Source organism: Danio rerio, chromosome 2, assembly GCF_052040795.2.
Source record: "Danio rerio strain M-AB ecotype USA chromosome 2, GRCz13ab, whole genome shotgun sequence".
Lineage (NCBI taxonomy): Eukaryota > Metazoa > Chordata > Actinopteri > Cypriniformes > Danionidae > Danio > Danio rerio.
In genome coordinates, this window is record NC_141022.1 from 17,714,472 (window position 1) to 18,291,187 (window position 576,716).

Genomic DNA, 576,716 nt, shown 5'->3' on the forward strand with positions numbered 1-576,716 from the left:
TAATAATTCTGACCTCAGAATATCATTTTATATATATATATATATATATATATATATATATATGTATGTAATGTATGTATGTATATATATATATATATATATATATATATATATATATATATATATATATATATATATATATATATATATATATATATATATATATATATATAAACTTGCAACCAGTGACATGCATAGTAGGAAAAATAAATATATAAAAGTAAATGACATTAAAATAACCTCCTTTGACACAAAAAAGAAACTCAAAAAGGTTTAAAAAAATAAAGGGTGAGTAAATGTTGACAGATTTTTTGTTTTTTTTTTTGTTTTGTTTTGGGTGAATTATCTCTTTAAGATTACTAATATGTTTTTTGATGTTGTCATTTTCAGCCCCAAATCTGATTTACATCCTATTATCATCTCAAACAATGTCATGACATCATGAGTTTTTTCCCCATACATGCCCTTAGACTGTCTGACCACTGTTTGCGTGACTGCTATTGACTGTCACGCTATTAGGAATCACTCAACTTCCACATTAATGTTAATTAAACAGTCACAGGAAGCAAATTCCAGTATTACTCAAACAGTCTGAAGCATTTCACATGTTTACCACTTAGAAATAAATAAAGTGACATTGCAAATACAGCACACATAGTACTCTAAACATTAAAATTCAGCTCACCGGACGACACAATCTTATCTACCTGGTTGTCCTTTTGTGCATAGGTTAGCACTGACAAAAAGAATTCAAGATTTGCTTACACTCCAAAAAATATGTTTCTGTTTGGTATAATAACTACTTATTTCAAATGAGTTCAAAGAACTCAATTTTTGATTATTTTGAAGGGACAACTTCATTGTTTTATGTTCAATCCACTTAAAATTTAAAAAAAATTATAATAATATTAAGTTAACTTAATTCCTTCAGGTTGTTCCAAAAGACTGTGGAACCCAGCATGTTTACAGTGTATAGGGGTGTCAAAAACACAATTAAAACAAACCTTTAAAAAGACAATTTACTCACTATTTACTCACCTTCAAGTGGTTTTAAAACTTTCTTTGTTATGTTGAACCAAATGAAGATATTTTAAAGAAAGCTGAAAACCTGTAACCATTGACTTACATAGCAGGAAAAACAATAGAAGTCAATAGTTACAGGTTTCTAATATTTTCCAATATATCTACTCGTAAACTCATAAAGCTTTCAAACAAAAGGGGTGAGTAAATTATGACTTTTTGTCTGTTTAATGAAATCTTCCATCTTTTAAAACTCATTAGTAGTAACATTTAGTCTCTTAATGATAACAGTTTGATTGGTAAAATGCTTCATTGCAATGAGGCCAGTATTGGTGCAACGCCACTATGACTGAAACTCTTTGTGCTTTTTTTTTTGGCACTTATAAGAATGTATGACAGCAGAGACCATTAAACAGTACCAACCTATTCTCATTTTAGCCAACAAGCCTGATTTTGACCTGTCTTAATATGAAACAAAAGTTTATAAAGCTTTTTGTTATTGCCAAAAAAAAAAATATTTTATCCACCTTTTATTTCTCCCAAAGGACCAATATTAAAAGGGCAGTTCACTGAAAACTCAATATTCTGCCATCGACTCCCACTTCATTTGTTCTGAATCGAAGTTTCTATCTTCTGTTGAACACAGAAGAAGATATTTGGTAGAATGTTGTAAACTGGTAACCATTGACTTCAATAGTATTTGTTTTTCCTATAATGGATGTCAAAGATTTTCAGTATTTTAGATATATTGTCTGTGTTAAACAGAAAAGAGTAACTCATAAAGGTTTAAAAGTCTTGAGGGTAAGAAAATTGTAAGTAATTTTTCATTTTTGTCTAAACTAAAATCTTCTTTGCTAAAATTTCCTTACATTCACTTGTTCATTTTCTTTTTGGCTTAGTCCCTTTATTTGTCAGTGGTCACCACAGCGGAATGAACCGCCAACTTATCCAGCATATATTTTTACGCAGCAGATGCCCTTCCAGCTGCAACCCATCACTGGGAAACACCTATACACTCTCTTTTTTATATCACAACAAGTATTGGGATCTTCTTATCTATGCATAAAAAAATGAATGCTTGGAAAAGAAGATTCGCATAATATTTACTTTGGATCAGCTAAGATCATTTTTCTGGCAGTGAGGAGGTCCGTCAAAGTCTCTTATGAGAACAGAGAGGGAAATGTTTGCTTCTAGGTGTAAATTAAAGTGATGAGTTTACAGAAGGTTGAATGTTTTTTCAGGGTTAGCGCACTACTCTGTTCATCTTTAAACAGAGGTATTTAATTTTCATAGTGATTAATTTGTTTGCTCATAAGTCAGAGAAGCTCATACAGGCCAAATACAGGACTGTAGCTATTAATCATATTCCCCTTGTTTTATGATCTTTGCCATAGGGTTACTTACGAGTTAAGATGGCAAACACACACCAGTGCAACATCTGCCATGAAAAGACTGTTCGAGAAGACTTACTAATGGAAACTGCAAATAGGAAATGATGATCTTTTTACCTTTATTTTAGTAAGGAAATGCTTGTTTCTGTGAATATGTGAGTATTCAGATTCATCAGCAGCACCTTTTTCTTAGGAGTCCACGTGTGCTTACAGTTATAAGTGGCACTTTTTTTTGGTTAAAGGAACTGTGTAAAGTGTTTAAAACAAATCTTTTCAGTGAAAAAAACATTGGAGATTATGTTCTAAAATGAGCATTTTTCTTAACTTCCTGTGTTTATGTTCAGTTATTTAACTTTTATTGCAAATAATAAGTTAGTTATATCTAGTGAAATAAGTGAACATAAACACAGGACGCTGAGAAAAACGCACATTTTAGAAGAAAATTCAAGAGCTCTTAGATGTTTTGGATTTGAACACACACAAACACAAACACAAACACACACACACACACACACACACACGCACGCGAACGCGCACGCACACACACACGCACGCACGCACATTTGAGCTTTTTAGGTTATTTGTGGTCCACTTAGTATAATTTGTTAATACATTTACGCTTAAAATGTTGCTTTTGAGGTTTAATGGATAAAAAGTGAACAGAACAATCGCCTTTTGCAAATTGTTGCATTTTTTTCTTTTTTTGGTGAGAAACGGTTTGTTTTTGCACAAATTGATCGTTTCACTTCATAAGGCAATAATGCATATGTTATCAGATGATGCCACGGGTATAAGTTTTGTTTTAAGTGTATGGCCAGAATGTTTTTGGACTCCAGTTTCAGCTAAAAATCTTACAGAAGCAATAGTCACCTACATTTCATATGTGCCTAATGGTGACAAAATTAAAACAAGTTTCATAGTTTTGGGGGTTAATTAATACTTAAAAAATAAAATAGCTGCAGAATATATAATTTTTTTTTCACAGCGTCAGATTACTCTGATTACTCTCTCTCTCTCTCTCTCTCTCTCTCTCTCTCTCTCTCTCTCTCTCTCTCTCTCTCTCTCTCTCTCTCTCTCTCTCTCTCTCTCTCTCTCTATATATATATAGGCTATATATATATATTACCAATACAAATACAATAATTTTACAAATACAAATGCATTGCAAACTACAGAGTGTGTAGTTTGAACTAAATTAAATGTTTATTATAAATGTATGCTAGGTCAGTTTATTTATATAGCACATTTCATATGCAATGGTATTTCTAAGTGCTTTACATGAACAGGAGTAAAAGAAACTAGTATAAGACAAGTATAAGAAAAAATTTATTAAAATGTTTTATTCATTAGTTAATAAAAAGGCTTTAAAGGATGAAACATGTAATTTGAACCTGCACTGCACTGTCTAAAAGCAGTTAAAACATATAAATGTATATGACTAAACAACCTGATGAAATGTCAGAAAACTGAAGTAGAACTTTCTTTAGACGTTTGTCACAGGTTATACTGTACATGCTTGGGACTTTTGGAATATCTGCATTAAACCGGTAGTAGGATAACCATATATGGCCATAAGGCGCGTAATACGCGAGATGCCCAGCCAGTGACAAAATCCCAAAGTGAAGAAAGGGGCGGGGCGTTATCCATGACTCATGTAGAGCGAGTCTGAGCTCTCGCACAATATAAAGACTGGCGACTGCAGGACGGATTTATTGACAAACGCTCCTCTGAGGAATAAACTGGATTAAAAATACGCGTAAATTGGACTGTTTGCTGTCACCAACGATGGGAATTCAGACTGTAATATGTTCGGCACTTTTCCTTGCTTTTCTTGCTCTTGTAAACGGATCTCCAGGTAAGAAATAATGTTTAGGGTTGGTTTCTGAAATGCTGTGAAGTAAACTAATCAAATATGAACTGTTTACAACAGTTCGCAATGCAGTACAATACAGTATCATATAGAGCTGTAACGTTAAACTTCAGATAGGTATGCTGCATCTTAGTAGTAGTAACGTTAAGTGTGTGTTGTTGTTGTTTTTTTAGCATCAATGGATGTGGGCAAACTTACCAAAGCAACAAATGTTTCATGGACATCTTACAATTTCAAAACAATCCTGTCTTGGGGACCCAAACCTGTCAACTACACATATACAGTTGAATTCTCAAGGCAAGTACATAAATATCTATTTCAAACTGCTTTTATGTGATGTGAGTTAATAAGTCAAATAAAAATGTGAGAAACATTCAGCATAAAACAAATGTCTACATCTCAAATAAGATTTATTTTCTAAGCAAAATACTTTGTTATCTATCTATCTATCTATCTATCTATCTATCTATCTATCTATCTATCTATCTATCTATCTATCTATCTATCTATCTATCTATTTATCTATCTATCTATTCGATGATTTATACATCCACTAAAATGTCTATCTGTATAAAAGCAGTTTTTTGACAAAAAATATAGTCAGGCATATTTAGAACAATAATTGATGACCCATTTAAAGACCCTAATCAAAGGGCAATCCTAAGATACTAATAAATTGTCATTTAAATCTTTATAGTTTGTCATTTTCCTTTGAAGCAGCAAGATGTTCTTATTTATTTAAAATATAAAACTATTTAGTTTGATCATGTATTCTTATATATATTTTTTAATAAGTATTGGTCTGAATGAGTGTTGCACTGGCTGACTAAAGAATATTTACACCCATATGTTTCACAAGTTATTTGAAATGTTAAAAGTATTCAACATTGAGTGTGTAACTTGATGTGGACACCAAAGGAGGATTTCTAGTCACCCAAAATAATGCCGTTTATTATTCTCTCTTTAGAACAAATCGTGACAAACAGAGAAACCCTCACTGCATTAGAAGCACAGAGACAGAGTGCGACTTGACCAATGATTTGGACATAAATGAGGTTTATTCGGCCGAGGTGCTCTCAGAGCCCCTGCCCAGCATGAATATCGACCAAGTGGAGCCTCCATATAGCAGATCAAAGATCTTCCGCCCTTATGATGACAGTGAGTGTCCGACCTCGCGTTCTCAGTTCGCATACTAGAGTAGTACCTCAAGTCATGTATTAAGTCCATTAATACTGTTCTTTTCTTGTAGCTTTAATAGGAAGACCTCAGTTCACACTGACGGTGAGCATAGACAAGAAGCTTGTGCTGACCATCCAAGACCCCATCACGGCTCTGCACAAAGACAACAGATCTTTGAACATCCGTGACATCTTTAAGAAAAATCTTAAGTACAAAGTTGCCTACAGCAAAGCTGGAAGCACAGGAAAAGTAAGTAACGGCAAATTTTCTTTTCAGAAACAAGATGCAAAAAAGTACTTAAAAATCATACTCGAGTAATTAAAAAAAAAATCAGTTTTATGTATTTTGCTCTGCAAAGTTGCTTCTGACCATGACATGTCCACACTAAATGGTATCTTAAGCTTAAGTATCATACTTAGACTAAAAATGCGCTTTATGCATTATAAAGCTTGAAGCATCAGAATCGGTATTTGGTATCGGCTGATCACCATGACAAGGAATCAGTACTCGGTATCGACTGCAAAAATCCTGATCGGAGCATCCTTAATTTTTAGATCTTCCTACTCTGCCTGATTAACAGCTAATTTAACAAAGAATGTTCATTTAAACACTTTTTGGACATTTGTAACATTTCATAAGTACATGGAAAAAATAGAAACAGCAATCAAATGTTGTTTTTGGCACTAAAATATTAACTGTAAATCAAATCCTCATCTCTGCATTTTATTTGCAGTCAATTTCATTCATTTGGCCAATGTGTTAGACAGGGTTTGAGTAAAATGTTGATATTAGCTTTGTTGTACGAAACTGTCTCTTCTGTGAAAACAAAGTTTCTCGTGAATGAAAATCAAACATATTTAAAAAATGATTAGCCCCCTTAAGCAATATTTTTTTTCGATTGTCTAGAGAACATCATCATACAATAACTTGCTAAATTACCCTAAACTGACTAATTAACCTAGTTAAGCCTTTGAATTGCACTTTAAGCTGAATACTAGTAAGTATCTTGAAAAATATCTAGTAAAATATTATTTACTTTCATGGCAAAGATAAAATAAATCAGTTATTAGAAATTAATTATTAAAACTATTATGTTTAAAAATGTGTTGAATGTGTTCTCCGTTATACAGAAATTAGGGAAAAAATCTTCAGGATGGCTAATAATTCTAACTGATTAATAACTGATTAAAATGTAAATTTCCCAAAGTAATGGTGTTTTACATCCCTGCGGTACATTTATTTGTTGAAGACCTTCCAACTTGCAGTCCTAACATGTTGATTGGTTTGTTTACAGAAAATCAAAGTAGTCGAGGAAAGCCGAGCGGAGTTTAACCGACTGGATGAGGATCAGAGTTACTGCTTCAGTGTAGCGGCTTACATTCCTAACCGGAAAGGAGACAAGAGGCTCGGAGAGTGGAGCCTTCCCAAATGTTCACCGCAGGAAAGTAAAAGTCTGTTTGAAGGTAAGCTGAACCCCTAGTTCTGCTATTTATTAGGGTGTTGTGTCCATTACAAAGCAGGATCTGAGTCTTCCAAATGATTCAAGTTTTGCTCAAAGATGGAGCTGTCTAGAATTGTAGTGTTATGGAAAACAGGAAGGTTGTTAAGCGTGGAGAGGCCAAAAGAGGGTCAGCTAACAGAGCAGAGTAGAGGGAGGATGACACTATCACACACACACACACACACATTACTCAGACACTGACAGCTGTGCTTGACTGGCTCCATTCAGTCGTGTGGGAAAATGTTTCTGCACCTCGAGTTTTCAGTTTTGCAGTATTTCAGGGTCAATGAAATGGAGTCCTTTATTTTACATAAAATATACATATCTATCAATTACATTTTAAGTTATTGAACATTTTATGTTGTTAAAATTAAATTATATAAAAGACAGCACTTTCGTAAACATTTTTAAAGTTTATACATTTTTTTAAGTGTCGTGCTTACACTAGGTACAGTTGCCTTGACCCATGCCTTGACCCATTTACCTACCGAACCTGGGCACACTTACATCATTGATGATGCGACTGTTCAGTTTAACAGATGAGGTTGCACAGAGTTAAATTATAGACTTTTTAAGACCAATATGAATGGAATTTCAGACCCATAAAGGGCTAGAGTCAAGACTAAAAAAATTTTCAAATGACCCAGATGAACTGACCCAGATCAGTTTCTTTTAAATAACCTAATACATTTAATAATACATTATTATTAAAAAATTCAAATATTTTACATTACATTGTTTAGCAAACTATTTTAAATATTGTTTAAAAACAAGCAAGCTCTAGTTGTATCCATACACGTTGTACAACAAACTTTCTTTAAAATAAAAGAAAAATTAATAAATGTTTTAAAAGTTTTAAAAACTATAATAAAATAAATCTATGGACAACAATCTGTCCAGGTCTGTGACCTCAGCAGTAAATACATGGAGAACTTTTAAACAAATGGTATAGTAAGGAAAGTAATTAAACCATTATGATCAAAAAGTTAAATAAAATAAAAAAAGTTTAAAGTTTTATTGAGATGATTGTTGATGGTTGTATGGGCTTTGGCCAGATTGAGCAGCAATACAAGAACAAAGGAAAATTAAGACCTGTTCAAAAACGATTTAGGACCTACAGCACAATATTTCAGTAAATTTAAGACTCTTTAAGGCCTAAAATTCGGATTTTAAGATTTAAGGCATTTTAACACTTTCTAAGACACCGCAGAAACCCTGATTTTACTGTTTGTTAATTAATAAATTAATAATAAAATATTTAAAAAATTTAAATAAAATGTATTAAACAAGTTTTTTTGTACATATTCACTATCACACACCCAATGCAATAAAGTGCAAGATGTGTTTGCCCCAACGTGTTGCTATTTTAAGACGAGCACAACTCTAATTTTCCCATTTTCCGCCACATTGTTTTAATAGCATGTCCGTTTGGGCACTTTGTGAACTCTTGAGTTTGCAGATCTATACAGTATGTGTGTTAAGGTGCATTGTAGGTGCGTTGCTAATTTGAGGAACTAAAATAGACTGCAATAGACCAGCTGCTCAGAGCGTGTCAGTTGTGCGCCTCGCTTACATATTGGTTAATACACACAGGATGTACAGCAATACGCAAATATCTTTACAAATGAAAAAGAACTAAAGGAAAAAAAATATTTAAAAAATGATTTATATCTATATATATATAAAAAAACACCACCTCCATCCCCTCACCTCAGGGGCTTCAGTGTATTCATGACAATTTGCTTTTGTATAATGTTATTATTATCATTAGTATAATTTATTATATGCATACTTATATTTGTTTCAATAAAAACAGGTTTAGATTTGCCCACCTGTCTAGTTTTGGACCATATGGAGCATACCAGGTGTGCTTGAATATTACTCGCACTTCTAAACCACACTTCGTTATTATTATTCATTTATTTATTTGCTGAAAATTAAAATTGAATTTAGAAATAGTTTTGAAACAAATATTTGAGCTTAACAAACAAAATTCAATATGTTGGCCAATGGATGTCTTAAGTGGAGTGTACAACACTGTTTTCTTATTAATGAAAGAGAGAAAGAGAAAGTAAAGAGGCCGAAGGGAGGAGGCTCATTCTTTATCCTCACACTGCAGATGGTTGGTTTACCTGTTTTCTCGCTTGTGAAGTTTGGGATCAGTTTTTCCAATTACAAAGTCCGCCAAGTAAATAGGAATCTCTGTCTGTCTGTCTGTCTGTCTACCTATCTTTGTGTCTATCTGTCTGTCTGTCTACCTATCTATCTATAATTTAAAAATTACGTCATTAAATTTAAAGTTAAAGGTTTCTGTTGTTTGTTTGTTTGTTTAATAATAATTAGTAGATTTTCTTAATTTTTCATTGCAACATTTTGTCAACTTTATTTTAATTCTTATATTGATATATTAGTTATTTATTTATTTTAACACATTTTTGTTGTTTCTTTATTTATTAAAAATTAGTTGATTTAAAAAAACATTTTGTAAAGTTTATATTGATCATTGTATTTGAATGTTTAAATGATTTCTTTCACAAATCTATAAGTCAAAAAAAAAATATATATATATATATATATATATAAATATATATTTTTTAAATTTATTTATTTATTTATTTTTCTTCTTAATGTAGACACTCTTCCTTATCATTAACCTTTTATACAAACAAAATTTGACAAAAAAGGATTTGAGCAACTCCAAACAAAAATCTTTCCACAATATTCAACCTGGTACATGTGTCCTTCCAGTTCTTTTTCCCACCCTGTTTCGTAATCCACACTGTAATCCTACTCCAACAAAGGTGTTCATTCAACTAAAAATGAACGATAGACTCTTAAATAAAATCCTCTTTTGATCTTTTCTGTAGAGTATGGACTGGCTGTGATTGGTGGAGCAGCGCTCGCAACCCTGGCTTTTGTGATTGCTGTAATCGTTCTGATTGTGGTGTGCTGTAAACGAGCACAAAAACAAACGCCCACAGCCAAGGAAACCATAGTCTGAGCTCAGAGATGGAGAAATGCCTGCTGGTGGAGTGGAGAATGGGACACACAGCTGGACTGTGAGCAAGACCCAATCCAGTGCTGTACTGCAGCTGACCTGGTTTCTGTGAAACATTAACACTACGTGATATGTTATACATATCAGCCATTGTTTTTTTATGAGTGAGCAGAACAGCCTATTTAATAAACAGACTTATTTATTAGATTTTTTAGAAATACATGGATATATGCGGCTTTTGTGTTTGTATGAATAGTTTTATATCGAGAGAGATAATTTATGAAATGTATATATTTTTAAAACATAAATCATACTCTTTGGAGCTTCACTACATGAGTCAAATAAATATTAAACCTTTCATGACTTGTGTTTTTTAACTGCCTGCTCTACCAAATGGTTGACCGTATTTTGACTGTTTTGTATAATGTCTGTTAAAGTCTTTTAAAGAATTACTGTTTTAAATAATGGTTTACACACAGCACTGTTGGTTTACAAAAAAAATCAAACAGGTTTGTTGCACTACTTCACTTGATTTTGGTTTTATTGTTAAAAAAAAATGTTAAATAAGAATCTGAAATATTTGATGGCATACTTCAAAAAATATCACACATCATATTTTCAGATTTTTCATGGTATACAGATGTATTAATCTATGTACTTTCACTATAATCTGACATATCAACCATTTGGTAGAGGTTAATATTTTAGAAATTATGTGATGGTTGAAAAAAAATTGCACTGAGTGTGTAAATTACTAGCGACATCAGGAGAATTGTTCTTGGTGGGGCAGTTTAAAGGGTTAATGAGCATTATCGGCTATGTAATGACAATTGTAAAGGGAATTGCACAATCAAAAACAAGAGGGAATGTGTATTTTCAGGCCAGCAGTTCTTTCTGGTATTTTTGTTCATGAAAAAATCCCTAATAACTATGAAATATTGCTGAAGTTGTGTAACACTATCTGACAATTAAAAACACAGAGAGAGAGACTCGCTGGCCAAGACCAACTTAGTCTCAGTAGCTCACCCTTGTGGTTAGCAGCAGTACAGATGTAAGTCTTGTCTACAATTTAGTGTCTTTCTGGATGAAGCACGGAATAAACTGAAATGTAAACAAACAGAGTTTGTGAACATGAGAACGTCACAACAGAAACTGTAAAAAGAGGTCATATATCCCAAGTAGAAAAAACCCAGACATCTCAAAACAACTGTACACTACCTGACAAGTCTAGTCGCATATTCAAGTTTTAGGAACAACAAATAATAACGACTTCTAGTTGATCATTTGGTGTCAGAAGTGGCTTATATGAAAGGCAAAGGTCTCTTTATGCTTATTTGATACCTCAGGCTGTTGATGTTGCCATGTACTCTACAGATCTCACACGCCTCTATACTGAATGTAACCCCAAACCATGATTTTTCCTTCACCAAACTTTACTGATATCTGTGAGAATCTTGGGTCCATGCAGGTTCAAATAGGTGTTCTGATGTGCTTGTGATGATTGGGATGCAGCTCAACAGATGATTCATCTGAAAAATCTACCTTCTGCCACTTTTCCAAATGATAAACTTAAAGTCAAGTTATTATTTGTTGCCCTTACAACTGGGACTGAAGACAAGACTTTTGTCAGGCAGTGTAGATTTAAAATGAGTCAATGAAAATGGGCCTGTACAATATATAGTTATAAACATTTGAACTGGATCAAAACCTTTTATCAAAGTTGTCCTAAAGCTATCTGAAAACAGCCTTTCTTGTCTTTTGAAAAACGTTTTTGATCCACTACAAATGTTGGCTGCTGTATATTTTTGCAACTGAAATAATACAAGACAATTTTATAGTCATTTCTTTGTATCTTTTGTAATTCGGTAAAATACATCAGTAAGGCACTACTTCTGTTCATACAGTATATAAATATCCAGTATTTTCAAACATATTATTAGACTTCATCATATCATACAGTAACATTAATTTTCCTATACATAAAGACAGCTTATTACACTTAAAGTGATAGTTTACCTCAAAATTAACACCAATAACAATGGATTTAGGTAAAACTATGTTTAATTAACTGTTAAAGACAAAAAAAGAAAGTCTCCTACATTTCGGATGGCTTGAAGGTGAGTCAATTAACAACAAAGTTTTCATTTTTGGGGGAACTATCTCTTTAAATAATACAGTTTTTATGATTTACTGTACATAGAGCTGGGCAATTAATCAAACAGAAATTTTCAAGAGCATTTTGTCAGTAAATCCGTGTTCAACTTGTAGTAAACATGCACAGACATGGACATGGATTTATTTTTCAATGATAAACTGCGCAAAATCACATTCAAAACCAAAATCGATGTAATTGTCCAATAATGATAGATATAATCTTTCTGTGACAATGACTGACAGCTGTTTGCGTAGTGTCTCAACGAAATACGGCTCATAAAGTCAATTCTGCCTGATTATCCACATATAACTTTAAACATATTTTTACGTCAAACACACTTTATACTGTAACTTCAGTCGAGTGTCTGAAAGAAATGCTTCTCTTAAATAAATATGTATTTGTGTGATTTTTAGTCATGCTAAAGCGTCGAAAGCATTTAAATGTTTTGTTTATAATGGAACTCTATGGGGATTTCCTGGGTTTCTTCTTCTTGAGTGTTGGAAGTTTTGCAAGAGCGCCCTCTGGCTTTCAATGGATCACACAACTGTGCTTCCCTGACAAGATGGCCATGACAAATGCTTAAACAGGTTAATCGATTAATTGCCCAGCCCTAGTTTTATGATGTGCTCATTATCGTATCAGTGACATGCAAAACAATGTTATAAACAAACATTTCCCAGTGACATCCTCCAAATATCCAAAATAAAAATCCCTACTTTCATATTACAAAACTGTGTGACTATTTTTTTAAAAAGGGATAACCCAGATTTACTCTTTACAAAAATGTTTTTAGATAATGCAAAACTAACCTCTCCCTGAGAGATACTTATCCACGGTGACAATTCTTTCCCTCAGATGAAGAAAAGCTGTATTATAATACAAAGAATTACGTTTTTCTTAAGATTGGGAATGATCTTTGCTCTGTATTTAGGCTTTATTAATTACACAAGCAAATTTCTGCATGAAACCATCCTCGGACATCTTTTCAAAAGCAGCTATTTTTAATTTACAGATGATTTACGCAAAGATTTGCTCATGAATAGGGCCTAAAGTCAATACTATGATCCGAACTCCACTGTTTCCTTCGTGATGGGTTTAAACTCGTAGTTTCCTCTTCCATCCATGTGCAGGTAATACTGTAGAACAGAGAAGTAGACCATTTTAAGAGTGCTTTTCTAATGAATTCAGCAAACTGTATGATGAAATACAAGAGCAAGGTTGTACCTCATGATGCTTCCACAGTGATTTTCTATGGGAGACTGTGAACAGTGTGATGCCAACCTAAAAAATAAACAAAAGTGGAAACAAGATTCTAAAAACATTCCTCAATATTTAAATACTGAAGTCATCAGTTTATGGGAAAACTAGGAAACACCCATAAACTCTCGCATTAACATACATACACTACGGCCAATTAAGGAGTACCTGGAGGAAACCCAAGCAAACACAGGGAGAACATGCAAACTCCATACAGAAATGCCAACTAACCCAGCCAGAAGGGCAACGCAGTGACTCAGTAGGTAGTCCTGTCGCCTCACAGCAAGAAGGTCGCTGGTTCGAACCTCCGCTCGGCTCAGCTGACGTTTCTGTGTGGAGTTTGCATGTTTTCCCTGCGTTCGCAAGGGTTTCCTCCGGGTGCTCCGGTTTCCCCCACAGTCCAAAGACATGGGGAATTGGGTAGGCAAAATTATCCGTAATGTATGAGTGTGTATGAATGAGTGTGTGTGGATGTTTCCCAGAGATGGATTGCAGCTGGAAGGGCATCCACTGCGTAAAAAACATGCTGGATAAGTTGGTGGTTCATTCCGCTGTGGTGACCCCAGATTATTAAAGGGACTAAGCCGAAAAGAAAATGAATGAATGAATGAATGTTATGAGATGTAGGCATCACGGTGGCGCAGTGGGTGGCACGATCACCTCACAGCAAGTAGGTTGCTTTGTGATTTATTCCGCTATGGAGTCCCCCGATTAATAAAAGGACTTAGCCAAAAGGAAAATCAATGAATGAATGTTATCAGATTTTACAACAATTGTCTACAACAATAAATATTCTTGTTACTTTTACTCAGACATAACTATCAATTCAAAATCTCATCAAAAGATTTCTTTTTTTCCCCAGGGCTCTATATTTATATTATCAGAGAGCATATACATTTATTTGTGCATTATATTATATTATATTATATTATATTATATTATATTATATTATATTATATTATATTATATTATATCTGTCATATCCAGGGCCAGACAGAATCGGCGGGTATTTTTTTGCTATTTTTGCACAAAATCTGCAGAATGATTTTGCGAATATAATAACTAAAAATTAACACATGGAATAAAAACTAAACTTTTGAACTTTTATTTAAGGTTAACAATGCAATCCAATTAGATCTAATTGTTTGGTAAACAAAGTCTCTCATGTGTTATATCTACTAAAGCAGTGTTCCTCAACCACATTCCTGGAGGATCACCAGCTCTGCGCATATTCCATGTCTCTTTAACCAAACACCCCTGATTCAGATCATCAGCTCATTAGCAGAGACTGACAGACCTGTAATATGTGTAATAGACAAAGGAGATGTCTAAAACATGCAGCGCTTGTGGTCCTTCAGAAACGTGGTTGAGAATAAGTAAATAAATCCTATAAATCCATTTACATATCAGTTAATAATATTACAATATATATATATATATATATATATATATATATATATATATATATATATATATATATATATATATATATATATATATATATAAATAACCATTTGCACATAATTACTTGAGTAAATAAATAAGAAAATATTAATATGTGAAAATAAATAAGAAATCTCCAGAATTCTGAGTATTTCAGCATGCACAGATTCTGTGTGGCAGATTTACTGCTCCAGCTTTTGCAGCATTTTTCAAAGATTGCTTAAAACAAATCACTGCTAAAATTGGGTTTTGACTTTGCCTTGAGTTGTTCTTCTCTCAAACAACTTCAAACATCTACCTTCCGACAGTGGCTGTAGATGAAGTCCTCCACATCCACGCTCACAGCACTGGTGCACTCGTCCAGAATGGCAAACTGCGGCTTGTGGTAGAACAGACGAGCCATCTGTGCGGTTCAGAAAAAGAGAAGACCCTCATCACTTTTGCATGTGATATAAACCCACCAAAAAGACAGCAATGTGTCCGGTTTGGAGAGTTGATCTTACAGCCATCCTTTGCTTCTCTCCTCCACTGAGGACGTCCATCCAGTCCTGCACGCTTTCCCAGCTGCCCTCTCTTTCCAGGATGTGACCCAGCTGGACATTGTCCAAGTACTCCTTCAGCACCTGACCACAATTACACAGCAGATTGTAAATATATTTTCAAGCACACTTCTTAAAGGTCCCGTGAAGTGCTTTGAAATATGCATTCGATTTATGCGATGTTTGAGGTAATCTCAACTTAAATAATAAAGAGAGGGCGGGACATAGAGTAGCTCCTCTCTTTAAAAAAAAGATTTCATCAAAAGTTTTAGTTTTCATTACAGCTCTGTCGGTGTGAGTGGTTGAGATCAAGCGCATTTAATGAAAAGCAAATGCGAACATCTTGAAGGGGACGGGGCATTTCAGATAGTAGAGAGGTCAAGATTTGAGAAACCGAAGTATGAGATAACATGAAACAAACAAAAAAAACAGTTGATCCATTTAGATTGAAGTGACAAAATTCAAGCTTTGGATGATTATAATCAGGTTTTATGCATTCTAGACGCAAATATTGTCACTTTTTGGAGCGCAATAGCTCAAACATAAGCTTAAAATTGACTACTCTTACTAACATATAAAAAATACAACTTAATTTTTATTTAGTTTCATCTTGATGAGAAACACAGTCTTAAGTATATACGTTTCTCATACGTTATACGATTCTCTGTTAATGAATTAATACAGGCCTCACTTTTAGATACCAACAATAAAACCACAAAAATGGTTTTATATTTTAATCAGGTGAGGCTTTTCTGGTCCTTGTTTACAAACTAGTGCCTGGTTTGTTCAAAAGTAAGTATTTGAAGTTTAAAGTTATTATTTTTTTCCCAGTAATTCTTTTTTTCTTTTGGATCAAAACTGGGGTTCTTTTTAAAGAATGGATCTATATATTTACATGTATGCTGGTGCTTCTTGAAATCAGAACTACAGACCATGAAACTTGAGCATTACACTAAAATATATAAGCTACTCTACTCTATACAACTATACAAAAAAAATTTATGAGTTTGAGGAAAAAAAAATGGGCAGACACTCAACAAATCTTTTTAAGCAATACATGTTGTGCACCTTTGAACATAGATGCTGTCAAATGAAGGACAATTTTTCTTTTTTTTGGAAACCTAACAGATTTCTGTTCCTTCATTGAAGTACATTGCACTTTAACTTTGACACTAGAAAAATTCTTAACCAAAAGATATTGCTCAGGTAGGATTTATACTCGTGGTCATGTAAGACAGATCACATATAAAAACATCTATTGTCACTATTACCAATTAAATCTTTATTTTTACTATACATTTAAGCTGTGCTTTAGTGATACTTTTTCCCTAATCATTTACTACACAATTACTAAGTTAATAGTTTTTATATGAATTATTATTATTTATTTATTTTTGTTAACAATACACTTTAATAATGATCAAAATGAAACTAATTGTTTTTAGATTTAAGTCTAGGTGTTGCAGAACACCCAATAGTGCCATCTGCAGTCTAATGTAAGAAAAAAAAAATCAAAATACACTTTTAAACATTGTTAAGGTTTTTCTCTTTCCTCCACTAAATGATAAGTCTCCACTTCAGCAGCACATACAAACTTCAATAATTTTATTCAAACCTGTATTCTGACATTTTTACACAGAGATATAATCATACATAATATGTCTGATTATATACAACATTTTATTTATTATTTATTTTAGTTGCAGTTTTTTTTTCATGGAGTGATGTAAAGAGATTCCTCAAATCTCCCTCTGTCAAACCATTCGACTAATATGTGAGAAATGTCCACAAACTAGCACACATTTTATTAAATAATGTCTTATTTGCGTATTGTAGTTGTTCATTCATTTTCTTTTCGGCTTAGTCCCTTTATTAATCTGGGGTTGCCAAAGCGAAATGAACCACCAACTTATCCATAACGTTTCACGCAGCGAATGCCCTTCCAGCCACAACCCATCTCTGAGAAACATCCATACACACCCATTCACACTCATACATTACGGACAATTTAGCTTACCCATTTCACCTGTACTGCATGTCTTTGAAAACCGGAGCACCCTGAGGAAACCCACGCGTATTGTAATTGTTGTGACTATTAAAATAATCAATTGGGGAAGACTCATGATGACTATTATTTGTTTTTAACATATTCACCTGTCACTAACTGTGTTTCACATATTGAAGGTGAGGGTGAGTAAACAATGCCAGAGCTCTCACTTTTGTACAAACCATGTAGCACATCTCCTTTTGCTGTGTTTTTGTTTTTGATTCCGAAACTCACCCGATCAGATGTTCTTTTCTTCATTTGGTCTTCAAGCGTGTCAGGATAGATCACCTGATCTCTAAGGGAACCCAAGGTCATATAGGGCCTCTGAAGAAGAAACAAACAAACTAATGAGTTTTGAAAATGTGGTACTGTTCCTGCTTTTACAGTAGGAGCGTGTAAACAGGCCCACCTGAGGGACATAGAAGAGCTTCCCTCGCTCTGGTTTTGTCAGTTTTCCTCCACACAAAGGCCACAACTGGGCAAGAAGAGAAAAACAATGTAAATGAATGAATACATGCATGAATGTAAAACAAATCTCAATGGTTTGTAAAGCTAGTCATATTTCTAGTGCAAACCTCTCCTAGGACTCTGAAGAGGGAACTCTTGCCACATCCGTTAGGGCCACAGACCAACACATTTGTCCCAGATGACACCTTAATAAAGGAGGGAGGATGGACAATTACCAAAAACCAGATCACAAGACTATATTAAAGTTTCCTACTCTAAGCCACATGTCAAATTCCCTGATTTCTGCTGCCTTCACTGACTAAAAAGCTCCATTTTCTTAACCTACAATGTGCAGAAAAGCGGACACACAAGTGCTTCCATATCTTTATGAGTTTCTTTATTCTGTTTTGAACATACACACTAAAGAGATATTTGGGAGAAAGCTGGAAACCTGTGACTATGGACTATTATAGATGAAAAAACAAAGAACTATGGACAGGTTTCCAGCTTTTTAAAAAGTATTTTCTTTTGTGTTCAACAGAAGAAAGAAGCTGGTGAACAAACAAGAGACGCTTGAGTTAGTTTGGGGTGAACTTTAAGTGTTTGCTGGTTGTCAAGTGAGAAAGGATTGAAACAGCACTAAAAACAACTAGCCTAACCATAACAAGCAAATGGCGTAAAAAATGTTTTGAAATGAATTTTTTTTTTTGAAAATGACAAAGAAAAATCCCTGATACTGCATGATTTGGACAAAATAAGCATATAGAACTCTGTTATAGACCTTTTACAAGGCATACACTTCAAATACAAATATTAAGTTCCCTGACTTTTTCTTGAATCAAAAGCTGAATTTTTGTGACTTACAATCACTGAGCAAACAAAAAGGATAATACAGTACCTATAGAAAATCATTATTCCCCTTTGAAATAATGACTTTATTTGTCATACAGCCTGAAATCACATCGCATAACACAGTTATTGTAGCCTTCTCCTAACTACAACTTTACTATGAAGGGCTTTTGTAAGTAGGGTTTATTGTGCATAAAGGTATAGATTTCCACAGGGTATAATGATTTTCTATAGGCGCTGTATATCTTTAATCACAATACTTAAAAAAGTTTACTCAACTAAAAATTGTAAGACAACTTGTTGCAGCTTTTTTGAGTTGACTTTACTTTTAATCCACATACTGCACTTGACTCAAAATGACGTTGTCATGTCACATCTGTTTAAAGCCCAAATCAAAGCTAGACTAGAAGTTGAATTGAATTGCCTTATTTAATACAAGGGGCGCTTAATCTCAATTTGATTATACCATTAATATGACATTGCCAGATACATTAAATTATTATTCTTTTAAACCAACCTTAGACTTTAAATAAGCAACTAAATACTGGTTGCAGAGGCAAAAAAGGTCAAAACTTAACAGTAACTCCTAATCTTATATTTTCTATTCGATCAATGACTATTTTTGCCACATAACAGAAATCACTGACTTTCTGTGACCTGGGCCAGAAACATTTAAAATTCCCTGACTCTTTAATAAACCTTTTAAAATTTCACGACTCATGGGAAACCCGTCACTTTTACAATCCAAATGACAGGTTTAGACTGAGAAAACCTTAATTTATGAAGCACTAACCTCAAATGACAAGTCACTGATCAGGATGTCTCCATTGGGTGTCGCTAAAGGAATGTGTTCAAACCTAAGAAAGAATCCAGTTCAATGTGAAGCAATAATGAGATGCTGGACAGACAGATGAGGTCTACTCTACATTTCAGAAAAATTACTACAAAAATGCACACATTCTAAGTAGGTTACTATGATGGCTTGGTGGATGTTTGCTTGGTAATTTACTTGATTTTATTGTCTGCAATGATGATTTCACCTCTCCCGGGGATAAGAGGGATTTTATCTACTGCAGTATCTGTTAAGAAAGAGATAAAAAAATAATAATTAAGAGACCACTAGAAAATTCTCTGGAATTATTTGGTTTGCGATTAAAAAAATTGTTAAATTAATAGTTCAAACACTGGTATCGTGCTGTCTAAAAATGAATATAAACATTTCTGAAAACACGGCACCAATGATAATATTTTTATTTTAATTCAGGATCTAAAATTTACAGAATAAAGCCAAAACTCGAGTTTTATTCAAATACTACAAATCATAATATCAAAGAATCCATTAAATGCATCAGTAATGACAAGTAAAGTTGATTCTGTTTATATTCTTTATATTTTATTTTCCTAACTAAAGTACTGGAAATTCAAAAGGAAGCAATGTTTTCATCATGGATGATAAGATATTATATTTAACTATTAATAAGATATTATGTATAAGTATTAGTTTCTTGAGTGGCGTCAGCATCAGCATGTTTTCTTGAAATAAAAGCAGCATAAGGCATCACATGACTTTTGATCAAACTAATATAGCCTCATTGAGCAGAAATTATTTAAAAATTGTTACTCCATAAAAAAAACAAAAAACAAAACTCATATGCATTTGAATGGAGTATTTTCACAAATTCATAAACGTTTAAAAAAAAACAACAAAAACACATAAAGCACAACAGTCCAGACCTTTAATTCGATGTGTCACCATGGTTCGCTCATATTTTCCCGAATTCAGCTCCTTCAGGACTTCTTGTATTTCTGTGATTCGTGCAGTGAACCTAACAAATGGATGGAGATCCCAGATAAAACACACAAACACTGAAGCAGGTGAACGGTGGAGCCCGGGTGAGCACTGATAAAGGTATAAGTAGGCTCACATGGAATCTGTTTGCGCAGAATTCCGCAGATTTCAGCAGATTTTTAGCCCATCATTAATTCTGTTTATTTAATTAAATCTAAGTTTATTCAGTTTTTAAATTAATTACAGTAATATTATTGACTAATATGAAAATTTTCATCAAATTTATGTACTGTACAATGCAGTTTGTAAAGAAATATTTTCTGTCTTTTAGTAGATATACTATATGAGAGACGTACTTTGTTTACCAAATAAAGTGAATCTTATTGGATTTGCATTTTAAACATTAAATAAAAGTAGAAAAAATATTATTTTTTATTTCACATATTAATGTTTTAGTTATGATACTCCCAAAATAATTCCGCAGAAATCTGCAGATTTTTACCAAAATTCTCTGCAGAAATAGCAAAAAATGTCCGCAGATTCCATCTGGCCCTAGATATAGCTCTGAAGTCAAAAACAATCACCCAGAGAGTCTGGTCATCTCTCTTCCTGCCAGGACGATTCTTCCTAAAGCCTGGGCCAGGCTCATCAACATTCGGCCACTCTGGTAGTAGTCCTGCAGACAAAAAACACAACTACTATCTTCTGTACAAATATTTGTCTTAGGGAATCCTTAGTAAGCCAATAAATCCTTTTGACAAAGACAATGATGACATATCAATCTGGCAGGATCAAAGGTCAGTCATTACAAGCTAACCATTATCTGGATGTACAAACAGTGACATACTGCCACTGTATAACGATTTACACCTTCATTTGTAAATTGCTACCAGTTCACAAATAATAATAAATACAATCAGATATTGTTACCTAACTAACTAACTAACTAACTAACTAACTAAATAAATAAATAAATAAATAACATAAAATAAAAAATACCTACTTCCAGTCGCTCAGCATATGTGCTGTTAATGTGCCGTTGGTTTGAAATGTCCAAAAATGGCCGGCTGATGACCAGATAACCCACTGCCATTGCTATATCTGAAGAATCAACACAAAAATTGTTCTAAAATAAAACCTATAAAAATATAAATATAACTTGAAATAAACAAATATAATATTGGCAATACCAAAGCTCCAACAGTACCAAAACAGCATGTAAAATTGTGTGCTTTTCCCCCAATTTTGTTTGTATATAAAATGTTTTATTTTATTTATTTAAAATGCAATGTTTTATTGCCAAACATACATTCTTATACAATAAGAAAATTTTTAGATAGCATAATCATATTTTTTGCAAATATATTCATGTTTATTTAAATATTTAATGTTCAACATAAAGCTTATTTAATATTTAAATGTTAATAAATAAATAATAAATAAATGCATCATATAACATGCACTATACTTGTCATTACAGAATCTGACCAATGAGAATATAGTGTCTTCACTTGTCATCAAAGCTTTTCCTAGCTTTTCTCAGTGGCTGCAGTGCATATTAAAGTTGGACAAATTGTCTAATCAGAACGCATTGCATTTGTCAGGCGGAGGACGATACTTAAGGCACTGCATGACACCTAAACTAAACCACACTAATGTGCTTTCAAAGTTTACATGTGAAAAATAAGTAAGTAAAATAAGTAAATTTGTGATACTTTTGGAGCCATGGTATAACTGAAATTCTAACCCCATGTTTGGGTTTGTCTATAACCAAATTTGGGTTAAAACAACCCAAAAAAGTGTCTGCATCAAAAATATTGAATAAAAGTCAACTTTAAAATTCAGCACTGCCATTGAAATAATGTGAAATAATACTAAAACAAAGTATTAATAAATAATATACAATATTATAAATAAAAAACATATATAATGTCTATCGTTTTTACATAATTTTAACAATCGCCAAAAATTTCATTCAGTAAACAGGGACAAATTTGATTTTAATTTAGATTCTGTCGCCATCTCCAGATGTACGAAATGTCTGCTTACATTTGGCTATGATGCTGTCCATAACTCCCATTGAGAACCGAAAGTGTATAAAGCGACTCAAGTGGTCCACCTAAAAAAACAACAAGTCTGATTGAATGTGTGTAGTCATGTTTGGACTGGTTCACCTAAAATGCTAATTCTTTATTTGCTCATACCCCAATCATTCAAATCTGAGTTTTTTTCATCTGTTGAGCACAAAATAAGATATTTTGAAAAATGTTGGAAACCTGTAACCATTCACTTCCATAATATTAGTTTTTTGCCCTACTTTTAATGTCCATAGCTACAGGTTTACAACATTCTTCAAAATATTGGCATTTGTGCTCAACACAACAAAAAAACTCAAATGTTTGGAAACATTTAAGTGTGCGTAAACGGCGAGGAAAGAATACATTTTTGGGTGAACTATCTCTTTAATAGTAACATTAATATTTTTTTTACCAGTTTCTGGAAGGTTCCAATAATAGTTTGCTTTTCTCTCAAGTTGCCGTTGTAAAATGCAATCTCCTCACTGAAACAGTATGCAGAAATCATGCATTTTCCTCATATCAAAACAGAAAGAAAACATCCAGGTAAAGAGTTGAAACCCATACATACCTGTTAGTGATGAGGCGAGAGTTGACGTATCTGTATTCGCCCTCATACCTCTGCTCTGTCACGGTCATCTTCCCGATCGGCCTGCGCAGCCTTGTCAGGAGCAAACCGGACAACAGCAGATAACCAAGCAAAGTAGCAGGACCCTACAGAAGGGCGGGAAGATGCACAAATGTGATTGGCTGAGGACAGAAAAAGAAGATAGAGGGTTGCATCCGCCTACCTCATCCAAAAGGGACACTTAGATGAACATTATTAAAAACAACAATAATAGTAATTAATAACAATAATAATACCATAACAGTCAGAAACACATTTAACATTTAGTATTGCATGTCATTAGAATTAGAACTAGATTAGTTAATTAGAACATGACAAATAGTCATAGAAGCAGGATAAAAAAATACTATAAATTATAATCTATTTTGCCACAATAAATACAAACTATTATAATAACTTAATTCTGACTAGCAATTTGAGTTTCTTTTATTTCACATTTTTTAAATTGTTTTATAAATATGTTAACATTAGCTGCTTATCGTTATCGATATGTTGTCATTTTCCAAGGTGGTGCTGATCATTGAACCGTATGAATGCAACAATAATGTGCCTTGGTCAAGCAAGTTTAATGTAAATAGCAATGTTGACGATGATCAGATATTGCTTGTTTTTAGACTCCTTTTTTATCTATCTATCTATCTATCTATCTATCTATCTATCTATCTATCTATCTATCTATCTATCTATCTATCTATCTATCTATCTATCTATCTATCTATCTATATGTATAATATAATATATTTGCTAAATACATTTGCTTCCACACCATCAAGCGATTAAAATCTGTTTATTTTTTAATTCGATTTTTTTCTTTCAGCATTATCCCATTGTAACCAGCAGATGTCCTAAATCTTTAATCTTAAATCTTTATTTACAAATGTATTAATCTAATCAAATGCATTTAATAAATAATTTTTTACAGCATATTTCGAAGGAAAATACCCAAAGGTGCCAAAACTCGCACTAGATATCTGAGGTTTGTTTATTTTTATACTTTATTTTGCTAGTCTTATGTGCATAACTAGCATGTACTGTATTTTTTGAATCATTCTTTCCCATGGTCTAGGCTATGCTTTTCTAGAGAGTTATGACCTTTAAATAATCTTCAAAAAGGAGAGCTTAACATCAAGCAGTGAGCTTATCCACAATGTCGTCTGTAGCTTTATTATTTGAGCGTTCATTAGCTGAAAAAAACAAATCATTCTGAAAGATTGAAACTATTTCGCTACATCTTTATTGTCATAACTGTGGTCTACACTCTTCTGTTGTTTTATATTTAGAATGATTTTAGAACAATGTGCTTATTGGTATTATTACAGCTATCATGCTTGGTGTGAACAGGTCTTAAGAATCATTCTGCATGACAGTGGAAAAGCAGCTACTGTCTTATATATGATTGACAAATAGGATTCCTTTAGAAGCTCACAACAACAAGAACTTGTATTGTATGTGTAAAAACATAACATGATTAAAAGGTGACACAGGTCAGAAAATACATAAATCTGTAAATTTACATGAATAAAAATACCACAGAAAAGACATAATAAAAGCTGTGGAAATGAAAACTCAAAACACTTACAAGACTACCAATAGCTGTGTTCAGTTTGAAGATGTAGATCAGGATGTCGAGTAGAGGCTGGAGCAAAAGAGAAAATAACAAAGAGGCTTTGATTTAAGATCTTAATATGGTTAGAGATTACAAGAAATGCTTTATTTGTTTATTCTTTTGTATGGTTGTTACACAATGAGTGCTGTTTTACCTTGCTGACGTTGGAATAGAGGTCCACCACACTGTTACAAAACTTCTCCACATCTTGGGTTATCAGCTGGTCTGGGTTGGCGATGCGATTGTCCAGGTTGCCAATCTGATAGTATGTGAACCCCCTTTGTAATATAGAGGACCGGATTTATTAAACAGAGCAAATTAATTGAGAAGTAGCAGGGCTTGCAAAATTTGTGAATTCCGGGCAGGCACTATTCAGTTTTTAGTAGCATGAATATAAATTTAAGTAGCCTAAATAGAAAATACATTATTCAATAAATAAAAACAAAACATAAATTTACTAAATAATAAAATATATAATGGCATTTGTTATAGGCAATACATTTATTTTTAAATAACCAAAATTGTATTATTTAACTTTAAGTTTTTATAATTTTTAAAGTAAATAATGATGTTAAGTAAACACTGAAGTCAGAATTAATAGCCCCCCTGTTTATTTTTTCTTCCAATTTCTGTTAAACGGAGAGAATATTTTTTCACCACATTTCAAAACATAATAGTTTTAATAACTCATCTCTAATAACAAATTTAATTTATCTTTGCCAAGATGACTGTAAATAATATTTGGCTAGATTTTTTCAAGACACTTCTATACACCTTTAAGTGACATTTAAAGGACCTAACTAGGTTAATTAGGTTAACTAGGCAGGTTAGGGTAATTAGGAAAGTTATTGTATAACGGGGGTTTGTTCTGCAGACTATCCAAAAATATATAGATTAAAGGGGCTAGTGATTTTGTCATTAAAAAGGTGTTTAAAAATTAATAACTGCTTTTATTCTAGCCAAAATAAAACAAATAAGACTTTCTCCAAAAGAAAAAATACTATCAGGCATAGTGTAAAAAATGTCCTTGCTCTGTTAAACATCATTTGGGAAATATAAAAATTAAATAAATTAATTTAAAAAAATTAAAAGGGGGGCTAATAATTCTGACTTCAACTGTATATTTCTGAGTAAAAGATTAGTGTTTGTGTGCTTCAGTGCCATGCATTTTAGTACAGAACAAGAGATTAAACTGAAAAAAAAAAACACTGCATTATTTGGGAGGTAGTTAGTTATGCTGTGGCTATTCTCCTTTATTATAAACAAGTGGATTTATTGCTGCCATATCAGCGGCACAATACATACATAATTATCCATTTTGTGAGAGAATGTAAATGCATTGAAATATACTTTTCCTCCCACTGACCCATGGCGTTTAGATACATTTTGGTAGCCTGACTGAAAAACCATTAGCCCCGGGACGCTGGGCTACTGGATTTTGCAAGCCCCGAGTAGGCTAATTTTAATGATGTTAAATTGATTAATTAATATGTATCAATTACATTATAACCCTTACCATTTAGCTGGGAGTGCAGTGGCTAATTTTAAAATGAACAGCTATGGTTTTTAAATATTTATGTAGTGTCGGATCCTGTTTGGTGCAGACAGCTAAACTGATTATTGCTAGAATCTTGTCATGTCATATTAGTTAGGACAGGGTTATTTAGTAAGTTAGTTAGTTATTAAGTTAGTTAGTTAGCTAGTTAGTTAGTTAGGACACAGTGTTACATATTATATGATGACAATAAGAACGGGAAAAATGTCAGACCGAGTCTATTGAAAAATAAGTATTAAAAAAAAGTGAAAAGAACAGAAATGCAATGGATTCAGAGCATCATTAACTAGCTTGTTAATATAACTCACTTCAAGTAGTCATTGTACAGGTGATTGGTCAGTCTCACTCTGAAACACAGCTTCAGTTCATTGATTCCCAGCTTTAAGAAGTTATTCACTAGAGATATCTGAGGAGGCAAGCAAAAAAACATATGTATGAAATATGGCTATTGGATACAGTGCAGTACAGTAACACAATGTAACTCTTCTATTATTCAATATAAACAATGACTAAAATAATTATGTATGCATTAATACATCTATAATGCACAATCACAATTTATGATAAAGTAACTTAATTTTAATGCAACATGATGAATATACTTAATTATTACCCATTTATTGATGATGTATTAATATGATCCCCTAATTACTACCATCTATTTTACCGACATCTAACTGATATAAACAATGCCTTGTCAACAGACTTGTAAAGCTGGTCACAGTGACTCTGTCCAAAGTTTAGTCCACTTACAAAAGGCATGACTGTGATAAAGTTGACCAAGTATCTTTTGAAAGTAGTCGTCGAACGTCCAATGATTGCACTGCAAACCAAACACACACACATTAAATAACAGTCATTTTGTGCTTGTCCTCTACACACAGTACAAGAAAAACAGGACAGACAACATTTAGGTGATCAGGCATGTTTTGCAGGCATCGACACCCAGAGGAAAATCTCACCACAGAGAAATGCACCAGGCTACAAAATAACACCAGTATAGGAAAAGAAGGAGGACAAGCCTTCTAGGAACTTACATAAACATTTGGTTACAATCACGATTCAAGATCAGATCAGATCAGATCAGATTGGATCAACACGATGTATTATATCTGAATGCAAAAACTTCCCTTGACAACAGTATCTCTAGCAAAAAAGAAATCCAATATCTCTAATGCATATTAAAAAGTACATAAATCAGTGTTTTTGAAACTAATAAAGACAGCAGAAGTCAATCATTTGTTGGAATTATTTAGCCTGAAATGTTTACTGCTCCAAATTATTTTAAATGTTTCTCAAAATACATTGTGTTCAAAGAGGAAAGACGTTTTTTTGTTTTTTACCCAGATATTTAAAAAGAATATATCTTAGAGAAGTAATCAAAATACCCTCAAACCGTGACGTTTTATCCAAGGTTATCATAACGCCAGAATCTTATACAGGCCCATGCCTACCTCTCAATCATAGTCCCATTATGTATCATCCAGACATCACAGTATGTTCTGGCAACGAGCATGACAGCGATCAGAAGCAAATATCCTGACTGGAATAGAAAACAATCAATAATAGATGCACATATTGAACGTGTTTGCCCTTAAGTTTTTACTTTGATTGTATTACCTGATAAATGACAGCAAATAAGTTCAATCAAAGGCTTACCTCTTTGCAAAAAGCTTGTGGCATCAGGATTTTCAAGATATGGCAAATCCGCCTGAAGAAAACATTGTCCACTGCTGCCTTGTCTGTCTTTCTGTCCTTCTGAACATTAAAAAGTAAAATAAAATTTTGCTTTATTGATGTTTATTACACATACATACGTATACTCCCATACAGAAGTCTGATATATATATATATATATATATATATATATATATATATATATATATATATATATATATATATATATATATATATGCAAATTACATGACGTACACGTTTATGTTTGGATTTAGATCTATATCATGTATTTTATGCAATATACATTTCCCAAAATAGCAATACACACACACACACACACACACATGTACACATAGGCTACATATAACATTTTTTTCAACAAAATACTTAAGATTATATACTTAGGAATATTTTTACCTCATTGTCCCGCAGTGGTTTTGATGACCCCTTCTCTCTGTAACTAAACACGTGAATGAAAGCATAATAAGTCAATAAGTCTCCATTTAATAATGTACCATATTTCCATATTCATATTAACGTGTGAATAAATGAATGCGTCGCCTGTCAATGATGTTTCAATGTCGAAGAGGTTACACCGATCAACTGGTAAATAAAAGTCAACAGGCATATACATAATGAATGCTCTTACCCATTGGTTTCCGTTGACAGTCTTTGTTTTAACACATAAGCGGCGAACAGCAAAGCACCTGCGATGGAGGAATTGCCGGCTGTCAGATACTTACTAACAGCCGCCATGTTCAAGACGAAACCAATCAGGAAGCGACGGCGGGCAGCGAAGGACCCACGCGGTAGATTTCTTCCTGTTATTTTTTTTACAGTACGACCGTTAACGGGGAGTTTCTATAGGTCTACATGCCGAAGTACACAGATACACACACCTTTCACTCACACTTTAGAGATTAGAGATATCACGCACACGAATGTACATAAAAGCGTAACGAACTATTGAGCCGCGAGATGTCGCCAGAGTCCCGTCTTTCTTTAAAGCTGCTGTCAGAATTATAAGGGTGATTAGTAGTACTAAAAAACTAACGCGAGTAGAACACATAACAATATAACCAGGAAAATAAATAAATAAATAAATAATCTATTAAATTGTTTAAAATAAATATTACGTTAATAGAAACGAAATGTTATTTATTTATTTATTTATTTATTTATTTATTTATTTATTTATTTATTTATTTATTTATTTATTTATTTATTTATTTATTTAAAATAGAGGATGATTATATTTTGGGGTTTGTGGTTTCCAAAAGATTGAAACTGCTTTGTGTAGATGGAAGTGCACAATATAACAACAACAACAACAACAATAATAAAAATAATAAAACAGTAAAACAAGATAATTATTTTTAAACTAATACATATATTACACTTAAAATATGAAAGTTTATCCTGATGAATAACACAGTACAATTTTGAAAGAAACACAAAAGTATGTAGAAAATATGTATGTAGCTATATTGTACCAAAAAAGATGATTTATATATATATATATATATATATATATATATATATATATATATATATATATATATATATATATATATATATATATATATATATATATATATATATAATTATTTTTTATTTGTTTACATTTGATCAACAAATTAACGTAATAACTGATTTTACGCAAGCGTTGGATAATTTAAATCTGTTTTTAAATTAGTTTGATAATTATTATAAGGTTTAATCCGTTAAAGGTTAAATAAAATTATTTATTTGTTTGTTTTATGCATATGTGTTTATTCATCTTAGTAAAGAAAAAACTTTTTTGTTAATTAAGTAAATGTGTACATATGTTTTTTTTTTATTTGTTTAAATTTTTTTTTTTTTTTACAGTTTAATGCTTTTTCACAGACTCCTTAGCACTTCCTTGCGGCCCCCTGTGGGTCCCTGAGTCCCAGTAGAAAAATGTATGATAATATAACTTAATAGAAACAAAATGTTTATAAAAGAGTACTTTAGACTTTAGACGACACAATGGCGCAGTAGGTAGTGCTGTCGCCTCACAGCAAGAAGGTTGCTGGTTCGAGCCTCGACTGGGTCAGTCGGCGTTTCTGTGTGGAGTTTGCATGTTCTCCCTGCATTCGTGTGGGTTTCCTCTGGGTGCTCCAGTTTCCCCCACAGTCCAAAGACACGTGGTCCAGGTGAATTGGGTATAGGCTAAATTGTCCAAAGTATATAAGTGTGGGTGAATGTGTGTGGATGTTTCCCAGAGATGGCTTGCGGCTGGAAGAACATTCGCTGAGTAAAAACCTGCTGGATAAGTTGGCAGTTCATACTGCTGTGGCGACCCCAGATTAATAAAGGGACTAAGCCGAAAAGAAAATGAATGAATGAATGAATGAATGAATGAATGAATGAATGAATGACTTTAGACTTTCATAATATTGGATTTTTAGAGTATAATCTGAATATGACTGAGTCATGTCAAGTCGTGCTTTATTGTCATTCCACTGCATGTGTGGACATACAGAGAAACAAAATGTTGTGTCTCGCAGGACAACGGTGCTACATAAATCAATCATCAATACAAACACAATATAAGAGTTATTCAAAAATATATACTATATAAGTATGCTACAAGATACTTAACTATACACATAGCAGGCTATACAAGTACTTTTAACTGAAACTGAACAATGTTGTGCAGGAAATTGTGCAATAGAGGTATTAAGGGTGAATATTGTGCAAAAGAGGTATTTAAGGTTTTAATTTAAGCGAGAGTTATTTAAGGTTGAAGCAAGCAGTGCAACATGATTGTGGTATATTTATAGTAAACATCATTTTCCTTATTGAGTTCTTGTAAGATGGAGTTTACATAAAGTGTCAGGTGCATAAGAGAGAAGAGCGTTTCAACAGGTGGTTTGTCAAGTACACTAACCCGAATGAAGCACAATTTGAAATGCACAATGTTTCCAAGAGAAACTGAGTCATTAAGAGTATAAGAGATTAAACTGAAAAGAAAATTAATGAATGATAATTTAAAAATATAAAACAACATCATTATTTAGAAAAAAAAATAGATATATTAAAGTTATAATATGAAAGCTTATCTTGATGCATCACACAGTACAATTGCAATAAAAATAAACTGCAATATAATGTCCTTCGGCTAAGATTAATCAGAGGTCTCCACAGTGGAATGAACTGCAAACTATTACAGCATGTGTTTTACGCAACGGATGGCCTTCCAGTCGCAACCCAGTACTTGAAAGCTTGAAATATACATATATACAAAAATACATATGTACCAAAAAGACAATAAATCATTTTATTTGTTAACGTTTGTTGACGTAAAACCGATTTTAAACCAAACGTTGGATAATTTATTAATCGTTTTTTTTTATATTAATGATTGTTTTATTTATTTGTCTTTTTCATGTATGTAGCCTATTTTTATTCGTCTTAATGAAGTTAAATATTTTATTGTTTATTAAATAAACGTGTAAACTGATTTTTTATTTGTTTGTTTACGATATCTTTTTTTTATTTTTTGCTTTTCCACGGACTCCCTAGCACTCCCTCGCGGCCCCCTGTGGGGTCCCCGGGTCCCAGTGTGAAACCACCGATCTCCTTCATTGTACTCAGCTCTAGACCCAGCGCAGCACATGTAATTTTGACGAGGAAAACAAGCGGCTTGTATGGCTTGTTGAGCCCTCTCTACCAGCCAATAGGAAGTTTGCTTTGAGGTCATGTGAGTAAATTTTGAGTCAGTCAGTCCCCGCAGTTAGTTTTTCTCTCTCCAGTTGTGATGTGAACAGCGATCTGTGTGCGAGCGTCTTTTAGAGATCATTTGATGGATTTACAAAGGATTTACCTTCATGATTCTTCAGTATGACGATCGTCACGAGCCATTCAAGTAAGTACTGCTCGTTTGAGATGCTAAAAACACAAACTGCTGAAGATTTATAAATTTGAAACGGCTATAGCTAGCAGCGCTAAAGTTCATGGGGGCTATGAAGAGGAGATACAATTACAGCATTGAGTGAAATTGTGTATCATTAAATTCGGTTTGTCAAGTCAAACTTGTTTTTTTTAAATGTCAAAAAATGCAATACTTCAATAAGTTACTTAACGTGACTGTTTCAATTGTGGTAACATGCTCTGTTAAAGAGCCAAACTTGTCAACCCAAATCCTGATCGTTTAATTCTGACAAGTCATAGCCGACCAAATTTTACCCTATGTTCCTTTTTGAATGTCCATTTCCTCTCATCACTGACTACAACCGAGATGGATTGTTATGAGTGACAGGTGTCAAGCTCCTATTGAATGATAAAGATCGTTGCATTACTCGCATTCTGCAGCTGCAGACGTGCTTCAGCTGAAGACAAAGGCAGTCACGTAACCACATTACACATCCAAACACTACATGGCTACAAAATTACATGTCAAAGCATGAGGCATCAGTAGATAATGGGTCAGGCTGTCTGAGGGCATGAGTTCTTGTTACTGGTGGATCATCATGATAATGCTGCAGAGCTTGAATGTTGTAAGCACTTTTCTTGGGCAAACTGGTTTTTAAATTGTAGTTCTTGTTTGTTTCGTAAACCAACTATTGATTTTTTTTTTTATGCACTGGTCATGGGGATTGAGGTAAAGTTGGTTTTATATTCGCACATTCAGACTTCTTAATAATATAATGTCAGAAACGTTTTCTTTGCAAATTCTAAATAGGGAATCATATTAGCAGTCAATGACTATCAAAATACATTGTTTACCGTCAATTAAATTGTTTTCAAGTCAATATTACATTATTTTAGACTGAATATTCAAAAGTATCATGGTAAACAATATAGGGAGCGTGTCACAAGTTGTCACTGAATGAATATGCGAATATAAAACCAACTTTACCTCAATGTCATGTGGCAGGAGGTTTCCAGAGCTGAATATTTTATAAGTATATATAAGCTGATGTTTTGTCTGAAATTAATTGAAAAGCACCCTTAACCCATTTTTAAAATCTAGATTGAGCAACTTTAGAGATGTTCAGAAAACCAGTCTGATGTTTAGAGTAACAGTTAAGCAATTTTTTTTCTTTTTTTCTTTTTAAAACATAAAACCTTTAGTTACCTCTCCAGAATCATTATTTATAGAATACATTTGTGATTAGGTATGTAGGATGTCAAAAAAAGAGCAAATCTGGACTGAAATATGGCTGAAAATTGTTTTAAAATACTTGTAATATATAAAAACATGTAAAGAATTTTATTAAATGCAAAGTACCATTTTTAAAGGGATAATTCACCTAAAAATGTATATTTACCCACTGTTTACTTGCTCTCAAGTGGTTAAACCTTCACAAGTTTCTTTCCTCCGTTGAACACAAGTGAAGATATATTGAAGAATGCTAAAAATCTGTAAACATTGACCTCCATAGCAGAAACAACAAATATTATGAAGGTCAAGGGTGACAGGTTTTCAGCTTTATTCAAAATATCTTCTTTTGTGTTTTACAGAAGAAAGAAACTTAAACAGGTTTGGAACAAGTACAGGGTGAGTGAATGATGACAGAATTTTCAGTTTTGGGTGAACTACCCCTTTAAGTCAATTCATCATCATAGTTAATAAATAGGCAGTTACGCTGTATTTTAAAGGGTGTGTGCAGCTAAAAATGATCATTTGCTGTTAATTCACTCGCAGGACATTCAAAATGTGGAAACTTTTTACTAACCTTTAGTAGAATTCTAACTTTTAGAATGTCAAAAGTGAAATGTGGTAAATAATGTTCAGTTTTTTGCACAGCCTAATGATTTTACTTCATTATACCTCAAATTATAATCAGAATAGGTACAGGTATTTTTTTGTTTTGCTTATACAGTGCTCAGCATCATTTAGTACACCCCATTTTGAAAATGAATATTTTTTTAAAAATCTATTTCTCAGTGAATATAGGCAATACATTTTGGTGCATTTAAACAAAACAGATTAATTAAACAGATGAGCAATTCCATGAAAATGTCAACCTTATCATGAAAAAATAAACTTTTGACCAAAATAACAAAACCTATTTAAATTTGCTTATTAAGGTCTATATTTTATTGTTATGATGTGCTCTTGTTGAATTTTTAAGGAAATTGTTTTGTTTATCCATGAAATATGAGGATTGTGCCAATGCTAATTTTCATTATCATCCAACCACTTTTCGTGCTTTTAAAAAAGGGGTTAAAGACTCACCTTTTCCATGCTTTATGTTAACAGTAATCATTCTGCAGAAGGATTGGAGTCTGTAGTATAAATAATTATCCTTACTTTTTCATAACATTATTGCCCTTTTGATTTATGAGCTACATATTTAAGACATCACGCAGCTTCGGTCATGTGTCACGTCCGTAACGATTTAATGAAAAAGTTTATATTGTGGAATAAATATTATAACAAATAAAATGAAACTTTGTATACAAAGCCAAAATATGTTTATACTAATTATGATCGCCAACTCATCTCAGGTCTTTGCTCTAAACAACCACAATTTTGCGTTACGGACGTGACCATTTTTGAACTCCTTATTAATATAAGCCAATGACTGGCGCATATTTGTTCATTATGATGCTGCATTACAATTACTGACTTACATTACATAACATCCATATGTTATATCAAGAACTGAATATTTCATTTAACTATAAACCACTTTAGTAACATTTCAGAAATAAATGTTTAATAAGAAAACAACATTTTACATATTGCCATAATTGGCCATAATGACCTATTTTCTCCGTCTTACTTGCGGTTCATGTGCGCACGCACTGCCTATAGTGAAAGATAATGACAATGAACCATAAGGCTTTGAACCTATACATTTTGTAAAGTATAGGCTAAGGATATAACAATTTTGTTATTTACATGTGATACTGCATTAAATTGCATACATGTTTTATAAGCTGTAAAATGAAAGCATCAGTTTGGTGCGAAGTTATAAAATATTTGTCTTTGTTTGATTTGTAGATTAGGCTATTTAAAATGTATATAAGAACTATTAATAACTGTTATTTTCCAAATGGAAAAAAGGGTGGTTTGTTGATTGTAGTCTGCACTAAATCATGAATATGCCTAGTTGAGTTTATGACGCGGCTCCAGGCAGCACAGACGACCAGGATCAGCGCTGGTTCGTCAACTCCTGTGTCAAACTGTGGCCAGAATATCCTTCTTTCATTTGGCTTTTTTGGCAAAAAACATCTGTAAGCACGTGTGTTTGCACGTGTTACTGTCATGCGAGTTAACAAATATGTGTTGCTCATAAAAGCCGATCACAACGAACGCGCTTCTTCATTCCAGAGACGTGAGGCGCTCCGCAATGCATTTTATGTTGACAAGAAGAAAAGGAGCACGGTGCTCTTTTGAATGTCACTATAGATAACAACTGAATCAGCTGGTCTATTGTGCGCGAGTGTAGCTGTCAATGTTTACATAATTAAATTTTTTAAATAACATTATGAAATTCAAGATTTGTAAAGTCATACAACTTTGGATGACTTAAAACAGCGACCAAGTCTCTCCGTCATTAAAAAGTTCGCCGTAGTCATCTTGACACTGCTGTCACCTCCAAGGAAACCCCGCCTCTTCTTTCGTTTGATTGAAGAATGAAAGTCGCCACTGAGGTAACATGCTTTTCTTCTGGAGCGCACAAAGCGCGCAATGACAAAACGCGAGGTGCGCAAGGCGCATAATCAATAACCTCCATGCATTTGGTCTTTTCCCACTGCTCAAAATGCGCACGCCGCGGGTCAGGCCACAGCGGAGTTTTCATTTCATGCAGAGCATAAATATGTTTTTTATTTCATTAATTAAATAACTATTTATAAGGATAAATTATCAAAGCGACACAATTCATTTTCCAAGCCCTTTATCCAAAATCTAAGCACTTTCAAAGCTTGAAAATTGGCTATAGCCTACATTAAAATTGAAACATTTTCAAAGATTTCCAGCACCCGGCAAATGCGCTTATTGAGTGCTTATTAAAATTATTTTAATAAGAATAAGAATAAAATCTTGATATTGATCTAAGCTTTAACTACATTATATGAGTATTAAATTTGTTAGAAAATCGATAGGACCTGCAGCTGTAAATATTTAATTCAATATTTTAAACAATCGGTTATGAACTATAGCCTAAAAATATAAACATACAGTCATCCATCGTACATGCCTACAACCAATGACTATTTTTCTATGCTTGTTTAACATAGCCTACACAAAACCTTTCTTAAGTTTTAAAGTTTTCTCTCTCACCCTGGTGCGTATGAACTTTTTGCAACCTGTCCTGAAGTGACTGCCGACGAGAAAAAGAAAGCAAGCGCGAGTGGAGAAATTAAATTATTTATTCCATCAACGAACACATTAACTAGAAAAAACTAAAATAAACTTTGTCAAGTATAATATTGCCATATCTGTGACAAAACTAGATTTTAAATATTCTCCACGTAGAAACAGTCTTGCGCAACAGTCGGGCAATGATTTAATTCAAGTTTGTCTGGAAACACTAACTTTAGGAGCCTGCTAAACATAGGCCCATTATAGCTGATTATGTTTATTATCAATTCTATATTATTCAGAGTATAAAAGCACCATGTTAGCATGCAACATTGTTACCGAATTGAGTTTTGAACATTCGAACGTGCGTTAACCTTTAACAACGCCATAATACGAATTAAATATAACAAGGTGATATCTATTTAAGTTTGATTAATTGTGCAACATTACCATTCAGATGTCTCAGAGGTTAAAGTTTATTGGTTTACACACCCAACAGATATCCACAAATAGGTCTTTGGTCAAGTTTTGAAAGCATTTATCTGACTTTCATAATGTGTCAACAGTCAATTTCAGAGCAGTCACGTCCGTAACGAAGACAAGTCACGTCCGTAACGAGAGTTTTTCCTCATTAATGCAAAAATGAAAAACTAAATAAAATTAATTATATATGTCCCATGCAGAGCCAACCCTTATCCTTTTGACTGTTATATATTTTTTTGGCTTCTGCATTTTCATTCACAGAATTTTCACAAAGTATGTCAACTCACAAAACTCATGTCTTTTTTTTGTCACGTCCGTAACGCATTCATTTTGCCGTCATTTTAAATATAAAACACCTGCATAGACTGATATTTTTTTGATGCCTGAACTCCATGGTTAAGGGGTAAGAAAAATATAAACATATATTTCAATATACTGTTAACACATACCTTCTCTGAGAATATACGTTTCATTTTTTTTACTGCAAATGTCACGTCCATAACGCTGGAATCAGCCAGATACATTTATTAAAATAATATTTTAATCACTAAACTTATTTAGAAACTAAAAGATAATACAATTAGATTCAAGCAAAATATTTCTAATCAAAATTACAACTTACAAAAATACAACTAAATTTTCCATGTTTTATGCTTTTTTAGGTTTTTCCTCTTTTTGAAATTTGTATTTAAAATTTTTCTATAAAATATAAATTTGGGTGTACTAGTTTTTGGACCATTATTATAAGTTATTTTGTTAGATAAGCTCCAGATTTGGCTTCATTTAATGGATATGCACAAACATAATATTGTATAGCTTCTTATTAAAAATATGAACTGAAAAGACAGATTTGTGAGGGGTGTACTTATATATGCTGAGCACTGTACATATAAAAACTAAAATCAAAGCTAATTTCATCAAAATCTCAAAAATCACATTTCAATGAATAAAAAAAAAATCAAGAATATTATTGTGAATTTTTACACATGTATTATGGGCCTATTATTGCTGAATTTTAGTAACCATTACTCCAGTCATGCTATCCAATATGCTAACTTGGTGCTCAGTTCATTGTTATTATTATTCATATTATCAATGTTAAAAACAGTTGTGTAGTTTATGTGTCATTTATTGTTTTAGAAACAAAAGTAGTTATTATGAATCTATTCACTGTCACTTTAGATCAATTTAATTTGTCTTTACGGAATTAAAGTATTAATATCTTTATACTGTTTTACTAGGGCTGCACAATATATAGTTTCTGCATCAGTATGGCAATGTGATCATATCTGAAGATATAATGTTGAGTCTAAACTCTAATTTATCAGTTGCATGTGTTTTTGATGCCTGTGATTGTATAATGATTTTAAAAGCGTTCAGGTATAAGAAATTGTACCATTTTAAAGGGCACCAATGGTGAAAAATCTACTTTTCAAGCTGTTTGGACAGACATATGGATAAAGTGTATACTATAGACCGTCATATTAGGGTGAAATAAACACACCCAGTCCTTTTTTTTCAGTTAAACAACATAAAAACGGTGGACCAATTGGAGCGGTTTTCAGACCGACCGCAACTTGACATAGGAGTGCGGCCCCTCCGCCCACCAAATTGATTGACAGCTTAGTCACATGTATATTTATACTTACAAGACCAGACGTGTATAAAGCAACCGAGAATAAAAGGTCTGTTCGGTTCGCTAGAATCATCAATAATCGTCAAATGTGATCAAGAGTGTGTTTTACAAGTTTAAAATGTTTTAAAACAGTGCACGTGTGTAATGAATTACAGTGATTTACTTAAGATTCACTTCATTAGCACAGCTGCGTGTCAAAAGAATTATAAAAGAAGACGCTTCAATCCCGGTTTGTGGACGTTAAATCAGGTTTATTTTGTACATTAACATAACAGATATCCATACAGCAGTGGAGATTAAGCTGTATCCTGTCACATTTGCGTGCAAAAAGAATGCAAAGCTAAATGCACTCTGTCTGTGTGTGTGTGTGTGTGTGTGTGTGTGTGTGTGTGTGTCATTCTGTATCTGTATCTGTGTGTGTGTGTGTATTTGTATGTGTATGTGTGTGTTTGTGCGCTTGAACTTTGTACATTGACATTGTGTGTGACTCATCGATGCATCTCCACAACAAATACTCATTGGTAAAGTTCTTACTGTAGAATTTCTCACAAACGTGAGATCTTCTTCCTTTAAGTTTGTCTGTTGTCTGACGCAGCCGAGGGAGGAGATTAAGGCACGCAGAAAGGCACATAGAAACTGTTGGCAGGGAGGACTAGCCTTAAAGGCGCAGTACGACAAAACAGCCCCCTGGTGGAAAAATGTTTAAAGTAGAATCTTGTAAAAGGTATAATGAAAAATCTGATGGGTGTTTTGAGCTGAAACTTTATATACACATTCTAGAGATGTAAAACACTTATATTAAATCTGAAAAAAGGTGTAACCTAGGTGCCCTTTAACGATGATTAATTTGATTGAATTATTTTTACTATTCAGTTACTGTATTTGAATATTGTTTGACTCGACACTTTATTTTAAGTATATCTTTTTCTTGATTGTATTCATAGATTATTATGTGTGAAAATGCTCATAACCTACGCAAATAAAGAAATACACTGCATATAGAACAGACCACAACGAAAATGTGTCAGGGTTCCCCTAAGAAGTTTACTGACTGTTTATTAGATTTTATGGAGATGCAAATAGCAAACATCAAATCATCAATCTCTGACTAAACATGTGCATAAAAAATTCACACAACACATGCAAATAGAGAAACGCAATGCAAATAACACAGACAACAACAAAATTGTGTCGAGGGGACCCCAAAGATTTTAGAGATTGTTTATTAGATTTTTTGGAGATGTACAGTATTCCCACTGTAGAATCATCCCAATAATATAAATTCTTTCCAAATAGAGATATTAAGTCATCTGGTAAAATTGTATTCATATCGCATTATTCATTCATTCATTCATTCATTTTCTTTTCGGCTTAGTCCCTTTATTAATCTAGGGGTAGATTATTGTGCTACCCTCTGCACTCCTGAGTCGCCCATCATATCACACTATACTGTATATCGCAAAATAAAAAAATCGCAATGTTAGATTTTTCTAATATCGTGCAGCCCTGTCATTTAGGGCCAATGCCAATTCTACCCCTTAGCCCTTCCCCTTACCCCTCGTTTTGCGCGTGCACCCCAAGGGATGGGGGTGACCATTTTTTTTTAGCTTGAAGGCGTATGGCAACAGGGAAAGGGTGAATAACCCAACGAACAAAGATTTTTCAGGACCACACTTGAAACCAAGGGGTAAGAAAATTTCCCAGAATACACATGCCACAATGGCAGTATTGCTGAACCCGGAAGTAAGGAGATCCACAAATTAGTATTTTTTTGTCATTATTAAAATTTTTTACGACAAACAAACATAAAAAAATAAAAAAAACGCTAAAAAACCCTGCTTAATTTCACAATCTATAATCCCTATTAATAACTCCTGTACAGCAGTCCCACAACTTTCTGACACTCGAATCCCCTGTCAGTAATGTCTAGTGGCTGTCAATGGGCTTTTTACAGTGTCTGCTATTATAATGTTAATGTTGTTTTTGGTGTGTTTACATTGAGGAATATGGCCACTGTGTAAATACACAGTACAGTTATGATCTTATTGCTACATTGGATCGTTATGATAACATAATATATGCCTTCAGTGATTTCCTGTAGATATATACCAAAAAATAACACAACTGGAATAACTACAGCAGTCGCCATTGTCTGATCTCACATGAAGCAGGAGATCGCAAGGACATATGATGACGTGTGCAGGTGGTGTAGTGCTGTCCCAATTCTTAGGGGTAAATTTTGAAGACCTTCCCCATCACCCTCGGTTGTAAGGGCCAAGGGTAAGGGAAAGAAATAGGGTTACAAAAATAGAATTTGGATTGGTCCTTAATCTTATATTAAATCCTACTGTTTAGGACCCTCGACTCTGGCTGTATGTTTTTATTGCTGTTTGATTGATCATCACCTTTTTTTCGTCCCCCACAGTGCCCTCAGCTCTCCACTGGCAGGAGAGTTTTCGGATCTGCGGCTGAAGCGACTTCGTAACGGCAGAAGCTGCTGCTGGAATGTTCCGTCAGGGCAGCAACAGTGGGAATAAACGCATGACAAGCGGTGCTCGTCTCTCCCAGCCCATCATCCCTTTGTCCCTGCCTACCGCATCCTCCAAAACGCTAGAAATGGGCCGCAGCTCTAAGACAAACCCCCTCAACGCTATGGGCCTGGACCACAATATCGCCACCTCGGGAGGGGATCCCGAATACATCATACAACTGGTCAATGATGTGCGCAAGTTTTCTGATGTGCTGCTGAGCCTTAAAGAGGCTTTTCATTCCAAAGGTGAGCTTCTATATTCCTTTTTTACATTCTTTCTATAGCACTTGGAGCTTGGGCTGATGTAATCGTGTGAACTTTTAAAACGCAAATTTTAAACCGCAAAAGTTGCGAACACACTGTGGTCATGTGACATGTGGGAATAAAGCAGTCTACATTGGAATTATCTTGTTAGGTATTTCTGTATTTCATGGCATCGTTGGAATACTATGTGTTATAATATAATGATGTTGTGAAGTTTATCAGTTCTATGAATATGCAAAGTAACGAAAGTTTGCTTTTTACTTGTATTTTCTTTTTGAATAATGGAAGTTAATGGCATCATCTAGCGTCAGTACAGAGTAGCGGTGCCCAAACTTGGTCCTAGAGGGCCAGTGTCCTGCAGAGTTTAGCTACAACTTTCTATAACACACCAGCTTGAAACGGAAGTTATAAGTATACCTAGAAAAAGCTTCAATAAGTGGCTCAGTTGTGTCTACATGGGGCTGTAACTAAACTTAGCATGACACTGGCCCTCCAGGACCGAGTTTGGGCATTCCTGGTATTGTGAATTTTTAAGATGTTCGGCCATCTGTAGGTTTAATTTGTGTGGTCAAGCTCATTTTGGTGAGAGAGCATTCTGATTGGCAGCTCAGCTATGGTTCAGGTTGTAAATTGCAGCTTGTGGACAAAATAATGTAAAAGACAAGACCAAGAAAGCGACACAAGTCAAGACTGAACAAAGAGAGACTTGTTCACAAACAAATAATTTCAAATGACATAAATTATCAGATTATTTGACATATTTGCATGAGAACCATTTCAATGCTGCCATATTGAAGTGTTTTCCAAACTGAAGTGCTCAAAAATGGCCATGTTATAGGGCCTAGCTGAATGAAGAATTTTGAAGAGTACAACTGTTGCACGGTTCTGGTCCCCATGATGCTTTGTAACTTGTTGGTTCCAACGAGTTCGCGCAGCTCTTGGTCCCACCCACACTGGTTACAGCTACCAAGTTGACCAATCACAGAGCTTGGGCTATGCGTCATTGCGAGATGTAGTTACAGTTTTTGAAAGGTGCACGTCAGTGTCAACTGCGTTCATGCCCTAATGCCTCTGAAGCTTTGAAGGGTAAATCCTTCAGAAACAAACAGTTTGTATGTATGCAGTGCTAGTTCTGGTTTCCCTTTTAGGAATCACAATGCAGAATACTGCCATCTGCAGGTATGGAAAAGTATATCCTCTCACACAAGAAAAGATTGCAGGTTCTAGTTTCAGTCAGCTGTCATCTGTTTGGCGTGTTCAAGTGCAACTTTTTGACAGAGATAGGAGCAGACAGAGCCAATTCAAGGTGACAACACAGTTGGCTTATGTCACTGCTAGTTCTTTGATGTCTGTCCAAGGCTTCAATGTGACTTGGTGAACTGCTAAACATGTTAATTTGAGTAACTAAACCAGGAATTCTAATTTTAAAGTTTAATACTAATACTTTAATTGAATGCTTATTTTACTGACCTTTTTAGTTTCACAGCACACTAGTAGAGATTTTATAGACAGGAAAGTGTTGGGAGCAGAGATAGAGGAAGGATCAGCAAAATACTGGGAATCGAACTCTGTTCGCCATGAGCTCCTCTGTGCTATGTGTGCTAACCACTAGGCTATTGCCGCTGACTACACAACACACGTAATGTGTTTCTTGTACTATATCTTGATTTAACTGCCTGTCTTTGTTGAATAAGAGTTAAACAGCGTATTAAATCATAATTAGGTTGTTATCTACATCTTTAGGCCTAAGTGAAACTATGATCTTGTGGTATTGCAATTTATGCTGTGTCAGGTATTTTTAAATATGCATGTGGGTCAGCTGTGTGTGTTTCAGCCTATTCTGATGATGTAGAAGGTTTCTAAGCTATGTCAGTCTTCCTCATTCCCATCACTGGAGGAGTGCCATGCGTGTCAGGATGCCACGGGTAACTCCTGCCATCCTGCTGAGAGCGTATTTTTTCTGCTGCACAAGGCATCTCTAAAATCAGCCTTCTTGTAGAACACCCCCACCCTCCAGTTTCTCAAATACATGATACACAGAGTCGGTTGATGGTTTTTCCTATTTGCTTTTTCAATGTACTGAATGGGAAACTGTGTGTTCCCATTCTGCTTTATTGGAAACAGCTAGAGGATGATGTTCCTGTTAGATTCTTCCCTTTACAGAAACTGTTGCTGTGATGAAAGAATGCAAAGATCTTATTATATTGTCATCCACAGTAAATACAGCATTTATGGTAGAGCTGTGGAGTATAGATAGTTGACTGGCCAATTATGGTTTGTGGTGTATAGACTTTTAAATACTTTCCCATCTAAGAATAGCCAAACTGTCCCACCCCCAGCGGGGAACTACAATGTTTTTTTTTTTGTTTTGTTTTTTTCATTGGACCACATAAAATAGTGGTCACCGGCAAAACAAGTGTAGATATTTTTTTGATTAAAGGAAGTATGTTTAAATGCTCATTTTTTATATATAATTAGCAAAATTTCTTTATAAATATCATGTAAAGGCTTTGATCCAGTTTGTGTTTTATTATTTTTTTTATTAAATCTAAAGTTTGGGTTTAATAATGTGTTTTGATTAGGCATAGGAGGATAACCGTTTTCATCATGGTTTGGAAAGTCAAGGTTTTAAAACTATACTTTTTTTGCAACTAGGTTTTTTTTGGGCAACAGTATCTCTAGCAGAAAAGGACCCGCCACATAAAAAGCTACTGTTTCAAAACATTTTAAATATTTCTTAAAATAAAATAGATTGTGTTAAACAGAGAAAAAGTTGTTGTTTTTTTACCTAGATATTTAAAAATAACATATTTTAGAGTAGTAATCACAATACCATGATACTATAAAATTGTGAAAATATTTTTATCATACCAGCACAATCTGATACCGGCCCATGCCTATAGTTTGGATGCATTCCTTTTGATCAAGTGTGCCAAAAAATATGTTTACATAGTTATGTTAAGATTAAAATAAAGACTGATCTTTAGAATATCCTATTCATCATTAAATCCTTGACGGAAAAAAACTGTTATAAAACTCTTTTGTTAATATTGATAATAATAATAGGGTTAATAGGGTTAGGGTAACAATATATAGTTTTAGCATGGTCATTGCAATGTGTTCGGCCGCAATAGTTACATCGTATGATATGAAATGTTGAGTTGGGATTATTGACCTAATTCTACTCTGCGGAAGTGCGATTGTTTTTGCGATTGTTTTAGAACTTCCGATTCAGTTGCCTATGGGAGAAATGACTAGGAATAATAAATCGCAGAAAACAATCAAACTGCTCGATCTACAAACAAGTGTTTGCATGACTATACATAAAATGTAGAATAATATAATTAGAAAATATCAGTTTGCAACATCAAGTAGCATAACGAGTTGTTTTTAACCTCTAAAATTAATGAAGGTGAATGAGACCAGAAGTCTCGAGCCAAAAAGATTCAAATGGCTGTGCCGCTTGTACAAGGAGAATAAGGTAAGTAGTTGATCAACCATTGAGAATGCATGAGATTTGTTGAGTCATTGCAAAATATAACCATAACAAAGTGAAATTTTATCGTTGGCAATCGCTTTTAAGGCATTTTAAGAGAGTGTAAAGCATTCAGGCTCATAACGTGCAACATTTGTAACTTTAACGAAGATTATTTTTACTGAATTATTAATTCAATGAAGACTATACAGTGTTATTTCACATTTATTTATTTTATTTCCGTACCTGAATACTGTTTGACATTCTGGAAAACCATAAGCACTGTTTGTTTTACTTTTTTTTTTTTTTGCAATTAGTTTATTATTTTTTATACATAATTCACAATACATGTGAACTTGTATTTTTATTGCAATATATCTAGCAAAAAAAAAAAAACAACAAACAAAAGAAACAACTTGTGAACGGCCCTTACTTAATAGCCTCAGCCATACTTAATCCAGTGTGTGTGTGTATCAGCCTCAGTTTACAAGCTTGGAACTTTAAACTAGCGCACAGTTGGCATAAATTTTAGTTGCAGGTTGCAGTTTGGTGCAGAAATGCAGTGTTGAGAAGCCTTTTAATTAATTAACCGTGACAAATTAAAGCGTGGTTAGTAGTGAAATCGGTTAATCGTTGCATACCCAGTCATCATTAAGTAGATATATTAAATTACATGTTAAACTATTCTGAAATGGAAGGCAATCATTTTAAACAGTGAAATTGTTTCTTGATTTGAATTTTTTTTACTGTACATCCTTAATGCTGAGCACACAAATGGTGTTCCAAGCACAAAATAAATAAAGTGATTGGTATCTCAACTCTGCCAACCATTTACAAGTTAGTCAGGCATTAGTTGGCCTCAGTATCGTGTGCATATACTCAGAAAAGAAAAAGCAATGCACAGATTCTATTTGAATCCATGTTGGCATATTCTTTAAGTAACTTTAGTAGAAAAGTGCAAACATTAAACACAGAAACCAGCTGTAGCTGGATTGTAAGTGTGTTTCTTGTAAACATACTTCCTGCAGTTCCCTCAAGAAATGACTTTACATTTAAATTGCTTTCATGAAACACTTTTCTACGTATTGCCAAAGCATTACAGGAAACAGGCATGCAGACTCAAAAAAAAACTACCCTAGCTTATAACTTCAATCCTTTATTTGTCAAATGCAGCAGCTGACGACTACAAAAGCACAAATACCAACAAAACAATAGGAATAAATAATCGTAATAATCCGGATTTAGATCGTGTGCATATTTGCTGAACATAAGCAGCTGTTTCTGTGTCTCAGCTGTTCAGTAAGCGCAGCATTTCCTATTAAAACGGATTCTAGTTGCTTTTGTTTTAGATGTTAAACTGGCTGGTTAAGTATTGCTGCTGAGTGAAATTCTCCACACCGTTCTCTGTCAAGCGTCCTGAATGACACTTCTCTCAAGCACACGCTTTTGACCTCCCCACTCTCCACTGCCTTATTCCGTCCGAGCGGAGGAGATGCTCACTGACCCACTAAATGTCTGGATTCATCCTGTCTGCACAGAGATTGATCATCACAGCTCTCCTCACTTTCCCTGCTTTTGTTTTACGCTAGTGAGGATCCACACTACTACACCCGTACTGCTTATTTGCTCAGTTCGTCAGATGGAATGTCTCCTTGAGACTTTTGTTGAAACAAGATAGTTAATTAAAGCTAAAAAACGAGTGGGTTGTGAAGTGTTTAGCAGAAAAGTGCAGTGTTTTCAGTTGGCTCATCACTTTGATCGGTGTGACCAAACGCTTCTGGTCGGTGATTCCTCCTCCTTCGCCGTGAAGCCCCCTCCTCCTGCATACCCCGCATTCCTTCAGAACAAATGTTCACTTGTTGCTATGGAGCCTCCGACTGACTGTTGTTAGGTGTTCGACACGTGAAAAAAGGACTCTTCCTTGCTAATTATTAGACATGATTTTAAAGCTACCTTTTCATATTGTGGTTATTTGACTTTCTGACAGTTTGAGGAAGTTGCGCAAAGTTGTCATAGTCAAATTTCTTTATTTATTGCAGGTCCCTTTTTTATTATTATCTTTCCTTGTAAAACTATTATGCCATCAATCCTGTTGAGAATGTCAGAAATGTCTCTTCAACTTCTGTTGTTTCTGTTGTCACATCAGGGAGTCATTCCCAGCGTGATTTTTCTTCGAATCCAGCATTGAGGTGTTTTTAAAGTAATTTTGTACTCCCGTGACAGCTGGACATGCAGCAGGGTGGGGTGTTTTTACTGGAATGGATAAATATCAAATAATTCCCTCTGTGATTTTTAGCAAAGCACATCTAGAGCGTGTGGAAGTGTATTGTGGCCTGTTTACGCTCATCATGTGGGCAGCTGAAGGAATGTGCTGTGGAAGAAGAGTTCCACTTAAGTGTTCTGCTTTTGAAAAGTGTTTTGATAACAGCCAGGAAGTCTTTCACTTTTGTCATGCACCGGGTTTGTGGACCCATTTACCATAGTTCAGATAGAAACACTCTTTATTTGATTCAAACATATTTATTTAAGGTGCACTGGCCTTCCTGACCTTTCAAGCTACTTGTTGAAAATGTAATATATTACTAGTCACAGGTAGTTGTTCCTTATTATAACTGTTTCCTACAGTTATAATTAATAGTGAAGTGCTTGAATAACACAAAGATGTGAATTCAAATTATAATTTTTCCACCTAAATATATTTTTTATTTAAATAAAACAAATAAAAAAAAAATAATTAACATAAAGCAAGCAAAACAAAACAAATGAAACAATTTAAATAAACAAAATAAAATAAAACAAAACAAATAAGAAATAAATAAAATAAAATAAAACAAATCAAATCAAAACAAAGCATAACAAAACAAATAAACAAAATTAAATAAAACAAAACAAATAAATGAAATAGACAAAGTAAAATAAAACAAATATAAATAAAATAAGACAAAACAGAGCAAAATAAAATTAATTAAAAATTAAATACAACAAATGTATAAAAGTATAAGCAAAAATAAATACTTAAAATATTGAAACATCAGGAATCCAGCAAATAGTTAAAAGGTGAAATAAATATATAAATAAATTATAGAAATTTAAATAGTAAAATGAATAATAACAATGTTCAATACATATTTATTTTTGCAATTCACAGCTCTACAGTGTGTGCTGGTTAAACAAATGGTTAAACAAATTTGTTAATTTTTGCTAAAATGTAAACAATATGATAATACATCAACAAGGGTTTTAAAAGCTCAAGCATCAAAAACTGCTTCATGGTCTACTTGGTCAAGAAAGTGTTGAAAAGGGGTCCATATTTTATAAAAATCTTTTAATTTTCCTTAACTGTTTATGTCAGCTTCTCCAGAGCAAAACTGCTAGTCATTTCAGTAATCCACAGGATCGCCTTTGGGGTTTTTTCCAATTTAAATCAGTAACACGCTTCACTTAGAGTTAACTAAAATCTAATAATTTGAGTTTGCTTGTGTTCAGATCCACATATACCATGTGTTTACAGGCTATATAAGAAATAAACATTTGGGAACCAAATGTATATTTTCTTAGATTTTCTTTTCTAATTAATTTACCAACCCTTATAAGGATCCCTATCCAAAATGTTCACACACATCTTTTTAGAGTTTACAGTATTTTTATTTAATTTCACTTTATAACATTCAAACCTAAAAATATTCTGCCTTTCCTTTTTAGCTTTTCTAATCATTTCAACTTTTATTAATTAAACTGACTTAAATATTATAGCCTAAAATTAGTTTTAATTAGTTCAAATCTTACTGACTTAAATTGTTTTAGTTGTAATATGTTTTAAGCTTTAATTAATCTAACTGGCTAAAAATATTAAGTCAAAAATTGTATAATTTAAAAAATGTAGTTGAATCCTGATTAACTTATTAAAAAAAGTTAAATGTAAATTTAAAATATTTGTTGTCTTGAATTTTTGTCATTGCATTTTTTGTAGTGTTAAAACTTGTTAAAATAAGTTAAATATAATTTTTTTGTCATATAATATTTACAGTGTAGGTGTATAAAACTTAAATTTAAATCTAAAATAATAATTTTATTAATCAAAAAAATGTAATCAAAGTAATTTAAATCTAAAATTATTAGTATTAAATAAGTAGTAATCTAATATATATATATTATATATTTAAACCCTTTTATTATTTTAATTTGTATAGATTTTTGATAATTGCTAGCAGCTTTACAACATGTAGTCCATGGATAAAAAGCTTTGATTTTTATAAGACTTTCTCAGCCTTAAAGTGTGGGAACTTTAACAGATTGGAGTCCACATAACAATCTAGTTTAAAATTAGCGCAGGTCTCTTTCTTTTCTTAGGCTTGGTTAAAAAATAGTCTTCCAACAGAGTTATTTTCCTCTAGTCGTAAAGCTCTTATTATGGCTCACAAAGATTGGACACGTACACACTGTGTTTTGGGAGGGACGACCACATTTAAACGTAGCAGGACTGTCGCTGGTGCACAAAATGGGTCTCTCTAGACTGTAATGTTTGGGTATTCCCGGGACCACAGGCCTGGTTGGTAAATCTATGGTGAGGAGTCAACTACATGATTTAGTCTAGACTTGTTTTTAACCTCTGTTTCTGCTGCGAGTGTCACAAAAAGAGTGTTGCAACTGCATTGAGAATGAATTGTTCTGTAAAGACGCATGACTCACCATGCATTCACGTTTGTTCATTTAACAGACATTTGTATCCAAAGCGGCTTACAAATGAGAATTTAAGAAGCATTTAAAAACATCAGAGAGGAGTTTAAGTATAGTCAAGTTTAAGTTAAGTAAAAAAAACTTTATGGAAAGCATATGTAAAGGACATAGTGTATCCTACAAGTGATTTGTCAAGCCCACTTACCTGTGTGGAGCACAGCATTGCGCAATATTTTCCAATAAATATAGTGTGCTTGTAGGAAGGTGTCTGCTGCCTACGGAGAGGAAAAGAGTGCATCACCTACAGGTGGTTTGTCAAACCCACTAACCTGCGGGAAGCACACAAGGAATTACACAGTTTTTTAAGAAACATGGAGTGTTGATATAAGAAAATGTATAATAAGGAGAGAGAGCGTATAATGACAAAATGTTCAGTTTTAGGTGAGTTTTTCTCCAAGTATGGCTGTGTGATTCATTAAAATCGTAACGAAATCGTGATTTTGAACTTGCGAGATTTCTAAATTGCCTTAAAGCACCATTTTCCCACAGTATGCTATTTGAACCAATTATAGCGCAGCGTGCCTAAACAGAGCCCGAGAACAGGAGACTGCATAAACAGGGATGATGAGTTCAGACTTGGTGCCCAAAAAAAAGTCAACTTCTGTGGTGTGGATAAAGGAAGGGGAATGCATCACAGAACCAGGTAATTTGTAAGGCATGTCAGTCACATAATGTGTCAAAAGACGTGTGGAAAGCGCAAGATGTGTTGCTTCCTTCAGCATTTTTTTTTTACTTAGTTTTTATTGATTTTTTTAGAAACATATAACCAGTGGGAACAAAACAAGTAAATAAAAGTAATAATACATATATACATAAATATACATATGTATACATACTTGTATTGGCAAATACATCCATTTCACACACGTATATCCATAAACATACATGCATAAAAATATTAAATTAATAATGAATGTAGCAGAAACCATGTTATACGGGTTCATTCATATGTATGGAGTGGACATACAGCTTTCATTTTATTCATTGAAGTCTTTTACAAAAGATCGAAACAAGTCTTAAATTAGGTTTCAAAAACTCAGATGCTCTTGTTTTAAAGTTCAGCAGCTAGTCAGGTGGTGGATTATATTTCGTTTTCATCATTCTCAAAAGTTTGTCAGTCACCTGCAGCCTGATAGAAGTAAAACAAGCGAGAGGATCGAGCATAAAAAAAAGAGTGTTTTCTCATAGCCGTGTCTGGTCGACAGATTGTTTTCGTGAATGTACCAGCCCACTGGAGGTCTGCTGTAGAGGCCCCTCTGGCATATTGTAGTGGTGTTAATCTGGGGATATGAACAAAACCTTCCAAATTGAAAAAGTGGAGAGAGAAAAAAAAAGGAAAAAGACAGCCACCCTCCTGTAACGAGGTTTCTTCACAGAGTGTTGCGGGTGGCACCATTGCAGAAACCCCTGTGGTAGGCGATATAATGGCTCGCTGCGCTTGTGAAGTGGAGTAGAGAGATTTGTTGGGCTGTAACTTTCCCACTGAAGGTGAGGGATGTTTTTGTGTGGGCTCGTGGTTGGGTAGCATTTCCTGGGGTGTGGATTTACAGCCGCAGTTCAGCAGATTGGTCATGGGGATGTGCCAGTTGGCCCATGAAATCCGAGCAAGTACAGGGCCATCATTAGTGCTGAATTGAGAGGACGCATGTTTTTGGGTGCACGTCAAATTGAGGCCTTTCGATAGAGGTTATTTTGGTTTGGCTGGATGAATTATGTAAATGAACTGAATATGAAGACAAAGTTTGATTTGCTGGCTTAGAGTGATACTTTCGGTTCTTTCAGTTTCCCTAAAGTGCTAATGGGACAGTCTAGTCTTTGCTAATTTCCTGCACTTCAAAGAATGCTCGTAATGTTCCCGTAAAAGAGAAGTGGAACGGTGTGAGGAAGGCTGACAAGCACAAAGACAAACCCAGCGCTGGTTTCTCAAGGATGAATCACAACAGTACGTCTCTAAGCTCGTCTGCCTCTTTGGGCAAAACACAAGGAAGGCAGGTCGAGACGTGCCTATTGATTACCTGTTGTTAGTAACAGAGGAAATGCCAGCAGTCATGCGTAAAACCTTTGAAGTGTGTGATGACATTGTGTCAAGCAGCTACTTTTCAAGGGAACATTTGGAACGTATTCTAGGACCAAATAATGCACAACCTTTTTTTTTCTCAGGACAAGTGTGACGTCTTTTATCTTTAGAAGCCTTTAGATACAGCTGATGTAATTCACTTGTAGTGTCTTAATTAATTAAATAAATAATTAAATAGATTTCACTTGGATTATTTAATATGCACTGCAGAGTTGCAGACATGTTAACATGTTAGAATTGTTTTAAGTAGTTACTTGTAAAAGCTCAATATCATGGTCATAATGACACAAAGAAACAAAAATGTACTTAAATTTCACTGTGCTTTCAGCGAGACATTAAGCAAAGTGAGATGAGTCCTGTGACGTCCAATTCAAGTGTCATAAATCTGATGGCCCTTTAGGCCAGTAATTTAATAACATTCTGTTGCATATTGTCCCTGTGAGCTAAGAGCCTGTTGTTCCAGGTTTGTCACAAGAAATGTTTTTTTTTATTGTTTTCCAATATATTGTCACAGAAATTACTGCGATTAGTGATATTATTTTAATTTTAAGATCTCGTATCCCACTTATTATTTAATGATTGAACAAGAACACAGTAATGCAAATAGGCATGAACCCTACCAAGAGTCAAAACCTTTTCATTCTTAAGACTTATTTATACTTCTTCGTCAAGCACACACATATGCTCTGGCGCAGTCTGGTCCCGGTTGCATAACCCTTACCGAGACCGACGCTGACACGCACCTCTCAAAAAAAGTAACTATATGTCGCAACAACCTGTAGTGCAAGCTCTGTGATTGGTCGGCTTGGGTAGCTGTGATGAGTGTGGGTGGTGCTGAGAGCCGCAAGCCCGATTGTGAAGTGAGTGTTTGTAAGTGTCGAGTCCTGTGAAGTAGCTCCAGTGAGTGAGTTTGAGCTACTTGTACATGAAGGTAGCGTTCAGAAAAAACAAACACCTGCGAAGAAACTTGACACAGAGGAACATATAAACCTACTGCCAGCTAGCGTTTCGAAAGTGTCATTGCAGAGCAACACAAATAGCATGCAAAAGTATAAATACATGGCTATACGCTAGGCAGTTGCCGTGGGTCACGCCGATAACTCAACAAAGAAGTATCAACCAGCCTTTAAGGTTATTTTGATTTTGATATTTTAAAAAACTTAATGTCCTAATACAAACTTTGGCACCTGTGTTCTAGAATGTAAGCATTTTTGTTAAATGTTTTCAATGTTATTTGTGAATGTGTAACAGCGTCATTAAAAAGGGCTGCAGCTTTGTTTATTAAGACAGAATTATCCAAATTGTCAGTAGTTTTCAGGAAAATTTACCTTTTTTTCACCTGTTGTTTCAAGAGTTACCTGAACTCACTGACTACTTTATTAAAGAGTAGATGAGCTGGTGCAGTCAACTAAAAGGTTGGTGACATTACTGTAAGTTTCAATTAAATGTAAACGTGATCTGCAATATATTATGCATCACCCATATTTATTTAGGTCCTCATGTTCACCATGTATTGGCGTTCAGTAGGGGTGCGAGAAAAAATGAATGCACCGTGACTCTCTAGTGATTTTAAATTGACTTTCAAAAGTTCACAATTAATTCTGTATTAAAATTAAATTAATTTGTGATGGGGCAGGCCTGCGTAGCCTCGAGATGGAAACAGAAAAATATTTAACCTTGACAGGCACATGTTTGTATGCTCCCGAATTAGCTTAATTTGTACACGAATGGACAAACGTTAAAATATTAAAGACACAGCATGGTGCTGCACTACTTATCCGCTGTTTAAATTCCATCTCAAATCGAAACCTTGAGTCATCATCTAAAAAAAATGTAGTTCAAGAATTTTTAGAATCGAATAATGACTCAGAATTGGTATTCGATCAGATCGGGAATCCCTAAAGATTCCCAATAATTGGATTGGTTATTGAGACAAGCTTATGTTGTTCAGAACATCTGTCAAAATATCTCGCAGAGGCCTGTAAGCAACAAGATCAGTCTCTAATGTTCACGAGAAAACTGTGTTGACTTTCTTGTGGATGAGATGCAGACAAGAAAATCAGGGTCATTAGTGTCCTTCGTTCTCACACAGCAGTGCAAGTCTTGTTGTCAGTTCGGTGAGATTATGTTAAACTGTTCTGATCAGAGACAGAGGGGCGGGTGAAGAGCACAAGTGAAACATGAAGAGACTGAGCGTGAAGCGTGGCTGGGCCGGCATGCAAGCTCAGCGTGGGAGGGACAGCGACTCGCTGCAGGAGCTCTCCGACTGAAATAGACCCTGGACGGAGGGCCATCGATGGGGGGCTCGTCCGGAACAATGCGTGTGTGCCTCTCTGGCGGTATCCCCACCGAAACAAAGCCCCTCAGTTCCCCCTGAGCAGTTTTCATGCATACTTTTAAAAATCCCATTGTTTTGACAGCACTGAAGTGTTTGGGGGCCCTGAATGATGCATTATTCATAACAGAGTAAGAGCGGGATTGGAGAGCATGGGTTGCTACGCTGGCATGAAGACGTCCCAGGACCCCAATCAGCTCTGACACATGACATAGTCCCCTGTGAGCTGGGCCCCTATTGGGTGGACACAACATTCCATCAGTCTTTTGGGGGTGTGGATCGCCCCTTGTCACTCAAATCAGCCTGTCCAGTATGTCAGGCCACACTATTAAAATTAAACCAGCACTTCCGTTGTGTGTCTCAGATGAAACCGCACCATAATCATTAAAAAAATGTTCTGCTCACAAGCAGTTATAATTAGAGAAGGCTTTTACTTCTGTGACTTGCTGCTTGGGACTTGACCCTTCACCAGTAATTAGGAGGGCAGAGAGGGGAAGACCTACAACCAGGGTGGGGGCTTCTGATGGAGGGTTTCTGCTTGAGGGACACTTCAAAGTCAGAGAGGACACTCTTGAATATCCCTGGGGCTACAGTCTCCTCTTACCGCATTGGAATCTGCTAATCCTGACAGTTTGAAGGAGCGCACCTGGTTACCAATGTGAAAAAGGAAGGTCATTGTGATTTTTTTAATGGTCTTCTTCATTATAAGATTTGGCTTTCAATAAAGTCTTCTCTTGGATTGTTTTACTACACTGGGAACTTATTGGGGGTTTTGCCCACTTCCACCTGCAAGTTTTTGTCCTGCCCCCACCTATGGACCTAAGATCTGCAAGTTCTTTGTTGCTGAAAAGACCAATAGCGCAATTTTTTTCCCAGGTATCTTTTTACGTCATCCTCACTTAGCTTTTTTTGTTTGACACACTTTGGTCCTATGTACACCAGGTGTTTTGATGTGTTTAGGTTGATCGAATCAAAAGCAGACTTGAGAGGCACATTCCCCTTTACACCTGTTGTTTAGTCTGTCTCTTTTGTCCACTTTTTACCACTTTTTTGGCTTGTTAAATGTTTTATAGGTGGGTTTTTATAGTATTTGGATCTAATAATGAGTTTGTAATAAGCCTGCACAATTTACATATGAACACAAAAGCAGGTGGCATAATGTAATACTGAAACTGCAGCTTTCATTTCTTTTCTAATAGTTGCAAAACCATACTAATAACTGTGGGTTTCATAATTATTATTATTTTTTTTGTATATCTTCACCTTCAAACCAAACTATTTCAGATAGCAACGTTTAATTCATGATTTGCTAGTGTTATTTAGAAACACATGATATAGCATTTTAGAGTTGGGTGTAGTGGTGTGAACCTACTCTGGCCTCATGGTTTGGTTTGATTCAATTGTCATAAAATCGATTCGGGTTCAATTCGATATTACAATGTATTGACAATGTACTGTATCCTCAATTTGTTTAGTTGCAGAAAGAAAATTTGCTACTTGAATGTATCAAACATGAATCGAGTGATATTGACATGTTTAGCATTGCGTCTTACAAGGGGTAGAGATTTATTTACAGTTTGTAGGGGATCTTGGGTCCAATTGTAACTTTAATGTAAGTGGAAGAATGTCCCAGCAAACTCACAAGCAGGAAATGCGCCCAGATGTAGGGCTGTTTCTCAATATGCGTTCTTCAGCGATCTTGCATTCTTGTGTTGTCATGTAATGTCATCATCGACTGCCAAGTTCAATTCCAAAACTCAAAACCGCAAGAACGGAGGACGTGTGAAAGTTTTTGAATGTGTTCTTGATATCAAGGATTCATCAATGCAAGCTTGAACAAAAAATTTGCTCGAAGTCCCAAAAGTCATTGCGGCTGATTCTGAATAAAGGAGGTGGGAAGCACAGTGAAGGTCATGTGACCATCTAGAAAGAACGCAGCAACTCATTTTTAACAGGACACGTTCTGTGTTCTTGCACTCTCCCGAGTTTGTTCTTCCGAGGTAATCTGGCAAGAACCATCTCCACAAGAGCGCAAGTCCATTCTCTGCGTTCTTGCAATTGGTTTTTAAAATAGTTGAGACATGTTTACTACTCTCGCATGCGTCTCACCTCTCTCACCATACCATGCTATTCAAGTATGTGTCTCACATCCCTCACCATAGTATGCTACCACAACAAATGAAAACAGGTTATGGTCTATTACTAAACCAAGTCCTGACACTTCATCGAACCAATTGATTTTGTCATTCTTAGTAAGGCCAGTAAGCAGAGAGGGTTTAGGTACTGGCTAAATGATTTTTAAGTAGATAAAATAGCAAAATCCCCCAAAAAAATGCGTTTCAGAACCCATCTGTATTTACCATTAACCACTTAACATTAATTAAATATACAAAAAATGGACATGAATATCAAATTTAAAGACAAATTGTATTGCGTTCCCAACGCAGCACTCTGTCCCATCATTTACTCATTTTTTATGTTTGTTTACAGACACTTTATTCTGACACTTTATTTCTAAAGAGTTTCAGAAATGTTCCCACAAAATTAATGCAGCAAAATTCTTCACTTTCCACTTGGTCCTAACTTTGACTTAAACATAAATAAAAGTGACTGATTTGAGTCTTAAAGCCGTGGGATGGATGGTCATTGCATGGTAATAAATATGCATGGCACATTCGTGGAATTGACTTGGAGAAACAGAAGATGATAGAGATTAACAGCCGTTTAACAACAATCCATTACTTAGCATTTTGGATCTACTCTGAAGATCTCAACTTTGTTTTCCTGATCTCGATGTTCATGTATGATTTCCATGTGTTAAATACAGAATGATAAACTGAAGATGCTGACCTCTCAGAACAGTTGAGCTTCTTATTTTTTTCTTCCCCTTTTTTACTCGCACATACCTTCCACGTTGTAACTGTGCACTCATAAAAATCCTGTCTCATCTCTGTGGCATGATGTACATCTGCACAGAGAGGATGAAAAACAGATGCTCCTGCTATCAAAACTCCAACATTCAGCTAGATATGAAGTCTTCCGCTGCACACAGCCGAACGACCGTCCACTACATACTGACGCAAACAACGAGGACTGTGGTGTTCATTTGATGGATTCATGGTGTAAACAAACATTTTTAACATCAATGCCTGTTCGTTCAGTCTAAACATTTAAAGCTTTTGTAATAATATTATGAATCTTGATTATGTTTCAAATTAATATTTTTTTGGTGTTTGCTTGGATGCCAAACAGTTATACATATTTCAACTTTTTTTCAAATAATAGTCTGCGAAAGTTCTTTGTCATTTAAGTATAGAAAACATGGTGGTCTTTTAAAGTAAACATCAAATTTAAAATATTTAATCAAAAGATGACCTTTACTTTGGCTGCAAGTGATTCTAATGTTTAATCATTTGTTATCATGCTATTTGTTAAAAGATAAACAGCTTTTTTAGGCAGTGCTACAGCCAACATTTAATCTGCCTCCATTTTGGTATGAAAAGCCCACTTTTTTCAAACAATTACACTGGATAAAAGCAGTTCTCACCCTGCATTTGTTCTCACCCTGCAAATGTCTGATTCACATATACACTTCCTGATAAAAGTCTTGTCGTTGATCCCAGTTAAGAGCAACAAATAATAACTTGGCGTCTAATTGATCATTTGGAAAAATGACAGAAGGTAGATTTTTTCTGATGAATCATCTGTTTAACTGCATCCCAATCATCACAAATACTGCAGAAGACCTATAAGAGTATGCATGAACCCAAGGTTCTCACAGAAATCAGCCATTACATTCAGTATGCGGACATGTGAGAGATCTGCAGAGTGGATGGCAACATCAACAGCCTGAGGTATCAAGACGTTTGTGCTGCTCATTGCATTACAAACCACAGTAAAGGGCAAATTCTTCAGCAGGATAGTGCTCCTTCTCATACTTCAGCCTCACATCAAAGTTCCTGAAAGCAAAGGAGGTCAATGTGCTCCAGAATTGGCCAGCATGGTCACCAGTCATGAACATTATTGAGTGTGTCTCGGGTAAGCTAAAGGAGGAGGCATTGAAGATGAATCCAAAGAATCTCTAGAAGTCCTGCAAGAACACTTTCTTTGTCATTCCAGATGACTTTATTAATAAGTTATTTGAGTCATTGCAGAGATATATGGATGCAGTCCTCCAAGCTCATGGGAGTCATACACAATATTAATCCTTTTTCCACTGCACCATGATTTTATATTCTATACTTTATATTATTTCTGTTAAGTGACAAGACTTTTGTCTAAGCAAAGTCAGACCTTACCGTCATAATTAAAAACCAAGTCATGATCATATTTTATTTTGGGGAAAAAAACGTAATCTAGAGGCCTTTCATATAAGACACTTCTGATATCGAATAATCAACTAGAACTTAAGTTATTATTAGTTGTTCTGCAATGACAAGGCTTTTGTGAGATTAATGTTTAAAGGGGATTTACATTTAGCTTTAGGGTTGTGTACGCACTTCTGCTTGTTTTAGAAATATGGAAGTTAGTAGCAACAGAGGAAGACACATTTGATTGCTACTTCCCAAAAACATTTAGTTAGCTTCACCACTGGACTCACTCTGCATTCACAACAGACTCCTATTCAAAAGTGTGAAGATTTCATTTATTACATCAAAACTACAGTAAACCATTAATTTTGTAAAATATTTGAAATGTAGGTTATGGTTTTAATACAATTAAAATGTAAGTCACTATTATGATAGTAACACTGAGTTTTGTAGTAGATTGTTTTGGGTTATCAAAATATTTTGTCTTTTATGAATGTTAAAAAGTGGCTAATATTTTGACTGATACCACTCTGTGATGAATGGAGAGTTTAACACATAGAGTTAAAGGTAAAATTATTAGCTTTTCTTTTTATTCTTTTTCAAATATTTAAAATATAAAAAAGTGCTCTTTAATGGAAGACAGTTTTCCATCATGTTTTAAGCATAATATCTAATTTTGAATAACTAAATTTTGTAATATTTGCCATGATGAAAGTACCTAATGTTTTACTTTTTTTTTTTTTAATAATTCTGTGTATTGGATTTTCACTACAATACAGACATTACAAAACATCTTCAAAAGATACACACACGGACTTCCGGTTGCGGGCGTGAATGGAGTAGTCGCGCTTGTCTCGAGGTCCCTGTGGACTTCTTTTTTTTCTTCAATTCTTTAATCCTCCACCACTTTATTTATTTGTTTACCACTTAGTGCTTGACTGTGAACATGTTTAACGCTTAAAAAGTCTAAAAATGGCATCGAAGTCCGGCAAATATGGGAAAAAAGACCCTCCTAAAGACGATGGTACCGCAGCGCACGCGGAGTTTAACATGGCGGCCTTAACTAGCCTTCTGGAAGAACATAGAGAGGCCCTGTCTACTGAGTTTAAAGCCGCCTTGACATCTTTGGAAGCGAAACTGGACTCAGTTCAAACAGCGGTGCTGGATCAAGGTACGCGAATAACTTCGCTAGAATCGAATGCCGACCTTCTCAGTGAGCGAATTATCTCGCTAGAAGCGACCTGTTCTGAGCTAACTGAGAGCTATGTTAAACTAAAAGCTAAAACGGCAGACTTGGAGGGTCGAAGTCGGCGCAATAATATCAGAATTATCGGAGTGCCAGAATCCGTCGAGGGCCCTCGACCATCTGTGTTTTTCTCGCAGTTTCTAGTGGATGTTATGGGCGAACAAATCCTGTCATCCCCACCGGAGATCGACAGGGCGCATCGCGCTCTTGTGGCCAAACCGAAGCAAGGAGGAAAACCAAGGGCTGTGATAGTTCGGCTTCACCGCTATCAGATTAAAGAGGCTGTGATGCGAGAGGCTCGGAAACGAAGGGGCTCGCTACAATATCAGGACAAACCGATCGCTATCTACGATGACTACAGCCCTGAGGTTGTGGAGCAACGCGCACAATATCGCGGAGTTATGACAGAACTTTACAATCTGGGTTTCAAACCATCCCTCCTCTTCCCGGCGAGACTGAGAATTACGACAAAAGCCGGTGAGCAAAAGTGGCTCCCCTCGGTTGAAGAGGCCAAGAACTTTCTAGGATCTCACCGTAATGCTTCGTAGAGGACATTACCGTTATACGCTTTTAAATAGTTTTACCTGATTGCGTTTTTATAAGGTGGAAAAGTTATGCCACTGTTCTAATAATAAAAGATGTCATGTTCTTTAAGGAGGACTTTCTGAAACACAGGGTTGAGTTTATATAAGGTAAGGAGAGATAAAGGAAGAGTGTAAATTGCATGGGGGATTTTTGAACGTTGTATTATGTTAATAACAACGTGTCTATGGGGTTGGCTTGATCTAGTGGGAGGGTTGGAGTTCGTTACGGGATGGTGCCATGATAATTTCATATTTTTATATGTAGCCTTTTCTATATTAAGTGTTTATATGTGGGTCTTTAGTTTTAATTTAGTTATTTATTTTTCCTTCTTTTATTTTTATTTTCTTTATTTCCACAATTCATTTACAGCCCGCTTTTTTGGTAACTATGGGTAGGGAGTTGAGATTAATAAGCTGGAATGTCAAGGGCCTAAATAACATAGTGAAAAGAAATAAAGTTCTTGCACATCTCCGATTGCACAAAGCAGAGATTGCTTTTCTGCAAGAGACTCATTTGCATAATAGGAATCATCCTTATCTTAATCAGAAATGGAATGGGCAGTTTTTTCATTCATCATTTCAAGCTAAGGCGAGAGGTGTGGCAATTTTGATTGACAAGAACGTGCCTTTTACCCCAAACAACATAATAGCAGATAAAAACGGACGTTACATTATTGTTACAGGCACTTTATGTAAAAAGAATTTAATTCTAGCAAATTTTTATGCCCCAAATTTTGATGATATCACTTTTTTTAAACATGCCCTTTCACTCCTTCCAGATCTTAATTCTCATTCTCTTATTCTTGGGGGTGATTTTAATTGCTGTTTGGACGCAAGCTTGGACCGCTCTTCTTCTAAATTAGGTGCTCCCAGTAGATCTTCTAAATACTTGAATAATTTTTTTTCCGATAATGGCCTCTCCGATATTTGGCGTTTTCTAAACCCACAAAAAAGAGAATACTCCTTTTTTTCAAATGTTCATCATTCTTATTCTCGAATTGACTATTTTGTTTTGGACAATGCTCTGATCTCTGATGTTTGTTACTGTGCATACCAAAGTATTATTATTTCAGATCACGCCCCCCTTGTTCTTGATTTAAAGTTTTCAAACTTGCCCTCTCTAAGGAGGAGCTGGCGGCTTAATACCTCACTTTTAGCAGATGATGATTTTGTTGGATTTATTTCTGACCAAATCTCCTTCTTTTTGAGTGTTAATATTTCCCCAGATGTTTCTAATATAATAGTTTGGGATGCTCTTAAAGCATATATCAGAGGCCAAATCATTTCATATAATGCCACCAAGAAGAGAAAGTTGAAAGAAAAACAAATATCCTTAGCTGATGAAATTTTTCGATTAGATACACAATACGCAAGTTCACCTACCTCTAATGTATATGAGAGACGCTGTAAACTGAAGGCAGAGTTGGATTTACTGTCAACTGGTGAGATAGAGTCCCTTCTGAGAAGAACTAGAAGCGTGTTTTATGAGAGCGGGGAAAAATCTGGAAAGTTATTAGCCAACCAACTGCGTGGGTTCAAGGCAAAGCAAATTATTAGTGGTATCCGTCTAAATAATGGCGAGATTACAACTGACCAAAACATCATTAACGATAAATTTAGGGACTTTTATTCTACTTTATATACTACTGAATCCCCTTCACGAGAAGATATTACAAACTTTTTTGATCAAATACAGGTTCCCACCTTACCCCCTGACATTAGCAAATCTTTGGAGGAACCTGTTTCACAGGAGGAGTTGATAGCTGCTATTTCCGTCATGCAATCTGGAAAATCACCAGGTCCTGATGGTTTTCCGTCAGAATTCTACAAAAAATTTTCTAAGCAGCTCATTCCTTTTTTAACAGTTGTTTTTTCTGACTCCTTCAAGTCAGGGGCTCTCCCTCCTACTTTAAGTCAGGCATGTATTTCCTTGCTGCTTAAAAAGGATAAGGACCCTTTGGACTGTACGTCCTATAGACCCATATCTTTACTTAATTGCGACGTTAAAATTCTAGCAAAAGTGATTGCCTCAAGGTTGGAGAATGTCCTCCCTAGCATAATCTCTCCTGATCAGACAGGCTTTATTAAAAACCGCCATTCATTTTTTAATATTCGCCGCTTGCTTAATATAATTTACTCTCAGCACCACTCTATTCCAGAATGTGTAGTTTCTCTAGATGCTGAGAAAGCATTCGATAGAGTAGAGTGGGATTACCTTTTTCTAGCTTTAGAAAAATTTGGATTTGGCCCTAACTTTCTCTCATGGATTAAATTACTATATAATACACCTTCTGCTGTAGTCTTAACTAATGGGTTGCAGTCCCGTTCATTCAATCTGCAGCGTGGAACCAGGCAGGGTTGCCCATTAAGTCCATTATTATTTGCTCTTGCCATCGAGCCACTGGCAATCGCTCTACGTGAATGTCAGCAAATTGCCGGGATTACACGAAGGGATACCATGCACAAGGTAACATTATATGCAGACGATTTGCTGCTTTACATATCTAATCCACAGATTTCCCTGCCCCCGGCTCTAACTTTGCTAGAGAACTTTGGTAGGCTCTCAGGCTATAAGCTTAATTTACAAAAGAGTGAACTTTTCCCAATAAACATGGTAGATAAGCAGTTGCAGTACTCTAATATACCTCTGAAGATAATTAAAAATAAATTTACTTATCTTGGTGTTTGTATTACCCGCCAGTATAAACAGCTGTTTAAACATAATTTTGGTGTGCTCTTGGAGCGAACTAAGAAAGATCTCTCTAAGTGGTCGCCTTTAAAGTTATCACTTATAGGGCGCATTAGTTCTATTAAGATGACGGTCCTTCCAAAATTTCTGTATCTTTTTCAAAGTCTCCCTCTTTTTATTCCTTTATCTTTTTTTAAATCTTTAGATTCAGTCATCTCTAATTTCATTTGGAATGGCAAACATCCTAGGTTGAAGAAAGCACACCTTCAAAAGGCCAGGTGTGAGGGTGGGATGTCTTTGCCCAACTTTAAGTTTTATTATTGGGCAGCGAATATGCGTAATACACTGTATTGGTGGCAATATCATTTGCAGCCTAATAAACCATCCTGGGTAGATATGGAGATGCATGCTCATAATCAAATTTCTCTTCCGGCTCTACTTGCGGCCAAGCGGCAATTGATTTCTTACAATTTTACAGACTGCCCAGTGGTGAAACATTCACTGAGGATCTGGATTCAGTTTAGGAGGTCATTTGGTTTTGATAGCTTTTCTCTTCTCAGCCCTATAGCTCGAAATCCTTTTTTTCCCCCTTCAATGCAAGACAGTTCTTTCAGAAGTTGGTATGATAAGGGAATAGTATGCTTTAAAGACCTATTCATAGACAAAGTGTTTGCATCTTTTGATCAGTTGATATCACATTACGGGTTGATTAAGTCTGATTTTTTCAGAGTCCTACAAATAAGAGATTATGTTAGATCCCTCATACCGGAATTTCCTGTTTTGCTCCCTGGAAACCATTTAGATTATTTTCTTTCTTGTAATATACTAGCTAAAGGCTCAATTTCTATGTTGTATAATCTACTTCTGAACCAATCATCTACCCTAACAGATAACATTAAGAGTGCTTGGGAAGAGGATCTTTGTGGTTCAATTTCGAATGATCTATGGAACGATATTCTTAAAAAAATTCACTCATCATCAATGTGTGCCCGACACTCCCTTATTCAATTTAAAGTAGTGCACAGAGCTTATATCTCTAAGACTAAATTAGCCCAAATGTTTCCAGGTACTAGTCCTTTGTGCAATAGATGTAATTGTGCTGAAGGCACTTTATTTCATATGTTCTGGACTTGCCCCAACTTAGAGCATTTCTGGAAGTTAATATTTGACACGTTATCTGTGATTCTTCAGCACAAGCTGGATCCAGATCCACAGGTGGCACTATTTGGGGTTACTTCAGAGGATATACAGTTGCCTTCTTCAAAATGTAAAATCATTTCATTTTCAACTTTATTGGCACGTAGGGCTATTTTGCTAAAATGGAAGATTCTCATCCTCCCACTCATGCTCAGTGGATTAGAGAAATTATGTCTTGTCTTCATTTAGAAAAAATCAGGTTTTCATTAAGAGGGTCGGAGGGAAAATTTTTTAAGGTGTGGCAACCTTTTATTGATTTTGTGGAAAATCTCAAATAATTTGATTTTTCTATACATATGGTCTGTATGGTTATATGTTAGCTGAATAAATGCTTTTTCCTTTTTTTAAATTTTTTTATTTTTTATTTTTTTTAATGTTTTTATTAATTTTTCTTGTGTGTTTTTTTATTTATTTATTTATTTATTGTTATTATGGTTATAATAATTATTATTTCTTTGTATTTGTATTTAAACCTACATGTACAATTGTATATTTGCTAATTTTTGGCTAATGTGAGCGCTATCCCGCTGTTGGATTGGTATGGGTTTGGGGTTTGTATTGTTGTTCTTTCATATTTGAAAAACTGAAACTCAATAAAAAAATATTGAAACAAAAGATACACACACAACAACAACAACATCAAAAATATTAACAACATAGCACAATGTAGAGAGAAAACAAAACAAAACAAAAATAAAAAGCTTGCATTACATAGAGCACTACCCCACATTAAACAGATCAGGAAAAAAGGATAATAACATTGCTAGTTTTTCAGATAACAATAGTTACAATATTCCTTAGGGCATAATAGGGCAAAGACCAGGTTCCAATTAGTCCAAATATGAAGTCCAAACTTTGAAAACATGTTCTGTTTTTTTGTGTAAAACATGGGTAAGATGTTCCAGTGGAATCAACTCAAAAATGATCTTGTGCCAACCTTTAAGTGATGGAGATTATCACTAACCCAATTAAATAAAATATTTTTTTTCTGGCAGCAAAGGTCAATATATTATACAATTTCTTATTAGCAGATGAAAAAATGTGTCCATTAGATATACCCAAAATCAATAAAACTGGGTCAAAATCCAATGGCATGATCTTTTCCATTTCCCCCAGCACCAAGGACCAATGTTTTACTTTTAATTTTATTTATTGTGCCAGATACTAGTAGAGTTTAAAGTGCAATTGAAAGACTAAACTAGGTTAATTCAACTTAATTCATCTTTTATTTCTATAGCACGTTTACAATGTACATTTGTCAAAGCAGATTAATATAGACGCTCTAGTAAACTGAAACGGTGTCTGGCCAGTTTTCAGAGTTGAAGTTTAGTTTAGTTCAATTCAGCGTGGTTTAAATTTCACTGCTGAAAGTCCAAACACTAAAGAGCAAATCCATCCAAACCATGCAAGGCAGTGGCGACAGTGGTGAGAAACGAACTTCACCAATGGACTGAAGTAAAAGAAAAAAACCATGAGAAAAACCGGGCTGGGTACGACCATTTCTTCTCTTGCCAAACTTCTTGTGCAGAGCTGTAAGATCACTGTAAAAATTGCTGTAAAATTTACAGTATTACAGCACAACTGCAATTGTTAACTGTGCATGTAAGTACTGCCAGTAATACTGTACAAATTGACAGTAATACTGTAACATTTTCAAGTGCACTGTAAATTAATAATAGTAATTGTGCTGTAAAACCACAGCTATATTGTAATTGTTGATTTACAGTGCACTTGTTGTAAATTCCACAGTATTTCTGGCAACCAAAATTGCCAGTAATACTGTGAATTTTACAGCATTTTTTTTTTTTACGGTGTAGGCAAGATTGGTTAATTAGACAAGTCATTGGACAACAGTGCTTTGTTTTAATTAAAAAAATGAAAACAAACAAAAAAAATAAAATAAAAGATTTTAGTTGAACGAAACTAAATTTAAGATAATTTTTAAGTTTAAATAAAATAAATGACACTTTCTCCAAAAGAAAAATATAATAGCAAAAAATAACCTTGCTCTGTTAAACATCAAAAATAATTAATTTTATAGGACAGCTAATAATTTTGTCTTCAACTGAATGTGAATTCAGAATGGCTTTGGTGTCACTCTTGATTTCTTCGCATCTCAAAGTAATAGAAGTATCTGTTTTCTTCACCAAAGCAATCTTGACCTAAACTTTTCTGATATTTCAAACAAAAGGAGAGAAGCAAGTTGAATCTCTCCGAACTCATTTATCGTGATTGCAATAACACTGGGACGGTAATAAAAATAAAATCTGTTATTACACGTCTAGATCGGTCTGCAGAGCTGTTGTCATGTCTGTCTCACACTTGTTTTCTTATCTTAACATCCACCGTCTCTCGAATACACGGAACATCATCTGCATCTCAGCCACACCACTGCACTTAATCTCTTAGTCTCTTAGCTTGTACTGTCACATGCCTCCAAACGAAACGAAAACAAAAGAATCGTTAAGATGTTCCGATGACTTTTTTATCATGTGCATATCGGGGAAGTTTACAGGGGTGTATTTAAACTGACTTCACAACAGATTTTACTTTTGCTGTTTCTCCCTTATGGTTTTAAAGTTGTGCACCCCCCCTAAAATATGAGGAAGTTGAGCTGATGAGATTGTGGTCTCTGACTGTGTGTTTTTTCATCCACAGAAAGTCAAGAGTGCTCGCAGCACGTGGTGAATGAGCGTCTTGGGGAGTTGGTCCACGTGTTGAAGGCCGTCATTGGCAAACACCAGGCACTGAACTCATCCGAAATCCTTGGTGCCGCGGGGACTGTTATTGCTAAAGTCAAAGGTGAGCATTCATCCTCTCTTTTAAGAAAATTTCTTGCATTGCTCTTGCATTTACAGTTTTCAGTCACATTGCTAGAACAAAGTTTGTTAACACTGTACTTAAAGGGGCGTTGACACGTCATGAATATAAATGAGACAACTGTCATTTGCTCAGTTATGTTATTTTAAGGTGACATTGTTTTAGATGTCTTCATGGCAGCTTGGAGTAATACAACAATCTGTCTTTGTCCTGACATTATTAAGACAACATAACGTGTGATATATCTGTCATAAACATGATTGTCATGAGGCCATTAAAACTGTGTTGTGCGTTTTATGTTTTTATTTATGTCATTTCATTCAGTCTTTCTTGACCTCAACTACAGTTTTCAGCGTTTCTGTGGGTTATGAAAGTTCTGGAATATCGTGAAATTTTATGTTTATTAATTAAAATGTAATGTTTTTTACAGTATTTTTTTGTCATGTTGTTTTTTCGTCATATCCTTTCCCGTGTTTTAACTATTGTTATGATTTGTCTGCCTTTTTTCATTGCCATCTTTACTTTTATTGCTTGTCAACTGTCAGTCGATTATATTGAAACAATATGATGAAAAATTACAGTTTATAAAATCAAGCAGCTCAAAAGAGAATTGACTCTTTTAATGATAAATTCAGTTTGATCCACTATAAATGTGATCAGAAAAATATCCGCAGCACAATTATAATGGTCTCATTACAATAATGTTTATGAGAGATTTATAAAAAGATATGTTGTAATGTCAAGTTGTCATTACAAAGAAAAAGACTGATTGTAATGGTATGCATTTCGATTTATTTAAAGGACAACCCCTTCAGCTGCTGTCATAAGCGTGAAAAAATCTCTTTATGACATACTGTATGTTTCATATCACGATTATTAAGGCGTCATGTCAGTCTTATTAACACCTCTTTCAAGTACAGTGTTACCCAAAGTTCTGTACAAAAACCATAGTGTCTGCACAGCTCTTTAAATTTCCCATCTGGCATGAATATCACCACTGAAAAGAACAAAAACCAAGATATGTGATCAAGCTGCACATTTTGGACACTTGTGGTCCAAATACCAGTAATACCTCAGCAGTTGCTGCAATCACCAAAAACAATGAGACAATTTATAACAGTTGGCGTAAAATGCACTTAAAGGGAAAGATCACCTTAATGGAACATTTGCTGTAAATTTACCCACACTCAGGTCATTTAAGATATAGGTCACTTTCTTCTTCATAAAAAAAAAAATATATATATATATATATATATATATTATTTTAAAGTACAGTACAATGTACAATGACGTACAGTAAGGTAATAAAAATATCCAGCTGTGGTTTAAATGTAAAAATGCCCAAAACCACTTACAGGGGTCTGGTGCAATGCTAGCCCTTTAAATCTTAAAGCGAAAGTCAATGAAAGTCTGTGACATCATCAACTTTCGCTTTAAGATTTAAAGGGCTAGCATAGCACCAGACCCCCGTAGGTGGTTTTGTTTGAAAGTGTAGAATCTATATTTTATGCACATATGCATCACTTTTTATTGTACTGTACAAAAGTTATTTACACTTAAATACACACTATTTTGGATACCCAAAATGTTCATTTTCATATTTTTCATACGACACATGTACAAGTTATTGCTCAAATGAAAGCTCTTGCCGGTGCTCATACGGTCAAAGTATTCTTTTTACCGAATTATATTCACATATCAAACAGTTGCCGAATGAATCGCGTTGTTTCCATGGCGCAGAAGTGAAAACAATACATTTATGATCACTGAGCAACCCCAGGTAGCACAGACAGCTGTCATCTCTTACCTTATGCTGTTCGCTGCAGGGCCTTTTCTCCTCTATTTTTGAGGTGATGTGCCTAAGTAATCCTTTTATATGTCTGACATGGTCCAAACACAGTGAATTATGTTTGATCAAACAAAAGAATAGTGAAATATGAATACAATGATCGGTCCCTGTGGCTTGTATAGCACCTCTCATTAGATGGAATACAATAACTTTTGCATAGATTATGGTAGAGACATTTTTATGTTTTCCTATGATTACAGACATGTGCAGGAACCACCAAAATTAATTACAGCACCCTAGACCACACAGAACCTAAAAAGTAAACTTTCAAATTTGAGTTTATATAAAAAAAAAATACAAAAAGCGCCTCTTTTTTAAGGTGTTTATTATAACACAGGCAGCATATACAGTTATTTTAAGCACTTTAAATAGTGTTTTATGAAAATTCAAAGGGTTTTCTTTAAAATGATACCAAATTTTTGCATTTACACCTCTGCATGTGGATTTGGGAAGCTTTTAAGTTTGGGTTGGCAAAATCCAGGCGGAAATCCCAGAATAGCAGCGGAGTTTAACTGGTTAAAAATATAGACTTTTTTAAAATAACAGATTTGACTCAGAGTCATTTAAATGATTCATGATTCGTCTGGATCTTTTGCCTGTTTGTATCGATATTGACAGGAAACAGGGGGGGGTGGTACATGTGCACGCGACGTATCTTAAGAGCGTTGGGGGCGTGTGTGCGCTCGACGTATCTGAAGAACGGTGGAGGCGTGCGATACACCTGAAGAGTGGTGGGGGTGAGTTGTGTGCAACGTACTTGAAGAGTGGTGGGTGTGAGTTGCGTGCTAAAGAGCGAGTGGGGTTGAGTTGCGCCCGACGTACCTGAAGAGCTCGGAGTGATGCGTTGGTGACTATTTAAGGAGACGCACTATTTCCGGGAGATTATCATTCGTTTGCGGGCATCTTCCGGGAGACTTTGGATGTCTGACTAAGGAGGGCTTTGGAAACAAATGAATAGCTAAATAAATCAAATGGGAGTCAATTGGATAATTATGTAAAAATAAATGCATATTATACGACAATGAACGTGTTTTTGACCTCGCATGCATATCGGCCTGCTTTTGGAGACCCTAAAATCCAAAATACGACTTTTTAATTGCGTAATAGGGGCTATTTAATAACATTAAAATGTTAGCTGACCCAGCAATGCTTTGAGATTGATAAAAAAAGAAACTCAACACTGTAAAAAATGCTGGGTTCCATACAATTCCTTCATGTTGTTCCAACATAAATCGATTAAGTTAATTTAATTGTTTTTACAAATTCAATTGGATTGAATATAAAACAACAACAAAAACAGTTGTCAAAAATACCTCAAAAATTGTGTTGATCAAGCTCATTTTGAATAAGTAGTTTGAACAAGCACTGAAAGAGTGCCCCCACTTTAACACGTAACAATCATATAAAGGCAAAACAACATTCATACCCATGACTTCTGAGGATACATTGCGGGATGCATCTTATGAAGTAAAACATTTAAACTCTCTAAGAAACAGACCTTTTTTTTTTTTTTTTTTACAATTTGTTCAATGACTACAAATTTGTGTTCTGCTCAAAAAAATTCTTGTCTGTTTTTTAACTTTTGTGTGAACTGTCCCTTTAATCTATTAAGTATTATTTCCCCACCTCTTCAAAAGCAGTCGGTTACATAAATCCATAATTTTTTATCTCAAGGGTTGTATAATGCGAAGCAGTTGTTTTTATTCTGACAGCAGATGTATTATCCATTTGTTTTTAATATTCCTTTTTTTTGTACCCATCAAGTTTGAAAACAACAACAGAAAAAAAGTTCAAATTCTTTACACGTCTAAACACTAAAGATTCAAAACAAATCAATATTTCTACATGGCTGTATAATACTCATAGCATGATATTAATTCAGCTCATACCACCCACTGCCGGTCTAAAATATCATGCTCATTTGTGTGGCTCAAGCACAGAAATATCCACATCAGTGTCCATCAGCCAGATTTGCAGACTTAAAACAGGAACAGATGACTTCTGCTCTTAACTGACATACTGAAAGTGTTTCTTTTTGGGTATCCACGCTATTTGTGCTTTTTTCTAAAGTTTCAAGTGGTCACTAGAGTATCATCTTTTGCCACTAGAGGGCCAGTGACCGCTCTTGAGCTCCCATGTGTCCTGCACTGGGCCAGATTCTTCATTGTTTCTGTCAAAGGAAAGTCTGAAGAGCTTAACAGCGGAAGATAATGTGGATTGTGTCTTTTCTGACACGCTCGAGGCCTTTTTTCAATGGGGAAGTGGAGTAGAAAGGCCAGTCGCCTCAGATGCCCGCCTCAAGTTACCTGCAAGGCTGACATTCCACCATGCGCGTCCATTTTAACACCCTGCAACCATGTCAGCCGTCTGTCTTTCTTTTGATAGAATGCGGTGAACATCAGGAAATCAGATTCACATTTCTCCCCTCCTCTGTCACATTGAAAAATGCTGCATAGTTTGCTAAGGAATCTCTCAGGGGCGCAGCAATAAAAGTGTCAAGTGTCTCAAGTTATTGAAATTCTTTCTTCCCCCGCCTACGTCTAGAGCGAGTCAGTGGCATCCGACTCGAGGTATTATTATCTTTGCTTCTGATCTGGATGAGACTCTGTTATCTCAGGTATTTTATCCTATCTTTTGACTCATTGCACCTGACAAACTCTGCATGTGTTTTTTTTTAAAGCAACCAATATATGGGAAGAATCATAGTTGTTTTTGGACCTATGCCAATATTCCAGAATTTAATATTTCATGATAATGAAAAAGCACAATATTGATATCATTGGCACTTCAAAATACCTCAAATAATTATTTATTATATACATTTTAGAGTGCTTTTATAAGAACATTGACATGGATTTTCATTACCAGCACCAAATTCTTTTAGACTTCAATTTATTTATGTATTAAAAGTAAAGCTTAATAGTTAGTTAATCACACTAATGTAGTCTATTAAATGCTGAAATACTGAATGGAAATTCTGTGGCAGTCTTAGTGTTGATGCCTTATAAGCAGTATTGAGGAAAGTTACTTTTGAAAGTAATGCATGCTCCCAAAAATTAACTAACTACATTACTTTGTTACTCTTTATGGTAAGTAATGGTTTACATTGCTTTTAAGTTGCTTTTGCGTTAGTTTTTCTTACCTGACTGAGGCTTGATCTCTTTCATAGATATTTTCATTAGATGTCGCCTACACTGTTGCTGTCTATTGGAAGGAATGCGTCGATACTGCTGCCATTTTAGTACAGGGTAGTGCTCCTTCGTAATGAATGTGGGACCAAGGTGCAGTGGAGCACTGGCAGCCCGGAGCCCTAGATATATAAATGTTTATCTATTTCTGTCATGACTCTCGGGATTTAGTATGGTAATGAATATTTATACGGCAATGTTGGTAGATTTGGTCTTGACGGTATTGATCTGCTACGCTGCTGCTGTTGCTACTTCGATTATTATAGCAGAGCAAGAACCAATACCAGCTACTACCAGTATAGACACAGGCATGCCGACTGAGAATATAACACACTTCTGCTGCTGCTGCAAACATAAAATATGTAACCTTCGTAGCAGAACACAGGTGGAGCTGGGGTGGAAGAGGGTCTTCAAAAACGCGACGCATATTGTGTCATGGCAGAAATTCGGTGAATGTTCGGGGGTCAGTATACAATTTTTTTTAAATTACGAAAATTATCATTTTACATCACAGTTCTATATTGATGGATAAGTGATCGCACAGGCGTTGCTGACAAACAGCATGTGTTTTTGTGCATAGAAAGTTTTGTCCTCCCTCCCGGTTAATTTGATTTAATCCATATTCTGAAACACACCCCCTCTCATGCTTTCACGGAGGGAGTAATTTGTTTGTGAATGAAGTTCCATTATTACCGACTTGTGTGAACCACTGATATCCCTGCGTCTCAATGTGCATATCCACCTTTCTGATCTAAATGGTATATAACATTTGTAATATTCAATAATTTAAGGTGGAAAGTATGCATATTGAGGCTCAGGCACTGTTATGTTATCAGGCACCCTTATAAATTATTTTAAAAACTAGTTGTTACTTCACTTAGCAGACAATAATACAACTTTCTGGCAGCGCAACGTCTTGTTTTCGTATTTAATTTTAATTGTATGCTTTTATTCAATAAAACAAGCATTAAGCCTAGAATTTGGTGCAAGTTTGCTACTTTGCCTTATAGTCAGTGCAATAGCATCGTATAGCGTTGTTGAGCACAAAAGTTTGTAGCATAAAAAATCATAAAAATTACGAAATATTACCTATGAAATCTTCTGCCTTTATGCTTTGTTTTCTTCGTATGCTTTTAACTACATCTGCACTCAAAAAATATATTTTTTGCTCGTTCAAACTACTTGAAACTACTGTTTTAAAATGAGCTGAAACAACACAATTCTTGAGATTTCATTGGGACAACCTAACTTTTTATTGTTCAATCCATATAAATTTGTTAAATGTGTTATGTTAACTTAGTTTGTGTTGGGACAACATGAATGAATTGTGTGACACCCTGCATTTTTTACAGTGTGTATAGAGGGCAAACTCCAACATCTTCAGATTCGCTTTGGTTTCACCAAGTGGGTTTGAATGACTTTTGTCCTCGGAGCACTGTATAAATGTGGCGGGGATACTGAGCTTGCTGAGGGTCTGCATGCGATATCTAGTTTATAGATCTATGGATTTATTTCAGAACTTGCAGTGTTTTTTTTTTCTCTTTTTCTTAATAGAGGAGCTCTGCAATTATCAACACACTGTATAACCTATATCTATATTTACTTAAAAAAAAACACACATCAAAAAATAATATTAATAAATTAGGGTATTGGTGTCTTTGAGGAACCTCCTGATGGCTATACATGTCTTATGTACAGATTAATGAAAGTTTAATGAATGATTAATGCAACTTTTGTACTTTTTGTCTTATTAGTTACGTAAAATCACTGTCCACTTTTCTTCGATGCGTCCAGAATAATAATAATACTTTCAGTGCAGAAATGTAAGGCTCAGCCATCATGGTTTAAATAATATTTTATTTAACAATTTAAAGCAAAATTCACTTAAGATAACTAAAAAAAAGATAACCAGGACTCAATAAATTATAATATATAAAAATGTACTAGTTTAGTAAATTTTACAAAAAAAAAAGTAAATGAAATTTAAGTTGAATAAATATTTCTAATTAAATGTACTAGTAGATATGGTTAGTCTTTTACATGGCAAAGTTAACCCTACTCCTCATTTTTTACAGTGTGTCTGTTACCACAGGAGAGCAAGAGCATTCTCTCATTAAGTGTGTGATTCAACATGTTCATTTTGTTCATTTTAATTAAGCAATTTATATTTTAAAAGCTAATTAATAATAATAAAAAAACTCACATTACATTTTTTTAAAAAAAGTAACTCTAATATTACTACTTTTTTAAAAAGAATTTTTAAATTTAATGCATTACTTTAATCGTTACTTCGAAAAGTAATATTATGACATACATGTAATGTGTTACCCCAACACTACTATCAACTAATATAATTCAGTTTTTTTATATTTACCATTAAAATAGTAGCTGTAATAATGATTTTAATCCATTAACTGATATTTACTAATGATGATATTTCATTATATTGTAAACTTTATAATCTATTATGCAGTTTAACTTGCACTTTTGGATGAGACGTGAAATTGAGGTCCTGTCTCTCTGTGGTCATTAAAAATCCCATGGTACGAGTAAGAAAACTGTGACTTGAAAGTGGCTACAACTGGAACCCCCTACAAAATCTGGATGGTTGGATATCATATCTAATGTTCAAAATATGGAGAGGATGACTTTTTCCTTAAAAGCGACAAATGGACAAATACCTGCAATATTGTAAGAAATTGATTGTACTTATACCTTTACACAGTGTAATCTGATTTCTTTATGTATTTGTTAATGTGACCTGTAAGGAAATATGTGACCAGTCAACTGTTCATTTAAGTTCCAGTGTTTTATTGTATTATTTATTTTATTCTATTTTATTTTAAATATATTATTTGTATTTTTTCCTTAAAAAAATAAAATATAGTATAAAAAAAAATCCCATGTACTTCTCGTAAAAAGAAGGGGTGTGACCCAGGCATCCTGGTCAAATTCTCCCCATCATGGCCTACCAATCATCCCTATTCAACGATTTGGCTCTATCACTGTCTTTCCACTCCACCAATAGCTAGTGTGTGGTGAGCGCACTGGTGCCATTGTCCTTTGGCTGCTGTCACGTCATCCAAGTGGATGCTGCACACTGGTTGTGGTGTGGTGAGACCCAACTCATGATTGTAATGCTCTTTGGGTGTATGGCCATACACATTTAAATGTGCTCTATAAATACACACATTACATTTATTTGGTTGATACATTTGTTTACGCTGAGTATTTATCTACAATAAAGCACTATCATTCATTCCTGTTAAAGTAACTCTTTTTGCAGCTTAGGTCAGTATCATGATAATACCGTAATTCTGTAATAAAATCTTTAGAAACTGTTTACAAGGTACTTGTACGGTGATTTGAAAAAAAAAATAATTAAAACGACCATATATTTGATGTATTTTCGTTGCAGTATTCTTCACAAAGAAGCAGAACATGCTTTCAAGGTTTTTTTTGTTTTTATTGAGAGAACCTGCTTTCCAAAAGTAGCCATTCCCGTATCTGAGCTGTGAAGGGGGCAGAAGTGGAAGCATTGTTGTGGAGCTGCAGGATGTCCTGAGGAAGAAGTCAGCGTTCCTTTGCAGGGGCGATTGAGTCGCACGGCTGAATTCAGAAGCAGAGAGACATGCACCAGGAGCCACGCACCTCTTTTTCAGCACCAGCTCATAACAGTATGGATGTCAGTTGAGTCAGTCGGAGCATTTTGCGTGACATCCAACCAACCAAAAGAAAAAAAGAAGTCCATGCGGAACTGGAAACTATAGCTGAAGATGTTGCTTTTTGTGGCCTCGTCACTTTTTCTTGTATGTCAGGGAAAAAAGTGGAAGTCAAGCTCCATTGAATCATTGCAAACTAGGCTGCGCTGTTAGTTCCTGAAATTGTAGGGGAGTTTTGACTATCATCATGTGCCTTAACTTATCGAGCTTGGATATCACTGCAAGTGCAAGTCAAAGGAGTTGGTAAGTTGCGGTGAAAGTTGTTCAAACGGCTTTTTGAATGTTTTGTCAGTGTTTCCTGTAAAGGAGAGACGCAGCTAGCAGACAGGAAGCTCTTGGTGTATTCAAGTTTCATAGCCGCTGTAAGGTTGTGCAAATCTGAGTTTTAAAATGAAGATTTATTAAGATGTCCACTTTCTTTCTGGCTGCTAAAAACATGGAACTTGCTGGTCATCGTTTTCTCAAAACAATGAATTCGGCTTAGGAAGTAAAGCAACCTGTGATTTATTTACATGCAAACTGTTCAGCGTTTGTTTTGTACTCTAGAGAAGCACATCCTGAGTACAAAGCAGCATTTAAATAAGGAAGAAACTGTAGAAGTTCCTTTTCTTTGTGTGCTATTTTGTGGAGAACAAGTCTGCATATTAATGAATGAATGGATTATATGTATGTGTTGTATCACTTGTCTGTTCTTAATATCTATGCTGAGCTTTCTAGCTGTTGATTGATTTATATTTCCACGAATGCATTGAGATCTGTGTTTACGCCCCATTGCTCATCATCATCATCATCATCTAATAAGAATTGTGCTTTTGATGGCTTTTGGCTGCACTTCTCATGGTGGTTTATCACTTCCCACAGGCGTGAACTTCAAGGAAGTTAATAACGAAAATAAAAGCACAATATTTGGCGAGATACACACGTCGATTGACACTTTGGCATTCACCTTTGGCAATGTGTGAGTATTGTATCACTGTCATTTGAAATCAACTGTGTACTTTAAAGGCTCCCTCTTTCTTTGCAGTTACTTTCAGTTTCTATGGCTTGATTTAACAGCACATGTAAGCTGTGTATCCTTTACTGTCTAACTACTGATGAAATGTTGCCATGTTGCAACATTAGAGTTAGTTCACTCAAACATTAAAAAAAAAAAAAGTCTGTTGTCATGTCCTTTCAAACCCATAAGATATTTATTAGGGTTAGTTAAATGAAAAATGAAAATTTTATTATCAATTACACATCTCAAGTCTCTCCAATCTTCAAAGACGTTTTACAAAGTAAGATACATTTGATGAAATCCGAGAGCTCCCTCATCCTCCATTGACGGCAACATTCCAGAAGGGTACCAAAAACATTGTGAAAACATTCCATATGTCTTAATATTACAAACATAATATTATGAAGCAACAAGATTACTTTTGTGCACAACCACCTTAAAAAAACAAAACAAAACAATGACTCTCGGATTTTAGCTCAAATATATTCATTTGGGTTTAGAAGATGAACAAAGGTTTTAGGGGTTTGGAATGAGGGTGAGTCATGAAGGTGATTAATTAATGACAACATTTTTGAGTGAGCTAATCTGAATGATCTGAAGGATTTCTGTTCCGCCTTTGACTGTGCACATAACTGACAAAGTTAATACATTTATTATAAAAGTAATTAAATAAGTTGAGCAGTTCTAACTCCAAATTCTGAAGAGTAACAGATGCTTTATGTGAAAACAGGTTTAATCCTGTCTTTTATTGGCATAGAAACTCTTTTAAACTTAAGATTTTGGGCACTGCTTCCCATATTTCTCCCCGTTTTCACCTGCCATTTTCAGTGATCCAATCAAAATAGTTAATACCATCTGGTAGGGATGCACAGTATAATATTTTAGCATTGATATCCCAATGTGCACATTTGCAAAAGTCAGTGTCGAGTCAGGATTATGATTTCAGCAGAATTACATTTGTAGAATCATTGGAAAGTTTAACAAAGACAAAGTTTATCATTTGTATGTGTTTTAGGACCCGTGACTGTGAGAATTTTACGAAGGTTTGAAGCTTTAACAAAGATTAATTGTATTTATTTAATTATTTAGACGTCAGGGGTATGGTGTAATTTTACATTTGTTTATTCAGTTTATACCTCAAAACTATTAGATTGCCCAGAAATCTTTGTTTTATTAATCTGTGTTTTGGCTCTATAGTGTTTGTCTATTGTATATTATGCGGATACACTCTCCTACAAAATCATCCTCAATATCAATGTATGAATTATTTCCAAATCAAGCTAATCAATTCATCTGGTAGAATTGTGTTCATATTGCAATATAGCAAAAAAACAAATTTTTGTATTGTCAGTTTTTTTCCAGTATCGTGCAGCCCTAAAATCTGGTATTAACATTTGTTCGGATACATCCATTGTGACCACTTGTCTTTAGATTCCATCAAGACCCTTCCTCTAATTTAAAAAACTAAAAACATTGTGTTATAGCAGTTTATGTAAGGCTAGTTTATGTGTACCAGCAGTAAAATGTCTTTCTTTTCCACCTCAGAGTGTCTGACTTCCTTATGGGAGATGTGGACGGTGGCTCCAGGTTGGGGTATCCCCAAGCCAGAAGAAGTCGTGTAAGTTGTTACCTCCATTGCCTTTTTTAATATAGGTCATATGTTGGCTCTTCAAAAGCCTTTACAAATAGTTGGCCCAAAAAAAAAAAAAATTATTTAGTGTCACACACATTTTGCTGTCAGCTGATTTCGATACAACAAGACTTTATAGTGATCAGATCTGCCAATATGAGGCACAATAAAAGTAGTCCTTATGACTTGCGTGCTGATTTTTGTGTCTTCCGGAGCCAAGCGATAGCTTTTGAGAGGCAGACTGAAATTTAAGCTGTTCAATATTTATAAACGTAAACAGAAGTAGCATGTGATTTCTTTGTCCATTTCGGTACTTGAGATATATACACTTCCTGACAAAAGACTTGTCTCCGATCCAAATTTTAGGGAAAACAAATAATAACTTGATTTCTAGTTAATCATTTGGTATCAGAAGTTCCTTAAATATAAGGCAAACGTCTCTAGATTACGCTTATTTTAGTAAAGTAAAATATGAGTATGCCTTGATTTTTAATTATTTAATTAGGACAGCAAGTGCTGACTTTATTCAGACAACGCCTAGTCACTTAACAAAAATAATGTACAGGATAGATATCCTCCCTAAGTTCATCAAGATTCTTTGCATTCATTCTTCATCTTACTCCAGACTTGCTTAATAATGTTTATGTCTGGTGACTGGGCTGGCCAGTCCTGGAGCACAATGCTGGAAATTTGCCCTCTTCTGTGGTTTGTAATGTAATGGGCAGCACAAATGTCATGATGCCTCAGGCTGTTGACGTTGCCATCCTCTCTGCAGATCTCTCACACGCCTGCACACTGAATGTAGCACCAAAACCATGATTTTTCTTTCACCAAACTTGACAGATTTCTGTAAGAATCATGGGTCCATGTGGGTTCAAATAGGTCTTCTGCAGTATGAGTGATGATTGGGATGCAGTCCAACAGATGATTCATCAGTAAATTCTACCTTCTGCCACTTCTCCAAATGATCAACTTGAAGTCAAGTTATTATTTGTTGCTCTTACAGCTGGGATCAACAACAAGATTTTTTTGTCAGGCAATGTAGTATGATAAATTGCATGGCAACAAAAGCTCTGTCAAGATTGTACGTTTTGTTTTTGTTTTATTATATTTTAAGAACAGATGTGAGTGAATAATGATCATTTTTAAGTTCAGTGAACTCTTCATTTATGTTTATTTGTCTGCTTTGAAAATAATGAAACCATGGCTGGCCTCTGTGATTTAAAGAGCAAGGCGTTTCAAGCTTTGATCCACCGAGGTGTTGAAAGATGAGATAAAAGACGAACCCTCAAAAGAAGCAGCTTCTTTTTCATCCTTCACCTCTGTAATCAAACTCCTCATCCCGTGTGAAACATCTTTCCCTTTATCTCTTCCAGTCTTTTGAAAACCTCTCTGAAGATTCACGAGGCTGCAGTCAAAACGATCTGGCAGGTAAATGGATTTTCTTTTCATCTCTTTTACGTCTTGCATCCCTCCATCACATTTTTTATCGCAAAGATAGCAGGTGAAGTGTTACAGTGAATATGTTTCTGCTGGTATCAAATGTTCTTGTTGCGATTTAATTGCTAAATGTTTTATCACTGTAAAAGGAATCATCACAATATTGACCCAAGCTCCAAAATAGATTACTTTAACTTGTATAATAACCACAAAATACTTAGGGTATGCCTATATTTTGTAGATAAATGTATATATTTAAATTTTCATCAAATTACTTTTGCAAAAGGATTGCGAAGTACAATAAGTTGCATTCTCCATAGTAAACATTGACTAATGCATTACAATCAACAGTTATAGAAACAGAAATAGGCATGTTATAGTTATATGTTAAAGTTAATAGACAAAAAAATGGATTTTAATAGTTTAACTCCTGTTAATAAACTACCTTTGATTTGAATTTGTTATCAGGAATTGACTAATAAATTAAAATTACTTAAGATACATAAATGCTTTAGTAATTGTTATTAGGTTGACTTTAGTTAAGTTAACTTCTAAATAAATGCCACCTTATGGCATGTTTCTACTGGCAGGTTGGGAGAACTGAAAACCCAGCAAGCGTTTTTAGTTAATTTATATGAAAGTTGAACATAAGTGGTCACGTAGGAATTATGGAAGTGAAGGCAACAAGGAGAAAGTGTTTATAGTAGACGTAAGCATCAGAAATGTTAGGCATTTCTCAACTTTAAGTAAATGGCAAGAGAAAAATGCTGGGCTGCAGCCAATCGCTGTGAAAAGTAGGCAAGGCAAGATGTTGACGGACGTTTCTGAGTGTTTGCGGAACAGAAAAACCCATTCCATTGAACACAATCTATTTTATTTTGAGAAACATTTATAATATTCAGGAACAGTAAACATGTCAGGCTAGTTAATTTAAACGAATAATAGACTTCTGCTGTCTTCATTAGTTTCAAAAACAGGTTTCATTACAATTTAAAATTATATTTTTGGATATATCTTTTTTCCTGGAGATACTGTTGTCCTGAAAAACAAACAAAACAAACAAAAAAAACATAAAAAAAAAACTGTTAAATGTACCGTAGGGAAATTATGGCAGAATAATTGAGCGGTTTTAAAACCTAGACTTTTTCAAACTGCAGCATACCTTAAAAACAGTTATCGTCCCATGCCTAGTTGTAGCTTTGCCAGCAGCACTGAGCGCAGATTGGACACTGTAGTGAAAAAACACAGTTACTGTGTTAGTAAAGAAAAAAGGAGTACACACCAATCACAGCAAACGCACTTTTTTGTTATGAAAACGCGAGGCACACCTGACTGCCTTTTTGGTCTTTTAGAGAAGAGCAGTGTGCTGCGCCTTTTTTGTTACTAGGCAGCCAGCCTATCGATGGTCTTGGTGCTGGTTTGTATAACATCTCAAGCTTTCTCTCCACAAAGTTTTTTTTTTTTTTTTCAAATGCAGGTGCACAGAGCACAATTACAAAATCTCATGGCCATTAAGAAACCATTAAAAAAACTGCTTCTCAATGCCAATTTTTTTTTTTTGTGTAATTGGTGCCTAAGCATTTGATGCTGTGATGAACAACAATCTGAATATTGTTAAAAGATACTGTAAAAGTTTAAATAATAAAATAATTGTTCACACTGTTCTGTGTCCACTATTTCAATATAGCTCATGTCCTTATTACGATATGTTGAATTATTGAATATCAGCATATGCAGGGCCCGGCAGTATATCGAAAAGTAATCAAAATTGACATTCAGAACCTATAATGGATCTAATTTTTCCAGGTCAATTTTTTCAACTACTTTCCCTATCACCTGTAGAGTCACAAATCCCGCTTTGTTAAGGCTACTTTTTACTGCGTCAAACACACGGGTATCTTTCAAAAAATGTAATTACAAGTCGCAAGTTTGCACTTCATTGACGATAAATGGAAGCGGAGCCAGAAAAAGGATATTTTCCATTACATTAAAATGAATACTTGCATAAAGTATTTGTTAACAGAAGATTCAAGAAATGCACTGTTTAAAATATTATTTTAGAAGAGATTATTTTATAGCTATAGCTTATTTTCTACTTTTAATATTAAAAAATTAACATTGAAAATAGACATAGACAGTAGATAGTGTGTGTTTCCTTCAATTATTTTACAATCAAGTAATGCACCCTTCATTCAAAAATGTCTCACTTGTAATATGAGCATATTTACTTTACAAAACTTGTTAATAAATTTAATAATCGTTCATTAATCGCAATCGAGTTAAAATGTTAAATTAATTATGATTTTGATATTAGGCCAAATTGCTAGCCCTCATCACCAATTTTATATACCCTTAAGCAACAGAAACACAAACTTCAACAAAGTTTAAACAAACTACAGATGAAAGGTGTTCTAGACGAGAGACAGATGAACTGCGTTAGCACCGGGTCATCATCGACATGAACTCCACACACCCTGTACCTTCACACTTGTGTTGTTTTTCATATAGTCTAACGTTCTTCTTGTTTGCCAAATGGTTGACATTCTTTGGGCTTTTTTGGACGTTTGTGTGAGGAATGGAAACCACATGTGGCTTATTGGGCGGGTGCTTGGATTCGGTACAGCTGAACTGCGTGTCAGTGCATTTGACGAAGGTTAAGCACAGATTTTATGAGACGAACTTACACATTCATGCCACGCAATATATCGTACATGCATCTAATGCTACCGCACATTAGTGTCATTTTTAGAAGCACTTCATCACCATCAAGTGGGAGGCTGTGGAATATTTAGACCTCTTACAAGCAAGCCTGCCCTCAATTGCTGCCTTTAATAAGGCTGACTTGTAAAATTTGCCTTGTAACTTTTGTCTTGTAAACTGTATAAGGTGGTGACATTTAATAGTAGATTTTAAATGATAGTTTTAAAAAGCAGAGACGAGGTTGGGGAAATAAAAATGTCTTCAAAGGGAACCTCTGTGTAGTTTCAGCAATTGTTTTAAACATTGTGAAGCACTTGTACGTTTTTTTTTTTTTCGTATGTGTGTGCTCATGTGTGGTGTTCTGGGTGTTTTCAGACCATTCTCTGTCTCCAGAACTGTCCACAGTGGAGCAGGTGGACCTTCTTCTCCTGAAGAATGACAGCGGTGTAGAGTCGGCTCTGCTCTATGCCAAGGCCTGGTCCAAATACACCAAAGACGTTCTGGCCTGGGTGGAGAAACGCCTAAGCCTGGGTCAGTCATTCTTAAAGCTTTATCTTGAATTTTGTTTCTAAACATTGATTTTTAATGTTTGATTTTTATTATTTTTTTTAACAGACATGGAATGTGCCAAAAGCTTTGCCAAGATGGCAGAATCCGCAAAGGCTGTAGCAAGTCAACAGGTAATGGTCTTGTTTAGTACAATGTTTTGTTTAAGTCAGCATAAATGAAAATGCACTCTTCTTATTTCTTTATGTTTGTAAGGTTTGTCATAAACAATTCAATTCAATTCAATTCAGCTTTATTTGTATAGCGCTTTTACAATGTAGATTGTGTCAAGGCAGCTTCACATAAATGGTCATAGTAACTGGAACAGTGTGGTTCAGTAACTGGAACAGTGTGGTTCAGGTTTTAGTGTTTAAGTTCAGTTCAGTTTAGCTCAGATTCAGTGTGATTTAATCATTACTGAGAGTTCAAACACTGAAGAGCCAATTCATCGATGCGTAGCTCTACCAATCCTGAACCATGCGAGGCAGTGGCGACAGCGGAGAGAGAAAAAAAACTTCACCTGATAAACAATGTATCTGTGCAATATAATGTTTAGCTAAAATATTTTGCCCTCATAATCTTTAATTAAATACCATAACCTACCCTCCTCCCTCGAATGCCTAAAGGAGTTACAGGAATTAATGACCTTAAATTACTATTTTAAAGTACAATAAAGGTCATTTCAGATTTTAATATGAGTTTGTAATCTTGTATAGCACAAATTACAAGATTACATATTACATGTTTAGACATATAAAATCTTTTTTCACACTATTTATATTTTTATTGTGTTTTGAACCCTTTCTAAAATATTTTTAATAGTCAATTTCAGTGATAAAGTGACAGTATTTTAAAATTTTCTGTTTTTATCTTAAGGATTTCATGCCTTTCCGGGATATCTATGTCTCTGCCTTTAAAAATGAAATCGAGTACAATCATGTACTGCTCCAAACGGCTGCAGCTCTTCAGACCAACAAATTCACACAGGTAACCTCTATTGATTCCTCCGAACGCTTTTAGCCAACTATTCAACAAATCAATTCCTTAAATTCCACACATTTTCCCCTTATTCCAACAGCCACTGCTGGCCCGCAAGAATGACCTGGACAAGCAGAGGAAAGAGATTAAAGAACAATGGCAAAGAGAGCTGAAGAAAATGGTACTAATGCCTATTTGAATTGGAATTTCATCACTAACTCAACATTTCTTCAAAATGATAGCACATAACCTACGTGTGTTTTCAGAACGAGTCAGAAAGTGCTTTAAAGAAGGCTCGGCTGTTGAAAATGCAGAAGAGGGAGGAATACGAGAAGGCCCGGAGCTCGACCAGCCGTACCGAGGAGGAGCAGCCAGCAGCTGGAGGCAGGACACTGGAGAAGAAACGCAGAGTTGAGGAAGAGGCCCTACAGAAGGTACTGTAGAAATTACACTATAAAAACTTTTAAAGCTTTTAATTCAACACACACACACAGACACACCCTTGAGTTTATTGTCCGCGTTTACTATGCATCAAAGCAGCAATAAGAAACACAGAGCTTGTGAGACTTTCCTTAACAACGATGTTATGTGTAAAAATACGAGTGCTAGAAAACCTAGCAAATGCTTGAATGTTGTTCTAGTGTTTTGCTCACACTTGAACAGTTGAACATCTACTAATACATGATTAAAATTCATGGTTTTAATATTAGTTAATGCTTTGATGGTTAACTTAAATTAACAGCGAAGAGGTTTAATGGTAACACTTTAAAATAATGGTCCATTATGTGTTTACTAACATGAACACACTATTAGTAATACATTTATTACTCTATTCATTCATCGTTGTTCAAGCTAGTTATATTACTTAAGTTAAATAACGTTAGTTCATGTTAACTGACTGTGCATTAACTAATGTTAACAAGCACAACTTTGGATTTTTAATAATATATTACTATGTGTTCAATCATGAGTAATAAAGGCTTTAAAAGACTATTCATAGACTAACTATTGAACCACTATTCTAAAGTTTTAGCCCTTTAACTCCATTAACTAACATGAACAAAGAAGAATAAATACTGTAATAATTGTATAGACCATTTTAATCCAGATTGTTATCAAACTACTTCATAACTGTATCAAGAGGCAATTCAATCATTGCTTAATGTCAAAACAGCTATTATAACATTATTTATCAATATGTGGCTTTTTTGGATTCTCGTAATCTATAAAAATGAAAAACGTAAAACAGGAAATACGTTGGGACCATTGGTTGTTTTTAAATCCCTCAAAATGGTCTATTGTTAGTAAATACATTATCTAACATTAAATAATACAACCTTATTGTAAAGTGTTACCAGTCATTTTAAGGTTTGAAAAGTGCTTAGGTTTTGGATGAAATGCTTGAAAATCTAATGTGTTGCTCTTAATAATTTATTTTTCTCTAAATAGTTATAATAGAATAAGATTAAATATTAATAATAATAAAATGTAATTAATAAAATAAGAATTTAAAATAAAACTTTTTTTGTATGAACTATAAACTCTGGAGCCTGCTTTGATTAAATGTGCAATAGGTGATCTTCCAAAATGCTAACCGGTTAGCATAATATCTTTAAAACACAGTCCCAAACCTGCCGATGTACAAATCTACATTTGCTGACAGACAGTTTGAGCTACTTATCAGAATTATGGGAATTGTCTGCCCAACAATATTTCATTGGATGAACATTTTTTAGTTTTATGCCTTACCCAGAATATACAAATACATTTAAATGCATTTAGATAATTTACTTTAATCATTGCTATCAGAATGGGAAGAGCCTTTAACCAGCACAACAAAAATGTTTCTGAAGACAATCCCCTACTGCACTTTTAAACATATATAAAAATGTGATTAGCAGTACATAAGTGAACAATACATCTCATTAAAATAATTATAACTCTTAGGTGAAAGATGACACATTTAAGATGTGAATAAATGACATTTAAGAGAGTAAATGACAGTAAATTAATGTTGGGCTTGGAGCAAACATGCCATCAAATATTTTCCTTAGAATACTATACTATACTATACTATACTATACTATACTATACTATACTATACTATACTATACTATACTATACTATACTATACTATGCTATACTATACTATACTATACTACAGTAGTCAAAATCTGAAGTGGATCGTTAACTTTCAATAAAATTGTCCAAAACCTATTGAACAACACAGCCACAGCCATATAATCCTGCAGCCCAAGACCAGTTACTCACTAAAGTTAAGCAGGGCTGAACCTGGTCAATACCCAGATGGGAGACCACATGAGAAAACTAGGATGCTCTTGGAAGTGGTGTTAGTGAGGCCAGGAGGGGGCCCTCAACCTGTGGTCTCTGTGAGTCCTAATACCCCAGTAAAGTAACGGGGACACTATACTGTCAGTGAGCATTGTCTTTCGGATGAGACGTTAAACCGAGGTTTCTTACTCTTTGTGGTCTTTAAAAATCCTTTGGGACTTCTCAAAAAGTGTAGGGATGTAACCTCAGTCTCTCCACTCCACCAATAAATGTTGTGTTGAGCGCACTGGCGTTGTCCTGTGGAAGTGCAAGATTGTTTAGCGCTTAGGGTGTATGGCCATACACAATAAATGCGTTATATAAATACACATTACATTACATGACAACAGCCATTCTTCTCCTTGGGCAGTTTTGAAAAAAAATATTTGATTCACTTCGAATGTTCATTGCTGTTAATAAAATTATTAGAAATAGCATCTGATATAGTGTGTTGAAGTAGGTATATAAAATTTGCAATTTGCCCAACTTGTATAGTGCTGGAAAAGTTTGACCTTAAAAGTGTTTGAAAAGCGCTTAAATTTGATGTTGGGAAAGGTGTATAAACCCTGATGGACATTAAACTATACATTATTGTTGCTGTATCATTCTGTAAACCTCTAACAACTAAAAGAAATTACCTCACATACCATTTGAAAAAAACCAAATGAGCAGGATTTTTCTTTCTAAAATGTATTTTGAATGGCTTGATGGCACAGAAATGACATAAAACAGGCTAGTAAAATGACTGTACTCGTGTTTTGCTTGGCTGATGGTCTGTTTTTGTGGTAACTCCAGGCAGAGGAAGCGCAGGAGCAGTATAAAGCCTGTGTGGCCGATCTGGAGGCCAAGAAGGTCAGCCTGTCAAACGCTAAGAGTGAGATCCTCGCACAGATTCGGAAGCTGGTCTTCCAATGTGACCTGACCCTCAAAGCGGTCTGTATCCCTGTCACAACACTATTACACACTACTGTTGAAAAATGCGCAGCGGTTTTCTTCTTCTTCTTCTTTGTTTAATTCTTCTTCATTTAATTCTTATATAAGAAGCTTCGGTTTTTAATAATAATTTTATATGTACAGTTGAAGTCAGAATTATTAGCCTTTTTTTTTTTTTTTCAAACGACGTTAAACAGCAAGGAGTTTTTCCACAGTATTTCCTATAAAAAAAAAATTCTTCTGGAGAAAGTCTTATTTGATTTATTTTGGCTAGAATAAACGCAATTTAAATGTTTTGAAACCCTTTTTTAATCAATATTATTAAATCCCTAAAGCAATATTTTTTTTAATTGTCTACAGAACAAATTTAACAATTTAACCTATTGTCTGCAGAACTATTTAATTTAACAATTTAACCTAGTCTTTATTTATTTATTTATTTATTATTATTTATTTTTATATTTATTGTGTACTGTTCTCATGGCCAAAATAAAATAAATCAGAAATGAGTTATTAAAACTATTATGTTTAGAAATGTGAAGAAAAAATAACTTCTCACCATTAAACAGAAATTGGGGAAAAAATATACAGTAGTGCTAATAATTCAGGGGGACTAATAATTCAACTGTATATATTTACATTTTTATTTGTATTTACATATTTATATTTACCAAAGCTGCATTCAAAAAGATCTAATTTAAATACACCTCAAGCAACACAATCTAAATACACTAAAACTACAAAATACATAAACTAATAAAATAATTTACTGTATATTCTATGATGTAATTTATTCATGCGGCAACATAGCTTAATTTCCAGCAGTCATCATTCCAGTCATTCTAATTTGCACATTTGGTGCTCAAGATCAGTGTTGTTAACAGTTGTGTGCAGCTTAACTGCTTGTGCAACATATATTTGTTTTTTTTTTGTTTTTTACTACTTCTTATTAAGTAGTAATGAAAAAAGTACTTTTTAAAAATCTTTTCAACCACATGTCTGTTCCATAAAAATTTACCATATTGTAACATATTTTAAATACAGTTGAATTCATTATTATTAGTCTCCTGTATATATTTTCCCTCAATTTCTGTTTCAGTTCGGAAAGAAGATTCATTCAACACATTTCTAATAGTTTTAGTACCACATTATAGCAGGATTACCAATAACACATTGTAACCAACATAATAGTTTTATCACTTTGGACCCCTCACACCCAGCACACTGCCTCTCTAAACTTTTACCTTGTGGTCGACGCTACGGGGCACTGTGCACCAGAACAGATCGACACAGAAACAGTTTCTTCTATTTCATGGACACCTTATGATAGTAATTGTGAAACAACATCACTATTTTAAACACATATACACTTACTTATTTAACAACATACTTTACATGCCAGTTTGCACACAACTGCTGCACATATAACGTTGTATATAGTAATATATCTGTATGTACACTTGTCCAGTTGTATATTTGCATTCACTACTTACTTCTATTTTTAAAATATATTTATTATCTGTTTTTTTGTCCTGTCTCTGTCGTTCTGTTGCACTGTAGAAGCTCTGTCAAGAAAACAAATTCCTTTTATGTGTGAACATACCTGGCAATAAAGCTCTTTCTGATTCTGAATCAAAAACAAATATTGCTTAAGGAGGCTAATAATATTGACGTTAAAATAGTTCTTAAAAATTAAACACTGCTTTTATTCTAGCCGAAATAAAACAAAATTTTGTCCAGAAGAAAAAATATTATAGGATATACTGTGAACAATTCCTGCCTCTCTTAAACATCATATATTTTACAGAAAAACAAACTTCACAGAAGGGCTGATCATTTTGACTTCAACTGTATGTTGCATAATTTTTGTAATATTTTATAACTTCTGTAAATGCTAAATTGGATGAATTGAATGCATTCTTTGCTGTTTTTTTATCGTATTGAATATTTTGAACAATAGTATATGTATGTTCAACATGTATTTGTTATTCCCCCTATTACTGCACACTGAATTTTCTCACACCCTCTTGTAGGTGACAGTGAACTGGTTCCAGATGCAGCAGGCTCAGACTATGCCCCTGTCCGTCAACTACCAAGCTCTAAGCGAACAAGCCAAGAAGTACGAACCAGGTCAGCGCTACTCTGAATTTGTGCGCAGTCTCCCTAAAGAGCGTGTGTGGCTGGAGTCTCTGTCTCAGGACATCACCGCTTCCTCAAAAACGGGGTAAGTCCACACTCAAGTTTCCGTGTAGACCAGAGAAAGGCAAGCATTGTTTGCATCTTCCTCAGGAAGAACGACGAACGAAACAACGGTCGGTAATAGCGTGTTGTTTACCCAAGAGTTCTGCTCTCTGTAATCGCTGCCCAGTGTAAACTCTGCTTTTCTGCTTGACCTCTGAATCACACCCACGTCAAACAGACTGGCCAGTGCTATCACATCCCTTTACAGTCTATTCAATCTTAAGCTTGCCAGTTGAGTAACCCATTTCACAATCAACAGAGATTTCGTGCTGCCTGTTTTGCCTGTATTTTTATAATATGCAGGATTTGTAGGTCTGTTGGAATTTCTTGAAAATGCTTGACGTTTAATGACTTTTAAGTGTTTCGATTTTGGATAAGGTGCTTGAAACTGCTTGAAAATTTATTTACGTTGCTTTTTGCGAATGAATTTGAAACTAAATTGGTTTATTAATATTTATAATTATCTATAATTAACACTTGTTTTGCTTTTGCATGAAATGAAAACTCTGTAGTCTGTAGCATGATCTGACTGTCTTTTATTTATCTACAACCTTTGCTTAAGTAGTGGGAGAAGACAAAATGCAAGGAGATTACAACCATTAACCCATGCAATTAAAATGAATATACATTAAAGATGAAAGATGACAAATTTAAAAAGTAAGTAAAGGACTTTTAGGAGAGTAAGCGGCAGTAATTCAATGTTTAGCTTGGGGCAAGCTAGGGCTGTGCGATTTGGGGAAAATATCTAAATGAGAATGTTTAAAAAAAAAAAATTATAATTTATTTCAGGGTTCAGTGGTAAGGATTTTTTTTTTTTTACCAGTGGTTCAGATTTGTACTTGCCCTGCAAATATTTTTACTGGTCCCACCAAAAAAAGAAAAATTAATAGCTATTTCTAAGCCACGTAAATGTCTGCTTCCAAGACATTCTTTTAGCCTCATAGTTTGATGTTGCCATAACTTCGCTGTACTGGTTTTTACCAGGTTACCAAAAAAAAAAAAAAACATACTCACAACATCCAATCAGAGAAGAGGAATCGAAAAGCAATATAGTGTTCATGACAATACAGAGAAGGTAGCATTTAAAAGCACAAACTGTTTCTTGATTCTAAGAATGTATTCATACGCAATTGACAAATAGTCGCAAACAAATAAAACTTTAGTGACAAAGCAGCACCGATGAGGCCAGAAACAATCCTGTTTACTGCCCCAAGTGCCTCACACAGTGGCCCTGGGCCAGTCTTTATTGTTGAGCCCTGTATTTATTTATTTTTTTACCAGGTATTGCGATTTGATTTGATTCTATTTGACTTGCCATTTAATTATTGCAATAATTTAAGCCTTCGTGATGTTTTTTCATAGGCTGTAAAAGCTGCAAACAATTCTGAAATTGTACCTTGCTGTTGCTAGCTACTAGATTGAGTGTCAGTGGCAATACTTTTAGTTAACTTTTTACCAAGACATTCCTCATATAGCTGCCTGTGGTGCTTTTTAGGTGCTGGTTGTTGTATTTCCTTATGCTGTGGCAATAACTCTGTGACAACTCTTAAAAATGACCTGTTTTTGTTTAGTGTCTGCGACTTTGAAACAAAATATTCCCATAATACTGATGTCTTGTTTTTCTTTGATATGAATTCATCTATTAATTATTCTGAAGCGGCAGACGTCATTATCCCACTTGTCCATGCTTTTTTTTTGTTTGTTTTATTGTGGGCATCTTGGATAGTTTGGTTGCACAAATCTGATTGGGCAGACAAAGTGTGCTCACTCAATTGGCTATAAAAGAGCACATTATAAATAAAATGTATTATTGTTATCAGATGTTATGTGTTATTGTATTCTATATATATATATATATATATATATATATATATATATATATATATATATATATATATATATATATATATATATATATAAATATATATATATGTATATATATATATATATATATATATATATATATATATATATATATATATATATATATATATATATATATGTATGTATATATATATATATATATATATATATATATATATATATATGTATATATATATATATATATATATATGTGTATATATATATATATATATATATGTGTATATATATATATATATATATGTATATGTATATATATATATATATATATGTATATGTATATATATATATATATATATGTATATATATATATATATATATATATATATATATATATATATATATATATATATATATATGTATATATATATATATATATATATATATATATATATATATATATATATATATATATATATATATATATATATACAAAGCAAATAGCGATTGCAATTTAATTTTGGTTAAACGCACAGCCCTAGGGCAAGCATACCATGAGTTTTTTTATGTGAATTCTATACTATACTATAGAATACAATAACACATAAGCCTGTCATTTTAGACGCTTTTTAAAATGCAAAATGCTTGAAATAGTAATTAATTTTCATTTTGGAAAACGTGTAAAAATGTGTGATTTAACACCTGTCTTTCCTTTCCAGAATGTCCCTTCATAAGAGGTCTCAGAACAGCACCCGCTCGTCTCATGGGAACCTGTCGCAGGGCTCTGCTACATCTATGGATAATCACAGCGCAGACGAGGTGGAGGGTAACATGCAGCCATGCAAGGCCAAGATTGCAGAGAGGCGCTCCAACAGCAGTATAGACATGCAAGGTAAGACATGCTGTAGCTTAGGGTGTTTCACCCTTAACTCTCTTTTAAAAGAAACAAACCCAGATCTCCTGAAGTTCTGAGTTCTCTTAGTGTTTATGTTTTTTTTTTATTATTATTATTTGGAGGGTCAAACTTTGCTCAGACCACTTAAAAGAGACCACTTAAATGTATGAAAGTCTTTTATGACCCTGATGTACAAATGTTCAACTAGCATATCTCACATAGGCAAGGTAGTCTGAAAATAAAACAACAAAAAATATGGTGAGAAAACAGTAGTTAGGGCTGGGGTTGGTAGATTTTGGTACTGAAAATTGGCCGTAAAGGATCATCGCTTTACCACTCTTCATCGCTGTTCACCAAGTGCAAACACAGATACTAGGTCATTTGAGCATTTCGAAAGCCACGTCGATCAGTTGATCCATCAGCAGATTGCTCATATGTCAGCTCATAGACAGATCAGGTGATTGACGTGGCTTTGAAATGTGTCCATGTATCTGTGTTTGCACTTGGTGAAGAGTGGTAGACCAATGAGCCAAAGTTTCCCCACTTAACCCTAGTTTATTGTTTAAATTGACTACCCTTTCATTATGTTTGTGCCTGTTTTTGCCCCATTGACTTCCGTTATAGCAACAATTTTTGATTGCAAAGCCATAACACCAAATAATCATGCATTCTTAATTGTTTGTGGTTTTCGATTTTCGATGGGTCAATGGGGCAAAAACAACCACAAACAACAAAAGGGTAGTAAATTTGCTCAGTGTATTGTGGAGTTGTTTTGTTTTTTTACTTTCAATGCATTTTCCCATTATATGTGTCGAAATAAGATTTGTCTCCAAAAATCATTCCATTTGCTGACACAAAGGGAATGTTCTGGTCAAATTAAACCTTAAAATCACCTCAAAGTGGATGCAAAAATCCTGAACTAGACACAAAGGTTAATTTAAAAAAAAGAGCTAATTTTTACACTCTTCAGGGGAACTCGGTCTACTCAACTTTTGTTTGTTAGACTCTAAAGCGGCAAGACATTTATTTTCTTCCAACTTAATCAAGATCCTTAAATGTTTGGCAGTATTAGGTGCTTTTGTTTGCCAAGCTTCAAAATCTTTTTCAGCTTATTAGTTTTATGGCTTGACGTGTCCACTTGGTTTTTCACCCAGTTTTGGCTGTTTACAGCTTCCAACAGTCTGCATTATTACTCAAACTCAGATTAGCCCACAGCTTCCAAAAAACCCATGATGCTGTGACATCATAAGCCTGAGCGCACATTTACTGCAGCACCCAGACTGGCATAACAGAGCACTGAACTAGGCCTGCACAATATTTAGTTTCAGAATGGATAAGGCAATGTGCTCATAAATAATAGTCACACAACAGGATCTGCAATGTCCAGTTAGGATTAGTAGACTATCAGGCACAACAGATTTCAGATGTGTGGAAAGTTTAACCATAATAGAGTGAAATTGAATTACTTGCGTGTGTTTTAAAAGCCTGTTTGAGCATTTCAAGCAGGTTTAAAGCATCAAAGCATAATAAATTGCACTGTTTTAGGCTTTAATCAAGATTAATTTGATTTAATTATTTAAATAATGATTACTGTAGTATAAGTTTTCATTTAATTATTCAATTTCAAATACTATTTGACTACACTGAAAGCAATAAAGCACTGTTCATGTTATTTGTATCTTTGCATTATTGTATTTACCTATGCTTGTCATTTATTGTATATTATTTGATTCTCTCCTCCTCAAAATCAATCAAATCAAGCTGATTTCTTCCCAAATAGAGCTGGTTAATATTATTAATAATATATATTAATATATATTATACATATAAACTTATGTGCTGTTGGGGATGTTTTCATCCATTCTAGGATGATTTGGAGTATTAATTTGGCCAAACCTTCTCTGTGTTTGAGAAAATGGAATGATTTTCAGTAACATTTTTTATTTTGACTTATATTTTGGGAAAATGCTTTGAATTTTTTTTCAACAATTAAATGAAACACTATGGCAAATTTACTGTACTACTCTTTCATTATGCTCGTGGCTGTTTTTGGCCCGTTGACTTCCATTATAATGACATTTTTGATTGCAAAGCATTACACCATATAATCATGTATTCTTGTTTGTTGGTGGTTTTCCCTGTTGGAAAGAGGTCAATTTTGTCATTTTTATTGTACACAAGGGTTAAGCCATATGGTGGAATTGTGTTCATATCGCAATATATATGCCAAAAACTGATCTAAATATTGAAATGTTTCCAATTTCTTGTTTCCAAACCTTCATATACTTCCAAATGATTTTATCTGCCCCAGTTTTAGGATAGAGATTTCTGAGGTGTAAGTTGATTGTGAGGTGGATGTTGTGTGTTGTAGTGCCGAGGACGCAGGGCTCTCAGCGGGCCTGGAGCTCAGGCAGTGCCGGTGGAGGAGGGATGTGCAGTGACTCAGAGAGCGCTGGAGGAAGCAGCGAGTCTCGCTCCATGGACTCCCCCACAGCCAGTCCAGGTGCTTTTTCCGATGCATGCTTTTCTACAAAATAGTATACATCTTTTAAAGTATTTTGTACCTCATTTCCACTGAGCACCACTGTTCATTATTAGCTTTATTCCTTACATACGAGTGGGTGCAGCCATTAGAATCTTTTTGGCTCGGGGCTTCGGGTCTTATTCACTTACATTGATTTTTAATCATTAAAATGAGCTTGTTATCCATATTTTCTTCTTATTGTATATAATTTTACTCTTAAGTATAGTCATGAACACACTTGTGTGTAGAGCAAAGTACTTGACCATTTTCCCATCTTTTCCCATGAGCAACTGTATCGGAAGTTCTAAAATGAGCGCACTTTCAAATTGCAGAATAAGCTTAATAGTACAGCACAGTACTGTATGATTCAGTAGCTTTTACCTTAATTTGGCTTACTTTGCCACTGCCCATGGCTAAAAGTTGTGATCTGCATCATTCTCGCTCACACAAGAAAGCCATGTGTGCACATATCACGTTCTTTGTGTGCTCAAGTTCATTATATCAAATGTACACAAGTGGCAAATGCATGCAAATAGATGGAGGAAGAGCCATTTCTCTCGCTTTTCACACATTTAGACGTGACTTGAACAGCCCCGTTTACCAAAATAGAGGACATACAGCAGATCCTCTTCTTGCTTCTTGGCATGCTTCTGTTTTTTCACATTGTCATTGTATTTCATATGACGCCATTGTATGATTATGGTTTTGTGTTTCAATTGTGTATTTCAAATCCTGTGACGTTGTTTCCTTGTCTTGTTGCATGTGATAGTGAGTGATGATTCTCTGTAAACCAATAGTGTTTTGCAGCGAGCCTAGTTTGGTACCCTTACAAAAGGGTGACAAAAAAAGTGCTACAGTGGAGCTTGCTGTTTTGGTACTATTGACAATGGAAATGGAAATAAATTAGTATAGTACTGTACCAAACCGTACCATACTGATCTGTGGAGACAGTCAATTGTACAGTCAAGCAAAAAATTATTCATACCCCTTTAGGCTTGACTCAACATCAAAATTACACCCAAAATGGTTTGTTATTATTTGCGGGGTTATCTATATAATAATTTAATTGTGTATCCCTTTTTCTTTCTTCTTATTTTTTATTCATTCATTCATTCATTCATTCATTCCACTATCCCAAAAATCACTATTCAGTTCTCTCCGTGCTTCAGTTGATTGAGTGCACTTCAAATTTACCTATTTACTAATATGTTTATTTGTTCATTCTTTAAAATCTTTTTTCGATTAATTGATAACTTGCTTGATTCATTACAACTTTTTGTTTATAGTTTACCAGATTTTTAAACAATAAATGTCTTACAAATACTTAAGTTAGCCAGCACCAACTCATGTGCATTTACACCTACCTAACTTAAAATAGTTACAGTTATTGACCCTAGAGAGCAACAAACAGAAATTAGGCATCATTGGAAAGACAACACTTTAGGCCTTACTATGGTCCATCTTGAATATTTTCATGCTAAAAGATATAAAAAGTTATAGATTATGAAGTAATGAGAAAGAAAAATTGTACTGTGTTAAATATTTACTTAAAATACAAACACATGAAATCAGTCTGGTAATAACCTAGAACAAATATTTTGAAAGCCAAGTGTTTTATGAGTTTATATTCAAATTTAACGAAGAAAGCATGCAAAAGTAGATTTTTACTAAATTGGTGTTCTTTTCACCCTCACTGTCAGAGGCACTTTCTCAAAAATGACCTTCCCAAATTAAAACAGTAACAGTTGCTAAATAATTTGGTCTACATTTTCAGTTTAGAAATCTTTGGAAAGAAGACATTTTGGGCTTTACAATCCATCATTTGGAGCAGAGATGTCCAAATTAGGGTCCGCAGGCCAAAGTTGGCCCATGGTAACCTTTGATTTAGCCCACCGCCCCATCTAGGAAAGAGAGAATGATGGGGATAGTTTAGGTAATGTCATATCAAATTTAATGTAACCTTTTTGTAATGGTCTGAGTGGGGATCGAACCCGGGTCTAAGGTGTGGTTAGCAGTAGTTCATACTACATGAGCTAATGCCGAGTTCAGACTGCATGATTTTAGTAGTCGTCGTGTCACAGATGTTTTCACACTGCATGACTATCTGGGCTAACGTTTCGTCGCTGCTTTGTTTACACTGCAAGATGGATCGGCAACTGGGACCTTCACATTGTATGACTTTACAAAAGAAAGAATCGCCGACAACTTCGTCCAAACCATGTCTCACAGACAAAAACTTTTGTATCTTTTGTTATTAACTACATAATGAGAAAGAAGCCTTTAATGGGGTAAAAAAATAACATATTTGCTCACCTTGGTTTAAAGGGAATTAGCCATTTCTCCTCAACTTAAGTTGGTAATAAACTAATTTCTTTCTGTATGAAACATCAAACAGACACGGGTGCTCCTGAGTTCTGTCAAAACTCCACTAGTTTTTCCTCAATTTCGTGGGTCTAAATAAACCGAAAATGAGCGCTTTTAACTTCTCCCCCAGCCTCCCGCTGGCCTGCAGCAGGTATATACACACACACACAAGTGAATGCTGCTCTTTCATTGGTTGTAGACAATCGCCGATGTAATTATCAGTCAAAACTCATTTCACACAGCATGGTTTAAATCGCCGACAGCTCCAGATATTTAGCATGCCAAATATCTCGCAGACATCGGCGACTCATCGGCGATTCTCTCAGATCGCGTATTTGATAGTTCACATTGTGTGATTGTTACTCACGTGCACGAGCACCGATTTGCCTGCGATTTTCGACATTTGTCTGTGATTTCTCAAGACCTGTCGGCGAGCCAAAATCGGGGATAAAATCACGCAGTCTGAACTAGGCATAAGTCAGCGACTGGTGGCCCAAGAGCAAAGGAGAAACAAAGTTAGTCCACAGCAGATAAATTTAAAAAATAATACAGTTTACTGAAGAGAATATGACAAAAAGGAGAGACAATATCTCTCTACCGCCAGGGTTAATAAAGTAAAACAAAAATAGGAAATCCGAGCTTCCTAATATACATGCAAAATAATATAGACACAAGGGTCTCAGAACAATAAAATGCAAGCAAAGAAATCTTGAGAATAACTTAACTGGACACTGCCGAGGCAACTATGAGGTAGGGTTCAGAACTGAACACAGAGCAAGATACAAAGCAGTCTTATTGACCTTATTCTAAAATGCGGAAGTGCGCCTGTTTTCGCGATTGTGTTAGAAGTTCCGATTCAGTCGCCTATGGGAGAAATGACTAGGAATATTAAACGGCAGAAAGCAGTCAAACTACTCGCTCTACAAACAAAAGTTTGCATGACTATATAGACCAAGTAGAATAATATAATAAGGAAATATCAGTTTACAACATCAAGCAGTAAAACGAGCAGTTTTTAACGTTAAAAAATGAATGGAAGTGAATGAAACCGGAAGTCTCGAGCCAAAAAGATTCAAATGGCTGCGCTCGCTCGTCTGCGAAGAATAAGGTGAATATAGAGCAAAGAACAGGTGGCGGTGAATAGGCTGATTACAGGGGAGTTTAAAGGAACAAGAGTCACTACCGCCATCAAATGTTGAGGAGTATAGGGCAATATCGCTGCACCCCCTGGTGAGTTGGAGGACGTGATAAAGTGCTGAGATATTACACTTTTAATAGTTTGTTTTATTTTTATATGAAATGATAAATGAAATATTTCAGTTTAAATGCTGTAATTTAGTTTAAAACCTAAATACCGTCAACCGACAAACAGAGAAAAATGCAGAGACTTTGATGAGCAAATCAAGGCAAAGGCATATTCTGCTTGACTACTGTATTCAGCATTTAACTCCACTGTGTTATAAATGTGATTATTTATGTTTTTATTGCAATAGGTTATAATAAAAAAATAATTATATCGCATTAGTTAACACAATTAAAAGCAATGTTTTCTAAATAAATAAGGAAATTAACCATGGCAACTTTAATGTAAACTAGTTTAGTATTTTTATCTTCGGCTCACGGCTCTCAATGATATTTGGTTTTTGAACCTTCATGCAAAAATTTTATGCACCCCTGATCTAGAGTTTATAATGCTTAAAATGAAAAAAAAAGTTATAAATGCTTTAGTAATGTAAAAAAAAAAATGCACCGCACAGAACATTTGATTATTTCAGAAACAAATATATGAATTTAGTCCTGGAGCAATACAGAAATGTAATAGGTCAAAAGCCACACATCTCCTGAGTATATGTTTTGAATTTGATGGCGATATTCAGATTCACAGCTGATAATTTGACATCTGATGTTATGGGACATAATGTGTTATAAACTGATACATCATGTAGTTTAGCCAGATATACATATGCACATTTTCAAGTAACTATTTTCAATACAACAACATTCAATCACAGAAAAACTAGCAAACAACATCAACAAATGTAATGAAACACCGGCCTGATCAGAAAAGTTACAATTCAGTTATTGTCACATACTAAAAGGCTTTCACTCTAGCTAATTGAATCTTCCATTTTAATTGTTGAGCTCTACATATGTGTTCAAATTTAAAAGAAGTTCCTCTCAAAATATTGCTGGTTTAGGCATGTTTGTAAGTTTTGCTTGTAAAGCGGCTGACCTAGTTCTCAGTGGACAGGATGGAGAAGTGCTCTGCAGGACGGAAATATCTAACATATGTGTGTGTGTGTGTGTGTGTTCATTTTACAGGAGATTTCAAACGCAGGCTTCCCAGAACTCCCTCCACTGGTACCATGTCTTCTGCGGATGACCTGGATGAGAGGGAGCCACCTTCCCCATCCGATACTGGTTTGTAGTCCAAAGTGAATAGCGTGATAGTGTGAGCGTGATCTGTGTTCATAGATGTGTGATGACACACCACAAGTTTGTGTTTGTTACACAAGTGCTGAATTGCTCGCGCCCATGTTTTTGCTTTTAGTCCAGCTGCGCAGATGGGCTTGATGTTGATGTTGGCAAAATGCCACAGTTAACAGTTCCTGTCCAACAAAAGTGTTGCTTTTTAGTCATAATTGATGAATATAAACAGATCTTAAAAGTAGGGAAATACAGTTGAGGAAGCAGAAAGATTACAGTTCCTCCAAAAATAGTTAGTCATTAATTTCATGGAAATAAAACCCGGAATCATTCAATGTCTTTTTATTTCCCCCTAAAATGTAAAGATTAAAAAAATCACTCAAACTTGTTTATTTTTTTTTAATAAATACAGAAAGGAGACATTTTGATTAATTAAGAAAAAAATTGATGGTCCCCATTTGCTTCCATAGTAAGCGAAAAATGTCCAATATACATATTTATTTCTAACAAAACAACATCAGACCAGTATACATAACCTTTACACTTACACTGTAAAACTTAACAGTCAACTTTTTAAAATGAAATAAGTGTAGTGAACTCAAAATTGACTGAAAGTTAATTCTTCTCATTTGAAAAGAGTTTTAAACTCAGTGTTGAAGATAATGAGTTAATTAAATACCTTATTACTTCAACTTAATGGAGTAAGTGCACAGTACTCATATAGATTCGTTTTTTAACTGAAGTGGTTTGTTGCAATCGGTTTCCTCAAATGGTTTGAGTTACCTTAACTTTTTGTGTTGTACAGTGTACTAATTTCATTTGTATTCACTGTCAGGTAAAAAAGAATAAACTTACAAATGTGCATTTCTATTTATGTTAACAACAATGTACTGTTCCAAAATTCTGTGTTGTGGGCAAAAAAATAAATTAGTAAATTTTAAAATAAGTACATTTTATATACAAAGTCTAGAAAAAATACGGGATTTTACAGGTGCCGAAAATCCTTAAAAAAGCTTGAATTTTATTTTAGTGTTTTCAAAAAAAATTGAAAGTGCATAAAATTGCTTGAAAATGTAATTTTCAATATATCTTACTAAATAGGTAATAATAGTTAGCTATTCAAATAAAATAAAAATGAATAGAATAGAATGTCTTTTATTGTCATTTTATTTATTACATACATGTGTGATGAGATTTAGTGAATATCATTACTCAGTGCAAACATGTAAGTACAAATCACACTAAACAACAAGTTACAGTCAAATAACTCTAGACGATAAACAGTAGTGCAAAATAGGGGATGACAAGCACTAGGGTGAGGGGAATAAACAATTCTGGAGACAGGAGACATTTACAATATGTAAATGTTAGATGGTATGTGTGAGTTGAGGATGGTAATTGCTTTTAGGAAAAAGCTTTTCTTGAGTCTGGTCGTCCTCGTTCTGACGCACCAAAATCTCTAAAATGAATCTCTTTGCTTTTGCATTAAATGAGTCTGCACATGTGCCTGTAGCATGATCTGCTTTTTTTCTCTTTGAAATTAAAACAAATATCATTTAAGATGGAATTTTACACATTTAAGATACAAGTAAATTACATTTAAAAAAGTAAATGAAAGCAGCTCAGTGTTGGGCTTGGAGTAAACATGCTATCAAAACTATCCTTAGAATGCTGCAGTATACTATACTATAGAATAAAAAAAACAATTAGGATCAGATGTCATGTGATGAAGAAGTACTGTACAAATATTTTTGTTTGAAAAAAAAAAAGATCAAAAGTTTGAAAATGGACCTGGAAAGTGCTAAAAAAGTGCTAACAGTCTGAACTTTGAAAAAGTGTAAGAACCCTAAATATAATCCAAAATGACCCTAAAACTAAATTTTATAACATTATATATATATTTGAAAGGGTTAAATATCTGTATAATAATAAGAAAACTGCAAATTCTGATGCTCCATTACTAATTCTTTGCAGTTTTAAGACATTTTTATGTATCTATATTTTATTTTTATGTGAAGTGAAGGGTAAGGAAATTACTGTATGACAACATTTTCTTTTTTTGGGTGAACTATTGTTTTAAGATTATTGATGATACAATGGCCATACCAAAGCTTTATTCATTGGTGCACCAGCTCAGTGTTTTTAAAACTATCTGTAAATCAGTTTTTCAAACGTATCTTGTCTTCTCTCGTCTAAGGCCTCTCTGAAATGGTGATGGAAACAGCCAGTTCTCCAGGCCCTTTCCGCAATGCCCAAATGTCAAAAGCAGCTCACACACACAAGCTACGAAAACTGCGAGCGCCTTCCAAATGCAGAGAGTGTGACAGTCTGGTGGTCTTCCATGGGGCAGAGTGTGAGGAGGTACAATCATCATCATAATCAACAGTTAAATAGACTGTGTTCAGGCTTTATTAGAGCTGGTACCCATTCTATGATCTGATATTCTGTAGTGCTCCCTGGCCTGTCATAAGAAATGTCTGGAGACTCTTGCCATTCAGTGTGGTCATAAGAAGCTCCAGGGCAGACTGCACCTCTTCGGGATTGACTTTGCCCAAGTAGTAAAGAACAGTCCTGACGGCATCCCTTTCATCATCAAAAAATGCACCTCAGAAATCGAGAGTCGTGCCCTGACCATTAAGGTAAACATTGGCTTATTATTAAAAGCCGCTATGCAACTGAATGGAGTAGATTTTATTCAATGTGTTGAGTCATCTTTTAAGTCACGTCTTTTTTTTAATGTATTTTAAGGGCATTTATCGGGTGAATGGGGCGAAGTCTCGTGTGGAAAAGCTGTGCCAGGCCTTTGAGAATGGAAAGGACTTAGTGGAGCTTTCTGACCTCCACCCACATGACATAAGCAACGTGCTGAAGCTTTACCTGAGACAGGTGTGGTCAAACAGACAATCCTAGATTCATCATCTTTATGAAACTTGACATTATAGTTTTCACCCATTTTTTAAGCAGTTTTGGTTTCGGATACTTAAAAAAATGCACTTCAGCAGGTTCTGACACAATGACAATTAAAAATAAGCCAACATGCAAAAGAATTACATACATTATCGATCAGTGGTCAACAGAATGATTGGCACTGGAATAAAAGAGTTCTTAAGTCTGTTGCGCTTCCAGCAGAAAGTTCTGTATCTTCTACCAGAAGGTAAAAGGAAAAATGGTAAGAGTACATGAGATGGGTTACTTAAAATTCTTTTCACTTCATTCAGAGTGCATTGCTCGTAGTATTTGTATACTAGTAAAAGTTTCAGATCCTATTAGTTTTGTAGCAGTTCTGATAATATAAAAAATATTTTGATTTCAGATTTACAGAAAGATTGCCATACCATGTTGATAGACCATACCTAAAAACACTTTCAAAGCTTGATAAAATAAGTACATGATTTTTTTATCAACACTATAAAACCATAACCTTCGTAGAAAATACAGTCTTTGGTGAAGCTTTTCACAGATCCAGTTTACGTGATGTCAGAGACCTGTCTATGTGAGTTCCCAAATACTTTTATGACTGTACCTGAGTGATTTCTTGATTGTCTATATATATATATATTAGGGATGTAACGGTATTGTAAATACCGTCATACCGCAATATTAATTTTTTTCGATATTACCGAAGTCGCATGACTCGGTAAAACTATAGGTCTTCTGAGAAAATTTGCTTAGGCGAATGAAGCGAACGGGAGGTAGCAAAAACTACAATACCCATCAGCCCATGCTTGACCATCATCCCTTGCGGTCTGTTGTCGCTACAGATCCAGTAATGCGGAAATGGAGTGTGCTGCTAGAAGCGGGGATGAAAAGAGCTGGAAAACTCTAAGGCCCCGTTTACACTAATGCGTTTTAGTTTGAAAACGCATAAGTTTTGCTACGGTTACGCCAACCGTCCACACTACGCCGAAGTTCTCGAGCGCCGAAAACGGAGCGTTTCGAAATGTGTGGATAATGTCTCAGTGTGGATAATGGAAAACGGAGACTTCTGAAAACGGAGGCGGGGCTGCAGACGTTCGCCTCTCTGATTGGGGCTTTTCCTGAATATTAAGTAGCCTAACACGCACAGTTCAGTCCTGCATCCTCTCCTTGTAAGTTCAGACTTCGCAAGTTTGATCAAGGCTGCATCTCTTCTTCTCAGTTTGATATGGAAAAGCAGACTATACCGAGGACACGGGTAAATCTTCAAAGGGAACAGTGTACTTTATAACTTCATTCACATCACCCTGGCTTCGTTGTTTCACTTTATCAACAATAAAATGTAAACAAGATTTAAGAAACTGCCTATTTTCATTTTAATATTAGCAACTTAGACAGCAGACATGTTGAGGCGTCGTGCTGCATAAGATGAGCGTCATCTTCACTGTGTGGATATTTATAACAAAACGGAGCCGATAACAACTGCCTCCTTTCAATTTCAGTGAAAATACGAAACACAGCCTCTCTTTTGCTGAGTATCAGTTTTAATAATCGATAATGGCCATTTTAAAAGTATAACATACAATAAGTTTATACATTATAGGAAATAAAGGCAAGCGATCAGTCAATATACAGAATGTACGTGGTTACATTAATCATTAAGTTATCTTTGCGCTCAGCCAAAACACGTTACCTGAGAACAAGTAATAGATTCCAATGACCAAAGTCAGGGAATATGTCGTTAGATAAAGACAACAAGATAAATGAAATATCCCGTTTAATAAATACAGTGAGATTAGATCCAGCGGGAGATGCTTGATGAGAAGTCCGACTAGCAGAGCTCTCATCTGTGTAGATGGGCTGAGTGTGATTAAATGTTGAATGTGATGAGTTTTCAACAATACTAAATTGAAACTTTATTGTTTTTACATGGTTTAATAATTTTTTGTTATTAAAATTGAAGTTCCTGTTTCAAAGCTTACAGATAGATGGCTAATTTGTATGTCATTGACACTTTTGGCACTTTTTTGGAGTATTTTCATAAGTTTTGTTTTTTCCTGTAAATGATTTAATAAATACCGTACCGTGACATTCATACCGAGGTATTACCGTACCGTGAAATTCTGATACCGTTACATACCTAATATATATATATATATATATATATATATATATATATATATATATATACATTAATTTTCAGCCATGAAATTTTATGCACACGCAGTCATTAACTACATGGCACAGGAGATTGGTTGCTTTCACCTCTGTAGCCATATATTATTGTTTTTTAAAAGATTTATTTATTAATTTTGGCCTTTTTGTCTTTATTAGATAGGACAGTAATGAAACAGGAAACGAAGTGGTAGAGAGAGAGAGAGAGGGGTAAGGTTGGGAAATGTCCTCATGCGGGCATTCGAACTCGGAACACCCTGACGTGCTACTGCACTAGATTGCAGCGCTGTAACCACTAGGCTATTGCCCCAACTGAAATATGTTTTTTGACACAGATTAATACTTCAAATATAGTGCAAAATTAACCAAAGGCGAAACATTGTCTGTTTACCATTATTTAAATGGTTGTATTTTTTTTAAATGTTTTTAAATAATTAATATAAAAGAAATAAATTGGATTTTTTTTTTTGTGTTGCTCCCTATTCACTTTTTTAGGAATGTGTATGTATATTTCTTCATTGTCAAAATGAATCCAAATGCATTATGAGGGTTAAAACTAAAAATTTGATGATTGGAACTAAAAAACAACAACAACAAAAAAAAGCATATGCAATCAGAATTTAAAGGGGTTTTTAAAAAATCTGTTAGTCGTTGAGAAAACAAATGGTATTTGTTGTAAATTGGAGAGTTGGATAGGTCATTAAGGGAAAAAAATAATACATTTATTAAACCTACCTTGATTGACATTGTCTAACAGGAAAAATAAATAAGAATTATTTGTTTTTCAGTTGCCAGAGCCGTTGATTCTGTATCGATATTATAACGATGTCATTGGGCTGGCGAAAGAAACTCAGAACATGGACAAGACAGACTCAGCTAAAGAGAAATCAGCAGGAGAGCAGCTGGGCCTCAGCACTGAGCTGAAAAGAGTGCTCTTCAAAGTCAGAGATCTCCTTCGACAGCTTCCTGCGCCCCACTACAAAACCCTGCAGTTCCTCGTCACACATCTGCACAGGTACAATAGCACAAAACCAGAACCTAAAAACCCTTAGACTAACTTTATTTTCGTTCTTCGTTTAAGGGTAAAAAGATGTTAACACCTGATAAAAACACCAATGGTGGCTGAGAGAGAGAAGAGTTTCATAAACATGGTGGCGCATCACATCTTTTTCTAGTGCATGATATGTGTAATAGTGTAATGATGTGTTTTTTTTGTCTGGTGTCTGACTCCATCAGAGCCTTCAAAATCTCTCTATGAGCAATTGTACAGTTAATGAGAGGATTTCTGTGCCATGTTGCAATTTTGCATTTGCATCTCAGAGACGTTGTCTTCTTGAGTATCTTCTTGCCGATATGATCTTCAGTTTCTGTTACTCTCTTTGTTTGAGCTTTAAGCTTGCACTGCACTCTGTTAATTGACTCGAGTAAACCGTCAAGTCACACAGCAAAGTCCGGTTTCAGCCTCAAGAATCGCAGACTCTTGGCTAGCACGTGGTGATCCCTCTTCTCCATTAGCTTCATTTGATTTAACATCTGCTTTTTTCGATTTGCCTTGTTTCTGTGTCATTTTAATTTGTTTTAGTGGCATCTTAAGATGTTTCTGTGTTTAAATGGAATCAGTCTATTAGTGTTAGTTGAGCTAAAGAAGTAGTTTTAGATCAGTATTTGATGCGGGGCTCTGTTTCGAGTCTACTCAACATCGCGCCACAACTAGAAGTTTACAGATATATCTGTACCAGCTCTGCTACTTTACACTCCTGTGTATTTATTTGGCTAGTGTTGTTTTGGATGCTGTTTTCTTGTCTAATCCCTAATATTAGAGAAAAATTGGGGGGTCAGACGAGTTCAGTTTCAGAACACACCTATTGATTATGTAATCACCATGGACCAATGGTACGACAAAGGTGTTTAGAAGCCAAAACGAACTCCCTCAAAAGTTTGCTGTGGTTTGGTTTGTAGAACAGCTAAAACAAACTGAAAAAGAACTTGGTTTCGGCTGGAATTTGTTTGAAATGACGTCATTTGAGTTTGTTCTTCTATTGCTTCTGAAGTTTACCAGTATACTTTTAAAATGAGTGTTTGGAATGTGTTTAGTGAAATATAACCCAGCACTTAATCACATTGTTGTTAATTGTTCTGCAGAGTTTCAGAGCAAGCTGAGGAGAACAAGATGACCGCTAGTAACCTGGGCATCATCTTTGGCCCCACGCTCATTAAGCCCAGACATTTGGAGGCAGAAGTGTCGCTTTCCTCCCTGGTTGACTATCCTCACCAGGCCCGCATGGTGGAGCTGCTCATCAAACACCATCAGATGATCTTTGACGTGCCCCTCAGCCCCATGTCTCCAACCAGTCCAACTGTATCACAGGCTTCCTTTGGGTCCAGCATCCAGGACAAAGAGTCCAAACTCAGCCGTCACTCTAGATCCCTGATGGACATCAAAGAGGTAGGATAGCCTAGAGAATAGAAACCAGACTCGGTAGGATTAATTTAAGGAGATATTAAAGTTTTTGATTCGTTTTTTCTCCTCATACAGAGTGCAAAACTCTACAAGAGACACTCGTCTGTGATCATCCCAGCTCAGCTCATGGAGGAAGGGAAGGAAATGAAGACTGGAGACCACAGAGTACAAACATCTGGTTAGTATGAGACTACATTTACACTAATCCAGATAAATCTGAAAATGACTCTTTGGTCTAATAGCAGTCTGCATGTACACAATCATTCTTTTCCCCTAAAATTAGTCACCCACACACTGAAATGACAGAAAATGCTTTTGTCCTTGCTTTCGTTTTTGAAGTGACCAAAAGTAGCCAAGCTCAAAGAGTTTTAGATACTGATTGTACCACGATTATAATAGTTTTTTTTTTTTAATTAGTTTTAGTTTTTATTTTGTTTTGAGTTTTTGTTTTCAAATCCAGTTAGTTTTAATTAGTTTTTAGGGACAGATTTACAAATTTTTATTAGTTTCTATATTTTGAAATCGCTTAGTTTTAGTTAAGTTTTGATTAGTTTCAGTATTAGTTTTATAAATTAGAGTATTTGTTAGGTGCAAGATACAAAATCATCAGAATATACTATAATAACTCTATAAGATATTTTTTTGAACCTGTATTCAGAGGACACATGAACAATACCATCTACAGTACCCATCCTCAAATTCAAATATAACAGCCCACAAGCTACAGTAGCAGGCCTAGGTACTGTTCAATATGTGTGCAAGGCTGTATCTGAGGTTAGATGCACAGTAGTGATGGAAAGTTCAGATCGTTTAAATGAACTTTCGTGACAATCCCCTCTTGTTAGGACTCAACATATCAAAAAATATGTAATCAGCAATCATAGTTTCAGTCAGTTAAAACATTAACATGATCTAAAAAAGTTTCTTAAAATTAAGTTTTGCAACCCAAATAAAGCATGATTTACTTATTTAAATTCCATTACAATTTTTTTGTTGTGAAATAAACATACGTTTCACCAGATCCTCTCATTTAAGCCCTCGGTTTACCCGCGCTGCAGTTGTTCAAGTTTAGTTCAGTCACAGCAGGCTGTCATGTACTGTTTGTGTTTGTTTCACTGAATCACACATGCGCTGTATTATGTGTTTACCCGTTCTCAAATTCGATCTTTGTTTAGTGTTCTAATAACTAAATAACTCTGGAAATTAGCATTAATTAGCATTTTAAACAAGCATGTTAAAAAGTAAGTAGTTTGTGGATAAGTGCTTACTGGAGATGCCAATCGTTTCAAATGATTCAGTTCGATTTGTTGAACTAGTTCAACCGGTTCACTTAGAAGATCCAGTTAAATAGAATGCTTTGTTTTGGGATCAGGCTCACTAATATGGATATAAAACCCAAAATTGGACACAAATGTGTTAAATTTATACTTTTAAGTGTCTGCTCGGGTCCTATTTAATGCTGTCACCATGCTGCTGTCATGTCCCGTTGTTGATTTTGTCGTGGGAGCAACAGCGAGGACTGACTGGAGAAAGACTGACTTGATCTGGCCAATGGCAGCAGGACTAGACTCTGACGTGCCATACAGCTCAAACACCTGGCGTAAAACTGGCATTGTGGAGTTAATAGATTTCCTTCTAAAAGGCTTATATATTAAATACATTTACAAAGGCAAAAACGAAGGACGTTTTTGCTATAATTTTAGTTAGTTTCAGTTAGTTTTGTATGTACACAATAGTTTCAGTTATTTCTAGTTTTTTTATGTTTAAAAACTCTTGTTTTTATTTTTATTTCAGTTAACGAAAAGGATTTTTCTATTCTAGTTTTGTTTTTTCGTTAATTTTCGTTAACAATAATAACCTTGAACAGAACCTGTATTTGTCAATTTAAAGGGATAGTTCACTTTATAATGAAAACTGCTGCCCCTTAAGTAGGCTAAAATTTTAAAGATCGACAATCTTGAGCACCTAAGGTTTAAAAAAAAGTGTAATATAACATTTTAACTCTATTCAGATGTTTGTTTTGATGTGTATGTAATTGTATAAAAAAGTATTTTTTCTCTCAAACAGGTGAGGGCTCAGATGTCAACGGGGTTGGTTTGACTTCTGTTGACTCCACATCTGTGTTCAACCGGCCTGGTGCCAGCAGCCGAATGGTGCAGCTGAGACCTCAGCGTGCCAAGCCGGTGTCTCGACCAATCAGCATGCCCATAGACCGCCTACTCAACGAACGCAACAGCCGCAACACAGTGGAGCATGATCACTCACCCGCCGCCATTGAGGAGACCACTGAACCAGAGAAACCGACAACACCACGGCACACCAACTTTTACAGGAACCCCTTCATTGACACTCAGACGCTGAGGAGGACCTGGGACAGGCAGTACAGACATTATGACGTCACGCCCAGGACTGCAATGATAGTGGCCAACCTGCCACCTTCCGGTGTGCAGAAACAGCCTGAAATTAGTATGGGATCCCAAAGCAGCACCTCTAGAAAAGATGGTACAAGCCAATCTGGTGTGGCTCCAATATCGTTCAGAGCAGCACGGACACTAAAACCCTCTTCTCCTGGAACGTTCTATAGACCTCCCTCTGGAGGCCAGTTGAAGCCATCTGACTTGCTGGCAAAATCAGTTTCAAGAGCGCCAACCACTACCACAGGAGCAATTTACACAACAGCCATTACTGTATTAACAACAGCCAGCACGTCATCAGTCATGACGATCTCTACAGCGGTCACGACTCCCCCCACCACGCCAACAACATCAGTGACTGTCGCTCTGACATCCAAGCCCACTTTTACAACAGTGAGCAGAAGTGTGTCAGGAGGAGCAGGGGAAGGACTGTCAGAGAGCGACTTGCTCAGCCCAGTTACACTCTCTCCACCTCAGTCTCCAGGCTCCAGCACTGAGGAGCTCAGCCCGACAGATGCCAAACCCCTCTATCAGAGACGCAGTCGCCGCATGCAGGAGCTGGAGCATCGAGAGGCTCATTTTGTGTAAACTCTTCTGCATGGTACAGCATAGGGGCTTTCACATCAGTGGAACTATTTTACTGTTCCTCGAACTATTAGCAGAACTACCAACTTTTTGGCTTGTTTGCACCGCAGGAACTAAATTGGCTCCTATGTTGGTGCAGGGTCCAAAGTAGGCATGGGCTGGTATAAGATTCTGATGGTATGATAACCTTGGATAAAAATATCATGGGTTCACGGTATTGTAATTCCTCTTCTAAAATATGCTCTTTTAAAATTTCTGGGTAAAAAATAAAAACTTTGTTCCTTTTTGAACACAATATATTTTATTTTGAGAAACTTTTAAAATATTTTGGAGCAGTAAACATGTCAGGCTAAGTAATTCAATGAATTGACTTCTGCTGTCTTTATTAGTTTCCAGATCGCAGATTTGTTTACAATTAAAAATGGCATCTTTGGATATTTTTTTCTGCTGGAGATACTCTTGTTCAAAAAAAAAAAAAAAATGTTACTAAAAAGTCTCACACATACCTTAGGAACGATATTACAGAAAATTTTGGCGGTTTTAAAACCTTGACTTTTCCAAACTGCGGTATACCTTGAAAACGGTCATCGTCCCATGCCTAGTCTAAAGGCTCTGTTACACTTCAAACAAGATTCTTTATCGTTCTTTGTTTGAGAAGAAAAAAGAAGTTTGAAAAGGTTAAGTATAGACCTTTTTCTTAGAAAGCAAAACTAACCATTAAGCTTTGCGTGTATGTGCAAGGAGAATGCTAAGAACTTCCGGTCGGCAGCTGATGTTTATAAACAGTCACATTTGGACAGCTTTGAGACCATAGTTTTAATCTGTTTTACCTGCTTTTATCATCTTTGAACTATTACTGTTGACGATCAGCGCCACCTCCTGGATTGATTATTTAAAAAAACGTGAGTGTATGGGATGGAAAACAACTGCTGTAAGGCATTTTCCCCTTGTTGTCAGACGGCATCTTGTGTTGTTTAAATGGAGTCTCGTCATCGCTAAAGTCAGCATTTTCTCTTTCTTTCAAACATATAACCAACCCAAACAAATGTAATTCACCAAAATGTTTGACACACACACACACACACACACACGTAGCCTGTACTGTCCCACTAACACATTGATTGATTATGTGTCACAAAGTAAAAATAATGTGCCGTTTGTATACTACACAACACAAACTAACTCAATAAAATGGTTCCCAATTAGAATCAGTTAGAGTGTGTGTGTGTGTGTGTGTGTGTGTGTGTGTGTGTGTGTGTGGGTGTGGGTGTACGCATCGAAGAGCTGCTGAGCTAACAGCTGACAAGTGATTTAGTCTTACTTTGTGCTTTGTGTTCAATCTTCATTATCACGACAACACACAATGAAAGCACAGCTTTAATCACACTGTCCTCCATCATCTAGTGCTCCATATCAACTGGATTACATTACTTTAGAGTTGCTGAGGGCAACTAGAGAATATAGCTTTGGGAGAACTGGGCATGTTGTCTAGTTTCTTTAACTATCTGGTGTGAAAGCCCCTTATTGGCTTAATACACAGCCCTCAAAATGTCATTTTATAATAGTCTTGTTAATTTGTCTGCTATTGTATGTATTTTTATGTCAACATATGTGCCATATTGTATATATGAAATTGTTTTAATATCCCTTTGAGAAAGGGTAAGACTATTATGAGGGGTGAAACGTCTCAATGAATTTTTTGTTAAAGTCCCGTTAAGCTACTGTTTGAGCCAGAAGTATCAGCAAAGGTCCAAATCATTTGTGACATTCACTTATCCACAAGTGAGCAGTTTTTCCTTATTTTTTTTATTATTGTTTCTGAATGCTTATGCCAAATGTGTCTCATTCTCATTATCTCATTGACTGTGATACTGTATGTTGGCCATCCAGAGGTTTTAAGAGACACTTCTATATCAGTAAATAATCGACGTTTCAGATCTTCTGTGTAATAATTGTATAAACTCAACAGAATTGTGTACAGTATTGTCTGTATATTCATGCCAACCTGCTCATTGGGATGCACTTGCTAAGCCTAACTTTTTAATCTGCATTTAATGCTGTGCCACTGCATCATCACTGCCATCACACATAATAAATCAGTTACAGTATAAATATATATATTTTGAAAACACTTCTGCTCTTGTGTTTAGGCTGAGTGAGTGCATCTGTTTCTGTTTTATTCACAGTTATATATGCATTCGTTTACATTTTGTACACATAACCTGCTGCCATAAACATATCCTTGAAGACTTGCAACATGTTTGCAGATTAAATATTTAGAAAAAAATATATACATTTTCTGGGTTTTTCTTTTGTTCATGAGTGAATTAGACATGAAAGCTGCAAATAAAAGCAGCCTTAATTAGCATAAGAAGCTAGTGAGCTAATCAAAGGCTGACTCGGCAACAAACTGAATTAAAACAGTTAAATTGAGAAGCTAAATGATCAAAAACAAAACTAAAGTATAAACAAAACAAAGTTCACACAAAACTTAACTCTCTCATCATGTACTCATCTTTCACTTTTCATAATCCTATTTGGGTTTCTTTGGGCGTTATTCTGAAGCCGGAAATGGTAACCATTGACAAAATATCTTATTTTGTGTTCAACAGAAAAGATAAATCATAAAGGGTTGGATCCACTTGAGTAAATAGTGAGTGAACCTTCTCTTTAAAAAGACTGAAACTAATAAAAAGGATAAATCCCAAAATGTTAATTAAAATGATATTTATAGTAACAATAAGTAGCAATAAATTTAGTAGAATATAAATGTACCAATCCCTTCATAGGGCAGAGTAAGCAGCTACACTGTTAACAATTTTTGTAAATTACACAGTATTTAACTGTAAAGTAAACTGTAATTTACTGTTATGCAGTATGTTACTGTGTTTTAAAGTTGAATTGTGAAAGTGACTATATTGTACAGTAAAGACTTTTAATACTATGAATTAGGGCTGCTCGATTTTGGGAAAAATCATAATCATGGTTATTTTGGTCATACTTGTATTCAAAACGATTATCAGTTAAAGTCAAAATTATTAACACTCCTGAGAATTTTTTTTTTAAATAAATATATCCCAAAACATGTTTAACAGAGCAAGGAATTTTCACAGTGCTTCCTATGATATTTTTTTCTTCTGTAGAAAGGCTCATTTGTTTTATTTCAGCTAGAATAAAAGCAGTTTTAAATATTTTGAAACCCATTTTAAGGTCAATATTATTAGCCCCCTTAAGTAATAAAAATTTTGATTGTCTGTAGAAGAATCTACTGTTATACAATGACTTGCCTAATTACCCTAATTAAGTCTTTGAATCGCACTTTGAATCTAAATGCTTGTATTTTGAAAGTAGTCCAATATTATGTGCTATCATCATTGCAAAGATGAAAGAAATCAGTTATTAGAAATAAGTTATTAAAACTATTATCTTCAGAATTACATTTACATTTTACATTTAGTCATTTAGCAGACGCTTTTATCCAAAGCGACTTACAAATGAGGACAAGGAAGCAATTTACACAACTAAGAGCAACAATGAATAAGTACTAAAGGCAAGTTTCAGGTCTGTAAAGTCTAAGAAGGGAAGTGTTAGTAGTTTTTTTTTTTTTTTTTTTTTTTGTACAATTAGTGTGATATTCAAAGAGGCAATTGCAGATTAGGAAGTGAAGTGGAGACTAAATAGTTGAGTTTTTAGTCGTTTCTTGAAAATAGCGAGTGACTCTGCTGTTCTGATGCAGTTAGGGAGTTCATTCCACCAACTGGGCAGACTGAGCGAGAGCGTTCGCGAAAGTGATTTTTTCCCTCTTTGGGATGGAACCACGAGGCGACGTTCATTCACAGAACGCAAGTTTCTGGAGGGCACATAGATCTGCAGAAGTGAGTGCAGATAAGAAGGTGCTAGGCCAGAAGTCACTTTGTAGGCAAACATCAGAGTTTTGAATTTGATGCGAGCAGCAACTGGCAGCCAGTGCAAACGGACTAGCAGCGGAGTGACATGTGCTCGTTTAGGTTCATTGAAGACAACTCGTGCTGCTGCATTCTGGAGCAGTTGAAGAGGCTTGATAGAGTTAGCTGGAAGCCCAGCTAGTAGAGAGTTGCAGTAATCCAGTTTGGAGAGAACAAGAGCTTGAACAAGGAGTTGAGCTGCATGTTCAGATAAGAAGGGTCGGATCTTTCTGATGTTATAGAGTGCAAATCTGCACGATCGAGCAGTTCTAGAAATGTGGTCAGAGAAGTTTAGTTGGTCATCAATCGTTACTCCAAGGCTTTTCACCATTTTGGATGCAGTAATGGTTGCCCCATCCATCTGGATTGAAAAGTTATGGTGTAGAGTCGGGTTGGCAGAAACTACAAGCATTTCCGTTTTTGCGAGGTTCAGCTGAAGATGATGATCTTTCATCCAGTGTGAAATATCCAACAGGCAGGCTGAGATACGAGCTGGAACCGAGGGATCATCAGGATGAAAAGAGAGGTATAGCTGGGTGTCATCAGCATAGCAGTGGTAGGAGAATCCATGTCTCTGGATGACTGGTCCTAGAGATGATGTGTAGATGGAGAAGAGAAGTGGCCCAAGAACAGAGCCTTGAGGTACCCCAGTGTTTAGATGCTGTAGGTTGGACACCTCTCCCCTCCAAGACACCCTGAATGACCTGTCAGAGAGGTAAGATCTGAACCATTGTATAACAGTGCCCGCAACGCCCAGTGACTCAAGCGTAGATAGCAGGATCTGGTGGTTGACAGTGTCAAAAGCAGCTGACAAGTCCAGCAAAATGAGGACTGATGATTTAGAGTCTGCTTTAGCCAGTCTGAGATCCTCCACGACCGAGAGCAGGGCAGTCTCAGTTGAGTGGCCTTTCTTAAAGCCGGATTGCTTGTTGTCCATGAGATTGTTTTGAGTAAGAAAGTCCAGGACTTGATTGAACACTACTTTCTCCAGAATCTTGGCCATGAATGGAAGCAGGGATACTGGTCTGTAGTTTTCAAGTAGCGTATGGTCCAGGTTGGGTTTCTTTAGCAGTGGGGTTACCCTAGCCTGCTTAAATGTAGTGGGGAATAAACCAGAGTCAAGAGATGTGTTAATTATGTGAGTCAGTGTTGGTATGACTGCAGGAGAGATGGCTTGCAAGAGATGAGAGGGAATGGGATCGAGTGGACAGGTGGTTGCATGGCTAGATAGCACAAGTTTGGACACCTCAGACTCAGAGAGCTGAGAAAAAGAGGTGAGTGTGTGTGGTGTTGGTGTTGTATCTTGCGTGTTTGTTGTAGGTGCAGTAAATTGAGCACTGATTTTTGCAGTTTTGGTGCAGAAGAATGTAGCAAAGTCATCAGTAGTAAGTGTGGAGGATGCGGGTGGAGGAGGAGGATAGAGGAGGGAGGAAAATGTTTTAAAAAGTAGGCGAGGATTAGTGGCATTGTTGATTTTCAGACGGTAATACGTCTGCTTTGCAGAAGTAACCTCAGCTGAGAAAGAGGACAGAAGAGTTTGGTATGTTAAGAGATGTGCAGGATTTTTAGTTTTCCGCCAAATTCTCTCTGCAGCCCGAAGTTTTGAGCGATGCTCACGGAGAGCATCCGAGAGCCAGGGTGCAGGAGGACTGGCACGGGCTGGCCTGGATGCAAGAGGACATAATCGGTCTAGACATGATGCTAGTGTGGAGCAGAGTGTATTAGTGGCACTGTTCGAATCAAGTGCAGTGAGTTTGCGAGATGGAGGAAGAGAGTCTGAAACAATGGTGGATAGTCTATTGGGTGAGAGAGATCGTAGGTTTCTGCGAAAGGTAACCAGTGTTGGAGTGTGTGGCGGCTCAGGAGTAATGTGGATGTTGAGAGACAGAAGGAAATGATCAGATATTTGTAGTGGAGTTACTATTGTTTGATCAGTGAAGCAGTGTCGTGTGTAAATAAGGTCTAGCTGATTACCTGATTTGTGGGTAGCAGAAGTAGGTGCTCTTTTTAGGTCAAAAGAGGCAAGCAAAGTCTGAAAGTCTGCAGCTTGCGGTTTGTCAACGTAAATGTTGAAGTCACCTAGCACCAATAAGGGAGTGGCAAAATTAGAAAAAGATGAGAGAAGAACATCCAGTTCATCTAGGAAGTGACCTAATTTACCTGGTGGGCGGTAGATGACAACCACATTTATGTAGAAGGGGTGGATAATGGTGACTGCATGGAATTCAAAGGAGCTGATTGTTGGCAGGGACGGTATTAGAGTAAATTTCCATTCTTTGGAAATTAGTAGTCCAGTCCCACCCCCTCTCCCTGTGTGACGAGGAGTGTGGGAAAAAGAGAAATTAGCAGAAAGAGTAGCATGTGTAGCAGTGTCCTCCGGCCTCAACCAGGTCTCAGTTAGAGCCATGAGATTATAGTCAGAATATGTAGCTATGGAGGTAATAAAATCTGCCTTGTTAACAGCTGATTGACAGTTCCAGAGGCCCACGGAGAGAGAGAGTTGTGAAATAGTAGATACATGTATTGAACGAAGGTTGTGAGGATTACGCCTGCAGCGTACCTCCCGTGTTTTGCGAGTGTTAGTAACAACAGGAATTAGAAAACACATAATAAAAGTGCACTGACAACAAAAAATAAGTGTAAAGTAAAAACAATACAGTAAAGTACTCAAGTGCTTTGTCGGTGTCTTTGCTCGGTGGAGTCGCGCAGGTAGAGTCGATGGTCTTTACACTCGTCGGTCTTCACACGAGGCGGTCTTCACACGAGGCTGCCGCGACCGCTGCCGCGGTGAACTAGTTGTTTATATAACCCCAAAGCACTAGCTGATTGAATTCAGCTGGACACGCCTCGAGAGTCAAAACAAGGGCCGAAACTGAGGCGGACGACGCGAAACCGCGTCTGCGTTCGCTACACAAGCTCTTATAGTAACCAAGGAAACAGTGGCTAAACAACTTCTAGTATTATACACAACTGAAAGCAAGTTTAAATGTCCTACAACTTTACACAAACAGCTGGAAACAAGTCCTCAAACCATACACAACAACTGAAACAAATCTTAAATGTACTTACAGGCTGCTGAATTAAGTTGAAAAAAATCTTCTTTCCATGAAACAGAAATTGGGGAGGAAAAGGGTTGCTAATATTCAGGAGGGCTAATAATTCTGACTTTAATACAGTTATTTTCCACCCTGCAAAAGAAAAGAGAAATAAATACAATCGAATAAAAATATGAAACAAACTGTGCTTTAAGCATCTTCACTGTAAGAAAAACACTTTAGCTACAAAAGTCCTTTAGTCAAGAGCACTGAGAGATTTTCTCGTTTTGTTGTTTGATTAATAATCATAAAAACAGGCAGCAGCAGGAACATCGCGCACTTTTACTTTAATGGTTTCTCTTTCACGTCTTTTGATTCTTTTATCACACAAATGAGGTTTAATATGAATAATCACTAAACACCGCATTTTGACACCTATTTGACCATTAAAACGCTCACATTAAGATGACTTTAGATGTGTGCGCTGACTGTGCTCTGCTCGTCTCAGTGTGCAAACAAGACCGCATGCTTCTGTAAGTGTGCGCCACACACACACACACACACACACACACATAAGCATGCTGCCTTTTGCGCTGCTAAGTTAATAATCATTGATCTCGATTAATGTTTTTTCATAATCGTTAGAAGCTAAAATCAAAATCGGATTTTTGATTAATTGCACAGCCCTACTATAAACACAGATACTGCATGATAAATGGTGCTGTAAATGTAAATACAGTAATTTTGCTGTAATCAATTTACAGTAAGTTACTGACGGACAGCTGCACTACAAACTACACAGTTAAAAATCTTTGAAAATTTCACAAAATTTAACTAATATGACCCAAATTTTACTGTAGGACAGTTATGCAGTATGTTACTGTATTTTAAAGTTGCATTGTAAAAATTATCATATATTTTACATTAAAGACATACAATGTTGTAAATATACATCAAGATAAATGGTGCTGGAAATGTAAATACAGTATTTTTGCTGTAAGTAATTTATACTAAGTTACTGGCAGACAGCTGCACTTCAGCTCCAATGTTAACAATTTTTTTATTAATTACACAGTATTTAACTGTAATATGAACTGAATTTTAGAGTACAACAATAACGCAGTATGTTACTGTATTTTAAAGTTGCATTGTGAAAATTACTCTATTTTAAAGTAAAGACATACAATGCTCTAAATCCATATACTGCAAGGTAAATGGTGCTGTAAATGTAAATACAGTAATTTTGCTATAATTGATGTACAGTAAGTTACTGGCGAACAGCTGCACTACAAACTACACTGTTAACATTTTTTTGTAAATTACACAAAATTTAACTAATATGAACCGAATTTTACTGTAGGACAATTATGCAGTATGTTACTGTATTTTAAAGTTGCATTGTGAAAAATACCATATATTTTACAGTAAAGACAAACAATGTTGTAAATATACATCAAGATAAATGGTGCTGTAAATGTAAATACAGTATTTTTGCTGTAAGTAATTTATACTAAGTTACTGGCAGATGGATGCACTACAGCTCCAATGTTAACTTCTTTAATAAATTACATAGTATTTAACTGTAATGTATATTGAATTTTAGAGTACGACAATAATGCAGTATGTTACTGTATTTCAAAGTTGCGCTGTGAAAATTACTCTATTTTACAGTAAAGACAATGCTCTAGATAAATATACAGCAACATAAATAGTATATAAATATAGATAAATACAGTATTTTTGCTGTAATTGATTTAAAGTAAGTTAATGGCGGACGGCTGCACTACAAACTACACTGTTAACAATTTTTGGAAATTACACCATATTTACTGTTACTGTAAATTTAACTGAATTATTTTACTGTAGGACAGTGATGCAGTATGTTGCTGTATTTTCAAGTTGTATTGTGAAAATTAGCGTTATGTTTTACAGTAAAGAAGACATACAATACATAAAGACATACAATACATAAATGTGCTGTACAGTATATTTGCTGTAATTGATTTACAAAAAGTGACTGGCAGACAGCTGCACTACAAACTACACTGTTAAAGATTTTTGTACTTTACTGTAGGACAGTTATGCAGTAAGTTACTGTATTTTAAAGTTGTGTTGTAAAAATTACTGTTTATTTTACAGTAAAGACATTTAATAATGTAGATGCATGTACAACAAGTTAAATGGTGCTGTAAATGTAAACAGTATTTGTAGTGTAATTAGTTTACAGTAAGTTGCTGACAAACAGCTGCACTACAAACTACACTGTTAACGATTTTTGTAAATTACACAGTATTTACCTAATATGAACTGAATATTACTGTCAGAAAATTATGCAGTATGTTGCTGTATTTTGAAATTGCATTGTAAAAAATTACTGTATTTCACAGTAAAGTAGACATACAATGCTGTAAATACATATACAGCAAGATAAATGTGCTGTAAATGTAAATACAGCATTTCTGGTGTAATTAATTTACAGTTAGTTACTGGCGAACAGCTGCACTACAAACTATAACTACATGTTAACAAACTTTGTAAATTACACAGGAATGTACTGTAAAATGAACCGCATTTTACCGTAGGACATTTATGCAGTATTTTACTGTATTTTAAGAATCAACAATTCTCACAATACAACTATAAAATACAGTAAAGACACAATATTGTAAATGCATTTAACAGCAAAGTTATTGGTGCTGTAAATGTAAATACAGTATGTTTGCGGTAATTGATTTACAGAAAGTTACTGACAGACGGCTGATCTACACCGTTAACAATCTTGGTAAATTACACTGTATTTAATATGAACTGAATTTTACTGTAGGACAGTTATGTAGTATGTTACTGTATTTTAAAGTTGCATTGTGAAAATTACCTTATATTTTACAGTAAAGGTATCAAATACTGTAAATAAATATACTGCATGATAAATGGTGATGTAAATGTAAATACAGTATTTTTGCTGTAACTTATTTGACAGTAAGTTACTGGCAGACAGCTGCACTACAAATTACACTGTTGACATCGATTGTAAATTACACAGTATTTTACTGTAGTATAAACAGAATTTTAGTGTATGGCAATTATGTAGTATGTTACTGTTTAAAGTTGCATTGTGAAAAACACCATATATTTTACAGTAAAGGCATACAATTCTCCAATTACATATATAGCAAGATAAATGGTGCTGTAAATGTAAAGTATTTTTGCTGTAATTGATTTACAGTAAGTTACTGTAGATTCTATCAGAAATCAAATTACCGGCAGACGGCTGCACTACAGCTACACTGTTATCATGTTTTGTAAATTACACCATATTTAACTGCAATATTAACCAAATTTTACTGTCAGTTATTTAGTATGTTGCTGTATTTTAAAGTTGCATTGTAAAATTACATAATAATACATAAATGCATATACAGCAAGGTAAATGTGCTGTAAATGTAAATACAGCTTTTTTTGTTTAAAATAGATTTACAGAAAGTTATTGACATTAACATTAACATTTATTTAGTAAATTACACATAATTTAACTATAATGTGAGGTTTTAGTGTACAACAATTATACAGTGTTATTTATTTTAAAGTTTGTTGGGAAAATTAATCTATATTTTACAGTAAAGTACATATAATGCTGTAAATACATATACAGCAAGATAAATGGTGCTGTAAATGTAAATACAGTATTTTTCTTTAATTGATTTACAGTAAGTTACTGTACACTCTTCCGGAAATCATTAACCGTGTATAAATACTGGTTTGGACCAACAGAAATATGTAATCAAAGGCATTTTAAGTTGATTTGTGTAAAAATAGCTGATAAACAATAAATACTGCCAACTGCTAAATATTCAAACGAGTGTATTTAAATACCACTTAAATGGTTATCCAATCAAACTGAGCAAGTCTAGTATTTGCTGTGCAAGCTTCATTTAGCTGCAGTACTTCTCTCTTTATCCAGTGTCCTGATTGAAGAGGGCGTTCCTGCCTATTGTCCGAACTCTCCTCATCCCGAATTAGTCATGTCAGCTGTGCTCCAGCATTGAGCTGCTCAGATCTGACTCATCCAACAGAAACAAACTTATAAACATGTCAAAAAAAGCGCACACATTCTCCAAATATCCACATAACATAATAAAACACTTAAAAAAAAAAAACACTCAATACACTTCAACATTTCCCAGATTAATCGTGGAAGTCAGTAGTGGTCAGATTGAAATAGAGGGCTTTGCTGATGGCCATTTTAACCCTGCAGATTAAGGCAATCAGATTAGTTGTATCAGTTTAGTCAGTCAGAAGCAGCAGGCTCGGCTGTTGTGTTTCGATCACTATAATGGACTCCAATTGTTTACTTTTACCTATGAACATTGAAGGAAAAAAATCTTTTGGACACTGAGGTAAGTGTAGCTTTTTGGAAGGATTTTCACTACCATATGAAGGTTTGGGATCAATAGGAGTTTAGCTTAGATTATTACATAAATAAGCATGTTTTTTTTTGGAACAGAGTAGGATTAATAGTTTTATTCAACAAGGAAATTTTAATTAAAAATGTTACACTAATGTCTATTTCAGAGACATGCTTTTCGTTTAATGTTTTATGATCAAAATGTTGAATTGTTTACACTTAAATATTCAGCAGCACTAATATTTTTAACATCAGTAATAATGCAAATTATTTGATTATAATGAGTTCTGATATACCATGGCTGATGAAAGCAAATTAGCTATGAATCTGGAATAAATTGTTTAAATTTTAATAAAACAGTAAACAACCTCATTATGTGTATATTCAATAAAATAAATGCAGCTTTAGTGAGCATAAGGGACTTCTTTCAAAAACATTTTTAAAATATTACTGACTTAACTATTAAATCTTAAATTGTAGCGTACATGTTAGTGAATGCAAGAGTGTATGGGTGTTTCCCAGTGCTGGGTTGCAGCTGGAATTGTACCCGCTGCATAAAACATTAGCTGTATAAATAGGCGGTTTATTCCGCTGTGGCGACCCCTGATTAATAAAGGGACTAAGCCAAAAAGAAAATGAAGTAATTAACTATGCATACCCCACAGAATAACAGATTTTTTTTCCAAATTCTGGATTCCTTGAGGAATAAATGATCTGTTCGCTTTATAGGTAATGTTCTGATTTGCGATATTTGTGTCTTACAATATTAACTAAACAAAATATCAACTTAATTACATTTGAGCTGCAAAACAATTGCACTCATTGGTCCAATTATTTTGCATAACTACTAATATGAGACTCATACAAGCTGATTTGTTCAGTTTCTTGAATTTTGAGTTGTGAATATTTCATCATGTTCCTAGCCAAATGTACATTTTTAAGCCATTATATTGTTCAATGACAAATTATTTAAATCAATTCATCAAACCGAAAACATTAATATGCCCATTTCCCATAAAATTTAAGGTCAATCATCATTTCCTACAAATAAATGCTCTAATGATAATATCCTTATTTGAAGTTCTAAACATACCCTGTACATTATCAGTAGTATAAAATGAAAATTTTAATCAAAAGAATCACCATTTAATTATTTCAAATGATCTATTTTTTCAGAGCTTGAACATCTGTTAAAAGAATCTCTCCACGATGAGACATTTCTGAACCTGAACTCAAAGTGCTTTAATCAGTGTTTGTGTTAAAAGATTACTGTGGAAAATTAGACGTCTAACACACATAATAACAGCTCTGTCGGTGACTGCTGTGCTGTTTTGCTTTTGCTGTGACAGTCATTGCTGTGGCTTAAAATAGTTCAGTGGTTCAAAACTAGACCCATGTTTTCCTTTGAAGATTTGCGACCCATGTTCACATGACTAACAAACAAAGTCTAAAACAGCTGTATTTATGAAGAAAGACTGCTGGAAATCTGATTACATGACCACATGTGTAAAGCGCTACATTGCTAACAACATTTATATTGCTCTTGAATGTATTATTTTACAATAAGCTTACTGTTACTAACAAGAACTCTGAATGAACCAACTTCTATGGCATTAATTAATTATAGTTAATGCTAATTTCATCATTTACTAATGTGTCATTGTAAAAAGCTTGTTAATAAGCAATAATAGAAGACATGACATTCAATTATTTCACAGTGATTAGTTGCAGCTGAAAGAGCATCCACAGCGTAAAACATATGCTGGATAAGTTGGTGGTTCATTTCGCTGTGGCGACCCCAGTTTAATAAAGGGACCAAGCCGAAAAGAAAATGAATGAATAAATGTCGTTGAATATTGAAAAAATAATGCACACCCAAGGTTTTACACCATCACCACCTTGGGTGTGCATTATTTTTCAATGACTTATTCATTCATTCATTTTCTGCCACTTTTCCAGGGCCGGGTCGCGGGGGCAGCAGTCTTAGGAAAGAACCCCAGACTGCCCTCTCCCCAGACAGTTTCTCCAGCTCCTCGGGGGGGATCCCGAGGCGTTCTCAGGCCAGCAGAGAGACATAGTCCCTCCAGTGTGTCCTTGGTCTTCCCTGAGGCCTCCTCCCGGAGGAACATGCCTGGAACACCTCCCTACTGTAGGTAGGCGTCCAGGAGGCATCCGAAACAGATGCCCGAGCAACCTCAGCTGACTTTCTCTCGATGTGGAGGACCCGAGATCTTGTCCTTTCAGTCATGACTCAAAGCTCATGACCATAGGTGAGAGTAGGAATGTAGATTGATCGGTAAATCGAGAGCTTTGCCTTTCGGCACAGCTCCTTCTTCACCACAACGGACCGTTACATCGGCCGCATTACTGCTGCTGCTGCACCAATGCTCCTATCAATCTCACGCTCCATCCTTCCCTTACTTAAACTTCTCCACCTGGGGTAAGGACTTTCCTTCAACCTGGAGATAGCAAACCACTTTTTCCCGGTGGAGCACCATGGCCTCAGACTTTGAGGTGCTGATTCTCATCCCAGCCACGTCACACTCGGCAGCAACCACCCCAGTGCATGCTGAAGGTCCATGTTCGATGAAGCCAACAGAACAACATAGTCTGCGAATAACAGAGATGAAATCTTGTGGTACCTGAACCGGACCCCCTCTAGCCTAAGGCTGCGCCTTGAAGTTCTGTCCATAAAAATTATCACTAGAATTAGTGATAAGGGGCAGCCCTACCGGACTCCAACATGCACTGGAAACAAATCTGACTTATTGCCGGCAGTGCGAACCAGACTCCTACTCTGTTCATACAGGGACGAGACGGCCCTCAACAGATCACCTCTGACCCCATACTCCCTGTGTACCCTCCACAGAATGCCACAAGGGACACGATCGAATGCCTTCTCCAAGTCCAGAAAACACATGTGGACTGGTTGGGCATACTCCCATGAACCCTCGAGCACCCTGGTGAGGGTATAGAGCTGGTCCAGTGTGCCACGGTCCGGACAAAAAATGCATTGTTCCTCCGGGATCCTAGGTTCAACTATTGGCCCGATCCTCTTCTCCAGTACCCTGAAATAGACTTTCCCCGGGAGGCTGAGGAGTGTGATCCTCCTATAGTTGGAGAACACCCTCAGGTCCCCCTTCTTAAAAATGGGAACCACCACCCAAGTTGCCCAGTCCAGAGGTACTGTCCCCGACCTCCATGCGATGTTGTAAAGATGTGTCTGCCATGAGAGCGTGACAACATCCAGAGATCTAAGATGCATAGGGTGCATCTCATCCACCCCTGCTGCTTTGCCACTGCAGAGCTTGGAAACTACCTTAGTGACCTCAGCTTGGGTGATGGGTTAGTCCACCCCTGCATACCCAGTCTCGGCTCCTCAATGAAAGACATGTCGGTAAGGTAAGGAGATCCTCAAAGTATTCTTTCCACCGCCTGACCACATACCCAGTTGAGGTCAACAGCTCCCCACTTCCGCTGTAAACAGCGTCGATGTGGAGCTGCTTTCCCCTTCTGAGGCGGCGGACAGTTTGCCAGAATCTTTTTGGGGCCGACCAATAGTCTTCCTTCATGGACTCCCCAAACTCTTCCCTGGACCGTGTTTTTGTTTCCACAACCGCCCAGGCTGCAGCACGCTTGGCCCATCGATACGCATCAGCTGTCGGGAGTCCTGCAAGCCAACCAAGACCGGTAGAACTCCTTTGTCAGCTTGACGGCAACCCTTACTTCTGGTGTCCACCACCGGGTTTGTGGATTGCCGCCCCGACAGGCACTACAGACCTTATGGCCACAGCTCCTCACGGCCGTGTTAACTATGGAGTTGGAGAACATGGACCACTCAGTCTCCATGTCTCCAGCCTCCATCGGGATCTGGTCAAATCTTTTCCAGAGGTGAGAGTAGAAAATCCCTCTTACTTGAGGTTCAGCCACACATTCCTAGAGGACCAATACGCTTTGGCCTACCAGGTCTGTCCAGCTTTCACCCCTGCCAGCGGATACAACTCACTACCAGGTGGGGATCAGTTGACAGCTCTGCCCCATAATAATAATAATAATAATAATAATAATATTAATAATAATAATTCAATAGTAAATTATTTAATTTATACTATGGTTACCTCATCTAAAGTTAGATATTATTCAGATTGTATTTCAAGACATTCAAGACTGCTCCTGTGTATAGGACTAGATTAGGTTTTTTTTATATATATATATAGTTGCTGTAAAATGAATGAAATGTTGTAGTTAAAATTTTTAAATTAAAACACAAAAGACACTGGGCCATAAATAGTTTAAAAAAGCAAACAATTATTATTTGAATGAGAACATTGACATTTTGAAAACTGAACTGAACTGAAACTAAATTATTTTTGTAATATTATATTTTTATTTTCCTAAAGCAACACAGTGAAATACGAAAAGCAACAACTATAAAGACAAAAAAGTAAAGTGGTAGAGAAACTGAAAGCCAGGATTTAAAAAGTGGTTTTGATGCCTTTTTCCATAAATAAAGAATATTTTTCTTAGCTAACACCATTCCATATTGGATAGCTTTTTTAAATTAATGACTGAACCCACGAGTCAGTGAGTCAGACCAATCTAAACCAGCAATTTAGGGAATGTAGCAAATTTCCCATCCATGTACAAGTCTTTTACAGTGATCATTCCTTTACTGGACCAGATTGAAAATGTAGAGTCATTGAGTGATGGCCTAAAGGTGTGGTTATAAGCTGTAGAGGTGGACAATGTTGTAGATGGCAACTTAAACTTTTTGCTTTCTGGATCTGACACCATATTTTCAGAGAGCTGCTAAGTATAAAGTTTGTGTTGACTACTTTTATCAATAGTGAAGTCGCTGCAAAATGTAGAGAGGAAAGAGAGTAGTTTGTAACACTGTTCGATGGCGAGCCAAGATAGAATGTCACCTGCGGACCCTGCAGGATGAGTTTTTTTCCTGTAAAATATGGCTCTGGAAATTAATTCTTAAAAACCAACTTGCGGGACTTAATATACGTCCTGCGGCAAAATTATTTAAATTTTATTTCAGTGATCTGCTTGAGGTTGACTTATTTTGATTAAGTAGCATTCAATTTAAGAACTCTTTAAACCATGCCCCAGATCGTTTCTCCATGTTCCGCTGGTAATGTCTTTAAATAAATAATTATTTAGGCCTATTTAATTACTCTTTTATTATTTATGTGCAATAATTAAAACATAAAATGAGATAGTAAAATATAATCAACAAAGAAAATGTAAATGAAAACATAAATGAAAAAGCTTATTTATTGACTGTCTTAGTCCTATCATTTTAAAATAACAAACACTGCACATCTTTCTATATTTAGGTTAAAACACTGCTTTATTTATTTATTTATTTATTTATTTATTTATTTATTTATTTATTTATTTGTGTATGTATGTTTGTACTTTCCTTTTAGTTGTCTTTTAATTCTTTAATTTTATTTTCCAAAATGAATCCTTATTGCACCTAACAAGTTAACAATAATTATGAAGCTTTTTTAATGATTAATGAAGGAATTATAATGCTTTGTTTCACTGTTTCATCTTCACTTACAAGTAGCAGGTTATTTGCAGCTACTGTACAGTATATTTCTAATCGTTTGCATGATCTCAAGCTGCTGTTTGTCTCGCGGCGTGCCACACTCGGCGGTAATGGTCATTTTGAAATGTCATCTACTACATATAGAAGTGTAATGTGGTCAGAACATGGTTCAAAAGCTGCATGACTGCATTTTTATTAAGTAACATTATTAAGCATAAATAAATATTGTTCTGAAGGTGGTTTTTTATTGTTTCTTACCTCACATTAACTAGTAGTACCTTGTTGTAAAGTGTGACCCTTTTTAAATGTCCCGCTAATGCCTTTTCTGGTCAATTTTGAGTTTGACATGATGTTTTCCCAGGTTTGTTGTAGATTGGTGGCCCCTGCGTGGGGTTAATCTGGAGCCATGAGCACGGGCCGTCAGATCCGTCTGCTGCTCTGGAAGAACTGGACACTCCGCAAGAGACAAAAGGTACAATTAACCCACTCGCTGGAACACAAAAGCACTCATCATCCTGGCCTGGAGTCTCCAAAGCCTTAGGAAAGCTTATATTTAGAGCGCTCTGTTTATATCACGTAATACAAACCTCAGAAATGTGGTTCCAAGTGCAGAATTCAGGCAATGAGGTGTGACACCACACACAACCAAAATATGAGACTCGCAGGCCGGATGTTTTGAAAAAGAGAGCTTTTGATGTGCTTTAAAATGTTCAGTTTGTTAAATCAACTATTTACAATCTTGTTATGTTGCTATTTATTTATAGTATGAGGGTTACACTTTGTAAAACAGTGCGCTCTGAAAGGTGGTATATTAGTGAAATGGTCCTATTCATTTTCCAACTAAACTTTTTTTTTCAGATTTATTAGTTTATTTGAATACTTTATCCCTATATTTTTAGACTGCCATGACATCATCCAAGGCTCATTTAAAGTGAAACATTTTATTACATTGTTAAAAACTAAATAAAAGGGCATTCTGTAATGAGTCAAAGGGACCCCCGACTTCCCGGCTAAAATCATAAGCAATGATAAAAGACAAAATTTCATGAAATGTATATTTACTGAGTAATACATGCAACATGGTTCATGTTGTTCTCTAAACAAATGTGCATACCTGTAACTGAAGGAGTCTAGTCTAGTTATTTTCTGAGGTAGTTATCATCACAAATTCAGCTTGTTTAAAACTTTTCCATTAACAAAAACCTAGTACTGATAAATAGGTAATGTAAAATGCGATGAATTAGCAATCTATGGCTTGTTTTGTAATTCAAGAATGTTTGTGGAAAAAATATATCATTTAAATTTTATTTATGTTAAAGTTGACACTTAGATCAATTTGATTAATAAAGAGTAACATTAAATATGATTAACATTAGATTGTTTTAATATATTCCCACAAAGCATATTTCTCTGGCCCAGCTCTGGCCCACACAATCAGATTTTGCTTGGCCCACATGAGTGAATTAGTGCATGAGTGGATATCTATGGAGTGGACCAAAGTCTGGCTTCCAGACAAGGGCCAAACATAGACCATCTGGCAGGGGAGTAGCAGATAGGCCTAAGTTATGTACCCCTCACTTTTAGAGACAGACCATTTAGAAACAGGTGAATAATAAGTATATGAAGATAAACTTTGGATCTTATCTCTCAAAGTCTTTGGTAGACTTTTTTTTACTCAGAAATAATTTAACCCTCTACCGCATAGTATTGCCTCATGGTAACATGATATTTATGTTAATTTCCTTGCCACTGTTCATAGATGTATATATCTGTGGCCACTGTTTCTTTAAGACAATGTTCAAAGAAAATACCTTAGCTTACCCAATGATGTGCTTTGGGTAAGTCACATGACCTGCAGTGTTTTTATGTGGCGCGATTTCTGACAGACTGACAAATGTAAACGTCAATAAAAACAAAGGATCAACTTATGTCAGATGCACAAAAAATCTGAAACATCACCTCCATTAAGTTATGATGACATATTCACAACTCATAAACGTTTTTTATTTTTATTTATTATTTTTTTTTTTGTAAATCGATCAAATGTATGTGTCCCCAAATGGCAACACTGTCCAATAGTGGAACATGCAATATTGCAATGGGTTAGCTAATTAGCAAGGTCAGCTGTGATCTTTTTATTTGTAACAATAACAACATGAATGCTAGTAGTATAATGTTGATTAGTTGTATGTTAATGGAATTTAATTTATTGATAAAATCTCATTTTAATGGCAATACTACTTTTAAATAGATATGAATACAGAGAACAGTGTATTATTGAGCACTACCATGTTCTGTGGTAAGGGAAAGAAAAAAAGGAGAGAACTGGCTCTTCCTGCAGATGAAAGTGAGGATGAGATGGGTTTTAGTGACCATGAAAATGATGCAGATTGGACATTTGATAAGAGCAGTGATGGAGACAGTTCAGGTGAGTTAGCTTAGAGGCATAACGTTATAAGATAGGCGTTGTAAAGTGTATATAGTATAATATATAAACATTGTTAGCTAGTAGCTAATGTTACATTATTCTGATGCATCCAGATATATTAAACTTGTTATTTATTTGTTATAATATTTACTGGAGAAAATATTTATATTTACTGTATTTGTATACATGATAATACAATATTATGATTGTTTTCTATAATATTCAGCAAAAAAGAATGGAATAAACGAAACCGGTTTGAATATTATAAATTTGAATTATAAGGAAATTTCTACATGTAAAATGTCCAAGTTAGATCCACTGTTGGACGTTGTTCCTATGGCAACATTCTTTTTAACAGCGCTTCAAGTTAAGCCATTTTAAGAAAAGAAAAACAGTCAAATATTTTTTTTATAGATCTATCATAATGTTCGCTGTAGAGGCTTAAATATCTTTTAAAAGTGGGTCAAGATAAGCCACACTTATGTGGTCCACACAATTTTTAACATCTTGGGCCAAATATATTTGACCTCTGGCCCAAGTCTTGTGAGCTGCCTTAAAGATGGTGCCACCTCTGCCAAACCCGGTCTATGGTCCAATTGCTTTATGCCAATGCTGGATGAATGCTTGCTGCGCCAGCTTTATGCCAAATCTGGGCCAGAATTATTTTCTACACGGGTTTTTATTTTAAACATTTGACATGTCAAAAATGTATTAACATCATAATAAATAAAGAAATTATTATGAAACTATATTAATATATGCAAAGGCATATTGTTGTTATTGGTATGTACTGTATTTTACCAACATTGCTACACAAATATAACACATCACTGTCTTGTCACGTTTACAGATTCGCTTTTTTGTTGAGATTTTGTGGCCTGTGTTTTTATTCATTGGACTTGTCTGGCTGCGAAGAGCCAATCCCCTGTACCGCCAGCATGAATGTAAGAATGCATAGCATCATATATCTATTTACAGTTCATCGATTTCATGCTTAGCTAGATTTTAATTATGAATGAAACTCAACGAACGTTTCTATTACCATCTATCTGTGTTGCCTAAAATTTGCTCATCATTTCTGTAAATGCAGGTCATTTTCCCAGCAAGGCTATGCCCTCAGCAGGAATCCTGCCTTGGATCCAAGGGATTTTCTGCAACGCTAATAACCCGTGTTTTCGCCATCAAACTCGAGGAGAATCGCCTGGGGTCGTTTCCAACTACCACAACTCCATGTGAGTCAGACTCTCCTCCGCAGCTCAAATCTGGGAGAATTTCCTATCTAGCACATTTGTCTTGTGGGCGTCCAGAGATAGTCCTGACACAATAAAGTTTTAAGGAAAAATGGGTTTTCCCATGCAGAGGAGGTTTGCTGGGCATCCAAAGGCTTGATAACAAACTTTCAGGATTGTAAGTTTAGTCTTATCTTAATATTTTCTAAAAAAAAATAAGTTCTGTTTTTTTTTTCTTTTTGCAGTGATGCCATATTCCTGCTTGCCATAAAATCACAATATAAGTCATCTCATATACAGATTTTTATATACATTTTATAGTCAGAGCAAACCATTATAAAAACTCTATTGATACTATTGATGAGACAATCATGATTAGCCTTCTTAATTTCCTTTGCCTCTCCGTGTGCGCTGCTACAATATATTAGTTCAGCCTGCTCACTATGTTACATAACTGCCCCCAGCTGGTCATGTCTTTCTTGTGTTAGACCATTTCGTGCTGTAACATGCAGTACTGCAGCATTGTGTGTGGTCACTTTTAATCACTCATGCAATCTCAGTAGCCACATCTGTGGTATCTTTTCTGTAAATTCAATTGACCACATGGAAATAACTTTTCCATTTTTGTTTAACATTTTGCAACTCAGAAATTTATGTGCGATCATATTTCTCACTTTATTTAGAACTTCAAGGCACAAGTTTGACTTAAAATGTAGAAATTAAATGAAATATAAAACTTTTGAATGATTACATGCCCAACATAAAATATCACTAAATAAAGTCAAAAATGTAAACATTGTATTTTCAAGATTGCAACTGTCTCAAAATTTTCTTATTGTTCTGTAAACTAACCCATAATGATGTGTAATGTTCCCCTCATAGTAATTATGAAGAAGCATTACAATAAACTGGTTTTTTACGACACCACAATATAAAGAAAAGAGCGTAATATGAAACGATAGACCTTTTATATTTTACATACAATATATATGTTCACATTGCCCAGCCCTAGTGCTGCTCCTGATGGCCAACATCCAACCAGCTTCAACACACTTGTCTAAATACTACTTGCTTCACTTACTACGTAAATACATTCCCTACATTAATCCTTAATTATAGTCCACATAAAAGAGTAAACAAAAACAAGAGAGTGCCCTGGAAGGGATGCCATTTTGTTTGTGCTTTGCTGTTTTGCTGGTCAGAAACTGTGATCTTTTTTTAACAATTATTAAGCTGTCAATAAGTAAGGATGTATTTTGTTCTCCTTCATGTATGCAAACATTAGTTTAACAATTAAATAATAATTAACTATTTAAAAACGTACACTGATAAGATTCCGCAATGGATACCATCTTGTGATCAGATGCGGAAATTCATTTGGTGTGCAATCTCTCACAGAGCATAACGAGCACTGTGGTTGAGTTCCCTTGAGAATGTATTGTATGGTTTTGGACATCAATATAAAAAATGCACTATTTAAGGGTATAGGGGGCTTATTTTGGATACAGCCCTTGTTTAGTTATGGTAGAATTCTGGAGTAAGGTGGCCCTTCAGCAACAGGATTGTGCATCTCTGCCATAACAGGTGCTTTTTCACAGTTCCTAGAACTGTTGTTGGAAGTAGGCATTTTTTGTGTGCACTGCAGGATGTGGGAATGATTTTAGTTCTATAAACTTCATTTTCAACACAGTTTATAGAATGTTTATAGACTGTTTATAGATGCAAAAGCATCTAAATATGAATGCATACAATTGTTTGCCAGGTGCTAAGCATCTAGACACAACATTCCACCACTGCATTATTATTTACACTCCACATTTGATACTAGGAAACAGCGCAAAAGTGATACTAGACCAGCTAAATGTTAACCGCTGTTCTATAATGCTTTTAATTGTGCAATATATAAACAGCTGTTTTAGAATTTCACTGGAAATATGGCAAATGATGAAAATTACCGGTAATTATTCCAGGAAGATCTGTATGTGTGAACAGGCCTTTTTTGAAAATATTGGTAATTTCACTCTGGCAATTTTCTGGAAAGAGAAGTTGTAACGTTAGCAGTAATTTGCCGGAATGCTGCGCTGTGTGAACGCAGAAGGAAATTTGAACTCACTGACTTGAGACGTCTACACAACGAACGTGCCTAATGTTGGAGCACATCTGACCATTTCTGGAAGCTGATTCCAACAGCGAGGGGCATAGTGGCTGAAAGCTGATTCAACCTGCTTTGACTGCACTCTTGGAACTTCTAGTTTATATGATCCTAAACATCTGAGTGATCTGTTAGGTTTGTATTCAGTCAGCATATCTGAAATGTATTGAGGTCTTAGGCCATTTAGTGATTTATGGACCAGTAATAATACTTTAAACTCTATTCTGAATGTAACTGGGAGCCAGTGTAAAGGCCTGAGGACAGGTGTGATGTGCTCTGGTTTCCTTGTTCTAGTCAGAATCCTGGCCTCAGCGTTCTGGATGAGCTGTAACTGTCTGACTGTCTTTTTGGGAAGGCCAGTGAGGAGGCCGTTACAGTAATCCACCCTGCTGCTGATAAAAGCATGAACAAGTTTCTCTAAGTCTTCACTGGAAACAAAGCATCTGATACTTGCAATGTTTCTGAGATGATAGTATGCTGATTTACTTACTGCTTTGACATGACTATTGAAACTCAGATCTGACTCCAGAGTCACACCAAGATTCCATGTAATGCCTATAATGAACCTTTGTTTTAAAGAGTGTAGAAAGCTGTTTTTTCCTTATACCAAAAATTAATGGGTATATGCTTGTTTTTTATATACTTAGTTCCATTTCAAGTTCATCAGTTGCTGTAACTAACTATTTCTCTCCTACTCAGACTGGCTCGGTTTTACCTGGACTCTCAAGAGCTGCTGTTTAACGACACTGAGTTCCTTCAGCTCGGCCGTCTGTGGCGTGAAGCCTCCATCATGAGCAACTTCATGGAGACTCTACGCACCAGTCCTGAGCGTGTGGCAGGTAATTAACCCAGCTCTCAGATGAACTGATGGACCTCTTTAATGGAACTAAGTGATGGATGGAGAGAGTGGGCATTTCCTGTCATGTACTTCCACTCCCCTCATACCTCTTTCCTTTTCCTGTTCAGTCTAATGGGCTGATGATGACTAGTCCTTAGTATGAGGATAAACCCAAGTCTCTCTTAAGAGGACAGTTCAAGCAAAAATGAAAATTCTGTCAAAATTTATTCATCCTCCACTGTTTCCAAACCTGAGTTTATATTTCTTGTGTTAAACACAAATAAAGATCCCGGACGAGCCCCCACTTTTTATGGCCCCTAAGTCTAAGGGAAAACTAATTACAAAATAAAATAATAAACAATAGATTAGGGTGTTAGATTCCTAATAAATACATTATCTACATTTAACTACATTATCTGTAAATATCCAAAAGAAAATAAACTGACAGAATGCCCTTAATATAAACAAAGTCAAACTGATTATCGAAATAAATAGGCAGGCCACCTTTACACAATCATATTTTCAAATGTATGTTTAGCATTACAGACACATACACTTCGTTAGTCTGTGTTAACAATTAATAAAAGTTTGGATGTCAACGGGAGGGGGAAATCCTGGAGCTCTCAAACCGACAGTCAAAGATAAAAAAACACTGACTTCCATAGTATTTTTTATTCCCACTATGGACGTCAATGGCTTCTTTTTTCATACATTCTTCAGAATATCTTGTTTTGTTTTCATCAAATAAATGAAATTAAAAGTTTAGAACTAATTCAATGTGAGTAAATGGTGAGGAAAATTCTATTTTAGTGTAAATTATACCTTAAAATGTAATTTTTTAAACATGTATTGTTAAAATGTTGATACAGTTGTACTGTGTGTGAAAATGAACAATGTTCATTCTTTCTCCTTGTTACCTTGACTTAATCTTTATTGATCAGCAGACTTTGTAGTTGAATTTTTACCAGCCCCTGGGCTTTTGTGCTAAAGATTTTTTAACATGTATATTTATGTTTATAATATGCCCACAGCTGTTCAGACAACATCGTTTTGTTTGATAAAAGTGCATCAGTAAAGGGCCTAGATAGAGGGTCCACTTGAATCAGAACACCCAAGTGGGTTTGAGTTCAAAACTCATACAGGAGTCAGGTTGTGATCAACTGAAAATTGGAGGCTGCAGGTCACACACACATAAGTGCTGTTCGCAGTCCGGTCCAGTTGGGTTGGAAATTCTGCTGGGTTTGGTTGGACTTATCGGATTTTATTGGATCTTCTTGAGTTGGGGTTTTTCCCTAATTGAAGTCATTGATTTAGATGTGATTAGAGGTGATTCAGGTCAAGCACCAATTTTAAGAGATGAGAAGTCTGGATTGTACTTTAAGTAGCATTATGTTAAAAACAGAACACTACAACAACAGCTATATTACAAAATATGGAAGGTTTTGAAATGTTTTTCCTGTTCCTTTTGATTCCAAGATAATTGTTTAAATGGCAGATTCTGTCATTATACAGAGTGTATTAGGGCCCCAGTTTCACCTAACTAACACACTGTATTTGTTGTCTTAAAAATGAAATGGACACCACAAACAAAAAAGTTTTTCATATGTTTGATTACAATGTTTTACGCCTATTGCAATTCTGATCGGGCCCCAATGAATGCGTGGGCAAAGAAAAATACAGTCCTGAGTTGAAACCGTCCAGTTAAAATGTAGTCCTCTCTTTCTGCTGTGAAACCAGAGCTATTGTTTTGGTTTGTAATTTAGTTAATATATTTACTCTACTGAGGCAGCGTGGTGGCACAGTTGGTAGCTCTGTCGCCTAACAGCAAGATTCGAGGCTGGGTCAGTTGGCATTTCTGTGTGGAGTTTGCATATTCTCCCCATTTACACATGGGATTTCTCCGGTTCTCCCGAAGGGATGAATCTCTTTATAAGATTTGGAGATTATGGATTTATTTGATGATAATTATTTGACTAGTAACAAAAGGCATTTAAAAAAAGGAAATATTTTCAATGTATTCCTTTTTTTAAATAAAAGTATATATATTTAGTAAAATAATAAAAAGAAATCTTAATTAGTGTTTATAGGTATTCATCATAAATAATAACATCTTTAAAAACAATAAAAGCACTAGTAAAGCATGGTAAATGTTCAAAAACAATTCCCAATCAGACAGGACCTGTTACTCATTATTATTCATTGCAGTATTACTTATCATAATTTTTCATAAAACATGTTATTATATATTTAAGTTGGTTGGCTTGTATCTAAAGTGGGCCAGCTGGATCTGTCAGCACTTTCTCCAGACACGTCTCTCATGTCTTGACCTCTCAGCACTGAAAAAGACCTGTTAAGCGACAAAGCTTTCAGCAAAGAATTCAGTGATCAAGTGATCCATTGAAGCACGTTGTCAGCACTGTTTGTCCTCTGAGTGAATATATGTCAAAGTCATTATGCACGCTGATCAACACACTGCTGCAGCATTAAGAGGGCTTCAATGAAGAAGATGTGGAATGCATTCTTCCCATTTCACATGAATGTGGGCCACAGAAAGAGGAATGTTTGTTTTTGGAAGTTTTAGTAAGATTTAATTTAAGAAATGGATGGATCAATCACATTTTTATTGGCAGTGTGAGTGAGACCAGCTTGTGTAAAACGTAAAAAAAGCAAACTAGACCTCTGACATTCTAAGTTATATTTTTAAGTGAATGGAAAAATAAAAAGCATGTGATTTTTTTCTGTGTGCAAGCTATTCTATACTGTAGTGTGTTAATGTATTAATTCAAAATATAGTCTCACATGCAGGAGTGTATACAATACTCAAAAGAAAATCAGCTGTTGACATAGAATTGGACCAGATTTTGGTAAAAACCTAAACAATACATAAACAGACAAACATAAAAAGTAAAGAAAGCAAAAAAAAAATAAAAATAAAAATCTAAACAATGTTATGTGTGATAACAATGGAATGACACAGGGAGAAAGTACTGAAATACTTATATATAAAACCTTTTTTTTGGTGATAGAAGCTTTAAGACACCTCTCATATGGAGAATGAAGTAACCTGAATTGCTCAGTTGTGGGTTTTTCACAGACTTCAACAGAGTGTCTTTTTGTCAAAGCTGGTTTTTGATTTGTAATTTTTATTGGATTTGAGTCAGGTGATTGGCTGGGCCATTCCATGGCTTGATTTTCTTTCTCTGAAACCATTTAAGAGTTTCCTTGGCTGTGTTTTGGATCATTGTCTTGCTGAAACATCCACTCTGGTTTCATCTTTATCCTCCTTCTAATGGAGATGTTGGACTAAAGAAGCTGATATTAATTTACAATGACCAATGGCAGAGGGTTGCTGAAGAGCTACTGAGAGATTTCAGCTGCTCTCTGGGCTTTCACTGTCTTTTTACACCTCTTTCTTCATGTGTTCAATCCTTTGTCCCTGCTTTACTTCATTTTATTACACATCTGAGAAAATCTTCAAGTCACCTTTAGAAATATGTTTCTTAAGATTGGTAACATGTTCAATACTTATTTCCCCTGTTGTATATGCAATTACATTTGAGTAAAAATACAAAAGTACAGCCTTGAAGTACACTCAAAAAATTACTTTTGCTTCTTGTTCAAAATACATATTTAAAATGATTTTTTAGGGGGAAGCTTAATTGTTTTATGTTCAATCCACTAAAAAAAAAAAAACAATCAAGTGAACTTAATTGATTTGAGTTGAGACAACAAAGTAATTGTGTGGATTTTTTACAGTGCATAAAGTAATTATAATATGCTTCACATAATTATAACCTGATTCTTACAAATCAATAATTATCTATTTGGTAAACTGTTAAAACCCTTTGAGAGTTGTCAATTTAAATTCTCTCTCTGCAGTCTGTAATAAAAGATTTTAAAAGATTTTAAAAGATTTTAAAAGATTAAAAGATTTTTAAGTAGGATCAATAGACAGCAGGCCATTAAATTGGTGATACAAAGTTGTGTCATTAGTAGTTTTTTACTTAGAAAGCACAATTAACCTAAGGTTAACTCACTGGTAAACATAAGTTAATTGAGTTAAAATTAACAACACATATGCGTTAAACAACATTTTTGTATTATTGTTTAAAAATTTTATTTTGCCCTTCATGTCATTTTTCTTCGTTCTGTCAGGTAAAGGGCTGAAGGTGGAGGACATACTGAAAGACGATGAGACTTTAACAGCATTCCTACTGCGAGACGCGAGGCTTTCAGAAGGTGTTGTGCACGATCTCACTAATGCACAGATTCGGGTGGAGCAGGTACGTTTTTTCATTTAAAGCACAATAGCTGCTTCTTGTTGTTTTTGTCAATAGTTTAACAGCTTCCACTGTCACTAGAATCCTGTCACACAGTCACATCCTCATACACTCCTATGGGAGCTCACTAGATGTTTCCAGCAAAAACGAGTGGGTTTGTGATGTGTTTTATGGTGTTTAACAGTCACTGAGAGCCCTTCCTGAGGTTGTATGTTAGTGTCTTCCTGACGTCGGTTTTCTTTTGTTTCACGCTGGCCTTTCACACACCACTTGATTTATGACAGGGCCCATTGTCTCAGGGGTTCAAGCACTCTTATGTAGGCTGCTTTTGATCCTGTACTTTACTAAGGGCACCTCTACGTGTAGAGATACATTGTAAAATAGGAGGTCAAAGACAGATATCTTACTTTGAAAATTAATTTAAGGAACACTCTACTTTTTGGGGCAAAAAGGCTCATTTTTACGAGTCACCTTGAGTTAAACAGTTGAGGTTTACCATTTTTGAATCATTCAGCCAATCTCTGGGTTTGGCGTGAGCATTTTTAGCTTAGCTTAGCATAAATCCTTGAATCCGATTAGACCATTAACTCATTCATTCATTTTCTTTTCGGCCTAGTCCCTTTATTAATCCGGGGTCGCCACAGCGGAACGAACCGCCAACTTATCCAGCACATTTTTAGACAGCGGATGCCCTTCCAGCCGCAAGCCATCTCTGGGAAACATCCATACACACTCACCCACACTCATACACTACGGACAATTTAGCCTACCCAATTCACCTGTACCGCATGTCTTTGGACTGTGGGGGAAAAAAAAGAGCACCTGGAGGAATCTCACGGAAACTTCACACAGAACATGCAAACTCCACACAGAAACGCCAACTGACCCAGCTAAGGCTCGAACCAGCGACTTTCTTGCTGTGAGGCAACAGCACTACCTACTGCACCTTTGGGTCGCCAGCATAACTCCAAAAATGCCAAAAAAAAAAAATTTGAGTTTTGATAATTTTTCTATTTAAATCTTGTCTCATCATGTACTAAGACTGATGGATAAAGACAAGTTGCTAATTTCTAGGTCAATATGGCTAGAAACTATACTCTCAATCTAGTGTGATAATCAAAAGAACTTTGCAGCCATACCATGATATCTCTCTCTCTCTCTCTCTCTCTCTCTCTCTCTCTCTCTCTCTCTCTCTCTCTCTCTCTCTCTCTCTCTCTCTCTCTCTCTCTCTCTCTCTCTCTCTCTCTCTCTCTCTCTCTCTCTATATATATATATATATATATATATATATATATACTGTATATACAGTTGAAGTCAGAATTATTAGCCCAACCAAAAAGTATGTATATATATATATATATATATATATATATATATATATATATATATATATATATATATATATATATATATATATATATATATATATATATATATAATCTATTTTAACCTTTTTTCTAAAAATTTATTAAATATGTCATCAAATGATTGTTGTTATAAATATGCCTGACAAGATTATTAAGTAAAGAATATAAATAATAAAAAGGAATAAAGTTCATTTAGCTAAAATATATTTCGGCTGAAGATATTTCTTCAAAGGCATATCAGTACAATTGTGTTGCTTATTCTTGTAGCAAGATTACTTGATCCTAAGAAGCAAAAATAACAAATTAGATATTTTTTTCTTTTTCTTGAGGCACAAATATAATTGTTTTCTTAGGTTTTATCCTTTTCAAATTCTTCTTTTCTTTAAAAAAAAAAAAACAAACACAATCTCATATAGTTGAGGGCAAAATAATTGATTATTACGCTCCTATGAAATTTCTCAATTCTTTTTCAAATGTTTCCCAAGTGTTGTTTTACAGAGCAGGGTCATTTTCCACAGTATTTCCTATTTCCTCCTCAGGAATTCTGGTTTCTTTTATTTTGGCTCGAATAAAGGCTTTTTACATTCCGTTTAGGGTCATTATTATTAGCCTCCTTTAAGAAGGTTTTTTTTGATTGACTAGAGAACAAACCACTTTTTGTCGAAAGACTTGTTTGATTACCCTAACTTGCCTAGTTAACCAAAGTAAGCTAGTTAAGCCTTTACATTGCAATATAAGACGAAACGAAATTTGCTAAATAACTAGCAACATGTTTTGTATTGTCATCATGAAATCAATGAGTCATTAGGAATTAGTTATTAATATTATTATGTTGAAAAAAGGTAAAACCCCTAAGCAATATTGTAAATTAACAATAAAGCTTTGATTTCTGCAATACATGCTGAAATGTGTCTAAAAATCTCTGTTTCCAGTTTGCGTATGGAGTCCCAGACCTGACACTGAAGGAGATTGCCTGCAGTCAGGCTCTTCTGGAGCAGTTTCTTATTTTCCCCAGTCGTGGAGGGATGTATGGAGTCCAAAATGCCATGTGTGCGCTTTCACAACACAGGCTGCAGAGGATTGAAGATGTGCTCTACGCCAACATAGACTTCTTCAAGCTCTTCCGACTGGTGAGTCATCACTCTTTTACTGTACATGCACTTTTACTGTAATTTTACACTAATGTTTACACTGTGTTTACACGTGGAAGGTTTTTTCTTTAAATAAGAGCGAATGGTGCCATCTTTGGTGCACACCAAACAAGTAACTCTAAACAATAACCAGATCCCAAAGATTTCTTATCTGGTCTCCGCAAAGAGCTTCTGACTTTATACTGACTCTGTTTGCCTGATTTAGCATGTTTAGTTTTAGAGAAATTTCAACATTTTAAACAGTTTGAAAATATTTAGCTGAAAATCAACAGAAGTTTACAAGTCAATGTTAAATATAGATTGCAGTACACAGAAGCTGTGTGGATGTCACATGATGTGTCACACGCTCTGGAATTATAGGAAAGCTGCTCTAAACACTTCAAGTGTTGGCAGGTGTCGCACTAAACTGAGAATGTGGATCATGAGCCAGACCTACTTACCTGTTGTTAGATTTTAGGAGGCCTATGAATACCACTGCTGAAACGACTACTTATCAGCTTTCTCTTTCTTAGTCTGTCTCTCTCTCTCTCTCTCTCTCTCTCTCTCTCTCTCTCTCTCTCTCAATGTACCTGTAAAGTTCAGCCAGGGCTAGGTTGAAGCAGATGGTAGTGTTAGCATGATGACACACCACTTGGCCTCATTTACTAATGAGATTAAGGAAGACACTCCCTCCACTGATGAGGACTGCTGTGGTGGCACACACTGATCTTCAGGAAGCTTTTCTGTATCTTGTGATGATGTTAAGGTTTTGAGAATGTGTTTATTTTCATGGAATTTGTGGAATATCATGGCATTTTGAAAGGTCTACATGTCTTCCAGACATTAAAGTCATGCTATATCAGTTGTAGTTTCTTTAAAAAAAAGTTTATTTATTATGTATATTTGTGCTTTTTTCAGTTGTTTCTTATTGCTTAGGTTAGGCGTTTTTAGCACAATTTTATTCTCTTTACACTTGTCAACTTGCAGCTAATGAAATGGTAGTTCACCCAAAAAATGAAAATTCTGTCATTAGCCCCTTTCACACATACATACCTTTTCGGAAAATTACCGACAATTTTCTTGAAAGGGATCATGTGTGAACGAACCCTTTTTGAAAATATTGGTAAACTCGGTAAAATTCAGGTATTCAGGTATTCCAGAAAGAGAAGGTGCAACATTACCGGTAATTGGCCAGAAAGCTGCGCTGTGTGAACGCAGAAGGAAATTTGCCAGAAATTTTAAATTTGTTCATAGTTAGCACACGCTGACGTAAGATGTGTATTACAGCCAATAAGAACTCTCAGACACATTCACATATGTTCTGTTTATAAAAATAAAAGCCTTTGAATATTTTTCGAGACACATTTAGCTGTTAGATGTTAGTCAGATAACGTTTCTATGTTCCTTTTTAATGTCAACAGTGTAAAAAAATATTGATGAAATGCTTATGATAAACCGCTGTTTGTTTACCTTCGAGCTCTGCTTCAGTTGCTTGACACGTGCACGTCGAGCAATGCTCCAGTAAGCGCCAGTACACACACACACACATATTATGTACATCTCGACATGTAGAAGTGTTCCTCAATATGTTTGGATCGAAGTTGTTTACAATACTCATCCATTCACTTATCCATTCGAATTTGTAATGTAGTCAAATGTGTGAATGCTGCAGTTTGTGCTTCTGCCGTTGCATGTCTTTAAAACAAAGCAACTCATTTAGAGCTAATTTCTGGTTAATAATGCCATAATTTATCAGTAGTTTGGAATGGATGTGTGATTGTTTTTTTTTTTTTTTGAAAAACTTCGGAACGTCCTTGCCTAAGTGAACAGCGCTTTTTTGAATTTACCGGAGTTGTTTAGTTCTTGGTATTACTGTGTGAAAGGTGGTATTATTTACTCACCCTTTACTTGTTTCCCATCTTTATGAGTTTCTTTCTTCCAGCCGCAAATAATATATTTAGAAAAATACTGAAAACCTGTTGCAATGACTTCCATAGTATTTGGTTTTCCTATTATGGAAGTCAAACAGGTTTTCAGCTTTCTTCAAAATATTTTATTATGTGTTCAACACAAAAAAAAAATCACAAATAGGTCTGGAACCACTGAAGGGTAAGTAAACTGTGAGTAAATTATTATTTTTTTGGGTGAACTATCCTTTTAAGTCAATGGCACTAGCTTGTATTTTCGGACTCGGTCATTTGCATGCATATGAATGGAAGCAAAAAGTGTATTGCAGTGCAACAGACCACCACATCTAATGTCCACAAGACAGAAAGTGCAGTGTTTAGCTGGGCATTGAGCATTTATTATTTTGATTTGAAATAATATTACATGCCTGTATACTGTTATATGTGCATGCATTATACAGTTGAAGTCTGAATATTATGAATTATTAGCCCCCCCTTTTCCATCTAATTTCAGTTTAACAGAGAGAAGATTTTTTCAACACAATTCTAAACATAATAGTTTTAATAACTAATTTTTAATAACTGATTTATTTTATCTTTGCCATGATGACAGTAAATAATTTTTCGACTAGATATTTTTCAAGACACTTCTATACAGCTTAAAGTGACATTCAAAGGCTTAAGTAAGGTTTATTAGGTGAACTCGGCAGGTTAGGGTAATTAGGCAAGTTATTGTATAACGATGGTTTGTTCTGTAGACTATCGAAAAAATATATAGCTTAAAGGGGATAAAAATGTTGTTCCTAAAATAGTGTTTAAAAAAATTTAAAACTGCTTTTATTCTAGCTGAAATAAAACAAATAACACTTTCTCCAGAAGAAAGAATATTATCAGACACACTGTGAAAATTTCCTTGCTCTGTTAAACATCATTTGAGAAATATTTAAAAAAGAAAAAAAAATTCAAATGGGGGCTAATAATTCTGACTTCAACTGTATACGATTGAATGGTATAATATTTAAAACCAAAAAACACAGAATGCTGTTATCATGTAAATAAACGTGTGTGTTCATGAAATGTAAAGTAATGTATATATGGTCAAGAGTTGAGATAAATGAATGTATTAAATTGTTTTTTGTGTATGTATTAAAATAATAATTTAAATGTATTTATTTTAACATTCAATTGTAAATAATAAAATAATAATACAAATTTTGCATTTTAAGTGTTGGGACCCAAGACTAGCAGTGCCTTAGGGTATAGCAAATGATGATCTAAATAAACTTATAATTAATAAAAAAATGTTTAAGACTGTGTACACGTTAATTCAAAAATAAATCATTATTTGGTTAAAAATCATCAATCTATGATTTGTTTTACTGGATGTGACAAAGAATGGGTCACCTTAATATGTTGATTTTCTTTTATACTGTACTTACGCTGCAAATATGCTTTTCTTGGTTTTGGTCGTATTTCTAGTCCAAATATCAAAATATCCTTAAATCTAGAAGCATTTTCTAGAAAAGCAAAAATCATTGTTTTGTTTTCAGAAAAAAAAAAATGTCAAATTAAGGGTGTACTCACACTATGTACAGTTGCCTTGAACCGGGCCAAACCACACTTGTCCTCCCTCCCTCCCTTACATACGGGCCTGAGCACGTTTACATCATTGATGCTGCACTGTTCAGTAAGCGCTCTCGCTCAGCACAGTTGAGATTTCTTCAGTTAAATTGTTTTAGTCGTTTGATATGCAGTGATGCGCAGACAATTATTTTGCCAAACAGATGAGCCCACTATTGATGCTCATAAACAATCATAAAGTCCTCGTGCTGCAGGAATTAGGAGGTTTGCTAAAAGTGCTGCTGTGGTGCAGTGAGGGGGTTGCGTCTTTAATAATCTAAGACAGTTTGTGTTCATTGAATAATAAGAATGATTAATAAATCCATATGAAACAGTCCCTTAAAAGTCACCTCTCATCTTCAGTTTCGGGCTCAGGTGCACCTTGCACTCACACTATAAGCATTTAAGTGAGCCCACGTGAACCTTGCTCTGGCACACCTCTTACAAGCAGGCCAGGGCCGGCCAAGAGAACTGTGGCTAAGCCCGATTCAGAGCACTCACACTTCTCAAACGATCTGGGCGCTGTTTGGATAACATAGTTTGAGTACGCCCTATGCCTTTTGGGTAACACTTTACAAAAATGTTCATTAGTTAATGCATTTACACTGCAAAAAATGCTTTTCTTACTTAGATTTTTTTGTCTTGTTTCTAGTCCAAATATCTGAAAATTCCTAAATCAAGAAGAATATTCTAGACAAGCAAAACATATTTTCTTGTTTTGAGAAATAATATGCCAATAATAAGTAAGTTTTTCCTTAAAACAAGCAAAATAATCTGCCAATGGGGTAAGCAAAATAATCTTACGTCAAAAGAAAAAGCAGGATTATTTTGCTTACCCCATTGGCAGATTATTTTGCTTGTTTTAAGGGTAAACTCACTTATTATTGGCATATTATTTCTCAAAACGAGACAATATGTTTTGCTTGTCTAGAAAATGCCTCTTGATATAAGAAATTTTAGAAATTTAGACTAGAAACAAGACAAAAAATCTATGCAAGAAAAGCATTTTTTGCAGTGTACTAACATGAACTAATCATGAACAACACATGAACAACATTTATTAATCATAATTTAACATTTACTAATGCATTATTAACATCCAAGTCCATGCTTGTTAACATTAGTTAATGCACCATGAGTTAACATGAACTAACAATGAACAACTGTATTTTCATTAACTAACTTTAACTAACATGAACAATGTTAGTTAACAATGTCATGTTAGTAAATGTATTCATTACATTAACTAATGAACATTATTGTAAAGTGTAACGGATTTTTGTTTCCTTAAAACAGGGCCTGGAAGGCCGGGTTCTGCAGATTTTAGCTCCAAATCACCTCAACACACCTGCCTCGATGTTTCTTTGAAGCCTAGCAAGAGCTTCATTAGCTTGGCCAGGTGTGTCTGATTGAGGTTGGAGCTAAACTTTGCAGAATATCGGCCCTCCTGGACCGAGTCTGGGCATCCCTGCCTTAAAACAGGCTAAATAATCTGCCAATAGGGAAAGCATTTGTTTTTAGTTGCTGTTTGATAATTTTAAAATAAATTTATTTTGCTTACCCCATTGGGAGATTCTTTTGAGGTTATTTCTCAAAACAAGGCAATATTGTTTACTCTTTTAGAAAAAGCTTCTAGAATTAAGAATTTGTGGATATGTGGACTAGAAATGAGACAAAAAAATCTAAATAAAAAAAGCATTTTGCAGAACGTTTATTCAAGTTTTAGATGTTTATAATAATTATTGTTTAGGGGTTTTCACCTTTATAGGACAATGGAGATGTATGAACAGGAAAGTATGGGGAAGAGAGGATCGGCAAAGCACCTTGACCCAGGAATTGAACTCAGGTTGCCACAAGCACATCAGTGCTATGTGTTGACGAACTAACCACTAGGCTGTTGGCACCAACGGATGTATTATTTTTCAGTCAGTGACACAGGGGCAAAAAAAATATGTTGTTTTCTTAACACAAAGTTATCATTTTTGGGACCCCAAATATTAAATTTTATGTAGCTTAACATCAAACAGTTACATACAAATAGTAAAAAAAGCATAAATGTGTACTGTACTAAAATACTAATTGCATTAATAATGCAGTTATTACAAGACTTTTTTATAATCACAATAAAAGAAATCATTGTCAATGAAGATGCTATATATGATTCTATCCTAAGAATATGTTAAATCCCTTATTTATCTACATAGCTTAATCCTAATTAGTCATTAAGTGGGTCACCTCAATATGCACTGTGTTTACCTCCAAACATCTCTGTTTTCCTCTGTGTGTTTAGATGCCCATGGTCTTGGACAGCCACTCCACTGGGATAGACCTGCAGTTCTGGGGTCGAGTGTTGTCAGCAGTGTCCAACAAGCTTCAGGAGGTATTACTGCTTGAGAAAACTCAGTTCCTCTCCCCATCTCAAGACCCTTATTTTAGCATCCAGGAAGCCTTCACTTCCCTTCAGCTGTTTAGAAACTTCCAAGAGAGATGCTCGGAAAGTGTGTGTATGTGTCTGATCAGTTTTTCCTCTCAACTGTATGAATTAAATCACAGAAATCTGTGTTTTTTAAAAGGGCGGCAGGCGTGTACTGTATGTGTGTGATCAGTTCATGTGTGTACATGTGTGCATTTCATCACTCCTGTTTCACTATTATGTCGAAAGGACATTCCACTGAGGTCACATCCTGTAGGTGGAGTGCGTTTCTTTCCCTTTTGCTTGGGTGAAAGAAAGCCTGGCCAACTAATGCTATCACCATCACTAAATCCATCTGCGCTGCGTGGGTCTGCATGTATGAATGCATATGAATGGTTGAGCAGTGACTCATTCCTCATACTTAAAGCCTCTATGGAAATCTAAACTTCTCTTGACCTGGTTTGACTTATTGTGACTTATCTTAGTGTACATTAAAGTTCATGAGGTACAGAGCAAGTGCCGAATCACACGTTCAATAAGATACTTGTGTTTTGATATAGAGTAGTGTTTGCTGGAGACAAAAAAATGAGTGTAGCAGCTGTGAGGATATTTGTTTCTTGCAGGAATTCTGCCAGACACATTTCCCTTTACATTATAAAAAATAACATCAAATGTTAGAAAACTTTCCACAGTGGGATACACATTTTTACCTGCAGTTTTCCCAATCCGTTTGTAAAAAAATAAAAAGAAAAAAGAAAAAAAGAAAAGCTCTGTTTGATTAATATTATCGTACACAAATACTTTATAAATAATATTTATTTTAAAAAAATACAATTATGATACATTTTGTTGTTTATTGTTTTTTGAAAATATCTCAAATTGTTTTTAGATAGGACTTTGTAAAACTAAAGTTCTAAATGGCCTAAAACAGTTTGTTTAATTTAATTATACTGTATATTCCTAAATCGTCATAGCTTTTGTTTGTTTTATATTGGTTTATTTAATGTTTTTATTGTATCTGATAATTATATATCTTTAAATGATTTCAATAAAGCTTGGGCTGTTTTATCTAGATCTATGAAATTGTGTTGAGCTCTCAAAAGTGGACACGTAATTTGTAAAGTTTTATGTCTTTCTAATGTATTCAAATCAAATCAGATAAAAAAAATCACTTTTATTGTCACATCATCAGCTGCTATGATGAGTGAAAAGCCTAGGTGCTGGCTCCAGACAGTACAAAAATACAGATGCAAATACAAAATACAGTGCAAATACATTGACAGTGCAAAATATAGACGGTGCAAACAAAATAAAAGTGCAAAATACAAAGTGCAAAAAACAGACAGTGCAAATATAACGACAGTGCAAAATACAACAGCATATTCCTAAAAAAAGCAAAAAAAACCAAAAAAAAAAACAGGACAATGTAAAATTGACAGCGTATTGTTTCAAGTATGGATTAGTTAAAGTGCAGTACATGCTACAATTGTGCGCAGTGAGTGTATGGAATAGTCTGTGTGAGGTGTGTTAAGTGTTCATCAGCCTGATAGTCTGAGGAAAGAAACTTTCCATCAGCCAGCTAGTGCGTGACCGGATGCTGCAGAACCGTCTGCCTGAGGCTAGCGTAGAGAAAAGTCTATGTCTTGGTTAGCTGGAGTCGCTGATAATTCTCTTGGCTTTCCTCATGCACCGCCTGGTGTAAATGTCCTGGAGGGAGGAAAGCTCATCTCCAACTATGCGTCCAACAGTTCGCAGAATTCTATGTAGGCCTTTGCGATTGCTGCTGGTGCTATTTCCATACCAGGCGGTGATACAGCCAGACAGAATCCTCTTCACAGTGCAGGTGTAGAACGAGCGGAGGATGTGAGGGCTCATTCCAAATCTCCTGAGACGCCTGAGGAAGAAAAGGCAGTTTTGTGCCTTCCTTAGCACTGTGTCTGTGTGAGCAGTTCATGTCAAATCCTCAGCGATGTGTACTCCACAAAACTTGAAAGTGCTGACTCTCTCCACTGGTGTCCCGTTGATGGTGATGGGGGTGTGTTCTCTCTTCTCTTTCCTGAAATCCACCACCAGCTCCTTGGTTTTGCTGATGTTGAGTGAGAGTTGGTTTTCCTCACACAACTGCATCAGAGTGTGCACTTCCTCTGTAGGCCATCTCATCATTATCAGTGATTAGGCCCACCACCATTGTGTCATCAGCAAATTTAACCATGACGTTGGAGCTGTGTTTGGCTGTACAGTCATGTGTGTACAGGGAGCACAGGAGAGGGCTGAGAACAAAGCCCTGTGGAACACCAGTGTTGAGGATGAGTGTGGATAATGTAATGTTGTTCGTTCTGACCACCTGGCATCTGCTTGACAGGAAGTCCAGGAGCCAGTTGCATAGCGAGCTGTGTAGATCCAGATCCTGGAGCTTCACCACCGGCTTGGCAGGCACTTTGGTGTTGAATGCTGAGCTGTAGTCCACAAACAGCCTTCTCACATAAGTGTTTTTGTTTTCTAGGTGAGACAGAGCAGTGTGCAAGGTGAAAGCAATCGCATCATCAGTGGAGCAGTTATTCCTGTATGCAAATTGCAGAGGGTCAGTGTGAGCGGGCAGTACAGAGCAGATGTGCTTTTTAATCAGCTTCTCAATGCACTTGCTGAAGATGAGTGTCAAAGCAACTGGACGCCAGTCATTCAAGCATGTGGCTTTAGCTGATTTCGGTATGGGCACAATAGTAGCTGTCTTAAAGCATGTGGGAACCACAGACCGAGAGAGTGAGAGGTTAAAGATGTCTGTGAAAACCCCCGCTAGCTGGTGTGCGCATGCTTTAAGTTCAAATCCAGGGATGCCATATGGGCACGTAGCTTTCCGGATGTTCATGCGATGGAAAGATCTCCTACAGAAAAAAAGAGTGTGCTGGTGGTTTCGGTTTCGGCCGCGGGAGCGCGCAGTGTGTGCGCGCTGTCCTGGGCTTCAAATCGGGCGTAGAATAAGTTGAGCTCGTCCGGGAGAGACGCAGCAATGTTTACAGTGGCGTGTTTGTTACTTTTAAAGTCTGTTATGGAATTAAGCCCTGCCACATGCTCCTTGCATTGGTGTTAAATTGACCCTTCAACCCCGAACTTCGCCATTGATCCATGGCTTTTGATTGGGGTAGATATGGACAATTTTTGTTGGGACCACGTCTTCTATGCATGTCCTGATGAAGCATGTGACGGTGTCTGAGTACACGTCAATGTTGTCATCCCACGCTGCCTAGAACATATCTCAGTCTGTGTGATCTTAAAGTATGGAATCTGATTGGTTCGTTCAGCTCTGAAACGCCCTGAGGGTAGGTGGTTCCCGTTTCAGTTTCTGCCTGTAAGCAGGCAAGAGCAGAACAGAAGAGTGATCTGATTTGCCAAACAGTGTGCGTGGGAGGGATTTGTATGCGTCCCAGAACGGGGAATAGCAATGGTTCAAAATCCAATCACCACGCGTGTTTGTGTTGATGTGTTAATAGTATTTTAGAGCGATTTTCCTGAGAATGGCCTTGTTAAAATCCCCTGTAAGAATAAACGCTGCCTCCAGGTATGCGGTTTCCTACTCACTTATGCTCCCATACAGTTACCTAAATGCCTGCTCTGTATTGGCTTGAGGGTGGATGTAGACAGCTATAATGATAACCGTTGTGAAATCTATTGGTAGCCAGTATGGCCAACACTGAAGCATAAGGTATTACAGAACAGGAGAAAAGGGTGTATATTCCTCTCATCACACCATGAGTTGTTGATAAAAAAAACAAACACCTGCTCCTTTGCTATGTGAATACAAATATGTTTACATTATCTCCAAAATAAAGAAAGAAAGTAACCTAGTCGCTTGAGGCATCGACGTAGCTGAATTGAGCTCTCTTTTGCCCGGTCTTTCACAAACAATTACATGCATCTAAACACGCATGACAACTGAATCAATGGAAAAGCGGTTGTTCCTTGCACCACCTGGTGGCTATTGCGTTAAGCACAAAAATGTTTTTTTTTATTTATGAAAAGGTCTTTGCAGCTGCAGTACTATGCGTGACTGCGCGTGACAAATAGCAGTAAAGTGCGTGAAGAAACGCACATTTTTAGTAACCATATCTGTACATTCAAAAAATTACTTTTGATGCTTGTTCAATCTACTTATTTATAATATAAACTTAATAACTTTGTGTTTGGACGACAAGAAGGAATTGTGTGGAACCCTGAATTGTTTAGTGTACAGTTGTATTTGAAAGTTTGCATATTCATTGGAGAGTCTGTTAAAAGGTAGGGAATTGCATGTTATTGTTTATTTAATACTGTCCTGAGTAAGGTATTTTAGATGTTTACAAATATTTCACAAGTCAAAAATGTACACTAAAAATGCAGGGTTCCACACAATTCCTTCATGTTGTCACAACAAAAATAAATTAAGTTAAAGGTGCAGTAGGTGATCTGCCAAAATACCTTTAAAACACAATTCCTCCCCTGCCGTCCAAAGGCACGCCTCTTGAAATCACAAACTCGCACATTAAAGATAACAGAGACACACTAGATGATGTCATTCGCCAGTTAGAAATCTTTATGTTTTACAAAACTACAATTCTGCATAAGAAACTGTCTTAAATCTAGCATATTTTTAGTTGGGAAGCAAGCAAAACTTATCATAATGTGCAATATTTCATGCATGTCTCACTCTCTCATGCACTTTGTCCTAAAGCCACTAATGCATGCTTAGTGTTTGGCCGGCGAGGTGCAAGAATTACACTTATTACTTAGCCATAACTGCATGCTATTTCTGACCGAAAAATCAGAGTAGCATGGTAAACAATTTAGGGGATGCGTCACAGATTGTCATTGTTCAAAAATGAGGCAATGTGAATATAAAACCAACTTCAGCTCAGTAACACCGGCTAGGTGGAATAGCACTGATGTTTTGTTGTTAAACTAAATAAAAATCTACATTATCTATGCTGTAAAAGGTCCATTAAATATATATAAATGCATTTAGATCATTTACTTTGATAATTACTATTGGAATGTGAAGAGACTTTCAACCAGCACAACAAAAACGTTTCTTAAGTCACCTACTTCAATCACCTACTGCAAATTTAACTTGGATTGATCATAAAATAATTTTGTGGTCCCCAAAAACTTTTAAATTTTTTAAAATATTTAGTTTTTAGTTTAATAGTTTGAACAAACAGCAAGTCAGTTTTGAGTGTACTGTTGCTGAAATGATTAAACTACCCACCTGCAAAAGTTTGCAGGTCACACTTTACAATAAGGTTAATGTTAATGCATTTACTAACCTGAACAAACAATGAACAATACATTTACTACAGTATTTGTTCATTGTTAGTTCATGTTAACTCATGGTGCATTAACTAATGTTAAGCATGGACTTGGATGTTAATATTGCATTAGTAAATGTTCAATTATGATTAATAAATGCTGTACATGTATTGTTCATGTTAGTAAATGCATTAACTAATGAACCTTATTGTAAAGTTACCAGTGTACATACCCTTGATTTGATGTGGGTACCTGATGATATAAGAGTGTTTTTCTGCTTCTCATATGATTTGAACAGTTAAGCTGCTTCTGTTCTTGAGAAAAAATCCTCCATGTCCTGCACAATTTCCAGTTTTACAGAATCTTTTGTGGATTTTTAACTCTTTCCATTAGTGACTGCATACTATACTTTAATATCTGCTCTCAAATGAGTCAACAATAAACAACGCCTCTCTTGCACAATTGTCATTAGAACTTGTGTAATCACATAATATTAAGTAAACTTACTATTAACCAGGTTACATATTTTAACTGTAGCATTTATTTAACTTTTTTCCCCTGGAATCACTGCCATTTTTACAGTCCCACTTCATATTTCTGTCTACATCTCACGATTATGACTTTACAGTATTCAAATTTGAGCAAATTTTGAATTTATACCATCCAATTTTGCATTTATACCTTAGGAGTTTATTTCTTGCAATGTATCTTGGAATTCAAATCGGATTGTTGCAAACCCTCTTCTCACCTTATTTACACTATGCCAGATTCAGCCTTAACTGTGAATAAGAGTTTATTTAAGGATATCCTCTTCTGGGAGTCTCGTCTTTAAGTTGTCACGTGTGTTTTAAATAGTTTTGGCAGACTGAAGATCTTGGCCTACGTGGAGAGATTCAGACAACCAAATACAGTATAGGTGACATAAACAAGCGACTAAGTACACAAAGTTTATGTTTATTCTTAGGAAGAATGACAGCTCTTTTTGTTGTTGTTCATCTAGTATATTATGCAAGTTTGAGAGAATGACAAAAGCTGTGTATTCTGAATAATTTGATGACTTACAGATCAGTGAATCTGTTTAAACTGTATAGAGCTTACATGTATATAATTTACTTACAGGCTATTTTATTAACAAAAAACTTAAATAATAATATTTTTGAACCAAAAATTTCCAGTATTTACACTGTTAAAAATATCCGTAAATTAATGTTTTTTATTTTATATTTTCCCTCATTTATATATGCATTTGACTTGCTTTATGAAATAGGGACCTTTCCTCCAACAACCTTTAATCCTAAAAAGTTAGAAAAAGTGACTTTTATTAACATTTTTAATAATTGTGATGTATTGTCTGGATTGGTATTGTTTATTACAGTACAACAATCTTGTCATAAACTAATATTTTACAGACTTATTTCTCTATATATTATTTCTTATAAATTATATTATTTCAAACTACTAAAATGTTATTAAAAGTATCTTTGTACAGTATCCTGTGCAGTTAAGTTTTTAACATGAATAAACGGAAAACACTTGTGAATCAAAAAATACCGAAACTGTTAATGAAAAGATATTTTTTACAGTGTACAGTAGAAATATGTAAAACTTTTCAAATGTATGTATACTGATTACTGATGAATCTGACTGACAAAGAAAACAACACAAAAAATGATGTGCACTATTTGAAATACAGTAATGGTTATGCAATCTATCAATATAACAACAACATCAAAAATCAACTTAAGAAAGTATTTCTGATCTATTGTATGATTGTACAATCACATTCAAATATGCTAGATTTGTTAATAATCTCAAATTATGGTTTAACGTTTAAATGAATGTTTCTTTCCTGCATCTTCGAAAGACAAAAGCATGACATAACAAAAGACTTGGAATTGTCTCTATCATTAAAATATATACTGGAAAAACTGGCATCCTAAATAATTTAATAGTCAAAAAATTATTAACTTGCGAAATGTGAAAAACAGATAGTAGCTGAGGTTCCCATCAAAGGGTAATTTTGAATCTTCAGTCTGCCAGTTTGCTTTGGGGGAAAACTTTACTTTTCATATTGTAAAGTAGGGGGTACACTTTTAATTTTCGAAAATTTGCATTATTTATTTTTTTATTTTTATTTTGCAGAGTAGCCTCTCTTATAGTATATGTACAGTACATAACAAAGACAATTTGATTTTTAAATGTATGACCTTATTACTAACATGGTGTTTTTCTCTCAGCTTGCGGATCGGCCCAGCGCCCAGGACTTGATGCAGGTCTTGTACTCCATCTTTCAGCCCGGTGGTCCCTCTTCCTTCAGTCAGCTGATTTCCAAGGTGTCTGATCTGTTTTGTGGATACCCTGAGGGTGAGGGTACCCGCGTCTTCTCCTTTAACTGGTACGAGGACAACAACTATAAAGCTTTCCTTGGCATCAACAATTCCAGGGGACACGACAGCTACATCTATGACAAAACAGCAAGTGAGTGCATCTAATCTGTCATATTCTAACTGCTAAACATGCCACACTTGAGTTTGTCTTGGCACACACACTTTTTATCTAAATATCAAGAAGATTTTTATAGACTACACAAATATTGTTTTGTTTTCTGTCAAAATTAAGAGAGTTTTCTTGTAAACAGGGTGTCCGCTGGGTCTTAAAATGTCTGAAATTCACTAGAAATTTGGTCTTGTGGGTCTTAAATAATTTTAAACAGGTCTTAATTTTGCTTTGTCCAAGTAAAGCTACTAAATTGGGCCAACATCCATCCAATCACCAACAATACATCTTAATAAAACTTTATTTTTTACATTTATTTATTTATTTATTATGCTTTATTGCAAGGAAATACGATTCACAACAACTGTTAGATATTTTTACAGCAAATTGCCCATTAAATTCCCTAATCAAGTAAAGAAAACTAAAAGGCAATTATATGAATCCTCATAATAATACCGGGCCATTAAAAAAATCCTTAATGTTTAACCCTGTAAAGTCTAAAACATCGTTCTTAATGGTCTTAAAAAGTCTTACATTTCAAACCATTATTTTTATATCAAAGAATATTCTTTTACCTACATTGGCCATTTTGTTTTCTTTTCCTTTTTTTAAAGGGGGCCTAATATTGCCTTTTTTTAAAGAGGTAAAATGAGTCTCTGATGAGTGTGTGTGAAATTTCAGCTCAAAATAACTCATAGATCGTTTTTATAACTTTTTGAAACTACCCATTTTAGGTTTTGATGTAAATTGTGCTGTTTTGGTTACTGTCTCTTTAAATTCAGATGAGAGCTCTCAGCCTTCTTTTCAAAAGAGGGCGGAGCTACAAATGCCTATGCGTCAATGAGTAGGTTTACATGGACATAAATAAACCACCCAAAAATAAGAATTTTAAACGATTAAGACAATACTCTGATTTAGGATGGTTTATACACACATGGCTGTTTGACTATTCTCTGCACCTACCGAGGCAGTTTTCGCCATACATCATGTTGAATCAAATTCCATTAAAGCAACACTCCTCCCGCAGTTCGTACTCACATCCAAAATCTTGTTTGTCAAGGGCGCATGCATAAAATATTACTGAATGAAAGTGAAAGTGCCAAACTGCAGTTAAAGTCAACGGGATCATGAAAGAAACTTTTGTCAGATTAGGGCAAATAATTTGATTACTGATGTCCATGTAAATGTAGTTATTGAGATCAATGTAAGTGGCTTTTCCTCTCCAATGAAATATACTAAGAGAGAATATCAATAAAAGTGTTTCTGCAGACTGTTTTTATGAAGTGTGATTTTAAAAATAGAATGACACAACTGTGTTTATACCCCTTATGAAATGATTTTTGCATAATCCCCTTTAAAGGGCCATGAAAGCCCACTGTTTCAGCAGGGTGTTTTCACACCTCTAGTTTGGAAATAGTCAGGAAAGTGGGTGTGTCTAGCTCTGTTTAGGTGGGAGTGTCGTGGAGGGGAAAAGGGGAAGGATTTGAATAAAAATGGGAATTTCTATTTGGGCACGTGCTGATTTTCACAGAGGCAAAACAAACACACACACACGCAAGGGAGAAAGACAGTGACCATGTTTAATGATGGTGGAATGTTTGATACCGCATGTCGTATAAGAGAAAAAAACCTCTGCATTTCCTGATAACTTAGATACACTCGGTAGGTCAGAAAGCCGTGTGTGTGTTGATTATCCTGTCTCAAAATGCGGCGAAAATTAAACACGACTGTCAGTAATAGTTTGCTTGCAGTGTTCACATGTTTACACTTGGAGAGCAGCATTTACGGTAGATCTTTCAGTCCATAACATTGTAGTGATATTAACATAAACTAAGTAACTTAGAAATCATTTTGACTAAGGTCTGTCTTTAAACACTGAAAGAGTATTGCTGACGATACGAACTAACTTTTCCATCTAAATGAACAAAGATCGTACACACTTACCAAATCTGTAGAGACAGGACTGACAACACCAACTGGAGCCTTGTCTGTTTTTATTATGAGTCAGATATTTCGCCGAACAGATCCGCCCCTTTTGGCGCTCATAAACAATCATAAAGCTCTCGTGCTGCCGGAATGAGGACGTACCTTAAAAGTCACGTCTTGCTTTCAGTTTTGGGCTTTGCCCAAGTGAACCGGGCTCAGGCACACCTCTTCCAACCGGGCCAGGGCCGGCCAAGTGAACCGTGCTTGAGCCCGATTCAGCGCACTCACACTTCTCAAACGATCCGGGAAACGGGCCTGGGCATGGTACGGATGGCAAAGTGTGAGTAGGCCCTAACTTTGAGTATTTCTGAAAGCAAAACAATATTTTTTACTTGTCTAGAAAATACTTTCTGATTTAAGAACTTTTTTTTTTTAGATTTAGACTAAAAACAAGAAGAAAAAACATTTTTTTCTACTTTTTATAAACATTCTTTTTTGCTTTTGTTTTCTTCGAATTTTCACTTGCTCTATTTTTTTAATTACCCTCTCTCACTGTCTCTTTTTGTTGTTGTGTTTCTCTTTCACTCCCTCTGTGGCTCTCAGCTCCATTCTGTAATGCATTAATGCAGAACCTGGAGTCAAACCCTATTACCAAAATTGTGTGGAACTCAGTGAAGCCTCTTGTGATGGGGAAGATCCTGTACACTCCAGACTCTCCGGCTGTCAGAAAAATAATAAAGAGTGTAAGATTTCAACATGCAATCAGTCTCAGACATGAACTGTTCTACAACTAACAACAAGCAAATTCATATATCTGTATATGCAGTATATGTGTGTGTGTGTGTTCTCCAGGCCAACACCACTTTTGAGGAGCTTGAGAGGTTGCAGAAAATAGGGAAGGTCTGGGAAGAGCTGGGACCACAGCTCTGGGATTTCTTTCAAAACAGCATCCAAATGAACATGATACGGGTAACAAATCTCACACACACACACAAATGCACACACACAGCATATCCATTCATGTCAAATTGTGCCAACAGTCTTTTGAATACCTGATCTACTCTCCTCTTTTAGTTGCTGTTTGATCTGTTTGAGTGCTTTTAATTTCTTATTATTTGTCATAAAATATGGGATCTGTAAGTAAAAACTAGGGATGCACTGATACCACTTTTTTACAAACCGATACGAGTTTGAGTATTTTAATTTGTGTACTTGCCAATACCGAGTACCGATACGGATACTTCATTGATTTGGTTTCAGTGAAGATTATTTGTTTGTTTTTGTGGGTTTTTTTGGCCTGTAGCAAGGATGAACACAAAAATCTTTTAAAGAAGATTTTTTGTTCCAAGTCAAAAATACACACACATTGTTGATAACCCTGCAAATCCAGACCTTATCTACTCATGATTAAGCAAGGACATTTAAGGACTAGTTATCCTGGAATGCCTCCACGACTTCACACATTACACAAAGTGTGTGCAGTGAACGTTACCTTATGGAGTCACTTGGTTGGCATTGCATATTGGGGACGCATAAAACCCTGTTATGTGCGATTTTTTCATATTCAGGGGTCCTGCCGTTAATCTGCTGGTCAGGTAATCAAAGTGTTGGCTACTTGATGTTTAAATATGGGTCGGTTGCTGGTAGAAAAGATCAATAGCCATAAACACGCAACACATACTCTTATTTTAAAAATCACGCGACCATCATCTCGCAATGTTTAATAATAAATAATCTTATTTTTTATTAAAACAACAGTGATTTAGCACTGACAAGCCAACTGCAGAGAAACAAAGCAATTGTGGCGACCGCACTAAAAATGATTAGCATGACTATAATATTGTTAATAAAATTTCTTTTGAAGCAAATCTGAATTTTAGTGTGTTTTTTTTAAGTATCATGTGGAGCCTGAAGAATAATACAGTGCTCAGCATATATAAGTACACCCCTCACAAATCTATCTTTTAAATTTATATGTTTAATAGGAAGCTATACAATATTATATTTGTGCATATACATTAGATTAGTCAGTACTGAAGCCGAATCTGGAGCTTATCTAACAACATAACTTACGATAACAGTCTGAAAACTAGTACAGCCAAATATGTTATAGAAAAATAATAAATACAAATTTAAAAAAGAGGGAAAAAAAATAAAAATTTTGTTAAAATTTGGTAGGTTGTAATTTGTTTTGCAATATTTTCTTTAATTTAACGGTATTATCTTACAATTTCTGAAAATATAAGGGGGCTAAAATATTGTTTTAATAAATGTATCTGTTTAGTTTAAATGCACCAAAATACACTGCCAAATTCACAGAGAAATTGCTAAAAATTTCGTTTTCAAAATGGGGTGTACTCAGTGATGCTGAGCACTGTATATACAACATTTTGTAGTAATTACTGTATTTTATATCATACAAGCGCAGTTTTGGTGAGCAAGCGATATTTTATCGTATTTTTTGCCAGTGTGTGTTGTTCTTCTCCATCTTTGACTTTGTCTCTTTACTGTAGGACACACTTAAGAACCCCACAGTGATGGACTTTTTGGACAGGCGTCTTAGAGAAACAGAGTTCTCCACCAAAGACATCCTCAACTTCCTGCACAATGGCCCAGAGGGGGAGAGATTCATGAACATGACAAGCTTTGACTGGAGAGACGTCTTCAGATTGGCTGACCAGGCTATTCGGATGTTTAACCGCTACAGTGAGGTGAGAGCAGTCACCGGTTCAGACAAGGTTAAGGGTTAGGTTAAGGTCTGGACACTCCAAGCCAAGACAGTCAGGATTGGGCATGCTGGGCTGTTGATTAGAGTCTATTAGGCTAGTTAGGAGTTTGCCTGATTCAGCATGTCAAATCAGACAAGAGAGCACTCTTATTGGCTGTTCACCTGCGAATCAGAGTTTGAATGTGGAATGACAAAGCTAAGCAAACAACACAAGTCAAGAGGGAGCCCAAAGAAGCTGGCTGCCATTTTTTCCACATTTGTTTAGTATTTGAAAATATTATGGATTATCAGATTATGAAGTATTTTTATTAGCCAATTCCTCTTTGGTGAGAATAAATGCTGCTGTGTTTTTTACGGTTTATATGGATGCAGCATTAGTTCCTGTTTCTCTTTGTGAAATGCCAATGCAGATACTGCCACCTGTATGTATGGAAAGCCTCATCCTCTCTCACTAATGCACATTCTTGTTTCAGTTGGCTTTTGTTTGTTTGGTGTTTTCACACAAAACTTTTTGGTCCAAATGTGACCAAATGCAGCTGATACAAGGCTTGTCCAGTTCTTTGATTTTGGCTTGGTATGTTCTGAGCTTGAGTTTTAAATTGACCTGAAATAATTCTTTCAGCCACCTCAACTAAGCTTCAATCGCTGTGATTTGTAAAAACAAGGAATGAAAACAATTGTTCAGGAATGATAATCACAAGTAGAATGTGTGGTAAAAGCAATAATGAATACTATTTAGTACTGTTAAATGTACAGCACATACAGGCAAAAATATTTAAATTATCTTTACAATCCTCTGCAGCTGTTATGGTATATATGGTGGCTAGCACCTGTCGTTATACACCTTAAATGTTCTGCCACCCTCTAGCATAGGTAAGTCAAATTCTTGGATAATTATTCATATTTAAACTTTTCTGGTTCCAGTCTGGCAACAACATGACTAGTTTGCAAATGTAGATTTGCAAAAAATTCCAAATGCCAGAAAAAATATATTAGTGATCAAATCAAAAATAGTTTCCACTGGTACAAGACTCTTAAGTCGCTAACAAATGGTCTGGGAGTTTTTGTATTTGATTACTGAGACATTACTACCATCTAACCAGCGCTGCATCTGAAATCTCGTCCTTCTCCTCTATAAAGTATGGGGGAAAGTGTATATGAATCAAATAGTCTTTTCCAATTAATAATATTAAAAAAAACAGTAGACTATTAGTGACAGAATGTCTTACAACAGTACTTCTGCTGAGATTCTGAAGTGTGTATTTGCTAGACATGAGATCATGTTATTTATGAAGAGGATTTATGAATTGAGGTGGTGCGGTGGCACAGTGGGTATCGCTGTCACCTTACAGCAAGAAGGTTCAACCCTCGGCTAGGTCCGTTGGCATTTCTGTGTGTTTTTCCCATGTTCGTGTGGGTTTCCTTTGGGTGCTCCGGTTTCTCCCACAAGTCCAAAGACATGGTATAGGGGAATTGGGTAAGCTAAATTGTCCGTTGTGTATGTATGTGAATAAGAGTGTATGGGTGTTTCCCAGTGACTTTAAGTAGCTGGAAGAGCATTCGCCGTGGCGACCACTGATTAATAAAGGGACTAAGCCGAAAAGAAAATGAATGAATGAATGACTTATTATTTGGACAACTGCAAATCAATTTAATGTAAATAATAAAGTATGTCTAAGGACAGTGAACCTAGCACAGCACATGCTTAAAAATAAAGGGTATTGGTTTGAAAATTTTCATTGAATGTTCACAAAGAACCTGTAACATCAATGGAACAAAAAGGTCATTCATAATAGAAAAAAAATGTTCTTCACAATATTTAAGAATAGTTCTTTGAAGAACTTTTCACTTGGAGGTTCATTGGAGAACCAAAAATGTTCTTCTAAGGCATGAATGTCAAAACCCTTCATTTGGTTTGTAATGTCGCCTTTATGTTTAAGAGTGCATGCAGAGCATATCCCTTGAACCAAGCCTAGGCTTTCTTCACTTGACAGAACAAGGCACTTTAACTGAGAGCAGCACAGCTCTCAGTCTGCAGAGTGCTGATTTCTCTCAGCACATCCCTACAAGAATGACCACTTAGCACAGCTATATAGAGCCCATCGTGGCCAGATGGGTGAAAGGGAAAAGAACAAGCAAGCTGTCAACAGCATGCAGGCCCCTCTATTGTACGGCTGTGATTAAGTAGGGAGTGGGTGGGAGAGCCACCCTCTGCCAGCACCGTGTTGTTTTTGTGGATGGAGGGCTTCATTGAGAACCAAGAGGGGCAAACCACTCAGCATCACTCTGTTACCTCACCTCCCCAGCTATGACCGACCCCTGTTCATAAGCCGGAGGCCTCTTCCCGCAAATTGATTCGAGTGGGACGGTGATGGTGGGAGAGGGCTATCATAGAGCTACCCAGCCTCCTTTTGTCTCCATCCTAACAACGAGCTTTCCCGCTTTACAAACAAACTTTTTAGCCTATTAGTTATAGCTGTCAACATTCCGCTTAGCTCAAATGTTAGCTTGAAAAGTATACCACTAAAATACATAAGTTAAATCTCTGCATTTTTTTGTGGGTTTTTCGAAGCTGTGGTCTCAAGCTGAGCGCCTGTGAATGTGAATGTTGTGTTTTTCAATTAAAATGTGTTGAGAACATGTGAGTACAGCAGGGGGTCCCATTGAATCTTTCCATTCAGTTGTTTGTTCAGGACCTCTGGTGGGATTGTACATTACTGTGAATGACTCCATTAGATATGGTGCACATGAAGTAGGAGGCCCCTCGGCTCTATTGCTGTGGCATGTGATGTGAGAGGGAGCCGTTCACTCAGCTATTGTACAGCAATCCTCCGATGAAGGGCCAACACAGATTCTGTGATTTTCCCATGTCATTGGAGAGCTTTGAGAACAAGAGGCCTGCAACATGGAGAAAACTGCTTTGGCCGCTGCAAACCTGACACACTTAGATTCCGATATGCACATTTTATACAACATTATAAGATATGTTCTTCGAGTTGGATAGGTTTTTGTGCTTGTATGCCGTAGACATGTCTCTCTGGGCAGTAGTGATGGGGACTTTACAGCGACTCTTTCTGCAGTTACATTATTAAACCAGTATGTGGTGACAAGTGAATCGATTCATTCAAGAACAGCTTGTTCATTCAAGAGCGAAATAAAAGCTATGTTTGAATTTGCCCCTATATCGTTGATTCTGTCACTAATCTAGACCCTTATTCAGTTAGTAAATGTTGTGGGAGCATAGGTGGAGATCTGCCTGAAAGATTTCAATGATCACTGATTACTGATAAAAAACAGTTGTTTAAAGAGCGATGTCATAGACAATTTTCTTTTTTCAATCTCTGGTCATTTTCTATTGGCCACCTTTGTGCTATGACATTATCATGATGTCAGCATAGTCTAGGTCATTAAATGAATGAACAAACTGCCTGACAAAAGTCTTGTCATTGATCCCAGTTGTAAGAGCAACAAATAATAACTTGACTTCTAGTCGATCATTTGTAAAAGTGGCAGAAGGTAGATTTTTCCAATGAATCGTCTGTTGAACTGCATCCCAATCATCACAAATATTGCAGAAGACCTACTGGAACCTGCATGGAAACAAGATTCTTAAAGAAATCAGTCAAGTTTGGTGAAAGAAAAATCATAGTTTGGGGTTACAGTATGTTTAGTATAGAGGTGTGCGAGAGATCTGCAAAGTGGATGGCAACATCAACAGCCTGAGGTGCTGCCCATTACATTACAAACCACAGGAGAGGGCAAATTCTTCAGCAGGATAGCACTCTTTCTCATACTTCAGCCTCCACATCAAAGTTCCTGAAAGCAAAGAAGGTCAAGGTGCTCCAGGATTGGCCAGCCCAGTCACCAGACATGGACAGTATTGAGCATGTCTGGAGTAAGATGAAGAAGGAGGCATTGAAGATGAACCCACAAAATCTTGATTTATTAATAAGTTATTTGAGTCATTGCAGAGATGTATGGATGCAGTCCTCCAAGCTCATGGGAGTCATACACAATATTCATTCTTTTTCCACTGCGCCATGACTTTATATTCTATACTGTACATTATTTCTTTTAAGCGACAAGACTTCTGTCAAATCACAGTCAGGCCTTACTGTCCTAATTAAATAATTAAAAAACAAGACATAATCATATTTTATTTTGGTAAAATAAGTGTAATCTGGAAGCCTTTGCCTTTCATATAAGCCACTTCTTATACCAAGTGATCAGCTTGAAGTCAAGATTTTATTAGTTGTTCCTAAAACTTGGAACTTTTGTCAGGTAGTGTAAATGAATGAACAAATGAACGAATGAATTATTGTTTTCGAAACTGGCACACCATTAAAGTGAACTGAAAAGGTGACATTAGCCCCTTTCACACATACAGACCTTTCCGGAAACTTACCGGCAATATTCTGGAAAAGTTTAATCTGTTAACAGGCCCTTTTTGAAAATAGCGGTAAATTCGGTCTGGCAATTGTCCTCAAAGAGAAGTTATAACATTACTGGTAATTCGCTGCAATGTTGATCTGTGTGAATGCAGAAGGAAAATTGCTGGAAAGAGCACTTTCATGATTAGACTGTGCTGACGTAAGACATCTACTATTTTTTCAGACACATTTAGCTGCTAGATGTTAGTCAGGTAACGTCTCTATGTTCCTTCTTGATGTCAACGGTGAAAAAAAGTATTATTATTATGATGAAGTGCTCACTTTTTTGAATTTACCGTTAAAGTTGTTCGGGTAATTTTCAAGAATATTATCTGGTATCACTGTGTGGAAGGGACTATTGACTCATTCAGGATCAAAACAATCATTCACTTAAAGAATTCATCCAGAAAACTGATTAATTTGAGTGAAACACTCCATTACTCAACAGGTTCATTCTAAAATAAACACTCATTCAAGAGCTTCAAGTGAACTACAGCATATTCATTCTGAAGTACAACAACAATTTACTGAAGACAACAAGATTAAAAACTAAACAGATTTGTATACCTTTCTACTTTTTATGTCTTTTCAGTGTATAAGTCTGGATAAGTTTGTGGGTCACATGGATGAGAATCTGATGACCCATCAAGCTCTGCACCTGCTAGGGGAGAATAAGTTCTGGGCCGGTCTGGTTTTCATGGACATGTACCCCTGGACCATAGAACTACCCCGACATGTCAAGTTCAAGATCCGAATGGACATTGATGCAGTGGAACGTACCAACAAAATCAAAGACAGGTGAGAGGTTATCACTAAATTGTAAAAACAAGTTGAATCAAGTGAATCTCTACTTTTTTCTAATGTTCCAAAATCAAGCCAAGATGGCCTAAGTATGGCTGTTGCCATCTTGCATCAATAACATCTTTTAATTTGGACTATAGTGAGATTTTGAGAGCTTTAAGAATATCAAATACATTTAAACTGAGTCTAAAGTATAATCAGATGATATTAGTCTTGAATGGGAATTGCGTTAACATTCAATTTAGATTGTCCACATAATGTATGGCTATTTTTTCAAAGTACTTTTTCAAAGGTTTAATTCAGAAAATAAAATTTATTGGGTTGGAAGAGTATAGGTAAATTTTTTTTTCTTCTAGGAATTGTTTAGGCAAAGTGTTACTGTGCAACACACCATTGTTAAAGAAAGAGAAAGAGTGGGAGCACAATCACCCGTTCTACATCCAGTGTGCTGTGAATTGCAAAGTGACACCAGTGATTACAGAGTCTCTCTTGAGCACAAAATATGCCCACAGGTGCTCGTCTAGTCAGATCTCACTGCAAGATTCTCTCTTTAACAGAACAAGAGACTGAGCTGAGTGTACAATGACACTGTGGGTCTGTGGGCTCATTCTGTTTTCATCATGTGGGCATAATGCAAAGTGCTGCAACCACAAACAAACCATGTGAATTGAATAACAAATTGTGGTATTTTTTGGCACTCTGGTTTAAAACATTTGGAAATGTTTTAAATGTGATTTGTTATGGTATGAATTATGTAAAACAGTTCCAGGCTTTTAATACTGCAAAACTTCTGGACCGTTAGAGTTAAGTAAAAATAAAAATCATTCTTGGCTTTGCATTTCTTTAGAGGATACAGCAATCTAGGAAGTCATGTAACTATGCATGTCTATGTAACTATGCATGTCTACGCAACTATGCATAATATGTAAACCCTTTAACACCCCCCAAGATTCTCTTGTGTTTCTAGAGCAATCATATATCTCACTGGTCCACCTGAAATAACATGAAAATGCACATTTAGTGGCCTAAAGTAGCTTTGAACTTTATAGACATTTTCCCGAAGTTTTTTTTTAGAATTTGAATATTATGAAGTAGGGCTCCACAATAATTGTTCCAGCATCGATATCGCAACGTGATCAATCGCAATAGTCACATCGCGAGTATATGCAATTCTGAGTTTTGCAAGTGTTTTTTGAGGCCTGTGACTATGTGAGGGTTTTAAAAGCATTGAGGCATAAGAAAATGTATCATTTGTAACTTTGAAAAATTAATAATAAATTTTATAGAATTGTTTATAAAACAAAGACTATGCAGTATTATTTTGCATTTGATTATTCAATTACTGTATACCTAAACACATTTCGACTCTTCGGAAAATTTATTGTATTTTGTATTTGTTGTATTTATTCCCCTAAAGAATTTCCCAATCAATCTAAAATTAAAGATTCTTTACAAACATTTATTCAACTCATCTAGTGAAATTGTATTTATATCTCAACATGTAATTTTCCAATATAATGCAGCCCTGGTTTAAAGTATTTTGATTTCAAAGCTGCCCAAAAGACAAGAGTTTATACACACAAAAATATTTAGAATAGTCTATGACTTAATAAATGGCCTCCATTTTATAACACATAAAGGGATAGTTCACCCAAAAATTCAATTCAAAATTTGCTCATCCTGAAAGTAGTTCTGAACCGTGGTTTTCCACTACTAGTTTTGTTTTATTTTGATTGCAAGAGACATTTGTTTTTAAAAAGTTAATGTTCAAAATCAATAGTTACAGGTTTCCAACATTCTTCCAAGTATCTTTTGTGTTCAACAGAAAAAAATAGGTTTGGAACAATGAAAGGCAAGTAAATTATGACAAAATATTTTCTTTTTTGTGTGAACTAACCCTTCAATATTGTATTTAACTGTAATTGGATGAAATAAAACAATGAAAGATTAAACACTGCTATTAAAAGGTTTGTGATTTTTTTCAATATCTTTTTTGTTCTTTATTGTTCTGTAATATTACCAAGTACCAACATGAGCTCATGATCTTTCAGAAACATTCCAAAATGTTGAATTGGTGCTTAAAAAGTATTCCTTTTGTAAAACACGTTTCATTTTTACCCAACTACTGAATGCATGTTTAAACAAAAGTCTGCTTCCTCTTAGATACTGGGACCCTGGCCCACGGGCAGACCCTGTGGAGGACCATCGCTATATCTGGGGAGGTTTTGCCTACCTGCAGGACATGATTGAACACGGGATCCTTAAATTACACACAGGTCATGACTGGCCCTTAGGTGTTTACCTGCAGCAGATGCCCTACCCCTGCTACGTGGATGACATGTGAGTGGTGGCTGGAATTATGTGGTCAAGCAGGACTAATACCATCATCTTGCCTTAAGAAATGCCTTAATTCCTTTCATGCTCTTGCTTGTGGACCATATACATCCAGTCTTCAATTCTCTCAATTTTAGTGAGCCTGAGTGACTTGTAGCCTCAGTTTCCTTATTAGCTGACAGGAGTGGTGTGCTCTTCTGCTGGTGTTGCTCATCTGCTTCAAGTTTGTTGTGCATTCAAATATGCTTTTCTGCATGCAGGCCTGAGTGGTTATTCAAGTTAATGTTGCTTTTTATCAGCTTGAATAAGTCTGATCAATCTCATCTGACCTCTGGCATTAACAAGACATTTTAACCCACAGAACTGCTTCTCACTACATATTAGGCCCTTTTCTGTAAACTTTCCCAAGTAGATTAGCAGTTTCTAAAATATGCAACACAGGCTCACTGGAAATAAGTGCTTTAGCCAACATTTTTGTAAAACCACAAAACTTACTGTAATTGCTGGGTAAATTGAACACTTTTGAGCAGTATGATGTGAAAAACTTTTGTTCTATTTCACACTGATGATATTTACAGATACATTATCGGCAAACAAAGGGTTATATTTGTGCAGCTATTTCCACAACACCAAATAAATACCTTTCTATTCACATATGGGCAACTTTTCTAGTGTAATAATGTCTCAGTAGCTCACTTTGTACAGTGTTTGCACTTGTGATGCAGATTATTTGGGTTGGAGTACAGTGAGGAATGCAAAATCAAAAAGCAAGGTAAAATCAAGATAAAACTATGTAGTCACAGCAGACTTTTCTTTTATGCTTGCTTTAAAAAAAAAACACTATTGGTTAGGTTTAGGGTTAGTGAGCTATAATATTGCACAGCACCTGAAAATAGTCCCCAGCTAGTAAACTAGGGAACAGTCATGGTACAGCAGAAAAGTTCCTCTAATATTACCCCAGAATGAGAGTATAGTTCGTAGCCATAACAGTCTTGAAAATATTCATTCATTAATTCATTTTCTTTTCGGCTTAGTCCCTTTATTAATCAGGGGTCGCCACAATGGAATGAACCGCCAATATCTAGCACATGTTTTATGCAGTGGATGCCCTTCCAGCTGCAACCCAGCACTGGGAAACAACCATACACCCACATTCAGGATTGAAAACCGCTGTCCAAATGATGTATTTCAGATTAATAAAAAAACAAAGACAGTGCCCTCTACTGGATATATCATTTGAAATGTGCAGGAAAACAGACCTGGAACAATGTATTTCAGGTTTCACAAAAATGTAGGCTAAGGTACATATTTCCAATAAGCTTGGGCTGGAAATACTCAAACCAGTTCATTTGGCAATTGGCACCAACAACCATACTGAGTTCAGTCCCCTAAATCACATTTCCTGCCCATTTTGATGGATGTGTGAAATTCAGTAGAGTATCTTGACCACATCTACATTCCTAAATACATTGAGTGGCTGCCATCTGATTCTCTCATTGGATATTAGGCATTAACAGTTGAATAAGTTTACCTAATATAGTGGTCAATGAGTGTTTGAATCCATTCATTTTATCAACCGCAAATCAAAAGTTCTCACTTAAACAATGCAAGTGCCCCAGTGTTTACTGTATACTGTTTGTTTTGTCCCATATCAAGGTTCATGCTGACCCTAAACCGCTGTTTCCCCATCTTCATGGTGCTGGCCTGGATCTACTCAGTGTCCATGGTTGTGAAGAGCATTGTCCTGGAGAAGGAGATGAGGCTGAAGGAGACTCTGAAAGCCATGGGCGTCTCTAATGGAGTCATCTGGTACACATGGTTCATTGACAGTTTCATTATGATGACTGCCAGCACTGCTCTGCTGACTGGTATTGTCATGGTGAGGAACGAATCTGATGATTGATGTGGCTTGTCTGTTTAGCTCAGTCCCTCTAAGTCTTTCTGAGATTTGTTGCATTGTGACCTCTACTGGAGGCATGCTGTTAGTGCATGCATATACAAAGTTTTTCTCTAGAATTTTTGTTGTATTTTGGCTTTTTTATGCTATACTATACTATACTATACTATACTATACTATACTATACTATACTATACTATATTATAATTATTATGTATACTATAAATATATCATAACTGAGTCCTTTCTTCATAATCCCTAGCAATATATAATTTTTTGTTCTCAGGTTGGAAAAGTGCTCAATTACAGCGATCCGATCATTCTGTTCCTGTTCCTCCTCACATTCACCGTGGCCACTATCATGCAGTGCTTTCTGATGAGTGTTTTCTTCAATAAGGCCAACTTGGCTGCTGCTTGTAGCGGCATTATTTACTTCACCCTTTACCTCCCTCACATCTTCTGCTTCGCCTGGCAGGACCGCATTACCAAGGACATGAAGTTAGCTGTGGTGAGTCTACTGTGCTGTTTCTATGCATATACAGTACCAAGTGTTAAGGTTGTGGACGTACTGTATGTGAATAATGTCAAGCAGAAATAACGGATGCCTTGCAGGTGAAAGCAGCATACATTTTGTTTTATTTATATATTTTTATTTTACAATATCATTAACATTATTCTCATATGAAAATCTGATAGCTGGCAATATATGCAAATGACATATATGCTACATGTTTGGATTTCACATATACAGTATACAGTATGGCAGGCCCATAGGCAGCCGGGTAAAAGGGGTGGTTCTTTTTTTCTCAAATAGTGGACCTTTTTGCAGTTATTCACCTTGTTTTTTTTTTATATATTATTATGAATTATGTTTAAATACTGCATTTAATACAATTTTATTGTTAGATTAGCTTGTTGGGTGGTCATCATAACCACACGTTTTGATGTACTAAAAACGTTTCCTAAATATTTAATAAAGAAATATAAAAACAATACTTTTAAAACAAATATATTAAATTATATATCCTTAGGAAAAAAATTGAAATCTGTTAAAGTTTTAAATTAAAAACTAGCCTATTGTCATTTATTAGGCATATAACAAACCGGCCAGCACATTAAAATTTCTTCAGTCAGAATTTGGAATACCAGCAGCCAACACAAGATTGGTCCTAATGCCTTCTTCAATAGTTTTTTTTTCATTGTTATTTTAGACAATTTAATATGGCATAGACGCAAAATAGGAAAAAAATGGGACAAATTCTGGACCTTTGTAAGTAAGGGGATGGTCTTTCGAACCACCCGAATCACCACTGGCTACGGGCCTGGATGAAATGCGATATATATGTCATATATGCAGCAGAAATTGCCATATACAGTTGAAGTCAGAATTATTAGCCCCCCTGAATAATTCACCCCACTGTTTATTTTTTTATTTTTTTAACGTAGAGGTTTTCTCAACAAATTTCAAAGCATAATAGTTTTAATAACTCTTTTCTGATAACTGATTTATTTTATCTTTGGCATGATGACAGTACATAATATTACTAGATATTTTTCAAGACACTTCTATACAGCTTAAAGTGACATTTAAAGGCTTGGTTTTGATGGTTTGTTCTGTAGACTATGGAAAATAATATAAAGCTTAAAGGGGCTAATCCTTTTGAACTTAAAATTGTTCTTTAATAATTAAAAACTGCTTTTTCTCCTTGCCAAATTAAAACAAATAAGACTTTCTCCAGAAGAAAACAATATTATCAGACATACTGTGAAAATTTCCTTGCTCTGTTAATCATTTGGGAAATATTTAAAAAAGAAAAAAAGAAATTCAAAGGGGGGCTAATAATTTTGATTTTAACTGTATATAATACATAAAATGACCACTTATAAGATTTCCATATGGGTTACATACCAAAGCATTTTGAAGATACATATTCAGGCAATTTAGCATGCTTTAGCATGAAATCAACTGATGTACAAAAAATATTAGATTAACACTTGATTTGTTAATAGATTGCGTCAACACATATCCTCTTTTAGCATCAGTACTTTAATAAACTACATCAGTGGTGGCCAACCCTGTTCCTGGAGAGCCACCTTCCTGCAGATTTCAGTTGCAACCCATATCAAACACACCTGCCTGTAATTATCACGTTGTGTTCAGGTCCTAATTAATTGGTTCAGGTGTGTTTGATATAGGTAGCGAATGAAATCTGCAGGAAGGTGTCTCTCCAGGAACAGGATTGGCCACCCCTGAAATACATAATGAAGTATGTGCACACAGACTTTTAATTTCAGTCAGCCAGCCAAAGGGCTTTCAGTGCATTATCATCCAATACAAAATCGCCACGTTTAAGATGGCAGATGCTGTCAGATTTTTTTATAAAACAGCAATCTTCACTGCCTGGATGAGATACATTATAAAGTGGTATCAGAGCAAACAAGAAGCATTGCATTAAATTATATTTTTCCATGCCATGTCTTTAAAATATGGAAATTAATTTTAACTTGTAAATTGAATTTCTGCGTTTGCCTGTGGCTAATGACAGCACCTGCATTTAACAGTCTTACGTCTCTTTTTACGATTTAACAATCAAATGGATGCTTAAATCTATTTAACTGATTATATTTGAATTGCATTACAACAAAGAGGCTGTGAAAGGAACTTTTTAAAATTTCAAATGGTCATACAAAGCTTTCTCCAGAAGTTCATTATTGGCTGAAAAACACTAGTGTAAGATGCACTAGTCAGAGATTTTCTCAAATTAATAAAGTACTATTTTTATCAATTTTTTGATTGGTTAAAGGGATAGTTCACTCAAAAAAGATCATTTTGTCATCATTTAATGTCACTGGTTCCAAACCTTATTGAGTTTCTTTCTTCTGTTGAACACGAATGCAGACATTTTAAATGAAGCTGGATACCTTAACTATTGACAAAAAACAGACAGAGTATTATGGAAGTTAATGGTTACAGGTTTTTAGTTTTCTTCAAAATATCTTGTTTTGTGTTCAACAGAAGAGATAAATTCAATCATGTTTGGAAAAACTGAAGGGTGAGTAAATAATGTGTACATTTTAATTTGTATAGGAAAACTATTATTTTACTCAATACTAAAAATATTAATTTTGTGGGTGCTCAGTACCTTTGAATGTTCCACCACTTTTCTGTGTGACTCGTTCTCAACTGGGGGGCTCAGAAAATGTAAATAAAATGTATTTATATAAACAATTTTTTAGCTATTTTGTCTTTCTGTGATCAATGGTATGTGCATTTTGGTAATTTTTTGTGAAATGATCCCCTTTGCCCCAGAGCCTTCTGTCTCCAGTGGCCTTTGGGTTTGGGACAGAGTATCTATCCCGTTATGAGGAGCAAGGCCTGGGTCTGCAGTGGGACAATATTGGCACAAGTCCTCTAGAGGGGGACGAGTACTCCTTCTTCACTTCCATTCGCATGATGCTACTGGATGCAGTTCTTTATGGTGTTTTGGCTTGGTATCTTGACAACGTCTTTCCAGGTCAGTTTCCTTTCAAATGTGCTACTTCCAAATAAAGTCAAAGTCAGCTTTATTGTCAATTCAACCACATGTACAGGACATATAGAGAATCGAAATTACGTTACTCTTAGACCCTAGGTGCCTACAATATAATGTTAATACAAAAAGTAGAGTTTTAAGAAAGAATTTACAATAAATACAATTATACATAATATGTAATCTAAATATATACCTAAAATGTAGTCTAAATATATACATTATATGTAATCTAAATATATACATGAAATGTAGTCTAAAGAATAAAGAAGAAAGAATAAAAATTTGTGAACAGTACAATACAATACAATACAATACAATACAATACAATACAATACAATACAATAAAATACAATAAAATGACAATTAAGGGCATATGGCAATGAGTGCAGATATAAAACAGTATAAAGAGCAAAAAGGCTTGTAAACATGATAATTATGTGAAAGTGACAGTGTCATGATATATAGAGAGGTAGTCCAATATTGCATAAAGTGACCAGTGCAGATGTGTGTATGTGTGTGTGCTTTCAAAAGCTAACCTAAGAGAAAATCACTCAAATTCTGACCTAAATTCAATATAAAAGGTTTATGAATATTGACTCAAATTTTAAGGATAGAATGCAAACTTTAAAAAACAATTAGAATTATTTATAAAAAAGACAATTTCCACTTATGTCCTTAGATACTCTTTCATTCTCAGTTTTTTTCTTAATGCTTATAAGATTACTTTTCCTTTGAAATGTATGATATATCTTCACAAAATATTTATTTTCAAATTCTAAAATACATTTAAATATTTTATATTTATTTTGTTGTTGTCTGATATATTTTTAATTGTTTTGCTTTTGTAGTATTATACATACATTTGCATAAACGTTACTAATCACCACTAAGACATGACTGTAATCACATATTATTTACTTGAGAAGATCATAATTCTTTTCTTTTTCTAAGATCAAGTCTTGAAATTTAAATAAAATAGTAACTAAAACCAAAACAAAAAACAAACATAAAAACAAAAACAAACAAACAAACAAAAAAAACCTACCAATTTCAATGTTAGAGCCTAAGAGACAATGTGATTTTGAAGGTGTATTTATTTTAATTTTCAGGTCAGTATGGTATTGGTCGGCCATTTTATTTCCCCCTGCAGTCCTCGTACTGGCTGAAGCCATCACCACCCTCAGAGACTTCAGATGCTGGTATAAATGAATATTTTAGCTCTGAACATCAAGTTTGCAACATCAAATATAGGTTTGAACTAGATCTGCCAGAAGTTAATTTTGTGACAAAACCATCATTTCTCTGCAGTCCCAGAAAAGCCTTTGGAAAATCATGTGGAGAAGCAGGAGGATGTGGAGTATGGTGGTCTTTCACCAGAGCACAGGGAGTGCAACGGATCCCGCAACAGCAAACACTGCAAACACAAGGAGAAACGAGAGAGGATGGAGAAAGAGAGAGAGCGAGAGGAGCAGTTGAAAATGCAGGAGGAGATTCAGCAGGAGGAGATCCAGCAGGGGTACTGTGGTAAGGATGTATGTTGTTCATGTATTTAGTTTAGAATACTTTTTGTAAAACTTTTAAGCAGAATTAAAGTTGTATTTCGCTGTAACACTTTAGTTTAAGTACAAATTCACACTATTAAATACTGGCTTATTACCTGCTAATTATTAAGATATTAACTGTTTATTTATCATTACTTTACTATGAATGCTCGTAAAGTATGATCTTTGTCTACATTCTTAATCCTACCCAATACCCAAACCCACATACTACCTTACTGACTAGTAATAAAGCAGCAAATGAGCATTTTTAGCTGATATTCTTATTTAATAGTTTGTTAATAGCAATAAATTTAGGTTAAAATAAATTGTGTTAAGTGTGTCAATTTAGTGTATCAAATATTTGAATATTTGATTTTTTTCTAACAGAATATCATGCATTTAAAGCAATTCTTTAAACAAAATACATTTTATTAAAATCAGTAAAAATATTTACTTATCCATATGCACTTAAAATGACAAATGTATTTAAATGGATAAAGCACAAGGTCATTATTTTCCCCACCCCATTATCATTAACATTCTTTCCACTACATCACTTAATCCTTTTTACATCTTTTACATATGATATAGTATATTTAATTCTCCATTTGTACACAGCCACTAATGGACATTTCTACAATCACCTCTTTTCATTAACATATTCCTTTAATAACATATTTTTTCTACAACTTTTTAAATGTATTACTATCCGCACAATGTTTTAAAATCTCTTTCAGATTATTTAATAATTTCACCCCACATTCAGACATAAACAAACGTTTTAAAGTTGTCCTCGTTTTCAACATCCTGAAGTATGATTTTTTTTTTAGGTAAAATAAAGTACTGAGTCAATATCAGCTATTGCTGTTGTTATTGCTTTAACTGTGGAGGGTAATTAATATGCAAATATTGTTAGTGTAAGACTTTCTAAAATGTGTGGCGTTTAAACTATTATTAAAGTATCCAAAAAATCAAAACTAGTCATATGACTTTGTTAACTTACATTTCCAGTTTTGTGGAACTGTGCATGTCAGTAAAAAAAAAAAAAAAAGTTTGCCCTTCTAATCTTTAATTGAAATCTAAAAATGCACTTCTTGTTTGATTTCAGTTAAATTATTGGATTATGTGATTTTGAGGTAATGGGCGAGGCGTAGCGTGGGGTTTAACTGTCAGTTTTGACAACAAACAGAAATTATGAGCAAGAGGGGTCTGTTAGGTTGTAATAACTATTCTAAAACCCCTTTCCCAATCTATCTGAATGAAATGACTTTATTATATATATATATATAGTCAGAAATATAAGTCGGAATTATGAGCCCCCTAAATTATTAGCCCCCCTGTTTATTTTTCCCCAATTTCTGTTTAACAGAATTTTTCAACACATTTCTAAACATAATAGTTTGTTCTGTAGACTATAGAAAAATATATAGCCTAAAGGGACTAATAATTTTGACCTTAATATGGTTTTAAAAAAAAATTAAAAACGGCTTTTATTCTTGCCGAAAGAAAACAAATAAGACTTTCTCCAGAAGAAAAAAATATTATCAGACATACTGTGAAAGTTTTCTTGCTCTGTTAAACATAATTTGAGAAATATTTAAAAAAATAAAAATAAAATCAAAGAGGGGCTAATAAATCTGACTTCAACTGTTGTATATATTATTCTATATAAAGAAAAAAAGCCACTCTGTTAGCTCATTTAAAATTCAATTTCTCTAGGAACTGGATAACAATACGAAAAAAATAACAATCGCTGCTTTAAAGTTGGAAATATAGATGGATTGAAAATGCTGATTCTGCACTTGTCAGGTTGTAGAAAGTCTAAGAAGTGTTTAATATTTCTGGTGAGTTTCAGGACCGTTATGTGTACCTGACCCTGTTATTTTGGCAGCTGTTTGTCTTCTTCAGTGTCTGTTCTGTATGTTTTCCTACAGAAAATCCATTCTTTGAGCCTGAGCCGGAGAGTCTGTTAATAGGAGTGTCAGTGCAGGATTTGGTGAAGATGTACAATCGATATTCCAGACCTGCTGTGGACTGTCTCAATATGAACTTCTATGAGAGCCAGATCACTTCTTTCCTGGGTCACAATGGGGCAGGAAAGACCACCACCTTGTGCGTTAGGACTGTCTTTTTATCTATGAAATGGAAACATGAATTTAGTGTATTTTGTGTAATTCATATATACACGTCTACTCTTGTAGGTCCATTCTGACTGGGCTATTTCCACCCACCTCTGGAACAGCTTACATTTATGGAAGAGACATTCGTACAGAGATGGACGCCATACGACAGTCACTGGGCATGTGTCCACAGCACAACATCCTTTTCAAACAGTGAGTGCATTTTCTTTCTTTTGAAATTATTGTAATTAGGGTTTAAAATAAACTTTTTTTTTTTAATAACTGGCCAATTTGGCTACATTTTTGCTTAGGTTAGGCTGCTAGCCATATAGGTCATAAAAAAAAAAATCATACAATTTTATATACATCAAATTATTTTTGATTATCATCAGTATTATTAATTATGTTTGGATATTTAAAAAAAAAAATTGCACTTCACCCAGTTTGTAAGCCATTATATATATATATATATATATATATATATATATATATATATATATATATATATATATTTTTTTTTTTTTTTTGCTACAACATAATTGTATATAATTTATGAATCCTAGTTATAGTTTCTGTAGCCAATTAAAAATGTTTAAGGGGGCTTTAAAGTCTATTAAAATTGCTTTGAAAAGTAAAAGCTGCTTTGTTCAAACTAAACTAAAACACATTAGACTTTCTCTAGAAGAAAAAAATAATTATAAATGAAAAAAAAAAAAATAAAAAAAAAAAAAAAATATATATATATATATATATATATATATATATATATATATATATATAATTTATTCCTTTACACATCATTAAAAAAACAACAAAATAATTGTAATTATGCCATCAAGTGTTTGAATATGTATTGATGACGGTGTTGCAACAAAGGTAAATGTCCACTTGCAGCTTTATTATAAAAAGAATGTTCAGGCAGGTAGGGGTCAAAACAGGAGCAAAAAGGGTAAAAAATTAGTAAATCCAACAAACAGGGAAGAGGTTGAGGTAGGGGGCAAGCAATCACAAAACAAAAAACAGTCCAGAATCAAAACAGGCAGGGCAAAACATGAAACAAAAGGGGGTCACACACCAGAAACACAGCTCGGCGATGCGCAGCACCATGAATTTCAGAATTCTAAACATGGGTTTTTATCAGGGTACACATACCGATGCCGCAAGTCGGCGCCCAGCCACCACTCTGAGCATGCGAATGTGCAGGTCTGGTATGCACCTTAAATGAAAGTTTTTCTCAGCCTACTTTGTTTATGTGTAGATTTTACTTTAAAGACCAGGAAAATGAGTTATTCTTTGCTATAAAAGTGATATTACTGAACATACACACAGGAAACTGATTAACATACTAATTTTAGAGGAAAATTTCAGACGGCATTTAGAGGTTTTTGCATCTAAACTCATCATATATATATATATATATATAAATATAGCTGGAGTGCCCTCTAGTGAGTCTGATGGGTACTCCAGCTAATAGTACATATATCTACTAATCTATGTATAATTGCCTTTAATGTGTGTGTATGATGCTGTTTTACTCAGTCTGACGGTGGAGGAGCATATTCTCTTCTACTCTCTGATGAAGGGCCGTGAACACAAGGAGGCCGAGCAGGAGGTCGAGAACATGCTGGAGGACTTGGGGCTGCCTCATAAACGCGATGAGGAAGCACAGAATCTCTCCGGTGGGTCTGATTATACACCTGAGACCATAATCTAGTAATTTATAATCTCTTATTAAGGGGTCTTACAGTTTGCCTGCCTTAGGATCTGTGTTTTGGAGTGATACTTAAGAACAAAAGGAGGCAGGGGGTACTAAATCTAAGCCTCTTATATGAAGCTGATCTGATTTAGGGAGATAAAATGAAGCTTCTGTTTGGGTAGACATAGAAATCCTCTGTCTTTATTCATAATGATGATCAGTCTGAGGTAAACGCAAGTGTGTTTGGACAGTACTGTTCTGTCTAAAAGCCCTGTTTAAATGTCAATAGGACCTGTAGCTAAAACAAACCAACCAAAAACAAATAAATAAATAATAATAATAATAATAAGCAGGAAAAAACAGCAAAAAGATCCATGTTAAATACTGAAGTATGTTGTACTACAAACTAGTCTAACTAGACTAGTCTAACACAGATAATTGTAGTACGTTTCCCGTTTAGTGGTCTAAAAAGATCAAACTGCAGTGTGTCTAATGAGGTAAACTCAAAAAAGGTAAAGGAAATATACAAATACATTGCTAGCAAAAAAAGCTGTTGCATACAGAAACAATCATTAGTATATAAAAATGTAATTACTACTGAGGTAAAATAAACAAATATATTCAAATTAAATTTAAATATTTTAAACATACAAATAGTGTAAGAAATTGTAAAACAAATCTGTGCAAAATTTATAAAAAATACAAACCAAAAGCTTATTCTTAAGTGCTCATAAAAAATTACATAAAATAATTCCTCCAAAAAAACAAACAAAAAAAAAAAAAACAATCATGAAGGTTATTGACATAAGGATACATTTTTTATTTAGTGAAGATCCATTAACCTTATCAAAAGGAACAGCAACTGCATTTTTAGTGTTACAAAACATTAAATAAATGTTGTTCTTTTGAACTTTCTATTTTTCAAAATTCTGAAAAAGTAAATCGTCAGATCAAGTAACAGATCAGTATTGTTTAATCAGTGGTTCTCAAAGTGGGGTCGGGACCCCCGAGGGGTCGCGTGACAAAATAGGGGGGGTCACCTGGTGATTTCCAAAAATCTATTTATTTTTTTCAAACCATAAGAATTACCATAAGTTATCTATAACCTACTGAAGAGAAAATTTTAGCTTTATTTATAGCTTTTATAGCTATTATAGCTTTATTTCTATATAAACTATAGATCTGCTGCTATGACTTCATATAACTATAGGCCTATCTGAGAACTAAATCTTTATACAATGGACTTGCATGGTTGGTAACTGCCAAATGCAAACGTTTATTTTTGACATCCATATCAGGGACAACAATGGCACAGTTCAACTGCAATGTCATTTGATCTTAAATATCCCTGATGGTTTTACTTTTTTTTGCGTCTTTTCATTTAGTTTTTCCAGTTTAATGTGCTGCATGTGCAATTATTTGTGCAAGAGTAAAAACATCAAGCATTTATGTCAGTGTCTTAATAAACTTTTTGGGTACTGACCCTCTTTAGGTGGTATGCAGAGGAAGCTGTCGGTGGCGATGGCTTTCGTTGGAGGCTCTAGGGTGGTGATACTGGATGAGCCGACCTCAGGTGTAGATCCTTACTCCAGACGCTCCATTTGGGACCTGCTCCTCAAATACCGCACAGGTACTGCCACCTTCAGGAAAACAAGAACACTCCTGCTACGGATGATCATGCAGTTAGAGATAGTAATTTAAATTCTATTATCATTTACTCACTTGACTTGCTTCTTCCTAAATGTAATTTTTAAAAGTTTTAAAACGTCTGTTAAACACAAGAGTAGATCTTTTGAAGGATATTTGAAATCTACTTTGGTCATATGTGGAAGTCAGCTGCTATGTTTAGATATATGCATAACAATTTAAATATCATTTATAAAACTTTTGCGAATGAAACACAGATTTCTATTACATGTGTTCAAGAGAACAAAAATCTTTCCAGAGAAATGACCACAATATATGTACAGTTATCTGCAAACAGAAATTACTTTCACTATAGATAAAATAAGTTACCTCAGATCTGCAGAGGACACACATGGTATCATAATTTTATCTTGCGTTTGTAGGCAGTGCCTAATGTTTGTGAAAAGGTTAGTGTAAGACAAATCTATAAAATTAATATAACCATACTAAATCATATGGAGGATGAACTTTCAGCTGGGTGTTTCAAGAATTATTAAAACCATGCAAAATTTTTTGATGCCCTTTCTATGTGAATTTATTTGGTAATTTTTTTTATTTGTGTGTCTTTATTGGATTACACTTTTATCCAGCTCAATTTAGCTCATATATATATATATATATATATATATATATATATATATATATATATATATATATATATATATATATATATATATATATATATATATATATATATATATATATATATACACACACACAGTTGAAGTCAGAATTATTAGCCCCCCTGAATTATTAGCGTCTGTGTTTATTTTTTCCCCCCCCCAATTTCTGTTTAATGGAGGGAAGATTGTTTCTGCACATTTCTAAGCATATTTTTTGAAACTTTTTTTCTAATAACTGATTTATTTTATCTTTGCCATGATGACAGTAAATAATATTTTACTTGATATTTTTCAAGACACTTCTTTGCAGCTTAAAGTGACATTTAAAGGCTTAACTAGGGTAATTAGGTTAACTAGGCAGGTTAGGGCAAATAGGCAAGTTATTGTATAACAGTGGTTTGTTCTGTAGATTGTCGAAAAAAAAAATAGTTTCAAAAAGTCCTCAGAGTAAAATTCAGTTAAAAAAATACTCTCTTCAGAGAATATTTGGTCCCTCTTTAAATTGAGTAAAATTTACTCAGCAGCAGAGTTAAAGTTAATGAGACAACAATGGGGTTAGTAAAAGGGATGATTGAGCACTCATGACGAACACCTGCTGTTAATAAGCAGAAACAGCAGAAAAGCAGCAGCATTTCCGTTTATTGCTTACCTGTTTGACTATTTCTGTCAGATGTTCAAAAAAGTCCATAAAAGATTTAAATAACTGTTTTAAATATTTACATTTTATTTAAAAAAATAAAATAAAAAAAGGAAAATGTTTTTTTCCCCTGATGTCATCATCATGGAAAAAAAAGAATTAATACAAAAGTGTTAAAAATTTAAATATTATTATTAATTATTCATCTCGCTGCTGGTGAAGAGAGTGCGAAAGACCAAAGTCAGTATCAATACTATTGCACAGTATTTCTATTGTTGATAAGAAAGTGTCTGGTGCATACAGAGAAGAGAAAGTGTGTGTTAAAAGTTGTTTGTGCATTGTTTATGCTGTGCATTTTTGGGTTAGGTAATGTGTATGAGCATGGTTGCATGGCAACTTAGCTAAAGGTTTCCAGTTACATTAGAGGTTTGGAAACCCTTGAGCATATGTAAATGATGACAATTTTTTGAACTATTCCTTTATGCTTGTGTTGTTTGTAAATGGTATGGGCTGCTTTGCTCGCATGCACACTTGCTCCAGGACGCACAGTGATACTGTCCACTCATCACATGGACGAGGCAGACCTGTTGAGTGACAGGGTGGCCATCATCTCTAAAGGCAAACTGCACTGCAGTGGTTCTCCTCTATTTCTGAAGAACTGCTTCGGTGTCGGTTTCTACCTCACCCTGGTGAGACGCATGAAAGACCAGCGCAAGAAGGAGGTGAGATTTACACTATAAGTTTGGAAACAGTAAGCTTTGTTAATGTTTAAAAGATGCAGATTCTGCTCACCAAGGCTGCATTTATATGATGAAAACTACAGTAAAAACTGTAAAATTGTAAAAGATTATTACAATTGTAGATATTAAATTATGTAATTTTTTCTGTGATTTAAAGCTGAATTTTTATTCTCATTACTCCAGTCTTCAGCATTACATGATCCTTCATAAATCATTATAATATGATTATTTACTGTTCTTTTATGATCAGTTAAACTGTTACAAAATCACTGATAATGATTACAATTATCAGTGCCGTTTTTTCTTTTCTTGCTTCATAATATTGTGGAAACTGTTACATTAGACTTTTAAGAGTCTTCGATAAAAATGAAATTTAAAAAAATAATAGCTTTTTATTTGCAATCTTTTTTTTTACATTATCAATGCATTTTTTTGTAAAAGAAAAACATTATGTGCACATTTTATGTGAATGTATTTGTTAAACTTGTTTCCATCATAGTTTACGCACATTTCGATTTATCGGATAAAATTTTTATTCAACGTATGTGTATATGTATGTGTATAAAGCCTATATTTTCTTTCAGTGAATAATTAAACACCTGAAAAAGAAAATATTAGTTTGACTGTTCCCCAACAGACATTATACTGACTATAAGTAACATTTCAACTACAGCTTATTCTATTTGTTTAAATCCTAAACTAGCACATTACTACTCTAATAAAAGTAGTTAGCATATTCATAGCAATGTTACTTAGTCAACAGTTCGTCTAAATAGGACCCTTAACAACAAAAAAAGAAAGATACGTAGGAAAGACAAAATAATAATAATAATAATAATAATAATAATAATAATAATAATAATAATAATAATAAAATTGTATATATATATGTATATATATATATATATATATATATATATATATATATATATATATATATATATATATATATATATATATATATATATATATATATATATATATATATATATATATTATTTTTATAAAGTCTAAAGAAATTATGAGGCATCAGGCATCTATTAAAAACTAAAGAAATGTCACAGAAACTTTACAGTTAAAGTCAGAAATATTAGGCCCCCTTTGAATTTTGTTTTCTTTTTTAAACATTTCCAAATGATGTTAAAACAGATGTTACATAATAATTAAAAAGAAGAATAGCCTTTTTTTGTTTTCATAGTGGCCTTAAAATGACATAAAACACCTTAGCAACAACAGATCTACCAATATTCCATGGCACATTAGCATCAGCAAACTGTATTTTGGCAATAATCACTGCCGCTCTCCTATTAAAAATATCCATGAGGTTTAAGAAGCAACAAAACCCTTAAAATAGCAAAACCTTCGACTCTGAGTTTGATGTGTACAGTGATGTTGCTTTTATTTTTAATCTGTACTCTTCAGAATGAGTGTGACTGTGCATCTGAATGTTCCTGCACCTGCTCCACCTGCACTAGATATAAAGAGGAGAGTCAGGCTCTACAGCCCGAGAGAGTACTGGATGGTCAGTGTTCTCAAAACTCAACACAAATACAAGAAATGAACTCCCTTTTTATTCTCCTTTCATCAAAACGACCTCATTTTTTTTTCCATCTTAGGGAACGTTGAAAGCATCACTACTCTGATTCATCACCATGTACCGGAAGCGAAGCTGATTGAAATGATCGGTCAGGAGATGACCTATCTGCTGCCAAATAAAGGCTTTAAATATCGAGCGTACGCCAGCCTTTTTCGAGAACTGGAGGAAACGCTGGGTGACATGGGCCTCAGTAGCTTTGGCATATCGGACACATCACTGGAAGAGGTGGGGGACATTTTCTTACTAATTGTAATGGTAGTGAAACCAGTGGACAGACTGTTGAATTCATATAACTAGTGTTTGTGTTTGGGTGTGTTTACATTTGGCAGGAATATTTCAATTTAAAGATCTCTAGATTGCTATGTTAGTGTGATTCACTTGAATATGTTTGAAGGCTTTTTTTTAACTAAAACAAAAAGATTTCTAAAAATAGATATCATGTTGCCTAGTTAACCTAATTAACCTAGTTACGCCTTTAAATGTCACTTTAAGCTGTATAAGTGTCTTGAAAAGTATCTAGTCAAACATTATTTGTTGGCAGATAAAATTAAACATTTATTAGAAAAGAGTTATTAAAACTATTATGTTTAGAAATGTGTTAAAAAAATCTTGTGTTAAACAAACATTTGGGGAAAAAATTAACAGGCAGGGCGAATGATTCAAGGGGGCTAATAATTCTGACTTAAACTGTATATCTATGTGAACATAAATAAAATGTTTTCAAATTGCCATTAGACTGCATTGTACTGTGCTGTACAGATGAATTTCTGCTCACTGGTGATTCAAGAATCTGTGTTGTGTGTGTCTAGATCTTTCTGAAAGTTACAGCAGATGGAGAGGCAGCCAACAGCTCTGTCACACCAGGTAAATTAAACCTGCATTTACAAGAATAAAAACTTATTGTATATCTTATTAATATATTTTGAAGTATTGTTCATAACCCAGTAGCTTAAAAGCTTGTGTTTGACATTCAAACCCCTCAGAGCAATGGATGCTACAACAGAGGAAAAATGGCAATGGTTTCATGAAAGACACAGGTCTTGCTGAAGGTGAATTGAGATCGCAGATCTCAGCTTTGCTTAGCACTTATGCTAAGAAGCTAACAGGGCGCTATAATGGATTTGATCAAGCTGTGCTATGCTTTATGTAGAGCTTAAGCTTGTTGAGAAAGCAGACCAGCTTAGACCAATGTGAATTCCAATGCAGGTCTAGGCTGGTTTTTGCTCACTAGTGCTGGTGAACCAGTCCATCACGCTGAACGATTGGCTCAAAATGGTTCCTGGTTAAGCTAGTTAATTGAAAGTAATCTTGCTGCTATGGGAGCTGAGCTAATTCGTTTTCTCTGGTCAATTAGCCCGGACAAGCTGCAGCAAAAATACAACATTGTTGACCAGCTGTGCAGTTTTTACAGCGGATCTAATTAGATTATGTGTGTATCTGGTCTGGTTACAGATGCTAATGGTGTGGGAGCCTCACTGGAGTCTGACAGCAGTGAAGGTAGAGCCTCCAGACAGGTTAAGGGCTTTAGTTTGGTCCTTAAGCAGTTCCACGCTCTTCTAGTCAAGAGGTTTCATCACGCCACACGCAGCCACAAAGACTTCCTAGCACAGGTAAGATGACAGTATATGTGGACTAGGATGACCAATTCCCAAAGGAGGACAAAAATGAACATTTGAGTAGGGGTGTAACGCTACACTAAACCGATATATAATTTCAGTTCAACATAAAAAAAAGCAACTAATCCTCACTGCCTGCTTTTTTCAGTGTATTTGGAACAGGCATTAATGTTTTGTGACAATCAGCTACAGAACTACCTGTGAAAGAAGATACAAAATTAATGAAACAATGAGAAATTAAACTTTATATTTAGGAGACTAATTCAAAAGGTTGAGCCCAGCACTTTAAATCTGAAATGCATTCTAATGAAAATGCTAGAAGGGGAGGTCTGTCTATAGGTCCATTTATATTTACATTGTTTTTCTATGTAAACTTGCTAGACAGACATGTGGAACCTTTATATACGTGCGTCTTTTGCAGCATCTCACACATGAGTGAGTTTTTAAAGTTTGTCAAGATAAAAGAATTTGACTTTTACATGCAATGTGGCTTTTTAATGTCAGTTCCAAAGCAGTGGACCACTCAGAAGACCTCTGAGGCAGGGCAAGCATGGCAAGCTTCTGTTTATTTATGTATGTTCAAAACTCTGCGGCTAGAATACTTACTCATACCATACGTTCTGCTCATATAACCCCAATCTTGTACGACCTTCATTGGCTCCCAGTGGCATAATGCATTAAATTCTAAATTCTCCTCGCATTTAAATCCTTAAATGGCCTAGCTTCCTCTTATCTTTGCAACATGCTTGTCCCCTACACCCCTACTCACTTATTACGTTCTGCTGACTCTGGCCTTCTTGCTGTCCCTCGGTACTGCCTCTCTTTAATTAGGGCAGATCATTTAGTGTTATTGCACCCAAATTGTATAACTCCCCACCACGTTCACTTCATTCTGTTAATAATATCTCAGAATTCAAATCTTTACTTAAAACTCACTTGTTTTCTAAATGCTTCATTACTGATCTGACAAACTGGCCACTTTATTTAACCCACTTGCACTCTGCTAATTTATCTCTTAGGTCTTGTTTTGTATTTCCAGTGTGTTTGTGTATCTAATGTTGTCTCTACTTGTTTACTGTTTCTGTCAATGTCTGCTTTTAAAATCTCTTTTTGTTGCATTCTTTGTAAAGTGTCCTTGAGCTCTGGAAAGGCGCTTTATAAATAAAATGTATTATTATTATTATTATTATTATTATTATTATTATTATTATTTGATGGCAGCATGAGAGTTGGTGCATTTTTCAAACATGCATCTTGCATTTTTAGACACTAATATTGAGTTGTTGCACTGCTGTGGTCTTCTTCTGCCTATAGACCATTTTGAGGGATGTAAACAATAACAATAGTCCTGATGTATTTCCTGTTTTAGATCTTTTATTTCTAAAGCTTTGGAAAATCCAGAAAGCTCCACATGTTGATACTTTTTTAATGACAACCACGTCAACATTAGTTATGACTGAATGGCCTCTTGTTACAATTCTGAAAAGTTTTAAGACAAGCAGGAACTGTTCATGGACTAATGATATCGCCATATTGAAATGGTCTTCATCTGGTGACTGCCACCTCTGGACTGCACTGACTGCATAGTGAAACTCCTAATATATACCTTTATGTCAATTAATGTAATTTCTACATTTATTCAGTTAATGCAGTTTGAATTTTTAGGCATCATTTGGCTGTCACTATCAACATGTTTGCACCGACACTCAGAGATGCCATGAATGCATTTACATTGGCATAAATAATTTTATGAGATGTATCAAGCAGAAAAATGTACTGTATTATGAATGAAGAAATATCAATAACACTTTAGTTTAGGTCACAATTCATGCTATTAACTACTGGCTTATTACCTGCCTATTAAGATATTAACCGTTTATTATTGGTTATAAAGTATGATCTTATTCTGCATCCCTAATCCTACCCAAAACTAAAAGCCATCCTTTACCTTACTAACTATTTATCAAACAGTTAATTAGTTGTTTAAGCTAGTAGTGTTAGTTAATGGTTTGCTAATACTGTGAATTGTAACCTAAACAGTAGTGTTAACAAAATATCAAATGTTAAAATACAATAATGCTTTAAGCTATGATACCAAAACATCAACAAGACATTAATAAAAGAGACACATATTAATTTCCTCATTGATAATTTCTTTCATCGGAAATGATTGATTGAATGATTTATTATGTAATGAAACAAGTGACTACTGTTAGTAAAGATCATTCAATAATTGACGTTATGTTCAAAAATTCTGATTTTTACTATGATGTTTAGACACAACAATGTTTTTTTATTTTGCTTTGATTCTGACTGACATTTTAATGAAGCCAAAATTAAAGGTTGCTGGTTCAAGAAGATTGCTGGTTCAGGTTCTGGCTGGGTTAGTTGGCATTCTGTGTGGAGTTTGCATGTTCTCCCCGTGTTGGCATGGGTTTCCAACAGGTGTTCCGGTGACCCCTACAGTCCAGGCTGTAGTGTATGTGTGTGAATGTGAGAGTGTATTTTGTGAATATGGTGTTTTCCAGTACTAGGTTGCAGCTGGAAGGGCATCCGCTATGTAAAACATATGCGGAATAAGTTGCCGATTCATTCCGCTGTGGCAACCCCTGATGAATAAAGAAAAATGAATGAATGAATCCCAATCAATGATAAAACATAAAATATCCCTCAAGTGGTTATTCATTTATGTAAATGTACAGTACTTCAACAAGAAGAAGGACATTGTTTTAAAACATTCTAGATTATAAGCTTATATTAATATTTAATATTATTATTATACATATTTTTTTCTTCTTCTTTTTTTTTAATAGATTGTTTTGCCAGCCAGTTTTGTCCTCATTGCTCTGGTCTTCACTATGATTGTGCCACCATTCGGGGAGTACCCCAGTCTGACCCTCACACCATGGATGTATGGACCACAGTTTACCTTCATCAGGTGAGAGTTGTTCTCAGACCCACACACTTTCTAATGTAGTTTGCATGTTTGTTTGTTTTTTAATTTGAGAGATGAACTGGACTCTGCTCTTGTGTATCTCAGTAATGAGCAACCGTCACATCCAAAGATGAAGCACTTCATTCAGACGCTGCTGAAGGACCCTGGCATGGGAACCCGCTGTATGGCCAATCAGCCCTTAGAGTGAGTGTTGAACTTCTTATTTCAAGTGGTTTTGATTTAAACTACACTTATGCAGCTATAATTTGTGTGATGTGTACTCCCTAAGTAGATTCTTATAGAACTAGGGATACCACAACTCTCTTCATAGAGGTTTATAATTATTTACTGCAAAGAATGGTTGTTTAATGAACATTTTAAATATCTTTAAGGTTACTTTAAATCAATGTAATGTATTGCTACTAAATGTCTTTTGAAGTAATAACACTGTAAAAAAATGCTAAAGTGTTTGTCTGGTTTCTAGTGCAACTATCTAGAGCTATCATTTAGATAGTTTAGATATACAGGGTGCACCATTTATATGGATACATCTTAATAAAATGAAAATGTTTGGTAATATTAACATCCTGTTTGTGGCACATTAGTATATAAAGGGGCTTGTAAATAACTCATGGAAGAATAAAGTTACGATAAAGCCAAGCACACCGTTGTTTTTTCTTGTGAAATTCCCGACAAGTTTATTAATGTGTATCTATGTAATTGTCCCACCCTGTAGATATAGTTTTGTTTTTAGAAATAATTAGTCAATTAAGTAGAGGTTTCATTTCAAAAAAGCGAAATAATCCACCATGTGGTAGGTAAAATAATCTTGTTTTCAGTTTGAAATAAGTGAATTATGCTTACCCCATTGGCAGATTATTTAGCTTCACTTAATGTTGTCTGAAAAATAGTTCTTGAATTTAGAGTTTTTAGGCATTTGGACTAAAAACGAAAATATTTTTTTTTTTCAGTGTAATTATTTCACCAACTTTAAATGCTAAAATAAAGAAATTAAATTTTTTTTCAGTAGCAATGCATTAAATATATTTTAAGAAACCATACATCTATTTAAAATGTTGAACAAAAAATATAAACAAATAATAAGCAATAATATAAATATAAACTATATATAATAAAAATATAAACAATAATATAAATAAAGAAACACATCACAGTTTCTGGAAAAATATTCAACCCTTATTAATATTGATTATAATAGGAGATATTAATATTGCAGCATATTTATAATTTCAGAAGGATCATGTGACATAATTTTGTGCGACAAACTATGTTGTTGTTATACAGTTAAAGGTCATGTGAAGTGCTTTGAAATGTGAATATTTGTTTGTAGTGTGACGTAAATTAAACTGAAACAGAGAAAGACAGTAGCTTTGGTTTATCACAGCTAGTGTTGCCAGATCTAGCTGACTTTTTCCAGCCAAAATATTAGATCAATATTTATTTAATTTAAATTTAATTAAATCATAAATTAACCTAGTTATTTTAACTCATAATTTTTAACTATACAGCAACCACTACCAACAGTCACAGAACCACAACATAACCGAATCATATTAGAGCATGTTTTACTTTCGAAAATGGAGGATAAATTCGACCCATTTGCCATTTTAAATTCTTTTGAACACAGTTAGGTGCTGCTTACCAATCAGACAACAGTTCTATGATTGTTCTTGCTGTCAATTGAAAAAAAGAAAAAAAAAAATTATATATATATATATATATATATATATATATATATATATATATATATATATATATATATATATATATATATATATATATATATTGATAAAAGTTGCATAATGTATGTGCAAACGAAGGGGAGTCAAATTTTGATGCAACTTTCCTTCACTAATTCTTGTGGGTGGACCCACACAGTTTGCGCTATGCACTGGTCACTACTAACTGAATGGATTAGGAGCACACAGTTATGTTTTGTTAAAATGGATGTTTTAAAATTGCCTAATTTTTGTCAACCGGCCAATGCCATTTTTAATCCACCCAATTAAATTAAAAGCTGCCCAGTCTGGCAACACTGATAACTGCTGTGCCAGTGAGAGTGGTTGAACTCAAGCACATACTGTATAGCAATAACTTTTGAAGGAGGCGAAACATGTCAGATACAATAGACACATTTGTGGGCCAAAAGATTTAGAGATTTGAGGTGATATAAAAATTAATATTGATCCATTTAGGCGGAAGTGACAATTGCAAGCTTTAAATGCTTCTTTCTTCTTAATGCGAATTTTGTCACTGTTTTGCAGCACACTATCATATAGATATCCTTAAGACTAACATACTTATCCTAACCTCTAAAAAGCTTTATTTTGATCAATATATTTCACTGGACTTTAAAATATCTTATATGTATAATAAATTTAACAGTTACATTCTATTATATTATTGTATACACATGTTTGTATGTGCAGGAACATCTTTACCTGCTTAAACTCAAGCTCAGATTGGGAAGTTCCTCCAGTGTCTCCTGAGGTCAGCAACATCTTATCAAGTCCTGAATGGGATAGCAGAAACCCATCCCCATCCTGTGAATGCAGCACTGATTTGAAGCTCACTATGCTGCCAATGTGTCCTGCTGGAGCTGGAGGACTGCCACCACGCCAGGTAACAATCTGATCATTAAAGGACTGATTATCGCTAAGTTATTGTTATGATGGTAGTCAGCCAGTTTATAGCGATGTTATTTGTGATGTGATGTAGAGAAAAGAGCCAACAGGGGACATTTTGCTCGACATGACAAACAGAAATATCTCTGACTACTTGGTAAAGACTTACACAAAGCTCATCAAGACCAGGTAAGCTGTTTAAAGCTATAGTGCGTGTATAGTGTGTATTTTAGTGTTATTATTCATTTCTCTTTTCATGATGATGACTTATTTTATTTGTGTGCAGCTTGAAGAGCAAATATTGGGTGAATGAGCAAAGGTAAAGTCTCTGTGATATATATTTTATATATATATATATATATATATATATATATATATATATATATATATATATATATATATATATATATATATATATATATATATATTAATTATATAATTATATATTAATTTGTCATGCAGCATGATCTGAATTTGGATCCATTTTCACATGGAAGAAACATAATTTTTACAAATTACAGAAAAAAAAATTGGGCCATTTTGATGCTTGATTTGCTTGCATTATGTTCCAAAATAATGTTTTGTCCAATTAACTATGTTGCTAGTAGCAAAAATAAAGAAGAAATAAAAAATGATTAAATTAAATTAACTTAAAAATATATAATACAAAAATGGCAATGTTTATTGTTATATTATTACATTTATTATTATTTCCTTTTCTCCCATATCTAACACACCTTTGGTACTGAATTATTTGTATTAAAAAAAAAACAAATAAATAAAAAAAATAGATCATATAAATTATTATTTATAAATTAATTATCATTGATTTTCTTTCATATCTAACAAACTTTTGGGGCTGAATTAGTTTGGATTAGCAAGTATATGTAATACAATTGAAAAACCATTGCAGAATAAGTGAAAATTTATGAAAAATCTTACAAAATAACTTACAATAATGGTTCAAAAATTAGTAGCCTAAATTTATATGTTAGGGAAAAATATTAAATACAAATTTAAAAAAGAGGAAAAATCAAGAAAAGTGAAAAATGTGAACAATTTAGTAGAAATTTTTTAGGTTGTAATTTCTTTTGCAATATTTTGCATGAATTTAAATGAATAATCTTTGCATTTCTAAAGATGTTCTGTGACTAATATATTTTTTATGAATAAATCTGTTTAAAATTTAGTTCAAATGCTCCAATAAATATTACCCATATTCAATAAGAAATGGAAAAAAATATTTATTTTCAAAATGGGGTGTACTCAATTATGCTGAGCAATGTATATAGTTTTATTACACTTAGACAGAGCAATCAAGTGGAGTCAAAGTAATTTAATTAAATGTCATTCATTGCAATGAAAACAAAACTTGTAAGCATTAAAATAGAGATGTCTTACAATACCCTAAATGAGACACATTTCATCATACAATAAATTAAATTGCATCCTAAATTATTTGTTAATAAAAAAACAGTTAAAAATGTTACAATTAGTAGATTATTTAGTGAGGCATCTTTATTTCACCAGGTATGGTGGAATCTCTGTTGGTGGAAGACTGCCGATTCTTGATGTGGACCCCGAGGAGATCCAAAACATTTTCTCTCAGCTTGGAAGAATGATGAATATCAGAGGGGTATGCAATTGTATAAACATCACATAAATGAGATTCAGATAAGAGGCATTTAATGTCTTGCTCTGTGCACATAACATATGCATTGCTAACTGACTTCTTTTCTTATATAATAGGGTCGCTATTCAAAGTCAGCCATGGATGAATTAGAAACTTTCCTGCACTACATGGAGAGCGAGTACAATGTTAAGGTATGTTATGTCACCTATTTACAAATCTCTCAAACTTAAGCCACATTAAAAAATGTCTCTGAATAGATGCTCTCTAAATAAAGCCAATATTGTGGTGACTTTATTGTACTTCCTTGTCGCAGGTGTGGTATAATAACAAAGGCTGGCACGCCATGGCCTCCTTCCTGAACGTAGCAAACAATGCCATTCTCCGTGCATATCTGCCACCTCATGCCAACCCCTCAGACTACGGAATTACTGCCATCAATCATCCTCTCAACCTCACCAAAGAGCAGCTCTCAGAGGTCACTGTGTGAGTGTCACTTTCTAATGTATTATTGGTCTAGCAGGACTATACTACTCAGATCTAGTCAAACACTAAATTCACATGTAAATAGGGTCCAGTACGTTTTGTGATTCTCTTCACTAAACCAGTAAACAAGAGGTTTTATACTTTAACCCAATCTTAAAGGTGCAGTATGTAGGATTGTCACCTATTGGTTGGACTAGGTATTGAAGTCCAAATTTAAAACATTGGAGAGGGCTTTTTTTTTCACATAGCCCCTCCTGCAATGACTTGACGTAAATGCATGTTGCCAGATTGACCATACCAACAGGAGCAAGCATGCCTGATAATCAGGCCTTACACTGTAAGCTGCTCAGCTAATGTTGTAATAGTTATATTATTTGCTAATTAAAAACCGCCTCATGTGGATATTTGTAACTCTGAAACTGCATATTTTGGCCGTGCACACAGATATTATGAAATAAAATACGCTGTGTTTTTTACCAAGGCAACCTGGGCTGCTAAAATATAACTGGGTAAACTGGCAGTAGATGAAGTTACATAGACCGAAACAAAGGCTGACATTCTGACAGAACATATTTGGAAAAAAAAATATTTTAACATAAAGTATGATAAACAAGCAAGGTTATTATAGTTAATGAAATTGAACGAAAAAAAAAAACCGAAAACTAAAATATACAATAATTGTCGTTAAGTGAAATAAAAATAAAAATGAGGGTTAAAAAAAAATAGAACTAACTGAAACTGTATTATGTACATACAAAACTAACTAAAACTAACTAAAATTATAGCAAAAACCTGCTTCGTTTTCGTATTTGTGAATGTATTTTATACATAATCTTTTATTGTTAGCCTTTTAGAAGTAAATATAATTCGCGCTGCAAGTGTTTGACCCTTTCACACCTCAAGAGTCTGTAGTCCTGCTGCAATTGGCCAGATCAAGCCAGCTCTCCTCCAGTCATCCTCGCTGTTGCACCCGCGACAAAAACAACGAGTGGACATGACAGCAGCATGGTGACAGCATTAAATACAGACACTTTAAACTATTACTTTAACACATCAGGCCCAATAATGGGTTTTATTTCTGTATCGCGAAGGTAAACAAATCTTTTTAATCTGATCTTCTAGGTGAACCGGTTGAACTAGTTCACCAAATCAGACTGAATCATTTGAAACAATTTGCATCTCCAGTAAGCACTTATCCACAAACTACTTATTTTTAACAAGCCTAATACCACCCTCTGACTTTAAATAATCAAATATATACTCTAATTCAGTTATTAGAGAAGTAACGTAACTGTGTGATACATGCGTGATTCAGTTAACCAAACACAAACAGTACAGCTTGCTGTGTGACTGAACTAAACTTGAACAACTGCAGTGCGGGTGAACCGAGGGCTTAAATGAGAGGATCTAGTGAAAAACGTAAGTATATTTTATAACAGACAGATCGTAATGGAATCTAAATGTTAATCATGATTCAGTTGGGTTGCAAAACTTTACTGTAAGACATTTTTTAGATCATGGTGATGTTTTAACTGACTGAAATGACTATTGCTGACTATACAATGTTGAGTCTTAACATCCACGTTAAATACCTGAACTTCCCATCACTATTGTGTGTCTAACTTTAGATGCAGCCTTGCACACATATTGTACTTAGGGCTGCTATCTTGTTGGCTGTTGTATTTGAATTTGAGGATGGGTAGATGGTTGTGGTAGATGATAGTGTTCATGTGTCCTCTGAATACAGGTTTTAAAAAATGCATGACTGAGTTTTTATTATACAATATTTATTCTGTTGATTTTGAATCTTGCACCTAACAAATATCCTTGTTTAAAAAAAAATCATATAAAAAAAAAAGTCATTTCAAAATATAGAAACTAATAAAACTAGTACATATGCCTCTAAAACTAATTAAAACTAACTGAATTGGAAAACAAAAAGTCTAAACTAAATAGAAACTACAACTAATGAAAAATCCAATACTATTATAACCTTGTTAATAATTATGGTAAGTTAGCATGCTTTTACAGTGTCTACATGGTATTTTAATGCTTAAAAAGAGTCAAAAACTTTCATGCAGTATGTAAGTTTGACACCCAAAGGTTGAACTAGGTATTGCATTCCTAGATCAAAACGCACCCAAGCACTGGTTGCCAGATTAATGACCCACAGTAGTGTCTGTGCCTATCGAGCCTAAACGCTGATTTAAGCCTGATTTAAATTGTGTTCGAAATAAAAGCAACAGACATTTTCAAAGCAGAATAACTGACTTTAGTTTTGTTTTTTAGATATACAAAATGCCTACTTGGCATGTTTTTTTTTTAAATATCTGCAAACATATTTTGCTATTTTTATATTTTAGAAGAGCCAAAATCTTACATAAAGCTTAAATATAAGGTAATTTGGCCACTTAGCCTTAATCCTATACAGATTCCTTCAGGCTGGCTCGCAAAATATGTGTTAGGGTGCTTTCACACCTACACTTTTGTTTCGGAACCTGTCTCGTTTGCCCAGTTAGCACGGTTCATTTGGCAAATGTGAAACCACCAATCGCTCTAGGATCCGTGCCAAATCAATCGCTCCGAGATCGCTTGAATGAGTTGGTCTTGGCTAGATTGAAATGAACTCTGGAGTAAATCGATTGCAGTGGGAAAGCGATCCGATCCGAGCGCGGTTATATAACAGTGTTTTATAAATATGTAATAGGCATACGGCTATATGAAGAGAGAATTATAAGTAGGGCGGGAAGTTTCGCGAGTCTCCGGATGCCCGCAAAACGAATGATAATCTCCCGGTAATCTCGCGTCTCCCTCCTGGTCCTCAAATAGGCTACCTCGCGCACCCTTCTCACCCCTCCCCGCCGCATCTCTCCTCACTCCTCAGACACGTCGCGCGCAACTTGTCAAATACCACCAAACCACCACCTCTCCTAACAGCTGAGCTGGACTCAACAAAATAAACCCTGACACTCTGACCAATGTGAGGAGAGTTTACTCGCACGTGACTTGTTTTAGCTCTTTTGTTCCGATTAGAAACTTTGCAGAGTGAAAGTGAACTGCACCAAGAGCAAAGAGCAACAATGTAACATTTGTAATCTCTGTTTCGGATCAACTGAATCGATTCACAGGTGAAAGCACCCTTAGATTTCCTCTACATATTTCTCTTTATATTTTATTGTATAACTGAAGGCAATTTTTAGTAGCTATTATTTCACTCAGTGTCACAAAATCCTTAAAAAATTATATTTAACACATTAAACACTAGAACTACCAAGGTGGTCATAGTCCTAATTTGATAACTTTGTTGAAATAAAACTCACATGTCTATAATACCCTGACATTTTCTAAATTCTAACATTGTTATTTTATCAAAATTTCAAAATACAACAGAACTATGCGTTTTTCTACCTTCAATTACCTTCAATTACCTTTTCTACCTTCAAATTGGTCGTGGAGTATCTCAAACTGGCTTAAGCAAACTCAAAATCATCAGTCCTCATTTGGACTGCATTTGACACTGTCAACCACCTGATCCTGCTATCTACGCTTGAGTCACTGGGCGTTGCGGGCACTGTTATACAATGGTTCAGATCTTACCTCACTGACTGGTCATTCAGGGTGTCTTGGAGGGGAGAAGTGTCCAACCTACAGCATCTAAACACTGGGGTACCTCAAGACTCTGCTCTTGGGCCACTTCTCTTCTCTATCTATACATCATCTCTAGGACCAGTCATCCAGAGACATGGATTCTCCTACCACTGCTATGCTGATGATACCCAGCTATGCCTCTCTTTTCATCCTGATAATCCCTCGGTTCCAGCTCGCATCTCAGCCTGCCTGTTGGATATTTCACACTGGATGAAAGATCATCATCTTCAGCTGAACCTCGCAAAAACGGAAATGCTTGTAGTTTCTGCCAACTCGACTCTACACCATAACTTTTCAATCCAGATGGATGAGGCAACCATTACTGCATCCAAAATGGTGAAAAGCCTTGGAGTAACGATTGATGACCAACTAAACTTCTCTGACCACATTTCTAGAATTGCTCGATCGTGCAGATTCACACTCTATAACATCAGAAAGATCCGACCCTTCTTATCTGAACATGCAGCTCAACTTCTTGTTCAATCTCTTGTTCTCTCCAAACTGGATTACTGCAACTCTCTACTAGCCGGGCTTCCAGCTAACTCTGTCAAGCCTCTTCAACTGCTCCAGAACGCAGCAGCACGAGTGGTCTTCAATGAATCTAAACGAGCACATGTCACTCCGCTGCTAGTCCGTTTGCACTGGCTGCCAGTTGCTGCTCGCATCAAATTCAAAGCTCTGCTGTTTGCCTACAAAGCGACTTCTGGCCTTGCTCCTTCTTATCTGCTCTCACTTCTGCAGATCTATGTGCCCTCCAGAAACTTGCGTTCTGTGAATGAACGTCGCCTCGTGGTTCCATCCCAAAGAGGGAAGAAATCACTTTCGCGAACGCTCACGCTCAATCTGCCCAGTTGGTGGAATGAACTCCCAAACTGCATCAGAACAGCAGAGTCACTCGCTATTTTCAAGAAACGACTAAAAAAAATACTAAAACTACTAATACTTTCCTTCTTAGACTTTACAGACCTGAAACTTGCCTATAGCACTTATTCATTGTTGCTCTTAGTTGTGTAAATTGCTTCCTTGTCCTCATTTGTAAGTCGCTTTGGATAAAAGTGTCTGCTAAATGACTAAATGTAAATGAAAATTACGTAAATGCAGCATGCATTTCAGTGTCTAGTACTTTTCTCTGTGACTTTGAATATGTGTGCCTCTGTTGCCTGTCAACTTCCTGCTAACATAAACAACTTTCTGATAGCAAAAACATAACTTTGCTTCAGGTACAGTATGTTGTTTAAAACAGCGTATTCAGTGCTGCATGTGTAGGTTGAAAAAGAAAAAGTGTAAAGTCCTATTTTTATTTAGCTAATTTCTGCTTTATTGTTTGACAGTCTCACCACATCAGTGGATGCAGTGGTGGCCATCTGCGTCATATTTGCCATGTCCTTCATCCCAGCCAGCTTCGTCCTCTACCTCATTCAGGAACGTGTCACCAAGGCCAAACATCTGCAGTTTGTCAGTGGAGTCAGTCCTTTGGTCTACTGGTTTGCCAACTTTTTCTGGGATATGGTGAGATTTCTCAATTCTGTCAATTTTTTTTTATGCTTTTGGATAATTGCATGAGTGCTCATGTGTCTGCTCTGTGTTTCGGCCGCAAGTTGAACTACTCGGTCAGCACTGCAATGGTTGTGGCCATTTTTGTGGGATTTGATAAGAAGTGCTATACATCACCCACCAATCTACCAGCACTGATCGCTCTGCTTTGTCTCTATGGGTAAATCAGCAGATTATGTACTATAGATTGATTTAAAGAAACTTAGCTAAGCACAACAGTGATATCCTTCAATGTTGTCTGTGCAGGTGGTCAGTGACACCCATGATGTACCCGCTATCCTACATGTTCAATGTCCCCAGTACGGCATACGTGTCCCTCTCATGCATCAACCTATTCATCGGTATCAACAGTAGCGCCATCACCTTCATCTTAGAGCTATTTGAGAACAACAGGGTAACATTTACATTTGGTTTTCATATCAAATTATACTTTAGTCTAAATGATGCTTTACAAAAAAAAAAAAAAAAAGTTTGCATTAAAAATACATGTTTACACATGATCCTTATTTAAAGTAATTGCTTTTGTATTTTTTTATTACCTTCACAAACCCTTCAGTCTCTGCTGATGTTTAATGAGGTGTTGAAGAAGGTGTTACTGGTGTTTCCTCACTTCTGTCTTGGCCGAGGTCTCATTGATATGGCCATGAACCAGGCTGTGACTGACGTTTATGCTCGATTTGGTAAGCTTTTAACAATACCAAAAAACATTAGATCATTTGTTGTTTAAAATCCATGGCCTTGATTGCTAGTCATTTTAATGTAATTTCTAACAGTAATCATGCATGTCTTTTGAAAATTAAGCTTGCACATAAACAAAAAAGATATATGTATACATAAATATTCAAATATTTAAAGTTTTTGGTCCCACTTTATATTAAGTGGCCTTAACTAATATGTACTTACATAGGAATTAATCGCTTCTTACAATGTACTTAGTGTGTATATACATGTATTTACTGTGTACTTATGCTTGATTAAATACATGTATGTAATTACATCTGTAACTAACTTTTGTAATTACATTTGTAAAAAACACCGTTGACCATCCCTTACACCTTAACCCACCCTTAAACCTACCCATGCCACTAAACCTGTCCATAACCCAACCTCTATCCCAACTCAAAAGCACCACAAGTTTTGTCAAATACATTATAAACACAGTAAGTACATTGTATTTATTTTCTGATGTAAGTACATAGTAGTTAAGGACACTTAATATAAAGTGGGACCAAGTTTTTTTTGAAAAACAAAGGCCTTCCATGATTAAATCTAGACAAGTAGGTTTTTAAATGAATATTTTTGCTAGGAAAATTATGAGACGTACAACACCAGAATTACTTTCAGTCTCTTGTATGTGCAAACATTAGTGTTAAATTGCTGGGTGCAGTTTACCTAACAGTGTAGTACACCTAAACAAAAAATTCTGTCATCATTTAGTTAAGCTCAACCTGTCCCAGACCTTTTTGAGTTATTTTTTTTCTGTTAACCAAAAAAAATTTTTAAATGCTGAACATCTGTTACCATTGACTTCCCTAGAATTTATTTTTCCCACTATGGAAGTAAATGGTTACAGGTTTCTAACATTTTTAAAAGTAAACAATTTGAGGGAGACTAAAAGGTGAGTAAAAAACATATTTGAGGTTCTGTCTTCTGTTGAGCACAAAAGAAAATACTTTAAAGAAAAAGTATTTTGCTGATACCTATCGACCTCCACAGTGAAATCTACGGAAGTCAATGGGAACATGCTACCAGCATTTTTTAAAATATCTTTTTATTTTTAACATAAGACAAATATGCAAATATGTTTGGAACAAGTAAAAGATGAGTAAACTATGGCAGTATTTTCCTTTTTGTTGAACTATCCATTTAACAACCACCAGTAATGCTAATAGCAATGCTTTTTGAATTCTTCATAAAGAACCTTTTATACTGAACCAAATTGTAACACTTAGCAAAGATTGCTAATATGCATTTATCATGTAGTATCTCAAATGTCGTAAGATGTGAGCCAGAACTGCCACTACTGCTCCTTTAAAAGGGATCCTAATTGCTTGATGCCTTTTGTCACAGGAGAGGAGTTTTCCATGGATCCGTTCAGATGGAACTTTGTGGGGAAGAATCTCTTCTGTATGGCTGTGGAGGGTTTTGTCTATTTCATTTTTAACCTCCTCATCCAGTACAAGTTTTTCCTTCATCACTGGTGAGAGCAAAATAACATTATTTACATCCACTGAGATTCTTTTTAATATTCATTTCCAGACATTTAATCTAGAACTACAAAAGAATTCTTAAAAGAAAATGGGATCTGTTTAATATTAATTTACTTTGTGCTCGCTTTAGCTTTGAGAACAAAAACGGAACCTGATTAGTAATGAGTTTTTTTGTGTGTATGTAGGATATCAGACTATGGGATGAGCCTAGGTACAGATGAAGATGATGATGTAGCTCAGGAGAGAGAGCGCATCTACAAAGGGGGGAATAAAAATGACATCCTTCTAATCCGAGACTTGTCAAAAGTAAGTGATCAGATGTATTAACATAAAAAGAGATTATATTTTGTAATCAACGTCAATGGCTTTGATAAAGCATTATTGCCATGCTCTTTATCTTAGACCTACAGGCGCAGAAAACGACCAGCAGTGGACAAAATCTGTGTAGGAGTTCCAGCGGGGGAGGTATTACCAAAAAGCCTTATTTGTAAACTCTACATCTGAACTTCCAATTGATATAAACAACTGAAAAACAATGTTGTCAACATCTGCTTTTGTTTCGTAGTGCTTTGGGCTTCTTGGTGTAAATGGTGCAGGTAAAACCACGACTTTCAAAATGCTAACTGGAGACACAGATGTGACATCAGGGGAGGCGTCTGTAGCAGGATACAGGTAACACAAACTACACAGAGTTACAGCTTATGTTTAAAGTAAAAAAAACTTTAGATATATATGCATTAGCTGCACATGCTAATCATAAACTATTCTTTTCTACAGCGTTCTTTCCAACATCCTGGATGTGCACCAGAACATGGGCTATTGTCCTCAGTTTGATGCCATAGATGAGTTGCTGACGGGTAGGGAACACCTGTACCTGTATGCTCGCCTTCGTGGGATCCCTGAGTCTGAGATTAGCAGAGTAAGAATTTCAACCCTTCAGTAACTTCATTTACATCTTATGCCTTTTGCATCTCTAAACCCCCACTCTTAAATTATGTTCCTCTTCAAATCTGTGACATCACCCTGGCTTTGTTTCCATCCAAAATTGTCAATTAGATTTAGGCACAAAACTAGAAATATCTCATATATCATTCGCAAATAAAGAATCGTCTTCATCAAAAAAAAAAAAAAAAAAAATCATGACTTCCTGAGAATTGGTGCCAAAAGATGAAAACACTTTATTTTGATGGTCCATTTGAGTATTAGCAGACTGTCTGCTTAATATCTGTTGATACTGCTCCTTCAACAGACATTTAAGTGAAGTTAATTTATGAACTAATTTTTAGAGGAGCACAAGCTTATGATTGATAGCAGCTGGTCCACATTAGCTAACACTGATTTACCAATCAGACGACTCCTTAACCACTATAAATAACCAGAGCATCTTATCTCAGCCTTCTTCGTCTTGGAGAATCCCCCCTTCCACCCCTACTCCTCCCAATTTCTTGTCAGGGCAGCACGGAGGCCTAATGGTTAGCATCATTGCCACACAGCAAGAATCAAGCTCAGACACTACCTGCCCAAGTTGGAATTTCTGTGCTGAGTTTGCATGTTCTCCCTGTTTTTGCGTGGGTTTTCACCGGGCTCTCCCGTTTCCTCCCACAGACCAAAAACATGTAATGTAAGTAAACTGATAAATCTAAATTGACAGCATAGACACTCCATAGCATTTATTATCTACTTTTAACATTATCAAGCAGGGGGAGTTCTCGAGACCTACCTGGACTCCCCTCTCATGCTGCAATGGGGTGGAGCCCCGTGCTCGAGGATCTCACGAGCTCTCTCCCGGGACAGCATGCCAAACACGCTTCATAATCAATCATCAGCTAAGAGTGCACTCTTGAACTGACTATTAGAAACTTTGCAAGTACATGTCATATAACCCTAACCCCAACCTAACACGCTACTTATAATCTAATGAGAATTAGTTGGCATGTACATGCAGTGTAACTTAAATTAAACAAATGGACCATCAAAATAAACTAATGCCAAAAAAAAAAAGACATTTTCTGTGGTAGGAGAAGCTAGTGCTTTTTAATTTTTTTTTTTAAACAAATTACTCGCACCTCAAAATACAAAGACAAAAAGCAATAAATGAGCAGTGGCTTTTGGAGAAGTGAGACCATTCTTAGGCTATAATTCCAAACCACTTTGCTGACGGACTTTGGCTAAGAGATTTTAGAGTGACCAAAACAACATTTCAGATGTTGTGCTATGTGGTCTGTCCGTTGGTTTTTCATTAATGTTGTCCCATCGAGCTCATTTTTATTATCATATGATCTGTTAAATTAATATCGCATTTCTTTTTTGATGTGCATGTTGGAATTTTTTTGGTAAGTGTTCCTATTGTAGTTTATGAGCAGTTTTTTTGATGGAATAAAAAGTTTAGTCTACTCAATTGTGTGCATAAGTTGTATGGCATTTTCAGCCTGATTTCACAAGAAAATTTAACTATTTTGTTGAGTCATACGAAACGTACCATTTTAAAAAGGAAGTTTGGCACCCAACACTGTCCCTAAACACAATCATCACATCATCGGGGGATAAGCAAATCGTACTAATTTGTACGAATGAGATTGTATGAATTCATACGAATTAGCAGGGCCAGACTATTTCTATTACTATTACTATTTTTGCTATTTTTGCAGAGAATTTTGGTAAAAATCTGCGAATTTCTGTGGAACTATTTTGGGAGTATCATGACTAAAACCTTAATTAATGAAATAAAAATTAATACCTTTTTAACTTTTATTTAATGTTTAAATTGCAAATCTAATTAGATTCACTTTATTTGTTTAACAAAGCAAGTCTCTCATATCATATATCTACTAAAAGACAAAAAATATTACTGTACAAACTGCACTGTACATAAATCAGATGAACATTTTCATATTAGTCAGTAATATTTATGTAATTAAATAAAAAAATAAATAAATTTAGATTGACGCATTTACTCAAATAAATAAACAGAATTAATGATTAATCTGCGGAATTCTGCGCGCAGATTCCGTGTGGGTCTACGAATTAGCCACTAAATCAAAAAGGTACAAATTGCCGTGAGATTGTGTTGGCATTTCCATTAAGCACATTCTTATGTTATATTCTAAAATGCACATAAAACTAGATGGACAGAAACCTAGCTAAAGATTTGAACAAACCTTAAAACATTGTGTATGAGTTTGTTAACATTGGCTTTCATTTGTTGTCTTGTACTGTATATGTACAGTATAATGATTTTAAAATGATTAGGCACAGTAAGATGATGCGAAAATAGCAGAGTCTTCTGTTGACTTTAGTTGTTTGCTCATTGATCAGATTGATATGCTTCACCAACACAATCTCATGGTGAATATTTTATGGTAGATTACTAACTGATTCCTAATTATGAGTCTCATGTGTAAGTTTTCTTACAATCTGTTGACGCCTCAGACAGTGACAGTTAAGTTTAGAAGTAGACCTTCATGCTTTCTGTAATTAAACCTTTTTACATGAATGAGACAATACTAATATGAATTAGACAACAACTTGCATAAACACGAAACAGTAAGATTTCACCACAAGATGACTGTGTAGTCTTAGCAGCAGGCTGATGCCAGTTCAACATGTTCAATCAGCCAATGTCAATGTGCAATGAGCAATGTGTTCTTGTTGCATGTCTGGTCTTTTGTTTACTTCAGTAATCTGCAGTCTTTTTAAAACTATAATTCTCAAACAATGCTGTCTCATTAATTACGTATGTTTTGTGCAGGTGGCAGAGTGGGGCATTCAGAAGCTGGGTCTGTCTGAATATGCAGGAAACTGTGCTGGTACCTACAGCGGGGGCAACAAAAGGAAGCTGTCTACTGCTATAGCGATGATTGGATGTCCTCCTCTGGTGCTGCTGGTATGTTTTTTTTTCCCTAAACATTCCCGTGGTCATGGCGCTAAACAAAATCACTGCTGTAATTGAACCCTGTTCATATTTGCAGGATGAGCCCACAACAGGAATGGACCCTCATTCCCGTCGCTTCCTGTGGACTGCCATTCTGAGCATCATCCGGGATGGGAGGGCAGTCGTTTTGACCTCTCACAGGCAAGAATACTTACATTGATGCAGAACTGGAGAGAGTTTGTAAATGAAAACTTAATTACTAAATTCAATTTGCAGTACCATAAACAATAACTAAATATAAAGATAACATAAACAGAAACTCAAACTAAAATGGTGAAAAATCCTGTCAAATCTGTCATATTAAATGCTATGATTTCAATTCAATTCATCTTTATTTGAATAGCGCTTTTACAATGTAGATTGTGTCAAAGCAGCTTCATATAGAAGATTATAGTAAATTGAAATGGTGTCAGTCCAGTTTTCAGAGTTTACAGTAAGTTCAGTTTAGTTCAATTTATTGTATTTTGATTTTCACTGCCAATAGTCCAAACACTGAAGAGCAAATCTATCGATGTCCTGAACAATGCAAGCCAGTGGTGACAGTGGCGAGGAACAAACTTTACCAACTGGCGAAAGTGAGGAAGAAAAAAACTTGAGAGAAACCAGGCTCAGTTGGGCACGACCATTTCTCCTATGGCCAAATGTCTTGTGCAGCAGAGCTGCAGTCAATAACATGTAACATGTATGACAAGTAGTCAATAACATGAAAAATGTATACAATATTCAATAGGGAGCCATTGCAATGATAAAATAACTGGAGTAATATGATCATATTTCTTTGTTCTAGAAAGTACTCTAACAGCTGCATTTTGAACTAGCTAAAGTCGCATCGCTTATACTTGTCTTCATTTACACCTGCTTAAAAGATGCTAATAATGTTTTGTTGTTATTTTTTTTTAAATAAAATGCACTATTATTTTTGCACATTATTATTATTATGATTGGTGTGTTTTGCATTTACAGTATGGAAGAGTGTGAAGCTCTCTGTACTCGCTTGGCCATCATGGTCAATGGGACATTTAAGTGTCTGGGCACAATCCAGCATCTGAAATACAAGTGAGTATATTCCCTTTTATGTCAAAGTTATGTCCAAATACAGAACAAATGGTTGTTGATTCACTCAGGATTATGTGAGGTTTAAAGATAGGTTTATTCAATTTCTAAATAAAAGAAGGTCTGCGATAAACAAAACTTGATGATAATTTACATTTTAGTCTACAACATAAAAAAGAAACAAAAATAATAAAAAAAAAGAATTTTATTTACAGATTTTATTTACTTATTATATATATATATATATATATATATATATATATATATATATATATATATATATATATATATATATATATATATATATATATATATATATATATTATGAAGAGTTCAGATGCACTTCCACCAAAAATGAGATAATGACATTAAGGGAATGCTTTAGGCACGTAGTACATGTTCAACAAATAGATTTGCTTCAAAACCTCTACGTCTCAGGGTCAGCTCATTCAAAAATAACAGTTTGTTGGCAAAAGGAGCCAAACGCCACTTGCCTTTGACAACAAAAGCAGCTATATCCAGAGAACCAATCAAAATGCGCGAATGCGGAAAAGAAAACACAATGTGCAGTTGAAGTGTAGCATGCATTCTTAATGCTTTTTTTTTGTGCAGTGACTCTACATTGAATGAGTCTAATTTACTATACATTAAACTGCCACTACATTTCACGAAAGACAGAATTAGGATGCCGTTCTTTTATCCAACGTGGATGCTGTGAGAATAAACAAAGGACCAAGACCAAGTATGATGAGAATTAATGTATGATAGCTTCTAAAATTGTCTGAGAGACATCCCCTTTTTGCCCAGTAGACCTAGCTTGTGTTTTATTTGCTAATTTAAGCTATATTTAAAAGATAAATAGAACGTATAAAACTATACATTATTTATATCACTTCATAATACCTATGCATCTGATAAGCTTTTTATATTAATTGACAATGCACAGATACTGATGTTTCATAATGTTTTACACTACATTATTTGAAAATAACAAGCTTAGTTTACAATGTTTACATTGCTCTACATACATTAAATCTAAATCCCAAGTATCAGAAATGACAACAGATTCTTAAGATTTAATTAATGTCAGCTATAATGTTATTGATTAATGCACTTACTTGACAGATTTCATTCATTCATTTCCCTTCTGCTGTTTCCCTGGTTTATTACAGCGGAATGAACCGCCACTTAGTTGACAGATGTATTTTTAATTTTAGTTGGTTGTGTAATGTATTTTATGTTTGGTAAAATAATTTATAATCGCATCTTTAGTGATGTTCAACAAATACACTGTCTTGTCCTTATAGGTGGATTTAGAGGTTTTTGCAAAAACAGCAGAAGTGGATTTAGCTGGTTTTGATGCAAAAGAAAATCTACCTTGTTTAAAACCAAAGAATTTTTTTAAGTTACATTTTTGAAAAAAGTTGTTTTATTTACTAGCTCATAACCTTATATTACATATAAAATGAAACTTCTAAACCTAATCAAAAAAGCCTGATAGAAATTGCTCATTTACAAGAAAAGAGGTCAGATGGATTTACAGGGTTTTGCATCTGAACTCTTCATATATACTGTATGTATTTATGTATATATATATTAGTGGTGGGCCGTTATCGGCGTAATGTGGGTCTTTTATCGCGCAATAAAAAAATATTGCCGTTAATCTTTTGTCAAAGGTGGGTTGGGAGCTGGGTCTATTCCACTCAAGCTATGATGACTTTCACCTTGATATTTTAGCGCGGATGTATACCTGACCGTTGAGCAGTTCGGCAGTTTCACTTTAACTCATGAACATTTCATTTATGCCTTTGTGACAAACTGGGGTATTAGACGCAAATAAGGAGTAAGGACTGACGCACGCCAAATGAAATGAAAAAAGAAACTTCTGCATTTCGTGATGTGTGTGTGTGTGTGTGTGTTTGTGTGTGTGTGTGTGTGTGTGTGTGTGTGTGTGTGTGTGTGTGTGTGTTTGTGTGTGTGTGTGTGTGTGTGTGTGTGTGTGTGTGTGTGTGTGTGTGTGTTTGTGTTTGTGTGTGTATCTGCGGTCGTTTACTGACAGCCACTTGTGTGGAGCGCTAGTCGGAAAATGCCGAAAAGTCCTACATGAGGGTAATAGTTTGATTGAGGTGTTTACATCAATAATGGCGCTAATATCTGCATACTCCACGTCTAAATTCCATTTCTGTTTAGTTCAGTTATGACTTTAGTCAGATTAAGGTGATCAAAATTTGCTGTTTTGAGCTTATGTAGGCCTACATTTCAAAATTCATGTTTAACTGAATAAACAGTTAGTAAACACAAGTACATCTTATTGAACATAATTTATTTTCATCACCAATTATCATAGTAGAACAGTTTCTCAAGCAGTTTGTGATGCATTTTGAAAACAAGAGATGACCCTCTGGTCTAATGTGCCACCTGGCTTGAGAAACTCGTTCTCAAAGACGTATTGTTTGGGTAGCACACATATTCTGAATGCCTTCAGCAGAATTCAAATGAGGCATTTTATCTAGATTAATCTAGATTCATTCCAAGATTAATCTAGATTATTTATTTTATTATATATATAATTGTCCATCATTAAAGGCACAGCATGTCATTTCTGACACCATGAATGGAAGTTGTGGTCTTCATTACATACAATGGGACTCCTGCAGAAATGGTGTTTATTGGTCAAAGTATTCATCACAACTTGTTATCATAGTAGTATGAAGCAGAGTCAGCCCAAAAGCCATCGAAGTGAAATGATACCACTAAAGTAATTGCAGACAAGAGAACAACACAATGCACAGAAACTTTTAAGCCAGGGTTCCCTGTTTCTGATTCATCCAGTTATGACATAGGGAAGAAGCAGTGCTGTTTTATCCAGCCTGATCTCATGAGAAAACGTAAGTATTTTACGTTTTGCCAGTTTAGTGGCTACTTCGTACGAATTCGTACGAGTTCAGTCGTACGAAATGGTACGATTTTAAAAAGGAGGCGTGGCACCTGACCCCACCTCTAACCCCAACTGTCATTGGGGGATAAGCAAATCGTACTAAATTGTACGAATTAGATCGTACGAATTCATACGAATTAGCGACTAAATTAAAAAGTTACGAATTGCCGTGAGATTGTGTTGGTTTTATCATATAATAGTACATTTTAAGCTTCTGTTTTAATGCTGCTCTGTGCAGTCTGATAAAATACACAACATATTAAAGCGTCTTCTGTGTTTTTTTTTCTGCTTTCTATAAAAACCAAACTGGAAATCAAGACATTAGCATGGCAACGCAGTCCATCTCACTAGTTACAGTAAATTACTAAATTTGAACATTCTATAAAACAATTAGTATAATATAATTACTCAAGTCAGCAGAATATATAACACTGCTCTCATGTTCTCTGGTCAATTTTTAAATATTGTGCCTTAAAAGTCTCACATTTCAAACATGATATTCAAAAGAACTTTTAGCAATGAAGTTGTCAACAAAACAAGTGCATTCTTAATTATTCTTGTAAATAAACAGGTTTGGAGGAGGCTATGTAGTGACAATGAAGATCAAAGCCGCAAAACCAGGCCTTTCTCCAGACCTGGTCCCGGCAGAGTCCTTCATGGACAGCAGTTTCCCAGGATGCATCCAGCGAGAGAAACACTACAACACGTTACAGTATGAAATCGCAGCTGCCTCGCTAGCACGGGTCTTCCAGCTAGTGTTGACCAACAAAGAAAGACTGAACATAGAGGATTATTCTGTGTCGCAGACTACATTAGACCAGGTAACCTCACCAGCATGAGCAAACTTAAGGTTTTTTAGCATTTTCATTTCACTGCATACAAGAAGAATCGCTTGGTGATGTAAAATTGACATGCCCTGCTTAAGGGACCTTCTATTTAAAATGAGTTATTGGTTGAAATTCCAGTGCTGAGATTGGATTCGATTTGCTCAGGAGATGTGACTGACAGGCCTAACAGCTCATGTGTTTCAATGTCTTACAGGTGTTTGTGAGTTTTGCCAAGCAGCAGTCAGGAGAAGACGACACCGCCCCATCACATCTCAGACAGTCAGGGCCCAAACGAGAAAAAAAGGTCTCGCCGCTACAAAGAGTCGCAACAAAAAACAGATGAAATGACCTTCATAAGGACTATGATACAATCACTCATGGCTGAGCGTACATTACATCATGTTATGAAGTTTTCTAAAGCCTTTTTGTATGTGTATTTCAACACAAAACTAACTGCATCTATTTGAAGCTTTTTTTATTATACATTGTTACATTTTTGAACATCTGCCATCAGTTTATAGCACTGAGCCAAAGGTCAGTCTCCACCCACTTTAGCACTGATGAATTGACAAATTGAAATCGAAATAGATGTACAGAAATCTAGGATTTCTTCTTTTTTTTGCACGCAACACTAGCTTTTTAGGCTTCCTTACAATTCAATAAAAACATATCTTTATACAATTATAAATATTGGTTTTGCAGTTGTTCTTTGTTGTACACATTTTTCGAACAATGAATCTGCTTTAGTCATGCTTGTGTTATCATAATAATTCATCTAGGTGTGTTTGTGCTATCAACGGATAAGCCAAAACACTGATGCACCAGTTCTGAAGTGGTCATCAGGAGCCGGAGATTTCCCTGGGGGGGCGCTCATAAATTGGGCCGGTGTAATGCAGTTTCACACCGGACATGGAAAGCTCTAGTCCGTTTTTAATCACACAGACCTAACAGCAAAGTCAGTTTGCAAGCAATGTATGTTCAATCCCATCGCTGTTTGTAATAGGCTATTTTCCAGATTCTAAGGGCCCTATCACACACACCCATCATACATCACCATACCTCCAACCTTAATTTTACCATTTTCTGCTACATTGTTTAAATAGAAAATTCATTTGCGATACTTTGTGGACTTGTGTTTTTCGGTCAAGAAAAGAGGTGTTAATACGCATTGTTAGTGCGTTGCTGTTTTGAGGAACTAAAATAGACTGTGCAATAGACCAGCTGAGAGGAGGTCTAAAGTCCAGCTTTCTCACTTAAAGTCTCACTTACGCATTGCTTAAAACACACAGGATGCACAGCAATACACACATATCTTTACAAATTAAAAAGAATTAAAGGAATAAAATATTACAAAAATGATTAATTTCTACATAAATATAAAAATCACTACCCTTATGCCTTCTTTATCCATGAAAGAGAGAAAAAGAATGTAAAGGTAAAGGCTGATTAAAGGAGGTTTGTTCTTTATCCTCTTGCTGCAGATGTTGTTGAACTGTGTTTTGCAAGTTGAGCATTCGGTTTTTCCACTTACAAAGTCTGCCATGTAAATAGGAAATGCACCGTGGCGCGACGCAACTGACTCTTAAAGACAATGGGAGATGAGACTCTGGTTGGTTTATTCCCAAAACACAACTATAACTCATTAAGAAAATAATCTCAACCCTATTAGACCATGCGCCCTGACGCAAAGCGGATTTTTCCGTCCATAAAAAAGCAAATGTGGATTCGGACACACCCTTAAAGCTTTTGCACCCTGTGCTGTAGATTTTGTCCCTAGATCATAAAAATAAAGCACTAAAAAACAAGCCACTCGAATCCCTCTGTATTACAATATTACGGGACTAATACTGCAATTGTAGAGTTTACAGTATGCATTAAAGGGCCATGAAACCCCCTCATTTCAGCAGGGTGTTTTCACACCTCTACTTTGGACAAAGTCAGAAAAGTGGGCGTGTCCAGCTCTGCTTAGGGGGGAGTGTCGAAGGAACTAAAGTGGGAGGGTGTGGGAGTGTCTATTTGGGCACGCGCGAGTTTCAGAGTCAAAATATACACATACACACACATATACACACACACACACACACACACACACACACACACACACACACACACAGACAGGAGAAAGTGATGGTGTTTAACCTACATGGACATCTGTAGTCGAATTATTAGCGAAATTATTAAATGGTGGACTTTAACTGCAGTTTGGCTCTTTCATTCAAGGAATTCATTCATGCCCCTCGCGACAAACGAGATATTTGATTCGAGGAACTGCTCTAAGCGTGTATTTTTCATGCAATGTTTGATACCGCATGGCGAATGAGAGAAAAAAAAAACCCTCCGCATTTCCCGGAAACTTAGATGCACACGGCAGGTAGTCACAGAAAGCCACGTGTGTTATTCCGGTCACAAAATGCGGCGAAAACCCTACACGAGGTTAAAGTTTGGCTGTGGTGCTAACATGTTTACACTCGGTGCAATAGTTAATTTAGTTCGATACGAACAAACTGAATAAACAAAGAGCACTGGTCGCTCACTTACCAAATCTGTAAAGACAGGACAATCACCAGCAACTAGAGCCGCGTCTTTATAAAAAGAAAGCTACAAGAGAATCCGGATCTCAGCGCTTGCAGATGAGAACAGCTCTCAGGTAAACAATAATCCTCCTTAGACACGTAAGTTATTGTTGTCGAGCGTCGCGTACACTGTTAATCCACACGTGACTCCAGCTGAGATCTCACAATACCCTTCTCTCTTACAGAGAGAAAATGAAAACGAAACTTAACTGCAGCAAACAATAAAAGCAACACTTCACGCTTGTTTTGCCAACACAACATGGTGTGTCTGCCATCTAAACACTGTGGCAGTAATGAATATTAATGAAGTTGCACAATAGAGCGCGCTGATTGGTTTGAACCAAGCCTTACTCATGCATTAATGCATCACACTGTAAGACGTAATAAGACTCACTCTGGCACAGATGCCCAGTCTGCACGCTGGAATACAACGCTATTATGTCATGAGCGTGACGCAGCTTCAAAAATTCGTTTCAAATCGGAAGTATGAATTTGCTTGAAAAAACGCAAAAACAACCAATTTACACTTTTTAGTGAAATATAGGTGTCCTAATAGTGTTTTTAGCAGTGTGGGACACAAATACGACTGTCAACAGCTCAAAAAATGTGTTTTGGTGTTTCGTGACCCTTTAAAAGAGTGGCTTGCTGGTGTACATTTGTTAAAAGCACACATTCTCTCGCACTTATGACAGAAAGCATGAACCCATAATTCTAACAAATAAAGCATGCTAGATGTTCAACTGTTACATTTTTATCGGTTCAATTTTTCTTTGTTTTTATCTGTCAGCATGATGGAAGTTTTTGTTATTTTGTCACATGTAACCTTTTTTAATGAGCAAACATTTTTTTGCAAGGCATTAAGGTAGGCTCAGACCCTTTCAAAAGTAAAAAAAGTTATCAATACTTTATTTTACTTTTATACAGTACCCTGGTCTACTATAACATTTTACAAATGAACATAGTAAATCTATAAAGCTGGTTGGTATTTATTATTATTATTGTAATTTAAAAAAATTTATTAGTTTTCTGTGAAGAATTGGTTGCTTAAAAAGTCACGTATGTTTTTTAGCATTTATGTGTATACTTCTTTAAAACATTATTTTTTTATTAAATTTTTTGTCTTTACAAGAGTCCTGTGACACCAAAGCATTAGCAGCAGATCCTTTAAATCTAGTGGTTTGTAAGGTGGAGTCACCATCTTGTAGGTCTGGCAAATCCCACAGATGCTCAGTTTCATTGAGATCTGGAGTATAGAGTTAAACCTTCTTCGCCATGTTCTTCAAACTATTCCCGAACAATGTGTCCAGTGTGCTTTAACCTGCTGAATGAGGCAACTTCCATCAGTAAACACCTTTGCTATAAAGGAGTGTACCTTGTAGGCAAAAAATATTTAGGTGGGTAGTATTTCTGCAGTTTACATGGCCTCATACATGACACTCCCTCCACTGTGTCATCCCACAATGCATCCTGGCACCATTGCTTCTCCAGGTAAACAGCGTGCACATACACTACCTGACAAAAGTCTTAGGAACAGCAAATAACTTGACTTCTAGTTGATTGTTTGGTATCAGAAGTGGCTTGTATGAAAGGCAAAGGCCTCTAGATTATGCTTATTTTACCATAATGTCATGATTTCTAATTATTAAATTAAGGTCTGACATTGTGAGACAAAAGTCTTGTCGTTTAACAGAAATAATATACAGTATATAATATAAAGTCATGGTGCAGTGGAGAAAGAATGACTATTGTGTATGATTCCGAGCTTGGAGGACTGCATCCATACATCTCTGCAATAACTCAAATAACTTATTTATAATGTCATCTGGAATGGTAAAGAAAGCACTCTTGCAGGACTCCCAGAGTTCATCACAATTCTTTGGTTTCATACTCCTTCATCTTACCCCAGATATGCTCCATAATGTTTATGTCTGGTGAATGGGCTGGCCAATCCTGGAGCACCTTGACCTTCTTGGCTTTCAGGAACTTTGTAGTGAAGGCTGATGTATGAGAAGGAACACTAACCTGCTGAAGAATTTGCCCTCTCCTGTGGTTTGTAATGGGCAGCACAAGTGTTTTGATACCTCAGGCTGTTGATGTTGCCATCCACTCTGCAGATCCTCTCGCACAACCCCATACTGAATGTAACCCCAAACCATAATTGTTCCTTTACTATAACTTTCTCACAAAGTAATTTCTGTTAGAATCTTGGGTCCATGTGGGTTCCAATAGGTCTTATGCAGTATTTGTGATGATTGAGATGCAGTTCTACAGATGATTCATCAGAAAAATCTACCTTTTGCTACTTTTCCAAATGATCAACTAAAAGTCAAGTTAATATTTGTTGCTCTAATAACTGGGATCGACGGCAAGACTTTTGTCAGGTAGTTTACATGCCTGTACATTCGAAATAATAGAACATTTTAGACCAGGGGACCTTCTTCCACTGCTCCAAGGTGCAGTTGTAAAGTTTTGGTACCCATATTGGCACATTCAACAGTGGACAGCAGTCTTCATAGGAACATTGATTGGTCTACGGTTAAGCAGTAGAGTGTAATGCACTGTAGATATTCCATTAAATGTGCAATATGTAGGATTGATTGCTGGTTGAGCTAGGTATTTCAGTCAAAATATTGGAGAGGGTTTTTTTTTTTAACCCGGTGTAGTGCTGGAAAGTGCATCACTGCCGAATTATGCCTCCTCACATTGACCAGTATAGTGTAATGTAGGTGTAAGATTAAAAATATGTTCAGATATATGGTAGTTAAAGTGTGGAATCTACGTTACTTTTCAAAATGTTGGATTTACTTGGATTTTCATCTTTGTACATTCTGATTGGCTGAGTGACAGGTTGGTTGTTACTTTTGTCAGCGCTGACTGGTAAGAGAAGTAAAACAGGTCACGTTTCACAAGCTGTCTCCGGTGATTTACTTTATTTACTTTGAGAGTGAGTCACGCAAAATACTCGAATCCTATATTACATAGGTATTAGATGTCGGGGTAGGGTTAGGAATAAGAAGTGTGGTTGGAATTAGGCAATCAGGTAGTGAATTCAGCAAAGAGGTGCATAATTTGACAGGGGTGCATTTCACAGCACAACACCAGCCCCTTTTCAGATGACTCCAAGCAAATGCAGGATGCCAGATTGATGACACCAACAGAAGCGAGTGTGCCTGATGGGCAAGCCTTACACTGTAAGTTGCTCAGCTAATGTTTACATTTGTAATCTTTATATTAATTGCTAATGAAAAACCACATCATGTAAATTTTTATCACTCTGAATCTGCATCTCATTTTAGATGCAACAGGAGGTCACATTTTTAGCCTTTACATTGAGGTAGCCTTTAAGACTGAAATTAAATACGCTGTGTTTTCTGCCAAGGCAACTTTGTTACCAACTCAAGTACTTTACCATAGCATGGTTCAAAAACACCAGAGAATTGACTATAAATTACTAGTAGTCATGTGGGTTTACAACTCAAACACACCAATGTTCTGCAAAACACTTTAATGAAATACAAAAATCAACAATCAATATCGATGTCTCACTCTACATCATGTTTTTGCTTTACACTTGTACAAGACTTACTCCACTCATAGGCCACCTGCACATTAGACTGTATTTTTAAAAGTCACTGTTAGTGTCATTTTTAGCATGTGTCACATAATGAAATGATCAAAACAATAGATGTATTTATGCAGTGTATAATATGACGTTTGGTGAGGCATCCAGTGACAAAAGTGCATGTAGATTCATCCTCCATCCAGCAGATCTTAGAAGAAGAGTGGAATGATGGCCGTTCTCAGCTCAGGATAGTCTTTGAATTCCTTCACGTAGGTTTTATGCTTTGCCCGAGCCCATATAGTCATCTGAATAAAACTCAAAAATGCGAAAACTCCAACTGCGGAAACATGTTACGTTTTTTAATCAGGCAGATGCTGCAAAATATTTCAAGATTTCCCACTTAGCTGATGATCAATAAAGCGTAATTGTCATATTGTCCTAGGAGAAAGCCCTGAGCTTATAATATCCTCGAGCCCAGGACTCCCTCCTGTTAGAAGGGTGAGAGGGGAGTTCGAGCTCAGGTAGGTCTTGAGAACTCCCCTGCTTGTCGTTGTGTGAGAAGTGTAAACTAAGGTTATCTTAGGTGATAATTTGGATTAGTCGATTGGCTATGGATTATGTTTTTGGATGGTGAGAGGAAATCAGGGAACCCACGCTAACACAGGGAGAACATGCAAACTCTGCACAGAAATGCCATCTGGCCCGATAAGAGGTTAGACCAGCGGCGTTCTTGCTGTGAGGCGACAGTGCTAGCCACTGTTCAAGACGAAGATAACTGGAGTGAAATGCTCTGGTTATTTATAATGCGTCCGTAATCATCTAAAAGGAAAGATTAGGGAGCTAATATGGTGCCAGCTGTGTTGATCATCAGCATGTGATCCTCTCGAAATTAGTTTATAAATAAACCACACAATGTGCTGAAATACTGTATATAAAGCAGGTTCCAAAAGTCAAAGACCACCAGTAAAAAATGACATTTACATTCATTTAGTTAGCATCCAAATGAAGTATATTGGGGAATAAGCAGCAATTCAATGATCCAGTACCACATAAAAGTTGCTGAAGGAATATGCTGAAGTTTTTGAAGTTGTTTTTTTTTTTTTTTTTTTTTTTTTACTGAATTTACTCACCCTTTAGCAAACAAAGAAATAAGTGACTTGTCTTCTTCTTCTATGGTACGTTAAAGAAGATTTTAATTAAAATGCTGGTCCTTAAGGATTAAGAAAACTTAAGTAACACAGGCTCATTGTGAAAACGTACCCCCGTATACATTTCTGGAGAGCATTTTGCATTTTGTCGTTAAAAGTAACACTTTGGTGCATTATGACGCTGCCGACGGTTTCTGTTACTTTTTGCGCTACTAGGACTTAAGATGCAGAGGGGTTTGAGTCTGGTGAAGAATGGTTCCAGAAAGCAGGCAAAACAAAAACAAAGGCAACAAATTAAATAAACAAGTAAACATTAGGGTGAGAACATAGTTCTTTTTCTGGATTGCTTTTGAAAACACTGTCAGTTGGGTTTAAAAAAGGAGTCGATCAGTTCAATCAGATCAGCAGTGATGGATTTACATGAGAACAGCAGATGCAAAAGGCTCTCACAAGAGAAATGTGAGATCTCAAAAAGCATACACAGCGGCCTCTGGTGGATTTTCAAAAACAAAAACTGCAAAAAACATACCTCCTGGGATGCATATCATAATCTCCAGAAATGTACAGCTTAAAATTGAAAACTTAAAGTATTTTGACTTGTTACAATTAAATGAATTAAGTTTGACAAACTTATGATGAGTTAAGTTAGTTCTTTTAGGTGCAACAAGTTTTAGTAATTTATTTATGGCAAGTACAAGTATTGTTTGCTATTATTAGCTAACAATACTTGTACTTGCCACAACACATAAAATATTATATTACACGCGAAGGAAATTATTTGTACTGTAATAAAAAGTAATATTATTGTTCATTTTCTTTTTGGCTTAGTCCCTTTATTAATCTGGGGTCCTTACAGCGGAATAAACCTCCAACTTATACAGAATATGTTTTACTCAGCGGATGCCCTTCTAGCTGCAACCCATCACTCGGAAACATCAATACACAATCATTAACACTCATACACTACTGACAATTTAACCTACCCAGTTCACCTATACCATGTCTTTGGACCTGTGGGGGAAACCAGAGCACCCGGAGAAAACTCACACGAATGTGGATAGAACATGCAGACTCCACACAGAAACGCCAACTGACCCAGCCGAGGCTCGAACCAGCGACCTTCTTGCTGTGAGGCTACAGCACTACCTACTGTGCCACCGGGTCACCCATTATTATTATTATTATTATTATTATTATTATTATTATTATTATTATTATTATTATTATTATTATATTAACATACTTTAAATTAATAAAAATTGTTACACCAAAAAGAAATAAATGTTTTTTTTTCTTATTTCTGAAAACTGTCAGAAATTAATTTAAACTTAATTAATTTAATTGTAACAAGTCAAAGCAATAATGAGCCTGGGTTGAATTTAAGTCAATGGTTTCCTTTAAGAATATTAACCATTAATATTACTAATTACCTTTAATCCACAACTTTGGCAAACAGTATTGATTGTGTTCATGACATTCTGAGCACAAGCAGGACTCCGATAAAGGCTGTTAACAATCTTTCTTGCAATGTTTTTTTAAAGGGTTGTTTTAAACAAAAATGAAAATTCTGTCATCATTTACTCACCCCTCACTTATTTAAAACTTTTTGAGTTTCTTTCTTCTGTTAAACACAAAATAAGGGTGTTTGATGGGTGCTAACAACCAGCATTCTTCTTTTGTTAACAACCAAAAACTTCCTTTGTTTACAACTGAAGAAAAAAAAGCCATAAAGGTTTAAAACCACATCAGAAAGAATGAAAATTTAGGTAATTTTTTTTTCTGGCTGGCCTACACCTTTGACCAAAATGTATCATTATTAGCCACATTTCTTTTGTTTGCCTGTATGTGTTTTATTTTTACTCCTGAAGTACAAGTAATCACTGACTTGCATTTTATGCATCAACAGAAAAGAGTTTTTAATAATTATCATTATTTATTTTATATACAGCTCCTTAAATCTTAATTCTGAAAAGTGCTTTACACTTAAAATGTGCAAGGATAGTGGAAAAACGTCAGAAACATTGTAAATATGAAAAAGATCAAACATCTTAGGGTGCTTTCACATCTGTAGTTCGCTTCATTTGGTCTAGACCAAGGGCAATAAACGATACATTGTTGCATTTTCTGCCGTCTTTAAATCGTTTTCACACCACACTGCTGGCTTTAATCCGAACCAGTTGAAAAGAAGCAAAATTCTATCATCTGACAAAATCCATTTTGTGCACACTTGAGTTCGATTGCTGCATTCACACCAGCCCAAACGAACCGCACCAAGAGGGAAAACAAACTCTAGTGAGATTCAACAGAACTAAATAAGGCAGGTGTGGAAGCATAAAGTATAAAGTCTAAAAAGTGAGTCTTCATGGATACTTTAAAATATTCTGCATGCCTAATATGTTAGGGGAGTGAGTTCCAGAGTTTTGGAGCAAGGAAAGAAAAAACCTGGTCACCCGTAGAGTGCAGACGAGTAGAGGGAACTGTTTAAAGACCAGAATCTGAGGCAAGTAGATTATGCCCACAGTACACGGTTAAAAGTTCTGAATGATATTGAAGAGCCAAACCATGCAAGGTCTTATACAGTATATAAGCATAAGGATTTTAAAATCAACATATTTTTTATCAGTCTACTCAAGAGTCACCTACATCTTTGCATGCTTGTGAGTAAATTAACAAAAAAAAAAAAAAAAAGCCAATTTCTGTGGGTATTATTCATATTCACTGAATCAGATTTTACAGCTCATATTGTGGTCTCAGACATTTGGCCTTACTGCAAATAATGCTTCATACTGTGTACCTGGAACACATTGTGTCATGACTGCAAAGCTGATCCATGATCCCACCTGAAAATAAACACAGGTTTCCATTTACAAAGCAACAGGATGCTTTTTTGCAAATATTCCTAAATCTTTTAACATGAGGATATACTGTAGTCACTCTCTACAGACATGAACATGCTCCAGATGCCACATTAACTACTTTTTTGACATGAAACAGGTTGCTTGACAAACCTCATATGTGTAGTTTGGACAGGACACAAAGAAAAAGAGCCAAGTGAATGGATTATTTGTAGGATAAGGAATCTCTGTAGGCTTGGAACCTGTCAAAGTGTGAGAAGAAGATTGTAAGGCTATGCGGTAATAAAAAAAATATCCAGTACTGCTGGATGCTGTTCAAGAAACTGCAGTATTAGGCATTTGTCCAGGAGAATGCATAGTCTCTCAAGCATATATTAATTTCATAATTGACAATTCACTGTGCACACCCACACATTCCTTTATGAAAGGAATAAAGACATGGTGCTGATGATTTTGATAAATTGCAGGTTTCATTTTCTGTCCTAATTGCTGATAATTACACCCACACAGTTAAAGAGAGGAATCTTTATTAGGACTCACCATTACAGCTGATTCGGTTCAGAATCAGATGAACTGAAAGATTTCCGAATTCACAGAGCTGAATAAAATAAAAAAAGACAATAAAATGTGGAAAAGCAGCATAGTCTCATTTGAAAATGACTGAGCTTCACTCTTAAAGGTGCATTTTATTACTAGGGTTTTATTTAATGACATACACTACATGGTATAGCATTCAGTATCTGACTAATTATGAGTTGTGACATACATACCAAAAACAACGCCAGTGCAGAGTAAATCTGGAGCCTCCCATATGCTAGAGAAACAGTCAGGAGTTAATATGGGGCACAGAAACCACTCTAATGTGTGACATAATGAACACTTACTTGCTGGGGTGTAGAGCGGATGGTTGATATAATACGCCTGCCACGATGCAAATCCCCAGTAGTACAGACATAGCTAAAGAATGACAATAAATTCATAAGGATTGACTCTAGTATAACACAATATATGTGCTTACATAATGGAAAGTACTAATTAATACTATCTTAAGTGTAAGCATTATAATAACCCTTATGTCCTTACGAATCCCCAAGATCTTTAGAACACAAATTAAGATATTAGATGAAATCTGAGAGCTCCCTCATCCTCCAGACGGCAAGATTCCAGACTCATTTAAAGTTCAGAAAAATAACAGACCATATACTTTTTAATAGTTTCAATCAGAATGTTACTGTATAACCCTTGTTCCCTGAGGAGGTACGAAAATGCTTTGAGGAAAACTTCCATTATGAGGATTTTGCTTAGAAAGCCAATCATCTGAAGAAAAAATAAAACGGGCCAATAAAAAAAGCAAATCACAATCAATTGTGTATAAGAATACCAGCCATGTGTCCCAAAAGAACCTTTACTAGCTGAACAAGCCAAACTACAATTGTCAGCTAAGGTGAAGGAACATAGCATTTCCATTTTCCTCCTTGGGGAATGAGGGGTACGTATTAAACGTTACATTCCCCAGCAGGAGGGGAACTTTAATGCTATGTGGAAAACTTCCACTATGGGGAAATGTATGGAAAACACAGTGATTAAACCTTGCCTCGTTGCTGGTGAAAGGTTTGCTAGGCTAAGCGTGAGCAAACCATCATCACCAGAGATGAAGCCCTCCATTCGTTACAATCATCACTATTAGAATGTGAAGAGACTTTCAACCAGCACAACAAACAAAAAAAAATGTTTCTGAAGACAACCTACTGCACCTTTAAATTCTAGGAATTTAAAATATGACAGTACATTGGGAAAGCATGTGATTCCCCAGTAAGACATATGTACAAACCCTGAGAAGGGGGGAGTACACATATGAAGGATGGTTAGCGAGAAGGGCAGACACCAACCCGCCTGGAGGGGGGGAACTATACTGTGGCTGAGTGAAGTATAAGGGATAGCCAGTGAAGATAACACAAAGCAGGCACCTAAACCCATAATGCGGTCTGACCGAGCTGGCATGCCAGCAACATAATGGGCCAGGCACCCAACTCCTCTGCTGTGTCAGGTGCTGGGGGCCTCTGAGGAACTCTGTAGGGTTCGCCAAATGGGGAACTTAACTGAGCAGAGAGGAAAAGCGGACATATTTCTGTGTTAGAGAGAAAGGCGCAGCAAGCATGTTTCAACACCAAATTAAATTTCTTCATTTACTGGCGTCATTTAGCACACGAAGAAAATGGCTCCATTTAAAGATTATAAAATCTTAAGAATTTATTAAGTGTCGCCCAGCCCACAGCTCTACAGATGTCTGTTAGAGTGATGCCACTTGTTCATGCCCAAGAGGAGGTGACACCTTGTGGAGTGCGCTCTCACTCCAGAGGGACGTGGCTCACCCTGGCACTGAAAAGCGAAGGAGATGGCATTCACTATACGGTGGGCCAACCTCGCATACGGCACTTCCTATCTGCCGATTAAAACAGAAAATGAGCTGTTTAGAGTCCTAAGCTCTAAATGCCGTCACATAGCACAGTGCACAGGACACTGCAAAGAAAGGGACTAGGTCTGCCTCTTCCATGGGCAGCGCTTGCAGGTTCACTAAATGGTCTGAAAATAAAAGCACTATAGGAACCTCAGGCACCTAGGCCGGCCCAAATTGCTGGCACACTTCCCTGACCGAAAAGCCTCCAGATATCTGACCCTTTTGACCAATGCCAACATGACCAGCAGAGCTGTCTACCTGGACAGAAATCTTAAAGTTACTGACCTCGCCTACAGAGAGAAGTCCAAGAGGACATGAGAGGAGAACAGGATTGATTTAATTATAAAGCGTCTCATGCGTCTGGGAACTGGATGATGAGGTGATGCTTTCCCAGCGAACTGTCATCCCCGACCCCTCAGTGCAGAGGAGACAGCCTTAGCTCCAGCCAGCTGAAGAAGGATAGCATCACATTGATCTGGCATGTCCTGGGTCCTTCTCTGAGAAAGTCAATTAGGAAATAAGAGGCAAGATGGTTGTGAATAATTAACGGCACCGCTTCGGAAAGGGTCAAACACCAACGTCGAAAAAACTTATAGAAAAGTTTCCAAGCTTGTAGGCCGGCCTGGGGGGGTAACCTTTTCCTGCCAAGAGTAGTGCAAACAGTCGTGGAACTGGGAAACCTCCCCCCTGACAAACGGCGGGATTGGCTACCCAGGGATGTGTGCATTTATCAGATCCAAAACCCATGTGGAGGTAAGAGGCGCGCATAACCCATTGAACCCCACCATTGATGGGGACCGTGGATTGTTTCCAGAGAACGAGGAATTCCCTGTAAGCGCAAATCATCAGCTTGTGTTAAGTACCTGTCCTTTGTACACACTGCCCATCGCTACTACGGATTGAGCAGCTCAATGAGAACCTCGGCCTGGTCCAGCCTGGGGCTCCCTGACTGTGGGCCCTGGTGGAGCAGCGGGAGGACAATCAAGCTCAGTTGTTGAGAGTAAGTAAAAGTCGTAACAAGGTTTCCGTAGTTGAACCTGCGGAAGGATCATTAACTGGGTCAAGGGGATCTTCTCCTCACACCTGGAGAGCAAACAAAAGTTTGTTCAGGGGGGTTCCTCTGGGGCTATCCCCGCATGAGCTCGTAAGTGAACCTGCAGGCAGGAAAAGATCATAAAAAGGGGTCGAGGAAATCGAGATAAATTCCTCCTCATGTCTTTCAACCCAGAGTGATTGGGGGGGTGGGGGGTTGGATCTTGCAGGACACACACACACACTGATGGCATCCGATGAGCTCTCACCAACCCTTGAAAATCCGGGGGAGAAAGTGTAAGTGTCGTGCTGGGCTGTACTCATATCTGCAGCAGGTCTACAAGGTGAACAGCCTCTGGTGTGTTGGAACAAGGCCGGTAAGAAATGACACAAAAATTAGCATACCAATGCTTGCAGCATTGAAATTAGCAAACAATCTGTTTTTTTTTTCATTATTTACCCTGAATATAATGGTATGGGCCGTCTCCTCTCCCTCCATGGCGACCACTCATTGGAAGACAGTGCCATGGGGTTGGACCAAACCAGATCACTTAAAAAACTTTCTGCAACAGTAAAACTTGGCTTTTTGCATTAGCTTGCTTGCACTCGCTGCTGCCCTCTGCCCCCTCTCTCTTTGCTCTCAGGTACTGCCATGTGATTGGGTCACCACAAACTTTCTATGCAACTTCCTCAAGTATCGGGACAGCAGAAACTGCAAGAACTTATGTAAACAGACTTTCAGCAGAGTCTGTCACCACGAACGAGTAAAGGATGTCACTGAAGTTGAGTCATCAACCAAGCCGGAGCACCGTTTTTTCAGTCCAGCCGGCAAAGGAAACTCAAGACTTACAGCAAATGCGCAAGTAACACAAACAAATATTGTCTCTTGCTGACCTGGTGCAATTAGATGTGAAGCAGTTTAAGATAAGCCAAATCTCTGCTTTTGTGGTTTCTCAGATGTGATTCTAAGATCTATTAATAAGTACTGCAATTATTTTGGGTCAGTGGTCAACTCATTATGCATCCTCTGAACTGCCTCTGTCTGAGTGTGTGAGTGAGTGTGTGTGTGTGTGTGTGTGTGTGTGTGTGTGTGAGTGAGTTTGTGTTTGTTTGTTAGTTAATTAAGTAGCTTCATGTATTGTAATGAAGCTCAATAAATGTTTGTTTTATTTTGTAAGAACTGTGTTGGTGTTTATGTGTCTCGAGCTGTAAATTTTGTTACCTTGCTAAAATTTAACCCAATACTAGTTGGTTGTTATTATCATTGGCCACGGAAATAATATAAATGGGATCGGTAAAATACGATGTCTTCGATTTGCTGGACAATGGTCGATAAAGTGTAAAACTAATAATAGTTAATAAAACCCCTGATCATTATTTTATTGTAGGTTGATCCTGTACAAGGGTCTACATCAGTGCACAGTGTCCATGAACATGCACAATATACTGACACTGAGAAGAAGAAACTGTTGAATAAAGTCATTATTTTGTTCTATATGTGCACAAACGTATTTTGTAGCTTCATAATATTCTAATAGAACATTCTGATAATATGTTTTTTCTCTCTTTCTGGATGATTCAGAATGATTGCTGTCTACGGAAGATGAGGGAGCTCTCAGATCTCAACTAAAATATCTACATTTGTGTTCTGAAGAGGAACTAAGTTATCAGGGATTTGAAACTAAATTATGCTAATTACTAACATAATTTTTTATGGGTGAACTAACCCTTTTAATAACACAAAACCTTAATTGTGGGCCTGTGCTTCAGCTGTTTAACTTCATTTGCATCCTCCACCATTTGCATGATTAGCATTCCCATGTACAGGCAATATTTTGATCGCCTATTCCATATGGTCAAAGCATATGAACTCAAGAGTGTGTTGAAAGATACTGTAGGAGCATAATTTAAACCAGCAAGAGGACGCTTAATGGAAGGCAGCCAAATATCCCCCGAATATAAGCTCCACTGTGCTTCACTGACACCTCTGGACTAATGCCAATGTCATAAGCACTTCAGATGTGTTTGCTAATGTGCTAAGCTAGGAGCGAGTCACAATAAGACATGTTATGAGAGCATGTTGCCTCTTTTAGCTCTAGAAAAATTTTAAAAAATCAAATTTTGTATTTAAAAATACAGGAGACTAACATACCAGCATGATGGTGCGTAAAGGTACTGTTCCGTCAGAAAAGCGATGGATAAAAATAGTTTCCACAAGCTTCTTAATGTAATGAAGACAGTGGCACCAGCAAGCCAGCCTGTAGCAGAGTCAAATATAAACTGTTTGCTGCATACAGTTGAAGTAAAAAAAAATTCTTCAAAGTTTTCCCAAATGATGTTTAACAGAGCAAGAACCTTTTTACATCAAGTCCTATGATATGCTTTCTTTTGGAGAAAGCCTTATTTGTTTTATTTCAGCTAAAATAAAAGCAGTTTTTAATTTTCTAAAACTATTTGTAAGATCAATATTATTAGCCTTTAAGCAATATTTTTTGATTGTCTACAGAACAAACCATCATTATTCAATTATTTGCCTAATTACCCAAACTTGCATAGTTAATTTAATTAACCTTCTTCTGATAAAAAGAAATTGAGGAAAAATATACAGTAGAGATAATAATTATAACTTTAACTGTATATACATGTAGGCTAATAAGTCACTGGACAACAGATGTTTTGTCCTCTCTCTCTCTCTCTACATACATACACATATATATATATATACATATATATACATATATATATACATATATATATATATATATATATATATATATATATATATATATATATATATATATACATACATACATACATACATACATACATACATACATACATATATATATATATATATATATATATATATATATATATATATATACATACATACATACATACATACATACATACATACATACATACATACATACATACATACATACATACATATATATATATATATATATATATATATACACATACATACATACATATATATATATATATATATATATGTATGTATATATATATATATATATATTTATATTTATATATATATATATATATATATATATATATATATATATATATATATATATATATATATATATATATATATATATATATATATATATATATATATATATATATATGTATACATATGTACATGTGTGTGGGTGCTAGCGTTTCCTAGCAACTAAAAAAATGCTTAAACAGCACTGATTTCGCTGTCCGTATCCCTCAAAGTTGTTTAAATGTTTAGAATTGGTGTGACCAAAGTCCCTGTCAGAATTAGTCTTTGGTGTTACAATGTGTATCTGTGGGTGACCTTGATGTACCACTTGATGTTTCTTACATCCTTGTCGCAGCACCAGTGGCAACAAAATTAGGCACTGAAATGCATATGCTGATTCAATAATCCTGCTTGTGAGAGTCTGTTCTCACTCTCAGCTCACATCATTCAAAACAAAAGGACCACATTGTCCCCCTATAATGTCAACAGACTGGACTGTCTTAGCAACTGGCTGAATGTAAAGGAGGACTAAGCAAAATTGTTTCCACTTTATAATTAATATTCTTAACTCACAGCAATACAACTTTTCAATTACTACAATTGTTTGTATTCAATACTTTATTGTTATTATAATTTTCCATTTTCCATAGCTCCAATGCCTGTATTTTGGTATTTTTTTGCAGTCCACTTAGAATCCAACATGGAAATGATTTTTTTCTTTATTGGTATTGATTGTTCTGAAATTCAAATGGCCCTAACATGAGTGTTTTTATTTCTGTAATAAATATGGCTGTCAAGCCAGGATCTTGATGGTTTACTGTGGGTTTGTTGTTTACATGAAAAATCTGTGTTACAAGTTAAACAAAAATTCTAATAACAATGATTTGAATTTAAATAGTTTTTTTTTGTCTTGCGTTTACGTTAATGTTATATTTGAATAGCCAAAATTACGTTTCAGTATTTTAAATGTGATTAACTGCAAAAAAGTGTGATTAATAACTAATTTTTTTAATCGATTAACAGCACTAATATATACACACACACACACACAGTATGTATATATATATATATATATATATATATATATATATATATATATATATATATATATATATATATATATATATATATATATATATATATTAGGGATGTAACGGTATCAGAATTTCACGGTACGGTAATACCTCGGTATGAATGTCACGGTACGGTATTTATTGAATCATTTACAGGAAAAACAAAACTAACTTATGAAAATACTTCAAAAAAGTGCCAAAAGTGTCAATGACATACAAATTACCCATCTATCTGTAAGCTTTGCATAAAGTTTCAATTTAGTATTGTTGAAAACTCATCACATTCAACATTTAATCACTCACTCACTTAGATAGAGATGGGTTTAAAGGAAAATTATCATATAAATATAATCTGGTCAAAGCTGGTATCTCTGGGCATTTACAATGTCCCCTGCAACAGAAAAAAAACCCTCTCATTTGGGACTGAGGTTTCTGGGACAAGAGAGATACGACTTGGCCCAGGTTGACAGCAGTGGGTAACGTTGTGCATTGTCTTTTCCCCACTTGAGAGGACAAACCATGAGTAAGATAGAGGTCTCATGTCTGCATCAATCTGAACAGTGTGCTGACAACACCGCTATTCAGTACACGCGTGACAACACAGCTGATAAGAAATCGCGCGACAACACCGCTATTCAGTACGCGCGCGACAACAGATTTCTGATGAATCATCTGTTGAAATGCATCCCAATCATCACAAATACTGCAGTAGGCAATTTGGAACCTGCATGGGCCCAAGATTCTTACAGAAATCAGTCAAGTTTGGTGAAGGAAAAATCTTGGTTTGGGGTTACATTCAGTAAGGGGTGAGCGAGAGACCTGCTGAGTGGATGGCAACATTAACAGCCTGAGGTATCAAGACACTTGTGCTGCCTATTACACAAGATAAATCCAAAGAATCTTGATGAACTCTGGGAGTCCCGCAAGAACGATTTATTTGCCATTCCAGATGACTTTATAAATAAGTTATTTGAGTCATTGCAGAGATGTATGGATGCAGTCCTCCAAGCTCATGGGAGTCACACACAATATTCATTCTTTCTCCACTGCACCATGGCTTTATATTCTATACTGTACACTATTTCTTTTAAGTGACAAGACTTTTGTCTTAGCAAAGTCAGACCTAAATGTCCTAATTGTATTATTAAAAATTAAGACATGATCATATTTTATTTTGGGAAAATGCCTTTTATATAAGGCACCTCTGATGCCAAATGATTAACTAGAAGTCAAGTTATAACTTGTTGTTCCTAAAACTTGGTTAAGCGACTTTTGTCATGTAGTGTGTATATATATATATATATATATATATATATATATATATATATATATATATATATATATATATATATATATATATATATATATATATATATATATATATATAAATATATAAATATATAAAAGAAAATACTGTGAGAACTGCCTTGCTATGTTAAACAGAATTTGGGAAATATTTTTAAAAAATTGTATACAGTTCACAGGACGGCTAATTTACTGCATTTGTTAACAACAAAAATGGGAAAAGATCTTGTATTTAAACTCATCTGAATGGCGGTTTTCACTAAAAACTTACCTGACAACTTTCAATGGACTTCGAATGTAGTCATATTCGTGTCTGTAGATGTATGGAAGCCGAAAGTAGAACAGCAGGTAAACAAAAAGCGGCCCAAGACACTCCGCCAGAAAGACCTACAATCAGCCCAAAAACAAAAATCAAGAACTTTTTCACTTCATATGAGGTAATCATGTTTAAATAAACATCAGATTGCTTTCTTTACCATAGTCCAGCCTATCTGTGGGCCGAGGTCCTGAAAGAACATGGTTGCGGTTGTGCCCACCGGCAGATCCTCCAAAACATCCTCATCACTGAGGGCTTTTCCCTCTGAGGATCAAGCAATTCAGTCATGATAGCAAAAATTCTTGAAGTAAATGCACCTCAGATTAAATAGCCAACAAAACAAGATTTATTCCTTAATGATTCTAATGCTGTATTAACAGCTTTTGTTTGTTTGAAAGCTGTAGTTTTCTTGCTCTGGCCTTCTCTAGAGTGAAATGATGCTTAAAATTCTTGCAGGAGAAGTGCAGACATGCACATATGTAACACAGCTGTTGCAGATCTAAGATTGCAGAAGCATCTGGCTACTGTATTAGGCTTTAATTCTTCTAGAATGTTTTATTTTACCTAGCCATCTAAAGGACTGGTGAAAATTTACAAGGGTTGAACGAGCATTTAGAATACATTGTAATGCTTACAATAAATAAAAATAAAATAAAACATTTAAGTTTACCAGGATGCAGCTTCAGTGCTTGTCGTGATGGATAAAGCTTGGGGTCTGTAGGAAATTCAAGAATTTTAATATTTACATTAGCATAAAACTCCAGCTTAACAATTTAAGCATATTTATTTATTTACAAATTTATTTCTTTATTCATTTTAACTTTTGTCTTTGTCAAAAAGCAAAAAATAGTGATAAAAAATACTTACAAGTTTTGTGGAACAAACCCTTGATCTCAGCGATGGTGGCACTGGGCTCCACCTGAGAAAGTTCAAGAATTGTTTTCAGGTGTAAATCTCCCTCAAAAGACCTTTGTTTACTCAGATATAAATTGTGGCCAATACAGGTTCATGAAAATATGTGCCTGTGACAGCATTTTTGGAAAATGCACTTTTAAAGAGTGAAAAGTCCAGTAAGTGGTGCAAATATGCAAAAATAAGCAAGATTGAAGCACAGCTCATTTTACAGAAGATCAGAAATCTCCACACTAAACTTTACTCTAACCATATGCAATACAAATGCATTTTCCTGAAGTAGCCATGCTATTTATTTAGCATCTGTTTTTCGCACATTGTTTTATAAGACCCAAACACTCTGCATCATAAGCACAGTGCTCTACCAGGTGAGCTACAGAGCACGTTTATTTGTGGTATGCGGTACTGTTGGAAAGCATTAAAACATATTAGTTCACAAATCGTGTACTATAGTAAAAGTGGAGCAAAATAATTTTGCACCTATGTCTGATATAAATATTCAAAATAAAAAATGTTAATAAAGACTAAACCTGTTCCACTGTTTTTTACTCACTCATTTAATCTTAATAAATTTCCTAATGGGAAATATTACGAAAGTGTTCACAGTTAGAATTAGGGGAAGGTGTAGGCTTTGCTGTCAGTCGCTTGCATCTATACTTTTACTAAGCATAAATAACTTAATCCTAATACACTTACTGAAAACATTTTTAGCATACAGTTTAAATAGAATATTTAAGAGGTGATATGTGCTCTTTCTCTAGGCATGTGCTTGACAACCAAAACAACAATGACAGATTACAAAAACATTATCAAATTGACATCTACTGATATTATCTACTGATAATACAGAACATTGCATTTTAAAGTTGGCATCAAATCTAAATTTATTCTTTTTATTTATATTTATATAGTAGTGCTTAAGAATGATTTATCTGTTCATTTCATTATTTAGTAAATATCCATATGCCCTCATAATCTTAAATCAGATTTCATAACCCTCCCAGCCCCCTGTTAATGACTTTTTCACTTCTGGTCACATGGAATACCTTTAGGGCGGGGCTATCAGTAAGGGGCTCGTTCCTGCCCTGCCTTCGCCAATTTTTCTTTATTTTGTTAGTAATCCAGACTAACAGTTTAGTTTCCAAAGAATGAAATCATGCATCGCCTTGCTTTTTTTCTCTTTCAGCACCGTTTCAATTTGATGTACTCCATGATAGGGGAAAAAGTAAAGCCTTAAAGGTGTTGTATGTAAGATTTTGACTCTTCTAAAGCATAAAAAATACCATAATATGTTTGCAAATATTTAAGAAATATGCCAAGTGAACATACTTGTTTATCTGAAAAACAGTGCTATACTGCCTTGAAAATGTCTGCTACCTGCTGAAAAGCTGTCTTTGTTTCGTTCTTTTAACCCACCCACTGTCACGTTAGACAATTATATTTGAGCACCCTGGGTTGCCTTGGTGGAAAACTGTGTGCATTCATTCATTCATTCATTCATTTAGTAAGGCAAAGCATGCAACTGTGACCGAAATGAGACCTCCGGTCGACAGTAGCAGACTCCGAAATAAGACGGAGATTCAGAGCTCCACATAAAGTTATTAATTAGCAAATAATATAAATATTACAAACGCAAACATTAGGGGGGTAGGTTACATTGTAATTCTGTGTCCTAACAACACGCTTTGTGTCGAGATTTGCAGTGATAAGCAATTATTCAGAAGCACAGAATATGCAATCATTCATGAAATGGTGATTTTTATTATCTAATTAAAACATATTTAACTGATATGTGTTTGTTTGCATTATTTCACAGTTCTAAAGTTCAATTTCAAATGGCTTATTTTATTTTCAAGATCTGAGGTGAACTATTTGCTGCTGCTTTCAGTAGTATGTCAGTAAATGTCATATAAAATGGCATGCAAACTCACATTAGCATTAACCTCTGAACAAAGCACATGAGGTGTACCTGAGGTGATCATGTCATCAAGTTTTCTGTTGTTCACCTGTGAGAAATAAAAGCTGTGTCTAAAATATAAATTCCAAGTGTTGGTTAGGACAAACCCCCTTTTTATTATGGGAAATATTCCTTATATGGTGTGCCGTTGCTTTAGGCACGATTTTAATCAGCTCTAAATCAGCACATAGGATCGATAGTCAGGCACACTCACATCAATCTGGCAACCTGCGCTTGCGTGTGTTTTGATTTAGGAGTGCAATATCTGGTTCAACCACTGGGTGTCAAACTTACATTCTGCACCTTTAAATTCTGTCTCATGCTGACTTTGTTTTTTCTGACCTCTGTGAATGGTAATTAATTTAACAAGACTGTCAACTTTACGAAAGAATTTTTATTTTCTGTATATCAAGTCATACTGTAAATGTAATAAATGATAGAAAAAAATTGTAGGGTGGTGCATTGTTTCGGGAACCAATTCAATCGCTTGAAAATGGGTGTTGCTAATAACATAAAGAAAGACTGTTAGTTTGTTCTCAGTTGTGCAGAATAATATTAGTATCCTCTGATTCAGAATGTTTCCAGGTGCCCAATGATGATGAAACAAGGAGCTATTTTACAGAATGAATTGTATCAAATTGGTTCAAACCTCTGCCTCCTGTGAAGGCATGACAAAAATGAGACTTGCACTGATAGCTCCACCCTAAAGGCATTCCATGTGACCAGAAGTGAAGAAAAGTCATTTTGAGGTGGAAGGGAAGGTTATTAGGCCAATTAATTTTAATAAAATTATGAAGTGCTCAGACACATTGTTTCTAACAACCACTACTATATACATAACATATAGAATTGAGAAGAGTACATTTTTGATGTCATGCCGACTTCAACATAAACAACATAAAAAAAAAAAAATGGACAAAACCCCCAACCAAATGGCTAAATATAAAAGTACACAAAAACCGAAATATCATATCAAACATTGAGCTGAACAAGACAACACACCTTATCCAGGTAGCAGAGTTGCGCCTTGCTCTTGGGGTCCAGGATCTCCACCTCAAAAAAGACATAATTCTTATCCTTGTTTTCACCAGCTTTCAGGCCGTGCTCACACCTGGCTTTTATGAAGTGCGCAACGGTGAACAAATCCTTTAAGTTCAGACATTCCATGATGCCTATTGAGGGCTGTACTGTAGGTAAGCCCTGCTGAGGGCGCTTGGCGAACTGATGCCATCCGACCCTCACGTGGTCAAGCTATGGTATCTCATGATGACCTCACAGGCAGATCGAGTTGGGTATCTTGTTGACATACAGTAGCTGCATATTTTTTATTGGAGCTAACAAGATTTTAAAAATTACAGAGACTTTTCAATTACAGAAAACATGAAGGGCCTGGTGTGTCATGCATTCTTAAATTTAATTGTGAGCAGAAATCTGTCTTTGGTGTAGTCAAAACATTCAGTGCAGACACATGAGCAGACTTTAGGGGCACGTCTTGGATTCAGAGCTGCAGGCTGGTCTATATTTGTCTCTGACGGCGAGGGGCAATTCATCAGCCCTGCTGCAGCCTGAACCCCAATAACACTGTCAACTATCATATCATCAAGTGCTTGGACTTTAATCCTTTGGGTAAGAAGAGACGACTCCCCATCATGCTCAAACCTTATATGGCCTTTCCTTGATAGTCTAGCCTTGATTATCAGCATATTGATGAGAAACATTATGATGAGAAGTGGAGCACAGCATTGCTGAGATATCAGATCTACAGTCAAAGAGTAGATTTGAATACACAGAGATGATCACAGCACTCACAGGACAACTTTAATATCAGAAGAAAATATTCAATTCAATTCAATTCAGCTTTATTTGTATAGCGCTTTTACAATGTAGATTGTGTCAAAGCAGCTTCACATAAATGGTCATAGTAACTGGAACAGTGTAGTTCAGCTTTTAGTGTTTACGTTCAGTTCAGTTCAGTTTAGCTCAGTTCAGTGTGATTTAAATCATTACTGAGAGTTCAAACTATAGAGTTCAAAATATAACATAGTTCCTTGATGAATAATAATAATAATAATTAGTAGTAGTAGTGGTATATTACAAATATCATTTTATCATTTAAAATAGAATGGTTTATTAAAGATGTAATGTTGATATTAGTACATAATTAAATGTTACTACACCATTATGGTGCTAAAAATATGCCAAAACAATCTGAATTTGAATTGTGTTCATTTGAATTGTTAACAATTGTAATTTCATACATCTGAAATTTTATATGCCATTAAAACATGTTTTGATTTTGAATTTCTTAATTTGAATTTATAACTTGAATATTGAACATTTGAAAATCAACACAAATGAATTTTTGCAGGATGAATTTGTTTATAGATGTATTTTCAAACTTCAGGTTTTTTGTATTCTGAATTCATAGACTTCAAATATACAGTTTATAAAAATACAGTTTTAAATTTTCAAGATGAATAAATTCAGTGCATCTTATTCAATATGCTAACATTCAAAACCAGAAATTCAGATTGTGAAATTCAGATTCAGCAGAAAGTAGGTCAGGGTTGATAAACAGGGAAGAGTAGACGATTCCCGAAAAGTCAAACTAAGCATTTTGGCCAATCACAGAGCTGTTTGAATTTACTTTTGTATGTGAGGCTCAGGAGGACACACTTCTTCTGCAGACTATCGGGGGTCAGCTATTTTCAGTAGTTTGTGTAATAAATATATATACACATGCCCCAGTGAACCAAATTCATATATTTAATTCAATTAAATATCATTGGTTAATTAATTTTATCATCACAATCTGATTACACAATCTGAATTTCTGGTTTTGAATTTTAGAATACTGAATTAGATGCACTGAATTTATTCATCTTGAAAATTTGAAACCGTATTTTTATAAACTGGATATCTGCAGTCTGTGAATTCAGAACTCCAAAAATCGGAAGTTTGAAAATACGTCCATAAACAAGATCAGCCTTGAAAAATTCAGTTGTCTTAAAGTTCAGATGTTCAATATTCAAGTTATGAAATTCAAAATTTGTAATTTCAAAACATCTTTTTTTATTTATTTAAAGATTTACAATGACAGAACAGTGTTATAGGTGTCTTATGTCATCATATACAATAATATGGCAATCTATTATACAATCATCCATCGGCTAGTAATTCAAGTCTTTTGTGAAGGGTAGAATTAACAAAAAAATAAATAAGAATTAAAAAAAAAATAAATAAGAATCAAGATACATTCTCCAAAAACTCCCATAGAGGATTCCAGATTGCCAGAAACCATTAGATTTCTGACGCAAGTCATAAGTCAGTTTTTTCAAGGGTAAGAAAATGGCAATCTGATTTATCCACATATTGACAAAAGGAATGTTAGGAGAGGACCACAACAAAATAATACATTTTCTTGCAAGATATGTACAAAAGTATAACACAGATTCTAGTCCATGACTATGATGTAGAGCAGTTTTACAATTCAGAAGATAAACAGCTAGAGAAAGGGCAAAAGGTTTACCTATAATCTTGAGAAACATTAGGAAATATCTTATTTAAACAAACTGGCCTTAAATAAGTTCTATGAAAAAAAATAAAAAATTGCTCGTGGTTTGAAATTGTGGCCAAAACAGATCGAAAACCATTCTTCTTCACTAAAATTTGCTCCACAGTCTTTCTCCGATATAACTTTCAAGGAGGTAAAGGAAAAACACCCTACATTAGATAACATTGAGTAATAAAAAGATATCTTCCCTTTGACAGAAAATGAAGAATACTACTGTTTTTCCATGTCAGAAAGATCAAGAGTACCCTGCCATCTTTAACAGATGATTCTAGAAAATGTCGTAGTTGCAAACATGGATTGAAAACATATTGAAATGGCATATTCAAATTCAGATTTATTAAATTACAATTGTCCAAAATTTAAATTCAGATTGTTTGGCATATTATTAGCTCCATACACCATCTGCATATAATAATTTACTTTCATAAAAAATTCATGTTTATTACTCCACATTAGCATATTTATTGATATGTGGGCGTCACGGAGGTGCAGATGATAGCACAATCACCTCACAGCAAGGAGGTCGCTAGTTCGAGCCCCAACTTGGTCAGTTGGCATTTCTGTTTGGAGTTTGAATGTTCTCCCTGTGTTTGTGTGGTTTTCCTTCAAGTGCTCTGGTTTCCTCCACAACCCAAAGACATCAGCTATAGGTGAATTGAATAAACTAAATTGGCTGTAGTTTATATGTGTGAATGCTAGAGTGCATGCATGTTTCCCAGTGTTGGGTTGCGGCTGGAAGGGCATTTGCTGCGCAAAACATACAGTATGCTGGATAAGTTGGCGGTTCATTGGCGACCCCTGATTAATAAAGGGACTAAGCCGAAAAGAAAATGTATGAATGAATGAATATAAATATGTATGTAGGCTTGTCACAATATCTATATTTGTTGCACAATATTGCACCAAAATATATTGTGATAAATTATATTATTGACATTTTTAAGACTTTATGCCACTTATTATATAATGCCAGAATGACAATGTTATAGCATCACAATGCAAGTACACTCTTCCATAGAACACTTAATATTTTTGGTTAAGAATATTTATTTTATTCAAGTGATTTTGACGGTGTAATAATTAGTCATTGGAAACAGAATCTGAAAATGCATATCCTAAATAAATAATAACAAAAGATAACAAAAAAGTGCAATGTAAAAAGTAACAGAGGCTGCGATATGTGCTACCAGATCTAGTTTCTGGTGCCAGGCACCCACATGAAAATATACTATAGTAATTAATAGTAAAATACTTTTTTTAACCTGAGTTTAAACTGACACTGACGCCTCCATTAGAGATAGAGATGTTGCACAATCAGCTAAACTGTTGCTGTAGTTGGTTTTTATGTATGAGTGATATATATTGGTGATATATATTCCATAACCAAAAATGGCTGAGGTCATGTCCATGTGTTGTGCGATAAGTCGATATATTGATAACTGAAGAAAAAAAACAGACGAAAAAATATTATCTGACATACCAGCCTGATCTCACGAGAAAACGTATGTATTTTACGTTTTGCCAGTTTAGTATGAGTTCAGTTGAACGAAATTGTATGATTTTAAAAAGGAGGCGCTCCCACCCCTAAACCCAACCGTCATTGGGGGATGAGCTAATCGTACTAAATTGTATGAATTAGATTGTACGAATTCATTCAAATTAGCCACTAAATCAAAAAGTTACGAATTGCCGTGAGATTGTTTTGGACATACTGTGAAAATTTCCTTGCACTGTTAAGCATCATTTGGCAAATATTTAAAAAAGAAAAAAATTCAAAAGAGGGCTAATAATTCTGACTTCAACTATATAAAGATATACAAACTTTCTGTAACTGGCATAATACATTCAGGTCAGTTTTTTCCTGTATGCAAAAGTATTTTTAGTAATGGGTCCAAACTTAACAAAAATGTGGCCTAGACTATAAAACCATTTATTATAATTATTTTTTTATTTGATTGTCATATTTTATATGAACATTTAAAATACATTTTAAATTAGGTCTTGAATTAGACGCTTCTTAACTATAAATAATTAATTATAAATAATTCAACACAAATTTTTTATGTTCTTTTTTTAAAAGAAAAGCTTATGGTTACAATCCCCCCAAAACATTCATTCATTATTTTTGGGCTTAGTTCCTTTATTAATCTGGGATCGCCACAGCAGAATGAACCACCAACTTTTACAGCATATGTTTTACACAGTGGATGCCCTTCCAGCTGCAACCCATCACTGGGAAACACCCATACACTTTCATGAACACACATACACAACTTAGGCTCATTCTAAAAACGTACCTCTATATAGATTTCTGTAGACCATCGAATACGTTTTGCAGTTTTTGTTTTTGTGAATCTAAAAGAGGTCGCCGTGTACGCTCTTAGAGATCTCAAACTTCTCTCGCTAGTGCCATTTGCGCCTGCTCTTCTCTCGTAAATCCACCAAAGGCCACTGTCGACTGACTGCTTGACTGACTGAATGACTTACTGACAGACTGACCGATCGACTAACCTAAACCCAACCAACAGTATTTTAAAAAGCACAGATTGACCCGCCCACCCCTTCCCTAAACCCAACCGACAAATTTAAAAAGCTATCCAGGAAAAGAAAAGCCCTCGTCAGATTTTTACCACATTCTCACCCTGTTTATTTTATTTTTTGGCTTCTGCTTTTGTCTTAGCCACTTTCTGGAACCGTTCTTTACCGAAAAGGAGTGTCATCATACCACCCCGTAGCATTCATTTAAAAAATGAATTGCAGCCATACATACTTCCGGCTACATAATACACTATCTCCAGTAATGTATATAGGGCTACGTTTCAAAATGAGCCTATGCTGAATTCAGCTTACCTAATTCACTTTTACTTGAGTAAATGTGTGTAAAATTAATTTCAGTGATATTATTGACCAATATAAAAATGTTCATATGATTTATTGACAATACAATTTGTAAAGTAATATTTTCTTTTAATAGATATATAATGGGAGACTTGCTTTGTTTCCCAAATAAATATCTCTCTGCATTTGCATTGTAAAAAGTACATATAATTTAAAATATTAATTTTAAATATTAGGTATTTAGTTATGATACTCTCAAAATCATTACACATAAATCCAAAGATTTAAAATTATTTAAATTATTTATTTATTTATTTATTTATTTATTTATTTATTTTAAGTAAATTCTCTTGAGAATTACCAAAAAAATGTCAGCAGATTCTATCTGGCCCAAGTCATGAGTATCCAATATGACACAACATACAACTGCAACACACTGAACATCCCCAGGTGGAAAATAACACCAAATTTCAAGTGATTACCTCAAAATAGGCGATTCTATTAATGACTCCATGCCTCTTCCAGTCCTCCAGGTGAAACCCATGCCACACAAAAGTCTCCCAGCCTCTGAAAGAATCAGTGTTTTCATCCAGCATGTCCAAATGAGCAGAACCGGCCATAACTCCTCATGTGTAGCCCTGCCTGGTGCTTGTTGAGTTAGAAGTTATCAGCTTTTGAATATCTCCTGCTGAACCCTAACGAGGATGTCAAATAGAGAGGAAGTGCCCTCAACTGCTGGAAATGAACAGACAGGAGTCTCCAGTGATCAATAAAGTGGATAATTAGCCACAAATCAGCATTAATAAGGAGGAGCTGAAGACTAAACGCCGCTGTGGCTGGAAGTAGACATTGAGTTTCTCACATAATGAGCCACGAGTACACTTCAAGTTATTTTGTTTGCCTTTTCTTTATTATTGTGCCTCTTTTGTAAAATAAAAAAACTAAGGTGAAGTGTGTTCAGTTTTGAGCTCGTAATTGTATGCTTTGAGCCGCTAGGAGGCAGTGCTGTCTTTAAGTAACACAAGAGCTCGTGTTTCTTGAGCTTAGTGATGTCCACTGCAGCAGAACAGTCCCAAAAGCCTAATAATTAGCACTTTCAAGGTATTGATTTCCTTTGGGGATTTCTAATGGGTTTTGAAAATGGGTCTTTGGTTTTATGGTTAGCATTATTTGATGAGGCTTTTGTTGAGAGCATAAAGTACAGTCATAGATTAATGTGAATTTTGAACGATTAAAAAGCTGCAATATCTATGAAGTTGTAACAAAATCTTTTTAAATCATGTTGACTATAGGATTATTTTTCTCTTAACCTAAAGAGATTTAAGGGAAAATTTGACAATCCTTGAGGTAAAGAATATTAACCAAGCAATGTGCTAAACCTTCCAAAAGATGGTGATTTTAGTTATTATTATAATAGATAATTCTGATAATTTTCTAATAGAATAATAAGTTAATATTTATTTATTTAGAGAACACATGCTGGGTTCCAAACAATTACTTGTTGTCTTAACACAAATCAATCAACTTAACTTAATCGTTTTTACAAGTTTAAATGGGTTGAACATAAAACAATTAAGTTGTCACAAAAAAAAAACACAAAAATTATTTTGTTACAATTCATTTTAAATAAGTAGTTTGAACAAGCAGCAAAATTTATTTTTTGAGTATATTTTGTTGACTAAATAAAATTTTAATGTAAACTTAAAAAAAATGTTTGGTGGATATAATATTTTTAAATATATGTTATAAGTATGGTTATGCAGTTTATGTAATACTGTAATCCAATTAATCTGTCATTAAGTGCTGCTTACATTTAAACAAACAATTTTATATAAATAAAAAAAAAATTTATATAAATAAAATAATATATCGTTTAATTACTAATAATGCTAATAATGAATACCTTTTAAATAAAGTGCATATTAATGATAGCAATGCAGTCCTTGTAATTTGATAATTGTAATTTAATAATCCATGTGTCACTCAGGCATTGTTAGATTTTTTTATTTTTTATTTGCAAAAAATAAAAAAAGGTTTCCCAGAGATGGGTTGCAGCTGGAAGGGCATCTGTGGCGTAAAACATCTGCTGGACAAATTGGCAGTTCATTTCACTGTGGCGGCCCCAGATTAATAAAGGGACTAAGCCAAAAAGAAAATGAATGCATGAAAAATAAAAAAGAAGAAGAAACTGATGAGTAGTAGTTTTAAATACTAGTCAGCCTTTTTCTTTATCCATTGGCACTGGACGATAATTATTATTACGATTTATTATTATATTTTTATTTATTATAATTAATCTTGGGAGCACATGCCTGGATTGTCAACGGGACACTAGCAGCAGGTTCCCTACTGGAGAACTTTGTCAAGCTATTTGCATTAAAAACAAAATAAAATGCAGATACCTGTGAAACCTTAATTCATCAGATTAATTCAGAGAGTCTTTGTGCTGACCTTCATTACATTAAGCGAAAGGAAAGATGTGTTGAAGTTGATTCGGGGCAGCTCTGAGCTGGTAGAGCTAAAAGACTCACTAAAGCCAACTACAGGGAATCTGAAATCTTAAAAACAATTACAAAGGCAGTGGTGGATAGTGCTGTCACCTCACACCAAGAAGTTTGCTGGTTCAAGCCTTAAGTGGGTCAGTTGGCATTTTTTGTGCGGAGTTTGCATGTTCTCCCCGTGTTGGCGTGGTTTTCCTCTGGATGCTCCAGTTTCCCCACAGTCCAAAGACATACGCTATAGGTGAATTGTCTGTAGTGTATGTGTGCGAATGAAAGTGTATGGGTATTTCCCAGTGATAGGTTGCAGCTGGAAGGGCATCCAATGCATAAAACATATGCTGGATAAGTTGGCGGTTCATTCCGCTGTGGTGACTCCTGATTAATAAAGGGTCTAAGCTGAAAAAAAAAATGAATAAATGATTATGAATGCTGACTTACACCATGTCTAGCCATTGGTTTAAAATTATGCAAATACATTCTAAATGTAGTTATTAATATAAAGTGTCCTGCATAAATGATTACACCTTCTTTGAAAATGTTGGTTTTGAGAAATGTAGATAAACAAAATTGACAAAAGCTTCTTTTTTTTTTGGGGGGGGGGGGGGGGGGTAATCCTAGATTAACATCTATTTTGATCTTGGAACATCATTCCTGTTTGAAATTGTAATCCATACCAAATTCCTACCCCTAAACCTTACCCCATTATTCCCAAAATTAAAGGGGATCAATAGTTGGATAACAACAATGATTTAGGATTTAGAAGCACATAACCCTAAGGGTTGATTAACACACCTATCTGATGGTTGGCTGTTGGCCTTCGTTGGGTCAATGGACAGTGTCGGTTTGCAGTCCTGCAGTTGGTTTGGTGTATTCTACTGTACATGTCGCATCTCTTCTGCTTAATGTCGGATTCAGCATGTAGATTTGGTGTTGGCTTTTGGCTAAACTCTGGTTGTTTATTCAGCAATAGAACTAAGCATGAGGTCAAAAAAAGAAGTGAAGTATCAAGTAAACAATTCAAGTCAAGAAGAAAAACAAAGTCGGCTGTAATTCTGCTAAGTTTCTCAAATATTTACTAACAATATAGATTATCTAATTATCATACATATTTTCATATCATCATGGTGAGTGACAATGTCTGTGTATAACACTAACCAGTTTAGGATGCTCCTCAAAATCTAATAGCTTTTATGGCCACAGGTGTATAAAATCAAGAACCTAGGCATCCAGACTATTTCTACAAACATCTGTGAAAGAATGAGTCACTCTTAGGAGCTCAGTGAATTCAAGCATGGGTTGCCACCTGTTCAGAAATGTCCTCAATACTAAATATTTCAAGGTCAACCGTTAGTGGTAGGATAATAAAAGGGAACCAAACGAAACTGGGTCAGCACATGTTGAGGATCACAGTGAGCAGAAGACATCAACTTTTTGCAGAGTCAATAGCTACAGAGCTCCAAACTTCACGTGACCTTTAAATTAGCTCAAGTACTCTGTGTAGAGAGCTTTATAGCATGGTTTCCATTTCTGAAGAGATGCATCCTAGCCTTACCGGAGTACAACCCTGTCTGTGTTTTGTTAGTTCTGTTGTGGTCCGATGTGCAGTGCAGAGGAGAGAATCAAAGTACAGACCCAAATGCAGCATTTAACATATGTTTAATGAAGGAGCAACACAAAACAAAACTAAAACAAAACAAACAAGGAAACACACTGGCATCATGGGAGCAACAAAGAACAAAAGACAACGAGAGGGAGACACAAACTGGTATATATAGTCCTAGTAATAAGTGAGATTGAAGAGCGGCTGTGTGTGTGTCCAAATGACCGAGGCAAGAGAGATTGGTGCAAAGCATCCTGGTAGTTGTAGTTCATGTGTAGTGTGTAGTTCTCCAGCGAACTAGAGGCTAGATCGCTGGTGATCGTGACACAGGGTGACATTGCAGGTGTGGAAGACCAAGTTGGAGCAAAAAGCAGGAAGAAGTCTATTGAAGGTAGAGGGGTGGAGAAACCTGACACATTTGGAGCAGACGCCTATTATAGGTGACCATGGACACAGACCTGCACAGGACCAATGAAAATGTAGGCAGGGTATTGAGAAAACAAGTAGCTGTGTGGGACCAGTGGAGAGTAATGGTGAAAAAGGAGATGGGGACCGGTAGAAACACAGTTGGACAAAAAAAGATGGTCAGCTGTTTGGGACTAGTGTAAACTCAAAGAATAAAGGAACAAGGAGCTGTGTAGGGCCAGAACAAAATCCAGAATAAAATCTGTGGACTGTGTTTTTTGTTGTTGTTGTTGTCGATGCCCTAAGTTTTCAGGATGATGTCTTCATGTTTCTATAATAACATGTATAAACGCCTACAGAACATTTTCTTGCAAGAAACTAGGATTAAAATATGTTTTACAACTCTTAGTGACTTTTACAAGTTTTGTAAATTTAAAAAGTTTTGAAAACAGAGCATGTTTGTAAAAGAGACAGTAAAATGGCTATGCAATCCGGTATAATCACCATGGCCGCATGGTGTCAGTAAACGCTAATATATGTGTATGTGAGTGTGTGTGTGTGTGTACTGCAAACGACATTTGTGTGAGACTCATCATTTCAGAAAGGCTTGAATAAACTCCACCACAAATACATCAAATAAACTTGCTTTGTATTTTTAACTAATGAGCTGTATTTCAGCTTTATCCGAGTCTGTCTCAGTCACTGACTGCTGTTTATCTGACGTAACCCAGGAGAAGCAGGTATGCACGTGGGAAATGTGGGCAGAGAGAAGCAGCTCATTTAAATTTAAAAACAGCTACAATGTCCTCAGACACAAAAATGAGCAGATTCTGGAGGCTATTATAAATAACCTGACGGCTATTTTAAGCTAAAACTTTACAGACGCATTCTGGAGACACCAAAATCTTATTTTAAATCTTGTAAAAGGGGTATAATAGATGCCCTTAGAGACTGATACGGTCAAGCTTGCCTTGTACTGGAATGATCACTGAGGCTGACAATATAGAAACTACACAGAGAGCAGTCTGGGGATTCGCAAGTGAAAAGTGCTTAGAACAGTCCTCAGGGGATTTACTGGTGCTGAATGACTGGTGTATTCCTGTCAATAGGAGAGACAAAGAAAAAAAAAGATAAAAAATGAATCACACAACATTTTCTTTTCTTTAGTTAGATCTTCTGTCATGGTTATTTGTCCCAGAACAGACAATGACAGCGTAAAATGCAAATATTTAAAGCAATAGTTCACCAAAAACGAAAAATCTGTCATCATTTACTCTGCCTTCACTTGTTCACCTGTTTGAGTTTCTTTATTCTGTTGAACACAAAAGCTGGAACCTGTAACATTTGACTTTCATAGTACTTGTTTTGTTTATTACGGATGTCAACAGGTTTTCAGCTTTCTTCAAAACATCTTATTTTGTGTTCAACAGATGAAGGAAACTCCTAAAGGTTTAAACCACTTGAGGGTGAGTAAATAGTGAGTAAACACTCATTTTGGGGTGAACTATTCCTTTAAGCATTTATTTGGTATATTTAGTTTTGTAAATAATAATATTATTTTTTTTATGCATTCAATCATTTTCCTTCGGCTTAGTCTGATTGGTTTAAGTAGAAGGTGGGTGAAGTCCATGTATTTGTGGATTAGTGTTTGCCTTGATGTTAGAAAATTCACAAATACACAGAGTGATCTGCAAATACATAGACAGTACTCAACAAATACCCACAGCAACCCTTACAAAAAGTTAATGCAGTTTTTTTTTTTTTTAAACTGCCATACCGCTATTGTAATACAACTGAAGTACTTCTACAATACAACTGCAGTACAACTACTACTTTGCCTGCTCAGTGAACAATGGTTTCCAAATGAGGTTTCAGTCCTTCAGTTGTATTGCTGAAGTTCTACCATGATATATTGTATTGCACTTTTTGGAAGTATAAATAACTACAGGAATACATATACAATACTGCAATACATAATAAAACCAATGTTTACAGTAAGTACCTAAGTGCAATAAATTTATAAAATATCACTATATTTCCCCTCTTAGTTTGTTTAATGGTACTTCAGTTGTACTGCAGATTTTATTGCTGTTGAGCTTTATTGCATTGTAGTTGAACTGTGTTTATACCTCTTATAAACTTTTATTGTACTGAAATTTTGCAGTTGCATTATATTTTGCAACAGTTGTCCTTGTATAGGCTACTGCTGTTGTACTGTTCAGTTCACTGCAGTTATTTTAATCTGTATCCTGTCACATTTGCATGCAAAAAGAGTGCAAGCGCGCTGTCTGTGTGTGTATATCTGTGTGTGTGTGTGAACTTTGTTACGACATTGTGTGTGACTCATAATTGCAACTCCACAACAAATGGATCAAATACTTATTGATAAATTTCTTACTGTAGTATTTTTCACAAACCCTACATGAGATCTTCCTTTGTTTGTCTGTTGTCTGAATCAGCCGAGGGAGGAGATTAAGGTGGGCAGAAAGGCATGTAGAAACGGTGGGCGGGAAGGACTAGCCTTAAAGGGGCAGTTCAACAAAACTGCCACCCAGTGCAAAAAAATGTATAAAAAAGAAACTTATAAAAGGTATAATAAAAAATCCGATCTGTGTTTTGAGCTGAAGCTTTACAGACACATTCTAGAGCAGGGGTGGCAAACTAGGTCCTGGAGAGTTGGTGTCCTGCAGACTTTGGCCCCGTTTACCCTAATGTGTTTTAGTTTGAAAACGCATAAGTTTTGCTACGGTTACGCCATCCGTCCACACTACGGCGGAGTTTTCGAGTGCCGAAAACAGAGCGTTTTGCAAACGCTGGAGAGGCCGTTTTCATTCTAAACGCTGCTGCTCCATTTCAGTGTGGATGAGGGAAAACGGAGACATCTGAAAACGGAGGCAGGGCTGCTGAGATTCGATACCTGATTGGGGCTTTTGTGTCATTGCATATCCTTCCCTTATTCGTCAAGCCCCTATTACATGATTATAACACTTACACTGGCTTTAACGCTACCGGAAGACAGCAGACCAGCCTTTACTGTAAAAAACAACATGGACACAGAAAAGGGAGCGTAGTTTGCACTATTGTCTGTTTTAGGCGCCATTGTGCAGTTATTCATTTGTTACTTTTAGTAACAACTCGACCTCATTGTCTGTCCACAAAAATACCTCTCTTGCTTTCTTTGCCATCGCGTTCATTGTTCAACCGGCGTTTGTTGACTAACAATAACCAAATGCCAAGCGTGACACATGCTTTCTGTTTATACTAGAATGCGTATGCTCAGAGTGCACGAATGGTCACATGATATCCATTTTTGGTGGCGTAGTGTGGATGGAGATATTTTCAGAAACGCTAGTTGAAACGCTAGTATGGACGCTGATCGTTTTTGATCTAAAACGCCGTTTTAAAACTAAAACGCACTAGTGTAAACGGGGCCTTTAGCTCCAACACTAATCAACCACACCTGAACATGCTAATCAATGTCTTCAAGATCAATAGAAATCTATAAGCAGGTGTGTTTGATTAGAGTTGGAGCTAAACTGTGCAGGACACCAGCCCTCCAGGACCGAGTTTGCCCACCCCTGTTCTAGAGACACAAAAGATTTATATTAAATCTAAAAAAAGGAGTAACCTAGGTGCCCTTTAAAATTCTAATTAGACAATTACTTTATAAAAAAAAAAATCCCTGAAAAAGTACCAAATATTGTTGGAAAATGTTGAAGAACAAACTCCTTGGAACACAAGTGCCGTACAGTTCTTACCACACCGCATATTAGACTACAGCAGCACAAGTGCAGTAAAGATGGAGTTTACTTGGTTTTACTCAAGTTTACTGCAACTTATACTGCTGTTGAACTTTATTGTATTGTATTTGAACTGTTTTTACTTCATTGTATTAAAATTTTGCAATTGTAAATTATTTTACTGCAGTTATACTTCAGTTATATTAAATTCATAGTTTTATTTCAGTTTACTGCAGTTATTTTTATAAGGGCATCTACAAATGCACAGGACACAATTCACATATAAATGTGAGGCAAAATTGTGTTTGTAGAATAAAAAAAAAATAGTCTTTTTTATTTGCAAGTTTACTTTTACTTACAGCATTGGTGAATATAGTTATTATTTGTGGAACTCTAAGATTTATTTGTGGATCTCATTGTGAATATGCTTGGGTTTTGTCAATCGCTTTACATTTATTAGTGAATCAAATATTTGGAACTAAGAAACAATTCTCACGCCATACCGGAGCACCCAGAGGAAACCCATACAAACACAGGGAGAACATGCAAACTTCACACAGAAATGCCAGCTGAACCAGCTGGTACTTGAACCAGCAACCTTCTGGCTGCGAGGCAATACGAAATAATACAATTACTTCTAATGTGCTGTAGTAAAACATTCAGTTATGTAAAAATATACAGTGAAAATGGCTGTTCACAGTTATTGACCACATTTGACACTTCACACAATGCTGTTTATAAGCGGTTGCCAGCTAATCTGAGCAATGTTACACGCTCTCTTTCTCATTTCACCATGTCTAATGTATTCAGACCCAATCGCTCAGACGCTCCACCTGAAAGCTGAGTCAACTTCATATGCCTGCAACACCCACAGGCCTGCTGCTCGCCCACAGCAACGTAAGTCCATTTACTCACTTCTTCTTGCCTCCTCTGTCTTTTTCCCCCCTTAATTTTCTTCTTCAAAGTTTGCATTTCTGGCCGCCTGCTGAGAGGGGTGTTGAGAAAGTTAATTTTAGTGTTGGCCTTATATGCTATGCTTGGCCTGTCTCAGTCAGCACCTGCCCTCGCTTTGATAAAGGGTGACAGTCGGCCCGATTCATCTGCCCAGGAGCTGTCAGTCAAATCGCCGGCCATGGGCATTGTAGTCAACTGTGAGACACCCCTGAGCATCAGGCTAACTGGATCCAGGTCACACGCAACAAATTACACCAAGACCCCCTCAGTTTTCTCATGATCAGTCACAGATTATGTTTGTCATTTAGACATATTTAATGTTAAGTGTGAATAGAACAGAATGAGCCAAATTTGGTTTTCAAGTCTGAGTGTATTCGTAAAAAGACATTAGTGAAGATTTCCTACTATAATATAAAAAAAATAATAGTGGTGACTTTCTCACCATTTCGAACTGCAATATGTAAATATCATAATTGTAAGACATAAGCTCAGAATTCCAGAGAAGATATCATAATTGTTTGATGTCAGCTCAAAATTCTGAACAAACAAACAAACAAACAAACAAACAAACAAACAAACAAACAAACAAACAAACAAACAAACAAACAACTGTAATTATTTGATGCAAACTGTATTTTAAGAAAAGACTAATTGCAAGATTTAAACCCAGAACCCTGTGATAAAAGTCACAATTGAGAGATGAAACTCAAAATACCAAGGAAAACATGAGCTGCAAGATTTAAGCTCAAAATTCTGAGAATAAAAGACAATATTGCAAATTGTGAACTCTGAATTCCAAGGAAGGAGTCAAAATTTTAAGTCGCAAACTTATAATTCTGAAGAAAAAATATTTAAACTCATAAATCAAAGCAAAAGTCAGAATGGAAAATGTGAGAACTGTGCAGCCAAATCTCATAAGGAAACGTAACATTTTGTCAGTTTAGTGACTAATTTGTATGAATTCATACAAATGAATTCAAGTTCAGTCCTGTAAAAATTAAACATTTTTACAGGAAGCTTAGCACCAAACCCCACCCTAACTCCCCATTCACATAGTGCTTCAGCGTAAATGCTTGACTGAAGGCATGTCTGAAGTTGGGGCTGAAGCGATCGTCATAGCAGCGTCAGCCAATGAAATTCAGTCATAATGGGCCACTGTCTAGCTGGTGTATTTGCATACAGGGATCTGATTGGCTGACGCTTCCGTTGGCGCTTGAAAAGTTAAGCTAGTTCCAACTTCTGCAGCTAACAACGCCTCTGAAGCAGCGCAGACGGATCCACAATGCAGTTCGGCAACGCCTGACATCACCCATTCAAAGTGAATGGGAAGCGTTGATGCTGACGCCCTGTATTAATAGGGCGTAAAACCCAACTGTCATTGGGAAATAAGCAAAGCAAATTAAATTATACAAATGAGATATTACGAATGAGCCACTAAATCTACATTTACAAATTTCTGGGTGATAACATTAAAACTGCTTGATGTAAAATTATAACTCTGAGAATAAAAGTCAATTTGCTTTTGTATAATGTTATTATTATTAGCAATATTATTAATTATATGCATATTTGTATTTGTTTTATTAAAAACAAGCTTAGATTTGTCCACCTGTCAGGTTTTAGACCATCTGGGGCACAGCTTGTGTATTAGGATATAAGTCAGGTTTTTAAACACACATTTCGTTATTATTGTTCATTTATTTGTTTGCTGGAAATTAGAACTGAATTTAAAAACTGTTTTAAAACAAATCTTTGCGCTTAACAAACAAATTTATTTTTTATAGGCTAATTGATGTCTGTGCGTACAAGGTTTCCCTATCCACAAGAGCGAAAGTGAAACTAGATTATGAGATGTGCTGCAGATGCTCTGTTTAACTGTTTTCTTGCTAGTGAAATGCTCAGTTTTTCCACTTACACTTACTTTCCGTCATGTAAATATCAAATGCGCTTATGGCGCATTTGATTGGTTTATTCTCAAAACACACCTATAACTCATTAAGAAAATAAACTCAACCCTTTTAGAGCATGCGCCAGGGTGCAAAGTGGATTTTTCTGTCCTTATATTAGCAAAAATGGATTCTGACACGCCCTGAAAGTGTTTGCGCCCTGCACTCTGCGCTTTGTGCATGGATCGTTAAAATAGAGCTCTGTGATCGGTTCTCTTTCAAATAGAACAGACAAAAAGTTATACTAATGCACCCACAGTCTTGCTGCTTTCAAGAGGTCCAAATGTGTCTTTTTGTAAGCAGCACCGGTTGCTTTCACTTTGAACAGATTATTAATTGGCCTTTACCGTGTGATCATCCTTTTATTATCACACAGTATGTTTTCACCTGCTTTCTCTTGCTTATATATATATATATATATATATATATATATATATATATATATATATATATATATATATATATATATATATATATAAACAGCACATTAAACTCTTTCAGAATCAAAAAGAAAACAAATCCTGATCCCCTGTGAGGTTTTGTTCAGTCATAATGAACAGCTGACTGTACATTATCCTTTACATAAACACACTTGTTTTCCCTCTGCTGAATAATGTGTCTTTGAATCAGAGGCCCGCAGAGATCTGTTGACTGAAGTTAAATTGTGTTTGACAGACTAGCTCTGTCGTTTGATTTGCTTCTGCATCAGCAGATGGGAAGTAGGACTGATGTGCACATGTTCTTTTAAGAGGAAAATCAATGACTTGGTTTTCCCTTTTTGTCATTGCAGTTCATGAATACTTATCAAATCAAATGTATTGAGAAAACAACATAATTAAGCTCCTCTGCGTTAATATTTGAACATTCTGATTCTTCATCAGGAGTTTCATTGAGCTGGCACAGGCATTCTGAATGTGTACGAGCAGAACACGTTAATCAGGCAGTTTTCAGATATTTGTGTGTGCATTATTCTTTCTTTTTGTGACTAAATTGAGAATCTTGTTCTACATGTAGGGGGTTAATGAATGTGGAAAGGAGAAGAAAGTGCAAACTCTCTGGTGTTGATGGAAGATAATATTGAAAGACATCACATTTCAGAGATTCTCTTATTCACACATTTCCTGGCAGAAATAAATGAAAGCAAGAACTTGTTTTTAAATCTGGAAGGTACACTCAAAAATGATTTTTGCTTCTTTTTCAAACTACTTATTTAAAATGTGCTGAATCAATGCAATGTTTGAGTTTTTTAACAACTTAATTGTTTTATGTTCATCCACTTAAATTTGCAAAAGCAATTAAGTTAACTTAATTGATTTTTGTTTGGGGACAACATGAAGGAATTGTGAGAAATCCAGCATTTTTACCGTTTTAAAGGTAACACCACTTTGGTGTTTCTCACCATCTAACTCAAAACTTCAACAAAATAGTCTTAATCTTTTTATTAATAATTAATCTTTCAAATAAAAGTTTATTATTTCAATTAGCATATGACATTGGCAAATTCATAATTTAATTAGCACAATGTCATTGGAGTAAACGTACATCTCAATCAAAATGATGGCCAGCCTTCTGCTTTTTACATCTCTGCTAAAAATAAATAATAAAAATAAATTTAACAAATTAACAAATAATCCACTTTATAGTCGCTTATACCTGTGAACTTACATGGTAACTAGATGTGTAAGTAGTATGTAACTACAGTGTATGTACACATTAGAATATAGTATTTACTTGTGTAATACTGGTGAAACTACACACTGAATTGTATAAGTTCAAATGTGTAACAGGACATTACATTACATAAGTGCATTGTGCAACAACAATATACTTGCAGATATTTTCTCACTTCTACACCTGTTTGCATACCATGTGCTTCTAAATATTATATTAGAATAAGAATGGCAGAACTAATGCTGCATTACAAAGTTTCACCTTGTGATAATTATGCAATTGCAGGGCAAATCCTCAGGAACTGTCCACTCAATATAAAGTGTAAAATGGTCACAAATTACTGTGTAATATATTAAACCTTAGCCTTTGTACAGGTGACGCGGGTTGCAGTAGGTACACTGTTAAAAATTGTCCCGTTAAAAAACAGTAAAATACTGGCAGCTGCAGTTGCCAGCAATGTACTGTTATTTTACAGTATGTTGCTGTAAAAATACATAGACTACATTGATATACACAATACTCAAGTGAACTCATTTTGCTCACTGAAAGCAACTGCCTCAACTTGGTCAACTGCTGAATGAGTTTATGAAGTAATGTGCTTTATATGCTCAGAAGCATACTTATAATATTAACTTATTTTAGTTAATTAGAAAAGTTCAGTTTAACTCTAATGTCTTATTTTTCACAACAGCACACATACATGTAAATCTTGAACTACCAGAGAGATTCTGACTGCATCAGCAACTAAACAGCTGATGTTTTTAAATAGAAAAACATGCAGAATAACATCAGCAGTTCACTGTTCATCTTTAACTCATACACTGGCTCTACTCTCCTCCACAACGGTGACAGACAGAAGAAATTAGCTTCAGGTTTTACAGTAAAATACTGTTTTTTCCTTGATTTAACAGTAATCTACTGGCAGCTGTGGTTGTCAGCAATATACTGTTTTTTTACAGTCTACTTCCGTTGTGTAAATTAACAGTATATTACTGTTAAAATACATTTTTACACTGTGTTTTTACCTCTCACACCTTTAACCCTTTAAACCCCAGAGCATATACTTCAGTTTTTATTGAAGTGTCCACACTACTGAGTCTTCAAGAAACCTGTAGCAAAGCTGAAGTAAATTCATTAATTAACTGACTAATTAAATGATAATTGAGGATTAACAATGAACAAATGAACAAATACTGAAGGGAAAAAACAAGAACAGAACATACAAAACTTTAGTCACAGCTTTATAATGAAATAACCTGAAGAACAACAAATGATTAAATCATTTAAATGATCAGCGGATGATTAAACAACTCTACAAACATCATCACCAGCTACACTTATTACTTAATACATGTATTTTTGTATAACATCTACTAAAGTTCTTCTTGAGAAAAAGTTAAAGTTTTACGTCACCATCATGGAGAACAGAGTTTGCTTTAGTTGGGCTCTTAGCCCTGTCATTTTTAACATTTATATATCTTGGCTGCTGCAATTGTTAAGAACTTTGTTTAAAAAGCTCCTTTGTTGAGGCAAGCCAGCCAAAAACTTAAATAAGATCTGGTGATGTTCATGTTGCTATTAAATGGCAGAGTCTGTTCTCATTTAGTATAATAAAATTTACTGCCACTATTCAATGTTAAATCTACTGTTTTACATTATATGTATATGTATATATATATATATATATATATATATATATGGCAATGATTTCTGGAAGTTTTTAAGAATATCTTAGACAATAACACTTTGCTCTATGGTGTAAATCGCACTCAAAGAGACATCAATAATCAGCATATGAACCTCAATAATGGTGACAACTAACAAAATTAACAGTTTAACTCACAAACAGGCAACTGAAAGTCTAAACATAAACAACAGCAGAATCAAACACAAATAAATAAAACTGTTAGACCATTATACAACATTTATTTATACCGCAATGCATGCTGGGATATTTGTACCGTGCCACTCCCAGCATGCATTGCAGCATGAAACATTTGAGATGTTACCATTGTTGAGATACAAGGTCAGATTCATGAGGTCTGAGTGTGTATTCGTCATAACTGAACTGTTTTTGGATGCTATTTCTTAACTGTTAAGTAATTACGGAGGTATCTTTTCTGTTTTCACTTCTTATTAATTAAATTAATACCTGCAACTAAGCATAAAATCTATTGCATGAGGCCCTTCTTCCAGATTTATAACAAAACATTTATCAGAACTAATTTCAAACAAATAGATTTCTCTATTTATTGACTTCCCAACTTTATTGCTATAGTACAAACGTTTTGTAAACTCTGTATTACAGCAGTTGGACAGTCTTATTAAATGATTTCAAGGGTGAAGAGCCCAACTAAATCAGCCCCTCACTCCATTACGGTGACACAAAAAACACCTTAATTTCTGTTGGATCTCAATGAGAATAGTATGGAAGTCAAATCAGTCAGTAATAAGTGTGTGTCTGCTGTTGTTTGTGGAGTTGTTTAATGATCCTCTGCTGAGACTGAAGCTGTTTTATTTTATTTGATTTTATTTAATGTTGTAACTCAAGTCACTGTTTGTATTTCTTGTTTCTTTTCTTCAGTAATTGTAATTATTAACAGCAGGTGTTCATCAGTGTCTGAATTCACTCATTAGTGTTCATTAAAACTGTCAGGTGAACTATATTAGTTAACTAGTGTATAAAATAGTGAACAAGGACACAAAGTGTGATTTCAAACACAGACTTCAAAACATCGAATCTGAACTCTGTTAGCTCACAGTTTTCTGCAGTTGGTTACTTTCTCGAAAACAAAAATGTTACCCAGAAAGCACTGTTTTTAACAGAATATTACTTTTTTAGTGAAAAAACATTATTTTACCGTAGAATCTGACCGTTTTTTAACAGCAATTTTTTACAGTGTACCCTTTATTATGTACCTTTGGTGAAAAAAAAAAGACATATACTGTAGGAAAACACAAGCTAATCATTTCTATTAGAGATTAATTCCTTTTAAAAAAAGTCATATATAGAGCTGCGTTCCAAAAGGTATACTGTAGTACACCCAAACATTTTAAGTGTATGTTAATTTATTTGACCATCCAAGATGCAGGTGACTTTTTATATTCAGAAGAATTTTTTATGACATGTGTGACCTAAATATGGTTATGTACAACGATAAACTCTAAAATTATGTACTTGGCCTCTAAAATAAACTGTAAAATTCTTGGAGAAGATCTAAATTAGTTTGCAAATTTAGTGAACACTGTCTGGATCATTTGAATCAGTGAACCGTTTCCTAGAGACTCACTTTGAATAAATTGAATCAGTGAGCTGTTACACCCATACTTTAGCCAAGAAAAGAAAAAAAATCATTAATATACTGTAGTATCAAAAGCCTTTTATATTTATTAAGAATTATCATTTGATAATGTGATGTATGAAACATTATACATTGTGTTGAAATTAAATGACAGAGCATGAGAACAGTTCCAGTCTGTTTTTATTTGAGCTTCAGTAGTTATACACACATGAACTATTGCTGTAACTGGTCAGGGACTATTTTTCCTAATTAGCATTAGATGGTATTTGAAACATTTTTATTTAAAAAGTAGCATTTTAATCAATACATTTAGCATTTTTATATTTATTCTCTGGTAACCATTTTAAAAAGGTAATAAGGTATTCAAGTCTATGTTGCTGTTTGGTCACTAAGTGATGGCTGAAAGGGGTACACACAATAAGCTAATAACAAAAAATGTTGGGTTCCACACAATTGATTTGTGTTGGAAGAACATGAACGAATTAAAGTTAGTGGACTAAATATGAAAGCAAATAAGTTGTTGCCAAAAAAACTCAAGAATTTGTTTGTTTCAACTCATCTTCTATAATGTGTTTAAACAAAGAGGAATGGTATTTGTTTTGAGTGTACAGTAATATTCCTAATAACAATAAGGGCCTATATCATACACCCGGCACAATGTGGCGCAAGACGCGGCGCAATACTTGTTTGCTAGTTTCAGCTTGGCGCAAGAGTCGTTTTGAGGCGGTGCACTACGCTCTTTAAGTAGCAAATGCATTTGCGCTCATATGTGCGCCCGTAGGCGTTCTGGTCTAAAAATGAAGGCGTTCTGAGGTGCACTGCTGGCGTGTTGCTATTTTGAGAAACTATAGTAGATTTTTCATTAGACCAATACAAACCCGCTTACACACTTCTTAATAGCCTACACACAAGATATAGAGCAATACGCAAATATTTTTACATATGAAAAAATTAAAATATTATGGATAGGCCTATATAAGATATAATAAGAATATATATATATATATATATATATATATATATATATATATATATATATATATATATATATATATATATATATATATGTGTAAAGGATTAAAATATTACAAAACATATTATTTTCTAGCTTACATAAATATGAAAAACCACTGCTTTTTGCCTTCTTTATCTCAGGAGGCTTTTTCAGTTCATTTATAACAGTTTGCTTTTGTATAATGTTATTATTATTAGCAGTATTATTTATTATATCCATATTTATATTTGTTTTATTAAAAACAAGCTTAGATTTGCCCACCTGTCAGGTTTTAGACCATATGGGGCACAGCATGTGTTTTAGGATATAACTCAATTTTTTAAACAAACTTGGTTATTATTGTTCATTTATTAATTTGCTGGAAATTAGAACTGAATTTAGAAATAGTTTTGAAACAAATATTTGCGCTTAACAAAAGAAATAAATTATTTATAGGCTAATTGATGTCTATGCGTAAAGGTTTCCCTATCCAAGAGCGAAAGTGAAAGTAGATCAATTATCTCTCATTCTTGCGCGGTAGATGCTCTGTTTAACTGTTTTCTGTTAAAAAAAAAAAAAAACTTTTAACTGTTTGCTAGTGAAATGCTCAGTTTTCCACTTAGACTTACTTTCCGTCATGTAAATAGCAAATGCGCTTATGGCGCGGCACAGCTGTCTCTTAAAGGTAATGGGAGACAAGACTCTGATTGGTTTATTCTCAAAACACACCTATAACTCATTAAGAAAATAAACTCAACCCTTCTAGACCATGCGCCACGTAGCAAAGCAGATTTTCCTGTCCTTAAATTAGCAAATATGGATTCTGACATGCCCTGAAAGCGTTTGCGCCCTGCGCTTTCCGTTTTGCGCATGGACCGTCAAAATAGAGCCATGGTACATAATACAGCACGCCATCTAGTACTTTTTGTTTTTTCATTATTGCTTACATACAGTTCAGAAAAACAGCATCAGTTCATATGTGAGTTTATATTCATTCTAACATCATAATTTGACAGAAAGTTTGCACTTAAGGCAGTAACGATTGCATTTGCATTTGCAGAGGATGTGTATTAAAGGTTGTTTACATAAAGTTGTACTAATGCTTTCTTGTTGTTCTGCTTCGTAAGAGCTACATGTATCGTCAGGAATCATAGATATTCATATTTTCACTCTCAATGTGCCATTAGTCATTGACTTGCATTTTATGAATGACCAAGGAACACAACATCAGCTAAACATCTTCTTTAAAGGGTCATGAAACACCAAAATGCATTTTTTGAGATGTTAACAGCAAAATATACGTCCCATGTTACTAAAAACACTTTTAGGACACATATATTTAGCTAACAAGGTAAAATTGGTTGTTTTTGCGTTGTTTAAAGCAAATTCATTTTTCCAGTTTGAAAAGGCAATGAGATCATTGTGTAAATTCCAGCGTGGGGATTGGCATGATTGACATCATTGAGTATTCAGCACATCTTTTTATTAATTCATCAGAAGGACTTGTTTCGAACCAGTTAATATGCATGATGTACTCCTTTTACCAGTTACAGTGTTCAGAGAGACATCACGTGTCGCCAACCGTAATTAAAACAAGTAGAAGAAGAAGAGTTGTTCGGAGACATGGGTTGTTTATAAATGTGCCACAACGAAGGTTCTGTTTCTATTTCCCCACGATGAAAGTGCTGCTGTCACACCTGCTGCAGTGCCCTCTTGTGGACTTTTAAGGGCACTAGGTCGTGTTTTGGTTGTTTTCATTTCCTGTATGCCTGCTCACATGATCACTCCTTGTTTCCAGCTGTTCCTTGTTGTCTAATTGGTTCTGTCTTTTATAAGCCCTGTCATGTTGTGTTTAGTTTGCCTTTGGATTTTGCTTTGCTCTGTCCTGTTTTGCTCTCCAGTTCCTCATGTTAGGTTCGGTTTGTTTGTTCACTTTTAGTATCGTCTCGATGTTTTTGGATCCCCGTTAAGATTTAGTTTGATTCAGTGCTTTTAGTTTTTGCACTTGCGTTTGTTTTGTCAGTTTTTGTACCTTGCCTGTTATTTGGATCTTCTTTGTTTACTTAATATATTAAACTATATTATGCTGCATTTGGATCTACTCCTTGTTTTTGTAATACCTCATTGTGACAGCTGCTCGCTTGTTTGTTTGTAAGGCATATTTTTCACCCAAGAGCTTTTAAAATCTGGAAATGGTGAAATCTGGATTTGCCACTCATTTTCTTTAAAAAAAAAAGATGCAATTCCAGTTTGTGTTAATTGTCCTGTTTCTATGGATTTGGCAAGTGTGTATTCTTTGTTTATGTTTATTCAGATGGCAAAGTTAGTTAGTATTGTCAGCAATACTCTTTCAGTTATAAAAGACATAACTTAGTCAAAATAATTTAGTTACTAAGTTTACAGAATGTTACTATAACTACAATATTATGGATTGAAAATCCTCAACTTCTTCACAGCTCTCAGATCCAAAGAGTAAATGCTACTCTCCAAATCACTGTCTATCTCCCCTGCGTCAGTGTTTGTGTTGCCACTGTGAAAATCAGCATGTGCACGTAATAAAACTCTGCTTTTCATATAAACCCTTTCCTCTTTCGCCACTCCCACCTAAACAAAGCTGGACCCAGCCACTTGCCTGACTTTTCACACAAGAACACCCTGGTGAGACAGTGGGGGTTTTATGGCCCTTTAATATTCCCCCAAAGAAAAAGGTCACCTTCATGTTGGAATAAACGATCAGCAAATTTACACTTTTGATTTAACTATCCCTTTAATTCCATGAGTATTTGACAAACCAAAACAAAGTGATGGAGTCTGACAGATCAGTATGTGTGTAATGATTTTTTCTAGTTTTAAATGTAGTTTTTAGTATTAAGTTACATTCTTTGTTAAATCAAGTATTACAGCTGAACATCACTGTCACACATTGAAAGTTTCACAAACAACATTTAAATAGAGTCTTAAAAGTTCATAAATGTCAATATCCAAGTCTGATTTTGAATTTAATCACAAATGTTTGACAAATGACATCTCCAGAGGCCCCCAGAGAACCTCCAACTAAACTCATCTCTTGATTGTAACATAAAAATCCCATTATTTCAAAGCAATACCGCAGTAATTAAATAGTGTAACTGTAGATAGTTTTCCTCTCACCTCAGGCTACGTCTCTCAGGATTCATCGTCAGTTTTAATAATGTGGAAAAGCGTGACATTGAACAGTACCTGGTGGCCGTTGTTCCATCCGTAAAGTGCACGATCCCTGGCATTGTAATCCAGCATGGACATGTGAAAGTACTGGTTATGAATAGGGATGTCCATGTACTCATAGGTGGATGTTTTGGTGGAGTAAGAGTAGTAAACCTTGGCTCCGGTCAGGTGTGAGTTGGTGATATAGAGTGTGCCGCAGATCATGAAGGACTCGCCTGCATTGCGTTTGGAGTATTCTGTGTTCCAGGAGTTCAGAACCTGGATAGTCTGAGGATCCAGTCGGCTGATCACTATATTCCCTGCATTCTGATTGGTGGCATAGATGGCCCATAAACCGAGCTCATCAGCCATCAGGTCAATGTCCGAGAATCCGCCCCAGGTGTATGGATAGACATTGTGGAATCCTGCGGACTCCAGGGCTCTCTGAGTCGTGACCCGGCCACTTTCGAAGCTGTATCTGACAATGATGTTGCTCTGGTATTTGTTGTAGTACAGCGAGCCATTGTAGACCACATGATTGGTTCCTGCCCAGTGGAAAGGGAGGTTGTAGGTTTTGGACTCGACTCCTGCTACGAAGTCGCTGACTGATTTGTACTCACGGACAATCTTGTTGTTGGTATAGCTGTCCATGTACCAAACCTGCATTGGAACATTTGAGTGTGAATTAGATTAGCTTATTTTAGCAATAAACCTTTGTGAGCTTTAAGGTTGATAGTAGAAGTGGGTGCCTCAGAAGACTACAGGCTGTCATTGAGGCAAAGAGTGGCTCAGCAAAATGTTGCTTTGTAGTTGTGTAAATATTCATGCTAACTGTTGTCTAAATATTTTTTGGTTGATTGTAATCCATCACATACTGTACATTTTTAATCTGACTTGACTTTATCAAGATTAATGTGTACACAAGAAACACAAGAACTGAGTAATTACCGATTACTAAACTATAGTGAATACACTGTAGGAAATAATGAAGGTGTTTGAATGTTTGATTTGATTAGATACTGCCTGTCAAAAAAAGTTGTACATTTTAATATTTCGTAGGACCGCCTTTAGCCTTGATTACAGCAAACACTTGCTGCAACTTCTTCAATGTCACAACATTTATTCCTGGCCAGAATTGTGTCATTTTTTAGCCATACTCTTGTTTTGATAATGGGAGTGGTTGGACCACTGTGCAAATTCTTCTCTAGTACATCCCAAAGATTCTTAATAGGGTTAGGTCAGATGAATTCTAGCTTTGTCATCTTAGAATATGCCCATACCATCAGGGAAGCAACAATCAATTGATTGATTGATTGATTGTTTCATTCATTCATTCATTCATTCATTCATTCTTTTTCAACCGCTTTTCCAGGGCCGGGTCGCCAGGGCAGCAGTCCTAGGAGAGAATCCCAGACTTTTCTCTCCCCATACACTTTCTCCAGCTCCTCCGGGGGGATCCTGAGACGTTCCCAGGTCAGCCTAGAGACATAGTCCCCCCAGCGTGTCCTATGTCTTCCCCGAGGTCTCCTCCCGGTGGTACATGCCTGGAACAACTCCCTAGGTAGGTGTCCAGGAGGCATCCGAAACAGATGCCCGAGCCACCTCAGCTGACTTCTCTCGATGTGGAGTAGCAGCAGCTCTACTCCGAGTGACAGAACTGCTCACCCTATCTATAAGGGTGCAGCCTGGCACCCTGCGAAGGAAACTCATTTCGGCTGCTTGTATCCGACATCTTGTCCTTTGGGTCATGACCCAAAGCTCATGACCATAGGTAAGAGTAGGAACGTAGATTAACCGGTGAATCGATTAAATTGATTCATTAATTTTATAGCCTGGTTATTCAGCTTATTCAGGTAGTCACTGGGCACATTCTTTGGGCACACAACATTGCCGAACATAGACTTGAACAATGCAGCATTCCCAGATCACAGCACTGGCCCTACAGGCTTGTGTGGTAGGCATCTGCCTCTCTTTTTACCATGATGTACACATCATTCTGGAACAGGGCAACTCTGGACTCATCTGACCACATGACCTTCTTCTAATGTTCCAAAGCCTAATAATAATCATCCCTTGCAAATTGAAGCATTTTATCAAATTAGCTTCATTGATAAGTGATTTGCTTAAGGCTACACAGTAGAACTGTGAAACTGCTCTTAATAGAAGGGTTCTATTAACCCTTTAATTGCCTGCTCCACCAAATGGTTGTCCATTTTTGGACTGTTTTAAATAATGGTTTACACACAAAGCAATCACTACACTTGATTTTGGTTTTACGGTAAAAAACAAACAAAACAAAACAAACAAAAAAAAAAAGAAAAAAGAAAACATGTTAATTTTGATTGTGTTTTAAAAAAATAAATTGGTCTCATGTTTTCAGATTTTTCATAGTATATGTATTAATTTCAGTACTTTTACCATAAACCGACATATCAACCATTTGGTAGAGGTTGATATTTTAGAAATTATAGTATGTGTTAAAAGAAAACGCGTCAAGTGTATTAACTAGCAACTTTAGGAGCTATAAAATTTAATCCAACTATGTTTTCTTGGTGGAGCAATTAAAGGGTTAACATAGCCGTGAGTCCTATTACTGTTCTTTTTTTTAATTTGATTTCACCAGATGTTTAAGTGATCTCAATCATTTAAGTTTTTTTTCAGATTGACATCTTTTCTACAATCAAAGGATGTCTTTAAACATGGTTGTTTAAGAAAGACAAGCTACTCTCTGCATCAGTTATGGTTAAATAACTTACCAGCTGAAACATGATTTTCCATGTAATAATTATCCAATGTTAGGTACTTGCCTTGTTACTTAGTTAAATCCAAGTGGTGTTTTTATTTTTTATTTTTTTATGGGGAGTGTATTATCTGATTAATAACCATTTTATTTGATTGCAAAATTCCCTGTACTTTACATATACAATATGTTATATATATATTATATAATTCCATTAATATATCAATGTTCTTTCTTTGATTACATAATTCTCAAAGAATTACAGGATGAGAATTTTATCTAATACTACCTTAATTTTAGGCAGCAGATGCCCTTCCAGCTGCAACCAATCTCTGGGAAACATCCATTCACACTCTACCCAATTTACCTGTACTGCATGTCTACTTTGGGGGAAACCGGAGCAAGCGCAGGAAAACCCACGCGAACATGAGGAGAACATGGCAAACTCCACACAGAAATGCCAACTGACCAAGCCGAGACTCAAACCAGCGACCTTTTTGCTGTGAGGTGTTAGCGATACTAACTGCGCCACAGAGTCACCCCCCTATTTTGTTTTTCTTCTCATTTAATAAATATTGATTTTTACACAACTAAAAAAATTATAGTATATTTGGTGTGATAGAGCTGTGAATTCTTTGAAGTCCCCATAGAAGTGTTTTTTGTGTGTGTGTATAAAGTAAAATCCTGGGGGAAATGAAACAAATGTTCTGAGAAACAATATTGCTGTTGCATAGAGCTATATGTTACCTTGTTATTCTTCGGTGAAGCCTGAGGATCTGTCATCCATGCTCCAAACCTCGTTCCTGATGTCTTCACAGTGATAGGCCCAGTGATTTTCATCAGCTTACCACATGCTGATACAACAGAGAATGATAAATAATGTCAGCTCTTGTATAATCAAGTCAGCCCAAGACAAGGGTGTCCAAACTCAGTCCTAGAGGGCCACTGTTCTAAAGAGTTTAGCTCCAACTGTCTGAAAGTTTTGAATTTGCCTAGTAAGACCTTGATTAGCTTGTTAAGCCGTGTTTAAATAGTGAGGGTGCTATATTTTCAAATACTATAGAATACCACTTGACCACTTCAGCCACTTAAATACTCCCCATAAACAATAAGGTGGCTGTCATTTTGGGAAAATATTTTCGTAATGAGACTTGGCATTTTTTCAGAGGATGATATTGTGTGAAACAACACATGGTTTGATAGACAGGATGATATTTGACCATAAAGGTGGTTGGTGTCGTGTTCTCTTTGAGTGTGAACACGCATTAGCTTAGGAAACAAAATTTAGAAATTTAGAAAGTAATTTTTATTTTTATTTTTATTGGTCATTTCAAATATTAAGCTTAATGGTAAACTTGAAAAACAGCTTTGGAGAATTTGATGTTCAACTAGAAACTCCATTCAACTAGATGGGAGCTACACTTGCATGCCTGAGAGGCATCACAAAGAGTGAAATGACTAGCCTAATGGGACTGATAATGTGCCGGACACTGGCCTTCCAGGAGCAGGATTAGCCTAAGAGTTTAGAAAGTTTAAAACTCACTAAGTTTGTTCATGCAGTTCCTCAGTCTTCCCTCCAAGCCAAGGACCCTTTGCTGGAGTTCCTCATAATCATACGCTCCGATCTCCTCCTGAATGGCCATCAGCACCACAGAGAGATTCCTGAGCTCCTCCTTGAACTGGGAAATGAGTGAGGCATCAGTTTTATACTGCTCCAAAACCGGAATCAGCGGCTGCAACTCATTCATCTTCCCCTTCAGCTCCTGCAAAACCAGACAAGCAATTAAATTAAATCACAAGAAGAGATTTGCTTACATTAGTAGAAACAGATGCTTCACTGGTAACATCAAGATGTTCTGAATATAACACAAATAAAGCATGACCTTTAGGGGTTTACAGGATTTCCAGGAATGTTGGACTGCCTTTTAAAATGATTGTAAAAAAGCTATTCATGAAGTGGAATTTGATTCATTCTTGGAGAGTAATGGCAAGTGTGGCTTTTTCAGACCGCTCTGTTCATACGAGAAAGAGCCATTGATTTTCTCCGAGGCATGACTTTAATGGTAGCCCACCTGAAAGTTTTTAGTCAATAATGTTCTTCGGTTGGACTCGATTTGTCTGAACTTTGATCGGAGTCCTTTCATCTGGCTCTCCATTTTCATGACATACTGGAAATCCCTCTGGGTCCTCAGGTTCAGCACTTCGATTGACTGCGACATGTTCTGAATCTTAAGAGAGGAAGATGGGCCGAAATGAAGTTAGGATCCATTAATCATTCTTTGAACTGCAAAAAAAAAAGCAAGATGCGGTAGATTTAAATTACATTTCCAACTGGCGTAAATCAGCCCTGACACTGTGTCTCTGAGGAATTCTCCATTTCCATAATTCCATTCAACACAACCAAAGCAAAGATAGATTTCAGAGACAAAAATGGGACTATGTATGGGTTGTTAACCCTATTACCTCCTTCGCCAGCCTCCACCAAACAAAGGAAGATGTTTTATGGGTCTCTAAAATCAACTATCATTGAATATTATTTCTGAAAAGAAAAAGCGTAGGAAGGAGGAACAAGAGGGGGCCTTAAACACCCTTCAGGCCGTTTTTGCATTACCATCATCTTTATGCTCCTCCACAATCAGCTACAGAGAAGCCTGTGGCATTTTTAGCAGATGAAAATGGTGAGCAGTTTCGCATAATGCTTTCAAATCTCTGCAATGAAAGCTTTTGTTATCCAAACCAGATCTCAATATAAAACGACTTTAGCGTTCTTAGACACACATTGATGTGCGCACACACCTTCTCCAGCAACTGGCGGAGCTGCTTGCTCTTTGCATCTCTGGAGCACAGGCTCTGTTCTGGTGCCACAACCGTACAGATGCAGCGACCGTCGGCATCCTGTGCTGAACTGTAAACCTGCCAGCCTTCCTTTGGTCTGATGGTCTGTTCATAAAGAAACACAGCAGAGGCATGCAGATCTTTATGTTTGTGAAAATAAAGTGAAAAAACATTGTAAGCGAAACTTTTAATGCAATGAATCTATTAATGTGACATAATCTGATTTTCATGCCTCAAGCATGCTTAAAGGAGCAGAGTGAAACTGAAATGTGACTACTTTGTGATGCATTTACATGGTACACCATTTACTGCAAGACTTTTAAAAATGCAAAGAAAAAACATGATGATAGTTTTACTAGGTTATGCACAGAGTTGTTCTATTGTAAATATTTTTTGGACTTTTTATATTCTGACAATATATTGTCAAAATTATTAACCCACTGTTTATTTTTTTCCATAATTTCTCTTTAGTGGAGAGATTTTTTTCAACCCATTTCTAAACATAATAGTTTTAATAACTAATTTCTAATAACTGATTTATTTTATCTTTGCCATGATGACAGTAAATAATATTTGACTAGATATTTTTTTAAGATACTTCTATACAGCTTAAATTGACATTTAAAGGCTTAACTAGGTTAATTAGATTACCTAAGCAGGTTAGGGTAATTAGGCAAGTTATTCTATAATGATGGTTTGTGCTGTAGACTATTGAAAAAATATATTGCTTAAAGAGGCTAATAATTTTATTTGCTTTATTTTGCTTTGCTTTTATTCTAGCCGAAATAAAACAAATAACTTTCTCAAGAAAAAAAAAATATTATCAGACATGCTGTGAAAATTTCCTTGCTCTGTTAAACATCATTTGGGAAATATTTATAAAAGGAAACATATTTAAAGGGGGGCTAATAATTCTGACTTCAACTATGAGAATTATTAGCCCCCCTTTAATTTTTTTCTTTTTTAAATATTTCCCAAATGTGTGAAATGTGTGTATTTTGTGTTGACCACTCATCATATAACCCTGAGTTACTTTTTGGTTGGCCAGTTTGTTTCCAATGAGTCTGCTGTTTTCGTTTTTGTTACTGCAGACTAGTTCAGTAAACATAAAGAAAGAAGATATGTCCACATAACTTTAGTATTTATCCTTATCGCAAACAGTAATCTGGTAGTGTTTCATGCCGTTCAGCCTTATAATCTTAAAATGTGAGCAAAATCACCTGTTTTTCATCACTTTAGATATTAAGCTGGAGAATCATTTAAATACTAGCTCTTAAATGATGTTTGCGAAGTAGCGGTTTCTGCTGTTCTGACGTCAGCTGCAGGTGTGAATGAATGGCGGAAGAAAGTAGTTCCTCATAAAAAAGAGGTTTTTAGACTCTCTGTGTTTGATTTTCTTTTTTAATATACATGATTATACCATTGAATTATACCAGTGAGTTGTATAAATGCAATATCACATGAGTAGCAGTGTGATGTGGCTGTATCCGCTTGTTAAGTGTGACGTCACGCGAAGCGGCTTCCAGGTCCAAGCGCTCTATTCAACTGAATGGGGAGACTCATGAATGGTAATAACGTTTACAAAGCGATTTAAGGCTTTCGAAAATCACGATCGCAGTATATATGTCCATGCCTAATATCCGATGGCCAGAAAGTGATTAATTTTTTTATAAATTGTTACATTTTTGGTATTTGTTATGCAGCAAGCCCAGAGATTGTTGTGTACACAATGATTTTATATAAAATTAACTTTAATGTGTGATAGGAATAAAACGTGATCATAAACAAATGATTTCTCCACTCAAATGAATGGCGGCTTGGACCCAGAAACAGTATTACATACGTCACAAACACGCCACCACTTAACAAGCGGATATTGTCACTGGTGAGACACTAAGGCACGCCTCCCACCTGTGCCGATATACAGCCATAACGCACTGCTACTCATGTGATATTGCTCTTGTGTATATGTATGTATACATGTATACATGTATACATACAATATATAACTGCAGCAAGCTTTAAACTAAATATTGAAACAACAGTTTGACAAATCTTGCGGCTGTTGAACCACAACATATACAGTATATTTTAGGCTTTTTTTAGACAAGAACATACTTTATTTCTTTCGTTAGATTTTAAATTTGTGATTTATTTATAAGCATAGCATCTGTTTGAAAATATGCTTTGATATGAGAGGGTCTCTCATTCATCAACTAGACTACCCTTCAGATAGGTATTCTTTCTTGGTATGTCTCTGCAGCATTTAAATGTGAAAAATAATTTGTTTTCAATATTTGGTAGTAATAATTTGCTATTTTCTCCAGAGTAAATAGATTTGACTGCAATGTTACCTCTTACAGCTGTACAATAAATGCTATTTAAAACTTGGCCACTATTTTTTGTTCATATTTAGCATTTTTATACTGTATATTTTTGGTGGTTTATCAATGGCTTTTGTCCGTCTGTAAATAGGGTAGATTAATCTATGACTAAGCAAGGCTTTTTCATTCCTCAATACTTTATATTAGTTTAACCTAATGGGTAACTAGTTAACTATTTAACCAACCACATGGTTAAAAAGAGGTTAACTTAATGTTGATTAAGCTTGGATTGATTACTTCATACTTAATGTGTAAATTATACAGTGTATTGTGTAAATTACTGATTACTGTCAGATATCGACTCAACCCAACCATTTTTTATTTATTTATTTATTAAACTTTTTAATCAACAAATTGGTCTGTCCATATCTGACCCAAAATTAAAAACACCAAGCAATTGTAATAGTGCATTTAACCACTTCATATAGAAGACATTAGCCAAGATCACAGGTGTTAATTTCAGTTTCTGGAGGGCCATTGCTCTGCACAGTTTAGTTCCAACCCTGCTCCAACACACTAAAGCAGTGATTGGGACTTCATTATTTTTGCCTAAAATAAAGATCACAATTTTCTCACAATTTTGTAGATGCAAAGTAAAGGTCAATATGAGTAGGCTATTATTAGTGTTATTTCTCAAACATATGTTAAAACAACAATAATAATAATAGGCCAATGTGTAGATCTACTGTTGGTTAAATGCTACATTTTGTATATACATGGAACGATAGATTCGGACAGACTAAATATGTCCTGTTTGTTAATTCACAGTAAAGTGATGACATCAGAATACAACTATTCATAATTTTAAAGTTGAATTATTATATAGACATATGCTTGTCATCTGTCATTGACAGCATTATTAGATCATTTTTTTTTCACTGGTAAAATGAGACATTTGTCATTATCAGTTTCTCTCCTGCATTATATTCAACATTATATAGGCTAGAGTAGTTATACTGACCCAGTAAACATTTGTTGTAATGCACTTTTTTCAAACACTTTTGTGTTTGCTGAAAGAAAAAACATATCAAGTGATTTGCGTAATTATACTGTAACTCTAAAATCTGATCGTTTAAATGATGCGCGCGCCTGTTGCACTTCACTGCCGTGTGCGTTCATGTCTGCTGTGAGGAAAAAAAAAAACCATACATGCAAATCATACTTCCCGCATGGCTATCAAACGATCGCTCTGTGCAGAAAACTGAACTTTATGTACAACTTCATTACCTGTTATTCACATTCTATACAGGTTCTGTTCACTAAAGTAGCCATGGCGTGCACGCGCGCGTCCTCTCTGAGGTAAACAAACAGTGCGTCAGCTCACGTGTGATTTTGCGGCTGCGAATACATCATTACATTAAGACAGAAATGACATTTTAGGGTGAATTATACACTTAAATTTGTTAAGTGACACGTTTAACACCATTTGGAGGTGTACATGTTGCCTAGCAGCATATGTATAACAATAAAAAGACTTGTGCAACTCACCTTTATGCTTCTCTCATGCTCTTGAAAATATAATTGGCTGAATCGTAGAAAAGCTGAATTAAGATTGTAGGATCGATTCAAGATCTCAATCCTTTTTTTGATAAATCGTGCAGCCATTGCAGCGGTCACACTGGACTTTTCTCCACATAGACTTCCATTCATACGCATGTGAATGCGTCAGACCGGAAACACAAGCTACTGTAGTGCAACAAGTTTCACAGTTCGCTGCGTTGGAAAGCTAAAGCTTGGTAAACTCTGACCCGCGAAATCACATCACATGATTGCGTGAGACCAATAAAAGATTAAAACATGACCTCTCAGTACAGAAATTTAATACATGGACCATTTGCTTGCTTTTTTAAATGTCTAATCCCTCTTTTCGAAGTGCCATACAACAGAATTTCACACGCACAAACTCTAGTGCAGGGGTGGGCAAACTCGTGCCTGGAGGGCCAGTGTCCTGCACAGTTTAGCTCCAACCCTAATCAAACACACCTGCTTATAGATTTATTGTGATCTTAAAGACACTGATTAGCATGTTCAGGTGTGTTTGACTAGTGTTGGAACAAAACTCTGCAGGGACACTGGCCCTCGAGGATCAAGTTTGCCCACCCCTGCTCTAATGTGACCGCAGCATCACCTGTAGGTCTCCAACAAGCCTGAAGGACTTAGTTTGATCAGGTGAGCTTAATTAGGCTTAATTAGGGTTGAAACTAAACTGTGAAAAGAGCTGCGGCCCTCCAGGAACTGGAATTGACACCTGTGGCCTAGACAATATAGTTTTCCAACTTAATTCAGTTTAAGTTTTGTGCTTATGTCAGTGCAGTTAAATATATAATATTACTGGTTATCAGGAGACATCTCAAACTGTTCCTGGAGGGTCAATGTCCAGTAGAATTTTGTTCAATCACACAAGACTAAAAGGCTCCTATTGAATCTGAAGGCCTTTGGTGTATACAAAATCAGAGCAGGTTCTGTATTTCAATATAAACTTACTTCTTGAGCGCTAAAAATGTTTGCTCTAGATTATTTGTAGTATGAATAAAATGCAGACGGGCGACACAGTGGCTCAGTGGTTAGCACCGTCACCTCACTGCAAGAAGGTCGCTGGTGGGTTTCCCCCGGGTGCTCCGGTTTCCCCACATTGCAAAGACGTGCAAAGACGTGACAAAATTAAATTGGCCATGGTGTAAGTGTGTGAATGTGTATGGATGATTCCTCCTAGTACTAGGTTGCAGCTGTAAGGGCATCCACTGTGTAAAACATATACTGGATAAGTTGGCAGTTATTCTGCTGTGGTAACCCCAGATGAATAAAGGGACTAAGCCGAAGGAAAATGAATGAATGAAATGCAGACATATTCCACTCAACGCATTATTCAGAAACTCAGCCAGAAGTAGTAGGTCAACCAGGTATTTACCAACTAAATTTTTCACATGTTCATATTTGCTGTTTTTGACATACTCTATCCGCTTGTTAAGTGTGATGCCACACAAATCAGATTTTTGGTCCAAGCACTTTATCAAACTGGATAGGGAAGACTCAACAAATGGTAATAATAAACGTTGACAAAGTGATTAAAAAAAAAAATAATAATAATATATATATATATATATATATATATATATATATATATATATATATATATATATATATATATATATATATATATATATATATATATATATATATATATATATATATATAATTTTTTTCATTTTTGAATATTTTCCAAATTATGTTTCCCAAATTTTATCAATATGTCTGATAAGATTTTTTCTTCTGGAGAAAGTCTTATTTGTTTTATTTCAGCTAGAATAAAGCAGTTTTTATTTTTTTAACGCCATTTTAAGGACAAACTTATTAGCCCCTTTAGATATTTTTTCGATTGACTGCAGAACAAACCATCATTATACAATAACTTGCCTAGTTACCCTAACCTGCCTAGTAACCTAATTAACCCAATTAAGTCTTTAAATGTTTCAATATTCACTGTCATCATGGCAAAGGTAAAATAAATTTTTTATAGAGATGAGTTATTAAAACTATTATGTTTAGAAATGAGTTGAAATAATCTTCTGTCAGTTAAACAGAAACTTGAGAAAAAAATAAACAGAGGGGCTAATAATTCAAGTGGGTTAATAATTTTGACTTCAATTGTATATAAACTAACACAGAACAAGTGGACACAATACAATATGTAAAAAACTGAAAAAAGTCCACAAAAAATTAACAAATGAACCATATATATATATATATATATATATATATATATATATATATATATATATATATATATATATATATATATATATTTTTTTTTTTTTTTCCATTCATTTTTTTTTCAGTTTAGTGCCTTTATTAATGTGGGGTCGCCACAGCGGAATGAACTGCCAACTTATCCAGCACATTTTTACGCAGCGGATGCCCTTCTTGCCACAACCCATCTCTGGAAAATATCCACACAAACTCATTCACATTCATACACAACCGACAATTTAGCCTTCCCAATTCACCTATACCAAATGTCTTTGGACTGTGGGGGAAACCGGTGCACCCGGAGGAAACCCACACGAACGCAGGGAGAACATGCAGACTCCACACGGAAACGCCAACTGAACTAGGCGAACAAGTGACCTTCTTGCTGTGAGGCGACAGCACTACCTACTACCGACATCTAAATGTGCTGCCTACTTTTTGAATGGGAGGTAGGACAATCTGACAAGGTATGACAAATCAACAGAACACCGGAAACAGTATTCCATACGCCACAACTTAACAAGCGGATATTTAAGTGCTTTCATTTGGATTAAAGCTAAACTTTGCAGGACAGTGACCTCCTATAGGGACAGCCCTACTTTAACATGGAAGAATATTCAGAAAATTCATTTAGATTCATGCACTCATCAAACTGAATCCAATTCAATCGCGAGCTGCTAAACCACAGCAGATAAAAGAAGAAAAAACAAAGAAGTGTGTTTTGACTACAAATAGCCCCCGTTGCAACACCTTCATGATAAAGCCTCTCTCTCTCCACCTTCATCACCTAAAATTTCCCTAGATTGTCTACAACAATAAAGGCGCTTTGTAAACACCCACATTCATTCTTTTTTTTCCCCCTCCACTCTCGCAGCAGGCTCTGAAAGGCCGGCTCTGGGGACTAGCCTTTTACAGGCGAGTTGAAAAAAAAAAAAAAGTGGGTGCTTTACACACTCTGGCACACTTCCTGAAGCTGCTGCAACTACCAACTAACTGCAATTTCAGCAAATTGTAACATATCCAAGTTGGATGGGCACTTCCTGCTAGTTCACTGTCATTATGAGATATGAGCCGAGGGATTCTGCTCCTCAAATAAGAACTGCAGCTGGGTTTATTAAGACTAAATGAGAGATTCTCGTGACACTTTCAGATACTACAGGCTTCTTTTGTTTCCAGTCACATTCAGATGAATTCTCTGGGTTTTACAAGACAAATAGATAGCTGTTTGTCAGCATTGCAGATTTTGATCTTGACCCAGTGCTGAAAAAGACCCCTTTGGGATAGCATACAGATTAATAATGATGCCGAGAACAGGCTGACAAAGAAAACATTTCTCTCTTAAACTCTTTAGCAATGTCAGATGCTGTTGTTTAGGGGTTTTTAATATTCTAGATGACCTAGATGTCCAAAAATGATCATCCTGCACTCTCAGAAATAAAGGTACAGACGCTGTCACTGGGGCAGTACTTTTTCAAAAGGTACATATTGATACCTAAAGGTTCCATAATGGTCCCTCAAAGGTACTTTTTTAGGTACATTTGGGCACTAATATGCGCCTTTACTGTAAATTCTTTGGGTACAAATATGTATCTTTTGAAAAGGTACTGCCCCAGTGACAGCTCCTGTACCTTGATTTCTGAGAGTGTGGTGTGAAAGACCCCCATCTTAATATATAAAAAGCATCTATCTATCTATCTATCTATCTATCTATCTATCTATCTATCTATCTATCTATCTATCTATCTATCTATCTATCTATCTATATATCTATCTATCTATCTATCTATCTATCTATCTATCTATCCATCCATCCATCCATCCAACCACCCACCCACCCACCCATCCATCCATCCATCCATCCATCCAATTTAAGTAGTTATTATTATTAATCTAAGTTGATTTTTTATATTTTAATATGTACATTTTAGCTTTAATTCTATGTTTATTAATTTATTTAGATCTTACATTAATTTAAATTATTCATAAAAAATTCAGTGTGTTTTTCCCAAACATTTCCATAGCACTTTGCAGTTTAAAAGCCTTGCTTTCCTTCTCACTTTGTATCAAAATATTTTAGTGTCATATTAGTGGATTAATAATTTAATATGTGTTTTAGACTAGTTTTAAAAATTAGCAATCGGTACATACAGCATGAACTGTTACACTGCCTTTATATTACAACTTAAGGTATTTAATGGCTGTTTTTAAAGGCTACTTCTGTACTTACTGCAGAAAACACATCTTCATTTGGATGACAGTATAGGCTACTATAGTCTAATAATATAAACTAAAAATACACTAATGTTGAAAAATACACAAATAAATTAATAATTAAAATAATTAACTAGTATATTATGGTTGTAATAGTGTACAGAAAATAAATAATGGGAAGAAAATTGTAATTATAGTTCATTTTGTTCTGTGGAAAGGCATGCGATTTACAATACCATATTTATAAACTATTGTTTCCCAAATAACTTTTTTTTTATTAGGAAAAAAATAAACATATAAGTTCTTATTTATTATGACGTATAAATTATTAAAACACATCTAGCAGCAAATAAAAAAAAAACGGAGTACAAAATGCATTGTTGCACATACTTTACTTTTTACTATGCATTTAGGCAACAAACAGCTAATGCTCAGTACTGTACATGTGGATGCTTACAACCGTTTAAACGCCGGAAATAAAACTGATTGAAAACTGAATCGTTTAATGTCGTCCATTCAGTATAACATAATGTTCTTACCAAAACATTTTTTCCCTTATGGATATTTACATAAAATCCAGCCAGCTTAGTTGCATTGCATCGTATTAACTCCCTCTCTCTAGACTTAGGGTGTCACTAAATGATATTATCGCATTAACATAAGAATACCTCACAAAAATGACACCGAGAGCCTTATTAGTTACTTTGCGTCCACACTCAGCCTTTCATACACCCTGTTCCTCTGACTCAGTGCTGTTTTAGCAGCCGGACTCAGACATGTCAAGTTTTTGTGTATGTGAAGTCAGTAAGACTCACCGCGGAAGGGCAGTAGCCGAGCAGGGCGAGAAAACACAGCGGTTTCAGCACCACGAACAGCGGCCGCATTCTGCCTCGAGTCTCCCGCCTACGTGTCTCTTTCAGCCCGATTCCCCGCGATGGTTCAGATGGAGCTTGTCCGTTCGCTGGGACCAGAGATTCTCGACAGAGCCGCGGAAAATGCGAGCGCTGTCATCGTCGCTCCGGGCGCAGAAAAGTTTGAGAGATGTGTGGAGACTCTCGGCGGATATTACATCATCGCTTCACTGTGGGGTTACTCTACTTAGTTATCTGCCAAACTTGATGTGTGTAATAAGTTCACGACTTGTATATACTTTAGGTAAAAGCTAAAGACTAAGGTTTAGGCTGTATGAACAAAATGTCCACTATCTCGTTCTCATAAGAAACGAATCTGACTCCTTTAACCTGTTTTATAGCATATTTTAAAGAAATTATAATAAGAATTGCAATTTAATTATTCTTTTTAAGGAGGCAAAAATAACCAACAGTACATTAACTGGTAATTACTTAACCATATGTAAAACTTTATTTTTAAATGATATAATAACAAGCATTATCACACATTTTCTAAACGCCAAATATCATCAATTATATCAATCATGTTTCTACAATGATTTTAAGATTAAAGTTTCTTGTGACAATTTCGTGACAATCAACCAAAATGAATTCACCAACATGAATTACCTCAAATAAATCAACCAAAATGAATCAACCAAAATTAATTTACCAAAATATATCAAGCAATGAAGCAAAATTAATTCACCAATATGAATCATTTATTCATGTTCTTTTCGGCTCAATCCCTTTAATAATGGGGTTGCCTCAGCAGAATGTACAGCCAACTTATCCAGCATATGTTTTACACAGCGGATCCCCTTTCAGCTGCAACCCATCTCTGGGAAATATCCATATACACTCATACACTACGGACAATGTAGCCTTTCCAATTCACCTGTACTGCATGTCTTTGGACTGTCAGGAAAACCGGAGCACCTGGAGGAACCCCACGCAAACACGGGGAGAACATGCAAACTCCACACAGAAACACCAACTGACCCAGGCGAGGCTCAAACCAGCGACGTTCTTGCTGAGAGGCGACAGCACTACCTACTGCACCACTGTGTCACCCCAGTAATATGGATCAACCAAAATGAATAAATCAAAATGAATTATTCAAAATAAATCAACCAAAATAAATTCACCAAAATTAATCATCAAAAATTAATCAACCTAAATTAATCAATCAAAATTAATCGACTAAAATTATTTTACCAAAATTAATCAACTAAAATTAATCAACTAAAATGAACTCACCAAGATTAATCAATCAAAATTAATCAACTAAAATTAATCGACTAAAATTAATCAACTAAAATTAATACACCAAAATTAATCAACCAAAATTAATCAACTAAAATGAATCAACTTAAATTAATCAACTAAAATGAATCAACCAAAATGAATTTACCAAAATTAATCAACAAAAATTAATTCACCAAAATTAATCAATCAAAGTTAATCAACTAAAATTAATCAACCAAAATTAATCAACCAAAATTAATCAACTAAAATTAATCAACTAAAATTAATACATTTAAAATTAATCAACTAAAATTAATCGACTAAAATTAATCAACTAAAATTAATACACCAAAATTAATCAACCAAAATTAATCAACCAAAATTAATCAACTAAAATGAACTCACCAAGATTAATCAATCAAAATTAATCAACTAAAATTAATTAACTAAAATTAATCAACTGAAATTAATACACCAAAATTAATCAACCAAAATTAATCAACCAAAATTAATCAACTAAAATGAATCAACTTAAATTAATCAACTAAAATGAATCAACCAAAATTAATTCACCAAAATTAATCAACAAAAATTAATTCACCAAAATTAATCAACCAAAGTTAATCAACCAAAATTAATCAACCAAAATTAATCAACCAAAATTAATCAACTAAAATTAATACATTTAAAATTAATCAACCAAAATTAATCAACTAAAATTAATCAACCAAAATTAATCAACCAAAATTAATCAACCAAAATCAATCAACCAAAATTAGTTAACCAAAAGAATCAAAGTAGGGATTTTGAATCACCAAAATGACTCAAAATAAGCGCTCATTCCATAATTAATATTGAAGTACGCATGGTATTATGTTACATTTTATGTCTAAAAAGTTTGATAGGGTTGGAAAATTCTATTGGACTTTTTTCTGTAAACTGCATTCCATCAGTGCATCTACCTGATCAAAACTAGTAACAACGTGTCTCATTAATAAACTGTTAGGCTAATATTAAACAATGGAAACTGGCAAATCTAATGCATGTTGAGTACATGTTCATCTCTGTCCTGGCTAACTTGTTGCTTTGCTGCCTAGCTTTTTGTTTACACTTGTTGTATAATTTATAGTGAAATGCGTGCCGTTTTATTGTTAAAGTAACAAAAAGTGACTGAAATTTGCCAAATAAAGTAGCCTAAATTTGTTTCTTATTTGATCAATCTGTAGCAAATGTTGGCATCACTCAACACTAAATACATTTTTAAGGTTTTCATCAGTAGTCTGTTTGGCCCACTGACTGAAAGTAGTGCAGGGAATGTACTTTGTTGCACAATATGAAAAATGGGTCAGAAAAGATCCTGTTTTCAAACCAATTTCACTCATAATATATGATGTAATATTAAACATGACTTTGGTTATTTCATAACACTGAAAATGAGACCAAATAAATGATGTATGTTTTTTTAGTATAGTATGTGCTTTATAGAATAAGAGGTTATGAATTGATGGCAGTCTAAAATAAAGCTCACAACACATTTCATTAAACAAGATATATGCTAAAATAGTCTCATCAGAAGTTAAATCATAAACCTAACCTCACCTCTGCTCACATTTTCAATTAGTTGCTTGGCAACAAGTGTGGTGCACTTATTTTAGACTGGGCTTCTCTTTATCTCTACCTATATTAAAAGAGAATGTCATTTTTTACTTTAGTGTTCATATCAGTATATGGTGAAACAATATACATAGAGACATTATTGTACAGTTAAAATATCCTGGGTTCGAATGATGTACGCAATAGAGTAGCTTGTCCTTTTTTAAATTGAGTTCACAGAATTATTCTATACTTTTTACAATATGTAATATAAGTATCAGGTTTCATACCAAAATACAGGGTTGATCATTTATTATACCATGCTGTAAAAGATTATTTTAAATGTTTTATTGTGTCTCTTTAAATGCAAATGAACAGCTGATCTTGCACCCTTTTCATATGAAGCCGTGGTTTACACTTCGTCAACCCAGTTACTTAGAACAACAAACAAAACCATCATGTGCTTTACAGTCTTGGCAGTCGAAACTCTTGGGGCTCTATTTTAACAAACCAATATACTAGTTAATAGCAACATTGTTAACATGTTAATAATAAATATTAAAACATTAACATTAAACTTTTCAATTATTTCAGACCCCTGGGGTAATTAGGTTATATTAAAGACACAGCAATACCATCAGATGCAGCACAATAGTTTTTTGGCACTATGTTAAACTTTCTAATGCCTTTATGGCACTCACGTACATCAAAAATAAATACAAGCCACAAATAAAGATGGAGGATGGTCTCTGAGTGGTTTTATCCTAATTAAATGATGAATAGACTTGGGCCTATTGATGTGTGCAAGGATTATTTATCTATAACCACCCCAGAGAATACTGAGGGTCGTGACTCGTGAGTCACTGGCATTGTTATTTTAGGGATCGCATGCTGAAAAGTTTGGGATCCCCTGGTCTAAAGCGCATGCATTTAGGTTGTGAATTTACGTTGGCAATTTTAATGATGGGAAAAAAGGTCAGTACATCCAAAAAGGTATACATGGGTTTTGATCATAACATGCGTTAAACCGATCAGAGAATTATCTCCCATTTACTTAAAGAATTGCCATTGTGCAATGATGGATTTGCTATTTATATGGCAGATTTCGTAAGCTGTGAAACAATTCACTAAGGATGAAACGTATCTGCTCATGCGTGTCTACGAAACAAACTGGATTCCACAAAATCCTCTGTAGATGAAGGAGGTAGCTTTTTTATATTTACAGTTGACGTCAGAATTATTAGCCCCCTTCGAATTTTTTTCTTCTTTTTAAATATTTTCTAAATGATGTTTAACAGAGCAAGGGAATTTTCACAGTATGTCTGATGATATTTTTTCTTCTGGAGAAAGTCTTATTTGTTTTATTTTGGCAGTTTTAATTTTTTAAACACCATTTTAGGGACAAAATTATTAGCCCTTTTAAGCTATTTTTTTTATTCTCGATAGTCTACAGAACAGACCATCATTATACAATAACTTGCCTAATTCCGCTAACTTGCCTAGTTACCCTTATTAACCTATTTAAGCCTTTAAATGTCACTTTAAGTTGTATAGAAGTGTCTTGAAAAATATCTAGCAAAATATTATTTACTGTCATCATGGCAAAGGTAAAATAAATCCATTATTAGAACTGAGTTATTAAAACTACTATGTTTAGATATGTGTTGAAGAAATCTGCTCTCCATTAAATAGAAATTGGGGAAAAAATAAACAAGCGGTCTATTAATTCAGGGGGGCTAATAATTCTGACTTCAACTGTATGTAGATAATATTTTTTTACATTTTAATCCACATTTAATTTTAATTTTTGAACATATTTAATTACCTTTTCCAAGCGTGTTGCTGTGCATCCCATTGTGTGTAATAATGTCACATCCCCAGCTTGTTCCTGCTCACCCAATCAACGTTCTCCCTCACATACCACCTCCATCCAATCCAGTGAACCTTCATCAGACTACTAACGACTTGCACCTGTTCTTCATTACCCATGGACACTTTAAAGACCCATCTTCTTGGTTTTCTCGTCGGCCGGTATTCAAGTCAGATAGCTGTCTTCACCTTTGCTCCGGTGTCTTCTCACCTTTATACATAGTTGTTCCTCATGAGTCATCGAGTCCTTCATTCTGATCAAGGGAAGTGATTATTCTTATCTGATGTTTACTGGGAGATCTGCTATCACTCTGATGAACTGTGTGCCTGTATACTCACCTACGGGTGATCTTTATCTGCTTACTGATCCTTCTCACTGATTCAGTGGAAAGCTCACTTGTGTAGTGGATACCAGAAGAATCACCACCAACTAGATGAACTGTGTATCTAAGTATTCACCTGCAGTGGTATAAGAACAAACATCTTGTGAAATCGAATGCTTACACATGAGTTGTGTTTACCAGAAGATCCACTACCAACTAGATGAACTGTATACTCTCCTACTGTGTGTAAAACAAGCAAACTTCTAGTGAGATCGAATGCTACACTATTGATGCTCTCATTGCTGTATGAAGATCAAAACAGTATATACATTTAACCCTTTGTATTCCCTTTGTGATTAGTGACTTTATTTTGAATAAAACATGTGAAAAGATAACCACTTCTGTCTTCTGTGTCTACCAGCGTGACAAATAAGCAATGTGTATTTTGGTATCGATAACATGCTCTTTAAAAACATGTGTATATAATAATAACCACGCTGGACACTGGTTTAAGTCCCAGCTGGACCAGTTGGTATTTCTGTGTGGAGTTCTCCCCGTGTTTGCATGGGTTTTCTCTGGGTGTTCTGCTTACACTCACCGTCCAAATACATGCAATGTAAGTGAATTGGGTAAACAAAATGGCCTTATGAGTGTGAATGTGAGTATGGGTATTTCCCAGTACTGGGTCGTGGCTGGAGGGGCATCCGCTGTGTAAAACTTATGCTGAAATAATTGGCGGTTCATTCCGCTGTTATAACCCCTGATATATAAGCTAAGCCAAAGGAAAATGAATGAATAACCATGCCAGTGAATTTTAGACCAGAATTTCTTTGGTCAAGGGCGCAAACCATTTCAGTAGCCTCACAATATCAATGCCCCAACATAAACCTTGACGTCTTTCCAGACCAGCATGCCCTTGAGCACAAAATTGGGTGTAAATACATCTGCTATTAAAAACAACATTGCACAGGACATGAAAATAATACCTGCGCCAGGCTAAAACTAGCAAAAAACACTTGCGACACAAGTGTATGATATTGGGCCCTTCATTTACAATACACAAAAAGTGCACACAAACAGATGGCTTTCACATGGTAGTTTGCCTAAGTTCTCTTTTGCATCAGCTGTCAAATACACATAAGGTTATGTTAAAAACACAACTCAGGTTTTCCTGATGTTAGCTACAGTATGTTTGTAGATGTTAACAGGGAGGAAATTGCATGTATCATGACATTTGATCTGTAAAACATCTCTTGAAAATACTATAAAGAGAGCACTACAAATGCAAGCCAACCAGGCAAATAGTTTTTGATGTGTACGTTCCCAGAAATAAAATACAATTTGGAGTGGGCTTTATGACTTTGTGGATATTGTTTATGCTCAAAAAGCAACATTTGAGTAAGCATAAAGTGTAAAAAGTCTAATAAAAGCATATATTTTTACCGATTTTTATACAAGTTGATAGTATCTTCAGCAACAGCACACCCCAAAGTCTTTTAAATGGTTAATCTTGTAAAGACAATGACATATGAGTTCACTTTAACAGTCTGTTGTGTCTTATTGCGGAAGCTGCAGGAGTCACCTTGGTGTTCGCAGGAGGTGCTCACCCCCTGAGCACACATCAGTTTAGCTATGTATCAAAGCTCAAAGCAGCTTGCAGACAGATATCTCAGAGACTGCCTTCACACCGCAAGCCAACATGTGTCAACAGCTAGGAAGAGAGAGAGAAAAAAATCAATAACCCTACCCCAATGAGCACTTATCTTTCTCATTACTCTCTCTGTTTACAAATGGACAGATTTTCAACACGAAGATTGACAAATGGATGAAGAATGAACTATTTAGAATGATGTACAGCCAGCTGTTATCACAAAATATATACAGCATATGCATTCATTCATTCATTCATTCATTCATTCATAGATTCATTCATTTTCCTTCTTCGGCTTAGTCTCTGATTTATAAGGGATTACCACAGTGGAATGAACTGCCAACTATTCCAGCCTATGTTTTATTCAGCAGATGCTCTTCCAGCTGCAACCTAGTAATGAGAAACACCCATACTTCGGACTGTGAAGGAAACAAACACACGAACATGGGGAGAACATGCAAACTCCACACAGCCGGGGCTTGACCCAGCAACTTTCTTGCTGTGAGGTGACAGTGCTAACCTCTGAGCCACCATGCTGCCATATACAGTATATTTTGTATTAAAAAATGTCTATTTGTATCCAATTGGGTTAACTGCCCATTTTAAACTGTCTACTGACCAGTTATGTTATGTCCCTTTATGTATTAATTCTGCTCTTTTTTTATTTTTGGGAAGTGTTCTGTGTCTCTCTGCAGGAAGTAGCTGCTTGCTCCTTTGTTTGGTCCTGCCCCTGCTCCAATTGATGCCACACCCTGCCTTGTCAGCTGACTCCTGGCTGCCTATAAATTCTTCCTCTGTCACTTCCTGTTTAGCTGTTTGAGCTCACTTGTGATTGATAGTGGTGTGTTTATGGTTACAGAAAGAAAGATAGTGTTTGTTTGTTAGATTTGTTGAATTGGAGTTTGTCTAAGTGTTTGAGAAAGATCTGTGAAAGTAATAAGTGCTTTAGTTCTTGCTTTGTTGATGTTAAAAAAAATGTGACCTCTGCCTGTTAAATGACTACTCTGCTGTTTTGCTTCTTTTTGGATTTGTTTGCTGATTGTAAATATTTGTACATAGTAAGTAGGGAGCTTGACGCCATTTTCTTTTGTACCTTCTTTAATTGATTGTTTTGTGGACAAGGGAGTTAGGTAAGAAAATGTATTCTATTTTCTTTCTTTTTGCTAAAAATATGGAATTAGAGGGGATGTAAATTTAGATTAATTCGTTTATTGTTTTGGGCTGGTCAGCTCCTGAAGTAAAAAAAAAAAAAAAAAAAAAGAGATTCATTTTGTATGAAAAAAAAAAAAATCATTGTGAAAATAAAATATATATATACTTTATATATTTTCTTAAGCAGCATTGTGTGTGTAGTCTTCCCTTACGTGTTACGTCCTTGCCACTAGACGGGGCGTAACAAATTATAAGAGATAATGTCAAAATATTGCTAAATAACTGGTATGACATTAAAGGACTTCTTCGCTAATTTATTTCCATTATTTTGTTTTATAATCCTGGTTGGCTTTGCTCACTTTTTGAAGTAAACATGTTGTTCTAAACATGCAATTTTCTTAACAAGCCTTTAATTTAATTCATCTTTATTTCTATAGTGCTGAAAGACTTTTTTTTTTTTTTTCAAAATTTACTTTCTGATGTCATGAGTTGTGTTTGTACTTTTTTTTAAGTGAGTTTGATGTGTGACTTGCAGGCAACAAATAATTAATTTGTTTGTTAAGCACAAAGATTTGTTTGAAACTATTTCTAAGTTTAGTTCTAATTTTCAGCAAATGAATAAATGGACCTTAACAACGAAGTGTGGTCAAAAAACCACACATCCTAATACACATGCTGTGCCCCATATAGTCTGAAACCTGACAGGTATACAATCTAAGCTTGTTTTTAATAAAACAAATATAAATATGCACATAATAAGTAACACTGCTAATAATAATAACATTATACAAAAGCAAATTGTAACAAATAAACTGAAAAAGCCTCCCGAGATGAAGAAGGCATAACAGTGGTTTTTATTTTTATGTATTCTAGAAAATAATAATTTTTGAAACATTTTAATCCTTTAATTCTTTTTCATATGTAAAGATATTTGTGTATTGCTGTACATCCTGTGTTTATTAAGCAATGTGTAAGCGAGGCGCACAACTAACGCGCTCTGCGTTGGACTATAGACCTGCTTTGATCTGGTCTATTGAACAGTCTATTTTAGTTCCTCAAAATATCAATGCGCCTCAACACGCCTCCTTTTTTGGACCAGAACGCCTATGGGCACACATATGAGCGCAAATGCACTTGCTATTTAAACAGCCTTGCGCAAAATGTCAAAATGACTCTAGAGCCTTGCTGAAACTAGCAAACAACAATTGCGCCTCATTGTGCCGGCTGTATGATAGGGCCCTAGGAGTCTTTGTGTTCATATAAGTTGCATTTATTTATTTATTTTATATAGATCAGATCTGCAGTTATAATCAAATCATGTTCATAGAAAGGTTAGTAATGAAGTATGTGTATTTGTGTATAAAGCATCTGATTCTCATTTGATATGTGAATGACCCGTACAGTTTTACTGTGACTTTCCTCGAGCAAGAATGATGTTGTCTGAAACTTTCTGTCGTACACCACAACCCATCAAAAGTGTACCCTTTTGGCAGTGGAAATGCAAGCCTAATTAAGGTGACCCATACCGACCCGTACCGTATTGTGTCTCTCAGTGGAAACGGGCCATTAAAGTTACCCTAAAATGAAAATGTGTCCAGCTTTCTTCAGAATATCTTCTTTTGAGTCAACTCATAAAAAATACTGTAAATGGTCAATAATTGAAAACAACATTTTCATTTTTAGGTGAAGTATCCCTTTAATACTGCACATTACCATAATTAATTTCCCCCAATGAGCATCCTCATAAGCTCAAAGTAAAAATCTATATACTTAAATGCTAATTCTACATATATAGCTACTTTTATGTCAAAATCCTTTAAATAATCTCTTTAGGTAGTTTTTCCTAGTGTTTTGTGCATGTGTTTCTTTTCAAGAAGAAAGCGACTTTCATCCCGACCATTAGAGAAGATAAAAGTCTGATGGTCTTTCAAAGCTCGCTTAATAAATAGTCAGCACTTTGACACCTGTTTGAGAAGACCCACGGTGAGGTTGCACATGTGCGAACGCAGGACATTTGCTTTCCTCAACAGGTCTTCACTAATGGCCTGGTTGCCTTTGATTGAGCTTCATGTTGTATTGCCCTAGGAAAAAAGTACAAAAAAATTACTGAATTAAAGGAGGCGGTGTGTGATGGAAAGAGAAAGAGAGCAGAAGCAGAGAGATAGAGGCTGCCGCATGCTGAGACACTGAGCCAGCGGGTTGCAGTGTACATTGCCTGAATCACGCTAACGCATTAAATCTGGGCACGTTTGTGTCTGGCTTCTGGCCACAGCTGCTGCCTGCTAGAGCTCTGAATGAAAGGTGTTCCCAACAGGAGTGGGACACCAGACACACACTACACACACACAAGCACAGCGCATTTACGGACAGACGTTATTCATGAGCTGGAGCGCCTCGCCAGTCATTATTCAGACAGAAGCTGTCTCAATAAAGGCAAATAAGCTGTGCTGATTTATTTTGGACACTTAGGCACATCAAACATGGAGGCGGCAGAGAAGCCAAAGATAATGGACTTTCTGCTTGTGGAACATTTGGCTATAAATCCACTTTCGTTTTCATATTACAGGCTCTGCTCTAAAGCTTTGTATGTGTTGTATTTAGTCTGACCCACATGCTATTATTTATTGTATCTACACCGCAAAAAAAAAAAAAAAAAAAAAAAAAAAAAAAATTAAAAATGCTTTTCTTGCTTAAAGGTTTGGTTTTGTTTATTCTTTCACTTACTTTCGGCTTAGCCCCTGATTTTGTCAGGGGTCACCACAGTGGAATGAACTGCCTACTTCTCTGGCTTATGTTTTTACTCAGCTAATGCCTTCCCGCTGCAAACCAGAACTGGGAAACACCCATTCACTCTTGCATCACACACTCATACATTACGGTCAATTTAGTTGATCCAATTCACTTATAGAGCAGGTCTTGTGGGGGTGCAGTTTAGTTTTTTTACACAAGCTTTTTCTACACAAGTAAAAAATAAAATAAAAAAAACATTTTGTTTTTAGATATGATAAGTCAAAATTACTTTTTTTTCAGAAAACAAACAGAATAATCTGTCTGGAGCAAGTTTGTGTTGAAAGTTTATTATCACTTACCCTGATGGAAGACAATTTAGCTTATCACTCGATTGAATAGGTGTTATCAGTGGTTATCAGCTGATAGAAATGGGCAAGTAGGGGCCTTCTGTGCCAACTGATGGGATCTTAAGGCTGTTATAATCCATCCACATGGTTAATCAGCTATAGATCATGGCTGCGAGTGGGTGCTAATGAATATTATTTACAATAAATTTCCCATTAACTGTTTTTTTGTTAACGTCTTACCCTCCCCTACCCTAAACACAACCGTCACAGTCATATAAAAACAGATCTGAATCTGGAGTCTTCTTTACACTGTAAAACCCAACAGTAAACTTTATCAAATGAAATGAGTGTCATTAACTCAAAATTGACTGAAAGTTAATTCTACTAATTTGAAAAGAGTTTTGAACTCAGTGTTGAAGGTAATGAATTAATTAAACACCTCATTACTTTAACTTAAATGGAGTAAGTTCACAGTACTCATATGGATTCATTTTTTATTCAAATGTTTTATAGCAATCTGTTTGAGTTGCCTTAGGGTTTTACAGTACTCAGTTGGTTTGAGTCCTCTTTATTTTATTGCTTTTACTGAGCTCAAATTGATTAGTTTACTCAAATGGATTTAGTTCACAGAACTCATTAGGATTAGTTTTTGAACGTAACCCTCTACTGCACACATTATGATAAATCTATATATATATATAAAAAAAATATAAAAAAAACATTTGACTGTTGTTTTGATTGTTTTTCTTTTCTTAAAATGGCTTAACTTGATGAGCTGTAAAAAAATTGGGAAAGTTTATTTTTTATGGGTACTCTCTGATATGTTGCCATATGGCAACAATGTCCAACAGTGGATCCAACTTAGACATTTCAAATTTAGAACTTTCCTTATAATTAATACTTTTGTTGTTTGTTTTGATTTAATTGGTGTTGCAGCATTATAAGCTTTTACACAGAACTTATAAAGGACATCTTATACATACTTTCCAACAACTCATATTCAATCCGCTTTCATTTATCCCTTTCTTTTTGCTAAATATTATTGAAAACAAACATAATATTGTATTATCATTTATACAACATACAGGAAATATAAATATTTTCTCCATTTGTTCTCCAACAAATAAATATCAAGTCTAATATATATGTTTATACATAATATATACCAGAGGTGTGGACTCGAGTCATGTGACTTGGACTCGAGTCAGACTCGAGTCATGAATTTGATGACTTCAGACTCGACTTGACAAAATATGAAAAGACTTGCAACTCGACTTGGACTTGAACATAAATGACTCGGACTTTCACTTGGACTTGCGCCTATTGACTTGTAAAGACTTGCTACTTTCTATAAAAAGCCCAAAGATAAAAAGTATGTTGACACAGAGCGCTCTATCTCTGTGTGTGTGCGTGTGTGACAGAGAGCATGCACGCATACTTTCGACCACTAGCGCTTTGTGGCGCACTTCCGTGTTTTTGCACCAGCGGGAAATTTGAAGATGCCATTTTCATTCTGACTCGGAAAGTGAAATAAACACATCCGCGATCTGCTCCTTTTGTTTTATTCAGCGGATTTACAACATCTGTCAAAGGTAAGAGACTTTACTACTCGCAATGTGTTACTTTTGTGCAAAAGCATTGTTTTACTGTTGTGCATAAGTCAATGAACTTCAGTTTTTTTTAACCAAATTTACCCTCTCGTGATTTATTTCACATAATTATGAATGATCATGGCTGTAATTTATGTTTTTGCACTTGGTTTGTGTCAATGCGCATATTATGTTTTATTTTTGTGTTTTGCCCATCCTCTGACAGTATTTTCTAACTATTTAATTAGTAGTAATAATAATTACATGCCATAATAACTAGATATATATAATTTATTTTTAAAGCTCTTAAAACTGTGAAAAAAGTATTTTGTTATTTTTTGGTAACATTTTGCAATAAGGTTTTTTTAGTTAATGTACTAACATGAACTAATAATGAACTATACTTTTAAACCTTTATTAATTATAGTTTAACATTTACTATTGCATTATTACAATTTAAAGGTATGCTTGTTAACATTAATGTTAATGCACTGTGATTTAACAAAGGTTAACCAATAATTTTATTTCCATTAATTAATGAATACTGTAATGATTTGTAACTGTACTTCACTGCATTGTTTGTTCACATTAGTACATATAAACTTAATTAATTAATACAACCTTATTGTAAAGTGTTACCTTTTTCATATTTTGGATTGATACTATTAATTTTATTTAGTATTTAAAACCTTAAAAGTATTTGTATTATTGTTGATGTTATGCCTCTTAGCAATATTTTAGTCCTCTATATGGTTTTTAATTAATTTTTTATTGTGAGATTGTAATGTAATGCATCTATATTGTTGAATTTCTGTTTGTTTGTTTTTCTGTATTTCCCCCTCTATATTTAAGGCTTATCTACTATTTTTAAGGTACTTAAAACCACCATCTAATAAAAAATACAATTGACAATCACATTTCGTTTCATGAGTGTCTTTGTTCCTGTTTTGTAGGACTCTTATTTTAACAGATTTCATTTGGAAACACTTGACTGATCATTCAATTAAAGTTTTACCTTTATTATTCCATCACTCAATGAGATCATTTAATTGTGAGTTGAATTACTCCATTTGTAATTGTTTTTAAATAAACTAAAAACGAAGACTTGTTTTATTCAGTTTGTTGAATTTGAACTCTACTTTACATATTAAAAGATATTTAAAACCACTATGAATGTATTTAAACTAATATTTAAATTTATATAACTGTTTCACTGTGGGTATTTCTATTTTAATTTATTTAGCACATTTATTGCCTATTCAAACATGAAAACAAGTTTTAGATAATTTGTGGCTCTAATAAGTTGTTAAACATTACAAAATCCCTGCAGAAAAATCCAGCTTAAACCAGCCTAGGCTGGTAAGCTGGCTTTAGCTGGTCGACCAGGCTGGTTTTAGAGGGGTTTTGGTAATTTCTAGGCTGGTTTCCAGCCATTTCCAGCCTGGTCTTAGCTGGTCAGGCTGGAAACTGACCAGCAAAATCCAGCTAAAACCAGCTTGACCAGCCTGGTTTAAGCTGGACATAGCTGGTTTTGGCTGGGCTCCCAGCCTGGCTAGGCTGGTCAAGCTGGTTTTAGCTGGTCATCTCCCAGCCTGACCAGCTAAGACTAGGCTGAAAATGGCTGGAAACCAGCCTGGAAATGGCCAAAACCCCTCTAAAACCAGCCTGGTCGACCATCTAAAACCAGCCTAGGCTGGTTCAAGCTGTTTTTTTCAGTAGGGATTTTTGACAAAATGGTCTAAAATGATAGTTTACAAGTGCCTAAGTGGGATTTGAACCCCGTCCTTTATGAAAAGAAAGAAAAATCTGATTGGCTCTGACATTACTTTCACCAGTGGGCAGGTACTTCAATCTGATTGGCTGGTCTCTCGTGCATGTATTCAGTCTCACTGCGTTTGCTTGACTTTTGTCCACACTGGCGCCTCAAACCTTTCCTGCTTTTGCTCTCCAGAGATCCTCCTGGTAAATTGATTATTCCAGAATGTTGATATGGTTTATATATTGCTACACTATTTAGTAACAATACATGAAAAACTATGAGGTTAAGGTAAATTCCATAATAAATACTAGTGTTTTTGAGAGTTAGGTATACTGCTTATGTTTTAGGCTAGTATTATTTACAAGTTGTTAATGAATGCTTCAGCATACTGTAGTATTAAGAATAGTGAACTGATAAAATAAAATACAGAGTGTAGTTTTACTACAGTAAAGTGTGGTGAATTGTAGTATAATATACCCTATATTGTAAAAGACTACAGCACTGGGTCATTTGTTTATATTACACTTGTGTTACCATAGCAACTATAATATGACCCCAACAAATTAATTAAAGTACTTTACTATAGTACTGTTCAAAACCCTGTCCATGCCAATAGATGTGTTCAGGGGCCCTGTGGAACAGCTTCTCAAAATGAAGAGGATGACATGGAAAATGTCCTCCACAATCTCATCAATAATGTGGAAGACAGCAGAGACGTGTTCATTTTATTTTAGTTGCCATGATAAAATGGGATTGATAGTGAGATTTATTTAAAGAGTGAATAGTACAGTAGGCTATAATGCCAAATCAAGTTTTTCCTTATTTTTATCACAGTTAAATTTCTGCTTGCGTTAGTTATATTTTTGTTTAAATGTTTTTTTATTTGATTAGTATGGTACACCTTTCGGATGATTAATAAATGTTTGTAAAACAAAATGCATTCTTTACATCCAACCTCTATTCTCTGTGTCTTTAAGTGTTTGTAACTGGAAATATCTCATCATAAAACATACAGCCAAAATTTTATGGTTTATTAGATAAAAAATTTAATATGTAAGTCTATTTTAGTATTTTGGTTATTGTTAATAAATAGTGCCTCAATATAAATCATATCAAAAAGCACGAAAGGAAGAGGAAACACAAGACTCAAATTCTGTATATAATCTCTGAGAGCACGCAGGAAAATGTGTGTGTGAGCAGTGCATATTTGAGAGCGAGAAAATTTGCGCGTGAGCAGCGTATATTTGAGAGCTCGCAAACAGTTTTGTCCATAGAGGAAATCGGTGCACGAGCATCACACAAGGTAGAGAGCAAAGTTCTTCATTGTTATGTGAAGAAAACAACGTTAATGTTTGTATAAAGTAGCCTACTTCATTGAGAATATGTGCCACAATTTTACATTGCTGCTAGACAGATTTGCATCTTCATCTCTTCAGCACACACGAGATTCAATTGACAAAATACCAAGTTCACTCAATTTTACTTTGCAGCATACAGGAGTTGTTGGTCTACTGCTGCCTCATTGAGGTCGTTTATGTAGTTTTAGTTAATCACAAGTTGATCACAGAAGACATAACATAGCACAACTAAACTTAATGAATTAGACAGCAGTAGACCTGCAATTTCTGTGTGATGTGAGGCAAAATGGACTCTATTGTAGTGGAACTCGTTCTTGTGCAATGTGCTGTGTAGACAAGATGCAGCACTGTTTAGCACTTTTTCAGAAAATTGCATTTGTATTTTTATATATCTGAGCAATGTTCTTTCATAAAAAAAGGTTTGTTTAATAAATACAGATCTTACAACCATACATAATCTGTTTACAGTTCATTTTTCTGTTAAAAAGACTCGAAAAGACTCGAAAATCAAACTATAGGACTTTGGACTTGACTTGAGACTTGTTGCCTTTGACTTGGGACTTGACTCGGGACTTGCCTGTCTTGACTCGGGACTTGACTCGGGACTTGAGGGCAATGAATTGAGACTTACTTGTGACTTGCCAAACAATGACTTGGTCCCACCTCTGATATATACTTTACTACACCTTGTATAAGTCTTATCTGCCTCAGAGCTAACTTAATTAAACTGTCTCCACTGCTCTTATCAAATTTCCAATCTGCAGCATTTTCATTGTCACTAAAATCCATCTCAATCTCACTTTAATCTGCAGGAAGAGCCATTTCTGTCCTTTTCCTCTTATACCTACCACAGGACATGGTGGTGCTCGCTAATACACTGTTCCCTGTATTCATATCGATTCAAAAGAAGTATTGCCATAAAAAAACAGATTTTATCCATAATGCAAATGCCATTAACACATGACTAATCAACATTATACTACTAGTATTCATGTTGCTATTGTTACAACTTAAAAGTTCACGGCTGACCTTGCCAGCTAGCTAACCCATTGCAATATTGCACGATCCACTATTGCACAGTGTTGCTATTTGGGGACTCATCCATTTGATTGATTTAGAAAAAACTAATTAAAAACCTTTTTGAGTTGTGAATATGTCATCATGTTTCAGATATTTTTGTGGATCTGACATAATTTGATCCTTAGTTTTTATTAACGTTTACATTTACATTCAGCAATTACTCAAAATAAATTCCAGTCTGAAAAAATATATATATATATCTAATTTGGTCTTAAAGAAACAGTGGCAGAGAAATCAACATTAATATCATGTTGCCATATGGCAACACCATGCAATAGAGGGTTAAATGATTTGTTGCAATCGGTTTTCTCAAATGGTTTGAGTTACTGTAACTTTTTGTGTTTTACAATATAGTATAGCTAATTAACAACTTGAATTATTTATATTATTTATTAAATTAAAAAATAAATACTGTAAATTTATTAAACCCAACAGTCAACTTTCTCAAATGAAATGAGAATAGTTTATTTACTAAAATTTGATTCTACTATAGTTTGAAAAGAGTTTTGAGCTCAGTGTTGAAGGTAATGAGTTAATTAAATAGAGTACATCATTACTACAACCTAAATGGAGTAAGTTCACAGTACTCATATACAGGGGCGCCTGCAAGATTTCATTCCAAGGTACACACAAATCCAGCACCGCCCACCCCTTTCTGATGGCTGTTATTTTAGTATTCAAACATTAAATAAAAAATGCATCAGGTAAAATAAAAATTTATATTTTTTATAACTTAGCAAAATTCTGCTCTTTTTATCTTTGCATTTTTATTATTTTATTTTTGTTAGTTTGTTAGTTTAAATATTTTATTGTCTTCATAATTAAATCTATAGACAAAATCCTGCTTGACATTTTAGAAAATATTTTGCGTAGCTACCCATTATGTATTAAAGATCACTGAAAAAAAAACAGAAACATTTTACATGCCCCCATAAATGTCCAAATTATGTTTAACCGAATGGTAAAAAAAATTGTAAATTGCTTTTTATTTTTTATAAAACATTTTAGTATTTTATTTTATTTTTTTGTAAAAACTATACCAACATTTAAGAATCCATATTTATTTTATTTATTCATTAATTTGACCTGTTTATTGGTGCATATATAATTTAACTCATACAACAGTACCTTGTAGTGCAACTCAAGCTTTCAAACACAACCCCAATACAGTAATGAAAGATTAGACTTTCTCCGGTGATGGCCAACATCTCAACACGATGTAACCGTCCTTCGGGTGGTATAGCTGGCATTAAATCACAAAACAAGACGTCTGGCTTCTAAAGTGACTAAAGTGCAGTTATTTCCTCGTTGTTCAAAGAGTCTGCAAGTTCGTGTTTCATGGATATAATGTAGTATAGCTATACGATTGTGAACATCAATAATGTTAAGCGTGTCTTTATTCGATGCACAGCAGAAAAAAAAAGTTAGCTGTAAATGTAGCTGTTGATTAAGTTCTCTTACCGAGTCCTCAGTAGAGCAAAAACCGTAACCATACCCAAGTGTTCTCAGGATGATTTGGCACGATAGTGAAAAAGCAGGCAGCTGTGTATACTGTTTAATAATCAATTTAAATTATGTGAAAAATAAATTTAAAAAAAAAGCTGCATTAATTCCCACCCTCCCGTGTATGCACAGTGCGTACATCCATACGGCTGCAGGCGCCACTGCACATATAGATTAGTTTTAACTCAAATGGTTTGTTGCAATCGGTTTCCTCAAACGATTTAAGTTGCCTTAACTTAATGGGTTTTATAGTGCTCAGTTTAAGTTCTCTTCATTTATTGGGTTTTACTGCGCTCAGATTGCTTTGTTTACTCAAATGGATTAAGTTGACAGTACTCATAAGGATTAGTTTTAATCTTAAATGTTTGTTGCAATCGGTTTCCTCAAATGGTTTGAGTTACCTTAACTTTTTGGGTTTCACAGTATAACTTATTAAGCATGTGGATGGATAATACAGGCTTCAGAGTCTACCAATAGGCGCAGAAAGCCCCTAATCAGCTGATAAACACTGATAACTCCCATTCAATTAAATGATAACATTCGAAGCGGGTGCTTGTTTTCAGGAAAAAAAGTCATTTTATTTTGACTTTTTATTCTTAAAAACAAAATATTTACTTGTCTATGAAATGATTTTTTTTTGTTTTGAAAATTGCCAGATATTTTGACTCGAAACACAAAGTAAAGCCTTTTTTTCAGTGCAAGAAAGCAACGAATTATACAAAATATGATATTTATTACAGGGATAGGTAACCCAAATATGAGCATTCTGTTAACATTTACTCTCCCTTTACTTGTCACAAACCTGTTTGAGTTTCTTTTTGTCTACTGACCATAACATGAAAATAAGTTATTTTGAAAAATGTTGTAACCATTGAATTCTATAGACGGGCAGCATGTTGGCTCAGTGGTTAGCACTGTCGCTTCACAGCAAGAAGGTTGCTGGTTCGAACCGTGGTTTGGCCAGTTTGTCTTCTGTGTGGAGTTTGCATGTTCTCCTCATGCTTGAGTGGGTTTTTTTCAGGTTGCTCCGGTTTCCCCCACAGTCCAAAGACATGTGCTACAGGTGAATTTTATAAGCTAAATTGGCCATCCTGTATGAGTGTGTGTGAATGTGTGTATGAGTGTTTCCCAATACTGGATTGCGGCTGTAAGGGCATCTGCTGCGTAAAACATATGTTGAATAAATTGGCGGTTCATTCCGCTGTGGCAACCCGTGATAAATAAAGAGACTAAGCCAAAGAAAAATTAATGACTTCTGTAGAGCTTTATCTGTTTACTATGGCAGCCAATGGTTAACATTTTCTAACATTTTTTTCAAACTATCTTTTTTTTGTGTTCATCAGAAAAAGGAAACTCAGGCATGAGGATATGTAAATATTTATTTTGGGTTAACTATCCCTTTAATATGTAGCATGGATGCCAACATTATTTAAGCCTCTGCCAGAAGTTTGTGTCCTGTGAAATGAGCCAACTGTAAAATATATTAGCCGTGACTAAATAGAAAATGTAATGACAACTGAACAAGTCCCAGACCTAAATAAGAGCAGTGACTCAGAGAAGACAAATAAACACTTTTTGTCAAGTGTATTCGCTCATCATCTGATCATATCTCCTCCTCCAAGTCTGCATATTGTTTCTAATCTTGGAGATGGAGTGAATTAGATATTCTCTCTCTCTCTCTCTCTTTTTTTTTTTTTTTTTTTTTTGCTTGTCAGTGTATATATATAACATGCTTCAACCTTTTATTTGTTCAAATGCAGCCTGGGTGAACAAAACACGATTACATCTTATATTTTATATACTCTGTAAAAAATCTGTTACTGTAATTAACAGGTTTTGTATTTTGTGTTTCATGTTTTTTCAGTTTATTTAAGGTTATGAATTGTACTTTGAAGCATTGATGTCTCATTTGCTGACTTTTGATGTTAAAAAATCAACTGGCATGAAACAAAGTGACTTTTACTGACATTTTAAGTGTAAAACAATATATAAGGAAAACATTAATAGAAACAAGAATGTAATATAACATGAAAACTAGCAGTTTATTACCAGGATTTTAAAACACCAGAACAGACAATATATAACTTTACTTTAAAAGCAACTTATCAAACTTTTCAACATCAATGAACGCAATTAAAAAGCATAAATTAATATATTAAAATATGGAAATCGATTAATTTGATATTTTTACAGTGTAAGACCATTTTACTGATGTGTGTGTGTGTGTGCCTTGTATACATCATTGTTTGGTGCCCAAATATTGTGCGCTCTATACTGACACTGAGGATGAGAAACTATTGAATAAAGTCACTATTTTTGTTTTATATGCACACAAAAGTATTATTGTAGCTTGATAATATTCTGATTAAACCACTGATATAAGGTTGTGTATGATCTGTTTGAGGATATTTTGGGTATTTTTTTTTTTATGATGAGTCAGGATCATTGCTGTTGATTTAAGATTACAGATCTCAGATTTCACCTAAAATATCTTAATTTGTACTCTGATTAATAAAACGAAGGTCTCAGGGGGTTGTAATGAGATGAGGGATGAGTAAATAATTAATAACAATGTATTTTTTTGTGTAAATTTAAATTACAAAATAATTTGATTCATTTAATACAGTTGAAGTCAAAATTATTAGACCTCCTGTATTTTATTATTATTTTTTTGTCTTTTTAAATATTTCCCAAGGAATTTTTCCTAGTCTTTACTTTATTTATTTTTTATTTTTTTGTTTGCTTTATTTTGCCAAGAATTAAAGCAGTTAAAAAAAAAAGCAAAAAAAAAAATATATATATTTTAAGGTCAATATTATTAGCTATGGTATTATTACTAATAATTCAGGAAGACTAATAATTCTGACTTCAACTGTATTTTTTAATGTGCATTTATGCACATCTTGCCATTTCCATTCTTGATATTTTATGCAATATTCCTAAACTTCACATTATGAATAAGTGGATGGATACATTTTCAGTGAAACTAAATGAATCTAAATTGTGATTTAGACACTGTGGTTCTACTAAGTATGTGAGGCACATCCTCTACTCCTCATATAGATTTTTTCTCACTGGCTGAAGGAGAAAGACTTCTGAAAGTTGAATCTTTGAGGACATTGACAATCACCTTTTATGAGGTGATCAGGTGCTTTTGAAGTTTTGAGGGAATGAATAATGCAATAAAGGTATTTCAAGGCAATCATTCAGGAGAGGCTGTCAGGATGTTTGATGTGACATCTTTCTGTATTAAACCTTAGCATTCAGATGACAGTGAACACCGATGCTCCTTTTAGAGACTTCAAAACAGGTCAAGGAGATGACAGATGCTTCTGACTTAACATGGAACACATTGAAAAAAGGCAATTAGTTGACTTTACTTTAAAAAGTGAGTAAAACCGTTGCTTTAAAAGCAGTTAGAAACTTTACCTTAAAAAGTGAGTAAATATGCTGTCTTTAATTTATTATGTAAATGAACTATGTGCATAATTATATAAAAATGGGTCAAGTCAACTTAACAATGCCAAGTTACAATTTGGAATCTCAATTTGGTCTTCTCACCTTTTTAAAATAAAGTTAACCTGACACTTCTAAAGCAACGAGTTTATTCACTTTTTTACTTAAGCAAAGCTACACTAAAAAAAAAAGGATTATGGCTTTGGTGGGTCCAAAGAATGTAACTATTTAAATTAAACAATTCACTTATGTCTGTCTATTAAAACCAAAAAAGTTTAGTTGGAAATAATCGAAAAAGTATTTTTCAAGTTTAAACAGCTTGCTTAATGATCATTCTATAACGCTTAACTAAAATGAGTGAAAGAGAGTTTTGTTGCTTTTGCAGTACAGCATTTTGGTCAATAGGTGGAGTAATATCTGCACATGCGCACTTTCAAAACAACACCGGCAGGAAGATTGAAACAACAACAATCACTCTTATTATATGGGTAAAAGATGAAGAATACAGTACAAACTGAGAAAGTTCAGTAAGTTTGCCCAATGTGTACACACAGGTGAGATTTTTAACCTGTAAAATGCTTTTTCACCCTTGTAATGCCATGTTGTGTAAAACGTTAACGCTATAGTATTGTTATGATATAGGCCAATTTCACACTTCCGCATTCGTTACTTCCGGTTTTAACCGCCCCTGGGTAAACTTATTTCCGGTAAAAACAATGGCAGCGCAGTCGAGGAGCAAGGCGTTCTGCTGTGTACCAAAGTGCAGCAATTCAAAGCAAAAGCAACCATACATGAGTTTTCATGAGTTTCCCACTAACGACATGCAAAGACAAAAGTGGGTACATGCAATTCGACGAGACGAAGGGCCGAAGTTTGATATTAGAAGGGCAAGTACGTTAGTCTGCAGTCAACACTTCACTGCTGCTGACTTCATCCAGGGTAGTTGTCGCTTAAAACCTGGAGTTATTCCAAGTCGCTTTCAGTGGAACAATTTCCATGTACAGCCACAAAAGCAGTCTGCTTTTGAGAGGTCAAGTGCTCGTCTAGGAGTAGATGTGCGTGCCCCGAAAACTGTGGATCTGCAGAGTAACGACTCTGAAGTTATCGTCAAGGACCATGACTACGCTGCATACCCCCCTCCTGGTAAGTATTTGTATTAAAGTGTAACTTTGTTGTGAGTGGAAGTGATACAAACGACTGAAGGTAAGATCCAAATGCAGGTTTATTCGTTGGTCAGGCAAGCAATGGTCAAAACAGGTATGAACAGGCATATACGGGCAAATCCAGAGTCGAAGTCGGTAAACAGGCAAAAGGTCGAAAGGCTGGCGGCTAAACAGGAAAACTAGGAACTAAGCTAGGTACAGACACGGAGAAACAAGATCGGAAGAAACGCGTAGAAATGTCACCAAACAGTAGACAAGACTCGGCAATGTGAATGAGTGTGTGTGCTGCTTAAATACTGTGTGTAATCAGTCTCTGTAACAGGTTTCAGCTGGTGATGTAATCAGGAAGATGAGTGACCAGGCGTGCGTGATTGGAAGAAGTGCATGTATGGAAATGTAGTCCTGGGGAATGCGGAAGTGAGGTTCATGAAGAAAGAGGAAACCAGCGATCTCCAGAGAATGATCGCTGGTTATCGTAACAAACTTAGATGCAAAATTATACACACTAGGGCTGCATGATTATCTCGATTAGGGTTGAAGTCAATTCATAAAGTACAATTCACCTAAAATGTCATTTCTGTCCTCATGTAATGATGTAATCACAGCCGCGAGGTCACACGTGAGCTGTCGCACTGTTTGTTTACATCAGAAAATGATGCGTTTGCGTGCAGTGAACAGAACCTGTAAATTCAGTGAATAACAGGCAATAGTTTTAAAAATAATGCTCAGTTTGTTGCACAAGGCGACAACTTTGCTCCTTAATCAGGATATGATTGATTTGCATGTGTTTTGTTTCTCACAGTCGAGGCACATTAAATGGTTTAACAGTGCCATAAAGATAAATTAAATTCACTAACCCTATAATTCATCAACTATACAGTTCTTAACTATAAATCAGCACTGATTTGATTTCAGCTTAATGAATGCGCAGTTTTAGAGCTGCTTTATAAATGTATTAAGGTGTTTGCAACTCTAAATTCACTAAATTTGTAAAGGTTCTTTGGAAAAAAACATTGTATAAAGTGCTACAAAATTAAAAGTAACTTGAGTAGTTTAATGTTTTTACTTAGATGTTTTTATTCTTATCATTGATATTATTATTAAACCTTTGTAATTTGTCATTTTGTAGGTGCTTTGGATGAAGCCTTGGAATACATAGCAGAGCTGGAGGCTAGGCTAAATAAAATTTCACTGGAGACACCAACTGTGTTCAGTAGGTTTTGTGTGTCTGATCACACAATTCGCTACTACACCAGGTTTCCCTCACAGGAAGTATTCCAGGTTTTCTGGGAGTCTGTTTGTCCATCTGCCACAAACCTTATGTACTGGACAAAAGCACAAAGAATGGGTCAGGAAGCTTCCCCTACACCAAGTCCTGCACGCAAAATTCAGCTCATAGATGAACTGTTCATGTACTGTTGCCGCGTAGCTGCTGGCCTTAGGGAGAGAGTAATTGCTGACATCTTTGGTGTAAGCATGGCCACAGTAAGCAGGACAGTCATCACATGGGCAAATTATCTTTATTTTGTTTTAGGCTCTGTTCCCATTTGGATGTCAAGGGAACAAATAAGCTCTTCCATGCCTGAGAAGTATAGTTCATTCAGTCCAAATGTCAGAGTAATCCTGGACTGTACAGAAATTTTCTGTGAGAGTCCCACATCTCTGACACTCCACTCAGAGATATTCTCTAACTACAAGAGCACAACAACATTTAAAGGACTCTTGGGAGTGGCTCCATGTGGTGCAGTAACATTCATCTCTCGTCTGTACACTGGCTCAATCTCTGACAAAGAGATTACAAGGAGGTCTGGCATCTTGAGTCTACTTGAACCTGGAGATGAGGTGATGGCTGACAAAGGCTTTACAATTGGGGACATGATCACCAATGTTGGTGCTACACTAATAATTCCACCGTTCAAGCGTGACCGGCAGTTCAGCAAGACAGACTGTCAAAAAACACAAACCATTGCACGGCTCAGAATTCTGGTGGAAAGAGTAATACGACGAGTTAAAGAAAACCACATCTTCGATTCTGCTGTACCACTAAGCTTGTCAGGAACAATTGACCAGATCTGGCATAACTGCTGCTTCATGGTAAATTACCAGGGACCAATGTTTTTGGAGCATTAAATGAGCCAGATTTCTGCATCTTCTGTGGCCTTTACCTTGAAGCCAGATTGTCTGGCTAGTCAGTTAATTTTCAGTTTAGTTTCAGTTTAACTATCCTGAAATGTGTAAAATAGTAGAAATCAAACCCATCGGAGTAATCCATATACAAAGAACGGAAAACATGACAACCACATAAAATTAACTCAGTGTTTGTTTAGATACATTTGAAGGATTCTGTGCTGATTTGTTACATTGTTCTGTTTGTTATTATTAAAATAGTTACAAGTTAATGTAATTTTATGATTTCCTCTTAACTTTTACCAAAAATATTACAATGTATTTCCCCCTCTGTGCTCAGAGGCAGATTTGTTACTTTTATCAAGCAAAAATGAGCAATCTCCTGAAAATAACAAGGACAGTTTGAATAAACTTTTTTTTTAATAATTGCTATTGGTCAAAATAAACATATCATACAGTTGTTCTGTTGTCCAGTTGTTATTTGACACATTTTATTGTTAGTTTCAGATATAATACAGAATTGTAAACCTGAACTGATACAACATGAAATTTTTATAATTATAATAGTAGTTTAAAAATAGACAAAGTTGTAAAACAATATAAAATTAATTACTATACATATATACATAGCGTGGTAGCAATTTTAAAGGGTTAGCTCACAAGTGCAAGTATCAAGGTGAGTAATTAAAATTATACATTTTGTGTGAATTAACCCTTTGCTACAGCAATGCTTAAACCATAGATAGATACTTGTCCATATATACATAATAGTAATACATGTCCAACTTCTCCTTCATTGATGTTATAAAGACATCATCTCGCCAAATCCTCTGGATGGTTATGTCTGACTGTGTGTCAGTCACAAAGTCACACCACTGCAGACCAGTTACGGCAAGCTGGCCTTGAACCTGCCAATAGTATTTGTGTGTTTCTTTGAGTTTGCCTTGGCCCTTTTGCATTTTAATAAATGAAGCCTGGCCTATACTTTCAGCAGATGTAGCTTTTACTTCCACTAGACCAAATGGGAAGATTTCAGATGGATCATATACTCTCCCATCTGGACTGGCACCTAGATGTGGTGCATCTGGGTGAACAACAAAGCCACAAGGTAAAACCGTAACCCTCTTTGTTTCAGAATATTGTTTCAAAATTTCTGGTTCAAGTTCAAGTCCACGTTTCATAGCACTTGTCTGCTTTGTGCCTTTTAGTATACGTGCTGCTAATGACTGGCTAGCAGATTCACCAACCACATAGCAGACTTCTCTAAACCTGCTTGCGGTGACTCTTGGTTGACGCGCATGTGCCCAGGCAGCACAATTTGACTGTAGTCGAGTATTGTGCTCAATCTGACCGGATAAGATGTGTGACACTTGTATTGACTGCAAATGAAAAGATTGGTGGTGAGTGGGAACAAAATTTAGGTTTGTACTAAACTGACTGCCACACACTGGCAGGTTGGGGAAATCAACTGTAGGTTGATCAGCAGCTGTGAGAGGATAGTGGTACGAAAGAGGACTGCCCCGGGGTAATGGACCAAACTGCGAGCTGACCAACTCCATTTCTGACATGCCTCCAAGTACATGAGCCAACAAAGGTTTTGGGTCAATCTGGTTTAGTTTTGCTCCAGAAGCCAGGATGTGTGGATCTGGAAGTGGACCTAAAGAAATAAATGCTTGTTAGTGTTAACTTATAACATATGAAACAACAAATTACTAAATGGAGTCTGTCAGTGTGTATGTAACTTTATGATGAAATACATCTGTCAGCCTCTCTCTGTTCTTTTTGTAAATAATGTATGTGAATCTATATTTAGATGTGTGTCTGTACATTTCTATGTGTGGGTATGTCTTCTGTATGCATATATAGGATGTTTATATATTGATATACATGTATGCGTTTCTGTTTGTCAAGAGTATGGATACATTTTGCATACACACAGTTTATTATTACCTGTGTGAGCTTTGTACAGCGTAGACTTTACTCCTGTCTTCCCCAAAGAACATGGTTTCTGAACTACAAGTTGACTCACTGCCTCTGGACTGACACCCTTAATATAAACAAAAAATGTGTCAACCAGGAATATTTGCAAATGCTGAAAAACGGGAAAACATTACACTTACCTGTGTCCTTGGACGATGCCATCTTTGTTGTTCACTTGTGCAAGCCACTGTTGGTGGGACAGATTTTAGATGAAGCTGCACATAGTGGGCTGTTTGATACAACAGAGCTGTTAGATGGTTACATAACCCTTTGCCAGCTGCACAACTACATGCATAAGCAGTGACACTAGGCTCTCCATGAGACTCCAAAAACATCTGTAAAAAAGAACACAAAAGTTATTTAAAACTACAAGTCATTAACAATATTCAACACTGAAAAAATGCTGTTGTATTAACACCGGAACTACCAGAATTGTCTAACTACTTGAAATGCCATACCAGTCATTCAGACCCGTTCTCATATTTAATAATATTTCATATTTCATATAAGCCTGAGATTTATAGATATGTGTGTTTTTAATTTAAACTAAATTATTCAATTGCAAATATAGCAGTCAAAATGACCGTCTCGGTAGTTCTAGTGTCAACATGGTAAAATTCATTAGCCTGCAACCGCAAAAGCTATGTATGTTACACCAGAACACTTAAAAACTGCAACAGCAGTTATATTAAAAATAATAGAACTTGCTATCAGAACAATGATAGCTAATCTGCAATCATAAGCCAACCGGCAGATTACATATAACCTCCAGTGTGTGGGGTTCCTCGTTTTTCCTCATTGAACGGTAGCATCTAGCTCTGACTACCACCTTGCTGTCGACTACATTTGACACTAAGCATGCATAAACAATGAAAAAAGTCAACATATCTGTAATCAACATATATCATATAACTTATTTAGAAACGACTGTAACTTTATTGCCGCTAACGTTAGCAATATGCTAGCGATTGTAGCTAATTTAAAACTTACCTTGATACCCATGAATAAATTCTTCAACAAAGAATTTATATCCCTTCTTCAGTCTTGACCCCGTGGTTAAAGAATTTTCTGCAACAATTCGGTTGATGTCCTCGAACTTAATTTGCGGCAGAGTGGAGAGAGATGTTGTAAAAAATCGTTCCATGTTTTCTCAGCATAGAAATCGTTTGTTGTCACTGTAGCGGAAGTAAAATTACCCAGCGGCGACGAGCTTCCGGTTCTTGTGAAATTGGCCTATTGCCATGTTACTTGTGTCTTTTTCACATTATAGTTAGAATTTTTTTATTTTTTATTTTTTTGCATTCCCGACGTGTGAAATCTTATACTTGGTAAACTTTGATATGTATTAAATCCAGCAAATAAAGTTGCAAATGTTGGTAGTAAGGAATAGTTTCTCCATTTTAAAGATTGTCCAGTGCTTGTCAAGCAGTTTTATCTTAACTTTTAACTTACATAATTAATATTAAAGGGTGGTGTTGGCACATTGTTATTTATTATCTAATGTTATTATTCAAGCCTGATAATTCTAAAAACACTTGACCATAAGCATGTGTGACACTAAAATAAGATGACATCTAGCTCAATAAGTTCAATAACTAAATAGATTAAAGCTAAACTTTGAATGTTATGTTGATTGATCTAAACAACATTACGTTACCTTTGTAACAAATATGGCCGACCAGACACATAATTATTTTGCTTTTAATCCACAACCGAGCCAACTTTTACCCAGGGAAGACTCGAAACCTGATTCCAATGTATTTACGACCCAAAAGGAATGTGCCATGCAGCACTGAACAAAGAACGGTTCAGGACTCTTTAAGCTCCTTGCTTAAGAGTAATATTGTAATGTAAACTTTACTCTCTTTGTGTAATCATGTGTCTTGCAACGTTTCCCTTGCTGTTGTATTAACATTTTGATTTTAATACTTCTGTATAAAATGTTTAACTGTACCAAAACTAAACAAGCTCTTATACTGTTCGTGTTTAGACTTTCCGTAAAGCTTACTCGCTGTACTAATTGATCATTGACATTTTATTTTAATACGAGTGCAACATATTAAAATTTTAAGAGACTTGAACATTTCTGCCTCAATTTGCATAAAATTTGCCTATGCAAATTCCTCTGCCTCGGACAAAGAGTCATAAAGTAATGTCTCTGTGAGGTTAGTTTCTAATTGGTCAACTTTCCATGGAGGGTGGATCCGAACCTATATAAGCTTGGGACCAAAGCAACACCCTCTCTCTGCCCTGAAGCCCTCTTTTCCAAACTGCAACTCTCTCTCTTGAACCCCTCTCGGCTCTTCAACCAACCTTCTCTCTGCAGCTCTCGCCTCTGAAACCCCCCTCTGAAACTGAGACCCAGACAGAAGGGGTTAATCGCACAGCTCGGACATTTCACGTCCCATAATCCTTTTGCTGCTTCAACTTCAAACACCAACTCACCTCACTCCAACCCTCGCGAGAACAAAGCAACAACCAGCAGAACCACGTGCTCAACCAAGGAAGCTTCGTTACATCACATGGACACATGCAAGTAGACTTCCATCTCAACTGATGTAGACTAAATGCAACTCTAAAAGACCCTAGAAGGGTTATATTGAATTTGATTATGTTTGGTTCGCTTGGTTTGCTCATACAAACTCCGAGGTTTTCCCATCATTACATCCTCTCAACCTCTTACTTTACCTTCTTTACTCCTCTACACTTGTATGAATGTGTGTTTGTGTTAGGTGTTAGTTTCTGAAGATTAGTCAATAAAGTTTAATTTTGTATAAAGAAAGGTGCCTGTGTATATTTATGAATCTAATTTCTTAAACTTCGATCTTGTTACCCTGCTCAAACTTAATGGGTTTTTATTTTTAAAGCGTTGCTGGATGATTTGTTTATTCGGATCCAAAGAGTCAATACATTTGAAGCCTCATTCAAATGAATCTTCCTCCCGTTAAGCTAGTCCGCTATATATATAATGGTCCAGAAGATATGCAAGCACTGTAATCTAAATAATAACTCGCAACATTATAATGGTGAAAAAGGCACGGGAAGAATAACCTTGAGCTAATTTATTACAGTAATAATGGTGTAAATATGCGAGCACTTTATCCTACATTATAATTTGTTACAGATTTTGCAAAGTTAATCTGCATTATTATTAATTTGCTACATTGTTTATTGGTGGAGAATAAACAAAGCACTAAATATTACACCTTTATGTAACTAACCTAAGTTCACTAAAATAAATATTCTTTCTTTAAGGTAGCTTAATTCAGTTGCCTAAAACCTGTTGACATAAAAAAGTAATCGAAACTGATGCTTCTTTCGCGTCTAGTGTGAATGCAGCATAAGAGTTACAGGTATTTTTTTCTTTGCACTGAAACATTTATTCATTTTCTGGATAAAAAGATATGTATACAGTTGTGCCCCGCTATAATGCAGTTCACCTTTAATGACAATGCAGTTTCGCAGATTTTATGTGCAATTTTACATGCTTTTTTTTTTTACAGTAGTATTCTTCATTCTGATTGGCTGTAGACCATTCTTAATCAATCTCCTCCATGTCTCCTGTACAGTACAGAATGTGCCCAGCTTGCCAAATTAACATAATAATTGATCGCTTGAGTTTCAACAAGAATGCAAAAAGGCCTGTAACTGTAATTGTAATTATACGATTATATCACAGTACGCACCGACCCTGCAAGTCGGTGGCTATCTGCGGTGTCCAACTACGACTCAGGACATTTCATATTTCTGCCACGCTACAGAGCGTCATCTGAATAATTTAATTTTAAATAACATGTGAATATGCGCTCCCGCTGTGCATTACTTCCAACTGTCATGTGCTCGCCGCACCAGATGTGCGACCCCCTTAAATATGGAGTGTGCTTTAGAGTGAAGCTTTTGCATAATGTTTGCACCTGACAACACATTTTGATCTTTGGTTTTGTTCTAAAATACTAGAAAAAAAGTGTTAATACCTGTCTGAGAGAAAAAAAAAAAACATCTACAATAATTGTAAAAAATAATGCTGACTACTTTGTGGATTTTGCCTATCGCTACTTATTTTTTAGAATGTAACTCCCACGAATAATGAGGGACCACTGTACAGGTCTTTTCATCCAAAAACATATGTTTTTGAAAACATCAGGATTTTTTAAGGGTTTTGTTACAGTAGGCCAGTGTCTGGTAGATGATTTGTATGACAAGCACCTCCTTCTTACTTGTATCTGAAACATACAACAAAACGTACTCCAAGTACGAAACATGCAACAATACATACCTGGAGCAACTTATTTTACGTTTGACAGAAATGTATGCTGAGGCACATATTTTCAGTGAGCCTGGGTTGATTGATGAACAGATAGGATTTTGAAGATGTCCTCTAACTATTCAAATACAATTATACTTATTTAATCAAAGAGCAAAACAGAAAGACAAAAAAAAAAAAATCTGATCCAGAGCCAGCTCCTTGAATGTACCTCTGTAATTAAATTACTGTTATTTCAATCGGAAGCACTGTTAAAATACAGAGCAGCTGTGGATACTGGGTGCTCTGGTTTACCACACAGTTCAAAAACAGCCGGTGTAGATGGAGTGAATAAACTAAATTGGCAGTAATGTATGTGTGTCAATAAAAGAGTGTATGAGTGTTTCCCAGTACTGGGTTGCAGCTGGAAGGGCATCCACTGTGTAAAACATGCTGGGTAAGTTAGTGGTTTATTCCGCTTTGGTGATCCCTGATGAATGAATGGACCAAACCAAAGGAAAATTAATGAATGCTAAAATAATTTATAAATATATATATTTTTTAAATATAGATTACTGCATAAAATATACATTTGCTTGTATTAATCAGAATTAACCTGAATAATTTGTGTAGAGAGGTCTTGTAATTACGGAAGTGCCAAATCTAAAGTGTGAAATGTTGTTTGGTGTTAAAATGCTAGTTTCAGGTCATACTGCAATAAGTGTTAACACTTGATACACATGATAAGCGAAATACATTTACATTTAGTCATTTAGCTGATGCTTTTATCCAAAGCGACTTACAAATGAGGACAAGGAAGGAATTACACAACTATAAGAGCAACAATGAATAAGTGCTATAGGCAAGTTTCAGGTCTGTAAAGTCTAAGAAGGAAAGTATTAGTAAATTAATTTGTATTTTTTTAATAGAGACATTGGCACTTTTGCGTTAATACCTTTTTCTCGCCTATAGGCTACATAACAATAAAACAATAATCTGGACAAAGTAAAGACATTTTGCAAACGTTTAACCATGGCAGAACCCCAACAATTAGAAGAAAAGAAAGGCAGCCAGGCAAAGATATGCTAAAGGATCAATAGAAATATTAATTTAGAATCACGGATGACTAAGCTCAAAAGCCTAAATAAATGTCATAAAATAATAATATTAATAATCATAAAATAATAATAATAATTTAAATAATGAAAATATAAAGCCTACCCCAATCCTGACATTTGCGTTTAAACAGCGCAAACACTTTATAGTCTAATAACCCCGTATGGTTGCTTATGCCATATATTAGACGGTTCTGTATGAATGACTGAAGACACTCCTTTAATGCATTCGCACGTTATGTTTAATTATTTTAAATTACACGTCATGCCCAACCTTAAATCATACCTGAACTCTCTGTTTAACAGTTCCAAGTAAACTGTTTTGTGTGACATTCCCATATCTTTGTTCTTAATAGGTCTTAGCCCTGGCAATGTTTATCTATGTTGTATTATTATTATTATAATAGTTCCTCCCCTGTTTCTCCTACGTTTATATTATTTAGCTGTTAATATAATCCTCTACATATGGAAAAAAGAGTTAATTAAGATAGAGAATGTGTAACATCATATTCTTCAAAAGACGGTATATGTATATATAACCCCACCGGTCCGAGCAGAGCGCGAGCAGGCGATACCGGCATGGGAGACAATGCTCTAAAGAGGAGGCTAAAGACTGCAGAACAACGTCTGGCGCTGGATCCGAGTAGTGAGATTTACGCGATCACCAGCTGGCTTCCGTTACATAAGGGCAAATATAACCAAAACCTCATTTACTCATTTTACTCATACTCCTTTTATTACTTATAATGTCCAAGACATTGATATTAATATTAAATGCTACTTTTGTGCCTTTATTAGCCTTTTTCTCGCCTGTTTACTGGGTTAAAAAATCTTACATTATTCCATCTCCACCTGCTGGTGAAAACTGGAGCAGCTGGCGATCTTCAATCTACAATCTATTGCTTTTCCTGCAGTTCCCGGATGTAATGTTGAATTTTAACAGTCGAATTTGATCCACTGAGTTTATGGAAGCGAATATTTGAACTGAAATTAAATGAACTGAAAATTACCTTTTGAATATTATGCATCGTATTTTTAAGGGTATTGAATATTTTGCAAGTGAAATCTGGAAATTTAATATTAATTATTGAATTTTTAAGTATGAAAATGTGTTTGAAATGATTTTCGTTTAAATATTCACAGCTTAAAATACAAACCCTGGAATTCAAATCATTAAAATGAAAGAACTTGTTAATTCTGTGTATTATTTTTTTTAGTTTGTGCTATTCAATAAGCTTTTTAATTCAAGACTTTTGGCATTGATTTTGTTCCATAGGGATCCAACTGGGTACTATCAAGGTGTATTTGTCAATTTGCTTATTTTGGTAGCAAAAAAATCTGAACATTGGATGAAGCTGGGTTAAAAATTCTTGTTTAATTATTTTGACACAAGTCATAAGCTTTTAGAGGACCTTTATAAAAGAGTCAGAATTTCCCCTTTTTTTTTGGTGAATAAAAAGTTTTGAACAGGAATATTATGTGTATGAACATATTGCTGTAAAAAACCAAACTAAACAGAATACAAATATGATTAAAACTGTGAAGTTTGGTGTGTAAGTGCTGCTGAAATGGAGATTTATGGCTCAATGAATTAATAAAAACCTTTTTAAGAAACCTACTAATAAAAATATAAATTATAATTCAAATCTACAGACACTGATAAAGTGTAAAAAAAACAACAACTTGTATTTGCAATGGTTTCTATAAATGAGGCTAAAAAAAAAAAAAAAAAAAAAACGCCAAACAAATGCCCAATGAATCCAAATAAACGTCTTGCCTTCAACGGATTTGAGCAAAACTGAAACGAAGTAGATGATCTACTTGAAACGTAATCAATCATTTATTCCAAGTTTTACATAAATTATAAGTATGATACACAGATGTGTAAGTTCCGAGTCTATCGTCATATATTTGAAGGATTTTCAGGAACACAGACAGAACTGAAAATAAACCAAACAAAGAAAATCAAGCAATCAAAAACAGCTAAAGCATTACAGAAGCACACAACCTGAACACATTTTACCACAGAAACTTTAAATATGAAGAGAAATGAAGATTTTGCACATACAGCACAGAAAAACTGAGTGAACCACACAAATATGATTCGTACAAAGAGTAAACAGTTATCACTTTTAATACAATACTGTCCAGAATCCATATATAATATTGACGAAGAGCACCTCCGGTTTTCATAGCTAAATGGGATAATTGATCACAAAATAACCAAACAAACGTTTAACAAATAGCCTGTTTTTATTATTTGAAAATTCCCTGCCTCAAATATATAAACTTGATTGTCTAACCAAGGCTCTGTATGTACAGGGTTGAATTGGATACGTGTTTGAAGAAATTGAGGTATACGGTCAAGAAATTCAATCTGACATCAAGTTACTTTTCATCAAGTTTCTTTAGCATTGTAGAGTCACTGATTCGCTACCACATGAAAACTATAGCGGAAATTCGGCTTATCCAGTTAATACTTCGCTTCGGTAGAAAAAAGGAAACTCCAAGTCCTAAATTGGTTCAATATTTACAAACCGGATACTTTATAATTACAAATTTTAGATGGTTTGAAATGCTTGTTTTATTTTTTAGTCGGCAGGAACACTAGATTGACTGACATCTTGCAAAGAAATCTGTTGCTTTAAAACATAAACAAACAAAAAATACTAAATAAAAAGATTTTTTATATTTCATCAAATCAGTTTTGTTACACATGCAAGGTTTAAAGGCAAAGTTCACCCCAAAATGGAAAACTATTCACATTTTCTCACCCTTCAGTTGTTCTGAACATGTACTACACGAGTTTCTTTCTTCTGTTGAACACATAAGAAGATATTCAGAAGAATGTTTCCATAGTAATAAATAAAGTACTACGGAAGACAATGGCTACCGTGAATTGTTTTGAGAATATTTTCTTTTGAGAAAGAAACAGCTGAATATTTTTTCAACTTAATGAAGTAAGTACATTTCCCGGAGATGGGTTGCGGCTGGAAGGGCATCTGCTGCATAAAAACGTGGATAAGTTGGCGGTTCATTCCGCTGTGGCGACTCTGGATTAATAAAGGGACTAAGCTGAAAAGAAAATGAATGAATAAATGAATGAAATAAGTACATTTTAATAAGTTAACTTTATTTTGTAAGTTAAACTAACATTATCTTGAAGTTTAATGTTTTGTAAGTAAAAATGACTTGTAAAGTTAATTTGAGTCAACTTAAAATAATAAAAAAATGCAACAATATTTGTTTATTTGTAAATTGTGCTAACACTTTAGATTAGGGGTCCATTAGTTAATGTATTTACTAAAATTAAGTATGAACAATCTGACGTGGCATTTATTAATCATAGTTCAACATTACTAATGCATTATTAAAATCTAAAGTTCGTGTTAACATTAGTTAAATGCACCATGAGTTACACAGAACTTCAACAACATTAACTATTGTTAACAAAGATGAATAAATACTGTAATAAATGTATCACTGATTGCTCATATTAGTAGATGCATTCATTAAAACTATTGTTCTAAAGCAGTGGTCACCAAACTTGTTCCTGTCTTACTAGGTATACTTGAAACATCCAGGCAGGTGTGTTGAGGCAAGATAGAGCTAAACCCTACAGGGACACCGGCCCTCCAGGACCAGGATTGGTGACCCCTGTTCTAAAGTGTTACCAAAAAAGTTTCTCAGTGCATGTTCAGAACAAATGGGGGTCATTAAATGATAAAAATGTTCATTTTTGGGGTGAACTATTCCTTTAAAGGCAATTGAGAAAGAACAGTATTGTACAAAAAAATAATTACAGTTTTATCCCAAAAAAACAAACAAACAAAAAAATGCATGTTCAATAGCACCGTGAGTGTTTGGGTGTTTACAACAAGAGCACACCACTGTGGTTGTCTTTCTCTGAGCAGCACCTGGAGGAGGATCCAAACTGGAAAGGCAAATGGGAAATACTTGCATTGGGCGAGGGTTAATCAAGCATGAATGGTGCTGGGGTTAAACATGTAATGGGACAAATAAAAACATCTCAAGGCTTCAAGTAGAGAGAAAAAAAAAACAATTTTGGAAATGTGAAAAGATCCTACAGAGGAGAGATGTAGAAGAATGGGTCCTCCTTCTCCTGAAAGTGCGCCATTGTCCACCAGTTCGTGTCCTCTCTCTGATCTGTTCCAATTGCGCCGGGGTGATGAATATTCCACAATCTGGGTGCTGGTGTGTGTGGCGCGAGGAGGGGGGAGCGGGTTGGGGTTCTTTTTGGTGGGCCGCACTCCTTGGCTTTTGGAATGAAGGTAGAAGGGGGGATCCTTTAGCCAAGGAAGCAGACGGGACCAACCTCAAAGCCAAACCTTTGACTGGACTCCCCAAAGTCATTCAACATGACATCGATGATGGGCACCTGCTCGATGCGCGGGGTGTTGATTTCCATCACAGATTTAGAATAGCCCTGCTTCAGCTGAAACACACACATAAAGAGGATTATTTCTCAGTACTGCATGCTTTATTTAACAGCATTAGAAAACACAGACATGATCCTCATTATATATAGATATCATATAAATTAGGAATTTTCATATATTAGGAGTGTGAAGCTACACAGTTCGGTTATGATTCAGTTCAATTCCATGTCTGGGTGTACCATGGTGCATTGACGATGCTTCCCATTAACAATTTGATTAGCAACACAAAAATTCTTGTATTAACATGTATAATTTATTAATACATTTATATTGTATTTGTAATATATGTTGCAGATATATGTGCAGTATCTTTAATTTGACTTGCTCAAAGGAAACACTGTTTTTGTAAGTATCAAACAAAACTAGAGAACGTGCACATGAGCATTTGTAGCAAATAAACTAATGTAAATATTATCCCGCTTACTTTTTAGCGAGTTCTTAAACGCCTATGATTGGTCATGCCCTCAACAGAAAAGTCTGTGATTGGCTGTGTGGTCAGTGCGGCTCTGTTGCTGTTAAGCAAACAGTAACACAAACACTAATGTTAAACGGCCGTGGCGATCAGCTGATCCGTTATAGACAGCGACGCGTTTGAGAAATCTCGCTCGTTGTAAAAGCCGAGAGAGAAGATAAAACATTAACTAACGAACACGCCAGCAGGTCAAAGCGGACACCGACAGTGAGAGAGACAGTTTACAGCTTTAATTTTTTCCTAGCTGGGTTCTGATGTACTTCCCTGTCAGTGAAACACTGTCCAGCAAACTCACAAGAAGTGAATTGTGCACAGTTAGCTGCTTTATTAAGTAGTTGAATCGTTTTAATTACTTGCGCTCTCCTCCCTTGCCAGAATAAGCTACTGCCATATAACGCATATATGATAAATGATGTCAGTACATAAAAAGGGTTATTATTATTTCTAAACTGACACAGAATTGTTTGCATCTGCAAAGCGGTGCATCGAAGAAACAATTAATTGTGACACCCCTATTATATATATATATATATATATATATATATATATATATATATATATATATATATATATATATATATATATATATATATACACACGCACGCACGCACGCACGCACGCACGCACGCACACACACACACACACACACACACACACACACACACATACATATATATATATATATATATATATATATATATATATATATATATATATATATATATATACACATACACACACACACACATTTTTTAAGAAAAAGGTCATATTTTTTCTTTATTCATGAGTTCACACTCATAGATTTTTGGCTGAAAAGAATATGCGTATTTGGCGTGCTGTCTGGGGACTGAGCTCGAAGCTCAGAAAGACACACTAATTCGTGTATATGAGGATAGAGAGAGAGATAGTGTCTGAGTGCAGTGTCTAGCCCAGCTCCAGTAGCAGTTATCGGGTTAAAAGTGTGCAGTCATGGTGGTGGATGAATGCTAACATAGAGAAAAAAAAAAAAAAACAGGTATGACGTGCATGACTATTTATAGGGGTTTGGTCTTAAGCTGATTGGACATTAGAATGATTGTCAGTAATGATATGCCTCGTCAAAACTGATTGTGCTTTTCCCGAAATTTGTTTAGAAAACATCACGACAGGACAATCATTTTGACAATGTTTTGCTTGTTTAGAAAATGCTTATTTATTTAAGCATTTTTATATATCTAGAATAGAAACAAGACAAAAACGTCAAAGTAAGAAACACATTTTGAGTTCTTGCTTTCTTTGCAGACAGATCATTGTGTGATCACAACAAACTCTGGTAAAATGATTACTGTCTCATGACACAATGCCTGGTGTGCAAATTTCATTAAAAAAGCCTCCAGATGGATGTTTGGGTGAATCCAAAGTTGTGTAAACTTATTGTATGTTGTATTGTATTATTATTGTATTGTATAATATTTTTCAAATGATCGACAGCCATTAATAAGGGATTACATCCAATTAAAAATGTATCTTTCATTTCAGTTTAATCTTATTTATTTTATTTTTTAAGTAATATATTTTAAGTTCAAAACATGGTAAAATATAAATGTATAAAAGTATTTGTTTTGACCAATGTAAATTTGAAGGTTATTCCTACAGAACAGTGCATGTGTATTATACAGAAACTCAATATGCTTTGTACATTCATGGACTTAAAACAAAAATTGTTTAAGGCAAATGATTTATTGGCTCAAGTTATTAAATTAAGATGTGAAACCATTACCTCATTTATTGTTTAATTGGATGAATGAACATTTTAAGGGAATTGTTGTTTTGATTAAAGCTATATCTTTTTGTTTAGAACAAAAAGAGAATTTCAATTAATTGACTTTCTTCAATAAGACAAATATGCTTTGTACCAGGTTATATAAAATTTCTCTTATAAAGATAGAAAAAAAATGTTTTTAAGGCAAATTATTTATTTTTCATTGGGTCAAGTGATAGAATTTAGATGTGAACCATTACCCTATTTTTTATAATTGGATAAACGAAAGCTTTTTTCCAGTGTTGTATGCCCTAAAAACTCTTTTGCTGGAAACTCAAAGTATGTACATCAAGTACATTTAAGACATAGGATAAGTAGCTGAATTTGGACATACTGTACAGTGGTAATTGTTTTTTTTTTTTTTTTGGTATCTATATTTAAAATAAATCTGAAATCAAAAAATGTAAAAATCTAAATATTGAAACAATTGGTTGACCTAATTAAATTCTAAAATACTAATCAAAAATAAAGTTTTTTATATAAAGTTAAAGTAAGAATTATTTTCCCCCCTGTTTATTTTTCCCCCAATTTCTGTTTAACGGAGAGTTGATTTTTTTCAACACATTTCTAATCATAATAGTTTTAATAACTCATTTCTAATTACTCATTTATTTTATATTTTCCATGATGACAGTAAATAATATTTTACTGTATGTTTTTCCAAGACACTTCTATACAGCATGAAGTGACATTTAAAGGCTTAACTAGGTTAATTAGGTTAACTAGGCAGGTTAGGGGAATTAGGAAAGTTATTGAATTGGTTTGTTCTGTAGACTATTAAAAAAAGTATAGCATAAAGAGGCTAATAATTTTGACCTTAAAATATTTTTAAAAAAATTTAAAACTGCTTTTATTCTGGTCAAAATAAAACAAATAAGACTTTCTCCAAAGAAAAAAAAAAATATTATCAGACATGAAATCACTCCCCCAAAAAAACAAAGAAAATCTCCTTGCTCTGTTAAACATCATTTGGCAAATAATTAAAAATATATATAATAAATTCAAAGGGGGGCTAATAATTCTCTGTAGATATATTTACAGTACACTAAAAATAACATTTATTGGATTTACTAAATATTTTGAAAGTAAATGGTGGCAAACAGTTTATATGTGCTGAAATTAAACAATAAAATGTAGTAATTTTCTACCTATTTTGTTTAAATTCAGCTTACATACCCACACAACATAATAGAGTTATGTTGTGCATGATCACTAATATCAGTGTGTCCTTAACATAGGGAGTGTAAAAAGAGTGGTACCGAGCAGCCGTCTGAAAGAGCCTTGATGAAGGGGTTGTTGTCATAGGACATTTCCTCATCATTGGAGCCCAGGAAGCGCAGAGCCTTGTCATAGTTGTCAGCCTTGGCGTCGTACCAGGCCACAGACTGATGGCATATGTATGTGAAGTTCTGCCGGGCAGAAGAGCTCAGCAGCTTGAGGAACGTCATCTGGACTGAGTTTATGGAGCTCTCCTCAACATCCACATAAGACAACTGAAAAACAGAAACACACACAGATCACACATCTGGACCAAAGAAGCACTGTCAGTGTTGAAACCAACTGTCAACATGTGAATCAATAGGAATTGTGCAGTTATGATTCATTTACTCAAAAAAGTTTAACTTTTAAAATATGTTTAAGAAACCAATAGTTTAGGTTACTTTATTTATTCCTGAAGGTAGATTTGGTTTGCAGTCAATAGTCCTCATCTCAACAGTGCTACACAAAAAAGCTCACACAGTAACAACGACAAATGGACATAAAGACATAAAAACACTTATAAAGAATAAATAAAAATCACTTCAAGTGCCCCCCTCCCCCCAATAAATGTTTAAACAATCTAAAATATACAAGTCACCGAAATACCTCTGCTTTAGTCTTTGGTTGCTGGTATGAAACTATTTTTGGTATCATTTAGCTTGATACTAGAAGACTAGAAGGAATGAGCGACTAGAAGGAATGAGCTGAAACTGGAGCTGAGTGTAGAGGATGAGCAGAGTCACTTAAAATTGAATTTGTAATTGTCTTTAGCTGCCTGGTGTACATAGCCTCTAGATTGGCTAGTGACACCCTGGTCAGCTTGCTGGACCACTTAACTATTTGATTATCTTTAAATGATTCTTAATGGATTGTTACCCATGATAAATTGTCATTTCCTAATTTTAAGTTCCAGGGTCTGCATATTTTATTGATCATGGAACATTATACATTACCTGTTGTTAAATCTCATCCAAACCTCATTCCTTCCCCAAAACCCACCTCTAACTGTAGATTACTCCAGCCCGATACCATGAGGAAACACAACAATGTTTTGTATTGTCTAAAAAGTGTCTAATTCATACAAATTCCGGCAATTTTATTCAGACAAAAAAGTCAGATTTTTAAAAGGAGTCATCCCTCAAACCTAACAACCTCTGGGGAATGAGCAAATCATACTAAAATGTACCAATGAGACTCAAAAACAGTTACAAACTGCTGGAACCCCTAGAGGGAAATGACTAGTGAATGACAATTATAGAAGCCCTGAATGTAAGCTTAAACTGTAAACTTGTACCTTAAATCTGTTTGGATGATTAGATTGTTGTTTCATGATCAACAAAGATGTTGATTATGGAGGTTCTATGCTTATTTGCACCTTATTTGTACAATTAATCCTCAATAATCCATCGCTTTTCATAAAATTAAGCATATATCATTTGTATTTACCACATGCATTGTCATTTTTTGCTATATCCATCAGACTAAAGGAAACTGAAGCTCATAAATGTAGTAAACACAATTGAATTAATCAAATAAAAAAGGCATGTGAACAGTTTATTATTATTATTGCATTATTACCTAGTGCATTTAGACGACGTGCACAGATGTGTTGTTGTTGACAAAACGTCATGAACTAATGGCTCTGTTGATTCATTCAGACATGGTGCAAAGAAGCCAGTTCAGTGCAAAAATTGCAATAATCATCATGCTGAATGAACACCCGTCTACAGAAATGTGTTTTGCAATTGATGTTAGTGGATTTCAAATCTTGACCAGTTAAATTTATAAAAATTAAAAGAAGGATCAAAACAACCACATATCTTAGCAAATAATCAGAATAATCAAAGTTGCATGTAAACAGAAGATATCTGCTCTTGACATTTAAACATCTTTAAGAGGTCATTCAAACAGAACATTTTTTTCCATTACAATGCTCTAGTTTTCCATTGTTTTTCAATATGAGCATGCACTTGGCAAACATGAGTGACCGTTATGCTTGCATCTTTTGCAGTGACTCACCTTTTGTAAAACACAATGTAAAGTTAAAAGACCAATAAGAAAAAAAAATCGGAGGCAGCACAAGCAATTAGCAGAGAAAGTGCTTTAAAAAACAAACATTCCTGAGCGCTGCATTTACATATTTGAATACAAAGATGTGTCCAAAGTTCTTATTTTTATAGTTTGTTTTATTGTTTACTTTATTTTCCACTTATTAAATGTCTTTCCTTCCCCTTGTGTTCATATGAAAATATTTTTACCCTGAGCTCCTTTAAACCACAAAAAAATTCCTTGCTAGTCAGCGCACACTTGGCAAATAAAACTCATCCTAATTCTTATTAGTTACTGGAAGCATACTAGTCACTGAATGGTTGTGGATAGGTTCTGACCTAAACTACTATCACTCCTCAAACAATAGAGACATTCACAGTCAAACTGCTGAACTTTTATAACAAAAGAGAAAAATGGGGACTTACGATTTTTCCTCGCTTGAATTCACTAAACCAAGATCCTGGGGACTCCTTTGGCCAGTTTGATATTCTAACCTGGAAGAAATGGAAAAGTGTGATCAAATAAAGCTAATTCAGTTCTTTATTGTGATTTATATTATGACCAATGATGAGATTTGGCAGGAGATGAGCTCCTCTCACCCCTGAGGACTTCTTATCAGGGTAAATGCAAGTTTCTCCTCCGGCAGTAAAGTTACAGTGCACTTTAAAGGCGTCGCTTATGCATCCCATATTTGGATCAATCCAGTAATATCCTATGGTAAAAAAACAAAAAAAAAAACAAAAACAAAACAATATAATCTTCTACTTTTTCCTGAATAAAAAAAAGGTTTTTCATGCTTTTATTCATCATTGTCTTTGATTATCAAGTCTATTTTACTTCAGATATATTAAACTCAAAGATATCTTTGTTACTTTTTTTTTTATTTGACAAAAAAATAAGTGAATACATTTAATTCTTCAAGGATATACACAATTAAACCTAATTTCATTGTGGTCGTTGATGTAAAGAAAATATCTTATTAAATCTGTTTTTTTTTAAGTCTCTCACCATCAGGGAAGTCTGGCTGGCTGAGCTGCAGGTCTTTGCAGGTTCTGGATGGATTATCCTGGGTTCCCAATGGGAACTTCATGCGTTCAATGTCCTGTTTGAGAGTGTTGAGGGATCCAAACACATCCTCCATTCCCTCCATACCATAATCTGCTATTGGTGCTGCTTCATCATCCTGAACATCAGGTGATCTCTTTGCTTTTTTGTTCATCTGGAGGGGTAGAGACTGGATGATGTCACCAGCGGGGCCCTGGCGAAAGACAATGACAAATAAATCAATTCTAAACAGTCGCCTTCAATCTCAAGGTCAATGTGATTTTCAGCAGCTCTCAATATAATAGGATTTTTGTTCATGGAATACAGTATTTTTCTTACCGGAGGACCTGGTGGTCCGATTAAGCCAGGCTCTCCTTTCTGTCCAGCTGGACCCTGAGGAAAAAGACAACATGGCTTGTTTTAACTGGAAAAGATATTAAAGATACATCATTAACAGTGTAATGGAGAGCTCGACAACTTACGGTTGATCCTTTGGATCCTTTCTGTCCTTGTGTGCCCTGTAGATAAGAAGGACATCAGTGGTAAGTACATGTTAGGCTAATCAAACTAACTATAATTTAATTATAATAAATAAAATGAATCAACTTGATTTTATTAATATTATTAGTAGTATTATCATTATAATTACTTTTATTATTATTATTAGTACTAGCAGTATAAGTAGTATCATTATTATCATAATTATTATTATTACTATTATTATTGGTATTATTTTTATTATTATTATTATTATTATTGTTGGTAGTAGTAGCAGTAGTATCATTGGTATTATTATTATTATTATTATCATCCTCATCATTATTATTATCATTATTATTATTAATATTATTAGTAGTATTATCATCATCATCATTATTGTTATTATTATTCATATTTTATTATTATCAATAATATTATTGATAATAATAATAATAATAATAATAATAATAATAATTATTATTATTATTATTATTATTATTATTAATATTGCTATTAATTTATTATTATTATTATTATTAGTAGTAGTAGTAGTATCATTATTATTATTATTATTATTATTATTAGTAGTAGTAGTAGTAGTAGTAGTATCATCATTATTATTATTATTATTATTATTATTATTATTATTATTAGTAGTAGTAGTATCATTATTATTATTATTATTATTATTATTTAATTCCAAACCCATAAGAAATGTGTTTATTTTCCAAAGAAAAACACATTTCTTATTGGTTTGGAACAATATGAGGACAGTAATGGTGGCAAGTTTAATTTTGGGTACACTTAAAAATGAACATAATTTTTGCTTACCCTGCATTTCTCTCTTCTGCTAAACACAAAAGGGAATTTGAAGAATGGAACTAAAGAGTTCATGATTCTAACTAATTTCAATTAACAAAAATAAAATAAATTACAAAAGAATATTAATGTAAGGCCAAATATCACCTTTCGTTTTCAGCATAAGAATGAAATGCACACAGGTTTTAAATGAAGCTACTCAAAAAGATGATATGCTAGACTTCTAGAGTTTACAAAATTCTTACAGGAATACCAGGAGGACCTGGGGGACCGACTGGACCAGATGAACCAGCGGGACCCTGCAGTCAATAAACAACACAGTGTTCTTCAGAGGCAACATCAAAACATCATTTCAATTAATATCAATCATTCTGAAGATCTAACATTTATTTAGATATAACTACATCATGTCCTGAAGGACCTCGGGTGTATGTAAAATGCTCATTTCACTCACAGCGTCACCCTTGCCTCCGCCAATACCCTGCGGTCCTTGCAGTCCTCGATCACCTTTTTCTCCTGACTCACCAGGAGGACCGATCAGACCAATCAAACCTGGATGACCCTGGAGAAGAAGAGCAAAAAAAAAACACACTTTAAGACCAAGTAATGAGTTTTAATAGTAGAGCACTGCAGAAAAATATACAGATTGCCTACAATACACTCTTTTTTGCCATCACCGGTTTATCAAAAAAATTTTAACATTCCATTGCATAAAAGGTTTTTTGTATTTGTAATAAACAAATAAATACAATAAGTTTATTAAAATGTTCTTCAAACTAAGAAAACATTTTTTAAGATCTGATGAGTTTCAGATAGGAACCAAAAATGGTTCTTTTATGGCATTCTTTGTTTTGAAACTATTGTTTTTAAAAGTGAATATTTTGTAAATGGTGAAACCCACCAAAAACAATAGTTCTAAAACAAAGAAGGCCATAACAGAGTCTTTTTTGTTGATGTTATTATTACATGTTATTGTTATGAATCAATTTCAGTGCAATTTCATTCAATTTTTCAGCTGCCTTAAAGGGACAGTTCACCCAAAAATGTATTTTACCCTTTAAACTATTTAAGTTTCTTTCCTTTGTTGATCACAAAATAATATATTTTGAAGCTGGAAACTGGTAACCATTGACTTCCAATTATTAATTCCAAATAATTTGTTTTTTCCAACTATGGATGCCTACTATGGTTTAATCTTTCTTCAAAATATCTTCTTTTGTATTTCACAGAATAAAGAAACCCATAAATCAATTTTTATTTTTAAAGACAAAAATCTGTCCCTTTAAATAATGATTCCAAAAAGCATGTTGACAGAATTGCACACTGTGTGACACATTAACTCATACAGTAAAATGTTTCTATTACATGGTATTCCACAGATGTTTTTAATAGAGTTCAATGCCAATATTATTTTATTTACATTAAAATCAGTAAGACACATCAGAAACCTATGAGTAGACCCACGCGGAATCTGTGCGCGCAAAATTCCGCAGGTTTCCGCAGATTTTTAGCCCATCATTGATTCTGTTTATTTACTTGTGTAAATGTGTGTAAACTTTTATTTATTCAGTTTTTATTATTAATTTAACTAATATTATTGATTAATATGAAAATATTCATATTTTTTTATACAATACAGTTTGTAAAGTATTATTTTCTGTCTTTTAGTAGATATATTACATGAGAGACTTGCTTTTTAACCTAATAAAGTGGATCTAATTGGATTTGCATTGTAAACATTAGATAAAATTTAAAAAGGTATTACTTTTTATTTAATATATATATAAGGTTTTCGCTATGATACTCCCAAAATCTTTCTGCATAAATCCACAGATTTTAAACAAAATTCTGCGCAGAAATAGCAAAACATGTCCGCAGATTCCATCTGGCCCAACCTATGACTTATGTTTTCTACCAATATGTTCAGAAGAACATTATCAAAAGCCAAAACATGCATGCACACATATACGCACACACATCAAGTTAAATATCCACCCTAAAAAGTTATGAGTTACTGTATATTAATCTAATGCTATGTAAACCCAACAGTTGGATTAAAAATGTAACTGAATTTAATTGTATTGTAATATTTATTACAATGTTTATTAATCTTTGTTAATGTTAGTAAGTGAAAATGCAGATTATTGTTAGTTTAAGTAATGTTGACAAGCACACTGGATTTTAATAACGCATTCATGAATGATGAATTACTAAAAAAATGCTGTATAAACTTGTTTTAAATAGTGTATGCCTGAGAAGTTTAGTTTAGTTAGTTTACTGTAAACTACTGTAATCACTGAATTACATTCTATGAGGTGTTCTCACTAAATCATCATAAAATGTTCTAAAATTATGATTAATTAAATGATTAAAAAAAAAAACATCATTGCACTTTTATTGTTTTGATGGTGGAAATCCCTTTCTCTCCTTCCAACATCTAAATAAACAGCATTTTGATCTGGATGTTTTGCAATCAGCGTGTACACTGTAAATCATATTTAAGGCAGAGCAAATCTGAGAAGTGCTTAAGTGTTTAGTTTCTATTCAGCGCCTGATATTTACAGCCACCGCTACTGTACTTCCAGAATATTAATTCTTAATATGCTCTGGCATCTCAGCGGGTCTCATCTCATAAAAGAGATTTACGGAGGTATGCCGCATTGATTATGTATCGCAGGCAGAGTAACAGTTTAATCATTGTCTGGAACTGTATTTAATATAAAGGACTAAGAGCTTGTTTAAACTTTAGCACTTTATTGGAAATAGAGATGCCAGTAAGGCCAGTTGCTCTTGCCTCTTTAACATTTAACTGAACTCTGTGTTGTAAATATACATGTATATAGATGGATACAAACCTTACAAAACCATCTCTACCATTTTTTGACAATTGTTACACATCCAGATCTACAGAGTCTATAGTTCCAAACACACTTTATAATCAAACTATTAAAACGGTGTCATTTTAATGGCTGATAAAAAAAACATCTCCTCTGCAACCACCTAACCCCCGAGCACCCTCACACCCAAGTTCCCAAACACACCACACAACAACCTCAAAACATTATCAATTCTGTGTCTGCCTTACACAGATGAGTGGACTTGACAAACCACCTGTAGAAAACCCAATACTTCATCTCTCTGAAACTTTAACTAAATGCACTTTTTCTAAAACAAAAATAGGTAAATTTACAAAGTGTGCTTTACATAGGTGAGTGGGCTTGACAAACCATCTGTAAAACACTATTTCTCTCTCTCTATCCAAAAAAAAAAAAAAAAAAAAAAAAAAAACCCTCCTTACACTGGCACTTAATTCTCTGAACACTAACAGTTCCTTTGTATAACTAGAACGTCTTGTGTATATTTCCTCTTCTTATTGAATCGATGAATACCTTCTCAATTGTAAATCGCTTTGGACAAAAGAATCTGCTTAATCAGTAGTCCTCAACCACCAGGCCGTAGACCGGTACTGGTCTGTGTATCAATTGGTACTGGGCCACACAAGAAATCATTAATTATTTCAGTTTTCTTTATTATATAAGTCTGAATGATCTTTTATTTTGAAAAATCTTTTATTTTGATAAATGATCGTATTCTCCCATGTACATTCTGGTCACTTGAGCACCCAAATTTAACCCACAAGCAGCAAAATGAGTAAGAAACAGACGTCTTCGGAAGGTTTCTTTGCTAAGGGAAAATGGCCCAGTTGAGGACCCGCTAACTGCCAAGGAATAGATCCACAACCCATTTGTCAACAAATGAGGTAAATCCACAGTATCTGTGCAAGAAGATCAATCGCTTGAAATCGTAAATGACAGTGGCCCTTTAGGGGCTGTTCGCATATCCTGTCTTTTCTAGAGTTCACGCAAGGCCATTATTTCCAATAGAGGCATGCGCTGGCTCCTTCCAGATGGACTCAGTTGAATGAACGTGAGCGCACAGCGAGTCACAAGATAAGAACTGACCGATCCGCTTCATACTTTGTATGGGTACACACATTTCAGTAAACTAATAATCCCAGACAAACACAGAACAACCAAACAATGCTGTGCTTTGTAATGTTCTCCATAAATAAAACTTGTATCAGAGTGACAGCAATGTTTTGCATCCTCTGAGAAAACGTTTGATGGTCGCCCCCCACCAGGTCCATAGTAACATTGTCAAGCATTGACTGGTTTGCGATGATAAAAAGGTTGGGGACCACTGTGCTAAATGACTAAATGTAATGTAAATGTTAATAACCTCATCTGAATTGCAGTTCAATTAATAGCCACCAGTGTCACTAATAACAACTTATTTTGACGTTACTACTTTAACAAACGTATGTTAAACTTTTAATCTTATTAGTTTTTTCAGTTTTTTTGGCAATGGTCCAAAATAAAGGCAAAAGTGATATGTAAAGTTTCACATCCAGTCAGCGTATTATGTTTTCTGTAACGGCACACTTACGGAAGCCAGTTTCCACTAAAAAAAAAAAGAAGAGTTTACTTGTCTTTTTGCCACTTTCTTTTTTGTATCTTAAATGCAATAGGAACCTAATCTTTTATAGCATTTGCATGTTGATTAAAAACATATTTGCAATAATAATATTTTTTAGAACTTTGACATTAACTATGTTTCCATCCACCTATTTTATTGTGAATTTTGGAATATTCCCTAAAAATATGTGCATAAACTACGACGGAGACACATTTACCAAAATAAATTCCAGTGTGAGCATCAGAAAAGTCATGCAATTTTAATACATCAGCATTATAATGGAGCATTGGGATGGAAACATACAGTAGCCAATAAAAAAAATTCAGATATTAACATTTGAATTGAGACTTTGAGAAACCCTTTTCTCATAAAACAATTATGTATTAATACGTTTTTAACATTAAAAATTGTTGCACCTTGTTATTTGCATATTAAAAAAGGGAATTATTTGTTAAAACATACCTTCTCACCCTTAGAACCAGGGTCACCTTTCAAGCCAGGAAGACCTGGAGGACCCTAGAATTCATCACATACATGTCAAAGTTAAGTGTTTTGGCAAAATTATAAAGGTGTTATTTATAACGAAGACTGATTTTACCAATGGTCCAGGAGGTCCATCTTGGCCTGCAGCTCCAGGAAGTCCCTGTTCACCCTGAGAGCCCAGACAAAAACCATTAGCCCATTAATATAAACCCAAATATGCAAAAAATTAATGCATGTCACACATACTCAAACCCAACGGCTAGACATGGAGAGTGATTCAACTTGAAAAGCCTAATCATTCAAATTAAGAGATTCTTGTGGACTGTTCTGTTCACATAATACAATTATGCAGACAGTTTGGCTTTTATCAGAGTTTTAAATGCATACCACAGGCCCAGGAATGCCACGTAAGCCTTCAGCACCAGACTTTCCAGGAGGCCCCTGGGGGCCCACAGGCCCAGTTTTGCCCCCTGGTCCCTCAGCACCGGCTTCACCCTGTGTGATAGAAATAGAGATCGAGTTTGACATACATACAATGATATTGTAGTTTCAATGAGTAACTATAGTAGATTTTTATTTTGACTGTAGTTTGAACATTTCTTATTATTTTTTAAGTTTTATATTTTACTAATTTGGTCATTTTTTATTTATTTATTTTATTTTTTTTACAGATTTTAATGGTAATGCTTTTAATTGAAATTAAAATAAGAAAATTATTCTTAGCAGCTACATGTATATATGCAGTCAAACCCAAAATTATACATACTCCTGGCAAATTCCGACTTAAAAGTTATTTTTTATTCATATTTTGTTTATATTTATAAATATTTTTTGACCGAAAATACCACAGGCATCTTCCAAAAGATAATACAATGATGTACAAGAGGCATCATTGTGGAAAAATGTAACATTTCCTCAGATTTTATTTACCTTTAAACAAAAAGTTGCAGTCAGAATTGGAATGATTTTGGCCTTGACTATATTTATATATATATATATATATATATATATATATATATATATATATATATATATATATATATATATATATATATATATATATATATATATATATATATATATATAGTTCTGTCTGGTTCTCGCATCTGATGGGCAGTATAGCAGTATATCTGAATAGCAGTGCCATATTCTGCAATATCAGAACTCTTACAGCCTCCTCACCCTAGATGAATAAACTCACAGTTTGACAAATATTGCAGCTCTTGGACAACATAATGTAATTTCAAGGCTTTTTTAGATGAGAAAGTAGTTGTTTAGATTTTGCAGCATTATCCAAAAGATGGTGACAGAGACCGCATTATAAGCCCTTAGATAAGGAAAAAAACTACATTTTAAACTACAGCTGATCAAATCATTATAAAACTGGAGTTAGGAATTTCCAAGTCAACCTCTCTTTTTTGTATGTTGTAGTGTGTATTTATACCATAGTAATTGTAGTATGTTGAGTTTGAGATGGGATTCTAAGATGGGAACTGCAGACTAGTTCAGTAAACAGAAAGAACGAAGAAATGCCCGCATGTGTTTAGCGCTTTTTCTTATTGCAAACACAACAGTAATCTGGTTGTGATTGCGCTGCTTTGGCTTTTTCAGGGTTAATCATTGCAATATTTTGATTGCAACAGAGAAATACTGGGAAGTAGACTGATGGCATTTCATGCCGTTCCATGCCGTTCAGCCCTACAATCTTAAAATGTCAGCAAAATCACCTGTTTTGTCATCACTTCAGACATTATACTAAAGAATCATTCAAATATAGCTTCAAAGTACAGTTGGTGAAGTAGCAACGGTTTCAACTGTTCTGACATCAGCTGCAGATGTAAATGAACGGCAGAAGAAAGTAGTTCTTTATACAAAAGGGTTTTTAGACTCTCAAAAGTGTTTGATTTTCTCTTTTTTTTTTTTTTACACACATTTATGCCGTCAAACTGTTGTATAAATGCAATATCACACTTGTAGCACTGCGATGTGGCTGTATATTGGCACTCGCACCAGTGCTGATATACAGCCACTTCTATGAGTGTGATATTATATTATACCATTTAGGAAAACATGGCTATCATGTGCTATGAAAAATAAGCTGGATCGGGAAATCATTTTGAACAACTAAAGCTTTTACGAAGAAAAAAAAAATTGATTTCCTGTCATTTCATCTGACTAAACCTGCAATAAAAGCTTAACTTCTTCTGGCATCCAATTAGGCTCAGGTCCTTCAATGAGGATTTTCAAAGTCTGGATCTTTCTTTGTGGTGAGAGATTGGATTCAACAGACAAAAGCATTGGCCAGATAACAAATCAAATGCTCGGGGGGGGATTTACACCACAGCACATCTGATAATCTTGCTGTTTGGTTGTTCGGGTGGTGTTTAAAATAATCTCAGGTTTCTTACCTTTGCACCCTTCTCTCCTTGTCTGCCTTCTGTACCAGCTGGGCCAGCGGGACCCTTGAGGAGAGAAAAACAAATCTCAAAACTATGCCACACATCAACGTTACACAGATATATCAGTGCTAAAAAAAGGCACTGCTTCCTAATCAACAGTATCATGGCAACAACAAAGCAGTGTATTTGCTGTTTCATCCCCACTGCCATCCATTTTCACATGTTTCTGCTCAGCTCACCAATAACTTACAAAAACCAAAACAAGCTCCGGAAACTAGATTTTAAACCTCTTACATATGTTATGACTCATATGCTAATGCACAAACACAAGCTAATGGAGCAGCCAAATTGATATACTTTTTGAAAACAATGCTCATGCTAAAAAAGAATACTTTGAGGTAAATTTATTTTTATTTTGAGGACTTACATTATGAAGGACGTTTATATATTAGATATTATATATTGTGACAGAAAAACAAGAGGTAAATACTTATTTAAGCCATTGTTTTGTGAGTGAAGACATTAGCAACTTAGCAATGGCTAAAGGTGCAGAGAGCCATTGAGATTTTCACACACAATGCTGATTGTTATGTAGATTTTCATTGTTTTAGGTATGTTTAGATATTTTACTCAAATAAAAGCCCCAAATATGTATTTAAATTGTTTTAAGGCAAACGTAATAGGTGTGCAAAGTTTACTGGTATGCAAATAAGCAAGCTTTGGTTGATGTTGCAACAACATTTGAGATATTCTGAAAATAACTCATGTTGATAACACTGAATTTGAAGTAAACTGATCTTGTTTTACAAATATTTATACATTTTGACTGAAAAATAAGGAATACTAACTATGTGTAATTATGTTTAGATGTTTTACTGAAAAATGTGATGTAAACAGAATAAATCAATTATATATTTAAAATGTGTTAGCAATAGCTAAAGGTGAGAACAGAAATTGTGTGATTTTCACACACAATTTTATCTAGTTTTGATGTTTTTTTATTTTTTTATAGATATTTATATGAGATATATAAATTTAAGACTTTTAAACATGTTTAGGACTATTATGATTTAAATTTTAGACTATACAGGGCTAAATGCTATAAGGATTTTTTTAATATATATATATATATATATATATATATATATATATATATATATATATATATATATATATATATATATATATATGTATGTATGTATGTATGTATGTATGTATGTATGTATGTATGTATGTATGTATGTATATATATATATATATATATATATATATATATATATATATATATATATATATATATATTATAAAAATTTTCACTTGTCCTTTTAAAAAATATCAAAAATTAATACATTTAATAATATAATATTAATAATGAAATTTTTTGTGCTTTTAAATAATCATTTTTTTTATTAAATTCAAATATAACCATTCACAAACCCTATAAGCCTTACAAGAATAGAACAAAAAGATAGCTTTCAATTACTTCAGTGTACAATAATAATAAAATAAAGAAAGAAAAAAAAAATTAACAGGAAAATTAAGACCTGTTAAAAAAGATTTAAGACCTACAACATAACATTTCAGTAGATTTACCTTTTAAAGCCTAAAATTTACCTTTTGAGATTTAAGACATTTTTAAAGACCCCGCTGATACCCTGTTGATAGTAAGTCCAAATTATACAATTATTTTTAAGTTCATTAGCTTTGGCTATATCTTATGATGTGGACAGGCATTCATAGCCTACATTAATGTCACTGTCCTCACATTTTGTCACTGTTAACATGATTATTCAAATAAATCACTGATCAACTAGACTTTATGATGTTTTGCTTTTGTTTTCTTAGTGTTGTCTTAAGCAGCGCCATCTGTAATTTTCATTTAGTCTATAATAAATATCGATGTACACATTTGAATTCAAAACACAGAGAAGGCGAGATCCAGCAAATTAATTAACTTCATGCACAGACCCATTTAATGTTGTAAGCAATGAGGGTACAAATGGAAATGTCTTGAAATGCATTTTTTATTAATTTAAGCTAACAGAAATGCTGATTTGGGAAAATTCTGTACTTAAGATTGAAAGCCTGACATAAGTATGGTAATAATGCTCACTGTGGAAAACGTGAAATAGTTAAGAGTCTTAAAACTACAAGTTAAAGCAATCGTTTTTTTTTATTTTTATTTTTTATCATTTACTCAACTTTAATTGTTCCAGACCAGCTTGTGTGTGTTTTTTTTTTTTTTTGGTTCAACTATACTGAGTAATGATAGAAACCTGTAACAACTGACTTTCATAGTATTTGTTTATCCAACTGTGGAAGTCATTAGTTACAGGTTTACAACATTTTCAAAATATATTATTTGTCCTCAATATAAAAGAAAAAAAAAAGACTATATAAAAATCGAACAAGTAAAGTGCGCTGCAGGAAAATTATGACATAACTTTCAATTTCAGGCAAACTATCCTTTCAAATACTTCTGCTTATAGAGGAGTGTGCTAGTGCTAAAAATGCATAAATCCATTTAAAGTCAAATCTTGAGGATGGCACCAGAGCTGACAATGACCACTTCATTTCCTTTCGGCGATCACATTGCAGTCACAGTTCTGTCATTCAAAGCTCTTTGGTCAATACTCTATAATTGAACTGTCTCAATGTCAGCCTCAGCTCAGCTGCTCTTGAGAAATGCAAACTGATGCGAGGAGACCCTTTTTCCATACAGCTATGAAGGTATGCTGATATTTCACAGAAATGCCTTTTTCCCAGGCACAGCGTGTGCTCTTTACTCACTTGGGAACAATTTACTAAGGGAAGACCTAGTAAAATCCTGTCTATGTAGTGCTTTTTAAGATTTATTGTTTGTTCAGATCTGTTAAAAATAAATGTGCCCCATAAAACATAGGCTAATTTTAGAGTGAATTTACAAGGGAAGCTCATAAACCTATGTGAAAATGTGTGCCTCAGCAGATTATGGAAGGAACAACAAAGGGGTAATATAAACAAGAACATTTACATTCTTTTTTTAAAGAATGAAAAATGTGTTAAACACCAGAGTTTGTTCAAATTTTTTAAGTCTCAGCTGTTTTAATTATAATAATTAAACCAATTTTGTGTTTAACAGCAAGCTAGTGTTTAAAACAAATAGCTTTTGTGTATCATGTTTAGATTATGAAGGGAATTGCCGATTGGCAAATGATTCACTCTTTTGAGCAATGCTTTTCAATAATTGCAACAAATGGAAAGTACAACAATCAAATTTAAAGATCCAGTTTGATATGGTGAAGCAGTTAACTCAAGTACTGAAGATTTTACTGGGCAAATAAAGTTTCACATTTGATTATGAGACATACAGCAATAATAGTGTTGAATAGTTTTGGGTTTTTTGGGGAGGATTCATTCATTCATTCATTCATTCATTCATCCATCCATGCATCCATCCATCCATTCATTCATTCATTTTTTTTTTTTTTTGCATAAATGGAGTACTGCAACAGTAAATTCGCTATACATTAAAAAAAAAATAATAAAAAATTAAACAAGCATTGGTCCAAGACATGGACGTGATTCATGGTACAATATAAAATAAAACCTTTGATAGGATTTTTCAAAAATGTGCATCTCTAAATAAATTGTTTGACAAATGTCACACCAGAGTTGTACCCCTCTAGGCATAATGCATCACAAAATAACACAAATTATTAAATTAGGTTAATTATACACAGAATTTTGGATTGTCTGTCCTTTTTAGGAGTTGCGTCTTTTGTTTTTTAATGATGCTAATGTCTTTGTTACGTGTTGCGTTCATTTTCCAGTCAAATTTGGAACCCATTTTTCAGAGGTCTCGGTTCATTTAGGGCCTACTCACATTATGCTATCCGAACCATGCTCAGGCCCATTTCCCGAATCATCTGAGAAATGTGAGTGCTCTAAATCGGGCTCGGGCACGGATCACTTGGCCGCCCCTGGCACGGTTGGAAGAGGTGTGCCAGAGCGTGGTACGCTTGAAGTGCAAAACACGCTTGAGCCCAAAACTGAAGACGAGACGTGACTTTTAAGGGACTGTTTCATATGGATTTATTAATCACACTTACTGTTCAATGAACACAAACTGTCGTAGATTATTAAAGATGCAAACCCCTTACTGCATCACAGCTGCACCTTCAGCAAACCTCTTAATACCTGCAGCACGAGGACATTATGATTGTTTATGAGCGTCAAAAGTAGCTGATCTGTTCAGCGAAATATTTGTCTTTGTCACTGCATATCAAATGACTAAAACAAGATAACTGAAGAAATCTCCAGTGCTGAGCAAGAGCGCTTACTCAACAGCGCATCATCAATGACATAAACGTGCTTAGGCACGAATGTAATGTGAATGCAGGCTGAAAGGATTCCGAGCAGAACAATATGGTGCATTCACACTAGATGCAAGTGATTTACATGTTAATTCTATGCAAAGACACGATAGAATGAGGTGGTGCTAAATGGATGAGATTCAAGCACATGGTACAGCTTGAATTGAGCATTTTGGGCCTTTGACGTGCCTAACATGTGATTTGTGTGTACCGCTCGACTTTAAAAATCTTCTACAGTCCCCAAGAAATGAAAACTAACCATATGATTTTGTTAGCTCACATTGCTGGTTTTGTGGTAAAAAATGAATCTGTGCTGTCATTTAGAAAATAATAATTGTTTGCCCTTCTAATCTTTAATTGAAATCTGAACATACACCCTGTTATTTTGAGGTAATGTGCATGGCTAACGCTGATCCAACTGTCTGTTTTTACAACAAACAGAAATGGTGAGCAGGAGAAGTCTGTTAGGTTGCAATAACTCTTCTAAAACCCCTTTCCCAATCTTTCTGAATAAAATGGTGTTACGAACCGCACAGTTTTGCTGCGTGTATGTTCTTTCTGTCTCTCTCTCTGTACCGGCCCTGTCATTTTCTCAGGTACCGCCTACTTTGGAGCACTATTGGCTGACAGGACTGCCAATCCTAATCAGCCGTGTGACGATGACTTCTCTCTCTGCCAATCGCGTTCGTTGCAGAGCCCTTTAAAAACGGAAGCGGCAACGGGGAGAAATCAGCTGTTGTTGTTTTGGCGTGTTGTCTGTTTGGTGGTGTCCGTGTGCGTTGTCGCTATTACTGATGTGTGCTTTGATTGAGATCTATTGATGTTGACTTTGAGTGAGTAACTGATGACTTTGAGTGAGATTTGTTTGAGAGTTCTGACGTGTGTTTCTACATCTATAGCCCGCTAATGCTCCATTCAAAACCTTCTGTGACTTGACAAGGGAGATCTGGAACAACATAGTAAGTCACGTGACATACATATTTGCACGCATTTTGCGCGCATTATTGATGTTCAGACCAAGTGTGCCGCAAGCCTACGTTTGAGTGAAGGTTTCGGCCGTTAGATCGCCCCCTGGGGGCTGGCTGCAGTACAAGTCATAAAGCCCGCTTCCTCCATGTTAATGAAGGAGACTTGAGCCCAAATAAAAAAAAATATTACACTTGCAATAAAATGTCCCGAAAGATAGTTCTGGTCGATTAAGGCACTGGTTATTGTGCTGAAATAGGTGCAGATCTTCATTTTTGTAAACAGTTTGTTTTTAGCAGTAATTTAATGCTGGGCGTGTCATCGTGATTGACAGCTGTGATTGACAGTTTCTCAAAGCGCGGCGTCTGAGCTTCGGCAGGAGACTGAAGTAGACTGAAATGTTATTATTCGATTTCTGTGTTATTTTACCATGACAAAATGAGTTCAGCAGTAAACTATAGTTTCTGACATACATGATCCTGGTGGAACACTGTTTATTCGCTAAGTTCAGGGCTTTTTTCGGGCTTTATTAGTTTGCTGATACACGCCTAGCCACCCAGATAGCAAAACACAGTTCCGGCTAGATTCTCGCCTGCCGGAGACTTATCTTTTAGAGCTCAGACTGACTAATGTTACCTCTGCTGGACCTACTCCGGATGCCTGGACTCACTACCCAATTCCAGCCCGAGTCAATCGAGCCAGATGCGGCAGCCGAGCGAGCAGGCGCTGCCGCATGCGAGCCGGAATCAGCCCGCGACGCCGCGAGTAAGTTATGCGCTGCGGCCTGGAGCTGGCGCGATTGAATATATAAAACCCTCATATTTGTTAACGTTATTACATCCATTTGTGTTGATTTGACAGCAAACGCATGCTGAGAAGTTCGGGGGGCGTAGTTGATTTTACATAAAGCGTTTGATTGGAAGCTCGACTCTGCTCATTTTCGCGGCTCCTCCTCTGGCTCCATCAGACAATCCTTCTGCGCATGTCTGGCTCCAATTTCAGCAGTCTTTTGCGACAGTTTGTGCCCGTCAAGCAGGTGTTTTGCCCTCAAGGCGTTCAATGGGAAAAAGGGCTGTCGCGTCGTCCATATTTTTTACAGTCATTGGTTCAGACACACTAGTTAGCGAAGTGCGCTAATTTTGTATTTTTATTTATTAGATAGAGTAAGTTCAGGGCGCTTTGCGCTGAAGACTTTTCTTTTCATATTGTTATTTTCTTATTTAGTGGATTGGGGAGGAGATTAAGGGAATGTTTTTGTTATATTTATTTCTTTGATTTCCATGCGCAAACTTCAGTTCCCTCTCCTATTTGTCTTGGTTCTTTTCAAATTTATCTTATTGTTTGTAAATATTGTAAATAATGTGGGAGCAATACATCTTTTGCGGTGCTAATTTGTTGTTTGGTGTTTTCTTTTGCCATTCTTCAACATCAGTTTATACTTTGGTCATCTTTATGTTACTCCTTTTAATACCCTAGACAAATTGCCATCAAGGATCGTAACAAATGGCTACTTAAGCCTATAAAAAAAAAATCACGCCCACTGTTTACTCATTTAAAATTTCTGTTTCTCTGCATCACAATATGAAAAGAATAATAACTGCAGCTTCAGATCAAAAAAATATATATGTGAATTATAGCATAAAGTACGGCTACCCTCTCAACAAATCCATGTTAGCCATTCTGAAATGAAACAGGAGTGATTTTGCATCTGTTGTGAAGTGAATTTTATGTGTGAATGAAGTAAACTCAAAGAGCTCTATTTTGACAGTATATATGTCCAAAGTGCAGTTCGCAAACGCATTAAGAGGGTGTCAAAATCCACTTGCTAATTTAAGGATGGAAAAATACACTTTGCGGCATGCCCCAAGATCTAAAAGGGTTGATCTTATTCTCTTAATGAGTTATGGGTGTGTTTTGAGAATAAACCAATCAGTCTCATCTCCCATTCTCTTTAAGAGCCAGCTGCGTCACGCCATAGCGCATTTGCTTTCTAAAAGGCGGACTTTGTAAATGAAAAAACAAAACCCTTTACTAGAGAGAAAACAGTTAAACAGAGCATCTACAGAGCGAGAACGAGAGTTGAGCCTCCTCATTGTTTACTTTCACTTTTACTCTCTTGGATAGGGAAACGTGTTGTATGCACAGACATCCATCAGCCTATATATAATTAATTTAGTTTGTTAAGTGCAAAAATTGGTTTCAAAACTATTTCTTAATTCAGTTCTAATTTCCAGCACTCGAATAAATGAACAATAATAACGAAGTGTGTTAAAAAAAGTTATTATTTTTTTTAAAGAGTTATATCCAAATACACATGCTTTGCCCCATATGGTCTAAAACCTGACAGGTGGACAAATCTAAGCTTGTTTTTAATAAAACAAATATAAATATGCATATAATAAATATTATTGCTAATAATGATAACATTATATAAAAGCATACTGTTAACTGTTAATTATATTCAATTTATAAATGAATAAACTGAAAATGCTTCCCGAGATGAAGAAGGCATGAAAGTATGGTTTTTATATTTATGTAGGCTAGAAAATAATAATTTTTGTAATTTTTTATTCCTTTATATTTATATCCTATATATATATATATATATATATATATATATATATATATATATATATATATATATATATATATATATATATATATATATATATATATATATATATATATATCCTTATTATATCCTATTTATATCCTTAATATTTTAATTTAATTTCATATGTAAAGATATTTGCGAATTGCTGTAGCCTACATCCTGTCTGTATTAAGCAGTGTGCAAGCGAGGTGCACAACTAACGCTCTGCGCAGGACAACAGACCGGCTTTGTTCTGGTCTATTCAACAATCTATTATAGTTTCTCAAAATAGCAACGTGCCAGCAATATGCCTTAACATGCCTCCTTTTTTAGACCAGAACGCCTATGGGCACATATATGAGTGCAAATGCATTTGCTATTTAAACAGCGTGGCGCAAAGGACTCTTGCACCAAGCTGAAACTAGCAAACAACTATTGCGTCGTGCCTTGTGCCGGGTGTATGATAAGGCCCTAAATGTTCAATCGTCTAATTACATGTGAATAGTGTGATTTACATGCAAATCTGGTGTGAAAGCCTCCCCATACACTATGATAGGTTGGCGTTAGACTCACTGCTGAGCACTGACTGATTCACAGAGAATGCACAACAGTAAAAGCTATTTTTAAATGCACAGTGACACATGTAAACAATGACAGCCTGCAGAAAGGAACCATGGCTGATCAGAGCACACATACAGCTTGTCATCTTCTTGTGACAAACAGCCACATGCCAAGAAGCAAGAGTGAGATCTTCCATATGTCCTCTATTGTTGTTTACGAGGCCGTTCACTTGTCGTGTAGAAAAAAAAAATGTGTAAACACTGCTTCCTCTATCTATTTGCATGCGTTAGCCACTTGTCTACATTTAAAATAATAAACTTTAGAGCACAAAAGGTGAGATAGGCGAAAAGCCTGTACAGCTTTCTTCTTTAACTGAGAATTTTTGTTAATTGAGAATGATAATGATGAGAATTATATCATCTTCTGGTGTACATGATACTTACTAATTAAGGGTAATGTTGGCAGTGGAAAAGCAAGCCTGACCATACTGTGTGGTACATAACACTTAATGGACCGTTTTTACAAGATTGTTATGACGCATTTAACGGTCATCGTAATCTTAAATCCTTGAAAGTGTTGAATGATTACATTAATTTTTAAAAGTGTGAACATTTATATACCTTTGTGAAATTAATGTATCATCTTTGCGTCAAATAAAAAAAAAAAGTGAGATATTTCTAATGTAGCGTCTATAGGGCTGAGAGTAAATTTGGCGCTATTCTCTCCTCTGGCTGCCATCATCAGTCTCACACTATGTTTTCCTTTTTCTGAAAGTCTTTATAACATCATAGTTGTTTTTTCTTTCATTATATCAGCAAATAAGTTTGTAAAAAATATATATATTGTTGTACTCTCCCATTCACTGTGCTTTAAGTTTACCCAACTATGACACTTTTCACTACTGAGAAACCCAGAAATGTGGAAAAGATCTATGAAAATATAGCATTGTTTCAATTAAAGGCAACACTCAATCTTTTTTAAATGAACTGCACTAACAGAGCAATCCAGTTGGTTTTAATCAAACCAAACCTGCCAAGTGTGAACACAGTAGGATCCCCAAACTCTAACATAAAGATCGAAACGTCCGGTAAACTACTCACTCTCTTTCCAGGGGGTCCTGGAGAACCAGCTTCACCAGATGGACCGGGTGGACCCTGTGGTGAAAATAATTCATTATCTAGGAAGTTTTATCATGTTTGAAAATAACATATGATTTTCAGTCAGCATCGACCATCACTCACAGGCTGACCGGCATCTCCATCATCTCCCTTGTCTCCGGGAAGTCCATCCAGTCCCTGTATGTAAAACAGGACATTACATCACAACATTGCCTTGATAATTATTTTATATCAAGCATCATACACATGACAAGATTTGTTTTTAAGCATTCTGGACATGCAAATATAATAATGTAAAAAAATAAAATAAGTTCAATAAATAAAAATTATTAAATAATAATAAATTCATTGTATTTATGTTAAAAATTCCCTAAATACAGCCTTTTTTAAGTCATCAGATCATTATTGTTCTAAATAAACCTGACTTTTCAATGCATTATGTTTAACCACAAAAATTGCCATTTCACAGACACAAAGTGACATAAATCACAAAGGTTATTTGTGTACAATGTAAAACCCCAATTCATGAATAACTAAATCTGCTTTTTTTGTTGACATTTTGACTTTTGATTAGTCATTAAAGCCTTTTATAATAATAGCATGTGCTTGAATGTCCATATTGAACTTACACCAACTCCGGGCTCACCAGGGGGACCTGGATCTCCAGGAAAGCCGATAGGACCCTAAATTAAAAAAAAAAAAATCTTACTGATCAGTTCAGTCATAAAACAGTATTTCAGTTTATCATTTACATTTACCAAAAACTCTTTGTTAAGCTGTTTGAAACAATGTACATTGTAAAAGCTCTATATAAATAAACATGTATTGAATTGAATTGAATTTCAGATGAATGAGATGTTCAGTAGATGATTATTTACTGGGTTTCCTTTGGGACCGTCATCTCCAGGAGGTCCTCTTCCACCGGCAGGTCCTGCAGCTCCCGGAGGACCAGCTTCTCCTTTCTCTCCAAGCTCACCTTTGGGTCCCTAAGAAGCAACATTAGAAGTATCAACATCCAGCTCTCACCCATCCACGGTGAATACCATAAATGAAAGATATGCTTTTTATGGCTAAATGAGGCATTAAAGTTGGTATGAAATTGTTTCGTTAGAAAATTTGAGCCTGGTTTCTCTCAGGGTTTTTTAATTCTTCACGTTCACCAATTGGTGAAGTTTTTTCCTCGCCGCTGTCGCCACTGGCTTGCATGGTTCGGAATCTGTAGATATGTGCATCGATGGATTGCTCTTCAGTGTTTGGACTCTAAGTAGTGACTATTAAACTACACTGAACTGAGCTAAACTGAACTGAACTTAAACGCTAAAAACTGAACTGACACTGTTTCAATTTACTAGGATCTTCTATGTGAAGCTGCTTTGACACAATCTACATTGTAAAAGCGCTACACAAATAAAGGTGAATTAAACTGACCATTTAAAGTCAGTTTTTAATAACATTTGAAGAGCACAATCTCTGAAAAAAAATGTTGGATACAACAAATGAATGGTTACGCTTTGCTACTGGTGACTGATTGTTATTCTCATGTAATTGACATATTTCCAATCATCATCTTCAAAAAAAAAGTTTGTTAATTAAAATAAATACTACAGCACATACTGTATTAAAATAGAATATCATTCTTTATTATTTATCTATTTTTAATTATATATATTTTTTGGTTATTAAACCAGTTGCTCATTGTGAGACCATACTGAATTGTTGCTTTATTAATAATAAAATAATAACAATATAATTATTATAATCTTTGAATCTGAATTTTTCTAGTTAACATGCAATTACAAATGTTAATTCATGGAAGTAGAATTTAACTAAAATGAACTGATTAATAACATAAATAACATATTACACAATTATATTGCAATAATATGCTTTAAACTTCTGCTGCTAAAAGCAGAAATCTACATTGAGAGATTGTCCTCATTATTCCAAAAAGTATTGAGAGCAACAGACAAACGTCAGCATTTAAGATGCTAATATCACATAAAAAGGTTTGTGCAGCAGGTGGAGGACAAAACATGTTCCTAAGTGAAAAAGGATAATGATAACAGCAACCATCTGGAATACAAGAGATGTGCACTTCTGCGTCTACTGCATAAGCTGGTAGAAAATATTCATCTGTCCATTATAAAGCAGAGTGTGGAAACTGATGTACCACATTGGACAGTAACCTTAAAGAAAAGGTTCACCCAAATACTGTATGTGCTGGTACTTTATTCACTATGTCCATTTGTTTCAGTACAACAAAAGACTTTTAGCTGAAAATATAGAACTTGGTGATTTGTAAAATGCAAGGGAATGGCACTGGCACTTTCAGCTCTTCTAGTCTTTTAAAATGGAAAACACTCAAGGCTGTTTGACAATGCTGTGTGTTAAAGGTAATCATTTTGTAAATGTTCAGTTTCTTGCACAGATTGATCATTTCACTTCATAAGACCTCCTCGTCAGTGCCTCTTTGTGCCTTTTGGCTCCCAAAGCGCTGCTGACTCGCATTATATGAATTAGTTGTTTAATGTTTCACTGAAGAAATAAGTACGGCCCAAGGATATTTCTATTTTGTTTCCTGCTGAATTATACCTTAAACCTGATTACACTAATAAAAGCATAGCTTTATGTGTTCATGGTTAAAAACATAATCATTAGAGGGGTTTTGTTCCATAAACAACAGATTAATAAATGACGTCTGGTAGATGATTCACCATAACAGACACGAATATACACTTACAAGTGTACCCGGCTCTCCTGGTGGTCCTGGATTACCTGCCTCTCCGGTCTCACCCTGAGGGGAAAGATGAAGGAAAACATTATTGTTTGTACCAGGGCTTCCTTACATAATGTGAAATCTATGTACAGTAAATAATCCCAAATAGATCCTACCTTTTCACCATTTCCACCCATTGCGCCAATACCTCCAGGAGGACCAGGAGCACCCTGTCAATCAAATAACAGCACTGCTGATTCGAAAATCCTTCATTCAGAGTTTCAACCTCATTTTTCAACAAGAAAGCAACTTGTTGTCTATGAATGTTTAAGACGTATGCTTAATTATAGGGCCACTATATGATAATAATGATTAGAATTACAGCATAGTAAATACTGTCTGTACTACATACTTGATAATAATTTCAATGAATGCAGTATTTGAAATATACCAGACAATACATTATAAATCAATACAATAAAATATTGTGGCAAGAAATACCAGTTTGCTAAAGCAGGCAGCATAACAAGCTAAAAATAACTGGAAATCTGACACATTCAATTTACAAATGACCTTTGTTATTCTTATTGTTATTCAATATTTTCCTTCTGAACTTACATCTGCTCCACTAGGACCCTGAGGACCTCTAGGGCCAGGAGGACCGGGTGGACCCTGTAAATTAAATGACAAACAGAATATTAGTGCAATAAAGTGCAACAATTAGGTTATATTTACCATAAGACAAAATGATAAAGTTTCACTGAATTGTAGAGTTATGGATACAGCATGTTGTGAAGACACTGTGCTTTGATTTACTAATGAAAAAGTAACTATTGTAAAGCGCAAAAAAGGCATTTGCCGGCTTTGGTCAATCTGCTTCATTCTCTGCACTGTCCTTGAAATAGGGTAAAACAAATGTCAGGATTGACATGATTTGGAAACCATTGGTTTAAACTGTTTACATTTCTGAAACATGCTTGAGGCGTTTGACCAATCACAGTGCGCCATGGTCCCATTTACATTGATTTGTTTTAGATTTAAAACAGCATTTTGGGGAAAAAAATTATCCACATCATTATTGGCGTTTAATCTACTATTTCTGAAAAGATCTCCAGCCACACTACACTGCTGAAAACACACATCACAGGACCAAACACACACTCTGGCATGCACTGCAGCATATGTGGTTGTCTGAGCTCCAGGCAGTCACGGTGTGCTTTGAGCACACCTCTCCAGGTGAGAGCAGCCCACGTTGGAAAGTTCATCAAGGATCTACCGCTAGATCTCATCTTACTATAGTTGATAAATGTGATATTTAATTTATCTTGTCGTCTATCTTACAACTCCTCAGTCTTTAGAATCTATTACTTGTTATCAGGTAATGTGTTTTGGCTGAGTACAAAAATAAGTTAATATATTAATTTATGTAACCACGTTCACTGATTCTGCACATTGACTGATTATTTACCTTTATTTCCTATAAACTTACTGCACATTATACTTTTATAATGGCAATTATTGATTATTAAAACTGATATTCAGCAAGAGATGGTTATTTTTCATATATTTCAATGAAAATGAAAGGAGGCAGTAATTTTTTAGGCTTTGTTTTGTTATAAATATGCATAAAGTAAAGATGATGGTCCAATAAATAAGTTGCTACACGATGCCTTAACATTTTTGGTATATATCAAAATGAAAATAGGCAGTACCTTATATCATGTTTTCCTTTTAAGAAAGTTAAAACAACGTAGCCATTGTGAGGTTATAAAGTACTCTGTTCCTCTTCAAAGATTTGCCTGACCTGTCCTCAGAAGTTTGTTTCTCATATTAAACATGTAAAGTCTAAACTAACTTATGAGGAAAGAATTCAAGACTGAACTTTGTGTAAGCTAATTGATATTGAGGAAAAAACCCTAATAAGATAGCGAATGTCTGCAGCCACGCCTATATTTTCAGATGTCTCTTTATGCACTGACACAGCATTTTTTAAGAATGAAAATGGCCTCTTCAGCAATTTCAAAATGCTCCGTTTTAGGGGCTCAAAAACTCCAGGGTAGTGTGGACAGACTGCGTAACCATAGCTAAGGTTATGCACTTTAATACAAACACATTAAGTGTAAATGGGGCCTATGTCAACTGGTCAAACAGAGCAATCTACCTTTTTTCAGAATTCAAAATAAAATAGTCAAAATCTTACTAATGCTGGATTAAGAATGTGCAGGAGGGTCAAATCACGATTGCAATCTTTTAATGATTAATCGTCCAGCACTAGTCCTCTAGTGAACTCATGCAGTGTGTATCCTTCTGTCACTGATCCATTGTTTAGTGTGAACACAACAGCAACTTAACGCTGCCCCAGAGAGTTGTGCATGTGAAAACAACAGTGATCCGACAACTTTGAAAATCGTGTGAACTTGGCATTAGAGAGATTTGGAAAATAAGTGATGCAATAATATACAGCAAGTGACAAATATGAACATTTAATTGCTTTTACGTATAAAAGTTAGCAAAATAAACAAAACAATGACCTTTTTAAAATAGTTTAATGTCATGCATGCCCCCCCCCCCTCCCCCCTCTCTAAAGAATGCACATATGTTTAGTACAGAGCTAATGAAATTGTGGGTTTCAACAACAAAGAACTCACCATTGGGCCAACATCTCCATTCTCTCCCTTCTCGCCTGGTGGTCCCGGCAAACCCTAGACGAAAACAAGTTTTACAAATTAATCCAGCACAACTCGAATTCCCAGCAAACACTTTATCTATTAGTTTAAAAGGTGCTTCAGTAACAACAGAGGACACAACGAGATGACTCCTCTTCCCCAATGAATAACATGATAAGTCAGAATAACAATCCGTCTCACAGTGCTGCATATTAATAGTACACATTTACATTTCTGAGCCACTGGGTAAACACTATTAATCAAATAACAATTTTTGGTAATTAGCAGTAGAAGTAACCTCATGGCAATTAACACATTTGCATTCAGTTGACTGTGAATGTCTCACTTTCAAAATGCGAAGCACAAAAATAGCACAGAGATCCGTTTAGCAACATAATTGCATTTGAGGTTTGAATCTTGTTTAGATCATTATCAACCAGCAATACCAATAGACGTCTCTCCATTGTTCATCCTCAACATCTGTAATTAGAAGGCTATTCTGGGTCACTGCATTCGGCAGCCGGCCCCATGCTCCTTGGTCCCCGCTAACTCACGGTTCGCAGTTTATTGTGTGATAAATGCTGTGTTGCTATAAAAGGACAGAGGTGATATTTCACAGTCATTTCGAGGGAGACAATTTTCCCAACTGCCAGAACAATAATGCGTTATATGGTCGGTTTGGAAAAGATAATGAAATGTCTCCATTCTAATAAAGCGCCCCATAAACAAGTTATTCCAAACTTCAAAACAAATTAAGATAGCTAATTTCTTCAGATCAAAAATCATTATCTTGGAGGATTTGCGAGAGGCACTAACAAAAAGACGTGGAACACAAACAATTAGCACAGTTGGAATGAATCACTATTGCTATTATCTTTGATTACTAGTCAATTGCACTGAGCGACTCTTCAATATTGCTGTGTTGAGTAACAGCCTCTGTTGTCATCTGAACTGCACACTGCTATTATTCCCAAATAGGTACAGAGTTTTTCTGTTTTAATATTTTATATCTTAATAATGTTCAGTGACAGCCATGCTACAGTTTAAAAGGCTGTATTTAATAAATAAATTGCAAAAATTATAAATAGTAAATAATTATATTATATATAGGTAAAAATTATTAGCACTTTTTTCTATTTATTTTTTGATAGTCTACAGAACAAGCCATCGTTATACAATAACTTGCTTAATTATTCTAACCTGCCTAGTTAACCTAATTAAGCTTTTAAATGTCACTTAAAGCTGTATAGAAGATTCTTAAAAAATATCTAGTCAAATATTATTTAATGTCATTATGATAATAAAAGAAAATAAAATAAATTAGTTATTAGAAATTAAAAACTTTTATGTTTAGAAATGTGTTAAACAATCTTCTCTCTCCGTTGAACAGAAATTAGGGGAAAAAATAAACAATGGGGCTAATAATTCGGGGGGGGGGGGGGGGGGGGGTAATAAATGAATTCAACCAACTGTGTGTGTGTGTGTGTGTGTGTGTGTGTGTGTGTGTGTGTGTGTGTGCGTGTGTGTGTGTGTGTGTATATATATATATATATATAGGGGAGAATGTGGACGAAAATCTTTTCATAAAAACAAGAGTTCTTTATCAAAATCAGATTCTATTTTGTATCAATGTAGAACAGCTTCAATTTAACTTCAATTTAAACAAAAATTCCACATTGTTACTTTTGCCCCCATTGGCAGTAACACACGGGTAGGTCAATAGTAACACAACAATATTTGCTAGATTGACTGGCTTAATCTTTATTGTAAATACATCTAACTATGACCTTGTTTATGTTCACTGCAAACATATTTGTCCTTTATTTTAGCAAAAAATATTCAATGGCATTTTCATTTTAAATTTCACTTCCATCAAAATGCATAAAGATATATATTTAAAGTTCACAAAGCTTGGACAGGCCTAACACAATGTGAAACGAACCCAAAGAAAGACATGTATTATTAAACTGTACAGTTTTGTACAATTCTGAGGTGAGAAAATAATGTTACAAATAATTTATTTTAATTTTATGTTTATTATTTTCTGAATAAATGTAATTTTTATATTCAATTCAATTCATGTTTATTTATATGGCGCTTTTTACAATGTAGATTGTGTCAAAGCAGCCTAACAATGTTCTAGTATAGTCCAGATTCCAGGGTTGAAGTTCAGTTTAGTTTAGTTCAGTGTGGTTTCAATTTCACTGTTGAAAGTTCAAACACTAAAGAGCAAATCCACCAAAGTGCAGCTTCACATATACATGTTATAGCACATATATGCTGTTATATTCATATTTTGATCACCTTAATCTAACTACAGTCATAACTGAACAAAACAAAAACTAATAAGACATGTGGAGTATGCATAAATTAGTGACATTATTGAAGTAAACACCGCGATCAAACTACTACCATCATAAAGGACTTTTCGACATTTTTTTCTGACAAAATCCACACACGCAGCTGTCAGTAAAGGACCGCACACAGACAGACAGACAGACAGACAGACAGACAGACAGACAGACAGACAGACACAGACACAGACACACACACACACACACACACACACACACACACACACAGCGAAACGCAGATTTTTTTTTCTTTCTATTTGGCATGTGTTTTTAAATTCCATAACACTCTCACCAGTTCTTACTTCTTATTTGCATCTAATACCCCAGTTTGTCACGGCAGCATGAATGAAAACTGCCGAACTGCATTTTAAGTCAGGGATGCTGCTGATTTGATTCAGAAAGGAACTTTTTTGTCAGACGTCTCATCAGTCAGGTATACATCTGTGCTAAAATATCACGTTGAAAGTCACCATAGCTTGCATAGAATAGACCCAGCACCCAACTCAACTTGAGAATGTGAGAATACATTAACGGCAATATTTTTTTATTGCGCGATAAGAGTCTCGTGTTAACACAGCACGTTAACGCCAACAACAGCCCACCACTAATATTTATATATAGTATATGCTAATTTCAATTGATTTCTACCACAAAATAATATTTATTCTCTTTAATAATCTTAATTTATTTTACATGTTTTATATGTTACAACAGGGATTTTTGGAAAATCTTTTTATCACTTCATTCAATTCAGAAAATATTGCACATGGCTAGAAATAAAAATGTAATGAAATAAATTGTTATTGGTATATAGTTTAGATAATTTACATAATATCCCTCAGTAAAAGAAATTGTAAGAAAAAATATTTTGAAAAAAACGTTTCATCACCTTTAATTAAAATCTACAGACACAAGTTAAATAAACAAAATCAAAACACCTTTTTTTAACATGAGACTGAAAAAAAAAATATTTATGAAAAGCACAAAGACTCAGTGATGATTACTGTACCTGCAATCCAACGGGACCAGGAAGACCTGGAAAACCTCGGGGTCCCTCGTCTCCCTTTTGTCCAAACATCCCCTGCTGACCCCTGGGTCCTGATTCTCCATCACTTCCCTACAGCAAAAAACATTCAGACAGACTATCTGAAACTGAAATAAACACAGAGAATCACAGCACAACACTCTCTGTACATGCAAAAAAAATCAACTTTCTGACCCCAGAATGTCTTTCATACTCTACTGTACGGCGCAGACAAGCATGAAAATGAGATCGACCCCCTGAGACATCAAAAGTCAAGCTTGAAAAGACATGTTATTCAGAGGGACACCCCGAGGAATTGAGGAGAAGGAGAATCTGCTGCCCTCATTTCAGACGCTGCTTGCTCTACAGGGTCAGTGGAAGGTGAAGGAGACGTTCGGGATGGTGCAAACAAATGCAGGATAACATGAAGTTATTAAAGAGATGTGGGGTTACAGGCGGCTGAATGGCAAGTCGCTCTAGAATATTATGGGGTGGTTGTATTGGAGACTATAAGGGAATGTCAGTCATGATTAATTCGGAAAGCACAGACTTCTGCTATTCATCATAGTAAAGTGTAAATGTATAATAAATCTCTATTTAACATTTTGGTTATAGTCATTTTGCTAAAAGACATCCAAACAAAGACATTGTGGCTAGAACAAGGCTAAACTACTAAAGGTTCATTCACAGTACAAGTGACTCGCAGTGACGAAGCGACAAGCGACCGATCATTTCAATGCAGAGTGAGCAATTTCCGGTGACCTCAATCTATGTGTGTGACAGCAACCATTGGCGACCAGGTGGGTGTATCGAGAGCCGTGACAAAGTTGAGAATCCTTCAACTTTATACAAACGAAAAGCAACTTTTTGAGCGGCAGTCAATAGGAGCACCAGTAGAGCTCACGTGATCCTCTTTCAGTTCGCTCAGAGGCCGGTTGTATTCGTGCTGTATAGACTTACACAGACTTGCGCTTTAAGCAGCTGCTAGTGTGAATGAGGCAAGGATAGGCCAAAAATAAACTAGTCATCAAATGTACAGTTTAGACAGACTACACATGCGTGCTAGTTAATTCTTATCTAATTAATGACTAGTCTAATTTTGGGCAAATTTTTAGACGTCTATTAGATTTTCCTAAACAGCACAATTAGCCTTGTTTTAGCCAAGATGTTTATGTTTGGATGTTTATTAGATGTCTTTTAAACACACAAAAAATGCTTGACAGGTAATCAGCAAAAGGAACTTCATTTCGTATGCCAGCCGATGCTATTCTTTTTCCTAATATTTGGAATTTTACTAAATGTTAATACCCTGATATTAACTGACAGTCCCTTTTGGAATCTCATTTAAAGGTAAAAAAAAAAAATAATAACTTATCAAGGGACGCTGCATGTTTGTTTGAAATTATTTTTTTATTCCCTTTACACAATAATTGATTTAGACATCATTTACAGTTGAAGCCAAAACTTCAGCTCACTACAGCTATACCAAGTTGGCCGATCACAGAAGCTGCATCACGGAATGTAGTTAATTGTGATTTAAAGGTACGCATCAGGGTTTGTTCAGCAAAGGGTACATCACTAAACCTACCGTGTTCTTTTAACGCACAATTATATACCGGCCTTAACTTACCTTCATCACATTGTTGTACTGGAAATGTTATTTTGAATGTTAAAGGGCACTAATTTGAAACATTTTTCAAGATTAAATATAAATCCTTTGTGTCTCCAGAATGTGTCTGAAGGGTTTAACTCAAAACACCCATCAGATTATTTATCATACATTTTTAAATTTGAAAAATGAGAGCTGCTTTAACAGTGTAGCTTTTTTTGTTGCCTGTGCCTTTATTGCCAAAGAGCTGGTTCTCCCCACCCACTGTTCTTATGTGCTTGAGTGTTCCCAGATAGGGCAGCGTTTAATTTGATTGTGCAGGCAAAAAATGACATAGGCAGGTAGAGAAAATTTGACCGTTTTGAAACGGTGCGCCCCCCAGATCCCCCTCAAGGTCTTCACTTATTACCTGTTTATGTTTTTACCTCTAAAGAACCAAAATAACCAAATCTTGGTTGTTTTGTGCACGTCCGGTCTTGTTGATATGATTATACGCATTACTATGGAGACATGTTAATATGGGGCTGTCAATCAATTCACTCCTACGTCAAGTTGCGGTGGGCCTCAATTTGAATGATGTTAACATAGGGCTTTGAATCCTATGTTAACATCATTAAATTTGAAAAAAAGATACTTATTGTGTTCCTATCACTCTAATATGTCTGTGGACACACTATAACTGCACACAGTTCTGGGTCCCATTTTATATTAAGTGGCCTTAACTAATATGTACCTACACAGGAGTTAATAGTTTATTACAATGTACTTAGTGTAAATACATGTATTTACTGTGTACCTATACTTGATTAAATACATGTATGTAATTACATCTGTAATTAACTTTTGTAGTTACATTTGTAAATACACTGTTGACCATTCCTTACACCTTAACTCACCCTTAAACCTACCCATACCACCAAACCTGTCCATAACCCAACCTCTTTACTAACTTAAAAGCACCACAAGTGTTCTCAAATACATTATAAACACAGTAAGAACATTGTATTTATTTATTTATTTATTTTTATGTAAGTACATAGTAGTTAAGGACACTCAATATAAAGTGGGACCCAGTTCTGTCCAAACAGCTTACAAAAGATGATTTTTATCATAGGTGCCCTTTAAAGCTTTGTGAATGAATACTTTTCATGTTTTTCCCTACAACTTTTGATTGGCTTGATTTTATTTATTGTTGAAAACTATGTCACATCAGATCCTTATTTAGTTTGAAGTACACCAAGACCTTTAATTTTAAACTGGCTCTTACATTGATGTCATTAAAGTAGGGCTGTGAACGTAAATCAATGTCTTGCCTATTAGAGATTAATTTTGCAATTATTTTTCTTTTGCAAAGTTTGCAATTTTGCACCACAATTCTCTCTGGAATAAATTCTGAGCTTAGTTTTTAATAGCAGGTGATGCTTTAGGTAAGTTTTTTAACCATTCAGTCAAACGCTCACAAGAAAGAATGCTTGAACACCCAGTTTTATATTTGTTGACGAGCAACACAAACAGACACCGAGGCTGAGTTCCAAATTACCTATTACTTAAGTATATATTACATTTGAACTTACTACACGATCGTTAGAAAAGTATGTGCTATATAGTATAAATATGAGTAGTATCAATGAAACCTGGATGTACTACATCTGCCATTTATATACTAGCGTCAGTTGCATCCCTTCAATACCATTCATGAATTATTTTACATGGCATTATGGGATATCGTAGCATCGGATGGGCACTTCAGAATCTCGCCAGAAATAGTTGGTCATTCAGATACTTCTCGCATGCTGTTTTTCAAGAGTTTACACTTAGATATTGCTTGATAATAATAGCAGGTTTGGCATGCTGTCCCAGGAGAAAACCCTGAACTCAGAGATAATTGAGCCCTGGGCTCCTGCCTGGTCGATGAGTATCTGAGGGGGTACGGGATCAGGTATGTCTTGAGAGCTCCCCCTGGTAACAGAGGAAAGGTGGAGATGGGGTGGATGGGGGCATTCTTCAAAAAATGAAGATTAGGGAGTAATGCTAGTCGGGCTGTTTGGAATAATCTGATTGGCTTTCTAATGATTACAGATGAGAGACCAGCCACAATCAATCATATCACGTGCTCCTCACCAAATTAGTTTGTAAAATTTTGCTTTGAATACTGTGAATTTTTTATGTATTATATATGCATCGTGTGCATTAACTCATTGAAAACAATGTTTACAATTCTAAAAGATGTGATGTAGCACGGTGTATGATGAGCCTTACTATATACAGCAAGTAGTCAGATGTACTTGCACCTTGGCTTATATGTGACGGGATTAATGTTAACAGCTCACTATAAACACTCACGTATTCAGGTAAACCTTTTCTAATTTTAGGGATTGGCTTTTTGTAAAGCATACACTACAGTGCCATTCGTTGGTAAAAACTAAGCTCTGAATCGATTCACATTTAGAGAGAATGGCAATGCAGTCAGAAAACCTAATTTTATATGACATATTATGCAAATATGTGTAGACATGATCATAATATAATTAGTTTAATTACATTTTATTTTTCAGTCAAGTGACAGCCCAAATAAAAGCATCTAAAGAAACGCTCAATCAAATATTGTTCATATTTAAGTGACTAAGATCTCATAAGAAGCACTAACATCAAGTCATCCCATAGATTTACCATCTCACACATCTCCTACTCAATAGAAATGCTGAAGAGGTTCTAGGAATGTTCTGCGAAGAATAGGTGTAATTATCAGCTTTTATAGAGCTCATGTATCAGGGAAAGGCAGAGGCCCAGCTGGGAGTGTTCAGCTTGAGTCATAAACTTTAAATATTCAACTGTGTGCCACCTGGACCTGACTACTTGCTCACATTGCTACTTTATCAACTCAGCAGGCTGCGTGACAGAGGCAAAACTGAGCAAATGTGAGCAGTTACTCATTTAACAGATACTTTTATCCACAGCAACTTATAGTGCATTTAATATATGCACAGTCCACCTGGAGCACTGTAGACCAGGGTTAGACAAGCAGAACTGCCCATTGAGAGAACATTTTTGGGCAGTTGATGTAACCCTTATCAAGCCAGAAGATAATGATTTGATCATACAGTATACAAGTGTTTTCTAAGATATATACGGACACTGGTTTAAACATTGTTTTATATTTAATGTTTCATTATTTGCACGAGCGCGAAAACCCGTTGAGTGTTTTGGTTATGCAACAGCGTTTCTGGACGGAAGCTTTGGGTACATTTACATGACAACAATGCACTAAAATTTATATTTTTTATGTTTCATGTGCAGATGACAACATTGTCAATGTAATTCCCGAAAATGACTATACTGTAAGTGCTGTATTATGCATGCAAAGCCAGTAAGTTGGCAATGCCACTTTGTGGTTCACTAATGTTATTTTGATTGTCAAGTACTTATGCTTATAGAATGAACACATACTGTAATATGAATATGCATGACACAATGTTCCCAAAATCTAATTCTAAGCCAAGATGATGTAATATAACTTGATAAAAGTGCTTGAATTTCCCCAATGTAAGTACTTACAGCAGGACCTGGAGCTCCGACAACACCCAGAGGACCTGCTGGACCTGGAGGACCCTATAACACACAATAAAGACAACTGTAAGAATTCTATGTTCTATAAAATTTTTTTTATTGAGAATGATAGTAGAATTTTAATATATAATGTGTATAATTAATAATAGGAGCACAACTAATACGACAAATAAATACATAGAAAATAAATTACAAATGATAAATTGTAAAAAAAATAAATAAATAAATAAATACATCGAATTGTTAAAATTAGTTAACGCAAACTAACAATGACAAATTCTACTAAAATATTATTTTATAAATATATTGCTCGTAGTTAATTTTTATCTGAACTTTTTTTTTTAAATCAAAAGGTTGTATCTTTCACATTGAGGACCTGAGCTATTGTACAATGACCTATCAATAAACAAATATTGATCAATTTTTTAACAAATGGTTTTAAGCTCATTAAACTGAGGCCCTACTGTAAACAGTTTTTTTTTGTAAATGTATTTATATGTATTTGTTGTAGCACTTCAAATAATAACACTATTACTGATAAATGCATAAACAACTTTTATGACAATTAAGTTTTTTTATTTATTAAGATTTATTTAATTTTTTGACATGGTTTTATACATTTTATTTCATAACATGTTAAGGTCTCTTTATGTTTTGATATTTTGTAGTTAAAGTTAAACTAATTATGTCTTAACTAACTACTGAGTAATATATTTGTTACAGTATTTCATAATGTTTGATCATTTCTGATACAAATCCAACTGCTCACTGTCCATCTGTCCATTTTACAAGATTACCGATTTAAATAAGGTATTAGCAAATATCAGAATTGTATTAACTGCTTTAAAAGCACATAGTTCATAATAAATAGAACCTAACTATGCATAGAGGATGAAACCTGAAAAAAATAAATAAAATAAATACACACACACACACACACACATATATATATATATATATATATATATATATATATATATATATATATATATATATATATATATGTATTTTTTTTAATCCATTCGTTTATTTATTTATCATTTTATTATTTATTATTATTTTAATTATTTATTATTTATATATATAAGGAATTAGCAAATATCAGAATTATATTTTATATTTATATATATATATATATATATATATATATATATATATATATATATATATATATATATATATATATATATATATATATATATATATTTATATATAAATTTCTGCATAAATATTGTATATATATTCCTGCATAAATAAATAAATATGCAAATAAATACACACACACACACAATTTAGATTTAATTATTTATTTATCTGCCTGCACTAATAATCATTTATATATTTATTTGTGTGGTAAAAAAATAAATATATATATTTGCATACTTATTTATTGTTTTATTTATGCAGGAATTTATGGATTTATTTACTAATTTATTAATTTATTGTTTTATTCATGCAGGAATGTGTGGATATCTTAACTAATTACTTAATTGATTTATTTTTAGATTTATTTATTGTTTGTTAGTTTGTTTGTTTTGGCAGGTTTCGTCTTACACAACTGTGAAATGTACATTTTAAAAATAATAAAATATTAATAACAAATACATTTTGAAAAAATAAAAAACAAAAACAAAAGTTTGAATATTCGACTCACATGTTCACCCTTGTCACCTTTGCTTCCTTTCTGACCAGGTTCTCCAACTTCTCCCTGAAAAAAAAAGAATGTGTTTAAAAATCAAGCAAGCTTATTTACAACTTCTCCCGTATTGCCTGATCATCAAAAATGTTCTCAAGGTCTCTTCAGCCTCAACGGCAGAGCAAACTTCAGATTTTAATTTAACAGTAAAACCAAGACCTTGGGGTGTGTTTGTAATTAATTGATTACTTGGCCCCTCCAACACAACCGCCGCCACAGCCCAAAAGAATAATGTGTCCTGGGACGTGATGAGGATCTAAAAGAGCCCTGTCCTACATCTAACAGAGCGATAATAGATTCTGGAATACATTACTTTTAAAGCCGAAAGCAGCACGCTTGTTTATTTGCTTTATGTGCATGTCTGTAAATGTGTGTGTGTGTGTGTGTGTGTGTTTGTGCTCCTCAATTTCACCCGTTTCAACATTTCGCTATAGTAATGATTTTGTGTCTTGTTTAGTTTTAGTGAAGGATAAGCCAAACTCTGTCCACAGCATCACTGATGTGCATATTATCATGGTGTGCATAGGTGAGATGAGCATGATGTACACTTTTACAGTAGTTTCTTTCTTTATTGGTTTCTTTCTTTTGTCGGACACAAAAAATATATTCTGAATAAAGCTAAAAAATAAAGGAGCCATTAAAATCTTTAGTAGGAACAAATACTATGAAATCAAGGGCTGTTTTCGCCCAACATGCTTCAGTATACCTTCATTTTGTGCTTAACATAAGAAAGAAACTCAAACTGGTTTGGAACAATTGGAGGATGAGGAAATGATGATTTTCGTTAATACCCTATATGTGAATTTTCATTGTATTTTAGGTAAGTAAGCACTAATAACTATAACAATGTATTTTACTCAGTAATTGCATATCAATAAGTCATTTAAAAATAAAATAAAATGTAAACTTAACCTCACACATGGGCTCACTGCCACTGGTGGCCTTGGGATGATATAGAACAGTGTACAATAATAATTTAGGCTTATATATATTTATTAAAAAAGCCGAGAAAAATCACAGATTTATGCCAAACTTCTTTCTGTCAGCAGGTGGCGCTATGCCTGTAACTCAATATTGGCATGTAGATGTCTTCAGGAGAGGAATCTCATTAAACTTGTGAAATTTCAAGCAAATCAGACATTGTGTGGTCCAGTTATTTGTACTTCATCTTCCATGGTGAAACACAAACTTTGAGTCCGCAACAGACACACCATTCAACGAAGATTCTAGATCTTCACATTTTCACATCACAAAGGCCTTTGGACTAAACTAACAAAACATGAATTTGTTACACTGTAAAACATGTCATTTCCTGTTGCCAGCAGGTGGCGCTACAACAGTAACTGGATATTGGCATGGAAACATGATCAGGTCAGGACTTTTATCAAATTTGTGGATTTTGAGGAAGATTGGACAATGCATGCATGAGTTATACCAACTTCCTGTTTCATGGCGAAACATCAAAGTTTGCGAGACTGCCACGGATATGCCCTTCAGCGAAAACTCTAGATCTTCACAATTTAACGTTGACAAGGCCTTTAGTTGACAATAAATAATTTTGGTGTTGATTTGATAAAAAACCCTTGAAGAAGTTCTTTAAAGTACAACGCCTCGAAATGGCTAAAATGGCACTTTTTCAGCAGAGGAAGTTAAAGATATCTGACTTCCTGTTGGGTTTGAGATTGTGCTCCATGAAACTTTTTGTGTAGGTTTTGGCATATTTGATGCGTGTGCCAATTTTCATATGTGTGTGTGAAACGTAGCTCAGGGCCATTCCATCATAAGTGCATAGGCGGCGCTGTCGAGTCATTTTGCTCACCCACTTCCAAAACGCTGTCAAGTCATTTTGTCACACCCACTTCCAAAACCTATAACAAACGTACACTTTTGCCACTTCTCGGGCATCTGCAACTTTTTGTGAGTTTTCGAGCATGTTTAGACCCTAAAAAATGTGATTCATTCTGGAGAAGAAGAAGACAAAATAAGAAGAAGAAGAAGCAGAAGAAGAAAAAGCGGAGCAATTCCAATAAGGCCTACGCACAGTAAGTGCTTGTTCCCTAACTAACCTATAAAGCAGAAAAATGTGTTTCCAACATACTACTACTACTACTACTACTACTACTACTACTACTACTACTACTACTACTACTAATAATAATAATAATAATAATAAGAGTCAATATTAATAATTTAATACAAATCAGCATATCATTATGATTATTAAAATTTCCTGTGACATTAAAGACTACAATTTAATCAGTATACAGCTTTTAATCGCAGGAATAAATTACATAAAAAAAAAAATCCTAATGAAAATCTAATAGTCATTTTAAATGTAGAAAATATTTCTACTACTAACCCTCAAATTGTTCCAAACTTTTATAAGCTTATTTTCTTTGTTGAACATAAATATGGAAGATATGTTGAAAAATTTTAGAAACCAGTACTGATTAGCAGGAAACATCAATTAAAAAAAATACGGTTACACTTTATTTTGATGGTCCATTTGAGTATTAGTAGACTGAGTATTATGCTGTGTTCACACCAGACGCAGAACGTGAGGATAAATTGCGCTATTCGCGCGTAAATAGCCGCGTGAACATTTGAGTTTACTCGCTTCATTCGCGCATCAAACCCCGCTTCATTCGCGCGTCAAATTTGTTTCATTTGCGTGTCAAATTCACTTCAGAACAGATGCGGATTCGATTGATGGGGAGGGCTTTTGTCTGCCCGGTGACTCTAGCTTCATAGCTAAAGGGCTAACATGGGTTTTATGAAGAAAATAACAGTGTTTATGTGCTTTATGAAGGCTGAAAAACAGTGTCTTTTAACACTGTCTTTTAATACTTTTAAGGTCATGTCTGAGTCCACTAAATCCTTTCATCCATTCGCACCGCACCATTCGCGCAATTCACACCGCGACATTCGCGCAATTCATGTCATTTGCGCGTATTGCGCCGTAGGATGTCTATTCTCGCGTTTGCATTGACTTAACATGTAAATCACTTGTGCTTGACGCGCGTTTCGCATTAGACTGTCTCCTTAATATATGTTGATACTGCTCCTTCAACATTTAACTGACTATAAGAATCTTTGCAAATACTGTATATGTCTTTTTAAACTAATCCTAATCCTAACCCCAACCCTAACCCTAACCTAACATTTTACTTATAATCTAAAGAGAATAAGTTGGCATGTAGATGAAATGCAACTTAAAATCAACAAACTGACCATCAAAATAAAGCGTGACCAAAAATACAATGGAAGTTGATGGTTTGCACCATTTGTTTGCATGTTTGAAAAAGTAGCAAGAGATTTAAACAATATTTTTTATATATTGAACATGCGGTTAGTAAGTGAATGTTATGTTATGTAATGTTTTTTGATGTGAACTATTGCTTTTGCATGTCGTTTTGTTTGCATTAAAGTGCTTCACCTTGTCACCATCCTCTCCAGGTGGACCTTGAGGTCCGGCTGGGCCTGGGAGTCCGACTGGACCCTGGATGCCATCCCGACCGGCAGGACCAGCAGGACCTTTTTCACCCTACATGAAAATAAGAACGAATGTTTTACATTCATGAACACAGTAATACAAAGAGTCTGAGCAAACGAAGCTAATGGCAGATCAATTAACAGTATTTATCCACAGCATGCAGAAGAGTACATTCGCTAATTATCACAGAACCTTTCAGTCAGCTAATTGATTTCAGCTTTAACTGTGCAGTGTAAAAAGGCTGAATTAAGTTTTTGTTACGATGCTGCATTAAACTCTCTAAGCTATCTGTGCTAGATGTGTTTACTGAAATGTGAATTTTAATGAGCTGAAACTCTTTCCCTCTGGCCCCTGTTTTGTCCCACAGGAATATCTAGACATTAGTGCACCGGTAAATGTATCCACGCATCTGATAAAAGCACAGTTGCAATTTTACTTTCTTTAGGGGTGCATTCAGGTAAATTAGGCTGCGTTTTGCTATTCAGCTCATGAACAAAAGGCCCCACTTATGTGAATTCACACTATGCTGTATATTATTTTTACTCATTGAAAGACTTTCTCATTGAAAGACTCAAGTGAACAATTTTTAAGATTTTTTTTTAAATCTCCAAACAATGCTGACTCACCGGACCACCCTTCTCTCCAGCAGGTCCTGGGGGTCCCTGAGGGCCGTTGCGTCCTGTTTGGCCAATGGGTCCTCCTGGTCCAGCGGGTCCTCTCTCTCCTGGTGATCCCTGTGACATTAAATATGACAAATAAATTTAGGATTTAAATGCACAGTATGTAATTTTCACCACTAGAGGGCGCATATTCACAACAAACAAAGGCATAGTTCTATAATGCCGTGGAATTATGGGATTTGTGGTCTTCATATTTATGGATGAACTTAAGTTTCAAAACCTTATTATCATGGTAATGTAAAGCAAAGGGAGGCTAAATGCCATCAAAATTTAAGACAGGTGAAGAAATGGCAGATGCGAGGAAAAGTAGAAAAACAGTGTGGCTTTTGTTACAGCACAACCGACCGCTTCTGGTTTTTCTGCTAGTGATCAGTGCTGTTTATATTATACTAAATACATTTTAGGGTTCTGTTATAATGCTGCTCTGTGGAGTCTAATAAAACACACAACGTTTTAAAGCTTTTCTATAAAAACCAACGCGCAATCGAGAGTGTGTGAGGTTATTAGCGTGTCCATGCTACTAGATAAAATGTTTTATTCCTCTAAATTTGAACATTCAACAAAACATTTGGGATAATGTAAATATATAAGTCAGCAAAATATATAACCTTGTTCTAAGGATTTTTGTATATTTTAATAATAAAAAATACCCGATAATATTGTATAAGAAAGTTAATTCAAAACCAAGTATGTAAATTAGAATTGAATTCTACAAAGCGCCTCGCTGACTGTTCCACCTCGTTTATATAAATTACATGTTTACAACCTGCTTATTTTGTGCCAGACTTTTTTCCAATTCTTTTTAAAAATGTTTTTTTTTTTTTACCAAACAATTGGCCTCCAAAGAAATCCACATAATCCCCACTGACAAATATAGGCCTTCTCTCTCTATGTTTTTTTCAATCAATCAATCAATCAATCAATCAATCAATCAATCAATCAATCAATCAATCAATCAATCAATCAATCAATCAATCAATCAATCAATCAATCAATCAATCAATCAATCAATCAATCAAATCACTTAAAAGACAAACACATAAAATATATATTAATTACTTTTCCAGGACTGTAAAATCTTTTTTAGTGTCACAGCTATTTCCACTTATTCCACAACAATGGGATCACTGTTATTCGGCTGTTTGTTTTGGCTCTGATAAGCATGTTTTTCATTAAATGGTCCTGTTTCTGTACAAAATGAAGCCACATTTGTTTATCACATTAAATTGGTCTCTTTTTTGGAGTCTATGAACAGGTCGATTATAGTTTATCTAAGAGCAAGCTCAGTTTTTCCACCTGAAATTGTCCATTAGTGCATCTCCCAGCTCTGCCTTCACTTTTAGTACTAAAGAAAGCTCTCAGAGATTATTTTTTCACTACATTAAGTTGCTTTAATGTGCTACATCAGTTGCTTTAATGTACTGTACAACACTGTTAACAGAATATGCTCTTAATCAGTGCTTCTTAACATTATACCTAAATTATGTTGCATAAACATGAGCATAAAAGGTTTTAAATCTATATTTTAAACTTATTTTCAGATAAACTAATAATATTTAAAAAGAATGTAATTATTTTATACAAAATACAGCAAAAGCTGCACACTTGTGAAATGTTTATTATATGGTTCCAGTGTTTCCTCCAGGATTTTTTAAAAGCTGTGGCGTCAGGCCTTTTTTTACACCAATCTACTAACTTCCTGTGGCTTTATTTCAATGACAAATGTTGTGAGCGCAGTATTCCGAGTGATCCCATTTATGTAAGAGCCTATGAGCTTGCGAATCTCTTTGCCCGTGCACCTTCTTGCACGCCCCCTCAAATATACGCTGCTTGAGCACAGATCTTCTTGTGCGCTCTCAAATAAATGCTGCTAAAGTGTGATTTAGTGCGTTTATGTAACAAGTATGTCTCCAAAATGTATCAGATTTGCTAGGAATATTTATGAATGTCTCCAATAGAGCTACAGAGCGGCATTAACGCATCCTGAAGTAAAGTGAAACGGCTATACGTCGTGTTTGCTGGCCTCACACATCACGCACCTGTCTGTCAGTCAGTAAGTCAGTCAGGTCAGTCAGCATGTAACCTTAAAGGGTTAAACAAATTACACACAACACTACTTCGGTTACAAAAAAGTTCATGCTGTTATAATTAACTTAATTTTTAAAACGTTTGGTTGTGATTATCACCCGATATTAAAAAAAAAAAAAAAAAAACGGGACTAAATGATTTGAATGAGAAGTTGTAATGTAGCCATGGCGGGATCAATTTTGGTGTGGCACCCTGCCATGGAAGAATGAATGTAGCGGAAACCATGGATTCATATAATCATTCCTGTCAACTAGACTGCAGTTTCTGCATCATTATTTCAGTCTTCCTTCAGAATTTTTTCTAATATGATGACTTGCTGCTGCTTAAAAATAATTAATTAGAATTGGAGTTTTAATTATTAGTAATGGTTCTTAACTACATGTTAAAAACACTGATAAAAAAGACAAAAAACAAAAAAAAAATCAGAATTATATAACCTGTTAATTCAAGTAAACTACATTTATGAAACTTTATTAATAAATCAAAACATTATATTTTAATAACTTTGTTAAAATAAAACATTTCCAAACTATACGAATATTTCATTCTAACAATGTAATTTCATTTAAATAAGTATTTCTTCCTTGGCCAGAGTGGTCACACATGTTAGAGTACTCTACTTTTATTCGTACCCTTAAATTTGTGCGCTCCAATAACTTGTACATAATAATAGCCCACATTACCCTAAAACCTAAATAAAAATTTTTTTGGGGTAATAATGACTTTATAAAATATGATTAGATAATTCTAAAATCGGGGTGACGCAGTGGCACAGTAGGTAGTGCTGTCACTGGTTCAAACCTCGGCTTGGCTCAGTTGGCGTTTCTGTGTGGAGTTTGCATGTTCTTCCTGCGTTCGCGTGGGTTTCCTCCGGGTGCACTACCCTGTTAGGGTGTTACCTTAACCTGCCTAATTAACGTAGTTAAGCCTTTAATTGTTACTTTAAATTGTAAAGAAATGTCTTAATAAATATAGTAAACTATTATTTACTGTCATCATGGCAAACATAAAATAAATCAGTTATTAGAAATGAGTTATAAAACTACTATGTTTAGAAATGTGTTAATGGGCTAATAATTCTGACTTCAACTGTATATTGCTACTATAATAATAATAATAATAATAATAATAATAATAATAATAATAATAATAATAATAATAATAATAATAATAAAACAAATTAGAATTTTTTTTTAACTTGATTAACTTGATTAAAAATCAGACAGTGAGAAAGCAGCACTGATAGGTAGAGGCAGGCTGTTTCATAGCTTACTAAATCACAGTGTATTTGTAAGTCATCACTTTACACTCCCTATGAGATTAAAAAAACAAACACCTGCTTAATAGTATTAAAATACATTTCATTTTGACATCACTACCGGGAAACAAACTAATTAACAAAATTGTCTCATGTTTTTATTATTAGTGGTTTATTGGTGTGCATGTAAACTGAAACAGAGGGCTATTTCAATGAAATGATTTCTGCGAGTTATGAGCGTACTGCATTTAAACGTTCTCATTGACACTGTTATAAACTTCTGAGAAGAGTGACTCAGTTCGGGCAACTGCAGGAGGTTTGTTTAGGCAGAGATAAGATGACTGATTTGCGTGGGTGAGCCACTGACTCAAAATCCTCCTGATTTCACAAATTTTGTCTTGCTGGGGATATACAGAGAAGAGACAATGAAACCCTACACCAATCTTGCTCACAGTGAGAGGGGCTTCATACGGCGCACAGCTGAAGCTTTGATGGTTTCATACTGTACTGCACTGTGAGACGAGACAGACAGCAGTTACTTTAATGAGAGGATGTTATTGCTATGCAGAACACGCTCTTGAATTTATTCTACATTATATATGATTATAGAGTCTTCACCATGCAAGCCTTTCAGTAGTCAATAGTGGAACAGCAGGATTCTCTATATTGCTTTTAACAGCACAGATGTGTTGAATAGAAACTAACAGACACATTTACTTAATACATATATTCAATCCGCCATGTTTTCTTTTAAAGAAAGGATGAAAACCCTTTTAGGGCACGGACTGGAAATATGAACCGTTTTTCCGATCGGTAAACTAGCAAAAGTAGATTTAGATATTTGGACCTGCACAGTGCACTTCACACCGTCTGCTTAGATTGTTATAATAATTCCAGAGATCATTTTCAACTTTTATAAACTCAAAACAAAAACTAGTTTTTTTATTGTTAATTGCTAAATTAATATTAATATAAGTTTAACAAACATTTCATACTTCAAAAAAGTTTTTAAAATGCTATTTAATTTTTTAAATGTTATTTACAGTATTGACATATAACGTTAATGCAATATGTTGTGTAATTTAATTTTTAAAATTAATTATTAGGGTTCATATTCAGGTTTTATAGTTTTATGTTGTAGAATATTGTTATATTATTTATCTTGAAATAAACATATACAGAAGAAGGGAAAATTAACAGAAATAAATAAATAAAAAAAAAAAGATGCAGAAAAAAACTATATATTTTAAATATAATAAACTAGGAAAAACTGTACAAAAGCACGCATATCCCTCTTAATTGGGTGCTCAGCCAAAAAACGCAAAAGGTGCAAATTAAACATTCAAAGGCAGCAACACCAAAGCTCCAAAAATACAAATATATTCAATTAAAAAGGCTGACACAAAGCATATAATGTTTGGAGCCACACGGCTCTTCATCAGACAGAAAAGTTACAAGCGTTGTGTCAGCGTTTTTAATTTAATAAATCTGTATTTTTGATGAATATTTAAATATAATAAACTGCACTCAATGAATCATTTATTAAGCATTAGCAAATAGTAAATGCATTAAGTATTAAAGCTACATTAATAGACGTTGGTAAGCAGTTTATAACTGCAGACACAGATGCTCTATTCTTGACTTACAGGCACATTTATAATTTTCATACTTTAAAAAAAACTGTAATTTGAGACGCTGATGTTTTTTAAAGATTATTGAGAATGTGCAAGTAAACGATTAATAAACTACTCAAATTAACATTTACAGTTCTTATCATTCAGGCATATATTAATGGTTAATTTGCATGTTAGTAAATGCTTTATTAACACAACTTCATCCAGTTTTGTGACCTAATCTAAAAGTGAGGACTATTTATACTTTATAAATCCCTTGTAAATGACAATTAAAGGCTCAGTTATATTCTTTACAGGAACAAAGGAAAATACATGTCTTTATTCATTTATATTCATTTGAAGATGCACAAATGAAACTGTGCTTCAAATTTAAAATAAATCTGCACTAAAATAAAATGACTGTGCATTTTAAACATCGCAAAATAACATTGAAATGTAGTAATACATTGTTAAATTAATGTTGTTATTTTATGCAGTTTTATGTTAAATTTTGACACTCCTGTTATTCAACAGTGGTTAAACTTTAAAGTAATTTTACTTTTTAGAAAAGATTGCAAAGATGTCTTGTTCATTTAACATTGAGCCTTTAATTGTCATTTAAAAGGAATTTGTAAAGCATAAATACTCCTCACTTTAGGTCACAAAACTGGATGAGTTAAAAAAAAAAAAATTGAGTTAATAAGCATTTATTAACAGAAACAACAATGACAATGAACCTTAAGGCTACTAGTGACTTTTAGTAAAGTATAAGCTACTACATAGCATATAACAGTTTGTTGTTTACATATGATATTGCAACAATTTGCATACATATTTTATGTCACTAGGAAACGACTGAGCCGAATTATGAGAGAGTGTCACTGTCAATGTTGTTATAATTGTGATTTTTAATAGCATTATGATTTTTAAGATTTGTAAAGTCATACAGCTGCTTTCAGCACGTTCAGGCGCAATGTTTAATAGCAAGATTGACAGGTAAATATGCATTTAGATTTCAAAGAAAATATCTTAATATTAAAAAGGAATTATAATTCTGATCCTATCAATGTCATGCCTTTAAATAATGCAGCCTAGTTGTGTTTTTAAAGATGAATGAAGGGATTATGATGCGTTGTTTTATTGTATATCTTCATCTACCAGTAGCAGAGTATTTACAGCGAATGTATAGGATATTTTTGTCCATTCGCATCCCGCCCATTTGTGGCAGCTGGCGGCATAGTTCCAAACTGCGGTCATACCTAAAAAAAACAAACAAACACGTTCTTTCTCCTGTAGAGCAGCAGCGATACATGGTGCGGCGGTAATGGTATTTCAATGGTAATAAAAATATTAAACTATCATCTACTGTAACTATTACTTTATGCCTGATTAATGATGTTGATTTGAATAGTTTATTAATCATTTACCAACTTATTCTGAATTATCTTAAAATTTCCAACTACTCTTAAATACCATTAATTTGTAAATAATGCAATACTTAATTTAGTCATGAAAAATTAATCAAAAACAAAGTATGAACGTACAATAGTTAAGCACATTTAAATGTGCTTATAAGTCAAGAATACAGCATTTGTATCTGCAGTTTTGGACTGCAACTTGCTTACTAACGTCTATTAATGCAGTGTTAATGCTCAAACAATGAATTCACTATTTGCTAATGCTTAATAAATGATTTATAGTGTGTAGTTATTATAAAGTGTTACTCTGATTTCTATCGTGTTTGCCATGATGACAGTACATAATATTTTACTAGTTATTTTGCAATATACTAGTAATGATGTTAGAGTGCAACATAATGTATTAACTAGGTTAAAAACGTTAATTAGACAAGTTAAGTTGATTAGGCAAGTCACTGAACAACAGTGCTTTATTCAATTGAAAACAGAAATCATCAGGGGGCTATTAATATTGACCTTAATTTTTAATAAAAATAAATTATTTCAGCCAAACTAAATTCAAGAAGACTTTCTTCAGGAAAAATCAAGACGACTTTCTATGGGAGTAGAGGAAATACTGTGAACACTGTATCCTTACTCTGTGAAACATCACTTGGAAAGTATTTGGAAAAGAATTAAAAATGTAAAAACATTCATTTCACGAGAGGGCTAATGATTTTCCCTCAACTATATTAAGTGTAAAAATGATAAAATAAAACAAAATCACTTTAAATATATTTATATACCCAAAATACTATGTACCCTCGATAGTTTCTAAGAAAAATATAATTATTATATCATCAACAAAACCTTTATACATCTAAAATATTTATATTTTAATATAGATGCCATTAGTTTCACTTTCTTTTTCAATGTTATCTTTCAGTTGTAAAATTCTCAGTTTTACCTGATCTGCATTTACTATCACATGTAAATTATCATCATAATGTAAGCATGCTTCATTGAGCAGATACAGACATACAGTATCTCTAATAATCTTGACATGACTTCTGACTCTCTGAGCATATTTCATGTATGAGTCATAATCAGTTTCTATCTATGACAGACAGATTGATTAAGCCTGACTCATTGAGCGTGATCAGACTGCGTGGGCTCAGATCACACACACACACACACACCAATCTGCACTCTCAGTGCCAACATTACTGGTCATTAAATCCACCACCTGCTGACTACTGCCACTCCAGGATTCGCCAGGTGTCACTTTACTAACAGTAGCAAAGCTTGCACACTGACTTTTGAGAGTTTCAATGGTAAAGTAGGTACTTACGCTAGGGCCTTGTGGACCCTGCGGACCCTCGCCTCCCTTCAGACCTGACAGACCCTGCAAAAAAAGACAGAAAGAGAATAATGAGAGCTGTAATGAGAGCTGCTGTCAAAGTGGCATCTGCATGTAGTTGTGCCAGCTGTTTGTACTCTATGCCTACTGGAAATACAGCCCAGAGTGTTTAGCAAACTGGCACTTTCCCAATTTACTACATCAGAATTCAAATGCTGGCAGCGCAGGTGTCATGTGACGCCAATAATGCGTCATTTTCCTCCCCATCAAGTCATAATTTGAGTCATAAAAAACATATGAGCCAACTGAAAGTCAACAGAAAACAATGAGTGACTGTAAAATCAACAGTTGTTTATTGAGATCTTATTGGCTCGTGTTTTAAATGTGACTTTCAGCATCAACCCACAATAGAAACTAAAAACAAAACAGTAATTGATTATATTCGGTCCCACAGCCTAAATCTTGTTAATGTAGAAAAATGAGTAGAGACGCCCTTTTCACTTACATGTCCTTTGAGTAGCCTAATTGTTTGAACTGGAGCCCATGGGCTCCTGTCCAATAAGGGGCCCTGCTTTGACCCAGTTAAGTTTTATTTATATAGTTAAATGCCAGTCAGAAACTATTAGATGCCAGTTAACCTTCAACTGCAAGCTTTGGGCACAATTAATCATCGTAATATTGTATTTATCATTAATGTACATAGAAGATATATTGAATCATGTCTATTCATGTTTATTTCTGTCAACAGGGCTACCATGAAGGTTTTTAGATCAAATCATATTTGAAAACATTGATACATTCTCTTTATTTTATATGCTACAATGCTTTGCAGAGACTGATCTTTATTTTTTTACTAAATTATGTAATCTTTCTACTGGAAGTGTATCATACACTTTCTGTATCAGGATTCACTTTGATACACTATACCAATGTACAGTTTAAAGTTTATTAATACAAATAAATTCAGGGTTCCCACTTTAAGTCAAATATCAAATTCATTTTCACTGACTAAAAAGCTTAGGGCACTCAAAAAATGACAATTTATTTAAAAGGAGTTGAAACAACACAACTCATGAAATTTTTTTGGGACAACCTAATTGTTTTATGTTTGATCTACTTAAATTTGTAAGAATGATTAGGTTAACTTAATTGATTTGAGTTGGGACAACATGAAGGAATTGTTTGGAAGGACAAACATGCTGCTTTTGTGCTTATATATTAATAAAGTAATCTTTTTTAAATATAATAAAACAATAATATCGTTTTAGCTTAAATATAATGTTGCACAACATAAGTAGCCATTATGGGAATGATTCTTAAAGATTTATATGTATTACGTATTGTTGGCTGTGAAGTGCTCCCTCTTCCGTATTTGATAGCTCAATAGTAGTTTTATATTTAGCTTTTCTGTGGTCTACTTTTAACACCTAGTCTTTGAAGTGCGTATTTTGAAGCAAAAGCTCATAAATTGTTTATTATGCTGACATGTTTGCCTTAGTTAACCTCTAGTGACGGCATTTGACTTAAGTGACTACCAGTTTGTTTAAGAAATAAACGAAGCTGCATATAGCCTAACCATCCCAATAGTGGTCAAATCATCATGATATAAAAAATACGGTATAGAAAAATTACATTTTGATAAGTGACAAAGCAAACAAAAATCCCTGATATACTATGGGCAGGACAAAAAAATAAATAAATCGCTGACATTTAAAGTCTAGATTATACCTTTTTAAAATTCCATAATAATACCTAAATTTCATGATTTTTTGGTTGATATCGCAATAGTTACATCGCAAGATATGCAATGTTGAGTCTGAATTGTGTCTGATTTGACAAACATGATTTGTAGAGTCACTGCTAAGTTTAACCATAATACAGTGAGGGTTTATCATTTGCATGTGTTTTTAAGGCCTGGGATTGAGCCTTTCAAGAAAGTTTTGAACATTTACACACAAAAAAATATATGATATTTGGAGGTGAAACAAAGATTTATTGTATTTAATTATTCATACAGAGTTTATATGATTTATGTCTAAACATCTTATTTTAATTTTTGTTTTATTTCTAGTCCAAAGATCTACATTTCAAAGCAAAAACAAGCTTATTTTACTTACACCAAAGGCAGATAATTTAGCTTGTTTTAAGGAAAAACTACTCATTTTGAGTTATTTCTTCTGAAGGTGAAATCAAAACTTTGAGATATTTGGACTATAAATTAGACAAAGTATTTATTTATTTTTTTTACATCGTTATTATTATTCAATTTCTGTACCTAAATACTTTAAGACCAGAAAACTTAAATAGTGCTAATCAAACCATCTTGTGAAACTGTATTCATATTACAATATCTATAACAAAAAATGAAATATCGTGATATCAGATTTTTTCAATATTGTGCATATATGTAAATTCAAAGATTTTGTTGAAACGGATGTCATTTGACTTATGATAACCATTCAGTTTCTTTTATGTTCTGCTGCTTTACACCATTTACATAGTAAAAGCGCTATAGAAATAAAGGTGAACTGTAAAAATTATTTAATTTATGTATTCTGCTTTTTAAATAAAGTTTAGGTTTCATATTGTTGAGCACATGTTACACTTTTTTTCCATGAAACTTAAGTAAAACAAATGTATTTCTGTCTATAACTCTTCTGCATGTATTGCGTATTCTTCTCCTGGTGATATTGTGTACTGCAATGTCCTTTACTGGAAATCCTCAGCAGTGATTTGAATGCTTACTGAATGTCTTAATGGCCCTTAAATGTGGCAGTTAATCTCCATGAGGCTCAGTCTTACAGTGAGGACTGTACCCTCTCCTGAGGCCGCAGCATTTGCATGAACAGCAGGCGGTTAAGTAGCTAATGGCCATTTGGTGGGACACATGACATTAACTCATTTGTTCTTACCGCTGCGCCAGGAAGCCCCCTTTGTCCTGGAAACCCTTTCAATCCAGCAGGGCCAGGTTTCCCAGAAATTCCCTGAGGACCTGGATCACCCTTCAAGGAAAGACACGATGATATTAAGATAACTTAAATCCTCCTCCATATTAGCTGCATTATCAGCCACCTACACATAGTGAAATGGGACTGAACTTTATATGAATTCTTCTCTATCATTACCCTTGAGCAATCTGAAAAGAACATGCTTAGCAAATCGTACCTTTCCACCTTCTTTGCCAGCAGCTCCAGGAAGGCCTTGCTCTCCAGGGGGTCCTGGGGATCCAGGATGCCCTCTTTCTCCAACAGGACCAGTTTCTCCCGTAGAGCCCTTTCAATTCCAAATCAAACAGGGTTTTATTTCCAATTCTGACTAACGTCAGAAGGTGTTTTATTAGGGCAATGTTTTGCTAATAAAACTGCTCACCTGTGGGCCAACAACACCTCCAGGTCCAGGAGGTCCAGTTTTGCCTTGGAAACCCTTTGTTGTGAATAAATCAAATACATATATTTTTAGTTATCCAATGTCTGGAAATAATCTTGCAAATAAAAAAAAGACAAATTATACATTGGAAAGTTTTAGTAAAATAAAAAAATAGAGAATGTAAAAAATGTAGAAATCCAGCTTCTGAAATGACAGCAACACCTGCCCTTTTTCAATCAATCAATCAATCAATCAATCAATCAATCAATCAATCAATCAATCAATCAATCAATCAATCAATCAATCAATCAAATCAATCAAATCAAATTAATCAATCCATTTAACCTATTCGTTTATTTTATTGGTAACAATTCAGAAAAGGCAACAATTCTCAACATTAACAACTGGCTTACTACCTGCGTATTAGTTATACATGAACTGTTTATTAGCACTTAAAGTATGCTTTTATTATACATCCCTAATCCTACCCAATACCTAAACCCAATTACAGGTTATAGTAGGTTACTGTTTTTGTTTATTCCCGAAGGTAGATTTGGTTTGCAGTCAAGAGTCTTCATTTCATAACAGTGCCACACAAAAAAACTCACATAGTGACAACAACGAATGGACATAAAGAAATTTAAAAAATAATAAAATAATGAATCTTCAAGTGCCAGTTGTTTAGTTCTACAGCTTGATACTAAAAACCTGCAACAGGAATGAAGAAGCTAAAACTCCTGAGTGTAGGGGATGAGCCGTGTCACTTAAACCTGAATTTGTAATTCAATTTAGCTGCCTTGGGAGGTTGGTTCAAGCTATTCGTAAGTTCTTTTATAAATCGGAACAAAAAGTCCACACTAGAGGCTTAGTAACTACTAGCTAGTTTGTAACTAAATTCGTTCTTACTTTGGCTGCACCACATAATTTTACGGCAAACCGTAGTTAGTAGGTTGTAAGCTCTCTGTAAAGTCATGCGTAATTGCATTGAATGATGTTAAGTGCTTTAACATTCTGCAACTAATTCATCTATATATAACTGTCCTATGAAAGTTAAATTAAAAATCACATTTTATAGTACATTAAATTACAGTCAGTCACTATTAGCAGACAACGCACACACCTGCATCATGAGCCGTGAACGCACGCAAAATACACATGAAGTTCTCAAAACATTAAACTTGAATTTTTTTAATATCCTACATGTAAAAGAGAAAAGAGCAGGACCAGGGAGAAGAACGCAGTCATGAAGATATTCTCATTTTAATTAATAGATACAATTAACACAAAACATGCTGTGAGTAAAGGGAGATCATTCTTTACTATGATCGCGAGCTCCACAATCTCGCTGTCGTCTTTTTTTTACCGTTATACATGGGGGGGATTTTAGTGGGGGAACACTAAAATATTTAATAGTGCGTAAATTGTTGTGTCCCTTTAAATCACAACTGTGCTCCGTTTTAACTTATGCACTACTGGTGCAACCGGCCCCTGGTGTACACAGCCTTCAGAGTGGCTAGTGACACTCCAGTCAGCCTACTGGACCACTCTGATTTACTGTGTTTTTATTCTTTACAGAAAGGTTCTCAAACCATGACACCAAAGTGAAAGATAAAAACGAATTCAAGAAATGCATGGTAAAATAAAATCATCATGTGATTATTAATATGGAAACGATTCAACTTCCTCAAACGGAATAGTCACTGGTGGCCCTTTTTGCTTCACAATTCTCCTCAAAGGAGAGTAATAATTCCTAACTAATAATAAGCAGCTAATTAGTAGTTTAGGGAGTTAAAATCTTATTTAATGGTTTGTTAACAGCAGCAATTGTACGTTAAAATAAAGTGTTTCCATTTTATTAATGTTTTGTGGCATCTATTACCCTAGTGAATGTCAAGTGCTCTATTTTAATTTTGAAAATCACAATTTAAGAGGCATTCGAGATGAAGTGAGTTTTTCTTTTCAGCGCTGCATTTCTTCTTGATTAGAAACAGAGAGACAGACCTGCCAAGAGCATTGTAGCTCCTTGACACTGCCGGCAGTTAAATGGTATTGCAGCACATAAAATCTGTCCACAACATTTGTTCCTCTACTCTCAAGAGACACAAAACACTTATGAAAAGCAAATGATGCTCACAGTCTCTCCTCGCTGTCCAGGGTGACCGGGCAGTCCGTCCTTTCCAGGAGGCCCCTGAGGGAATTGGAAAATTGAGAATGATTCAGACACATTTGTGTAATTACTTGGTAACAAACTTGCAGACTTGTGAGTTAGACGTGTACAGTGAACCGTGGAAGCCCGTTTTCATGACATAAGAGACATAAACAATGTAAATGTATGGTAAATCATAATCATGATGATATATACAAGCACATTTTCATAAAAAATGAAACTGAAAGAATTACAAAATGAAATAAATCTAAAATCTAAATTATAACTAACAGTTAAAGTTATGATGATGACTTTCACTATTGTAATTGTGACCTTTCAAGTCGTAATGTACATTTTCATAATTGCAACGTTTATCTCATAATTAAATTTGATTTATTACCATAATGACTCTTTTAATCTCATAATTATAACTTTTATATCTTATAATGATTCTTTCACACTCATAACTTGATTCTTTTATGCCAAAATAATTGGGAAACATTCTAATTATGATTATGATGTCTAATAATTATGACCTTTAATGTTATAACATTGATGCTGTAGTAATTTCTGCTTTTACTTTTAATTTAAAAAACTTTTTACCATAGATATTAGTTTTGCTGCAACATTTACAAATGTTTACCTCATAATTTACCTTTTTTTTTAGACAAAACTATAAAATCAGTAAAATTAAAAACATATTTCTTAAAGTGTTATAATGGTATGCAATGTTGTAGCATTGACTTTTCCACTTTTATTTATTTTTATTTAACAGTATTTCATTTCATGCCAAAAATTGTCACATATAAAATTGAAAATAAAATGATTTTGACTTATAATAGTATTTCTACTTCTGTTTCTTGATTTCTGTGTAATAATTATTTCACTCTGTTCACTGTGTGTCTGTCACAATCACCAGCCATCCAGCTTGTAGCTTTTAGCACTAGTTCTACTAGGAAGACATAATGTCACGTCACTTATCATAATCAGTTCCAACCAATAGCTACGAGACTCAAGGATTATATATGCTGTCCTTTCATTTCAATCATTTGGTTGCAGATACTGGTGCGGACGCTCACACTATCCTCCCCACCACCACCAGGTTGGCCTTGTCCAGGGGGGTAAGCTTCGCTCCTGCCTTCATCCTCAGCAGCCATAGCTGAATCTACAAACTTTCTATTCAAGCTAGAAACAGAGCCTCCACCACTAAAAATCCTATTTTTTGTAAAATGATACTTTTTGTCAAATGATACTCATCAAATAAATGTAATTCATAAAATATAATATTCATCTCCCTGGTCTTACTGGTAGAATTACAAATCTGCAACTGTAAGGAACTACAAATGCCATCATGCACTTCACTCATACACCTGGCTCAGATCCCGTTTGATTGCAAACACACACAGCTGAAGCAGTTTAGGATTAATCAGATGCCATCAGTGCTGAGCTTTGTTTCTATTTTAAAACATCATGGAAACGTTTTAATTGCCTTGTCTAGCCATGTTTTGACCCCTGGCAAGTTTTACCGTTTATATTGATTCTTTGCCGCCTGTACTGACCTTTCACTTGTTTTTGACTACGATCTTGGATAACCTTTATGCTCCTGTTTGCTACCTGTTTGACTGTTACCTGCCTGACAACTATTCCTAATAAACTGCATGTGGATCCTCACCTCTGTTGTTGCAGACCCTTATGTGACAGTGTCATAACTAGGATTTACCAAAACATGCCTCTTTTTTGTCTTATGTAACAGAAATGGGCTTTCACACTGTGAATCAACAAGTATAACATCTCAGAATAATATGTAGATGAAACTAATGTAACCACACACAGGTGGGCCTTTCGGGCCAGTCAATCCAACAGGTCCTTGAGGTCCTTGGGGTCCCTAAAAAATGAAGAAATACAAATTACTTCAAGACGACGTAATAGAAAAATAATTGCCTGACCTGAAAAGCCTTATAAAACACTCGATCAGAAAAAATAACTCAACCATCACTTACTCTCTCTCCTGGGCCACCAGATGGTCCATCATTTCCTGATGTTCCCTAAACAGAAACACAGTCACAGGTGCTTGTTACCAGAAAGCTTTGACTAATTGAGTTAGTGAAAATGAGCACAGATGAAGCCTGACCTTAGCTCCGGGTTTTCCTGTTGGACCTCTGGCACCTCTTCCACCGCGGGGACCCTGAAAGTGAGAGTTATTAGCCATACGCTCGAGTATTACAAGCCAATTTGGACAAATCAAGGTTTTTCCTGCTTAGAGAATTATGAGGCAGCCGTTTACAGCAAATTGGGTGGCTCCAGAAATTTGGGAAGGCTGTCAAAAGTGCTGACAGGACTATAGTGATGCTTGAGCACCTGTCGTTTAGGCCTCTGACTTGGTAAGTGTAATTATTTGGCAAGATATTTCATAAATATTTTTGTTTTTTATTAAATATAGTCCATGTTGTCAGTTTTCTAATTAAATATGAGGTGCAGAAGGCAAATCATATTTAAAATAAATTTTTAAAATACACTTTTTAAATTTGATTTATTTTAGCCTTTTGTGGCTTTCATAAAGTGTTTCTTTACATTTCATGTGTGTCTTCAAATTGCAATCTATCTAATAGAGTTCAATTACACTACATACTTTAAAAGGCTATTCTATCAAAATAACTTTATCTTTCAATACTAAACCATTATTATATTTACTCTTTAGCAGCACTTTGAAGCAACAGTTTAAGTCAGATAGAAAAATGGACTTCAAAGATCATACCTTTGGTAAATACAAAAATAGTGACTTATGAAGAGTTCAGATGTAAAATCCATAGAAAAAAATTTGCATTTTAGAAAAAAAAAAAAAAAAAAAAAAAAAATATATATATATATATATATATATATATATATATATATATATATATATATATATATATATATATATATATATATATATATATATATATATTTAGAGAAAAGCTCTTCATTTCATTAAGTGAATAATTCTGTAATGAAAGCAACTTTTTATAAGAATGATCTTTTAAATGTTTGTATTAAAACAGTAGATTGGAATAGAATCCGTAATTGCTATTACAGTAAATATAAAGTGATTGTAAGATTATTATTAGATTTAATAAAAGGGTTCAGTAAACAGGGATAATGTTCATTAAATCTTATCATAGACTTATTATAGAATCCGAGATCCTATAATAGAATCTGTCCTATGTTGTTTTACAATAGGTATTTTTAGATAGTTAATCAAGTAAGATAATTGGTAAAACATTTCTCACTGATATTTGAGCATTTTGTTCAACAACATACTGTAAACTACATAACTTCCTCTCCAAAAGTTCTGATAGTGTAATTTATTTAAAACATAGGTTTTATCAAAAAAGCGAAGCAGCTACAAAATTAGTGTTTTCAATCTGGGTGTGTTAAATTAAAGATGTAAAACAAAATGATTAAGTATCTTTAAGTCATGTTTGCCAGAAATGCTATGTTTCCTAACAGGAAATCCCTTATTATAAAAGTCAAAGGAAGCCGATGGCATCTTTGATCATTCTTGCATCACTAGATTGTATTTAATTAAATTAAAGTTGAACAGATAAGCCTTTTTAATAAAACAGTCTTTAACTTAATATAATTATAATTTCCATCATGCATTAGATTATTAATCAGGTAATACATGTGCTTCTAGCTTAAGGCACGATTAGGATTGAATATTGAGTGAGGAAAAATCCTGCGGACCTATGAATTTCTACTTAAAAACTCAAACCAACATACCGTTGGACCTCTTTGTCCTCTTGGACCCGCTTTACCAGCAATACCCTGCAATAAAAACACAAACATCAATAACAATATAATCTTAACATGTGCATTCCATGACCTTCCATTTCTCCTAAATGTTATTTACTATTATTACTACAGAATTATAGGTAACACTTTAATTTTAGATGACATAGGTCCATATGTTTACTATATTAATATAGTATTGTAATTTAACTAGCTCGTCACACTGTGATTAGTTATTTAAATCGAGTAAACCAATTGATTTAAAAAAACAAGTAGATTTTACAATAAAAAAAATGATAATATATATATATATATATATATATATATATATATATATATATATATATATATATATATATATATATATATATATATATATATATATATGGCCAGTGCCAATATGGCTTTATATCGGCACTGGTGGGAGGCGTGCGTCGGCCGAGTGCCTTAGTGCTCCCACCAATGCCGATATACAGCATATCGCACTGCTACAAGTGTGATATTGCGTTTATACAACAGTTTGACGGGATAATTGTGTATATAAAAACAAAATCAAACACCGAAAGTCTCAAAAACCCTTTTGTATGAGGAACTACTTTCTTCTTTCTTCCTTTCAGCTGAGCAAGCATCTTTTAAACTTTAGATCAGTAGTTTCTCTGCTTTTTGCTGGCTGTATGTGGGCGAGTAATACACAAAGGGTGAAGAGGCTGTACGGTTGCTGATATAGTGATATTACTTAAATATATCACGGCTATCAGCCAATCAGATTCGAGGACTAGACAGAACTGTTGTACAAATATATATATAAGTTATATATAACTTTGCAAATTGTACGGACTTAAAAAAAAGTAAACTAATCACTTATTCCAATACACATTTATTATATTTGTTTGTTTTAATTTTATTTGTTTATTATTATATTTGTTTGTTTTGTTTTCTGTATCTAGCAAAATGACAATAACTAAAATAAATCTGCTCTTCCAGGCTACAGTATGTCTTTTAAATTCAATACAGGCTATAATTGTAGATTTTATAGACTTATTTAAGCACCAAATATGTAATCTTGTGATAATTGCAGTAATTTAATTGAAAACGGACTTGCTAAAATAGTCTGACACTGTAAAAAGGATTAGTTGACTTTAAAAAGTGAGTACAATAAGCATAATTATAAAAATTCTACTTAACAGTTCCAAGTTACAATGGGTTTACTTACATTGTTTTTGTAAAGTCAAATTGTTGCTTTTAAGGCAGGGCATATAGTACCCCAATCCCAACCATATACTAAGTATACTGTAAAAAAAAAAATGCATGGTGCGACACAAATGAATTTTGTTGGAACAACGAGAAGGAATTAAGTTAACGTATTTGTTTTTACAAATTTAGGTGTATTGAAGTTTAAACAATTAGGCTGTCTCCAAAAAAAAAAAAAAATCCAGAACTGTGTTTCAACTCACTTTACACTTTTATAAAAAAAAATAGCAAACGTCATTTTTGGAGTGTACATGTAAATACTTAATAATACTCAGTAGTTAAATGAAGAGTTACACTCTAACAAGAGCATTTTAAAATAAAATGTAACAAAATTACGATTTAAACAACTTTATTCAGGCTGTAGATTGGTAAATGTGAGCTTAACGCATACATACCCGTCCTCCTTTCTCACCATTGGCTCCAGGGAAGCCGATGAAACCAGTAGAGCCCTGTAAATAGAGACAGATTATTAGTTACATTGAGTATGGCAGTTTTCCTCTAAACAGCGTAAGTGACACTCTTACTTCACTTTGAAATGATCCATTATGCTCCCCCACCTACCAAAAAAACCTTTGGTCTTTCAATAAAAGTGAAGCTGTGTTGACAGACAGCGAGTGTGTCCTTGAAGAATAATTCAACAACTTTACTGCTAATGCTAACGCTGTGTGAGTGATACTACGGAGAGGGCAAGCTTTTTGGAGTCGATAAACATGAGTGGTGTACGCTTGTTAGCACAAGGACAGGAGATGAAATTGAAGGTTCACTTATTTTGGCAGGCAAAGAAGGGGAAGCGGTCCATGCACAATGGATACGCATCAGTAATTTACTCGCCAGGATGGTCTTCTGCACAAGATAATGAAGCAAATCAAACAGACAACTGCAAATACATGAGGACTGAGGGAAACGGAGGGATCTGAGTCCAGCAGACCGACAACGATTTCCCAAAGTAAAAAGTGCTAAATGCTATATTTAAAGGCACATTAGGTGATTTACTTTAGAAACGCGAAACTAATGAAGATTGTATTGTTGTATGAATGAGTTATATGCACGGAAGTGTTGTTTGGCCACTGAAATCTTCCAGCGAAAGATTGATGTGATTATATTCAGTTTCATTAGGGACCTTTTACAGCATGGATAATGTAGATTTTTATTTAGTTTAACAACAAAACATCAGTAAATAGCGCTATTCCGCTTAGCCTGCTTTACTGAGCTGAAGTTGATTTTATATTCTCATCACATTGGTTCATTTTTGAACAGACAACCTGTGATGTGCTACCTATATTGTTTACCATGCTACTCTTAATATTCGGTCTGAAATAGCGTGTAAGTATGGCTTAATAAAATGTGTAATTCCTGCACCTCGCCAGCCAATCACTAAGCATACAGTAGTCACTTCAGGACAAATCGCGTGAGAGAGTGAGACCAGTGATCCTTGTATGCATGAAACGTACATTATGACAAGCTTTGCTTGCTACACAACTGAAAACATGCTAGTTATAATAGTCTCTAGTTCAGAATTGTAGTATTATAAAGTACTACAAAGTTTTCTAACTGGCTAACAACATGATCTAGTTAGTTATCTGCTATCATCTTTAAGTTGCGCGTTCATGATTTCAAGAGGTGTGGCTTTGGATGGCAGGAGAGGGAGATATGTTTCAAAGATATTACGCTAATGCTAACACAGGCAGATCACCTAATGCACCTTTAAATGCTTAAAATTAAATACAAATCAATTAAAATAAGGTGGTTTATTCTGCTGCGGAAAATAAAATATTATAATTATTTTATAGCTTTTTTCAGTTGCAAATCTTACTAAATAAAAAAAATAAACACAATATTACAATTTAAATCCACAAAATATGGATATATATGTTTGACTTGCTGAACATTTGATGTTATAGTATGATTGATATTAGCTGTTTTTAAAAGGCAATCTAGTGTAAGTGATTGCTAGAAGAGAGCAAAAGGACTAGCTAAATGTTAAAAATAAAGAAGATAAAAACAATTAAATATCTAATATTAACAAATAACTATAAATGTTCTACTTTTTCTTTGAATCGCAACGTTTCTTGCAATTGCAGGTTTGTAATGACAATTCCAACTTATTAATTCATTCATTTTCTTTTCAGCTAAGTCCCTTTATTAATCTGGAGTCACCACCGTCGAATGAACCACCAACTTATCCAGCATGTGCTTTACGTAGAAGATGCCCTTCCAGCAGCAACCCATCAATGGGAAACATCACCCATTCACAAACAGACACTATGGACAATTTAGCTTACCCAATTCCCCAATAGCACGTCTTTGGATTGTGGGGGAAATCAGAGCACCCGGAGGAAACCCACGCAAACACGGGAAGAACATGCAACATGCAGATATGCCAACTGACACAGCCGAGGCTTGGACAAGCAACTGTCTTGCTGTGAGGCGACTGTGCTACACTGTGCCACCGTGCAGCCTAATTCCAACTTTTTTTCTCTGATATCTGAGCTGATCGGTAACCAGTAACAGTTTATAATTTGAAATTGTTAGATACAAAAGTAAAATTATGAAAATATGTTTTTGAATTGTGAAATAAATTCCAAGAATGGTGAGATAAGAAGTTGCAAGTAGGTTATGTTATGTTTGTTTTCCTATTTTTTAGGTCTGTGGCGTGAACAAGCTTTTCAAGCTTTTTTTCCAGGAAGAAAAATGAATGAATGAATGAATGAATGAATGAATGAATGAATAAATGCATGAATGAATGCATGAATGAATGAATGAATGCATGCATGAATGAATGAATGATGAACGAATGAACAAACAAACAAATGAACAAACAAACAAATGAACAAACCATCAAACTAATGAAAGAATGAACAAAAAAATTAAATAACTTTTTTAAACTTTGTTCCACTTCTATAACTCCTTACATTCTCTACAGAAAAAAAAATAAAAATAAAATAAAAAAATAGAAAACTGGATACCCAGAGCTAAATAGCTGACAAAGCAGGCTGCAGACAAGTTCAATTTCACTCCACACTGCTTGCAATTCAAACACAACACAGGATACATTTAATCAAAAACAAAACTCATTGAATAAACACCAGAAAGGCTGTATGGGTGAACCAGCTGAATGCTGAATCAAATGATGCTTTTGATGATGTCAGCAGGCTGAACTGACTGAATAAACAGACTAACATCACAGCACAACCTGTGTTCACAGACCTGCACTCGCAGCATGCCGGGTGGCCTGAAGATAAAGCAGTTCACGTCATGGAGAATGAGCTGATCCTATTAACTCTGTTAGCACAGACTATCAGAGAACAGCAGGCCTCCCGTGTGTCAAGAAATATAAATAAAGTCGCACTTGCGATGTTAAAAAGAAATGAAAACTTTATACTTTCATTAAAGGTTAACGTCTAGTAGTTGGACTGCTTTCATGTGAAAACTGAAATAAATTTATGTATTAATGCCATCATTCTTTTCAATTTTGCACTGCTTTCAACCAACAGCGATTCGATTCAAAGCTTATGTATCACTTTTCTGATCCGGGACATCAAAACCACTCATAAAGGTTTTTTTGTTTGTTTTTAATAACTGAGACTTATACATTATATTAAAAGCCAGATAAATAAGTTAAACAACATTTAGCCGAAATACAACAATTTGAATATCTGAAATCTGAGAATAATCGTAAAACAAATTCTAAATATCATGCATTCATTCATTCATTTTCTTGTTGGCTTAGTCCCTTAAATAATCCGAGGTCGCCACAGCGGAATGAACCGCCAATTTTTCCAGGGCATTTTTTCACAACGGATGCCCTACCAGCTGCAACCCATCTCTGGGAAACACACACACACACACACACACACACACACACACACACACACACACACACACACACAGCACTACCTACTGTGCCACTGCGTCGCCCAAATTCTAAATATTTACTTTAAAATGGTCCAAATTAAGCACACATTACTAATCAGTAATTTTTACAGTAGGAAGTTTACAACATATGTTCATGGAACATGGTCTTTACACAATATAACAATTTATACTTTTATTATAATGACCCATTTAAAGTAGTTTTGGCTATTGTGGTCCAGGGTCATATTTCTGTTTCACCCAGTGGTTATTGTAAAATTTGTTGTCAAAATTCAGACTTTTTGTGTGTACCTTTTATATGAATATAATGTACTTATTTATTTATTTTTTGTCTCTGATTTAAAAAATTTTGCTATTTACACAAATCACATGTGTAGAAAGTTTTTTCTAGATTGTCTGTGTTGTTATTTTTTACTTAACATATTGCTACATACAGAGACAGATTGCAAATATTCAATTGTACATTGCAAAAAAAAAATAAAAAGTCTACAAGAGTAAAAAAAAAAAAAATTGATTAATTTTGAGCTTTTGTCAGCTAATTTCATCTTTTGGATATAAAATCATTTTTAGGGTGGGATCAAAATAGGTGACTTAGTGATATCTGCCTCTCCAGTGATTTTGTGTCGGTTTCCTATTATTATTCATAGTTTTTTCATCATATAAGACCCTGCTTCTTAATTATTAATAAGAGCACATGCTTTCCGAAGGCAAAAGTGTTGGTTAGCAGTAAGCATTTTTGTCAGGAGAGCTGTACGAGAACTGAAGAATGGCAGGCTTCGTCTTTTATCAAGTGCGCTTGTTACCATTCAGACACATCGCCTGTCCGTGCTGCTGTGTTTGCCTATGTTTAAAATCCTCCAGATTACCTCAGGGCTAATGGTTGAAATAGATAGGGCAAGACACCTGCTGCACTGCTACCCACTGCGTCTGCATTCAGACCCAGGGATTCAGGAGGAGTGAAGTCCTCCTCATTATAGTGTTTATATAAACATGATTATCTTTATAATGATATAACAAATTGTGTAAATGAAATAATGAATAACAAATGTAGCAGGGCATTGAATTACTTACTGTTTTTTTTTTTTTTTTTTGCATTTTAACTTTGTAACCTATAAAATCGTGGCTCTCCTCACGATTTGTGTCCGATTGTGTGAGCCAACTGACAGTTGTTTGCTCCGCTTCCTTCTTTCCCCCCTGCTCAGCTGGCCACGCCCACTCCTCCCTCTACTCAGAGCGCTCTATGACCACCATGAAGCATTTTTTGAAACAATTCTGAAGTAGACTTGAACTGAAAAGGTTTCATAGACCTTTAAGTTGCCATCTGGAGAAATTATAATCTCTCAGTGGCTGTCCAAAGAGAGCTCTGAATAAAACTGTATTATTTATCTTATGCAGTTATAGTTCATGGTAATTGTAGCTGTAATGCACTCGCTGCATAGAACATGGTGTGCAAATACTGTATACTTCAGTTGTGTAACATTTCTGTACTTTACTATAATGCCCTATAGTTGTAGAAAACATAAGTGTAATGGGTATTTTGTTTGTATTATTATAGTTAATAACTCAAAAAAAAAACGTGACACATTAATTCAAGTACTTCACTGTAGTATGCATAGGAGAAGGCTTGTGAGCACTCACCTTTGGTCCTTGCCTTCCAGGATAGCCAGGCAAACCTGGAACACCAAGTTTTCCCTAAAAAGAGAGATAAGAACAAACTATACATCAGCACGTTTTCACTTGAAACAATCACCAGGCCCTATAGAGTAACGATAAAGTATTTGACTACCTTGCACAAACTGCAAAAGCACATGGGGGCAGTAATGGACAATTTGGCTGCCCTTTAAAACTGGCGTTCAGAAACATTTTATGAGTTACGAGTTCATACAGTGTCATTTTGGGATTTAATTCACACATATATTAATAATCCAAGGCAGATACTTAACTCCACCAGAAACCTAAAGTTGACTTTTCCATGGCAGGTCTTTTTAAATAGCTTTGCCATTATATGTGACCCTGGAGCACAAAACCAGTCTTGCGCTGCAGTCTTGTCGTACATTGTATAAGTCAAAAATATTGATTTTCCTTTTAAGCCCAAAATCATTAGAATATGAAGTAAAACTCATAAATCATAAAGACATTTTGTAAATTTACTTCTACAAATGTAAAGAAACAACATTTTTCATAGTGAAATTAATTACTTGGGAATTAAAGCTATTGTTAGATACATTTCCTGTTAATTCAAGATGTACTGAATTATTAGCCCCCCTGAATTATTAGACCCCTTGTTTATTTTTTCCCCAATTTCTGTTTAAAAGAGAGAAGATTTTTTCCAAAACATTTTTAAATGTAATAGTTGAATAACTCGTTTCTAATAACTCACTTCTTTTATCTTTGCCATGATGACAAATATCAAAGATATTTTTCAAACCACTTCTATACAGCTTAAAGTGACATTTAAAAGCTTAACTGGGTTAATTAGGTTAACTAGGCAGGTTAGGGTAATTAGGCAAGTTATTATTTAATGATGGCTTGTTCTGTAGACTATTAAAAAATTAGCTTAAAGTTATTATTTTTGTCCTTAAAATGGTGTTTAAAAAATTAATAACTGCTTTTATTCTAGCCGAAATAAAACAAATAAGACTTTTTCCAGAAGAAAAAATATTATCAGACATACTGTAAAAATGTCCTTGCCCTGTTAAACATCATTTGGGAAATATTCAAAAAAGAAAAATCAAAGGGGGGCTAATAATTCTGACTTCAACTGTATGTGATTTTTTCTTCAGTAGAAGATAAATTTTTCTTTTCTTTTCTATTCAGCCAAATTAATAGTCAATGCTCCTGATGATACTTGTCTTGTGAAGTCAACAACATCATTAACTTTAATCCCCAGCAAACAAATCTCTGTGCATGTGCAACTGTAGCCTGATTGTAGTCCTGTCGCTTTTGATGACGAAAGTGTAAGGGCTTGTGAATGTGACACAATTACCAATATCTATCAACAAACTGCCTCACCTGACCTCCTGTCCAATTGTGCATTCATGCTTTCATCAATACGACTATAATCAATAAAACTATTATTCAAATAGTTGTATCTCAATCTCAACCAAATATTGACAAAGTCTTGACAAAGTCTACATCACTGGAAAGCTTATTTGTTCAAAGTTTAGATAATGCATAAATGTACACTTATGACTAGTTTTATGGTCTAGGGTCACATATTTTTTACATTATTTATGAACTTTCAGAACATTCTAAGTTTTAAACTGACCTTCTCTCCTGCTGTGCCCATTGGACCGGCCTCTCCGCTTGGACCTGATTTACCCTTCGGCCCCTCAGGTCCATCTTCTCCTCTGGGACCGATCACACCGACTTCTCCCTGAACAACAAAAATGTTTTAACATTAAACAGGTCATAGAAAAAGCTAAATTATCTTGGACAAATGATTAATGAGTGACTATGAGTGCAATTAAATGCAGCAAAACTGAATTCTGGGAAGTGTTTGGTGTTTACCTTGTCACCCTTGAGGCCCATGTCTCCCTTGAACCCAGGGAAACCATCTTCACCCTGAAATCAGTCAAACTCAGATCATTTATTTGGGTAAAATGTAAAATTATCACAGTAAAAAAAAAATAAATAAATAAATTAACAATACTACTTAATTGTTTAAATTAACTTAGTCTTAATCATACAAGTCTTTTCAAAATCTTAATCTCAAACTCTAACCTTGATACAGTAATATACATTTTTAAAGTTTTAGATATATATATATATATAAAAAAAAAAAGTTTAGTAAAGATATAAAATTTCTGACATTTAGAATAAAAAGAAAATAACACACGTTGTTACAATAACATTCTTTTAATTACAATAAAATAATTTATACTCTTAGGCTATTTTTCATAAAATACACAAAAAATAATAAAACTACATATAAAATTGTCAAAAAATAATAAAATGACACATTAAAATAAAAACAACTTATCAATGCCACCTAAATAAATTACAATAAAAAAACTAAATAATAAACAAACAAATTAATTTATTAGTTTACAACAATTCTATAGATTATAAAGTAGCATAGCTTCAAAATAATAACAAATTATTTATAATTATGTATTTATTTTATTTTATATGTATTATTTTATTTATATACATTACCCGTCAAAAGTTTGGGTCAGTTTTTCCCTTTTTTGTTTTAAAGAACATTATTCTGTACATCAAGGCAGTATTTATTAAAATTGTTAAACGTTTATTAAAATTTTAAATAACTGCATTCGTATTGTATGTAGTTTCAAAATAAATTATTACTCCAGTCATTATTGCTTTCATTATTATTACCATTAATAATAATAATAAATATAATAATAATTACTATTATTATATCAGTACTAAAAATTAATACATTTTACTACATATTAGTTATCATCATCATCAACAACACCAACAACAAAACCAATAGTTGCTGTTGTTATTAATACACAGATAATATTGTTAGATGTTTATGCTGGAAAACAAAATGCAGCATTTTAAAAAGTAATAATTTCAAGTAATCCTAAATACATTAGAACATAATGGCTAAATACTGGCATCTAGTGGCTAAAGAACAAACTGCCAGTTCACATTTGCTCAGTCTGAGAAAAAAAAAAAAAATCATCTTAAGATCAGTGAAACAATTAACCACACAATCTACATATACAATTGAGCATGTTTTAAATATTGGCCTATTTCATAATAATTGACAGCTCTTTTTTAAACAAAGACAATATAACTAAACTATTAGCCTCATCTCCTGTGTAAATGAAACACTGACACTTGGTGGCCACTGGGGAGTATACAGCCTCATCATTAGACAATTTTGTAAATATATAAAACAATAACGTGCAAATGATTCAAAATAATTAAATATAAATCATAAATTCTTCTTATAAATCTCCATAGCCCCACACCACAAACTCTCAGAAAAGATGGATTCCATTTTCACAGCAAACAGTTGCAGAAATGGCCTTTGAGTTTCAGCAGTTATTCTGTCATCTGTTCACCACTAATGGAAACACAGGATAGCATAATTAGCTCACCTTCTCGCCTTTGCCTCCTTTCAGACCTCGGACGCCTTCTGCACCCTAAATGAACAGAGCAGTGTATAAAGCTTCTAACTGACAGAATAAGAGCACGTAACGCAGCTAATAAACAGGCAGTGAGACGAAGGGGATCAGGGCTGTTTACCTTCACACCTCTAGGCCCAGGATAACCAATGGACCCCTGGGGACCCGGCTGGCCCTGCAGGATAACAGAGCAAACATAATAACACTCAATCAATCAGCAATAATAGAGCAGAATTAGGTTTTAAATGTCCACTCAAGTGTCTTGACATGCAGAGTTTTTTTCTGATGTGTAGCATCATTTCAACTGATATGAAGACAGGGCGGGACATATTGAATAACTCCTCCTCTTCAAAAGAATAGCCAATAGAGTTTAGCTTATAGCTGTCCAAGTTGTCAAATGAAAGTGCATCTAACACGTACAGTATATGACAATATTGAGTCTGATTGAGTCCTCTTTAAAATACAACATTCAGTGTTTAATTCAAATATGATACGTTTTGTGGTCTATGCCACGCTGTGTTATGTGACTGTGTGTGTACAGTGGGATTTCAAGTAAAATGAGTCCAAATCTATTTCATTTACATCAATGAAAATCATACGTGTGAAGCATTTATTGTATGCCCTACATATACACTGTAAGAATGCTGGGTTTCACACAATTCCATCATGGTGTCCCAACACAAATCAAGTAAATCAGCTTGGTTTTTACCAATTTAAGTGGATTGAACATATAACAATTAAATTGTCACCAAAAAAAAAAAAAAAAAAAAAAGAATTCTGATGTTTCCGCTCATTTTTCATCAAGAAAATAATGCTACAGTGATTTATAGTAAATACTAAAGTGTTTTTGAAGCATAGTAAATCATCTACTGCAGCTTCAAAAATGCATACTATGAATACTATCAATGCATAGTAAAGTGCATTGATTAATCAGATGTGCTACACACACTCTTAGGCAAATGTCAAATTCCCTTTCACTTCCACTGACTAAGAATCTAAATTTCTATGACCTATAAAGAATGGATAATAAAATAAGCATGATAATAAAAATAGTTTGAGCTTGAATATCATTTTTCATTAATTTAATAACCGTTAAGAAAGCAACGGTGGATGATTTACCTCAGCTCTCAAAAACAAATGAAAAGAAACAGGAGCACACAGTCTAACACTGTGTGCTAACTACACACGACACAAGATTCCAGCAAAGCAATTTGGCTGAACATTACACGACAGAAACATTTAAATACAAGAAATTTATTTAACTATCTAGACGTAATTGTAAGGGTTATAATCTATTTAATACATATTTATGTAATTTTATTACATAATTTTGCATATTTTTAAATAACATAGGCTGAGTGATGTTGTTGGATTTTGAAGTGCTCATTTTGTAGCCAAAGCTCTTTAAGTGAACCATTTGCTGTCAATATAAATATATTTAAAAAATGTCTTATACACGGCTAAACACTGATTATTTGTAATGGCCTGGTTGGTTGCCACAAAAAACAAATCAAATGTATATATATATTTTATTGACATTTTAATGTGTCAAAACAAGAAAACTCCAGTTGTGTACACTATTTTCAAAATGACAAGTTTAACATTGTTAAAAAGTATATATTTTATATATGTTGCTATGTAATTATCATGAGGAATTGTTTAGTTTTTTTATTATTGTTTTCTTTCCCTGAAGAGGTAATTAAATTTGGAGAAATAGGTGTAAAAAAATGTCAAACAGCTATTTTAAATTATATCACTTTGCAATAAAAAACTTAAATATTAAAAATAGTTTTTTTGAGGTGGATTGTTGGAAGGATAGTGTAACCTTAATTAATTAATACTATAATTAATAATTTTTAACTGGTCTTAATACTAAATTAAGACCAGTTTAAAATGATTTAGAACCTACAAGATAATATTTCAGTGAATTTCAGACTTTAAGAAATTTAAGAAATTTAAGACATTAACCCCTGGTTTCACAAACAAGGTTTAAGGCTAGTCAAGATTAAATTGCATGTTTGCGGTGTCTCAACTCAAAATAACTATCGGTGAGATGTCTTAAAATACATCAGTGTTGTTTTTGTTTTCTCCAGGTGCACACGAGTAATATATTTTTCTAAGGCCATTTTTATAAATGTGGCTTATAGCCTAATATACCTAAGCCTTAGTCCTGGCTTAATCTAAACCCTGTTTGTGAAACTAGGCCTATTTAAAACCCGCAGGGACCCTGCTAGTGACTGCCAGCTGACAAGTGAGGAATAAAAAAGACATTGGAATAATATGACATTGAAAAACAGCCAAGCCTTGTTAAAAACTAAAAATTACTACAGTATTTATAACAGTTTATCAGTTCACTACAGTTATTATTACGTTCTATTGTAACATTCATTAACAAACACTACTATAATATATACAGTGTAATACACTCAAAACTAATGTTCAAAAACACTATTTACTATAAATGGCTAGTGATTATGGAGCTTATGTGCCATTCATTATATAGAAAAATATCAAGTTGTATAACAGACATAATTACACACACGCACACACACACACACACACACACACACACACGCGCACACACACGCGCACGCACACGCGCACGCACGCGCACACACACACACACACACACACACACACACACACACACACACACACACACACACACACACACACACACACACACACACACACACACACACACACACACACACACACAGATTAACTTTGTGTGTTTTGAGTAGGAATGTCTTAAAAGTCTTTATGCTGAATCGCAAAGTATTTCCCTCCTCATTCCCCCTGACCAGTTCTGCTGCAGCATTAATATCATGTTGTGATCAGGTACTAAAGAGCATTTGATTGGACGAGAAGCTTTGAGAAAAAGCTAAAGTCTGCTGTGATGTCATAAAAACTTTGATTCTTTATTGGTGGAAATGAGAACCTGAGCATTTTGAATGCTCTTATCTTTTAAATGTAAATCTTGTTTTGTTTTGCTGCATGCTAGCTTATAGATAACCTTAAAGAGCCTTTGAAGTGCATTTAAAAGCGCATGTTAGTCTGACGTTTGTTGTAGTTTCAACTGAAACATGCATACAGCAGAATAAATTAATTATTCCTCATTTTTAAATTCTCCTTTCAATAAAAAGGTGATATCGAATAGATACTAACACCTAAAAAAAACTTTTGATTTAACTTTAAACTTCTGAAAGGGCCACACATTAAGTGTTAATTACAGAGAGGAAGAAATGGCTGTAATTTTGCTACCAAGCTTTCAGGCAGCTGCAAAGCAGTACCTTATGGGCAATTTGTGGCTTTACACTTGAAATGTGGTCGATAACTGGAAGTCTGGGTGACAATTCATTTCAAGACCAACTAAAAATACACTCACAGCTGCTCCTTTGTCCCCGGGAGGACCCTCTTTTCCTGGATGACCCTGTGACAGGATTACAAATAAAAGAAGCATCAATGAAAGTCGGAAATGAATGTGAGGTAAACACAGCTGCGTAAAAGTTTTGTGGGTCAGTGAAAAGTAATATACAGTAATCACAGTATTAAGAATGTGTTATGAATAAGTTGGTGTAAGTCACCATGCGATGAAACCTACTTAGTAATGAATTCTTAACTGAGGAACAAATAAATAACAAAAAATCAAATAAATAAAAATATAAATAAACACATTTTAAAAAATAATGTAGCAGAATGAGGTTGGATTTAAAAAATAATAATAATAATAAAAATCTTAAATGTTTCGGAGGATTATTTAAATATTAATAACCAATGTCATATCCCTTTAACTGCCTGCTCTATCAAATGGTTGACCATATTTTGACTGTTTTAAATAATGTCTGTTAAAGTCATTTAAAGAGTGGCTGTTTTACATAATGGCCTACACAGAGCATTGTTGGTTTACAAAAAAAAAAAAAAAAAAAAATAGATTAAGCATGTTAAATGAGAATCTAAAATATTTTAAAAAATAAAGATGATTTAGTATTCAAAAATTCTTTCTCCAGTGGGACCTGGGTTTTACACTTCATATTTTCACATTTTTCATAGTATATGTTGTAATTCTGTTACTTTACCATAAATCGACATATCAACCATTTAGTAGAGGCTGACATTTTAGAAACTATGTGATGATTTTTAAAAAAGTGTGTTGAGTGTGTTAACTAGCAATATTAGGAGTGCAATCCATTTTTTTTTTCGTAGGGCAGTTAAAAAAAATATAATTTGCAAATAAATAAATTACTAAATAAAGATTTTTTATGGATAAACAAGGAAATCTTTAAAATCCTTAACATTTAGCTATCTTTAAAAAAAAAAAAAGATTATATAATAGTAACCAATAGTCATCTAAATGACTATTAGAAATAAATAACATTAATTAAAATAAAATAACAAACAAACAAACAAACAAACATACAAACAAACAAACAAACAAATATATATATATATATATATATATATATATATATATATATATATATATATATATATATATATATATATATATATATATATATATATATATATAGTTAAAGTCAAAATTATAGGCCTTCCTGCCAATTATTTTTCAAAGATATTTTTTTTACTGTTTTTTATATATATATATATATATATATATATATATATATATATATATATATATATATATATATATATATATATATATATATATATATATATAAACTCTTATTAGTTTTATTTCAGCTAGAATAAAAGCAGTTTTACATCTTTTTAAAAAGCATTTAAAGATCAATATTATTAGCCCCCGGAAACATTTTTTTTTTCTTTTTTTTTTAATTTTCAACAGAACAAACCATCATTATACAATGACTTGCCTCATTACCCTAACTTTTCTAATTAACCTAATAAAACCATTGCACTTTAAGCTGAATACTAGTAGCTTGAAAAATATCTAGTAAACGATTATGTGCTGTCATCATGACAAACATAAAAGTAATCAGTTATTAGAAATCAGTTATTAAAACGATTATGTCTGAAAAAAATGTGTTAAAAAAACTTATTTTCGTTAAACAAAAATTGGGGGGGTATATATACATAGGGCTAATTATACAGGAGGGCCAATAATGCTGACTTCAACATTATGCATACAATTCTATGGAAAACCCAAACATACTGCAATTCAAAGAATGGAAACTGAAAGCCTTTTAATCAAAATCCGTCCATATAAAACAAGCTCTAAGCCTGAGCTAAAAGAAGCTCTCTGTTTTTGCTCATGTTGATGTTTTGTTGGCCTAATGAAAGTCCTCTGTTGTGTCTGCGTTGCATTTCTTTGAACTGTAATGCAGTAAATTCCATTTGTCACTCCAGTTTTAACTCACGAATGCAAAGTATGCCAACTCTTCAGTTCTCAATAGTGAATTAAACACACATATTCCCCCGAGCCGTTTAATGGCTAATGATGCATGATGGTGCAAAATATTCTTAATATGAACAAAGAGATGAATTATGAAATGAAATCAACTCACAGGAGGCCCATCAGCTCCAGCGAGTCCATGGAGACCCTGTTTCCCTGCGGGACCCTATAAAAGAAAGAAAATGTGAGAAAAGAACGAAGAAAACACACACACACTTGCTGGTGCGCCCAAGTGATTCACTGGGCAACTTTTATGAGCAGTTCAATCCTAAAGCACTTCATTATCATCTTTTTCCTCTTGGTAAGGAAGGGATCTAATCATACGGTACGTCTGGAAACACTGCGCCACTTCTAGAGTTATATATCAACCATGGTAGTGTTATGGTTGTTTTGTAATTTTTTATTTTTTTTTATTTTTTATGTTAAGATAATAATAATGTCATAAAGCTGTAAAATGTTGAATGGTTCAATTGATATACAGGTAGTATATATCTGTAACTGTATAGGAGCTGTTTTATTATACTAAAAGAACATTTAACAGTTTTACAGAAAAAGATACTGAAAAATGCACAGTTAAAAGAGTTGAAAAACAAGTAATCTAATACTGTAATTAATAATGAAATCAAAAATTAGATCAAAAATGAAAAACATTTAAACAATTCTCTGTTTTTTTTTTAATGATGTACATTGTTTAATGCTTTTTTAAATGAATGTTTATTGGACTACTGTGGTAAAAATATCCACTAATTACCGAATTCCTTTATTTTGTCATTCATGTTTTTTTCCCCCCTGTTTATTTATGCCTTTGAATAGCATTATGGGACCTTGATCTTTTCTTCAACGATTTTTGATATCAAAACATTAAAAAAAAAAAAAAAAAAGTATTTTATTGACATTTTTAATAGTTTTATTCTATAAATTGCCTGGCTTAATGTTGTAAATTTGAAAAAAAAGAAGAAAAAATTGTAATGTTATGGACTTAACTCTCAATATATTACTTCTTAAACAATGTATTGTTTCTAAATACTAAAATATTGGTCAATTTTAAATATCAAAAGGCAACAATGCATAGATTAAGGTCCCCTAGTGAAATTCATAAGCGCAAACAAACAGAAAACACCTGTGAATCACAGAATACAGAAATAAACTATTTATTATTATTCTTATTATTCGTATTATTCTTAATATTCTTAATATTATTATTACTACTACTATTATTATTATTAAATATAACATGTTACAGTACCATTACAGTGTTTTGTATTTTATTGGATTATATTGTGCAAAATATATTAGTATTACATTATTAGTAAAATAATTAATACTTAGACAATAATTAATTCCCAATATTGGCACACTGAATAAATATGAGCAAAAGCACAATGAAAACATCATTTATAATTGAATAATTATTACCATAATTAATAGCACCACTATAAATTCACATGAGCAAAATATGTTTGAATTGTATTCCTATTTATAGCATATATTTTTTAGTATACCTGGGTGAACAAGAAATTGAGAAAACACACAGGCCAAACTCACTCAGTCATCCATAAAAAAAAGCATAAAACCAAAAAGGTAAGACTTATGTATTGGTCTACTTGGTTACAGTGGCCAAACAAATCTCCAAGAATCACAGCTGGAAAACTGCAAAAGTTAGTTTGGGTTCAGGGTCAGAATGTCTCAACAAAAATGCAATCGTCTTGCATGCATCATCTACATCAGTGTGTCTCAACCACGTTCCTGGAGGACCATTAACACTGCATGTCTCCATTATTTGTCACTCCCACAGGTCATTCAATCTCTGCTTAGGAGCTGATGATCTGAATCAGGTGTGTTCGGTTAAAGAGACATGGAAAATGTGCAGAGCTTTTGGTCCTCTAGGAACATGGTTGAGAAACACTGATCTACTTCCTCACAAATAGCTTGAAAGGTTATCAAGCTAACCTACTGTCCTTTCATTTAAAAGAAAAAAAAAACAAGAAAACTGAAGCATCTTCATTTTTTTGTGTGTGTTTATATTCTGAGTAAAGAGTTAAACAATGAAGACACTTCAGTTTATTTGCCTTTTTTAATTTAAGTTTAATTACACTTTTTTTATTTATTTAATATATGTGTGCGTGAACTTTATATTATTTTCATACATTCATTTTCTTTTTGGCCTAGTTTCTTTATTAATCTGTAGACACCACTGTGGAATGAACCGCCAACTTATCCAGCACATGTTTTACACAGCGAATGCCCTTCCAGCAGCAATTCAACTCTAGGAAACATGCATCTTGCATTTACAAGCACATACTATGGACAATTTAGCTTGTTCAGTTTATCTATAGCACATGTCTTTGGACTGTGGGTGAAACCTGAAACCCACGCGAAAACGGGGAAAACATGCAAACTCCACACAGATATGTCAACTGACCCAGCTGGAGCTTGAACCAGCGACTTACTTTCTTTCTTTCTTTCTTTCTTTCTTTCTTTCTTTCTTTCTTTCTTTCTTTCTTTCTTTCTTTCTTTCTTTCTTTCTTTCTTTCTTTCTTTCTTTCCTTCCTTCCTTCCTTCATTCCTTCCATCCAATAATCTATCTATCTATCTATCTATCTATCTATCTATCTATCTATCTATCTATCTATCTATCTATCTATCTATCTATCTATCTATCTATCTATCCATCCATCCATCCATCCATCCATCCATCCATCCATCCATCCATCCATCCATCCATCCATCCATCCATCCATCCATCCATCCATCCATCCATCCATCCATCCATCCATCCATCCATCCATCCATCCATCCATCTATCTATCTATCTATCTATCTATCTATCTATCTATCTATCTATCTATCTATCTATCTATCTATCTTTTAAAAATAATGAGCTAACTAACTAACTAACTAAAACTTACTAACTTTCTTTCTTTCTTTCTTTCATCCTTTCTTTCGTCCTTTCTTTCGTACTTTCTTTCTTTCGTCCTTCCTTCCTGTTTCTTTCTTTCTTTGCTGTAGACATGTAAATAAATTTTATGTATTAATACATACATAAATACACACTACACAGAAAATTATTATCTAAACAAACTTTCCTTTTGCATGTGATTAGTTGTAATTAATAATTTAACAGCACTCATTTTTGTTTACAGTCTTAACTCATATTTAGCAAGCTTTGATAAATCATGCTTTTTTCCCCTTTATCACCTGTGTTACTCAAGTAATTGTTGGTATATTTGAACAGATTTGAGTCCTTAAGCAGACCCCAACCCCCCACCCTCTCACTAAGGAAGGGATCTAATCATATGGTACGTCTGGAAACACTCCTGGAGTCACATTTCAGACTCTTTCTCTGGCCTTCATCCAGAAACCCCGGCAAAATGCTTGTCTGAGAGACTAACCAATGACAGTTATGTGTGTAAGCAGATCTCCAGCTTGTCCAAGCATTAGCCAGTCTTGAGGTGTGTGTGTGTGTGTGTGTGTGTGTGTGTGTGTGTGTGTGTGTGTGTGTGTGTGTGTGTGTGTGTGTGTGTGTGTGTGTGGTTTTCCTATAGTCAGCAATGATCTTCTAGCTTGGAAAGCGAGGAGTCGTCTGCTTAATCGTTTACAGGGTTAGGAAAGGGAAAAAAAAAGTGCCGTCTGTAATAACAAAGAGGACGACCAGTGCTCATTCACCAACTTACTTTCTCTCCAGGTGGACCGATGGGGCCTTGAGGACCAGGCAGACCCTGTGAGACAAGATTTCGGAAGTCAGACATGGGACAACTTGGGGAAATGTGAGAGCAAAGTTTATATTGGAAAAAGCTGTGTGAGCAGATCGCAGTCAAATCTGAGGAAGAATGTTGAACAGGATATATTATTATTATGTGCGTGTGTGTGTGTGTGAGTAAATGAGCAATGTATAACCGAAACATAATTACGGAGTATGGATGTGGATTAATAGATCTAGCAGTTTTCTCTTTCTTCTTGACTTTTACTAATATTTTCACTGAAAGAGAGAGAACAGTGGTGAATTAATGAAGTGTTTCCTGCTTTTGTGTTGACGCATTATATTTCCAGTTGAAAGAGAGATACTACATGGGTGTTCTATCTTTTTATATCACACTAGTCAAAATGTTATTCCAGTGATTCAAAGCTGAATTTGCTGAATTGGTGTTCATACAAAGTAGTGTTATTTCTGTTGACTCCTAAAATAAAAAAAAAACAAATTTAACATTGCTGAAGAGGTTGTGGGTATAACTACTGAGACAGCATTTTTTACCATTTTAATTGTTAATATCTTTGTTAAAATAAAATTTAACTTTAATTTTTTTATAGTTATTTTAATATAGTGCATAAAAGTTCTTAAAGTTCATTAAAATTCTTTGGGCCCTGTCATATACTCGGAGCAATAAGGCGCAAGATGTGTTTGGTGCAATTTATTGCTATCTTCAGACCAGCGCAACCCTAATTTTCACGTTTTCCGCCATGTTGTTTAAATAATCAAATCCTTTTGCACCAATTTGTAGACTCATGGGTGTGCAGATCTATACAGGAGGTGTGTTAAGGCACATTGTTGGCACATTGTTAATTTGAAGAACTGAAATAGAGCACACCATTGAGCAACTATATTGGTCTTTATATGGTCTAAAGTTCAGTGCAGAGCGCGATAGTTGTGCACCTATGCAGGTCCAAATCCTTACACTTAGTATAACTAATTGACTACAGTTAATTATTATTGTCCATATATTAATTTGCTGGAAATTAGAACTGAATTTAAACAAAATTGGTTTTGAAAAAAATCTTTGCGCTTAACAAACAAAATTTATTTCTTATCTACGAAAGTAAAGGAGTAAAGTAAAGAGTAAAAGTAAACTAAAGAGAAAGTAAAGAGGCCGAATAGAGGAGGCTTGTTCTTTATCCTCACGCTGCAGATGGTCTGTTTAACTCATTAGTGAAGCGTTTAGTTTTTCCACTTACAAAGTCCGCCAGCAAATGCATCATGGCGCAACTGACTCTTAAAAGGAATGGACGATGAGACTCTGATTAGAATAATGCCTGTTACGCACAAAACACACCCATAACTCATTAAGAGAATAAGCACAACACTGACAGACCATGTGACAGGGCACAAAGCGTATTTTTCCGTCCTTAAAATAGCAAAGGTGCATTCAGACATGCCCTTAATGCTTTTGCAAAATGCACTTTAGACTTTGCACCTTTATCGTTAAAATAGAGCCCATAAGGTTCATTATAAGTTCTGAGTATTTCTACCTACTTAAATGGCCATAATGGAGAATTTTATGCGTGTGAGTATTACACATACCATCCTCTTTACTGTATATTATTATTTAAATCAACTTATGGAATTTCTACTTCAGTTTGGATTCATCATGTGATATAGGTACAAACATTTATTTATTTATTTATTTAGCAAGTATTTATTATACTATTATTATTTATTTTATTTTATTTCAAACGTTTAGATGTTGATAGTCTTTACCTATTATATACATTACATTTCAAACCATAAAACTTAATTTTTTTTATTATCAGTATTTATTTTTGAAAAATGCACCTGACTTTTTCTGTCTAGGAGAACATTAGATGACCTCAAATCTAAGCCACAAAAATTTAGATTTCATGTGAAAGTAAGAAGTGAAGATCCTTGATTATAAAAACACACACTGACCAAGAGAAAGTCAGAGAGAGAGAGAGAGAGAGAGAGAGAGAGAGAGAGAGAGAGAGAGAGAGAGAGAGAGAGAGAGAGAGAGAGAGAGAGAGAGAAAGAGAAAGAGAGATGATGAACAGATACGCACATGTGGTCCGGTGTTTCCTTGTTGACCAGGAGGTCCAGGCTCTCCTTGAGGACCCTGTTACAACATTTAACAGAAACAGTTGAGTGAACTACACTATTATCATTAGACTCCACTGCTTTATTTTACACAGATATGAAAAACAGCCCCGATACCTCAAACTCCAAAAATACTCTACACATTTAACAGCAGACATGTGCAAATTGCAAATCCATCTTTTTCCATTGGCCTTCCTTTCTGAATCACAAAGCCTACTGTAATAAAATCTCTTATAGCTGCTTTAAACCACTGGCAAAGATGAAGAGACATGGAGATGTGTAAAAGTTGAAAACACGCTGCATAATTGTAAGAAGGGCAGATGCAGTTTAAGTAAGACCTTCAGTAAAGGAAGAGCAGCTAAAATACATATACCAGTGGTGGTTTTGTTGTGGTGGATAATAGCTAATGAACTCACAGAGCAAACAAACTATGCCCAATCTATCTATCTTGCATATATATATCCATCAATCTACCCATCATTATCTACAGTATCTGTCCATGTATATTCCATCTATTTATACATCCATCTATCATTAATCTACCCATCTATCCAACCATCTACCCATCATTATCTATTTGTCCAAGTATATTCCATCCATATATACATATCTATCTATCTATCTATCTATCTATCTATCTATCTATCTATCTATCTATCTATCTATCTATCTATCTATCTATCTATCTATCTATCTATCTATCTATCTATCTATCTATCTATCTATCTATCTATCTATCTATCTATCTATTGAACCAACCATCTAGATCTAACTATCTACTCATTCATCCATCCATCCATCCATCCATCCATCCATCCATCCATCCATCCATCCATCCATCCATCCATCCATCTTTCTATCCATCAATCCATCCATCCATCCATCCATCCATCCATCCACTCATCATTATATATCTATCCATGTATATACCATCCATATATCTATCCATCCATCTATCATTAATTTACCCATCTATCCATCCATTATCTATATATCCATCCTTTATCCTTCCATCATCAATCTATCTGTCCATCTCTTTCCATACATCCATCCAACCATCCATCCATCCATCTGTCCAATATTTGTAACCATCCATTCGTCCGCCCGTCCGTCCATCCATCCATGGACCTCAGTTGTTTAACAAATGTGTGTGGGAAAATAGTCAAGCTGAAAACACTGAATCCCCAGATGAATCTTTCACTTCTTGCGCTGCATATTTTAGTGTCAGACTTCATGCTTTCTTCATTTCAGCACTTCCAGGTCAAAGATCAGCCTCCTGCTGCTCCAGTGACACTGCCATTAGCTCTGTCCTGACACTGCCATTAGGTCTCTCTGACAGCCTTCTTTAGGCTGACCTTTGCTCAGGACAACACATATGTTTCAGAGAGGTTAAAGTTTGTCAGCATGGGACAGTTAACCAGAGTCCTAAAACTCAGAAATGGCTCACTTTAGTGACACTCACACTATTGAACAGGAGGAGATCAAATACTTACCATGTTTCCTTTAGGGCCAGGTGGTCCATCCAAACCAGTCAGTCCCTGCATGTGTGAAAACACAAGTGTCTGGCTGTCAGTTTCATGATATTAGAATATTTGTGACTAAGAAAAAGTCTGGTAGTACATACACGCTGTCCAGCAGTACCAGGAGATCCTCTGGGGCCCAGCAGACCTCTTGGACCCTGATGATCATCAAAAACCACATGTTAGGAGGATTCAGTAGAACATTATAGTGAGTAAAAGTGGTCTTCAACCTTTTCCAGGCCAAACAATACATGTACAGTATGGACCCCCTAAAACTGCAAAGCATTATATTTTGAATAATAAATATATATAGACAAGAAAATCACATCATATAAATTGATAACAGGTACCTAAAATTGGACAAATACCAAATTAAACAAAAAATAAATTAATTAAATATTAATTAATTAAATAATAAAATAAAATAATATAATTTAAAGTATATAAGAAAATTATAAATTAATATAAAAATATATAAATTATATATTTATATATATATATATATATATATATATATATATATATATATATATATATATATATATATATATTTTTTTTTTTTTGTGAAATTAAAACTGAATAATGGACCAATGTTTTGTGCTTTTTGATTTGTTATTCTCAGCAAATTATGATTACATTACAAAATAATTACAACAATCATTACTGAGGAGTCATATGCTTGTGCTTTTTCAAGCGACGATGATAGTGAAACAAAGTGTTCACTGTATTTTGGATTAAATAATGCATCTCTGTTGAGTATTATTAAAAAATTAAGTTAAATCTCAAAATTTTGAAGAATAAAGAATGTTTAATAGATGATATCTCAGAGACTCCAAACATAAGTAATCATTTACAAGGAAAAACATATGCATTTCAGTTGAAATTAGTTGTATAATTCAACAAAAAATGTGATTTAGAATGATGATGTTATCAAAAATCTATTCGCCATCTCTCAAAATAGAACATGAGGTTAAAAAACATCCCTTTATACCTGAAAGGCCATGACGGCCCACTATAATCACTCTACCTCAGGAACGCCCTACCTCAAATACCAGTATTTTTTGGTTGTTGCTCATTTAGGTAATGGCTGTGTACAGGAAAGCAGCGCTGCAGTTTTCTATTTTCTCCCTCTCCCTCTTTCTTTCTCCGCTTGTCACGACACACTAATGGTCTCGCATAGTTCACTTGCTCTTTGACTAAATAGTCCATCAGCAGAGATCTAACAAACAACAGAATCAGCCCTGAAGATGTGGAATCTAAGTGAAGCGTAGACCCATGGACAAGCCTTTGTTTCTGCATTACATAGCTGGTTGGAAACATTTGTGTATTAAGTAATAAAAAACATATTTAGGATGTCCTTTCTTAAATCTAATGTGCTTTTCTGACTGTACGGTTATAATTATCCAAGTCAAAACTCAGTATGCTGATATTATTGAAGTTTTAACCTGTCTCGATCACAAATTAGGCATAGTTTAAAAAAAATAAATGTTATGCACTGTAGCTACAGGGAGCCAACTGTTTTTTTTATGAACTTTCACCCAAAAATGCAGCTAAAACTGCAATGTTTTGAAATACTGATTCAATTCAAAATAAATGTTGTGTATTTTAATTTGTCTTAAAATAGAATTTATTTAGTGATGACAGCTAAAAAAAAATAAATGGTACACTTCACACTAGTGAAACTTTTCGTTTAAAAGTGTTTTCGAATGAAAAGGCTCCTCATACTACCATTTTTTATCATTATCTTTTATGGGTTTTTCCCCTTTATTATAACAGAAGTGGAGATTTACAGACAAGTCCATCAACGTGAGCAACTTGACTATCCAGTGCTGGGTGAAAAGTAATATATTACAATTTTCGTGTATGTTATCTCTTTAAAAAAAGTACAAATAAAATAACATAGCACATATATATTCACATTGCACCCTTTAAAAGCAACTAACGCATTTATTTACTTTTTTTTAAAAGTGACTATAGATTGTAATATACTACTTGTTTCCCAACACTGGCATTAACCATAGGTTATTGGCGTCGACGAGACGGCCGTTTTTATTGTTTATGAAAAATGTCCTCCATCCACACTATAAGGCCAAAAACACCTCAAAAGCTCACTGTGCATAAGCTTATTTGTCTGTCTTCTATACTTGCAGTTCCACTTGTATAATGGTCATTTGCTACAGGCTTGATAAACAATGGAATTGTCCAAAACACCAATCAGAGAGCAGTTGTGGATACCTATACCTCCATTTTCAAAAAGTTTGCATTTCAGTTTGTCTACACTGAAACTGAACAACAGCGATCAGAACACTCCATTTTCACTGGTTAGAGATGCCGGAGTATACTGTGGACACCAGGTGCTACTGCAACAAAACTTGTGCTTTTTTAGATGAAAACACACTAGTGTTAACGGCACCTTAGTGATTTTCTCAATGTAGCTGAAACTCTAAATATTTTTAGAGCTACTTAGGCCATATTTGAATGTTTTGTCTAATTATTGGAGACGAAAAAAAAATAGTTGGACAGTTGCTTTCAACACTGGATCTTAGCAGTGCAGCAGATTAAGCGTGACTGGATTAAAAAAAACAAATACATGAAGAGTTCAGAGGCAAAAACAAATGAGATTTTCTTCTAAAATAAATTGTTTTCTCAGTCTTCTACGTTTATGTACAGTTATTTAATTTTAAAGGTGATAAAAAAAACTATTCTTTGTCATTAAAAGTAATACAATCTACCCCCAGAAAATTGCAGATAGCACTTAGAAGCTTTTGCATCTGAACCCTTCATATGCAAATGAGAACAGTTCTTGGTAATTTGTCTGTGAGGAATAATAAAATTACTGTAGAGTAAAATAGGTTGTAATGACATCATACATATGTTAATTAGTAGATGACATCATGCAGCAGTATTTAGTGACTTTTCATAAATGCTTTAGCTGCTCTGCATTAAAGTCTAAGTTGTGGAAAAGCAGCCTTTAGGTTACATTACTCCTGATTCAGAGGCGTTGCTAGACATAAAGCTCTATCATCAAAAGCATCATACTATTATTTAAACTTTAATATTTTGTGTGCAGGCATCAGTTTGTTTTCGGTTAAAATATATTGGTTTCACAAGAGCTGGTTAGGTTGTACATAGAAAATGACATCTTTATTCTGGGATTACCACTCCTTATAAATACACTTAAATAAAAAGTAAATTGTTTCTAAATGCTTTAACTGGCACACAGCTGATTTTTACTGGGGTATTTGACCCAGTAAATTGGGTCTAGCAACATCCAGGTCTGATTCCATTATTAAGAAACACTGAATCAACTTTATTTATTTATTTATTTATTTATTTATTTATTTATTTATTTATTTATGTTTGTTCCAGGCTATGTCTTTAAGAATTTGGTAATTTGTTCATTTCAGTTTAACACAGACTTCTTTACAAGCAAGTCACAACTCCTCTCTGAAAGTAGATTTTCAGAAAAATGTAATCTAGAAGACAATGATGTTCTCACTATATTGGATCCGACATCAATGTCGCACCAAACAAGTGTGAGTAACTATTTTTATAATATGTTCATGATTGCTTAATCTATTATAAAAGTAATTATGCTTTTATTTTAAAGACAAATCACAGAAGTGTTCATGAAAGAAGGGTAAAAGCTATCAAAAGCACATGGGAAGTTTACAGTATTCAACATTTGATGTCGATCAAACCTTTCATCAAAGTCGTCCAAAAAAGACTTTGACCTTTTGTAAATCTTGCACTGCACATTGTTGGGCAATGAGCTGTCCTTCCTAACACTGACACCTAATTGAATTTTGGTTTAAATGTTAAAATGTTAGCCAACCAAACTGTAGCTGTTTACTTTAGTTTAACATCTGCTGCACCTACGCATACAGTGTTCTGATTAGGCGTTGAAAGAAAGCAGAAGAAACCCTTTACTTTTTATTTATGGTTTGTTTTTTGACATAAAAAAAGTTTCAGTGTTTCAATTTACTGGGAAACACAAGAAGGTGTAAATGGAGATGCTTACACTTTCTCCCGGCATTCCTCTCTGTCCAATCTCACCATCCTCACCCTGCAGACAAAAACACAAACACATTTGTCAACACAATACAGCTCAGAATAAAGAAAAACTAGCATGCACTGTAAAATATCCATAAATTAGCAGTTTTCCACATTTTCTGTCTGTATTTTAAAATTTTCACCCATTTATTTATGAATTTGTGAACTTTTAACCTTGTAAAGTTAAAAAAACTGACTTTTATAAACATTTTTAATAATTAAGATGAATATTTGAAACTACATTATTTAAATTTTTAGACGAGTCTTCACTGAGGTCCAGCTTTCAGCCCATGGCGCCTAGACTGCAGCTCTGCACAAGACGTTTGTCCAAAGAAGAAATGGTCGTGCCCAACTGAGACTGGTTTCTCTCAAGGTTTTTTAATTTTTCACTTTCGGCAATTGGTAAATTTTTTTTCCTTGCCGCTGTCGCAAGTGGCTTGCATGGTTCGGGATCTCTAGAGCTGTGCATCGATGGATTACTCTTCAATGTTTGGACTCTCAGTGATTATTAAACCGCACTAAACTGAACATAAACACTGAAAACTGAACTACACTGCTTCAATTTACTATTATCTTCTATGTGAAGCTGCTTTGACACAATCTACATTGTAAAATCACTATACAAATAAAGGTAAATTAAATTGAACTGAAGTTTAAAGTGATATATTGTCTGGGTTGGTGTTACATATTAGGGTACAAAAACTTTATAATAAACTGCCAGTACATTTTATTTTATTTTACAGATTTTTTTTGCTCTATACATTATTGCTTATATACATTATATTATTTCAAACTACTAAAATGTCAATAAAAGCCACTTTGTTAAACTATAGGGTTAAATTTTCAACATCAAAAGTCGACAGAGAAGATCAAGCTCCAACTGTACAACCATAAATTAAACAGAAACCCTTGTGAATCATAAAATATGGAAACTGTTACTTAACAAATTTGTTTTACAGTGTGTGTAAGTTGGACAAACGCACCCTCGGTCCGTCCTCTCCTGGAGAGCCTGGAAGGCCGATGGGACCTTGCTCGCCCTGCAAGAAAAAAGCGAAACAGATGAAATGACAGAGGATGCAAAAAAAAAAAAAAAAAAAAAGAGTAACTGTATTATTACCGTCCCTGCTTTTGGCTCCATGTATTGTTAGGGCCCATGGCCACTATTTATAAGCCTGCATCCCTATAAGAAGAGGCTATAACACAGCGGGGCCTGTAATTACGCAGGGCAGGATTAGGAAGACAGCGACTCTGGCTGGAAATATACACAGTTGCCTGTGATCTGCGGGGCTCTTTCACTACAGCAGCCTAGGCCAAGCTAGCCACAATCCGCTAGGCCTCACGAGGGCAGCTTTGGTTTGCCAAACAACCCCCGCTTGAAGCTATAATGAGGCCGACTTCTGCCACTGGGACTGTCAGCACTCAACGTTAACGTACGGCGACACTTGTAAAAATGTACAAGTCTTGGTTTTGGCAGGATCCGAGAAGAAACTATTCAAATAGAGTTAACAAAATACAGTAGATTTCGGTATGAAAACAAGCACAGGGGGGTAAAACCAAACCAGGCAGGAATTGTTCTCATTATTATAAAGACAAGCTGTAAGTTTGATAATTGAGTATTAAAGTGACATTTGTCACAAGGGTGGTGGTCAGGCTTGTGTTTTGCTGTCTGGAATAAATCACTTTCATTTACAGCAGGCTGATAATAAAGTTACGGAGCGTTGCACTTACTCTGTGTCCTTTTTCACCAGGTAGACCAGGAAGGCCATCAAATCCTCGGTCGCCCTGTTAAATGAGAATAAAGGAGTGTTGAATTTAATGTAAAAGTGAATAATTGTTATTGGTATTGTTGTTATTATTATTATTTCAATAAATGCTAAGTATTTATGTTCTGTATTCTTTCTAAAAACTAGAGTTTTGGATTTAAAAAATATAATAATAAATAAATAAATAAATAAATAAACAAATAAATAAATAAATAAATAATAATAATCTTGGAAATATCTTATACTTTATAATAAATAAAATAATCTATAATCTTAAATCTCAATTGTGAAACACTAAACTTCCAAAATAAAATTTGTAACTACAAATATTAGAACAAATGTACACATTATGCTAAATTTATATTTTAATGTAGAAATTATAATTAATTTATATAAATTAAATGCAATGTTTAATATTTACCATAATATAATTGTAAAATAAAGTTATAGTAAAATTATTATTAAAATGTTGAAAGAATCAGCAAAATTAATGTGGATTTCAAAATATATTGAATGGGAATAAGTGATGTGTATTTATATAGCGCATTTATCGTGTATGGCCATGCACCCAAAGCACTTCACAATCATGAGAGGGGGGTCTCCCACTCCTCCACCAGTGTGTAGCCTCTACTTGGATGATGCAACGGCAGCCACAGGACAAAGGCGCCATGAAAGCACCATTGGGTTTTTAATGACCACAGAGAGTCATAAAGCATATTGCATTAAACACATATTAATCAGATTTTAGAAATTATCTTTTAATGTAATTTAAACCTCTTTAATATAGTTGTCCCATAATTTCAGAATGATGAAAAAATTACTTAGAAATAAATATGCTACATTAATGGCACTTTTATTTATTACAAAAAATTAACTTATTGTGGTATATTATTGCTTTAATCAGAATGCCAGATTTTTTTTCCTGAACTGCAAATAATCAGATTCAATCCTTTAAAAACAGCATCATAACAACTTTATATAAACTTCTTTAAGTTTTAGTTTAAGTTTTACTACTCGAAAGTAATTATTTAAAGAAATAATGCAGCAATAATAATCCTCTTCCTAAAAAAAAAACACAGATACAAAAAACAAAAAAATGTAACTTTTTGCTTCCCTCTTCTAAATTAAATGAGAAATTTTAGACCTAAACCGCAAACTATCAGACATATCTTTTTCTTTATAAATAACTCATACCAATTCCATAACATTAATAATAACAACAACAAGCAAGCTTTAAGTCAATTAATGAAGACATTATGATAAGTAAGCTGTAAAAAAATATGCTGCATTATTAGAAATGCAACAAATCAGTTTAAATCAGATTTTAATACTTTATCAAAATTACATATCATCCTAATGTTAATAACAGTATATGACACACATACTGTAACAGTCACACCTCAGATTCCCAACACCTCGGGGGTTGTTTGAAAAACAAATTCAAGTGTAAACGATGTAAAAGTGTACATTTTGCACCAGACATGATTTTACCTTGGCTCCCGATTCTCCAGGAATTCCTCTGGCTCCATCTGCTCCATTTCGGCCCTATAAAACACAGTCGTATCATAAGCCTAATGCTATGTGCTAAAAGCAGGTTATAATGTGCATAACATGTGTTTTAGAATCAAAGCGAGACAGAAGAAGACATGAAGCGAATGAGAAAAACCCAAAGACGGCGCTGTGTTGAGTCTACAGCATTGACTTACCGCGGCAATTTGACTCATTTATTACAAAACTGTGAATAAACTGTGTCAACGGAGAATCTGAGACACGTTTGGCACTAAAGCTGGCTGGTCGAGCAGACATCTGTCATTCTGTAAAGCTCACACAGGTAAATTAAGGTCAAAGCTAATAGACGCAGACTGTTTGAAGGAAAAATCGGGTGCGCGGTTGGAGAGTTAACAGGCCACTTGCATGTAGCCTTGCAGTATTTCAGCAGTAGTGTTGCAGATGTATTATGTACTGTGCATGACATCTCATCAAAAAAAAGTGAGGCTAAAGGACAGCTAGAGCAGATTTTTCCATTCTTACCCTCTTGCCAGGTTTTCCAGGTGAACCAGTTGGGCCTTGAAGTCCTCTTGGTCCCTTAAGAAAACACATAACAGCATCTTTAGTAAAGCGGTCTGCAGCTAAAGGACAAGTAGAATACATCGTTGGCCATGTTTAAAAAGTAATAATATTTTTGTTTTACAACACAAGTTCCAAGTTCTATGAGGTTGTTATAGAATAAAGCCTGACGTAAAGAAAAATATGTTAATCTGCGAGAACAACTGTCCTGGATGTACTTTATCCCACCTTTTACGCGGCTATTTTGCCAAAAAATATTGTTCTGGGCCATAATAGTTTATTAATCCTTTAATTAAACGCAAATGCTGACAGAAACTAAAATAGCTGATGGAGCATACAATAACCTGAGCATTATTCAGTGACAAGATGGTGCCAAACAGTTAAAAACGTAAAGCTGATTAAACTGGCTGAATGAAGCATATACTAACCTATACTAAGAAATACATATGAATGTGGATGATAGTATATGGATTTGAACACATTTACTGATGGTCAAGGTGATTTATGAGCCTGTGTTATTTAGCCATTGTTGTCTCGAAATAAAATACCTTGGAATGTCACGACTGTCCGATCAGAATCGAGGATTCCAGACAGTCGTGTAATAAGTAAATGATAATGTACATTTAGGCGATTCACTGATGGTCAAGGGGATTTATGAGCCTGTGTTATTCAGCAATTGTTATCTCAAAATAACATACCTTGGAAAATCACGACTGTCCAATCAGAATCGAGTATTCCAGACAGTCTTGTAATAAGTAAAGGATAATGTACATTTAGGTGATTCACTGATGGTCAAGGTGATTTTTAAGCCTGTGTTATTCAGCGATTGTTATCTCGAAATAACATACCTTGGAATGTCACAACTGTCTGTTTAAAATCGAGTATTCCAGACAGTCGTGTAATAAGTAAAGGATAACATTTAGGCGGTAGTTTTACTAATGCTACTAAACCTATCTGCCTGTATTCTGTAAAAACAACTGCCTAGATGTACATTATCCCACTTGCCACAAAACTAAACAATTACATTTAAAACATTTGTCTAATAATTGATTGGTGCTTTAACAGAGTATAGATGACAGAAACAAAAATGGCTGAATCCAGACTACATTAATCTACTTGTATTATTAATATTCCGTCACAAGATAGAGCCAAAAAGTCAAAAACAGTGGTGTGAAAGAGAAGCATATAAATATAGATATGAATGTATTCACTAATGCTGAGATGAATCAAAGAACCCATATGCGCCTTTAATAATATGCTACGGAAACACGGTAGAGAGTTTTTTATTTTTTGTAGATTCTAAAAGTTCTGTGTCCATTCATGTATGGTTTCAAGAAATCTCTGATACCACTGTTTTAAAATAAAATAATGTAGTGAGCATTAGTATGAAGTTCATTGTCTTCAGTACAGACAAGATGATAAACACAAGCAGATGATGGCAAATGTATACTTTATCTAAAAATGTATGACAAATTAAATTGTTGTCTTCGCTGTTCATCTGGTTGACAGCATTACCAAGTTTTGCTGTAATAGTGCTTTAATCTGCCAATGTTGCTGTTAGTAGTTATGTGTGAGGCACTTTTTTTTATGCGGTAAGGTGACATTGTTTCCAAAAAGTTGTATTTTGCCAATCCACACAGTTATGTGAGGGCGGTGTTTTGAGATTTTACAACAACAACAATGTTGGATGAAAGGCTGAAACAATATAAAAATTTTGACCTAAATCTGTTGTTGTGCGTACAGGGGGCTTACATTCAGAAATCGATACCTGGGAATAAAATGCAATGGAATGTCTCATCTGACTAATGAGATTCAAATATCTCAGAGCCGAGTGATAATTCTTTTACTTAATTGACCAAAGTACAAAGAAAAAACTCCAGTGTTTTCACTGACAAGCTTAAATGTATTTTTTTAATAGTACCAACACATTCCAAAAACATTGGGATGGAGGAACAATAAAAACTGAAAAATGTGGGGTATTTCCAGGCAAACTGGTGATACATGAGGCTTTGTGTTTTAGTATAAAAATGAGCATCTCTGTTTTTACAAGTACTGCTTGACTCTTTACTTCGTGCAAAAGGTCTGGAGAAAAAAAAAGAGAAGAGATAATCTCAGATAGTCAAATTGACAGTGTTATTGTGTCAGATGAGTCCACATGGGGAAAACAGCAATTGAGTTCTCAAACTCAAAGACCAAAGGGAACGTTCAGACGTTCTTGAGCGACAGATAGAAAAGCAAATGTCTGTCATGGTAATGAGAATAAGAATCTCATTTTCATTAGATTAAGATTCATTCTGCATGTGCTGCAACAGAATGGTTACACTAGCTGGATTACTTTCACTGTGTTAATGCACAATTTGAAGTATCGCATGAGAAATAAGCCAACAAAAAAAATAAATAAATACGTTTTTTGATTGCTTGAGATGATTTTGGAATTGAGTAAAAAAAAAAGGTTAATGCAAATAATGGGTGATGGAAACACATTTGCTGAATAAACTCTAATCAAAGTCATACGACAACTCCATTGACTCTAATAGAATGTTTTTTCAACAGCAATGGCGGCTTATGGAGTCTCTTACTAGTTCCCTGAAGTTAGCACATACAGCCGAGTTACAGCTGAATATGGCTAGTTTTGCACTTCTGAAAGGTTCTAAAATTCCTAAAACTAAAGCTGCGTCCAAAATGGCACACTATACACTATGCACCCATGCATTATGTTCTTATGCACTTACACACTCAACAGGATAGTATATGTATGTAGTGGCGTCCCAAATGGCACACTACTGTTTTTTTACTAAGCGGAAATTCAAACCGTTTCCCTAATGACGTTTGCCAAATCAGTGAAATAAACGACTGAATTATCAAATAATACCTGCCTTGAGTATTACCGCATTCACCCTCGGGAGGCGCTATAATAACTCTCGTAGGAGAATTTTCTTTTAACCATCCAAAATAAATAAAGTTATCCAACATGTGCGTCCGATAGCTCCGCCCCTTCCGCTACGAGGGGCAAACCTGCGGTTGTTGAGTGCGTGAAGTGTCCATCATTCCACACTTCATTTTACAGGCTGAACAACTGCATAATCTGGGTAATTAAAGTGCATTTATTACTTTTAGAGTTTTCAGTGTGAACGCACTACTTACACTATTTATACTTCAAAATGGCGTAGAATAGTGCATAAGTATGCGATTTGGGACGCCGCTTAAGAATGTGCATGTATTTAACGTAAACTAACATTATTTGAATTAACCGCAAAGCACTTGAACTACTTGACTATCCATGAATCATGTGACGATCAAACATTTTAACGAATCAAACATTCGTAACTCTCCCTATGCTCTGACTCTGATCTAGTGAACAGTATATTCATGTAACCAATCAGCTGTCTGCGTTATGATTGCCTTGTTTACTGTTAGTTACGAGGTTACCAATACTACAGTCAGCTGCTTTAACAACTTGATGAAAACACATCTCATTCTGAAAAGATTTGCTTCATGTTAGAATGGAAACATGGCTACAGACAAAAATGAGCTTTAACTAGCCTCCAGTCTAGATCTGTCTCTTATTGCAAAATGCATGGCTCATCATAATAAAAGAAAACCGGACAAAGATCATCACTGAGTGTTAAGCAGCTAAAGGCTTGTATAATGTCAGATTGGGCAAACATTTTGCATGCAAAACTTTGCTGATTAATCTCAGAGAATTCCACACAATTAACAATTAAACACTGTATGACTTTACAAAGGAAATTTAATGTAAAACTTTGTACATCTCCCAAATTTGTTATATGGTATGGCACCCATCGAAATAAACAGAATCAATACATTTTTTTGTACTTTTGTCAATTAGATAAAAGCTAAAGAGAAATAACAAGTAACAAATCCTTGGTTTTTAATAGTATTATCTTTTACAAAAACTTTCCAAACTTCACAAAAATAAACACTTTCCCCCCTCTTCATCATTAACTAAGACTCGCTCCAGAGCAGAAGTACTGTTTTTTTTTACATTACAGCAGACAAGTGTTTATACCTCCTGCATATTTTGCGTTCAACTGGATATACGCTATACCATGAAAAGCAACATACTAATTGTTTTGACAGCATTAAAGTTTATTGCGGCTGCACCTGTGAGCGCAGAAGCAAAGCAAATCTCTCATGCAACACACTAATCTGTTCATTTACCCGCAGCAAATTATAACAGGATTTCAATGAAGCACTTTCATTTATCTGAATTTAAAAGCAGGTAAAAATGAGAGAGTTAAAGGAAAACATTGTCAGGCAGTAATAAGCATTAAGCACTTTCCACAAGTACAGCGTGTCTTCTTAGTAAACTTTACATTTTGCAATATAAAAAAAAACATTGGTGGAATGGTGGATAAAATTGAATTAACTGTATAGAATGTCATTTAAATTTTCAAACCTTGTATTAATAAATCTAAATTAGAACTGTACACAATCCAGCCTGATCTCACAAAGAAAAGTAAGTATTTTACGTTTTGTCAGTGTAGTGGCTATTTTGTACGTATTCATATGAGTTCAGTCTTACGAAAAATGTATGATTTTAAAAAGGAGGCATAGCACCCAACCCCACCCCGAACCCCAACCGTCATAGGGTGATAAGCAAACTGTACTAAATTGTAGGAATTACAATTTACAAATCTTACGAATTAGCCACTAAATCAAAAAGTTATGAATTGCCGTGAAATTGCGTTGCTCAATCACATGACCATGTGGCCTACTGTCCATGAATATATTTTTTTTGTTCAGTTTTTTTGATGTTTCTACGTTTTACCGCACAACAATTTTATGTACTATACTGTAAGAAAAATCTATAATTTAACGGTTTATTTCCGGTAGCTGGGGTGCCGGAAAAAAAATATAAAATAACGGAAATATTTACAGAAATATACTGTAAAATAATAGATGTTAAATTACAGAAATTTCCTTCACAGAATTGTCAATTTCTGTAATTCAACAGCTGTTATTTTACGGTAAACTTCTGTAATTTAACAGCCTTTATTTTACACTTTTTTTCGGCACCCCAGCAGTCAGAAAAAAAAACTGTAAAATTACAGATTTTTTTTTTACAGTGTACTATACCTGTCAGCCCTCCCATTTTTATCAGGATTTTTCCGTATTTTACAGTTTTATCCCACTATCATCCTGTAAAGATATATTCCCGTATTTCTCCTGTATTTTCAATCTTTCTAAGAAGGGTGGCAATAAACATTAAAGAGCCGATCCTCTATGTATGCAAACCCATACCGGCGAACCACCAAGGGATGCTCTTAAATGTGAATCTGTTCTGTGTCATAAAATAAATATAAAAACAGAGGTATTCCCTTTCTTTCCATTACAGATGTCGTCGCCCCTTCTATGCAATCCTCAAAACAGTCAAGTAGCAGTGCGCCACTGTCAGCTGATGTGCTCCATAGTGATAAATAGATACTGTTTCCCAAACGGAGTCTGTACACACGATTTGAAGTGGAGCAAAAGTCTGGGTTTTGGGTGCGTATTTAAACAGACATACAGAACATAAATAAAAATATTAGTAACATCTAAAGATGCATAAAAAGCATAAAAAGATAGGAAAGCAATTGAATGCTTTCATTATAATGTTAGATGTGTGCCTTTTTTAAGTGACAGCTCTGTTAATTTATGTAATCAAATAAAAGATCTAAAAAAGAGATTCGCTTTCGTTGCTCTTTAATCAGAATGTTTTACAGTTAAAAAAGTATTAAAGAGATTTGATTAATTATCTGATAATAATAATAATAATAATAATAATAATAATAATAATAATAATAATAATGATAATGATAATAATAATAATAATAATAATAATAATAATAATAATAAAACAATACTGACAGTTTAGCTGTTTATTTACAATGAAAGATCTCCAGATAAACTCATTTAGTAATTTGGGGAATTGGGAAGGGGTGGGGGGAAGGGTATATGCCTTATTTTCACATCCCAATGTTGACAAGTATGTTTACTATATTTGTAGCCACATGTGACGATCATGGTGGTTTCTTTAATTAACAAGTGTTTTTACAGTTTATAACAAAAAAAAAAAAAAGGAAAAGCACCATCATATTATGTACACAGAGAAAATGACTTCATGACAACCCATCAAAATAAAAGTTTGGTTTTACTTGAAGTGACTGCAAAACAAACACTAGAATAAAAACCCAACAGCATATTACGTCTGAACAGCGTTATAAATTAAGATTACAACAATTAAATCTATTAAAGAAGATGTAAAAGCAAAGAAAAACATAGTCACCTGTGGGCCAGAATCTCCGCTTTCCCCTTTAGCACCAGGTGCACCAGGACCACCCTGAAATACACACACACACACACACACACACACACACACACACTGGTTTTAAGTCTCACACACTTTTCCAAACACACTAGTTACCCAAACACATCCTGCCACCATGGCTTCTGAAGCATTATTGATTTTGTGGAAAAGAATGAGAGAAATTTGAGTGGTATTCCGAGCCTCACTCCTCTCACAGAAACAAAAAAAAAAAAAGACAAAAGGTATTTTGAGAGGAAGATGAAAATAAACATCAGACAGCTTGAAAGGACTTCAGCACCAAAGAGCCATAAACCACCAAACCATAAATCAGAGCGAGATGAAGGTAACACATGTTCCTATCAGCATTTGTGTGACAATCTGAACAGTTGGGTTTAAAAGAAAGATACAGGAAAGGAAAAGGGGCAGCAATGAAAGTAAAGCTTGGCATGCATGCGACATGTATTTTTGAGCGGCAGACGGCTCATCTGTGTTTCTCCTTAAAATTAAATTAAATTAAATTAAATTAAATTAAATTAAATTAAATTAAATTAAATTAAATTAAATTAAATTAAATTAAATTAAATTAAATTAAATTAAATTAAATTAAATTAAATTAAATTAAACAACTTCATTTGTGTTTATGTATTTAATATTTTTTCATATATATATTTAAGTTCATAAAATAGTTTTCTTTATTGTTTATGTAATATTTGTTGGAATTAATTTAAGTTGGAAATGAACACATTTAGTCAGTTGTAATCAAATGTACAATTGTTTTTAAATCAAACATCAGCTATTCAGGTTATTTATTTATTGTTTTCATATAAATAAATATAAGTAGCATAACACAAATCACTTTTTTGTGTTGCAGTAAATTTATAATAGATATTTGTGTAAACAAAATGTGTAAAATATAAAAAAAATATAAACAAAATAACAAATTTGACTCAATTTTACAACTGATATTTTTATCCATTTCTCAGTGAATATAGGTCATATATTTTGGAGAATTGAACAAAACAGATTTATTAAACATATATACATATGTTTAATAAATCGGTTTTGTTATTATTTTTTAAAATTATTATTATGATGTTAGATGACTAAAATATATTTTTAATCTCTCTCTCTCTCTCTCTCTCTCTCTCTCTCTCTCTCTCTCTCTCTCTCTCTCTCTCTCTCTCTCTCTCTATATATATATATATATATATATATATATATATATATATATATATATATATATATATATATATATATATATATTTCAACTAAATTCTAAATATTCTTTTATTCTAAATATTCTTATATTATTATATGATATCTTACCTTTTTATTTAATATTTTCCTCTACAAACATACAAATTTGGGCTATAAATTTTTGGGCTGTTATCATTATTATTTTGCTAGATTAGTTCCAGATTTGACTTCAGTACTGATTAATCTAATGTATACGCACAAAAATAATATTGTAAAGCATCCTATAGAAAATATTATTATAAATTTTGGGTCATTGTTTGATGATGGCGATTAAAACATGCGAGTGTTGGATGTTATTCTAAGACAACAGATTGACAGTATAAAGTTCCACTACCACATCACAGACAATATTGTAACACATACTTCAATCTCAGTAGTCATTTAATTTGTAACACATACTTATCTGCTGTCATTTTTTTCCAGTAAGATCATCATATGCTTTATTACGTTTTTTTTTTTTCACTTTAAAATAAGTGATGATCAATAAAGGCTTTTGTTGTGCTCTTCTGACACACTTTGCCTAAATTACACTTGTCATTCTATATACTGCCTAGGAAATGAATGCAAAATATTTGCATTATTATAAAAAAACTGATACAGTATTTCAAACTTTGCCTGAAACCATCAGGCATTCTGTACATTTCCTAGCCATTCTATACAATACAGGGATTTCAAACATTGCCAGTAACATATGTTTATATATACAATTATATATGCTTTTTTTTTTTTTTTTTTTGCATATACATTAGATTAGTCAGTTCTGGAGCTTATCTAACAAAATAACATAATGATAATGAAAATTAGTACACCCAAATTTAAATTTGATAAAAATACTTTAAATACAAATTAAAAAAAGAGAAAAAAAATCAGGAGAAGCAAAAAAAGAGAAACATTGTTGAAATTTTGTAGTTTGTAATTTAAATTTTTTTTTTTTTTTTGCAATATTTTGCTTGATTTTAATTGTATTGTCTTTCAATTTCCAAACATGTTTGGTGACTAAAATATTATTTTAATTATTTTTAAGTTTTGTTTAAATGCACCAAAATACATTGCTTATATTTACTGAGAAATAGATAAAAATAATCATTTTCAAAATGGGGTATACTTAATTATGCTGAGCACTGTATACATATACAGTATAAAATTCAAGTTTTCATTTATTGCATGTATCGCTTTCTTAAATTAGTTACTGAACAATTTTAGTGTTGGATTATATGACACAGATTCTCACCACAGGGCCGGAGCGTCCTGTCAATCCCATTGGACCTGGAGGTCCCCTCATAGTCAACTACAGGAAAAAAAACAACAAAAATGACTCCAAACCTGCCATTAACTGCAGCAGAGCACATAAGCTATGTTACTTGCAGTGGATACATTTCCATGTACCATACAGTGTTATGAGAACTATAAACCTGTCTTGGTTTTAACAGTGCCTTTAAACTTCCTTGTACCCATTCAAGCAAAACAAAAATCAAGAGCAAGGATACAGACCCGCGCCTGGGCGAGGATGGCTTGGGCCTGAGCTTCTTGTGCCGACACCACCGGGCCTTTTGAAGATTCTCCACCGGCGCGGAACTGTCAGAGAAACGTTCACAAACACAGAAATCACAGGTTTATTTCAGTACTTTTACTGCACACTGGAATTTAGAACTTTAGCCGCTGCAATACAAAGCGGCCTCGTCTTGTCATTATGGGTTTGCATCTGGGCTGCAAAGTGCCAGTTTGCCTAAAGTTACTGTAGACTGTTGGGTGTAGCGTGAGGGCATTGGGTTTACCGGGTGGGGTTCTGCACAGCTGTAACAATTCATAACCCACTTGGACGTTTACAATAATAATAATTCATCTCATTTATATAGCACTCAGCGGTCAAAGCACTAGATTTGAAGGGCGAAATCTCCTTGGGCACTACCAGTGTGCAGCATTCACCTGGATGTCTTGCCATATGTACTGCACACCAGCTTATTGGAGAAGAGGAGTAAATATGGGATTGTAAGGAGGTCATAATGCTGGACTACACCCATACTTTTTTAAAGGACATCCTGTGATTTTTTTTTTTTTTATGACCACAGAGAGACATGACCTTGGTTTAGCTCCAACAAACCTGGCTGGGAGTTTCTGAATATGCCTAGTAAAGAGGGTCAAACACCAGATGCTGCACTGTCTTAAGTTATCCCTCACTGGACATTCTCTTTATTTGATGTAAAACTATGAAGTATATGATGTATACCCACTGTGGATTCATGTATAATCATGGAAAATAAGTTGCAAAAAGCTCTATTAGGTGTCCTAAACTACTATGTACTTACATTAAAATATAAATACAATGTACTTAATGTGTTCATAAGGTATGTCAGAACACTTCTGGTGCTATTGAGGTGGTATATGGGTTGGGTTTGAAGGTATGGGTAGGCTTAATTGTGGTTTAAGGTGTAAGAGATATTCAACAGTGTTATAAACAACAAGACAAGGGTGAGTAAATGATGACAGATTTTATTTTATTTTATTTTTATTTTTTTGTGGGTGGTGAACTATCCCTTTAATACTCCTGTGTGAGTTTTGTTTGTTTGTTCGTTTTAATATGATCACTATTATGAAAGAATTGCTTTAATGTTCCATGGCAATGTATCAAGTTTATCATGTAACACATTGAGCCCAGATGATTTATGCCTTCATTTCTTTCCCCCTTTTTTCATGCAAATACTGAGAAACATCCTAATTACATTGTAAAATATCTGTATAATTCCATTTTTTTAAAATATGTGTTATTATGTGTAAAAACAAGAGTTTCGTCATTTAAACACCCTAATAATATCATTTGATCAATGATGGGTTATGGGCGCCACCATGTTAGTCTGAGCTGCAGTGGAGAGATCAAAGCTGCTACATACATGTATCAATATATCAACTTCTGAATTACTTAAATGCAATTAGTTGTTTCACTGGGAGAAGAACAGTATATATATATATATATATATATATATATATATATATATATATATATATATATATATATATATATATATATATATATATAAACTTCACTGTATTTATGTATGATTTTCTTTTTTATTTCTTTTTAACATTTATAGTGATAGTACATAAAATATAATTCCAAATAAGACTCTTAATAATATACAAATAGCACAGGAGTGATTTATCATAATTGTAGGACTCTTATTTTTACATAATGCTACGTATTTTACATGAAATTATAAATGACGTATTTTTCATCATGACTTGTCAGACTTTTTGGACATTTCTGTGAAATTTCTGATTCCAGAGGACATGGTTTTCAGTGACAAAATGTGCCCATGTTTTTAAAAATGTATTTATAAATGCCTTTATGATTTCCTTTTTTAATTCATAAGAGCTGTAATTTATTGAACTGTTTAAGACAGTCACACCATACACTGTAAAAATGCTGGGTGATGCAGTTTATTCATGTTGTCCAAACACAAATCGATTAAATTAACTTAAGTGCTTTTACAAATTTAAGTAGACTGATCATAAACCATTTGAGTTGTCCCCATAAAACCCTCAATAAGTGTGTTGATTCAGCTCAGTTTAAATAAGTAGTTGCAACAAGCAACAACAATACTTATTTTAGTGCAGGGCAGTTTTGAGATTTTAACGATTTTGAGATTGAGGTTTTGAGATTTCAAAAAAGAAAAAAGAAAAGTAGAAAATGAAATGTCCATGGAAGACAAGTCAATATTCAATATAACAATTTGCTGCATTTAAAATGATGACAATACTAATTATATTCATTTTTGTTATCTGTGACAATAAAAAAAGCTACGTCACGCTAACAAGCCATGCATTTTATAAACCAGAATCATTATGTTTTTGTTTGTATTTGTATTTATTTAAATGTCTGAAACTTAAAATAAAAATTATTTGCATAATATATGGCAGGCATATAGTGTGTGCGTATTATTGCACATGTCTTTCTCTCGCTCGGTGTCAGATATTGTGAGAAAACCAGTGTGATTGTACACTCCATGGACTAACAAAGATGTTCACTCCAGTTATCTAAAATATCCTCAAGGTACAGGATTAGACACACTTGGTTCAAACAGTTTAAATGTCTCATCCACAGGATGTAGTTCATTGACAGTACAGTCCTCATCACTATACTGGAGCACTAGGACCCACACAGAATAGTGAGTACCCCCTGCTGATCTCACTTTCACTGTAAACAGCAGCCTGCTTTACTTAATATATCTTTCATCTAGCTACTGACCCTTCAGTAGATTCTTAACCTAGTTGATGTGTGGTGAAGTGGCTGTTTGAAGCTGATCTGAGATAAATTTGGTAGTTTGTCTAAGATTAGGGGGTGGACAATGTTGTGGTTAATCTGAATAATTGAAAATGTAGGGGTTGGATGAGCTTACCGGCAACATGAGGATGGTGCCAGAAGGCCCGGGAGCTCCATCACCGCCTGGCAAACCTGGACGACCAGGAGGACCCTGAAGGAAGAGAGAGAGAGAGAGAGAAAGCAGAGGGGGAGAGAGGGGGAAATGAGGCATAGAGTGTGTGGGAAACAAATGTGTAAATGGCTAAAGAAAAAAAACTATAGGCATGGAAAGAGCATCAGAGATTGTTTCTCTGTAGTTTGAAATACCAATCCAATGAAAATACTGCAGCGTGTATTTAAAGGATCACTGTATTTTGAAAGTTGCCTTTAAAAAATAAAAAACAAAAATCAAAGGGGGGCTAATAATTCTGACTTCAACCGTATAACTGAAATATAAATTAAATACTTTTATTACTTTTTTAAGTTACATATTTGCTGTTTTGTGGCAAATACTTAACTGTACCCAGTTACAATTATCAGAACATTTTTAATAACAAACAAATGTATAATGTAAATAGCCTTCTATTGAAAATTTATTGCGACATCAATTACTAGCAAAAACATAAAAATCAGTAAAAGAAATTGCTGCAAAATTTTAATATTGCCTTGATATTGTAATAATAATAAGTAAGGATTTAGGGTGCATTTAATTAACAATTATCAGAGTTGGGTGTAACGCATTCCACATTAACGCATTACTGTATTTTTTTATTTCGTTTTTTGGGAACAGAGTAATGTAAAGAATTATATTTTAAATTTGTGTAATTTTATTACAGTTACTAAATCAATGTAACTGTGTTACTTATGTTACGATTATAGATTTTAAAAAGAAAAAATGCTTCTTTTAAATCACACTGCAGCATACAGTTTGACTTTTGAATAGCTGAGGAACGCAAGATGAAATAGCTGCTATAGGTTGAGATAGGTTGCTTCTTCAAATGGAAATAAAGACATTTCTTTTATTTCATTGAGTGTAAAAACAAACATATTGCTGTAAAATTCAGTCTATGTTCAGTTTCTTAAGAACTTTCGTCTGCTTTTATCTTGACCAGAAACTTGTTCAACCACTTCAACAGAAAGCATTTTGACAATACTTGCTACTAAAGAGGACAATGGCGTCCAAAAACATGGTGGCCCAACTCGGCTTAAACAAACTAAATTGGATTTTTGTCCAGGATTGCGAGTGAAGTTTTTATGGGGCCATTCACATATCCCGCCTTTTATCACATCAAAATACACTCCCATATTGGGGTCATATTGTGTGCGCTCACAAATTCCAGGCGCACCTAGTTGAAAACTGTGAATGCGAGACAAGAACTGCAATCAGCTTTAGCTTTGTTTGGAATATACACATTTCAGTAGACTAACTATCTCAGACAAACACAGAACACCCAAACACTGCAGTGCTTTTTCATACTATGGATATCAATGGTTACAGATATCCAGTTTTGTTCTGAATGTCTTCTTTTGTGTTATAAAACAAGACAAACAGATTTGGAACAAGTGAATGATGAGAGAATTTTGTGGACTCTTTAAGTCTTTTGAATATGTCAAGCTGCTGTGATCAACCCACTGTAATGTTTTCAGAGAATATTAATTCACTGCAAGAACTGCAGTTTATTTCTGTTGCTATAGGTATATTTTATATGATTTAAAAGTAACTTCAAAGTAAAGTAATTAGTAATCTGATTACTTTTTACATGAAGTAATTAGTAATGCAATTGGATTACAATATTCCAATTGTAGTCAGTAATTTGTAATCTATTACTTTTTAAAAGTAACTTACCCAATACTGACAATTATGTACAGTATTAAAATAAGAAAGGTTTTAAGCATAGACAATAAAAAAATTAGAATTGTCACTTTTAAAATAGTCTTGTGTTTGTTTGTGGAACTGGTGTGTCCCATTGGGAGACATCCAAATAAAGTATTAATAAAGTAGTAATAAAGTAGTAATATAACAAATATTAAGAAATAAGCATAGTTGCACAAATACGTATCAAAAAAGCAAAAGGGAAAAGTAAAACCAAAGTGTTATTATAATTTTGCATTGTTAGGAAGGTAACATAAATCCGCTCAAAATCCCAAAAAAGCTACACTGTAAAAAAAAATCCGTAAAATTTACGGTAAAAAAACGGCAGCTGTGGTTGCCAGTACTTTACCGTTAAAAACACGGTACAAACCGTAAAAGTAATTTCTCGTTTTTACGGTAAACTACCGTATTTTATACATTTATAGAGGTAATATGTCTGTGTTTTGAATGACCAACATTTACACATATTTTGTTACACAGTTAGACACGTTAGCACACCCACATGCAGGTGGTGATGAGGAAGTTACATAATGAGGCAATGCTCATCACAATCAACATTTCCCACAAGCAGAAAAACAGTACCAGCATATAGAAGGTGCTCAGTGTCATTCACACAGCTACTAAACACCAGTGTGGTAACACTCTTAAAAATAAAGTCATGAAATAAACATTGTTTATCAACATTAGATGTAACATAAATCTCTAATGTACATAACTGATGGGGAAACAACTAAAAAGATCCATATTAATGTCAACAAAATGCATAAAAAGTGATGTGCCATGCAGGGAATTCTGCGAAAGTCAATTCACGGTTATTCGCCGTGTATATTAAGGAAATATACTGTTAACCAGGTTACGGATTAGTACTGTAGCATTTTTACAGCTTTTTACCGTTGAAATCACGCCCATTTTTTACAGTGTAGAGTAAATAGTTTCGGGAAGAATGCTGTTGCACACACTGCACCTAAACAGCAGATTTCCACAGCGGCTAAATCTAAAATAGCTAATGTGCTAAAGCCCCATCATTATCCCATAATAATACTCTCCGCTTTATATTTATACCACGCTTTATGTATGTTTTGTCTTGTTTATAGCTCCTTTCAGAGAACTGTTTATTTGTGTGTGCTCGTAATGAAACTGACACCCCACAAGAAAAGCAGGGAGGACTATATAACGCTAGTACACTTATGAAGGAATGCTGCTAAGCTAGTTTGCGAAGAGATCTCTTTAGCAGGCACGTCACGCTCCTCTAGTAGACGGCTCACTTTAAATTGTTCCCATATGACGGTGTAATTGTGCGATTGAGTGTATGTGTGTGTTTTGAAGGCTGGGCAAACGTCCTTTCTGTGAAACAAATACACACCTAGCGCTCCTGTATATTTAGCAAAGAGGGTGTGCTTAGCAAAAGGTCAGGGGAAGTGACCACTGCTGTTGATTATGCATTTTCAGCTTTATGAGAGTTATACGAGGAGGAACTGATGGACATCAAAGAACACTGGGAAAGTCACTTCCCCTTGCAAACAAACAGCTCTTTGTGCTGAAAGATGCAGGTCAGTGGTGTTGGGAGTATTGTCCTTTACCGAGAATGCACTGCAAGAGTAAAATCTGTGGGAGATGGAGAACTTAAGGCCAGCTGTACGTTTGTATGGATGTTGTTTGTATGGCCTCCTTGGGATTGTATTGATATGTTTGCATTTGGAGGTTTTAAAATGAGATATTTCACAGGTTTTGCATTTCTAATAGCAAGTTTGCATTTTCTTATAGCGAGTGTTGTTTACAAGGAAATGATAGAAAGACAAAATGTATTCCAAATGTACAATATCATAATCATCCTCTCAAATATGTAAGTGAGCATATTTAGCAGTCAAATGTAAATTTAAGTTTTAAGTTTAAATTTTTTGCGCTTTAAATTTGAAGGTTTTATCTTGTTAAACATTTAATTGTTATTTTATTAAATCTATTATGTTTTATTTATATGTTTTATTATATTAAAGTTTGTGTTGCATTAACAGCTGGGTTTCCATTGCCATGTTTTAATGCGCATTTTGAAGTATCACATGAGAGACGAGTGTGGAAAATGGCAAATTTGCAATAAAAATTCTGAAAATTGAAAACAAGTTTTGGACTTGTGTAAAAAAAGGGTTTATATAAATATCATTAACCCCTTTCTAACCAGTAATAACAGTGAATATCCAGAAAATTACCGGAACGACTTTACTGGTAAATTAAAAAAAAAACATTGTTCACAAAGGCAAGAATGTTCCAGAAAAATTTTTTTACACATTCATTCCAAAAATACAGGTAAACTCTGACATCATTAACCAGAAATGACCTCTAAACGGCTGTGTTTGTTTTTGTAAACACAGAAAGGTCAGGCTTTTGTTGATGATTTCACTTTTTTAAAACTTTAGGTTCCTGCAGCTACTTTTGTTCTATAGGCATCCAAAGGCAGAAGCGCTAACCGCAGCAAAATGAGTACACATCTGACTATATTACCAATTCTGTGGATGAATGAGTATTGTGAACAAATTCGATGAAAACATATGGAGGAACGCTTTCGCATGTTTGGATGTAGATAATATGTGTGTGTGCTGGCGCTCACCAGCTGCTTCACATGCACATGCGTCTAGCACCTGAAGCGGTGCTTGAAGTTCAACAAACAGCGGTTTATCACAAGCATTTCATCAATATGTTTTTACACCGTTGACATTGAGAAGAAACACTATTATAGAAACGTTATTTGACTAACATCTAGCAGTTAAATGTGTCTGTAAAATATTCAAAGGCTTTATTTTCATAAATATCGCAGATGGGAATGCGTTTGAATGTTTTATTGCCTGGAGTAGACGTCTCACGTCAGCGTGTTCTAATCGTGAACACGCTCTTTTCGGCAGTTTTCCTTCTGCGTTCACACAGCGCAGCATTCTGTCGAATTACCGGTAATATTACAACTTCTCTTTGCCGAAAACTGCCGGAATGAATTTACCGGTATTTTCGAAAAAGGGCTTTTCACACATACAGAAATTTCTGTAAACTTTCCGGTAATTTTCAGTATGAAAGGGGCTAATGTCTATTATGCTTGCTTTGTTTACTGTTGGTTACTAGGTTACCAATACCGCAGTCAGCCACTCTAACAACTTGATGGAAACACATTTGCATTTATTTTTAATAGATTTTTTTACAGACTTTGAAAATATTTGCTACACGTTAGGATGAAAACCAGACTAATGTGTCAATATAAATGAAAAAAATTACATTTCACGTTGATTTTTTATTTTTATTTTAGAAAATATTATTTTTATCTAGTTAAAGTTAGGCAAAAAAATAAAACTAGTATTTACAAACATCAAAAATGTTTACATTTTATCTCTCACTTGTCATAAAATGCTTCTAAATTAGTATGCTGACAGACAATTTATTTAATTTTTATTTTATCTCTGTACAAATTTGTTTTCACCTTCTTATATGAAAATGCATTATCCTAATTTTTCAACAAAGCACTATATACAATATTAAATCTGCTAGTGGTACTGTATGAACTTAAACCTGACTTAAAATGTCACTAATTCTGTCCTCTGCATGATCCTGATTGGTCCTTGTGTGCATTTAAAGTGCTGATTGGCTCACAAATAGAAGCTTATAGAATTAAGTTAGAGTACAAATTTGTAGAAAGAACTTTTTTGTTTCAAAAAACTTTAACAATAAAATGTAAATAAGCTGATTAAACAAATTAAGAACATGAATAACATATTTTTTCCTTCTCATAAATGTCAGATAAAACCTTTTAATTGCAAGGTGATTAAGCTATTCTCTAGACAGTAATCGAATGAGCACATTTACAATCCAGAAAAACAGCGCGAACAGCAGCGGACATAAGGATCTATGGGAGAATGAGTATGTGTTAATGTGCATGAGAGGTTATAAGGTCTGCTCCTCTGGAAGTGTTATTAGACTGAGGATTTACAGGCAGATCTGGTTTCACCTAGGCCTCTCTGGGCTTTCTAATTTGCAGATCTGCCCGATCGCAACGTTTCGACGTGCTGCTTGCCATTAATGTAATCTCTCGATGCTTTAAACAATGTCAAATTTACAATCGATCTGTCTTTATGTATATGTAAGTCAAAGTCTAATAAAAGCCTTGTGGAAAGACAATGTGTACCTACAACTAGCGTATCTACAGTATGTGAAAGATGTCTTAACATGAACAATAGACATAAGAAATGGTATGCAACCCAAATTTGAGATTTTTTTTGTGTAAACATCAACTTACTCTTTCACCTGGATCTCCATGGAGGCCCGGGGAGCCTTGTATGCCTGGAGTGCCGGGGAGGCCCTTAAAAGACATGTGAAACGTCAAAGGCAACGTAATACATGTAGAAACAGACATGCCAAGTCGGTGCTGAAATTTTCCAGATATTTTTGAAAAGAGTGTGGAAAAAGGTGATACTCACGGCGGGCCCCGGTGGTCCTGGGGGTCCCTCTATAAGCATCCCCTGAAAAGAATCAAAAGGGAGAAAGGAAGAAAAACATCAGTTCGGTAGCATACTGGGCAGGCCGTAAATCTCACAGTATGAGACGTGAAAAAAAAAGAAAAAAGAAATGAAAAGAAAATCAGCTAAGCACCAAGAGGGACCCAAAGATGTGGCTCATTTAGTCCAAGTAAACCAACTGCACGTTTTCCAAAAAGTTCAACAAATGGAGGATAATGCAACCGATGTCCAAATCAGATGAAAAATAGGCTGATATTTTCATTCTTAAATCTTCTTTCCTGGACTGATACCAGCTTTCTGTTACTGTACAAAGAATAATTAGGTGGAAGACATGTGTATGCTTCCATGTTGAATTGAATTGAATATATATTTGACAGATTTTAGACAAACTGCACAAAAATACAAGTATGCCATACATTTAGCAATAAAACTGTCAAGGATAAAATCACAATAAAGCCCTGGGCTTGTTTCCATTGTGGTCCTCGTTGTTTAAAAAAAATAAGTATGGCTGCAAAATACAGTTAATGCATAAAACAAATGCTATCTCCGCATTTTAAAACAGGAACAAAATTATTCACAATACAATATCTTATAAAATAAAACATCATCATCCACCCCGCAAACTAACTATACTCAAACATTCATCTTTTGATTGTTTTTTTGAACATCTTTAAGTCTTTTATCTCTTTGTTATAAAAGCTGCAGGAGTATAAATCAAAATCAAAACAAAAAAGTGACAGTAATGACATTTCATCACAAACTATTCTAATGACTGCTTAAGGATCATGTGGCATCAATATGATGATTTAATGGTAAACATTATTATTTGTTTTTATTATTTGGCTTTATTATTTTTTGGCTTTATTATTATTATTATTATTATTATTATTATTATTATTATTATTATTATTTTCATAATTATTATCATCAGTGTTTTAAACATTTGTGCTGCTTCATTTTTTTGTTGAATAATTATATAGTATATCATTATATAGTATATTTTTTATGAGTTTTTTTTATTCATCAATGACGAAACAAATAAATGTAAGCAAAACATCAGGTAAAGTAAAATGTAATTTCATATCAAAATATTAAGCAGAATGAAATAATGCAAGAGCACAAATTAAATACATATTTATTAACATATTTATTAACATATTTTTTTTATATAGAATTGAAAATTGTTTACTATACAGTACATAAAGTTATTCTAAAATTAAATGAGATTTGAAAAATATTAACAATATAATGATTTTAATTTGTTTTTTGATTTATTTAGATTTATTTTTTTTTTTTTATCAGATAAATGGAGCTTTGGTTCAAATTAAAGATTTCTTTCCAAACATTTTAAAAACTTTTTGAACGGTAGTAAATGTATTACATTTTTTTTTTTTTAATCATACATTACTTTTTCACATAACAATTAGCAGCCTGGCCTATTTTGAACTGACAAGCTAGTGAGAAAAAAGCTGTTGTAATATTATTACAGTAGTTGCATTCCCTTTGGTTCTTGTAAAAGTTTCATGCAGAGAGTTTACCTACCGGCTCAATGACTGCAGGTTCACCTTTCTGCCCCTTCTCTCCACCATAACCACCACCAACCTACAACACAGGCGAATGGAGGTTTAATGACAGAGCAAGCACTGCTTCTGTAGACCAAACAATTGTAAAACAGTACATTAAGCACTAAAGCTAATGCCAGAAATGGACTGCGTCACTCTATAAAGCTAAGTGGAGAACATAACTACTTTGGGGATGATTAGAAAGACTTTTCATCTTTATTAATCTGTGTAAGTAAATTTCAACTGCAACATGTATTTAAAGGTTGTTTTTATCCAAACGAGTACTCCAATGAAACATAAAATGCCATTTCATCAGCACCCAATTTATAATAACATCAGTATTATGAAGGTATATACAGATGTATACCTTTATTCATATAATAAACCGATATATATATATATATATATATATATATATATATATATATATATATATATATATATATATATATATATATATATATATATATATATATATATAAATATATATAAAAATATAAATATAAATATATAAATATATATATATATATATATATATATATATATATATATATATATATATATATATATATATATATATATATATATATATATATATTATTATTATTATTATTATTATGTTGTTTTTTTTTTGTGTTGTTTTCTGGCTATTTGCAGTATTTTCTAAATTATAGAGGGATAAAATAAGATCCACCAACTCTCCTCTATTAAAAAGTTTAGTGTAATTGTAATGTGTCTAAAACTGAATTCATTTGAATTTGACTGCATTTAAAGTTCAGAATTGTATGACATGCAAGCATAGTAGTTAATATTTAAAGCAATAATTGCTAATTGCATATTTTAAATCTTTTTAGAAAACTTGTAATACAATTTTCTTTTTGCAATGTCTAATATAATCAATCAACTGGGAAAATATATGGTGATAACTATTAGTGTTTTTTTATTTATTTTTTTGTATGTATGTAATTTCATTATTTTTTACGCTCATTTACCACACAAGCATCTTCCATTAAAAACATAAGCTGCAGGACAAGCCTTTTTTTTTTGGTGTTGGTTTAATTATGACATGCATTACCATTCATTTAAACTGAGGAACCTAAGACAAAAATTCATTTTGAACCAATGATGTCAAATCATCACTTTCACTTGAATTACAATGTGAATTAAGCTCATTGTGTTTTCTCTTGTGGAGGCAATTCATTACAGTCACTATAGTTGGAGAATCATAATAATCTGTTACTTATTGGAGTTTTAACTTAGCAACAGCTTTAACAACAACTGTTGACTGAGACTGATTCCAGAACTAACATTTCCCCCTCTTAATGAAATCTCATAAAAAGCATGTTGGAAACTAGACAAAAAATTGTGTTTGCTGATTTTTTAAACTCGCTGAAACGACACAATATTTAGTTTTTTAGAGGGGAACTTAATTGTTTTATTTTGAGTCCATTAAAATATTTTAAAAACTAATAGGCTATCTCAAATTCTTCATGTTGTCTTAACACAAATCGTTTATGTGGAACCATGCTGTTACATCCCTTGGATGTATTTATTTATTATTTATTTGTGTGTTTACTGTCCATTGGGAGTGGTTATGTTGTGTGTTTCTTTTACTTTCACGGTGTCTCTCTGCCTGCTCACTAGGTAGAGCTGATTGGGCCCAGGTGGTGCTCATCAATGGAGCGTGCTGGAGTAATGCGCTGCTACAAAAGAGCAGTGCGTCTCAAACCACGGAGAGGTTCACTTCTCCCCTGCTCCAGACTCGTGATTGTTGTGGGTGTTGATCTGGTTGTTTGTAAAAAGGAGTTAATGGGCTAGTGAGTTCAATTTTAGTTTCTGTGTTTTGAGAAACTTGCTTGTTTCTGCGTTGTATGATTTTATAGGCAGTGTGTCTGTTTTCTGAGTTGTTATTTAAATACAGATATTCTTTTGTGTGTGGTACGTAAAAGGTAATTGTATTGTTTCTTTGTCTGACTTTTTGATTTAAAAATTGAAGCTGTAGGGAGAGGGTGCCATTTTTATTTTTGTAATTGTTTGACTGTGTTTATTGATAGTAAGGGAGTTGAGGAAAGCCTGTGTTGTTTCATTTCTTTTGTTTTACATGAAATTAGGTTATTTAGTACTCCTCCTGATCTAGACCTGTTTTGTTTGTTGTTTTGGTTAATCCTTCTCCTGAGATTTATGCTTCATTTATTGTTTATTGATTTAAGAACCAAATAATAAAATAATTTAAGTTTACTCTTGTGGTTGTTTCACATTTCTGAGGCAGGATTGAAGTGTTCCCTCAAAATTTGATAATTTATACACAATTCATTAATTTGGTCTTCTTTTTTTTCTCAAATTCTAAATTTTTAATTTTCTTTGTTATTTTCCTTCCCCAACTCTAGACCAAAAAGGGGAAGGGACGTAACAAGTGGGGGCTCGTCCGATCGGTAAACAAGTGAGGGCTCGTCCGTCTGACTGGTTAACAAGTGGGGGCTTGTTTGTCCGACTGGTAAACAAGTGGGGTCTCGTCCATCCGGTAAAAATTAGGGGCTCGTCCAACCGGTATCAAATTGAAAGCTCGTCAAACTGGTAACAAATTGGGGGTTCATTTGACCAGCAACAGTTTGGGGACTCTGCTATCTCTCAAGTGGTTGGTAAGTACTCTCTTTTCTCAAACATTTTGACTGTTTTCGACTGTAGGTGGGGAGGACAGTGCAGAGAAAGCATTGAAAAATGGAGTTTGACTTAACCACTTTTTCTCTAGCACCTACTATTGAGGCTTTTAATAAGTGTAGGAAAAAGGATCTGTTTTTGATTGCAGACTTCTTTAACATTTCCGTACAGAGAGATGTTACCAAGCAAACTCTAAAAGAGGAGTTGTTTGGAAAATTAGTGGAGGAAGGTATTTTGCCTAAAGACTCTGATGATAGTGTTGAAGGGCAAGATGAAGTGGTAGAACAGATGTCTGAAATGGATGTTAACCATGACCCTGTGATTGCGCAAGAAGCTGAAATGGCAGAACAGATAACTGATTTGGGCGTTAACTATGACCATGTGATGACTCAAGATCCAGTAATTGCTTTGAAATTAAAGGAATTGGATCTTTTAATTAAGAAGCAAGAGTGTGAGGCAGAAATGATAAAGCTTCGGGTAGTTGAGAAACAAGCAGACCGTGATATCCAACTAGGTAAATTGGAGTTGGAAGCAAAACGTTTAGCATTGACACCAGTTCCCATGCCACGTTCTAGGCCTGTGTCAGTCTCCACGCCTGTAACATCTGCTAACAGTACTGTAACAGAAGACTTTTCACGAGTACCATCTAGAGAATCTTTTGATATCAGTAAATACATAAGACTTGTACCTCCATTCAGGGAAGCTGAAGTTGACTCCTACTTTGTTGCATTTGAGCGCATTGCAAGTAAGTTAAGTTGGCCAAAAGATATGTGGGCCTTATTACTGCAGTGTAGCCTCACTGGAAAGGCTCAGGAAGTTTGTTCGTCTCTGTCAATTGAAAACTCTCTTGACTATGATGTAGTTAAGGCTGCTGTGTTGCGGGCTTATGAGTTAGTCCCTGAGGCCTACAGACAGAAGTTTCGTAGTCATTCGAAAACAGTCAAACAGACTTATGTTGAGTTTGTTAGAGAGAAGAGAGTCCTTTTTGAAAAATGGTGTTTCTCTAGCAAAATTTCAACCCTGGCAGATTTACAGGAGCTAATTTTGCTAGAGGAGTTCAAAAATTGTATTCCCTCTAATATTGCTGTTCATTTGAATGAACAAAAAGTTTCATCGCTATCAGATGCTGCCGTGTTAGCTGATGAGTTTGTGTTGACTCACAGGAATATTTTTCCAAACACGACAGTCAAAAATTCACCTGTAAATGTTGAAAGTTCAGTAGTTAATCGCTTTACACGTGCTGCTAAAAGTGAAATGTCACCCAAAATGACTCCTAAACCAACGGGTGCTGATAAAAGAGTGTGTTTCTTTTGTTTAGATCCAAATCATCTAATTGCAGATTGTAGAGCCTGGAAACAGAAGAACAAAACCATAAAACCCAAAAATGTAGCTCTGGTGGAAAAGCCACATGAGGGTAATTCTCCTGTTGAGGAGAGCTATCGACCTTTCTTGTTTGAAGGTTCAGTTTCTCTGTCTCCAGACTCTGAATTTAAGACTGTAACAATCTTGCGTGACACTGGTTCGGTTCAGTCTTTTATAGCAGCAGATGTATTGCCCTTTTCTGCTGAATCTTTTACTGGTAACGATGTGTTAATTCGTGTAATTGAAATGCGCTGTGTGAACGTTCCCCTTCACTCGGTTTATCTAAAGTCAGAAGTTGTGAGTGGTCCAGTCAATTTAGCTGTACGTGAACAGTTACCTGTTGATGGGGTGGGTTTAATTCTAGGAAATGACCTTGCGGGTGGCATTGTTTTCCCTAGACCAGTGGTGTCTCACACCCCAAATTTTATGCAAAAACCTGACTTGGCTGAGAAGTTTCCTTCTGCTTTTCCTGCATGTGCCATAACCCGTGCCCAGTCAAAGAGATTTGAGGATGTGGTGGATGTATCAGACTCCTTTATGGTTAAAGAACCTGACTCTCTTGAATGTGTACTCTCTGTAACTCCCGACCCTGATCCTGATGAAATCTGCCTTGATGACACCCCTACTGTCCCATTGAAAGTAAGCAGAGAACACCTTGCTGCTGCCCAAAAAGCAGACCCTTCCCTTACTAAGTGTGTACTGGCTGCTGATGGTATCAAACATGCACCTGATGTAGGTGTAGTGTACTTCTGGGAAAATGGATTGTTGATGCGCAAGTGGAAACCGCATGAGGAAGATTTGTCCTGGCAAGAAGTACAACAAATTGTTTTGCCCTCTGGTTACCGACAGCAGGTATTAAAACTTGCCCATGAAAATGTGTTTTCAGGACATGTTGGTGTCACAAAAACGTACAACCGAATTGTGAAGTATTTATTTTGGCCTGGTCTTAAATCAGAAGTTGCAAAATTTTGTAAGTCATGTCACACATGCCAGGTGGATGGTAAACCCAACCAGAAGATCCCACCTGCACCTCTATGCCCTATTCCTGTTATAACTGATCCATTTGAGAGGTTGATTATTGACTGTGTGGGGCCATTGCCCAAAGCCAAATCTGGGCATCAGTACATTTTGACTATTATGTGTGCTGCCACCCGTTTTCCAGAGGCTGTTCCATTGCGGACCCTGAAAGCAAAAGCTGTGGTAAGAGAGCTAATTAAATTCTGCACGACATTTGGCCTACCAAGAATAGTCCAAAGTGACCAAGGTACAAATTTCACTTCCAAGATCTTTAAACAGACTTTAAAGGAACTAGGTATAAGCCATCAGACATCCTCTGCCTACCATCCTGAGAGTCAAGGTGCCTTGGAGAGATTTCACCAGACCCTGAAAACCATGCTACGCCGTTACTGTACAGAAACTGGTAAAGACTGGGTTGAAGGTTTACCTTTTCTAATGTTTGCAGTAAGGGAGTCTGTGCAGGAGTCCCTCAGCTTTAGCCCAGCTGAGCTCGTGTTTGGCCATACTCTAAGAGGTCCACTAAAACTGTTGAGTGAACAGATATTGAATCCACGTTCCAATCCTGTACCTGTTGATGACTATGTGTCCTCTATCCGCGAAAAGCTGCAGAATGCCCAAGCCATTGCAAAATGCCATCTCTCTGTTGCCCAATCAAAAATGAAGTGTCATTATGACAAGAAGGCTGTAAAAAGAGACTTTCAGCCTGGAGATTCGGTCCTAGTCTTACTTCCAACTCCTGGTTCCATCTTGCATTCCAAGTTTGCAGGGCCCTATTTAATTGAGAGAAAGCTAAATGAGACCAACTTTCTTGTTGCCACCCCAGACCGAAAATGCAAGAGCCGTGTTTGTCATATAAACCGACTTAAAGCCTATGTAGATCGACATCACCTTGGAAAAGCTCAAGATGAGTCTGCTGTCCTTCCAGTTTCCACCACTGCCACTGCTGTTATAAGCTCAAACTCCTCTTTGGAGGAGGATGATCTTGTGAGTAAAGATGTCTCTGCTTCTTGTACAAGACTGAACAATTCTGTTATAATGCAAGATCTTCAGCACTTTCTTTCTCACCTGACTGCTGAGCAGTTTAAAGATATTACTGGTTTGCTGCATGCTTTTCCTGACTTATTCAATGATGTGCCTGGCCGAACTGCAGTATGTGTGCATGACATTGATGTTGGAGACGCTGTACCAGTGAAGCAGCACCCTTACAGAGTGAATCCCAGAAAACGGGAAATCATGCAAGCTGAAGTGAAGTATATGTTGGATCATGGCCTGGCCGAACCTAGTCAAAGTCCTTGGAGTTCCCCCTGCCTCCTTGTCCCAAAACCAGATAACACTTTTAGATTTTGCACAGACTATAGAAAAGTTAACAATCTTACTAAACCTGACTCCTTCCCCCTTCCCAGAATGGAAGACTGTGTAGATCGAGTTGGTTTGGCCAAGTATGTTACAAAGTTGGATCTACTAAAAGGTTACTGGCAAGTGCCACTCAGTCAACGTGCATCTGAGATTTCTGCATTTGTCACCCCTGACAGTTTTCTACAGTACAAGGTCCTGGCCTTCGGGATGCGAAATGCACCTGCTACCTTTCAGCGTATGATGCTGCAGGTACTGTCAGATGTAACTAACTGTGAAGTGTATCTGGATGACGTTGTAGTATATTCAGACAATTGGTCTGATCATGTGAAAACCCTTGAAAAGGTGTTTAAGTGTTTGACATCGGCATCATTGACCCTAAACCTTGCTAAATGTGAATTTGCAAAAGGTGTAATCACATACTTGGGCAAGCAAGTTGGTCAAGGATTAGTGAAACCTGTTGATGCCAAAATTACAGCCATAATTGAATTCCCTGTGCCCTGTAATAAGCGGGAGCTGAGACGGTTCCTTGGAATGAGTGGATACTACAGAAGTTTTTGTCCCAATTTTTCTTCTCTAGTCTCTCCCCTCACAGACCTGCTCAGCACATGCAAAAAGTTTGAATGGACCAACGATTGTGAACTTGCTTTTAATGGTGCGAAAGACCTCCTTTGTCAAGCCCCTGTTCTCTCCGCTCCAAACTTTACCAAACCTTTCAGTCTGCAAGTGGATGCAAGTGCTACCGGAGCTGGGGCAGTTCTGCTGCAAGAGGATGAGGCCGGCATTGACCATCCAGTGTCCTACTTTTCTAAAAAATTCTCTAAGACCCAGCAGAACTACAGCGTAATTGAAAAGGAAGCTCTAGCCCTGTTACTGGCACTTCAACATTTTGAAGTTTATTTGGGAAACAGTCCTCAGTCCATTATTGTGTACACAGACCATAACCCTTTGGTGTTCATTTCTCGCATGTCCGGTTCTAACCAACGCTTATTACGGTGGGCCCTTACCATCCAAGAGTACAACCTGGACATTCAGCACAAGAGGGGAAGTGAAAATGTTATGGCTGATGCTCTTTCTAGAGTGTAAATGTGGGGTTCATTTCTGACCCAGGTACCTTAAGCAATGTGATAAGGTAAAACCATCTTGATTACAAACCTTGATTTGTATTCTTAGTGGTGGGGGTGTTACATCCCTTGGATGTATTTATTTATTATTTATTTGTGTGTTTACTGTCCATTGGGAGTGGTTATGTTGTGTGTTTCTTTTACTTTCACGGTGTCTCTCTGCCTGCTCACTAGGTAGAGCTGATTGGGCCCAGGTGGTGCTCATCAATGGAGCGTGCTGCAGTAATGCGCTGCTACAAAAGAGCAGTGCGTCTCAAACCACGGAGAGGTTCACTTCTCCCCTGCTCCAGACTCGTGATTGTTGTGGGTGTTGATCTGGTTGTTTGTAAAAAGGAGTTAATGGGCTAGTGAGTTCAATTTTAGTTTCTGTGTTTTGAGAAACTTGCTTGTTTCTGCGTTGTATGATTTTATAGGCAGTGTGTCTGTTTTCTGAGTTGTTATTTAAATACAGATATTCTTTTGTGTGTGGTACGTAAAAGGTAATTGTATTGTTTCTTTGTCTGACTTTTTGATTTAAAAATTGAAGCTGTAGGGAGAGGGTGCCATTTTTATTTTTGTAATTGTTTGACTGTGTTTATTGATAGTAAGGGAGTTGAGGAAAGCCTGTGTTGTTTCATTTCTTTTGTTTTACATGAAATTAGGTTATTTAGTACTCCTCCTGAGCTAGACCTGTTTTGTTTGTTGTTTTGGTTAATCCTTCTCCTGAGATTTATGCTTCATTTATTGTTTATTGATTTAAGAACCAAATAATAAAATAATTTAAGTTTACTCTTGTGGTTGTTTCACATTTCTGAGGCAGGATTGAAGTGTTCCCTCAAAATTTGATAATTTATACACAATTCATTAATTTGGTCTTCTTTTTTTTCTCAAATTCTAAATTTTTAATTTTCTTTGTTATTTTCCTTCCCCAACCCTAGACCAAAAAGGGGAAGGGACGTAACAATGCATTTTTTTTTACTGTATACACATTCACTACCCAAAAAAAGTAACACCTACACAATTTCTTGTTCCAGAAATTTACCAAGTCAAATAAAATTTTCACACATTTAAGTTGAATGAACCTTAATTTTTTTTTTAAAAGCTTGTATTGGCTCTTTTTAAAAAAGTAATTTGAACAAGCAGCAATTGTTTCTAAAGCTTCATATTTGTCTTCTGAAAGTTGACAACACTGGTTGTGAACCTAGATAATATCCCAACATGCAATTTTTTTTTTTTTTTTGTAAAACAAATCAAATAGACAGAAATGAATGACGTGAAGTGTGTCTAATCTGTCTATTTAATGGCTATTCTTATCCATCTATTACATTTTCATTGACAGCCTGTATAGTTGGTTTAGCCAAGCCGTCTATGTTTTGATGTCTATTAGAAATCCATTGAACAAAAAATTGCTTGGTGGGAAATTTCTCCAGAAATTACAGCCTACAAAGCCAGTGTGGTCAGTGTGAATGACCACTTGTGTTAAAATGTGAAAATAAATCACAAGATTGAACAGATCAACACTACAATCGCATACAGTAGATGATGTGTCATTTCCTGTCTCCAGCAACCACAAGCAAAACGGCTACAGTCAGCAGACATACTGAAAACATATGGCAAATAATAGGGATTATGTTTACTAATTAGACAACATTGGAGTAATAATTATAAAGAAGAAAAAATCTAGATTTCATTTTATTTAATCCAATGTAGGCCCTGCCTAAACCTGGTAGTAGGATGTGTTTTTGTTGATTTGATCATAAGTTTACCAAAGCTAAATACTGGTGTAAACAGAGTTCAAAATGTTTCAACATTGTCCACTTTTGACAATTTCTAGAGGTCATCAAAATGTATTTGATCCGAATGTGTTCAAGGTGTAGATGTTCATGTTCTCAAACAGGTGAAAATATCTAAATAGATATATTTTAAAGCCTGGAATCCAAAAGTTAATGTTGTCAAAAGTTTAAAGATATTCTTTTACAAAAAGTAAATAACATTTGACTTGAAATTTGATTTCACAAATAGCTCTTAATTAACAAACAGCAGCTCTCTTTCTTTGGATGAATATATGTATCTGAATGTTTTATTAAATGAATCAACTCACTATTGTTCTGTTAATCATATTACATTATGCAAAACAGCAAACAATTTTACAAAAAAATTGCTCTTTTTTTGGATGATGAAAATGCCCGATCCCTTGAAAATGTTTTTTTTTTTATTCGTAATCACTCTTAACTGAATTACTTTTTTATTCTAAAATATTCAGACCTATTACCTCTTTTTACAAGATGTAAAATAAGTCTGTGATATCACTAGAGTGTGTAAGGGAAATTTCAGCTAAAAATACCATAGAACTATAGTTGTATAACTCTTTGAAACTGTCCCTTTAAGGATTTGATTTTTGTGCTGTTTTGGTGACTGTCGCTTTAAATTCAAATGAAATTGTCCTGTTTTTTTTTTCAGAAGAGGGCGGAGCTACAATAGCCTATGTGTCAGCATAGTGGCAGATTCAAAAACAAGACTAACGTCCTAGTTAATGAGGGAGATATTGTGAGACTTTCCCCTGCCTGATGACAGAATGTAATTTAAAGTGTTTCTGCAGACTGAAAAAAATGCAATTAACTAATTTGTAAATTTGTGCCATTAGAAGCTGGTTATATTCACAAACCGTTGCCACACAACTATGTTTAAACACCTTATGAATGTGATTTTTAAATAATAACTGAACTTATTTGAACCTTTAAATGAACTTAAATGTACTCTATAATGTGTCATGGTTGCAGGTTGTGCGCATTTCCACTTGTCGCTGTTATTGTCACATGGTTTTGTTTTGTTTCATTCATGTGCCTTGTAGTAGCGTTCTGCTTTAGTCACGTGATTGTTTGTTTTGCTGATCAGCTGTGCTGATCATTCGCATCAGCTGTGGGTAATTATCATGCCTACATCTGTGCGCTGTGTTTTTGGTATTTTTGTCAGTTCGTTATCGTTGATGGAGCTCTGTGTTTCGTCAGGATGCTCTGTGTTTTTGGGTGTGCCATCTGCTTCCAGAGAGATACTTTGACCTGGACTTCACTGGCTTTTTCATACAGATCCACGCTTCTGTTCTATTTTTTGCACTCTCTGTTTTTCACCGGTCCTTTAAGACCATGCATCTTGGATCCTTGTCGTTGTTGTTTTTTTTAAGTAGCGTGACAAAAATGTCTATGCATCTTAAAACTATATAAATGCTTAATTAGCAACTGACCTGAAAGGTAATAAATAAATAACATATAACAGTGTACTTGTAATTATATTATTCAATTTATGAAGCATATTGTATAAGTAATTGATTTCACTGCTTGAACAATTACCCATTATACTTTTCAATATACTATATTTCACATTACCCATATACCCTATCAGAAAACTTGTCAAAAGTCAACAAAACACAGATTTACACAGCAGGTGTGAACAGGAATGTGTCTCTCCTGTCTACTTGTTATGCAATAGACCAAAATGCATCCTAATACAGATGTACACAAGGCCATAGAGATATATAGAGAAGTGAACTCACATTGCTCTCAGTGACCTCAGTTTCCGCAGGTCGTCCAGGTCCAATCTCGTCCTCATAGGTTGATCCGGTGGGTTTTACTCCATTAGTGTAGTCATAGAAGGAATCATCATAATTGCTGGGGTCTATCTCTTTTGCATCATATGTGTTAAGGTCGTATTCCTTAAAGTCCTCGGTTTCGCCTCCATTTGTGCTTTTGGACTCCACATATTTCACACTCTCCTCGGTGGCGGCGGTGGCATCCACGCCAACTTGTTCTACGCCTGTAATGTAGTCGTCTACTATTTCCTCTTTCGGTGATGGATTCTGATCAGCAGGGCAGACAGTAGATGAGAGCATGAAGAGAACAGGGAGGTTAGTACATGTGTAGACCCAAGCATTAAATTAATACTTTTTTGATGAAGCTCCACTAGTGAAATTAAATAAAAAAGATGCGCTGAATAATTTAAAATGAGACCATTTTTATATTCAAATGTGTCAACTGGCCTAATATCTGTTCAATTGCTGTTTAACGGATAGCTTTCCAAATAATATATATATATATACATACATACATACAATATATACACTTGCATACATACGTACATACATATATAATCTTAATTCAAGTTAAGGTCATCCAAGGTTATCTTTTTTCAATAATCGCTGCAATGTGTCTGTATGTACGGGTACTTTGTATATATATTCTCTATATATATATATATATATATATATATATATATATATATATATAGAATATATATATATATATATAAATATATATATAAATATATATATATATATATATAAATATATATATATATATATATATATATATATATATATATATATATATATATATATATATATATATATATATAGAATATATATAGAATATATATATATATATATATATATATATATATATATATATATATATATATATATATATATAAATAGAATATATATATATAAATAGAATATATATAATTATACAAATAACTGTTCATTATTGACACTTTCCTTATTACTAATTGGTTTAATGATTGTTTAAATAACTTTTACAAACTTTTACAAAAATAAAATTTTAACATGTACACTGATAATGAGATCTGTGAACTAGATTATATTTTATCCACTCCAGTTAAAAACTAAAGCTTGCAATATGATCAAATTCAAATCTTTGTGTTATTATTACCAATATGAAATCATAAACTTACTTTATTAAAATATCACCCTAATCTAACAAAATGCTGCACTTGTGCTCTCTACTTTTCAGCAGACCCCCCCACCCCCCAATTTTTTAAATAAAAACATACTTTACATATGTGATATATGCACACATATATTTAAAAATTCTCACTATTTAAGCTTAGCTCTTGAACTGAATACCAGGAGTGCTTTACGAGGCGACGTCAGCCCCTGTAGGTATATCATTTGGAGCAGACTTTTGGCCATGGCTAAATGCAAGACATCCTGTTCCAGTTACATCTGGATGTTCTTTATTTGGATTTTTTATTTATGCAACATCTCAGAACAGACTGTGACAGAATCATTACACTATGTTTTTTTGTTGTTTTTTTGATTGTGCAACTATAAAATCAGATAATCCTTCACAATCTGTGGTACGATCAGTCAGCTAATAATAAAATGAGTGGAGTGTTTATGCAACGGATGCACTTCCAGCTGCAACCCATCCCTGGGAAAATAATAATTTTAATCCAAATACATTTAAAAATCAATCAATTCCTACTTGGAAAATAAACACAACCAGTGGTCGACACTGGGAGTATTTAGTCTTTGAATTGTTACTGCATTCAACTTTTCCTTACTTTATGTTTTTAATTATTATTTTTATTTAGGACAACTTTGCAACAGTGTATGGCTGCAGACTTGCAAATGCAGTCCCAGACATGCAATCTCGGGCAATCAATAGAGCAAGTGACATTGTGAAGGATGGGTTGGGTTAGGTGTAGATGTTAAAAGCCAGTAGTTTCTGAGAGTGCATGTCTGACAGTGCAGATGCAGCCAGACCCTTTTCAAGTTATTGCTTAATTTTCTATATCCCAAAGTATAATATCATACGTATACAATATCAAATATCATAATTTCATTAAAAAAATTACAAAAAATAAATAATAATAATAATAATAATAATAATAATAATAATAATAATAATAATAATAATAATAAAATAGCTGCAAGTAGCAATTATAGGGTTCAAGCATTTTAGAAGTTTAAAGTTTATCAGTTAGGAAGTCTGTAATTAGTTTATTTAACAATGAAATATATGATTAGGTTATTAGAGTTAACAAAGAGATTAAGTTAACAAACGTTTAATTACACACTGCAAGAAATCAAAATGGCAAAGAAATTAAAATATCTACACCCATAAGTTTAACATACCCACCGAGTTACATTCTGATTGGCCATTGTTAACTGTTTTTAATGAGTGCTCAAATTTAATTAACTAATGGCTAGTATGTCAGTCTACTATGAACAAATTCTGTGCATGCTAAACTTCAAGTTGATCCATCTAGTGGCTATAATGGTAATCTAAACACTGTATTAAGCTTTAACAGACATTGAAATGCTCTGTTTTTGAAATCACACAATATCAAACCTTGATATTTATTCTAAATGAGTTTTGTCAAATTGAGTATAAAGTAAACAACTCACTGATTTTAGCAATGTGTTCAGACTGAGTTTCCAGCTATTTCTGATTTCTGTCAAAGCAGGGTAATATTCCACTTTCAGCCACTATGCCCCCCACTGCTGGAATCAGCTTCCAGAAATGATTAGATATGCTCCAACATTAGGTACAGTCAAATCAAGGCTTGAAGCACATCGATTTAGCGGTGCCTTTACTAAATGAGCGCTATGCTACATCCAATAGATCACACTATTAAATCTTTATTTTCATTCCTTAAAATCTGTTTTGTTTTTTTGTTTTTTACATTTTAGCCTGTTTTTTTTTTTTCAGATTTTAATAATTTTTATTCTTTGATGTTTTTATTTCTTACACTTGTTTCTTTTATTCCTGTTTCTGTAAAACACTTTGAATGACCATAGTTTACTAAATATGCTATATAAATAAAATGTCCTTGCCTTGTCTTGACTTAAATGAGCCAGACAATGTTATGATTTTGTTCAGAGCAAATCATAAAAGTTCAGAGTGATTTAGCTGATCCTGTCAAAGCATTTCATCCAATTAATTTCTCAACAAATCAAATTATCTAGTCAGAGCAAACCTCTGAGCAATTAGTCTGACTATGGAGTTGTCAAAAAGAGCATCCCACAGGTTTCTATCTTATCTTATCAGACCTCTGCTTTTCTCTTTCTTTTTTTTAACATATGATTTGTTTGTTTTATAATAATAAGCTCATACTGAATATGAAGCCTAGCATGATGTTGGTTACACAATACTGTCAATCTAATTTGTAAATTAAATCTTTTGATCATTTAATCATTGATAAGGTTGATTCATTCAAATATCGCAGTCTCTGAAATGAATCTGGATTAATTCATACTAGTTGTAACCCACTCGAATACATAAAACTCAACTTTACTGCACTTTGACTCAAGCTAAATTCAAAAGAAGTACCTGATAAAATATAAAGTACTTCTTTTTTAATATTATATTACTTTAAACTCAAGTGGATTTGTGTATACTTCATCCACGTCTGATGAAGATCTTTACCTCATTGGCTGGATTGGAAACAGAAGGAGCTTCAGTGCCGTAATCCTGCTCAACATAGTAGTCTCCAGTGTCGACAGTGCTGGGCTATAAGTAAACATCACACAAAAGATCCATATAAATCAGAAAGAAGAGACAGATTTTGACAAAAACATTATGAATGTTCCAATATTTACAGTAGGCCCTTATTTTTAGCATTTTGTAGCTGAATTTGAAACATAAACGTTTAATGTAAGTAAAAGTTGGATCAAGATGTCAAGTTTACAACAGCTGGCTGGTGAATTTTTTACAATTTCAGCATAACAGTAGATGATTTAAATTATTATGAAAGAAATCAAAGTTTCCTAGCAAATATAAAAGAAATTCTATCACTTTCGCCATAGTGTAAAATTCATTAGACATTAATACAGCACTGGCCAAGAAAAGAAACTGGAAGAAACTTCTTCACAAAAACACAACAACACCGAGCACAGCATTAAGCTTAATGTATGTTCTCAAAAACTGTAGGTTTAGCAAAAATAGAAACTGCATCTTTATTTGAGTGATGATTAGAATAGAATGAAAGGGATGGCATGTGAGGACAGCGGAGGACGAGGGAAATGAGGTCAACAGAAATACGAGATTTAGGGAGCAGTAAATCAGAGACCACACAGAGTGAAAATGGGCGGGCTGAAGAAAATCCCACAGTGATTGATATGCACCTTGGCCATTCAGATGAGCCAGACTGTTTACCTTGGTGTCAGTACGAACGTTGTCAGTGGGATTTTCAGTGGCAGTCACTTCATCTGTGTATTCATAGAACCCATATGCATCTGAGTATTCGGGATTGTACTGAGAGAGAGATGAATGCATGTTAGAAAGAAAGACTTGAATCCAAGTCGCTGTTCACCATTATTGAGCCCTCAAAACATATTTGAACACTTTCTGCATACTTTATATGCAAAAAAAAAATGTGTAAATTTCCACAGACAATATAGCAAGGGTTATTTTTTTGTCGTGGCCAGCATTTTCAACAAAATATCTATTATTTTATCCCTTTTAACCCTACACATTTAGAATTGTTTGTGTAATTTTGCATTATATTAAATGTTAATGTTGTAAAAAAAAATAAACACCCAGCCATTTGATATTTTGTATTACTGCAACAGTGCTGAATAATTACACATTTTTTAAGCGATTTATATGTTTTAAATACTGTTTTGAGGTCACTGTTTATTAAATGGAAAATACATTCATGGCATATGACACAACACACAAGTTAGTAAAAATTTTCATAATTCAAAATACATGTAAGCAGTGTTAGGGGTAACGATATAAGTAATTCTCAATACATAATAATATTACTTTTTCAAAGTAATCTAACTCACTACTTTAAAGAATAAGTAATATTATTTGAGTTACTTTTTACCTTGCTTAACTGGCTTTTACAAAAGAAACTGCAGAATAAAAATGACCTTTCACTGCAGATGAGTCAGTGTACTGTTCTACTAATTGAATCCACTAACTAAATAACTGTTCTACTAACTGATATGGGTTTATTTCGAGTCAGAGTACTTACTGAAGATGCAAACCGTTTCACGACAACTCAGTTAATTCGACTAAACAAAAAAAAAGTTATTGCTTTTATTGTTGAGGAGATGCAGCCACTCTCTAACGCTACTGTAAAAGACAGTACATTTTGTAATATGGTAAGATTTTTTTTTCTTTTGGAAAACGATTTACACATTTGTTAAGGCCACGCGAAGCAGTCTATTTACCTTAATTTTCAATGCGGAAGTGTGACAGTTTTTGCGATTGTTTTAGAACTTCAATGGGAGAAATGACTAGGAATAATAAACGGCAGAAAACAAAGTCAAACTACTTGCTCTGCAAACAAGTGTTTATGAAGATATAGACAAAGCAGAATAATATAATAGGAAAACATTAGTTTGCAACATTAAGCAGTGTTATGAGCTGTTTTTAATGTGTAAAAATGAATGGAAGTAAATAAGACCGGAAGTCTAATGCCAAAAAGATTTAAATGGCTGCGCCCACTAGTATGCAGACAATAGGGTGATATGAGGATTTTTTTTTTTATCGCCTTACTGTTCATTTTGTTATTAAACACTTTTAAGGTTTAAAATCTGTTTTTGCCTTAATAAATTATTTCATTTTAGTACTCTTAGGTTTTATTGCAGTATTTATCTTAATGGATATTTAATTTAGTTAACTTATAACACACCATTCAAAAGTAGCAAACACATTACTTAAAATGCTATCATTAATCTGTTTATACAACTCTGGGCTCAGAAAATTCTCAAAATATAATTTTATTTACATTTTTTAAAGAAAAATAAGCTATGGGTCATATAAGAAGGTGAAAAAAACACCAGCAAGTTCTGAAAGAGATCAAACCTCAGTCAGGTAAGAAGTAACACAAAAGTAACTCAAAAGTAATAAAATGCATTACTTTTTATAACAAGTAACTAAGTAATGTAAGTAATGTAATTACTTTCAAAAGTAACTTTTCCAACACTGCATGCGAGTATGCTGTTGATTGCTGATCAACTACAAAAGCCTTTTTAGCTCAATTTGTTGCTCAAAAAAACGTTCATTTCTTTGATCTCGCCCATCTACAGCATTAAAACCAAACTAGTCATTTCAAATGGCTTAGATTAATTTGAGGTTTCACAAGACATTTTAGGTATATAGTAATGCATTAAAAGTAAATAGAATAAATGAATTAATTAATAAATAATGCAACCTGCTAATACGCTATAAGTCGCATGTAATTACTGATATTAATATTTTAGTAGATAATTGTTCAATATTCATTGAAGAACAATGAAAATAAAAATAACAATAAATTCATTAAAATAAATTAATTCATCCATTTATTCTTTAATTCATTTTCTTTGGCTTAGTCTCTATTTTAGAGGTATGAACCGCCTAAATAAATAAATAAATAAGTAAAATCAAAACACAGAGAATGAAATATAATTCATTACACTATCATTAACTGCCAAAGACTTAAATATTTGCCACATGTATACTTGCTAATGAGTAGTAACAGGAATGTGTTTATAGCTTTGCTAAATTTAAATTATTTAATCCAATCATAGTCTAAACTATTAATTTAATATCTACAAGTTTTCACTTTTCTAATAAAAATAACTTTTAAATGACATGAGTGCAGCATTTATGCCTTTTATTCATCTAGATGGTATGTTATTCACACTGCATGCCACAGATGGCATTTTGCAATTTATAAATAATTTACTGGTTGATTCTGCTTCTCATAAAGTGCACTTATTAAATGTAACACCCCGGAGCCAGGTTTTTGAAAGTTGTTAACGCACTTAAATGGCAGTCAATTTAGCAATCCAACAAAGAGCTATTGTTAAAGCCTTTCCAATAACAAAATGCCATTCATAAACAAGCAATCATAAACATACGCTTACAATTCTGCGCTCGTTTCCCTGTCCGATGCTAATAAGGCGCACGATCATAAGGTGAGGTATGGCAGATTAAGTTAACAAGCATTTGTGATGTGCCTTTGTCCATCAAAAAAAGTGTTGAGCTGAAGTCCCAGCACATCAGCTGAGCTAATAAAAATAACAGAAAAAAAAAAGAACTGAGGCCTGGTGGACTGGCTGCGTTCCACTGGCTGCAGAAGAGAAGCGAAAAGGAAGAAATATCCAGCTGCGAGTCAGTTTACAGCATTAAGGGGTCTTGCCAGGCTTGGAGTCTGCCATGGCTGTAGCCAGCGAGCTGGATGAAAGGCATAAATATCGTCCTGGGCCATTAAAAGCGTGTCCCTGTTTCCCACACGTGTATTAAAGCATTTGGTAAGGCACACAGGAGCTTCTTGCATGGGAAAAGAATGGGCCTCCATTCAAAACTGGTCCTTATCACAAAATAGATGTGAGTTTTAGCAATAGCAAGTTAACACCTATCACAAAGCTATCTGTTAACTGCTTTAAAAAGCTGACTGTGACGTTATGTAATTTGTTTTTAACCACTCTCCGTATTAATCTGCTAATTTGTCCACTGGTTTTTCTCCAGCGTCCTCCAGGACAGATGAAGCTACATTTTCCATCCCCTGTTGTGGCGCAGCTTCTTAATACCCCAAGCAGCAGTTTCAGTGATTTATCATCACGTTACAATCAAGAGTTCTTTAACAGCTGAGAGACATAACTTCACTTTTCCAGGTATTCCAGAGCTTGCTGTGGAGGGAGAAACCAGGTTTTCCCACCAAGCATTCAGGAGTCATTAAAGAAAAAATAAATTTCCACGCCGGTCAAAAAGTGGGCTCAGACTCTGTGGCAGGGGGAAAAATAGTTTCCACCGTGAGCTCATTGGCTATGCTGAGAAATATTATTGGAAAAATATTGACGCACTGAAAAAAAGCGAAATATCAAAAACCAGGCAAACCGCACTGTTTCAATTTGGGATTAGCAAGAGAGTTTAATTTCTCAAAATCAAACTTGTGGACTGAGTAAATAAAGGGCAGTTTGTACAGAGCTGCAGGGATAGGCATGTCAAATCCAATTCAAGTTGAGTACTTTTAGACAAAAACAAATGTCAATGTTACCTTGACAAATATGTGAAATGTAACTCTGGTGAATGTGAAATTATGATTACATTATGTATATTATCTGAAAATTCTAAGTTTGGGTTTGGGCAAAATGTTAGTGTTGAAAATGTTCATTTTGAATAAAATTATTGATATAAAGATTATTTTTTTGCCAGAAATTGACAATTGGTCAGAACAAACAAATGCCTTCATGTGCGGTGGCAAAAAAATTCTAAATTATCTAAATCTAAATAATCTAAATTGTTCCATCAATTTCTGATTTTGTAACTCTTTTAAAGTTAAAACACAGGTCATGGTTCCCACACTTACATTAAAAGTTTTACACTTTCATCATTAAATTTAAATTAAGCTACATCATATGTGTTGCCATGGAAGTCTTAACTACTTAAAATTTCACCTATACTTAATATTTATTTTAAAGAGGTGGTCCAGAGTGTCCTTTTTAAGGCTAGGTTGTGTTTATTAGATGGAAAGCAATGCGTCCTCAAGCTTCATTTGTAAAAAAAAAAAAATCATATATATTACTTTGATTATATACAGCTTCTCAGCTACCAGGAAAACGACTGTCATATTTTCAAGTTCCAAGGAACTTGGAAATATGACAAGAGGCTCTGATTGGTCAGCTTACATAATGCGCTGTGATTCGAGGATAAGCTCTACATCACCAGGAAAAGCCAAACGCTTCTAATAGCATGCGCTGTGCCTATACTGTGTAAATACTGTCAGTCAGATTAACTGATAGCCATATCCGTTTGAGCCTGAACTGAACTGGGAGAGATTCCAGAAGCTGTGCTTTGTCAAATAGTACCTATATATTTCTTGTAATTCTGTGAAACATAATTAAATTTAAATTGTATACACTTCTCTCTTTGTGTCTTGTCCTTTAGAAGCCCAAATCCAGAAACAGAAGAAGCTCTGTGGAATTAGCAGCATATAGATGACAGTTTAGCTTTCTTTGCTATAACATTACAGCACCTCTGGCCACTCCCCTTTGCTGTGCAGGGTGTATGCGCATGGTGAATGCGTGTAACCAGATGCGTTTGGGATTTCATTAACTGGGATGTATTTTTTGCAATCCCCAACTTAATTCGCTATAGGCTTTGCTAAGCTAACTGTAAAAGACAGTCTCCCTTTGCATTGACCTTTGAGCACATTACATTTAGAAATGTTGTTTATGTTTATACAGCTACATTACACATCAACTAAAGTTTAAAATATAATATTGTAGTGGACCACCCCTTTAAAAATGTCAATGTGATTTCCAAAAAGTTTTAAAAAGTCTTTTTTTTTATTAAATTTGCTGAATTCAATACTCTTCAATTGTGGTATCTGAAATATTGATAAAATGTGTTATTGGTAAGCGTTGGTAAGCTTTATATGTAGGATTTTTAATTTAAGAATGTTTCAGTTTTTTTTTTTTTCGTTGTGTTTTTGACAGTTGAGAACAATTGTTGAAATAAACCAGAAACAAATTTAATTTCAAATTTAATTCAAGCACGTTCAAGGTGCTTTGTTTGTTTTTTAAGCACGTGCCAGGCCTTGAATCCACATTTTCAATTTAATTTAATTTAATTTAATTTAATTTAATTTAATTTAATTTAATTTAATTATTTTTTTAATCTATATTATTTTTTAATATTTTTTTATTTTATTTTATTTAATTTTATTATTTTTTTTTATTTTTTTATTTTTTTTATTTTTTATTTTTTTATTTTATTTTATTTTATTATTTTTTTTTATTTTTTTTTATTTTATTATTTTTTTATTTTTTTTTATTTATTTTTATTATTTTATTTTATTTTATTTTATTTTATTTTATTTTATTTTATTTTATTGTGTTTAACAAGACCGTACATAGTATTATACAATACAACATAGGGAAAATTACAGACTGTCTTAGTTTTCTTATCTTTCCACTATCCCCTCAAAATGAAATAAATAACATTTATGAATTCAAAACAAAAATATCATCTGAGAATTTTTTTTTTAATTAAAAAAAAACTAAATTAAATAAAAATTCAAAATAAAAAAAATTTAAAATAAAAAATAGTAATGATAGTTAAGCAATTTTTCAATAAAATATTAAAAAAAAGGAAAATAAAAGTTTGCGTTAAGGAGTCAATATTTCCTCTTTCCAGTTATTTACTGTGTATTAGAGCTGATTTAAACTGAAGAGGATAAGCCTTTGATATAATCTAAAACAGGGTTCCAGTTCTTTGAGAGAGACTGCAAGTAAGCATTTTAACTTTTTCAAGTTTTATGCAACTAAAGATTTCTCTGATCCACATGTCATGTAATGGGAGAAGTACCAGTTTCCATTTAATAAGAAGGGCATGTCTAGCTAAAAGAGTAGAAAAAACAATAACCTGGCAAGATACAACAGTCAAGTCAACTCTCTCTGAAATATCAAAAAAAGAGCTGTGAAGGGGTTAGGGGCAAAATTTATGTTATTAGATTTATTAAGTGTATCAAAAAAACATGACCAAAAATTTGTCAAATGAGGGCAACTCCAGAACATATGGATATGGTTAGAGACTGCTTACAGCGATGACAGGCATCACTTCTATCAGGAAAAAAAGAGCTAATTTTGCATTAGTTGAATGAGCTCTATAGAGCACATGATCATTTTCCTAAGTTTCTTTAAGAGAAACCGTAGGATTTACATTTAGTGTACTTAAATAATTATAAATAGGGAAACTAGATGTGTATGCCCAGTATCTAAACCAAACAAATAGTCAAAAGAAATGCAAGTACTTTTAAATACTTTCAAGAAGTGTGGGAACCCTGACTGGTATTGTAATGTCTAAAAATAAATACATAAACATCTAAAAAAAAATGTATGAAAAAAGCTCTAAATGCCTTACAATGTTATCAGTAATTTGGATAATAAAACAAAAAAGATTTTACTTAAAAAATAAAACAATAAACTGAAAAAAATTCAGCTGGGCTCTCTCTTTCTTCACAGCTGCATAAAGACATTTAAAAAAAGAGGGAAATGCACCAAAGAATGAAACTCAATCTGATGAGTTCAAACAATGTTTTCACTAGTTGACCAAACTAGTGCACATCCCCTGTGAATAATAATTCAGAAATCTGGCAGTGTTTTTGAAACCAGGCCTAAGAAAGCCCCCCGACAGAAGCTGTGGGTGTAGACCATATATAATCCATCAATACATCATCGCACACACTGGTCTGGGGGAGCTCCAGACACACACACTGACCTCTTCCTCGGGTTCCTGGGCCTGTGGAGTGTCCTGGTGAGGGGTTTCACAGTCAGGGCTGTAGTGTTCACAGTAGTCGTAGGCTGCACGAGGATCCGCCACCAGAAGAAGTTGCTGGATGTCCCCCTGAATGACATCATAGAAACATTTATCAGAATCATTCTGGATATTTGGACATACGTACTGTAAGATTTGTGTCATTTCTAGTTTACCAAAGGGATATTGAATGTGTTTATCTCTTTTACTAACTAGACAAACCCACAGAGATATAGACTGACAGGCAGACAGAGATATAGGTAGAAGACAGAGAAAGGTATATTCAGACAGACAGACAGACAGAGATATAGGCACACAGATAGGGAAAGGTATATTCAGACAGACAGACAGACAGACAGGTGGGCAGACAGACAGACAGACAGAAAGAAAGATATATATAACCACACAGACAGATATATAGACTGAGGCAGACAGACATAGACAAATAGATAAAGATGTAGACAGATAAATAAAGATATACCCAGACAGAGAGATAAACTCACATTAAAATAAACTAAATAAATTTTTAAAATAGGGGCGCATTGGCAGCACTTTCGCCTCACAGCAAGAAGGTCACTGGTTCAAGCCTCAGCTGGGTCACTTGGCGATTCAGTGTAGAGGTTGCATGTTCTCCCCGTATTTGCGAGGGTTTTCTCCGGGTGCTCCGGTTCTCCCCAAAAAATGTCCGAAACATGTGGTACAGGTAAATTGGGTAGACTAAATTGTCCGTAGTTTATGTGTGTGATTGAATGTGTATGGATGTTTTGCAGTGATGGGTTGCAGCTGGAAGAGCATCCACTGCATAAAACATGTGCTTGATAAGTTGGCGGTTAATACGAACCCTGGATTAATAAAGGGACGAAGCCAAAAAGAAAATTAATGAATGAATTTATAATTTAGGGGTTTTGAACCATACTAAAGTAAAACTAATGTTCATGTGGGTAGAGAGAGTCACACAGATAGAGACAGACAGAAACAGACATAGAGAGAAAAAAAGAAAGAAATCTAGAAAAAATATAGAGACAAACAAACAGACACAGTCAGACAGGCAGGCAGTCAAAGACATAGATATACACAGACAGACAGACATGCTGGCAGACAGACAGACAATGACAAATAGATATACACAGACAGACAAAGAAATAGACAGACAAATAGATATGCACAGACAGACAGACAGCAGACAGACAGACAGACAGACAGACAGACAGACAGACAGACAGACAGACAGACAGACAGACAGACATAGACAAATATATATAGACAGACAGTCAGACAAATAGATATAGGCAGGCTAAGGGACAGACATGGACAAATGGATATAGACCGACAGAAACACAGACACATACAAAAAGACAGACATACAAGCGGAAAAATAGATACAAACAGACATACATAAATGCAGACATGGACAAATATATATAGACAGACAGACAGACAGACAGACAAAGAAATGGACAGACAGATATACACATACAGACAGACATACAGACAGACATGCAGACAGATATACACAAATATATATATAGACAGACAGACAGACAGACAGTCACACAAATAGATAAAGGCAGGCAAAGAGACAGACATAGACAAATAGATATAGACAGACAGAAACACAGACAGACATACAAACAGATAGACAGACAGAAAAATAGATACAGACAGACATACATAAATACAGATATAGACAAATATATATAGACAGACAGACAAATAGATACAAGCAGGCAGACATAGACAAATAGATATGGACAGACAGACAGACAGATAGATACAGACAGACAAATAGATATAGGAAGGCAGAGAGACAGACATGGACAAAGAGATAAAGACAGATATATATATAGACAGACAGATATAGGCTGACAGAGAGACAAATATAGACAGAGAAATAGATATACACAGACAGAAAGACAGACTTAGACAAATATATATATATATATATATATATATATATATATATATATATATATATATATATATATATATATATATATATATATACACATACATGTATATGTCAAGTGTGCCGCAAGCCTACGTTTGAGTGAAGGTTTCGGCCGTTAGATCGCCCCCTGGGGGCTGGCTGCAGTACAAGTCATAAAGCCCGCCTCCTCCGTGTTAATGAAGGAGACTTGAGCCCAAATAAAAAAAAATATTACACTTGCAATAAAATGTCCCAAAAGATAGTTCTGGTCGATTAAGGCACTGGTTATTGTGCTGAAATAGGTGCAGATCTTCATTTTTGTAAACAGTTTGTTTTTAGCAGTAATTTAATGCTGGGCGTGTCATCGTGATTGACAGCTGTGATTGACAGTTTCTCAAAGCGCGGCGTCTGAGCTTCGGCAGGAGACTGAAGTAGACTGAAATGTTATTATTCGATTTCTGTGTTATTTTACCATGACAAAATGAGTTCAGCAGTAAACTATAGTTTCTGACATACATGATCCTGGTGGAACACTGTTTATTCGCTAAGTTCAGGGCTTTTTTCGGGCTTTATTAGTTTGCTGATACACGCCTAGCCACCCAGATAGCAAAACACAGTTCCGGCTAGATTCTCGCCTGCCGGAGACTTATCTCTTAGAGCTCAGACTGACTAATGTTACCTCTGCTGGACCTACTCCGGATGCCTGGACTCACTACCCAATTCCAGCCCGAGTCAATCAAGCCAGATGCGGCGGCCGAGCGAGCAGGCGCTGCCGCATGCGAGCCGGAATCAGCCCGCGACGCCGCGAGTAAGTTATGTGTTGCGGCCTGGAGCTGGCGCGATTGAATATATAAAACTCTCATATTTGTTAACGTTATTACATCCATTTGTGTTGATATGACAGCAAACGCATGCTGAGAAGTTCGGGGGGCGTAGTTGATTTTACATAAAGCGTTTGATTGGAAGCTCGACTTTACAGTCATTGGTATATGTACACACAACAGTTCTGTCTGGTTCTCGTATTTGATTGACTGATAGCCGTAATATATTTAATATCTGCACCCGTACAGCCTCTTTACCCTTTGTGTATTCCTCTGCCCACATACAGCTAGCAACAAGCAGAATCTGCAGTTTGACAAAAATTACTGTTGTTGGACAACAAAATGTACTTTTGAGGCTTTTTTATTTGAGAATGTAAGTATTTAGACTGCAACTATGCAGTTTATTTGCAAGAATAGTGCCTATTTTAAAATATTTACCATTTCGTTGACGGCCATAGTGTAAGACGGTTGACGCTTTCTATCCACAAAATGGCGACAGAACTGCATAATAAGCCCGTACACTTAGAAGCTTATAACAGTCTGATTTCTAACTATAGCAGATCAAATAATTATTAAACTGGTACGCAATACCTGCCAACACTTCCGTTTTTCATGGAAGTATCCTGTATTTCAGACCAGTCTCCCGCAACCATCCTGTTTTTATTGCTTCCTAAAAAACTCCCATAATTTCACTTGGTATAGTCTGTAGACAGACAGACAGACAGACAGACAGACAGACAGACAGACAGACAGACAGACAGACAGACAGACAGAGAGATAGATAGACAGACAGACAGACAGACAGACAGACAGACAGACAGACAGACAGACAGACAGACAGACAGACAGACAGACAGACAGACAGACAGACAGACAGACAGACAGACAGATAGACAGATAGATAGATAGATAGATAGATAGATAGATAGATAGATAGATAGATAGATAGATAGATAGATAGATAGATAGATAGATAGATAGATAGATAAACAGAGAGAGACCGACAGTATACCAACAGACAGGCAAATTGCTAAAAATAAAAGCCTAGACTACAGAGACTACATTTGAAAAAGTTTGAGCTTTAACAGATTTCACAGTATGAGAGTATACTGCATTTAAATCAAACACTTTTTAAAATATCCTTACTATCATCAAAACTGTAATATTGTGACAACCTGACAGACAGACAGACACACGGTAAGACAGACAGACAGAAAGAAACAGCTGCTTGCCAGAGAGAATCCACCTCTTTGTTTTATGCTAAATCAAAGAAGCATGTGTCCTTGTGCCACAGAGACCAGTACGTCTGATAACATCTCAAGTAGCCGCGGGGCATTGAGCATTAGCCCTTCATTCTGTCCTGAGCTTGTTTCCTAGCTTCTCAGAACTGGCTCACAGACAGGAAGAAGGATGACACAGAGCTCAGCTGAAAAAACAAGGACGAACCAAAGTGCTCGGTTCAGCACTGTGTGAGCACACCTCGGACTGGTCACCAGTCTGCATCCCATTCAAAAAGCAATATCATGCTCCGACATGATACGAGTCACATTTCACAGAGGAGTCCTCTGTTAATGACTGAGGAATGGCAAGAAAAATAAGCAGCGCCTGTGTGGATTTAAAATATCTGCGGCCGTCTGTTTTTGATGAACATTTCAGGAAAGGAAATAAGATCCCTTCTCCTACCTTGACACAAAGGCCAAGCGGCCCCGTGCGCAAGCTGAACCCCAGGAATTTTCTAAAATGTAAAACTACCTCAGCTGACCCACACAAACTTGGCCAAAGCCAGACATAATGCATTGTATAATAGGTAAATAAGTCGGAAGAGGGGCAGTGGTAACTAAGCACAAAGATTTTTCTTGGTTTTGATTGGCGTGTAAAGGCAAGTCGAGCGGGGTGGCCTGGGGAGGAGAACGCTAACATGCAGACGACATTAAATTACAGGGTCTACATCTGTAGGAGCTTAAGGCGCTGGAAGACATTTTATGGTACCAAAATGATGCTTCCTGCGAGCATGACCAATAAATCCTTGTACACACTGGAGAGTTCTGACATCCCTCGGTACAACAAACATCTCTCACCGTTAGGAGCTAGCACGTGTGCAGGAGCCAAATGCGTTATAAATGTAACTTAGCTGAAAATGAAGTTGCATGGCTATTACGGGCGATGAAATGACAGAAATCACAGCAGAAATTCTGTCATCATCCACCCTCCTCTTTACATCACTCGTATGACTTTCCTCCAGAAAAGCAAAATGTCAAAGCTGCTTTCTTGCAATGAAATAAAAAGATTAAGGTGTGATTTTGCTTAGTGAAACAAAGAGCTCCTGTGTATCATGCTCTGCACCTATGTAAAGCTAGAAGTTCGCCTTTTGCATGTTCATTTAATTTGATGCTTTTAGCTATTACTCAAACATATGCAAGCAATAACTAACGGCTTGCTGTGCATTAAAAGATTTTAAAAGGTCGTGAACCCCCTTCTTTTAGTTCAAGTCTACTTTACAATAAAATAAATTCAACTTAAATGGGCGTGGAAAATGGTGGGGAGTCGCATAAAAGGGCAAAGCAAGGGAGAAATAGGGCAGTAAGCTTCGGCTTAGTCCCTTTATTCATCAGGGGTTTCCACAGCGGAATGAACTGCCAACTTATCCAGCATATGTTTTACAAAGCGGATGCCCTTCCAGCTGCAACCCAGTACTGGGAAACACCCATACACACTCATACACTACAGGCAATATAGCTCATTCAATTCACCTATACCGCATATCTTTGTCTGTGGGAGAAACTGGAGAACCCGGAGGAAACCCACATGACAAGAACATGCAAACTTCACACAGAAATGCCAACTTACCCAGCCGGAACTCAAATTAGGGATGTTCTTGCTGTGAGTCGACAGTGCTAACCACTGAGCCACCGTGTTGCCATTTTTATATTTAAAGAGTACTTTAAAAAAATAAAAAAATAGCAACACACAAATCTACTTTAAATGGACAGAAAATTCATGCAAAGGGGCATTTGAAAGTCATGCATGGCAGGGTTAAAATCCGCTGATAAATCAACTGATCGACACGGTTTTCAAATGCTCCAGTTTCCATGTAAGTGCTCTTGTAAACTTGTGATCATTACAGCCAATCACAGTTATATATACTGTTGAATCTGTGAACACGATAGCCAAATAGTGTTCAAGAATAGCACCTCTTAATATGCAAACTGAATATGCTTTTATCATCACATTTCATTTCAATAAAGACTCGTAGAAGTTGGTATACTTTTGCTGCTAGTTCAAACTACTTATTTAAAATGAGTTAAAACAATAAATCGTAAGGTTTTTTAGAGATAACAATTGTTTTATGTTAAATCTACCTAAATTTGTAAAAACAACCGAGTTACCTTAATCGATTTGTGTTGGGACAACATAAATAAAATGCATGCAACCCAGTATTTTCACAGTGTACCACGGATAACATCGACACTGCAAACCAACATGAACGCCTAACTGTGCGGTCTCACAGCTTGACTGAATAATTTGGATGCCATATTCTCTTAAGATAGAAAAATCAATAATAATTCGAAAAAATAATTAGAAGATGAAACTACGGTAATAAAAGCTAAAACCAAGCTAGATCTACAATTAAAAATAACAGAAGCTAATGTTGTCTTAATTGACAGTGAACACAGATAAACCTAATGAAATGTAAAACTGTCAGGACTCTTGGCTGATCGGCTGGTTTTATCTGTTCTGTTTGTATTAGCCACATGTTCCTTTGTTTATGCTCCTGATTGCTTCTCTCCACCCCCTCGTTCTCATAATTTTAGTTGATTTGCTTCACCTGTCTTTGCTTATTTTTTTTCCTCATTAGCTCCCCTATTTATTCTCTTGGTTTCTACTGTTCAGTGATAGATTGTTGTTTGCTTCTGACCCTGCAATATCAACTATAGGTAAACTTAATGTTTTTAGTTAACCTTTTTCTGTTTGACTCCAGGACTCTCTCCCTACCTTCCCAGCCTTTCTGTGTAGTCCCTGGCTTGCCCGAAGTTTTTGCTCTTGTGCTGCCTGAGTTTTTGATGTCCTGGACACTGGCGTGGTTCTGACAATTACACCTGCCTCTGTTTCTACTGGCCAGTCTATTTTTTGTTCCTGGTTTTTTCCAGTCATTCTCTTCCCCTTCAGCAAAGTCTGCAAGTGTTTTTTTTTTTTTTTTTGTCATTTTTTGTTGTTCATTTTTTTGGACTATAATAGTTTTTGTTCTTTCTTGATAAGGCTGAGAGGACTGCCTGCTGAAGAGCATTTTTTTTTCCATTTGTCGAACTGAGGTTTTTGTGTATTTTTCCCCTGAGACTGAGACATTGCCTTTAGAAGATTTTTGTTTTAAATTTTGCATTCTGGCTTATGAACTGATCTGTTAGAATTTTTGCCTTCTACAATAAATCATTGTCTTCACCTGCATTTAGGTTTTTTCTGTTTACTGACCCTGACAAAAACATTTAGTTGGGGGTTCCATTATTCTTTATATGTACACCGTGAAGTCCTCCACTTATTCTGCAGTCATTTGTCAAGCTATAAAGAGAAATCTAGTTCTGCTTTTTGCAGCACAATATATGACTTATTTTGTTTTTCTAGCTATGACATGTTTCCTGCTTTGAATCAGCCACAGACAAAATAAGAGAGAGTGTGCATGTGCAAAATAAGAGAGAGCATCCAAAACTGCAAACTTCCATACCATATAGTACGCTAAAAACACTTTGAAATGTGAAATGCGCATCCGACGGATGCTATGCTATAATGCACCGCAAGAGAATTCATGAATAGGAGTGAAGTCGACGCAACTGACATGAGTGAAACGACGAATATAGTATGCCCGAGTTATATTCATACTACTGACATTCATACAGTATAAAATGCACTTTTCTAACGGCAAAGTAGTACATTTAAATTCAAACGCAGTACCTTCTATGCAGTAGGCGATTTCAAACGCAGTCAATCTGCATGTGCTAGAGAGAGATTGTGTAAATCACACAGGGTTAGCTAATAGCTCATAGTAACATACATTAGCTAACTCTTTGCAAATGTTTTTGAGCATTTTGGAGAGTTGCTTGATCCCTGTCATTCCCTAGTGAAACACACATCAGTGTCATCAAGGAATAACTCTAGTAACTAGTACTGAGTTGTTATGGTAACTACTTATGTTTGAGGGAAGCATAGAACTGTGATCAAAACTGACAGATTAAATGACTGCTTTGCACATCATCCAGCCAATCAGAATCAAGAATTTCAACAGTAAATGGAATAATGTATTTTATTGACCTTAAGGTCAGCGTGACCCACAGTGCCTGCCTTGCGCATAGCCATGCATTTATTCTTTTGCATGCTGTTCGTGTAGCTCTGCATTAACACTTCTGAAATGCTAGCTGGCAGTAGGTTTTTATGTTCCTTTGTGTCGTGCTTTTTCACAGGTTTTTGTTTTTTCTGAACGTTACTGTCATGAACAAGTAGCTGCAACTAGCTTATGTAAAGGCAGAAACCTGTGGAGGTGCAACTTCAGTCATAAGGTAAACACAAAACAAGATTTTCATCTAAAGTTCCTTTACAGGACTTGACGTTTATAAACACTCGCTACAACTGGCTCACAGCTCTCGGCACTGAGTTGGGATTTCCAGTCTCATTCACTTCCATTCAGTTTTAGGTGTTAAAAACAGCTCATTATGCAGCCTATTGCAAACTGATATGTTATTGTTATATTATTCTACTTTTATTGTATAGTCGTAAACACACTCTTTTGTAGAGCAAGTAGTTCGACTAATTTCTGCTGTGTACTATTCCTAGTCATTTCTCCATTAGGCAACTGAATTGGAAGTTCCAAAACAATCGCAAAAATCACACTTGATTCTGATTGGCTGATGAATGTCCTAACATTTGCAGTTATTACTATATGATTCCATTCAAACATAGTTAGACAAAACACACACACACACACACACACACACACACACACACACACACACACACAAACACAAACACACACACACACACACACACCTGAACTAGTTCAACATTAATTTAGAAATGTGCTGGTTCACTACTGACATCTCTAGTCAAATACATCTACCATCTTATTCTCACTCAGTTCCATCCTGTGACTTTCCATCATTGGGCGGGAGTTGTTTTCCTAAGCGTCTGGCACATCATCTGCATCACCACTGAGAAGCCAGATAATATACTAGCATGGCTCAGAACTAAACACTGGCGGAAACAGGGAGACATAAATCTACTTTGAATACTCCAATATCCATTGGGATTGCCCTGTCTTACAAAGACTGCTGAGTATTGCATTAATTCATAACAGGAACATTCCTTTCAAAGAGGAAAAAATCTCCATCCAGAACACAGTGAGCTGATTTCACATTCTGGATATTGAACATTGAACAAGACGCCAAACACATCCAACAACAGACCAGCATCAAAATCATCACCAGCTACTTGTTCTGGTTTGGTTTTCTTCAAATGCGTCACGAGTCCGCTCATAATCTTTCAATGTATTAAGCCTGTTCAGAATTAGAGAATACAGAACATGGAAACTGACAGGAACTCAATACAATCCAGGATAGACATGTAAAAGTGCAAGTACTTTACTTTGCTACTAAGTCTAACATTTTGAAAACGATGTGACAATTTGAGTCTTTCTAAAGTCTTTCCAGGTGCTGGCTGACAAACCAACAGTTACTTCAAATGGTCATACACAATCAAATTAGCAATCTAAAAAAGTGTTAATGTGAAAACACTCGGCCAATAAATCCAAACAGACAAAGCAAAAAGAATGTAAAACAACATCCTTTACTGATTATATTCTCAGAAACTTCACCTGCTTCTCATGGTCTTCCTGTAATTACGACAGCAACCTGACCTGCAGCTATTCGTCTATCCTGCTGGGTTAATACCAATATTCTTACATGGGCCACAGGCCATGAAGCAGTTTTATACAAGATAGCTTAGCTCACTTCAAACTAATGACCAGAACAGTACATGCAAGGCTCTGTTGTGTGCGATCCAGCTGAACTAACTTGTTCAGAAAATATAAAAACTGAAACCATCATCTAAGGTTTTAAAAGATCCCAAATCTACTGTACCCGAATCACTGCTTACCCAAACAAGATGTGCACATTTGTTCGTTCGTTCATTTATCAGAAAGAAACTAGCATGAACTGAGACTGACATGATAAAAATACAACTGAGTGAATTATTTTCAAGCCATAACTGATGTGATTTTTCCATACAAAGTTTTGACATCCAAAAAACATTGTCAATTACATGTTGCTTTCAGACGAATCTCAGCTATTCCTAACCATTCACAAGCAGAGGAGTTCTTGAGATCTAACTGAGCTCAAACTTCCCTTCGCCCTTCAAATGGGAGGAAGCCCCGGGCTCAAGGATATTCTGAGCTTCAGGCTCTCTTCCAGGACAGCATGCCAAACACACAATTTATTATTAATCACCAGCTAATGCCAAGTTCAGACTGCATGATTTTAAGGCTGATTTTGACTCGTCAACATGTTTTGAGAAATCGCAGACAAATGCCTAAAATCACAGACAAATCGATGCTCGTTCACATGAATGACAATCACACAATGTGAACTATCAGAGGCGCAATCCGAGGGAATCGCAGATGAGTCGCCGATGCCTGTGAGATAATTGGCATGCTAAATATCTGAAGCTGTCAGCGATTTAAATCATGCCGTGTGAAATTAGTTTTGACTGAAAATAACATTGGGGATCACCTACAGCCAATGAGAGAGAAGCATTCACTAGACTAGTGTGTGTGTGGGGGTTGAGAAGAAGTTAAAAGCGCTCATTTTTAGTATATGTGGACCCAAGAAATGGAGGAAAAACTAGTGGAAATTTGGCAGGAGGAGAAATTGCTAATTCCCATCAAACCAAGGTAAGCAAATGTGTACATTTTCTACCCCATTAAAGGCTTCTTTCTCATTATGTAGATAATAACAAAAGATATTTTGTTATTAGATATATACTACGTGTTTTTGGCTGTGAGACGTAGTTTGAACGAAATTGTCGGCAATTCTTCCTATTGTAAAGTCATGCAATGTGAAAGCCCATGTCGCGTATTTGCAGTGTAAACAAAGCAGCGACAAAACGCTAAATCAGATAGTCATGCAGTGTAAAAACATATGTGACACGAATACTTTGAAAATCATGCAGTCTGAACTCGGCATAAGTGTAAACTCTTTAAGAGCTATTTCGAGTTTTGGGCAACTATACACTGTAAAAAATTGCTGTTAAAAAACGGTCAGATTCTACGGTAAAATAATGTTTTTTCACTAAAACAGTAATATTCTGTTAAAAACAGTGCTTTCTGGGTAACATTTTTGTTTTCGAGAAAGTAACCAACTGCAGAAAACTGTGAGCTAACAGAGTTCAGATTCGATGTTTTGAAGTCTGTGTTTGAAATCACGCTTTGTGTCCTTGTTCACTATTTCATACACTAGTTAACTAATATAGTTCACCTGACAGAGTTAATGAACACTAATGAGTGAATTCAGACACTGATGAACACCTGCTGTTAATAATTACAATTACTGAAGAAAATAAACAAGAAATACAAACAGTGACTTGAGTTACAACATTAAATAAAATCAAATAAAATAAAACAGCTTCAGTCTCAGCAGAGGATCATTAAACAACTCCACAAACAACAGCAGACACACACTTATTACTGACTGATTTGACTTTCATACTATTCTCATTGAGATCCAACAGAAATTAAGGTGTTTTTTGTGTCACCGTAATGGAGTGAGGGGCTGATTTAGTTGGGCTCTTCACCCTTGAACTCGTTTAAGAAGACTTTCCAACTGCTGTAATACAGAGTTTACAAAACGTTTGTACTATAGCAATAAAGTTGGGAAGTCAATGAATAGAGAAATCTGTTCAACTGAAATTAGTTCTGATAAATGTTTTGGTATAAATCTGGAAGAAGGGCCTCATGCAATAGATTTTATGCTTAGTTGCAGGTATTCATTTAATTAATGAGAAGTGGAAACAGAAAAGATACCTCAGTAATTACTTAACAGTTAAGAAATAACATACAAAAACAGTTCAGTTATGACAAATACACACTCAGACCTCATGAATCTGACCTTGTATCTCAAAAATGGTAACATCTCAAATGTTTCATGCTGCAATGCATGCTGGGAAGGGCACTGTACAAATATCCCTGCATGCATTGCGGTATAAATAAATGTTGTATAATGGTCTAACAGTTTTCTTTATTTGTGTTTGATTCTGCTGTTGTTTATGTTTCGACTTTCAGTTGCCTGTTTGTGAGTTAAACTGTTAATTTTGTTAAATTTGTTGTCACCATTATTGAGGTTCATATGCTGATTATTGATGTCTCTTTGAGTGCGATTTACACCATAGAGCAGTGTTATTGTCCAAGATATTCTTAAAAACTTCCAGAAATCATTGCCATATATATACATATAATGTAAAACTATAGATTTAACTTTGATTAGGAGCAGTACATTTTATTATTTGAAATAAGAACAGACTCTGCCATTTAATAGCAACATGAACATAACCAGATCTTATTTAGGTTTTTGGCTGCCTTGCCACAACAAAGGAGCTTTTCAAACAAAGTTCTTAAGAATTGCAGCAGCCACAATATATAAATGTTAAAAATGACAGGGCTAAGAGCCCAACTAAAGCAAACTCTGTTCTCCATGATGGTGACGTAAAACTTTAACTTTTTCTCAAGAAGAACTTTAGTAGATGTTATACAAAAATACATGTATTAAGTAATAAGTGTAGCTGGTGATGATGTTTGTAGAGTTGTTTAATCATCCGCTGATCATTTAACTGATTTAATCATTTGTTGTTCTTCAGGTTATTTCATTATAAAGCTGTGACTAAAGTTTTGTATGTTCTGTTCTTGTTTTTTCCCTTCAGTATTTCTTCATTTGTTCATTGTTAATCCTCAATTATCATTTAATTAGTCAGTTAATTAATGAATTTACTTCAGCTTTGCTACATGTTTCTTGAACACTCAGTAGTGTGGACACTTCAATTAAAACTGAAGTATATGCTCTGGGGTTTAAAGGGTTAAAGGTGTGAGAGGTAAAAACACAGTGTAAAAATGTATTTTAACAGTAATATACTGTTAATTTACACAACGGAAGTAGACTGTAAAAAAACAGTAGATTGCTGGCAACCACAGCTGCCAGTAGATTACTGTTAAATCAAGGAAAAAAACAGTATTTTACTGTAAAACCTGAAGCTAATTTTTTCTGTCTGTCACCGTTGTGGAGGAGAGTAGAGCCAGTGTATGAGTTAAAGATGAACAGTGAACTGCTGATGTTATTCTGCATGTTTCTCTTTTTAAAGATAGCGGCTGTTTAGTTGCTGATGCAGTAAGAATCTCTCTGGTGATTCCAGATTTACATGTATGTGTGCTGATGTGAAATATAAGACATTAGAGTTAAACCGAACTTTTCTAATTAACTAAAATAAGTTATCATTATAAGTATGCTTCTAAGCATATATAGCACATTACTTCATAAACTCATTCAGCAGTTGACCAAGTTGAGGCAGTTGCTTTCAGTGAGCAAAATGAGTTCACTTGAGTATTGTGTAAATCAATGTAGTCCATGTATTTTTACAGCAACATACTGTAAAATAACAGTACATTGCTGGCAACTGCAGCTGCCAGTATTTTACTGTTTTTTAACGGGACAATTTTTAACAGTGTAGGTACTTACTTAGGTATTACAGCTGGGCAATGTTTCAAGCCTCTACGACTTATGGTTTGGTCTGCCCAATCAGTATTAGAGCAGAACGGTGACCTTTGGACTTTTCTAATAATTACAATAGAGTTTTACTGCTGTGCATGAACCCCTAATGACATAGTCATGGATGATGAGAGTAAAACATGCATCAACTCTACAAAATGTTTGTTGAAAGAACAAGGCTGAAAAGGGGTTCTCAGAAACAGCATGACAACACTGTAAAATGAGATCTACTCCTGAGATTACCTCAGTTCCATCATCTTCCTAACCAGATGAAGTGTTAATGCCCTATATTGCTGTTAAAGGTAAAGCTTGAGTGCTTTAAAAGTCAAAGGTCATGCTTACAGAAGAAAGTGTGGTTCATAATGTGTGCACTGAGATTGAACCAGATCAAAGGTTAAATGATTACCACTGTCGCCACTCTGTAATTATAACCTGAGGAACGCCAGGTATTCCCGCAGTCAGTATGACCTGCCATGCGACCTCTCTCTCATAAGACAACAGAGTAGGAGAATGAACACTGATGTCATACAAATGTAATGGATGTCAGAAAAAGTCTTTTCAGAGACTCAAAAACTGTAAACTGTTTTCATTTTCGACAAACAATCAAGATTGAGTTAATTATGCAAATCTGGACAGTTTTTATTATGTCATTATGTTATGTCACTTCAGAGTGAAGATGTCAAATGTCTACAAATGTCTGAATGATTTACTGTGTTTTTAAGGGTTGAGTTACTTTTATTAAATCGGGAGTACTCAATCTAAAAATACAGCACACATTGTCAGTTTGAGAGACAGAAAAAAAGCAGCAGAGTTAGTAATACTGTAATACTAAATTTCTTTGGACTGTGGAGGAACCCAGATCACCTGAAGGAAACCCACGCCAACACAGGGGGAACATGCAAACTCCACAGAAATGCCAACTGGTCCAACTGGGATATGACCAGCAACCTTCTTGCTGTAAGACGACAGTGCTAACCACTGAGTCACTGTGTCACCCATTATTTTTATTATTATTATTGTTATTAATATATAATAATAATAATAATAATAATAATAATCTATACTATACTATATACTATAATTATAATTGTTATTATTACCATCATAATCCAAAGGAAATCAAATCAGATAAGAACAGTAAACCTTTAACATCAAATGTTCACTTGTCCTGTCTTTGAGTTCTTCTGAGTGGTCGACTGCATCGGAACTGGCATTAATGAACATTGCTACATGGAAATGTTTAAAAATTATGTGCTCAGCATGAGTATATAATGGTCAAGCACGGCCGTCAAGCATGTTTACATTGGAATTATAAAACTTCATCTCATCTTATGCTTCATTGTCTCATCTTATGCTCACAATAGCTTGTTCCTCGTCTATACACATGCACTGATGCTAGTAATTGAACCCGCTGTTATGGATGAACACAGAGCTAGCATTTTCATTAAAAGAGATCTATTACTGAATCTTCAGTTTAATGCACAATTATTGTTTTTTCTGTTATTTTAATAGAGGGTTGGGCTTAAGCTTTAAAAAACTCATACAGTCACCTAACTATAAAATGTTATTTTTCATTACTCTAATTATTTTCAGATTTTCTATGACATGAAGCTTTTCAGTTCTGCTACAAAACAATTCTGCCTGTTCAAAATAAAGAGAAATAGCACACTGTAAAAACCTTTACTGTAAAATTTACAGTAAATTACTGGAAATGTTGCCAGTAAGACTTCACAATTTACAAGCACACTTTAAATAAATAATAATAATAATTTCTTGCATTTATAGCTCTTTTCTAGACTCTCGAAGCTCTATACACGTTTTTTGGGGGAAAACTCCTCATACACCACCAGTGTGTAACATCCACATGCATGACGTGATGGCAGCCATATTGCACCAATCTTTCGAACCAGAACAAGTAGCCGGTGATGATTTTTGTTCAATATACAGAATGTACAATCAGCTCATTGTACTCTACATGAAGATTATGATATGGGGATGGTTAGGATGCACACTGCGCAGTATAGAGTCGCTTTCACTATACTTGGGTGTTAGAACCATACAGGCCGCAGGTTGAGCGCCCCCTAATGCGATCACTACCACCACTTTCGACAGCAACCTAGCTTTCCCATATGGTCTCCCATCCTGCTTAACTTAAGTGGGCGACCACGTTGCAGAGAGCAAGTTGCCGGCAATTAATTGTTGCAATGTCTCTTTTTTACAATACAAATATAATTATTAATTTACATTTTGATTGTAAATTTACAGTTTTACTGGCAAGCAAAATTGCTAGTAAGTTGCTGCACATTTTACAGTATTTTTTCTTTTATAGTGTAAGCATTAGGGATTTGTTTCTTGTACCTGGTGTTCCTGGTTTACCAAACCTATATTCATTTGTTATTTTCATTTTTAATGAAACCAACTAACAAAAATGATCAGACATCACAGAAGTTCAACAAGGTAAATGATTTTCTAAACATTAGGCTTAGAAAGTAACTGTTCATATATTTTTTTTAAATCTGAGAAATTGTGTTGTGTTTGTACTTTAACACTTGACTTTGCCCAGTGTCATTGAATTTCTCAGTCACAGAAAACTTAAGAAAATGTGTGGCACCAGTGTTAAACTTTTGCTTTCTGTTCATTTTAATATAAAAGTTTGTGAAATGTTCTATGATTTCTGCCTCATTTTTCTCTTTAGTTTTAAGTTTTGAACCTGTGAAAACTGTAAGGAAGTGTTACATGCTAGTAAAGGAATCTACATAAAAAGTTTTTGATGCGGTAAACTTCATATGCATGTTCACGGTGCTATGGAAAAAAGTCAGCAAACATACACTTACTTACTTTACAAAGCACAGGTCAACTTATATTTCTGACAAAGCCAAAAATCTAACTTAACCCAAACTATAATATCAGGTTTAAGGTGTACAAGAAGCACAACACATTTGTCTTGTACATTTACAATAACTTAAAAAAAAAATACACTGCAAGACAATAACTCATTGTATGTAATGGCCTAGACCGTCAAGATTCATATATGCCTACCCAAAAAACCTTGAAGATAAATGATAAATAAATGTTCTTTGTCAACTACCCAGCTGGAGCATTTTCGAGTGAAAGTAACAAAAAACAGACATATTTTCCAATGTCTGGAGTCAATAGTTATCCCTCCTGACACTTTAACCTAGATATTCGGAAAAGAGAGAGCTGGCAAAAGAGGAAAATTGCAGACTGGAATAATATCATGGAAATGCAGATTGTTTGACAATTGCACAAACAGCAAACAGACTGTCAGATACAGAAAATGTGGAGCATCTAACGCACCCCAGATCTTATTTCACATTTTCATGAAACGCAGACCATCTCTGTGGCAGAATCTGGGAAAAGGTTTTGTTGAATACACGAGTAGATGAATTCCATGCACACTCTGAATAACACTAGTGTACTGAGACAAAATCTAATGATGGCTAAGCTTTAATACACCCCACCTCTGACTCACTTGCCCCATTTCAAAGCAATCCTCCAAACGGCAGCCGCTTCACAGTCTTGAAGCAGGCCTCAAATGTTACCTTATCACTCTACCGGGAGCCGTTAAATAGTAAAATATGTTTCCCAGCAGTGAGCAGGACACATACGGAGGCCAGTCGGGAAAAAGAAAAAGAAAAAAAGGTCAATGAGTAAAAGCATACAGTAAAATTCTGATGAAACAATCCGCCTTCATGATGAACTGTGAACTCGTATATCTACAGGAGGTCTGGCATCAGTAGGGGGAATATGTCCAGTTATTCACCAGTTAAACACAGGATACGTGACTTTTGTTTGTGAGGCAAGCTCTTCATATGAATCTCTTTTTAAATTGGAGATTACATTACATTACAATGATGCATGCTTGGCTAGGTGCTAGCTGAGCATAGCGCTAACAGGATATGAAAGCTCTTTTGATTAGCTAGAAGATGTTTTTGATCAGGCATTGATGGGGAAGGAAATGAGATCTGTCTTCACATTGTTTCAAACATTGTATGCAGTTTTTTAAATCCCCATGGAACACAAAAAGTGATTAAAAAATCTTCTCATAAATAGAAAAAGAAATGTGCAGAGGGATGATTTCATGCTGTAACTCTTACGATTCTGGTTACAAAAAAGGTCCAAGCTGGATGTAATATCTTTTAAACAGCTGTGAAACCTCTGCCAAGGCATAGAGCACTGATCATATTTTCCCCTCAGCCGCAGTTCCAGGTTCACACCTGCTTAAGAGATTTGCAAAGCACAGAAACACAGATGCTCCAACATGAGGTAGCCTGCTAGTTCAGAACTAGGGGCTCATCGCTAACTACAAAACTATGTAAACATGTGCCACCAGTGTCATGGAAATAATGCCACCGAAATTAATATACGAACAAATTGACAACCAACGATCAATGTGTTGAGTTCAAAGATTAGCAGCAACTACTGTAAACACTAACCGTCAAAGAAGAACTTCCTTTTTAATGCTGGATGTAAGTTTTTGACTCTTCTAAAGCATAGAAATACCATAACATATTTCACAATTGAAAATACTTGTTTATTTGAAAAACAATGCTGAAGTCAGTTATTCTGTTTTTAAAAAAGTCTGTTATGTGCCGGAATGGCTGTCATTGTTTTGGTTCTTTTAACCCGCCCAATGCCACTTAAGGCAATTATATTTCAGCAAACAGGGTTGCCTTAGCGGAAAATCGCATATTGGAAAAAAGAGACACAGATTCAGTTTTACATAATGTTATTAATGAGCAAATAATATAAATATTACGAACGTAAAGTGAGCAGGTTACATTGTATGTCCTAACAACACGCTACGTGATGAGATTTGCATTGATGAGCCAGATGCAGCATGACAGAAATTCAAAAACAGCCATTCAGAAGCACAGAATATGCACTCACTCACAATTTTAATAATGTAATTAATACATATTAAAGATCTGTAACATTATTAAATGTAGATGCTGAATCACGGATAAGTGTTGTTTTGAGTCACAGTTAAATTTCAAACGTTTTTTTTTATTTTCAAGATCTGAGGTCAACTATCTGCTGCTGCTTTCAGTATATGGCAATAAACGTCCTGTAAAATGGCATTCAAACTCACATTATTAGCATTTAACACTGGATAAAGCACATGAGGTGTACCTGAGGCGATGATTGTCAGTTTTCTATTGTTCAGCTGCAAGAAATAGAATAGAATATATCAATTCGAGGAGTAGGTTAGGACAGAAGCTCTTTTGAATACTGAAAATATTGCTTCTATCGCGTGTTGTTGCTTTTATATAGAAGACAGTTTAAATCAGCCTTTAGCCTCAATCATCAGACTCGCCCCTGTTGCTCCTTAATCTGGCAACCTACGCCTGTTATGATCCAGGCATGCAATACCGAATTCAACCACTGGGTGTCAAACTTAGGGTGCTTTCCCACCTTTTAATCGATTCAGTTGTTTCGAAACAGGAATTAAAATATTACAATGTTGCTCTTTGTTCTTGGTGTGGTTCGCTTTCACACGGCAACATTTCTAAATGGACCAAAAGAGCTAAAACAAGTTACGTGTGAGTTAACTCTCCTTAGATTGGTCAGAGTTTCATTGTTTATTTTGCAGAGTCCCGCTCAGCTGTCATGCGTCCTTATTTAATTTATGGCGATGAGCAATACGGCATTATAAGTGGAAAGCTGCACTTTAATTTTGAATATTGATGCCCACAGACGTTGTCACCAGACATAAATCAGAGGTAAGACTCTGTCATGCATAGCCCTTGGCTAGACTGCAGTTCGGTTAATGTTCCTAATGGATAAACAGTTTTTGCTAATAGTTCAGCATGCTTTTACTTTCGTAATAGACATGAAACGCACATTTACCGGTAGGAATGACATCTTGCCCTACTCATAATTCTCTCTTCTTATAGCCATATATGCCTATTGTATATCCATTAAACACTGTGATATAGCCCGGTTTGGATCGTTTGCTTTCTCACTACAATCGATCCCCTCCAGAGTTCATTGCGATTGAGCCGAGACCACCTCATTCAGGCGATCTCAGACAGATTGATTTGGTGCGCACCTGAACGCGGTTGCTGGTTTCACATATGCCTAACAAACTGCGCTAACTTGGCAAACAAGAAGCAAAAGTCTAGGTGTGAAAGCACCCTTACATACCGCACCTTTAATATACAATATCACATGACATGAGATGCATGAGTATGATATCGCTATATTTCCACACCGCTATAATGATTCGGCCAAAACCCATATCAAAAACATAAAAAAAAACATATCAAAAACATCACTTTAAAACTATAAACAAAGAAATGTTGAGTTTCTTCATTGCACTGCATTGTAGAGTATTGTAATATTTTAGTGAGAGACTTTTTACAGATGTATTAATAAGCTTATTATAAATAATAAAGCATTATTTTGAATGTTTGGAAAGAAATGTTTACTTTTTATAATATAACTCATAAGTGTTTGTCACTGAAATATTAATTACCACATACACAGAGTGTTTTATAACACAAAATAATTGTATTATACACTACCATTATTAATAATGAATTCAATTTACTAAACTGCTATAGTTGCTAAGCAAAATGCTACTGTGAGTGAATCAATCAAACAAATAATGGTTGCTTTTTGATAAAGCATTTAATTGTTTTAAAGTTATAATCATTTAGCCCACAGTCAAATATATTTGCTCTGGGACAACTAATAAATGATTGAGATCAAATTCTGACATTATATTTAAACAATAAAACAATAGCCGAGTGATACAAGCTGCGATGTGCTACTAGGTGACATTAGTAGAATAGTGCATGCTTGGAAAGACCTCTCAGCCAATCAGATTTGAGAACCAGAAGAAATGGCTTAAAAAATATAATGTAAAAATGCTCAGAATGGACAGAACAACCTTAAATTCAATATCATCAGTAAAAAAGATGATTACACTTCCTAAAAATCCTACCATTACAGTGAAAGACCAAGTCATAATCTGAAAATCAAGTGTTCTGCTGTTAATCAGAGTTATTGGGCTTGATTTTCCATCCACTCAATGTCTAACACATGTCCTCAAAGGAAAACCAATTTGGATTCCTGATGACATGCCGGACTTCTGGCCAAAGATCCCTAAAACCTGGGCCATATCTTACAGGGCTGGCTAAGCCTGGCTACTTTCTTGGCCAAGAGTGACTAGATATAAATTCCACTTCACAAACAGTTCTTGCTAAGAATTTTGACAAAAGAACAGAAAAATCCTTGGCGAATCTCTAAAAAAAAAGATTATTGTCACACACTATGTTTACCAGTTAATATAGTTAACTATAGGATAGAATGAAAAATCCAATTACAAAAGTGTGCCGTTTCAAACCCCTAATTTAAAGCTATTTTGTAAATCCAATCCTTGTAAAGTAAACATATACTCGTCATATAGTTTTGCTATATCATTTGAGTAAGCAAATGAAGTTAGTACACAACACAACCACAAGTCATATGCTAAAGCTATGCTAAAATGCTAAAACCATATTCTAAAGCTATTTTACTTCAAAAGTGACCTGTGTTCTTAGGACAAGCAAATTTTTCACAAATGCCAAGCTGCAATAAACTACTGCATGTCTTAAAGCATTGGTGACCAATCCTGTTCCTGGAGACTTGCAGGTTTTAGTTGCAACCCATATCAAACACACTTGCCTGTAATTATCAAGTGCTATATTCAGGACCTAATTAATTGGTTTAGGTGTGTTTGATTAAGGTTGCAGCTGAAATCTGCAGAAAGGTAGATCTCCAGGAACAGGGCTGAGCACTGCTGTCTGAAAAGGACTGTCTTAAACAGGTGGCCTTTATGTGAACTACAGCCAGCAAATTATTACTACTCTACTTCACACTAATGTAAGCGCAGAGTACACAAGGGGTTGAATGCTCCAATACAGTCACTCCAAAAGGTTTTTATAACCTTTGGACAAATATAGTGATAACAAACCACCAGATGAGTGTGACTTGTAAACAAGTGCTGCTCTCATTCCTCTTAACACCACAACAAGCACACAAGAGAATTGGTGAGAAAACAGCAGTTAAAAAAGCATCTGATCACAGCGATTATGGACATATTTGCACAGGCTTTGCAATTCACATGCATCATGTCAACAAATGAGGTAAGAGTTGCACGACTAATCAATAAAGACTGCAATTTTGACTGAGGTAAAAAAATTTAATCTGTGTTTGACCTGGAAAGAGCAGTTGCCATGTATAGTATAAAACAGCTTTAAGGGTCGATCACACATGTGTGCTTTTTGCTTAAAGAAGCTCCTTTTTAAAATGATTTACTAATGGCTGCAGATGTTTTGCATGCTGCTTATGCACGCTGCACCTCGCTTTTCAACTGCCTGCTGCACCTCACGTTTTTGCTGTTGCGCACTCTCAGTTAAAAAAAAAGTCAACTCTGAACAGAAATAGCATGCTACGTCTGTCATGTCTCTTTCATCCTCCAATCAAATGAAAGCAGAGGCGGGGTTTCCGAAAGATGGAGGAGAGACTAGTGGTTACTGTTTCAAGTTATGCAGAGCTGTATGACAAATCCTGAGTATCACAATATTATTAAATATTATAACAATAGCAACAGCAACACTCTCGCACAAAACACAGCTGATTCAGTCATTGCCTAGTGACGTTAAAAGTGTCAGCAAAAAAGGCACCTCGCATTTTTAGAACGTAAAAGCAGGTGTGGTGTGATCGGCCCCTAAGTCATTAGTCATTTCAGTCACACTGTGTCATTATTTCTCAGTTGCAAACATATAACACTACGATAATTATCTAAATAAATTAATTAAGAATTAAGTATTATAGTATGTCGCATAAATGAATTGTATGAGTGAAAATGATTGATTTTTGTTTCATGTAAAAAAAAAAATTATAATATTAAGTTTTCCGTGGAGATACAGTAAACATATCAAAATAAAATTTTTGATTAGTAATGTGCACTGCTAATAACTTAATTTGCTCAATTTCAAAAAGACAATTTTCTCAGATTCCATATATTCAGTTTTATCTCTGCCAAATATTGTCCAATCCTAACAAACCAAGGAAGCCATTAATAGAAAGCTTATATATTCAGCTTCATAAAATAAGAAGATAAATAGTCTCATTCTTAATAGATTTATATATCGACTGATAGAAAATAGAAATACAAAATTAGAGATAGAGATAGAAAATTTTCTGTTCAGAAAAAAAACCCTCACTGAAAGATATTCAGTTGAATACATTTTGTAAACTAGCCTCAGTCTGTTATTTATATACTATTTATGTCCCCAAACCTCAATACATAGAAAATTCAGATAATAATGGGTTACAAAATGTCTCAAATAATTAACTCATAAAATCTCATACTGTACATTTCATGTCCTGCTAAGTGGGTCAATTAGCAAAAGTTTACCAAGCCTACGGCAGGGATTTTCCTTTGGCATAATCACAGAAACCTTCTGAATTCCTTGCCTGGGGTGTTTAGTGTGAATGTACTTCTTGTCTGGCTGCCTGGTGAGCAGGTTGTGACCTTAAGCTCTCTTCCAAAACATACACAAATACAAACAAACACAACTTAAATGTTATTTTGCTTAAGCATCTGCAAATACTCTTCTTATCTAGAGGAAAGGTCAGAACATCAACAAACATAATAAGCCACAAAAATTGTTACCGCAGTACACAAGCAGGTGTTTGTGAGACCTAATAGTTCTTTTATTATAACTTCTGAATAATTATCATGCGGGTGACGCAGTAGGTAGTGCTGTCGCCTCACAGCAAGAAGTTCGCTGGTTCGAGCCTCGGCTGGGTCAGTTGGCATTTCTGTGTGAAGTCTGCATGTTCTCCCAGCGTATGCATGGGTTTCCTCCGGGTACAATCCAAAGACATGCGGTACAGGTAAATTGGGTAGGCTAAATTGTTCTGTAGTGTTTGAGTGTGCATGGGTATGTATGGATGTTTCCCAGAGACGGGTTGCGACTGGAAGGGCATCTGTTGCGTGAAACATTTGCTGGACAAGTTGGCAGTTCATTCCGCTGTGGAGACCCCGGATTAATAAAGGGACTAAGCCGAATAGAAAATGAATAAATGAATGATTATCATGCACAAAACATGTTTGTGCTACAAAAAAAACTGTAAAAACATTGTGTCAATGACTTCCGTTTCAGTTCAGTAACAAGTGTGGCTTACTAAGGGCAGCACAACATATTGGAAGCAGCACAATATTATTCATATTGCCCATAGTAAACCCATACCCTAATGACTTGACACAAGAGTGAATAAATTGGCAAATAGAGTAATATTTTCAGTAATTTTGGCACACAAAAGTTTTTGAATCTTCATATGAATAAAGTTACACCACTGAAATCACAAATATTTTAAATTAAAAAATTTAAATTCTAATTCTATATAAAATATCTTAATTTGTGTTCTAAAGATGAATGAAGGTCTCGGGGATCTGGGTCTAGTGGATCATTTGCTATCAGAAGCAGCTTGAAAGTCAAAGGCAAAGTCCTCTAGATTACGCTTATTTTACCAAAATAAAATATAATCATGCCTTGATTTTAAAATAGAGAAGTAAGGTCTGACTTTGCTTAGACAAAAGTCTTGTTACTCAACAGAAATAATGTACAGAATAGAATATAAAGTCATGGTGCAGTGAAGAAAGAATGAATATTGTGTATGACTCTCATGAGCTCAGAGGACTGTATTCATACATCTCTGCAATGACTCAAATAACTTATTAATAAAGTCATTTTGAATGACAAAGAAAGTGTTCTTGCAAGACTCCCAGAGTTTATCTAGATACTTTTGATTCCTCTTCAATGCCTCCTACATCTTACCGCAGACATGCTTAATAATATACATTCTGGTGACCGGGCTGGCCAATCCTGGAGCACCTTGACTTTCTTTGCTTTCAGGAAGTTTAATGTGGAGGCTGATGTATATGAAGGAGTGCCATCCTGCTAAAGAATTTGCCCTCTCTTGTGGTTTGTAATGTAATGGGCAGCACAAATGCCTTCATATATACTGAATGTAACCCCAAACCATGATTTTTCCTTCACCAAACTTGACTGATTTCTGTGATAATCTTGGGTCTATGCGAGTTCCAATAGGTCTTCTGGAGTATTTGTGATGAGTTACAGTTCAACAGATGGTTCATCTGAAAAATCTACCTTCTGCCACTTTTCCAAATGATCAACTAGAAGTCAAGTTATTATTTGCTGCCCTTACAACTTGGATCGACGACAAGACTTTTCTCAGCTAGTGTAAAATCGCAACTACATTGCAGATCCCTGTTGTGTGACGATTGCAGAATCACACATTACAGTATCGATGCCGAAACTATATATTGTGCAGCCCTATTTTGAACACACCAATATATCCAAACACAAAACCATAACTTGAAAACAAGACAAAAATCCCAAGATCCTTCCCAGCTCTAAGACCTACACTGTAAAACATGTTGGGTTTCACACAATCAATTTGTATTGAGGCAACATGAAAGAACTAATTTAAGTAGACTGAACATAAAAAACCCTCAAAATTTGTGTTGTTTCAGCTCATATATATATATATATATATATATATATATATATAAGTAGTAGTATATATATATATAAGTAGTAATAAGAACAAACAACAATCGTCATTTTTTGAGTGTACTAGCAAAGCGTTTGTCAATATATTGCTTTCTTCATAACCCAATCATGCATGAAGAGCAACTCTCTTGATTGAAACATCTGTGTTTACTACTGGGCAGCGATATTTGGGATAGTTTCCAACATTATGGGCAATCGCACAATGGGTGGAAGAGTTGAGAGACGAGATGCTAAGCGATTGCTGAAAATGAGCCCATTACCTTTGGCAGATTTACCTCTCAGGCTATAGATTTTGCAGGCTCATCACAACCCTCTGACTAACACTGGGGCGAGCGGGGAAGAGGAAGAAACGGGATCAAAATTTCAAAAGATTTCTGTGCTCTACGACATCTCTAACCTGAGGCAAAATTTTGCATGCTGTTCTGATTAAGCAACATTCCTTCAGCTCACATCAAAGACAGACTCTGCAGATATTGTCTCGCAATCGCCCATACAGCACTAAAAAAGATTGCTTAATAAAGAAAATAGAAATATGAATGAAATATTTGGAAGCTTAGATTGTAGGATGCTGTTACTTTACTTTTATTGAGTTTTACACTATAGAATGAGGATATGTGTACCTCAGTGTTACACTGTGAGGTACAAATTTGGGCTCAGATTTTCCTTCAAACTCTCCTTTGAGATAGTAAAATGAGACAGTAATTGGCATATGGTGAGAACACGCATCTATAACAGTTCATAATGAAAAATAGAAAACTTTTTTTAGTTCTTTTCTGAAACTCGGGTTACACGGAACTTTTTCTCAGAAGACATTGGTTTTGGTAATTACAGATCATTTTAAAAAGTATCCTCTTGCAGTTCCCACACAAGAACTAGAAGACATAGACGGTAGCCAGGTGCCTCTGGGCCCAATTTTATGGTTTATTATGGTTTGCTAGAGAATCTGCACATTGACCAAGGGCCAGATTTTGAGTCACACTGTCGTATTTGTAAAATATTAAGAGATATTTCCCTGCATCTAAAAATTAGGGCACAGCGAGAACAAAACCACAGTTTAACTCACAAAGAAAATCCGATATAACTTAAAATAAGTTTTTTTAAATGTAGTCTAATTTACTTTGGGTAAAATAGTTTGCCAAATGGATAAAGTGATTGTCAAATCAAGTGTATAATTCATTTTCTATGGTGAATAAAAACTCTTGTTGAATAAAAAAAAACAACCAAAAACTAGCCTAAATCTCTCAAAAGTCATATTAGGTCATCTTGTTCATAAGCCCAGTAGTCTCATTTAAACTAATATATAACAAATGAAAAATATGCTGAGTACTTTAAATGCAAATTTATTGGCTGGAGTGACCTTTTATTTTGAAATGCTGACATGCGTTCAGCATTTCAGTGATTTATGGGGAAATAAAACCCAATGACATGCTCCATCATTTGTAAGTGAACTAAAAGCCTTCATCCCCTGACAAACATCATCTGACTGTGCAGTAAATCAAATCATTTGGCACATTTTTTCGCATAGCGTCAGGCGAACAGACACAATCCAATAGTCTGAGTGTACTTCTGGGAGTAGGGCTTTAACTTGCATGCTATTTCGCATGAACATAATATATCCTTAACATAGTAATTACAAAAACTAGGTAATAACTAGGTATTATCCCTAAACCTACCCCTGAAACTAACTTTAATACATGTAGTTACCTTATATAACCCAGTACCTCTTAGGAAGTACACTGTACTGTTAGTGCATCTTAAGTGCATGTAATGTGAAATAAAGTGCAACGTTTGTGTATGTAACTCCTACATTTTCAGAAGAAAATCTCTGAAGCTGTACCTTGGAAATGCTGTATACTGATTCGCCCCATTTTGATATATGTACAATTTAGGTAACATTAAAGCTTTGAAATGTTTCACAAATCTTCATGAAACTGCCAAGGTCACATGAAGGTTTGTTACAATTACAACAGGAAATCACAAAATTTCACTTGTTCTCCGCTGGGAGGTGAAATTCATCTAATTTTTGTAAACGAAGCCTAAAAAATGTAAAAATAAATAAGTAGAATAAGTATAAGTTTATTTATTTAAAGATATTAGATGATTTTCCAGCTATTTTCAATAGACTGTGCTAGAGCTGTGGTGAAAAATAATTTTAGAATTTCTTATTTGAGATTTTCATAACGCAATGCAGAGCTTAGATGGATGGTGCGGTTTCTTTACGAATACCACTTGAACCTAAAATAATAATTTAAAAAGCTAAACTACATAGTGAACTACAGGGGAGCTAGGGGAAGCTCGGCTCCCCTTAATAAAGCATGGGCTCCCCTGATTTGAGAAATTTTGGAAAATACTCATAATGTGTTAATTTGACGTGCGGTTTTAGTATTGTGTAATGTGATCATAGATTATTATGTGTAAAAGTGCAAAAATATCATTCATTCATTCATGCATAATGGAGATTTACACCTCACTTAAAAAAAAAAAAAGACATGCCATCCTTGTCGAGCATCAATGTGTAGGGGCGCTGAAAAGCAAAGTCCAGTCATGTCAAAGACATGTCTTTTTCATTTTCAGAAACAAATGATGTGTATTTGTGTTTTGTTTTATTTGCTTCATACACTCTCAGAAATAAAGGTAAGCAAGCTGTCACTTTTAAAAGATAAACATTTGTATGTAAAGAGTCCATATTGGTAACTCAAAAGTATGTATTAGTACAAAAAAATGTAAAAGGAACACTTTTGTACTTTTTAGGTACTAATATGTACTCGTGAGGTATTAATATGAACCCTTATGGTACAAACTTGTACCTTTTGAAAAGGTACCACCCCAGTGACAACTCGTGTACCTTTATTTCTAAGAGTGTACAGTGGGCCAGTACAATGTGCATTTTTTTTAAACACCGTTACATTGCTGTAAACATGTTGGAAAATTAAGCTGAAAGCAGGTAAGCTTGACAAAACAGAGCCCCTTTCAATGGTGTTTCTTTCATTTTTCAATTTGCGATTGTGTTTTACTTGAGTGAAAAGTGAGATCTCATGATATTCTATAGCCCAATGTAAAACAAAAAAGCATATGCTGTCCTTAGTGCCACCATCTTGAGCTTATAGAGCAAATAGAAGAATAATGGGCTACACGACAAGGTCATTTATTTTGTTGTTATGTGAAACGTGTTTGTTGATTTTATATGAATGAATGAATTCCTCTCAGAAGCACTGCAGGTAAAATTAGATTAGAAAATTAAAACATTTTAAAACTGTTAATCATTTTATGAAGCAAATGTTTCAGTTGATTCAAAGCTTCAAAAACCTTTGTTTATAACATCACTACTAATGTGAACACTTTAGCAAATAATAAGGGATACTGCTAAAGTATCTAACGGTTCTACTAGGGTGTACATAATGTTTAAAAACAAGTTCAGAAATGGTATTGCCAAGTGACAGATGTTGTATTGTAATTCTCAGAGAGAGTTTCCTTGACCTCATATCATGATAACAGGAATGGACTGTATACCAAGGGTTTCATAAAACAGCTTTGCTTGCCTCAAAAACTTCTTCGTCCAGGATTCTGGTGCCAAAGATAGCGATGCCATCTGTGTTGATGATTGCATGGTCACTTCTGCTGAGTGGTTTAGAGATCTTCTTCTTACAGTCCACAATCATTGTGACGGTCTTCTTCTCGATGCTAATAGCCACACGGTGCCACCTATTGGTTCGGAGAACATTGGGTGAAAAAAAAACAACAAAAAAATCCATGAAGTTGTTCAGTTTGTGGCTTGATATAATTTCTCTTTCTCTTGCATAACTAAAACACAGGATCCGTATGTAAAACAACCACAGAAGGAGGTTTGTGTCAGTACAAGATGTTCCTAAATACAATCTATTTTGAAAGAAAAGACAAACAGCACTCCTTTTTCTTTGTCCATGAGCCCTTAAAAAGGCGTTTTCCTTAATACTGCCTCTCATACTGACTTAATTATAAATATTTCACAAGCTGGGTTTTGTTTAACACTTGTTTTCTCAAATTATAAAAACAAAATCTCTCACTACATGAATTGTGAGAATCCATTGTTTTATCACATGCAAACCTCAGTGTGGCTAATCAAAAGCACAGAAGCTCACTGCTGTTCTCATTTTCTCGTCAAGTAAATGTTTGCTTTGCTTAATTAGCTACATATGGCTAAATATTAACATCACACAATTTTCCTACTACAGTTCTATCAATATAGATAAATAAATGAATAAGCAGATCTAAATAATGCACACTAAGGATTAAACTAGCCACTAAGAAAACTTCATAAGCAAATTGCATAACCACTACGACAGCCAGTCGATGAAAGCTGGACTCCAGCTTGGTCAAAATTGTAAAGAAAATTAAATAAATTAAATAAGACTGCTTCTGAAACTACACTACTGTGATGAATAAATTCACCAGACGGTATAGAAAGAAGTCCAAAAATCGTATAAATCTATTTTTTTTTTTTTTTTTTTTTATTTTTTTTTTTTAGGTGACCAGACATTAGAATAGTACACTTATAATATAAGGGTACAACACCTGTCACTAGGATATAACTTTTTAAAAATGTACTTTTTTTGTTCCTAACAGGTCCTTAAAGGTACATATTAATACCTAATAAAGTACAAAAGTAAACCTTAAAGGTACAAAGTGTACCCTAAAGGTACTAATGTGTAAAGTACAAAATTGAACTTTTTTAAAAAAGTACCACCCTTTATCTTTTGTACCTTTATCTCTGAGAGTGTATAGTTTAGGTATAGGAAAAGTGTTCAAATCACAATAATTATGCAAATGAGAAGCATTTTGGGTATATATACTCAAATCCTTGGCTCTAGATGGCATAAACGAGCCATTATAGTTTTCTATTTTTCTTTAATTCATAATTTCTTGAACCCAACTTATTTTATTAAAGATAAATTTAGCATATTTATGGTCTAAAAATCAATGACGATGTATGCCTGATTATATTAATCGTATTTCTCATTGTTCAATACTTTAAAAAGGCCTTTGGAGTCTTTGATGTCTTTGAATCTCAAGATGTAGATAAATGTACAGTATACCTACATCTTTTTTTTAAATGTTTATTCCATTGTTAAAAGTTGTGATACAAATGGGAAACTTTAAAATTCGTGTTCTAGCCATAAATATAAAACTGGTGGATGTGATGGTTTATGTAGTACAGTTTGAACATTTCCAGCTTGTTATCCAACTGTAACAAGAGACAATTCAACTATAACATAATGTTTAAACAGCTATCTTAACATTTTTTATCAATATGGGGCTTTTTTGTATTCTCCGAGCCTATAGAAATTAATAAAAATGTAAAACAGGAAATACGTTGGGAACACTGCTTTTGTTTAAATACCTCAAAAGGGTCTAATGGTCTATATCTATCAGAACACTTAATGATTTTTGAAAGTGCGTAGAAGAATTGAATCATGTAATGCCAAAATGTTTGTGTTCTTTGTCATATTGGTGATCAATGTAAAATAAAACATTAAAAAAGAAGATAGATCATGGCTTTATCCATTAAAAAATGGATCATTTAATGCCAAAACCTTTATATTTTTGGTCATATGTGGATCATGGCTTTATCCACCAAAAACATTCTCACAGATTAAAAGTTTTCAAATAAAGAGTCAACTTGCTTTCCATCTGCGAGGTTGATGGCACGGAAAAGGGGGTAATCCTCCGGAGCAGGTTTCCCATGCTGATCCTCATACAGGAAGAGCGGAGAGCGGCCCACCTCCACACCCAGCTGCTGGATGCCCTGCTCATTGTACACCGACAAAAGGAAGGACTGTATTCCCGCTTTTGGCTTGATAGTCATAAGGATGGAGAAATCCTCAGGGAATACTCCTCCTGAAGACATAAGAAAGGCATTGTGGGTTAAACATCAGCTGTTATTGATTTTTCATCCATTGGAAATGAGCATATTAGCACTGAGAGTTTTTACAACAACCATTTTCTCACACTGGATGTAGCGTGGGGTTTTTATGAAGTATGAAACAGTTTGTCTTTTTTTGTTGGCACATTAACTTAACAAGGTGTCAGAAAACATAACGGATTTACTATTAAACTGGTTGCATGCACACTGGAGTGGAACTAAAACTCAAACTATCAATCTCTGAAGTGCTGCTCTTCTTTGCCAACTTTGAGGGAGATTTTCTCATTCTTCGACAACGTGCTGTTTAGCTGAAATTTCCAGTCCTGAAACCATAAGGTTTGGAGGCGATTTAGTTTCGGCCAAAAATCACAGAAATCTAATTGTTAATTTAATCTCCTGCTATTTTGTGCCTCAGTTACCCTTTGCGGTCTGGCCAAATTGGAAAATGCCCAACACACATAGAACAGAAGGGCCAAGTTAATGGGACTAAACTAGTAAATGTAGCCTATATGATGTTGCTGTTATAGAATGAGTGCATAATTAGAAATTTGAAACAGCGTATTTGTAAAAAATGCTGACCATGGACTTTCAGGAAACATAACACACTAATTGATTCATTGATGTATTGTTATTATTATAGCATGCACTGCAAAACTGCTTTCCTTAATTAGAGTTTTGTCTTGTTTCTTGTCCAAGTATCTAAAAATGCTTAAATCAAAAAACATTTTTACACAGGCTAAACATAAAGTGAGTTTTACCCTAAAACAAGCAAAATAATCTGCCAACGGGGTAACAAAATATCTTATTTCAAAGCAAAATTCAATTCAATTCAATTCAGCTTTATTTGTATAGCGCTTTTACAATGTAGATTGTGTCAAAGCAGCTTCACATAAATGGTCATAGTAACTGGAACAGTGTAGTTCAAAGCAAAAGCAAGAATATTTAGCTAATCCCATTGGCTATAAGGAAAAACTCACTTAGTTTTTCACATATTAATTCTGTAAATAAGACATTTTTTAACTGTCTAGAAAATGCTTTTCGATATAAGAATTTGGACTAGAAACAAGTGTAAAACATTTTTTTTTTTTTTTTTTTTTGCAGTGGGTAAAAGCTTTGTGCGTTGTACACCGGTAAAGGCTGATTTATACTTTTGGCTGACGCCGCGTTGCGGATCTCCGCTAACTGTGCGCGCACCTGATGAAACAGATGAGGTATATACTTGATGCGTTCGTCGTTGTGATATTCTTTGAAATGACAGGGGGCAGTCAAAAGAAAGCAACCGTAAAGTCACAGAAGTAGGAAGTTTTGGAACTACGTCATATAATTAATATCAATTAAGATTTTTTAACAAATTATTTCTTATTATTTTTATACATTATTTTGATGATGATAAAGATTTTTATACCCATTCAAGATATTTTAAAATCAACCTTTGAGACATTTACATTTAGTCATTTAGCAGACGCTTTTATCCAAAGCGACTTACAAATGAGGACAAGGAAGCAATTTACACAACTATAAGAGCAACAATGAATGATTGCTATAGGCAAGTTTCAGGTCTGTAAAGTCTAAGAAGGAAAGCATTAGTAATTTTTTTATTTCTTTTTTAAGAGTACAGTTAGTGGTATATCCAGAGAGGCAATTGCAGATTAGGAAGTAAAGTGGAGACTAAATAGTTGAGTTTTTAGTCGTTTCTTGAAAACAGCAAGCGAGTTCGTTCACAAAACGCAAGTTTTTGGAGGGCACATAGATCTGCAGAAGTGAGAGCAGATAAGAAGGAGCAAAGCCAGAAGTCGCTTTGTAGGCAAACATCAGAGCTTTGAATTTGATGCGAGCAGCAACTGGCAGCCAGTGCAAACGGATGAGCAGCGGAGTGACATGTGCTCTTTTAGGTTCATTAAAGACCACTCGTGCTGCTGCGTTCCGGAGCAGCTGAAGAGGCTTGATAGAGTTAGCTGGGAGCCCGGCTAGTAGAGAGTTGCAGTAATCCAGTTCGGAGAGAACAAGAGCTTGAACAAGGAGTTGAGTTGCATGTTCAGATAAGAAGGGTCAGATCTTTCTGATGTTATAGAGTGTGGCTCTGCACGATCGAGCAGTTCTAGAAATGTGGTCAGAGAAGTTTAGTTGGTCATCAATCGTTACTCCAAGGCTTTTCACCATTTTGGATGCAGTAATGGTTGCCCCATCCATCTGGATTGAAAAGTTATGGTGTAGAGTCGGGTTGGCAGAAACTACAAGCATTTCCGTTTTCGCGAGGTTAAGCTGAAGATGATGATCTTTCATCCAGTATGAAATGTCCGAGGGATCATCAGGGTGAAACATCATTTGCTTTTGTTCATATCTCAGACAGTTCTACCTGTTAAAGTTTAATAAAATATTGATGATAACAGAACATATGCTGCTCTACAAATATATTTTTATGATGGAAAGAATAAAAGCAAAAAAAAAAAAGTACACTACTAAAAAATATAGAATTTTTTAAAGCCCACTCCAAAATTTACACATTACTGTCTGGCTAGTTTGTGTCCTCTACTTATAAGCTAAAAAGACATTACTGGTCCAATATTCCTGACCATTATCACCAGCAAAACCTATAAAAATAGGGCATCAGTATTTTAGTTTTGTAGCTATTAAATTGTTTTAAATTCTAAATAGAAATATATACATCAGTGTAAAACCTATGAATGGTGGAAAAACATATTCTGTAATTGTTTATTAAAACCACATGGGTCTCCGCTTATGCCATGGCCTCTCTTTTTGGTTTTTAAAAAACGTATCACTCAAGATTTTCTAAACTGTTTACAGAAAACTTTCTTTCCTTCCCACTGCTGTTGCAATTTCTATAGCCAAAAATTATTAGACGGATCATAGATGTCTGTACAGGCGTACCTGTTTCAGGCAAAAACTCTTTAAAGTGATTCATATTCAACTCAAATGAAATTGTTCACTGTTCGCTCAAGTCTCGTCATGCGCACCCAAAGCAAACCTCCACAAATACCGCGCTGACGTCGAAGTCGTCGCGTGCACTCAAGCAAACTAGTGAAAGCGTCAAGTATAAATCAGCCTTAGGCCTACAGTCAGCAAGGGTTAGCTAGTACTCTAGTATTACACTCAAAAGCAACTTAAACAAAAGAACAACTTAAACTCAATGAGTTATGCTAAAAGGGTTGTATTTGATTTGCTTAAAAATAATATAAAACCTATAACATAACACTGAAGTACAGTATGGGGATGTTTTGTAGTACATATACTATTACAGTATGCAAAAATTGTGTGAAAATGGACTAAATGCTTGTGTTTTGTCTGCCACTTACCGTGCATAGTTCATTTAAACTGTAAACTTTAATGAATGTAAGTATGAGATATAGGGAAATATAGGCTAAATGATTGTTTTTTTCTAATGAGCCGTTGTTGGTCTGAACAGTAGCCAAATATACAATCTCTTCCTTTCCTAGTAGACTTCTGTTTCTTAAACATGGTTTCAATTCCTTCATCAAAGAATGGGCATCAGACTTCTAGCTTTGTAAACAGTCCAAATGCATTTAACCATGGCAGTCAAGCTACATTATGTACTTCCTGTTGGATGCATTTCAAAAAGAAGAAAAGGAAAGACTTCAAACTTCACTTTCCAAGAGCAAACCAATTACAGCACATTTAGAATTGACCTAAAGCCTTGCCCAAGCAGAACAGTCACTTTATTTAAGAGTAAGGATGAGTGTCCACAGATTAGCGCAATTCACGTACCTGGGAAGAGCTGCTTGGTTGGGGCGCTGATTTGGGCCCGTTTGTCCACTCGGTAGGCCACATCTGGTTTGGATCCTCTGCGGATGGTGCAGAAGCCTGGTGTTTTCTTTACTCCTTCAGGTGAACTTTTAAAGTCTAAGACCTTGAGCACATCCACGGGTTCAGCTGTGAGGCAGAACATTGAGAGCTGGGATCAAAGCGCTTGTCAACTTCATTGGTGATCAAACATTATTAGCAGCAATCATTTGCCCACATACTACTACACAACATGTGTTCAGTTATTTACATTGGTTTATCAAATTTAGGGGAATGTTTCACACACAAAATAATAATCATGACAATGATAATGAGAAGAAAATGAACAAGAACAAACTGATGTTTGATTTGACATTGATGTTAATCATTATCAATTTAAACACAGCCTCGTAAACAAGTAAATTCATAAGCAAGTTCATTATAGCTAGAGTGTGTCCTGTCATGTAATAATGTATATGAAGCTTTGTGAATGCACTTAAAACTGCTTTCTGAGAGGTAATAATGTTTTTAAAAATGCTTAATTTCTTGTACAGGCTGATCCCTTTTCTTTAGATCCTAATGTATCATCGGAAATCATTTTGTCTTGCCAGTTAATTTTACTGAATTAATTTCAATTATTTTATTTTATTTTATTTTATTTTATTTTAGTGTAGCACAGAACTATTTTAAGCAAAAATAATCTTTATTTCGTTTTAATCAAGGGCACTGTAAAAAAAAAAAATAAAATAAAATAAATAAAAACATAATTTATTTCTGGCAGCTGGGGTGCCGGAAATAAACTGTAAAATAACGGACATTAAAATACAAAAATTTACTTCAAAATAACAGAGTTAGTATTACAGAAATGTACCAGAAATTTAAATTTAGGTAAATTTCTGTAATTTAAGGTTTGCTATTTTACAGTAAATTTCTGTAATTTTAAGCCTGTTATATTACGCTTTTTTTTTTCCGGTTTCAGCAAAAAATATTTTTTTTTGTTTTAACCAAGGGTATCTATTTTGTCTTGTCAGTTCATTTTATTTCATCGAATTGAATTTAAATTAAGTATTTAAAACTATTTTATTGAAATTCATTTTATATTGTTTTATTTTATTTTCATTCATTCATTCATTTTCTTGTCGGCCTAGTCCCTTTATTAATTGGGGGTCGCCACAGCGAAATGAACCGCCAACTTATCAAGCAAGTTTTTGCGCAGCGGATGCTTCGCCCTTTATTGAATTGAATTGAATTGAATTGAATTGAATTGAATTGAATTTATTTTTTATTTCTTTGTCGCACAGTACTTATTTCAGCAAAAAAAATATATTTTTCTTAGCTTTAACCAAGGGTATCCATTTTGTTTTGCCAGGTAATTTTATTGAATTAAAATTAAATAATTTAAAGTTAAAGTAAAAACAAAAATTTTAAAGTAAAAACTGAATATTTAAAAATATATTTTATTTTATTTTGTTTCATATTTATTTTAGCACAGTTTCAGCAAAAAAAAAATCTCTTTCTATTGTGCCTCATCAGCTCATTTTTTTTTTATTTAATTGAATTTAAATTAGTTAATTTAAAATATTTTATTTTATTTTATTTTAGCACAGTTTCAAAATAGTCTGTTTTATGTTCAACTGAAGAAAACAATTTGACTAAATCTTGGATTGCCTGAAGGTGAGTAAATTAACAGGAATTTGTATTCCTTTCTTTTTTTACAGCAGGCAATAACTCTGTTAACAAACAGCTAGATGAGAAATGAGGTAAAAAAAAATCTACATGAACATTATCACCTCTGTGTTTGTCAGTGCATACAATAATATATCAAAAAATATGACAAAAACATTTAGGAAAAAATTGAGCAGCACTATCCAAAGACACCTTCCATTTGTCTAGCAGATTGAAGAAACCACTCTGCTATAAAACTGCTGTTGTCAGAAATATACTTGTAAAACGGAAATTAATGTCCAGCCGTTTACGTTTCACAATTGCTTCCAAGTACAGTTGGGTTATTATGTAATTTTACAACACTATCCAAGTTTAAAAACAAGAAGCCAGTTTCAATACATATTGTCAACCTCAATTATGGCTTTCCCTCATGCAACAGGGCTAATTTGTCTTTGAATATTAAGAGTAAGAATATACACAGTCAATTATCCTTCAACAAGTGGGGACTTTAATGCACTATAAAATATCTGTTAACTGACAGTTCGTTATATTTTGTGATTCAAAGATTGTTTCAGTTATTTTATAATTTATGTATGCTTTTAAATTGAATTATAGAATCTTAATTAACTTTTGACATTGAAAAGTTTAAAAATTTGACTTTTATTGACATTTTTAAAAGGCTATTTTTAATAAAAGTGATATATTGCCTGGGTTACTTTTTTGTAATTTAGGGCTTAAAAATAGCCTGGCAATAAACTGGCAGTACTTGTTATGTTATTGTACGGAATTCTCAATATTCTCTTATACAATTTATTGTTTCAAAATTCTAAAATGTCAATAAAAGTCACTTTGTTATACTGCCCAGTTAAATGTTCTACACCGAAAGTGAACAGAGCTGAGATAAAGGTCCCATAATGCAATCGATAAACATAAATAAATGTTAAAAATCCAAAGATTATGAAATGTGTAATGTTTTTTTTTTTTTTTTTTTTTTTTTTTACTGCGTGGGCGACATTTTTTCATCTGAACAAACAATTCCCTAAAAAAAACGGTGTCATTTCGCAATAACGCTAACTCAGAGCGACAGCTTTACTGTACCCAATTCCCCACCTTCGCATATGTGTTATAACTGTCAATGAAGCAATTGTACTTTTACAAGGAGCCTGAGCAGCACAGCCGTAAAGATGTGAAGAAATATCCAGTAGGGATAATTGACCCCCCTCCATGCAGATCCATCTACAAAGCCAAACATTCCAGAAATCACTAGTCCCGGTCACTAGTGCTCCTCTACTGTTATGGCAGCTCAGCACGAGCTAAACTTTACAAGCAGCTCAAGTCCACCAATATGTCAGGTAATACACTTCATCAAGCTGCTTCCGCCATATATGTCATACGCACAAGGTTCTGCTTTCGCTCAGCCAGCGCCCCACAAAATGGCCCATTTCTAATGATCCTTAACAAATCTATGCTAATGCTTAAACAGGCCGAGAGATTTATGATTTGATTAATATGGCAATTTAGGACCTGGTAGTGTAAAGCAGACTCTGTAATGTCACACTGATTTATTGCACGGCTTGAGTCTTTTCGGCCTCGTCTTTGATGCCACGAAAAGGAAAAGTTCCGGCCTCACTTGAGTCTGATGAATGAGGATGTGTGCAAGGTCAAGGAGATAAGACCATCAGCTGGTTTACCAACATCCATCACTATCCGTACACAAGCCTCTAAAATGCATCTGTTTGTCATCACCACGGTAAAGTCTCTGAATCTGAGAGGGTTTAAAGGAGCACGCTACATTTTTTTTGAAACTAGGCTCATTTTACAAGTCTCTTAGAGTTAAACAGCTGAGTTTTATAATTTTTTTTTATCCATACAACTGAACTCAGGGACTGGCGGGAGCACTTTTAGCTTAGCTTAGCATAATTCATTGAATTAGACCATTATAGTTTAACAGCTGAACAGAACAAGTACAAAATGTTTTTGTTTTTCTTTGCCAGCAAAAACATTATATCAGACTTTACCAAAAACAATAATGTTTGTTTGGAGTGTTTTGAGAATTAATTTTTTTTCCCAGAACTCACTTCGCACCAACAAGCAATATGGTGGATTAGAAAACCCACATAATATAATAGCCTAAATATTGCTTTTAATATCTCAAGAAATTACGTTTTAACAGTTTTTCATGTGAGAATGTAGTTCTTCAAAACTCAACCCTGTGGTTTATTTATAAAGATTGTGTTTAATTTCAAGTGTACTTTGGCGATAGCGGAGATTCTGACCTCCAGGGGTGACACCCTGTCTTCGACGGCTCTATAATTGTTTCATGAAATTAAGTTTTAACGGTTCTTCATGCAAGAATGTTGTTTAAAAGTCAAATCTGTGATTTATTTATAAAGATGGTGCATATTTAAAAATGTTTTTTTAAAAATGCGGAGATAAGTGACCTCTCACTTCCTCACCTAGACTTTTGCTTCGGAACCTGCCCAGTTAGCGCGGTTTGTTTGGCATATGTAAATCCAGCAATCACGCTCGGACCCGTGCCAAAAAAAATCACTCTGAGATTGCCTGAATAAGGTGGTCTCGACTCGTTTGAAACGCGCTCTGGAGCGGATTGATTGTAGTGAGAAAGCGATACGATCTGAGCCTGGCTACATCACATTGTTTTATGGATATGTAATAGGCATACGGCTATATGAAGAGAAAATTTGGAGTATTTTGAGTCATTCCAGAAATCCCAAGTCTCCCTCCCGACCCTTAAATACGTCACGCACCCTTCTCACCCCTGCTCACCGCATACCTCCTCGCTCTTCAGACACGTTGCACGCACCCTGTCAAACACCACCAAACCACCACCACCCCTGACAGCTGAGCGGGACTCTTTGAAACTCTTTGAATCGATTTAAAGACAGATATATCGATTCACAGGTGTGAAAGCACCCTTAAGCAGGTCGCACACCAGAAGAGTAAACAGCTGAGTTTAATTTTTTTTTAATCCATTCAGCTTTCCTCAGGGACTGGCAGGAGCACTTTAAGCTTAGCTTGGCATAATTCATTGAATCTGATTAGACCATTAGAGTTTATAGTAAAGTGTCAGTTTATGTTGGTCTTAGAAAATTATGTTAAGCTTTAAATAAGAAAATTATTGAAAAAAAATTTTTAGCAAGATGCTAATGGTCTAATCTGATTCTATTATTTATGCTAAGCTAAGCTAAAAGTGCTCCCACTATAAATGCTGAATGGATTTGAAACTGTTCTCTTTAATTGTTGTAAAATGAGCCTTTTCCAAAAAAAAAAAAAAAAAAAAGTAGAGTGTTTCTTTAAGGGTATGGGATCTAAGGCTGAATGAATGACCTGCACATAAATCCTCCAATTCTGACTCCCCCGCTACTAGAGACTGCATAAACTTCTGAGTCAAGTCAAGTGGACATATTTGTCGGCTGGTCAGGCAGCAGACAGGAAGTATCTCTTTCAAAGGCCTAAAAACAATAAACTGTATAAACAAGAATGACTAGTTGCTAAGACTCATTACTCTCTCCTCTCTTTCTTAGTGTTGGATTAGAATCAGAGTTTTGTTTTCATACGGTCTGACATCACAAAAGGGCTCATTTTCCACCGTGTCCCACTCAACTAAGCCTGGGAAAACACTTTAGAAGAATTATGCGCAAGGCTTTTGATAGATCAGCCCTATAACACTGCGCACAAGCCACAATAAAACCGACAAAACCTTTATAAAAATGTACTGTAGGAGGCTAGGAGCTGTTTTTGTTAATAACAGACACAAGGGAAAGTCAGTCAGACGCTTGGTCATCACAGACCGATTTAATTATATTTTATTACTTTAGTAGGTCAAGATCAGAACCAAAATATTCTGAAGGCTCTTCTCCTGCTAAAATAAGGCAGACTTGAAAAGATATGAGAGAAACGTTTACTTTTTTCCCCATTATTTTTCTTAACCATATGGTAAGAGTGTGCAGGAAGTGCTGATCCGCTAGTTCCTGTTCCACATATGTGGCCAGAAGCTGAAGGGTGGTGCTTTTTTAGGGTTAGTGAACATACTGAACACATTATGGTGTCAGCATGGCAAAACCTGCAGATAGCTTTGCCTCAATATGCCACCACCAAGTCCTAATGCACTGAAAGCACAAGTGCATTGTTCTTCCTCTCTGAAAGGCCTACATGATTTTATTTGAAAGAATTAAATACTTTTACTGAGCAATGACGTTATACAATATTGTTGTACAATATTACAAGAGATGTCTTTTTCAAAATAAAAGTTAGAATTTAGGGATTAAAGAATCCTTAAAATTGTTTACACAAAAATATGAATCAGTAATTCATTATTAATAAGATAATAAGAAAAATAATATTTTATTTAGTAGGTATGCATATAATTAAACAAACTGGCAAATAATATATATATATATATATATATATATATATATATATATATATATATATATATATATATATATATATATATATAATTTGACTAGAATAGTAAGCATGTCAACTGCTAATATTAAATTAAAATAAAAATAAGAAATGCTTAAGCTATAAATTACTTTTGATGGATGCCGTGGCACTGTAATAGCGACTGCTTTATTTTATTTTATTTTTCAAAATTATTCATACAAAACTGTATTACTATTTCTCTTTTTTAATGTATCTGATCAAATAAATATAGTATTGTTTAGCAGACATCTTTCAAAAACATGAACATATCTTCAAAAAAATGTGAAATATTTTCCTTATACAGCTTAATTTTCTTGATAACACTAAAACAGCTGTGCACAATAAGCCCAGCATGTCTACATCCGCGTGCAAGCTTGTGAGCTTAATGATGCGGTGAGGTCTTAATGTAGCTTTGTAAAAATCACTCTGTTGGGAGTTTCCATTCAGCATCACCCCCACTGACAAAACAAAGAGCTGCCCTCTGTATTATCATTCTAAACCAGAGGCAAAAAAAGCCTTTGAATAAAAGGCATCCAAGCTCTTAAAGGAGAGGGTAATAATCTCTCTCTCAAAAACGCAGTGCTACTGTTTTTTCTTTTCTTAACTCCAAACTAAAGGTCTCTTTGTGCTCTTCAGAATGCCTCTCAGCATTACTGCATACCTAAAGGCCTCATATATTCCAGATGTGGAGAATTGGCAGGAACTGGACCCCCCTCTCACAGAAGCTCTTAAAAAATGTCTGTATCCAAAATCCATTATTGCAGCAAATAAGCACATTTCTTCAAATACACATCCAAACTTAAAAATGCTGGACCTTTTCTTTGTATTTTACAGTTCCTGTGTAGAGACCTATTACATGGCAGTCTTTTTACTATAAAAAATGACAAAACCCTTTTGTTCAATCATCTATCATCTGAATAATTCAGTCTCTGAATTGACTTTAAACTTAAAGTAAATTCTTGAACACATGCAGTCAAACACTTATTAGATTGCAAGAAACAACCATTCCGACTAGCAATTAAATGTCACACATCTACTTCATAATAAAACAAACGACAAACACAAAAAAAAGTCTTCCGCCCTTATTGGTTGAAGTATTGGATATCCCTGTGGGTGTGGCCAATATTTCATGTGAACTTGCTGATATCTTCATGTCAAACAAACAATCTCAAATATGTGAGCTAAAAAAGTGTCTTTCGTTCATGGAAAGTAGCCGTGGTCAGGATGATAATTAAACCAAAAATGTGAAAGTTCACTATTTATTTTTTTTCCACTTTCAAAATTCCCCACCACCCAAATTGGCCTGCAGAATAGAAATGTGGTGAAGACATTATCAGGCAGCCATTTTGAAAGAGGTATGTTTCATGTCTGAAATGGCCATCAGGAAAAAAGCAATGTCATTTTACAAAGTGTGTATTTTATCATATTGTATTTTGTAATATGAAACACCAGACTAAAAACCAAAGTCGAGACAGAACAATATGATGTGTGTTTTTATTTTTCTATTAGGCTATTAGAGAGGACTAAATGTACAAATGATGTATTAGGCAACATTAAGTAGACAATGTGTCAGAGCAATTCTACAGTGGCTGTCTGACAGATGACTGGTCTTTAGTGTGGACTGGGATAGTGTGGAGAAACGGTCTCTCTCTCTCTCTCTCTCTCTCTCTCTCTCTCTCTCTCTCTCTCTCTCTCTCTCTCTCTCTCTCTCTCTCTCTCTCTCTCTTTCTGTCTGAGCAATAAACTTTTCTGATTTAATTCTGGGCACTAGAGTGCCTCACTTGTGTGTACAGGGTAGTGCAGTTGAATGATGAATTGATGAATGCTGCCTCAACAGGTCAAATATAATAGTTGCCAGATTAGCAATTTCCAGTACAATACTGGCTTAATCTATTTGGGACAATATCCTACATTAAAATGTGTTTGTATATGTTCAATTATTCTGCAGGCCACCAGTGGCCTTAAAATCTATAAAACAAATTAAACTTTTTTTAAAGAAACCTTTACCTTAAAATATTTTTGTTTGTAAATTGTTTGTTGCATAATTTAAAACGCTGTATCATGCATTAAATTAAATGTATAATAATATAAATAAACAGCCAGTGCTGTAAAGACATCAAATACAAAGACACATTACATTTTCTCATCAAATCATTTAATACCACGAGGCAGCAATTTCAGGCAAGATGATGCTTAAAATATTATTCTAAACACTTCTCATAGAGACTGAACTCTAAAAAAATGCATTTTAGTTCTGACCGCGCCTGTGATACGATCAGCTGTCTAGGTAGGCAGCTCGGTAGTTTTTGAGCCACAGCCAATAATATTTCCACGTTATAAACAAAGTTTTAATTATATTTTGACGCAGGAACATACTCATTAGAAATAGCCTACCTTAAAGAATTAAACAAGCTATACTGAAGGCTAGCACCATCATTCGTGAACGATGCTCCTCAGCCTTACCTGCTCTCACTTGTGTTGCCTGTAGGACAAAAGTCAGACTGAAGATTGCACTTAAAACGGAGTTCCTGAGACACTTTTTCGTTTTCCATCTCGTGGACCACCTTTCCTTATCCTTATCCATGACCGGAGCCCCTCAACTGCGTCTTAATTTCAAAATCGTTCCTTTTTACTCAATCCAGATTATTGTCAATTATTTCTGCATTGCCATGAGCGAAAATATCAATTGGTTTTACGTCGTGAAGAAACTCCACAGTCCCTCCGCCCAGCAGACGCTCAGACTGAAGGTAAACGGGCTCTTGTGAAAAAAAGGGAAACCCGTTTGTTCCCTGAAGAGCCCAAGTCTTTTTGGAGGGTTGGACGTGTGGACTAAACCTGACCCGTGAGGAAAAATAAATGAACAAGGGAAAAACGGCCGTCTTGGAAAGATCCGCCCATTATTTTGACGAGTGCTTCAAAAGTTTGACACCGTTCCCCCGAAACCTCAGAGCAAAGGTGTATCTGCTCTGAGGGATACGACACCGGGATGATGGGGAAGGGACACCGGTTTACAGGAGGAGAGAGTCACAGTCACAGAGACTTACCTAGGATGGATTTTCATCTTTGAATCTTGATTCCGTGTTACAGGACTGGATAAAGACTCCAAAGCAACACGTTCTTCTGTTACTTGGAAGTGAATGTATTTTTGATGAATGTGTATTCTTCCTGTCTGTAGTCTGTGTTTAATTTAAAATAGAATTTGATTTCCATTTTGCTCTAAAAAAAAAAAATGTTGGCATAGTCAGTTTCAATACAAATTTGGGTTAAATATGGACAAACCCAGTTGCTGGGTTAACATTTTTAATGATAGCTCAAATGTTAACAAAACAGTTGGATTTATTCATATTTAACTAAATTCAGCTTAAAAATAGCAAGTTGTTTTAAGGGGATTGTTCACTCAACAATGTTTATTTACTTATACCCTCAAGTGGTTCCAATTGTTTATAAATTTCTTTATTCTGTTGAATGCAAAATATAGGCTATTTTGAAGAAAGCTGAAAACCTGTAACCATTGACTTTCAATTTTAAAAACAAATACTATAAAGTCAATGGTTACAGGTTTCCAGCTTACTTTAAAATTATTTTGAGTTCAATAAAGCAAAAAAAGACAAACTGGTTTGAAACAAGTATGGGAAGAATTGATGGCAAAATTTTCTGTGGTTGGTGAATTATTCCTTTAAGTGTATAAAAAGGCTGGAATAAAATGTAACAACAGTAGGCACTTATCAAACTAGTCAAATATTTCTTTGAGACAGAAAAAAATATATATTTTTAACATTGATAAAAAATTGTTCACCTGAAGTAGCCCATTTCAAATTACTCAAGATAGCCAGAAAAGATACCATCCACATGAATAAGAGCTACAGTATGAGTTTTCATGGCCAAGTCGGAATATCTTCCAGAAACATTCTTAAAATGATCCAATCGCCACAGACGTCTGAAAATAATTACTTTTTAAAAGTCATCGGACAGGTGGTGGCTATATAATCCAGCAGGCAGTCTCTTTTTTCAATATAATGTTTAAATATATAATTGACAGCATAACAGCGGTAATTGTCACTAAAATTCAGAACACATTAACCATCATTATGTTATCCCACAATAAATTGAGGCCATGCAAAATGCCTTTGAGAATGCAGAGGGAAACAATAAAAGTAACTGAAACAAAGAAACTCTTCACATACTGTAATATATCTTGTTTCATGAAATGCTGCAATGAAAGTGCTTTCAATGACAGATGGGACAGTTCTGGGTTCAAACTTTTACTTCACGTCGAATGCCAAATTCTGACCTGAGCAGAATTAATGTGTTTAATACTTTAAAAATAAATTAAGTAGATACATCCATCAAGCCTAAAGCAATCCTGCTTTAATAAAGTATTGAAAGTAGGAACATGGAAACATTTAGATAACTCTACCTTCTGCAGTGAGTGTTCATTACTTTCCCTTTAAGTACACAATAGGATTTGGCCAACCGTTCTGTCTTGTTTTCAGAAGAATAATACATCTAGCATAAACTCCATTCAAACTTTTAAATGGTAATTATAATTAAGTAGATTGTTAGGCTACCTTTTTCTCTTTACTTATTTTTTCACCAGCATTTTCATTAAAAAGTAATTTGGCATTTTCAAAAAGTCAACAAAACCAGATATTTTATATTGCAAGTGTATATTTGTGGCAGCCAGAAATACAGTGTATCAATTTTAATATTTTATTTTTGTTTAATACCAAAATCATTACAAGATTAAGTAAAGATCATGCTCCAAGGAAAGTTTTAATCATTGTTATCTGTAAATCTATCAAAACATAATTTTTGATTTGTAATATGCAGGGATTGGACAATAAAACTTAAAATCTGACAATCAGCAGAGTAATAGCACAGTTTTTGCTTAAAATACTGCAATTCACAAAACAGTATGGTTTACATGATTTAAACTGTCAACTTACAGAGTTTAAAAGAAAATTGTTTGTGCGTGTCTTGATGGTGCATCGGTGACCAAAACAGCAAGTATTTTTGATGTATCAAGAGCCACGGTATCTAGTCTAATGTCAGCATACCACCAAGAAGGACATCCAACAGGAATAACTGTGTATGCAAGAGGAAGCTGAAAGGGATGTTCGAGTGCTAACCTGGATTCAATCATAAAAAATAAAAAAAACATTGAACCACAGCTGTCCAACTTACTGCAGAATTAAATATGCACCTCAACTCTCCTGTTTCCATCAAAACTGTTTGTCGGGAGCTCCACAGGGTCAATATACATGGCTGGGCTGTTACAGCCAAAACTTTTGTCTCTCATGCCAATGCCAGCTGTTGATTTCAATGGTGCCAGCAGCAAACATCTTGGGCTTTGACCATGTATTGCTCTCTGATGAGTCCACCTTCCCTGTTTTTCCCACATCCAGGAGAGTAACATTGTGGAGAAATCCCAAAGAAGTGTATTACCCAGACTTTTGCATGTCCAGAATAAAGCATTGGGGTGGATCAGTGATGGTTTGGGCTGCAATATCATGGCATTACCTATAGGCCCAATACTTGTGCTAGATGGGCACGTCACTGCCAAAGACTATCAAACCATTCTGGGGGACCATGTATGGTTCAAATATTGTATCCTAAAGGAGTTGCCATTTGTCAGGATGATAATGCACTAAATACACAGAGCAAAACGGGTGAGCGGATGGGTTTGACAGACATAATGTGAAGTTGAACATCTCCCATGGCCTGCACAGTCATTTATTTTTCAGCCTTTTTGAGGTGTTGTGGAGCAGCGAGTAAGGAGACTTTTTCCTCAACCAGCATTACGCAGTGACCTATTCTGCAAGAATGGCTTAAAATCCCTCTTGCTACTGTCCAGTACTTGTGTCTGTCATTCCCAAGACAAATTGATGCTGTATTTAATGCAGAAAATACACTTTCAGAAATAAATGTACGCGAGCTGTCACTGGGGTGGTACCTTTCCAAAAGGCACAAATTTGTACCTAAAAGGTCCATATTAATACCTCAAGGGTACTATTACACCTAAAAAGTACAAAAGTGTTCCACCTAAAATGTTTAGGTACTAATATATATTCTTTTGAGGCACCAATATGTACCCTTTAAGTACAAACGTGTACAGTACCTTTTGAAAAGGTACCACCCCAGTTTGCGTACCTTTTTTCTGAGATACTGTATAGCACACAACACAGTACTAATGCATTTTTGTTGTCTAAAACCAGGGTTTTCAGTTTCATTTTCCAACCCCTGTACATTGCTAATCAAAAAAATCTTTTCTGATATATTTACAGATAAATCAACAAGATGTCTTTATAAAACATTTTTAAAGATAATCACACTTTTTTTTTTAAAAAAATCACCCTTATGACTGGTTTTCTAAAGGGTCACAAATGTTCTTTTAAAGATCCTAAACAAATTTTTGTAAATAATATTCTGTTTCGGGCTGCATAGTGGCTCAGTGATTAGCGCTGTCGCCTCACTGCAAAAAGGTTGCTGATTTGCATGTTCTTCCCATGTTCATGTGGGTCTCCTTCGGGTGCTCCTGTTTACCCCACAGTCCAAAGACATGTGTTATAAGTGAATTGGGTAAGCAAAATTGGCTGTAGTTTATGAGTATGTGAATGTGATAGTATTTTGATTAGTCCCAGTACTTGGTTGTGGCTGGTAGGCATCAGGTTCATTCCGTTGTGGCGCTCCCTGATAAATAAGGGACCAAGGCAAAGGAAAATAAATGTATTAATTAACTAATGTTCTGTTTCTTGCAGCTAAAAAAATCTTTGATTGCCTGACACTGAATAATCTAACAGGACATTTTCATTTTTTGTGTGAATCGTCCCTTTAACTGAAGCAAATAGAGTCCAAGATAAAAAAAGACAAACAGTCCTAAAGGTTTTATTTTATAATGTTTTCTCTTTTTTCTCTTTATTTTCAATTTAGAACATACAATTTTCAGCAGGATCCACATTTGTATTACTCTTTTATCTATAAACCATGTGCTTAAGAAATTATTGCACATGCATCCAAGTTATACCATGGATTGTATAATTAGTCCATAATTAAGCCATTGTAAATGAATGACCTTCGCTTTTTTGTTTTTAGACATCTCGAACCTTTCAATTTGTTTGACTGTAGCTTAACTTCCCGTTCAAATTTAACTCAAAAGACATATACTCTCACGCCAGACATTTTAGAGGTTCATTCTTCAAAAGCAGTTGAAATGAATTTATACTGTATGTTGATGGATCAGAAGTTTTGAGGCATGAGGCAACCACGCTGGTCTCGGCTGCTTTAACGTTTGATTTTGGTCAGATCCTGACCTCAGAGCTGCTTGTTCTAGGTCACTGCATACATCTTGGTTTTTGAGGCTTTGTCTTGACTTCTTTTTTGGCCTGAGAGGGGACTGTCGTTTCATTGTAAGCCAGATGGTAGTGCACTGATTGATTGAAATTGATCGACAAAGTTAATGCATTGTTATCTGACATTAGCTGAAACTCTACTGCTGTGAGGTAGGCAGAACTTACAGTAAGTGTGCGGTAGGTTAAGGAAGACTGAGCCTACCACAAGACTCTGGAATGTGTTCCAGTCTGAGTGAGATTTTCATTGATGACGAATAACCAGCTGCTTAATGTAATACATTTTGCTATTTACTTAAGAAGTGATTAAACTTAGTTGTGGTGCTGTCACAATATTTAAAGATAGACTACAGCATGAGCAATTTTTTTAGTGTACAACTTATGGTATATACCTCTTTTAAAGGGTTCCATTATGCATAAAAAGCAAGATTCCTGACTCATTAAAAGTCCAGAAGGTACAAAAGACATACTCAATACCGGCTGTATACCTTGGAAAGTTCAACCAGAATATTATAAAGCTACGATAATGCTTTAGTGGGAACAAGAAACAAAAATAACACCTTAATTCAAAAGTTTCTTCTTCTCGGTGTCAGTATATTGCAAGCATTCATGAGCACTGTGCAGTGACATACTGTATACACTTAAACACATACCTTTCTTGACTTTGAACTATAACAGCTCTGCAATGAACAACATACTGTACTGTATAACCTTCATTTTCCTATAAAAAAACACAATGAAATGAATATTATCAATGGTGATAAAAATTTTCAATGTCATTTAAAGTCATTATTGGACATCAAAAAAACGTTATCCTTAGACACTAGCTAGACATTGAATTTGGGTCACCAGACGTCATGACCTAAATCTAACCTAATACTAACGTCGTATGATGTTGTGTGCCTACTGGACGATAACTAAATGCACTACAGAATGTTTCGTTTACACACATTCACAAATTAGATGTAAATGCATCAGCTTTTTAGAGTGAAATACTCACTACTTAATAGATTTTACTCATACTTTTAGTAATGGTAACACTTTAGAATAACTATCCGTTTTAACTAGTTAACAAATCTTTAATAAAAAGTTGGTTAATGAGTTATAAATAACTTGTAAAATAAAATTTAATAGTTTTTAAATTATTTATAACTGTGCCTTATAGATAGAGATAACCTACAAGCTGTTAGTTAACAAGTTAAAAATGACTTGTTAACTGTATTTTAATGATTTAAAACTATATCTAATAAATTAGTATTAGATCATGAACAAGCTGTTAGTAAATTACTTACTAAACACTTAAGTATCAGTTAGTAGTTTATATATGTTATTGGGACGTTGTTCTAGTTGCAACTTTTCTTAATTTTTTAATTGTTAATAACTGAGGAATAGTTGCAAATTTAGAATAACGTCCCAATAACATACATAAGCTAATAACTAACACTTAACTAATATATTAACTCACACTTTACAGATTGTTTATAGTTTGGTAACCATCTACTAATACCAGTGAGCCAAACTTTTCTAATAAAATATTTTTTATTTATTTTTGTTTTCATGTTTAGCACAAACAGCGGCCAAACCCCATGGGTTTGTATTATTTTGTATACTGCTATTTTGTATACTGCTTTTGTACTCAACATTTTATCTGTCATTTTATATCACGTCCAATTTTTGAGGCTTGAACTTGCTCTATCCATTTGCTCTTTTACAAAGTTTCACTGGTATTAGTAGATGGTTACAAACTATGAACTACTGATCTGTAAAGTGTGAGTTAGTATATTAGTTAAGTGTTAGTTATTAGCTTGTGTATGTCATTGGGATGTTATTCTAAAGTTGCAACTATTCCTAATTTACTAACAGTTAATAAATAAAGAATAGTTGCAACTTTAGATTAACATCCCAATAACATATATAAACTACTACATGATACTTATCAAGTTTTTATTATGTAATTTGCCAACAGCTTGTTCATAATCTATTACTAATTTATTAGGTATAGCTATTAATATTTAAAATACAGTTAACAAGTCATTTATAATTTGTAATTTGTAACAGCTTGTAAATTTATTTCTATTGGCTATCTTGAAGGTTATAAATAATTAACAAACTATTAACTTTTATTTAACAAGTTATTTATAACTCATTAACTAGTTATAATGGTTAGTTATTCTAAAGTGTTACCATATGATTTTTCAGTACTTTTCCCACCACTGAATATGGAATAATAAAAATATAGAACTGTTTATTAACATATTTGCACTGTTAATTACTGCATTGTAATTTGTCAAATGTGGAAGAAACTGTATAGTAGATGCTCCGATCAATTTTCCAAAGATTGGTATCAGCCGATAATCACATTTAATGACTCGAATGGTATTCGCTGACCTGGCCGATCTCATGAAAGATGTTTGTGTTAGTTGCAGATGTGTAAAATATTTGAATGACCTTGCGTGTATTTACGCGTTTCTACATATAAGAACTGAAAGAACTACTGTGTTTTTGACATTATTGCAAGTTCACTAAAACCTGGCTGGAAATATTACATAAATAAAACATAAAAAACATTTTTTACACATGAATATTTAATAATATATCTTCTTGTAATATTTGTATTGCAATAAACATTAGTTTTATAGGCCTGTTTTATTTTAGTAAGAAAGTAACGCATTTATAGGTGTGCATTTTAACTTTACATTGATTGAGAGGTTGAATTCTTCTTCCATCATTTGCAAATTGTTTCCAAATTGCATTGGTAGTCATTTTTCTTACCAATTTTTGTCTGTTTTATCTATTTTTTGCAAAGCTTCTTCTGACAATGACATGTTCATGCATAAATGGCTGTAAGAGACACGGTTAAAAAATTATGCAACATCTTTAATTTGTTCTCTGTTGTAAGGAGAAATCTCCACTTAAGTATCATACTGAGTAGCAGGAACTTTAGTAAATGTGCTTTATACATTGTAAAGTTTAAAGCATCGATACTCTGTATTGGCTGATCGCCATAACAAGGAATCGGTAATCGACATCGGCTGCAAAAATCTTTATTGGAACATACTGTATACAGTTTCAAAATTGCTCTTTCAGATCAAAAAAATTGGGAAACTAAACGTTTTTCCCCCTCACAGTTATATTGTGTAGTTGCACATTTAGCATCTCTACGTGTTCTTTATTATTTCAGTTTTTGATGAGGTTCAATCTAGCAACGTCATCAGCCATCTGAAGCCTTTTGTTTTTAATAATTTCCCTTTGAAACACACACACAATAGCACTGCTGTCCTTGTTATGATTTGCAGCTCAGAAATACAGCATAGTGTACAAACACTCGGACCATAAATCGTACTTTCTAGGCTGATGAGACATGAAAAGTATGACAAAATATTCAATAAGAAAATGGCTTACGATAAATCAGTGTGAGCAGTATAATTAGCGCCAGATTCTCTGCATGTGTTCACAGCACGTCTGTACATTAATTACAGCAGAGCCTATTCCCACTGCTATTCATTTTAACATGATCACACGACTCGTTTAAACAGCTCTGACTACAATCGAGTCAATCCACTGACATCAGTAAACGATAGATGGAACTCCCCAAATCTATTAGCATTGGCTTGTCTTATCTGTTTTCTTAGGTGTGGATACACAGGGAAAGCCACTGGAAGAGGTGAATTAAGGTTCACTCTTGGGATGTTCCTTACAAATGACTAAAAACATCACTAATCTGTCTTGAGGAGTAAACCCTACTTTTTTTCCCCCCAAGTAACAAGTAAAATGTTAGCAATTTACTTGACAGGCTGTTCATAAGAATGTCATGACACCTTTATTATCATGAATATGAATGAGATATTATATGTGCTTATGACAACTGTCATTAAGTGTCATTTACTCATTTGCTGTATGTCATTTAAAATGCAAAGGTGACATAGTTTGAGATATCTTTGTTATAACAACTTAACATTATGAAGACAACAAAACCTGTTTTTGTCTTTGTCATGACAACTTGCCATTACCAAGAAAACTAACTTGTCATAAATCTGTAATAAACATGATCATGTAATGTTAGGGGCGCTGACAACGGGGTTGAGGATCCAAATGCAGGTTTATTATGAGAATGATTAGGCAAGCAAAGGTCAACACAGGGGCAAACAGGTGTATACAGGAAATCCAGAGTTGTGGTCAATAAACTGGCGGATGGCCAAAGTCAGGCAGGGGACAAGAATAAACAATAAAACAAAACAAGGGTCTAACACTGTAAAAAAAGGGCATGGAAAAATGTGTTGTTATGCTCACAGATAAAAAAGACTCAGCCCTAATGTGTATGTGCGTGCTGTTTAAATAGTCTATGTAATAAGTCTTTCACAATCTTCTGTCTGTTTGTGTGCAATCAAACATGATCTGGAACAGGTGTATGTGTGTGTGGTGCATGACAGTATATGTAGTCAGGAATGGCGAATTTGTAGTCCATTAGCGATTTGCAGCCACTCGATTGCTGATAATCATAACAGATCAACATGAGGCCATTATAACTAATTATCTTTATTCTGGTCACTTTTTTCAGTTGAAAAAAAATACTTTGTCTTTAAATTTCAATCTGAATGATTAATAATCTTATAACCATGTCATTAATATTTAATTACATTTTATGACAAATTCAAATTGTACCACTGTAAATATTTATGACACCGTTAGAAAAATCATGACACAATTATAATGGCCTCATGAACATTATGTTTATTACAGATTTATGACAAGTTATTTTGTCTTGGTAATGTCAAGTTGTCAAAGATAAAGACGGGATATGATGTATCTTGTTATGTCAAGATGTCATAACAAAGACGTTACCGATAATGTCACCCTTGCATTAAGAATGCATAATTGAGCTGATGACAATGCAACATAGGCTCATTCTGAAAGCGTAGCCCTATATACATTTCTGGAGGTCGTGAATTTTGTAGCCAGAAGTACGTATGACTGCATTTCACCTTCTAAAGTAACGATTTGGGCTGGTATGACGGTGCTCCTTTTCTAACCTCCCAGCTGACAGCTTACCTCCATATGGACAGCTTTTCTGCTGTTACCAGTTTGTCCGTGTCACAATCACCAACCATTGTACTCCTTAGACTCCTTATAGACTAGAATCATGAACTCATCCATTCATGGACTACATTTTCATACATGCATTCCACTCGCACACACGTTTCCTCATTCTGACACACGCCCCACCGGAGGATTGTCAAGGACTGATTACAAACACCATTTAAGCAGCACATGCTCTAACTCCAGTTGCCGAGTCTTGTTTACGTAAGTGACATTACAACACATTTTCCTTGTCTTGTTTTCCCATGTTTTGACCCTCGCCTAGTTTGTCTTTTTGTCACTGTCTGCCGCCTGCCTTCAGACCTCTTGCCTGTTATTATACTACGATTCTGGACTGCACCCGTGTTGACCATTACTTGCCTGACATTCTTAATAAACCTTCGTGTGGATCCAAACTCAGTTGTCTGTATTACTGCCCTTGTTACAGTGCGGTAGCTCAACATGTACGTTGGTGGACTTCAGACACAGAGTGGAGTTGACCGCAACAACGTGGTAAAAATCTGGGGGATTTTTTTTTTCTGCTTTGCTTTTCAAAACACTGTGGTTGGATTTAGGGAAGGGGGTGGGTGGGGGTTTCGGTCAGTTGGTCAGTTAGGAACTCAGTCAGTTGACAGCGGCCTCTAGTGAATTTACGAAAGAACAGCAGACATGAATGGCACTTGCAAGAGACATTTGAGATCTGAAAAAGCGTACACAGCAGCTTCTGGTGGTTTTGCGAAAACAAAAGCTGCAAAAAAATTAAATAAGAAAAAGGGTCATTGTAAAAAAGTAGCCCAAGAAATGCTTCTGGAGATCACATATTTTGTAGTTAGAAGTATGTATGGCTGTATTTCATCTTTAAAACAAACACTAAAGAGCAGTATGATGCCTTTCCTTTTCTCGCTTACCAGCTGACTGCTCACCTGTATGTGAATGTTTTTTTCTGCTGTTCCTAGTTTGTCCAGTAGCTCGGCCTGTATGTCGGCGGAACTGAGACACAGAGAAGAGTTGACGGGATTCGAGTCTGGTGAAGAACGGTTCCAGAAAGCAGATAAGACAAAAACAGATGGCAAAAAATAAAATAAACAAGTAAATAAAAGAATGTGGTAATGTCTGGAAATGTGGTAAAAATCAGGGAGCTTTTCTTTTTCTGGACTTCTTTTAAAAACACTGCGAGGATAGATGGTGGGTGGGTCAATCGAAGCTTTTCAAATTACTATTGGTTGGGTTTAGGAAAGGAGGAGGGTGAGGGGATTGGTCGGTTGCTCAGTAAAGCCTGGTTTATACTTCTGCGTCAAGTGACCGGCGTAACCAATGGCGCATGCAACGCGAGTAGCTGTGCATTTATACTTCTGCAGGCTGTCTCTGTTGGTCTGCATTAACACTTCCAAAATGCTAGTTGGCAGTGAGGTGTTAATGTGTATCTGTGTCGAGTTTCTTCGCCTGTGTTTTGTTCTTTCTGAACACTTCCTGGATGTATTAGTGGCTCAAACTCACTCATTTTGAGGCAGGAGCCGGTGGACGTGTAACAACTTTAACTATGAGACAAAACACAAAACAAAACGTTCCATCCGGAGCTCCTTTACAGGACTCCACACTTGTAAACAATCACTCCATCGGGCTCGCACAGTTCGCGCGACTCCCTGTCCCGCCCATACTCGTCAGCGCTACCAAGCCGACCAATCACAGAGCTTGTGCTACGCATCGTTGCGACGTGTAGTTACATTTTTTGAGAGGTGCACGTCAGCGACACCGACGGCCACGGTCTAGGGCTATGCGTCGACGCGTAGGCTGTGCACTGTGCACTCACTAGAGATATTTGAGATCTCAAATAGCATACACAGTGCCCTCTGGTGGATTTGCAAAAATAAAAACTGCAAAAAAAAACATAGGTCCTGGGATGTATTTTGCTCTCTCCAGAAATCTATATAGTGAAGTGTAATCAGAATGAGCCTGAGTTGTAAAAAAATATTACACAATTATAATGGCCCCATGAAAATTATGTTTATGACAGATTGATGACAAGTTATGTTGTCTTGAAAATGTCCAGTTGTCATGACAAAAATAAAGGCCGGTTATGATGTATTTTTGTTAAGTCACGTTGTCATAAACATTACAAACAATGTCACCTTTGCATAACTGAGCTGATAACAATGACAGTTGTCACAAGCATGCATAAAATCTCATTCATATTCATGACGTGTCATTTCATGATTAGTAAAGTTTCACAAATAGTCGAATAAAAACCCCTTTCAAGTACTGTAAATTGTTACCCCTTTTATATATGCAGCAATATCTAAGTTGCATAAGAACAATTGGGAATTGGAAAACTGCAAGATCTCTGGAAAAAAAATTAAACAAAGAACATTATTGAGTTTACACTGCAGGCTCAGCTCTGGAAAACATATTATCCCATTCCCTCACAAACCTTCTTTCTCCAAGGGAATTCAACAGACTAAACAGGAAGCTCAAGAATGACCAGTAAGCGCTGCAGATTCAAAGGCTTCTGGAGAAAGTTAATACTATATTATTTCAGTAAAGTTTCAAAGATCATTCAGATGCCCTTATATAAAATGGAAGGATTTTTACAAAAAGAGTTAGATGAATAGGACATCATGTAAAGTAAACATAAATGTTCATGATCAATTAATGAAAAAAGAAATAAAAAGTAAAGCTTAATTTGAACTTTCAATTTTCCATCTAAACACATGGAAAAATATCAACTAGCAAAAGACTTTCTTTCTAATAATACAGTTATATAATGAACATAAATCATCTACAAAAATGTTGTTTTGTTAATTATGAAAAATGTGTTCTTTGCAAAATTACATTTATTTAAAACAATATTTTTTAAATCAGAAATACAAATAGACACAACAAGTGACTAAAAAGTCTGTGGCTTTAATGAGTAATGTTTGTGTTATGCTTGACTTCTGATTCCAGCCTCTTGGCAAATCTGAAAACAGTTTGAGATGTTATTGAAATCTCTGAATTGAAAACCAGACTTGAAAACACAGCAGTTCACACGCAACTAATACAGTTGCATTTTACAATGTGTCATTAGTTCATGTTATGTTTACTAACATGAACTAATAATGAACAATACTTTATAGATTATTTTTATTATTCAAAATTTGTATAATGCATCTTTAAAATCCAAATTCATGCTTGTTAACATCAGTTAAATGCACTGTGATTTACCATAAACTATGAAAAACTTTATTTTGTAATGTAAACAACAACCCAAGTTCATTCTGGAAACGTAGCCTCGCGGACGTTTCTGGAGACTGCGATTTACGTGACCGGAGGTTTGTAAGGTCGCGTTTAGTTTTTTTTGAGCGAACGCTGCGGGGTAGCCGACGGCTCGCCTCCGAGTGAAAGGGGTTTCCCGATACAACCAGTTTGTCCGCTTAGCTCACAGCGTTGCGTCGGCGGAGCGGAGGAGGAGGAGGAGCCGGCCGCAGAGACGACGACCGGGATCGAGTCAGGGGAACAGCAGGTTCCGGAAATCAGGTAAGACGAAAAACGGAATCCGAAAAATAAGGGCGAGAACACGGCGGGATCCGAAAACGCGGTCGAAATCAAAGAAGAGGGCTTTTACTTTTTTTTTTTTCTGAACAGCTTTTGCGAACCGTCGCTCGGGTTTAGGGAAGGAGGAGAAGGAGAAGGAGGAAGAGGAGGGCGGCCAAGTTGGCCGATCCAGTGGCTTTTCGCGCGAGAACGGCGAGCTCGGGAGCGCGCGCCATTCGCGCCGTTCGTGCTCGCCCGAGACGCGAAAAAGCGCACACAGCGGCCTCTCGCGGATCCGCAAAAACAAAAACCGCTCGAATACGAACCTCCCGGGACGTAAATCGTGGTCCGCAGAAACATCTGCGGGGCTACGTTTCCACAATGAGCCCGGGTTGGTAAACAAAGATGAAAAATACTGCAATAAAATAAGTGATTTCATATCATGCCTGATAAAGGTCATGGGACCAAAACGTCATATATAACAAGATATTCATAGAGCAAGTATTTAAAATACCAAGGATTATTTGTTTACCTTTTAAAATATATACCGTCGTCCAAATTACATCAGTTGTCTTAAAACTATTGAAAAACCCACATTCTTGTCTTAGGACTGGTGTAAAAAAAAAAAAAAAAAAAACTTTTTTGGTCCACTTAAGATGTTGACTACTGCAAAAAAGCAATAATGAAATAGTTTATTATCAAAATTGCGTTTTCGTTTTTTAAAACGTATAGGTTTTGCTACGGTTACGCTATCCGTCCACACTACGCCAGAGTTCTCCAGCGCAGAAAACAGAGCGTTTTGAAAACGCTGGAGAGGCCGTTTTCATTCTAAAACACTGCTGGTCCGTCTCAGTGTGGATGAGGAAAAACGGAGACATCTTAAAATGGAAGCGGGACTGCTAAGATTCGCTACCTGATTGGGGCTTTTGTGTCATAGCGTATCCTTCCCTTATTCGTCAAGTCCCTATCACATGACTATAACACATGGCTTTAACGCCACCCGAAGACAGTACTGTAAACAACAACATGGGCACAGAAATGGGAGCGTTGTTTACACTATTGTGCAGTTATTAATTTGATACGTTTAGTAACAACTTGACCTCCTTGCTCTTTCCATAAAATACCTCTCTTTCTTTCTTTGCCATCGCGTTTAATGTTCAACCGGCATTTGTTGACTAACAATAACCAAATGCCGAGCAAGACGCATGCTTCCTGTTTATACTAGAACGCGCATGCCCAGAGTGCACAAATGGTCACGTGATATACATTTTTGGTGGCATAGTGTGTACGGAGATATGTTCAGAGACGCTAGGTGAAACGCTAGTGTGGAAACGCCGTTTAAAAACTAAAACGCACTAGTGCAAACAGGGCCTTGGACTCACCCCCCATAACCCCAATCACCTTCACTTGTGTTGTTATCACCTATGAGCACATTTATTACACACAAAATACATATTTTTGCTGCTTGTTCAAACTACTTATTTTATATGTGGATTAATAATAAACTAATTTCGAGAGGATCAAGTGCTTTGTGATTGATCACAGCTCGTCTCACATCAGCTCCGCATATTCTGCCAATCAGACAAATATTAACTCACTATAAATAACCAAAGTTTTTCACAGCAGTCATCTTCGTCTTAAAAAATCTCCCCTTCCGCCCCAACTCCTCCCACTGGTTTGAGCCCTTTCCGGGCCAGCCGATGTTTTTGTGCGAAGTTTGTATGTTCTCTCTGTCTTCGTGTGGGTTTTTCCTGGGTTCTCCAATTTCATTTCACTGTCCAAAGACACACAATATAAGTAAATTGTCTAATCCGAAGTGGCATCATAAGACAAACTTTTAGCCAGCTAGATCACTTAGCCATTCTTAACATGTTTACAAGCAGCAGAGTTCTCGAGACCTACCTTAGCTCAAACTCTCTCTTGCCCTGCAAACAGGAGAGAACTCCAAGCTTAAGGATCTTGTGAGCTCAGGGCTCTCTTCTAGGACAGCATGCCAAACACACTTTATTATCAATCATCAGAAAAGTGAGAAGTCTAAAAACGAGACAACACAATTCTCAAGTTTTTTTGGAAGAGAAACTTTTTTTATGTTAATGCTTTTAATGTTTTTTTTTATGTTTTATGTTTTGTAAAAATTATTAAGTTAAGCAGTTTTTTACAGTGTACACTGAAAAAATGGTTCATTGCAAATTGCTGCAAACAATTCCTATAAGCTGAATTCAAACAGACAAATTAAGTTAAACATTACTAAGTTTAATTTGCTTGTTTAAATTCAGCCCATATAAATTGTTTGCAACCACTTAACTTAACTTAAAAAAATAAATAAATAAATAAATCCAGTGATTTTTTTTTTTCAGTGTACACACAAATACATAAAAGACACCTTCCCCTGCACCCACATCGATCTTTCACCAACCGAACTTCAGAATGAGCATATGCCTTCTGACTGCTCTGGTTTCCAGTTATTTCCGCATTCCCTTCTCATCATTCTACAAAAGACATACACCCAGATAAGAACCCACAATTTTCAAAACACTTACCTGCTCTGCCCTTCATTTCTACCATTATCAATAAACAATCTGGTTTTGCACTTTTCCATCGTGTGTTTTCTGTGTCTAGCATCACATTGTTATATACTGTATGTATACTGTTAATAATGACAAAAAAGAATTCTAAAATATTTTACGACACCTAGTAATACATCATTCACTACAAAAAAAGTTAATTTAGCAAAGAGGGGGTATAATTAGAAGGAGATTAATTTACATATAACATCTGTGTTATGTTAAAATGCTGTGTATGTACTCTCAATGATAATGAATATTTTCTTATATACTTTCATAAATATAAGTTAGAATAAGTAAATTTATGTCTAACTTTTTTGTTTTTTATGTTAAAATGGAAAAGTTAAAATGATTCAATTGTCTGCCTTTATTAAAAAGAAATACAATTACATATTTCTGATAAATTTAAATGGTATTACATTACATAATAAAAACCAATCAGACATATTAAGCTGAAGAGTACTTTTTTTTATTATTATTATCATTGATGTCATTATTCCTAAATTTGGATGTCCAGCTTATTGTGTTTAATCTCCTCAAATGATTTGCATTTTAGCATCTGCAACATCTATTTCCCTGCACCAAACCATAACCCTTACAAAAAGCTATACAGTTTTACTTCTGTTAAAAAAAAAAAAAAAAAAAAAAATTCTGGATGATTTATAAGCCATCTGAGAGATTAAGACATCAGAAATATGTCTTAATAACTTAATAATAACTCACCATCTCTTTGCAAATTGTATTATACCTATGGCATTATCCACGTTTGTGCCCTGATATCTCTCTCTCTCTCTCTCTCTCACACACGCACACACGCATGCATGCACACACACACACACACACATAAACACACACACACACACTCACACACACACGCACATCAAGTATTTATAATCAAGCAAGTAAGGAGAGAGGAAGTGTAAAGTCTGTATTGGCGAACTCTCTAAGTTTCTCTAAATTTCTCTCTTTCTCACTGCACAAGAAATTGTAAATTAAAAACATATTGGTTTGATTTTCTTTCCAATTATTGCTGTTAGAGCATAGAAGCAGCCCTGGCCAAGAGTTTGGAAAAACACATGCACTGGATTAGCTGCACCATAATCATATCACTTTCAGTGGAAGGAAAATGAAAGGAATGGCGACTGGTCATCCCAGAGAGAGAAGACAAAACGTCCATCAGCAAAAATCAAACAACTCTGAAATGCCAGATTTTTGACAGAGCTTGAAAAAAAAAAAAAAAAAAATTAATGAAAGTGTCTTGGGACATAATGGACTAGATTTGAAATAACAAACAGATGATAGATAATGCTTTGAATAAAACAAAACATAAAGGATAATGCAAAAATAATACTAATAATAATAATATAAAAAAATGGTTGTGTAAAACTCTGTATATGTTTTTTTAGATCTCAAATTTCTCTCACGAGTGCCATTCGTGCCTGCTGTTTATGCATAAATCCAGCCGAGGCTGCAGTCGACTAACTGATTTACTGACTGACTGACAGATTGACTGACCCACCATCCTTTCCTAAACCCAATCAACAGTTTTAAAAAGCAATAATCCAAAAAAAGAAAACTCCTTGCCTGTGTTTACCACGTTTTTAGACTTTACCACATTTTCACCCTGTTATTTACTTGTTTATTTTATTATTTGACTTCTGTTTTTGTCTTATCAGCTTTCTGGAACCATTGTTCACTGGACTAAAACCATGCCATTGCAGTGAACTCCTCTCTGCAGCTCAAGTCTGCCGACACACATGGCGAGCTATCGGACAAACTGGTAACAGTGGGAAAGCCGTCTATATGGAGGTAAGCAGTCAGCTGGTAAGCACAAAAAGGAATGGCGTCATACCATCCTGTATCGTTCGTTTTTAAAAACAAACATGGGGAGCCATACGTACTTCTGGATACATAATTCACGATCTCTAGAAATGCATATAGGGCTACAGTTTTAGAATGAGCCTAGATTGGACAATCAACAGATTGCCTTGTGTTAAAGTATTTTAAATGCTTTTGGTGTAAGCTTTATCTTTGCATTGTGCATTTAAAATCTTTTAACACATGACAATCCTTTGATTATGTCTTAAGATATAAGAAAAAAAACGCTTTCTTTTTGCATTGTTTTTATGTTTTATTTAGTCACAGACAAACAACTCAATATAGAGTTAATAATATAGAACTCAATAATAATATAGTTTTAAATAGGTTTTTATCATTTATGATATGTTAGATCCAACCCATGCTTTTTTCATTGAAACGTACCCCTATATACATTTCTGAAGATGGCAAAATATGTTCCAGAAGGTAGAAGGTAAATAATGTTTTTTGGAGTTTTTGTTTTTGCCAATCTACTAGAGGCCGCTATGTCCTCTTTTTCTGATCTCAAATTTCCCTTGTTAGTGCCATTCGCGCTTGCTGTTCATGTGTAAATCCACAAGTGGCCGCTGTCGACTGACTGACTAAACGACTGACCAATTTATTTACATGGCGAGCTACTAAGGTAAACTGTTAACATTGCTTACGCCATCATCACAGTGGTTAGAGGTCAACTGGTAGGGTGAAAAGAAACAAAAGTGTTTGGTGGTATCAGACTGCCCCATAGCGTTTGTTTTAAAGATGAAATGCAGCTATACATAGCTTTGGCTACATAATTTGTGCTCTCCAGAAATGTAGTACGTTTTTTGAATGAGCCATTGTTGGTTAGATCTCCTAGTTTATCTATGTGCATGTAAATGGCATGGGCATATCTAATAGCTCAAAAAAAGTAATCTTTTTGCAAATATTTTGTGGCATATTTAAAAGTTGGTGAGTACTCATCAACTTCTTGGTAAAGCAAATGTCGATGTCCTTTAAATTTCACAGAGGAATAAAATGAAGGCTCTGTCAACTGTTTGTTGGTATGGTTACTACTGTTATTTGAGGCTAGAACATTAATTTCCAGCTGTGATGAAAGATGATTGGAACTACTTGTGCATTAAGCAACTTTATTGCAAACATTTCGGCCAATCAGAATCAAAACTTTCAACAGAATGTGGAATAAATTGCTTATATATTAGTCCATTCATTCATTTTCTTTTCGTCCTAATCCCTTTACTACTCAGGGGTCGCCACAGCGAAATAAACCGTCAACTTATCCTGCATATGTTTTACGCAGTGGATGTCCTTCCTACGGCCAATTCAGCTTATTTAATTAACCTACAGTGCATTTCTTTGGACTGTGGGGAAAGCTGATCGTGCTACCCACTGCGCCACCGTGACGCCCACATTAGTCTACATGATACAACAAAACCATTGAAGTGAGAATGTTGGAGGTTCTCCTATATCTCATGTAACACTTGGGACAGGAGATTCACGGCCATCCTCCCCAATTCATCAACTGACACATTTCTTGTCCTGAAGCATCTGCTTCCAATACTGTGATGGAACAGGCAGGCTGGAAAGAAATCGCACAGGTTTTCCATGGTCTTTACCAATGTGGTTTAAACTTTGTTTCCATTTGCATTCTTGGTGATCCACAGAGCTCCAGTAGCTTGAGTCATTTTATCATTTTTGGTACATTTTCCTATCTTGCTCTCATAATCATTCCTGAAGCATTCGATAGGCAGTTTCTTTATGTATTATGTGATAACATTGACTATACAGTTTATACTAAAAGTAACAGTCTATTGAAATGTTTTAAATTACTTAATTAGTGTAAAACAGAAGTGCTTTTTGTAACTATCATTTAAATATATTTCCAGAGTTTACACTTAGCTGATGATTGACAATAAAGCTTTTTTGGCATGCTATCCAACGAGAAAGCCTTCAGCTCATAAGATCCTCCGGCCCGGGGCTCCCTCCCGTTTGCCAATTAACTTAATTTGCATGTTTTTGGATGGTGGAAGGAAACCGGGGTATCTGGGGTAAACCCATGTGAGCATGGGGAGAATGTGTAGATTCTTCAAAACCTAGATGGCTGTTATGTATTTATAGTGGCTTAGGAATCATCTGATTGGTGAATCATGCATTGGATAATGCAGGACCAGCCGCAAGCAATCATAAACGTGATTTTCTCAAAATTAGTTTATAAAAAAACTCCACTAAAACAGATCATAATCCTCATTAGAGGTTTTATGTTTACAAATTATGGATACAATAATTACTTGTTACCTGACATGAAAAAATAATTATCAAATTCATTGTTTCTGATAATTGGATTTTTGCTGATACTTAAAAAAAGGCTGACAGTTACTAGTCTGCATCACAAATCACTATCCATCATAAATTCTTCAAAGGTTTAGTTTAATGAACATGGATTGAATTAATAAAATTAAAAAAGGGGAAAGAAGTTATTGCTTCTAACTGGCTAATTTTATTCAAGTCTTGACAACAAAAAGATTAAACAAACTACAAACGAACAACGAATTATGCTGGACTTTATAGTTAAAGATCTGAACCTTGCATTCAATATGAGATGTTTGATCTGTGTTTATTGCTTTTACAAACTTGAAAATTATTCAGAATGCAGATAGAACGTTATAATTCCAAGGTGACTGTGGAGAGGTAAGCAAGATCGAACACAATGAGGGGGGAGAGCATGCTCAGAGCCCGGCGGCTAATCAGCAGGGGCCTGTTTCAGAAAGTAGGTTAAGTAAAAACTCAGAGTATTTTAACCCTGAAATGAGAGAAACTCTGGGTTTTCCATTTCAAAATGGCAGGTTTGTTAAGCTCAAGAAATCAGGGTAAGTCAAGCCTGTTTCTGAAAGAAAGGTAACTTTAACTCAGAGTCAGTTACTGTGGTAACTTACTCTGTGAATCTAACCTGGTCTGGAGCAGGTTTTATTCTCTAAACTCTGAGTTTCTGTCGGTCTCCTCCCCTTTTTTAAAGATGAAGCGTATTTCTCGCATTAGCCTTACGTTTCCACACACCTATTTTAGAGCTCATTTTGGAGATACCCATAAAAACGATTGATGGAAACGTCATGATTCACATAACCTTAGAAATACGCATAATAAAACATGTGCATAACTGAGTAGGTTAAACTTTTATTTGATAAGATGCACATAAACTACGAAGTGCACTTAACAAATTACAGTATGTACATTAAAAAATGGTTTGTTAGAGATGATGATGAAAATGTGAATGGACAAACTAGCAGACTGAGCACACTGCAGAACATCTTAAATGTTGTTTTAGTCATTTTAAAATGCCTGAACTGTTTCAGTATTAGTGTATATTATTAATTACTTCCGAGCGTCTGGAGCGTGTCAAGATCTCCGCGTCTAGCTTTAAACGCCCCCACGTGTTCATTGTTTGTCAATTGTCTTCTGAGGCGCAAGTACATTAATTAAATAAAACATCATTGACGCAGCTTATTCTACCGCAGTAAATTCTGTTTTTACTGTTGATATTTGGCGCAAGTTAATCATGAAGTGACGATTGTGTTCTCTTCAACTCTTTGGATAAAAACGCTGCTTTATTTTTAGGCGTTATTCCAGTTTTGCACAAATTTATGCAATAGCCTATATTTTGATGGAAACACAGCTATTGCCTACATTTTTTTCACACACAGAACAAAGTCAAGTATGAGGCTTGTCCTTTTTTTATAAATAATTAGCTTAACCTTCAACATGCACTGTTAGATTAATGGGATTATTATTCTGTCTAAAAATAATTTTATTACTGCTTACCTTCTTAATGCTATATCAACCTCTATCACTTGATCAATAAAAAGGCAGACACACAACAAGTGCACTGTTAAATCTAAAACTGATAAAAGTGTATAAAAGTTTTGAAAAAAGTATAAACGTCACACATTACATTACTTATTTTATTATACTTAAATGTTTAAATAAAATTAAAAATTACGCATTAACTTGAGCAGCTGTTTTCTCACGCTAACTGTCTCTGTTTCACTGATGGTTGCTTCTTTTTAAATATATACACTCATATTTGCTATAACTTTGCATGAGCAGATCAAGTTCAGCCGGCGAAAGAAATGGTGATCTCTTTTTTTAAGATGTTGCCATGGTCACTCGTAATATCTGCGCTCTATTGATAATGCCTTTTTATAGTCACGGTGTGCGCGCTTAACTCTGAGTTGGTCTACTCAAAGTTGATTGACCCAGCTCAGATCAGCTATGCTGAAACCGAAAACTCGGAGTTTTTAATCTCTCGGTAAATCAACTCAGAGTTCAAGTTTAAACTCCGAGTTGTTTGAACCTCCTTACTGAAACAGCCCCCCTGTCTTCTTCTTCTCACAATAACAACGAACTTTTCTACAGTGACGATTTGTATGTTTGTTTTCATTATAAATATGTTGCTCTTATGGTTCTCTATAATCTAGTGTGAGCTGAAATATATATATATACACATATGGTCTCTTACTTCCGCCTATACAAATCCATGATTTTGATGACATGACTCTTCCTTTAAGATTATATTAAGGGTCCTATTACATGCTCTCTGTCAGCCCCTACACACTAATAAAGCTACAACATAAATCTGTCTTTAATTTGGAGAATTGCTGCATGCTATAATGTGGATGACAGGTAATGCACATTAGGGGTTAAACAATTCAGACTGTGTAAATACCATTTCCATTGGGGTGAATAAAGTCTGTGTTAGTCTCTTAAGGATGCGCAGTACCTATTGATCTATTGGAGACACTGTGTTTAGACACAATAAGTTGTATCTACAAAGCACAGTACATTTATTATAAAATAAAACTGAAAAAACTGTACTTTTTAAGATCACTGTGGTGGTGCCTTGTACAGGAAAACGAACCTTTCATTTAGACAACATGCAGTATCTGTAATCAATAAATAGAGAAAACAAGCCATTTGCACACAGTCTTTGCAAAACTGGCCAGCTGCCATGCCAACTGTTTGCTCAGATGTGTCAGATGGGACTCGGCTCTGATCGAACAAATGTACTACAAATGTTATGGATTTAGAAACTATGAACACTTATGTAGCATATCTGGAAGCAGTTAAAAATCAAGGGACGCGTTCGCTCATGTGGAATCAGTTTTTTCCCATAAGGAGTGTCATTGTTTCTTTAGGCACTAAGACTTTTATAGTACTTCAACTTTAAAAGCCGGGTCTGCTTTGAATGCATGTGTTTATAACATGCAAATTTAGGTTTCATCCTATCATTTTTGATGTTTATCAAACTTTAACTTTAGATTAAAAAGTAACTGAGAAGAAGAAAAATGATCATTATCATTCTGATTTTAAATAAAATCTGTTTTATGTTCACAAATTCTAAAGAAAGAACAAAAACAAATGTAATTTTAAATGGACAAGAAAGCTCAAATCAGTCAGTACCTGGATGGAAAACTGAAAGCTATGTTTCTGCCGGAAGTGGTATTAGTGAGGCCATCAGGTGGCGACCAACCTGCGGTTTGTGTGGGTCATAACGCCCCAGTATAGTGACAGGGCCACTGAACTGCTCAGTGAGCACCGTCTTTCAGGTGAGACATTAAACTGAGGTCCTAACTCTCTGTGGTAATTAAAAATTCCAACATGTCCTTCGAAAAAGAGTTGGGGTTTCACCCTAGCATCCAGGCAAATTTGCCCACTGGCCTCTGTCCATCATGGCCTTCTAACACTCTCCATATCATAATTGTCTTCTTTGCACCAATCAGCTGGTGTGTGGTGTGCGGTCTGGTGCAAAATGGCTGCCATCATGTCATCCAGGTGGATGCTGCGCACTGGTAGTGGGTGAGGAGATTCCCCCTGTGTAAAGAGCTTTGAGTGCCTAGAAAAGCGCTAAATAAATTCAAGGAAATATTAATTATTATTATAAATACACTCAAAGTTAAAAAATATATATATATATGCATTTAGAAAACATTCAACCTATGTTCATAATGGATACGTACATTTATAGAGATTGTGGAATATGTCCCTGGAGGTATGTTTTTTTTTTTTTGTTTTTGTGTATCTGTCAGAGGCCGCTGTGTACATTTTTGAGATCTTAATTTTAATTGCCAGTGCCATTTGCACCTGCTGTTCTCGTGTAAATCCACCAGGGGCCACTGTCGACTGACTGACTTACTAACTGATCGACTGACCACCCCTCTCTCTAAACCCAACTGACAGTGTTTTCAAAAGCAATCCAGAAAAACAAAAGCCTTTGTGATCGTCTGATTTTTACCATGTTTTTTAGTCTTACCATGTTCTATCCCATTTACTTGCTTATTTTATTTTTTGCCTTTTGTTTTTGTTTTACCTGCTTTCTGGATCGTTCTTCGCCAGACTCAAACCCTGTCGTTTCGGTCAACTCCTCTTTGCATCTTAAGTCCTCTGATGCACAGGGTGAGCCATCAGGCAAAATGGTATCAGCGGAAAAGCCAGCTAAACAGCGGAGGTAAGAGGTCAGCTGGTAGTGCGAAAAGAAGCAGAAGCTGTTGGTGGCATTATACTGCCCCATAGCACTCATTTTAAGATGAAATGCAGACATACATAGCTCTGGCCACATAATTTGCGCTCTCCAGAAATGCATGTGGGAATACGTTTTCACGTGTTAAAAACATTGCCAATGCGAGAGAACATCAATTTGACAACACACACATACAAATTCTCACAACACATTCAAGTACAGAAACAGACTGCAAATAGTGTAGACCACAACAAACATGCATTGGAAGACCCCAAAAATGTATAAACTTGGCTGCTTCCTGTTTAGGTGTGTTATATTGCTTCATTTGTGCAATTTGTCAGATTATTAAGGCTAAAATATTTAAACAACAAGGAACCTTTTGATCAAGACATTAAATTAAACCAATTAAATTTAAATTCAATTTAAATTAAAGTCCTCTCAGATCTCCAATAGATCTAGATATACGTATATTACATTATAAAAAAAGTTAGCATTATTTAAATCTACATATAAAATCATCCAATCCAATACACTGCAAATAAAACTTTCTATCACACTTTTTCTGAAAAAAAAAAAGCTTTCAAGTGATAAATGTCCTGATTTTCCTGTACAGCATGCTTTTTTTCGACAGCCTGCAATCAAACAACTGTAATTGGAGGCATGATGTCAGAGAGCAGAAGCTTCAGTTAGTAGTATGAAACCACATGACCATATTCTAGTCGACTGCGGCTTTGTCAGGCTTGCTTCAAATATGTGCAGCACTTGCTTAATGACGGTCTTGGATGTAAGGCAGTGCTTATGCAGTTTCAAAAAGCCTGCGATGGGCAATCACGATGCCAGTGGGTCAATGAGAGCCTCGACAAAGTTCGCACACATGTGGTCGGTTCAGTCCTAAAGTCTTAAATATGCCTGGGAAGCCTGTAGTCATGAAAAATGCATAATCAGGGAGAGCAGCGGTTCAGTGTGTCACCAAAAGACACGCAAAATGGTCTGGCCAATGTAAGTGAGGGTTAGAGACGTGCCCTCTGGTGCCAAACTAAAGACTGCTTGGCACACACTGGGAAACACCTCCTGCTGAGAGTTTGGCAAAGCTGTCGAGTGTCAACTCATGCAGTGGCCGCTTCTGAATAAGTCAGTGGGAAAGTGGGTTTTTGACTACTATCTGATTTGCTCATTAAAAATAAATAAATAAAAAAGACAACCATTCCATTCATTGAAAGACCAATTCTTGAAAAACAGCCAGTAAAGGGATTAGTAATAAAAAGGTTAACAATAATTAAACAACCTTCCCTTTATAATACATGTTTGATAGGTCACATTTTTTTAAGGTACAGTTTACACAATTAAAACACCATTAACTACAACTTTTATCTCAATAAACTATTAAGTAGACTGCAGAAAATCCAACCTAAAAAGTTTAAATTACTTGTTTGTTTATTTGTTTGTTTTTGGTTTGGCAAACATCAGTAAAAATTTCTGTACAGCTACATTTAACACGTTTACTTAACCTAAATCAAAATTTTCTTCATGAAGTAAAAGATTTTAGTGAGCAAAATTTTGGAAGTTTTTGAAGATGGCTTCTGCCATCTTGATACTATAAGCTGGGTTAATCTCAGACCTCCTCACCTGAAAAACAAAGGTAACAGTATTTCTAACCCTAACAACAACGACAAAAAAAAAATAATAACACCAATAATAACATGTCATTAGTATTCACAACAACAATAACAATAACAAAATACTACTACAATAATGCTTAAAATTGTAATTCATTTGTAATTTTTCATTTTCATTCAGAGCTGCACAAAGACTTTTAATGTCAATTTTCATCTCCCATTTACCAATGAGCTACATGTTTACAGACTTTAAATTTTCAGCCAGGCAGCCTAAGAACTTCCAGTGAACTGTCTTTCCATTACATTTCTTTAAAAATCAGTGAAATCAGCTTACCGTTATTGTTGTTTTGCTTCCTGTTTCTAATTCTGTCTAATAAATGTTTTGTTAAAATTTGTCTGTTTCATTTTTTTTTTTTTTAAATTGAACTACGTTTGTGTGTTCCTATAATGTATTATTTCTTAGTACCTTTTTTTTTCAAAAGAGTTGTTTTGTTCACTCAACTTCAGACATAGGGGCAAGGCAGTGGCGCAGTAGGAAGTGCTGTCGCCTCACAGCAAGAAAGTCACTGGGTCGCTGGTTCGAACCTCGGCTCAGTTGGTGTTTCTGGGTGGAGTTTGCATGTTCTCCCTGCCTTCGCGTGGGTTTCCTCTGGGTGCTTTGGTTTCCCCCACAGTCCAAAGACATGCAGTATAGGTGAATTGGGTTGGCTAAATTGTCCGTAGTGTATGAGTGTGTGTGGATGTTTCCCAGAGATGGGTTGCGGCTGGAAGGGCATCCGCTGCGTAAAAACTTGCTGGATAAGTTGGCGGTTCATTACGCTGTGGCGACCCTGGATTAATAAAGGGACTAAGCCGACAAGAAAATGAATGAATAAACTTCAGACATCTTAGGTCAGTGTTTTCAAAAGTTGAGTACATGAGAAAAAAAAGGAAATAAGGATTATGTTTTTTTCAACTTCAGGTATTCCAGTTCTGCAGACAAAAAATGTTCAGTTGGCACCACTTAAAAAGTTTTGTTACAGAGTAGTTCACCTCCAGAAAACTAATAATCTTATGTAAACCCAACTAAATATTGTTTGTATGACTAACTAATAATTTTAGGCCAGTGCTGCTGATTTTTTCAAAAGTTGAGTGAACAAGAAAAAGCAAAAGGAAATAAGCATTATGTTTTTATTTCTTTTATTTTTTTTATTTTTTGCTGTACTGGCTTAAAGTTTTTTACAGTGTAGCTGCTTATTAATAATTATTATTAATTTTGAGGAAGACAACACTGTCAAAAAATGTTCCACACATTTCATTAATGTTATCCCAAGACAAATCAATTAAATTAACATTTAGATTAACATAAAACAATTAAGCTGTCCCCAACAAGTCTCAAGAATTGTGTTGTCGCAACTCAACTTTAAAAAAATAGATGCAACAAAAAGCAAAAGTATTTGTTTTGAGTAAATATTGGTCACTTTATTTTGATGGTGTGTTTGTTGAATTTAAGTTACATTGCATCTAAGTGCCAACTAATTCTCATTAGATTATAAGTAGACTGTTAGGTTGGGGTTGGGTTAGGGATAGTGTAAGTTGACATGTACTTGCAAAGTTTCTTATAGCCAGTTAAATGTCTGTTAAGAAGCATGTATTAGCAGATATTGAGCAGACAGTCTACTAATATTCAAATGGACATTCAAAATAATGTGTTGCCTAAATGTTTCATTTAAATATATATTTTTCTAATTAAATATTAAGTGTAACTCCATTTATTGTGTATTTTAATCTATTGTAAGCAAATCTATTAGCTAGTTATCTCCAAACATTGACAAAATTCATGTTTAAAAAATATAAAATGGGGTGGCATGGTGGCTCAGTGGTTAGCACTGTTGCCTCACAGCAAAAAGATCACTGCTATCCGCCATGTAAAACATATGCTGGATAAGTTGGCGGTTCATTCTGCTGATAAATAAAGGGATTTTTACAGATGTTATTATGCTTATCGAACATACTGTACATTTACACACACACACGAACAAAAAAATGAAATAATATTATGATATTTTTGCTGTCAAAGATTTTAAAACAAGTTATTCCTCATAATAAATATCTTCCCTCAGATTTGTGAAACCTTCATCTGGTTGACATCTGTTTGTGATGTTCTGGCAATAAAAGAGTAGTTTAAATTACAAAATCATCTTTATCTGAGGAGCAAAAAATCTTTAAACATGAAAGAAATAGAGATTTGACATTTATAACTATAATTATCAATACTGACGGATTGTACAGTACAGTAATAATATGTTGTTCATCCAGCCCTAAGTCCAAGCAATTCTTCTCACTTTTATTATCTGATGTTGTATTTGATTGTGTGGAGTGTCCTCTAGTGGAAGAAGTCGGGACAGTGGTGACTAATAAATAATGATAATAAACCATGATATTATAAACAGGCTCCTATTTCATCTGTAAAATCATACAAAGGGGGGGGGGGGGGAGAGAGAGAGAGAGAGAGAGAGAGAGAGAGAGAGAGAGAGAGAGAGAGAGAGAATTCTGAGTTTTATATGTTTTTGTATGGTTTGGAGTCTCTGTCTGACTTTAGAGCCAAACAGTTCTTTTTCCAACTGTAACTCCTTCTCATATCTGTCTCCTCATTCAAATCTGTAAGAGTCTCAATGTGGCTTCATGCCAAAATTAACTTCCTGGATCATTCAGCTACAGACTATCTTACTCACATACTCATGTTGGGTTTTCATTCCCATAGATGTAAGGATTTTAATACTGTAAAGATTTGACATCTAGCCTTAGAACCGTATGGCCCTCACAACAAAAAAACCCATCAGTGAACACATTCTGAAAAATAGCTTTTGACCAATTTAGCTGACTTGTGGATTACAGATTACAAATAGATACAACCAACACACAGTTTTTTTTTTTTTTTTTTTGGGGGGGGGGGGGGGGGATTTGAAACATAATGCTTTACATACTACATAAATGCATATGCTATCTTCTAAGATGTCAACACAGACATAAATAACAAACAAACAAACAAACAAACAAACAAACAAACAAACAAACAAACAAACAAATAAACAAACAAACAAGCAAGCAAGCAAACAAATAAATAACCATATAAACAACTAAATAAATAAACAAGCAAACAAACAAACAAATAAACAAATAAAAAAATAAACAAACAAACAAACAAACAAACAAACAAACAAACAAACAAACTAATTAATTAATTAATTAATTAATTAATTAATTAATTAATTAATTAATTCATTCATTCATTCATTCATTCATTCATTCATTCATTCATTCATTCATTAATTAATTAATTAATTAATTAATTAATTAATTAATTAATTAATTAATTCAATAAATTCAATAACGGTGGCACAGTAGGTAGTGCTGTCGCCTGACAGTAAGAAGGTCGCTAGTTTGCCTCGGTTGGCTCAGTTGGCATTTCTGTGTAGGGTTTGCATGTTCTCCCCGTGTTCGCGTGGGTTTTCTTTGGGTGCTTCGGTTTTCCCCACAGTCCAAAGACATGCGGTACAGTTGATTTGGATAGGCTAAATTGTCCATAGTGTATGAGTGTGTATGGATGTTTCCCAGAGATGGGTTGCAGCTGGAAGGGTATATGCTGTGTAAAACATATGCTGGATAAGTTGGCAGTTTATTCCGCTGTTGTGACCCCTGATTAATAAAGGGTCTAAACCAAAAAGAAAATGAATGAATGAATGAATGAATGAATGAATGAATGAATGAATGAATGAAAATAAAATAAAATAAAATAAAATAAAATAAAATAAAATAAAATAAAATAAAATAAAATAAAATTAATCAAACAAACACACAAATATACAAACAAACAAACAAACAAATAATAATAAACAAGCAGACAAACAAACATACAACAAAAATAAATAATAAATAAATAAAATAAGCTAACAAGCAAAAAAACAAAAAAACAAACAAACAAGAAAACACATTAATGAAAAAAATAATAAAAAAAAATGAATGAATGAATGAATAAATGAAGCAGATGTACTTAAATTTCACATTTCCTCTCATATTTCCCTTATGTCAAGTAAAGATCGTTCTGGGCCAATTTTGAATTATTATTATTTTTTTAGTTTTATATTTATATTATTATTATTTACTTGATTATTGTGTTGTTTAACTATTAGTATATATATAAAAAAAAACTTTAGAATGCTCCCCTGCCTAGGTAGATAGTGTTTAAGAGGTGAGATGTTGAGGTGGTGGAGGGATGCTAAAGTCATGAGATAAAGGGTGTAAGATGAGCTTGGTATTTATGGGGGTCAGGGCTAATGCTGATTGGATAATAGAATGATTGTCATTGATATTTTAGAATTGTTGAAACATCTGCGCATGCTCCTCAAAAAAATTGTTTGTAAAACATCACCAAAAACAACACAAATGTTGTTTATATTGTTTTCTTAAGAAAATGTTGTTTTTATGTCAAAATTTAGTAAAGTGTTGTTTTTATAACCTCAATCCAAGTTTGAAAAAGGCTCAGAAAATACACAAGACGTGGCTGTGAAATAGCACACATGTTCAGGTTACCAGTTGGTGCCAGCTCAGTATCATGCCTCCTACACCCTGTAACCTTCAACACGCGCCAGATCACGCCACACCAGTATTCCTCCTTTGATGGTCATTCGCTCATCATGCTGTCAGTGAATGCCTGTAAAAAGAAATACAGAGTGATCAGAATTTCCATTTAGAGAGAAATGTTGTGTCACACCAGTTTACTGTAGTAAAAATTAAAGCATCTACAGCACACCATTTACTGCTGTAACTACTATAATATATACAGTAAAACACACATTACTTACACTTACTTGGTTCCCTAACTCTCATTCCAACATTTTTTATATCTTTTAATCTCAATGTAAAGGTTCCTCGTTATTCTTAAGAGTGTACACAGTTTAGTTTCCACATTGTTAAATTAAAGCAATACTCATTAGAATTGCTTTTTATTTTAGTTCAAAAGGCAGCAGAACTCAAAAAGAGAGAACGATACAAGATGTGAAAGAGGAATGAAATGGGATCATGAGCTCAAACACAACCACTGGAAAAGGCATTTATAAGAACTGCTAACCACGCAGTTTAAAAGTAGAGAGCAGAGAGATTGAAGACGGCGTAAAGCTGGGTTGTCTGCACTAAGTGAGGCTCTTTTTTTGTCTCAGTACTGGAGCAGACGGAGCACCAGTGCCAGTGATTCTGACAGAAACCTCTCTTGGCTACTGTTATGGCAGTGTGTTTGAGGGGAACAAGGCCAGACAAAGACAGAAAGTTGGAGCAAAGACGGCCAAAATCGTGAACATTCTGTGAACTGTATCCATGATCAAAAACAAATAAATTCCACAGCCACCGAATCATCTGGTCAGCTTCTGTTCACTCCAGATGCCCTTTCTACTAATAAAAAATAAAAACTGCCGGACACTTAAACTGTCCAACTGCAGTCTTTAAAGAAACGCTCCATTGTTTTTTTTTTTTCTTTCTTTTTTAAATATGCATATTTTACAAGTCACCTAGAGTTGAGAACAGCTGGATTTGTTCAATTATTATCTTGCTCAATTTATCTAGCAAAATAATAATATTATTAATAATAATAAAATTATAATAATAGTAATAATAATAACTTTTGTAGTTACATTGTGTACTTACATTACATTACATTACTAAGACAGACAGAAAATGAAAAGTTGCTATTTTCAAGGCCAGTATAGCTATGAACTATGCTTATTCTGGTGTAAAAATTAAAGAATTTTGCTGCTGTACTTGGTTGCAGTAAGAGCAATGACATTATTGTACCAACCCAGGCTCATTCTGACTGCCTACCCCTTATATACATTTCTGGAGAGTGCCAAATATGTCACAGGAGCTATGTTTTTTGCAGTTTTTGTTTTCACAATCTCAAATTTCTCTCGCGAGAGCCATTCGTTCCTGCTTTTCTCGTGCAACTTCACCAGAGGCCGCAGTCGACTGACTGACGGACTGACTGACTGACCAACCGAATCCCCACCCTCCCCTTCCCGTAAACCTAACTAATAGTGTTTTCAAAATCACTGATTAACCTGTTCACCCCCTTCCCTAAACCTAACCGCATTGTTTCAAAAAGCAATTCAGAAAAAAGCCCTTATAGCAGATTGATTTTTAAGACTCATTTTCTGATTTTACCACATGCTCACCCTGTTATTTACTTGTTTATTTTATTTTTTGTTATTTCTCACCTGCTCTATGGAGCTGTTCTTCACCACAATCGAACCCTGTTGTCACGGTCAACTCCACTCTGCGCCTCAAGTCCACCGACATAGATGGTGAACGTTCGAGGTTACTAAAGTAACCCTTCGTTCCCCGAGGAACTATAAGTGGATTTGATTGTAAAATCCACGCATTGGGAGGTTCGGTTCAGAAGCTACTCGTCTGAAAGAGTATTGAACGGGCCAATTAAGAATGAATTGGCAGCGCAAGCCTGCGCAGGTGAGCGGCATAAGCAATCAACTGAGTATATAAGCTCACCTGGCGCCAGCAGACGCTATCCTTTTTAAGCTGAAGAGACTTTCAACAGCTAAGGGACAGTCATTATGGCGACGGAGTATAGTGCTTCCGTTCCCCTCCTCGGGGAACGAAGGGTTACTTTAGTAACCTCGAACGTTCCCCTTCGGGGGGAACTTCAGCACTATAAGTGGATTTGATTGTAAAATCCACGCATTGGGAGCCCATTGAAAGCGCCATAATGACTGCACCTTACCAACACCCCCGATGAGGAGATAGTCAAGCAAGCGTGACGCACCCACATCATGGGGGGTGCGGTCCTCCAACGTGTCCCTGGCCCTAATTTATCCTACTTCAACAGAAGTTTTACGGATTTATATATATTTTTTGGGAAGTCGTGAGCATCTAGATAATTCTAGGAAAATACGACAGTACGTTGGGAAGCGTGCAATCCCGATAGGGAGGACGCTGCGGAGGCCATCCGTTACCCAAGGGGGGATAGATGGCAGAATTTACATATGGACTAGCCCTAAAAGGGGGAGTACGCATAGCAAAAGAGTGGTTAGCGGGGAGGGAAGACACGGGTCCGCCCAGGGGGGGGACTTAACCGTGGCGGAATAAGCATATGGGATCGCCTAGTGGGGATCACGCATAACAGGCACCTTTACCCAAAACGCGGGCTGACCAGCGGGCAGACCTACAACGTAGTGGGCCAGCAAGTGACTCCTCCGCTGAGTCAGTGCTGGGGGCCACGGAGGAATCTGCAGGGCTCACCTGACGGGGAACTTTACTGACAGATAAAAAGGCGCACGTATCTCCGTGTTAGGGAAAATGGCGCAGCAAGCGTGTTTCAACACCCTACCGAATTGTTTCCTCAATCACCAAGGGTTACCTAATACCCTTGAGGAAACCGGCTCCACTCGCAGATTGTAAAACCTTGCAAATGTGTTGGGTGTCACCCAGCCCGCAGCTCTACAGATGTCTGTTAGAGGGGCGCCGCGTGCGCGCGCTCGAGAGGATGCGAAGCTCCGAGTGGAGTGCGCACGCGCTCTCGGGGGACGCGGCTCATCTCGGCTCTGAAGTGAAAGAAAGGCATCCACAATCTAGTGGGAACTTATTTCGGTACGGCACTTCCCTGCTGCCGACCGCTATAACAGACGAAGAGCTGCTCAGATGATCTAAACTCTGAGTGCGGTCCGGATAATACGCAAAACGCGAACTGGACAATAAAAAGGGCTGGGTCTGCCTCCTCCGAGGGCAGCGCTTGCAGGCTCACTACCTCGTATTAAAACGGAGTGGTAGGAACCTTGGGCACATATCGCGGGCGGGGTCTCAGGACGTGAGAGAAGCCAGCTCAATTACAGGCACGAGTCACTGACCGAAAAATGCCTCCGGGTCCCCGACCCTCTAATCGATATCAACGCGACCAGCATAGCTGTCTTCAGGGACAGAAAGATACTGAGTCGAGGATCGAAGGGATCTGACGCGGCTTGTGTAGCGAGGGCGAGATCCTAAGAGGGCATGAGAGGGGGCGGGGTGGATTAATTCGCTTAACGCCCCTGAGGAACCGGATGATGAGGTTATGCGTTCCCACGGTGCTGCCAGCCACCGCGTTATGAGAGCGGAGATGGCAGCCACGTAACCTTGAGTGTGGAGGGCGTCAGCCTGCTCTCCAACTTCTCTCGGCGTAAAGAAAGCACAACGCTGATCTGGCAAATTACGGGGGTCTTCTCAGCGAGAGACACACCATTCAGTGAATAGACTCCACGTCAGGGCATAGGCGCGCTCGGGGAGGGGGCTCTAGCCCGAGTGACGGTATTAGCCACCGCAATCGGAGGTTACCTAAGTCTTCCTCGCGTCTAAAAATCTCTTGAAAGATCGGCGAGGGTGCCAGGTGGTGCCCTGTCCCTGAGAGAGTAGGTGCTCTCTCGAAGGGACTGCCAGGGGAGGGCTATCGCGAGGGAGAGCTCTGACATCCAGGTCCGGTTGAGCCAGAGGGGCGCAACCAGCAACCTGTTCCTCGTCCTCCCTGACCTTGCACAGTAACTGCGCGAGCAGGCTCACTGGGGGAAACGCGTATTTGCGCGTGCCCCGAGGCCAGCTGTAAGCCAGTGCATCCGTGCCGAGAGCACTCGGTCAGGGAAAGAACAACTGGCAATGAGCGCTCTCGGGGGAAGCAACAGATCGATCTGGGCTTCCCTGAATCGCGCCCATATCAGCTGGCAGACTCGGGGTGGAGTCTCCATTCTCCAGGACGCAAGGCTGCCGTGAGAGCGCATCGGCTGCACGGTTGAGCTTGCCTGAATATGAATGGCGTGCAGCGATTTCAGCCGCGGATGACTCCAGAGGAGCAGACGGCGGGCGAGCTGAGACATGCGGCGAGAGCGCATACCCCCTATACGGCTGATATACGCCACCGCCGCCGTACTGTCCGTCCTGACCAGCACGTGTTGCCGCTTCAGCACCGGAAAAAAAACGGTGGAGAGCGAGGAACACTGCCAACAGCTCCAGGCGATATGCCAATGCAACTGGGTACCTTTCCACAGGTCCGCAGCCGCATGCCCGCAATGCACAGCCCCCCAGCCCGTGTTGGAAGTGTCTGCTGAAACGACAACAAGACTGGACGCCTGTTCTAGAGACACCCAGGCCTGTAGGAACGAGGGGTCGCTCCAAGGGCTGAGGGCGCGGCGACACAGCGCAGTAACAGAGACTCGGTGTGCGCGCGCGTGCCATGCACGTCTGGGGACTCGATCGTGAAGCCAGTGCTGAAGTGGTCTCATATAGAATAATCCGAGCGGCATGAAGCGGCTGCGGATGCCATATGCCCCAGGAGCCTCTGAAATAGTTTCAGTGGGACCACTATTTTACTGTCGAGCTCTCTCAGACAGTACAGCATCAGCTGAGCGCGCTCTCCGGAGAGGCGCGCTGCCATGGTGACCGAGTCCAGCTCCAGCCCGAGAGAAGAGATCCTCTGCACGGGGGCGAGTTTGCTCTTTTCTCGGTTGACCTGAAACCCCCACAGGTGGAAGTGCCAGAGCACTTTGTCTCTGTGCATAATCAACTGCTCCGAGAGAGGGCAAAAATCAGCCAGTCGTAAAGAAATTGAGTATGCAGATGCCCGCGAGCCGAAGGGGCGCTGAGGCACCCTCCGCGGGCTTGGTGAGGACCCGCGGAGACAGAGAGAGCCCGAAGGGGAGGGCTTTGTATTGCCAAGCTCGACCTTCAAACGCAAACCGCAGAAACTGTCGGTGGCGAGGATGAGTGGAGACATGGAAATACGCGTCCATCAGGTCTAATGCTGCAGACCAACCCAGAGGACGAACGCACCGGAGGATGCGCTTCTGCGTGAGCATTCTGAACGGCAGCTTGTGCAGGCAGCAGTTCAAGACGCACAGATCTAGGATTGGCCGTGACCCACCGCTCTTTTTGGGCACGATGAAGCGTGGGCTGTAAAACCCGCTCTCCATCTCGGCTGGAGGGAGCGGCTCGATTGCATCCTTCGCCAGGAGGACAGCAATCTCCTCTCGCAAGACAGGGGCGGACAGGGGGCTGACCCTGGTGAATACACACCCGTGACTTGGGGGGCCGTTTCGCGAACTGAATCGCATAGCCGAGTCTGACTGTGCGTATGAGCCACCGCGAAGAGCTGGCCCGCGCTAACCAGGCAGGCAGAGCTCTCGCTAATGGACTCATCGCTACAATCGCTGACGTACCAGCAGTGGGGCAGCGCGGAGTGGGTGTGCTAATCCGGGAAGCTCGCGGGTCCCACGGAAAAGCTGGAGGTGAGATATTTGCTCTCACTCCAAACCCGAGCTCCGGAGGGGAGGCTCGAGGGGTGGGAGAAAGGAGACCGTCCTCCCAGCGCTCGTGAGCCACTGGCGAAACGCACCGAATCTGCAAGCTAGAAAGCATAGCGTCCCAGACTGGCAGATTTCGGGCTGTCACATCTGGGGAAGTGAAAAGTGCCCTTTCATAATGTTTTCATGGCAGTAAAAAGTGCCGTTGGAAATGGGGCCCCGCCCTCCAGCGGGGAAAGAGCAAGTTCCCTCTTCTCCAGATGGCCTGTCCCAGGGGCGCTTCGCGGTCCGTTGCCGGACTTAGCGGCGTTCTGGGCAGGGGGACTGCCTGCTTCCGAGGTGCCCGACGCGCTCGCTTCGCCGGAGGCGTGTGCGGGGGCGGAGCAGCTCTCGTAGGCGAGCGCCTTCGGCGAGGAGCAGGTATGAATGGCACGGCGGGCGGAGCGGGCTACGGACCGCCGATAAGACATCACCCACCAACTGCTCTCTCACCGCCTTGAATTCCTGGGTGAATTCACAGACAGTGTCGCCGAACCTGGCTGGGGATATGGGGAAGTCAAGAAAGCGGACTTTGTCGACTTTGCGCATATCAGCCAGGGGTGGCGCTCCTGGACCACTAATGTGGACATCGTCCTCCCCAACGCACACGCAGCGGACTCAGTAGTCCGAAGAGCTAAGTCAGCGGCGGTGCGAAGCTCGTAAGCCTGGGTTGGACCCACCCTCGTGCTGCTCGGCCAGCGCCTGCACTCGGTAGCGCTGGTAGGTGGCTATCGCATGCAAGGCGGAAGCAGCCTGGCCCGCAGCTATGTAAGCTCTAGCTCCGAGGGAGGTAGATAACTTACAGGCTTTGGATGGGAGACGAGGCGGACCCCGCCAAGAAGAGGCGCCGCGCGGATTTACCGCCATCGCGCACTCAACCTGAGGAATCGCCACATACCCCCTGGCTGTTTCACCGTCAAGAGTGGTTAGGGTGGAGGAACACGCAGCACGAGCAGAAAAAAGTGCTTTACAAGACCGCGTGAGCCTACTGTGCACCTCCGGGAAGAAGGGAACGCCCCTCTAGTCGGTCCGGCCGCGGAGCTGGGGGATAAACCATCTCCAACCCACGGCCGAAGCAGCCCGGGAAAGCACGGCTAACATGTCCGTTTCAGGATCCGTAGTGACAGCGCTCACCAGCCCGAAGGGGGCGAGCGGGTCTGGATCATCATCGGACAATGAAAGCCCACCCTCCGATGCCGCGGTGGACATCTGGTCTCCGGTGTCATCGGGCGTAAGGGCTACCATCTGTTAGACGGATCGCTTCCCCCGCCCGAAGCTTGGATAGAGCGTTTAGAGGAGCGGGAGGTCCGCGGGCCCGTGGGCGACGGATTATCTCTCGCTGAAACCCTCAGATCTGCCCGAGTGCCCGCTGCAGAGCAGGGGACAACTGGGGTGGTTCACCCTTTTGCAAAGGCTAACCGCGATCTTGCGCAACAGTCATGGCATCGCAATGACGACATGAACTGCCCGCGAGCAGCGCATTAACATGCTGGACCCCCAGACATGCAACGCAGTGCCCGCGCCCATCATCCGAGGACAGGAAACCACCGCATCCAGAAACGCACAGTCGGAGCGCCGTCCTGATAAGGACGTGCTGCACGACTGTGTTGCTCTTTCTGTGAAGTTTGCAACTTTATACGCACCGCTCTGGAGGACCGGACCCAAAGAACGCCAGGCAAGGGAGAAACCCAGCTCGACCGTCTGCCACTGCGTGTACACACTCTGGACCGGGAGAATGCTCTCGTTCGCTCAGAATCGCTGGTCACAGCAGGAGGAACCCTCATCGACTCGATCAGAAAGTCTCTGAAGCGAAAAGGATAGCGTCTGCTGCCGCCAGGTGAGCTTATATACTCAGTTGATTGCTTATGCCGCTCACCTGCGCAGGCTTGCGCTGCCAATTCATTCTTAATTGGCCCGTTCAATACTCTTTCAGACGAGTAGCTTCTGAACCGAACCTCCCAATGCGTGGATTTTACAATCAAATCCACTTATAGTGCTGAAGTTCCCCCCGAAGGGGAACTATCGGACTAACTGGTAACAGTGGAAAAGCCTTCTATACAGAGCTAAGTAGTCAGCTGGTAAGAGAGAAAAGGAACAGCAACATACCACCCGTAACATTCGTTTTAATAATGAAATGCAGCCATACGTAGCTCTGGCTATATAATTGGATAATTTGATCTCCAGAAATGTATACGGGGCAACGTTTTCTGCATGAGCCTATGTTTGATATTACTAAAAATAAAATTGACCTTTTCCCTATCATATAAGCTATCAAAAGTAAACATAAAAAAGAAGCTCAACTCTGCCTGATCAACAAGTCAAAAGAAACCTTATAGGTTCTTTTTGTGTCACATGAACCTCATTGGTTATCACACATCAAGCAAGTATATGCTTGAGCTTACATTTTTAGCTTATCAACCTACATATGCAATGTAATGCATCTAAAAAGTGACTTCAGAAGATACAGTAGATGATTCAAAGTACATTGGCCAAAAGAGCTAAAACTCAAATTAAGAAAAAAACATGTCATGAAATCCTGGCATAATACCTCACAAGATATCTTCATCATTTTGACAACACATATAAATGCAACTTTTCTCAACAGCTGCAGGAAAGCATACATTTAAAATGCTAACACATTGAGGAATCATCAGTTCATTGTATTGCTGGAAATGAGCTTTATTTTTTTTGTGTGTGTGTTTTTTTTGTGTGTGTGTGTGTTGTCAAACTGATAATTTTTTCGATTTGTTGGGTTTTCTTAACTTGCAGTGCATTTCTCTTGCATGTGTCATGAAAATTTGCTCTACAATAGGATCTGCATCCAGACTTGGATTTGCAAGCTGAGACATCCAACACAATCTCATGCATGGCAATTCGTAACTTTTTGATTTAGTAGCTAATTCGTATGAATTTTTTATGATCTAATAGTACAATTAAGTACGATTTGCTCATCACCTAATGATGGTTGGGTTTAGGGGCGGGGTTTGGTGCCACGCCTCCTTTTAATAATCTTACGTTTCATATGACTCAACAAATTTGTACAAATTAGCCACCAAACTGACAAAACTTTCCTCGTGAGATCAGACTGGCAATGCCAGACACAATGCCACAGTGGAGATAGTGACGAGTGTGCAAAAGCAGTGCATGCAGCAGCTTGCAACAGGATCCACATTGTCCAGTTGATAATTTTTCTAAATGCATGTGCATAAATGTATAAGTTATGATGTGTTTCTATACTTGTATGTGTTGTGAGAATTTATATGCGTGTTGGCAAAAATGTTTTCTCAATTTGTTAGTTTTCCTTTTGCATGTCGTCACCTTAGAATTATAAGGTTCTATCTGACATTTTTGTCAAAACTGAGTTATAGACATATTCTTATTAAATGACAACTTATGAACATTATAGGATGTTTTTTATAGGTTGTTTACATTTTAAGACGTTTTATTTAAAAAACAAATGTGACACTGTGTTTTCAGTGCATTTAAGCTCTCTCGGCCACCATAGAAAAGTTTGTTAAAGTATTGTGAAAGTGGATTTTTATGATTATTATCAGCATTTCTCAGTGGTTTAATAAAATGTCTGTAATCTCATTTTCGTTTTAAGATTTAATAGTACAATAAGAGTCCACACTGTTTGAGAGGCCAATTTCATAAGAGTTAAAAAATAAAACAATATATATAAAAAAGAGACCTACATTTACATTTTGTCTGGCATGAACACAGGCTTTATAGGCTGCAATACACAAAATAGAAAAGCTAAAGACAACAATATTATTCATCAGTGTGCTATTTTTTAGCCACAAAAGAGAGGAATGTTCCCCTCACTTACGTCTTTCTACTGAAGCGCCTGTTTCCCGCTGACTACTGTGAAACGAGATCATTAAATTGATTCCATCTGTCCGTTTGCGGATAACTTTCCATCCACCAGCACACGCTTCATCCCCTTTCCTGGATATTCCCACTCATTTACAAACATGTAGCCTACCATCAGTCTCTTGCTGGAAAAAAAATAAAAAATTAAGATAAATAAAATATATATATTTTAAAAAATGTATGCACTGTAAAACCCAAAAAGTTAAGGTAAATCTAACCGTTTAAGGAAACCGATTGCAACTAACCATTTAAGTTAAAAAACAAATCTTAATGAGCACTGTGAACTTCATCCATTTAACTAAATGAAGCTTGAGCCTAGTAAATTAAGAGAAGTCAAACTGAGTACTGTAAAACTAAAAGTTAAGGTCACTCAAACTGTTTGAGGAAACCGATTGCAACAAACCATTAAAAAAAAAAAAAAAATCTATATGAGTACTGTAAACTTACTCTAAGTTGAAGTAATGAGGTATTTAATTAACTCATTACCTTAAACACTGGGTTACTTTCAGTCAATTTGGAGTTAACCATACTCAAAAACTACACTATGTCTAATGGATCATAAAAGGGATAGTTTGACCAAATTAGTCTCAACTGTTCCATGTCTGTTAACTTTCTTTCCTCTGTTGCACACAGTTTGAAGGATGGAAACATGTAAAAAATGACATTCATATTGTTTAATTATAATTTTGTTTGTTCATTTGTTTATTTAGTGTTCAACAGAAGAAAGAAAGAAAGAAAGAAAGAAAGAAAGAAAGAAAGAAAGAAAGAAAGAAAGAAAGAAAGAAAGAAAGAAAGAAAGAAAGAAGCTAAGCTAATAATGTTTTGAAAGCTTTAATAGTACAGTAAAGAGTCTAGTAAATGTAGGCCTACGTTTTCCATTTTAGGTGAACGTTCCCTTTAAACTATTTTTGCGTTATACATTATCAAGCATTTTGGGTCGACATAAAAGAGCTTGTTACAGTTCTGGAATCATTTTGTAAAGATTGATGACATTTCAGTGTTCATACCATCACAACAAGCGCTTGACTGATGAGCGCGGTTGTTTGTTTGCGTGTGATGTCAAACTAATGACTGTTTACAGAGTTTGTAGACGTTGTCCTTTATCCAGATGCCATCCAGTCATTAACTTGCGCATTGCAGAATTTCATTCATCAGGCTGAATTTAATTTAAAGCCGAAAGTTGAACAGTCAACGGAAGTATAGTTTGGGGAGTCTTTATGACTGCAGTGCTGTCTCCTGTCTCATGGTGGCACTGGTGGACCTTTTGTGTTTTTTTCTTTGCGAATTACACCTTACATAAACACATTGTAAACTCATAGCATTCTTCCTAAAAATGTAAACGAATTTATGGCATTTTTATGATAATGTCTTCTTACTATCCGAATATATAGTTTATCATAGTGATAAATCAATAAATGTAAATATTCTCCAGAACTTTTGATTATGGCTTCATCTTTATGTATGAGAGAAAGTTGCCTATGCTGATTACCTATTACAGAAGAATAAATGAAATAGTGAACAATATATTAAGCAATGTTATAATATAAATACTAAAATGTTATTTTAAAACATTGGTACATTTACAATAATAATGCAGTTAACCATTGTTATTATTTTATAAATATTAATATATAATTTTATCCATTTCATTTATTTTATTTTTAAATGTTTATAAACTATACTCAGTACTAGTGTAAACATATATTATGGAAAATACTATTTAATTAATTTTTAAAATTTAATTTATCAAATTAAAATAAAAATATTTTGTAAGGTTAATATAAAACATTCAAATAATGTTTCAATAAACTGCATTGTCAACAAATTCAATTTATTATAATAATTTCACACTTGTGCCACATGAAATTTTATGTAATAATATGTAATATTGTTAATATGTTTAGTTTAGTTACAATATTATTGATACTGTAAAAATAATTAAAGTGAAAAAAAAAATAAAGTGCTAAACTCATTTATTTTTCATCTAATAGTGATAGCACAGAACTGGTTACATAATGTAAATACATGGGTCAAGGTTAGGTTCAGGGGTAGAGATACTATCTGCTTATCACAACACATGTACAGTACAAGACAAACAGAAGTATAAAACAAAGCACTACATATCTGGCTTTGGATGAATTGTACAGTTTGTTGTTGCATGGTTTAGAGTTTTACATGTACATTAAGAAAGGTGTAACTGTTCTGTTGACTGAAAGATTTTTTGTTAAACCCAGAACGGTTTTTATATGACATCACTGTTAATAATGATGTTGCTGTTGTTATTCTTATTATTAATATTATTTATTATTATTATTATTATTATTATTATTATTCCAAATATTCCATCTGAAAGCATACTATTTATTATAACAATATTATTTTTAACAGTAGTTATTAGTATTAGTTATTATTATTAGCAGCAGGGAAGTTGTTCTTGGATAAGTGTTGATATTATTATTATCATTTTTAAAGTTAATATTTGTACTATTCATGATGTAGCTTTCTGACCTACAGCTGCATCCCCAAACACATAAAAAAATTCACATCAAGTTTGTAGATGTTAATGCCGGTGACGGGCTCTTCACCGGCATTGAAAAAAAAAAATCTGTTATCCAGTAAAAGCAACACACATCTTTGCATTCTTGATTGTGAACATTATCTTTTTATGGCCCTGTTTTTATAAAGAGGCTTGAGAGGAGAGAAAGAGAGAGAGAGAGAGAGAGAGAGAGAGAGAGAGAGAGAGAGTGAGATGATGTGTTTTGACATCTCCATCAGTCATCTGTCAAATGCATATAGCTCACTTCAATATCATGCACACACTCTTCAAAATAAACCTACTTTTCTTCTTTTTTTATTTTTAATTATTTATTTTATTTTTTATTTTTGCAGTGATGTCACATAAAAACCATTCTGGGTTCAACAAGTTATCTTTCAGTCAACAGAACAGTTACTCCTTTCTTACTGTACATGCAAAACTGTAAACCATGCAACAACATACTGTACAGTTCATTTAAAACCAGATATGTAGTGCTTTGTTTTATACTTCTGTTTGTCTTGTACTGTACATGTGTTGTGATAAGCAGATAGTATCTCTATCCCTGAACCTAAGCTTGACCCATGTAATTACCTTATGTAACCAGTTCTGTGTTATCACTATTAGATTTCTATATTTACATTTTTGAAAAGGATGCCTAAAACAATGTGTAAATACATATTAACACGTACAGATAACCAGAGACTATAAATGAGTTTAGCAGTTTAGTCTAACAGTTCAAGTACACTGAAAAAATGATTCATTGGATTTACTTATTTTTTAAGGTAATGAGTTGCCGACAATTTCATATGGGTTAAATTTAAACAGATAAATTAAATGTTAATTTGTTTAAAATGCAAATTAAAATGCTTAATAGTTTGCTTAAATTTAGACCATATAAATTGTTTGCAACCAGTTATCTGTAAAAAAAAAAAGAGTAAATCCAATGAATATTTTTTTAATGTAGTGAAAAAGCCTTTTTAACCCAGTGCCATCAAATTTGTTGTCAAAAATGCTCCAAGAGCACTTTTTATTTGTTGTGTAACTGTGTTTTATAACTTAAAATGTTGATAAGGTTATTTAGAGAAGTCAGAATTTTTACCTTGTACCATGAGAAACTGACAATGTTTTCCACCTGCTTCCCAGTGTGTTTCCCAAGTTCTCTGATTGGTCAGAGTGAAAATATAAATTTGTATATAAACTGCTCTTGAGTCTGGCTTTTGTTAAGTTTTTCTCTGAACCAGGGAAGGATGAAGCTTTTAATCTTGGCAGCGTTGGTTGGGCTGAGCCTTGCTCAGTTTGACCCCAACACCAAAAGCGGAAGGACCGCCATCGTCCACCTGTTTGAATGGCGCTGGGCTGATATTGCGGCAGAATGTGAGCGTTACCTCGGACCTAACGGCTTTGGTGGAGTTCAGGTAACATATCTCACCCCTAAACCAATCCCTGAACCAAACCTTAACCCATGTAGTTACATTTGTCTTAAAATATTTTCTTAAGTACTTACTTTGCACAATATTATTAGAATGTTACATTCAAGTTTAAATTTGAGCACTGCAACTGATAGATTAAGAAATATAGTAAAAAAAAAAGAAAAGTAAAATACAGAGATAACATGGCATTATGTCATAAATTCATGCATCTTATTTAATTTAATAGTCAAAAAGAACACTTGTGGATTCTGTAAAATACCAAAATATTGAGTTAAGTTGAGTATCTGTTTTAGAATTAACTTTTGTGTGGTCTTAGAATCGTGTATATAAATATATATATATATATATATATATATATATGAACAATTAGTCATGAAAGCATATGTTTTTAGTTTATTGTAACTTATTAAACTAAGTTAATCATGTTCTAACTAAATTTTATAAGTTATACAAGCTTCTTCAAATCAGTTCAACATAATATAAGTTCAATGGACCCATAAAGTTAATTTGATTCAATTTAAGACAACCAGGATTTTGTTTATAGTTTATGCACTTATTTAATATAACGCAATTCTTGAGATTTTTTTTTTGGGGGGGGGCAACCTAATAGTTTTATGTTCAATCTACCTAAGTTTATTAAGTTAATCAGTTTGTGTTGGGACAGAATGAATGAATTGTGTGGAACCCTGCATTTTAGTCAAAAATAACCAACATTTACTAAACCTCTAAAATAAAGAGTTTTTTTTTTTTTTATTAAATTATCAAATCTATTTTGAGAAAGAAACAACCCCATCAAAACCCAGTGAATGTCTATGTTTTACTTAAAAATGCTGGGTTCCACACTCTTGAATTGTGTTTGGACAACATGAAAGAATTATGTTAACTTATTAGTTTTTGAAAATTTAAGTGGATTGAATATAAAACAATTAAGTTGTCCTGACAAAATCTCAATAATTGTGTTGTGTCAGCTCATTTTAAATAGGTAGTTTGAACATTCGCTTTTGACTAAAAATGCTAAAATAGTGTGAAAAGGTTTTGCAAGACAGTAATAATAAAAGTAAAAGCAGCAGAATATTATTGATAACATTTTACATTAACTACATGAATAATTACACTAATATGTAAATTAAACAATACCTAAATATGAACTAATTAATTAATGTATTCGCTAATCAAGAACTATCATTACAGCATGAGTCACAAGTCATGAGTCAATAATGGCTACCATAATTACCTGTTAGTACATATCTGTTAAGTAATGTTTGTTAATCAATGTATTAATTAACACTTTAGTTTCAGCTATATGTAACTAAGATAAACTCATCATCTGTTAATCTATATTTATGTCATCACTTTACTTGAAGGGGCAAATTATCATTAAGTCATTCTTAACTGCTCATTTTGATGTAGACCAAAAATGTTCTATTGTTTTTTAAGGTAAACGCACACTAGACAGACTTAAATGATCATTATGTTTATACACAAGATTTCATGGTTAGGAAAGAGCTATTGACGATGCGCCCCTCTAAGTAAAGTTACAGTTAGCTAAAACTAAAGTGTTAATTACTACATTTACTAACAAGCATGTACCAAAATGTAATTATGGTAGCCCTTATTTACACAAGAATTCATGTAATGCTGTGATCACACTAGAGTTTGAGCAAGCGAAATTCTACCTTACGACGAAAAGGAGCACGATTAAACAAGATGATTAGACATTAAAAAAAGAGTGTACAGAGAGGCCATGTTTTGATCTTCAATTGGTCTCACGCAGTCATGTGATAGGATTTTGCAGGTCAGAGTTCACCAAGCTTGAGCTTTGTAACACGGCAAACTGCCAAACTTGTCGCACGAGCTTGCATTTCTGGTCTCCAGTGGTAGAAAGAGTACTGAAAAAAATCTTACTTAAGTTGAAGTACCATTACTTGCCTACAATTGTAGAGTAAGTAGAGTAAAAGTAACTGTTACTAACTAATACCACTCTAATATTACTTAAAATTTGAAAGGAGAATTAGTAAAGAGAAGCCCTTTCAAAAGTACTCAAGAGTAGTGAGTTGTGAGTATGCAAAGCTGATGCGTTTATGTGTAATTTGTGGATGTGTGTAACCGTAAAATTCTGTAGTGCATTTAGTGATTGCTCAGCAGGCACACAACGTCATAAGACATGAATATAAGGTTAGACTTAAAACATAAAATTCAATGTTTAGCCAGTGTCTAAGGACAATGTTATTTTGACGTCCATTAACATCAACAAATGACGATGATATTTGACATATTTTATGTTGTGTTAGAAAGTGACCAAAGTCCAACCTCGAGCCGACATCTTAAACCAACGTCATATTGATGTCAAATACTGACATGACATTTATTCATCAGGCATGGCTACATGTTGACGTCTTGTGCCTGCTGGGTGTTTAAGGCCATTTCGGTTTTCAGTAAACATCTGTCATCTTCTCATCAGTGACATGCATCTAAACCAAGGGTGTCCCAACTTGGTCCTGAAAAGCCAGTGTCCTGCTTATTTTAGTTCCAACCCCAATTAGACACAACTGAACCAGCTAATCAAGCTCTTTTTAGGTATACTAGAAGCTTTCAAGGAAGTGTGTTGAAGGAAGTTGGAGCAAAACTATGCAGGACACTGGCCATCCAGGACAGAGTTTGGACACCCCTGATCTAAAGTCTCCGGGTCAATCCATGTAAAGATTTTTGACATCTTCTTGGACACTTTTAATGCTTCCAAACAGTTTGCTACCATTATAAATTGCCCATGTCTTGAGGTAGTTCATTATCTGTGATTTGATTGGACAGGAATCACAGGACTGATTCTTCTAATCCCCCATTGACAAGAAAAAATAAAAAAGTGACTGCAGAAAAATAGTGGAGTAAAAGTACCAATACTGCTCTAAAAAGTACTCAAGGGAAAGTAAAAATACACTTTCGTAAACCTACTTAGTAAATTACAATTTCTAAAAAACTACAAAATTACAGTAATTTGAGTATTTGTAATTTGTTACTTTACACCATTGCTGGTCTGTCACATTCGATTGCGTATGAATGGCAGTTTATGGGCCGAAAAGTTAGTTCTTGATTATTGCATGCCTTATAATTTTTTAAATGATTTTCCACAGAATTCCGCAGATTTTCAGCAGATTTTTAGCCCATTATTAATTCTGTTTATTTACACTGTTAAAAATTGTCCCGTTAAAAAACAGTAAAATACTGGCAGCTGCAGTTGCCAGCAATGTACTGTTATTTTACAGTATGTTGCTGTAAAAATACATAGACTACATTGATATACACAATACTCAAGTGAACTCATTTTGCTCACTGAAAGCAACTGCCTCAACTTGGTCAACTGCTGAATGAGTTTATGAAGTAATGTGCTTTATATGCTCAGAAGCATACTTATAATGATAACTTATTTTAGTTAATTAGAAAAGTTCAGTTTAACTCTAATGTATTATTTTTCACAACAGCACACATACATGTAAATCTGGAACTACCAGAGAGATTCTGACTGCATCAGCAACTAAACAGCTGATGTTTTTAAATAGAAAAACATGCAGAATAACATCAGCAGTTCACTGTTCATCTTTAACTCATACACTGGCTCTACTCTCCTCCACAACGGTGACAGACAGAAGAAATTAGCTTCAGGTTTTACAGTAAAATACTGTTTTTTTCCTTGATTTAACAGTAATCTACTGGCAGCTGTGGTTGCCAGCAATATACTGTTTTTTTACAGTCTACTTCCGTTGTGTAAATTAACAGTATATTACTGTTAAAATACATTTTTACACTGTGTTTTTACCTCTCACACCTTTAACCCTTTAAACCCCAGAGCATATACTTCAGTTTTTATTGAAGTGTCCACACTACTGAGTCTTCAAGAAACCTGTAGCAAAGCTGAAGTAAATTCATTAATTAACTGACTAATTAAATGATAATTGAGGATTAACAATGAACAAATGAAGAAATACTGAAGGGAAAAAACAAGAACAGAACATACAAAACTTTAGTCACAGCTTTATAATGAAATAACCTGAAGAACAACAAATGATTAAATCATTTAAATGATCAGCGGATGATTAAACAACTCTACAAACATCATCACCAGCTACACTTATTACTTAATACATGTATTTTTGTTTAACATCTACTAAAGTTCTTCTTGAGAAAAAGTTAAAGTTTTACGTCACCATCATGGAGAACAGAGTTTGCTTTAGTTGGGCTCTTAGCCCTGTCATTTTTAACATTTATATATCTTGGCTGCTACAATTGTTAAGAACTTTGTTTAAAAAGCTCCTTTGTTGAGGCAAGCCAGCCAAAAACCTAAATAAGATCTGGTGATGTTCATGATGCTATTAAATGGTAGAGTCAGTTCTCATTTAGTATAATAAAATTTACTGCTCCTATTCAATGTTAAATCTATTGTTTTACATTATATGTCTATATATGGCAATGATTTCTGGAAGTTTTTAAGAATATCTTGGACAATAACACTGCTCTATGGTGTAAATCGCACTCAAAGAGACATCAATAATCAGCATATGAACCTCAATAATGGTGACAACAAATTTAACAAAATTAACAGTTTAACTCACAAACAGGCAACTGAAAGTCTAAACATAAACAACAGCAGAATCAAACACAAATAAATAAAACTGTTAGACCATTATACAACATTTATTTATACCGCAATGCATGCTGGGATATTTGTACCGTGTTACTCCCAGCATGCATTGCAGCATGAAACATTTGAGATGTTACCATTGTTGAGATACAAGGTCAGATTCATGAGGTCTGAGTGTGTATTCGTCATAACTGAACTGTTTTTGTATGCTATTTCTTAACTGTTAAGTAATTACGGAGGTATCTTTCCTGTTTTCACTTCTTATTAATTAAATTAAATTAATACCTGCAACTAAGCATAAAATCTATTGCATGAGGCCCTTCTTCCAGATTTATAACAAAACATTTATCAGAACTAATTTCAAACAAATAGATTTCTCTATTTATTGACTTCCCAACTTTATTGCTATAGTACAAACGTTTTGTAAACTCTGTATTACAGCAGTTGGACAGTCTTATTAAATGATTTCAAGGGTGAAGAGCCCAACTAAATCAGCCCCTCACTCCATTACGGTGACACAAAAAACACCTTAATTTCTGTTGGATCTCAATGAGAATAGTATGGAAGTCAAATCAGTCAGTAATAAGTGTGTGTCTGCTGTTGTTTGTGGAGTTGTTTAATGATCCTCTGCTGAGACTGAAGCTGTTTTATTTTATTTGATTTTATTTAATGTTGTAACTCAAGTCACTGTTTGTATTTCTTGTTTCTTTTCTTCAGTAATTGTAATTATTAACAGCAGGTGTTCATCAGTGTCTGAATTCACTCATTAGTGTTCATTAAAACTGTCAGGTGAACTATATTAGTTAACTAGTGTATAAAATAGTGAACAAGGACACAAAGTGTGATTTCAAACACAGACTTCAAAACATCGAATCTGAACTCTGTTAGCTCACAGTTTTCTGCAGTTGGTTACTTTCTCGAAAACAAAAATGTTACCCAGAAAGCACTGTTTTTAACAGAATATTACTTTTTTAGTGAAAAAACATTATTTTACCGTAGAATCTGACCGTTTTTTAACAGCAATTTTTTACAGTGTACTTGAGTAAATGTGTAAATCTAAATTTATTCAGTGTTTATTCAGTAATTTATTACTTTTTATTTCATATATTAGGGATTTGGTTATGATACTCCGCTGGATACTCCCAAAATTATTCAGCAGAAATCCGCAGATTTTTACCAAAATAATTCGCAGAAATAGCGAAAAACATCCGCAGATTCTATCTGGCCCGCTTATAATTGATTGCTGCCTAGCTTATCATCAGTTCATTATAAATAAATGTTTGATTGACATATTAGTACATTATTTTTCATGTACTGTCATGTGTGTATGTGTTTGGGTGCATTTGTGTTGAAGTGTGCATGTGTGTGCCCAGCCTGATCTCACGAGAAAACGTAAGTATTTTACGTTTTGCCAGTTTAGTGGCTAATTCGTACGAATTCGTATGAGTTCAGTCGTACGAAATGGTACGATTTTAAAAAGGAGGCGTGGTACCTGACCCCACCTCTAACCCCAATCGTCATTGGGGGATAAGCAAATCGTACTAAATTGTACGAATTAGATCGTACAAATTCATACGAATTAGCCACTAAATGAAAAAGTTACGAATTGCCGTGAGATTGTGTTGGTGTGCCTGTAGATCAGGGGTCACCAACCCTGTTCCTGGAGAGCTACCTTCCTGCACATTTCAGTTGCAACCCTGACCAAACACACCTGTTTGTAATTATCAAGTGCTGCTTTAGGTACTATTAATTGGTTCAGGTGTGTTTGATCAAGGTTGGGACTGAATTCTGCTGGAAGGTAGCTCTCCAGGAACTGGGTTGGTGACCCCTGCTGTAGATTATGTGATGTAAATGTGATTTTAGTTTAGTCAAAAAGACAAAGGTTTTGCACTAAATGTGTACAGCCTTCATAAAAATTTGAAAATGTAAAATGGTTGATTTTCTAACGTTGGGGAAATTTTTTGAAAAAGTAATCAAACTTTAAAATAAAAATAATTCATAGTTTTTTTCAGCTGTTAAAATGGTCACGGGTCTGATATAATCAATGCTATCTCACAGCAATTCGTAACTTTTTAATTTAGTGGCTAATTCATGACTAATTTGTACAATTTAGTATGACTTGCTTATTCCTCAATGATGGTAGGGTTTAGGATGGGGTTTGCTGTCATGCCTCTTTTTGAAAATCGTACCTTTTCATACGACTGAATCACTAAACTGACAAAATATAAAATAGTTACACTCTAAAAAACATGGAGTTATTTATTTAACCCAATAGTTGAGTTAAAAATATTAGGTGCTTTGTTGGGTTGTTTTTAACCTTTATTGGATTATTTAATAATAACTCAACCAGTTGGGTTAAATATTTGGTGATTGTTGGGTTATTTTTAACCTTTATTGGGTTATTTCTTTAATAACTCAACCAGTTGGTTTAAAATTTTGGAATTTCAACAGTCAACTGATTTAAGTGACAAAGAAGAGCTGTATTATTATGTGTACATAATGTTGTTTTTCGCATAATAAAGTTAAAAGGTCTAATGCAATAATTTTGTTGTTTTTTTCATTAAATTACCTTTCCGTGTCGTAAGTTTTATATCCGTTTCACCAGCACTCTTAATTGTTGATACATGAACGTCATAGCCGATCTATATCAAATAGATTAAAACACCTAAGTGTCTGGAACTTAAATGTACTGGATATAAAGCATTTTCAATATTTTTGAAAACAGTATTTTATTTTTTTACACAACCATAATTATACAATTAATAGTAGTACTAGTAATAGTAGCAATAGTAATACCAGAATGGAAAAAAATACATCTAATCAAAATAGCCTAATGCATTGGGTTACATTTTAAAACCCAATGCACTGTGTTAAAATAACTCATATTTGGGAAGGTGCTATAATAATCTATAGTTGGGTTATATGTTGGGGTATTTTTAACCCAGGTTATTTAAATGAGTGCATTTCCATGTGAGATCAAGCTGGTATAATAGATATCTGCAAAAATCCAATATTGTGAATATCTCGCATTTATTCTTTAAGCACTGTATATGTGAAATACAGTACTGTAAAATAAAGTGCAACCAAAAGCTTTCTTGATGAGCATAAGAAAACCAACCCAATATCAATCTTCTTATTTCAGATCTCCCCTCCAAGTGAGAGCATTGTCGTCACCAACCCCTGGCACCCATGGTGGCAGAGATATCAGCCAATTGGATACAATCTGTGCTCCAGATCCGGAAATGAAAATGAGCTGAAAGATATGATCACCAGATGCAACAATGTTGGGGTAAATTCAGCAACAAATAGAGTAGAACAAGCTTATCACTATACGTATTTGTTGAATTCAGACTGGTCTGTTGTTGTAGGTGAACATTTATGTTGATGCAGTCATCAACCACATGTGTGGATCTGGTGGTGGATCAGGTACCCACTCAAGCTGTGGTTCATATTTCAATGCCAACAACAAGGATTTCCCCACTGTTCCATACTCAAACCTGGACTTCAATGATGGCAAATGCAACACTGGCAGTGGAAACATTGAGAACTACCAGGATATCAATCAAGTATAGGATAATACCACACACATTTCAAACTATGGTTTATCATGCACTCTCAGAAATAAAGGTACAACAGATTTGTCTCTAAAGGGTCCAAATTGGTACTCTAAAGGTATATTTTGGTACCTAAAGTGTATTTAAAACAGACTTACTATTTGAAAAGGTATTGTCTCAGTTAGCTTTTGTGCCTTTATTTCTGAGAGTTTATAGTGTGGACTCTTGTCATGAAAGAACTAACTAATTCTGTGATTCTGGTAGGTGAGGAACTGTCGTCTGGTTGGTCTTTTGGACTTGGCTTTGGAGAAGGACTATGTGCGCAGTAAGGTGGCCGACTACATGAACAAGCTGATTGACATGGGTGTTGCTGGATTCAGAGTGGACGCCTGCAAGCACATGTGGCCCGGTGATCTGTCTGCTGTTTATGGCAGGCTCCACAATCTCAACACTCGGTGGTTCCCCTCTGGCGCCAAACCTTTCATCTTCCAAGAGGTATTTACGTCATTCACTACCTGAAAAAAAAATCCTTATAGAGGTGGCAAATATGGTAGTGACTTGTAAGCTATTGGGCATGTTATTAGGTTATTGATCTTGGTGGGGAGCCCATCACATCAAGCGAATACACTGGAATTGGAAGGGTGACTGAGTTCAAGTATGGTGCCAAGCTGGGCAATATCATCCGCAAATGGAACGGAGAAAAACTGTCCTATCTCAAGTAAGTCGAGCTGAGTTTTTACATTTAAGTTGAACATTAGCATTTCTGTTTTTCAATCACAGTTAGGTTGTAAAAAATGTTGACTTTTTTATTTTTTATAAATAAGTAGAGTCATTACTCATTTAGTTTAGATTTATCAGAAAAGTGATTGTTTTTGTGATTGAACATGTACACTGTAAATGCGAATAGTATTCCTTACTATCAAAATTCTAGTGTGTTTACTTAATTTTAAGCTAATTGTTGAGTTTACTAGAAATGCATTAGTGTTGCCGACATAGTAAGGTATAAAGTTCCCATAACTAATGTAATTTGAGTAAAATTGCTTATAAGGGCTAAGCCATGCTGTTACGCATGCGTACTGGGTGGTGATTTCCCATCCCCCATCCCGAGTCACAACCAACGCCACCCAGCACCGCCATTGAAGGACAGGATTTCATATTTAGAAGATGTACTGCTGTAAATCAAGGTAAACTTTTCGTTTTAATTACTACTTTGATTTTATTTGTATAGTATCAGTAATCTGTTTATTTCCTGCACTTTGTGAAATTGTTTGCTGTTTTGTGAACTAACGTTAATTAATAGCCCATGATGTTGTGACTAAACGTTTTGACCACTGCACGTTATTTGCAATACTGTCTACTTTACTAGATAAGCTATTTTTAGCTGCTTAGTCCTTTTTAATAACTATTAATAATTTGTAAAGTTAGTAGTAATTTGTAAAGTGGGCGTTATGCTCTAAAAGGGCGGGCCGCGCCATTTTAAATGATGCACTGAGAGAGCAAGAGCGCGCGCAATGATCCGTTCAAATAGATGTAAAGTTAACACATAGCTGTAGGTCTACATTTTTAAAAAAGAAAACGAAACCTATTTATCCGCATTACAAATACAGTAACGTTAGTTATCGCTGAACTTTAGTGGCGCTTGTTGTGACGAAAATATGCGTGTTTTTTTTTTTAAGATTTACTTTTATGAGATCACCTGCAGGAAGCAGGTGAGGAGATCAGCTGTGATTCGGTCCGGCGTCAGCGAGCGGCTCATGACCAGACCAGTCGTTTTTTTCTCCATGATCGCCGGGGCAGCAGCAGTTTGAACCCGCCGAGGCTTTTAGAACATTATAAAGCAGTTTCAGCTCAAAATGGACCCGTGAGTGTCGTAGGTAATTTAGGATTTCGATGCGATTACGATTTGTGTCACTGTATGAGGCAGATACATATTTACACATGATGCTAAAGTGTGCTTATGCTAACAATCCCTATGAAACTTAAAGTTAAACTTATGAAAATGCGAGAGATATTTAATTAACTCATTTATTTGTTTTATATGCTATTTGTCTTTTCTTTATGCCGTTTTGAAGGTTTATTCCAGTGTTGCCGTTACGTTATTGAGTGTTTTTTATTGCTGTAATGACAAATAAATCTGACCAGACGCGACTGAATATGTGTGATGGATACCGTTAATGATGAAGTGGTATAACTCGTACAACCAAGCACAGAAACATCCCTTTGTTTGCTCAATATCACACAAAGGCATCAACAAGCCTTTGTTATAAGCAAACTTTCTGTAAAGAAACAGGCTTTGCCAAACCTGTTAGTTTGCATTTTTAAAGAAGGTTTCACTAATTTTTAACAATTTAGGGCAAATAAATTTGAACAATTACAAGGTTGTTTAAAATGTAGCACACCATTAGAGTATTGTGAGTGGCATATTTGGTTTGTAATATCATTATACCCTTTATTTATTTTTTATTTCAGACTACCAGTTTGTGAGCTGATATGCAGTGGAAATGTAAGTTTTGCACTTACACATCAAAGAAAACTTTTTGAACAATACCGCACAAGCCATAGAACATATTCATGAATTGTTCTATTAACGTTACCTTGTCTCCATACTGAGTGTCAGGGTAATTTTAAATCGTTTAATGCGTTAAAAGTACATTTAACAAAATTCTCAGCAAAGAACTGCATGATCAAGAATAGTCCGAATATTTTGTCCATTTGAATAATCATCTGAGGACTAGTTAGAAATAGGGTTGTTGTGTTGTGATACCATTAATTTATGTTACAATACTATACCAGCTGAAGTATGGTGATACCAAGTAGTATTGCAACACTGTAATTCATAACTTAAATCCATGAAATAAAGAAAAATGTCAGAAATAATATATTGTATATGTTATTATAGGCCTACTTGAATTTAAATAATTCCCTTATTGTTGAAAAAAGTATTTGCACATCTCTTCACCTAAAATGTATTCATTCCAGCAAAAAAATACATTAAAATAAAGATACATAAAGAAAAGAGCATTTTTCCAACAAACCTAGGCTATATGAAGTGGTCAAAAAATGTTTCCTGTTGCTATTTTGGGTTTTTCATCTATCATACTTTTTTCACACTTATTATCGGATAAGAATCCAAAGTAATTCAAAATTTCACTTTATGAGTCATTCTTTTTAATAGATTGTCAGGTTGTTGTAGCTATTATATCATATTGACAGGAACAGAAATAAACGAATTCCGATTCAAAATGAACCATCACAAAATATGCAATAGGCTACTATAAAAGGCGCAAATTCTACAGTTTTACAACCTTAGAAGGCTCCATAGACTATTAAAATACAATGATCTATTGTTGCTGAATCGTGTAAGTATTTTAGTGACTTTTTCACATGCAGCATTATGTATTGTAGGCAGACTGTTAATGACAATACTACCGTTTACAAACTACAGTGGCACCGCCAGTATCTTGGAGCCATAGTATCACGATACTACCATAGTACCGGTAAACCGTGCAACCCTAGTCAGAAAGTTCAGTGTCCTTTTAAAGACATCAATTGAGACAAATATTTATTCCACTTTTAATGCGCATAAAAGTAAGGCACACCAGCAACAATGCCATGATTATATTTAATCGGGGGTTGTGTTTATTACTGTTTGGTGACAAGTATAGCTCATGCTTTTGATGACAGGCGCCGGGAGTATTTGGCAGCTTTTATTATTCAAGAACATTTAACTATGTCATGTTAAAGTGTAACATCTGTTGCTAAATGGCATTGCATTGTATCATTGCATGTGTTTCTGATTTCTGTTTTTTGTTTTAGAATTTCGCTTAGCCATGTCAATAACACTTTACGTTTTTGTGCACAACAGTGACATCCAGAAGGAAGTCATAGAGGAAACACCAGCTGATGCAAGTGCTGCAGAAGGTTTGTTTTCTTTTCAAAACTTTGTGTGATTTTGTGAATTTGTGTTTTTGAATGTTATTAATGACTAATAATGTTTTGATTGGATCTTTGCAGAATTCAATCGAATATCAGGAAGAAATGTGAGATCCAAGTTCTACGCTGCATTGGACACACACTGCTCGTTTGATTGAAATAAAAAAAAAAAAAACAGGAGAAAATTGCAGAAGAAAACTAGAAGAAATTTTCAACATGTTAATTCAAAGGTATTTTTGTGACATCATCTTTGAATCATAATTTGCATTTGATTGCAATAAATTGCATTTGATGTTTTCATTGGGCTATAATGCATGTCTACCTGTCTTTACTTTTTCAAGGTCATCTGGCAGCAGTTCTCCGGGGTCTTTCAGTCCTTTAGAGGGATGAGTCTAAAGAAATTTTCAGGATGTGTTTTGTAAGTAGTATTATTTTTTCTGCTTTCTTAGACTGGAAATGAAGCAGTCATTCCAGTTTACTTCACTTATTAATAAAAATTTTCAATTTTATAAAAATAAAACAAATGCATTTAATGTAAGTATTTGAAAGTAAGAGGGATGTTATATTATGGCCTTTGGAGCAAGAGCATTGCTATGTTGCAAATACAGCAGCTTGTGCCGTCACAGGGTCAGTTAGCTTCATAGGCCAGTGAAGTAATGAATGCATTTCTTTAATTTTTAAACACACTTGTTTTGAAAAGGAGGAAGATTAGCTTGAAAAAAAATCTTAATAAGTGTAATACCTATGTAATATGTTGAGAGAAATATAATTTCAGTTGAAAGAACCTGCTGGATTAAGATGTAAAAAGATAGTGTTAAAAGCCACAAAGTCAAAGATGCTCCGTATTATAACCAACCCTGTGAAGTCACCTGCTGTGGGATTGTAGATGGCTGCACCCTTGTTCTAAAAGCCATACTAAAACATCAATTTTCTTATTAAAAATAGTTATTAATACATTTTAAAAAAGTGTGCTAAATAACTGTTTAATCTAGCAAAACCAAATGCATTCATGAATCGGTTCCCAATTTATTAAGTTTTCCCTACAAAATATTTATATTGATTATGTAGCACCAATTGGTCTCTCACACATTTGCATTTAATTTCTTGAAAATGTTTTAAAAGTACTTTTACTGCAGTTTGTTTTATTACATTACAGTGTTTCTTTAATTAAAAAAAATTATTGTTCCTTTAGAATAGTATCATGTTCAAGATACTGGAATTTGGTACCAATCTCTGCTGCAATTTTAAGCAGCAAATTTCCTGCTAACATTTTAAGCACTTTTGAGCACATTTTTAAACAGCACTGTTTTGCCATTCTGTTCACATGCTTAACAGAAATGACACTCAACAATGCTCAAATGTTAGCAGGAAATGGATGTTTTTAAAATTACTATATGGATTGGTAATAAATTCCACTATCATGACAAGCCTAGTAGAAGCAGTACAGGCAAATCCATCGTGTTGGTCTACATTGAAGAAGGAGCACCATAGCAAGGCCTTCTTATAAGAAGCATTTGAATGTAAAATGTACTATAAACACAAATAGTCATGCTAATAAGCAACTAGTTAATAGGGTAATTGGTTCCTACTAAAGTGTTACTAAATTAAGCACAAGGAATTGTATTTTTTTCACCTCTGCTTTTAGTCTCCTGGCCACTACAGGCTTTATTAGTGCCATTTAGAATATCAAACTTTACTTATTTTTCTTTCTCTATTCATAGGATGTAATTGTAGAGTCGGACTTCAGTGCAGAAGATGTTGGCCTGCTGACTGTCGTGTGTGAAGATGTCTAAAGAACCTCATTATGGATGCAATGTGGGCCTTTATACTGGAAGGAAAAGTGGTTATGGACTTTGCCACATGCAGTATGTTTCTTTTTTTGCTTTGATTTACACACTGAATTTGGACTACCCAAAGACTTTGAGCAATGCATTTGAATTTGTTCAACGTGTGTTGCTTTTGCTGGGAGGGAAGCGTAATGTGTTTTATTCGGCGAGTGCCTATATACTGCTGTGCTTTATGTTTAAAGGTTCAGGTATAATGGCATGTTTAATTACAAAGTGTTGCTTTTTAACATGTTGCTGTTTGCAGTGTTACATTTAGGACTGCAGCATTTTGGTGTTTAAAACACTTTTTTTTTTTTTTTTTTTTACCAAAAAAGTGTATTGTGATTTATAGGGTTGTCAAAAGTATTGAGTTTGGTACCAATCGGTACTGAAATAAATAAAAAAAAAGTCCATCCATTTCCCACTAACATTGCAAGAACTGATTGGCCATTGTGTTCACATGCTCAGTAGAAATGACTGATTGGCTTTGAAGGTCATTATTTTAACCACACTTCACCACTGTTCACCAGGTGCAAAGATACAAAGACACTGGATAACTTCAAAGCACTGTCGATCAGTAGATTCATCACCAGATAGCTTATATGTTAGCTTCTAAACAAATCAGCTATCGACATGGCTTTGAAACACTTCAGTGTCTGTGTAACTTTGTTTGGACTCAGTGAAAAATGGTAAACCTATGACAGTCACAGCCAATCACAGTCATTTCTGTTGAGCCTGTGAACACAGTGGCCAATCAATGGTGTTTAAGAACGAGCTCAGTAGCACTCAAATGCTGGTGGAAAATGGATATTTTTAATATTTCAGTATTGATTGATACCAAACTCAATACTTTTGACCACACTAATGTGATATTTTCTGTAGGAAAATCTAAACTACACAGTCTAACAAATTAGCTTTAAAGCTTAATATCTGTTCCTCTGTGAGTGTCTATATGCTGCCATGTTTAAGGTGCTGGTGCAATGGCATGTTTAATTACACTAATTCAAGTATCTTTTTTCCAAGTGTCAAGTATTTAAAGTTTTTTTTTGATAGATTTTCAAACCTTTTCGAAAACTTGTGTTTTAGGGTTGAACATGTTTATTATATTTTTTGTCTGTATTGCTGTTTACAGTATATTACAGCACTTTACAACAGGTTTTTACAAAACTGTATTGCGTACAAGTGTATTGTGATACTAAAATATCACAAGTGTATTGTGAAATTCTGCTATTTTTGTCAAATAAAATGTTTACATTTAAGACCTGTATAATGTCATTACTTGTAAGTTGAACTACATATTTTATGTTCAGTTTAATTGAAGAAAATGTGGAAACCGATTGCACGTAGTTTCTTTAGTTGACATTACTTAAAATGGTGGATTAAAACAATGTTGAGACTACTAGCATTTAAGATGTTAACTGAACATGGTAGAACAGTATTAGTTAAATAGAGTTATTAAAGTAATCTTACTATAAAACCCTAAGTAAGATTACTAAATAATGACAAGTATGTTAACTAGAATTTTCTATTAAACTTACTTAATTTTTAACAGTTAGTTTACTTTATAAGTTTTAGTTTTCTTACTTCAAAGCAATAATTTAACTTAACTTAAGATTTCCTTGTAAGTTTATATTGCAAAAATAAGGCAATCGGTTTCCAAACTTTTTTTAAGTAAACTGAACATGTTAGAATTTACAGTGTAAGGATCCATCTCTTAGTCCTTTGAGAGAACTAACAGTATGGGTGAAGGTTAAATGCATGTAAGCCTTTTCAGCAAATGTGAAAAGAAATACTTTTACTTGTTAAAATTTATTTAAATTTGTTTTCAACTTTAATTTAATCTGACTCAAACTTATAATAATTTAAATTTAGATTCTTCCGATTCAAGCTGATCACCTTATAGGTTGTGATTTGGCCTGATTTAGATCGAATGTCAAATAAATCCTTATTTTCAGTTAATGAAATGCCACAATATACACCATATTAAAAGCATAGACATTCTGTGTGGAATTGCGCTGGTGGAGAAGGTAAAGTCCAGGGCAAAGAGGGGGGCTCAGGATCTATGATCAAGACAACCTGAACAACTGGTTTCCTAGCTTCTTCTCAGATTAGAAAAAATTATTGATTCAGTGCCTGGCCATTCTCATGGTCTTGTCTCATATGGAGTTCCATAATAGTTCTCAGGGTTTAATATTATGGGGAGACTAAGCATCCTTACAAGCAAAGGAATCATTCACTCAGCGGATTAATAATAAACACTGATTTGTTTAAAAAATGAAATGAGTGACATTATATGAGCAATTGAATCATTCACTCAGTCAATTCAACATTGATTCATTTAGTAACGAAACAAGTGAATAAATAATTTAATTAAAAAATGTGGTCCCACTTGATATTAAGTGTCCTTAACTAATATGTACTTACATTAAAATATAAAGCAATGTACTTAATGTGTTCATAATGTATTGCAGAACACTTCTAGTGCTATTGAGGTATAATTACTAATTAATTACTAATTACTTAAAACCTAAACAAGTGACTATTTGATGAGTGAATAATCAAGTTGTTCACATTCACATTTAATCCACTAATTCATTTTCAGGCACTAGTCTCCAGAGCTGTTGACCAGAGCCGGTCAACGGTTATACAGATGCCTTATTTGGAACTTTACACAGCAACATAATATAGAATAATTACTCCATGTTAGCTTCATACACTGAACAATAGCCTAAAACAGAATAAGAAATGAATACCGAGCATGATATTATAAATATGTAAATAGTTTTATGCAACACAAAGCTGACAGATGCACTGCTCTTTTTTTCCAGGAATTGGGGTGAAGGCTGGGGCTTTATGCCTTCTGATAAAGCCCTGGTGTTTGTTGACAACCATGATAACCAGAGAGGACATGGTGCTGGAGGAGCATCTATTGTGACATTCTGGGATGCCAGGTTCTTACAACTTACAAATCTGCAAATGCATGGTGAATAAAACCTAAACTAAATTTTTACGCATATTTATTTTTCACTTTCAAGACTTTACAAAATGGCAGTAGGCTTTATGTTGGCTCATCCATATGGATTTACCAGAGTGATGTCCAGCTACCGGTGGGATCGCAACATCGTTAATGGACAGGTGGATGATCACACTTAAAGTGGGACAAATGCTAACCTGTTTTGCAAGACTTAATGATTTTAAAAAAAAATTTTGCTTTTAATTTTCATTACTCAGGACCAAAATGACTGGATCGGACCTCCCAGCAATGGTGATGGATCCACCAAACCCGTTCCCATCAACCCTGATTCCACCTGTGGAGATAACTGGGTTTGTGAGCACAGATGGCGTCAGATCAAGTGAGTTGCTTACCTAAGATTCATAGCTAATGTGTACTGCACTTGCTAACATATAATAACATTTAAAGTTTGGGGTCAACATGATTTTTTTTTACATTACATTGTATTCAGGAAGTTTCAACTACACTGAAAAATATGATGTCTGCAAAAATGTTACAAACAGTTTATATGTGTGGAATTTAAACAAACTAATTAAATGTATTAATGTTCAACATAATTAGTTTGTTTAAATTCAGCCCAATTAAATTGTTTACAATTTCTCAGAAATGGGTTACGGCTGGAAAGGCATCTGCCTGTAAAAATGTGCTGGATTAGTTGGCGGTTCATTCTGCTGTGGCGACCCCAGATTAATAAAGGGACTAAGCCGACAAGAAAATAAATGAATAAAATGTTTTACAACCCCTTAACTTAAAAAAAAGCAGTAAATCCAAAGAATCATCTTTGAATCGTGTTTTTTTTTTTTTTGTGTGTGTGTGTGTTTGTGTGTAAAATGGATCAAAATTAGCAGTGAAAACATTTATGCATCAAATTTAATGCTGTACTTATAATATGAGTTGAACAAACTAGTAACTAAGCTGCAGAATATGTTTCATGTTGACAAAACCAATCAAACCCAGCCTTGTTTAAATCAGGTTAAGGGCTTTCACCAAGCTTGATATAAACTTTCAATGTAACACAGGGTTTAACTGTTAACTGTGGGCCACACGCAGCTGAAAAGTGACACATGCAGCAAACGGCCAATAACATGACATGACTGCCGAAGATTAAGAGTTATCATTATCTGACATATAATGAATTGAAATATTCTGCAATAACAGCACTCGTACAGCCTCTTCACCCTTGTGTATTACTCCGTCCACATGGTGCAACTATGCAGTTTATTTATAAGGATAGTACATTTGAAATATGTTTGCATAATTTCAGAGATTTAATGAACAGACGGCCATCAGCTTATCATATTGAGCAGAGCAAAGGAATTGATGGTTGACGTTCCGTCACAAAATGGCAACAGAAACCGCATAATAATAAGCAACATTTTTTGTTGTTCTGACCTGCTGCAGATTTTAATGGTGGAAGAAAGTAGTTTCCTGTACAAAAATAGTTTTTGAGATTCTCCATGTTTGATTTCCTTTTTTATATACACAATTATGCCGTTAAACTGTATAAATGCAATATCACACTCTTTGCAGTGCGATATGGCCAGCCTGATCTCACGAGAAATGTAAGTGATGAACAAATTGTACTAAATTGTACGAATTAGCCACTAAGGGTGCTTTCACACCTACACTTTTGTTTCGGAACCTGTCTCGTTTGCCCAGTTAGCGCGGTTCGTTTGGCATATGTGAAACCACCAATCGCTTTTGGATCCACGACAAATAAATCGCTTCAAGATCGCTTGAATGAGGTGGTCTCATCTCGATTGAAATGAACTGTGGAGTAGATTGATTGCAGTGAGAAAGCGATCCGATCCGAGTGCGGTTATATCACTGTGTTTTATGGATATGTAATAGGCATACGGCTATATGAAGAGAGAATTATGAGTAGGGCGGGAAGTTTCGCGAGTCTCCGGATGCCCGCAAACGAATGATAATCTTCGGTAATCTCTCGTCTCCCTCCCGGTCTTAAAATAGGGTTGAAATACAATTTATAGGGTCCTCAAACACCACCAAACCACCACCTCTCTTGACAGCTGAGCAGGACTCTGACTCTGAGCAGGACCCTGACACTCTGACCAATGTGAGGAGAGTTTACTCGCATGTGACTTGTTTTAGCTCTTTTGGTCCGATTAGAAACTTTGCAGTGTGAAAGCGAACCGCACCAGGAGCAAAGAGCAACAATGTAACATTTGTAATCTCTGTTTCGGATCAACTGAATTGATTCACAGGTGTGAAAGCTCCCTAAATCAAAAAGTTACAAATTGCCATGAGATTGCATTGGATTTGGCTGTATATTGCCTCCCAGCAGTGCCGATATACAGCCATATCATATGGCTACGAGTGTGATATTGCTTATATATATGGGCTATACTGAATGGTTTTAAAAACTAAAATGTTGTACTTCAGATTTAACATTTTTTAATTATGAAATAATATGAAGGTGCAATAAAATCATACATTTTCTTCCAGAAACATGGTGATCTTCCGTAACGTTGTAAATGGTCAGCCATTTTCCAATTGGTGGGACAATGGAAGCAACCAGATCGCCTTCAGCCGTGGCAGTCGAGGGTTCATTATCATCAACAATGATGACTGGTAAGAGAAAGAAAAATGGTTTAAAGAAAAATACAATATGTGACCACAAAACCGGGTATATTTGTGGGAATAGGCATTGTAATCATTGTGTGTTTCAAAATTATTCATTTGTCTTTTATGGCAAAAGTCATTGCAATCATGCTTTATGAATATATATTTGAATGCACATTTTCTACTGTAAAAATATCAAAACATATTTTTTGATAAATAATATGATAGCTTAAAACTTAATTTGAACATATTTAAACGTGATTTTCTTGAAAACTTTTGATTCCTGATTTTCAAATGGTTGTATCTCAGCCAAATATTGTATTTCTCCAATAAAACATCTGTCAATAAATGACATATTTATTCAGCTTATAGATTATATAAATCTCAATTAAAGAAATAAATACATTTAAAACAATGCACTTGGTGATGGTTTTGTGTGTCAGGGTCACATGTGAGTGTTTTATAGCTGCAGTTACTGTTTGCAGCAGCACATCATTGATAATGTTGACTTTGTGCTCTAGGGAGCTGAACGTGAGCCTGAGCACTGGCCTGCCTGGAGGAACCTACTGTGATGTGATCTCTGGTCAGAAGGAAAATGGAAGATGTACTGGAAAAGAGGTGAATGTTGGAGGAGATGGAAAAGCTTCCTTCAGAATCAGCAACCAGGAGGAAGACCCATTCATAGCCATTCATGCAGACTCCAAACTTTAAACAATGCTTATTTGAATAAAAAAAAGAAGCATGCAAAATATATCTGATGTCATTTTTTACATGTTTTCAACTTGTTGGTGCTAATTGCAAAAGTTAGTGGTATTTATTAGTATTTCCAGTTTTAGAGTATTATTAATTAATAATGAACATATAACTGTAGCGCACATCAGCTAAAATGTCATTGGGTAATACTTTGCTTGAAGGGGGAGTTTATAATGTCATGACATCTTTATAATAATGACGTGACACATTTTCAATAACCGTTATTAGCCGAGTTATGCCATTTTAAATGCAAAGATGACATTGTTTGAGATGTCTTTGTTATGAAATCTTGACATAAACAATTACATCCTGCCCTGTCTAACAACTTGACATTACCTGGGGTCCGTTCTTTGCTCCTCGATTAAACTATCCAAGATGATTTTGCAGATCCTGGATGTTTTAATCTTGATAACTGATTTCTGACTAATTTGGTTTTACAAGCAAGTTCACAAGTTTATAGATGAACTGATCTGAGATCGCTGCGTGTGTTGTGAACTTTAAAAAATGCAGGGTTCCGCACAATTCATTCATGTTGTCCCAATACAAATTGATTAGGTTAACTTAATACTTTTAACAAATTTATGTGGATTAAACATTAAAAAATTATGTTGTCCCAATGAAATCTCAAGAATTGTGTTGTTTCAGCTCATTTTAAATAAGTAGTTTAAACAAGCAAAAACAAATAAATATATTTTTTGAGTGAAGGACAGATTTATCGATCCTCGAAATCATGATCAGCAATGCAATGATTAGCTGATAGCACAAGGACATCATCTGATTAATATTCAATTACTCACATTAGCAAAATGATATAAAACCCATAGTAAACTGTTTGTAAACATGATAATAAATAACATTTCACATTTGTTGTGGACTGCATGCTCTATACATTCATGTGTTAAGAGTATTTAGCAACTTATTTTTTTTTTTACTTTTACAATAGATTTTTTTTGTTAGCCTATTCAAGTTTCTTAATAAATGGTTGTCTAAAATAATTTTGCAGTATTTTGAAAAGTGTTTTAATATTTTTAAAGCTGTCTGCAACTTTTGCGAAGTTTGCGAAAAAACAAGAATATTGGCCCTGTCTATTAAAAAATATAAAAAAACTGGGTCGGTACCTTAAAAAAAGATGTGTTTGTATCTAAAAAGTCCATATTAACAAATGTTCTCTTTGAACCCCATGGGAAGAGAACCCCACAGGTTTAGGCTACACTATGGCTATGACATCAACTCTCGGATGAGTTTTGAAGAACGAAACAATTCAGGATTGTGCCAAATCTTCAGTAACCAAATCCAGCTAATTGAGTAATTTAAGAAGAAAGGACCCTAGGACCAAAAAACTGTCATAAACTTGTTATGATTGTCATAAGGCCATTATAATTGTGTCATGAATATTTTTCCAATTACTTTAGTGTCAAATAATTTTTTAATAGCGATGTTTTCTTATTTAATGGCATTTTAAAGACAAATCAGTTTGCACCACTGTAAATTATTGATGACACTACTATAAAAAATCATGACAGAATTATAATGGTCTCATGACAATCATGTTTATGACAGATTTATGACAAGTTGGTAAATTCAAGTTATCATGACAAAGACTTCTCAAGACTTCTGTTATTTTTGCTTTTGAAATGACTGAGAGAATGACACTTAATGACAGTTGCCATGGGCATGCATAAATTCGCATTAATATTTATGACATGTCATGTTATGATTAATACGTTTTCTTGAATTTATGGAGTTTCTATTGATTTCATTGATAAGGTCTTATTAAAATCAATAGTTTTGTTTTAGAATTTAGTTTCAATAAATAAAAAAATAAAATAAAATAATGCCTCCCATAATTTAATATAGTGAACTATAAAATATTGTTGAATCACTGTATTAAATTCTTAAGTATATACTTATACCACTTATATTGCAAAAACTGTGAAATGCTAAGACAAGAAAATCTCTGAATGTAAATGTTTAACTATTAAATCAAAAAGTGAGGGTACAATTAATATCTAACCGAGACTCCTTCTGAAAAGGTAGCCCTACACACACACACACACACACACACAAAAAAGTAAAATAACGAATGTTAAGTCACAGAGATTTTATGTAAAATAACAGACGTTAAATTACAGAAATTTATTGGACGATTAAACCTAAGGAAACTTCTGAAATAGATACATTTCTATAATTTAACAAGCATTATTTTACCCTAGCTGCCAAAAAAAAAAAAAAAGAGGAAAATAACAGTTAATTACAGTTTATATACATTTCTGGAGATTACAAAATATGTCTCAGGAGCTAAGTTTTGTTTTTGCAGTTTTAATTCACCAGAGGCTGCTGTTTACGCATTTAAGATTTCAAATTTTTTTTCGCGAATGCAATTCGTGCATGCTCTTCTCACTTAAATCAACCAGAGGCTGCTGTCAACTGACTGACTGACCCACCGACCGATTCCCCCTCCCACCCCTTTCCCTAAACCAAACCACTAGTGTTTTAAAAAGCACCAATTGACTAGTGCCCATCCAACCCCCTAAATTCAACCGATTTTTGAAAAGCAATCCAAAAAAATAAAAGCCCCCCTGATTTTTACAACACTTACCACATTCTCACTCTGTTATGTACTTATTTATTTTATTTTTTTATTTTATTTTTGTCTTACCCGCTTTCTGGAACCGTCCTTCACCAAACTCGAACTTTACTACGCTTTCAGAATAAGCCTACGTTGCAAAAAACTCTGAATTGTTATTGATTAAAAGTAAATAAAAAACTAACATTACATCACAATAAGCTGAGTGTCCAGGAATGCACTGCAGTTGTACCTCAAGTATCGTTGTGATACTTTGAACACAGTGTACGTTTTTGCATCTCTCTGATCATTCTGATAAAGGCTGAGAGGAAACAAAAAAACGCAGCTTCTTTTCCTCAATAACGGCAAAAGAAATGAATGCAAGCTCGGTCGTTGCAGTCCGTCACTCAGCATGATGGCCAATAATGACCTGTCAGAGATACTGGCCACACATTGCAGAGCAGAACCCAGCAGGTCTACAGGGTCCTGCCTTAACGAATGCTGAGATGGACTAGTACACCCAAAGGGCCTGAGATAATGCATAATCTATTTCCCACCTCACATCAAAAGTGACACAAATGTATTCCCTTAAACAATAGCCTTTAATAGCGCAGAGAGCAGCTTTTGATGAGTTCCAACTGTGTATGAATGTCAATAAAGCTGTTTGTGAATTAAAAACAAAAAGCAAACATTTGCATGTTGTGGTCAAAAGTAAAAGTCAAAGTACAATGTATAGCTTAAATGCAAACAAATGCATTGATAAAACACTTTATTTAATAAAATGGATAATACTTTACTTAAAGGGGGTGTTTATAAGACTTTTATAAACCTTCATAGCAATGATATTACATGCCTTAAATTTGAAGGAGGTGTCTTTCGCTCAGTTAATGTCATTCAAAATGCAAAGATGACAATCTTTCAAATGTCTTTATCACAATTTGACATAAACAAGCACATCACAACCTGTTGTGTCATAGTCATGACAAATTGACATTACTAAGACCTCATAACTTGTCATAAATCTGTCATGAACATGACTGTGATGAGCCCATTATAATTGTGTCCTGAATGTTTAAACAGCACCAGTAATGCTTTTCTTTTTTTGCCCTTAAAATGTCATTAAATGTCATTACATATTAATGATGCTTTTATAAGATAATTATTTGACATATTGACGTTAAACCGAGGAATTTGAATGAAACATTCAGTTTGTTCTACTAAAGAAACGATCAGAAAAATATTTGTGACACAAGAAATTATATAAAGATTGTTCGATGCTGTTGACTATTGAGCTTTATGACTCACTATATCTTACTTAAAAAAAAAAAATAAAAAATAAAATTATAAAAAAATATAATAAAATTATATAAAAAAAAAATACAAAAAAAATAAAATTATATATATATATATATATATATATATATATATATATATATATATACATATATATATATATATATATATATATATATATATATATATATATATATATACATATATATATATATATATATATATATATATATATATATATATATATATATATATATATATATATATATATATATATATATATATAGATATACATTGAATGTCCTGAGGGTAAATTAACAGGCTTTTGGGGTAAACTACTCCAATAATTGAACTTACATAGCCATTACATTTCCACCTACTTTGCTTTGTTGTTGGTTTAACTTAGTTAGATATAGTATAGTAAATTCTAAAAGAAAAATGCAACAAGATGCATTACTCATGTTCCTGGATGTCTAACTTCTTCATTTTCTTGTCGTCTTAGTCCCTTTACTAATCCGGGGTCGCCACAGCGAAATGACCCGCCAACCCATCCAGCATGTTTTTACGCAGTGGATGCCCTTCCAGCCGCAACCCATCTCTGGGAAACATCCACACACACACACACACACTCGTACACTACGGACAATTTTGCCTGCTCAATTCACCTGTACCTCATGTCTTTGGACTGTGGGGAAACCGGAGCACCCAGAGGAAACCCATGCGAACTCAGGGAGAAGGTGCAAACTCCACACAGAAACGCCAACTGAGCCGAGGCTCGAACCAGCGACCCAGCGACCTTCTTGCTGTGAGGCGACAGCACTACCTACTGCGCCACTACGTTGGCCGGGATTTCTAACTAATACACTGTAAAAATGCCAACTTTCAAAAAGTCCTCTGAACAAAGATTAATAAGTTAAATTTAAATATTTTCATTTGAAATGCTGACAAATAATAGTTAGTTTGTTCAACAAATATGGTGCTTCAATGTGAAAAACTTAAAATATTTCGTTGAACTAATACAAAATTCTTAGTTTTGCGTTGATGCGTGCCCTTCTTGTTGGCGCATGCGCCTTATAAGCTTCTGGCGCATGCGCAATTTACTTCCATAGCTCACTGCAGGGGGTACCTGTCACGTGCGCGCGACAAAACGAACCATCTTTCTTTCTGCCGAGCTACGTGTCAATCGTTTTCATAATCGATTGTATATAATTGTATACATGTTTTTTTGTGCGATGTGCTACCCATCTGACTGCCCGATCTATTTTACCAGTGTATTAATGATGTGAGAGACCGTGATAGAGCGGTTAAGAGCAGGCCAACGACGTTCCTGCTAAATCATAGGTATGTATGTCTTTTTTGTTGTCATCTAACGTTATATTATTTGATATGTTGGCTTTGATGTGCGCGTGTATCCTAATACGGAACTATTTGTTATAATTTAGCCGTGAGTTACTTGTTTCGTGCACTTGGTTTTGGCTATTTAACGTTACATCAATAAAAGTTTAGAGTGAATGTATTTGAAACAAATAGCGATTTCAATCGAGTCATTTGCTTTAATAACTCACGATTAATACAATGAGTATCATATAACATACCAGATCAGGTATCCAAGTCAAATTTCCTTGCTAAAACGAATATAACATTATGTCCTGTTTATCTAGATTGCTGTCAGCATTGCGCACATCATAACCTTTTTTCCCTTCGAACCAGAGCCAGTGGAACAAACGGTGACGTGTTTAACTGTGTAATTTGTGTGAAAATCGTGTGATTTTCATGTAATGCATTGCTTGATTTGCTTGTATATTAGTTAGCTCGACTAAATGTCTATCATATTCAGACCAACTTGCTTTAACAGTCAGCTAGCTTTTATTTACATAAAAAATATAAAGGGCTAAATATATATTTTTCTTTCTTTTTGCTCAAAAGGACTGAAATATTGACAATGACATAATTCAATGCAAGATTTCCTTGAGGAGGTGAGACTTGCTATCATCAGTGAAATTTGACGGTCAATCACCAGCAGATGCAAGAAACCTTTTCTCTTTGCTCAAAGAAGTTGTTGAGATTTAGCCAGGAAGAAATTAAAGAGATAACCTGGACTTTAAGGAAGAGGTAAGTCACTATATTGCAATTGCTTAAGTTTCATTCAAGGTAGTAATGATAATGCTAAAAATAACAAACAACATTATTATTATAGGTAATTCAAAATACATCTGTATTCAGCATTTGAACATTTAAATATTTACATTTACATATATATATATATATATATATATATATATATATATATATATATATATATATTATGTGTAAATATTAATATGTATGTTTTTTTTGTATATTGTAGATCTGCAAAGAGTTTTCTCAGATCTGTAATGTAGATCTCCTGAGACAGTTAATCGAGTGACTTGATAAATATACAGCACCTCTCCTGAAACTCTACAGAAAAAGAAGGGATTCAATGGGTCCAGAGATGGATACAACTTTAAACAAGATGGATGAGCAGGTACTCATTAAGATTTTTTTTTTTTTCTTATACACCCGTCTGATGTTTTTAACATGTGCAACATATTTTGTCCTGTCAAACACAAAAGCATGAATTTCATGCTTAGGTAATACACTCCAATAAAACGTGATTGCAACAATTTAATTGTCCAGCCCTTTTGCATTAATTTTAATTGTGTCAAGTTGTGTTTTGATTGTGAGATGGAAGTAAGATAAATAACAGATGTTTCACTTGTTTTGAGTGACCATTTCAAATGAATACATTCAAAGAGGAAAATAGAAAATAATAGCTGTAGTTTTTAACTCAAAGTAATTGTCACATGAAACTAAACATTTTTCTAAATTTGCCAACACAACCATTATCAAATTCCATTGTATGGAAACCACAAAATTCTTTTTTAAAAATAAAGCCATGTGTTTTTTCAACAGCATGAATAAAATACTATGCTCATTTAAATGTACTAAGTACATTTTTACTTACAAAACAATAAGATTGTAAAACACCCTTTGTAAATGACTTTCCTTTAGGTCACTGATATTGTCACCGATCGAGAAAGAGCAGCTCTTGAGGGATTGCCAATTTTTCTTCGTAAAAATTCTGCTTGCTTTCTCAAGATATGTCTGGTAAGTTACCCATTTTCATACCCTATTCTACATTTATTAGTCTGCTTGGTAACACTTTTAATAGCTGCACGCTATAAATAATTTATTTAGTATTAGCGAATAGTTAATTTATTTTCTGTTAAGCATAACTCTACATGAAGTGCTCAATGATTGTATTTTTTTAACTTTAATGATTCATTTTGTATTACTAATTTAAGTATTGCATTATTTACAAACCAGTTATTTAAGAATACTTGGTGTTTTTAAGATCATTCAGAATGCTTAAGTACACGATTAATAAACTATTCAAATTAACATTTAAATATCCTAATATTAAGGTATGTAATAATAGTTACTTTGTATGTTAGTATATGCTTTATGAGCTTAACTTCATCCAGTTGTGACCTAATCTAAAGTGAGGACTATTTATGCTTTATGAATCCCTTATGAATGACAATTAAAGGCTCAGTTATATTCTAAACAGGACAATAAACAACTTTCACAATTGAAACTGTATCAAATAAAAGTAAATCTTTGCAATTTTATGTAAAATAAAAGTTTAAAAAATTGCTAAATATTAAAAAGTTGTCAATATATTGTTCAATTATTATATATTATAGACTGTTCAAAGTGTTACTGTTTGTATGTACGAAAGTATTACATGTTTTTATTTTCTTTGCATAATAGTAATAACATTAATAAGTAGTAATTAATATTACACATCAATTAATTTTCCCATTACTTAATCTCCTATAAGGACACGGACCCTGAAGACCACAGCACCAGAGATTAAAGGATTGGAATCTTCACTGTGGTGGAAGATGATAATGGCACTTCTGCATCCCTGCAATATGTGATGAACCTCGCTAAAATCTTGGAGGAGGCCATAGTACACACATACTATCACACATCTGCCTGCAGCCTTCGCTTACTTGTTCAGCCTCTTGTATAGACTGAATATGGAACACCCAAAAGAACTCAAATATAATTTTTAAGTGATTCAGCATGTTTTATGGAGGTTGGTGGCACATGATCTGCGAGAGTTCAGTTCATTCATTCATTCATTTTCTTTTCGGCTTAGTCCCTTTATTAATCTGGGGTCGCCACAGCGCAATGAACTTGTTTTACGCAGCGGATGCCCTTCCGGCTGCAACCCATCTCTGGAAAACATCCATACACACTCATTCACACATACACTATGGACAATTTTAGCCTACCCAATTCACCTGTGCCACACGTCTTTGGACTGTGGGGGAAACCAGAGAACCCAAAGGAAACCCACGTGAACGCAGGGAGAACATTCAAACTCCACACAGTAACGGCAACTGACCCAGCTGAGACTCGAACCAGCGACCTTGGTGGGAGGCGAAAGCACTTCCTACTGTGCCACTGTTTGAATGTTTTGAGGTCTGTTTTTGGACTTGATGTACTTTGTTGACAAAAGTGCAGTACACTTTAAAGACTGTTTGAATGGAGTGGCTTTTAGGGTTTACTCTGATTAGATGATTGTATATACACCTGGGTTGAGTGTTTGGACACACTAATAGCTTGGTTTTAGTAAGGTTGCTAGTTATTTTATGTTGAGGCAGTGTACAATCTTTTCAAATCTGGAAACATTCAGTACTAGTTGTGTACAAACTAGCCCAATGCTGAACACGGCTAATGTCAAATGCTGATTTTGTATGCAAATGTTTTGGATTGTGATTTGAACACAGTTAAAAATAAAAAAAGTGAATTGACTATTCTTGTGTATTTAATTTGAATCCTAAAAATTAATAGTAAATGCATAATGAATCAGTTTGTTTTATTTTGTTCAGTAAACTAAAAAAATCTTGTTGGGTAAACATGATCATTTTTGTTCAGTAAACAATGGATCTTGTTGAATAACAAGAAACATTTTTGTTCAGCAAACAAAAGATCTTGTTGAGTAAACATGATAATATTTGTTCAGCAAACAAAAATATGTTGTTGGTTAAACAAGGAATTCAACAAAATATTTTAAGTCGACTTAGTTAACTCAAAAAGCTGTGTGTGATCGGTTGCCTTATTATTTTAAGTTTATTCAACTTTTTTTTTTTACAGTGCATGTTTTTACGCAGTGGATGCTCTTCCAGCCGCAACCCATCTCTGGGAAACATCCACACACACACACACACACACACACACACACACACACACACACACACACACACACACACACACACACACACACACACTCGTACACTACGGACAATTTTGCCTGCTCAATTCACCTGTACCGCATGTCTTTGGACTGTGGGGGAAACCGGAGCACCCAGAGGAAACCTATGCGAACGCAGGGAGAAGGTGCAAACTCCACACAGAAACTCTAACTGAGCCGAGGCTCGAACCAGATTCCCAGCAACCTTCTTGCTGTGAGGCGACAGCACTACCTACTGCGCCACTACGTTGCCCGGGATTTCTAACTATTAGGCATTAATTTGAAAAAAAAGTAAGATAAGTTCACAGGGAACAAAATGTGTTTTAAAGGAATAGTCCACATAAAAAAAAGGTTCTGCCGTCATTTACTTACCCTTTAATTTGCTCCAAATCAGTTTGATTGTTTTTTCTGTTCAACATAAAATAAGATATTTTAAAGAATGTTTAAACGTGACAATTTTCATCCATATTTGTTTTACCCACTGTGGATGTGAGTTTTTACATCTTTTCAAGATTCTTCAAAGTATCTTCTTTTGTGTTCAGCAGTAAAAAAAACAAAAACCTCAAATTGGAGGATAAGTACAGTAAATAATGGCATATTCTTTATTTTTGGGTGAAATATTTTTTAAGAGGCAACACAGTGGCTCAGTGGTTAGCACTGTGTCTCACAACAAGAAGGTTGCTGGTTTAAGAGTTTGCATATTCTCCCCATGTGTGTTTGGGTTTTCTCCGCGTGCTTCAGTTTCTCCCACAATCCAAAGACCTTTGCTATAGGTAAATTGATTAGGGTAAATTGGCCATAGTGGATGTGTGTGAATGAGTGTATGGATGTATCCTAGTACTAGGTTGCAGCTGGAAGGGCATCTGCTGAGTAAAACATAAGCTGGATAAGTTGGCGATTCATTCTGCTGTGGCGACCCCTAATTAATAAAGGGACTACGTCAAAGGAAAACGAATTAATGACTATCTTTTTAAAAGAAGATGCTTTAATGATTCTTTGTTTTTTGTTCAACAACAACAACAACAACATCATCATCATTTCAGAAACGTTTGCACTTGCCACTGATGATGCATGAAATTATCTATATTTATTTCTTTTTATATATGTTTTTCTTATTTGGAGATGTAATCTTTGGATAAGATTTTAACAGTAAAACAAAAATCTAAAACAAATGTGTTATTTTCCATATACTAACGCTGAGCATTTTGTTTGGATTATTTAAAAAAATAATAATAATAATTATAAATAAATATATAAAGTTGTTAAATGATCATAATTTCTGGTTAGCTTTTCAATATTTTTTATCGGAATGCTTTTACTCCATAGCGCAGAGATGAGCAGTAATGTATGTGCATTCATACAATATAAGTCGAAAGAAAACCAAAAATCCCTGAAAAGACTTTGCCCTCCATTTCCCAGCATGCTTCTCTCCAAATGAAGACAAACTTCAAATCAGCATTGTCATAGAAATGGATGCTGTATTGAACTTCATCAAGTTCAAAAATTATAAAGGAATCATTGAATAACATAATATAGTCAATGCATAAGTTGTGCTCATTTATTTCTAATGCACCCCTTAAGGAAGGAACAGAAGCTATTTGCCTGCTGAGAACCAGCTTTCAGTCTTTGATCTTGGAGGAACGTTTCCGCTGTGTTTTTTGGAGCTTTCATGCTGCTGCCACCACGTCGGTTTCACCTGAGTGCAGCTGTGGCAGGGCCGTCAGGGCAGCAGGGGCCCAGGGGGCCACCCTCCGCGCCCCGTCACACACACACACACACACACACACACACACACACACACACACACACACACACACATGCAGTCCAGAGCTCCAGACTTCAGCACTTCGACAGCAAAGGTGACATTCACTACACCATCCCACTTTGTCGTCATGGCAACTCTGGTCTGATGACAATCTGGAAAACAACAACTTTATTTTATATATGAGGAGTGTCTAACCTTTGTTTGCATGAGTTCCTCCATTTTTAATATGATACATAATAATATTAATTCATTAATTTATTTTTGGCTTAGTCCCTTTATTAATCTGGAATCACCACAGCAGAATGAACCGCCGACTTATCCAGCACATGTTTTACGCAGCGGATGTTCTTCCAGCTGCAACCCATATCTGGGAAACACCCATACACACTTATTCACACTCATACTGTTGACTATGGACAATTTAGCCTACTCAATTCACCTGCACCACACGCCTGGTGGAGCAACCGGAGGAAACTCACGCAAACGCAGGAAAAACATACAAACTCCACACAGACACAACTGACCCAGCCGAGGCTTGAATCAGCGACCTTCTTGTTGTGAGGCAACAGCACTACCTACTGTGCCACCGCGTCACCAGACACTAAAGTATTTTGATGAAAGTATTTTGAAAGTATTAACCCATTTTCTTAATCCCTATCAAATACAAATTACAAAATACTATTGCATGCATCATAAATACTGCCCATGCCTGATGTAAGGTTAAAAAGTTTTGAAAAAATATTTCTGTTTTGTTTTTTTTTTTGTTTTTTGCAGAAAGGTTTTGGAAATTCATTTTTAATCACCCTGTAATTCAGAAAAGACAGCAAAAAAACAAAACAAAAACAAAACAAAAACAAATTTAATACAAAAAATGCAGTACAAAATATGTTATATCAGGGTTCACCAACATGGTGCCCGCGGGCACCAGGTAGCCCGCGGGGACCACATAAGTTGCCCGTGGACCTGTTTTAAAATTAGCTTACCATAGCACCACATACCAGTAAGCTGCATCTAATTTTTTTGTAGCTATTCTTTTTAAATCAAACTTGCATTGGTTGATATTTATCTGTTTCCTATCATTGTTGACAACTATTGAGAAATCATTAACTTGATCAGTGTTTTCACATAGATGAATATCATTAACTATTAATAACATATAATTAAATTGAGCAAATTTGTTATTAGGAAGTGTGTATCAAACTGGTAGCCCTTCACATTAAATGATACCCAAGAAGTAGCTCTCAGTTTCCAAAAGGTTGGTGACCCCTGTGTTATATAATCAGACAATTTACATACGAACATAACCCTCCTGTAAATAATAATAATAATAATAATAATAATAATAATAATAATAATAATAATAATTAAATAGATAAAAAAAAAAACTTCAGAATACAGATACAAATAAAATCGTAAAGTTTAAGTGTTGCTCAATTTTAGATTTAAGACTCCTTTATTAATATGTATTGTAATTGAAATGTACAGACACATTTACCTATAAAGGTGTCAAATCCAGTTCCTGGAGGGCAGCAGATCTGCACAGTTTAGTTCCAACCCTAATTAAACACACTTAATCAAACTAATTAAGTTTTTCAGTTTTGTTCGAAACCTACAGGTAACTGTGTTGAAGCAGACATGGAACTAAACTGTGCACAGCTACGGCCCTCCAGGAACATGATTTCACACCTCTGCCTTAAATAATCAAGCTCCTGTTTTATTTAACCAACCTTCTGTCTTGCTGCAATCCAACTCGCTCTTTAAGATCTCAAAACTCAGGGCTTCTGGTTGTACCCTAAATAGCAAAGTCGAGTAAAGGAGGTTGAGCCACCTCATTTATGGCTCCTAAACTCTGCAACAGCCTTCATGATAATGTCCGAGGCTCAGAAACACTCTCACAGTTCAAAACTAGATTCAAGACTTATCTTTTTAGTAAAGCATACACACAATGCATCACATGATAGTATGATGCATGAATGTGCTCCATGTAGGCGAGTGCTTGACAACAACCTGTAGGACACACTCCTCCTGTCTTAACGCACCAGACATTTTGTTAGAAACACTCATATGGTGTACATGTTTGTTTCTGTTTCTTTATGTAATCACTTTTTTGATTTATAGCACTTCATATTTGCATCTCGTTTAAATACATTATGAACAACAGCTATGTTAATTATTTGCTCATTCTATATCCAATGCGGATACTCATCTTGAGCTCTTTAGAGATTATGCAATGCTGTGGATGCGATTCAAGACCTGTGAGGAAATTATGCCAAGCTATCCATAATCATGGACCAGGCTGCATCCTGAACTGATGCTGTAGTGGTTATGGAGAAGCAGAGAGTGTGAGACTAATCCCTGAAAGACCACAGAGACAGACAAGTCCCTGCTTTGATCCTGTGGGCCAGCCTGATCACTTGCATGTGACCTACTCACACCTGCAGTTCTCAGCGATGGACGTCCAGCGTTCTCCAGAGTTTGGCCTGAGGAGAACTGGTTGTGCCCAACAGTGCCTGGTTTCTTTTGAGGTTTATTTTTTTCCTTCACTTTCGTCAATTGGTGAAGTTTGTTCCTCGCCACTGTCTTGCTGGAATTGGGACTTAAAGCTGCGCATCGATGGATTTGCTTTTCAGTGTTTAGACTTCCAGAAGTGAAATCTAAACCACACTGAACTGAACTAACCTGAACTTCAACTCTGAAAACTGGACTGACACATTTCCAATTTATTAACTTCTATGTTAAGCTGTTTTGACACAATCTACATTGTAAAAGTGCTATCGAAATAAACATGAATTGAATTGAACAAAGTGATATTGTGCAATAAAAAAGTTTTATTAAACAAAGAATGGTTTTGATGAAAAGCCACAAAATCCTGCATACATATAAGTATTTCTATTAATTACATTTATTTTACTTTGAGACTTACTTTAAAACTCACTTTGAGACTGTACAGAGACGACTACATGGCAGCATGTTTGAATCAGTAAATAATTAAATTGTCCCGCGTCTGTCTGGGCCGGACAGAAGGGAAGAGCTGTAGCTTCCGATTAGAAGCTCAAGTGTCACTGTTGCAGGTCAGAAGCTTGGACTTGTCATTTTCACTGATGTTTTTTGACATCGCCGTCAACACCGTCCCTTGTACCCACACCCCTGTCCCCGGCTCTATAATTTATTATGCTCACAGTGAACTTGACTGTCAGTGCACATATGGTGGACTGCCAAACCACAAACTTTTTTTTTCTAATGATCTAAAGGGGACAGAGAGAGAAAAAAAAAAAACAGTTGCAAGACAGTTTCCGGAAGATCTAAACTAGATGGTTACAACGAAAACTAAATGGTGAATCATCTAGGTGGATGAATTTGAATGTGTGCAAACATTTTATCAGTGTTTTTGTTATTGTAATGGACGTTCTAAAAATGGATTTCTGTTTGTCTTTACTGATTGCTTGGTGGGTCACAGAAAAAAAAAAAACATTGCTGTTACACCACAGTGTCTTACACAACTACTAAGATTAATCCAGAACACAGGATTTATGTGCCAAAAAAAAAAAAAGGGGTGGAGTGGAATTTTGCCATGGTTTTGGAATATATTTGACCTCTTTTTGTAAACTAATAAATGTGATAATTATATTACTTTTTAGCTAATATATTTTTACTTTTTATGCTTTGTAAGCAATATATTACAATCTTGAGTCACTTAAGCAAAGCTAAATGTGTTAGTTATTTTATTGTATTTTAAGGAAAGTTATGTGTTATGTTATTGTTTTGTTCCATTTATTTATTTATTTATTTATTTATTTATTTATTTATTTATTTATTTATTCATTTATTCATTCATTTAACTTATCCTTACACAGTGGATGCCCTTCCAGCTGCAACCTAGAACTGAAAAACATTCATGAACGCTCATTCATGCACACATACGCTATGGCCAATCTAGCTTATTCAATTAACTTACTGTATAGCGCATGACTTTGGACTGTGGGGAAAACTGGAGAAAGCAAAGGAAACTTACACCAACACTGGGAGTACATGTAAATATCACCTTCTTGCTGTGAGGCGATAAGCCACTGTTATTTAATAATTTATCCATTCATTCCTTCCTTTATTAATGAGGGGTCGCCACGGTGGAATGAACCGCCAACTTATCCAGCATATGTTTTATGCAGCGGATGGCCTTTCAGCTACAACCCATCTCTGGGAAACATCCATACACACTTATTCACACTCATGCACTACAGACAATTTAGCCTACCAAATTCAACTGTACCACATGTCTTTGGACTTGTGAGAGAAACCAGAGCACGCGAACGCTGGGAGAACATGCAAAGTCCAAACAGAAACGCCAACTGACTCAGCCAAGGCTCAAACCAGCGATCTTTTTGCTGTGAGGCGACAGCACTACCCACTGCGCCATCGCGTTGCCTTTATTTACTTATTTATTTATTTATTTATTTTATTATTTTATTTTTATTTATTTATTTATTTTTTTACTTTTTTTCTTCTTTTCTTGGTTTAAGAATGTAATATTTTACTTTTAAAAGTAATTTTACACAACACTGCCTGGAATCCTATCTACTGTATGTACATCCTCATAAAATAATGAAATGTGATGTAAAGTTATGTCTGGAAAGGACATTTGTACATTAACTGCTATAATGGTAATTTATGTAAGCTATATAAGATTATGACAACATATTTGTAAAATAAACAAAAATTAAATAAAAACAAATATAATATAAAATAATCTAAAATAAAAACCAATTCACAGAAAAAAAAGTTTAATATGTTTACACTCATATGCTCTAACAGTTACATCAACATTACATCAATATGTTTCAATAAATAGTGAAGATGTTTTCCTTGAGCAGATTTAACTTTACATATAAACAACTGGAATATACAGTTGCAGTCAGAATTATTAGTGTTTTTTTTTTTTTTTCCCCAAATGATGTTTAACAGAGCAAGGACATTTTTACAGTATGTCTGATTATATATTTCTTCTGGGGAAAGTCTTATTTGTTTTCTTTTGGCTAGAATAGAAGTAGTTTAAATAATAATAATAATAATAATAATAATAATAAGGTCAATATTCTTAGCCCTTTCAAGCTCTATATTTTTTGATATTTAACAGAACAAACCATGGTTAAACAGTAAAATGCCTAATTACCCCAACTTGTTGCCTAGTTAACCTAATTAACCTAGTTAAGCCTTTAAATGTCACTTAGGGCTGTATAGATGTGTCTTGAAAAAAATCTAGTAAAATATTATTTACTGTCATCTTTGCAAATATAAAGAAATCAGTTATTAGAAATGAGTTATTAAAACTATTATGTTTAGAAATGTGTTGAAAAAATTTCTCCGTTAAAACTAAAAAGAAATTGGGGAAAAAATAAACAGGGGGTTTAATAATTCAGGGGGGGCTAATAATTGTGACTTCAAATGTATTTTAAAAAGGTAGAATTTTATAATTTAAAAACAAAATTGGAAAACTCAAAAAATATATATATTTTTTTACTTATTGCTGTAAAATGTTCTCGTTTAGCTGTGACAAAATATATCTAAATACATATTTAAAAAAAATAAATTTGAAAAAAAAATTTTGTAGAATTTTCTAATGTAAACAAATAAATAAAAAGTATTTTGTTTACTTAAATTATGATAAATTACTTAAATCACTGTATATCGATGGTTTGTTCTGCACGCACAAAAAAATTATAGCTTCAAGAGACAAATAATTTTGACCTTAAAATGTTGACTAAAACATTTTAAACTGCTTTTATTCTAGTCGAAAAAAACAAAAAAAACAAATAAGACTTTTTCCAGAAGAAAATCTTACATAGAGTGAAAATTTCCTTGCTGTGTTAAACATTTTTTATTTGTCAAATATTTAAAAAGGAAAAAAACAAACAAAAGGGGCAGATAATTCTGACTTTAGCTATATATATATATATATATATATATATATATATATATATATATATATATAGAATATGCTTTTTTCTTAATTGACTAAAAGCATATTGTTTGAAGATATAGTTGACATTTGGTTAATTAAGTTTCTTTATGTCGACTGTTGTTGATTATTAGTGGTCAACCCTAGAAATTATGAATGCATATGTTGAGGGTGCTCAGCTGTCTTCTGCGCCTCCCACTGATTACATTTTAATAATTGCATGTGCTCAATTTACCTTTCTTCACAGTCACCACAGGGGTCAAAGGTAGAAATGATGAAGCTGACCTCTAGACAAAGCAGAAACAATTCAAACCATATTGTTCCATTTTCATAAAAAGATGCAATGCACAAAATCATTTACTCCTAATGAAACAGTGTAAATTCATTACTCTACAGATGAAAATATGACTATTCTGGAATGTGCTCATAAAATGTCATTCAAGGTCCTTGCCTTCATAACACCCCCATTCAGAAAAAAAAACATCTCCATATGCCTTGCCAATCCTATTTAAACATTTACACAACACGTGGCTAAAATATTTCAAGGAACTTTGGACAGATTTCACGCTCTAGCCATGCCTCTCGCCTCTCCATTGTTTGAACAGCCGTTTCCATGGACTGTTTGTTGACAGCCGACAGCAGCTGATATGACAACACCACGGTGTCCAAATACAGGCACTAATTCAAATGTGTTTATCCAGTAATTGCCAGCGATGTTGGAGGCGGACCCTGGGCCACGTTCCAAATGCTCCTGGGGCCCGTTGAGCCCTGCGCCGTGCGAGAAGGAGCAGATGGAAGCATGAGTACTGCAGCGCTTGCCCACCCTCCACTACCTCTGCTCTCATTACCCATGTGCTTAAAACCCCATCACACACTTGTGAGAGAGTATTTCCCATCAGCTTATAATCACACTGGCTGCTTTATCACTTTTTTTGCCTTCATATAAATATAAAAACTAGAATCAAAGGCAAAGGAACTAGTCAGTTTTGGATGATTGTTGGTTGATTTTTAAGTGATACTATTATGATTTTTTTTCTGACACTACTTTTTATGCAAAGTGTAATGTAGCTGTTTGGGAAAGGTCTGCAAAGGTTCAAAGACCAAAGTGCATGATAAATGTGCATGATTAAACATGTCTGATAGACGTACAAACACAGATGTCTTGGCTAAAACAAGGCTAAATGCATGTTCACAAAATAATAATAATAATAATAATAATAATAATAATATACATTTCTCTAGTTTTTGACTTCAACCCTTGAGCTGATCCTACACACATACTCAAAAATAAGGCCCCATATCTGCATTGAACCTCAGACCGACCCTGGTTAACAATCCAACACAAACCAGGATATAGGGTGGGGAAAAGAAGCGAGGACTTAAGTGCATGGAAAATGATGGGTCTTTATTAATAAAAAATTAAATTAAATAATCAGTAAAACAAACTACCTCAGGGGAAGACATTAACAAAACAAATAAACAAACAAACTGGGGTGGCAGGGAAGCGCAGTGCAGGACAAGGGGATATACGATGACAAACTGGCACAGAACAGCGGACAAGAGGAGACTATAAGCAGAAGCAATAAGCAAACAAACAGGTGAACAGAATAAACTAATTATGAGATAACAAGGAGGGTGGGACTGGACAATAGACACATGACACAAAAGCAACAACACAAGCCATGTGTTCAGATAAAACATGACTAAACACGCAGCCAATGGAAGAACTTCCAAAAGTGTTCACATGAAACATGACACTAAAGCACACGGCCACAATGTTAACACCAGGCCATGTGCTTTACTAACACAAACACAAACAGAACACAAGACATAAATTACCATGTTCTCACACATGCAACATTTTTCATCTCAGTGCCAACAGAAATCGAAATTAACTAGACTGAAGGCTGATTTATACTTCTGCGTCAAGCGCACATGTATACATCAGCGCAGCCTTCATGCAGTGCATAGAAACCTCTCAAAACAGGAATTACATGCTGCAACGATGTATAGTGCAAGCTTCACTGATAAGCGTGGCTGGTGCTGAGAGCCGCGAGGCCGATGGAGCGAGTGTCGAATCCCGTGAAGGAGCTCCAGATGAAAACTGATATTTTGTGTTTGCCCTATTAAAGTTGTTGCTTGTCCGCTGTTTTCTGCCTCTGTATGAATGAGTTTGAGCTACTTGTGGCAATCAAAAAAAAACAAAATACCCACGAATTGGTCACAACAATCACTCGACGCAGAAGAATAAATCATCCTTGAGATGCTGAGAATGAAACCACACGCTGCAGAGAGAACAAACACAAATACGAGAGCAAGCACGAGAGCAAACTACAAAGACTCCCTTAACACCCATTCACAACAACGACAAAAGACACAGACAAAGACAGGATGAGTGCCTGACCTGAGAAAACTCAAACAGAGCATGATATACAAGAAAAGACAGGACTAGTGTCTCGACTCTTCCACCAAAACAAGAAATAACAAGACTGAAGTGGTAGAATCCTGACATCAATGACATGGTTTTGAGAAGTGCTATTGATATTAATAATCTCTTAATTATGACATTTGAAAGGTGAAATTTGCTGTTTTTAAAGACTGATGGTTCTGTTCACACGAACATGAGTATTTTTTTAAAACCTCACTTTTCTACACAATTTCGTTGTTTGTTCAACACCAAACTCCAAATCCAAAATTCCAGTGTACAATGTGTTCGTTTGGACAATACGAAAGAAGTTTTTGCCTCAAGACATCAGTGTGTGGCTATTTTCTTCTTTCTGATTGGCCAACATGGCTGGATTCACACCAAACACGTAAGCAAATGAGGCAAAATTCTGCACATTCACGCACATATTTCGTTTTGGGCATTGTGTCTTTTTTAGGAAAATGGAACAATATGGTTTGAATTGTTTCTGCTTTGTCCAGAGGTCAGCTTCATCATTTATATCGTTGACCCCTGCGGTGACTGTGAAGAACTGGTAAATTGAGCTCATGAAATGATTAAAATGGGGATCAGTGGGAGTTACAGAAGACAGCTGAGCACCCTCAATATATGAATACATAATTTCTAGGTTTGACCACTAATAATCAACAACAGTCGACATAAAAAGACTTATTTAAGCAAATGTCAAAAATATCTTCAAGCAACATGCTTTAAGTCATTTAAGAAAACATAATCTATATATAGCTGAATTGGCCAACATGGCAGGATTCAAACCAAACAAGAAAGCAAATGAGGCAAAATTCTGCATAGTCAAGGCAAACATATTACATATTCCTTGTTGTTCGCCTGTGAGACAATGGCTGTTTCTCAATATGCGTTCTTCAGCATTCTCGTGTTCTTGTGTAACGTCATCATCAACTGTCAAAGTTCAGTTCCCAAACTCAAGACCACAAGAACAGAGGATATGTGAAAGTTCCCAGATGTGTCCTTAGTATCGAGGACGCATCGTACAGACTTGACCGCAAAACTTGTCGAGAAGTACCAGAAGTCAGTGTGACTGAATAAAGCAGGTGGGAAACACAGCAGTTTATATAGATTTATTATTAAAGTTCGGAGATATAACTTATTTGTCTCAGGAGTTTCCCTAAATGAAACGATGAAAATAAACATCACAAAGAATATATTAATACAGGCATTAACACATTAAGGGTGTTTATTTGCTAAAATGTATATTAAAATGTGTTTTATTTATATTGTGCAACCTATATTAGTTAGGTTTTTATGCATAGTATATATTGTGAAAAGGGAAGAAAAAAAATCGTTGTAAAAATGCTGTAATGGTTAAATAATTTATTGCATACCCATAACATGCATCACAGTGCGTTTTTGCATTTCCACGTGGACAGAGATTTTTGTAAAAATGAAAGCAGGGAAAACCCAGTTTGTATGAATATGTGTATGTGTGGACATGGCCTAATTTGTCATGTGACAAAGTTCAGCATTAAGTCAATTATTCCAAAAAGTGTATAGAGTAAAAAATATCACAATCAGTAGTGTAAAATATCGTATAAAATAATTACAGCATTCACTTCCAACACCTGCTGCAATAGAAATAATTTATAAGCTATAGGCCAAGAGCCCACCTAAAGAGAACAGTGATCACCACAATGGTATGTCTTCATGTAGACTTTAACAACTTCTAATCCCATAGGAAAAAAAAATTATCTAAAACAATTAATAAGTGAAGTTTGTAATGATGATTCTGAAGTTAAATATGCATCATTCTCTTTGTTAGCTGCAAGTGTCATCACTAATACGCAGTATTGGGTAAGCTACTTGGAAAATGTAACTTGTTAAGCTATTAGTTACTCAACTGAAAATGTTGCTTAACTACACTAAAAGCTACCCTCTGGGAAATGTAGTAAGCTAAGCCAAAGAGCATCGAATCACCAAGGGGCGACACTCTAGTGCGGTTTGGGAGACAGCCACTAGATGCCGCTACTGTCATGCGGCGGCCATTTTGGAATGAAAATTCTAATAGAACAACAGCATTTTAAAAGTCTGTAAAATAAACTTTTAAAAGTGCTGAGGATTGTGATATTAAGTGTTGTATTGTCGTCTTTAAGGTTGTATCTCAGCTTTAATGCGCTTTTTAAATAAATAAATAAACAAAGCAGCTGCTTGCCATTGTGACAGCAATAAGATCCATTCGACAGGCAATTGCTTTAACTCCAAATGGCGGAATCGCGGGGTTGTTGCTGGGTGCTGCTGTTGCAATGGAACGTTCTATTGAGTATCGCGTCTTGGTGATTCTAAGCTGTTTGTCTAAGCTAAAAGCTACATGACAAAAGTAGCTTAGCTACATTTATTCATTCATTCATTTTCTTTTTGGCTTAGTCCCTTTATTAATCCGGGGTCGCCACAGCGGAATGAACCACCAACTTATCCAGCACACAATTTATGCAGTGATTGCCCTTCCAGCTGCAACCCATTTCTGGAAAACATCCATACACACTCATTCACACACATACACTACGGACAATTTAGCCTAACCAATTCACCTGTACCGCATGTCTTTGGACTGTGGGGGAAACCTCCACACAGAAATGGCAACTGACCTAGCCAAGGCACGAACCAGCGACCTTTATGGTGTGAGGCGACAGCACAACCTACTGCGCCACTGCGTCGCCACATCTAAGTTACATTTTTCCATTTTTAAATTAAAGCAACTTAAATACAAGTCAGTTTTGTCTTAGAGTTAAATAAAACATTTGCGGCATAATTGTTAAGTTCAGTTATTTACATTAAAATGCTGTACTAAATAGAACAAAATATATAGACAGCAAAAATAAAAAACAACAACAAATTAATTAAATTACTTCACTATAGTACTGTTCAAAAATACTATAGTATTTTATATATTTTAAATACTGTATAAGTACACTTGGGGACATTTGCAGAACAAACAGTGAATACATCTATGTAGCATACAGTCCACAGATAAAATTATTAATTGATTTTATCACGATCTGGGTCCATTTGACAGGACGGTTTTACGACTCGCGGCTCCACAAAGTCTGGGTACCCCCGTTAGACTTATCTCTTCAGTGTCCCTGGATTACTAACTAAGTCTGTCACTTCAAAGGCATTCCTGCCCAAATACACACACACACACACACACACACACACACACACACACAAACACACACACACACGAGGCTGTTCTGACAGAAAGAAAATGCACTCAAAAATCCTGAAACAGCACAAAACTAAAGTGTTTTGTTTTGTAAACTTTGTATCTCATTTCTGAGTTTTCTTACCTGTGTAACCTCTCTTATAACCTGTATGCCTGTTCCTTTTAGGCCTTTTTGAAGCATAAATATTGTAAGGATATGAAAGATTATGTTGATGTACTTTTAAACCCCCCATGTTTGGTACCGATGGGTTTCTGCTGACATTTTACAACACATAATGCATAGAGCAAGACCATAACTCGCATTGCTTTATTCTTTAAAGCCCTGTATTAAATGCATGTCCGCATGCTTTAGGCGGACGCTCAAATTTGCATAAGAGCAGCCTCGAGACAAAGGAAGGGTTCCCGCTCGAACTTTGTACTGAAATCATTGGTCAGAATGCTGAACGGGTTGTCACGTGACCCGAAGGTATAAGCAGACTTTCCCCCCAAACATCCGCAGAAAAGCGTCCGAACAAAGAACATCAAAGAGGTGGCCTTCGGGCCACGCGGCTTTCCTACGCCGCATGGACTTTCCCGCCCCGTTTTCTTTATTTTCCGGCAAAAGTAAACTCAGTTTAAAGTTTGCGATCGTGTTCGTTCGAACTGCATTACAAACTCCACGCATCAAGAAGGACATCAAAAGGAGTTTCATCAGGAAAAGACCCATATAAAGAGAGAGACCTCCAGACATGAAAGCCCAGGTATTTTTTAGTTATGCGAATAAGCTGTGCCCCTTTTATCAAAAAGGTGTTTTTTATAATCTTGGTGATTCTTAATGGTGTGTGAAACTGAAAGTTTTGTCACTCTTTTATCTGAAATCTATATTTCCGCGCTTTGCTATCTCTCTCTGTTCGTACATGTTTTATAGTCCCGTATAAACCCGATATCTCCACGTGGTTTACCTTTGTTCCGTGTTTAATGTATGTTTGTGCGTTTGCTTGTTCGTTACGTCTGACTAGTCAATAAATTCCATTATAATCAAATGAATTGTATTGTTTGCCTCACGAGAAAATGACACTGAAATACAGATTCCCCTGCCTAGCTATTATAAGTTGTTTAATACTTTTGAATGATTAATCTACTTCACAAGAAAAGACAAGATTGGCAACGTCACTGGCTGGAGTGAGATGTGGCAGTAGCACACCAAAAAGAAGAAGAATTTGCCATTCTCAATATAATATGGATTTACTTTATCGGCCAGGAACAGGTATCACAGCTTTGTGAATGCCTGATGTGTCACTTGATGATCTGTAATTGGTAAATGTAGCTTGTAGGGATGCTACTGCGCTACTTGCTTAAAATAATAGTTTCGCTACTGAAAATCTATTCGATTTAGAAAGTAGCGACTCTACGCCACACTACTGAGAAATGTAGTTAAGCTAGTATCATCACTACTTGTAGTTACAGGTCGACTGCCCGACACTGCTAATAGAAAATCATCACTTTTAAAGTCAATCTAATTTATTTCTGCTGCACTGCTTCAGTGTCCAATGTTCAGTGATCTTTCAGCAATGCAAATATATTTTTATCATGATGAAACAATATACTGAATCTGACGTGTACTGTATAAAAACAGAGCAAGTGATCATACAAAATTTGTTATGTGATATTTTTAAACTGAGGTTTAAAAATTTTGAGAAGAGAAGTGTGAACTGGCAGTATCCATATATTTTGGCAGTTGTTATTCCTGCATGAGAATTGAATACGTCACTTGACAGAAGTTTAGTCATTGACTGCTGTTGTGCTCACCTTTCAGAAAGCAGTCCCAGCGACTGTAAAAAAAGAAAATAAATAGGAACATTAAAAATTGTATTAACAGTGTGGATATAAAAAAAAAAAAAGTATCACAATGAACCAGTCGCCACTCTAAAAATATGTGGAGGAATGTAATCCATAATATTGCATTTCGCAGGGAGGCTCCGGTTTCAAACAGTCGATTTTAAAACGTCGATTTTAATGATCATTAGTTGACATAACTGGAGCCTGTGCAAAAATAGATCAAGTCTTTGCTGTCACCACCTGTAACATTATGAATAAAGCTAGCTCAACTATTTTGTGACCTGTCAAATCAATTATTTTGACACCACTAGAGCTGAAGGAGAGAGAAAAAAAAAGACAGTTAAATATTTATGAATGTGTATAATCACAGAAAGCATATCGGCAGGTGGGTAGATTAAAACCTGGTCTCGTAGTTCAGGAAAAGCCTCCAGGCAAAACTTTATTTATTTGTTGTCACCAGGAATGTGATTACAAACTTGTAATGCAATTCGGCTCAGAATCATGACACATTTCACTCCAGATTCATATGAATCACACACCAGATTACATATTATAATGTAAACAGTGTGGAAGATATTCAACATGGAAAAAAAGCTCCACAAAATAAAATATAAAAAAGTGTCTACTTGCACTAATCTTTTACTTTACTACCAAAGCAAATGAATCAGAATGATGAAGAATAACTATCGACTGTTTCATCAGTTTTTAAAATTGCATCTCTGACCGATTTTTGTCAAATTGGCCGTTTTCAACAAGAGGGAAGCCCACAGAAATATTTCAATAATATATGACTCCCTACGGCAACACAATGCATTAAAATTTCATGTCTGGGTCCACTAGCTTTAGAATATGTCAAAACCTGTTTGTGACCCATCTATCCAGGACACCGCAATGCTTGCTGCAGTTTACATATCACACACAGACAGACCACGATTTCCACCATCTGCACAAACTTCCATGCCTATTCTAAACACTTGCAACTTTAAAAGTGAGTTGTTCAATCATTTTAGTGTGTTTACTCAGTTTAGCCAAAACAGAAAACGGTACATGCAGATATTTCGAGTAGGAGTTGCTGTCACGCTTATACTAGAGGTGTATCTCAGTAAAAATAAAGGTTTTAGCCAAAACTGCAACAACACAAATGCATTTTTCTTATATTCCGTTTTCACTGATGGTACGGTACAGTTTAGCACACTTTTATGGCCGTTTCAATTGTCAAAAGGAACCAAAAAGCAAACCATAGCTTTTTGGTTACCTTTTCCAAAGGGTACCTAGGACGACAAAAGGGTAACAAAAGGTGAAGCTAGACACAAAGCTGAATGCTACTGGTTCACAGAGAAACATCACTAGCTCGAAGACAAGCCAGGAGAATTAAAACAAATGAAGCACTATTTTTAAATACACAGTTGAGACATTAAACTGTAAAACTATACACATATAATAACTAAAATATCTGTTTAAAGGTTATTTTAAACAACATATAAAATCAGAAAATACATTTATTGCAATGACTTGTAGAAC

The 576,716-nt window shown here is 35.1% G+C and overlaps 11 protein-coding genes and 4 long non-coding RNA genes across 28 annotated transcripts; 9 read left to right on the top strand and 6 right to left on the bottom strand.

The window, feature by feature from the left end:
• The first annotated feature begins 4,086 nt into the window (after positions 1 to 4,086).
• On the top strand, positions 4,087 to 10,317 carry f3b (coagulation factor III, tissue factor b). Its single transcript, NM_001017728.2, has 6 exons — positions 4,087 to 4,266; positions 4,455 to 4,578; positions 5,249 to 5,439; positions 5,531 to 5,709; positions 6,755 to 6,923; positions 9,829 to 10,317. Exons 1-6 carry the CDS (start codon positions 4,197 to 4,199, stop codon positions 9,960 to 9,962), a joined length of 867 nt encoding a protein of 288 aa, NP_001017728.2. The 5' UTR covers positions 4,087 to 4,196; the 3' UTR covers positions 9,963 to 10,317.
• A 2,855-nt stretch (positions 10,318 to 13,172) lies between these two features.
• Positions 13,173 to 28,782, bottom strand: abcd3b (ATP binding cassette subfamily D member 3b). The gene is given in 23 exon segments (NM_001130620.1): positions 13,173 to 13,250; positions 13,339 to 13,395; positions 15,113 to 15,217; positions 15,318 to 15,437; positions 17,635 to 17,724; positions 17,810 to 17,875; positions 17,976 to 18,053; positions 19,490 to 19,553; positions 19,706 to 19,775; positions 20,431 to 20,522; positions 21,070 to 21,161; positions 21,489 to 21,586; positions 22,535 to 22,604; positions 22,976 to 23,045; positions 23,132 to 23,274; positions 24,768 to 24,824; positions 24,949 to 25,072; positions 26,658 to 26,755; positions 27,103 to 27,172; positions 27,804 to 27,892; positions 28,009 to 28,107; positions 28,444 to 28,486; positions 28,676 to 28,782. Coding segments are annotated over 23 exon segments (1,980 nt in total).
• A 3,006-nt stretch (positions 28,783 to 31,788) lies between these two features.
• On the top strand, positions 31,789 to 112,117 carry arhgap29b (Rho GTPase activating protein 29b). 8 transcript variants are annotated; one of them, XM_087238928.1, is made up of 23 exons: positions 31,789 to 31,918; positions 40,855 to 41,205; positions 66,532 to 66,675; positions 76,314 to 76,410; positions 77,995 to 78,067; positions 79,456 to 79,510; positions 82,595 to 82,750; positions 82,835 to 82,899; positions 83,642 to 83,752; positions 83,844 to 83,924; positions 84,010 to 84,177; positions 86,870 to 87,007; positions 89,041 to 89,231; positions 91,789 to 91,961; positions 94,336 to 94,467; positions 99,175 to 99,273; positions 101,477 to 101,640; positions 101,730 to 101,918; positions 102,028 to 102,165; positions 105,159 to 105,385; positions 106,513 to 106,816; positions 106,907 to 107,013; positions 108,899 to 110,170. In XM_087238928.1, coding segments are annotated over exons 2-23 (3,084 nt in total). In that variant the 5' UTR covers positions 31,789 to 31,918; positions 40,855 to 40,934; the 3' UTR covers positions 108,900 to 110,170.
• Positions 112,118 to 113,270: 1,153 nt separating this feature from the next.
• Positions 113,271 to 464,170, bottom strand: LOC147846305 (uncharacterized). The gene is made up of 2 exons (XM_087240597.2): positions 462,723 to 464,170; positions 113,271 to 116,798 (listed from the first exon to the last, which is right to left on the bottom strand). Exon 2 carries the CDS (start codon positions 116,380 to 116,382, stop codon positions 113,485 to 113,487), a length of 2,898 nt encoding a protein of 965 aa, XP_087096723.1. The 5' UTR covers positions 116,383 to 116,798; positions 462,723 to 464,170; the 3' UTR covers positions 113,271 to 113,484.
• abca4b (ATP binding cassette subfamily A member 4b) lies at positions 121,055 to 208,367 on the top strand. Of its 2 annotated transcripts, XM_087240558.1 has the most exons (51): positions 121,055 to 121,206; positions 127,139 to 127,249; positions 130,056 to 130,149; positions 130,296 to 130,437; positions 133,286 to 133,425; positions 137,580 to 137,707; positions 140,004 to 140,201; positions 146,019 to 146,108; positions 153,659 to 153,899; positions 156,447 to 156,586; positions 156,696 to 156,812; positions 158,357 to 158,554; positions 163,594 to 163,799; positions 165,966 to 166,142; positions 167,793 to 168,015; positions 168,320 to 168,541; positions 171,344 to 171,548; positions 172,676 to 172,765; positions 172,875 to 173,090; positions 175,042 to 175,219; positions 175,309 to 175,440; positions 176,767 to 176,906; positions 178,416 to 178,553; positions 180,410 to 180,591; positions 182,032 to 182,131; positions 182,226 to 182,431; positions 183,016 to 183,070; positions 183,190 to 183,255; positions 183,659 to 183,816; positions 186,636 to 186,760; positions 186,863 to 186,961; positions 189,208 to 189,400; positions 189,497 to 189,591; positions 189,689 to 189,721; positions 190,933 to 191,038; positions 191,152 to 191,226; positions 191,349 to 191,518; positions 196,498 to 196,675; positions 196,765 to 196,880; positions 196,967 to 197,114; positions 197,277 to 197,400; positions 198,791 to 198,920; positions 199,116 to 199,236; positions 199,333 to 199,395; positions 199,496 to 199,602; positions 199,708 to 199,849; positions 202,679 to 202,813; positions 202,899 to 203,002; positions 203,825 to 203,917; positions 207,424 to 207,673; positions 207,894 to 208,367. In XM_087240558.1, exons 2-51 carry the CDS (start codon positions 127,184 to 127,186, stop codon positions 208,020 to 208,022), a joined length of 6,984 nt encoding a protein of 2,327 aa, XP_087096684.1. In that variant the 5' UTR covers positions 121,055 to 121,206; positions 127,139 to 127,183; the 3' UTR covers positions 208,023 to 208,367. The 2 variants fall into 2 exon arrangements, with proteins under 2 accessions (XP_087096684.1, XP_087096685.1); XM_087240559.1 differs by lacking the exon at positions 183,190 to 183,255 and having other exon boundaries at positions 121,063 to 121,206.
• tecrl2b (trans-2,3-enoyl-CoA reductase-like 2b) lies at positions 213,743 to 237,074 on the bottom strand. 3 transcript variants are annotated; one of them, XM_087239282.1, is made up of 13 exons: positions 236,781 to 237,074; positions 230,889 to 231,645; positions 227,885 to 227,936; positions 227,688 to 227,732; positions 227,178 to 227,281; positions 226,973 to 227,088; positions 223,460 to 223,565; positions 218,702 to 218,774; positions 218,588 to 218,631; positions 218,358 to 218,415; positions 217,971 to 218,059; positions 217,757 to 217,802; positions 213,743 to 214,151 (listed from the first exon to the last, which is right to left on the bottom strand). In XM_087239282.1, exons 2-13 carry the CDS (start codon positions 231,051 to 231,053, stop codon positions 214,024 to 214,026), a joined length of 1,026 nt encoding a protein of 341 aa, XP_087095408.1. In that variant the 5' UTR covers positions 231,054 to 231,645; positions 236,781 to 237,074; the 3' UTR covers positions 213,743 to 214,023.
• olfm3b (olfactomedin 3b) lies at positions 256,160 to 276,164 on the bottom strand. 2 transcript variants are annotated; one of them, XM_087240590.1, is made up of 6 exons: positions 276,068 to 276,164; positions 262,131 to 262,274; positions 261,407 to 261,562; positions 260,878 to 261,097; positions 260,082 to 260,188; positions 256,160 to 257,254 (listed from the first exon to the last, which is right to left on the bottom strand). In XM_087240590.1, the coding sequence occupies exons 1-6, from the start codon at positions 276,095 to 276,097 to the stop codon at positions 256,577 to 256,579; spliced, it is 1,335 nt and encodes a 444-aa protein (XP_087096716.1). In that variant the 5' UTR covers positions 276,098 to 276,164; the 3' UTR covers positions 256,160 to 256,576. The 2 variants fall into 2 exon arrangements, with proteins under 2 accessions (XP_087096716.1, XP_087096714.1); XM_087240588.1 differs by lacking the exon at positions 276,068 to 276,164 and adding an exon at positions 271,327 to 271,749.
• Positions 293,754 to 296,809, top strand: LOC147846306 (uncharacterized). The gene is made up of 2 exons (XM_087240583.1): positions 293,754 to 294,202; positions 295,352 to 296,809. The coding sequence occupies exons 1-2, from the start codon at positions 293,776 to 293,778 to the stop codon at positions 296,350 to 296,352; spliced, it is 1,428 nt and encodes a 475-aa protein (XP_087096709.1). The 5' UTR covers positions 293,754 to 293,775; the 3' UTR covers positions 296,353 to 296,809.
• Positions 296,746 to 299,503, bottom strand: LOC147846307 (uncharacterized). The gene is made up of 4 exons (XM_087240599.1): positions 299,320 to 299,503; positions 298,470 to 298,664; positions 298,300 to 298,396; positions 296,746 to 298,006 (listed from the first exon to the last, which is right to left on the bottom strand). Exons 1-4 carry the CDS (start codon positions 299,329 to 299,331, stop codon positions 297,081 to 297,083), a joined length of 1,230 nt encoding a protein of 409 aa, XP_087096725.1. The 5' UTR covers positions 299,332 to 299,503; the 3' UTR covers positions 296,746 to 297,080.
• Positions 305,506 to 486,748, bottom strand: col11a1b (collagen, type XI, alpha 1b). 2 transcript variants are annotated; one of them, NM_001184954.1, is given in 67 exon segments: positions 306,252 to 308,143; positions 311,680 to 311,913; positions 314,155 to 314,223; positions 314,329 to 314,441; positions 314,738 to 314,987; positions 315,113 to 315,166; positions 315,256 to 315,291; positions 316,318 to 316,371; positions 316,527 to 316,634; positions 321,011 to 321,064; positions 321,147 to 321,200; positions 321,419 to 321,526; positions 323,440 to 323,493; positions 333,006 to 333,059; positions 333,147 to 333,200; positions 333,653 to 333,706; positions 333,902 to 334,009; positions 335,764 to 335,817; positions 335,916 to 335,969; positions 336,358 to 336,411; positions 338,388 to 338,441; positions 341,769 to 341,876; positions 346,948 to 347,001; positions 348,614 to 348,667; positions 352,092 to 352,199; positions 352,775 to 352,882; positions 360,536 to 360,589; positions 363,457 to 363,546; positions 363,710 to 363,817; positions 363,914 to 363,967; positions 366,045 to 366,098; positions 367,888 to 367,941; positions 368,057 to 368,101; positions 368,188 to 368,241; positions 369,816 to 369,860; positions 371,471 to 371,524; positions 376,587 to 376,640; positions 378,217 to 378,324; positions 378,459 to 378,512; positions 380,024 to 380,068; positions 380,172 to 380,225; positions 383,439 to 383,483; positions 385,540 to 385,593; positions 389,102 to 389,146; positions 391,217 to 391,270; positions 392,745 to 392,789; positions 392,876 to 392,929; positions 396,793 to 396,837; positions 397,808 to 397,861; positions 398,553 to 398,606; positions 400,079 to 400,132; positions 400,619 to 400,672; positions 406,944 to 406,997; positions 409,453 to 409,509; positions 409,713 to 409,796; positions 412,616 to 412,690; positions 418,662 to 418,724; positions 418,843 to 418,884; positions 420,424 to 420,483; positions 431,487 to 431,789; positions 435,163 to 435,246; positions 435,892 to 435,990; positions 442,957 to 443,082; positions 471,685 to 471,847; positions 473,806 to 474,019; positions 477,789 to 477,953; positions 486,381 to 486,744. In NM_001184954.1, coding segments are annotated over 67 exon segments (5,448 nt in total). In that variant the 5' UTR covers positions 486,502 to 486,744; the 3' UTR covers positions 306,252 to 307,996.
• Positions 388,860 to 397,470, top strand: LOC137487749 (uncharacterized). The gene is made up of 3 exons (XR_015478334.1): positions 388,860 to 389,029; positions 389,113 to 389,194; positions 397,083 to 397,470. It is a non-coding gene; the product is annotated as an uncharacterized LOC137487749 (long non-coding RNA).
• LOC147846308 (uncharacterized) lies at positions 412,121 to 431,211 on the top strand. Its single transcript, XR_015478358.1, has 3 exons — positions 412,121 to 412,384; positions 415,841 to 415,941; positions 430,397 to 431,211. It is a non-coding gene; the product is annotated as an uncharacterized LOC147846308 (long non-coding RNA).
• Positions 486,749 to 530,368: 43,620 nt separating the features above from the next.
• On the top strand, positions 530,369 to 550,870 carry amy2a (amylase alpha 2A). Its single transcript, NM_213011.2, is given in 10 exon segments — positions 530,369 to 530,564; positions 538,355 to 538,501; positions 538,581 to 538,778; positions 539,031 to 539,261; positions 539,351 to 539,484; positions 547,354 to 547,476; positions 547,561 to 547,660; positions 547,757 to 547,878; positions 550,005 to 550,130; positions 550,643 to 550,870. Coding segments are annotated over 10 exon segments (1,539 nt in total). The 5' UTR covers positions 530,369 to 530,396; the 3' UTR covers positions 550,833 to 550,870.
• LOC147846309 (uncharacterized) lies at positions 539,852 to 545,792 on the top strand. Of its 2 annotated transcripts, none has more exons than XR_015478325.1 (6): positions 539,852 to 539,950; positions 541,236 to 541,269; positions 542,632 to 542,687; positions 542,781 to 542,929; positions 543,041 to 543,117; positions 544,421 to 545,792. It is a non-coding gene; the product is annotated as an uncharacterized LOC147846309 (long non-coding RNA). The 2 variants fall into 2 exon arrangements; XR_015478324.1 differs by lacking the exon at positions 539,852 to 539,950 and adding an exon at positions 540,249 to 540,627.
• Positions 550,871 to 557,101: 6,231 nt separating the features above from the next.
• On the top strand, positions 557,102 to 558,735 carry LOC147846310 (uncharacterized). Its single transcript, XR_015478327.1, has 3 exons — positions 557,102 to 557,239; positions 557,767 to 557,862; positions 558,599 to 558,735. It is a non-coding gene; the product is annotated as an uncharacterized LOC147846310 (long non-coding RNA).
• The last annotated feature ends 17,981 nt before the right edge of the window (positions 558,736 to 576,716 follow it).

What these genes read in the sequence shown, in the direction of transcription:
- f3b (NM_001017728.2), top strand. Translation starts at nt 4,197, where the DNA reads ATGGGAATTCAGACTGTAATATGTTCGGCACTTTTCCTTGCTTTTCTT. An exon ending in CTTCCGCCCTTATGATGACA is followed by an intron (nt 5,440 to 5,530) that starts GTGAGTGTCCGA and finishes CTTTTCTTGTAG; the next exon opens with CTTTAATAGGAAGACCTCAG. An exon ending in AAGTAAAAGTCTGTTTGAAG is followed by an intron (nt 6,924 to 9,828) that starts GTAAGCTGAACC and finishes TCTTTTCTGTAG; the next exon opens with AGTATGGACTGGCTGTGATT.
- olfm3b (XM_087240588.1), bottom strand. Translation starts at nt 271,395, where the DNA reads ATGCGGCCGCTGTTCGTGGTGCTGAAACCGCTGTGTTTTCTCGCCCTG. An exon ending in GAACTGCATGAACAAACTTA is followed by an intron (nt 260,189 to 260,877) that starts GTGAGTTTTAAA and finishes CTGTTGTATCAG; the next exon opens with CATGTGGTAAGCTGATGAAA. An exon ending in CTTCACCGAAGAATAACAAG is followed by an intron (nt 257,255 to 260,081) that starts GTAACATATAGC and finishes GTTCCAATGCAG; the next exon opens with GTTTGGTACATGGACAGCTA.
- LOC147846307 (XM_087240599.1), bottom strand. An exon ending in GGCATCGTCCAAGGACACAG is followed by an intron (nt 298,397 to 298,469) that starts GTAAGTGTAATG and finishes GTTTATATTAAG; the next exon opens with GGTGTCAGTCCAGAGGCAGT. An exon ending in GCTGTACAAAGCTCACACAG is followed by an intron (nt 298,007 to 298,299) that starts GTAATAATAAAC and finishes TTATTTCTTTAG; the next exon opens with GTCCACTTCCAGATCCACAC.
- abca4b (XM_087240558.1), top strand. Translation starts at nt 127,184, where the DNA reads ATGAGCACGGGCCGTCAGATCCGTCTGCTGCTCTGGAAGAACTGGACA. An exon ending in CACTCCGCAAGAGACAAAAG is followed by an intron (nt 127,250 to 130,055) that starts GTACAATTAACC and finishes TCACGTTTACAG; the next exon opens with ATTCGCTTTTTTGTTGAGAT. An exon ending in ACCAACAAAATCAAAGACAG is followed by an intron (nt 163,800 to 165,965) that starts GTGAGAGGTTAT and finishes GCTTCCTCTTAG; the next exon opens with ATACTGGGACCCTGGCCCAC.
- LOC147846306 (XM_087240583.1), top strand. Translation starts at nt 293,776, where the DNA reads ATGGCAGCGCAGTCGAGGAGCAAGGCGTTCTGCTGTGTACCAAAGTGC. An exon ending in CGCTGCATACCCCCCTCCTG is followed by an intron (nt 294,203 to 295,351) that starts GTAAGTATTTGT and finishes GTCATTTTGTAG; the next exon opens with GTGCTTTGGATGAAGCCTTG.
- LOC147846305 (XM_087240597.2), bottom strand. Translation starts at nt 116,382, where the DNA reads ATGTGTTTTCTAATTCCTGTTGTTACTAACACTCGCAAAACACGGGAG.
- col11a1b (XM_087239469.1), bottom strand. Translation starts at nt 486,501, where the DNA reads ATGGATAAGGATAAGGAAAGGTGGTCCACGAGATGGAAAACGAAAAAG. An exon ending in ATCAACCTCGCAGATGGAAA is followed by an intron (nt 471,848 to 473,805) that starts GCAAGTTGACTC and finishes CCGAACCAATAG; the next exon opens with GTGGCACCGTGTGGCTATTA. An exon ending in ATGGAGATGTTGGCCCAATG is followed by an intron (nt 336,412 to 338,387) that starts GTGAGTTCTTTG and finishes TTTAATTTACAG; the next exon opens with GGTCCACCCGGTCCTCCTGG.
- tecrl2b (XM_087239282.1), bottom strand. Translation starts at nt 231,053, where the DNA reads ATGGAATGTCTGAACTTAAAGGATTTGTTCACCGTTGCGCACTTCATA. An exon ending in AGTCCATTGAAAGTTGTCAG is followed by an intron (nt 223,566 to 226,972) that starts GTAAGTTTTTAG and finishes ACTCTGCTACAG; the next exon opens with GCTGGCTTGCTGGTGCCACT. An exon ending in GTCCAAACTACACATATGAG is followed by an intron (nt 217,803 to 217,970) that starts GTTTGTCAAGCA and finishes GTTTATTTTCAG; the next exon opens with GTGGGATCATGGATCAGCTT.
- arhgap29b (XM_087238924.1), top strand. Translation starts at nt 40,935, where the DNA reads ATGTTCCGTCAGGGCAGCAACAGTGGGAATAAACGCATGACAAGCGGT. An exon ending in GCATTCACCTTTGGCAATGT is followed by an intron (nt 76,411 to 77,994) that starts GTGAGTATTGTA and finishes TTTCCACCTCAG; the next exon opens with AGTGTCTGACTTCCTTATGG. An exon ending in CTCGTCACACATCTGCACAG is followed by an intron (nt 105,386 to 106,512) that starts GTACAATAGCAC and finishes ATTGTTCTGCAG; the next exon opens with AGTTTCAGAGCAAGCTGAGG.